Source organism: Caloenas nicobarica, chromosome 4, assembly GCF_036013445.1.
Source record: "Caloenas nicobarica isolate bCalNic1 chromosome 4, bCalNic1.hap1, whole genome shotgun sequence".
NCBI lineage: Eukaryota > Metazoa > Chordata > Aves > Columbiformes > Columbidae > Caloenas > Caloenas nicobarica.
In genome coordinates, this window is record NC_088248.1 from 38,741,384 (window position 1) to 39,222,039 (window position 480,656).

Genomic DNA, 480,656 nt, shown 5'->3' on the forward strand with positions numbered 1-480,656 from the left:
AGCACTGTTGAATTAAGTGCAGTGCAGTAGGTCTGTCATTTAAATACAGGAACAAACTGCTGAGTCTAAGCCACTGTGCAAGCAGAATTAATTTTTTCAACTGAGATATTACACTTAACAGCGTAAACAGAAACTACAGTCAAGCTAGACAGAAAATGATGCATTCCAAAGCATTGTCTACAAAAGGAGTTGAAATACGTACTGGTTTTGGCTCAGAAAGATCCTTCTTGGGAAACTAGATTTTACTACTTTTTCCCTGACTTCCTGCAGTCTGACAAACATTTACGATCCAGGCCTTTCCAAGAATATGTGATAAAAGTAATGCAACAAATGTTCAAGAAAATGATGTAGTATTACATTTTTGAACCATGGAGAATTTCAGTGTAAAAATTCAAATCCTAAGAAAATAATATATCCAGTCAGATATGATATATAGAGGAAGAAATTATACATAAGCTAGGGGGCTAAATGTTTGCATCCCAGATTCTTACAAAAACATAGGTATTGCAAAAGCATTGTACGAGTGCTCTCCAAGGCAACCAGAGCAGCAGCAAGTGGGAGGGTTGCAGTGTTAGCTGTTCTTTCTTGTGGTCTACAGAGACAATCATACGATTCACATGACCATTATAGGCTAGCAGGAGAATGCAACTCTTTTAAATAACAAAAAAGGCATAAATAGCAAAAGACAGTAACAAAAAGGTATGACTTAATTGGTAACCTGAGGTTTTAGGGATAAGGCAAAAATAACGACAGAAAGCAGAAGGGAAAAAGGAAGTGGGAGAGAAAGGAAGGCAGGAAGGAGGACTGACTGACTTCAGGCTTGAACTGGAACTTTACATATCCATCCACCAGACTGGGACACTCATGCATAGGCAGTGAAGTGTCCTGTGCCAAATAAAGACTATGGACCAGTGCATAGGAGATCCTCAGGGTATGTCTCATCAGGGATGCCAAGTCTCCCTAATCAGGATGTCCCCACTGCAGCTGCAATCACCTCCACAGGCAACTAAGGCATCATAAATGCTCCTTTGCCACTTTCAAGTGTGCAGCCATTCTTCTTTTTCTCAGATTAGGGAAACCTAGAGCTCTTGCTGTACATCTATTAGCCATATGTCATTTTACCCACTCTGTCATGTTCCCTGCTTTCTCTGTCCTTCCTTCAAATCCCAACCCCAAAACAGAACAGTGCCTCAATGAGTCGCCTCAGGATTTCTTTGCCAAGGGTAAGAACTGAACCAATGATTCATGAGGCTATAATAGCGTATTATTGTATTACTTAAACATGATATCTAGCTTCCCATCTCACTGTAACTCAAAGGAATAAAAGCGTACAATCCTTTAACCATACTGACTCTTATCATTTTTTTCTTTGAGTTGTTACACTTAATCTTGATCCCAGCTGAGTTTCTAAGTAATTCCTACCACTTCGTACAATGCACTTCATCATAAAAATCCATCTACCACTTGTTAATTTTTCTACCTCTGTCCCACTGGAAATCCTTCATCATCTTCCGTTATCCTAACAATTAGCAGCTATCCATTACCAACTCTGTCATCACTCCAGTTAATGTACTTTCCAGATAATTAATACACACCCATAACTCCTTAAACCTCATCAAGCTCTAACAACAGGGTTGTATGCAAATAGCTTAACTTAGTGCAGCCATCAGACTGCTTTGACACATGCTAGAAATAGGATCATAATTGCTTGAAGATATATCTATATTCTATATCAATCTTTGAGATGAAAATTCAAGGAAAATAATACAATGTTAATCACTGAAACATAATGATCTACTTAAAACTACTTTATACCAAATTCCCACAGCTTTTTCAGCTCTTTCACCTAGCACCTTACTTGAACTCACCCTACTGCCACTTGTACTCAGACCCTCAACGAAATCATTGACGTTGGCAGCAGCAGCAGTGACATGGAGCAAGACATAGCCATGAGTCTCCTTCCTCAGAGAACCACTCAGAAAAAAAGTCCTTTTTACAAGTCCTGTGGACACTGTAGGTGATGGAAAAAAACCCTGGCCATTATTGAAATCTGAAGTGGTATAATTCTATACGCAGAAGATCCTCTTATACTATTTAAAGTCTATTTTCACCAGTTGTTACAGGTCTTTATCAGAGACTTGACATAAAGTCTTTCTAAATGTTTGTAAAAGATGGGGTTGCAGTAACATTATATTAGAAAGTAGATATAAATTGATTAGTTTCCCCGTTGCAATGGAATTGTCAAGTAACCGGAGCATCCATATTGTATCAGACCTGGCACTGAACTTGTTATTGCCCATATGAAGATGTATAAATGGTTGGCTTTAATCAGATAGGGACTCTTGTTTTCTAATTACTTGGTATCAAGTATCGATGAAATCACTAACATAGATCCTCAGCTTGTAGCTGAAAGGTTGGGCAGGTCTCCAGAGACATTATTCTCAGACCAAAAAAGAAATTCAGTGGATCTACCACAAGAGGGAACATTTATTTATTTAAATTACAGATTTTTGGAGATGTTTCTCTCACTATGTGTCATCAGCAACCTGCCAGCTAGCCTTTCTATGTTTCACCAACCAACCAGTGAAAGAAAAAAAAGTCAAAAGCTTTCACATTGAGAAAGCTAAACATTCTTTGAAACCAGCTATTTTGTAAAACAGAAGCACTGTAACATATAAATAATATTAATGTGTAAAATAATTTATTCACTTCATAGCAGAACATGATTCAATAGCTCTGCAATGGGTCTTCATTAAGAACAGAAAATAAATAGTGATGTATTTAACTCTTCTTCAAGCACTTTAAAATGAAGCTTTTTCCACACTATCAGGTTAATGGGAGATCAGCTGGAAATATCACTTACTCATTGATGAAATTAGCAGCATTTTGCAAACCGGTCTTTAACCCAAAAATTAACTCTCAAAACCTTTAAAGAGTCACCCAGAAAACATACAGATGAGCATACGCACATGCTATTAAAACCGAAAATATATAATTCTACTTGTACTCAAAAACTGCAAAGAGCAAAGGTCTCCTGAAGAGATGCTTGTCCAAAATCATGACAAATAGAACTAATAGGGCCCTCAAGAGGACACCTAGTTCATTCTGTTGCTCGTTGTGTTTTCAGCTGTCTTTTGGATACTCAAAACTCTCCTCTGGTGTTTCCTCTTTTTTTTTTTTGTTTTTTTCTTGGTTAAATTCCTCCAGCTCTTTCACTCTCTGCACACATGCCCACTGTTCATTCTCTCTGCTCTCCCCCACAAATTCTGCCCTGTGCTGCCTCAAACTGGATGTTCTGCTCCTACCGATATCTCTCCAAACTGGGTAGAGAAGAAAACAACTTTTTGCATCACAGGCATCCCTTTTGTTATGTCTGTTGCTTATTGCAATGGCATGATGCTGTTCACTTTGTCAGACTAGCTAGAAACTAGATGGTCCAGGACCATAACATTTTTTTCATATATTTTTCCAAGAATATTTCAAATTCAAGTCCTGTCCTCTAATGTGTTTATACTCTTAAAAAGCATAGTCTTTATTTCATTACTTACGCCTTTCTTATAGTCCTAAAAATGACCCTCCCAGAACATAGTGGATTTTTTTTTGGCAGTAAATCACTGATAAAATCCCTTTGAGTACACTTAATCAGTGAGTTTTTACATTTACCTTCTAATAGTTTCATCTAGACTGTTTCCCTAGCTCATTTATGAAGATGTCAAAAGAGAGATATCTCTTACTACATTTGAAGTGAATGACTTCTATGGCTTTGTAGATCACAACAAGGCCTGTTTATCTGACAAAAGGAAATTAGCTGTTTTTTGACAAATCCAGGTTGCCTGCTACTGATCTTTTTGTAACCCTCCAGTGCTTACAAATAATCTGATTATTTTTAGAGATTTAAGTTGAGTGGTTTGATCTAAAATTTCTTACCTTGGCTTTCCCTTCCATCCCTATATTTCCCTCCTCACTGTATTCCAGTACTTCCACTTCATTTTGGAAGATAAAAATCCTCAAACATAACAGCTGACTGTTGTGATATGACACCAGTAATTTATTTCAGTTGATTGTACCCAATGTATGACATGTCATCAGCCTCTCCATTGTGTGGGATTTTTCATGCCTTGTAGTTTGTTAACAGCCAGTGACATAAGAATATTTTTGAAGTCACGCACATTTTTGAACTCTGAATCCATCCATATCAGTTCATAGTGAATTCTTCATTTCACAAAATAAAACAAAGTAATGTCATACTTTGAAACGAATCCTTCTCTTTCTATTTACAATTAATTAATTCCCCTGATGTCTTCATGTGTATGTAATAAAACAGATACTCAGAGATACTCAAAATAAGATACAGGAGGCTGAATTTTCTAATCTTTAGGTCAATTTAGAGTTGCACAAGATATAATAGCTTACTTCAGTAGTTTCTTGTTTTGCTAGGGTAAAAAGCTGGAATAAAAAAGAGGTCAATAGCCCCCAGTGGTGGAGCAGAGACAGAAAGGCAGAAGAACTATCCAAACAGAGTAGTTACACCAGATATACTGAGACATAATTTCGGGGGTGACGGGGACCTTATAGTTCTTCCCATCTTCCTCGTTCCCCAACCAGAGAGAGACCAGCCCATGTATCTCCCACCTCCATGACCATCACCACCACAACCTCTCTATCTTTGTTTTTCACAGTAAGGAGTCCTATATCCATGGCAAGGAAGCAACTGCTGGAATGATTGGATGCTCGGTAGGGTAGAACTGTGGGAGGATGCACCATGGAGATCCCTGTGCCATAGCTAAAAGCCTGACTCTTGGCCCTTGGAGTTAAGGTTATGTGGCCTATGACACATCAGTGACAGACAGATCTACTCAAAGGGAAAAACATCAGTTCTAGAAAATTCACAAACAGGGACAAAGCTGTTACTGCACTGTAGTATCAGAAATTCTTTTTAAAGCACTTGGTGTACATGGGAGTTTCAAAGGGCAAGTTTATAATTTAGGTTTCATTTTCAGGGAACATAGAATTTGAGGTGGTGCACAAAGCAATCATGGAGACTATGGAAATGATTATGCAAAAAACTACAACACCCATTTTTTCTTTTATATTTATGACATCTCTGAATGCATTCATTATAGGCAAATGTTCACTTTCTAGTTTACTCAGGGAGTTAGTTATGCTGTCTGTGTTTACTGTTCATTCTTGATATTTGATGCTTGTTGACTGTGGTTCACAAGTGGCCCTATAAGCTGTACAGATTTTCATCCCTGACTGGATGGCTGAAACTTGTAAACACAATATTCTAACAGAATATTTTACAATTAAAAAAAAAAAAAAAAGGACAAAAAACCACTAGAGAAGTCACACAAATGCAGATTGTTCTTGGGTTTTTTTGCTGGTTTTGTGATTCAAAAACAAAACAGAGCTCATCTGCATACACATGAATAAGTAGAAACCAGAGAAAACCCTGTTTTCTGGAATGTTTATGAGTTAAAAAATGACAACAACAAAAACAACAACTACAAAACCCCACAAAAGCAAAACAAACAAAAACAAAAAACAAAACAAACAAAAACAAAACAAAAAAACAAACCACCAAACAACTATGTCATTTGAAGAGTTACCTGTCTCACCCTAGTAGCACACTCATACTCCCAACACATAGAAGAGATGAAGGAATATTTTGGCATTACATTTATGCAGAATTTATTAATATAATTTGGGACTTCAGAGAGTTAATTTAAAAAGCAGAAGCATAAATAATCACATAAACAGTACAGTGCCTGCTTCTTGCACATTAGGTTGAATCTTGATTTCTATTAAGTCCGAGAATCTCATTAACAGGAGAACTTAACCCCACCAGAAGTCCTCATCTATTTCATTATTCTTCAGAACTCTACAGAAGTATGGATAATATCTTCTAACTGTCTCACATTTAAAATGAAATACAAACCACATTTTTGGAAGAGTATTTTTAATAAAACAGGAGGGGAAAAACCTATTTTCTACACTACTGTTACACCTACCTTCCCTTTATCACTTCTTTAGATACCATATAAAGTAAGGAGTCCTGTAATTTCACCATTTCCATCGGTAGATAGTGGGAAGTAACTTCAACTTTTACGCACATTCTGGTTCAGATATTCAGCACCAGTGAAGTTAGAATGACTTATTCCTGCTAAGATTCTGGTTTAATATATCATTATATACATAACACAAAATCAAACCCACACAATATGATTGCTGGAGGGAGTGGATTGAAGGCAGCATCCTGTCAGGAGTTATAAAAAAGGCTGAATGTGACAATAAAGTAGGAGAGCAATAGAGAAAAAAGACTGAAAAACACAAAGGAACATTATTATTACTGCAAGACCTGTACTGTTCAGAGTAGTATAAGGTTTAGAAGGTGCTTTCTAGGACTTGTGAAATCTTTTCATACAAAAAGAAAGTGAGCAGGGCATACTTGTTAACCTGTTAGCTAAGCACGTTATTTAAGATGTGTGAAGCAACAATAGATGAAATTTGTCTGAATTATTCTTTCAGATGCCACCAAGGAACAAACAGCCACAGAGGTAATACAGAGTATGGTAAAGATGGTTTACAGCAGTGTATTGCAGTTACAGATCATGCCACTGTCATTTAAAATGAAAGCCTTAAAAGTCTTTAAAATGCCTTTAAAATGCTACACTGCCTGTAAAATACATGAGTTGCCTCTTCTACAAACAGCACGGATACTTTTCACTCTTTCTAATACATAGCTCTGGCCTCACACAGGTTAATTACAACTTTTGAGGGCAGACAGAAAACATTTCTTTAAAAATATTACAGTAATCTTTTCTGCTTTCCAGAGAGCTTATCCATCAGCTGCAAAGCTGATTTATTTTGTAAGGAACTCATTCAACCCATATTGAAGTCAAAAGTCAATGGACAATGGCAACTAGCTTGGGATCTTAACTTTTTGACCCTTGGCTCCATCACAGTTGTTGATGGGCTTCAAGGTTCTAGGCTTCTTAACACTGATTTCATTTTCCCTTCCTTTGAAAGAAGTGGGCAGTTAAAAGGTATTTTTTGACATGTTTGTCAAAGCATCAGGACTATGGCTGACAGCTCCATTCCTGAAGCATAATGGCACCTCTTAACTACATGAAAAAAGTCTACCTGTGCATGACTTATTTTAAGCCAGCCTGGGGCCAAGGAGTGAATTTCTACGAGCACCAAGAACTGCCTCTAATCTTGCCAGCCTCCATCTTTCAAAAGAAATACATTCTTCTAGAGGCTTGCCTCTGGGAATATGTGCTTTCAGAAATGCATACATTAAAAACCCAGGCCCCTGTCAAAACAAAGCATTATTCCAAAAACCAAGCTGCCTCACCTACCCTCTGCCATCTGGGTGAAGATTAGTAGTAATTAGTAGAAAACATCAGATTCATCACTCATGAAGCCTAAATTACATTTACTTTCTTGAAAGGTGGAGGTTTGGAAGTGGGAGGAAGAAGCAGAACATGCAGCTGAGGAACAGAGGACAATGGGAAAGAGGGGCAGAAGGGCTGTGTCGTGTTTAGGAGAGATGGGGTGAACAGGTTGGGAGGGTTGCAGGAAAGTGTAGCGCTGAGGAAGAGTGGGATGCATGGTAAAGGACACAGGAATGAAAAATTATTTCTAGCATAAATTAGAGGCACACTGGTAAGCCCAAGACGACCCTTGCCCATCTACCCTGCGTCCCCCTGTATGTCTTGATCTGGAACCAGGAGAGCCATAGTGAATAAGTGCAGTAACTGTACAGGAGGCTTTGTTTCAAGAAGTGAAAAGTACCCATGAGTTCACCATCCCAATGCACTACTGAATTTAGAAGTCGTTTACTTAGATGTTTCCTTTATGTTAAGTGGCTAATAAATTCAAAAGCCTCTAATGACCAAAAAAAAAAAAAAATTAACAGTGGATAAATAAACAATGCAAAAAAAAGCTGCTTCTAGAGCTCCAAGGCTATGGGGTTGTACAGCAGCATTACAGGTTTCTTTGGGTGAGGAATATAAGTCTGGAATAGGGTGGCTGCAAAAATATTAAAAGGCAAATGATCGGTCTCAAGGATTTAGTGATTCTGGTTACAGAAAAAATGACATTGTGTGTACAACATGCAGGCTATTGCTAACCCGTCTAAAACAATACACAAATTGATAAAGTAACTCAAAAGACCTGAAAATAACAAGATCGTTGAACTTCAAGTAGCAACTTAAAAGATGCAAAATCTGCAAGATCCCAAACACCCTTAACTCTTTAGCTAGGTGATACCATAACCAAATGCTTTGTCCATCTGCAGGTGTTGTATTTATCTGAATGAACAGGCTAGAGCACTTGCATGGTACGTAAAATGTCTGGCAGACTTCTTTCTACATCAAACCACAGGAGAAGAAAGGTGCGAATTCTAGGACCTCGTAAGAGATAATGAAAAGACTCAGAGATGATGAAATCAAGTGCAACATTTTTTTAAGAAATTCTTTGAGAGGTATTCAAAACATACCACATAACAGCCAATACCAATTAAGTAGTCCTCAGACTAGAAATTCCAACAGCTTCTGAAGAGTAAGAATGCAAAGCTGAAAAATCCCTGTCAAAATCACTGTTAACAAAAACCACCCTTTTCTCTTTGCCATTAGTTTGGTACAGTCACCATAAAGAATCAGAGTAAATGCAGGCTGCATAGAGGAATGTCTTCTGGTACAAATTTGGAAAGATATTTAACGTTCATTCACAAAAATGCCCTTTCCACTAAACGGAGAGAGAGAGATTTGTTTCACGAGTAGAGGAACATTTCTTCAAACATGGACATTGCTTTAATATCATTTACCTAGTTTCTTCCACCAAAATATGGGATGAGTAACTGTTGTATATACTAAGTGTGTAAACATGAAATAGTTGAAATGCTAATTCACAAATAGCCCTATCAGCCTGAAATAATATGTTTGTCTTTCTGCTTCTTTCTGCAAACAGAGAAAAAGTAAAACCGTTCTTTTTTCTCTCATTTCTAAGGTCTCTGGGAGTAATGAAATGTCTTGGGAATAGTAGAACGGTGGAGTTATTTATTATTTTATATAGCATTAAATAAAGCAAATTATCTTTACTGACCTCTGCTCAAAGATACAGAATAATCCTTCACAAATTATTAGCACTTCCATCTAACTCTCAAGTGTCATTTCCACATCCTAAAGAAAATATTCCATGCAATCCAGTAGGAAGTATTCACAGAATCAAAGAAATTCCCTCTGACTGCAAGTGGATGAGCCCAGTAGTGAGATTTGTAAGCTTAATTTAATAAAGGAATATATTTGGATACTTGTCAAAAGACTACCCAAATTTATTGAAAAAGACACTGGACTTCAGATGAGTGCAAGGAGTTACAACAAGGATATACATTCAGACACTAGAAAAGAATACGTGCACACAGTATACTAATAGCAGAATGATTGAATTCTGTATGTCAGTAACTATGAGTAGAGTTTTGCCTCCAAAAATGCAAAGTATATACATATGACATTCTCTGTTGCGGCCATGCCAGGAAAGGCTTTTTTAAAATTGGCTTCGTTTGAGTAGAATATACAGGCGCTGCAAAATGTTCTACTTCCAATCATAATTTCCAGATTTCATGTGTAAGTAAATTCAGAGGGTCATTAACCAAAAGAACCCTAAAACAAAACTTCAAACAGTAGAAATGAGACTTTGTTTACTGCTCATTTCCAGCTCAGCCAAGTTAAGAACTGCAGAAACACCACGAAATCTTGGAAATACACAGCCTGCATACAGCTCAGGCACATACTCAAATTCCTCAGTGTTTACTTCAACTCCTAAAGCAACCCAAAGTGCTGGGAAAGCCAGAAACCGGCATTCCCTGAAACAAAACTTGTACCACATCAGGGCTGCTTTTTGATGACAGCCACCATGCCTTCACTGCACAGTTGCTTGGGATAAAACTCAGATAAAAGCCCTAATTAGCTGGACAGTTTAGAGCACCTAAAATCTCTGCCTTCTCCCCCATTTCTGAGCAGCATCACTGATGACACCTGGCACGTGAAACTATCACAGGTTTCCATTTCCATACCAGCAACACAGAACTGGCCAGAAGTACAAATGAGCTGCCAAAATTATATATTCTGAATGTCTGAGAAAACAAAAAATGTGAATAAAGAAAGCTAAGATAAACATGGGCAGATGCAAAAGAAGAGTTGTACAAGCAGAGGAAATCAGAGCCAAAAAGAATATTTTTAAATGCAGCATTGAATTGTTCAGTGCAATAATCCCAAACTACATTATTAATGAGAATTAATTTTTCTTTCATATCCCTTCTTTTGTAGACAACTACTAGTATTCCCAATTTCTAAATAAGAACTGAATAATAATGAGCCTGACCCAAAGCCTACCAAAGTCAGTAAAGCTCTCTGTCAAGGTGAAGATTATCTGTGTGATTTGCCCTGCAACAGAGATGGAGGATACTGACACTCGTGTCTATGACTCCAGACTTAGAAAAAAAAGTTTTCTCTTTAAGTATCATGGATGTAAATTTTGTGCCTACAACAGAGAAATGCCACAGGCCCTACTTCTGAGAAAATAGTGTCTCTGCAACAGATTATGGTCAGGCCATGAGGCATCACTTCTATTTATAAGTCACATGAAGAACTAACAGACTTTGCCTATCTCTGAATGTAAAACTTGGAAATGTAAAAAAAAAACCAAAACAAAAAAGCAAACAACAAAAAAACCCAAAAAACCATTATGTGATTGTTTTTACACCTAATTGTAACTCTACCTACTGTGTAGATACTGTCAGTTTAAGCAGAAAAATGATGAAAGTAGCTATTCAAACTACTTGATCTATTAATAGCTGATCTATTCTATTAAATCCTAGCCAATACACTTTCATCATTAATCCACAAAAGGTTTATCCCTGAAATTGCTTCAGGAAATCATTCAGAGAGCTATCTGATGTAACACAGTCAGTTAAAATTATATTCTTAAATGCTGATATGACTTGGGGAGCTTACCAGAGACCTATATAAGTAATCTTAAATGCAGGGCATAACAAGAAATAACCCACAGAGTGTAGTCACAGAATAAAAACACGATCATCAGTAGCAGTGAGCTCCTGTCAGTCACGCTTGTCTACGATTTCCTGCAGGAGAGAGAATATTTGCTCAGATTTCCGTATTTATCTGCCTGCCATGCTTGTTTTGATATCCACCTGACAATCTGCACAGAACGAGTGACACAGGCAAATGCTGAGGAGTGTCAGCGCTGAGGTGAGATGAGGGCTGACTGTATTACCATTTTAAATGGTGGGCCTGCCGAGCGCGGTGATTTCGTTCCTCCCTTACCTGTCACACTTCATTAACCAGCTCTCACCGCAGCCCTGTCCTGCTGAGCGTCCTGCTCAGCCCCTTGTTCTGTCTGACAGCTGTGGTCACCTCCTCCTACAGCAGCAGATTCCCCATTTTCCTGCTCTCCCTGTATCCCACGCTGGCGGCACTTGCATCCACATGTGTGCAAAAGCACATCCACCGCTACAGCATCTTGCATGACTGACCGTGCCTGGGCTGGGGGAGGTTGTTTGCTGTTTTCAGCCTGTTAAAAGAAAGCCTCGAGCTCTTTGAGGACACTCCTAGGCTAGGGCACAGGAGAGAGACTGTTCCTTTGACAATGCCTCTGAGGAGAGAGAGACAGGTTGTAATACATTGAGCCTGCAATTCACGTCAGGGTTTAGACAGCAGGCTTGCAATAGCAAAACACTGCCTGAAGCAAAAGTAAGGGAGTTCTCTCTCTTTACATTTATAATTTAGATAACAACAGAAAAATTAAACGGTGCCATCAAACAGGTAATAGAAAACCTGATAGTTCAGATATGCAGTGCTATAACAACTCTTTTTTTTTTTTTTTTCCCAGTTTAACACTCAGTAGTTGGCTTAGCTGCTCCAAAACACAAGCAATTGTCTGAAAGCAAAGGCCTGTTTTTGAAGGATGCCACTTAGGAGAACAGTGATGTTCCATTTCTCTCATAGAGGAACATTCACAAATTCTTCATCTGACTCCTTGCATAGAGTAAGCCAGATTCTACACTATACTGAGCAAATATTCAGTTTTCCTGGTCTTGTGTGCCATAATCTTAGTCTTTTGAACTATAAACACTCAGTGAGTTCAAATGAGCTGGCCATTTGGGAAAGAGTGGGCAGGAGAAGTGAGGCAGTGATTTCTGAGTCACCTTCTCTCCCCAAGCATAATGTCAATAATTTGGAATAAATTCAGTGGTCATATGTGGCCTTATTTGTTTGCAATCCATTTCACTGCAAAGTACAGAGTATTACAGTGCATTTTGGAGAGTGGATTTATCATTCCTTTAAATTATTTAAGGCTGTTTTTTTCCCCAATATTGAGTACTAGAGGTTTAAGTCCTTCCTTCCTTCTCTTTCTGTCTCTTTTTGAAACAATATGTAGACACTAAAAGTGACACGTACTAACATTCAGAACAGCCAACTACAGCTCCAGTCCTGTAGCAGAAACTGTTTACATCTCTGTGAAAGTCCCTATTTGGCAAATATTTAAAATGTGCTTAAATATATTTTAGCTACTGTTACTGTCACCTTCTTCTGAGCTTCAGATGTTTGAATTTGTTTTTGTTAGTTCATAAACCCTTACATAACAAAACTGTTATACCACTGAGTGCAAGCAAACACATCTGAGGAAAATGAAGATTTTAACTTATATTTTTTTTGCCATGAAAGAACCAACAACTTTTATTTAGAAAATCTCCAGTATTTTAATAATATAATTAAAATGTAAGCAACATATAATTGACTAGAACAAATAAAATATATGGTCCAAGATGGGAGGACAAAACATCTATACTTTCTTTGACATTTTTATTTTCTTGCTACAAAGACAACAGAAAGTTGAAAAATTAGATGTATTAGCATTTCAGAAATCCGACCAACTCTAAAACTGCAAGCCAGACCAACATAACATCAGCTAGCTTGCTTTGAACTATGGTCAAGACCAGAAGAATTAATATATTGGACAATCATGGAATACTTAATCACTAAAGAAAGCTGCCTCAATTTTCTCTCTGTTATTAACCATTTCTTTATACCGCAAAAAACTCATGCACAGTGTTATGTACTGTGTAAATGTGGATTTACATGTAATAGTTTAGGCTTTGTTATATCTTTTGTTCAATTAATATTATTTTTCTTGTATGCAGAAAATTTATATCAGAAAGAGTTCCTAATGAATCAGGCAATCAGATAAAATGCATGGCTTAATAAAATTAATTTTAGAATGAGATACTGGTTTTTTGTAACTGCTTCAAACTAACAATCAGTAGAAAAAGCAACACTGGGAAAATCCTTTTGAATAAGCAGGAAACTTTCATATGTACTTTCCTAATAAGAAGATAAAAAGTACCCACAGCACTAGAACAATGCTTAAATCTGACTCAAACCTATAAACAGAGGATGGAATACAATGTGCTACAAAAAAAAATTACAAAAAACCCAATATGTACACTTTACAAATAAACCAACCAGACTCTACAGTCTTATCTCTACGCTTATGGTCTTCATTAATTCCTTTGCTGCAGCTGTATATATTTATGCAACAACACAGGCTTCCACAGGGAGTTGATTTAAATAGGAGGAAAAGTGGAATATAATGAAAAGATACAGGCACTTCATTCAGGCTCATAGAGGTGATATAAAATTCAGAGATACTGCTTGATACAGTGCCATGAATATCCAGTGTAATCGCTCTGCATAATGATGGCCCCTTCAATAAATATGAGATGCACTGTAACATTTACACCATAAAGAATGCTTTACCCCTTGCCTTTTTGTAGTTTATGAGTGCCATCCTTTAAGATCAAATAGCAGTTACTGACTGTGAGTGGATTAAGGCTTAAGCTTTTTTTTCCAATATGAATGATAAAAGGCTCATTTTTTTCTTCCACAGTGAAATGTTAAAATGCTGGTAAAAGCACAAATTGTATTAAAATGGAACATTCTGTGAATAACTTAACAGCATCACAAAAAGGCAAGAAAATAATGCGTTCATTTTCTCATTCACTTATAAAATCTATAAACTATAGACCTCTTCAGAGAGTATTAGATATCATTTACTGTATGAAAAGGAATGGCTTTCAGATAAGGAAAGTAATCAGCATGAGTTCTGTGGATCTGTTAACTACAGATAATAGTTACTGAATGTTTTTTAGGCCCCAAAATCAATAACCTGCAGCCACTCTCTCTTTGTGACCTCTCCAAACACTATAAGATATAGCTGGGCTCTCTTTAGTTAGAAGTCAGGTCATTGTAAAAAGTGATACTCCAAAGAGCTTGTCAAAAAGAAAAGTTTGAATTTAAATTTTACTACCAAATTTTAAAAAAAAAAAAAAAAGATTTATATATATTTTAAAGGCCCTAAGCCCCCACTAAAACAACTACAACAAAGTCCTCTGCAAGCTTCCAGCTGCTGTGAATATTCAATAAAATATATATTCCTATCATTGTTAGCCCTAAAAACAGAATATCAATTTTACTGGCCAGCTTTCAGGCACTAACACGATTGCCAGGTGCACACAGACCTTCCTTGCACACCTAAGCTGGGGCTGGGCATCCCGTAGCCAGCAGGGCCTCTGAGTGGGCTGACTGCAGAGATCCTCCCAACCTCTGCACCAGGTCTTACACGTCCATGACCTGCCCTTAGACCCTATAACTCCTAGGTCTCTGGCTCTGGAAGACACCAGTGACAGCCCAGAAGGGGAAAGCAGGATGTCAGAGTTTCTACCACCTCTGCTTCAGAGCCAGACCCAGTTTCAGAGCTTGAGATCACATTTTCTAGCACCTCTGACTGTAGGACTAGCACAAAGGAAGCTTTTGCACTCTTCCATCTGAATATCGAACCAATAACTCAGACTGTGTGGGCTCATGCACTTAATTCAAAGTGATCTTCTCATTTTTATTCCCTAAATGATTCACTTTTCACACAGATGTACTGTCCTGTCACTTCAGTGGCTTAAAATTATTTATTATCCCTAGAACTGGAATTATAAAATATAGTCATTCACCCTAAAGGAATGAAATTCATAGCATTTTAAGCAAGAAAGAGATCCATTTCCCTCATTTTAAGTCTCTCTCACACATTATGTTCTACATGGGCCTTGGCAGGATGAGAGATGTCTGTGCTGCTGGAGATGCTGTCTTTCAGATAATGAGACATAAGTCTAAAACTGTCACTTACGTCACTAAAATACATCATAGCACTCCTTTAGATGCTTTTCCAGAACATAAAAAGATATAATAAAAAACGATACCATGCAGAGAAAGAGAAACCAAACAAATAGCCCTTAAACTGTAAAATTATTCTTAGTAGCCTGTGATAGTGGAAAACAACTAAGGTCATATAAACACTAACTTAAATATCTCAAAGAAAATATAAGGCTCTGGACTAAAATAAGTGAAGAAAGGAGCTTTGATTTTCAGAGGTTTCCACAGTAGAAAGAGTGAACAGAATTTAGCGTAACTTTTTATCAGTTTCTCAAAGGGAAAGCAATCTCTCTTGGGTTAGCCAAATGGATCTTTGAGTAGGCTCTGTTTTAAAAACTAACTAGAGACCCAGAATGAGCACTAGTGACAGGTCTGACAAAGTTAGTTGTTGAGATAACTTGTTAAGGTTAAGTAGATGAAATATTAATTTGTAAGTAGGTTGTCTGTTTGTTTGTGTTTGGTTTGGTTTTGGTTGGTTGGTTTTTTTTCCCCAAAAGTAACCGGTCACAAATCAGAGAGGTGTCAAGTAAAAGGCACAGCTATGGAAAAAGACAGAGAACAATTACTGCACATAATTTTTGTCCCTCACAGATCTGGATATACATTAAGAGTTTTATTGACATGAGACAGCTTTGCCCACAACTGCGAGAAAGTTGTCATCAGCCCACAAAATCTGGAATTAAATGTTCCAGTTGCATAATCTTTCTCAACACTATATAGTCACCCATCACAGAGTTTGTCTACTGTGACTGTCCGTGGGTACAGTGCTCTTCTGGAAGGAGGAGGTCTCTTTTTCTCAACTTAAGAAGTCCCCAGCACAGGGCAATAGTGGGATGTCATTCCAAGTAGCAACGAGGTCACCTTGCAGCAATGGCAGTGGAATACAGACAAAAATAAGCATTAACAGCAGGATTTCCACAAAAGGACAGTAACCTATATATCATCAGAAAAGGCAATGAAAATACTATACTGCCTCTGCTGTGAAAAAATCCTCATGCTCCAATTCTCTGTAGCTATTCTGTGTTTGTTAACAACTGCAGATTATAGTGATGCATTAATATTGTCTCTACTATTTATTCACGTTGCCTTCTAATAGCAGCAATCCTCTTCTTGAGTCAGAAAAGTGTATACTGAGCACTTGATTCTGTGACAGTATAGAGTCTTAACAACAGCTAACGACTCAAACAAGTCAAGCACTGTGTGTCTGAATTAATACAAAATGATGAACATGAATATTTCTGAATATTTTTTCAGATGCAGTGAGAGCCTGGCAGGTTTCTCAGAACAATTTGTGATGCTACTAGAAATGCTTTCTTGACAAGACTATAAAATGACACTATCATGTAACTGCATATTGCTGTGACTACCACCATAAAATCATCAGTTGCTGTAAACCAGTAAGATTTCACAGAGCTCCTACAGGGTTACATCAAAATATAACAGCTGGACTACCTGATCTATGAGCTACAATTTGCTTTCTGTTACAATTATGGTAGTAAATCCTGATAGAAATATTTCCTGTGGTAAACTGTGCAAGTTAAAGGAAGCAGGGATGCAGACTTCAGTTAGATCATCTGAACCTCTGCTGATTTAACAGAGAAAAGACACATCGTAGCATTCTCTCCATTTTCTAGAATATCCACACTTGAAAATGGTAATTCACAGGCGGCTTGCTGAGCTCCTACATCAGGCAGGGAGCTAGCAGAGCGCAGATGAGCTTCTTTAGAAAGAGACGTAGATGTAAATTCCTAGATACACATGAGAAAACCTAGAACATTTTCCCCAAGTGGAAAAAGATTCTTATTCCTAGTGGTTAGTGATTTTCTGTGAAACCATGATATCCCTTGCTGTCTCTGAATATTCAATGCATTTCTCTCAGCTGGAAGAACTGCATAGTCACAAGGAATAACAGTAACTTCATATAAGATAATTCTGACAGAAGGCCCCATCTTAGAAAATAGATCTCCTGACAGCTTGTTTCACTAGCATATGCTAAAAGCAACTGTACAGTAAGGTCAAGCACAATATTGACAACCTCACCTATGTGGAAAGTACAGACACACATGTACAGTTTATAAATGTCATCAGCAAGGCTTCTGAAAACATATACTACTGAAACTAACGTGGAAAGCCTGCAGGTTTCATATATTTGCTTTAGGTTTGCAGATATTTCACAGATCATTAACAGAGGCTCCAGCGAGCAAGGCTTGGGGCCATATTTTCAAATCACCAGGGAATTTATTTTTCATACCACACCAAACCAGTTCCTCAGCTAGCATAATTTATTACAATGCATTTAAAGTCACGCATGCACAACAGTTTGGGTACGTGCAGTATACCCACTGCACTATGGATATGCTGTAATTACCACAGATACAAAGCACGCTTCCCTGCTTTAACAGGCCTTCTTTGAATGCACTATAATGTTTTTACTTAGATGTCCTACCTCGGAGCATGGCAGCTAAACAGTCATCTGCTGTATTAGGATGCTTCTTACCTTGATGTTCACAGGGTTAATGAATCAATATCTGAGAGCAAGCCCTCTTAGTTTGCTGTTAATTTGGGACATTCATACAGTGAAGAATCCTCAACCACAAAAAAGGCCAAGGCACCTGAAATATCTGGCTGACAGGAGTAGTAGAGACATCAGCAGATATCAGTAGTGGAATGAATTGGGGTCATGAAGATCCAGATTATGCACAGATGCACTGGCATCATTTTTGGCACATGTAAGTCTCTTCTATCGATGGTGTTCACTGAAGATGTACTGCAGCTGGTGCACATGGAAATGGAGATCATCCATGTGTTGCTGATGCGTGCTGAGAGACTTAGCTATTTTAGCTCTCAAATGAAAACACTCTAGTGATCTGGGAAATGAGATGAAGACTGAACATAAAATTAGCATCACAGTGACAAAGGAACATGTCAAAAATATTTCAGAAGTCACTGAAGTTGCTAATTTGTGCTAACATCTCCTTTTGCTATTCTACTGGAAAAAATACAGGATTAATACTTGTAAGTTCATATTTGATTTAGAAAAGAGAAGTATAAGCTGTCAGCTTTGTATTTATGTGTCATAGCTGATAGATCCGAGTGAAATATGTAGATAACAAAGTTGTAATTTCCGTGTTCCTCATGAAAGCGTATTTTGTCCACATACTCTACATCCCTGCTATTTATTATCTTTGCAGACAGTTCTTAATTTCTTGCCCTCTCAATCACTCTTCCTCCATCATCATTGCTACATATTTCTCAAAATTTATACAAACAGTGTCCAATTAATATGAATGGTTTTCTGCTGAAGACAAAGGACTCTACTGGAAGTTCGACAGAAGATCAGAAGTTCAAAGCAAAGCCTTTCTACACTGTTACCTAATGACAAGGTTCAGGCACAACCTTTTCTGTGCATCAATCTTCACCCTTTAGAAGTCCCACCAAAGTCACTTAGGACTACATATGAAAGCACAATGTGATCAGTCCGAGCGAAGAAGCGGGAAAAGGAACACATTTCTTCTGAAGCTTATTCCATCACCAATCTCAATGGAAGTAACTGTCAAATCTGAAAAAACTGGGGGAGCCATTTGCACCGTGGGAACAGACAGCACATGACAGATGGCAAGGTATAAGAGCATCTTTCAGTGAGAGACAGTGTCTGAGTATGGACAGATTCTGCGACTGAATGTGTTGTGAGGAACAGCCGGCTTGAGCAGTAAGCTTGGGGGAAGTGTGCTGTGTTTTGCTTGCTGAAAGGTTCTAATTGCCTTTTTTATTATTATTTTCTTCTTTTTTTGGTAGGTATCTCAGCCAAGTCAGAGATCCAAAGTGCTATATGGGATGAACAGGAATATTCTGAATAGCTGATCCACCATGGAGGATTCTGGGTCTGCAAATCAGGCCAGTCCTTTAGGTGATAAAACATATTTATCAGCACCAATGGAGCTGTATTAATCTAACACAAGTGAACACATGGATTTTTTAAGTTGGGAATCAATGACTGGATCTTGATTTCTTACCTGTTAACAGCACAGAACCCCCAACAACGAGTGATTAAAACTGCGAAGCGTACATCGTATTCATAACCAAGTGTCATTAATCCTTTAAAACTTCAAAAGGTGAAAAGGTCAGTATTTTTGCTTAACACTTTTTAGCTGTATGAATAGTGATTTCCAGGTAACACATTCCCTTTCAGAGAATGGATGGAGACTACGACCTTCACTCCTCGGCACAGCTTCATTTTATTCAGATGGTCAGCATTTTCCAAAGAAAGCAGCTTCTGCCAACTATGATTACACTTCTATTTACATTGCTGCAGGGAAAGAATCTTGTCCCCATACTATGCAGATTCCAAGGCCTCATGAAAGGAATTAGTGACAGATTCACAGAAATATGTAACATTTGTCCTCACAGCCCTCACCAAGCTATGCCAAGTCTTGCTACCCTGTGAGTAAATCAGAACTTAGACGAAACTCACGGCAGCAGGAAATGTATTTCCAGTGGAAGGATGGACACTAAGCATAACTCATGAAATAGAAAGCTATGGTTAATTACAGTCTTTGCTTAACCTGTTCTTTCAAAGCATCATCTGTGGGGGTGCTCGATAGAAAGGTGAAGGACCAACTGCAAACTTAAATGCTTTGACAAGCAGCGCAAATACAGTCAGAACTGAAACTGTTCATGAGAGTGGCAACAGTTTTGTCATGTCCTCTGAGATGTGTATGTAAAATATCCCTCAATTTATGTAAAATTTGAGCAATCCGGTTAACTCACATCTTTTTCTTATCATTGGTTTGTATTCTGTGATTAAATGTTGCTGCCGTTCTAGCAAATATGCCTCTTCTATTAAGTTCAAAATTGCCAGAATTTCTCCCCAGAGTCCTGGTTTGTCAGAATTCCCAATAATATCAGAATAATTTTGACTAAACAAGGAATACAGGTCATGTAGAAATTCACAGAAATTTGGCCTCTCTCCAGTTCTTGCAGCATTTACAAAGCGTTTTGTTAAATGATGTGTCTTATGATTCTTAATTAAATTATTTGCTATTTTTTCACCTTTAAACATTCAGCCTCAATTAATACATATAAATGTTTTTATATGTGATGTGCAAATATATTTTATGTGAAATTCAGACAATAAATACACTTTGCACGCACATCTCCCTCTCAAAATCTTATATACTGAAAAAGTCAGATTAATTCACACCAAGTGGATTGCTAGTAAAAGAAAATACACCACCATCAGAGGAACAGAAATGCTTATTCTTATTTTCTTTTAGATGATTTATAAAAGTTGTCCATATGCATATACTTGGAATTGACAACACTAGTTCATAATGACATAGTTACATACTAGTGTCAGAATAGTCCAATTGGTGCATATCATCATAGGCCTCACCATTTTTCTCTACCATTACTTTTCTTTTGCCTTTCAAGAGTCTAGTACTAATGGAGGAAATCATAGCAGCTCCAATTTTTCATGTTATTCAAATAGATTTCCTTCTCCCACGGTTGTCCTTGTTAATGGTTCTTTAGCTATACTATTAACAGTGCAACAGACTGCTTTAATTTGCTCATCCTTACTGTCTTGCATAAGATGCCTCCAGGGTACCATAAGACCTGTCTTCCAGAAGGTGTTTGAAGCCAACCCAGCAGGTTGATATTCTAATACCTGCACTGCAGCATTACAGTAGATGATCTACAGACAGTATTAGGATATAAATCAACACTGGATCTTATAGAAGTGTTGGGTTTAATATGAAGATGTAATGTGTAGATGTCACAAGTCTGTTTAAAGCATAACACCATCTTCATTATACATTTTCACCTATTAAGAGCGCAAAGGTCTTTCACTAAGATCTACTCAATTGAACTTATAGTTGAAATCTACCCTTAAAATATAAATAATTTTAAAGCTGAAAGGAATCAAGACTGCAGTCATCAAATACAGCACAGGAAAAACAAAAGACTATATCATCAAAGGTAAATCAGTTAAGTCATATAAATATACACATTCTCAAAAAGTCAGTCACTTAGTGGTATCCAAGAAAAAAGCCTGAAGTTACCCTTCCTCGTCAGCAGTAAAGTGATTCCAGCATCACACTTGATATAAAGACAAAATACGATCTTTTCATTTTCTTTAATTAAAAGAAAGAAAAAAACCCCAAACTTTTATTTTGTTCTGGCAGACATTATTTCCTGACCACATTCCTCAAATCCATAGTGACCCCAACTGCAAGTTAAGGCTTTAAAAAAGTAGCACTCCTGTTACTAAACATCATTAAGCAGTTCCCTGCACTGTACAGCTCCCATATCAGTACAGTCCCAACATCTGTTCCTTCCCATTATCTCCATATAGCAATTTCATCTTCTCAGTTGTAACCAGATTCTTCATCTCCTCTCACCCTACAAGGCTGAGTGGGAAGAAGTTATCTCGGGCTCTTAACCCACCTGCCCTGTTTTCTTTCACCGCCATAAAGAAGAGAAGAAATGAGCAGGGGAGGTACTCTTCATCTCAAATGGAAAGACAGACAGAAGGACTGCAGGAAAAGAGAGAGAACTACCTGGATTCTTCCACTAACGACAGGATGTAAGGAAAAAACCTTTTGCTCCCATAGCAGCAGTTATGAGCTGTTTGCTGGGTGCATCTGATGGGTCAGTCAGCCTCTCAGGAAGGGTTTTCATCATGGAAGCGCATGTTACTTTGCTCACCCTCATGCTTTTAGATGCGTTACTTGAAACCTGGCACATACCTCAGCACTGGTAATGCCTTGCTTGTCAGCCTCGACCTTCTCACAGCAAAAGGAAGGAAGAAAAAAACCATCAAAATCAAAGATGTCAGCTAGAGTTTAGCAAATGTGCTGAAGTTATTTAAGCCATGAGGCATGAATAGAGAAGCAGTATCTCAAGTCATTAAAATCAATACGTTATTTGGTTTTATTTTCAAAGTAAACTGAGGTGAAACCTGCATAATAGACGGCTAATTGACAGAGGTGTAGATGTACAAAGCAGCTAAGCTCAGAGAAGAGCTTGCAGAAGAGGCTAGATGTTATTGATGCTGTAAGACGCAACATACTCACTGTCAGTTCTCTCCCAAGGAAATCCACACAGGCATTTCAGAGGAGACCAGATAGCTAAGCAGGAGAAGACCTGAACTTGGCAGGCATCTCAGCCATGGCAGCGTTCTGTGCTGAAGTGGGTCCAAAGGCAATGGCAGACACAAGTGGGAAGGGTGGGTCAGCTGAATGCTGCCTGGGACTTCTGCACTCCAAGTTAATGATTGTCCTGCACCTTTCTACAGCCCTGCTTTGTGCATGCATGTTCCCAAAACCTGAGGACTACTGCCATGTACCCCAGGTGTAAAGAATACAGAGTGGCAAAGAAGGCTGAAACTTGAGCTTCCCAAAAAAAAGAACAGTTTTCTAGGCATAAATGAACCTATACAGACAGACAGAGCCTATGTATTGAAGGCATGCAGACTTTGTGTTTTCTGAGAGACAGGAGACAGTTCTGCCTGGCTTAAGGAACAGGCCCCACCATCTCTTTCATTAAGTCTGCCTTGCAGAACTGACAGGCTTAGTGGTGAAGAGCAAGCTGACAGTGGACACCAACGGATCCGCCTGAACCCAAGCTGCTAAATCCTATGTAAACAGAACACCGCAAGAGCAGAGAGAGCACTGAAGACCATTTGAGTTCTGAGAGAATAAATGAGGAGGCAGGCACACTTCAAATATCCCTTCCACCTGCCTCACAGGAGTCCTTTCTTGCTACCCAGGGGGCTTGCTCAGTGGAAGCCAGGGCACTGGCCTACAGTCTGAAGATGCGTGTTTCAGCTTTTGCATCCAGGTCATGTCCCAAAACTATCAGCAGTGGGGAGAGGAACTGTTGCTCTCAGCAAGGCTGAGGGTCTGCACAGAGAGGAGGGCAAAGCTGGATCCCTGCCCATAACTGGCAAGCAGCTGAATGGATCTGTCAAGAACTGCCCTCTGGCAGCCCTCTGGTGAGTTACAGAACAATATATATTAAATTATGTACTACTTCTCTTTCAAACGACAGTAAAATTCTACTTCTGAATATAAAAAGAATTCATTATGGCATGTCACTTACTACAGACCTTTTTTGGTAGCAGACATGAAAATTATACAAAAATGCTAATTTAATGCACTTTTCACAATACTTCATAATTAAAAAATGAATTGAAAATGTGATATAATTGAATATAATTGTCACTAATTGCACTGTAAATGCTTTAAAATTAAATAATCACTGCTAAATGTCATATGATTACATACGTTTCTCATCTACTAAATTTATACCGCATTTCTTAAGCTTCTATCATCTTATACTAACATAGAAGTCCATATATTTACCCAAATCTCTTTTCAATTTTATTCACCTTCTGGTTTGAAATTATTAATTCAAGTAAAAACAAATATTGGACACTGCAGTAATGATTTCAAAGGGCATGATTCAGAAGCCAAACCGATACTGTCAGAGTTTAAACTCAGAACTTCAGTTCCCTTCCTAAATGAAATATCTTTGTAAAATAGGCATAAAGATAAGGGAAGCAATATTCCCTTTGTAAAATGCCTGGAAATCCATATTTAAACGGGAGAGTACTACTACATTTAATAAAATTCAAATTCTACTGGGTACAAAGCAGATGTTGAGGTAACCACAAAATAGACCTTGCAAACTTAAAAAGAATGTAGACAATCATAGCAAAAGGAATCACAGCCATTACACATGCTGCTGTATAAATCATGGCACAATACATCCCCCACATCTTAAATGAGTTGCTGAAAATATACACTCTTATTTTATGAGTAATCTATTGCATTTTAATAGCTGTACACAGCAGACAATTTTGTGCATTATATGCAACTCTGTGAGAAAACTAACCTAGGTTTTTTTCTGTGTTTATGAATCAGATTGCCACTTCTGTCAAAACCCACTGAAAATTATGGAAAAGATCTTACAAATTTTTGAGTTTCATTCAAAACTCATCTTCACTGGAATATACATATAAAAATAACGGTAGAAAAATAGAAGAAGAAAAGTTCATCAGATACAGTCCCTCCCTTGCCAACAACAAGATTATTCAAAATGGACCATTCTGCCTGCTTTTATGCTGCAATATAAAACGACCAGCTATAAAGACAACCCCCATACAGAGCAGACATGTCTATCCCTCCTGACACCAGACAGGCCGTCAGGAGGGACAGGGCAGAGGGGGTTTCTTTTGCTCATGCAGGACTTCGCCTATGAATGAGCAAACCATCTAAATGCATGTACAACAGTAAGCACATGCATACGTATGGTCTATGAGGCAGCACAAACACATACTGAATCTAGATCGCCTCCTAGTTTAGTTGTGTCCATAACTCAAACTGCATTTGCATGTGCAAATGGCTAATTTGAGCAGTTTGGCTTCGAATTTGGTGGTAGAATTTTTCTAAGTTTGGTTGGATACTCCACGTAGAGAGGAGGAGCCGGACAATTCAGTACAATAGTAAACACCTAATTTTTAATACTTGAATAGTACTGTTGGTACTCCTCGCTGATTAGACTTAGCAGATTGATACTTCAGCATTTTGGATCCTGATCTTTCACAGAGGCTTTACAGAGATGCCAAGAATGCTGAGGTAAATTCAACACTTTTATGCTTTGTACCTTCAGAAAAATGTTTTATTTTATACTCCCTTGGAAAAAGATAAGTGCACAGACTACTGTTTAGTGCATCTACCTTACAAATAGATTTACTAAGGCAGCAAAAATAAGCTTACTAATATTCTGATTTTACAACTTCTATCAGAACATTATTGCGTAAATAACAAACTGTAATGCTAAAGTCTGCCAGAATCAAAAGGAAAACAAATCGATAGCAAGTAAAATAATTACCTCCTTATGCATGTATATACATGTAAATAAATGCATGCTGTTTATACTTCTCTAGAGATCAATAATAAATTTAGCATACATGAATTGTGGAATACGTATGTAATAATAGCACGGTCAAAGGGAAATAATTGATCACATCTATAGACACTGAAATCCAAGGACAATGTTTTGAAACACCACAGAAACATCCTGAGGTCTAGTCTGGTCTGCATACAAGTCCAATAAAATATCAAAAGTAATACACTCAGTGTACTAAATATATCACTGTGAGTCCAGAAAAGTTGGAGCAATTTAAATACATACACTATTAAAGCTACTCTTTAAAAAAAAAAAAAAAAAGAGATTCAAAATTTCTGTAAATCATGGATGACTATAGAGGTTAAATGCTAACCCTGTCAACCCCTAATAATCATTATAGGTGGATTTAGACCAACTCTTTAGACCAGGTTTCAAAGTTATCCTGGCACCCTTCCTTCTACCGCTTCCCTCCCTATTTTGCCATGTCATTTGATTATCGAGGGCTGAGGATGCCAGCACACCCTGCTACTCTCCTTCCAAGGAGCTGTGGCATTTAACCCTTCCAACCTCGTCGCTCCCTGTTATGTCATTAAATTGCATATTTATTTTGTTACAAATCTAGCATGCTTTCTACCTTCTCATTTTTTCCTCTGACTTTGTTGCAGAAATTCAAGGACAATGATCTCCTTAGAGCTTTGCAGAAACTCAAGCACAGTCTAGGAACAAAGGAGTACACATCCCACGCTACTGCAAGCAGTGACATCTCTATATCAAACCCCATCCTGGATGCAGTGAGCTCGCTGTCCAAAGAGGGGGAACATCCAGGGCAGAAAGGCAAAGCCCAACAGACTCTGCTCAGGCTCCCCCACTTCCCTGCCTGAGCGAGAGAGGAGAATCTGGCCTGTCTGGCTCCTGTCCTAGAGGATTTCCCCAGCCCAGATAACCTGCTGCACGCTACAGCTCCTGCCCAATTTCAGCATTGCTGTCCCTGATGCCAGGAATGAAGAATCTTTTTTTATTCACATCCTCGTGCTGGTAGCTTTGTCGACCCATCTCGCCCATCAGCCTAAGTGAACCTGTGACTTTTCTAAGCTGTTGGGTGATCCCCCAGATGCCCATCTTCATCTAAATCCTACCAGCAAGTGTAGATAAAGGAAAAAAGCAATTATCCACAGAGGTTTGCTCTAACTCTGCTAATACCCATCTCTTCACTTTCAGCAATAATGCATGCATTCTGCTGCATATTTCCAGAGTTTTGACTTACTCACTGAATGCTTTTATGAAGGACGTGTAAAAGCACAAGTATGAAGCAGGAGAAGTTTCATAAATAGAGTTTCAAATACAATCTCACTTCCTTATCAAGGACTTTTAAAAAAATCTGACATCATCTCCATCTGACATCAATCTCCATGTCAAGAGAGGTTCTCCTTCCCCCCTACTCTGCCCTGGTGAGACCGCGTCTGGATTATTGTGTCCAGTTCTGGGCCCCTCAGTTCAAGAAGGACAGGGAACTGCTGGCGAGAGTCCAGCGCAGAGCCACAAAAATGATTAAGGGAGTGGAGCATCTCCCTTATGAGGAAAGGCTGAGGGAGCTGGGGCTCTTTAGTTTGGAGGAGACTGAGGGGAGACCTCATTAATGTTTATAAATATATAAAGGGTGAGTGTCAGGAGGATGGAGCCAGGCTCTTCTCGGTGACAACCAATGATAGGACAAGGGGCAATGGGTTCAAACTGGAACACAAGAGGTTCCACTTAAATATGAGAAAAAACCTTCTTCTCAGTGAGGGTAACAGAGCACTGGAACAGGCTGCCCAGGGAGGCTGTGGAGTCTCCTTCTCTGGAGACATTCAAAACCCACCTGGATGCCTTCCTGTGTAGTCTCATCTAGGTGTTCCTGCTCTGGCAGGGGGATTGGACTAGATGATCTTTTGAGGTCCCTTCCAATCCCTAACATTCTGTGATTCTGTGATCATATAACCAATTTCATTATAAAGAAGTATCGCAGCAAACGGAGCAAGCATACATGGTCACAACAGTTCTGAGCCAGAAGCTGAGACACTGCTGCATTTTGCATTTGCTATAATGGACAAAAAGATCTACAGGAATCTGTCTTCATGATCAAAAGGAAATATACTGCTGCTTGCAAGGTCACAACTGGAAAAATAAGGCCATAATCAGTGCAAACTGTAACATAGATTATCTGAGGAAGACCACAGAAAACTAAGTTTCTTAACTTTTTTCACAGTATCTCTGTAGACCATCATCTTTGACAAGAACCCTTAACCAAGCAATGTATTATATAAAGTCAAAGCAGTGTAATAACAGGCAATCTGTATCCATCCCTCCAGATTTATAAACTGACAACATAAGCAAATCATCTATCCACACTGATGCCTTGGGACGTGTTGGCACACAGATAATTAGGAAGCTATTTTCCAAAAGAAGGTCACTGTGTTTTATATAGTCCGAGTATGCCAGAGATTAGGACTGCTAGTGATTTAGCTAAAGACATAAACCAATGATCTGCTGACTGAGAGGGTTCATTACTGTTATGAATTCAACAATAAATTTGATGAGATGTTAGGACAATTAGGGTGATGATATGCTCCTTCACAAATGTGCAGAGGAATCATTATGGAAAGCGAAAATGGTGAAATCATTAAAGTGAATGTAAACTTGAACTGGATTTGTAAATCAAAGTGGAATTTTTCATGCAGAATTGCTGGATGAGACTATTATGTTATACATCACTCATAAATGCTTAGTTGAATCACTCTTTGATCATGAATACATTAACCCAGCTGTTGTTACGTATTGTTTAAGTATACCTGATTATTTACTTTGCTTACTTGACTTTTTACCTCAAATTACTTAATGTGGATCTGAGGAAAACATCGTGAGGGTTTGAAGGCACAGCAGGCTTTCATTAGGGTGAAGATGGTTTTACGGTAGTTTCCTACACAGCTGTTTTTTTATTTTAGAGGCTACATTGTAAGAAAGAATGAAAGACAAGCAAACAAAAATTAGTAGAAATAGCTCTAATATACTAAATAAATAAAAAGTCAATTTATATTGGAATCTTCCAAACATAATTTCTTCATGGAATGTTTACATTTTTTTTTGAGATTAATTCTGGGCTTGTTTTATAGTACCATTGAAATATTCTGGGTTTTATTTCCATCTAAAGAAAAATTTACTTGGAATATCAATGCAAAATTTTGCAGCATATCCAAACAATGAGAAAATAAAATGTAGTAAAACTGTAACAATAAGTTTCCTTCTTAGTTACAGAGTGAAACAAAAAGGGAGTATTTAGGAATCGGTCATTTGCAGTGATTTGATGCACTTATGCAAAAAGTCTTTTTGTTAGCCAAATTGCTCATGGACACTCATATTGAATGCGTTTGTGGAAGGTTAAGTTTTTATTTGAATAAAGTGAGGGACTATAGGGGCTATACTGATCTGCTGGCTAGTTCAAGGTATAGTGATGATGTATGGGTGGTTTATGCATGGTGCTGGTCTATTTACTGTCTTGTTGTATTATATATCTTGGCTTCTGAAAGGCAAATTCTGTAATATGAGGCTAAAATTAAAAATTTCACCCAAGAGGGGTTGAATAACTCTTGAGATGTGGTGGTGGTGGTGGTGTTCTTTCTGCTATGAAAAACAATATGTGTCATTGAAATTATCTGTTAGAAAGTGCTGGGGTTTTTTTAGAGAAGTTTGGTAAGAAACTTTTCTACTCAAGGGGCAACTGAAATAACAAAGTGTCCTGTATCTGAGGTGCAGGAAAAAATAGCCCTCCTGTAATTAGCTCAGACATTTCAGGAAATGTCTGCTGTAATGTTTAGGGCAGGGGTGGTCTGTCTTTGATTTGTAGAGTACAAAGTACTGTCCTAGCCTATGACACTAAGGGCTACATTAAAGTTCAGGAGATAATCATTATGGAATGTATGAGAATTCAAAATGTATCCTATGCATTTGAAAACTTCTGTCAAAGACATCTGCCTTGGTCCAGACATATACCTGCTTTTGAAACTCGACCTGTCTTTCAAACACTACATAGAGTATCACCATTAAACTCATGAATGAAAACTTATTCTCGTAGACGTGAGATCACTAACTTTTCTTAAACCTTAGGCTTTTTTAACAGCATTTATAAATTTTCACAGTTTCCTAGTTTTCACCTCTTAACACATGGATGTATTATATTTTGAACATTGGTTTTGGATTATTAGTCCAACAACATCTTTAAAGAAAGAGAAATATCTCTTCTATGTCAGAATAAGAATCACATTTAACCAAATAATCTGTTGACATAGTTTAAATATAGTGGAGAAGGAAAACAAATTAGTGGAGTAAGAAGAAAAACAAAACAAACCCCAAAACCAACCAACCAACAAGAACTAGGGTGCAGATAAGCGTACTACAAGTAGGTAGTTTGGGTTGGGCTTTGGAGTGGGGTTGGGAAGGGTGGTGTTCAGTTTTTTGTTTGGGGTTAAGGGGAGTGCTTTTTATTAACTTAAAAATACTTGATATATTAATAGTCTATCTTACATTTTGCAAGACATCTTTGTAAGGGTATAATGGAGTAGTTAGACTGTAAGTATAAAAGAGGAAATTGGGAACAGGCTGGAAGAACCATAAAAGGGACAAAAGAATGGTAAAAATCCCATACAGAACATGGATATTAAGAAAATGTAGGAAGGATTCAGGATGAAAAACTAGCATTCACTGACAAAAGGATAATAGCTAAATTTCCAAATATTCAGTCAGGTTAAATTCCCACTTAGTACTACAAATGCAGAGTTATTATAAGTGCCTGAAGAACACAGAAAAAGGATAGTAACTGTCATAGAAGCAAGATGTGTCCTGAGCTGCTCTCTAATTGATTAAGAACACTCCAAAGGGGAGTGCAAGAAGGGGAGCCTTTTCGTTCTGGTCTGCACAGATGATGAGGAGTGCAAAACTTCAGAGCAGCAAGTTCTCAGTCAGATCTGCTGACAGCAGGTAGTCTTGCTCTCCATGAGAATACAGGGTTTTGCACATGAGAAAAGCTGGGAAGAGGGAAACCTGATAGTGACTCCACGCCCTCCCTCCTCCTTTAAATGCCCTGAATGCAGAAGCGAGCCGCATTAGTTGCAAGCAGCTCCCAGCAAAAATAAGAAAGTCTGCAATAGCACTTGCAGCATGTTCTGTCTGCAGCATAAAACCTACCTTCAGGGAGGATTTTGAGAGGCTCTGGAAGCCTTGCAAGAGCTTAGGCTTTTGTTCAGGAAAGCACTTGAGCACATACTAACTCTGACTGACTGCAGCAGTCTCTAAGCTTGCGCTGAGCCTTTAATGAGTTGGGTGTGGTTCAGAACCTGCTCAAATGTAAGACTGCGGCTTAAGTACATTATTGAAACTAGTCCTTAGTCGTGAAAAGTTTTTGTTTAGTTTGAGGCCTCTCTGCACACAAGTAGCTTTCAAACTATGGAAACAGACACTGTGATGAACAATCCTACATACATTCAATAAATGCCAACAATCCCCAAAATATGTTTACTCTGAATATTAAAGGATTTCATAGTGACAGATTTTAAAAGAAATGTGCACAAATTATTTATTCTTATTATTAAAGTATTTGTAAGCTACTAGAGTCACCCACCTAAGCAATAAGCATTCTCTAGGTAAATAATTTACATTTTAGAAATTGTTACAAAATGTGTGATGACTTGTTTATGTAAAACCTGATGGGGGACCATTGTTATGATGGCAAAACTGAAAGCCATTATCTACACAGGGAAAACAGCTATTTAACAAGTTCCATACTTACAAGCTAGAAAAAAATTGAATATTAATGTTCCCACAACAAAAAATAACACAGGTTTTGTTTATATGCCTTTCTTCAAACATATAAAAATGCACACATATATCTATAAATAAACACATACCTATATATAAATGTGCAGGGAGGCCAATTTGCCTATTAGCACATTTTGACATGACAGATATTCTGAATCACTTTTAATATCATTCTCCTTGATACAAGACTCATTTGGATTTGGAATCTCTTGCCTGTTCTTTCCTTTAATTTTCAAAACATATCTCTCCAGAATCCCTTCAGGATATACTTTTGAACCCCCTCTTTAATGTGGAAAGAACTTCAAAGTTCTCTTAGTAATTTATGTATAGCATGATGAACTGGGGTCAGTTCACAACTGAATTCCCAAGGCAAGAAGATTAGATGATGGAAAAGACAATTTAATATAAAACGCCTCCTTGCTCTGAAGTTTACACAGAAGCAAGTCTGGCATGCCCTGTTCGTGCAGGCAGTCCCCTTTGAAGCCAGAGTCCTCACTGCTGTGTGATTTTTATAGTAGTTCACACCAAGTTGGAGAAACGTTAAAGATGCCAGACCTCTAACCTAGCAGCAATTTATCACACTGCGTTCACTGGACCTCCAATCAGACACGGTTCAACGGAGACAGTTCCCAGTTATAATTATCATAGACAGCAGTGTAAGAGCAGCCCCAGAGCTGGGCTGGCCAGCTGCCTGTGCAGCAGTAGCACACCTCCCGCAGCATCCCTCACGGGTTGGGTCCGGGGTAAAGCAACAGCTGATGCACCACTGGGAGCACCCCGCATGCCAGAGCCTAATTATCCACCCTGCATGTCTGGCTTAACCACTCAACCCCGTCCGCCTGTGCAGCTGAACCACATGACAGACCACTGAGAGAACAAGACTGAACTGTAGCCTTTGCAAGTGATCCCGGTGTTGTCCAGGACTGGTGCAGAAGAGGCTCACAGGCATGGTGAACTCAGGCTGCACATAAAGACAATGCAGTTTGGTCTCCCTAATGGTCGCAGCTGCCGGTCACTGCTGGAACCAGCCATCTCAGGCAACTGTAGGTTGTGCCCATGCATAAGTAATGGCACCAGAATTTTCTTTTGTTAAATCTTTCACTTTTGCACTTCAAAACCTAAATCCAGCTTTTTGGTATAGCACATTCGTGGATTAAACTTGCTCCAGGATGTCATGGTTAATTCATCTGGCTCAAAGTCCTATAGTGATCAAAAGGTAATAATCAGATGTACTTGCTCCTGCAACTACCTTTGTCTTCCCCCAGAAGATTTTTTGGAGCTATACAAAAACTTTAATGAAACTTTTAATCTCATTTTAAACCTATACTAAGATATCTAAATTGGTTTGACAGAACTGAAAACCAGGCCACCTGTCTAAAGCGTTAAATAAATTATTCAGAGATAACATGTTCAAATTTGTAACCCATTTCTTTTTTCCTGTCTTCTGTTTTTAAGTATTCCTCCCACCAGCTTTTTCTGTGTTCATGTTTTTTAAACACCTAATCAGTATTAACACCAAAGAATAACACTATACATCTATTGTATAAAAAAATTTTGTATCAATTATATATAAAGATGTGTGCTCTGTGGTAAGAAATATCTATGCATAGATATGCTGGCCACACAAGCTGGTGAACTGGCTAAGCAAAATGAAAGATACTGAAGCTAGTAGATACACAAGCTAGTAGATACACAAGCTAGTAGATACACAAGCTAGTGAACTGGCTAAGCAAAATGAAAGATACTGAAAATGTAGGCAAAGAAGCATACATGTGTACTGGCCTATACACAGCAGCTGTTGTACATTTGAAAATTTGGCACAAAGGGCCTGATTCTGTCTAGAAGAAAAGCCTGTTACCAGTCCTTTTCTTGAATTATCAAAGTGATCATCAATGATGAATCACTAATGATAATCAGATTTTTTAAATGTAAGTTATGCTTAGATCCAAATAGTAATTTAGTGACATAAAAGCCAGTGTTAGTTCTGTAATTACTTCTTTCTCTGTGTACTGGTAAGCAGATATTCATCACGAGATTCTTACAACAGCATGTCAATCTCTCATGCCATAAAACAAATCATGGAAATACCAACATGCAAAAGACCCTAAAGAGGTCAGTTTCCTCTGATCTGCACTGCTTTTAACTAGAAGTGTTTCCAGCTTATTGTTCCAAGATGATATTTGCGAGGAGTATAGAATGGGCAGCACCATTAGAAAACAGCTGCTGTTTAGCATTTGCCATAAAACTTCAAGATTCCTAGTAGGTGTTCTTTAGAAAAAAGTCAATTAGTAATTTAGAGCAGAACAAAGCTCATCACAATTTCTGTCCTCCTTAGCACCAGGGGAGCTCTCCTTTGATTAGAATACTTGCAGTGGGGGCTTCCTTTGTATCCTTCATAATGGAGTTTACATTATAAAGGCATTTTTTTAAAAACACTACAAAACTCAAAACACCAATAGACAGCCCTGTGTCTCTCACCTTTATCTCAAAGGACACAGATAAAGTCTGTTGTCAAATTAATCAGTGAGGAGGGAGGTTAAACCTTAGCAGAGAGGCTCTTAGGCAGATCAAGGATGAAAGGATATCTAAACACAGGGCTCACCTATGTAATTAATTGTGCTCATGAAGAAGTGCTGAACCACTAGTGCAGTCCCTCCAGCCTCAGATATTGATCTCCAGGAAACAAACTATAGCCTACCTGGCAATTGCCCAGAGACTACTTCTTAATATCTCAGCTGGGTGTCCAGGAAAGCAGAAAAGCACAGTGAGCATATACTGACTATATCCACAGTCCCTGCAAAGATCAGCCCCCAATGGTTCCACCTGTGCTGAACTTGATCAGATTGCAAGCGCAAGGATCAGGTGCAAAAGGGCTGCCACCTGCTGCCAGGTGAGATGTATTTGAAGACATTCGCCATCCCCCCTGCACTGTTCCTGCTTTGCCAGGAAAAATCGAAGGGTAAAACTCTCTGATCACACACCACTGCTTAAGCAGCAGAGTATAGCAATGCAACAACATGAAATCTGACCTGTACAGGCTCTGTATGAACAGAGCAAACAAGAGAATCAGGCTTGTAGGCAAAAGATACTAGGTACCCTGCACTCTGCATTAGAGGCTGCTAGAAAACAATATTGATTACAAATATTAATAAATCAATCATATTATACTAATCAATTAAAAGGCTGCTTCAGTATGTTTCACAGACTAGAGACTGTCTCACTTGTACTGATATGGGTACAGTCCGAGATACTGTTCTAATTTCTGTCTGCTTTAAACAAATGTTTTTAAGTATGTAACAGGACATGACATCTAACATGCCCTAAAGCAGTGACGGCATGCACTCCTATTCAGGATATTTGTAATATCACACAAGACAAGCCATGCCAGTTTTTAAGATGGGTGAATTGAAAAAAGTTGGTCTCACTGAACTACTCTTGACTGCAAGCTGTGATCTCCACCTTCCATGGTTTCCTGCTGCAGCTTTGCACTCAAGCTGATGCACAGCGATGGAAAATAGAACTGAGAGGCGCTCTGCAAACTCCAGAGGTTACTCTACATTTAAGCACAAAAGTTTTAGAGGAGACTCACCACCACTCTGGCTGCCTTTCCCAGGTGCCGGACACAGCAAGGATGGCTCTGCTGGTGCCCACAGAAGAGATGGTCACACTCAGCCCTATGGGCAGAGACAAGGTTCCTCTATGAGTGCTTTACACCCCCTCTTTGCTCTTCCACAATGTTGACTTGATACCTCCTGTATGGCTTCTGGGAGAGATGAGAGGAATAATTTTAAGCTAGCTCCTTCTCTTTGTCTTAGCAAAGACTTCAGATGTTTGCTTTTGGTGCTTGATCATCTTTTTTGAGACACACAGTGTCCCACTGAGCTTATTTTGATGTTTTTGCATTTCCTGTTCAACGTATATGTGAGGCCGCAAGAGAAGATCATGAACTGACTTGGTGTGCCATTAAATAACAGTTTCAATGCAATATAGAAAGTGTTTCTTTCCCAGAAGTTGTGTTAGTCTGACACGAATTTCTATTTGAGGGTTGTTTCTTTTTATAGAGATTATGCTGAATCTATCATTTGCTGCTGAATGTTTGGAGTGTGCCAGCAGAACTGCTTCACTTTCAAATGAATTAATTTCTTATCATATTTAAAAGATGTATAGAACAAGGAATATCCTACAGATCTCTCATTTATTAGCTGAGAAAAACACGCATGCAAGTAAGAATGCAACTGAAAAATAGACAGCTAAATAGTAATGTTCTTTTATTTATTTACTCAGCACTTACTATTGGTGCCTGTGATTTAATTTGCAAGGATATAATGGGGAATATATAAACACTGACAAGCAGCTCTTCAGGAAATTGTCTAATATGAATTGATAATGTAAGGAGTTAATAATACCTGTGCACAGGATGATTAAGACACACTGAACCATGGATGTTTTCCTTCACTTGTAGCCTGAAGCTCCAACCTATGTCAAACTTTTAAAATGCTTAATTAGTAGTAATCAGGCATCAATACAGCTCCAATCTAATTGAGGGGATGGAATAGCTCTGCAGCTTGGCAGCTACTGCTGGAGGCAGAAGAATGTGCTTCTCTAATACTCAGTAATTCATCTTTATTTTCTCATTTCAGATTTTTCTGTTATCTTTCTATAAGCTTTCCTAAATAAAATTGAACAAATCAAGTGTTATCAGCTGAATAAAGTAACAGGTTGATACTCTGAGAAACTGGGTATGAAGAGCTGGTATGGTATATTTATAAAATAATGCCACAGAAAGCACTTTATGTATTGCTGCATAACAATATAACACTTTGAAAGTGTTTCTATGTCACAGCATAATGTTGTTTTGCGAGATTTAACTCTTGCAGATTAAAAAGAACCATGGTAGTATATTTCAGAAATGTGAAAATGTGGATTTTAGGAAAACAAGCTTGCCATGTTATTTGATCTTCTAAAATTTAGGTAGCTTTCCAACATTTCCACTGTTTTTCCACAGTCAAGACATAATTTTGCTTGTGAAGGAAATCAAAAGCCAAATTAGCAGTATGAACAGGAGGGACTGTGTTTTCAGCTGCTTAAGTATCTTCTGCTCTTTTTATACACATTGCCTTATTTCCACAGTTGGAGAAAGAGAACACAGTAGCAGGAAGCCTGGCTTTTAATGAAAAGCATCTGCATTTTGACGAAAACTCATCAGCACTTCATCCTGATGAGGTATAATTTCTTCCTTTGCCATAGCTACTGGACCTGCTTAAGATGCAAAACCTGAACCTGGTAGAACAAGCTGGAAAAATAAATGCATCTGCAGGTAGAAATAGCCGCCACAGAAGCAAGCCGGTGAGATCTACAGCGATAAAAAACCAGCATGAGTCTGAATGAAACCCTTGGAGTGTAACACGCTATAAATTTGTCTCCAGTCACACAGCGTATTCAAAAAATACTGGATACATTATGCCAAAAAATGTGTTTTCTTTCTCTCCTAAAACAAATTTAAGATTTTTCGATCATGGTTCTTGCATTTAGAAGCCCTGTAACAATTTACCAGTTGAAAAATATTTTAGTAAACTACAGCTGGGGGCTACAGAGATTGCAGATTTCTTACAAAACATAAAATGGGAGGTTTAAAGGTAATTACAAAGAAATTTTTACAAAGCTTTAATTAATAATTTAATTAAAATTATTACAAATCTTTTAATAATTTAGAAACTTCACATACTCTGCCCAAAAAATAAAATACTGCTGCTCAGTTTTTTGTACTAATCAACAATTCTAGACAACATTTTATGATATTTTATAAATTATTCTTATCCTTATTGAAAAACATTTAAGACACGCTAGAAATGCTTACAGAGAAAGGCTTCATTCAACAGACCATTTCAAAAACTTATTTTAGCAGTTTCACATGTGAAATGTCCACTGATTAAAAAAGTCTTATGGAGGTATAACTAGATAAAAATGGAACTGTGTGAGCTCTATTTATAAATATTGCCAGGTTTGACAATCGTTTCAAGACTGCTAGTTAAGTAAAATACCACATTTCAAACAGCCTACTATATTGTAGTCAAGGCTTTATGGCTCTCACTCAACACCCTTTCACACATAAAATTGTGAAATTGTTGAATTTCTGTTCTGCTTTCTGCCTAAAATCTTTCTCTCCTTTCTCTGTTCTGAATATTGTTTCTTTGCCTGTTTCCTCTCTAGTTTTTTGGGGGAGTGGGGGATTTGCAGAAGTTTTCGTTGCAATGATGGCAGAATCTTAATAAACTTTTCCCTATCTAAAAAGGAAAAGAAAATAAGAAAATCTGAAAGAACCTTGGCTAATCCACATTGTAATACTTTCAAGTGGTTAATAACAGGGTTTTCTCTCCTTTTGTGTTTAAAATCAATCACACAAAGGAAAATCTTCCAAGAAACTGTCCAGAAGTACTAGAAGGTCTCTGCTTTGGAAAACATGTTATATAGTATAATTTATACTATGAAGTATCTGGGTTGTGAATAATCAGTGCAGAGAAAGTATTTCTCGTAAACATCTCTAGCAAATTGGGTAGTTATATTCTAAAATATTATTTGTTTCACATCATTTTGTGTCATGTTTATGATGCATGTCACAGTCGTTTGTATTTTACCATTTCGGTTTCAGATTTTGCTGCTGTATATTGATATGCAATTTTAAGTACCATAAAATAGTAGGCTGTAAAGTAAATTACGTCAATATCAAAAAACAAATAAGACATTACAAAATACATTCATTGCCTCATCATGTGCTATGATATGCCAGGGAAGTACACTCAGCATTGATGATTGTCCTGCTTACTTTTGGATATGCCTCTAAGCAAACTTCTATTAACATGAGGTTTTTCAGTAGCCAAATGTTAATTACTTCTCAACCACCTGTGGAACTGTTTTTCTTAATGCGTCAAATTAAAATTACATTAAAGCAGATGTACCCCCTCTTTAAGGTAAAATGCCCATGTCGAAGGCATGGGTTTTCAACCAGGATCTACAGCCCATAGTTCCACGAAAACAGGCTCTCAGAAATAAGGTCACATTTCACTTTACCTAAGTTGAAAATGTAGAAAGATATTTAGGCCATTTTTTTCAGCTTCTCTTGGCCCAACACAGATGAATTCTCTGAAGCAAGAAAGCCTTCTGGTTTTGCTGTTCAACTTGCTGCACAAGCTCAGCAGGGTTTGAATTCAGGTCTGTCACCACGAGCTGCCTCGGCACCTCGTTCTGAAAGATCACCACAGACAGGCAGTCTTAACTAAGGAGCTTAGGTGAGCGGACCAGCACCCATCCCATATTCACATGGGGTTACACTAGCACCTCTTGTCATACAAAGAGTAGGATCAGAGGCCTCCTGGCTTCTGAGACCTCCTGCCTCAGGCACGATATCCTCAGGAACACACACCAAGTTGTGTGGCTACAGATCACCTGCTGTATGGCTAGCACAAAAAGGATCAACTGGCTTGCAAGTTGATCTAAAAAACTGGAAGTTATGTACAATAACCGGTTCTTTGAAGGGCTTGAATTTATATGAAAAATGTATGAAGAACAAACTGAGAGTGAACACCTGTAAAGAAACTGCTTGTTGAGCTAAAACATGATCTTTGAATTAGCTCAAGATGGCTATGACCTTAATTTGTTCTGTAACCTCTTTCTTTAGTTTCCATAGCTCTGGAAGTGTGATAGTGTAATTTTCCCAAAATTTGGTTATTTAGGGCCAGCTTCTGACTTACATCAGTGTCCAGGTAAGAAGCTAAGTAGCAATAAAAACTCGGGTTTACATCTTAAATGCAAAAATTATTGGGACAGGGTTGCAAATATGCACAATTTTGGAAGAACGGTGGCTCCATCAGCAAGAAGGCCAAAAAGTTTCACTGTTCTTGTAGATATGTGTTTAGTCATTATTACCTTGAACCTACATGGAAACAAGGAGAGCTATGCCATTCTGCAGAAGAGCACCATCCTCTAGATATTTCTACAATCATCTAGGCTTTGGCTTAAGCTTTTATAAAAATATGAAGATGACAAAGTGCTGTAACAGTCCTAGAGGTAACCAGATGAATAAAAACAAGCATTTTCAGAAAGGTCAAGCCTTTACTATAATCGTTTATATTTTTATATTAGAATGCTGCATCTAACTTTCTTGGTAAAGTTTTATAAGATCCGTCAGACTCTTCTTCTCTGTCATGCCCATATTTCAGAATGAAAGAGTGATGTGTTTGTTGCTGGGCTAGTTTTTGACCCTTTGCTTATTTTTTTTTAAGTGAAAGAGGAGAGGAAAACCGTTAATAGGCAAGGCGTGGGAAGCAGAATGTAAGTACCTAACAAGTACATCCCCAGGTGTGGGCTATTCATGCTTGAAGGCAATGTAACTATTTTAGTCCTTTCTGGGAGGCTCCATCTCGCAAATGCTTTCAGAATACAAAGACCAAGTAGTCAAAAGGATACAATGCGCCTCTGCCTTTGTCTGTTTAGAGGCAACAAATGCTACAAGAGTGAACTTCAGAAGCCAAGTACTTATCTAAAACAATGAATAATGTTGTAAACAATGCAGTCCTTGAAGAGACAGAAGAGATTTGTGTCCAGATTTTGAAAGAAAACACATAAATATAGCACTGGATTTTTCTCTCCAAGAGCTGAGTCTCTAGTGTTTTGCTGGAGTTCATATAAAGAATAAATAAATCCAAGTTTTGTTACACTTGAGCAAGTAAAGTTGTAAAAATGAGATGGGAAAGTAAGGGATTAAAGAAGGAGCAGATTATTCAAAAGCTGAAATCTCTGTTCAGCTTGCCTTTCCCACATATATTATTTCCTTCTTATTCCTCAGCACAGATATAATGAAAAGTTGCTCAGATGAGCAGGAAAGAATTGCTTAAACACACCACATAGATTGAAATGGCAAACTGCCACATTCTTCTAGCACAGAGGCACAGTACTATAATCCTACCAGGCCTAAATTGAATCTAAGGCAGGTTTATTGGATAACCCAGCTAAGGAGAAGGGGTGAAATCAAAATCTTTTTGTCCATTCAGCTTATGTGTTGTGCCAAGTGCTAGGAGTTGTCTCCCCTATGACCAAAGTTCTGTCCTTCACACAAAGCTCACCCACCCAGAAACCTGTTGAGATGCCTCCTGGCACAGAGGTGACAGGCTTGCTGTTCTTGATTTTACTTCTGCTGCCTGCCTCTGCACTGGACCTCTCCTCCTCACCCTTTCTTCAGGTAAGGAGCAATAGATATGAAAGAGCAACCTTTTTATCCTGATGCTATTAAAAGAGCAAACATAGCTAGCCCTGGCCAGTCTAGCCTGTATTGTTACTACAGAGGATCAAATCACTATCTTGTAGAGCAACTTATATGAGGACTAATAAAGGAATCCCTAATCAATCTCTAAGAATAGGGCTAGGTCCACTTCTCCTACCTAAAAGGAGGGCAGCAATGAGTCTCGATAAACCAATACCTCTGAGGTCAAATTCATTAGTTTTAGTGACAACTCAAACGCCAATATACAATCATAGAATAGTTTGGGTTGGGAGAGACCTTCAAAGGTCACCTAGTCCAACCTCTCTGCAATGAGCAGGGACATCTGCAACTAGATCAGGTTGCTCAGAGCCCCGTCCAGCCTGGCCTGGAATGTGTCCAGGGATGGGGCATCTACCATCTCTCTGGGCAACCTGTGCCAGTGTTTCACCACCTTCATTGTAAATAGTTTCTTCCTCATGTCTAGCCTGAATCTCTCCTCCTTTGGTTTGAAACCATGACCCCTTGTTCTATTGTAACACGCCCTGCTAAAAAGTCTGTCCTCATCCTTCTTCTAGGCCCCTTTTAAGTACTGGAAGGCTACTATAAGGTCTCCAGAGAGCCTTCTCTTCTCTAGGCTGAACAACCCCAGCCTGTTCTCATAGGAGAGGCGTTCCAGACCTCTGATCATTTTTGTGGCCTCCGCTGGACCCTCTCCAATGGGTCCATGTCTTTCCCATACTGAGGGCTCCAGAGCTGGATGCAGGACTCCTTAAAGCTCCACTGCTTACTCATGACTGCAATAAAAGAAGGTCTGCACTACCCTTTTCCAAGAATTTCTCTGATACAAATAAAGGACTACTGGAAAAGGTATACAGGAGAAGCATATGTGAGGCTATAATGTCTGATAAAGAACAGGTTGGTGAAACTGGTGTTGTTTTCTAGAAGACCTAGCTCTTAAAAAGTTTAAGAAACAGTGTGAAATTCTTTGAGTGAGGAGAATGAACTGATTTAGAAGGTATGTATTGGTAGAGAGTATTGGTAGATAAATCAATGTTAAAGATTGTTTGTCACGTTTTAGACGCTATTAAGAATAGAAAATTGTTTACAAGTGTTTGCAAGAAATGCTTATTGTTTCCACACTAAATGTTATCTCCTGGTAGAACAAAGTATCTGATGCTTCACGGAAAACATTTCAGTGGAATAATTCTGCCCACTGCCTTGTTAGTATTTCCTCCCTCTGTTTGTAGAAATGACATTTATATGAAAACAGGATCTTCGTGTCATGACAATTACTCTGCTTCAACTGCTTACTCCCCACTTGAGGATGCAATTATTTCTATACATATCAAATACATTCTCACCCAGGAACTGGTCCAAAGATCAACAAGGTCATAATATACTTCCCATTCATTCTGTGAGTATCAGGTTATGCTAAGCATTCCAACACTGCTCAGAAAATGTCTCAGAATTAGATTTTTTTTTTTAATGTCTTTTAGTCACTAATAAATTTAGGAATGAGAAAGAAAGGAAAATATTTCTTAAATGAGAGGTCACATAAATTTTTTTGAAGAATTTTGTCAGAAATCTGACCTGTTCTTGCACATTAGTGAAGTTTCCAATAAAGTACTGTGGTGCAAGCCCTACAGTTTCTAATGCTGATGTAGAACTGAAGGATTTTTTTGAAAAATAAGGAAGAGAGAAAGAGAAATAAGACACTGTGACTGTTATCTTGTCCTGCAGCCCTTCTTAGGTGTATTTGCTGCCTCTACCATTGAGGGTCTTAAGATGAGTTGAGATTTTTTTCCAGACACCTCTTCTGTTTTTCCTTTCTGCCATACAACTGCTTAGCTGCCTCTTTTTCCATGCTATGCTTTCCTGCTTCACAAAATTTCATAATGTTCTGACATTGTCTACAACATGATGCATCTTCTTGTAGGGACAAATTTAAAGGGATAGATCTGAAAGACAGAGATGTAGATGCATATTAAATGGTAGAAATAGCCTTTAAAAGCAAAGCTGTGGCAAAATCCTTGGATGCAGGTAAAGCAGAACACCAATTAAAAAAAAATTTGTTCTGTGTCTTCTGCTAGAATATCTCCTCTTTTTCTGGCTTCAAAAGTTACAGGAAAGCATGGAAATAGCTGAAAGATTTCAAAAGAGGGGAATAAAAGATCCGTACATTGCAAAACCAGATTTAAGGCTCATCTTTAAGGCTTACTTTAAGACAAATTGGAGAGATTACATAATGATGTGCTGTAAAAACTCTGGCATCAAAATGAAGCCTGATAAGTGGGACACCAGGCAACTAGGAACAGGTTCATTGGATACAAGTTACTGCTAGACAAATTCAGTTCCGAAATACATGTAATTTCCTCTTAGGCAGGATAATCAAAGGAATGACTTAGCAGTGACTTATGATTGATGAGCATCTTAAAGAAGAAATTCATTGTCTTACTAAAACCCATCTTTGATCTATTTTGGGGTGTAAATTCTTTGCCCTGCAGTGAGTGAAAGAAGGGTTGGGAAGGATCTGTAATCTTTCTCTCAGCCTCAGAATTCATAAATTGAGGTCCTTCCATTCCTTCTCCTTCATGGATCCTTGCAAGAAAATAATTGCTTGGATGGCCTTCGGCATAATCATAATGTTTGTAGTTCTGAATTAAAACAATGGTTAAACTCCAATTTCAGGCCTCAGGTTTTCTGCTAGTCAACCTTTTTATTAGGAAATTTATCTTCCCTCTCATTGCTTCTTTGACTACTTTCACTGTACTCTAATATATCAGCAATATATTTAACACTATGGCTAGAAGTAGCACACTGAGAAATGGATCATTCTCTACAAAAATGCTGCCTGGTATGCACAGCTCAGATACATGGTATCACACTGTTTATGAGAGTTTTGGTTGGGAAGAAAATTTTCTCTAACTGAAACCAGGAGAGATTTGCGGCATTCTATTTGCATGCAGGAGGAGGAATTGTTGGATATATATTGCCTGAGCAATCCTCTGACATCGTAGGGTTCTCAGGCAATGACAAACTGATGTCTCTATTGATGGCATAAATTTCAGAGTTAGCTTGAATGCTGAATTATCTGGCCTAAAGTCTTCGGTATGAGTGTGAAATAGCCTGTAACATAGAGAAGTCTGGTTAAAAGATCAGATGTAACTTCATGATCATGATTTCTATAAAACACTTGTCTTAGTTGATTTCCTCTCTCCTATTTTCTCCAGTTCTTTGCTCCCTCTTCATTTAGCATCTAAAAATTGCAACCCCTAATATCTATGTGCCAACCCCAGTGGTGAATAGAACTGTGCCAGTGAGTCTCCAATTCCACACTGAAGTCAAATGGAAATAAGCACACATATTTTTCCATATTCTTGGAGGATATCACTTTTCAGAGACAACTACCTGGCACTGTAGCTTAGGAACTGCTACTTTTAACAAACCTGAGCCCCAAGACTGTCACCTTTCTTTACCCTGAGTAGCGAAACTATGTGTTAACACATTTCACAGTCTGCAAATTATGGAAATGAACTATGAGACTGCATTGATGAAGAAAACGAGTACAGCTTTCCTTTTAAGAGCATCTTAATATTGCTTTAACAAATTGTAACTGTTTTGCAACTGTCTTGTTTCCCTCCAACGTGAATCACATAATAATACAGTTATTAATGCAGCAGTATCACTTTCTTCTCTGAATGATGGAGGGAGAAAGAAAAGCAAAAACTGATTCTTTTATTTTACATATTTTTTTAAAAGCAAAGCAGACTAAGCTGCGGCATTTTTTTGCAAACCTTGCCTTATATGAGCTGGAAAGAAACCTACCTGTGCAGATTTCCCTGCCAACAAATAACACTGCAATACCAACATAGTTCTCCTGAGCATTGGAACGTGTCTGTTCTGTATATTGTTTAAGGATAAATTTCATTTATTTATTGAATTATTAGTCAAAGAAATGAAGCTATTCTAGATTCTCCAGGCTTTGTGTGCAAAACCAGTGGTTCTGGTTTTGTGGGATCATTTCTTTATAGTCCAAGACTGCAACAATAATACAAACCCATTCTATATGATATTATGAGGTACCATATGTAGTAAGAATTTACTTCTTTTAAACAGAAATCAGAGGGTATCTATACCATCCCTGTTCATATTGTTTAAGTCAAAGGAGAAGTCCTCAAAAAGGCAAATGCTGCATCTGTTGTTGTCAACCATATGATTCCCTTGTCTCTTTTCATTACTTTGCTGAGGATGAAAAACTACTTTGAATGGCAAGATGAATGTGGTGATACAGTGCTCGTGGATGCACATACTCAAGAAATTGAATCTGACATTTTATTTTGCACTATGCTAACCATAAAACATTATTGTTTGTCCTCACTCCAGTCCAATGTCAGACAGTGACATCTGATGCTGCTGGGTAACAACCTTGAACATTTATGCAGAGCTAGGAAAAAAGTGATGGGGTTTGGGAACTGATTTGACAGCATAAAATTGAGAGGCATTCTGGGAAAGGAGCAGGTAGATGAAGTGACATCTTTGATGTGGTCAGCTCATGCATACCAGTGTCTCAACCTAAATTCAGTCATTTCGGTACTAGCGTATCTGAAGCTTTTCAGTGAGGTACAATGAGGTTTTTGTTATGCAAAAAAAGCAAGCAATACCTCAGACAAAACCCTGAATGCAAAAAGATAAATCAACAGTCAATGACTCAGTAATCACCTAATACCCAATCACCTCATTAATGCCTCCTTTCTTATATTATGAGAAACAGTAAGCAGATATTTTTCCCCTTTTCCATGAAAGTAATAATTTTATAGACTTAAAATATCCTTCCTTAATTATATTTTTTCCAGACTGATAAGACTTGTGCAATTTATCCTCTACACATACGGAATATATCCCAGACACCAATAATCTGCTGCTTGGCAATAGTACTACATGTGGGAAATCTGGATTTGAGGTTTTAATTTTATAAGACAAAGCCAGTGGTGGAATGATATGACTTCTGTTTCTTAAGTGAATACATAATTAACAGGTTTCTGAATAAAATTATATATGCTTGTTCACTACAAGTCTGATCTAGTCCAAACCAGGTCTCAACCAAGTTTGAGTGCTAACTGGCACTTAGGCATGAGCTGTGGCATTTCAATGAGTTCAGATTTGGTTTATGATGCGTATTAGCAGCAGGACTCTCATGTTAGATAGCACATGATGGGGCAACTGGAGATTTCAATACAGGTTAAATCTGGCTTTTCTAACGTTTGCTGTTCCTTGGCTAATGGGTCACTCATTCACTAAACAGAGCATCTCAGGGGTTCTAACTCTGGAATAAAACTGCATATGTCTAAAGGCGGCAAAATATAGCCTATAATTAATAGCTAGCAAATAATTTTCAAATATTTTTAATTTTAAACAGATATAATATCTACCTGTCTCATTTAGTTATATTGTGGAACTAAAAATTTCCTGAAATTACAATCTTTCTAAAAGACACTTTATTTAAATTTCTTTTTATTCATCATCTCATCCTGTATCTTAGCACAGGAAGGAAGAATATTCTTTTCTTTTTCCTTCTAGAGAGAACCTTCATCATTTGGGATGGACTTTATGCCTCTGTCCTGTCTCCAGGGAACACCTTCCCCTCCAAGGCTGTGCAGACAATGGATTAGGGTTATTATTTCCTTTTTTTCTTTTGGCCAGAACCAAACTAATGACAAATGTTTCTCCATCCTATTCCTGTATCTCCACCGTAGTGTCTGAAGTTGAATTTTCCTTGCCTGCCATAGTAACCAAATTAGCTGGTTGTAACATAGCACACAAAATTTTATATTCTCTCAGGGCAACCTGTTTCAGGGCTTAGGGTCTCATGGTTCCCAGCACTTGTGTGAAATGACATTCATCACTACAAAGATTCAGAAATAAATATATGTGAAAAATAGTTGGGTACTTCAAGTGTGCCTACAACTATTTTTACCTCAGCCACAATATGGCTGCAACATTATATATTATACATAGTTAACAAAATGGCATAAAAAATAGGAAGACAGTTTTGAAAAATCATTTTTGGCACATCTTTTAATCTCTGCATGACATTTCAAAGATCAAATTTCTTGGAGAAGAAGATGCTCACTCTCCGCTGTCCCTTTCTGATCTCTTGACTAGACCCCTGTATATTCAGTAGTAGAATGATTCTTAAGGCTCCAGATAAAAAATTGCTTTCCTGATATTTTTCTGAAATATACTATGAAGTTTGTTTGCAGAAGCAGGTATTAGCCATAGAGGCTTTTGAGCCTTTTTTCCCAAATTAATATTCTGAAGGCAATCACCATTATGAATAAAATAATAATGCATGTTTATCCCTAGATGCAAGGGTTTTTGCCAAAACACTGTCCTTTTTGCATGGCAGCTTTTAATTGCAGAAAGCAGTTCACTGGATTGATTGGCATTATTTAGGGAGTGTGCTGTTCTCCGTGCTAAAGATACCAGGATTGGTCCTTATGTGTTTGTTTATTTTTACACTTTTTCAAAATTGGACAATAAAATTCCTTTTGGCATTTCACTTTTCATTAACCATTTTTTAAACATTTGTGCATTCTAGCATAATAGCAAATTTCTATAATGACAGAGCTAGAAATACCAGAGAATAAAAATGCCCTTTGCTATCAGGACCTACCATTTGTTTATTATTTGTAATATAAGAAGACTTAATAGTTTTAATACAGGTTTGCAAATGCATTATGTTGGCATTACAGGCTTCATATTCAGAAAATTATACTGGTTCCAAAGAACAAGTCTAATAATATGTTTAATATGTCTTAAGTGTAAAACATATGAGAGCAAAACCTAAAATTTAAGGCCAAATTTAGCAGATTTTGCTTTTTTAAGACTCAATTCATATAGCCATTCCAAAACCTTAACAATAAATATTTTTGTTCTGTTAGAAATTACTGTGTTTTTTTATCATGCCCTACTATTGCAACACTGTAATTATTGTCTTATTATTACTGCATATTCTCTGAGCCTGCTTTGTAGCAATATTGAGTAGATAGTCACAAATGCATTCATTACTATCAATCAATTCCCATCACAAGACTTCACAAGAAGTCCATCCCTTATCCATTATCTTCAAAGCTCTCCTTATTATGTCCTTAGGAGGCATACTGAAGATGCAGATTTGGACTGGGGAGTCCCAAAGTTTCTCATAGGTTCAGAGACTTTTTCAGATGTTAACCAAAAGCAATTACAACCCTTTTCCCTCTGTATCTATTTTCACATCATGGTTCAGTCCCACAGTTGTCCTCACTCCAGCCTACATGTTTAGAGGTAGGAGGACAAAGGATGTAACACTCAATTACTCTTTTTCCTCTTAATCTTAGTACTAAGGACAATCCAGCTTGCAGACCAGACCAAAATTTGGACTTCACATCCCATTATTATGAAGATAAACGTGTTCACAAGAGTTTCCCCACATTTCAGTGAATGATAACCGTGATTTCACAAAGTGACCTATACATTTCATAAGAGCTTTTCCCCTTTTTGGCTGGAGGACTCCTCCAAATATCACACCTCTTCCACTTTCGACTTTGGTGGAAGCACTGAAACTCCCCAAAAAAACCAAAGGAGCACAGCTGAACACCATCACACATCAAAAAGCAATGAAAATAAAATAGAGAAAAAACAGAAAATAGAATGGTACAATACTCTGGACTGAGTATTTTTGGTACCTAAGTACTATATAGTAGAGTTTACCCTTTACAACTTCATAGAAAACTGAGAACCACTGAATTCTTTAGATTTTCTGAACATGTTTTTGGAGACTTGGTATGTTGCTTTAGAGACTTAACTTTTCCCAATTACTTGAAAGTTTGCAGAATTTCCAATAAATTTTAGAGGTTCTGATTTATTTTTGTGGTGGAGAAAGCTAATGATTTCAGGTTGCACAATCATATAGAGAACGTTCAAGTACCGGTTCAATAACTGGGAGGAAGGTTTTGTTATTTGTGGTGTTGTTTACGTTACCATGAATACTTATATCAATACTTAAAAGGATATTTATTTCATACTGAATTCCTATCTTATATTGAGATGAACAGGAAAAAGATGTGCCTTGGTGAAAAGGAGGGTGGACTGATGTGCAAATGGTGGCCCTTCAGTTGTTACTGTGGAAGGATGTTAATTGCACTCATTAAAATGAGATACTGTTAAGGACACACTATACATCTGAAAATGGGTTGCCCCTGAGATTCATAGAGGAGTTGCAAAGGGATTTTGCATGTAAAGCAAAGAACTACCAATAAAAACAGTGACAGTATTGCTTTTCACAGTGTACAGGAGGAGGAGTAGTTTCTTTAGAAAGCTAAAGACAAAGGCCTTCTTCTTTACAGCATATACATGCCTAGATTTAGAAATACCTGCATTTCAAACATTATCAAAGAAAGGAAGTATAACTAAACAGATAATATTGTTTGATTACAGCATGAATATGGCAAGAAAGAAAAGGACAGAAATGATGGCTGAGAATATCAAAGATTAAAACAGGTAACTTTCATAAATAGTGCTTGTTATATTTGAGAATTGAGTTGTTTGAGCTCAAGTTGCATGAAACAAAGGCTTATTGCAGATCCACTCATTAGGCATTCTTTTCTTGATCCAGCATTTGTGGCGCTGTTAGGAGAGCTGTAAAGCTAAGCCTCTTTCAAAAGGGTCTTCCTGAAGGTGAGAGGGAAGTGATGATCCTCAACCAGACAAGCTCTCATTTTGGTCTAGACTGAGGGACAACCTAGTGTTATATCAGAAGTCATCACAGGTGTAACCAAGATGGAGAAGAGGACAAGCCTCTCTGCCTGTACGCAGCAGAGCGCTGTACAGCTGGTACTGCAGGTAGACAAGTGCATGGATTCAGAGCAGGTTTTGCTGGGAAAAACAAAGCTGCAGAAACTCTTTAATGTAGAGGGGGGAAGAACTGGAGGCAGGCACAAAATTAAGAAGAAAGAAAAAGGGAATAACTGAAAATAGAGCAAAGGAGACCATAACACAAAGGAATGCAGTATCCAGATGAACAATTTTGCTGTCAGCAGCAGAAAAGAGAGGCAAGCAATGAGGAGGAGAGGGAGGGAGAATCCGATTAGCCTGCTGGTTTTGACAAAACATTCCAGTGTCCTAAAAAATATATTGCTCACTGAGAAGTCTTTTATTTTGCACAGCCTCACAACTGAAGAAGAAAGTGAGGAGGAAAATAAAATACACTTCAGTAAAAGAAAAAAAGAGTAACAGGAAATGCCAGATAAAACAAAACTGCAATTACATGTGCAGCACTCAGGTTTAAATCTTTTCAAAGTAATCAATAGAATCAATAGTTATTTTAATAGCATCCATAACTACTAATCACCTAACTTAAAGAACTCCAGTAATGATGCTGATAGTAATTGCAGTAGCATTACAGACAGACATAATGGGAGATGTCTTTCCTGATTCTACTGTAATGCGAAGTAACACTTGCCATTTCTATTCAGCAAAATCAATTCCATCAGAGATTATTTGTTCCCCTGAGCAAGATATTATATAGTCATAATCATTTCACAAATGCTAAATATCAAAGGATATTATTAAAAAAACCCCACCAGCTTCTGCAAAACTGTTGAAGATGTAGCCCAGAAAGGATAATATATTACTATCTATTTGCCACCATACTATTAGATCAAGTTGTTCCATCTTGGATCATTTTAGTGTTTTGATTATTTAAATACATTGTCTTTTTTGATGCAAAACCACACTTTCTTTTCCTCCAAATTTGCTAGTAACATTACTATGTCTTTTAAAAATTATCCCAAAGAGTTATTTGGGTAATTGCTGCTTTGAAATACATGCAAACCCCAGAGCTGTATAGTAGAAGAATGACCCATTTATTGCTCTTGAGAACATGCAAGCAAAGCTGTACAATCATTACTTTTTCAGGTTTTTACACTCACCCCTGCTGACAACATGGCCTATGTAAATATTTCTGCTGAACCGTTACTCGGTTTTTCCCCTTCTATCTAAAAGACTTTGGAAATGTATTATTGGTTCATGGCAAATGAAGAATGAGAATTTCTTGTTGTTTTGGTTATATGAATCAAGGTGACCCAAAGTTCATGACTAAGCTTCATAGTCTAATTTTAACCTATGGAGAATACCATAAAAGTAGCTAGAGAAAAAGAGAAGAGCCCTTCAAACAAATTCCATGCAGCTAGATACAAAAATTCACCCAATCATTTCAATTTTCATATTTATTTTGCAACTTTTTTTTTTTTTTTTGGTACGAGTTACCATATCTGGCAATAAATAAATGGAATGGTACTGACATATACTGGAGCAGAAAAGCTACATGAGAAACAAAGATTTCTCTGTGATCAAATGACATACAATGCTACCAGAACATGTTAACCATACCTTCCTCCTGACCACTAGCCTGCTAATCTCAGGGCAGGTTTACCTATGGCAGGAAGAGGTGATGCAAATATCCTGACAAAAAGACAAAGATCAAAGACCTACTCAGGCTCAGTAACTTCTGGTCAGGAGCTGTGATGCACTCCAGGTAAAGTCGACCTTCTTCTTGTTCTGCAAATACCTTTCTCATCCAACAATATGTCTGAATATTGTATTACTTTCCACAGAGGTATTTGGAAAACAATAATAAAATTCATTAAATTATTTTCTGGTAAAGTCAGCAATAGCTGACGATGAGCTATGTAGGTCAGCAGAAATTCACTTTTTCCCTGGAATAAATGTGACCTACACGTAAAGGTGTTGAGCAATACTTCCATTTATCCCAGCTGAACCCATGTGTTCTTTCAGAAAATCTGTGCAAACTTGCAGATTCTTGGAAAGGAAAGGACACAACATCTGAAATTATTCAGAGTAAAACTGAACTCCTACAACCATAGAGTTAACCAGTATATTTAAATATAGTAGCTTTTCCCAATCTAGAACATTTTTTCCTGAACAGCATACATTCAAACCACAATAAAATATAAAAATCATACTTGAAAGTGCATTAAATAGCAGCCATTTTTTAATTTCTTCTAAGAGAAACTTTTAATAATGAAAGCATAGCTCAGTGCAGAGAATCCAAGTAGGCTGCAAACATAGGTAATTACTGTCACACCCAACCTTGACATTTCACATCTCCAGAAGCCGCTCATAGGCCAAGCTTTTGGCAATGGCTTGTCAAAGTTGTGGGCTGCCCCATTCAGACCACAGCTTTGTCTGTCTTTCCAGCCTCCCCTCCACATAATCACGACCATGGGTTGTCCACTCCAGCTCCTTTACTCAGCACTACTACTGAAGAGCAAATTATTCTTTTCATTTTCTTAAGAAACCATCCACATCCATGTTCTGCTGTTTGCCTACCTCTCCTACATCTCTTGCAAGTGGGGAGGCAACCCCAGCAGCCACAGTGATGCACAGGAGCTGCCATTTGTCTGCTCAGGCTTGTTCACAAACTTCTCAGTAACTTGAGTATTATGAGGTATATAGATAGCACATTTATCATAAACTCTTTGTGTGCCTGCCTCTCACCAGGATTTAGGATTGTATTGCTGTTCTCCTACTATAGAAGTCTTTATAATTTTCTCAAAGCAATATGTTTTTAAGCTCTACAGATGTATTTCATGTTTCCTAAAGAAATATATGGTTTAAATTTAGCTAATTAAAGAGACAAATATAAAACACTCTCAGTGCATAAAAGATTCTCAGTCTGCTCAATAGCACAGAGACTGTAACATCAATTGTAAAATGTGAGATTCTAAAACCCACCATTTAATCAAACAACTTAAACTTATTGCTGCTCCATTTTCATTTGCGTGTTTCCTTGTGGAAAACACTACTAATTTTTCCAGTGCCTCAAATTTCTGTGTGCTTAAAAATGTATCCCACCTTGTCAACATTCAAATTAATTCAACCAGATTTTCCCAAGTGTAGTTGAATGCAAAGCCCACCTTTCCCCACAGTGCTGAGCTGGGCAAAAAGTACATCCATTAATTTGGTAACTAAGAATATTTGCAATTTCTTTGTTTTCTGTTGACAGCTTCTTATCATTTTTTTTGTCAGAGATTCTTTGCAAAGTACTGTTTGTTCTGCTCAGTTTTGATTCCTCCTTTAAAGTCTAGTACTATTACTTTCCTGACAGCGAATCTCCATTTCCCTTTAAGTGCAAGGATCCATCCATTTGCTATCAGAGAAATCTCCTCCACATCTTGTTACACCTTCCCATTTAGCATCGTCTAATATACACACCAAAATCTGAATTATATTCTTTTAACTATTGCCTTTATCTACACTTTGGATTACTTGTTTTACAGACTGGTGATCAAAAGCCAGCGTGGATGTCTGGCTAACTTCCTGATCCAGCAGTTCAGCACTGACTTTGTACCAAATGCATAGCCTGGCAGACCAAAAAGAGAAAGAAACATCCTTATATACGGGAGGCCACATGCCAAACAGTTCAGCAAGTAAATGCAGTCAGACAGAACCAGACTTCCACACTGCAGATGTATTCTTTACCCTGCACATGCCACAGGTGATGCAATCTGAAAAAAATTATAAAATAAGACAAAAGCAGAACTCAGAATAACAACCAAATTCCTTGAACTCAAGTTCACTTTTCTAGCTACCAGCAAACATTTCTCCATTCCTTTTCCCTCTACTAAAGTATTCAAGTACTGCTGCACAGAGTCCCAAGAAATGACTCAGAAACAGTAACTGTTATTGTTTTGTTGCTCTGATAGAATAATGGGCACCAACAGACAAAGAAGTTATTCTTGAAGGGGTGAGACTGTAACAATTGTAATTTGCATTTGCTGGGTAACAATACAATGTTCTGAATGTTCTTTCAGTAGCACATCAGGCTATTTGCTGACTTCTGATTGTCTGTGAGTCTCTCTGTGCTTGTAAAAATCACAGCACTGAGCTAAGTATACTGTGGTTTTACCATCTGGCACTATAGCAGGAAGGTTACATTAGCATAACCTGTCCTGCCATTAATTTTAGGTGGCACGCTGATTTCTTTATAACAAATAACATCTGTCGTCAAACATTTTATATTCCTATACTTCTAACAGAACAGAAAAAAAAAGCTGCTACCAACCCTTTGTTGATAATTAATATCTATCTTTGTAGATATTTTCATCTATGGTAAACTCATGTTGTCTTATCTTATTAGCCTAACTAATAAACGACTGATAACAGATTTTGAGTTAATTTTTTTGGCCAATAATACCATATGGTTTCCTCATTGTTATTATTATCATTTAACAGTAACTTCCGGGTTTTAAAGAGACTTCTGTTACCTTGTATTTCAAATAATTATTTCGTTGCACACATGTTAATGCAAGAATAAGTGTGAATATTAACACTAACAAATACTTCAAGTTGAAAACTCCATAGTAACTTCAATCCATCACCTCCTGCTCTTATGTGCTCTAATTTATGCATTCTTAACATCCTATCTGCTATTTTATCTACCAACAGAAAGTAAATAAAAACAGAAAAATTATCATTATTTCTATATTCAGGCACTCAAAAATATGGTAGGAAAGCTGAACACACATTTTAACGTATCTTGAGATAAACAGACTCGTTATAATCATACATACTCAGTATGCAATATTAAAATAAACTATTTTGCTGAAAGCCAGATTAAGGCAATGGTTTCTGTTATTGCTGGTATGGTGTCTTATTGCAACTTGGGGTTATTAAGAGTAGAGCATATTTAATCTTATCAGCCTTCAGCAGAACTGAAGTGTTACCCTGCATGGAAAATTCCACACTTTCTCTTTTTTTTCTCTCTAAGAAATAGGAGGGTAAAAAGACAAGACGACATGGTTCAGTGTGCATGAAGCAGCACGGGCAAGGCTTCTGGGGGCTTTCAGAACACTTTTGGTACCCAAGGAAGGGCCAGCAAGGTTCTATCCCGCATGAGCATCTAAGACTTCAGACACACAAACAGCTTCTTAGGTCCTGGTCAAAAGAAAACTCACGCAAATGGTTAACTTCAATGGGATTAATCTAAAGCTGAGAAGATGCATAAAACACTGAAATAGCAAAACTTCTAGTGTGAAGGAAGAACAATTTCAGCATTCGCTTATACAGCGCTAGTACAGTGGGACTCTGATCTTAATTTTCTGGGTGTTGCCACCATTAAAATTGCCATAATATTTCTATTACCTAATCAGCTAACACCCAGTTGAATTATACAGTCATTTAAGGAATGACAAAGATTCACTTGTTTGCTAAAAGAAAGCATAGATCTACACATCTTGGGATACAGAAAAACTTGAAGGGATTTTTAGGTGACTGTTCCTCCAATAATATAACATTTGCTAAATAGTGTATCTACTCTATTAGCCTTATGTGTTCATTAACAAGAAAGAAAGGAAAAGACAAAACATGTAAGAAAAAGAGGAAAATATTCCCCAAGAGAAAAAAACCACAAACAGGTGTTTAAAAATTAAGATAATCATTAGCAACAATATTTCTTTGATCATATATAGAAAGGAACCAAAGAAAAAAGGATTGAGTAACCTGTAGGAGTAGTTATTCTGTATCCAACAGCAGATACATGCTGAAGAGAAAATCTAGTGGTAAAATCATCACTTATTTTAGTAAGAACAGCACTTAAAATTCAAAGTTGATTTCTTAAATCTACATTTTCTCACTTCAATAAGAGTAACTGAATTTTCAAAACATTTTAGGCATCCAAAATTCATGCATCTGAACTACCTCAAAGGAATTAATTATTACTTTAAAGTGAATTAGCTCAAAAGTAAAGCACTGTATTTCAGTTACAGGTTACTGGCTGCAGCTTGGGAAAACTAATGCAGAACTCACAGAAGTTGTAAGAAATTCACACTAGTGACTACATGGCCTGATCTGCACTGGTAGAAAACCTGATGATGTTGACAGCACTCATTTTCTCATACTGTTTCGTAACAGATAACCAGAGGTGGAGAAGATTATGAAACAGGAGGGCTATCACTAAAACCCCCACCCTAGTTATGTTCCCAAATGATATGCTGCAACAACAGTGCATTGAACAGAGAGCACCAAAATACAAGTTTCTGAAAATGCATGATAATCTAGTACCAGGTCCACAAGCAGTTTAAGAAAAATAAATGTTTCCTTAGCCCTTATCTCACTGTATTCAATCTGTCCTAGGAAATGTCTGGGAGTTCCTGTAGATTCTGTAAGAAAAAAAAAAAAAAGAAAAAAAAAGTCAAATACCATTTAGATCCTCTCTCATTCTCATTTGGGAGTTGTTTCATACTTGAATCAGAGGAAGAGTTGTTGTGATGCCATATTACATTACTGTGAATTTAATAATCGTAGACTAGAGTAATAGAAGTCCTACCAACTTTCAGGTATGCTCGAAACTACTTACTCATACTTCATTATCACAGCTACTAAAAGATACGCTCAAACTGTCTTTACTTGGCAGACTTCCATGAAGATATTACACTTGAAGTTCTTATCCTGCAAACTTTTACGTCAGCTGTAAAGCTTTTATCTATTTCAATGGCATGCTTTGTGAACATCTCCATGCTGACCAGAGCATAGGAGATGTATTTTCCAGGGTACTTAAGTGAATTTGCACCTCAGTGAAAATTTCATTTTCAAATAACTTTAAAGAATGTGAAAAAGTAGAGTCTTGAACAATTTCAAGCATATGGACCTCATTTCTTAAATCAGAATTGTTCTCTTAAGCAAACATCTGGAAAAGCAAAAAAAGTTGAATTTTCAGAAAAATATAATAATGGTCATCACCACTGATTTGTCGTACTTTAGGCTACCACCCATTTCTAGTGACCATACTGAAAACTAAATTCTGCTTTTCATAGTACAATAATTATAGGAGCACATTTTATGATTGCTCAATACAAAAGGTTCTTCTTCAAGTGTACCAGTGAACTAAATTTAATTGACATTCTAATACGTTGTTTTTAATGTGTTTTTAATGACAATGTTCCATAAATGCAGTTACAGCATTAAAGCATAGATGGAAAAAAATACAAGTTAGTTACAATATGATGTATGTGCCTGTGTTTGTGAATCTAACCTTTATTTCCAAAGTACACTAGAACAGCCTGTTCTTTATTGTAATAAATGGTCTGAATTTACAAGACTGGATCTACTGGATCTGAATTGTTACTTACACTTCTTTCTAGAAAAATGACAAAGGGAACAGCAATACATGCATTTTAATGGTATAATCAAGATCTGCAACAAAAAAAAAGCATATTCCTTCATACTATTTTGAATTGCATAGTTGGTATACAGCCAAATTTTCTTCAATCAAAAGGATTTTGATTTTGTAGAGGGGCACACAGATGAGTTCATGAGTGAAGAGTTATCAGACATCATTTTCAATCAAGTGATGATGAGGGCAATCCAGCCTGCAAACTTTCTGTTACAAACTTGCTATAACTTTTTGGACCATTTTCTGAAAAATGAATATCTCATCATTAAGGATGTGCTTCATAGCAGGTGCATTATTAGAAGGGAAATACGTTTCCAATTCACAGAATGATGTGCATGATGACACACACAGCTGTGTGTCATTGATGAAGGAAGGCAAAAGTAACAATGCTCAGATAAAGAACACTCCTCAGGTGGAGCAAAAGTGCAAAAGTTGACATTAATCTTATAATTACTTCCATCAGGAAGTTTGTTTCAGAAAAACCACCTTAAAAGATAGTTTGGTTTATACCTGCTTTCAATAAATTGATACAAAATGAATTTGAAAAGACTATAGTACAGGAGAACTTTCAGTTGAAAAGGCTCTCTCTAAGTTTTCACATTTTACAATTCAATGCTAATGAATTAAAATAATATTTTCTTAACAGAAATAGAGTGTTCGTTTTATGGTGTGACACAGAAATTCAGTCCTTAACCTGATATACTTTTTCAAAGTATTTCTTTAACAAAGGTTTTTGAAAGGGCTTGTCTGGAGAAGCACCTTCTGGCCCAAACGGCTGCAGCAAGAGAGTTTGTTCAAAACAGAAAAGATGGGCATTTCCAAAAAGATCCATACATTTGGTAAATAAGCAAATGCTGAATTTCCACATAAAGCTGTTGATACTAATTTGGCTATTATTTAGTTCCAAGATGTCATAACTGGCATAAAAAGGAAGCACAGAGAAAAAATGTTACCACATTTTCATTTTCCTCTCCAGAAACTGCGGGGGGGGGAAATAAAGAAACTATTTTCCCTGCCACTGTCACAACTTGTGTACATTTTTGCATAATACCAAGTGTTTTTATCATTCAAGAACTGTCACCAGGTTCTGTGCTCCACCCAAAGCATTCAGCAATTATTTTCTGAACTTCCTCACAACTTTGTTTCTTCACGGATCATGCAACAACAATTTTCTTCCAAGAATCCTATGGATGCAGTCATCATAAAGTTCCTAAATAAATATCATCATATTGAACAAATTCCAGTCTTTTCCACTGAGTAATGCTACATTTTGCATACTGAGTATTCACAGCTAAGTACCACAGATAACAAAACAAGCCCTGCCAATGTACGTGAGCTGCTTTGTTTTAAGCATAAATCCCTTTTTAAAATATTTAATAAAATTCTTACGAAGATTTATTGCATGCAAATATTTACTGACAAAATGCAAAACATTTAGTTGGAGACCTATTATCTATCTATTCCTGGAAGAGTACTTGTGAACATATTTTCATCTTTTTACCTAATTAAAAGTGCATAAAGAAATATGAACTATGATGTAATCATAAATCAGCATGTTTTAACCTTAAATACATAGCCTTATACATGTGCCCTCCTTTTACATAATGTAAAAAAATAATAATAATAGAATTACAAACTAATACAGACACTGAATGCAAACAGTAGGAAATATCTGATTACGCATGGTTTTTATGGTTCCAGAGTCAGCTGTCCTGTAGGGTACAATGATGATGACAATAACAATGATAATAATGACAACACACATATGAATGACAGGCAATCTCAGAAAAGAGGAAAATCAGGCTATACAGTTTTTCACAGGTGTTATTATTTCTCTGTCATCATTGGTATTCAACACTGATGCAACTCAGACATGAAACTAGGTATATGCTTAAGTCACCTGCTGAATAGTCTTCATACGATGTATTTGTTTGAATTCACTTGTACTTTTCTTTATCTCACAGCAAACAGAAAGTGGACAGAACAACTTGTCATGTTTGCTCACACCTTGTTTTGAAGAAGCATTTGTAAAGAGCTTATAGAAGTTTAATGAAGCTTTTAATCTGTAAAAGTTCAAACACTATGAATTATTGCATAATCTGTCATGTCAATACGTTGCTTGTAACCAGATGTATTTTTGTAAAAGGACAATCAGAATGTTATTACCGAACACGAAATAAATTTGATATGCATCAGATGCTCTTTCAGTATAGAATTAGTCCTGCTTGTTTCTTGTCTGACTCCTCTGTGCAGCTATGGTAAAGCCAGTCATGAAATAATTTAATCTGTAAGGAGATTTCAACATAGCACAAAGTATAATCCTGCAGAAAGAGCCAAATTTCGGAAGATCTGCATAGCTACATTAGCTTGGCTTTCTGCCTGGGTTTCTGGGCAATGTGAGCAGTCCAGGGGAAATGCTGCTACACTATTACTATCACTCAAATTACTCATTTTTAATTAATAACCATTAACCCTCTTAGAACTTTATAAACATACTCCCAACAAAAAGCAGCAATGAACACACCAGGTAACTGTTTAATACCACCACATTTTCGAATGACTAGTGCAGGGATGGATAGAAAACCAATATGCCATACAATGCCATTTGCTCTTTTACTGCATGTGGGTTTTCATCTGACAGCACCAGCTTCCTAAAAAATACTGAGACATTGATGCTTTCAGTCTGTGGAAGTTCACGGGCCTATCAATGCACCATCTTTCACAGATGCAACATATGGTATACGACATAAAGAAACCCCAGCTGCAGCTGGGCCAGACAGCACCCATTAGGACAAGCAAGACAGACAGACTTTTCCAATTTAGCCTTAATAGTCACCAGGGGGAGGGGGGAGGTTGGTTGGGGTTTTTTTACATTGTTGTGGTTTGTGGCTTTTTTTGTGGATTTTTGTTTGTAGGTTTGGTTTGGGTTTTTTTAAGTAATATCTTTTATAGGTTACCTACTGCAGACATGGGGGGTAAGTTCAGCCTGAACTACATGAAGAACAGTTTTGAGGCATTCCTCACCTAGAGCATGTGTTAAATCTGTAAACCGCAATGCTGGAATTTCAAGAAATGCAGGTACAGACCAGATTCCCCAGTAAGTGCTGAGGACAACACATAGGTGGAAAGCTTTTATCACAGCAGTCAGGGGATGCAGACATGTTTTCAGACAGAGGAAAAAAATTTCTAACCTACATCAAAAAAAAATCGTGGTTCATTCTTGAAACGAGAGCCCTCAGGGAACTTATCACAATGCTTCCAATCTTTTATCCTTTTTCACAGCACAAAAACAAAAGAAGAACAAATTATGTTCATAAGCTAGTGAACCAATGGGATGAGAAATACAAGGAAAAAGTGTGTTAGAAAATTATTTTGGCAGCAAGCTGACTCCTTCAGAGCTCTCTTTTGTGTTGCACTGAGTCTAAAGAGAAAACTCATTGATTTATTGTGAAATTTTATTCTGTGTACACTAGCATTTTATGCATAATTTTAGAGGTCCCCAAGGATCTTTTCCAATTCCAAAAGCATTTCTAATTAATTAAAAAGCTTTTTGTGTCTATGTTCTTGTTGCATTTTCTGTAGCATTTTCATTCTAAGGCTTCTTGAATTATACTTGAAAGCTATTAATCATAAGAAACTTTGAGAATTTTCAACAGAAGACTTCCAAGTTTAGGCACCATTGTCTCCATTTAGACAGCCAAACAGCTAGCTTAATTTTTAAAAAAAAAGAGCATCAAGAATTTTCAAATTACTTCCTAAGGATGGCCTTATACTAAAGGGTCAGTTTAACCCTGCAACCTGTTGTTCACAGCAATAGCACATTGCAGATGCTGAGGAAAGCACGAGTGCAGCACAGCAGTGGCACACAGGAACCCTTCTGAATGTCTTCAAGGTGTCCAGCAGCTGCAGGTCAAGGCACTTCAGGAAGCAAATTCCCCCAGAGGACTGAAAGAGTGAAGATCCTGTTTTACTGTGTCTCAAAGGGATGAGAGAAAGGGATGTTTTTTTTCTGAGAATACTCTATCAATCACTCCCACATACGCATCTTCTCTAACATCACATGCACATCCTCTTTTTTTTTTTTTCTTTTCAGCTTTCTTGAAGATTTTTGTGTCCACTTACAAGCATTGTACCAAATCTTTTCACTGACTAAACAGATTGAAGAACACGTTTTTTTAACAACCTCTATAACATTTCAGCCCTGGCTAACCTATGAAAGCCCCATCAAATTATGACGGTGAAAGTTACATAAAATAACACAGAAGATGTATGGTCCAGAGCCCTAGGTGTAAGCACATTTTGACATGAACAATGAACCCACCCAAGCAATAACTAATTCTAATAACAAAAAAAATTCTTAAAGAAAAGAATGAAATTGTTTTCTATTACAGACATAAGGGAGTACAGCCGTGCCTGAGATAAAATGGCAACCTGTACTGTTTGGCAACAGAAATACTATTATCTTAGTGGAAAGAACATTTCAAGCCAAGAGAATTATGAGACAGAAGTGACAGACAGGGAGAGAGGATTCATACTTTGTGTTTCTACTCACGTAACTTCCCAAACAGTATATGTTGCAGGAAAAAATATAATAAAAAGGGAAAGCAGCAGGTTGTTTTTCAGGCTATAATTTCTCTAGTACCTTATTTCTATTTCACTCTTCTTCACTGCCTCCTCCAAAATGGTCTGGTGTTTTCAATGGCAAAGAGGAGCTAAAATGCTGAAACTAAGAATACTTGCAGCTTTCTGGAGCTATTCCCTGACCACATACACTTTCCTTCACTGCAATTAAAAGACAATATGCAAAATATAATAGGAATTATTTTATTATGTGGGTCAAGAAGCAAGAACAAATCTTTGTAGTTCCACTTAATGACTCAGATTCATTGTGGCTTGAAACACATTCACAAATCTCATGGGTATTTTTGTCATGTTGTAAAGATCAAAATACAGTTTAGAATTAAGGCTGATGAGTACTGAATCTGTATTAGTGAATGTAAGGGGGGATTACATAGCATGTTCCACTGTGGCATGCATATAAGGCCTAGCTCAGGAAAAGCCTCCCAGATTAATTTCAAAAAATTCTCTTCCATCCTAACAAATTTGTTTTCTAAAAGAACAGACCTAAATTAATGCTGTAGAGGATTTTTCAGCCATTGAAAAAGAAGTCCAGCTTCACAAGTGCAGTATAACAGAGTCATATCAAGACAGTAGTAAGAAGTTCAAACAAGCAAAGCTTGTTTTGCTTCTCACACCAGCATCCATCCAGTAGCACTGTTTGCTGGTTTCCATCCTGAAGCTGTGAGGTCTCAAGATACCCTTTTGTATCCTAGCCCAGATTAGTAATCACAGGAAATCTTTTGACTTTTGTTAAAAAAGTTTTGTCAGTAGCCTGAAGATAGCTATGCTTGCCACTTGATTAAAACGATAAAGACAGATACCCAGATTTTTTTAAACACTTGAATTGGTCTTGTTAGTTTAATTATGTGTTCACAAATGTGTACTACAACAAAGATGCTGGAAGAGCCAAGTTCATGTCCATAGTAAATATTTCCCTTTAATCTATTAAATAAAATTTAATTATTTTACCTAAATACTGAAACAGCTCTTTCAAAATCTAAATAGTTCAGTTCTGGAAGTGATGTCATATTGCCTCATTATAATGGCAGCAATGGTTTGTGCTTCTTGATGTTACTGTCATGAAACACCCTGTGTCCAAACATCATAATGCCGCCTTCTTGAAGGGTCATACAGTAACATGCATGCAAGTTCATGGTTGTTGAGTTTCATATGATAGGAAATCCACTGAGGGGCGCTTGTTCCAGTGAAGACAGCAAGAATATTCACAACTAATACCATTTTTATAAGACACCTGAATGATACATCACAATAAAATATATTTCAGCTAGAAAGCTTGTGTTTATCTGGGAAACTGAACTACCAACATGTGCAATGGAAACTTTAAAAAGTTACTTTTTCTGCAGAAACAGACCACTCACACTGTATCTAACCTAGAGTTACTTTTGACAATAGAAAACATCTTAGCACAGTAACAGAGTAACAGTGCTGAAACAAACTTCTTTCGCTCCAGTTACAACAATTTAAATACCCAGCCTTCATCAAATAAAGTGACCAAAATTCCACACATTCATTTTGAATTAAAATCAAGACATGTCACTATGAAACATTTCACAAAAATGTCTTAGAATTTATTTGAAAGTTAGTTAGGTTTGTTGAAATCAAGCTTTTCCCATGAACAGTTTTTGAGAAGCTATATTCCTTAACTAAAAAAAAACCTTAAAAAAGTAAACATTTGTAAAAGTTGCACCACATAGAAGTTCTCTGCTTTCTCTGTAGCTAAGAACACACATGCAAGATACTTTTGTGACTTTTAAGCTAACACAAAACTGGCAACATAACACAAATAAGTGGTCTGTGCTTATAGTTCTGTATTATTTTATTCTATTTCAGCTTTATCTAAAGTCCAGAGGATTTCAGCCAGGATGGAAGACAGAAGAGGTTAGTTGTTTTTCTTTTCAGTTGAACTTATTCAGCCAGAAGTCTTAAAATACACCGCAAAGGAAGATGCAACTTATATGTAATGTAAGGCAGGCAGGTATCAGTATCTCTACAAAAAATTAAGGACACAGAGAGCAGTTACCTTAAGAGACTCTCTCAAGGTCACACAAGTGAAAAACAGCCTGCCAGTAGATTGCCTACCAAGACCAGAAAGACAGACATACATACCCATACATCTATGTAAGCTTGCAAAAGATCTTACTTATAGATTTCTTTTAATTCCAGAACAATCCAGTATTTGCAGCCCTAACGCTAAAGATAAATGACCAGTTTGCAGGCTGATGATCAAACTGGCTTTGAATGCTGAACTCATTAAGGGCTTGGAAGAACTCTGCAGAGGTGGTCCGTCAATAAAATTGCAGTCTAGTGTATTGCATAGCATGATCCATAGGTATTGACACTGCTACAGGAAGAACATTTTGCCTCAAAGCAGTCTCCCACACAGCTAAATAATCAGAGGTCATATCTTTAACATACTATAATCTCCTTCTGACATTCAACAGCTTTGGAAGAAGGTACTATGAAAAGTTCATAAGTATTTTATTTACATTTGACAAATAACAAGCAAGTAACAAGGATAACTTGTTATCTTCACCATGAGTGTGGTGAGGCACTGGAACAGGCTGCCCAGAGAAACTGTGGATGCCCCATGCCTGTATATTTTCAAGGCCAGGTTGGACGGACCTTTGAGCAACCTAATCTAGTTGAAAGTGTCCCAGCCCATGGCAGGGGGGTTGGAACTGGATGATCCTTCCAACAAACCATTCTATGATTCTGTAACTTCTTAAATGTAGTACAAAGTGCAAGGTAATGTTAATTAATTATTGATTAATATAAAAGCATCTTTTTAAGACACAAGGTATGATTGAGGTCATACATTATGATTAATAACTGCTTTCCAGAAAGCATCCGCTGTGCATGTAAAATTATGTTCATCTAAGAATTAATTAAAGTAAAAAGCTTTGTGAAAACATAAAAGGACAATACTCAGGAAATCGGGTTAACAGTTTGCTCTAATTTGTACAAAGAGAATTTGTATAATTGATTAGTCTGAGAGCAATTACAGAGCTGGCAAAGCCTTCAAACAAGAACTAAGTTAAGAATGGCGTATTTATAATTGGTTTGTATTCATCTTTCCAGCACACTTATTTGCAAAATAATAGCCAAAATTGCTGTTCCATTTTCTGGTATACGAATAAAACCATATCATGCACGAGCAAAAATGTGTGCTCTGAACACACTCCACTACCAGTCCAGGCTGTCTGCAGATAATGTTAAGAGACTGTTTCAACCATATTGGTTAAGCAGGTTTGCATTCCAGCCTCGTTTATCAGCAGTCTGAAAAAGACGTCAGACAATATTGTGCATCAAACCCTTTTTCAAGTTTTAGAAATCATCTTCCTCTTTATTCTGTGATCTTCAGAGGTGTCATGCAAGGGATTTTGGTGGTGTATTTTTTCCTCCAAAAGTTGCAGTGATGGCCAAATGTCAGAGAGAATGCTCGTGAGGAGCACGCCCACTACATCATCTGCAATTGAATTTGCATTAGTAATACCTTCTATATGTGGGATGCTGGAAAGAAAATTTACCTGTAGTCCATAAAAACCTCAATGGGCCACATCTGACCTGCAGCATCTCAGACACTAATTTACCCAGCAATACAGGAGTTGAACCAGTATGTGTGAAAAAAACATTAAACCAACTTTTGCCACACTTAGCATTATTTCTGGCCACAGAAGTGTAATATTCCCATTTTGTGCAACTTGGCCACAGATGCACATCATGCTCTCTATCGTACTGAAGTGGAAAAATGGAGTTCTGACCTGCTAAACACTCTTGAAACAGTGGTGTCTTAAGCACACAACAAATTAAATCTTGGTAATTAGCACCATCCAGCAACTAATCCAACTCACTCTCCATACAACAGAGTGTCTTCCGTCCAGACTTTGTGATCATCTTATCTCAGTCTCTCCACCTCACATAATCCCTTGCATTTCTGAAACTAAATATGGAACACCATTTCCCACATGCACATATGAGGTTAGTGTGCTGTGAATCACTAAAATAGAAATCAAAGCAATGATAGACAGCTGAATTTACATCTGAGACAACACTATGGAAGCCAACAGGATCCTCAACAGGATTTTCTTTTGCAACATCAGCAGAGCTGTTGTCATATGTTACTCTGTACACAGGCAATTTATAATCGAGGGTGTTTTGTAATAGTGACTGCTGCCTAATGGTAAGTGCTTATTTAACTTTTTTGTACCATAAAAAGAGCTACAGATGATCAAAACTGGAGTGAGATTTTTGATGAAGATACAGTGACTAACTGAGAAAAGAAAATAATGTCATTCAAGATGTGTTACTTATTTGAAGTTACTGCTACAGAACACCAAATACACTATAGCAGAAAATCAAGAACACGAAAAGTATGGAAGGCAGAGTTGTTCATATACAGTCTATGAATATTTCATCCTTTTGTGCTGGCAAACTTCAACTGAAAATGACAGAGGACTTAAAAGTGATGTAACCTCTGACTAGCAATGAGTCTATTAGTATTTAAGAACTTGCTGAATCAGGTAAGTTCCAAGTTAGCTCTAAACACATTCTTCAATATCTTTTGGCTTTCAGTACATGCTTAAATTTAAGCTTGTATATGCAGAGTTTGTTCTCAAATCAGGAGTTATGATGTATCAATAGTAAGCAGATGTAGGTGAAGAAAGGAAGAGTTAATTTACTGGAGATAGGGGAGGGAGGGAGGAAAACAGGACACAGATGTTATGAGCAACTGGAGTAAGAGTGTTTTCCCTCCAGATAAATGAAGGACCAATAGAAAATCAGGGTAAAATTTTAAAATATAGAGAGAGCAATGCAGTATAATATACCATCGCTAAACCACCTGTGGACTTCCATCAACCCAAAGAAGAATTGCAGAAGGCCCATTAGCAGAAACTTTAATAGGCTATTGTGTATGTAGAGCAAGCTTATAAGTATAAAGAAAAGTCTGCAGAAGGAGACGCTTTCAAACGTAAAGCTGAAGTCTTTTGCTACATTGTTTTGTTCTGTATAGGTGCCGTAAAACATTATCAGAAATGAAGATACTTAAAGATGAGGAAATACAAATTCATAATACTTCGACAATTCTTTCAGCTGCTGCTTCACTAAATCTGGGATTGTAACTCTCTGGGCTCTGTAAACAAGTACCAGTATTGGCAAATTCCCATACAGAGTCAGTGTGAATAAATACACTGAGGACTTCCCCATGTCCTGGACATACTTCTCCCACATTCTTGTACAGAAGTCCATATCTCATATCAATTCCTAGCTTCCTAGGGCAGTGCTGCAGCATTGCTCTTCCATCCTCATCCCAGACAACACCAAGTTAGAGTCAGCCTGGCAGAGAGGCAGCCAGGGTCCTGCTTCCTCAATACAACACCCAGACTCCCATGACAGCAGCCCAGCACGGAAAACAGGTCATAGCTGCAAACAGATTTTCACATCATCATTCCACCAGTTCTACATAGGACAATTACGTTTACAAAATGCAGGTAAAGACTTTCTAGGAAACACCATTCTCAGTGCAAAACTACCTTAATTTGGATACATGCTTATAAGAACATAACATACAGGTGCTCTTGGTCCCACTAGTTGCATAACGACACAGTACAATAGAATCCACAGAAGACAATTACAGTACTAGTCTACCACAGTAGACTTCCCTGAAGAGATCCTAATTAGTTCACTAATTATTTTCTAAATAGGGTGAATATTTTCACATTTAACAAAGTTGCTTCATTTCTTTTCATATCATTTATGCATCCACATTCTACTAATAGTTTGAGTTCAACATGAAAACATAGACAAGAAAAAGGCAGGAGACTAAATGACAAACACAACGTAATGCATAATAAACAAAGTAATATGAACTAAGTCATACTGCTTGAACTTAAATGTAGTACATCAAACTCAGGAACAAACAAACAAACAAAAAACTAAAAAACACACAAGGCTTTGGGTAGACAACTGAGTAACAACAGCATCAAGTTCAATTTCAATGAAGACAGCAAAGATTGGAAGCATGCACAGTTAATGAAAACACCATAAGTATGTAGAGGGATTTTTATATGTATTCAGATGGAACATTATTCTGGTCAGTCTGAGAATGACTTTTGCAAGCAACAAAATCATCCAGAGATAAAGACAACATCCAAATCACATTTGTGAATAGGAATACTATTCAGAGGAAATAATTAATGAGGAAATGCTGCTAAGAGGAAATCATCATTATACATATCCATGATGGATAAGAATAGAAGAAAGCTGCACTAAGTCTGGCTGGGATGGTAACACCAACGTTTTGCCATTGCCAAGCAGTGCTTGCACAGCTTAAGGCTTTCTGAGTTCCTTACTCTGCCCCTGCAAGCAAGCAGCCTGGGGCGGGCAAGAAGTTGGGAGAGGACACGGTCAGGACAGCTGCCCCAAATTGGCCAAAGGGATATTACATGCTACATAATATCATGCTCAAACATAAAAACTGCAGATTTGTCTTCCAAAGTAGCCATTTTTCAGAGAGTGGTTGGGCATCAGTTTGTTTGTGGGAGGCAGTGAGTGATTGCCCTTGCATCACCTGGGTGTTTTCCCCCTGAGCTTTAAAAGAAAAAAAAAAAAAACAACACACACCACACACACACAAACACACACCCAAAACCACACTTCTTGCTTACCCTTTTTCAGTTTCATAAATAAAACTCTACAACATTCAAATTTCTCAACCTGATGAATAGTTTCCTTATATTACCTTTCTCATACAGTATGTCAGACTCTGATTTACACTCTCCCATGATCTTACAACTTCTCAGTCATTTATCTTAAAGCCTAATTCTTATTAATTACTTCTCTACGTAGCCTCATAAGCACTTAAAAGTTAAAGTTGCTGCTTTCCTTGATGATTTCCTATATCGATTTCCTATCAAATAGTTTACTCAGAACAGTCTCCCGAAGCCTTGGTTGTACTTCCACATTAGAAAAAACACATGAATAATAAAAAAATACATTCAGGATTTTTAAGAAGAGTTTTCTCCACTGAAATTACAATTAGCCTTTATTAGGGCTGGTGGAAAATGGAAAGACTTGGCATTCAGGAAAACTACCTTTTCTTCCTCTTTTTTCAGTTCGCTTGGATGCAGGAATTTCTCTCATAGGACTGATATCACAGGTATGGTGAATAAACAGATCTTGTTCCATACCCATTACTACAAGTATGAATACATAATTTGTATTTTTAAATTCTTGTTCCATGTGCTCATTCATTTTGAAAACAAATCATCAATGCTAAACAAACAAACAAAACTATAGTGCCTCTAAACCATAAAGGAACCCCTAGAATTTTAACTTTTCCATGGCAATCTTCGTAGGAAACAATTTCTATGGAAGGCAACCTTAAATTAAGAATCTTGTCAATCAACCTAAATTAGCAGTGGGCAAGATGGTGAGAAGAGAGGTAGCCTTATTTGCCAAGAGAACTGGTAGTAGAATAACTGTGCAACACCATGGCCAGTAAAGGGCAACAAGCTTTCAAATAAACTTAGGCTGAAATCTCAGGATAAAGAAAAAAAAAAAAAAAGAGAAGAGTGATGATTTATTCATTGTTTTACAAACACATGACAGGTATTTTAACTCACAGACAATCACACTCAACATATTTGTACTCAGTAACAGAAGATATGGCAAAGCATGAAGATGCTGAATAATATTCTGGATGATTCATTCATTGACATCTCATTTGTTATTAGTAATAGAAAAAGAAATTCTGTAGCAGCAACCACCTATAAATCTTTAAGTCTTCCACAATTCAATCCAATGAGGTTGAGGAGAGATCCTGTGATCTGGTCAAGCTTTGATTATTACTATTCTACTGGTTCTGAACTGGTTTTCAGAATCCCAAAATGCAAGGAAAAGCAATACTTAATTTTACCTGTCAACTCAAAGCTATTTTGCTCACAACTTCCAGAAATTCCAAGATCAGTTCTGCACCATGTACTCTTCCCACTTTGCTGCAGATCACTTGCTGACAGTTTGTGGTAACATCTATGATATATACATTGGTTCTTATTAAAATCTCTATAAGTCTTTTCAAAAGAAAATGATGAAGTTACACTTGTTCAATACCTCATTTACTGTACTAGGAAATTTAAGTAACACAACTACTACAATTTGTTCCATATTTTGTCAGGACTTTTTTTTCTAAGAAAAACAGTTTATTTGTTCATTTGAACTAGTATCTCTTTGGATGTATTTAGTCAAGTTGAATTTTAGATGCTGAGAGAAACTCCTGAAAAATAAAAAATTATTCCATTTGAGATCAGGTGTTATATAATTCTATGTAATTCTGAGCAACACATTAAGACAAAAGACATGAAACAAATTTTTATATTAAACACACCAGATATCATAATATATATGGCTTTCATGCTCCATCTTATTTACTATCACTCTTTTGAAATACTCCATAAATATTAAAGCACGCATTTTCAGATATTCTTCAGGAAAGAAAGATACAGGTCCCTTATTGTACAGATAAGAAAACCAAGTCAGATACGGTTTACATACAAGACTTTCTCATCAGAAGTTTTGTAACAGAACCTGAAGAACTTAAAGCTATTGAATCATAGCTGCTTAACTGTAAAACTATTCATCTGTCTGGTTTTGTTCTGAAGAGTCATTCTAAATACTGAATTTGACTACACATTTTTGTATGCCAGAATCCACTAAACAAATTCTATCAGGTTTCTGTAGATGAAAGAGGTTGAGATGAAACAGCTTCTCACAATTTGGTTTCTTTGATTACATCTACAGGCCCTTCAGTCACTCCAAAACCCCATCAGTCTTTCAAGCTGCAACAATTTCGATAAGTGAAATGTTAAATAGCTCATTATAAGTCCACTTCTGCACCACAGGAATCAATGGCAGCATTGCCATTAACTTCAATGGGAGCTGGATTAGAGTTTGAAACACATCATGTATACATTAATCAGAAAAAATTAAAACTCAGAGACTTTCAAAAAATCTTCAAATCCGTTTATACTGAACCAGCCTTACTATAAATCAGGAAGAGGTGGCAGGCCAGTTTTGGACAATACTACAAAAAGCTATTGAAATGCAGCTTTTCTTATTCTGCCATGTTAATATAAACCTCTTGTTATGACTTATGTGACAAACAATCATAAGGGAGTGAAAAGCCATTTCCAATAAACTAAACAATAGGATATAAAGAGCAGGAGCCAAATAACTTTCAAACGTGTCTTCTGAGACAGACAAAATATTTATCTGTTAGAAACTGATCATACTATGAAGCAGTAACCAGAACGCACATAATTTAAGGTTTCAGCTTGTAAGAAATCACACAGGCAAAGAGTTTGAGTAATTTAGTGTCCAAGATAATAGTCCTGTGTAGTTGGAATAATGCATATTCAAGTGGATATGCATTTCATTCTCCCTTACATGAAACCAGAGGCAAAGTGTAACCAGCCTCCCAGATTCCGTACTCTATAGACTCTTCCTTTTGTCCCAGCAACAAGAAACTGCTAATAATTTTCCCTGTGATAAAGAATTAAATATCAGTAATACTGAATATCTATAAAAATATTCAGAGATGAAATTATCTTCTATCTCAATTCACTGTCTATGACAAATATAAACATTTTAATCTACCCACTCAGCATGGCATCTCTTAAGCAGAGGGGAAAGTCCAAAGCTTTAGCAACATTCCCACAAGTCTTGCTGACATCACTTTCAGGATTCATTACATTGAAAGCCCCTTCAGAAAGGCGAGAATAAAATATCACACCAGCTAAATGGGAACATAGCTTCTTTTCTCAGCATTCCTGTAGGGTATGGAGCTGTGTGGACATGGTACAAGACAACAGATAATTTGGTACAAGACAACAGATAATTCCTCAGCAACCCAGGTACAGAGGAAAGTTGACAGCTCCATTCCTTGAAAATCCTGTCTCAAACAGAAAAGAGAAAGGTATTCAGGAAATTCCCTGCAAAGAATTACATGAGCAAGGCTTAGAGATCTTACTTCTAACTTTTTTTGCCAAAAATGCAGCAGTGAAGTCACAGACATTATAAATGCATGCATTTGTTCCATACAGTGAAGTCTGCATTTTAAACTTCTTCCTTCTATTGCCACAGAATTCTGTTGGTTTGACAGAGGTGTCAGGGTAGAAAAAGCTACCATTTTCTAGATGACAATCTCTTACCCCTTATTACTGTAACTTAAGTAATCTTTTCTTCAAAACTACTTTTTGCACATGACATGAGGTATTTGGAAGGTCATGAATTAGTGTTTTCAGACTATATATTTCTTTCCTTTTTGATTGTTCACTTTTTTGTATCCACCAAGTTTTTTCACTTTTCTGCATAAGACATTCAGGTGGGTAGTTTACTATATTGCGCAGATTGTCTCCATTTAACACTCCCCTGCTGATACCTAGAGCTCCAGTACCGTATCATCTTAGAAGCACAACTCTTTCTAGATGACAAAAAGAAGCTACCTCAAAATAACAGGCCCAGAGTGCTGAAAATTGCAGCCACATGCCTTAACATCAGTTTGACGCATGGTACAAGTTTTTTTAAGAAACTGCATGTCAGCTAACTGAGGTCTTAATACCTTCTTCTGCTCTACTGGAATATTCTCATTTAGAGGTCATTTGTTCAAACACACATAATGAAGGGCTCTTTTAATGATATATGACAGTGATTAAGTGGTCACTTTAAATATTGGCTTTCTTTTAAAATGTATAGCCTTAATGAATCAAACATCAGCTATTTCTTTACAATTATGTATTTGCAAGCACCATATGAATAATACATCACTCTGCTCACTATATAGAGTAGAACTTATGTAGATCATATTAAATAGTGTAGCAAATTTATGTACATTGTTGGCATCAACAGCCATTGAATCAGCATGAAGTCTTCATATAGGCTTCTGAACCTAACATTGCAGTTGTACAGGAAGAGTACCAAACATACCACAGATGTCTGCAAATTACATCCAGAATATAGGATCATAGAATAGTTAGGGTTGTAATGGACCTTCAAAGGTCATCTAGTCCAAGCTCTCTGCAATGAGCAGAGACATCTGCAGCTAGATCAAGTTTCTCAGAGCCCCATCCAGCCTGGCCTGGAATGTCTCCAGGGGTGGGGCATCTACCATCTCTCTGGGCAACCTGTGCCAGTGTTTTACCACTCTCATTGTGGGGGGGGGAAAAAAAAAAAAAAAAAAAAAAAATTCTTTCTTGTGTCTAACCTGAATCTCCCCTCTTCTAGTTTAAAACCATGACCCCTTGTCCTGTTGTAACATAACCTTCTAAAAAGTCTCTCCCCATCTTTCTTCTAGGCCTCTTTTAGGTACTGGAAGGCAGGTATAAGGTGTCCCCAGAGCCTTCTTTTCTCCAGGCTGAACAACCCCAACTCTCTCAGCCTGTCCTCACAGGAGAGGTGTTCCATCCCTCTAAACATCTTGCTGTCCCCCCTCTGGACCCTCTTCAGCAGGTCCATGTCTTTCCTGTACTGAGAGTCCCAGAGCTGGACACAGGACTCCAGGTGGGGTCTCACCTGAGCAGAGGGGCAGAATCACCTCCCTCGATCTGCTGGCCACACTCCTTTTGATGCAGCCCAAGATAACGATAAGCCTTCCGGGCTGCAGCTGTAATGTACTGGCCCATGTCACCTTGATTAACTAAAAACAAATTAAGGCTGAGCAATCATGACTATAAATACAGAGAAAAGATGTGGAGTTAAGCATTACATTAGTATTTAGTTCAACACTTTTTATTAAACTGTGTTTTAGCCTGGGAAAGGCAGCAGATGCTAAAAATAAAAGTGCACTGTGGACTTAAAATCCTGATCAGTAGCCTGCAAAACATTTCATTTCTTGAATTACACATGGCCAAGGAGCTCAGGTTAAGAACACCTCCTCTGTGACCTGCCTTTATGAGTAGTCAAGGTTTGGTTCCTGGTTTCCAGCTACTGTTTCCATCCTGCTCATGATCTTGAGCTGTGGTGTTGATAAGAGCCACTCTTATGGCATTCTAGACACCAGATATAAATGTTTGGATAGACAGAATTAATCTTCAAAGATTATTTCAAAGGCAATTTGATGTTCAGGAAACTGAAAAATAAATAAATAAATTAAATCGGGTATCCTTGCAATTAAGTTATTTAAGTTGATCATATTTTAAATATAGCTGACCTCCTCCACTATATTGCTCTCTGGTTTGTTTCAAATTTTCATTTAACTATTCATGGTATCATTTTATACTAGGTTTGTACATGAAAGCTTTGCACATAAGACTTTCAGAGGTTTAATCCCAGAGGTGGAAGGGAGTTAAACCCACTTGCAGTTGTCTGCACTTATAGGAAACATAAGGGTTTACTTTATACAAATGAGTATATTATATCTATTTTATGCAAACATTTGATCTCCAATATGATTTTTTTTCAGAATATTATTAAGCACACATTGCGCATCTTATCTGAGATCTAAGCAGTTACTGTTCTCAGTGACAGAAAAGCTAATTTTTTTCTAAGGCCAAAAAGCAAATTTATGGTTTCCAAAATAAAAACAAACAAGATTTTACCTTAGCCAAAATAGCCCTAACAAAAAAAGACATTGTATTTCTTCTAAATACTAATACATATTATCTTCAGAATACACTTCTTCATTTAGAGACAGCTCCTTAAAAAATAACAATCATTGATTAAGTGTGAAATGCTGACGTTTGCTTCTCAGCTCTTGCTTCACATGGCTAAAAGCTAAGTTTACGAGTCAGGCAGCATTTGATTAGACTAGTTGTGGTTACTCTACGATGTTGGTGAAAGACACAGCAATAATCAGGATTTGGAATTATTATTCCTTTTCAGTTTCATATCTTGAAAGTTATGGAAGGGATTCCTTGGAAATATAACAACTTTAAGAAAGTAACTAAATAGCCATCAAATGAAAATACACAGGAAAACTGACTTCCAGTGTTCAATGGAAGATACCACCATCCTCAACAGTAACCTAACGTCAGGTACAATTTATCTTTCATTCACAGGTTTAGAATTGAAATTAAACCCTCAAACGCAACACTTTCTAGTAATAGCATAGAGTCATGCTTCATGTTCCTGTGACGTTCCAGGATGCCAGGGCACCAAAATGCTCAGAGCGCAGTGTAACCTTTCATCAAAAAAGCTCATCGCCCTCTAGTGACCAGCCACTAAGTCAAGACTACAGGGTTTCATGCTGCAATCAAGCCAATGGCCAAATCTAGACTCAGGCATAGTGGAAGATGAGCTAAATGTGCAAAAGATTATGGAATGACTTAAAAGCAGTGACACAAAGATCATGCATTTATACTGCACAAAAGAAAAAAATACTTTAAAAAGTACAAACTCGACCGACAGGCACTTTGTGCTAGTAAATGAGAGACTTGTAACAACGCTGGCCTCTCTACTTACAGATGCCCTCAAAAAAGTCCATGGAGCAAATCCTACTCTAAAACCACTTATGGGGGTCAACCCATATGCTAAGTTCACCCTAGAATCTTATTAATATTGAAGTCATCATGCAGAGGCATGCAGCCTTTACCTCTAGTCACACAGAATCACAGAATGTTATGGATTGGAAGGGACCTCAAAAGATCATGTAGTTCAATCCCCCTGCCAGAGCAGGAACACCTAGATTACACCTAGGTTACACAAGAATATGTTTAGGTGGGTTTTGAATGTCTCCAGAGAAGGAGAATCCACAACCTCCCTGGGCAGCCTGTTCCAGTGTTCTGTTACCCTCACTGAGAAGAAGTTTCTTCTCAAATTTAAATGGAACCTCTCGTGTTCCAGTTTGTACCCATTGCCCCTTGTCCTATCATTGGTTGTCACCGAGAAGAGCCTGGCTCCATCCTCCTGACACTCACCCTTTATATATTTATAAGCATTAATGAGGTCACTCCTCAGTCTCCTCTTCTCCAAGCTAAAGAGCCCAGCTCTCTCGCCCTTTCCTCATAAGGGAGATGCTCCACTCCATCATCTTTGTGGCTCTGCGCTGGACTCTCTCCAGCAGTTCCCTATCCTTCTTGAACTGAGGGGCCCAGAACTGGACACAATATTCCAGATGAGGTCTCACCAGGGCAGAGTAGAGGGGAAGGAGAACCTCTCTCAACCTACTAATCACCCCCCTTCTAATACACCCCAGGATGCCATTGGCCTTCTTGGCCACAAGGGCACAGTGCTGGCTCATGGTCATCCTGCTGTCCACCAGGACCCCCAGGTCCCTTTCCCCTACACTGCTCTCTAACAGGTCATTCCCCAACTTATACTGGCACTTGGGGTTGTTCCTGACGAAATGCCAGACTCCGCACTTGACCTTGTTATATTTCATTAAATTTTTCCCCACCCAACTCTCCAGCCCGTCTAAGTCTCACTGGATGGCAGCACAGCCTTCTGGCATGTCAGCCACTCCTCCCAGTTTGGTGTCATCACCAAACTTGCTGACAGTGCACTCTAGTCCCTCATCCAAGTCATCAATGAATATATCAAATAGTACTGGTCCCAGTACTCCACTAGATACAGGCATCTAGCTAGACTCTGCCCCACTGACCACAACTGTCTGGCTTCTTTCCTTCAGCCAGTTCGCAGTCCACCTCACTACCCGATTGTCCAGACCACAGTTCCTCAGTTTAGCTGTGAGGATGCTGTGGGAGACTGCGTCAGATGCTTTACTGAAATCAAGGTAGATCACATCCACTGCTTTATCATCATCTAGCCACCTGATTATGTCCTCATAAAAGGCTATGAGGTTGGTGAAGCATGACTTCCCCTTGGTGAAGCCACGGTGACTGCCCCTAATGATCCTCTTCTCCTTGATACGCCTTGAGATGGCACCAAGGACAAGGTGTTCCATCACCTTCCCAGGGATGGAGGTGAGGCTGACCAGTCTATAGTTACCTGGGTCCTCCTTCTTGCCCTTTTTGAAGACCAGAGTGATATTTGCTTTCCTCCAGTCCTCAGGCACCTCTCCTGTTTCCCATGACTTAGCAAAGATGATAGAGAGTGGTCCAGCAATGACTTCAGGCAGTTCCCTCAGTACCTGCAGGTGCATCCTATCTGGACCCATGGATTTATGGATATCCAGATTGCTTAATTGGTCCCTAACCCAGTCCTCACCAACCAAGGCAAACTCCTCCATTGCCCTGCCTTCCTCTGGGGCCTCAGGGGTACGGGGCTCCTCAGGACAGCCTCCAGCAGTGTAGACAGCGACAAAGAAGGCATTCAGTAACTCTGCCTTCTCTGTATCTTCTGTTACAGGGCACTCACCTCATTCATCAGTAGGGCTACGTTGCCTGTAGCGTTAGTATTATCTGTCATGTATCTGAAGAAGCTTTTTCTGTTGTCCTTGACCCCTCTTGCCAGGTTTAATTCTAAGAAGGCCTTAGCTTTCCTAGTTGCCTCCCTACATCCTTTGACAACAGCCTTACATTCTTCTCAAGTGTCCAGCCCCTCCTTCCATGATCTGTAAACTCTCCTCTTCCACTTGAGCTTACACAGCAGTTCCTTGTTTAAACAAGCAGGTCTCCTGGCTCCCTTCCTTGACTTCCTATGTGTCGGGATGCTCTGATCTTGAGCTTGGTAGAAGCAGTCCCTGAATGTTAACCAACTATCTTGGGACCCTTTACCTTCAAGTATCCTTGCCCATGGGATTTCCCCAGCAATTTCTTGAAAAGGCCAAAGTTGGCCCTGCTGAAGTCCAGGGTTGCAATTATGCTTGCTATTCCGTTCCTGCCACAAGAGATCCTGAACTCCACCATTTCATGGACGCTGCAGCCGAGGCAGCCCTCCACCTTTACCGCTTCAACCAGACCCTCCCTGCTAGTGAGGATGAGATCCAGCAGTGCTCCTCTCCTAGTTGGCTCCTCCACCATTTGCATCAGAAAGTTGTCATCAGTGCACTGGAGGAATCTCCTAGACTGAGGCTGGCTGGCTGAGTAGTCCTTCCAGCAAACATCAGGGTAGTTAAAATCCCCCACAACAACCAGGGTCTGTGACTGTGAGGCCGTTCTCAGCTGCCTGTAGAAGGCCTCATCAACTTCCTCACCCTGATCTGGTGGCCTGTCATAGACACCCACAACAGTATCACCCCTGACAGCCTGCTCCTTAATTCTCACCACAGACTCTCAACTCGCTCCTCACCCACCCCTGGACAGTACTTAATACAGTGTAGTTGCTCTCTCATGTAAAGAGCAACTCCACCACCTCACCTGGCTGGCCTGTCTTTCCTGAGAAGGACATAGCCATCCATGACCACATTCCAGTCATGTGAGCTGTCCCACCATGTCTCTGTAATTGCCACCAGATCATAATCTCCTGAGCAAACACAGGTTTCTAACTCCTCCTGCTTATTCCCTATGCTGTGCACATTGGTGTGCAGGCACTTCAGGGAGTGAGCAGAGTACACCGATTTCACCTTAGGGGGATGGGAGGCCTCCCAGTCTTCATCAACTCTAGAGTGCTGCCCCACTTGTGCAAGCCCAGCTACAACTCCCTACCCCTTCAAATCCAGTCTAAAGCTCTCCAAATGAGCCCTGCTAATTTCTGTCCCAGCATCCTTTTGCCCTTGTGAGATAAACCTTTCCCACATATCACTGTCTGGACTGGTATCTTATAAAACCAGCCATTATCAAAGAATCCAAAGCCCTGCCTGTAGCACCAGTCTTGTAGCCAATCATTTATGGACTGAATTATTCTATTCCATCCCACGTCATCACCCGAAAATGGGAGGAGGGAAGAGAAAATTACTTGTGCCCTAGACTTTCACCATCTGTCCCAATGCCTTGAAATCTTTCTTCATTCCCCTCAGACTACAGGATGCAGCTTCCTCTCCATCTGTCTGGAAGATCAGTAGTGGGTAGTAGGCCATTGAGTGCACCAGGTTGGGGAGTGCCTGGTGAAACAACATAAAAGATTAACTTGCAAGATACAGGCTAAATCCATGAATAACCCAATTTCCACAACAATATTTAAATTGCTAAAGGTGATGTTGCGGGCAGCATAAGCCTCACTGTAGCTCTAAAATCTGGAATCTTGTGTGAGTTTAAAAGTTGCAGCAGAATGTCCTCAGCTGATTTCAGGCAGAATAAGCAGTCCTGGGACAACCTAGGGAATTGATGACTATGAACTTTACTCTTCCAAGACTGGTAGCCCTCCTTAGTATTAATATTTCCCAGGAAAAATTCAGAAAACAAATAGGAAAAGCTTGTGAAAAATGAAGTGTAATCACTTTGCATAGTTTATTCTCACCAGTGCTTAAGACAAGTAAACTGACCTGAATTCCTTGAGAAATCTGGGAAAGAGAAGCTTTATGGAAGTTCCTCCCACATCTGCCAATTTTTACATGAGCTTTTATATTAAGTGAGGTGGAATCAATTATTTAAAACAACAATTTAACAGCCCAGACAAGAGCAATAGGAAAGCAAGCAGTGGACAAAGTACAGTTTCAAGAGAAAGAACACGGCTTATGTACTTTATTTCATCTATCCTGAAACTGTAAGGAAATGGCCAACATTACAGTCTATCATGAGACAGAGTGGTTTTACTGTTTAAATAAAACAGAACATTACAGTTTTCTTTTTAATCTTTTCTGAAATATCTACTATATATTCAAAGACTTGATTTGTGTGTGTGTGTGTGACAAATATTCAGACATAAGCCTCACACATTATTTTTAATGCCTGCCAAACAATTTGCTAAGAGAAATATGCACTATTTTGGAGATCAGACTTTTACCAGCTACATCTCAGTCCCAGTGCTGGAGCACATGCCCTGACTACAGGCCAACTGCATGCCGGAGTAAGACATGAATGTGTACCTTAGTTTCCTACAGCAGAAAAATCCAGAGATGTGGAAAAGCAGAAAGTCTCTGTACACCTCCCTGTAGTACCCCCTTTCCAGGTTCACAAGGGAATGAGGACTGAGCAGTACTGTGCCAAGTGTACCTGTCATTAAGTGTAGAAACAGCCATTTTTCTCAAACTGCCTAAAGCAAAGTCAGAGAAACCAGCATCCTGATACCAACTATGTTTAGAACAGTTCAAAACCAAATCAGCAACCAATGCAATGTAAGTTGATTGATGATACATACATACCACAGGTTTAAGTTTCTGCCTCAATTATAGGCAAAAGTTCCAAAATCAGTTACATTAGAGAATGGACATTTTGAAAAAAAATGCAGAAGACATCTGGCCTTGAAATGTTGAATATGTTTTACTTCTGGTTTAAAGTCTCATTTTGAAATTAATTTAGTTCAACCAACACTTTTGGTAAAGTAACTGACACAGCGTCTTATTTCTTATAGATGCTCAGGCAACATACTTCACTGGAATGCTGGAAGTATATTACTAAGTATTATACCTTAAAAAAAAAAAAATCCCATTTTGAGTAGTACAAATGCCAATTTATAACACCAGACAAAAATAAATGAAGTTGAGGTTTACATATTCATGTGCGTATACGCGTAGACACACATTTATAAAAAAAGACTGAATCAGTTCAGAGGCAAGTGTTAAGGCACTTTGTTACATTCAAATGTCAGTCTACCACTTTCAAGGTTAAAGACTTTTCACATATCATTTTCAAGTAATCTGTAGGGACTTCAGAATTTTGCACAGCCTTGGTTGTATTTAAAGTAGTCTATGTATTAAAGCTGCAGTTAACTCTAAAGTGCGCCAATGCCAGGAAAATACATTTAGTTTAAGGTTCAATTTGGATCATCAAATGTTCAAAAAAGCAAACCTCTGAGGCCAATTAAGCTGTTACAATCATTTTAAGGGGAGATAATGCAAGTTCACTATTTTACTCTGATGTCAATGGAAGCTGATACAGGCACCTTGCGGTGGACGAGATGAGGCACCGTTGCAGAAATGCCATATTGCTGCTCTAGGATTGGCCCCCTACAACAAGCACGTGAGGTCAAAAAAATGAATAAAAAGAGTGGTGTGTCCCCCCGGCCCCCAAATATGATAATGAATCTTCTTTGACTGTGTCTAATAGAGTACACGCCATTTGGCATATTGTTATACATGGCAATGAACCGTGTCTAGAGAGATTCATTCTTTCCAAAGTCCCCAAAATACATTCAAAGCTTGACAGAGAAGATGATGACGATAATAAACAATTTATCAAATTGAAATGTAGTCACCTCTAGGGGGAACTGCAATATTAATATTTTCTCCTGTGAATACATCATTGTACTCCTTAGAGATCAGCATTATCTGATAGGAGCTCAGCTATAAAAATTGCTTCATGATCTCTTTCAACAGCTAGAAGTGTTTCTCCTGATTTATGGTGGCTAAAAACGAAGGTATAAATGTTGCTTTGAGTCTGAGTGTCTGCACTGGAAATATAGATTTTCAGCAGAGCATGATACAGCACTAAGGATGTAGCTTGGTTTCTGGAAGACAAGGTCCTATCAGTCAATTAGAATGCAAACACTGAGAAAGCTGCTGACCAATGCCACCATCTCTCATGAAAGCTTTTTTTAACCTGGTTAGACAAACTTTAAATTACATTCTCTCCTCTCAAATAGAGAGGATGACCTCTCGCCTTTTTTTTTAAAAAAAAAAAAAAAAAAGTTATGCCCATTGCATGCTGGTTTTTACCTTCTTGTGAGGTTTAAAGTTCTGCAGGGATCTGGGAACAGAAGTTTAATTGTTCAATTTCTTACTATTAAAAAAAAACACCAACACAAACCACACCAATTTCTCCTAGGAGTACGTCACAGCATAAAGCATTACTTCAAGCATATTATTTTACAAAAACAGAGACATACCTCACCACACACAAGGCCTGACAGCCAAAGAGACTTTACCTGATATATAAAAAAGTAAATCTGGATAAAAAATTTCCTTCGCAAAAAAACCTTAGCTTTTTTAAGCACTGATTTTAGGGGAGAAATGTGATTCTCTGCTTATTTTAAGTACTCTATTTAGTAAGAAATTGGGATGTTGATTACCCAATATTGTACTTTTAAAGAAATGTTCAATTGTAAGAACAATAAATGGTTCATTAATTCCTGAAAATCCATAATCAACTGTTTCCTCTTAAAACAAGGAAAGTAATAAGACAACAAGTCACTGTTTCTTCTGAAGACTATTTCAGCAGGAAGATATGTTTTTAATTGTATTGGCATTCCTTTTGTTTAGAAAAAGAAATTGGAAATATCAAGTAATATTTAAGCCTAGATTATTCTCTGATGTAAGACCTAAATGCAGTAGAACAAAAATAGCAACATTTCACTGAAACGCTTGTGCACATTGCTCATGGTAATTTATGACCACTCACCCCTCTACTGACACACAAATATGGAAGAACAGATTATGCAGAGGAGAATGTCACCACTTTCTCCCAGCAGACATCACTTGCCACCATCCCTTTTGCCCCAGGAGCCCCATTAATAACCCAAGTTTTAAAATAATTCAAATACAATATTGAGAATTAGATGGACCTTTTTTATCACCCTATGACTACGAGCTTCAGTCTGTTGAAAAGCAAAATCACTAACATAATGCAATGAAAATATTTAACAGATGTGCCTCCAAGGCACAATCAGGGTTAGTGCTCAATGCTGTACAGAATGACTAAAGTGACATGCTCCTTTCCATAAAGAACACGTCTTCACTTCCTTTTTCTCCATTTAACAGTATTTTGCTATGAGTTACTAATAACCATATGCAATTAATTTTGCTCTTGCTATGCCCAACACACTAATCTTTTGCATATTTTGATGCTTCCTACATATTGCAATTTCCCAGCAACTAATATGTGAATACAAGCAGAATATACTGCACATCCTGACACATTCCTACACATCGCATAAAAAATAAAAGTAAAAAACGCAACTCGTCTCTCTCCTCAGATGTGCTATTTGTTGCTCAAAACCAGGTAATTGCCAAGTTCAGGTCTAGATTTTATCTGGGTCAGATTCATTTGGTCTAAAGGTAAAACCTGGCTTCATGAAAGCATTCCAACTAGTTCAGGCATTCCCTCAAGCCCATAAAATCACAATAATATCAGCAGAGATATTAAAATATGAACACAGAAATGGAACATTGAAAAGATTCAGGTTGTTTGGGTTCAGGTTATAAATTCTACAAATGTAACTCCAACTGCTTACTTTACAGCAATGTTACTGTAGTGGATATCCCTCCTTAGAAAGAGAGTCAGTTTTCATCCAGCTTTAGTGGGAACCTAAATGCTGTAATTTCTTACAACTTTGCAGTTTTGAAGAAGGACAGAAATGAAATACAGAGGCAATTATTTTACTTTCTATTGGAATACCAGTTTTCTTCTATGTGCGTTTTCAAAATTCTAGTCTCATCTACCCAGAAGTTTATTCTCAACTCTTTATATTGTCAAGGCTAACCACAAACTTCTCGGTGATGGCTTTTTTTGTGCAATTGATATGGTCTACCTACTCTGCTGGAGAAGTTACCTTCTGAAGTTTCAGCTTACCTCTCCTCCATGTAAGTTCTAAATTTCCCATTTCATTCCCATTCTCTTCTTGTCCATTCTAACATGAAGAGTCACCCAGGGAGAGGGAAGAAGAGCTGTTTGGTGGTGAGATCCTGAACATCAGACACTTCAGGTGTGGGTTCCCTTCCTCTCCAGCAGCTTCCTCTGTTCCCTGGGGTGAATTCCATCCTACTTCTTCATCTGTAAAAAGGTAATACAGATGGGAAATGCTAGAAAGGAGACTGTAACATGTAGATTTAAGATACTGGGAAGTACTCAGATAACCTAGCCAAACAAAGCTCTCCAAGCAGAAGTCAGCTTTACCCTGCTGGAGGGACTGTATGGTCCCACCTCTTCCAGAAATGCTTCTGCAAAGGTCCAGGTATCTACTGCAGTCTTCTCTCACAATATTTTTCAGGTTTTATACAACGTAATTTGCACAGGTGATAGGTGCTAAAATGCCAGTTGTGTAGGATTGCAGCCTGGCAACAAGCTCTATTTTATGAAATAAATAAACATGAAGGGCTCCCAACGTTTTAGTCTTCAAAAGTTATCTGAACCAACATTTGAAAGGAGAAGAATAGCTGGATTTGTGCTGATGGGAACAAAAAAAATTACGGAGTCCACTGCTGCTGTTATCATAGGAAAAATATTTGACAGTCACGGTTATTCATGCTTTAGGCTTCTTCTGGCAAGCCACAATAGTAACAGCTGCTCAAACCAGAAGGAGGAAATAGGAGAAGGAAAGAAAAAACAAAAACCAAACAAAAAAAACACCAACCAAAAAACCCACCACCACACACATCTCCATATATTATTAGCACGATGGCCCATTTCACTGTAATGGATCCAGGATTACACATGGAAGAGTTTATGCCATTTATTTGATCCAAATCTAAAACCACTCAGTCAAAAAAAAATATTGGTTTTTTGTTTTGTTGGTTTTGGTTAGGGTAGGGGGAGGTTTGTTTGTTTTGGGGGTTTGGGTTGTTTGGGGTTTTGTGTGTGTGTGTGGTTTTTGTTGGTTTGGGGAGGGTTTGCTTGTTTTGTTAATTGCAACACTGTTTAGCAGCCCAGCCTTCTGGAAGTTGCTTTGTACAGCAGCTGAACAGAGCCTACACTTGGAAAGGCGTAAGAGAAATTCCTTCCATCTCCTGCAAGGCAACAATAACTTTGAAGTGACAGTATCTTCCTTTGATATAAAGAGGAAAGAAGTATGCATAGGTTCTTTACCATAGGAGACAAGAGAAGTCAGCTCCAGAACTTAACACAATCTTTTTCACACCTATCTCCTATTTCTCTGGGTAAGATGCTATTTTTTCCCTACTGGTAAGTAGCTGCACTTCATGTGATAAAAAACCCACATCCTTGATAAAGGTCATTCTCTGTATATTGTCTATAATTTCCTTTCTAAACTTCCCCACTGTTTTAATCTCACCACACTTGGTAGGAAATGATTCAGTGACACACACCCCATGTAGAAAGATAATCATTTGAGGGTCTGCTATGTCAGGATTTTTTACATCAAAAAATGACCAGTTTTCCTGTTCCATTTCCACACATTTTGCTGCTTTCCATCATTTACTTCTCAGGTTATTCATTATCAGATTTATTTGGTATTCTTTTATGTCTCACCACAGTTTGTTCTTTGGCTTCTCATTAGCTACTTTTTAAAATGCAGGTGATAGCCACTAGAAACCATCACCATCCCAATTGCTTTCTCCTTCTTCTTGCTAGAGTTATCACTTTCTAAAGATGCTATTAAAATGGGAATAAGTACTAGCTGAAGTGTAGATGTGTTTATATATAAGCAATGCAATTTCAAGGTGGGGAGGAGGGGAAATAAGAGAAGAACATCTGCTCAGTCACCAAGGATCTGCATAAAATCAGTCTGTCAGAAATCCATGCCTCTCTTCCTGAAGGAACTGTACTGAACCAAAAATCAACTATGAACATGCCAAACGCAGAATCTATAATATTTGTGTCTCCTCTGGAAGGGTATGAAAAGCTTTTGGTGCAAGAATTCCAACAAGTCAAGGGAGTAAACCAGTAGAGCACAGGATCTAGAGGTTGCTTTTCTGAACAGATACTCTCACTCTTGCTTTGAGTGTCAAAGCCGACCAAAGAGAAATGCCAAGTAGGAAGAAGGCAGCACAAACCTCCCCACCCTGTACTGCGGTGGATACAGAGATATCAATGCCCACATTTCGCTTTAGCAAGATAGAAGAGATGGAATAGGCACTGCCCTCTTCACTGCTTCTCAAGTTACCAGTGTCCAGCCTGAAAAGCTGGGAATAGCTCCTCCAATACCCATTGTGTCATTTTCATGTAATTTATTTACCAAGGTATTGCTGTGCTGCCTTCCAAAAGACAACAAATTAGCAGTGAAGGGGAGGAGGAAGGAAAAAAAAAAACCCACAACAACCACACACACCCCACACACAAAAAAAACCCAAAACAAAACCAAAAAAAAGACAACACAAAAAAACCCCACCACACAACAAAAACCAAACAACAAAAAAACACACACACACACAACCACCAGGGGGCTGGTTTTTTGTTTGTTTGTTTCAATGGAGTAATGACATTTTCTCCAGCAATAGAAAGATAACATGGTCACATTAACATTATCTTTGTAACCTCCTGGTTCAGCTGCTGTGAGATAGCCCTTCTTGTTTAACAGGGAGGAGGACAACGGTGGCAGCTCATTTGTGAATTTTGTACAGGGCTGCTGAATGTGCTTATGTCCTCTGCTGAGTGTCACACAGGACCTCCATCAATACAGTTTCTACAGTTTCATTCTGTTTCTCTTGTCCTCTTACTGCTGAATAGAATCATGCTGTTATCTTAATTCTGATTTTTTAATTCACTAACTCGTTTTCTTTTACCCTCTACTGCCTTTCTCCATTTTATTTCAAAGCTATCAAGATTAGATTTAATTTCAGTTGATTTCCTGGTTTTGATTGATCTGTGGAGTTTATAAGGTCCAATCTTTTTCAAAGTATTTCTGCAATCACATGTTATAGATTACCATCAATTTGCCTATCTTCTCCCTAAACAATTTCTGATAATGCTAATTTTTTTTTTTTTTTTTTTTTTTTTTTTTTTTTTTACAGGCTTGTTATATGTCTGTCTCATTCATTTGAACAGTTGACTAGTGGTTGCTTCTCCTTCGATTTCCACTCTTTTGGCTTAAGACACCTGAACAGCAGGGCAAGTCTGAGTATTTTAAGCAAGTTTTCAGCAGTTCCCAATTTTGTCTCAGTAAGTGTATTTATTATCTGAGAAGAGCCTGAGTTGTTCTGAAGTATTTAATTACTGTATGTTTTAACATCTTCATACACTTAAATAGAATAAGCATCTAGGAAGTAGGATTTCCATTCTTTACCACCTGAATCAACTGATTTAAGATATAAGAGCTTCCTAGTCTTACTATATCTGAAGATGCAAAGTATGTTTAAATCATGCATTACAGAAGCATTATTTGTTTCTTAGGACAACTCCAGAGGACTTACTCAAGCAGAAGCTCCAATTATTCTTTTTTCCTAGTCTTCAGATTGCATATGCTCTCCCCTTTGTGGTCAGAAAACATCATAGCTGCTCAGGCTTGAAAGTCATAACCTACTCATTTGCTCTTGAATACTTTGGGAAGTTCAGGAAGAATGAACATCCTTCACACTTGCTGGTTTTCTTAGGGACCACATAACAGCTAAAGGAAGCAACGTGAAGGTGGTTTTGGGGTTTTTTTTTTCTAATTAATAATAAAATAGTCTCACTCTCATTGCAGAGATCAATGAAAAAAATAAAACTAAGCAATAAAACAAAAAGCTACCTGAGAATTCCTGCCAACATTTCATCATCATTTAGATTTCTTTAGATTTCTGCACAAAGTCCTTTTCTTGTCTTTTCTCTCACTTCTAAAATCATTGATAAAAAAAAAATCCTCACTTCTTTCACTAAGCATCTTGACCCCATGAGTGAAAGAAAACATTCCTTACAAAGACATTGCAGCAGACATCATGTTGTCTTCTGTTCGATTCACTGATACTGTTCGATACTGATGCTGTATCACCTGTCAAGTTACACCACAGTATCATTTCTAGGGAATAATTTTAAGAAATAGTAATACTACTATAAAACTATCAAAAGTAGCATTATGTCCCTTTTCCTTGCCTGCTAAATGAACTATAGATTGTTATTTAAGCTACTGAAAACTTATATGCATCAAAGAAATGCTGAGTGTCATGAAGCATTAGTCATGAAGCATTATCCTGTAGAAATAGTCTATTTTGTGGATTTTAGCCAAAGCAAGCTACCAGTCAGTTGCCCGTGTGAGACAGTCTCTCTGAGTTGGGGGAATGACTACACACCACACCTCTCAAGCACAGAGCATTCAGGAACAACTGCCAGCCTAGAATGTACAAACGGAAATCGATGGAGCAGCACTGAGTGCTGTCTGATCCGATTGTACAGATATTTTCTAAAACTCTAAAAGCTGACATGTGAAGAACAGTAATTAAAAAAAAAAAAATCAAGTCATAAAATCCCATAGATAGTCATATTCCACACTGCTTTCATCTCTTATCCTCAGCTAGATTTTGAGGCATCACCCTTTCTGCTTTGAAAGAAAGATCAGACTATAACTTTTGTACCTAGACAGGTTTATTGGAAGATTAGTGTAAGATCTGTGCATCTAACACCATCATTACACTAATGATTGCCCTAATGGTGATCAGGTTTTTAAGTCAGATGGTCAGTCTGCCCTTGGGGAAACTGGATTCACAGTTCCTTTCTTCTGTGCTGCTTCTAGATGCCATGCAGATCAGTCCTCACAATAGAGAAACATGTTCTGCACCTGTCAATAAGTGCATTTCAAAGTGAGGCACGTTTCCATTTTAAATACTCTCTTGTGTTGTCCAAGCACAGACTCATATCTATCCAAGCATGATACTCTATACCGCCTTCCAAATAATCACCCCTTTGGGGGAAAAGAAAGGTAGGAACAGTTCTTGAAACATCTTTCAGGGTGTACTACAGGGAAGCCATTTGCAGTGTCTTTCAAATTACATCCACACAAGGACTCAAGCAGAGCAAGGAGTCTGTACAAATAACCTACTTGATGGAAAACACTTAAAAAACCCATCCTACTTAAGGCAGGCCATAAGTGGGGAACTACTAATTATTTGTGTCAAGAGCTCCTGGCATACTATCAAGGAAGAGCTTAGGAGCAGTTCAGGATGCCCTTGTCTGTGTAGAAGACACCAGCATTATATGTAAGTGACTGGAAAAACTTAAAACAGTCCAGATACCCCACTTCAGGATCTAAACCTATTCTCTACTCACCAGTGACATCTAAAGAGGTGTTCGGAGTCCACTAGTGCCCACCATAAATGAAACCTGGAAACAATGTCTGAACTCCTCTGACATCCAGCTGACCTGGAAACACTCAAGCCCAATGTTGGGATCCACTCACAGCCAAGTATTAACTGGTCTCTGGTACTGAGTCAATTTACATTTATAACTTCTTTAAGATCACCAACAACAGGTCATTTCTTTGGGCTCCTGCTTACTTTATATGAATAGCCCGTGACTGTGCTAGCAACCCTCTCCTATGTCCAGGGATGACTGAAGAAAAGCCACACAGCACAGATGTATCTCACAGCTTCCTTTCCAAGGGACCTTTCACTCAGCTCATTGCACAGGTCTCAAGACTAGAACATAGGCTGGAATATTATACTTCCCAGCATACTTGTACTTAAATGCTGTCTACTTGCAGACTTTGGTCTTTTTACTTACGTCCAACTTTGTTGATTTGGCTTCTTTGCACAACTCCTTGGAGTTCAATTAAGATCAATAGTAAATGATACAGCATGTTGCAGTTATTTTACACAACCCAAGTTGAAAAAGTTTGAGAAAAATCCATAGAAATTAAAAAGCAGCTTGTTTCTTGTTTCGGTTGTCTTGTTTTGACAGTCCCTCCAGCATTTGCAGGTTTAATTTCTCTTTCAAGCTAGAGGCATAAAGAAAAGTGCCAAAGAAAAACATTTTGTCCAGCCTCGGCTAGTCATTTTAAGGTAATTATAGTGCTGAATGTTCAGCCTGAAGTTTTCCAGATAATTAGAGGTTTAGGTTAGCTGCCTTTCTTTGGTAAGTATTTCAGTTCCAACTCATCTCTGTTGAAACAACCCCCAAACCACACAGAGAACGACATCCTCTGGGTTAGAGTAAACAGATTTTGTCATATAGTTTAGTACACCTATAGCTTTCCTAGAAACCTAGGTAAATAAACTAAACTAATTATTCTGGGCTAGAAGATGGCTCTATATGATAAAGCACTGTGTTAAAATATTTCTGAGGCCTTATAAACCAGTTATTCTATTTGTTTTAAAATATGACACCAGCACCAGAGAGGCAGTCACAGTTTGTTTTATCAGGTGCTTCTACATCAACAGCTGCTGTGGTACACAAAGAGAACAGGCAAGGTTAATTTTCTCATGATATGTTAGAGCCCTGGGCTCCATCACATCACTGATAACCAGTGGTCAGGTTTGCAACTCCTGATAGCCTTCGATCGCAAACACCAGTGCACAGAGAGAGCAGCCACTGGAGAACCTGATGGGCCCTTCCGCACAGGTGCATGGAATGGGATCCCAATGCACGATTTCAGACTTGGTTTCAAACGGAGAACCCCACTGATGCGCCTGAGTGCATGCTGTACCAATCCAGGTACAAAGACCAGGCAACTCTGCTCCTAAAAAGACCCTTTCCAAAGCACTAAACTATTCAAGTATGTCCTCAATGTGCTTGTTAACATTACAAAATTAATATCATTCCAGAGTGAAATCAATGACATGAGCAGAACTTCAGGTCTTCATCCTGACACTTTCATTTTCCATGACCCACATATAGCAAGGATCCTACACATCTGTTATGCATACAGATATAAGTAACATTCCCCATACTCAAACTTTATCAAGGTTTCAAAGCAGAGCAAGAGGAAGAACACGCACAGATCAGGGCAGAACTGAAAATCACTTTGTTGTTGTTTCATACAATATCATTCATTCAGCCAAAGTCCCTTGCTCAACCAAAATGAAGTACTGTTAAGTTTCGAGTCTTTCAAATCAATGCTTTAAATAACACTGAAATAACCATTTACAACTGCAAACATTTTGTGTGTTTTAAAAAATAATGACAAAACATTTCAAATATTTCAGTTATTTGGGACTTAAAAGAAAGTAATCCAGCTAAACCCACTTGCAGACTGCTTCAGATGACTTAAATGTACTCTTCACTCCCCCCTTTAAAATATCTACTAAAAATTTCACCTAGACCTAAATGACAATAATGTCAAAAAGTGTATGGCTCACATACAGAAACTATGTATACCCTCGAATAGATGGAATCAAGTCAGTAATTTTAGAAATCCAATTATATATTGTAAATACAAATATTAGCAAACTTTAGCAAGTTCCTTTTTAATATCTCTCTTGAATACCAAGACAACCAAAAAAATTCTTAACCATAAACAATGGTAAAACTTATACTTTAGTCATGGATTAATTCTGGAGTGCTATTTATTACTTTCATACAGCACTTAGAGCAAGGAATATGGGTTAAAGAATTAAATTTTGCATTTTGTCAAAATACTGTGAACCCACTATCAATGTATCACCAATGTGACCAGTGGAGGAGGCTAAAAAAAGCCAGCAGCGCAGCAGCCACCTAGTTCTAAGTCTCTTTTTATCAAATTAAGAGACAAGTGCTGCACCACCCATTTAATGAATACTTTAATCTTTTACATTAGTGGCATCATTTCAACTCTCTGAAGAAACAACATCTTATGGATTCACAATCCAGAAAAGCATTATGACACCAAATTCTATTTCATATATCCATCTATATACAATTAAGAATCAAATTCCTTGCACTATATTTGAGCTATAAACAACCCTCTGGGGGTTTTTAAATGAGCTTTAATGATTGAACCACAGGAGGATTTTGAATACTAACATTACAATAAAAATGGCTCACTAAAATACGCCAGCTCTACAGATCTGTTTCTCATAAAGTTATTGGTGTCATTGTGAAAAGCTACATCATCCTATGGGCAGAAGTAGGTAGGATGGTATCCATTATAAAGAGCAAACATCATATTGTAAACAAATTTGCAAGGTTCATTAGTATTTTCTGCTGATATGCTACTAAGGCTGGAGTCCAGCAGCCCTTTCCTTGTCTACTCTTTCTTAAAAACATTCACCCCAAGAGATGTATATCAAATACCACTGGACATCCAAGTAGCACTTTCATAGTACTGTACTCAGCTTATGCTTTCCACCTACTTGCATATCCCCCACAAGAATTGTTCCCTATAGCAGTAACACCCTATACTGGTTAGGCATCAGCATCCAAAACAAAAACACACATACCAAAACACAAACAAATAGCCATTTTGAAAGGGTTTAGGGTTTAACCACCAGCTATCTAAATACTCTTGATTCTTCACTGTGCTAGTTTTTATAACAGTTTATTACTTTCAGTCTACTCTTCAGAAAACACAAATTCTTTTAAGTGAAATCTTGTGAAAATAGAAACAGATGCACAATAGAATATTTCATTTAATTCACAAGGATATTTATACCAATTTATCTCCAGCCTTGGTCCCACACCACTTCTCCTCCAACAGGCAGCCAATGCAGTCCTGGGCAGTGCTGCCACCCAGAGGGACACAGACAGGCTGGGGGTCAAACCAACAGGAACCTTATGAAGTTCAGCATGAGTAAATTCAAAGCCCTGCACCTGGGAAGGCAGAGCAAGACAAGCTGGGCACCATTGGCATGGGGAGTAGCTCTGTGGAGAAGTCCCTGGGGGCTGCCAAGCTTCCCAAATCTCCTGAGCATACCCAGGCAGAGGGGTTTACCGACCACTTTGGGCTTACCCACTCACTCCAGCTTCCACACACACCCACTCTCAGGCTTTGGGGCTCGCTAGACCAGGCACCCTGGCCTCAAAGGCTGCCACGTGCACCCCTCCTGCTGCATTGGCCCTTCCTCAGAGCAGGGCTCTGCAGCCACCACAGCCCCTGAGGGCCTTGTGGCTGTCCTCATCATGTTACAGATACCAGTGAGATCTGTAAATCTGCTAAAGACCAAAAAATCAGATTTCCAAATGAAATTAACGCTGGGGAGACAGACATCAGAGACCTCTAAAATCCCAGTTTCATTTTCAATATAGGGTTTACGTAAACATGTTTTCAACCTCTTCCTACCTCATGGTGTAAGTCAATGTGGCACCCATAGAGGTTAATAATTCTGAGTGCTGAAGTTGACTTAAGCTCCATACAGTTTCATAATCAGCTTTAACATCTCCCTTCTTTCCCTCATAAGAATTTACAACAGAATAGAGTAATACAAGTAAGATTTTCAATAGCCTGGTGCCTTGGATTTCATCATCAAGAACACAACTGATACAATTAATCTGTTTGATATAAAACAACACCCAAAGGCATGCAGTTCTCTAAAGCTATTTTCATAAAACATAAGGAAAACAGAAGTGTGTTATTTTGAATTAAAGCATATTCTCATGTATTTAAGGTATTGCAGAACTTGCCTACTAAAGAATAATTTACACAAAATATATTGCAGTCTTGATTTAAAAACAATGTGCCCATTAAAATAGGCAAGGATATGACGACTGCTTTTCTTCACTAGAAAAGGAAATTGTTCACTGAAAGCAAATTGGAGGCAAAGATTTCATCACATCAATTTGAATTTTGTTCCTTACAAGTTTTGCACTTCTAAAAGATAATTTTGTTTTGTTGCAACACTTTCCTCGTTAGTTTTTATACACTGGCTAACACATTAAAAAAATAGAAAAAAATATGTGGTGTCTTGAGCGGAGTTTAAAAATGAATGAAGGCCTTTGAAGACAATGAAGATGAATACCCCCAGAAAGACCAAGCCCTTTGCCCTCAATTTTGCAAACAAAACTCCTAACCAAGTTTACTCTCAGTCTCTGCTGGCACGTCGGGCACTGAGTGACAGGTTGGACAGCAAGGCAGCATTACCTGAAGAACCACTGTTGCCACGGAGTCAGGACTGGGACACAGCACAGCAACAGCCAATTTTTGGGACTTGGTTATACTGAAAACCACAAAACACATCAACATCCAAGACTCTCTCTAAAATGATACAATCTTCCTCTGATTTTATAGCTCTCTATACCATTTATTTTCTTTATTAAAAAAAAAAGTTTTCTTCTGAGGGTACTTCTGTCCAAACAGGAGTCCAATTTTCATATAATCCAAATTGAAATGTAGCAAAAGCAGCACTCTTGCAAAAATCAATATTGAGTCACCAGGATGTTTAGCTTTACATTGGGATTAATGCAATATGAGCTGGGCAAAAGTGCACATCTTAAAAGTTTGCAGGAATATCTGTACAGGTCAGAGATCAGTTCAGAACAGACTTAATAAACTCAAGCATATTTAATAAAACAATACTGCTTTGAGTAAATCAGTACTTCTACGTTTTTTAGAAAGTATTAGAAAGCATTCTTTATTTAGAAGGTGATACATTTTTAATATTTGTCTTCACACTTCATATTTTACTAAAATTAATGTATACATCCTCAAACTATTTTTCCTGAGTAGCAAGTACATAGCAGCACTCTTCTGTTTCAGCTTACTCCTGAAAAGTTCTGGAATATGCAAACTGATATATGTAGCATTTGTTACACAAGAATTTACAAATATTCCCTTAAAGAGTATGATGTTCTTCTCCTGTAAAGCTAGAGCCAAGTAGATCATGTAACTGCAACATAGTTCCTATTAATACTAATGAAGAGAAGACTAGAAGAGGCCTCCTGGATCACAATTTCCCTGCTGCAGAATTTGATTATAATGTTATTTCTAGATTTATGAAAGCTCCTAACTGGTTTCCAGATAGGATTTTTTTCTCTCACTCCTGTCAAGGTGTGTACAACAATCACTTTCCTCTTACAACTAGACTCTCTCCTAATTTGAAGCCCAAGTCCATTGTCTGCTTATACAAATTTGTCCTTACTGTCTACTTGCCTCTCTTGTTTCCTTTTATTTAACCCTGCTGTGTATTAGCAAGGAGCAATAGCATGCCTAGACAGGCTCAATTTTGCTAGGTTAAGCAAAATCCAAAAGGTCTGGATCCTAAGATGGCTTCAGAAACGGGGGATGAAAAACAGCTTTGACTTTATCATTTCAACGGTGTACACATTGCTGCAAAGACTTCACCTTGTGTGCTGGCATTAATATTTCAACTTCTCCTGCCAGATTTCTCACATCTTAGAATCAGTTGGCTCTTCTGCAATGTCTATAGCATTAGTAGCACATATTTTCCATAAGATTTACCAGTGCAACAAGTTGACAAGCCACATGTCAGAGCAAAAAGTCTCCTTTATTCTTAAAGGAACAACCTTTAGCTCTATACTGTTAAATCTCAACTAGCTATATTCCTTTTTCTAAACACCAGTGCTCTGTAAAACCAACAGCTGTTCTGAGGACTGACAACTTTACATTAGCAGTAAATGCCCTGCAACCTGCCTAATTTTTCAGCCCAGGTCATCTATAATAGCAGGTGAGACTCAAAACCACTACAATAATGTGGCAGAACAAAAACCATTTTAGATCTCCCTGGACTTCTTGAACATCTCTCCATATTAGCTTATCTAGAGGATCTATCATATTCATCAAAAATTAGACTGAAGCATTAAACATTTCCCAATGCTACTAATTTTTAACTAGCAATCCAAGACTAAAGGGTTGTTTGTTTGTTTTGGGGTTTTTTTTTGTTGGGGGGGGGGGGGGTGGGTGTTTCTTTGTTGTTGTTTGTCTGTTTTTTAGTTTCTGGTGACTGTTCTAAATCCCTGTGGCAAAGTCTGTTATCCCAAATGGATTTTTCACAGTAAGGCTAAATCGAGCATCCCAAATTTGCAGTACACTAATTTGATAAGCATTTTTGATCAGCAAGCCTTAAAGTGTTTGAGCAGGAGAAACACGGGGATACTCAGCATGAGTTTACCTCTGTAGGTTTCATATTTGAGAACAATACATGAACTAGATTTCTCCTGTAAGGATCATTACTTCCATGAAAGAAAGGACATCACTAACAGGACTGAAGGGAATCTGAAAGCTAATCCAGACCAAACTGCAAATACGCCTACTGTGGAACACTAGGACTGAGGGGATCACCAGCACAAAGCCCAAAGTCAATCTCTCACACCTCTAACTTCTTCATTTGTCATCTGGTAGCACTGAAAGTTGAAAGCAAACATGAAATCTAGGTATTGTTAATGCATGAGTCACACTACTTAACTAGGCCTATCTAGAGCAAAGTACATTTTATCTGAAATATTTTCAACCAGAATCAAAATGCTACATACTGTTTCCCCCTATACAATAAAAATAGGTTTATCAGGGGCTAGACCAGAAAAGCCCAGAGGCTCCTCCCAACCCAAAGCAAGCATGATTTATCATCAATGATTACATAATAATCTGTCAGCAGCTTACCCTCAAAATGTGGATTCAACAGCATTTAGAGCTCCGATTTCAGCTGTAGCCTTTTACAGTAACTACTAAAACAAAACAAAAACAAACCCACACACCAAACAACACACACCACTCCCAACACTACAAGACTCTGAAATCATTGCCATCCAAAGCAACTGCTGTCCCAAGTTACAGAGGAAGTTTGTGCATTCAGTCTATGTCTCTTGTAATAAATAGCTTTAACTCCAAAACATTATTGCCCTCTACTGCTTTTTAAGGTGACCCAGTGTTCCAGAAGTGTATTTTGAATGCAAGGAGGTGCTACCCTTGTGAGCGCCTTAGTTGTCTGACCTGCCAATGCAGCTGTTTCAGAATTAGATCCACCTGTTAGGAGCTACATTTTACTATTCACTTGCTGTGGCAGAGTTAGTCAAACTAAAAGCATAAAGTTAAATCATATATTTTGCTTCAAATTATTTCTAAAATTTGCAGCCTGAACTGTTGTCAGTCTTCAAGAGGCTTTCAGTCTGTGCTGTGGAAATAATAGGTGTACAGGATGCTATGGAAGGCTTGAATGAGGGAAGAATCATGCTGCCAGCCATTAGAACTGGTTTCCATAAGTAAATCACTACCCAAGATGCCTCTGAGAGCTTTTTTTTCCACAGTGACTGTCAGGTTTGGTACACAACATGGTATTTCGCGATGAACAGGGGATTTTGAGGGAGTTGTTTTAAATACACAAAAAAAGCACACAGTTCTGTGTCTCACATCTAGACATCCACAGGCTTACATGTTGTACCTTCCCCAACTAGGATAAAATTTGTAATTTTTCCTCTATGTTTTACTGTAGTTGCTACTTTTCTCCATTCCATTCATCTTTGTGGAATGACAAGTTTTTCCCTGATGTCTCATACGCGTCTCAGAAGAGCAAGTATTGACTACGTAAAGGTATAGCAAAAGAGTATCATATTTCATCTGATAGCTATCCTGGTTCTTTCCATTTGTACACATTTAAAACAGTCCAACTTACCTTCATTATAAGGACTGTTGTGACAAACAGCAGTGTTGTGCCAGAGGGTTAAACAACCCTCCTGGTTCCTTTCACTAGTATTAGAAGTTATGCTCAGTAAAATAAGTTTATTCTACAACTGTTGAGAGATGGTAGCTTTCTGAACTTGCATCCACTCTCCTCCACAAATATGTACGTTCAGAACAGTGAATAACAAAGATCAACATTTATGCATAGCACACTGAAACACAGGAGGTCTTTTTGTTTTAAGATGACGCTATTCTTTATCAGTTCCAGAAGTGGTGAGAAAGCAGTTCTCCAAATCTTTTACTTGCTTTCATTGTCAGGAAGAATACTGAGGCTGAAGGTTACTCAAAAAACAGAGAAGAGCTCAGGGATGGGCAACTATTAAAGCCCTTGAATCTCGAGGACAGCTGTGTCAGCCAACCTGCAACCCAGGCTTGTCAGCATTCATTATGCAGAAAAGGGCTTAAATGCTCTTTAAACCTGGAACTCTTCCAGATATTAAAGTAGTATACTGACTTGTCCAGCCCTTCAGATATACCAGCATCATACCACCCTCTGTTTTTTATGATTATATCACCTCCTACACTGAAAAACCCCACATCTAGGCCACTTCTTTTAATTTTTCAAAAATAAATAACATCTGCTGTGCTGTTACTACTTACGGTTAGTCACACGTAAATATATGGGGCATATTATAAGAATCAAGCAATCTTTATGATAGCACTGCTTGATCATTTAAACACAGATGTTCTCCAGTGACAGTTCTTCATACTGACTGATCTTATGATACTAGCTTGTGATAATTTCCAGCAGCTAAATTGCAGGGGAAGACAGCTAAAATTCATTCAGTACTTTCTCAATATTCCTTAGTCATATAAGCAATTGCTGTTTTACTCTAGCCACCCAGCACGATAGTAAACGAAAGGAGATTGCAGTCAGATTCTCCAATCTGCTCCTGTCGCTCTGTATCAATATACTGTGACTTACCCTGGGCAGAATGCCAAGGCAAGCTCCTGTTCTAACTAACATCGCTCCCCTTCGGTTTAGAGGTTACTTTTTCCTGAATGAATCACTGCACTCTATAAAGAAAAACAATGCCTTGTATTTCAGCTTATTCAGAGTTCATTTTCTTAGAATGGCACAACCAAATCCAACAACTGTAACTTGCCTTCCTGTGTTTTATGTCATTTTTTGATAGGCATTGTTTACAAGTGAACAGATATGCAACTAAAACCAAAGGGCAGACACAGGAGAAAGTTTCTCGAATCAATATTTGGTTGCTGAAATGGAACAACTTACAAAACTTGTAGGACTCATAAGAGCAGCTCTCAGCAACTTACTCCGAGTTATTAGTTCACAGACACGGAAGGGTGCTACAAAGCTCAAAGCAAAGCTTATAGTAAGAGAGAAATTCATAGCAGGGGGAAATTTCTGCAACAAAATGCAGACCATGAAATAAAATTAAAATCCTTACCTACACAGATCCTTTGAACCACTGCCACCATCATATCAGCTAAAATAGCCGTGAAAAAAATCACCAAAAAAAAAAAACACCACACCAAAACAACCAAACAAACAAAAAAAACACCAAACACATTAAAAAAAAAAAAAAATCTGTCCCTCTTTTATCCTAAATTAGACATAAAACTGTGAGGGACTCCTTCTTCTTCACTCAGTTAAACATAAAATAACTCACACCCATACCACACCTGTTTTTGTCCCCACCCCCTATACACATTTCAGAAAACATAACCACCTGGTAGTCAGCTGAAATAATTATTCCTACTGCCACCTCCTTATGCACTGCATTAGCTTCACCTGTTCCTTTTCACCTTCCCTGGAAGACCTGATCTAGCCTGAACCTGTCCCAGAGATTGACCCTTTCCAAGCTTTTGATCTGTGTTACACGTGATCTTGAATTAGCACAATATCATTTTGAGTCTGTAAAAGAAAATACAGCTGTTTGCAAGTGACAATTCCAAGTTCAGTCTCGATAAGGACAACATCCTTATCTTGGGTAACGATGTCGGACAAAATACAGTATAACCATGTAATAAAGCACAGGAATAACATTCAGAGGCCTTTGGTTTGTGTCATTGTTGTTGGTTTCATTGCATTCACAATCAACCATGACATTTAGAAAGCATGCAGGATAATGTCACAAAACAGTATTTTGATGTCAAGGAATAACACTGATCACTGTGCCGCAGCATGTTCTGGCCACATTCTCAGCCTGGAGTGTGTCTGCCAGGCAGGAGGCTGAGCTAGAAACAGCAGCTTCATTAAGTCAGGTTAATACATTATACAAAACTGAAGACCCCCTAGGCCCCCAAAATTAAGCTTGAACTCACAGAAATACCCGTATGTATGTGCCAATACACCTTCAAAGTAATCTTCATAACTTTTTTTAAAAAACAGATGCCTATTTTTTTTAATGAAGGTAGTGGAGAACATCATTGTAACTGGTCTGGCAGCAAACAATTAGCTGTGGAAGACTAAAGACTGAAAACTGAAAGATGTAGAGTTGTTAAATAAAATAGATTTTTTTTCTGTTATAAAACACTGAAAACAGTACAATACATTTAACACAGTCCTTAAAAAAGTCTCCATACATCTTAGAGGAACCATAATAAAAACAAAATATGAAATAGCAGCCAACAGAACTGACAGGCAAATGAAACAAAATAAACTGCCAATATTTATATATCGCAACTACAGTAGCCTGTGGAAGTTTGCCGCTGGTGTTTGTTGTTTTTTCCCTTACATTTGCCTACTAATTTCTTTACCTTTTACATCTCTTCTATAACTGATTAACAAATTTTACTTGTCCTGATTGCTCTGTTCTTAAAAATGAGATTCACTTCTGCAAACAAACCACAGCTTAAACAGACATCACTAAACATCCATTCACGTGGGTTAGTGAAATTAAAGCACGTGCCATTGAGCTGCATTACATGCCTTTACAGAAATGATTCCTCATCACAAACTCATAGACAAAGGACTTGGAGCTGAGGGGGAGCCAGAGCCATGGGGCTCCATTCCCCTACGTGAGGTGGGAATGGATCCATGCCAAGCTGCTCTGTGGCATGCCACAAATTTTCCTGTAAGAATCAGAGAGACACAATACGTGCCTGTTTGAGAGTTGGTGTCATAAAATTTTCCTGGGCCACAGGCATTCGGAAAGCATATGAACTCCAGCGATTGTGTATCAGACAATTCTCTTCCCAGATATCTCCCACTATTCTCCTCCATTCTCAGTATTTTATGTTGTATAGTAGCTTTCACATGTCACTCATCGTATTTATTAAAGTGTGTTTATGTAGCGCATGAGGTCATCTCCTTGTAAGCTCTTTTACCAGCTGACATACTGCATTTTTCATTTGATGACCAGCAAGACATTTGTCAGCATTGTCTTAATTAAGACCACTGCTTACCCTGATGTATTTCTAGAGTAAAAAATAAGCCTAGAGAATACCATACCTGAGAACTGGATCCTCTGCAAGCTACTAAATGAACACTGTGCCTTCTCCATGCCACTGCAGAGGAGGGGCTGACCAGCTGGGCATGTAGAGATCAAAAGTTGCATCAGCAGATGCAGTCTCCTGGCTGCCCAAGAGTCAGAGTAAAGGCAGAAAAATAGCCTTTCTCAGAGACATGGTTTCTCTTCATACAACAACAGTTTTGCTAGTGGCAAAATAACTTCCTACAACTATGCCTACATTGTTCGCAGACAACCCCTTTCATTAGAGCAATTCACACAGAGGGAATGGGCAATTTTTTGGAAGAGGAAAATTGCAACCAATTTCTATGATGTTTTGGGGACTATTCCTCAGAAATAATAGGTCACAGGTTGCGGCTAGAGACAGCGATGAGTTTCAGATATCTCTATAGCAACTACATTTATTAAAAAAAGAAGTAAAACCTTTTTGCATCATATAAATAGTGGTGTCTGTCTCGGGGAGTTTAGAAGGGATTTTTGTGTTGACTGCTGCACACACATCACTGCTGCTTCTTTAAAACCAGCGCGTGCATCTTCTGCCTACTAAGAAAAATGGCGCTTGGTGACAGGGGCAATTTAAGCTTTTGCGTTGGTCTCTACACATCAGCAATGTTTCTGCCAGATGCAAATGTAAAGTGTCATTTCAGTATAATTTAGAAAACACGATTGTTTTCTAAAAAATCTTCACTGGTGAATAGCAGACATCTGCATAAATACAATAGCACCCGTGTGAATCAAACTCTGATTCTCTTCTCTCTAACTGACTGAATAGTGGAATATTTCTTTTCTCACCTGAAACTTTATTTTTTACAACCAAACCTTTACTTTAATAGTGCTGGGTATTTCCTGATTCACACAAGCTTACATTTGTAGACACTTTCATGGAGGTAACTGGCAGGAAATTGTATTTATGCTAATGTAAATAATATGAATAATATGCAGCTTTCATAGCTACATACTGATGTAGACATGATGTTTCCAGAGCTCAAACCTCGCTTAAAGACCACCTTGTCAAGCAGCAACTCTAGAAACTGCAAATGTGGAAATTATAAAATGTAAACCGAGCTGTGGGCTGAATTGCCCAGGAAGAGTCGCACCCATGTTAAGTAGGAACCAACATACTACGCTGAGCAACACTCATGGCAGATCAATATACAATACAATACGCAGATCAAAATCTCTTTTGTCTCCGTGTCAGCCCCTAGTAGGATTCTTTGATCGGAAGCAGAAAAAGAAACAACTGCTTTTAAAGCCATGAGAGAGAAACAAAGAGATTTCAGTCATAGCAGATTTAGGGCCAGCTGTTCCCAGCCAGGCTGTATATATGAGCACGGGTGGTTCACAGAAGGAAAGGGCACATTTCAGGAAAAAGCACGTATTTTTTAGGTCTGTATTGTACAGCTATGTCTGCTGCAGACTGCTGAGGAGACTCAGCTCTTCTGCAGGGACTTGCTGAGCCCTGAAGCTGAACTGACTGGAACTGGAGATCACTGCCAGTGGCTGCCAGTAACTGCTGTCCTCTGATTCAGTGTCGTTCTGATATGCAGTGCAGAAGTGTTTTCAAAACTATCCCTGGTGAGGGAATTCACAAACATACACACACCAATGCCCTGTGTTTTTGTTGTGGGATTTTTGGGTTTAGTTTGGTTTGGTTTTGATGGGTTATTGTTTTGTCTTGTGGTTTTTTGTTTGGTTTTGGTTTGGTTTGGTTGTTTTTGCACACCAATTTTAAAAGATATATCCACCTCAAAGCTTTGTTTTCAGCTATTTTAATCGTCCCTGAGTTTTGTGCCATTTCACTGCAACAATCAAGGAGGAATGTGACCCAGGACAGATGATGTTCTATTTCAAGGAGTATTCATTAACAACCACCTTTCAGAAATTTTAGAATTGCTAAAAAAAAAAAAAAAAAAATTAAAAAAAAAAAGTAATTTCCAGCATATATAATTACTTTGTCATAACGAAATAAAAATAAATTTGTTTAGAGTTTTTCAATACAGAAACATAAAGTAACTTAAGCACAAATTTCAAATAGATATATCCAGAGCACTAAACTAGTTCGGGTACAGCTTGCAAAGTATCTGCATTGGCTGAGAGCTCATCAGTCTCATAACTCAAATATTTTTTTCAGTTTCTGTGAGTTTTGAAGTCTACATTGAATTCTTTTCTTCTGAAATAACACTCCAGTGTTATTAGCTGGTTAAAACAGGTCCATAGGAGCCCAGTCTAGAAAGAATTTTTGCCTTTAACAGCCACTCTGCCCTGTAAAGAGCTGGAATAAAAAGCATTAGTAGATTTGTTGTGGTTGACTTGTATTGCTCTACAAGATTTTGGGAACAGAAATGCATTTGAATGAACTACCATGTAATGAAACTAGATGACTTTTCAATTCATTGATCAAAGTGCTTGTAGTTCGCATTTTGAATCCAGCAAAGGAGTGAAATGGTAACTATTGAACAAATAAATTTCATCTGTCAGATTCTCAGGAATAACTTAAGTTCTTGACAAAAATGGTATTTTTAAATGAAAAGAAATTTTAAATATGTCGTGACCTGCCAATCTAATTCTAACAGCAGCATATTTTTGATATGTTCTCAGAGCTGTAATGAATACGGAAGGAATGCAGGCAGCATCTTCACAGACCAAACAGAATGAGATAAAAAGAAACTGAGGACTAATAATCTGCATTCAGCCAAGTATTTTTTACCTCATCAATAAAAAGAACAGTCCCAGGAATCCTTGTTTGAAGGACAATGATTCTCCGTACTTTTAGGAGGCTGAGCAACCCTCAAGAGTTTTTTTTAATTTGGTGTGGGGTTTTTTTCTGCTTTTGTCATTGCTGTTGGTTTTATTTGTTTGTTTCTACACCCTTTCATACATAACATGTTGCTTCTCAGCATAAGAGATTTCTGTTTAGCAAGACTGAGCATTTGTGTGGGGCAATCTATAGTACTGTCTTAAACCATCCCAAATGCTGTTTTCAGAACTCAGGTCGACATTTCCACAGCTAACATCAATCCAGCAAATAACATTGAAATTCCTTTTTAGCATCATTCCTTATGTGGCCCTGAAAGCAGTAAAGATCATAAACCTGCAAAAGGCAAAAACTATCAGCACCAAAAATTAATTTAAAAAATTAAATATTGGAAGCTGTAAGCCAATGAATGCTGCTATTAAGAAGGAATTCTGGGGTTTTCTCAGGAGCATGATAATAGAAGAACAGGAAATAACCAATTAGGCTGCTAAAGGCACTCCAGTTTTCCTTCTGTGGGTTTGTGGAGGAAAGCTGGTTACAGCACTTATTCTCTTTCACAGCTGGTATTCCTATTCCACGCATTCTCTTCAGATTGCTTCCCTCAATGACTCCAGGCGTAAAAATATTGCAAAGCAACAGAAGTCCATTTCCCAAGAAAAATTATAGGCAGGAAACCTATAATAATTTATCTTCTCCTCACATAATAACTTGTACAACCATCTAGTTATTTTTAGCCAAAGTCGCTAGGAATCTGTGGCTGCCACGCTTGATATTTTGAAAAAACTGTTGTATTTGTTAAAAGAAATCTATTCACAATTCTTTAAGAAAACTTTTTACAGCTGTTTGTTGAACTTACAGCATGTACTACCCCAGCAATGAGTTGTAAGTTTAATTATCATCTTTATCACATTCATTTACCTACTGTCTCTAGTTTATTTAGTTTTTTTATACCTTGCAGTTCAAGCTCAGGAGTCAATATTAAGTAGAACAAAGGAAAAAACATTGGGTTTGTTTTTTTGGTTTTGGCTTAGATTTTAGTCAGTCACCAGCTATTAAGCCTATGATAGCTATCAGAAAGGCCATATAAGATAAAGTCATCAGTATATTTTTGCAATGAACTGGAGTAGCTGAAAAAGAACAAAACAAACTCATTACCTAAATTTAATCATTGCCTTTGCCTCACCTCTCAAACTTTCTCACTCTCAAATGGCAGGGGAAAAAACCAAAATCCTCCTTTAAATATTGGTGGTTTCCCAACAAGTGCAACATTGGCCATACCTGAGCCATGTGGTTTGTCAAACACAGGTTGTCCAGGCTACACCTAACCTTAAGTTACTCCTAAAGCTCCTGGGAACCACATCCTTGTATGGAGCCACCGGCCAGGACCTGGCTTTCAGCTCCTTCTTCTCCAGGGCATCCTTCCACATCCACAGCTCTACCTGCTGCTCATGAATCAGAGTTTCTTTTCTATTTCTCCACCACCTAGAAAAACATTCAGTCATACATCATAGCCACTCCTCTGCTCATCTGAGCTCCATGGTATCAACTGAAGCCTCCATTGATTTACCAATTACAGAACAGAAGAGCATTGAACTACTCTCTCCTTTAGCCTGGAGGGAAGGACAGCTGTTCCAAGGAGTTTAGACCCAAATCATACCTGTAGTCAGCTTAGAAGTGACTCAGCTTTGTGAGTTTAGAAATCAAGATGTTAGGAAGCCATAAAATACAGGGGTAAACTTACTTGCAAGACTATTTCAGCACTCCGCTCTCTTTCCCTTCTTCCTACACATACACACATTTGAAGTGAACTGAAAACATGATGTATCGTAGACTTTTTTCAAAATTGAAATGTGACTGCCTGTGCACAACCCGCATGCACACTGGCAAAATATTCAAAGATGGAAGGATCACATTCATCTCTCACAGGAACTAAAATATATGATGTGATTTACGTAGCTCATCTGAGCTGATTCAGTTTAAAATATTCATACTAGCTCCCCACATGCAGTTAAAAATCTGGAAACATTTACAGAAAAAATCAGCTAAGAACTTGAACTACTAAAAATATGAAGAAGAGGGAAAAATCCTAAAATAATATATTGCTTATTGGCTATTTTATCACACATCATTGCAACCACGATGGTCATGCAAGATCTGACCATTGTTTCTATCCCTTACTTGCCTCAGTATAATTAGCCCTCTCTCCCTCAGTGTTTCAGTGTTCCTCAATGCAATACTTGATCTCCACAAGGAAGATCTTAATGGTGCTTCTACCAGGTTGGATTTTTGTACAGATTGTTCAGCTTAATCCTGCCTTTCTGCCACTTAGGAAATGGCAAGCAGTATAACGGAAATATTTAGAATCACAGATCCTACTTCCTGACAGCTCTTTTCAAATACTCAGCTCTTTATGCAACATAGGTGCACAATTTATTAACCTATTTTTCAGTAAATATTGATCACATGATATTTGTTTATGAAACTTCTTTTACTTGCAGGAATATTTCATTTCAAATAAGTGCTGAAAATACCATACAAATTTGTACAGCATGGAGGAAAATGCCAATAAAAAAGTCTTACCATCGCCCAGAATGACAATAATCATTTTTGTGAATGTTTATGTTGCACATAAAACTATGTGCTGCAGTTTTATTTATTTAGGTCAAGAATCTGTGTTCTAAGCTGACTATAATATTGCGTATGGTGAGACTATTAAAATTCCTCATATTACATCCAATGTTTTCTATGACAATTTGCACATTCATTTTACATAGCTATATGTGAGAAAATAGTAGACAGTGCAATATTATGAGGTAATTTCTTATTTTTAAGAACTCTGAGTTAGGTAATATTTCTGGTCAAGTTTTACCTGTCAACAGCCCATTTTGAAAGAAAATAATAATGTATGCTCTTCCTTTGTTATTTTTTTTTTCTTGCTTAATGCTAAGATCCTTCCAGAGAGTAAATGTCAAGAGAACAGTGACAACTCATTTTATACCCTATTCCTTGCCTGATGTGTAATTTCATTAATATTTCATTCAAATTTTCATTTTTTGTATAGCAACAGCCTCCTCCAAAAGACAATCTCCATATTTTCACTACCAGAAATTTAAGACATTATTTATTCTGTGTCCCTTTTTTAAGCAGAAATACCTGACGTCAATGGGGGTTTTTTTTAACTGGAGGATGTTTGACTATTATTCACAAATTCAATTACCCTTCCTTGATATGGAACAGTCTTTTACATTATTTTATTTTGCAGTTTAGAGTTTTCTTCCTGCTGATTTTTGCTTTGCTTGGTTGCTTAAGTCTGCCTGCCATCTTTTGATGATATGTCAGCACATCTCATCATGTTGGAAACAAACAACAGTCAATAAGTAAAAAGCAACTTCAATCCACACTTTGAATCAAGTTAAGGTGCAGATTTCTTATTTTCCTACCAAGATTAAATTTTTCTAGTAGCAGATGAAACAAAAGCAACTTGTTCCTCACTTTATGTTCCACCTGTAGCTGACTCTGGATCTTCCCTCACCCCTTTCAGCTGATCTGGGAGAAAACATGTCATAAAGACAAGATGCATTTGCTCCATAGCTTTACAAAACATGCCATCCTGGAACCACATGAATGAAGGTTTGCATCATGAAATGTACCTACATCCTGGATTCTGGCCTGGCTGGTGCTTGTCACCTGCAGCTCTTGCTGGTTGAAGCAAGAGCTGTCAGGACTTCACGTCCTTCCCAGCTGCATCACGCTTGGCAGATCTCATCCCGTCTTTAGCTGTGCACCCTTTGGGAAGTGCCATTTCCAGCACCCACCCACCCTCCCCAGCTCATACTCCTCACAGCCACGTCCCTTCATGCCTTCAGTTTTAGTTCTGGCCCCCTCCAACTGCTGCCCCACTCTTCAGCAGCACTGGCGGTTGTGCACATTTAGTGTTTGGGGCATTTTTGCAGATTATTTTGGCATCACTAGAACAGCTGAAACTTCATCATTCCTGCATAACGTCAGCTGCAAAGACAGCTAAGAAGAGGCAGCTAAACAGAGTTTGTGAATAAATACCAGGTGACAGGCAGACACTGATGCACTCGGCTAGGTTTTATTAATTATATCCCAAAATAAGATTAAGAATGCAAACATGCCTATGCATACATAGGTACCAGAGGTCATTAATTCAGCTAATATCTATGTTTGAATAAAAGATTCCACTCAGGAAACTGAAACACTCATAAGCCACAAATTACTATTATCCTAAGATAATATGAAATGACCAAGGTGAACAATCACTCATATTTGATATGGGTGTTTTTCATACTGTCTAAAAATAAGGCAACACTGACTTCATGTTTACAGCAGGCCTAAGCATTTCAGCACCCAAGCAATTCACACTGCTTGCAGTTATATTCAGACCTCAAAAACCCAAAGTGTACTCTTGCTCTCCATCACCACCTCAGATGCCAGGCTCCCCCATCTCTCTCAGCAGAGACTCTACTGATAAAAGACGGACTTCCACTGGGGTGCAAATCCTGCACGACAGTTGCCATTTCTGCTGCACACATTTTGTCACAGCACAAGCTGCATTTCTCTCCTGTTTCTGATTTCTCAGGCTGGCCTCTTTGTACTCTCAGGTCTCACCTCGCTTGGTAACAAGGACTTAGGAGTACAGGTTAGACAGACCGCCCTGTGCAAGAGTTCAGCTGAGCTGGAAGCACCAACTCGCACCAGGTTTTCTCATCAATGACCTGTTGTTCAGTGACACCAGTCCCTTCTTCAGAAGAAACTGTTCTGCTCTGAAGAAAACCTGTGATGTCATGTATTTACCCAAATTCCTCTGAGACACCACGTGCTGCCCATTCTTTGCCATACTGGTGGAAATAAGGACTTGCGCTTTTGAAAACTGTTTGAAAAACAGAAAGGGAGGCACTGTAATTCTGTATCTTGCTAAGAGAAAACAGCATTTTCACAGATGCCATGGTTCGCTAAGCATATGTCTTCCTCGACCAGTGCTTTGGGACAATTTAACAAAGGGTGAATTTCTTCTTTCCAAAGATTGATAGAGGACAAAAACCCAATAATTTATTAAAAAATAGATCAAGAAACAAAATAACATGATGCTAAAAGACCATCACAAAGGATGTAGAAGCTATATATTAATAGCAGAATTGTTCCTGGGTAAATAAGAAGAATGGAAAGCTGCAGTTGCTGTATTTGTGTAACTAAATCCAGAGTTTGGATCACAGCTTAAATTCTAAGAAGTAGAGGAACTGTATGAGCTTCGCAATTCTATAGTAAAATGGAAAAAACAGGGCATATGTTGAGGCCCAGTGAGACAAAACCTTTGGAAGAGTCGTCAGTCAATCTGTTTCTGCAAAACTGTAGATCTTAGGTGCTTAGTTTTCTGTTACTTCTTATCGCTGTTGTAAATCTAGGCTTAAGTGGGTTTCTCCAACCCAAAAAGTTGATTTTAGGAGAAGGCTGCATAGAGAAACCAACCAGCGGAAGAAAGCCACTCAAACCCCAGGCATTCAGCTAGTCAGAGAAATTTCTCCATGGAGGCAGCCACATCTGCAGCCTTGCTTTGCTCGTTCCAGGTTTCTTCTACTGAAGCTTCACTCCTTCTATTACCTCTTCCCCTTATTTCATTTCCCTTATTTCCAACCTCCCCTCTAAACTTTTAACATTAGAAAACTATATGCCACTCCTCAGGTGTTGATATTTCTGGCACAATGCATCTTTCGCTCATTGTTCACTCTGCTTTGTCTAGTTTGATTGTAGCACTCCTCCAGACCTGCTTTTACTACCATACAATAACATCACCGAAGCCACAGAAAACAGCAAGATTTATGTGCTGGTACCCAAGTGACTAGTGATACAGCAATTAGCAACTAAATCAGATCCTGTGACTTTTAATAGAAAATTTATAAGGGCAATTAGGAATCGTGTCTCCAGGAGTCTTATCATTCATGATAGGTGGCTCAAACCTTTTTTACTTTCAACTTTTCTTTTCTTTTTTTATTTAATATATACACAACTATGACAAGGGCTACACAGCAATGACTTGGATCAGAATACAGTGACTCCTCACACAGAAAAACTAACCAATTTAAATAAAATATTACAGCCCAAAGAAGTTCCCTAACACCTCTCCTCTTAAAGGTTTGGCACAGAAGAAAGGAAATATGTAAGCAAGTATTTCATAAAAGGCCTCTGTAAATTTTTCACAGAATGTAGAAATATCATACTCTGAATTTAACAGTTGCAATAGCCAGTTAAAAAATCTTTATGAGTATGAAGATGAAGTTAGTATGATGGACTGTGATTGTTCAGGTTATATTAATCTGACCACTAGCATTCTGGCGAAGATTTTCCTACATTTCTGAAGGAGTTTGCCATACTGGAGAGATGAACTTGCCAGCCATGACTGTTTCAGTATGCCACTATATGTCTGTATCCGCTGATCAGGCCACTAAATCTCTGTTACACATTTTTGGCTAATGCTTACGAAGCATATTCAAAAGCACTAGCAAGGTACTAGGAAATTAAAATGGATCATGAAGTGTCAAAAGGTTTGGAAAGATTTCTACTGCATTTCTAATATAAGGTTTCACGTTCTTTTTGATTATTCCTTTGCTAAATCCAAATTAACACAGAAGAATAATGCCATGTGTTTAGAGTCAGTTAACATATTCTGAGTTATTGCATTAGATGTCGCTATCATTTAGAGGAACTGTACAATTTAGGTCTAGGTAGACTTAGCAATAAATAGCTTATGGGTGACTAAGTACCTTCAAGCTCATCACATGTAGACGCAGTTCCATTTTTCTGATGGTTGTTAAGGATGACAAGTAAAATGACTTTTGGCAGTTGCACTCAGTTCCCTAGGGAACAAGCGTCAAATTCAAAATACAAGCAATAAAAGAATGTTGTATAAATGTGCTACTGAGTTCGACAGGTCAAAACAGTCTCAGCAGGATAGCAAGGACAGACTGAAACAAATCAGGCCCCATAAAGGTGTCTACAGTGTTTGGAAATTACATTATTCAAGTGGCAAGAGTGATGGAAAAGCAGTGTATTGCTTCCTTATAGCAAAAAAAAAGTTCCATTAATTTATTTGCTTTTGGTCATCATGCCTTCCCCCTGCTCCCCCACCAGGTTCTAAGCTAATAACAGCTTGTGTAGAGACCTTGTAGTAACATTAATTCATATGTGCACGGTAAAGACAATGTAACTCTGTTGCCCTATAATGATGGGCTGTGCACTGTGTACTGAATTTGCAAGGCCTCAGGACTGAGGCTTGTCCAGCTTGGTGTGTCCGACCTTTTCTTGACCTGCCTGCAACCTCCTGTTACTTTGGTCAGCTCCAATAGCAAATTTTCCTAATTGACCAGATTCTAGCAGTGATTTGTTTTACCTGTTTTTATCTTTTAGAGTACAATCATAGTTCCATACAGATAGCAATAACAAGGAGTTATTCCGTGTCGAATGAGATATTTACAGATAACATAATACAGAGAAATACAGGCCAAGTGCAATGGCAGAGGCTTGAGAAGTGGAGAATCAGGGTGGAGCAGAGAAGAGTGAGGGCCTGAGAAAATAAAAGATGGGGCACAGGCCGGGTACTGGAAACCCCACAACTATAAACAAGTCACCAGCACTCACTAAAAGAAAAGTGGATCGGGAACTGGTCAAAAGTGGGTTTATGTACAACAAAGAAGTAGTAAACCAACACACGTGAAAGACGTGAAATTTGGACGTGAAGTGGAGCTGCAGACCAGTGAAGAATGACGACCAATGAAGAAAAAGCAAAGGCGTGAAAGCATCTCAGCTGGCGTACAAAAACAGCCTCACACAGATCCTTGGGTGATGGAGAAGAAGCCATCAAGATGAACATAATGTGCTTCCCAGCAAAGGAGTCCACATGCTGACAAACCACTGTAACACCCTTACCACCACCAAAACAAAACCTCTGACCTTACATCCCAGAAAAGTAGGGGAAGGGGAAGCAGAACATTTCCTGACCCTTTTCCTCATAAACAGTGTGTGAATAACAATTTTAACTGTTTTCATTATTATTAAACTTTTTCTGTATAGACATATTCTTTCTCTTTCTGTAATAATTACAATTGGACCAGCAATGGTTCTTGGATTAGACTATTAAGACTTCAATTATATTAGCAATAAATTCTTTGCTTTATGTAAGGTGTATTTCGGTTTTGCCCATAAACATGATTTTGAGTGCAACAATGGTTGACAGTTCTAACTCAACACTCAACAACACTTTGGATTTTCTAAGGAAAGCTCATCTTCTGCAGAGTAGTGATATTTCTGTACATAACTTAATTATTCAGTAATAATTAATTTTTAAAAGGGAAAGCTACTATTCGAATGTTTTGCTTACTCTCCCAAATACTTCTGAAACATTGTTGTGTACAAATGGGACTGCATCTCTGTATCTCTAATTTTGAGAACATTGTATTCTACTCTTCATGGCATACTGTTTTATTGTCAAGCAAGTTAATAAGACCATAAGATTAGAAGGACCCTAGGAGGCCAAAATGTTAGTCACTAGTATGTCAGAAAACTTATTACTATCACTATTCCAATTAGCTGCATTTTGCCTAAAGATATTTATGCACCATTTGTACTTAGTTGTTCCTGTGCCAACACTATTCATTACACAAAAATGATCTTAACTGCCCATGATGTTTATCATTCTAAAATATTCAGTTACTGTCATCATACTTCTCAGTCTTTATTTTGCCAAGCTTGGAAGCTTTGTTTAATTATCCCATTGAGACAAACTCTTATTTTCCCTTAATACCTTTAACCCTTCTCTTTGCTCATTCCAGTTAAACTCCATCTCTCCTGAACATGAATAAGCAGAACTGATAGTCTTACTACTAATCCTTACTATTAACCATTAAGTGCTGGCCTTGTCCTTTGTACTATCAGATTTATTGTTAAATTACATCATGCTTTGTTTCCTTTTGTTCTCACTGCTGTCCATCTTCTTCTGTTCTTGCTCTCTGCATTTTCTTGAGGGCCTGTCAGCACATTGCAAATGTACATTGAGCATTATACTTTCAGAGTGCACCTTTTGTGCCTCAATCACTTCTGAAATTATTTAAATATGATCAAGCTCGGAGGAACACCACTTGAAATCTCCTTTTATTTTAGTAATTCCCCTATCAGTATAATTCACTTTTTGCTTAATCCATTCCATATACAAGTCCCACATTTTATCTCAGTCCCCATCTTATTCTAGCTACTGCTTTCCCGTGTGGCACTATGTCAAATGCTTTATTGAAATCTATACAGATAAGATATTTCTATTTTCTGGCCAATCATCCCTCTAGTCAAAAAAAAAATTCAGGTCAGCTAGCACTATAAAAAAAGTCAGGCTTGGACTTTTATGGTAGCCTGTTTTCCATCTTCTTCTATTAATTCAAAAGAATTAACTTCCCACAGATGAAGATCTTGCATCCCACTGGCCTCAAAGCAAACAATTTCTAAGAACAATATTTGACTTGTAATTGAAAATCTACACAGTTCTCTAGCAAGTCTCTAACCTGTTCAATTCTATACATAGCTCTTCAACATCAGGGATCTTTAACCAACACTTAAAAGACATGAAGATATAAGCTAAGCAGTTATTTAATGGGTATTCCCTATTAACAACCTCTGCACTGGAGGAGGGTCTGTCTCGTGCATGACCTGCAAAAGTTGAAAGGTACCAAATGCCTGTATGTAGCTGTAAAATAAAAGCAACCCAAACCATTTATATTCTAAACTGTTAAATACGGTCTTGGCATCAATTAGAAATCTTCAATATTATTCCTGGCCTGGACACAGTTCAGATGCTAGTACAGGATGGGGGATCATTATGAAATCTGCAGTTGACTGGCTTCCAAGCTGGACCTGGGACCTGCTCATCACGACAAACCCACCGAGCAGTCTCCACTGTTGCATGACCTTGGCCATGAGCTCTGGGTCTGCCCTGCTTGGCTCATTCAGGTGGCAGGAGGCTGGTTGGCCATACTGTCACACTTGACTTCTCAGCCCTTAGGGAGCGTCCAGACCCTGCTGCTCCCTGACAGCGTGTGTCCATAGTGAATCTCCTGATAAAGAGCAGATTCCACTTTTTTTTTCAATATTTCTTTAGAAGTTCTGTGACACATGTACTAGCCCTATTCACTGCACAAGGTCAGGGTGGCTACATCAGCCACATCAATCAGCTGAGCTGAAATGCAAATTGTCAACCTAGAAAAATGTTGCTACTGGAGTTCCTAGTGGTCTGGTTTAGGGAACAGTCTTATTTAATATTCTCACTCATGGCCTTGGCTCAAGGAGTACAAAGTTACTAAAGAAGTTGGCTAGTGGCACAAAGTTGACAGGAATATAAATGAATGCAGGAATACACTGGGGAAAAATAAAAAAGACAACCTGGAGCACCGGAGTAGTACAAACTGAACGAGATCTAACACTACCAAATGCAAGCAAAGGAAGCAAGCAGCTTCCTGCACGACCTTCCACTATAAGCACAAATATCGTCAGTTGAGCATGACAAAGAAGAGACCTTAGCGGACTAGTTCAGTGTCCTGTGACTGGTGACTGTACACCAACTCTGTGAAATGACTTTACAGAAGAAAAATGTGAAATGAGGTAGAACAGATGAAATACTATCAGCAAAGAGGAGAAGAAACTCAAGTTCTGTCATGGAAGGAGTTTGTGAGGCTGTATCCAATACACTGAGTTCTTCTTGTTTCTCCATGCTGAAGAACGTAATGGGAGACAGAGAAGGGACAAGAGGAATGCAAAACCCATTCTATTAAGGGGTGTTACATTAACTTAGCTTATTTAGCCCAGTATGATGGCTGAAGCTGAAACACAGAAGGCACATATAAAGACCAAAAAAGGAGTTTTTTGTACACAGGTTTGATCCAACACAGGCTGTGTGTAAACAGAAAGAAGGTTTCCAAAAAGTAAATTTCTGGAATCATACTGCACTAGAATCACGGGAGGAAAACCAGCCTGTTCCAGAAAGACCAAGCTTAATTCATGGAAAAGGACAACAGTTGTGTAACTTCTGTCAGGATGCAGAAAGCATAGAGATACACCACAGTTAGAACTGTGTAACTTTACAGGGATATACCTGCCCAGGTTAGTCCACACACCAGCCCCTTAGTCAATATTGGTTAATAGTGATAAAGCAGAGTTAACTTTCAACCTCAACTGATCTGGAGATGCATGCAGGGCAGCCACTGACACCACGTGTTGTGTGAACATCCCTATTGTTAGAGGGAACAACAAGCTGGGTTCACGTTAGCGAGCAGAGCAGCCCAACAGGAGATCAGACAAAATAGTTGGTGCGGAGGACCTGACATCCACATTGAAAATATCTCGGAAGTTTTTCCCTTTGTGCTAACTGTAGTCTGACTCTGTTGCAACCAGAGTGCATTAGATGCATTTCTGGAACACATTTTCCTGTTAAGTTTTGTCTGAAATCAGTCCAGTTCACACTCTGGGAAACTGCTCTGCAATGTAAACCAAAGCCCACCAAGAGGGCATAACCAGGGGATTTGCTTCAAAAGTTCATTCTCCATCTGAATTAAAATATGAGACTGTTGTCAGCACTGCCAGCCTTAAACTACACACAGTTTGATATGGACAAAACCTTACCTTTTCATAGACCCAGGTACCCTCCCTAAAGTTAATCAACAGCAGCAATGATTTCAGCAGATGTTCCCAGCCCTGATTTTGCCATGAGGAAACATTTGGCTCATTTCCCCACCACCGATGGTATAAGAGCACTATTCAGTATAATCAAAACCACAGGTGAAACACATCCTCTATTTACAGGCATCGTGGCGTCTCATTTGAGAAGTGGGAAGCTAGTCACTTTTCTATCCTGCTCTGTACTCATTAAATATAAGCTTAAGAAAGGAAGTTTCAAGGCCACACTGAACTCATTTGTGTTTTCTGGGCTGGGATTTTTTTTTCCTGCTTTCCTTTAAACCATCAATAAAACATTAGTTGTGAATGGATGATTTGTTCCAGTTCCAGCAGGTACACTCCAGGCTCACTGCAAGGCTTTTCATTTTGAAAACGTTTTTGACATAACATTGCTATGTTACCATCTGCCTGAGTGACAAGTCCCAGATAAACAGCTTTATTGGGACACTCACTGTCTCTTAACACACAATCTATGCTAAACTTCCAGGGGCAGTTTTCAATATCTTAAGACCAAACCCAAACACTACAACTTGCACTGTATGGAATATATTGAAAAGTTATACCAGCATAATAACAGTATGAGAGGCCAATACAGAGAAAGGCAAGAGAAAAATATATACTGTATTTATTATTTATTAAGAATGAGAAAAAAACCAAAAAACCCAAAAAACCAAGAAACAACAGCCTACAATCCAAGCCATACTGTTTTTCCCTCTCACGATGGATGTCATAACAAGCTGCAGGGAAGGAGCAGGAACGGAAGAAGGGAGTTCTTTACCCTGGAGGTAAGGTAGGAATCTGAAAGCTTTCTGTACTTCATAGCACACACTGAAAGAGCAAAGGTCCTTTACTGCCATCACCTGGAATAAATTCAGTCAGAAAGAGAAACATCCTCTTCAAGCAATACAGTCAAAACTCATTAAGCCGTGTGCTGTTTTGCACATACAATGACAACATAGGCTTAGTTCCTCATGAGAGTAGTCAGAGAAGCAGTGAAATTAGAAAATGGTATCTCTCAAGAGAAATGGACATATCTTCATTCAACATCTCCACAATGAAACTAAGCATGATCTCTGCAAAACACAGATACCATTCTAAATCCCAGCAGGGCCAGGGCTTCCACAGCTGGTGTGCTCATGAAAGGACCCGCAGAATTAAACTAAGAAAACAAAATAAGACTCCAGGATATTTAGGAGAAAATCTAAGAGTGTAAATCAGAATCATTAGGTGTATCAGACAGAAAGGCAGTGAGGCTCTCAAGTCTCTATTTGTTGATTATGAGAAAATTTAGCCAAATATTATCAATTTCCTTTGTGTTCCACACTGACGCCAAAATACTTGCAGGCGATGTCTGGAGAGAAACAGACACAAAACAATGCTCTAATCCACATATCTATGTAATTTGTCTGCTTTTCAGTAGATCCCATATGGAAAAACATCTTGCAGCTTGACATGACAGGCATTACTACAGCTGAAACAAACTAAGGAACACAAGAGACAACAATCACCAAATGCCCCTCATCCTCCACTGCATAATCATTCAGAAGTAGACTGATGTGCTAAATATTGAAGAAATCTGACACTGAAGAACTAGTAAGAGCTTCCCTATGTAAACAGGCACCTTAAAGCATTATTTGGGTCAAAATAAAGATTAATCCAGTAGCTTTGAATCACTTATCAGAGATTTTTGTATCCACTTTTTAAATTCACTAGAGTGATTTAGCTCTAAGAAATACTCAGTGTACATGGAGCAGCTCTATGTTGTCTGCTGTTCATGTACATCATTAAGGAGTTTTAAGACTCTCAAAATACTATAGGAAAAAGTATTCATAATTCTTTGAATGAAGTCTGTGCTGTCAGGAAGAAAAGCCTTCTATAAGCTTGATGTTCAATAAAATTTCTTATTCAATAAGAAAAGTGTCACTGTAAGTGCGGATGCTGCATTTCAAAGTCTGAAAAAAATGAGATTTCAGAAATACTGCAAATTCAAAAAGTAGAAAACTCAAAATATTGGTGTAATGCCTTTCTTCATTTCCCTAAGTGTGCGTTAACTTTAACAAGGGGGAAAAGATGCACAATAATTGGCACTTTGCTGGTTCTTGAACACCGAGCAAAAGTTGTCAGCTGCAGCTTTGGTTTGGATAAGCAGCAGACAGGTTAGAGGTCTGTATTTGCCCAAGTTTTGTGGATGAAACACTAGTTAAAAACCTAGGCATAAAATTCCTCAGCAAGTATTGATATTCATGGCTCTTTCATATGAGATATCTATTCTCACTGTTTCATTATGTCCTTTTTCGAATCAAGTCAGAAAGAAGAGTGAAGGCCAAGAATGAAAATCAAATCAAAATGTATGCATGCTCCATTCAAGTTTTAATTAAATCCTTGTGTCCATCTTTCGAAAACATTTCTTTGCTGTAATACTTACCGCAGGTCAAAAGTAACAGGCATCACAGACAGAAAACCTAGCATATTAAATATGATCAGGAGATCTACATACACACATAAGCAATGTCTTTAATTCCCAGGCACTTGAATATCTCTCTGCTAATACTTAAGGATTTGGGAACGTAATTGCAAAAGGTTTTGGGTATCAAATACTTTCAGAAGGCAACTCTGATTTAAAGATCCATTTTGGAATACTTTTGATTAATGCAATATTCAAAACTGTAAGAAACTGGAATCACCAGCTTTATGAAGATCTACAATACATTATTGTATTTTTTTAAAGATAATAAAAGTTTATCGAGAGGAACTGTCCACTACCTTGTTTTTGCACAGCACACTGTAGAATACACCTTTCCATTTTCCTGCCTTATCCCCATTTTAATTCAGGCTTTTTACAGATGCTATAAAACAAAATTGTAATAGTGCCTTTTAATAAACCAGTTCAGACTTTATAGGTAATTGCTTTTCCCACAGTGACCCTCCCTCAATTCAGGCACAGCTGCAGTGTGCCAAGCAACAACAACTTCAGTCTAAAACATTTCCTGAGAAATTTTCTTTGGATGAAGTTAATGGCCATGAGTCTTGCCTCAGGCTATCAACCCTCTCAATCAGTCATTAATCCCCAGAAATTGCCCAGGGCCTCAATTGCCATTGCTTAAACACACTAAATGAGGTTTTATACAAACAGAGCAAATGAAAGTCAATATCAGGAAACAGAATTCAGTGAAAATGAAAGAAAATTCTGAGAAGTTTAAAATAGGTCAGTGTCAGTTCAAGGCATACACGGACTTGATCACAAGGTCTTCTGTAGTTACTCAGGACGAGGCCAGAAGAGCAGGGAGTTTACTTCTAATTCCAGTGGTCTTTAGGTCAGATGCTTAATGCTCTAAACTCTCACTTCTGGCACAAGGTGAGGTCATAAAAGGTGCCTATAATGTCAAAACACTGAAAACAAATTATAGTTGCACAATATTTTTAGTTATCTTGGGGCAGATGATGCATTTCAAATACGCTCTGTCACAGGACTCTGCAGACACTGGAAATACTTCCTTTCAGACATTACAAAGAGAAAAAGCTACCTTTATGATGGATTTTGTTTGCCCCCCTCCTCCCCAATCTCCCTCCCAAAAGCATAGTGCTCTTCAACATTACAAATTATATGCATGCTTCCTTGTAAAGTTTGGTTTTTTTCCTTTCCCCTCTTCATTCCCCTAGCCCCATTACTTTAGTTATTACTATTGCAAGTAAGCAGTTATAATCAACTCTCCTAACCAAGAAACAGGAACTTTACTTGCCAGCTTCCTTTAGGTTAGTTTGAGGACTTCTGCAAAGGTGAATCTTCCACTTCTACAAAACCAGTTGAGGTTGCACCATTAACACCGTCTACCCCCTCAGCTCCTGGAGAATTTATACATGGGCACACACAGCAGCAGAGTATTGGCTAACAAGGCTTTAATCAGCTCAACTGCAGTGCAAGTATCTAGCCACAAGAAAGCAAAGGCTGTGCACAACATTCATAAGCCTAAGCTCAATAACAATTTTCTAGTTACGGATTTTATTTATTGTATACCTATGTAGCTCTTAGAGACAGTAACAGGGTAGAACTACAGCAATCAGAAGCTGTAAACATAGATAATAAACTGATGTTGTAGGAGTACAAAACACATTGTGTGACATCTAAAGAAAATGTTGATGTCATAATTTTATAGACCATTAAGTAACCAGTGAAACGTGCAAGTTAGTTAGTGCCAAATAATTAGGTTAGCAGGACTTAATGGTGCCTTACGTTTGTCGCTTCAGTCCATATAGGGTAACTAACAGGACAAGGAGGACTGATTTTCACACACATTCAGTATTTTCCATGTATTTTGAAGATGCTGTACAGGTAAACCTCTCGGTTTTTTATGGCTCCTGCTAGAGCTCCTATATGTTACTGCAGTACCAATAAGTCACTACATTTACACGAGTAGATCCGTAGGCTATCACTACAACATAAGTAAAGATTATGCCAAAAGGTTTGTCATTTTCTCGTAATGAATATATCCTTTTTATCAGTGATAACTGGCTTTTACATCTTTCCAATGCGGCATAAGAGCACAGGAATTGTGTGTGTATCAGCTGCACTTGATCTATATTGCAAAAAACAGCTCTTGCTACCTTTTATGAGCATTACAGACCGTGCCTGCCATGGAACTTGGCAGACAGGCTATTTTTATCCTCATTCCCACTTTTGTCTCGGCCACATAATGCAGTAAACAGATAGCGACCCTTTTATCCTTAACAGTAAACCCATTCTACTAAGAAAACCCAACATTTTTACATCTTGCTCAGATATTTAGCTCTTGGGGACATCATGTAGGGGACATCATATACTTTTTAAAAATCTATCTGTGTCTACTGAGTCTCTTATTAAGCTAATATTATGCACTGACACACGGCAACAGAAAACTATGTAAAAAACTATAGATACCAACATTATTTTAACCTTTTTTTTTTACTACTGCCTTATTCTGGACAATATGCTCACAACCAAAATCTGTCACGGTTTACAATTTTTTTTTCTTTCCTGCAGTAGGTAAAGACTTGTGAAAGTAGTTGTATTTCCTGTGCTATTACTGCTCGCTAATACAGATCAGATCAAGCAAAAGAGATCTGTGTTTCCAGAGAAAACTCAGGCCACCCTGAGCAAAAGCCAGGCAAACTCAGCTGTCTAGCTGCTCCCCTGCACCAAAGAAAATAGGGATCGGCTGTTGGAGTAGCACACGCGTCCGTACAGCCACACCGGCCTCCCTCCTTCTGCAGTCTGTGAGCGAGCGTTGGGAAGTTGTATCCAGACTCAGCTACTGTTTTGGGAGGCAGCCTCCTGTTGATGAGTTTTTACAGGACTTTGGTCATCCGAATGTGAACAGCCCAGTGTTTCAAAGATAGTCATTGTGTATTGTAAGTCAGGCATGTAGAAACAGCAGGAGGAGAGAAACTCGCTAATGCAGGTGCAGGGAGGAAAGCGCCCAGTTCTGTATAACCGCAACTATGTAACTGCAAGTCGCATCCTGAACCATTTGCTTCTGCCAAATGGATAAGACCGTTACCGCCTGCTTTTGCCAAAAAGATAAGATTCTGCTTTCTCGTCATAGATAATAATAATTGAGCAATGCTCTTCATTGTTCAAATAGAAACATAGATGTAATATGTAATCCTGTAAATTGTAACATAGATATAGTGCATAATTGTGTTGAAGAGGTATAAATACTTCTGTGTAACTAACAATAAATGGGCTCATGATGATCATATTGGTCGTGTCATGAAGTCTGCTGGTACCCTCGTGTCAGCCTCCCACAGCAGCAAGAGCCACTACCCCAGCCCCATCCTGGCAGCATCAGAACACCTGCCTAGGGCTCCCTTCCTTACGGAAGGCTGCTCCCTCCCTGAGCAGCCACCCCAGAGACACAAGGGCTGCTGCAGGGAGGCGCGAGCAATGGAGAAGGTCGCTGCAAGTGCAGGTATAGTGGTCTCTTATCACAGGGAACTGGGAGAGGAACAGACTGGCCTAAGAGCAAAAGAAGGAAACCCTTCCTCAGTCTTTGAAGATACTCTGAGCACTCCCAGTTAACCTTCCTTACCAAGAATCCCCCTTCGCCAGCAAACTCCAGCAGTCCACCGTGACCCGCTGGCCAGTTCTTGCATCACTTCTGAGCTTCGTTGATTCCCTCATGTTCTTCCCACAGACCCTCAGAACTCCTAAAGTCTCTTCATAGTCCTCCATGCCAGACTCCCAAAGCTTCCTCTCATCCCCAGCCCCACATTTATCTTTCTCTGACCCCTGCCAGACCTAACTTCACCAAAGCCTCCCAACACATCTAAAGAAACATTGCAGGTTTCTACAGAGAACTAGAGGTACAAAATACCTAAATACACATATATGTATTTTTTTTTCTTTAAGTGACCCATAATGGTTGAATTTGAAAAATACAGCAGAAAAAATATATGGAAAAAATCCATAAAGAATTTGCCAAGATAAAAGCTGCTATATTCTTGGCTTACTTTTACACTCTTTTCCAAGCACCTATTATTGGTCGTTCTCAGAGTCAGGAAACTGTCTTAGATCCACAATTGGTCTGACACGCTTCTACAGTCAAGGTCAAAAACAACCAGTTGTTTATGAAAATCTTTAAAGCCACTCATCTTTCACAAACAATTTTTTTTTCTCTGTTCTTCCATCGTTTGACATTGTAACAATTACTGATCCTGTACATTTGACTTCCAAAGCAGTTGTCATGGAAATTAAGATGATCTTGCAAACTATAAAAATGATTTCCCTCTAAGACCGTATAGGGAGAGAAACAAGAGGTCTTTTTGGAAAGTGAAACAACAAATTCTGGTTTGAGCATTTCACCAAATGGTAGACAGTAAGAGTTATAAGCCAGCAGAAACTATCAACTCTATACTTTTTTTACTAAATTTATTTTTTCTACTAAGTATATCTAAATTTACCTGGCTCACTACATCCCCGCTTCCTCCCTGAAGATTTTATAGTAATCTTAAAATCAGTTTGGAGTTGCAACCATAATTATTAAAAGACATTAATTTCTGCTTATATTATAAGTTTTGTGGTAAATAAAAATAGAGGTAAACTCATCTGTCACATATTCCAAAACTGCACTGAGAAACAAGTAATTTCAGTATTACTCAAGTTAGAAGTAGGCAAGTGACAACATAACTTTTTTTAAAGTTATTTATAATTCCAATGCAGACAGTTTCTGACACAAGCCTTTTTTTAAAACAATGCTGCCCTCAGTAACATATTTGAGTAAAATAGACTGAAGTAGTTAGAGCAGTTTTCTCTCATTTCTTTCTATGTGGCAACCCTTTCTTCAATGTTTGCATAGAGCTGGATTTTAGGAAGTTATAACTAATTTGCCACCTAGTATTAATCACAGCACTTAAAATACTGACATTTTTTTTAAAAAAAACTAGTCTCCTGCTCATTCTCTGGAAATTTCAAGGAGAAAAATGTGCCCTTAACTCATGTTCCCCTTGCCAAGAGAAAGTCAAGGCCTCTCAGCATCACCTCTTCAGAGGCAGGTTCTCTACATGTTCCTAGTAACACCAAACAATGAGGACACAGAATAGGTGCAGCTGCATGGTTGATCTGTGCTGGGGATTAACAGTATTTCTGTATTGAACCCTGGATAAATTCGATAATAACCAACATTTCAGAGGAAAAAGACAAGGAGCAAAAACCCATAAAGGCTTATGTATGCATTTAAACCATTATCAGAACTACATATTGAAGATTTTAAATATTAACAATTTTTAGCAGGAGCCTTGAATGCCCAAAGGTGCCCAACACGAAAGAAAGAAGTGTCTAGTCTAAAGTATGGGGCAGACAGTGTGTCATATAAAAATGAGAAATTCATATAAGTAATTTATTCAGGTATTGTAGATGTATATACTATATATGCAAATCAAAACGGAGAGAATTCTGTGAAACTGAATACCTCAATTTATCACTGAAGTAGAAGCGGTATGTACAGTTCTGCTTATGCTTACTGGAAGCAAATGGCTTCAAGGTTTGTCTTTTGTTTAGGCCCAGATAAAAAGAATAGCTGTTGATTTAATAACTAGTGACAGGATCTCAATTCTCTTGATTACGTTCCCTTGCAAAACTTTCTACCAGTTTGAAAGCTCCCATTATTTTATTGTTATTCCATTTCACATGCAGAAAATTCCTCAAACCAACAACTTCTGAATTAAAACACTGCAGGGGCAGCCACTGTATCTATTTGCCCATTGGGATTTATACCTCATTACTCAATACAGTTTTGCATGCAGCTTATGAATAGGTAAGTATCCCCCTATATCTACTTGGTTCTGTATTTCTTGACGACTCTTTCTTCAAACTCCTGATTAGCTTGAGGCATCAGAAGATTGTGTCACCTCTTCATTGCTGCTCAGAAGAGAGGCTAATCACAATTCTACCTACTATATTATAGCAGCTCCACTTAACATTTTTGCTAATTAAGAGTATTTCTTGTTAGATTCTCAGCTCAATGGAATCTCATCACACTTGTAAGATATTTCCATCTTAAAAAAGTTCAACTCGAACTTTGTACCTGTGACAGAAAACAAAAGCTTTTGCTTCCAAAATTACTATTTGATATTTGCTTCTGTATTTTAAGCTTCAAAACCTGCTACCTACAGACTCAAAACTACAGTTATTTGCAGCTTTAAGTGTTTTGATTGTGTTTTGTTTTGAAACAAGTAATTAATCGCTAGTAGCCAAATTTCAAAAAGAAGAGTGTTTCATCTCCACTTTTTATAGATGCCACTGCCAATATTTGAAGGCAGATGCTAAAAGTGGAGCAACTTTGAAAAACAGGTCACCTAATTGGGCGTGAACATGAGATTTGGGAACTACATTTCATGCATTTTAGTTCTGAAATATTGGAAACAAAATTCACTAGTATATCATCAAATGAACTTGACATCGAGGTTCTGCTGTCATGATAATATGGTTCTTCCAAGATTTCCAGAATTATTCACTTGGGAACCATAAATGAGAACAGCGAGAAAAAGAGCACAGGATTTAAAATTTTCAATTAGATCCACATGTTGAACTTCAAAACACTTCAGAATTCTAGGACATACACCTAGAACTCTAGCTTAGCTTGTCAGACAAGGTTTCAAGTGACACATCTATATATGGAAAGTGAGTATATATGCAGTGGATGCTGAAATATATCGCTATTTCTTCAACTACACACACCATTTGAAATCCTTATGAATACAAGACAGTATTTTGGTCCCTTGGATTTTTCTCTGCAGCCTAACCAGGCAGTGCAAAAGCATAAGAAAAACACAGCAAAGAGAGGAAACCAGTCAGTATAGTGTGTTTGGCTCCACTTGCATGCTGGTTGATGATCAGACTCTGGAAGTTTTCCCAAAAAATTTCATGGAAGCTCTACCTTACCCTCAAGCAAAATATCATTTGTTCTGCTGGACTTTTCACTTCTTTCCCTTCCAACTATACCTATACAACTAAAGAAATAATAGTTGGAAATACACCAAATTTGGAAAGGGAAAAAAAAACTTGCCAGCCTCCTAAGAGCAATTTTCTTCCTTTCTTTCCTTTCTGTTCCTTTCAGTACTGGAAATACTACAAGTACAGCCTATAGCTGTAGTCAAGAGTTCAGTCATGGGAGTTTAACTACAAGTCTCTAGTGTAATTTCCCCTAAAGATAAATAATAAAACATTTGGTTCAGTTGCCTACCCTTTTCTCTTTTGCTATACTAAAAAGAAGTGGGATGTTAATAGAGTAGTGAAGTAGCTTTATCCTCCTTTCCAATAAACAGTGTTCATAATTACATACCTGTGGGAGGACTGAGACAATACTTGTCACACTTTGTCCTTTAAGGATTCAGCAGCTTCTACTTACCCTTTTTGAATGCAGAAGCATTGCCAGAACTACTCCACTGCACTACCACACATTAGCTACCAAAATGTGTGTAATTATCTAATAAACAGGCTGATGGATCATTTTGGATAATTTTCTTCTAAACCACTGCCCAGATCATCACAAAGTGCAAACTATTATAAAAGCAGTTTAACTTCATATACAGTATATATCACTTTAAAAATTCAGGCAGATTTTCACAGCATTATAAACAGAGATTAACAGCATTAACAGGAAGTTCAGACATTGTGTTTTTAGCAATCTGCTGACCTTCACACAATTCAGAATGTGTTTCTACACAGCTGCATAGCTACACTGGTTTGGAAGCAGCTACTCTGCAAGTACATGCTGTTCAGGCGTGTATTTTTCCAAACAGTTCTGCTTCAAAGTCAGTAAAGTTATACCCTTCCTGCAGCTATACAAAGTCAAGCTAACCTATATTCATCAGAACTAGGTTGGCATAAGTTGAAAATATTTTTTTTAAAGGAAGTAAAACTGTAAGATGGCTATGCGAAACATTATTTTCCTAACTATTGTACCTTGTAAAACTTAAAAGGAAACACTTTTACCAGGAAAGCTCCATTTCATGAAAAATGTTTAGGCATATTAAAGTATTATACTTTCCTAAGGTCTGACAATGTATCAAATTCCCCTGAACTGTAGCACATTAATTATTGTTTTTAAATGATCAAGGTGTCAGTACCTGCACAAGTGAGAGTCTTCTACTGAAGATCAAACCGTAATTTCTCCAGGCCTTTTCCTCACAAACTTTAAGAATCCTTCCATCACAGAAGAAGCCAGATATCAAAAAGTAATTACAAAATTCAGAGGAAAATTCAGTTTCCCTCAGTTCTTCATTTACTATTCTAAACTCTGGTCAGCTGTTTCAAGATGTTTCTAGACAGAATAATTGACATAATGACATAATGCTCAGTGGTAATATTAATATTGTAAATATGTAGCTATGATTTCAAAACTGCTTTTCTAAGTCAGTTGTTGAGTACTAGGCCCCATAAGGAGCTCTCATAGTAAGTCTGTCAGCAGCACAGACCCTGACACTACCTACAGCATCACTAGGCAAGGAAGACGAGAAGGCCAGTCCTTCATGAAAGAAACTTAATTTCACTATGTGCCATGCTCCTTCTACACCTGTGAAACGATGCTGATGGGAAGCTGGGTTTGCACTGCACTCCTGGGACAACTGGTAGCAGCTGAAAATTTTGGGGATGAGAGGGGAGACCTGCGTGAAGCTCACAGTGCACCAGCTGAGCCATTCTGTGTCGGAAAGCACGAGCTATCAACACTGCCGTCTGCTAAGCGGTCAGCAGCTACATACTGTGCTGGGGATGGGGGCTGTCCTCAGCTGCAAAAGGCACTGAGCAACTTGCTTTAACTGGAACTGGTCTCATCTCCTTCCAAATAGTTTCAGGGCTCTTGATTCTTTATCGATTCTCTAAGAGTAAAAAGATCCTGGCTCCGAGTGATCTGCACGAGGCACTCAGACCATTGCTAGATTTCCAGTAATGGACATTTGTTACCACGACAGCATCCGCAGAAGGGACCCCAGTGAAGTTAATTGTACATGGGTGTCAACATTGTCTTTCCCCATTTAATTATCCGTGGTAGCATATTTGTCTTTTTAAGAAGCTTATAGTCTGTACGTGAGTCAAGTGAGGTGATTATGAAGTTTTACCATTGTATCTTCAGAGAGTTGTGACAGAAGCAGTCAGGCAAGCTGAAAGATGCATACTAATTGAGACACAACAGAAGAGGTAATTAAGAAGATTTTGCCATGAGGGGAAGAACTAACAACTGAACAGTAAACTTCTTATCCTGTGATTTCCCATTGCCTAATCATTGCTGGGAGAAAAAGAATAAAAATCCTTTACAGGGCTGGAAAGGAAGCTCATGTTTTCCAGACTGACCAAGAACTAGCAGAATTCACAAAGCTGTTTTTTCTCTGCATCTCACACTCTGCCAGGCAAAGGGAGCAGAGGATCATCAGAAAATGTTTTGGCAACAGAAGCAGGGAGGATGAGGAGAATTTCACTGGCAATGTCAGCCTTGGGGTACAACAGCACATCCTCCTGAAGAGGCAAACACTGAAGCAAGTAAAGAACAACTAAAAAAAAACCAAACTAAAGCAAACAAATATGTTTGAAAAATACATTCTGAAATGTTATTGTGTATGCTTCCCTTCCATACCCATTTCTATCACAGAAATATTTTTGTCCTTACACAAATAGGATAAAATAAAGCCATTCTTCCATGGTTAAACCTTGTCTAATAATATCATTTACTCTCGGTGATCTCATTAATAGACTATATGCTACTTCTCAAGCAGCATTAGACACACTGCATTGCTGTTGGAGCATCCCACATCCAGACTAGGCTGAGGGCCTATGAGGGTCTATGCCATAAGCCCTCCCCTGCAATCCCTGCCGCCAGCTCCCCATCACCTCCCGACCTGGTGGCTAGCTGCCTAACAAATTCAAGGTTCAATTCTGACGCAACACAGCTCCATCACCTTGACTCAGACTGCTTGACACTTTTGAGCTCTATATATGCTGCTCACAGAGCTTTTCTGCACCAGCTAAAGACACCCAAATGCACCAGCTCGAGCGGGTAGCCACAGTGGTGGCTAACACCTCGCTGAAGGCGGGTAATGCTTCGAATTTCTGAAAAAATTGTCTCCTGAGGAGAGAGGAGGAGAGCAAGAGAAGCTCGCACCAGCACCAGTCAATGCTACGTTACTGCATTTACGAGCAGAAGCATTATCAAACACAGATATTTCTCCCACCAAGGCAAGTTAAGAGCTGTGTCAGGCAGACATGTGCTGCTCCAAGGGTGCCGGGCAAGCTGGGCGCAAATCGCACCCCTGCCTATAGACCACTCGCAGTGGTGTTGGTTTAAGCTTATTTTTCTTCTTCTGAAGTTCTGATACAATAAATGCCCATCAACATCATTTCTTGAAAACTCCATGAATCATTATTGAAAGATTGCTCAGATACTGCCTCTTTTTTCTTAATGAACTGGCTTCATTCGTTCTATGAAACAGGATTGCCATCTCTACCTCCTGTCTGTAGCCTTCCTCACAAGGAAACAGAACTGACTCTGCTGAGCAGTTTAGAAAGGTGAATGTGCTGAAAAGAAATACCTACTCAGAAGCCAGAATCAAGAGAACAGATGTTGGCCTGAAAAATTCAGAAGAGGCAGCAATTTTTAAATCTGACTTAGAGGAAAGATAGTGGATCCTCTATGACAGAAGGATTTCAGCAACCCTGACTTTCCACCAGCAGCTTGTTTCATAGAATTCCTAACACCTTCAGTTACTTTTTCTTACATCAGGAGAAGTAATAATGTGCCATGGTGCCTAATACAAGCTTTACGAAGATCAAATCCATTGTGCTAATAGGTAAAGATCAACTGTAAATCATCAATTAAGATCTAATTAATTAATTCTAATGGTTTACTCATAGGATTATTAACAATTGTGATGTTCTCAAATCCTTCTTTGCCAGAATTAACAATTTACAGGGTCCGCCAGGCAGTATCTAAAAATATTCAGAAATATCATTACATAAAATGATGATGAAAGTGCTGGTTCAGCAAGAGAAAAAGTAATTCATTTTTTACAATATACTGCCCTACATCTACCAAATAGGTTTTTTTCAGTTACCGTGTAAGTATGAAGTAAATTTTAATTGCCCACATCCTACTTTCTGCTCAGTGTCTTCTTCCCAAATGACTTTCAAACCATTTTACCTGTTCTGCTTTGTTTCTGTCACCATCATAGGCTAAAGCAGGTACCCCAATAGCAATGTTATTTATTTAAAGCCCTCACATAGCTCAAAATTTCATTCTTAGTCCTCATGTGTTAGAGGAAGAGCCAAACCCAAGATTAGTATTATTAATAGCTTGTTTTTGTTTTTTTAAAGTCTAACAAACTTATTCCAGCTGAATATTTCTGAATGCTCCTGCTTGGTATTACTGCAGCAGATTCATTCAGCCAGTAACACTCCTGTGTCCACACTCATTACTATCACCTCCAACCATACATTTAGCCACTGGCACGAGGGCGTAGAGGCTCACAGCCTTCTCACATCTTGTTTCATCATCGACTGGAATGACTAATCCCACTATATGGTGAAAAGCAGGGGTGTTCTTGAAGACACTCCTTTGTGTCCTGCTGAGCATTTGTACTTTGCCAGGGGAAGTTAACGTGCGACTCTTACATATGTTAGGGCCACAGAAACATGGAAACATCTGTAATCAAAGTTTGGGGTTGCTGACATTCAAAGATAAACAGCTCTCATGAGTGTAAACACAAGGCTCTATTCAAATTATAGCCTCTTCTGTGAAATCTTCAATCAGTCAGTGATGAGGAAAATGTCAAAGCATGGATATTGAATCAAAAACATAGACTATAGTATTCAAGGCAAACAGCCACAATGTTTACATGAGTCATCTGTACAACATTATGAAGCAGTAAGCAACAGAATAAAGAACAAAGCAGAATGGAGAAAAAATATTCACTAACTACAGTTTTGATGACAGATTTTGTAGAACTTGGACTGACTGGTACTGAGATTACTGATGGGAACATTAATTAGAGATTTTACACATCAACAAAAGGAAAAGGCAGTGTTGCTGAGTAGGTCTCATTGACAGATAAACAAAAGAATTTGTGGTGTGGTGGTTTTGTTTTGTTGTTTTTTTTTTTCTTTAAATCCTAAAAAGAGAGAAACTGTAAAGGAATAACTATAAAACATGGATTAAATAGATCTGACAAATGGGTTTCCCAGCATTATGCAGTATTAGCTCCTCTATGTGGAGAGATCTTCACCTGAATACCTAAATATTGCAGAAACACGAGCCATTTTGGTAAATATGATGAGCTTGGAAAGAAGAAGAAGGAATTGTAATCCAAGTTGTGCAAGTTTCCGATGAAAAATCTGTATAGTTGTATACATCCTCGGGCTTAAAAATAAAACTCTACACACAGAGGACAATAAAAATTTTGTTTGGATGTACACAAATTCTGTAGACTGGAAGCTACGCTGTGTTTTAATGTGCATGCAATTAATGGTCATCTTTCAGTATGGCGATCAGATTGATCATAAACAGAGTTTTAATTTGCCTCTCAACAATAAAAGAAGCAGGACTCACATCTTCCTTGCCACGGAGGTATTGGAAATCAAGCTCATACTGTTTATTTTCAGCCTGATGTAGTCTTTCCTGCTTCCTGCTTTGTAAGTTATTTATATTGCATACAAGATAAGGCCATATGTCCATTTCAGTTCTTACTTAATGGTTTTCATGAACAGCATCTCCATAACTTTATAAAAGATATGGTTATATCCACTTACAGAGGGAAGATGGAGGCACAGACAGGTGAGTTAACTTTCCCATGGGGCCTCAGCCCATTAATTGCACACAGAAGAGCAAAAACCAGGCATCCCAAAGCACATTTTGGGGTTTTAACAATTCTTTCTCACAATGCTGAAAAAGATAAACAGAAGATAGAAATCATAATCTCAAATTACTGCAGAAAAGAGCCGTGTACTCAACACTGGGGAAGGGTTTAAGATGATTCTTACTTTTTATCGCCAACTTGGAAAAGTTAGGCTTATGTTATTGGCTATGTCTCTAAGCTTCCTTCCTTAGGCATAGTAGTTATAAATTATATTATTTTTTCAGATGAAAGCACATATGCTAGTGCCAATTTTAGTCCAGTTACTAGGGCAACAAGGAGAACACAAACACACACGAAATGCACAAGCCTGATAAAATCAACTCCTGTTTATGCATGAGTTGTGACTATCAGCACTGGCAAAGAATTTAAAAAAGAGATGACTGGCGCTAGGTTATCAAAGAGGCAGCATTAATTTTACTCTTTCTTCTGCTGCATGCACCAATTTTAATCACATTTCACTTATGTCCTTTTGACTTCACTCTCAAGCAGAAAATTGTCCTACCTTAAGTATGGAAGTTATTATCATTCCTTCCTTCAGATTCAGGCATCCAAATAAATGAAATTTCAACAATGTTTAGCATCAAGCAGCTTCTAGGCTCTAAGGCTAGTGTAACCACTCAGGATTAAAAGTGGTAAGTACAAGCTTAACTGTCTGGAATAATGTAGGCAAAATTTCATGTCACTTTTATGTGAAGTAATTTGATAGTGAAGCAATAATACTGAGTCTTACATTATACCTAATCAAGGCTAAGTTACAGCATCATATCAAACCTTTATTAAACTCATCTTCAGAAAACAATTCTCACGGAAGTTGATTCACTCTATCAATAACACTTTAGTCACAGCAGTTGTAGCTCTGCTGTAAACAACTTGCTAATTGCATTTCTCAGTCCTTATGGTGGGAGACATGCTAACAGATTTAAGCATGCCATTACAGCAGAAAAGTTCCTTGGGAGAAACAAAAGTGCACAAATAAGCTATGCTCTCCAGATAAATTCTGGTTGCCCCACATACATATACACAGCTTCTTTGCTTCTTTCTGCAAGCTTGCATGGGAGATGACCAACATCCATTATCAGCACAAGTGTGCAATAGAGAGATATTCCATCCTCTGCAAGATCAAGTGCTTGCATAATGGAAACAGCGCTGTAATTTGACAGCTTAGCATACAAGAAATCATACATTCATTATGCTTTCTACAAGTGTCTGTGTAAACCAGTGGTCTATAACCACCAACTCATTGTATATGCTGGTTTTGGTATAACTTACAACACATGACAAGACTTACAATATTTAAACCAGGCATCAATGTAGAAAGTTAGAGCTGCATCTTCCAAACACAGTTGGGTTTAACAAATTGTCTAAATCCACATGATTTCATATTTTATTTATATATACTTCATTTAAAAAGTAATGTGCTGTCTGTGGGAGCACAGTGAGCATTTCATTGTATAAATAATCTTTAAATGTTCTTCATAAAACGTATCAAATCCTTGAAGCGCTTGCAGTAATTTCTATGTGTATCGTTATCTGATTTATTTTGAAATTGTTATCAGATAAATTGCATGCCTATATGATTTATCTGCCTTGAAACTAATAAAGTTAGCAATAAAATACTGTGTTAATCAGAACCAAGAGTTCATCCTTATATAGCTGTATTTCCAGAGAACTGTGTTAATTTTAAACTGGAACACCATTGTGCCAAGAATGCTATGAAACATTGCTGCCATCTACACAAATTAATAGTCAAGAAATTTGGTGACTATTTCCTTTTCATTTTGCAATAATATTTTAGGCAGCAGCTTTAGGAATCTTACTGCTGGGATAATTATGTGGTTTATGGCACCTTCCTAATTCTTTTTTTCCTTTCTGTGTGTATTTTCTCAAAGAAATACCTTTTTCCTGTTATGGCTCTCTAGTGAAAGTGGATTTTGTTGAAATTAATAAAGTAAAGCATTTTCGAACACTATGCAAAATATCCAGGAGAATGTTTTAAATAGTATTCAGAATAATCCTGCTTAAGCATAAGAAAAAAATTCCTCGGAGGACTCATTTCCCCTCATATTTCCACTACCTCGCCACATAACTTCCTGAATATATCACAGATCCACTATATTCTGTAAGTTTACATTTGCCCCAGGCATAAATTAATTCTCTTCATAAAACATCCTAATTCTCCCACCCAACTACCCTTTGAACAGCCTATCATTCATTTAAAATGTCAAAATAAAGAAATAACTCATACAGTGCTGGACTACAGACAGTTTTTCTAGGTCAGAGAACTCTGTCTTAGTTGATAGAAATATTTCCTTCCTATGGTGAACATATCTAAAGCTTAGGGTTTTTTTATTATAAATGCTAATTACTTTAGCATTCGGAGCTATCAAAGAGAAATGACTAGAGGAAAATTGCTAAGAGAAGAACTCCTACGGCAAAGTTAAAATCAAGCATTTTCATACATTTTAAGGGGGAAAGAAGCACACATGATGCCTTTTTAATATGGACCCTTGCAAGGGATCCTTGTGCCTCAAAGTACAGCTGTGTTTACTAAACTTCTCTTTAAATTCTTATGCGAGATCTTTCAACTGGTTTTTCACACTATAGTTCTTTTCAATTTCCACAGCAATAATATTTTTGACAACTTTCCATGTATTCTGCTGTTTACATTAGTATACACAAAGCGTAATTCAGAGAGGTGCCACCATAGGACTTAAGTGTAGACATGTGCACACCTATTCAAATGGACAGTAGACAGTTATTTGAACCACGGCCAGACAAAAAAAAAGCAAGGAAGCTGGGCACATCACGCCACAGAGTGTGGCACAGAGATCCCCAACGCCGCACATCCCCAAATGGGGTATGTATAATGGCACGTCCCAAAAGCAGTACAGAGCTCTTGGCACTGTGTTCAATCTGAGTTAATAAGCTCTCCCACGCAGAAGCAAATCAAAGCTTTACACCAGCTAGACTATGTGGTATTTATGGTTGGTTGTTAGTCTTACTCCCCCGAGATAGCCTTAATGGGATCTACTTCAGTCAGCCCATCACCGTACAAGATGGTTTTCACTAGATCAGCATTTCTGAGAGTCTTCCTGTAAATGGGAATCTGCGCAAACCATGGGAGAGGGGTTTTACTAAAAGGTCTGAAAGCTTTGACACTCGCTGCCAGTTCTGCTACCGCCTTCCTAGGTGACATTACACAAACCACTTGACAACTATTTCCTTCATTTGGAAAACAATTGACTAATATTAGTTTTCTGAGGACAGCAGACAGTAAATCAAAATGTTAATCATTGAGTATAAGGTGCTACAGACGTGAATGGTTAGTAGATACTTCTCTGAAGCAAGACATTGATAGGAAAAAGGAATTATGAATTTAATCACACAGTTTTTACTCAAGCAAATGCTCCTTTGAGCTTTATATTCAACAAAGCCTGAAGCTGATAAAAACTTTCCCAAATTTCAGGATAATCTACTGAGCAGTGGTAAAAAATGCAGAATACAACTCAGCGTGAGATACAACCTGTAAATAACTATGGCTGTGAAAAGACTTTGCCTTTAATTTGCTCATTTGAATGTCTAACTTTTCACTCTTTAATCTTTTGCTCAGTTTTACTGTAATCTTGGGAAATACCACAGATAAGAGATAAACAAAGGAAATAGGATTAGACATCAACTACCAAACAAACAAAAAAAAAGGCAGCTTACAAATAAAAGAATAATAAATTAGACAAAGCAGAATGGTTTTATTGTATATTGAACCTATTGAGGTAAGAGAAGTGCTGTGCATTTTTTTGACAAATATGTATTGTATTTAAAGTCATAAAAACAATTACAATGACATTTCCGTCCATCTGTATTGCACATCTTATCATGCTATCCATGACTAAACATTTTTAACTAATTTCTGTAAACCAAATATGTTCTGTGAACAAGGATAAAAATCAGTTCAGTTTATCAGTTAAATAATTCTTAATACCAATTACCGGTTGCTATGGTAATAACTGAGACTCTAGAAATATGTATTTTGCTTGTTTGGCATAGAGAAGCTGCTTCCCAGAAAGGTGCACATAGCGAAAGTTAGATGTCTGTAGGAAGATAATACCAAGGTCAGATATTCATCCTACTGGCATTTATACATTGCCATTAAAGTTATATTTTGGCACTATTAATTATGCTTGGCTGCCTCCTTTTCTTTTTTCTTTTTTTTTTTTTTTAAGCACATAATTGGGAAGTTTCATTATAGTGAAAAATTCTTTCCATGGTAGTTAAGAGAAAAATATTTTGAAATAATGCGATTTTCCTTGTAGTATTATGTTAGCCACTGCCACTGTTACTTTTTTTATTGCCTTCATTCCAATTTTATATTTAAACTGTGAAACTTTTTAAAGTGCATCCATGGCAATTCAAATACAACCATTTCAAATGTGTCAGAAGTTTTGCTGAAATACTTTTTAACAGCTTTAACAGGTTTTTAATGAAAAGAGTTTTTTGACAGGAAATGTACAGTTATTTTTCATTTAACTACCGAGCTTTGAGAATGTAAATGTTGAGTCCTTCATTAACACAGGTGTTTAAAAATATCACATGCACACAGATGTTTGCTTTAATACTTTCTCAAGGTTCAGGAAAAAATTATAGGAATTTTAAAACACACATAAACTTGTCAGCAGAAGTGAGGTCCAAAGAACAAGAAATCTTCTTTAGAATGAATGCACATCAACTGCTTGTATTCCTAAATACAAATTTGTAGAAACAGTTTTCAAACCCTTAAAACACATGAGTTACCCACCAACACTAGCACTGTGCAATAAAAGAAGAATAACTTTTTAGGGGAACATGGCATCAAATCAGGTAAAAAATAACTAAGTGTTACATCTAAATAATACATAAAAATTATATATTTTCCACGTGAAGAATCACAGACTGATTCTTGAGTAGTGCATGCTCCAAGCAGTTCCCCAAACCAAGTGATCAGGACCCTAGGAACACCGGGACACACATCTGCCATAGTTTTAAATGTAACCTAAACAGGTTAAACATGAAAGAGCTACAAAAAGGCTGTAAATTAATGTAATTACAGTGGTAAAATGTCCAGAAAACAGTCTAAAATCTCAAATCACACTCAGCCTTTAATTGTTTTTTATGGAAACAAACGAGTGTGTGTGTGTGAAATTTCTTTAAATTTTATTTTCTGCAATAATTTTAATATTTTCTCTTAAATCAGAGATCTGTGCTTTTGATAACCGAAAGATTTATCTTTTTCAGTCAAACTATGCTTGTCCCAAGAGAAGTCACCTAGATCTCTCTAGGTTTACAGGTCATAACTATCTGGAGCCTCTTTTCAGTTCTTTAATTTTCCCTCAGTTCCTTTCCCTTCCCAGCTTTGCATGACTAGTCCTGTAATACGACACAAAATCTTCTGTAGATGAAAATGTGTTTCAACTAAAAAACACAGAACTTTCCAAAGTTTAACTTATGAATTACTCAATAAACTTCAGAGCCCCAGGCTACAAAAAGGCTTAGCTACCTCGTTAACACATTGACATCTCTCAAATTCTTGTGGCCGTGCTCAACTCCCAGATAGAGGCAATCAGCCTTAACACACCCCAGCTTCACAATGGAACAAATATGAAGCATGTTTTGCTCCTTCAGCCCTTATGCCTAGTTTAAATGGGCACTCACCCAGAATGCATAATCAAGGGACCAGGATGACCAGGGGTCCTAGAGAGCACATCTGCCCCAGAAAATAAATATTGCCTAAGAAGCTGATGGTGCAATCCCTAACTCCTGCCAAAAGAATCTTCCCTGTTGCACATCACCTGTGACTGAAAGAAGAACTGAACACACTTGTTGGCCTTAGCTCTGTATTGGCATGGCAGGTTGAGAAGAAGGAAAAGGGAAGAGGAAAGAGAGAAGATCCACTGGATCTCTCAGCATCTCCCTCTGGGGCACCGAAACCACAAACAGTGGCCTGAGATGGGGTCAGCTCTGCCCTCCAGCCTAGGAGACTTGTGGCCACCTCACGGCTTGTGGTGGCATGAAAGGATGTCACGAAATGTGCACTGTGGGGCTTTATGGTTCGTATTGTGAAAAAGCCTGGGAAATAGTAAGCGCTTGGAAAAACTAAAGGAAGGGGTTCTTCATCTCCTCTACCCTTAAATAATCTATAAACTGATACTTGAAAATGAAGGCTCCTCTGATAGTGGTGAAGTTGGTAATTTGGAGGACTAGAGCTTCGCCACAAATGTGGAAAAAAAAAAAAAAAAAAGGCAGAACTTGGCCCTGGTAACCCTAAGGGGAGCTGACAGGTGGATAATTGCTCACATTTCTTTTGTAATATAGAGTTGGGAGTTGCGAATGTTAAATTTGACTCATAGATCCTATGGTGATTCATTGTGTTAAAGTATTTACCACCATATACTTTATTGGATCATGGTGAGTAAGATTCTACACACAACTGTAAGGTCATACAGTGAGTATAATCCCCATTGCCACATTTTTCAAATGCCCAAGACTTATTACAGCAGAGCTAGAGATTACCTTTTCACCACTTGATCTCTGTCATGTGCTCTCACATTCTCTACTCTGGTCAAGGCTAGCAATTCCACCAGTCCGGTTATTTTCAGATTTTTAGCATGTTTAGCAGCAGAGAGTAAAAAGTCCCATGCTTTTAACACATTATTGCTTACCACTGCAGTAATATTGGACAAAACCAGCAGTACAAATATGTTTATTAGTGTCCACATTTCGGTTATGTAAAGAGACTCCAGAGCAATACCTGAAGCTTATTATACCAACAGTATGAATTTTAGTTTTCATCTTTATGTAACTGATATGCTAGAACATAATTTTTCGGCAAAATAAACAGAACAAGTTCATATTATTAATTTCATATTCAATCATTTTTGCTTCTCACTTTATTTAAATTATTCCTTTTTTTAGAAGTATATGTATTTCTAATTAGAAATTAATTATGTCTCATTATTTTTACTCAAGGTTGCCATTAGAACGACACGGAAATGATCAGCTGCAATGTCTAAGCATAAGCACATCAATGAGCAGGACAGGGGAATTTTGAGGAAGAACCTTTAGCACAGGTGAGAAATTCCATTGTCTGGGAGGACCCAAAGAAGAGGAACTGACTCCTCCTCACTTCTACAGAAAAGAACTGAGTATCCCCAAAAAGGAAGAACAGGTAACAAAGTGAGAGAGAAGAAAATTAAGAAGGAACAGAAACGGGAAAATTTTAGCAAGAAAAATAAGAAGGAAAGCGACCAGGTGCCCAGAAGAGTAACAAAAATCTCACCCTATAACTGGGTGAGAGTCGCAAAGATTAAATAGAGGGAGAAACAGAAAAAGAACCTTTCACTGGTCCAATCCACTGTGAACAGGAGGGCAAATTATTCTTTTGCACTTCCTCTTTCAACAGCTTTTATTTTCTTGAACTGTTAAGGTCTCCTTCACTTCAGTCTAAACAAACTCAGTGTTTCCTGTCTTTCTATCTAAGTAATTATTTCTGCTCTCTTCTGCAGTCTCTCCAAGTAGTCCATATTTTTTTTAAATGTGAGATTGCCAAAACCACTTGCAACACATCTTTAGCTCTCCTCCAAAAGCAAGGATAGGCTCCTCCCCTAGAAATGACTCACACCTCCAACCTACTGAGTCTTGAAGAAAACGTAAAGGTGAGATTAGGTTCACCTTGTTCACTCTGGTACACAAACACTGGATCCATTTTGCTGAGCATTACACAGACAAATATATTTTGCATTTCCTTGTAAGCCCTGCCTCTTGCCTTGGAGGGGAGATGTCAGGGAAGGACAGCCAAAGGACATTCGCAAGGAAAAGCAGGTTGAAACCTCCTCTTCTCTTGAACACCTTCTCTCCAGTTTTCTCTAGACTCTCTCACAGCTTTTCTCAGAAAGATTTGTTAAAACCAGAATCAAATTCAGTAATCACTTATGTGTTCTCACATTATGTGTCAAGTACTAGTATTTCACAGTACAACAATTTTAGCCTACTTATTTAGACTCTATGGTTCCTGACCACTGAAGGTTTTGACACAAGCGGCTTGAAACATTGTCGTAATCCTGTAAAATTAATCCATTCTGTCTTATACTGAATATTAACTGTATAACATTTTAATAACAGCAAGGAAATGGATGTAAAATTAGAGTCTGAAAAGGAGAGGCTTAAAATGTTCTCATATTCTTATCACTGCTTTAAACACGAATCGTCAGTAGACTGGATCCTGCCCTGGGTACCACCCTCAGCACCTCGTGTGTGCCATCTGCCAACCAGCCAGACCAGATTCTTTATGGATCATTTTGCTCAGCCGTACAGTGGGACTATATTCCCCAGCCATTCTCAAAGAGAACTTGAGATACAGACATTAAAGTAAGTTCTTGGTATGATTATAATGAAGACAAATATCTACCTAAGCTCTAATGAAAAAAGAGAAAGCAGAGACATGCTGGTCTGAAGCCCACGTTTCACACGCTTATGCTTCTCTGTGAAAATCTCTCAACTATTTCTAAGGACACGCATGTAGTCCTTATGCATAAAACAGGCTGACATGCAAAAGATGGTACTCAAATAATTGCTGCTGAGTTCATACAAGCCCAGAGATAGTATTTAATGATTAGAAGATTTGCTAATGCACTAAGGCTACAAAATAAAGTATATTTTTCATTCTTTCCAAAGTCTTCCTGAATTGTGAGAAAAAAAATCAAGCTTTTAGTAAGTGCTACAAAGCACGTGATGGATACATTAGGAAAACCAAGCAAAATCTGAAGTAATTTAATTCAGATTTTGAGCTATTATTCCTCTCCAACTGTTGCAGAAAAATGATCTGTGTATACTGGTACCCAATCAGGATGACAGTAGCCTATGCTTTCCATCAAAGTTGCGCTAGAGGATATACAGACTGATTCTGCACCTCTATTTTATATTCCTAGAATTTTTTTGAGAAAACTTTGTATTTTCTCAATGGTTTATCACAATTATAGTTTTCATTAAGAGAAGAAATGCATGGTATTAACTATGAAAAATGTGGGTTTGGTGTCAGTTGGACAGTTTGGATTCTGTAAAAGTCTTCTAATAGAGCAATGTTGCAGGATTTTTGATCATCTCTTTGCAGGATTTTGCAAATTGTAATGTGTGAAAACACCAAGGGAGACCCTCATTTACATGGTTCCACTGAGGCCCAAGAGTCAGCCCTCATCACCCCTGGTAACACATAAGGGCTATAAAGCATCTTCCTATGCATGCCAGGTACAAATAGTTATTAGAACAAGTGATGAGCTGATTGATTTCAGCACAAGGAAAAAGGAACTGGACCAGCCTCAATTTGAAAAGTAAATCATTAACCCAAGCACTTTCTGTAGGTGAACATTTCATTCTGTGACTAGCTGAATTCTGATTCTTAAAATCAACACAGCAGAACCGAGGGTGTTGCAGTAATGACTCTGTTTACTTATGTTATAATCATATTTATTCATATATGATTAATGACTAAGTATACAGTGAATCTATAAAACCTGAGGACATACGGTACCAAGCAGCGTTCCTGCTTCATTGTTACCTTGGAGCCTCATGTACTTGGTATCGGTTTGATTGGATGGTTTCTCTCAGTCCTCCAAAACAGGAAAGAACTGAACTGTTAGTTTTATTCTAGGAAAGCTACTATTTTCACCACAACAGAACCTGAAGACTTGAATCAAAATGTATTGTGGAGATTATGTGAGTATAATGAGCTGTTCTCTGAAATCTATCAAAATTTTTCACTGCTCTTGAGTTGTCATCACACATGTTGGGACCCATTTCCCTCCATTGGTAGAAATTAATCTCAGGTGAAGTTCATTTATTTGTGATTTTGGTTTAATTCTGGGGTTACTTACAGTATATCTGAAGTATCTCAAATGAAGATTTAAATATAAAGAATTATCAGTTCTTGTCTCATAATTTTAGGCCTTTCAAGACAAAATAATTTGGTTTTTATCTCTTTGTGATACTCTGTGGGTTTTCTATACTTGCACTTAACTTAACACATGACACAAAATTGCATACTATCACCTAATTCCTAACTGTATTAAAAATAAATATGTGAGTTGTTCAGAAGATACCAGTTCATTGCACTATTTTGTTGGGTTTATATTTTCACAAGACAGTCTGTAACTGCATAAATTAACTGAATACCTTTTTCATCTATAAACATTTTGTTTTGTTCACAATGTGAAATATATTTTAAAGTAAAGAAATGCTACCTCTACAAGGGCCGTAACACAGGAAGAGCTATTAATTATTGTTCCACATCAATAAATTATAGCAATATATTAAATGATTTCATTAGCGGTCTTCAAGAAACTAAAAGTTCATAGTGCAATTTTAAATCTCCATTCTGAAAGTGACTATAGTTATTATTTCATGACAGCAAAATATGAAATTGCTTTCTGCACCTGGCATACTGATAATTATGTTCACTAAGGACTTTCATATTCTTTTAATTATTATTAGTAGGAATAGTGATTCATTCTTCTCAAATGCTTTTTGTATGTGCATTCCCAATAAATTTACAGATCAATGCAGAATTTTCTAAAGGATGAATTTTTTATTCTTATTTTATTTGAAAGTATAATTGCACTAATTATTCCAACCTCACCAATAAAGTATTTCTTTATATTCTTTATATTTCTGTATACTGCATACATTTGGGCTTTTTTTTCTAAAGAAATAGGTATTGAGTGGGTTTTACTAATGTGTTTCGTTTTCTGCAGTTTGGGATCTTGCATTTTTACTAGGCCAGTTAAGAACAGAGAAGGGATTTTCTTATTTGTTTCTTATTTTCTCTTTTAATTGCTATGTTATTAATCTATTCTTGATAATTAAAGGAAGACAGAAAAAATAACTCCATGTGACAAAGCTAGTAGATCCATTTCAGCTGGAAAAGTCAGGAAGTTCAGTTTCTTTTCTGCTACTTGTTTATTGAGACCAATTGTATTTAAATAATTGACACTGCAGCTGCATACAGTGTGTTACCTAATATTAATGGTAATACATTATAAAATAACTCATAGAAGAAATTATTTTGCTCTTTAAGTCATTAAAATTGGTAATTATGATATTTGTAATAATACTGCAATAGTTTGATAGCACTGTCAAAAAATCAAATAGATTCCACATTAATTCTTAACCGTGGGAGATGTTTACAGAATCTATTTTAGGCTTAATTTAATGAAATCATTCTGCATTAGGCAGTGTTTAGGACTGCAAAGAAGGAACTTAAATTCCTAATTCTGATACTCTGAACTGTACCAAAATACTCCAAAATGAATGATGTGAATACCATCTCTCTATTCTCTCTGCTTCTAAATACATTAAGACACATCAAGTACTACCCTCTCCCCCACTTTTTTTTTTTTACTTATCACAGAATTAAGAGAGCAGAGAAGCACCTGTAGACAATGGAGTGTACGTTGGTCTCAGGAAAGACATCAAAACTTGATTACAGGCTTTCTTTGAAAAGCAGTGCGATGGATTATATTTTTTTTCCCCATTTCCACATGCTGTGGGATGGGAAGGGAGGGAGAGAAATCAGGGTTATGTATGAACTATCTGACTGGATCCGAACCAGCGGAGCAGACTTCTTTGCTGAGGCGCCTCGACAGAACGGGGACACGCAGTGCGGAGCCCAGGCAAATGTTCTCCCCTGGATGTCGGCTGGTTCCTCAAGATAAAGTCGGTCATGGAGCAGTGGCAGGTTTCTCAGATTTGTTCTCTCTAGCAAATCACAAGCAAGAAAACAGGGCTTACATAGGCCTGAGTGGTGAGGCTGTCACATTAATTTCTTGTCTGCTCTTCTTAAACAAAACCTTAGATTGATAACATCTTAAAAGCACACTTTAGACTTACAGATATTTTTCAAGGAATCCCAGAACATTAATACACCATTAATTCAGAGCATAAGGAACATGAAAACGATTTGGAAGTATTACTTTCAAAATTTACTTGGTTCTTTAAGATTATCTCCTTTATATGTTATGTTACATAAATCAGTAATTACACTTGTTCTATATGAACAACTGGATAGGATAGAGTCCCCCAAGATCAAGAATGAGATATACAAAATGTTGACAGCAGCAGTTCTGCCATATTCAGCAATGCAGTGCGACATCATTATCAGAGATTACATACAGAAAATGGCTCCCCACAGTACCATAGAGATAAAACTACAAGAAATTAGACAAGATGACATCTGCGAACTCTCTAAAATATATATACAGGAAAAGATGGGAGCCTTTGGAGAAAGAATTTTCTATGTCTAAAACTACCCCTTCCATTACTGTATCATATATTATTGAAATGAAGTGTAACACATACAGTAAACTCACAGTACATCAAAATACTCATGAAATTTTTATTTAATAAAGTTGCACAAAAAAGGATATCTTTGCAAGTGTATAGCTAGCTCACAGCATGTAGTTAGCTAATAAAGCAAGAATTTTATTTTAGTAGATATTCCCTATGGGAAACATTCAGACTGAGGAGTCTGACTTTGTTTGTTATCAGCAGAATGACTTACTGAACAAATATTATTAGAAGGTTGTTCATACTTTAGATTGCTTTTTCCATCACAAGACGGAATTGCCTCAACTTTACACTTCACAATTTGATAAAAGCAGCCTCAGCTTTTACTGATACTTTTGTTGAACTCCTTATGGCTTTGGAAAAGCTGTAACTTCCTTGCTCCCATACAGAAGGATGGTAGAGTGCAAGTACCATTATCAGAGTTGCTATGAATTTTACCGTCCCTTTCCAATCTCTTTTGTTGTTTTGATTCATTCCACTAACACCATGCAAAATCGTTCTGTCTGCACAACTGTTTTGGAATGAGTTCCTTTCAAAAGAGTTAAATGCACGTGTGCAAGCACACAGATATATGTATAAAGTGCCCACCCGGACCACCCTGTGGAAACAGATCTGTCTTTTTGTAGTTGAGGGTATCTTGATGCCAGAAAGAGGACTAAAATTCTTAAAGTCAAAAATCACTGAATGACCTCTGGAGATTTGTTTGCCTTACCTTTAGGTGCTTAGACATTTCAGGGGGATAAAGCAAAATATTGTTGATTTTCTTCCTTCTGAATAATAGGTATCCTTTTCGTTAGGGTTCTGCAAAAGAAAGATATAGTATGAAAACCTAGTCCTACTACTAAGAACATTAAGTGATCCAAATATGTCCCTGCTTTTCTCAACTTTCCAAAATATTTCTGTTACTTCTGAATCACAGTTTTATTTCACTTCTGTGGGTGGGTTGGAGAGCATTGTACTTAGAGAAATTATATTTAGTGAATGTACCCTAGCTCTTCCTCTGACATCACCAAGACAATCTTAATGCAACTTTCACTGCTGTGGATTTAGCTTTGCCATGATGTGTAATTTCTGCTTGCAGCAAACAGCAACATAATGTTCATTTTAAGTGTGAAATTCCAGGTCTCAAAGTTGATGTGAGCACGAATCTTAGATCTTTTATTCCCCCTCCCATGTCTCACCAGCTTCTTGACTTTAGCAGTTTCGTACTTCAGCACCTATATCAATTAGTTATTTTGTATTCCAGCGAACATCTGAATCACTTTTATTTGAAAAAGGCAGACACAGAGCATACTTGGTTTTAGTCTGGAGAGAGAACACTGCTTTGAATTTTAGTATTAAGTATACAGTAGCTGGTTGCAGATAAATAATTAACATGGGACTTTCCTACAGAGGGAAACTCAGATGCATTAAACCCAGGGTCAGAGAAAGCAAAAGGGACTGGTCTGCCTTCCTTCTAGACAATGGAAGTGGTCCCTGATTCTTTAGGACAAGCTTGGTGTGGATCGTAAAAGAGCTTAATGATTAAGGACATACAGGAGAATTTGGGTATTTTAGTATATTTTCCTCTTTTATAAAATATCACTGATAAAGCTGACTTCAGCAGATTAAAGCTGAAGTAACATTTAGAGTACTGATCAGAAAAGTTTAACTTTAAAACAGCTTGCTTTTTCCGAATCAAAGACACTTATTTAGTCTGCAGATGAAAGGCTGGAATTTAATTTTTAACATTATAAATTATAACCTAGAAGTGCTGAATTACAATTAAACAATACCAACTTTAATTGTCAAACTATTTCTTAAGAAAGGGACAGATGATGTCGGTGCAATCCTAGCCTTCCCCCCACCTCTTAAGCCACTGTTCTGCTGATGCTCTTCTCCTGAATTCTTTTGTCTTTATTCTACAGCAGTCTAGTGCTCAAGGTGCACAACATACTCTGTACTGATTATTGTCACAGCTTACTATCGCTGTTGTTGGGCACATGAGTAATTTTTTTTATATCACTTCTGTGTAGAGTGACTTCTGACAAAAGCATAGATTGAGTTCCTCCCCCTCCTTTTTTTTTTTTTTTTAAGTTATCATCACAGTAGTTCTTGATGTTCTGTCTCACGGCAGTTGCCACCTCATGTTTTCTATTTTGCAGAAGAAGCTGTAGTGATTCTGCAGGTTTTTATTCACTTTGATTTATGATGTGCTCTCTCGTCCTGTAAAATATTTTCAACTAATCTTCAGAAGGAGTTATTGTAATGTGATTGCTGCCTCAAAGCTGTTGGAATCTGATGATGGTACCTGTGCTATGGCCTACCTAATAATTCATTCTGATCGATGGGGAGCTGTTGCTTGAATTACTCAGCACTCTGTTGGACATTTCATTCACTGGAGGGTGTTTAAAGGTTTATTTCTTCTCTATGTAGGTAGCTTTTTTCTTTCACATAAAATTTCACTTCATGTTCAGGATCTTCTGGTGGATATTTGGAAGAATTAAATGTATTTTTAAAAATAAACAATAAGTAAGCAAAACCTCAACAGGGGAATGACTTAGCATCCATATAGTGACTATCTTAAGGCTTGTGGAAGAAAAGTCATGAGATTATACCACTAATTTCCTTATGCTTTTCAGACCTTAGGGGAGAAAAAGATGTTGTGTAAGCAAAACAGAAATGGCCATAGACTCAAAACTGGCCATCTTGGTGTTAGAGTCCAATAGTTTATCAGGTTCTTTTAAATATTCACCCATACAGAGTGTAATGTTTAATATCAAATTTAGTTATTTGAAGATAAGTGATTTTACACAGGATTTTCAATCTAGCAGAGTAGTACAAAATGTACTGAAAACACTAGATAAACATAATACTGATGAGATCCCCATTGCTCCATGATGTGCTCACTGTTACGGTGCTGGCCACCCCCAGTCACCAGGAAGGAATACGTGGGTTGAAGCCAGCTTAAGCCCATTGCTCTCTTCCAAATTATTTTGCTAGTTGCTAATTTTTTATATTCTACATTGGGCTAAGTCACTCCCCTTATGCTCCTCTGGTTAACTCAGGGAGACATTCACACCCTTTTAATGAACTCAGGTATAAACATTTACACCACCAGTTCGTCCACACAACCGTTGATAGCTGTGTACCTAAAACAAAGACCACCCTCAGCCCCCTTTGAGTTGAGATAAAAGCAGCTTTCTTTGCAACGGCCGTGGCCAGTCACATCCTGCATTGTTCCCTGAATTTCATGGTCACATCGCCCTGCCCCTTCTCCTCTGAGCCCTCTTCCATTACAGGGGTTTATTGGTCAGGCACAGCTGACTTCAGTGAAAATGAATGAAGTGTAACAGCAGTACGTGTAACTACACTCAGCTATTCAATCAACCCTAAAAATGCCTTGCTTCAAACCAGGGCAGTAGAAATTCTCTAACCGAAGATAATGGAAAGGAACAACCTATTCCCATGTAGTTGTCTGCTCCCTGATGAAAATTCAATCTGTTCTAATTTCATTCAGTTACCAAATGCCTCTGCTGCTCTGCTCCCTCAGTTTGTGCAGTGATGAACACCGCTGCTAGATATACATTTCCTAGGCACCTTTAGACATTCAAACCCTGTGTAATTTTGAGGGGTAACAGGATTTTGCACCCTAGGCCCCAGGTTCTGGAAGCAGAGCCCCAGCCTTCCCACGCTGAGTTGTTTTGACCTATTTCCTTATTTTCGTCAGGATTGTCAAGCAAAAGAATGTTGCAACCACAGACACTTCTAAAATATGGCAAGATTGCAACAAATCTTTGCAAAACAAAATGCCTGCCACAACCTCCAGGTTTATCTCTCCGTATAGGAGATTATTGTCAGCATTCAATCTTATTCAACAACTTTAAACTACACTAGCTCTTTCATGCTTTCACTCTCCCCATAAAACTACACCAAAGGACATTAGAGCAGTCATTTGTTCAGAAAAGCACCTCTTGGATTTCTGCATTGCTTTTGAAGCGAGATTTTTCCTTCTCACCTGCCATGTAGTATCTTGTCACCACAGGACAGTTGTGTCACCTGCCAGCACAGCACTAAGTCCCCATCCTCTGTGACAAGTTTATGGGTTGTCCGTGCAGGATTTACCTCAGAGAGGCACAGACAGCACTGCAGCATCCAAAAATCAATCGCTGTCTCTGGTCAACCAAGAAATTTCCTTGGCTTTGCCTTCCATGGTAAATACCACACAGCTCTCTCAAATTACTTGATACTGGACAGAAACCAAAGGGCCGTAACACACAGCAAGTGGTAGGCTATCACTCCATAATCATACTGATCTTGGACACGAAATTACCAAAGTTCATCTCTAAAAGTTTAGCCCAGACCTGCTTGTGCCCATATTTCAAAAACTCAATGAAAACAGGTGGGAAAAGTTTAATAAGTAATAAACACCCGAAGATTGTGAAATTAAGTGCATAAAGCGAACCAGGCGTGCTTCTGCAGGCTTGTGGCAGACAGGAATTATGAAAGTGGTCACAGGATAAAACTGGCATAGGTTGTGATGGGATAAATCTTCCTAAAGGTTACACTGTACAAGCACCGCAAAGTAGCAAAGCGCTTTCTTCAAGGTATGCAACGTTGCAACAATAATTCTGTGAGCTGTGCCAGCAGTAAGGCATCATTAACTACTTGGAAATTCCTTCTTAGGATGCTGATAGTGTGTATGCTGGAAGTACCAGACATCAGTTCAGAGAAATGTTATATATTGGTAGAATGCTGAATTTGCTGAGAAACCCCTCTGAAAATCCAAATACACTGAAAATCCTCACAAAAATAACACTCTGGGACAAATATCTTTGTGGGATGGAAGATGAAGCCAAGTACAATGCGTACACTATAAGAAAATTGTAATGAAATTTTAATGAGTTTAAAAACAAGCAGAAGGATGAGAGTTATTTCCCACAAAGGACTTGTATTAAAATGAAAAAAAAAAATCCTGAACCTTCATATTTAATTTGCTTCTACTTAAAAGCATTATGTTTTTAATTAGATCCTGGCTAGGAAACAGGTGTTTACTAGATCAGGTTTAATCTACTGATGGTGAGCCTCAAATAATGAGATGGTGAATACTTTTTAAAAGAAGTGTTCAACAACTCTGCTGAACCAAGAGAGAATTGAGCACATTCAAAAAATCCATTATTTTTCCTGAAAGATACAAGGGCTGTATTGAGGTTTTTCGTCAAAAATGTACAAACCTGCAAATCTGTGTGTTCAACTCTTTTTTCTATGATCAGTCCTTCCATTATATTCTTGCAAATATGCATTCTGCAAGGCCCTATTTTTGTTTTGACTGTTTCATGAATAAAAATCTATATTCCAAAATCATTAATGCTCACCACTATTCTGGCTGAGAGGTGACATCAACTTCGAAAACCACTTTTACTCATTTTTTATTCGAAGGAGTATGCAGGAATCCACCCTTAAAATACTCATTAAGTTGGTCACTTATTTCTTACTTTAGTACAAGTATCCTAAATGCTGAAAAGATCAGTGACTTAGCAGTTTGTTTTGTGACACCACAAACCTGAATGTGTGAAAGGAAATGCTTTGAGATAACTAATCTTTGTGGGAATTTAACCTGTTCACAGATGTTACACAGATGAGGAGCCAGCACTGGTATTTTAAATTAGACTTGAATAAATGCACACATGTCCTACAATTTCTCTCCCTCCCCCCGCCACCCTTCTCACCAGCAAGGGCTGACAGGTTCAGACAGCACTTAAACTGAATGCCAGATATGTTTATGCTTTCTACCTTTGGTTCAAAATGCAGCTTCAAAGTCTTTGAATCTCATATCTGTTACTTAAATTCCTTTTGCTTCCTACCATTCTTTGTTATTATTCCCATCAAAATATTTTTATGTTTTGGCAACTTTAACATAATATTTGACGATGTTTTGGGTTTGGACTTGTTTGGTTTTTCCTCCCAAGATGGATGAGCTATTTTATTGTCTCAGATATTTTGAGAGGCATGAATTAGAGCCAGAATGTTAGATTTCATTTTTTTTTCCCAGCTCAGAGCATATATTAACAAACATTTTTGATTCTGGATTCTAACAAAGTCATCTAGCATTTCTTTCCATAGTGACTTTGTTGATTAGTAAGCTTTGGTGTGGTTGGTTCAGCTATAGTGTTCAAGCATTTCTGTCTCCCAAGCTGCACAGAACGATGACTGAACCCAGGTCAGCGTTATTTGACATGCTAGCAAGGGGTGTGGGGGAAACGGAGCCCCAGGTACCATCTGGCCAAAGAGTCCTCACACCCCACACTGCTGCAAATGGCACGTGACTAGAAAACTGCTGGGGAATGACATTTGGAGAAGTATGTGTACTGTTAGTAACTAGGATGTCATGAGGATAGAAACTCTCACTTCATTTTTCAGGGTACTGTCTCTAGAGTCCTACCCTGGAGTTGTGTTAAGTGACAAGTGAGGCCCAGGGTACACAGACCATTCCCACTCTGACAGAGGAAGACGGGATGGAGCGTGTCTTAAGCATGAGCTTGCAATTCATTTTAGATACAACAACACGTATCACACTACAAAAATCGGCATGGTCACTTTTGTCTTCTGTGTGGCTGGTGTGTCTCTCTGTACTCCCAAAAGATTTTTTTTCTCATTATTTTCCTGACTGTTTTAGTAAGTAAAAAGACACTATATAATTTATGTTAGGTTGTAAGAGCAGGACCTTGTATTTAAATTATGAACAAACTGCAGAAGGATATTTGCCTACTGGCAAGTACTTTTTTGTGTAAAGGCATGTTTCCCTATCAGTAGCTTTTAAAGTACCTCCTTTTAAAATCTTACATTTCTGACCATACATTCTTTTCTTCACCTAGGCACTGACAATTTTTTACCTGTACTTTTGCTTGGTGGGTATAAAGTAATGATGAAACATCAGGAAATTATATCTTCCTTCTCATCAAAAACGTTCATTTCTTGCTTGATGCTTTTTAATTCCTTTGCTAAAATTGAGAGCCAAGGAGGTCTGATTAGTGGTCATGCAAAACATTATCATTACTGTCATTAGTATATCATTACTATATGATTACTATTGATGGCATGATATATAAAAGGCTTTCAAGTGTATGTAAAGTGAGCAAACAAAAAAAAAAATTAATTAGTGTAATCAGTGTACCTCCTGATTCTAGGAGGTCTTCATAAAAATACCCCATTTATATCTGTAAAATATATCTCCTTTTTCCTTGAAATGTAAATTTCAAGCTAACAGTGTGATTTTAATCAAATGTATTTACTGAAACTAGGAATCATCACAAAAGATGACCTTAATACTTGGGACATCTGGAAAAGCAGGTAGAATCCTCAGAGGAATGAAAGAGGTTAACTAGGGGATAGAGCTGAGCAGATTTCAACCTGTTATTTTCTTCTGTATACCTATGGGTTTGTGATTCTGTTAAAATGAGTACATCAGTTCTGTTTATTATTCACAGATATCTTAAAAAGAAAAAGAAGAAATAATACATGAAATAAAGTATCACCGAAAATGAACTGACAATAATTTAATCCGTTACAAAGCAACTAGAAAAATGATGTTGCCTTCTACATGGCACATCCGAAAACTATCTCTGCACTTAGGGGTAACATCATTCCTTTAAAATACCACTAGGTTTGTAAGCAACCTATATATCTCATTCATCATTTTCTCATTAGGCCTTTCAAATTAGAAATACCATGATAAATAGATATTGAAGACTGCCAGGGATATCATGGATTAACTTTGAAGGATAAAATAAGATTTTCGGAAAAAGGTTGGGAAAGATTCACACAAAACTAATTCATGCTAGGAGCAACTTTCTCAAATATGGTTCCTCTTCCTAGGGCTTTCTGCAAGTTTAAGTTCTATTTCATAAATTTAAAAATTTGCATCCTGTTCCCCATGAAGCAAAGACAATTTAATGTTATGATGGCTGGTTTTCAACAGAATTATATATGCAGTGTTATAGATGCAAAACACCTCAATTAAAGGCTGCTTTCTCCTTTAGCAGGTACAAGGAACAATTTTTCCCGCTCCGAATTTTAATCCTGTTATGGATGCCCAGTCGCTGGGAGGAGCCCTACAGGGAATCAGTGAGTACCTTGACAGATTCTAACACACCTTTTTTCTTCAGAAAGATCTCATTAAATGGCATGCACTAGGCAAAATAACAACTCATAAAATTAAAAGTGTCACCGATTCTTCAAGGTATCACAGTAAGACACACTGGCAATGTCCAAATAAATCATGTATTTGCATTTACAGGAACTAAGAGGTGATTAAGATAAATCTAAAATCTACACCAAAACTTAGGGTAATAAATGCTTTCCTCAAGAAAATAAGAAAAACAAAACAGAATTCTGTGTAATGTCACTACACTGAAGGCCAACAAAGTAAAGGGTTTTACTTGTAACTTCAATCGTTAAATATTACCAGGGACTGTTAAGTCTCTTAAAATATCAGTCATCAAGAAATAAAAATAAACAGAGTAGAAAGTTTAAAGAATGTATGATCTTTCACGCAGGAGTAATTTTTGCTTTCGGTCTATGTAGAAAAAAAAAAAAACAAACCAAAACCACACACACACACAAAGCACAAACAAACTAACAAACTAACAAACCTGTTCACCAAAGGATTCTTCTCTGTTCAGATTTTTGTGTTTTCCTGTTAAACATTGTTGGTACTGCTGAGAGTCAGAATATAGATTTTTTTTTTTTTTTACTATCTCAGACATTTGCCTCACATTAAAATTGTATCAGAATTTTTATACCCCTTGAGCTTTTCACAAGGCTGCACAGCACCAAATCTTGCATTCTGTTTTCAGTTTGTATAACAGAAATGTGAGGACTAAGACTTAATGTCAAATGAACCACAATGAGTATTATTGATCAAGGGGAATCTCAGGTATCGTTTTGATTAACGTGGCTACAGATGAAAGGTTTTAAACATTTTGCTAAACTTCAAACAATACTTTAAATGCGATGTTTCTAATATGGCAAGATTGTGATGATTCTCTTCATTTAACATTGCAAATACAAGCATATTAACTTTACTTTTAATTTCCCTATCAAACTATACGGAACAAAGTTCTAATTTTCAAGGACAACTGGCAAAATAAAAATTTCAGCCTCAGAGGACTTTAAGTCTCCATAGCCTTTACAGACACTGACTCCCTGACCCTGAATATTGCACACAGCATTACTTTTTGTGAGGAGGTTCAGTCACAAATGTTGTCCCACTGATACCAGTGGTATTACACAAATGAATGAAGTTATTCAAGGTTTAAAATATTTCCTGAATCCTTCTTAGTTTTTACTGTAGAGACTATATAAGCTGTACAGATTTCTAGTGATATTTTCTGAAAAGAAAGAAGAAATCCTTATGCACAGAGTTTCAGTAATACTTCCATTTTGTTTGATGGAAAGGACTCAGACTGATGTTAAATTAGTGTCTTGCTAAAAAGCTGGTGTGATTGTGGCAAGATGATTCAGAAGAAAGAGAACTAAAGCTGGTGTATAATGAGCAAATGCAGGCTTCTTCTGCCAACATAAGAAAAAAAAAGTATTAAATGTCCAATTACATTTATGTCAAAATGGAACCTGTCAGTTTTAGATTATATGATAAAATCTGCATAACAAAGCTGCAATAGGTACAGAATGTGTACCTGTAACATATATATATGCATGCCTATATTACAATGACAGGTAGAAACTTGGGAGACCACCCTCCTCCATTCAGATGTGAACGGTTTCCCATGCTTTCCAGCCTAATTCATCTCTGCTGCAAGTGTGATAATGTCAATTGATTTACACTTGGAGATACAGTTATGCTGGAATGCCATTCAAATGCTCAGCCATCAGAAATTACCACGAGCCAACTTTTGGGATGGAAAAAAATTTTAAACGATAAAATAATTTTCAGACTATGTTAATTGTCTTTTTCATAAGCAGTAAATACTTATGCATTATAGAAGTTTAGCAGTATGCTCTAGCCATCGAGCACAAGATCACAGGTAACCTTCAACAAAATGCCCTTGGAGATTGGTTAAAATGTTATATTTCTAAAACTTCATAATTTACTTTATATGGTTCCTCTGAAAATATGTATCTTTCAGTTTTTCAACAATGGTCTGACCATAGTTTGTCATTTCTATAAAAGAGATCCCTAATCCTAAAATGGCAATTTAATCCATATCAACAGGGCATAGAAGTATGACTTCCCAGGCTTAGCCACAAATTCTGCTAGTGTGCCTAGTTCTGAATAGATGAAAGCCTCTATCTGTTTTATTGATGCTTTCAAATCCATTGAGCTTGAGAGAGGTGGTGATGCATGTGATAATAACAGACCACTTCACTTTTTACTGGTATTACACCAGCAAGTGAAAGGTACATAAGCACAGTAAATATAACTCATGTTGGTAAATACCAGCAGGATATTAATCTGTTGACCTATTTTTTTCAAGAAATTAGGTTAGCGTTCTGGAACAAAACACAACCAACCACAAATGTAACTGAATTACAACACTTTGTTAATTTAGAGTCTGTGTTGTGTTTCCTTTACAGGTTGTGAAAAAGATGTGTTGATTGATATCCTAACGCAGCGTTGCAACGCACAGCGGCTGATGATCGCCGAGGCGTACAGGAACATGTATGGCCGGGTACGACAGCGCCTGTCTGTCCTTTTGTCACTTCTGTCCCTCCCGTCCCCAGTGCGGTCGGTCAGCTCTTCTCTCAGGTCAGCCACTGGAACCAAAAGCCTGGCAGACAGCTGCCTGGCACCCACGGACTGGCACACAATTTCGCACACGTAACTATCGAAACCTCTGATGGTTTAAAACTGCCATTTTTACAGCAGTAGAAGTACCTCTGCCACACACAAAGTTTAAAAAAAAACAGAGACATGGAAAGTTTCTTCTTCTATAATTCTTTCCCTTCCTCTATTGACCAAACCACAATTTCTAGACAGACTTACTTCTTCCTCCATGTGCTTTTGGAGGTTTCTGCAGTACTTTTTTCAAGTTTTTGGAATACAAAACAAAATATTGTACTTGGGTTGAAATACCAAAGAAAAACACCATACCAACAGTTACAGGTAGTTGTACCTTACTCACTAATTAATATTCTCATCTCAAGCACTGACATTCTCAGACCACACACCATGTAATCCCATCTATACAGCACATTAATCATCTCAGCTGCTTAATGTTAAATTTATGAATCTTTGAAAGGTGTTTCAAAAAATTTAAAACATAAAAAATTACCTTTTTTTTTTCAAATGCATTTTTTATCCATATTTACTGTATATGACAAGGCAGTTTTTGTTCTTAAACATACACGGAGACAGATATTCTCATTCAATGTCCAGATCTACTATTGCTAAGCAAATGACTTTGGGAAAGTCACAATGCCTGCATTTTCCTCACTTATCCCAGCTATGTAGGGCAAAAATAATAGCAACATCTTCTGTAAAATCCCTGTGAAATCTAGTGATGAAAAGGGCTGTATGAAACTAGATACTATTGGAAAGCCAAAGAAAAATGCTGTGATGAAACTGACCAGACGTGGCCTTCCCCTAAGAGAAGCCAGCCAAACATTTTAAACAAAATCCAGTTTTCTTCTTTTCCCAAAGCCTGAAAAACTACTGTCTCACTGGAAAATGCCTTGAAGGTCAGCGTATGCTTGCTGTTGAATCAATCATAGTGAAGGAGAGTGAGTTTGCAGAAATCCTACCACACAGCCATCAGCCTTAATTAGAGTTAACTAGAAATGGTTCATTCAAAAACTCCACATTAACCGCAGATGTGGTAGCGGGTTACACCACCAGTCTGCTAACCAGCAGCACAGTGTATTTTCATCTTTGGATAGCCGAGCAGTATTCCAGAGGAAGCCTTGTGCCACCTGTACACCAAAATACCACAACCGTTGGCCTCTAATATGCTGAAACACCTCCTTACTCTCCTAGAATTGGGGAAAAGAGAAGAGCTGGACTTAATCAGTGCAGTGGGTTGATTTGGTGTTGTTACTCACCTATAGGACATCACTGACTTTATTTGGACTACTATAAAAATTCAAACACATAATATTTGTGATATTATAGATGCAGCCTTGAATGGATTAGTATGTTTTAAATAGACCATAAAAGAACAATAACTGAATCACAGACTGAACTCGGTGGATCTGAATGATTAAAAGTTGTTTTCTGTTACGAGGTGTTTATTAGGTTACCATTACCATCATACATGCAAACCACACAAGTTCAGTGTTTATCCATGCAACATTGCTCACTGAGCTTTAGTTTTACTTACAGAAAACCAAAGCATGTCAAGCTACCCAAAGGTGCCTGTGGCAGTGGAGCACCCAGGCCCATTCTTTTCAGGTCTGCGTTTATCTCCTTAATCACTGGACAGTGCTCCTTCTCTACACGCCATCTATAGCAGCTAGCTGGGGTTTTTTCACCTTTTCTCTATAGTGTTTCAACTGGACTTCTCATTTGAACAACAGAAAACATTTAAAAGCTCCATGTAATTTTTTATCTTTAATTTCTGCACTCTGACACATGACAATGACCTACAGATAACCACTAACAATATCTCAATAAGGAATTGCCACATGTCCTTCAAGAATGGAGTTATGATTTGCCATATTTAGTATTAATGGAGAACAATTATTGAATTGATCACTACGGATCTATTTGGATTTTCTTTACAAATCCTAAATAAAAAATAAACAAATAAATAAATCCCTATGAAAACACACCACCTTTAAATTTATAACTCTGCCCGCCATATTCAGTCAACCTGAAGTACTATAAAACCAGTAATCACAGACCTGAAGATGTAGAAGAACTGAAAAAGCCAAAGAAAACCTCAGATATCATTTTTAAGAATTTTGATCTCTAAAACTATGAATAATAATAAAAGTGAAAGGCAAACAAACTGGTTTTATATTCCAGCAACAGGCTACAGAAAATTCTGAAACTCATGGAACCTCTTGCATATACACCCACAATTTTAATTTAAATGGATCCATTAAGCACTGGGAATACTTTATAGCGCAAGATATACCAAGATACTCTTGACATCCTTCCAAAAGTTCTACCTTTTGCCATGTGGAGACGGGGGCAGTGCAAGTTAGCTCTAATCTAATTCAGAGATGAAACAGGAATGACGGTTTGGGGTTTTTTTCGTGTTGTGGGGTTTTTTTTCTTTTTTTCTTTTTTTTTGTCTCACCTGTGACAGCAGATATATTGACATGGGTCATCTGGTTAGTGCTCCATGTGGTTTATTTGACTGACCCCTCAAAAGTTTGTTATCTTGGACAGGAACTGCGGAACAGGATGGGATGTGTCTTGCCCTGAATTGCTGCAGTTTACACTTCAGAAGATACTTTAGCACACATCAGTGAGAGCTTTTAACTGGCTGTAATCGGTATTAATGGATATATTGCATCAAGTGAATGTGCTGCTCAGCAGTTCCATCTTATGAGTGGTAAATTCTGCAGCACAGAGAAGACAGACAGGCAGGCAATAACAATTTTAGCCTTCTCAGTTTAATCTATGGCAAACCTGTCAGTCCAATCCTCCACCCTCTTAATTTCAATTCAGTCTGTTCAATATGGTAGCGACTGCCTATTCATTTGACAAATGGAAAGTGTGACACATTAGAAGGAGAAATATATTTAAAAAAACCCCAAAAACCAAAAAAACCCACCCTGAACTGGCTGCATGATTCAGACACACGGACATGCTTTAAGATTCATTTTTACAACTAGCCTTCAAGGATTTCTTATAGCAGAGATGATTAGGAAATGTTAATAATGACAACTTAGAGTTGTCTTTTCTTATTTTTCAATACTTCCCTTGGTTCTGATTGCAGGAGTAATTTTTAATTAGTATCCATTTGTATTATTAATCCATTTTCCCACAGGCATGTTGTCAGAAGTGAAATGTCTTAATGAATTAATTTCTATTACATGTGTGCTTTAGTGGTTGTAAAATGCAGCTAATGTGCATTTACTGAAAACTGCGTATGTTTCTTCATAATAAATTTAATTTTTAATGTGTGTATGTCCTCCATTGCTACTCTAGCTATTAATTTAATTATATTCAGATACGTATCAGCTCTGAAAAAAAGAAGAGCTTATATGATGGGGACCATTTCTGGTACTCCTTTAAATTCAGACTTAGGTCAGAACATATCTGACAGGTGCCTAGTGCCATACGCAAAACATAAAAAAAAAAAATTAGTGCACAAGTATCCTTTTACTCAGGAACAGCAATAGTATAACCAACAAGCTTTTGATATTTCCAATGTTTTGAAGGATGTTACTGGGAAAGGGGAGACTGGGGAGGAAACTCTTATCCATTACTTGGCTACCTGGCAAGTGAGTCCTGAGACACATGCGGGGGAAGAGAGGTCTTTCTTTTTATTAATCCAGCATCTGTCAAAAATAGTTAATTCAGTTTGAATGTAATATATACATAAATTAAAGCACATAACTTTCCAGTAATCCAAAGCAGATATTTTTATGTACTAGGAGCAATATGGATGATTTTAAAAATTATTCACATAGTAATACTGAAAAAAGCACCAGAAATTGCCTGTGTTCTATGAAATCTGACTTCCAAAGAAGCTTAGCTCCCACAGATTCACATATGGAATATGCCAAGCAAAGCTGCAGATGCTCTGCTGTGGTATTCAGGTATTCAGCCTCTAAGTAGTAGATGCACTTAAACCCCTGAATTTTCTTCTGTATTCTAATGAACCGAAAATCAACAAACCCATGTGGTCTATTGGCCTATGTGTCTATTGTCATCTCACCCACCTTCAACAGTTCATCTTTATTAATCATTTACAGGGAAAACCACTAATTTTTTTCAAGCTGTCTTCATAAAGTATGACTAGAGAAATAATCCTGTCTATGCTTTTTCTTTTTCTTTTCAAGGATCTGATAATAGATCTAAAAGAGAATCTCTCTCATCACTTCAAAGAAGTCATGGTCGGCTTGATGTATCCACCCGCCTCCTATGATGCCCATGAGCTCTGGCACGCCTTGAAGGTACTTCTCAAATTGAGAATTCCTTAGAGTTGCAGTTACTAATTACAGTACCGAACGTATCTTAAATTCTTTTTTTTGACATATAAATGGTTGATAAACTGCTGGAATTTAGTACACTGGAGTAGTGTAATACTGTGTAGTCATCAGAAAGATAGTGCTATGCGAAGTTTATTCATTGGTGTGCAAAAACCAGCATAAACAATCTACTTGTCGTGTAGCAAATACAATCCATTTCACACCTATGGTAAATTCAGTAAATGAAGAAATATTTATACAGGGAAATGAAAGGCCCTGATCCTGCAAGCATTTATGTATATTACAAACGAAATTCACGCGAATAGCCAGTGTCACACACTAAGCTTGCACCTCTGAAAAGACCAATACTTCTTTAGCAGAACATGTCTTTACATAAACACAAGTAACTCTGTGACAAAGCAATGATCACTCCACTCAGATTGAACTGATTGCACATTTTGAAGAAAATATTTCCTTTTGTTCCCAGGATCTGAGCCTGTGCTCCTTAAACAACTGAAGTTTTGAAAAAAACATTTTTTTTTTTCCAAATAATCATGTAATTAGATGATGAAATTCATTTCTGCAGGGAATTGTGGAAGTCAAAAGCACAAATTAGTTCATAAAGACCTTCAACAATTTATCAGAAAACAAGCCCACTGTTGGCTATTGAAACTAATAAACCTTTGAAAAATTCCTTCTCAGGAAATTCCTAAATTGCCAGTTCCTGGAAGATGAGAAGGCATATCAAAACTCAATGCTGTTTTCTTTCCATGAATATTTGCCACTGTCCACTGTCACAAATAAGACATAGATTATACGACTCTGAGTGAGGTGATCTACTTATATATTTTGAGAATCTCCTCAAAAAAAGAAAAATTAACACTGTTTTTTCCTGTCCTTCAGAGACTTAAACCAATGCACTTTTTAGAACTGCTGATATATTTCTAATTACAGTTGGTATTAAAAGGATTGTGAAATATTGGTAGCACTGGAAGCATGAATTTTATTAAAATTATTGACAAGATTGCTGAAGTTATATTTTTTTCTACATGTGGCTCAAAGCTAAACTTTCTTATCATATTCTATCTTGATCTGGATTCATATGGCCAAAGTACAAAACAGGCCATATGTGTGTCCAGGCTCAGGCTCAATGTCATGTTTTGCCACTATCCCAAATGCAGAATACTCACTAACACTATACATGTGCATATCAAAAGCAGCATATGCAGCATATCTTATGTGAATTCAAGTTTATAAAATTAATTCAAATCCTATGGGAAAATACAGTGATTTGCAGCACTGCATGCATGGCCATGATGCTTCCCTTATATACCAAGTTTTACAGTAGACATTACAGACCGTAACATTACTAAAAAATAACAGCAATAATAAATAACTAAACAATATAATAATTGGGTTCATATCTACTTCAGATTGTCTGAACACTTGTTGGAGATGTACACTAAATCTTTGCATCTCATTTCTTTCAGCAAATTCTAAATTCTTACTAAAGCTCTAAAATTCTTCCCATTCCTCTCTGTCAGCAGTAGTCTTGCCTCATTCCCAACTTGTTAACGTACATGTGGAATTTCAGATTAAGTAGAATACATTTTAAATACAGGGTTCTACTATTAATATAAAGCCATTTTCTATTTAAATAGGTAGGCTATGCAAAAATACATTCTGCATTGCTCTGGCAGAGATTGCTATTATTTTGTTACTTCTGAAAAGCACAATGTTGCTTTCCTCTAAAAGCTGTGGTTTCTACTAACATCCTCTTTTCCTATTTATTTCTATCCACACAGGGAGTAGACACAGAAGAAAAATGTCTAATTGACATATTAGCCTCAAGATCAAATATGGAGATCTTCCAGATGAAAGAAGCCTACTTAATGCGTAATGTTTTTTACAAGTGCACAGTAGCAGTTGTACCATGTGTGCTCTGGATGTATTAGCACGCATGAAGGAACTGAACTACAAAAATAACTTCTCAGTACTAACTGCCTCCCTTCCCCCTCCTCTCCCACAACTTCATACAAAAGGCTGAAGCAAAACGTTTAAAGTTGAAAATAGGTCATAATATTTTTGAGATGCAATGCTGCCTAAGACGTTTGAAATACCTGGCAGTCACATTTGGGGATTTTCAGAAACTTTCGCACACTTTCACCAAAAAAAGTATATAAGCTGTTTTCCTTCAAAAAGTCCTGACTCAGGCTGGACACTCCACTCACCTGCCTTGACAGGGCATTTCCGAGTACCTGCAGCAGCAGTGGTGGGTGGGCAGACAAACTAGGGCTGCAGCCCCCCAAGTAGGGCAGAGCTCCCCGGCTGGCCCAGGGGTAGCTCCCTGCAGAACTTGGGCTTGAGGAACAATCACTGTAGAAAATGGACAAGTATTTGCACCCTATTTATTTATCCTTTGTTTACTAATCTTCATGAGTACTATTGAGAGCATGTTCATTTGTGATTATATGTTTTTGTTTTGACCTAGAATACAATAATGATCTTCAACAAGATATTGATTCTGAGACTTCAGGTCACTTCAGAGATACGCTCATGAACCTTGCTCAGGTACTGTAAAAACAAGTAGTGTGATTTACATTTCTAAAAAATTCATAACAACTTTTGATACTATTTGATAAATCTTAAATTCTGAGGTGACTGTGGTTAAAGCTAGTTCAACAGGGCTACACTTTTGGAAAGGAGAGGAGAAAGAGCAGAAGAGGAAGAGAACTTGAGTTCCTCCATCTACTTTGACTTTGGTTTTCAGATGGAGGCCAAGGTCAACAGACCATCTTATTGAGTAAGTCCCTAGATATTCAACTGCTGACCCTCTGCTCAATCTGCCTCATCTCAAAAGGAGTCTACTTGCATGTACAAATGAGATTTTCATTGTTAAAGTTCTGTGTTCTCCGTTGTGAGAATATCTGGTTCATAATCCAGTCTAGGCATTATGTAAAAATGGAGGCATATCCACATTTGACTATGCAGGAAAGTATTAAATAGTTTTCTGTTTTAAACATTATGTTCTTTGCCCTACTGCATATGCTAAATCACAGTATGTTTGCATGCAAGCAAATGAACTGTCACTATCACACACCAACTTTTGCAGTTTTACCAATTTGTAGTTTTATGCAACAAAGCTGGTCATCCTTGTCAAATCATGAGTTCCCATTTGCATTGTAGTCACTGTGCTCATTATCTTAAAAATTGTTTGTAAGCCAGAGTAACAAATGACAAAAGGACTGCCAGGAGATAACAGCATACATAAGGTACATCTGTATTTTTATGTATGTGTGTCTGGGGAAAAAGTGTTTCTTACTAAGATTTGAAAGAGCAGCAGGCTTCACTGTGGTACAGAGATAAAGAGCAGATGTTTCAAATGTAGAAGCTATAAACAAGAAATATTTGTCTAATGGATGTTTTTTCTTCTTAATGATGAAAATTCTTCCTTGCTTAAAAACGAGGAGCTACAAGTTAAGCAACTTCACTTCTCATCTTAATTAAAACTGTGGGACCCATCTTAGACATCAAAAGAACAAGTTTAAATTATCTGAGACTGCATTATTAGCCCTTGTTTTCTAAACCACAGACATTGATGAAGAGGCCTGAAATCAGCAGCTTCTTAGCTAACAAGATCTAACTGCTACTCTTCTCAAGACGAAGAATAGTTGCAGAAAATTCCAGCTTTACTCACTTATACTGTACACTTCTGAATACTGTTAGTTGAATCATTAATGTTTGGATATGATCTTATATTAAAACTTGGTGATATTTTATTAAAATATATCCTTTCTAGTTCTAGTACCAGGCAACTTATAGAATACTCTATAGCAACATTTCCAATGCATCCTTTAATGTTTTTTCAGACACCTTTAGCTTAGTTTTCTATTAAATCTTTGGATTGATGACACACACATCTGACTACAGATAGAAGTGAATGTGCTTCACATACAGGGGGCAAACTATTCAATTGCTGTAGTGTGGTATTTACTGTTTTCATGTCCATAGTGAGGCAGATTAGAAGTTACAGGTTATAGTCCTTTCCAGATAAATTAACGGAGTTAAAAATTCAGGCTAACTAATATTGTAGTACAAGACAAACAGATTTTTATTCTAATTCTCATTTTTGGGGTATCAACTGAAATATGGTAGTTGTCTACAATTTAAAAAATAATTACACATATTGTGGGATTCTCCAGCAAAACTATGCCAAGAGTAGTCACTGTTAAATGTTACTGGCAAAAGTGGGCATTTGACTCAAGTAGGGTATTATTTAACTTATTTTATTGTCTGCTTGTCTGTCTTTTTTCCTGTGTTTTCTCATGTATGTAAGTCTATACCATCATTCCATGATAATTTTCCTCAAGTAGTTTATCTTGTTACTAGGAATTCCACTGTGTGAAATTCTGGCAATTTAATTAAAATATAAATTAACATTTTTAACAGGAAAGAGCTACAAATCAGTCTTTCTACAAGTTGACAGCCAATACATAATTTTAATCCTCCTTTTCACACGTAGGGCAAAATGACTGTAAATTTTAAACTAAAGTAAATTGCTTCAAACACGTATCATTAAGGCAGTGATTACATTCAGCTTGAGATTGTTAAGGGTTCTGCAACCAGGGCTGATTTGTATCCTTGCAAGATGATTATGGTTGATAAAGCAATTCCAAAAGTTGTGTGCTTTTCTCTTTTTCTAACAATTATATAATTCAGATCATAGTGTGTTTACTAAAGCATATCAGCTTGATTTGTGTAACTGAAAAGTGATTAAATGTATGGGGAAATGAGAAGTATCCTTTTGTGGTTTATGTATCAAAGTTGCCAAACAATTTCCCAATCTTGGATCTTAATTGTAGACAATGATTGATAATGTTTGCTCCTACAGTTTGTGCAGGGAGAAAAAAAATGAGAAAAGATTCTTCTGGTAATATGCATATTGGTAAGAAATAATCAGTGAATGGCAGATTACTTATTCTTCTCCAGGTTGTCCCCTCATAGTTAAATATTATAGCAAGCAATATAACATCCATAATACTGGAAATGGTGGTGGGATGGTAGTGGCAAGGTAAAAGCTTATTTAAAATGGGATTAAAAATGGGACAGGTTTATCCACTTCCCCTATTTTTTCCTCTCACGAGACCACTTGTCATTTCAGAGTCCCTCTACCTAGAGGAAATGAAGACATGGCAACTTGAAGATATTTTCTACAGTTGCAGATTCAACCATTGAATACAGTGATTCAATCTAAAAGCCCGTGTGTTATCTCAAGAAATGAAACATAGCTTCATACAGAGACAACTTTATACTCCTACAGTGTTTTAGGATTTAACTTTTGAAGAAAATGTATCTTTTTTTTTTTTTTTTTTCCCACAGGGAACAAGGATGGAAGGATACGCAGATCCTTCTACAGCTTCTCAGGATGCAATGGTAAATATAGTCAGATGTGAGCTTCTCAAAAATTAAAAGAAGAACAAATACAAATTTTGAAAGGAGATCCAGGACTAACTCAAAACCTTTTGCATTTTTTTTCCTTTTTCTGGTATATTAGATTCTATGGGAAGCATGTCAGCAGAAAACAGGCGAACACAAAAACATGCTGCAAATGATTCTCTGCAACAAGAGTTACCAGCAGTTGTGGATGGGTAATCCAGTGGCTCGGCTGTTTGAACATAGAATGCAAAGGCCAATTCTGACTTGCTCATAAAACCATGGGTTACATATTCAGAAGTTCAGCGCGCAGCAGGGTATTAGCCTGAAACCAAAGAGTGAGCTGTTGGAGCTCTCAGACTCCCACTGATGTTAATGGGATTTTGGAAGTAATGCAAAACTGAACTTTGCCTGATGACTACAAACAGCTGCAGATAGAACAGACAGACGTCAGGATGCCTAATAGCAGAGAAAAGAACACACAGCCGAAGAAAGGCATAGGCTATTGCTGCACTGCCTTTATTCACAGCACAACAGGATGGGGCAGATCTTTCTTAACTATTTCCTTCATTTTTCCTAAGTAACTCTTTGCTATGAGTGGGAACACCTTGGGAGAGTCAGGTGGAGTATTTTCAACAAATGTTTGTGTGTGAAAACACATCACAGATTCACAGAATCACAGAATCACAGAATGTTAGGGATTGGAAGGGACCTCGAAAGATCATCTAGTCCAATCTCCCTGGTGGAGCAGGAACACCCAGGTGAGGTTACACAGGAAGGCATCCAGGCGGGTTTTGAACGTCTCCAGAGAAGGAGAATCCACAACCTCCCTGGGCAGCCTGTTCCAGTGTTAAGTCACCCTCACTGAGAAGAAGTTTCTTCTCAAATTTAAGTGGAACCTCTTGTGTTCCAGCTTGAACCCATTACCCCTTGTCTTACTGTTGGTTGTCACCAAGAAGAGCCTGGCTCCATCCTCGTGACACTCACCTTTTACATATTTATAAACATTAATGAGGTCACCCCTCAGTCTCCTCTTCTCCAAGCTAAAGAGCCCCAGCTCCCTCAGCCTTTCTTCATAAGGGAGATGCTCCACTCCCTTAATCATCTTTGTGGCCTCAACATTGCTGTGTTGAAGCGTTTCTGTGGAAGTTACAAAGAAGCTTTTGATGGGAGCACTTCAACGCCCACAACCTCTCTCTCCTAATGAACATACACAGAGAAACATAATGGAACATTTTTATTTAAAATAGATAATCAGACATAATTACATATTGCAAGAAAATTATATGAGAACATCCAGATCTTCCACTGCAGAAAAGAAACCTGTTGTATCTGTTTGGTGACAAGTTTGAGATGTCTTTTGCTCTGCAGTGGAAAAACAGTGTGTTTGGTGACAATTTATCACTGTGCAGCCAGCTGTATTTCTTATGCCAACTTCTAACAGCAGCTTAGAACTACTTTGCTGTCACGGATCAACAAGTTAATTCTTCTATCATAACTGCTGTAGGGCTGGTGATGATAGGATTAACATAATGTAACAAATCTGCTTATCCTCTACTCTCTTTCTGTAGCAGAGATTTGAGGGCTCTGCCTGTACACCAGCCCTCTGGCAGGTTAGTAGTAGGCAGTGAGTTGAAAATGTCCCTCTTTTCCTAAAGCAGTAAAGCATGCTCTGTGCATTATCCAGAGCGTCCCTGTCTGGATCCCAACGTGGTGTGCACGTCACGCCGTGGCTCCTTCTCTGGCCGGCTTTAGCCAAGCAGAGCAAGGAATTTGTCTTCACGGCATGACATTCTTACAAGTTTTGTAAACAGATGTTGCTAACCAGAGAATTTATTAAAGCTCCCAGTGAAACAGAGGCCTTGGAGGGCATTCATTGCATACTGTATGCTGGAGAACCCAGAGGGAGAACATCGTGGAAGCCAGGTTTCAGGCTGCTCATTCAGATTGCCTTACCTGGAGGATATAAACATAGTGAAACACTGAGAATAAACAGGGAAAAAATTAAACTCAATAGCTATAGTACTGCGGAAAGCAGGAAAAAGAAAAGTCAAGCTGATCATTATTAATGAACTGGAATAAAGTGAGATTTTTTTCCCCCCAAGTTTTCCAGGAGTTTCAAAATATCTCTGGGCAAGACATAGTAGATGCCATTAATGACTGTTATGATGGATACTTTCAAGAATTACTGGTTGCAATAGGTAATGTAAAAATATTATTTTATGCTAGTAGTGATCCCTTAATTAATATCTAGTATCATATCTCTAATGCATCAAGAATATTGTTTTTCTGATATTTTTATCCACTTTACTCTCCTATATAGTGTAATTAAATTTTCAGAGATAATTAGAAAATAATATTCGAACTACTTTTCCATGTTTGTGTAAATCTAAACAAGTATATATGCAGCATTAGATTCTGACTGAGCACAACAAATATCTGTTCTTTATTTGATAATAAATGTTGTGTGATCAATGATAACTGCATTATCAACTGATTCTACACATACTAAATAATTGGCAAAGTTTTCAGGACTTGAATGGCACATAAACAAGTTCCAAGCTTTACGTGCCTTTGGTTTCCATTTATAGAGTAAGGATAATAATATTTTTACAAAAACGTAATGTAAGCATATTCACTAATATTGAATAAGCCCTTTGATACAACAGTAATGAGAACCCACTCAGAATAAATGCCAGACTTTTAAAACTATAAATATAGTAATGTTTGTGAAAACTGGTAGCTTAATTTTAAGCATGGACAGCACTACCCAGCTTTATATTTCAAGGAGTCCAAAGCCAATAGAATTGATTTTATAGTAATCTTATGTTTACTTGTTGCAACTTTTCTCTCCTAGTGCTCTGTGTTCGTGACAAGCCCTCCTACTTTGCATACAGGCTTTATAATGCAATTCATGTAAGTAGTCTTTTGTCTTCACATATTATAAAAAGTAGCTTCCCCATTTTTTGTTTGCTCGATTATATTTAAGTACTTAAAAATCAATCTGTTCAATCTTTAAGGTTTGATTGCGTGTTTTAAAACTGTTGGTACCTACATAAATTTCAAAGCAGTAGTGCCTAAGCAGCAGTTAGGATTTAACAGTAACAGTAAAAGGTTAAATATTTTTATTACTTTAAAAAGTATCTGTCTGGTAACTGTTCATTTTTTTCAGTTGAAAATCTTTCTTTTCCATGGATTGTATCTCCCCCTGCTGTGCAGAACTCAATGTACACTTTTCTTATCATGCATTTTTTATACCTAGAGATTGAATAAGTTTCACTAAAAATTAAATCATAAATTAGTGTTACATAAAAACAAATGGCCATATTTAATTGTGGAGCTCAATGTACATATACAGGTTTTTATCTTGGTGTGTGTGTGCTAACATATAATAATAAAACAAAAAGAAAGGCGGGTAAATGCAATGAAACACATAAAAATTCTTCCTACTAGAGGTCACTGAAGACATTTTCTTTTGGTTTTCATTCATTATTGAAAATAATGAGACATTATGTTATATAAAAAATAAAGTATAATCTTTTAAGTTAAATCTTTTAAGTGCAATCTTCAGAAGATGGTCATAAAAACCAGCCATGGATAAAATCTGAAGTATCATCTTAGAGCAGGAATGGCAAAGAAAGGGTTCAAGCCCGAACCGTCCAAGAAAGGCTGAGAGGAAAAGGCAATATTTTGTCTGAGTGGTCAAAAGACGATTCTGGCACATGACATGAATAAGATTTGCCAAAAGTACCAGGAAACACCAGCTATCAGCAAGAGTGATGTTTCTCAAAGGTCTGGTATCAAGACCGCTTTTCAAGTTAAAACCGTATTTTTACTTTTAAGAAATATCCCATAGGTAGTTTCATTCTATAATATATTCAGATGATGCATGTGATGCAGGAAAAGTTTTTTAACTATGATTCTAATAAAAATTTGCATTTTGTTTTAGTTAGTATTTTACTCTGTTTTCACAAAGTGTTTTAATTAACACAAATAATTCTCAAAAGAAATGTGAGAATTTAAGTGTGTCTTGTTTTGCAGCCAATTTATGTCCAGATTATACCAAATGCTTTTTATATGTCCATTTACAATACAATATAATAAAACCCACCTAGGATTCTAATGCTTGAAATCATAGTCCATAATGGTTTATAAGAAAGATTTTAACCTAGCCATCAAACACGTATCAAATTCTCTACATGTAGCTTTTTAACATCTCATGACTTGTTTTCTGAGAACAAGATTTCAATATCAATGGCTGCTCTATAAAATTATGATTTAGCTTTAAACAACCTAAATTGGTCATCAGCCTTCCCAACTCTAAATCTCTTTTGATTACTTTTACTGCCACTAGATGTCTTCTTCCTCCACAGGATTACAATTGAAAATATAGTTAGTCTAACACAGTTGAAGATCAGCTATGTCAATTCTAAATCAGCAGTTAAAAATCTCACTGAATTCACATTTGCCAGCAGTTGTTGTGAAACAGATTATTGGCTTCAGTATAGTCTGAATGGCCTTCACAACAACAGTCACAACAGCTACCTATAAACTGAATACCTAAGACAAAAGTTCATCAGGTTTTTCTTTTTAAAAGTTTCACTGCATGGTTAAAACACTGATATGTGGGAAATCTCAGCTATTAAGAAACATGAATTTACTATCTGAGCATGTGAAAACTCTGTAGGATAAAACCTTTGAATGCATAGACTTCTTTAAAATCTAGGATATCTTTACGAGTAGCCTGATTAATTGGTTTATCAAACATTAATATGAGCATATACAGATAGGCAAACACATATTGTCTGACTGTCAAGTTTCCTCTCATTTTATTTTCTTTTTAGGACTTCGGGTTTCACAATAAAACGGTTATAAGGATTCTCATTGCCAGAAGTGAGATTGACTTGATGAATATTCGACAGCGATACAAAGAGAGATATGGGAAATCACTCTTTCATGACATTAAAGTAAGTTTTTACACATTTTGCATATATTCAGCACTGGCACCACACAGACTGTGCCAAGTCCTACCAGAAAAAGAAATAGTTTCCGTTCAACCACTTGGCTTAAAAAAAAAAAGGCACTGTATAAAAACGATAGCGTGTCTTTTCAGTGCCTCAGGCTGACTTCAGTTATTGAGCAGTGAATTCTCAGCTCTCATTCTACATGATTTTGCCCCTCCCGAATAGCAAGAGGAGACTACAAACAGGGCAGGACAGTGTATGCTGAGGAACAGTCGGCACGAGTATTTTCTACACTGGTTGATACCATCTTCTTTCCCACTGTCCTGCAAGATCAGGTTGATACCGCTTTCAAGCAAAACTGAGATTAAAATCTGGTTTTATCCTTGCACTTATGTAGTATCAACCTTCAGAATAAAAGATTCTTCTTGTACTCTTACTCCATATCCTAAAACAAAACTCTGACACTCTTTAGTTGTACTAAAATTAGTCTTGCTAAATTACATTACCTTTTTTATGTTGCTATAATCCAAAAGTAAGACACGCAGTAACTGTAAGAAATTGCTCACAATTTTTTGGTGTTGAACTTGAGAAGTATTACATAGGTTTGTTCCAACCTTTCAGAGGTAGATTGCTTCTAGGTGCCCAAGCAATCAAAGCCCAATGTATGTGAAATTCAAAAAATCTTGGTCTAGAATCCTTGTGAAAACACTGTAATATTCTACAGAACCTTACAATATCAGTCTCATCCCTGTCACACAGTCAAAAGAAGAAAAAATGAGAAAACATAGTCACAGAAATGTTGATTTTTTTTCTTGCAGCATTTTGCTTCAGGGCATTATGAAAGTGCTTTACTTGCTATCTGTGCTGGTGATGCTGAAGATTATTAAGGACAAAGAAGATGAGCTTTGAAGGATATGTAAATGTATTTCAAATAGAAATTGAAGGGATACACAATACACTAACTGTAAGAGATCCCTGTTCTACATAAAAGAACAGAAAAATCAATGCTATACATTTGCTATTATTAAATCTTTCTTGAGACGGGGAAAAAATGTTGGCAGGAGTATGGCTTTATCCCTGGTTCTAATTAATATTTCTGTTTCTATGATTAATGTAAATTAATGGAACAAGTAGTAAAACAACTCCATGGAAGCATATGTTTATCATTTAGTCTTGCAACACCCCAAACACTAGACAATAGGTTCTGGAAGAACCTATTCACTTCCACACTGGAGAGAAAAAATATTTTGATTTATTTACTTTTAGCAGCATGATTTCTTCCTCTAAGTATTTTTTCTTTTCTTTCCCACTTGTAATACATCATTTTTTATGCTCTTGAACATTATTGTTGTAGTTACTATCAAACTAAGCATCTTCCTCGGTCTATTATCAGTCACTCACCAAAGAGTGCTTTTGTATCCTCTTTCACTTAGCCCACATACTTAACGGCATTTCTCTTTTTCTGTTTGAAACAAATGAGAAAAGTAGAATCAAGCCTCCCAAACCATCCTTGATTTAGTGCCACGCACTGGAAACCCCTGGAAGACAAAGCATTGTGTAGCTTCGAGCAGCCCGTGTATCTGTACCTCCTGTCAGTCTCATATAAACAGACATAAGCAAGGGAAAACGTGCTCATATTCATCAAAATAAGCATGCTTTGTTTTGCTCCTGCAGCTACAAAGTTCCCAACTTGACACAGACACTTCAGACTTTTTTTAATAGGTACATTCTGCAAGTGTAGCTCAGCATGACTGAATAAAGCACAGCTATAGAAACATACAAACACATGGCTGCTTTTATGCTGTTTGCACTCATCCTTTCCCTCAGCCTGTGAAAATAACGCTATTTTCAGTGTGTATTGCTTTTTTTGCAAATACTGGCTTTATGTTACACATCTATTGATTTACAATAAACTTAAAATTTCGGTTGAGTCCCTCTTGAGTTTGGCACAAAATATTTCAGGTGGATCGCGTAATTGTTAAGCCAGAACTTTGGAAGGAACAGCTCCCGGAGGGAAAACAAACCAAGAACACAAATGAGAACGAGATGAGGACTATCCCAATTCATCAGCATCAACAAAATCCGTAGGCTAAATTACGTTATGATTCTACAACTGTAGTTAGAGGTAGCTAATCACAGCCGTACCTCAGCACGGGGGAGTTACTTCGCTTTAACTCCGTACACCTGCACACCGAAATACGGACACCTCTCCCAGCGGCAAACGCCCCGTTCGCGGGCCGTCCCTCGCACCGCGCAGAGCGGGAACTCTGCGGAGCGCCTGTCACACGGCGGCGGCGGCGCTAGGACCCGGCAGGCGGCCCCCGGCACCGCCGCCCTCGCACGCCGAGCGGGGGGCGGGTCCCGGTGCCCTCCGCCCCGCCCCGCGCCGCCCGGGGGGCTCTGCCGGGCCGGCGGTCACGCGGAGGCAGCGCCGCGCCCCGCCCCCTGTCTGCCCTGACTGGAAAGCGGCGCTGTCAATCTCGCGCCTTCCCCAATCGCCGCCGCGTGTCTCCGTGACGCTCGCTCCGCTGCCGGGTTCCACTTCCTGGGAAGTTGGCGGTTGGGGTTCGCAGTTTGTGGCGAGTTCGGCTCCCTCCCCGCGGCCGCAGTCCCTCCGCGGCGGGGCCCGCTGCCGCCGAGCTGGAGCCTGCGGCGCCGCAGGACGAGCCGGGGGCATCCTGCGAGCCGGGCCCGGGGCAGCGGGACGAGCCCGGGGCGGCCGGCCCAGCCGCCGGCGAGCCGGGCCCGGGGCAGCAAGAGCGGCGGCCTCGGCTGCCCGCCTGCCTGTCGCAGATGGAGGCCAGCCTGACGTGCGCCGTGTGCCTGTCGCTCTTCGAGGAGCCGGTGACGCTGCCCCTCTGCTCGCACAACTTCTGCCGGGACTGCGTGCTGGAGTGCCTGGCCTCGGCCGAGGCCGCCCGCCTGCAGCAGCAGCGGGGCCAGGGGCAGGCCCGCCTCTCCCGGGGGGGCCCGGGGCTGGGCGCTGGCGGCGGTGCGGCCGGCGCCCGGGTGTCGTGCCCGCTGTGCAGGAAGCTGTGCCCGCTGCCCCGCGGCGGCGCCGCCGCGCTGCCTGTCAACACCACCCTGGCGGAGGTGGTCAAGCTGTACCGGTCTGGCGCGGCTGGAGCCGCCAGGGCGGGGGACGCGCAGCCGGGGCCTGGCCTGTTCTCCCCGCTGGCGCTCGGGGGAACCTGCCAGAAGCATCCGAGCCGGCTGGTGCAGCTCTACTGCCGGATGTGCCGCCAGGCGGGCTGCGGGCAGTGCATCTCTGAGGAGCACCAGGGCATCTTCCACTCCGTGAACCTCATCGACACCGTGTACCAGGAAGAAAAAGTAAGCGCGGCGCTTCCCTTCCGCGCCAGGGGTCCGGTTGGAAGGTGGGGCTGTCCCGTGGAGGATCCCAGCGGGTCCGGGGTGCTTTCACTCGGAGTGGCGGGCGGGCGAGAGGCGGCGAGGGAGAATGCTGCGGTGGACCAGGAGTCAGGGTTGGTTGTGGACTGCCGGGGTGTGCCTTCCCCTCCTGCGGCAGACTTCATCCACCGCGCACAGGGGACCTGGAGATATTACAGTATCAACAGCTCTGAACCCAGCTTGCCAAAGCACCTGGAGACTTGGGCTTCTTTTATTTTAGTTTTTTTTTTTTATATAGAGACTTGCAGGCTTTGCTGAAAAACACCACACTGATTATAAGAGTTTATTACATATCTGGATCCAGTTTTTCCAGGTTCAGGAAGATGCTAGTCCTACTACCAAAAAAAGCCCAAACTCACAGATATTTTGTTTATAAGCTCTCTGAGCTGGCATAGGTAATTTGGGTCACAGGCAATTAAATGTTTAAAAATAGATGGTTCAGGTAAGTAATAATTTCGTAAATGTAAAACCAAAATGCATTCCTGTTTGCATGAAGAAAGCAACTACCTGGCCTCATGGTTGGCAGGCTGGTTGTAGTGGTGGTAGTTGTGTTTTTTGGCAAAAGAGCTACTGTTTGGGTAAAATGAGCTTTTCATGCCCTATGCGAATTGGGTTCAGGGTGGCATGTCATACAGCAGTTCTGCTGTGCAGCAATTGAAACAACTGCAGGTCAGTGGTGAAAAGTAGGGCTATAAAAGTTTGGGTACAGCACTGACTATTCTTTAAGCCAAAAGTTGCTTTTGCACTTATTTTCCTCTGGCTTTTCCCATCACCAATTGCATGTCACTCAGGGAATCCAGGAGAAAACAGTCTTTGCACTAGACTGAAACTTAGAGATCATGTAGTGAGGTAAAGGCAGAAAAAACCAGTGATTATTGTAGTTTTAAATCAAACAGAAATAGCTCAGTTAGGGACAGCTTTCTATTTTATCAGTATGAGGCATTAAAAAAAAAAAGTGAACATCGCACAGTTGCTTGTCAAACTGGAATAACATGATTAAAGTTTACTTTGCGATAGATGTGTGTGTGAGGTGAGGTTAAAAACAAGGCTGAGGAAAACAAGTGTTTTAACTGTAAGGAAACTCTGTAGCTGTTCTAGCATTGTAGGTGAGCCTAAAGACATTACTTTGAGAGAGAGAAATAGCAAAATAAAGTTTGTGTACTGATGCAGGGAAGTATTAAATGTTACTCAGTGGTGTGTTGAATCACGACCTTTGTTTAATATGTTGTACAGAACATCTCATGGTGTGATTCTAGATAACCACTGAAATGTATTTATTGTATGGAGTGGATAAAGTTGTAATGAGTGTTTCAATTGTCTTGCAGTTAACCTTCTTCAGCAGTCTGAAAAAAATGAGAAAACTAAATGAGAAGCTGATGAATGAAATCTCAAGTCAACCGAATGATATGGACGTGAGTTAGAGATGCTGGATATTACATATATATGTCTTTGTTTCTCTTTTTATGTTAGGTTAATCACATGTTTTTATGTTCTTGTGCTTCTAGATGGTGCTGAACAATGATGCGGAGATAATTGCACTGGAATTTGGAGAAATTTTCAAAACTCTGGAAATGAAGAAACGGCAATTGTTAGAAGATGTTGAAAATCAAAGAAGTAAAAAAGAGAAAGAATTTCAGATTTGGAAGAAAATGAAGGAAACTCACAAGAAGACCATTGAGAATTTTTTGAAGGATTGTGAAAAGCTTGTCCATGAGTGTGATCCTCAGCGTTTCCTGGAGGTGATGGCTTTTTTGTTACTATTTGACAGCAGTTGTATAATGAACCTCAAATGTCATATAGAGCTTGCTGTGTTGTAGGTTATGATAATGGCTGGATCAGGAAAAACAGATGCAATAAATAAAAAATACAGACTAAAATTATTATACACTTCATACTTTTTTATAACGGTGCTTTTCACTTTAGAAAAGTTTGAAAACCTTTGCAGCTTATCAGTGATATTTAGTGAATTCAGTACACATGCTTTCTGCACTGAAAACTAATGAAATTATTATTGACTGTATATCTGTAGCTGTTGCTGCAACACTTGCTATATTATGCTACCAGCTGTGAAAGTAAGCTGCCTTGGTGCTGGGTAGGGAGCTATTTACTAGGACGGCTTCCAAAATTGTGTCACATTTATTTACTTTTTTCTATATTTGTTTTCAAATGCTTTGCGTATTAAGAACTTCCACTGCATTTTTAAATTTCTAAGACGTTAAAAATGCTTTTTGGGGAAAGATTGGAGCCAGAACTGATAACTTGTCTGTGCTGCACAGTGGAGTACTGTGTTGGGATATGTGAGCTAAGGTGATTATACTGATTTTAAAACCTGCTGTAAACTTTGCACTGAGGTGTGCAATGAAGATAAACCAGCCTGTTCAAAGCTAGTTGGGGTACTTCTGACACACACTGTACTGTGTAGTGTATATGCACTTCTGTATACGAGACACTGAAAATCTTCCACGTGGCGTTTATTTGAACTGCAGAGAAAAACAGTTTCTGATTTAGAGATAAATGCTAGAGGAACCCAAGACACTGTCACCAAAGCCAGTGTAGAGCTTTTCATCTCATTTATGTCAAACACTGTGGCTGCAGTTCTATGATATTTAGGCAGATGATAGATATGGGGCAAAGTGTTTAATTAACTACTGAATTTTGTCTTTTCTTTAACTTCAAGACTTATGCTTTTCTGAGAAAAAACAGCATGCTTTTTTTCTGCGATGGGTCTTTTTGATGCCTTCAGATAAATGAAAAGCAAAGAAAGTCCTTAGGCTTTCACTAAGTTTCTGGTAACAACTTGTTACAGAAGACCTCACTTTTACTCCAAGTAAAAGCAACTCCCACTTTTGGAAGAAATATTCTGACTATAGTGATTAATATGCTTTAAACTTAGCACCTTCCTTCCTGCCGCCCATGACAGTACACAATTCATTTCAGTGAGGTGAGGGAGTGGTGGTGGTGGTTGTTTTAAGATTCCGTATAGTGAGATCACCAGGTTTTTATAGGGAAGAAGCTAGTCTATAATCCAGTCAGTTTTGTTACTTTTTGTTACCCATTCTGTGGGACGTGTCACTTCACTACAGCTCGGTGCATTTCGTACTGCCATGGTCTGGATGATTTAAAACTAAAAGACAGCTTTTTAAAAAATTTCAGTGTAACAACATCTTCAGAGCAGGTAGCAGAGGCTTCCCTCACTGAGATACACAAAATAATCCTTCATTTGAATGGTTACAAATATCTGAACATCCAAAATGGATTAGGTAACCATACGGGTCCTTATTCATTATTTGAATGCCTTCATTTGGCTCAAAGGAGTTCTTTTTGTCTTTAACACAAAATATTACAAGATAAATTATTGTCCCAGACATACTTTTTTTTTTTCTTTTTTTACATTAGGATGCTCTTTGGTTTTTTTGGTTTTGTTTTTTCGTTCATATTTTGAATGTTAACAGGTTTATTTTCTATAGTTCTATGAAAGTAAGACAGGGAGTTCAGTCTCTGAAGTATTTTGTTAAAGCAATTATCTCCTTTTGAGAGTTGGAGGAAAGCTCATTCATATCTTATAAATTCTTGTTTTATTTATAGGTGGCCTGTGGCTTGAATACAAGGTATATATATTTTTTCATGCTTTGTTAGTTCTCTAGTATAATTTTAAGATTAAAAACTAAGAAAATAGTTTCTTTGGATATAGTCAGATATAGCAACTTAAAATGAAAATAGTATTTGATGACAAAGACATTATAATGTTTTCACATCTTTGGATACTCCATATTCCAACTTTTAGGAAAAGTGTCAAGAATTTTAGTGATGTACTAGCTGGGATTAAGATAATCAGTCTTCTGAATTGGGTCTCCAACAAAAAACTGAGCATACATGGTGATTGGATATTTTTAGGTATTTTATTTAAACTCAGGAACACTGAAGCATGCCTGGAGCTTTTACAGAAATCTTTAAGTCTAAGAGTGTGTATGGAGGTGCTGCAGTGTCTACATTTTTGTGTTTGCAGTGCACATAGCCTGTAGATTTCTTTCTAAAGATTATAAATTACATTTCTTATTACTTTTCAAGCAGAATCTAAGAAAGAATATTGGAAATTGAGTTCTTTAAAATGTGTTGTGGTTCAGACTAACATTAGGTATGCTCTCTGAGTAAAGAGTGTAATTTACATTCCAGTATAGTACACTAAGAAAAGTGGGGGGTTTAAGCTTTTTGCTGAAGTACTTCTTGCAGTTTTCATTGCGTATGAAACCTAATTCAAGTGAATCATCAAGTAGTAAGGTTTAAGGAGAAAAAAAATCTAGGAAACTTCACATTTTATTGAAGGCTTACTTTTACTGATTTCTTCTTCCTCTTAATGATTTCTTTTTAAAAGACTTTTTTTGTATTGGGCAGGTGTAATTTAGTTGTTGACATATGAGCCTTAAGAAGAGTGTTTTAAGTTTAGTTAGTTTGGTTTTTTTTCTTTCCCAGAATGAAAACTCAGCTTGACCTGATGAATATAGCATCCAGCTATGAAAAACCATCAGAGTATACACAAAAGAAGATGGATATCAAACCTGTGATTAATGAAATCTTGGCTTTGAAGTTAATGCCCGTTAATGTAGGCATTGCCAAAGGTAGGGAAGAAGGTCTTAGTATAGGACAAGATACAGGAAGTCACTCTAGGAACATGCAACTTGTGGAAGTAATTGCTAATAAACAATATGCATGGCAAAAGTATGGCAGCAGTCAGAAAGCATCTGAGCAAATTAATGGATGATAAATTCATCAAGGGCTTTTAAATATGTTTTATGAATGTGCTTTCTCTGTAAAGTCCCTAGGCTGTATTTTTTTTAAGCTATAATTTTCCTATACAGCCAGTATTGCCACTGTTGGAAGTGTGTTGCTGAACTAGATGGGTATTTGTTGTAGTATAATATGAATGTTAACTATGCTCTGATTAAATGCTTTTGCCTCATAGGAGAAAATGTTAGGATTTGTATCAGGGCAAGTATTTCCATGCATTTAGAAAACTTGTTACACAGACCTCTTGCTTTATATCACGGAAGTTTTGACAAGTAAAAGGGTCTCACTTAGAGCAGTATACTTCTGTTCTTAATTGGGATCTATGTTTAGATGCACTGGAGCCTTTCAGTATTTTCCATACTTAATACACTCTCCATCAGCATTCCTGTGTTCTTTCTAATAGATCTACCTTCTGGAGGAAATGGGAACTCAACGAAAAATACTCTATTTAAAAATAACATAAAGCAATGGCAGGACCAGAAGAGTACACCCAACACATTTCTTGTAAGTTATTTCCTAGGAGGCTACAACACTGTACTATTTTGTTTATTCTGTCTTATTGAAATGATCTGTAATCTCTGCTGCAAAATATTTTTCAGCCTGTACTAAGACAGGAGGAAGCACTAGCGGACGGTAGCAGGATCTGTACTCGCTTAATGTCAATATCGGAAATGGCGGCGTTTCAAAACATGAGTCATGAGGTATGATTGAACATCTGTTGTAAGTATGGCTAAGTTACTATTTGTTGTGACACAATTTTTTCAGAATTTTTTCAGAGAAACTTTTATGATCTTTTTCAGTTTTCTTAGTGGAAAGGTACCCTTGCAATTCCAGAACGTAAATCTGACTAGGTTATTAAAACTGTCAGGATTACTCTCCTTTTTCTTTTTTCTTCAGAAAGATGGAACTTAATCTTACTTTTAGTGTGGCTTTTTGAGTCACATCTGTAGCTTTCTAATCCAAATAAGCTTCTCTATTGCCTATTTGAAGAGGAAGTCATCTGCCTGTGTTCTGGTTTCTGAAGATAATAGAATTCACTCTTCTAAGACTACCTATGTGCCTGATAATTTGACATGAAACTGAATGTGGTCTCTTTTTGTATCATTTCCAATCATCTAGTTATACAACTAGATTTTTTTATTTTTCTCACTTACTAGCAGTTCCATGTGGGTGGCTGAGTATTGTTCTGTACAGAATGATTCTGGTTACAGTTAGTGAAGCCTGGCTGGCAGTGAATCACATAATGTATGTTCTGAGAATACCAATGGCAGAGGATTAAATCAAAAAGTGGCTTAGGACCTTTAAATATAGAATTATTATTCTTTTGCTGTATTATTTTGGAGAACATCTGTTTTCTATTCCTATTGAGAATACAGTTTATGTGGTTATTGTATCTAATAAAAAACCAACCAAACAACCAAACAAAAAAAACCCAAAAAAACCCCACCAAAACTACATTGGCTTCAAATGGTTATTTTTCATGACAATTTGAGAATTTTGTCACATAATGTCTAAGGTAGTATTTTTAGCTATTTCTGGTTTTGGCAGTGACTTTTATCAGTTTTCTATAGTTTCCTATTTCAAAACCTACTTTGTCGTGAGGGTCCCATATGTGTCTTGTTCAGTTGTTTTTAAAGAACTTTTTTTCTGTAATGACTTGTGTTCTCTTGCTTTCTAGCAGCAATGGAAAATACCTCATAAATGCTATAGATTATACAAAAAGCTTTTCTTCAGTCTTAGGATTATATTTGAGTTTTATAGACTCTAAATCCACAAATGCCATTGTACGTAACGGGATTCTTTGCTCTAATTGTAGGAGATACGTTACAAATACTATATGGAACATCAGAAGCTCACTAATGAGTTCAAGACACAAACTTTACCTGCAACTAAAAAGTATAAATTTGTAACTGCTGCAGCTTTGAAGGGTAGGTCCTCAAGAAGTCCTTCTTTATCTTCACCTACCAAAGCCAATAACACAGATAATGTAAATATGGAAACCCTGCAAAGAGCAGATGGCTTTGGCATGAGAAGCTTTTCTGGCACCAGTAATTACAGCATCCCATCCACAAATACAAACTTTTCTGAAACAAATGGTGACTTAAAATTATTTCACGAGATAAGTTCCCAGGAAGTAACCACTCCAGCCTTATCAGAAAACTCTGAAGACTTTGTAATCAAAGAAAAATTACCAACACAGCCATCGGCAGTTATTGTTTCCAATGATATTGACACAAATTCTAGCACTTCATCCGGCTTAAAACCAGCAACTGTTTCAAATTCAGAATTTCTAGATGTTTCTGCAGAGAGACTTTCTGCTTCACCTTTTGCCTTCAGCGCATGTAACAACTCATTACCCAGATTTATTAAAGATGCAGGTACATTTTCCTTTAAAAATGGGAAATATATTTTCCCTCAATTTTATCTGGGAAAATGTGATAGTGCAGGTAAAACGGATAACCAGGATGAAATCAAATTTAGAAAACATGGTCCTGTAACCAAGACCACAGTTTCTGATGCTTCAACCAGTCCTAATTTAGACTCAGCAGAAAGTGAGAAGTCAGATTTTTCGTTTCCTTTTGGCAATTCAGAAAGATTGTTTTGCAATTCATTTAAGGTTTTACCATTATCCTCATTTTTTAGCCAATCTGAGAAGCCATCTGACAAAAATACATCATCTCACATGAGAGAAAAAACACTTTCTGCAAAGGAAACTGCAGATTATGGTACACAGAAACCATCTGTCTCATGGGAACAAAAAGCCGGTGCCTCAGAATCCATCACAAACATAGCTTGCAGTACTTCAGAAACCAACACTGCAGCTGGGGTGAACGATGTCTCAGAGCCCCCTCTTCTTCCCAGTAATTGTGGATTTTCCTTTCAAAATAACTGTGTTCAGTTGTCTTCACCAGTATTTTCATTTGGAAGTATTGTCAGAAATACTTCTGATTCTCTGAATTCCTCCATGTTTTTTTGTGGAAATGGCACTGAAAAAGTGATATCTCCTGACAAAACACTTCTCAGTCTAGGGAAGCCTGTATCTTCCGAGTGTGCAGAGCCTGCTTCTAGACATAGTTATCCAAAGTGTGAAGGTTCATTCTTCCCCGTGAACTCGTCTAAGAAACCTGAAAGTGCAGAAGTGCTTGCTGACAGTAATGCTTCCTATAGCCAGCCTTTAGGTTCAGGTGGCCTTCCTGGTAAATATGAGAATGCATGTTCCACTCAACTTACTGTTACAGCAACAAACCAAGAAACAAAGGTAAAAGATGAAGAAAGTGAAACTGTTGTTGAAAGCAGCTCTTCCTGTCCTAGGAGGGAAGATGAATGTGAGTCTGTACAGTTTCAGAATGCAGCTTGTTCTGTTCCTGGCATGTGCAAGGATCCATCTTTGGGAGGTTCTGTGCCAACGGTAAAGGAGGCAGGAAGAATGCCAAGTGACTGCGATTCTGACACCGAAGAGCTAAGTCAAACATCTGTCTCTACTGATGCCAGCAGCGCATCAGAATATTTTTCTGTTGCTGAAGACAAGTTATCTACTAGAAGAAAATCAGAGACATGAAGAGAGTGAAATGGAGAAGATAACTATACCTAAATAAGCTGGAATTAAATAAATGCTACTTAACATGTTAAAAAGTGGGGATACCTGTGATTTTTACAGCTGTTATTATCCCTGATTCTTGGCTATCTCTGTGTTAGAAACACAACTGCTTACCAGCAAGTACAGTGTACTTGAAGTGATTTTTATAGTACAAACCCAAACTGAAGAAGCAACCAAAAATGGCATATCTTGTTAAAGACCGAAGTATGACCACATCTGCTGTACCTTTAAGAATGCAGAGCTTCCGAGAAGTGCCACGGGGGTATGTGTGGGTGGCGGGGGACTGGGGTGTCCCAGCAATGGGGTTCAGTGAAGCCTCAGCAGCAGGAGGCGGAGAATTGCTGGGGCAGTGCAGCAGCACTTGCACTAGGGTCACATCACAGGTAATAGAATCACCTCATAGGCAGGGAGTGGGGAGAGCGTGGGGGGAATAAAGGATGTTAAAGGGCATTAATGGAAACTTTTGTCTGTCTCCCTTTGGCTGTGTTCATTTTTCCATGATATATTTGTAGTTGCAACTTCTAGTGTAATTTCAATAATTTCTCTTATGCTATTGAAATCAAAACGCCACACCAATGTTCTTATTATATGTTGCAGAAGGGTATTGGCTACACTTCTGAAATGCTGCCTTGATGAGAAGTAACTGTCTCAATTAATTTTCAGTTCCTTTTAGCATTAGTTTGGGAATCTGTGACAGATACTAACTTGCTGTTTTGATGAAAGCTTTGGGAAAATTTAGCTTTTAAAACAGAAAAATCTTCTAAAATTTGTGTAACAACAGGAAAAAAGGAAAACAGCACTTCTCACTGTAAGTATTAATGATCTAGAACTCATTGAATTTTTAGTCTGTGGAATATGATACAAAGGATAAAAATACCATCTTTTCTAATTTATTAACTATTTTGTTGCATCCAAGAAATATTTGTGCTTTAGCTATTAGAATACACAGACAGTAGTACTATTTCAGATTAAAGTTCTATTTCATTTAGTGTTCACTCTCTAGCAAGAGCAAGTGCCAGATTTTGAATGAATTAATCCTGCTTTAGGTAGATATGTCAGCTGGCAAGTATTAGATCAGAATGTTTAGTATTCCTTCAGAATCTTTCACTGCCAACTGCTAGATGGTCTTCTCTTGTTTTGTTTTGTTTGGTTGGTTTTTTAATTTCCAAATTGTCTTTCTAACTTCATAGGAGAAATATTACATCTCTGCAAGGCTTACCAATATACTCACTGTGACAGAATATTTAGAAATAATATTCTTGGTTTAGGAAATGTTGACCTAATTTTTGTTTTGATTTGCGTTCAATTCTTGGCCTCAGTTTTTCTGTGGCAGTTACTCCTCTATTACATGCGCGGAAAAATAACTTTCTAGAATTCATAAAACTTACTAATCTTCCCTTTGCATCTTGATTATAGTAAGGAAGGTGGTGAAAATTCTCTTTATTAGTTTTATAGTTCTTTATGTTCGTCTCTTAAGTCTTCCCATATTTCAGTTTTCTCCTAAGAATTGTTCTGCTTGTCTCTCTAGACATTCTTGACATGTTCCTCTGCATGTGTAGGAGAGAAGTGTTGAAAAGGTATTAAGTTACTGGAAGACAAAGAGTGCACATGATAATAATAGCAGAAAGTGTCATGGATGGAGGTTGATCTCACTATAATGAAAACAAGAGAAATGGAATTTTTAGAGAGACAGATGAGGCATCTATAAAACTTGTTGTCAGAAGACTGTAGAAAATGTTTCTGCTATAGTGACAAAAAAAATTTCCAATGAGTTAGGGTTATTGAGAAACCCTACTGAGTTTCTTAAAATTGCTTAATTTCAACATATCTTCTGTTCACTTCTGTTAGCATTTCATGAGAGTTTGATAGAGTTAAACTTTAAAACTTTAATGAAAGATAACTTTTAGCGAGAAGACACCACTATAAAATCATAAAACAAATAGGCTATTATGCACCATTTATAAAAGCAGAAATTGTTGAGGCGTGGGCTCATTGCAGTCCTAGGACTGCTTTTCAAGCATGGCACGTTGTTGTCTAAGTGCATTCTAGCTCAGCATTAAGGTTTTACAGGGTAGATAAATGGTATACAGGATATTTTGTTTAAAATAGGTCACAGTAAAACTACGGTCCACCCTGATATTAAATCAGAACAACTCTTCATTTTTTAAATTTTTTTTTCTGATATTTTCACAAGTTAATTCCTTGGTCATTTTGATTTAATCACTTGGCCATCTGTCACTATTGACTCCTTACTAAAAGCTGTAACAGGAGTGAGGTGCTTTTTATATACATTATTAAAAATGAAGTGTTCACTGCTGTTACTGATGCTTTGAATTACTCTTTGTATAAAATTAGCACCCTGTGACAGTTTGGTTTTTACCCAGGGTTTCATGCATACTCATCAAATAACTGAGAACACAACAGGACCAATTTCTGACTTTATTCCTTGGTCAATTAATTGTGTCTTAGCTAAAAAGATTATCCAATGAAATCGGGAAGCGTGAACATGTAGAGGTCTAAATATGGCTAGTACTACCCTAGTCGAGGAACAGTTGTGCAAGATCTATCTCCATATGGCATGACTTGCTAGACAGTAAAGAATAATTTGAGTAAATTTTATTGCCTAAGCAGAGTTAAATCAGTCTTTTCTACCCATGTGTTCCATTTCTGTCATTTTGTTTCACACATTAAAAAAGAAATTTAAAGAAAAGAGAGTTTTAAGTCAGTTGATGGTAGCTCAGCAGCAATACCTGACTACATACAGGTTTCAAGCCCCCCCAATATCTCTGAGCAAAGTCTGCATGTAGTTTAATGCTGCCTGAAGAGATTTCAAGTCAAAGACCTCATCACTGATTTTTTTGATGAACACTAGAGCTAATTAGAGGAAATGGGATCCTGAATCATCCTTAATGCATGTTTTGCTTATTACCAACAGAGAATAACTTCCATCACTGCCTTGGTCATCATTATAAAACTGTGTGTTGCGATGACTTTTGTCAAAGCCTGATTTTCCTAGATTATTTAAACATTAGTATGTGTGTATACATATTTTTTCAGACTATGAGTAGACTAAAATCTAGAGTTAAACTGAGGAATTTTCAGAAATAGTATGAAAATACTATTGAAAACTTTGCTCTTTCCAGCAAAACCCAAGAAAATAGTTAGGAAACTTATTTAACAAAACTAAGCAATTTGTGTTGCAAGGGACTTTTTGACGAGTGTGCTCAAGGTGTCCTGGATCTTTCTGACTCTTAAGGGTACAAGAAGTGAAAAACTAAGCAATTCTACATATGGATGGAACATTTTATTAATCAAACTTCATTACACAAATATAAAACCCTCTTTATACATAGAAGTTAATACATTAAAATTGCAGACCAGTTTAAGCTTTTGTAATGGTTCATTAAGGTACTATCTCATAACCTAATAGAAACTTCGAAAAAAAAAAAATTAGAACGATTTATTTGACTGTAATTGTTAAAGTAATTGCTGAACGTCCTCCACAAATGGTGTGAAAGTTTCCAGTGCTGTCCTGCTGAGAGGGTGATCTCACCAGCTGTCACAACTGTGACATTTGTTCAGTATATTTCTGAGCTGTCTTAACATATATATCACTATCTGAAAAAAAAAAAAAGTGCAATTGAAAGACAAGTGCAATTACCTAGTTTGTAATCTATTAGAAACAATTATTTAGTTGGCATTGGAGCTGCTAAAATGTCAGTGTGTGAAGGTTGATTTTCTAAAGTAAACTCTGTATTCCTGATATTGGATATTACTACAGCTTTATTATGAAACATATTTGATAACTTGGGCCTAGTCACTTCCCCACTTAAAAGGCAGCTGATATGTGTGGTAAGTGTATTATGTACTGCTGCCTTTTCGTTTGTTTTTTCTTCAGGTAGCAGAGTTCAATTTCTCTTCATAGATTTTACCCAGTTGTTGAAATGCCAGTAGAACATTATCATCTGGATCATCACACAGTTCACTCAGTGACGTTCTGTTGTTTTGTTGTTGAAAAAAAAAAAAGAAAAAAATTAAAGCAGCGTTGTTTCATTTTAAGTTGCTTTAAGTAAGAAATATGTATTATATATTAAAAAGGACAGCATATCATACCCAATAGACTTAATGAGGAGTGAAAAATCCTTGAGTAGGTAGTAAGCATCTCCTTCGTTTAACCTAAGGAAAGAAAAAAAATTGAAATGGGTATGCACTGTAACATACGGCTTCACCTTCAATAAACCCTGTCATGTAGGCTGGGTAAGGATGCAGAGAGCATATTCCATGGCCTCAAACACTGACATACTAATTCATTAGGATTCCTGTAGAATAACTATGAGCTTAAAGTAACTAATAATGCTATAAAGACACATGTTTCTATAATTATACTGAACATTTTGTAAAAGACTCATGAGTAATATTTGTAAAGATAATTTAATTTATTAATATTATATTAGAACATAGTTTGAACTGTTCGAATAACCTATCACAAGCTGAACTGGAATGCTGTTCTTCAGATGAATCTGCTGGCTAAATTGAGCAGGAGATAGTGTAAGCTTTGTGCAGATGATGAAGACCCTATATTTTTCAAAAAGGACCACTGATTACTGAAAAGCAACTTAATAAACTCAGTTCCTAGTAATTAAGAATACCACATTTAAAAAAAAAAAAAATTACCATCAGTATTGTGTTGAAAACAATAGAATTATAGAATGGTTTGGGTTGGAAGGGACTTTTAGAGATGATCTAGTCCAACCCCCCTGCCGTGAGCAGGGTCATCTGCAACTAGATCAGCTTGACAGAATCAAAGAATGTGATTCTATGATCAGAATTACTATTTCTGCATCTCTTGGTAATGTGACATTAGTGCCAAACTGCTGTTTTAACTACAATAGTGCATGGAATGTGTATTCTAATTGTTCTTTGAAGAGCTTACAAAAAAGCAGATAATATTACATGCTCCTAACAGTACCCTCATGGAGCAGAGTGAGGTGGTACTTTCTTATAAATAAAAGTTACTGGCAAAATAAAGATACTTGATATAGAGTAGCTGGGACAGGGAGCTTGTGGTTGAGCTTTCTTTGGCTGAGGCTGGGAATAACAGAGATATGTGAATGGCTTCATTAAGGACTGCAAGCTGGAAGTTTTATGAAGAGATGGATTTAATGAACAAGGTTACAGAAGGCTGGTGAGATTCAAAGGCGAAAGTGATAATGGTGAAAATGACATCACATTTAGCAGGTGCATCTCTAAAAGATTGAAGAGGACAACAGGGCCGTAAATGGTAAGAGAAAAATCAAATCTCAGATTTAGCTTCTGAGATGGAGAAGGCTGGTATAGTTTGTAAGTTGCTTAATTAGGAAGGTGGAAGTGTCTCAAAGATTATTTGTTCGGAGCTCTATCAAGTGTAAGAGCTGGATAGGCTCTTCAGAAGGTTTGGGAGACTTTTGTTTGTTTGTTTTTAATTTAATCAAGGTTTTTCCACAATGAAAAAGACCAGGGAAGTCCCCAAAATGAGGAAGTCCAATGCAGAAGTCTAGAAGATAGCAACATAGTAAGGGAGAGAGGTCAAAAACTTGGTCAAATAATAAAGAATAGAACAGATTAAAGGAGGAATTCATAATCATAGAATGTCCTGAGTTGGAAGGGACCCACAAGGATCATCGAGTCCGACTCCTGTCCCTGCATGTGACAACCCCACAGTTCACACCATGTGTCTGAGGGCGTTGTCCAGTCTCTTCTTGAACACCGTCAGGCTTGGGGCTGTGACTGCCTCCCTGGGGAGCCTGTTCCAGTGCTCCACCACCCTCTGGGGGAAGAACCTTCTCCTAATGTACAATCTAAACCTCCCCTGGCATAGGCCCTGAGGCCTATAAAAGATGAAAGCTCCAGTTTTGGAAAAGCTAGAGCATAAGTGATGCACGAGGAAAGAGGAGAGGAAGGCCACATGTACCACAGGCTTAAACATGAAAATATGAGATATGGCAGTGTTCAACTAGCTTGGGCACAGAGCTTTTGTTGGGTTGCTGTTTTTTCTTTCCTTTAAAGAGAGATGACGGCACCATTGAATTATCAGGACAAGTTGCTAAATGCTTAGAAAAGATTAGGAAAAGGGATGTATTGAAGCAATGCTGATACAAATACTGAATTACTGACAAATTTTGCTTCGCTACTGTGAAAGTCAGGTTTCTATGATGACAATCTTCCTGTTCCAGGAAAGAGTTTACATTTTGAATGCAGCAAGCAATGAGAGGTAGTTTGAGATCATGCCACTGTTGGGTCAAAATAACCTATGTCACTGAAGTCCCATTTACGGTACTGTTTTGAATACCCAGCTACTGCTTTACAGCCATTGCCATTGGACATTAATGTAGTATATGTTTTATTCTCATTAAAACATTCAACTAAACTAATATTTAACAGCTATTTCATCCCTAAGTTCTGGAGGGTGAAGGCTTTAAGAACAAAAAGATGTACTTATGTACCATATTGTAAACAGTGTTGCTGTTTAACCATATTTAAGATGGTAGTACATACCAGTTGTCAGTTGTCAGTGCAACCAAGGAACCATGCTTAAAAAAGTCCAGTGCATAAGCATTGAGTGGCATCCTTCTTCCGTGTTTATCGTACTTTTTCAAATAAAACAGCGGGCAGTTTGTGACATTAATTCCAAGGGAATGTAAGACAGCCTAAGGAAAAAAGAAAAAATGAATCTGCTGAATAGCTAGTGTGGTTATGTTTCTATTCATTGTTTTGTCAAACCTATACCTGTAGACCCACAGCTGGTAAATTACACACTTCTAATTCTGGGCCACTCCAAAAATCTGCACAAGTACGTGTAGGCCCTTGGCACAGGAAACAGTTTGTTAGTAGTGACTTACGTGAACGGTGAAGCTCTGGGACGTTCTGAGTAAAGTTTGACTAGGCCACTGGGTTTCTCTTGTGTTTTAGATGAGGATTTTTTCCACATGCAGAGATCATGTATTCAGACTCACTCATGCTTTGATTAATCAACCTCGAGCACGGAACATTTTAAGGGTGAAGGTAAATTTCAAATCCCTAGTTGTAGGAATTTAGCATTTTCTATTACAGAGCTATGAGTCATGCAATAATTCCCTCATGCTCCAAAGCTCAAAGCATGTAGAAGACCACAGGAAAATGCAAGCTGACAGTAAACATGTCGATGTATATTACAATTAAGCTATTAATAATTCATATACTATCTAACATGATACACTGAAATCCTAGTTGAGAAGCAAATGATCAATGCAATAATGCATCATTTCACTAGGATTCTTGAGAATACTGTGTGTTTGACTTTAATAAACTCCTGATGTGGAGAAAAATTGGGGATACAGTTTGAATCTGAAATTTTAGAGTATTTTACTTGTCTCAGAGTTGAAATGGACAGAGGCATTTCAAGAAAGCAAACTATTTACAGATTTCTTTTTTCCTACATCCATCTGTTCTGTGTTTCTTGCACCGTGCTAATGTGGTACTACTCAGTGCTGGGGTTTTTTTTTGAGGCCTTTCAAATTGTTTCTCCTAAGGAGTCACACTTGAGCCTAGTGCCATCATATTACAGAGAGGCAAGAAGATTGTGATAAAAATAAATTTTATTGAACTGTAATATTTGCTTGAACGGTAATAAAATTTTGCCCCCAATGAAAAAATAACTTACTTTATTAATGATCTCCCCATGAAATAGATTGTTATCAACCACTCTGGATAAGCATGCAAAAGGTGAGATGGCAGATATGCTTTTGGTGGTGTCCATCAAATAAGATGCTAGTTCAGAGCCGTGCCAATTCTTAGATTTAAAATCTGGGCAAGAAGTTTCAAACACAACATAAGCTATGCAGACACAAGCTCCCTTTCAGCAATCTATTTTAAAAGTAAGAAATTTTCAGTTCACTAGATAATGATAGGGAATGGAGTTAATCTTCTAAACTTAAATCCTTCTTGATACGTTTATTTTGTTCATAAGAACACCTATGCAATTGATTATAGTACATAAGAAAGAACTTTCTAGTGGTGAGAATAATGACATCTTAATCCCCCCATCACAACTTCAGCCTTTCTGCTTGACTCATCTGAAGCCAGAATTGTAACAGTATTAAGTTTTCCCAAAAAAAGAATGGGAACATTACCATCAGAAGACTTACTTTACCTTCGTCTTTTATTCTGTCCTATATTGAAGAAAAACAGGTTTTTTCAACCTATATTCACAGGTCTTAATAGCTAGACATCTAGTAATTTTTATTGAGATCCTCTGGGCTCTGAGCCAACATTTTTCTTGAAATATGGAACTCCAAAGAATTAATATTCTACCTGAGGCCCTGTTAGGGCTTAAGTATGTGAAGGTTGTCGCACACAAGTGCTCTGCTTTATGCAACCCAGTATGAATTGCTGGTTTTACACCAGCACGGCATTTCAGTTGGTGTATGGTCTGCCCGTAACTTCAATCACTGTCTGTAGAACAACTGTCTAGTTATTTCTAAATATATTTGTATTTGATTTTCCTTTTCTAAATAGAAACTTATTATTTCTTTCCAAATTATCAACGATATTGTCAATTCTTACACTGCAACCTTTTCTGCTTTATGTTATGGTAAGTATGCTGTACTTACACTAATGGCATTAAAAAATTTCAGCAGTTTGACGCATTATTTTTTTGCAGCTTCACTGCAAGTTATGTAAGTACAAAAGTGTCTACCACCTCTTGAACTGGACATGGTTTGATCTTTAATCTCTTTTTGTGTAAATCTAATGGACAATGTTTCTTTCAAAGTGAAACAGCTTCAGCAAAATGAGGAGAATGAAACCATATTGCACCTCCCATTTAAACAAGAAACTTTACCATTCAAATAGAATAGGAAATTCAATTTCCACAGTTCATATCCTGGGTAAAAAAGTAGCATTAGTAACACTAATATATATATAAAAGAATATATATCCTGAAAATGGAAGGCAGCCCGTGCTTTGCTCTTCCAATTTGGAATTCCTTCATTCTGTGATCTACAGTTCTTCATTTCCTAAGTTTTTCAGGTAACATATCAAGGTGTGGGGTCCCTCCATTGCTAAAATAAGCAATGTTATACTGAATATGAAAAATAGGATTTCACTATGGTGTTGCTACTGGAAACATAAAACTGCTATTTACTATCTCAAGCCATACATAGTATTCGATCTTGTTTTGCATTCACCTTATCTGTTTATCACAGAATCACAGAATGGTTGGGGTTGGAAGGGACCTCTGGAGATCCTCTAGTCCAACCCGCCTGCTAAAGCAGGTTCACCCAGAGCAAATCGCACAGGAATGTGTCCAGGTGGGTCTTTAATGTCTCCAGAGAAGGAGACCCCACAACCTCTCTGGGCAGCCTGTTCCAGGGCTCTGGCACCTTCAAAGTAAAGAAGTTTCTCCTCATGTTTAGATGGAACCTCCTGTGCTTCAGTCTGTGCCCGTTGCCCCTCATCCTATCGTTGGGCATCACTGAAAGGAGTCTGGTCCCATCCTCTTGACATCCACCCTTGAGATATTTATAAATATTGATGAGATCCTTTCTTAGCCTTCCCTTCTTCAGGCTGAATAGACCCAGCTCTCTCAGTCTCCCCGAGTTCCTCACTTTTGTATTAAATTGACATCCACTTTATACAAAATTTTCTAAGATCCGGGTATCCCCACACTTGAAACTCAAAGCAGATGGTAAGATATAGTAGCTTGTGAGGTGATTTGGGCTTTTTTTTTTTTCCATTTGTACACAGCAGAGACCAAAAAAAAAATAAAAAACACTGTACCAGTGTAGGAAATAAGGATGAATAAATACAGTTATCTGCTATAATTAAAGTTCTTCCTTACTGCAAAAATAGTACTTTTGAAGGCATGTTATTTTTAGAGGAGCAAGGCCATGCATCAGTGGTATATTACATTGCTTTTATATCTCTCCAGGAAGTAACATGAGATTTTGTTAAATATTTTTCATGCAAGGGCAATCCATATTGCTTAGTAATTTTATAGTCATGCCTTTTCATATTGTGTTGGTTATTGGACATCATTTAGTGGCATAAGTAACTTAGTTGATTTAATGAATGGTACAATGTTGTTCTTTAACTTTTACTTCAATCTTAAGGCTGTTCAGATGTTGAAAATCTAATCTTTGTAAGACTCCGAAAGCAATTCAAGTACCATAGGCATTTGAGGATCTGCAAATGCATCGAAGATTAGATAGAAAGGCTTTTATTCAATAATTACATTTAATATATTTTTCCTTTTATAAAAAAATCCATTTATTTTTATTTCCTCTACAAAACATGAATAATAACTAAAATTATCTTTTTCCTGTACAAAACTTCTACCATATACAATATAAACTATAATGCTTGCAAAACAGAAGTGAAATAGAAATCGTATTGATTATGTCTGAACTCACCATTTTTTTCTTTAGACATAAGAATTAACCTAACTTTCTTAACAAAATCAATTTCACAAATTATGACTATGCATTAATTTTTCACTTCCTACCTGTCTTTGACAGTGGAAGTCTGTATTCTTGTTCCATATGTGCCAGCCTGGCAGTTGTCAGAAGAAAATGAGCAAAATTTTCCTCCACTTTGGTGTTGTACTCATTTACAGCATCTGCAAACTCTTCTGGCAGATCTTCTAAAAAGACCTGAAATAACATGCAGTTTATTACTTAATTCGGGTAATTTTTCCAAAGGTATCCGTTCTTCATTGGTGCGTAAGTAAAGTATTAGTACACACAAAATGTATTAGTACACATATAATGTATTAGTAGAAAGAAGGAGAGAGTACAGCTCCAAACTTTACTCAACTTGTCAGGCTGCCTGACCATCTAGACTTAATGGATGTTGAAGGTGAACATGAATTTGGTGCAGAAAAGGGTTTGAAAGATAATAAGAATGAAATTCCTAGATTTTTACTCACAGAGTACCTGGCAAACAGCTCTATTGAAGATGTTTCAGCTAGCTAAAGAGGGACTTCTGAAGGGCCGCTTTTCCCAGATCTTGTTTTGTATATCTTGGTGCTCAACAGGTTTCCTACCTACATGACAGACTGATGCTTTGCTGCCATCAGCGACAGCAGTCCTGTAATCCCTCCTACATGACTAGACACTTTTCAGAAATAAGTAAAATTTTTTCCTCTTGGAATGCTTGCTGGAAACTGGCCACATCAGCATCTTCATCTAGAAGTTTCCTTTGCTGTTCCAGCCATAGCTATGTCCTCCAAAATTTTAAGACTTTGCACGGAAGAGCCAACAGGGGCATGTTACAAATGTTTCAGTTCCTGCACCCATGGTGGGTTAACTTTGTGCCTAACTAATGTAAATTTGAGTTGTATTGTATAAAGAAATGCTGTGTCATTTATACTTTTACATTTTGCGTACTGTCTAATCATGTCATCACTAAAACACACTTGAATAATCTGACACTTTTCATTTAACCAGACAGTCAACAGCTGCTTCTGTTGTTAAATCACGGCTTCCTGATTTTAATCCAGTAACTACTATTCTAGCTACTTGTGTGTAGGTGGCAAGGCGCTGGCGGAGGACAGGGAGGGAGGAGGGTGTGTGGCTCAGGGCTGGCTGCTGGGAGAAGAGGCCATGGGCTGCTCTGTGACAGACACAGCCAGCTCCAGTGGCCCCACCACAGGCCAGAGCTGAGCCCATCACACACTGGTGCAGCACCTCTGTGAAAACTGATTTAAGAAAGGGCAAAAATGTCACACACGCAGAGTGAGACGCAGCAGCGCTAACACCAAGATCAGAGGACGAGGGGGAGGAGGTGCTCCAGGTGATGAAGAGATTTCCCTGCAGCCTGTAAAGGAGACCACAGTGAGAGATCTCGCTGTAGCCCCGAGTGAAAACGGCCATGCCGGAGCAGATGTCCACGCTGCAGCCTGTGAAGGACTCCACACCGAGGCAGCTGGATGTTTCCTGAGGGAGCTGCAGCCCACGAAGAGCCCACACTGGAGCAGGTTTATCCTGAAGGACTGCAGCCCATGGAGAGAACTCACACTGGAGCAGGGCTGATGTGTGAGGAGGAAAGAGCAGCAGGTGAGCTGTTACGAATCGACCACAACAGATAATTTCTCCTCAGCCCTGCACTGCCTGCAGTGGAGGGGAAGTAAAGGAGTCAGGAATGAAGGAATATAAAGTTGAGGCTGGGGAAGGCAGAGGAGGGAAGGTCGTGTTGAAATTTTAATTTTTTTTGTTTCTCATCACCAAAATCTATTTTAATTAGCAACAAACGAATTTATTTTTCTGCAAGTTGGGGCTGTTTTGCCCATGATCATAACTGGTTAGCAATCTCCCTGTTTTTGTCTTGGCCCACAAGCATTTCCATCCTATTTTCTCCCCCATCCTGTTGAGATGGAGGAGTAAGAGAGTGGCTGGGTGGGCAGGTACCTGCTGGCCCACCGGACTACTGTACAAACATAATGACACCAGTCTAACTGACAAAAGGAAACAAGTTCACAGAAGGGATACACAACCTAAGTTACAGTAAAGACCAAAGTTTTCTCTACCTTTGACTGGAAAAATTCGCATTTATATTTCATTGAGCAGGCTGGAAGATATCTTCTCCCAAATAGGTTTGCTAGAATGAGCACTAGCTTTTCCAGGACATCTTCTGAAAAAACAGCTGAGCCTATTTCAAAACAGAAATTACTTGGGTTAAATATGAAAGTGCAAAAAAAAAAAAAAATTTTTTTCTTAAAATGAACAACTATTCAAGAGTTTCCTTCCCAGCTGCCCTTGTCATGACAGGGGTTATGCAAAACTGTGTTGGATAAAGATCAACTGATTACATACAAAAAACTCTGGTGGATAATCAAGCATACAAATTAATACTATATTCTTATATGTTCACGTACTGCGGCACATCTCAGTGTACACAATGGATTTTATTTATGTCATAAGACATACTTCAATTTTTTAATTTGTTGTTGTTCAGAGTGATCATCCATCTTATTTGCTACCTGGCATTCAAATCTTGCTCTGGAGTCAGAATTATTAATTTTTCTGTGTATACCTTTCTTTTCTACCTCATCAGAATATTTCACAAACACTAAATTTACGTTCATGATAGCAGCATAAGTGTGCCTTGGCTTTCTCAGACAGAAGTATAAGCATGTGCAGAGTGTGCAAAGGCAGAAGCCAAGGATATGAGGATGAAGACCAGCCAAGCAAAAGGGGACAGCAGCAAGAAGGCACTCAAAAGATTTCAGAACACCTGGGATTACAGAGCCCACCACAGACCGCAATTAAGATGCAGGGAGGATTATTTACCTTTAATTGGCCGGCACAATTTGTGGAATAAACCTTTCACAAGAAAGCTCACTAAAACAAAATTTGAGGGTTCGTGATAGTGCAAGTGCGTCACAAGTCCAGCAAATCCTATGGGGTTACCTTTTTGATCCAAGTAGCCCTATTTAATTCAAAAAGCAAAAAAAGCTTAGTTGTGAAAGATGAACTTGAATATAATGGAAATATAAAATGGTGGCATTCAGAATAGTCATTCAACCTAATGTATAGGTACCTATTGAGGCCATTCAGTTTCCACTGAAAGGCAAAACTTTGTCCTTACTGAAAAACAAGTCACCAACTATTTGAGTATTTCTATGGGAGATAGTCGTCTCCCTGTACAAAGCATAGATCTTGACTTCATAGTTTTAGCACCAATTTAGATCATGTTGAAAATGAAAAGTGCATACAGTCACCAAAGTACAATTTGATGCAATTTTCATTTTAAAAAAAAAAAAAAAAAAAAGTTTGATGGGATAAAAGCACAGCAAGCATTGATCTGTCAAATATGTTGCTGCAAGATATTTGGGTGCTAGAAGCTTATATAGTTTCAAAAAAACAATAAGACAAACTCATTGAATGAAACTCCATCAAAGGCTACAAATTCGAGGACATCTCTTCTGTCAGAGATCACTCTGCATCATGCCCTGTATGAAAGTAGGGAATATCCAGATGATAATCATCATTATATGGTTGCTCCCCCACTTTTTTTTTTTTTTTAATATGATTTCCTGGAAAAATTGTTGGAAACAGGATGCTAAGTATGTGGGCCAGGTTTTGTCCCATTCTTATGCTAACTGTAACTTTTTGGAAACGTTACTGAGCTCTGTTGTACACTGACAAGGTTCTTCTCTTCAATGGGGGTATCAGACTTCTGGTCTCGCATAGTAGGGACACCCAGCACAGGAGACAGAAACATTTGTTACGGCTCCTACTGGGAGCAGGACTGGGAAACCTGAGCACAGATGATTTGTCAATGTAATCACATTATTGCTGCCTCTAACTGCCTGTAGTTCTGGACTGTAAGCCAAAATGGAGTACTGCATAAAAATTTGCCGAAATGGTATCCATCAAATTGAAACTGTTACTATGGAGAGATACACCACTAATTTTCAGTCTTCTCCAAGACCTACTTCCCAAATTTTTGTTAGAGAGAAAACTTCTCCCAGCATTTTGGAAATCACGTCATCCTTAGTATGTTTTAAACCCTATCATTTCATATGCATGCATCTTCAGATACAATATAAATGCACAATTTTTACTCCTAATCAATTTGTACTCATAAAGACCATATAATATAGACCATTCCCTATTGAATTTATTCTATAAGTAGCTCAGAATTAACCTGAAACTTAAAGCACTCTAATTTTACCTGTTTCCTTAAATTTATTTCTAACAGAAAGAAATAGCCTGTTGTTATGAAATATAAAATTGATGGTTCTTTAAATGAACACATACTAACACAAACAAGTGAGAACCTGTAGATTTAAGAACTACCCTTTATGAGAACCAGTTAAAACTTACCTCTTTGATAAGAAATTGCAAGGAAAACATAAAATAAATTTTTAATATTTCAGCATATCTTTCTTTTCTGAATGACATCAGCGAGTGCTTCAACACTGACAATGCCTGGTCAAACAAACAGGAAAAAAAAATAAAAATAAGAAGAAATTAGAAATCCAAGGAAATGTTGATATTGTAACAAGGAAAGAAATTCAATATCCAGATTTTCTGCTTTGTTTCATCAATTGGTTTTCAGGGTAAAAGTGCTTGGTGGGGGTTATGTTTTATTTTTATTTAAATTAAATGCCTAACTCCTTTAAGTGCTTGTGAAGAAGTCCATCCTCTGTCAGATGTGTGTGCATTTTCTAAATTTATGCTGAGGTTTGTAAAGTTAATTAAATGAAATTCATATAGAGATCCAAAAGGCAAGGATTTAAATAGCATTAAACAAAAAACAGTAAGCTTTGAAAGTACTCCTTACAGTTTAGTACCATGTTAATAATTAACACAGAAGTTTAACAATTCACTTTGTTATCCTAAGAAGATTTATGTCTGAATTCATTCAGTGAGTCCTTGAAAATAAACGTCCATATGCTGAAGTGGATACAAAAACCAGATCATCTGGAGGTAAGAGTTCCTTAATAATTGCAAGAATATCTCTCTGACCAATTTGTAATCATCATCATGGGTTCTTTACTTAAATCACTGTAATAAATGGCAAGAATAAGAATTCTTTGATTCCATAGAGTTAGTATGCAGATTTAAATATGTGAGTAATACATAGAATTTTCTCATTGTTTCAGTTGAGATAGTATTTCCTAGCTCCTGCCTTCCCTATGGAAACATATGTTCACATCTTTTCTGAAATAAAAAATATTATCATCAGAAAGAATTATACTGTCAGGAAGACTTTCTGATTCTCTAAGTTAATGCAAATATTGCATACAACAAGAGTCAGTAAAAATACCTTCCTGACAGTATAATTCTTTCTGATGATAATATTTATTGCAAAGAATAAATGCATGAAAATGGACAGTGCAATATTTAGGAGAAGATGGCAGAGGTAATAGAAGCAGTATAGCAAAGTATGCAATTTCATTTGCAGACAGATTGCTTACTTCAGAATTGCATAACTTTCTGCTCATGCTAAGGAAACATTATAATTTAATTAAATTGCTATTAATAAAAAATATTAGACCTTTGCTTTGGCATCTGCTTTGTCATCAGCCTTTGCAGTCAACAGCATGAGTCTCAATATTAAGGAAACAGTCAGGGGAAACTGCCCTTTCAACTGAGGCACGTTGGATTTAATAAGTCTTTCAACTTTGGGCAGTGGGATATCGTAGAAGAACACATTTCCAATCATATCTTGTCCTCGTCTTCCAGCACGTCCTGTCATCTAAGAATAAAATATTTAATATCTATATTATTAAAATAATAAATTATTAATTTTAAAATAAAATATACATAAATCATATTTACTGATACTATCTATACAGTTTTAATAAAGCATTTATGCACAATTATTAAAATAATGTGTGCAAAACATGTTATACCTCAAATACAGCTCGTTTATAATTGTGGTCGTTTTATTTACTTTTTTAAGTGTGAACTTCCAAATTTGATAGAAGACCTAAACACTGGCCAGGATACCTATGTTCTCTCACATGTCTTTTTAACATTTCTAGTTCTCCAAGTTAAGTTTTAACTTAATTTATACCTGTACACCAGCTTTGTTTTCAAATTACATTTAGGTCAGAATTATTTCTGGGTAGATTTGGGGCAGAGGTAGTCTCAGTATGAATAAAGAGCAGAGAATACGGAGCAGAAAGAAACTGCCAAAGGTTGTATTCCCTTGCTTGGATCACCTGTTCTTGGTCAGGTCCCTTGTAGCAGATGATGTGACACAGCCGGAGTCATATCATTTACGTGCAGCAGAAGGGAAATGCACGTAGGTCTGGCTACTGCACAGATCCACTCACACCCTGGCTCCGAGACCTACCTGCCAGGTGATGCCATCAGCTCGATCTGGGCTATATGGCCTCCTAAACCAGAGGCAAACTGGCAGTACTTCATGAAAATACAGTTTTGAAAAGCAGCACAAAAGCAGGAAATGGGGACTAATGAAGAGGTTAGAGTCTCTCAGCCCACCCAGTAATTTGTGCCATGACTGGAGACATTCTGCTTTATTGCATTGGCGACCTCATCTACACATTGCTGTGTTGCATTGTGTGCCACTTCCAAGATGGAAAGAATTCAAATAACCCTTTTAATCCAGTCAGCAATCTTTCTTTTCCTCGTTACATCCCCACTGTATGTTCTTACAGCACATTTTTTCACATATTTGTAAAACCATGGCTAGAACAAAACAGCTTTTGTCTTTCCAGCTCCTGTAACTGAAAGCCGAATCTATACCTTTAATTCACTGAGCAAATGTAATATTTTCATTGCTGAAATAGGTCTTTTGACAGCAAACATTATTTGTGGGTTGGCAGTTCCAAAAAATTAGTAAAATCACCTTAGCTAAAACTACTATTGTCACCAAAAAGAACAGCCAGAAGCCAGAACATACCCAGAAGTATGTGAAAATGAAAAGACATTTTTCTGAATTTGTGTGTCATGACAGCTACATGTGTACTGTTCTTGTAATAAAAAGTAGGTGTTCTATTTCCATACCTGTCTGTAATTTAGGGCATCTAAAAAGACTGAATCTTCAGCAAAGATGACAGATCTACATGGCATGTTGATTCCCAGAGCAAGTGTTGAAGTAGCTGTGACTACCTGTAAAATATCAAACATGAGTATAACTATTAGAAATGGCAATATCCAATTTAAAAAGAACACCTGTAATACCCAACTTAAATCAACAGAAATTTTACTATCATTCTTCCTAAAGCTAAACTTTAATCTGATGAATTTAACAGAGCTGTGAACTTACAGGAATTTCACTGTTTAGTGTTGCTCATATAGCTATTACATATGTATATTGAACTTTTGTATCCTGCAAGTTTATAGTGCATCTTTTATGGAACACAAATTCAAATAATATTGAAACTGAAGACAAATCGAAATATTCTATGAAGACGGTACAAAATATCATAATCCTCTAGGGTTTGTTTAACTATAAAACATGTTTAGCTGGCTCCTGCAGTAAAAAACAATTTAAAAAATGTTTCTATAAATACATGAGCAACAAAATGAGAGCTAAGGAGAATCTCCATCCTTTATCAGATGTGGGTGGAAAACATAGTGACAGAGGATGAGGAAAAGGCTGAGGTACTAAATGCCACCTTTGCCTCAGTCTTAAATAGCAAGACCAGTTGTTCTTGGAGTACCCAGCCCCCTGAGCTGGAAGACAGGGGCAGGGAGCAGAATGAAGCCCAAATAATCCAAGGGGAAATGGTTAATGACCTGCTACGCCACTTAGCCACACACAGGTCTATGTGGCCAGATGGGATCCACCCAAGGGTACTGAGGGAGCTGACAGAGGTGTTCACCAAGCCACTTTCCATCATTTATCAGCAGTCCTGGCTAACCGGGGAGGTCTCAGTTGACTGCAAGTTTGCAAATGGGACATCCATCTACAGGAAGGGTCAGAAGGATTTGGTGAGCTACAGGCCTGTCAGTCTGACCTCAGTGCCAGGGAATGTCATGGAACAGATCATCCTGAGCGCCATCACACGGCACATACAGAACAACCAAGCATCCAGGCCCAGTCAGCACGGGTTTATGAAGGGCAGGTCCTGCTTGACTAACCTAATGTGTTTCTACGACAAGATAACCTGCTTAGTGGATGAGGTAAATGCTGTGGATGTTCTCTACCTAGAATTTAGTAAAGCCCTTGACACCGTTTCCCACAGCATTCTCCTGGAGAATGCGGCTACTCATGCCTTGGATGGGCGCACTCTACGTTGGCTAAAAAACTGTCTGGATGGCGAGGCCCAAAGAGTTGTGGTGAATGGAGCCAAATCCAGTTGGTGGCCAGTCACGAGTGGTGTTCCCCAGGAGTCAGTATTGGGGCCAGTTCTCTTTAATCACTTTATCAATGATCTGGATGAGGAGATTGAGTAAACTTGCAGATGACACCAACTTGGGTGGGAGTGTTGATCTGCTGGAGGGTAGGAAAGCCATACAGAGGGATCTGGACCAGCTGGATCGATGGGCTGAGGCCAATTTTATGAAGTTTAACAAGGCCAAGTGCCGGGTCTTGCACTTGGGTCACAACAACCCCAGGCAGCGCGACAGGCTCGGGGAAGAGTGGCTGGAAAGCTGCCTGGCAGAAAGGCATCTGGGGGTGTTGGTTGACAGTTGGCTGAACACGAGCCAGCAGCGTACCCAGGTGGCCAAAAAGGCCAACAGCATCCTGGCTTGTATCAGGAATAGGGAAGTGATCATCTCCCTGTACTCGGCTCTGGTGAAGCTGCACCTCAAATCCTGTGTTCAGTTTTGGGCCTCTCACTACAAGAAATACATTGACGTGCTGGAGGGAGTTCAGAGAAGGGCGAGGAAGCTGGTGAGGTGTCTGGAGCACAAGTCTTGTGAGGAGTGGCTGAGGGAACTGGGGCTGTTTAGCCTGGAGAAAAGGAGGCTGAGGGGAAACCTTATCACTGTCTACAACTACCTGAAAGGAGGTTGTAGCATGAAGAGATGTTGGTCTCTTCTCCCAAGTAACAAGTGATAGGATGAGAGGAAACAGCCCAAAGTTGCACCAGGGGAGGTTTAGATGGGACATTAGGAAAAATTTCTCCACTTAAAGAACTGTCAAGCATTGGAAGAGGCTGCCCAGGAAAGTGGCTGAGTCACAAACCCTGAAGGTGTTTAATAGACATGTAGACGTAGTGCTTAGGAACATGGTCTAGTCGTGGACTTGGTAGTGTTAGGTTTATGGTTGGAGTTGGTGATCTTAAGGGTCTTTTCCAACCTAAATGATTCTATGATACTAGGATTTGCTAATCTGAAAGACAAAAAATCTTTGTTAGAAATAAAGTTCTACAGCTATCAGTTCACTTAGTTTATTTGTTTGCAAACCTTCCTGTCAACATTTTAAAATGAACATGACAAAGTCTGCAATATATTTTACTATTGGTGAAAGGTACACTATATTTTTAATTAAATACATGGAAAAACTAACATTAAAAAAAAAAAAAAAGGAAAAGGATGCAAATTTACCAACCTTGATATATCCCAGCCTGAAAAGCATCTCCACTACTTGTCTTCCTTTGGCAGTCATAGATCCATGATGATACCCAATGCCCCTCAGTGCCATCATTTGCTGCAAATAACCTCTTCTCTCAAACCTAAGTCGATAAAAAATCTTCCTTAAAGTCTACAAATAAAAAGAAATGTTAAGTATTAACCATAACCAGGTGTTGTTAATGGAAAAAAAAAAAGTCTTATGTGACAAAATTCCAAGCACTACAAAGAAATACAGCTGTTTATGATCTTCAGTGAACCTGAAGCCTCAAGTATATAAGTGGATGTGTACCATCAGTACACAGTACAGTAGCTTCATTATGATGACAAATCCAGGCTCTTTGGTACACTTCTATATACTATCGGGTTTTTTCACCTTTGCAACAAATGCCATTGCAATAGTCCCAACTGTCATATCATGCAGCTAGATGCAACCAGACATAAGAAGCCTGCATGTTCATGACTTTTGTAATCAAAGCATGGCCTTGTGACCATGGACTGCGTGCCGCCATCACAGAACAAATTCCCAAGTAGCTACATGAAGCTGATACACTTCTACTCTTGTTTGTCATCCCTGCTTGGTACCACCATTTCATCTCACTACACGGTTAGAAACTTCCCTTCCCAAACTCAGAAATAGCACTCAATTAAGCTTTTTCAGTACTTTCTGAACCTCACTCTACATCTAAGTGCCACCTGTTCCAAATTTTAAGCTACTTTTTCACTGCCTTTACCTATGTACAACTGTGGGAAGCAATGTTTCTTCCATGCTGGCTGACAGCAGTCCAAAAATGCCATCAGGATTCCAAGTTCCCAGCATAAGGAATCATGAGATTTTTCAAGTTTGGTCCCAATACCGAGAATTGTCCTCTCTTTCAAGATGTATCACAATAAGCAGAAAGCATTATCAAGACACTTCATCAAAATTTTGAGCACTTTTTTTTTTCTGAATTAAGACCTATATATCACAATTACTTTTTTTAATTTAAAAAAAACCCCAACCATAAAGAGACAGCTATATGAACCACAGTCATGTTTCAGGAAGTTCAGACAACAGGGGATCTCCTGGATCAAAGCCCAGTCACACACTACTGCTGGAAACCACATCATATAAATCTCTTTCATAAGTTATTCCTTAATTATTTGTATACAAATATATACATCAATATTTCTGATGGACATCTGCAGATTTCCAGTGCTTTTCTCACCTTTTCTTTCCTCAAGGGGACATAAACATATTGAAGAGCATGGAAAATTTTGCTTTGTGGGAACTAGAAATTTTAGAGCCTAAAATGATTTCTTATTTAGTATTTTTACAAGATACGAAGGGCTCAAAAATGTTTTGACAAGTGCACAAAGGTGCCATATAGCCTATGCTGATGACTCTGTCAGAAAAATAGGAGTCTGAGATATGAATTAACAAGTCACAGAACTGTGTAGTTGATAGTTCATAGAAACGAACTGACTGTAGTATACATCTCAGGACTCCTATCACGGGACAAGTCAACATCTTTTTATCCGGTAGAGTGAAAGTTGTCCATGCATCTTAAAAATAAAGTTATCTAAGACTGATACCTGGAATCAGATTTAAATGTTCCATGATATCTATGCATACTGTTAGAAAGTACAACTGCATCACACATTATATGTGGTTTATGTATTTATGCACAAATTCATGCATTTTAGACATACAAAACCAAAACCATGTTATAATTATCAGTGAACTACTTACATCTTCATCCACTGCTTTCGGATCAGCATAAGTACACCCAGAAGGGAGAGCAGTTAGCCTTTTAAGTCTTTTTTCTAGCTCTTTTTTTGTTGTCAAAAGAAGTCGTATGTTTTCGATTTTACTGGAGCTCAACTTTTTGATATTTCTGTATACAATATACAATTAAAAATATTATTCTGTAATTAACACAAATATCTCAATTTTGAAATATTCTTTGAGTACTGAAAGATGCAGATTCATTCCCTTTTAAACTGTAGGCTTGAACGTGTAGGTAGATCTGTAAATGTAAAATTACTGGCAATGTTAAGAGCTTCCTTTTATCATGGCTTGTATGCAAAATAGTAATTCTGGGTGAAGTAGAGAGGAGGAATTATGGTGATATACAAAAGTGAAGATTAAGACAGCAACCCTAAAGTACTTCATTTAGCAAATTGGTAAGCTAACAAGATTGAACAGTAGAAGTATTAAACATGAAAGAGAAATGTGATGGATTTACTGCCGATAATGACATGGGCTGTAAGGATTTAGGACAGGATTTGAAGAAAAGAGGAGAGGGAAAACTAGTTAGAGGCATATTTTCAAGCTACTTCTATGTCTAAATATCTATCTAAATTCCTACTGGATTTTCAAGTTCTCACTACTATGAAAGTCAGCTAAATCTGATAATCCCTGTGGGTCCCTTCCAACTGAGGACATTCTATGATTCTATGATTCATTCTTTCATGATATTATGTCCAAAGAATGCACTGTAAATTGTCATGATTAGGAGGGCAAAACCATGACGCTTTATGTTCCTGACAATCCTGATAACTATAGCCACATTTCAATGCCGAATATCTTACAAAAATCTGTACTCTATGATCACAAAAATCAAGAAAATTCAAGGTTAAGGGAGAAACAAATATAGTACAATCCAAGCGAAAGGCTGATAAATATTCAGAGAATATCTCACCAGTCAGGTGAACCCATATTTCTGAGATCCACCACTGCAACCAGCCATAGTGAGGCTAAACTACGAAAATACTCTCCCGCAGTCGCTGACCCAGCACCAGGGTCAGATGCTACACTGTTTTTAACAGACGCACGACGAAAGTTATTGTCTGGAGAATGAGCCATTCTGATATCTTGGTATCTCAGAGATGAATTATTCCAAATTGACCAATCTCATATACTTCGGTTTCTCTCCTTGATTCTTGTGTTGTAGTGCCAGCACCTCACACAATATCAGCAACACTGGCACCTTCCTGCTGCGTGACTATGCACTAGGTACATCTGATTGACACCTGCCATACAGCTGCTCCTACAGTGTGGGTTGCTAGAGCACAGAGGAGCAGGGACTACTACACTTCAAACTGCAAGAATGTGCTGCTGCAAGGTACATTCCCCAGAAATAAGTTATCACAAAATTATGCTCTGTCTTACTATGTAAGCTTTTTAGTAATATATGGTTATAATACTTACTGAGGGTTGAATTTTCTTAGCGTTTTATTCACTTTTTTTAGTTCATCCCTTAAACGCTCTTTTTTGCTCTCGGTATCAGGGTCTTGTTCACTTTTTTGTCTTCTCAGCAAATTGAAGAATACATTCTTGGCTGCATTTTCCACTGAATCCACATTAAATCTTAAAGTACATAATATGTAACATACCTCATTTAGGTGAACTCTAATAGAGTTTTTATTTATATGTAGTGCTGTTACAATAATATTAATTAAACCTTATCATCTGACAATAGTCAGAATCTAATCATTAGAAGCATATCCCTATTCCTTCGTTAAATCATAGTCTGCATTCACTTTCAAACTGAATGGCAACATGTTAAATGGTTCTGCCAATAAATCATCTATAGAAAGTATGCTCAACTCTACCTTTCCTTAAGCTGGACACTTGGACAATCAGATAAAGCAAATTGTAGTTTAAGTAATTTTGATTCTTCTCCACCACCCCGTTGAGAATCACTGCCTGTCTTTCTTGTTCTTCTACATAGCTGCTTTCATAGCCTTTTTTTTTAAGTTTAACTGGGATGAAGACTTTTCCAGCCTCACTCTCAAAAAATATCTTTTTTATTCTTGTTGCAGAAGGCACATCCTGTTAACTAACACCATACAAGGTGTTGGCAACACATGGGATGAGGTTGCATCCTAGTCCGTTAGAATATTCACTAGTCATTCAAATATAGTAGTCACAAGAACAGGAGCAAAAATTGAAGGACTTTATCTTTTTATCCAGAAAGACCAAAAATAGATTTTAAGGCTAGGAGGTAGCTTCTCCCTGACTTAAGCTTTTCACATCTCCACAGAAGACAAAGCTCAATAACAGTCACTTGCCATTTACTTTCTTCTCCCCCTCTGAAGCTAGACTGAATGACCTAATTTCTCTCTATCATTGAGTTTATGCATCCATAAGGAGTACTAAAGAGATGCTAGCCCATGCTTTTCCTTCTTAGCTCTAAGAAAAGAAAGGTAAACTCTAAGAACAGTTTTTTCCCTACCACCAAGGGCTGCAATAGCAATTTGGCTTCTACAGCTCCAATACCTGCTCTCTTAGCAGTCTCCATTAACTCCATGCTAACATAAAACTATATGGAATGACTGCTTTTCAACCCCACTCATCATTAATGGCTTAGGGAGAGAAAGCCTACGAGCACCAATGAAGCATAAATGTCAATCTGTTACTCCAAGTCACTGTCTACTATTTGTGAGGGCTACTCATTCCCTCCATCTTCAACAGAATTTCTCAGGTCTGGGCTATTTAACTAGAGAGATGTTTTAATTATTATTATTTGGGTTTTTTCAGTTCTGGCTGACTCTTGTCCTTTGCCTAACTAGAAAGACACTAGGGAGGTCTACCAAGTGCCGTTACACTACACCTGTGCCTTAAAAAACCCTTAGATAACAGATTTCTGTACCTCATCCCCCAGCTTGGTAACATTAGGTTCTGCCTCCATATTCACCAGTCTGGGATGTGTTCTTGTCTCACCATGATCATTTACTGATTGTCTAGGATATTCATACTCTACTCGCAGTTCCTTGCAAGAGCCATAAGTCACTAAGAATTTCTAAGGACTTGTCATTCCAGAGTAGATGAGAGGAAGGCATTATCCATCTGCTCTAAGGAGAAGCACCTTGCAACTTCCTATTGAGTGCCCCAAAATGATGTTGCAGTTCATACAGTAGCCCTGAAATTATTCCTTATTTGAGGGAATTACAAACATCTAAGAGTCCTTTTGAAAACTGCCAGTTTCAGCTTGAAATCAGCCATAACATTAATTTACAACTAGGCCATCACTGAAAAATAGAAAAAGAAATAATTTACCAGCAACTAGAATAATTTGAGATGTACTATCAATATGTATATTCACTTCTTGATTCTTCCTTTCTAGAGTTCTTTCAGAAATGTCTTTTTATCAGCATCAAGCATGTGAGAACTGAAATGGCAGTGAGCATTCTACCTCTAACTATGAAAGGAAGTGAAAGGCTTCATACTAAGAAAACTTTCCATTTTTACATGTTTGTTTCTAAGCATTATTACAGTGAGAATGTGCACTAGACAACTATTTACTGATAAGCAGCTTCTTTTTATTATTAAGTCCAGCATTGAGGTACATGCCTGCTTCACTGATATTAGCACTATCACCAACTATAGCAGTACTGTCAGTAGGCTCAAAGTTATGCATGCCTGATGTTATGTAATTGCATCTCACATATTTGCAAAACAGGTTGTTTGATGCATGTCACTAGATGTAAGGTGAGATTGTTAGAGGCTGTGCAGTGGAGCCATCACCATATGACAAACACATACATTAACAGAACCTCATTCCACCCTTTTGCCTAGCAAATCTGCCCCCACATACACTATTTGCATCTCTAAATAAACAGCATACGCTTCCTACAAGTTTTACTGACTAACTTGGGGCAAAGCAACTGAAAATCTGACCCTCATTTTAATGTGATTCAGTTTCTTGTAATTTTCTCAGACATCATGCATGGATTCTACCCTTTCCACACAGTAATTACATGCTCTCAGTTTTATTACAGCTAAAACTTTAGCGCCATAAAGATGCATGAGTTGCCAGAGCTTGCAGGCCTTTACTTTGTATGTTTTAAAGCAAATGTAACAAATACCATGTAAATGGCATTTGCCAAGCCATATCAATGCTTATCTCTGAACACCATTTTTGTGAATATAGGCAATAAACATATAATATGTGGAATGTAAATACTTACATGAAAAATATGGCAGGCAACTTATCCATCTCCCATAACTTATCAACAAAGCTCGCAAAACGCCTCCACTTCTCATGTTCTGAGCAATCCGCAGGTTTTGGCTTAAGGTGCTTCAGTAACTCATTCACCTAACCAAAGCAGTATTATTGTGGATATTTTAATGGTAGAAACTTCTAGTCAGAGGCTAATAAATATGAAGACTCTGTTTTCCTGTGTCAACTTCTATCAGCAAAATTTTTTAAAAACATTCAGAGCTGCAATAGCCATGTATAGTTTACAGACTGAAAGTCATCAACTGACTTTGGTAAGAGCTCAAAATGCAAGTCATCACTACACAAATAATGAAGTATCACTAATAGGCTGGTTATGATTTATTTTCACCTTTAACTATCATATTTCAATAAATTTGTGGGAGTTTGTTTTGTTTTGTTTTGTTTTCCCCAGATATTCTTTAACTTGCTGACTCGCCACTTCCTCATTTTCCTTTTTATAATGTAGGAATAGGTGGCCTCCAAGCAAGATTTTTTTTTTTTTATTTTCTGCTCATTGCTTTAATTCCTCTCTTTTACATGGAAACATACATACTGTCCGTCTGTAGTTCCACAAGACGCTTTCAAATGAACAGCAAAAAAGAGGTAGACTGAAAAAGCAGAGCAAAGGTACAATATTCTCACTAACTGTAGGAAGTACCTAAAGGAATCAGGAACTGAAATCTCACAGCAGTATCAGAAGTCTGATTCCCAGAGAAGCTTGTGAAAACATCCCCTTGAAAATGCTCATGAGGAAATGCCACAAATATTAATGCTTATCTTTCAAGTACAGCAGCAGTTAAACCTAATAAATAATAATAATGGGAGGAGAAACTGCCATAATTATATTATTACATATTATTATTTTAAAGATGTGCACAATCTTAAGAAAGTGCCCTGTAACAAGTGTTACCTTCTGCCTTTGGCCAAGCACAATCCATTCACTTAGTTCTTTCTTCAGTTCCTGTTCATATTTCCTCACATCTGGCTTTTTTATCACTACTTTATTCTTGAAAGAGACAAATTTCTCAGGATCTAGCTCCTGGAAAAACAACATTAGTATCAAACATTGTAGTACTTTATTATCTATTTATTTTTCTATATTTTGTCCACAGCTGTGTATACACACCTGTGCCCTTGGCCACTCTTGCCAGACTTTCACCATTGTGTCATAAAGCTGGATGCTCTCTCGTGGAGACAGAGAAAGATCTGAAGGAATACCATAGTTCTCGATCTGCAAGGAGTTTAAATTTTAAAAAAACAATTTTTAAAAAGGAATAATTTTGATGGAATTCATGTTGCCTAAATGTAACAGTTACTAAACAATGTTGATACCAGTATTATGCTTACATGATTGACTGTTAATGCAGCACATGGATGATAATGTTCAATGATAAAATCGCTGCCCTTTAAAGAACACACATACTTTTCCAAATCATTGTATCTTTCTTCATACAAGACTGTGAAGAGACAAAAATGCTGTCATGATGCCTTTTGTTGTTTCAAAATGCAAGTACTTAATCCTGCAAAATTTGTTTTTATTTAAAAGAAAACCCAAACCAAAATAGGCTTCAGTTCACACACCATGCTTAAAGTTTTTGCAGAAACAACACTAAAATTTATTTCTTAGTTATAAAATATTCTGATACACACCTAGTCTAACACGATATGATTTCTTCTGTCCTTGCACTTTAGATTTCCCTTTAAATTTTCTTGTAAAGTTCTCTTCAGAGTTTGTAGAGCTTCCTTCTATTATATTCTCGGCATGTTGCCAATACCTTTTCACAGATTTTAACCACCTACAATGCAAGAATAAAACAAAAATAAGAGTTGTAGAAAATATTTTAAGAAAATTGCTACTGATGATTAATAAATTAATTATTACCATCTGCTCAATTTCTCCTATTGAATTTCCAGTCTCCTTCTCACCATCTTCAGTGCAATTTTCTCCAGCTTATCCCAGGGTGCAAATAAAAAATATGCAATAGCACCATTTTATATATATAAATATGGTGCGTCTTCTCTGATTGATGATGGACAAGTGTTCTTATCAGGTTTTGGCAATTCAAATAGATGTAAAAGCCTCCAAAATTCCTCTGCACAGCTCAATTATAGTGTCTGAAGGCAGAATAGTGCCTATTCTCATTACAGATTTAAGAGTTACAGCATTGTTCTGTCTCAACTGGGGAGTAAAAGTGGCATAATACATATAACAATATAACTCCAAATCAGTTGCCTCCCAATAGTAATTGATCTGTCTATCTAAAACCAGCTCATATCCAATTTAAATACACTCTTGTGAGCAAGAAAATTCCACACGTACTCAGTTAGGTGTTCGGGGTTACTGACAGTAGCAGAGAGCGCCAAAAACGGACACCGAATTGTTACCAGAAGATGCTCCCAAACCTCTGCTCCAATTTCACTGCCAAGACAATGGACCTATGTTTTTGGGAAAAGGGATTAAAAGAAAAGAAGAAGTGTTCCTTATGAAATTTAATCCAAAACAGTTATTGTTTTGCATTTTGCAAAAATCAAAAGTTTGGCGAGACCAATACTGAGTAATTCTTATGTTGTAGCAAATCACCATGAGATCCAAATCAAGGATCAAGTAAACCTCTCTCCACACTTCACTGGATAGCACATTAGTCTAAATTTCAATACTACGTCCACTGTTTGTACCCTAGATGCTGGCATCATTAGCAATTAATTCTATATACAAGAAAGGATACAGTAGGAATTTTAAATTTAGCAAGATTAATTATCATCCTTTTCCCTGGAAAGAATGACTAATACTGTAGGATGTGAAATGTGGATGATCCCACTCTGAAATGTTCTACTTGTGCCACTGAGACTACAGTGGTGGCTTTTAGTTTTTCAGATGACTGGCCTGAGAGAAATTAAGGAATTTCCTGGTAGCTTCCTCTTGAGGACTAACACAGTTTTAAGTTCTTTCACTGGAGTACATAAACACTATCAGCAAGCAGGGAAAAGGTAGTAAGCCTGAAGTAATATTTCTGAAAGTTGTTATTTTACCAGCGATAATATATGTAATGCACCACAATTTTTCCTCAAGCTTTTTTTGTATATTTGTTAAATTGGTTACTATTAAAAGATGCCTACCTCATCAAATATGACATATTGTATCCGTTTGGTCCATTTCTGGCAACGAGGAGACAGCATCAAGATTTCTAAACATTGAGGCACAGTCACTAGTATCTAAGAATAAAGGTTTGTAAAGCATTACTTCGAAGTAAACTGACTGATCAACTACAAGTAGATTCTTTATTAAAAATACTTTAAAAATACATTTGATCTCAAGTTAAACAAGAATGAACGAATGATTTGTCACTGCTATCTTATCATAGAATCACAGAATGATAGAACAGTCTGGGTTGGAAGGGACCATAAATATCATCTAGTTCCAGCTCCCCTGCCATGGGCAGGGACACTTTCCCCTAGACCAGGTTGCTCTAGGCTCCATCCAACCCGGCCTTGAACACTTCCAGGGACGGGGCATCCACAGGTTCTCTGTGCAGCCTGTTCCAGTGCCTCACCATCCTCATGGTGAAGAAAGGCACTTCAAGAAGGGCAAGACAGAGGACCCAGGAAACTACAGGTTGGTCAGCCTCACCTCAATCACTGGAAAGCTGATGGAGCAACTAATCCTGGAAACCATTTCCAAGGATATTGAGAACAAGAAAATCATTGAGGTATTAGGCATGAATTCACCAGTGGAAGTCATGCTTGACCAACTTTTATGATGAAATGACTGGCTTGGTAGATGAGGGGAGAGCAGTGGATATTGTCTTCAGTAAGTCTTTCAACAATTTCTCTCATAAGATCCTCACAGACAAGCTGTTGAAGTATGGCTCAGATGAGCAGATAGTGAGGTGCATGCCAGAGGGTCATACCACCATCCAGAGGGACTCTACACAGGCTGGAGAAATGGCCTGACAGGAACCTCGTGAAGTTCAACAGGCAGATGTAAAAAGTACTGCACCCGGGGAGGAACAACCCCATGCACCAGTGTATGCTGGGCGCCATCCAGCTGGGAAGCAGCTCTGCAGAATAGGACCTGAGGATCCTGGTGCACTCCAAGCTGAACAAGAGGCAGCAATGTGCCCTTGTGGCAAGGAAGGCTAGTGGTATCCTGGACTACATTAGGTGGAGCATTGCCAGCAAGTCAAGGCAGGGTATCATTCCCCTCTGCTCAGCACTGATGAGTCCACACCTAGAGTCCTGTGTCCAGTTCTAGGCTCCCCAGTACAAGACAGACCAACCTAGTGGCCTTCTATGATGGAGTGACTGCAAGAGAAGAGCTATCTGGAATTCTGCAAGGCATCTGCTGTATGCTGGCAACCAAATAATTTTAATGTTTTTGCTTTTAACCAGAGCAAGTAATCAATTGCATGTCCCCTAAGGATGGGTAGGTAAGGTTGTATGCCATAGACTGCAAGTTTCTGGTAAGAAGTACAGGTATGCTTAGATTTTCCTGAACTTTGCAATTAATAATGGCACAATTTTTATAATTCAAATTAACATTTTCAGAAGCCAGATGGAATACAGAAGTCATTATTATTGTGTTAAAATGCACATAAAAATATACCTGAGAATTCATGACATCATTGCGATAATCTCGCGTGAAGACTCCACACATTGCCAATCCATCCGGAAGTTTCTTGGTGAATCGACTGTATACATTTCCCACCACTTGGTTTACAAGGGCCTTAAATAAAGCAGGTCATTAACAAAACTAGATAGTGTATGTCTAAAGGCATATGATATTCTGAGACATATAAAAGAATTCAATTTTGGTACTGATATTGATGTACTAGACAATAATGTACTATATAACATACTATAAAGTCTTGACTGTCAACAATGTTAACTTTAAAAAGATTTGGCACTTGATTTTCAATTATACTGAAATGCTTTCAAGGAAATTCAGTGTTTTGTAAAGGGAGTTATACACTATTAAGTCTGTATTTTAATTATTTTCAAAGCAGTTAAAAATAGAGCACACGCTACTGCATCTACAAGCACTTTAATGAACTCAAAGTCCTGGGGCTGCAGGTATAAAATACATTTCTGCACCCAGACTGATATTCAAATTAAAACATTATTTTGATGCCCAGTCTGAGTACAACCATGAAAAAAATGATTTTACTTACAGAAAACAATCCATAGAGATTGTTATTGAATAACAGCACATGTAATTTATTATCCAAAAATTATATTACTGACATTAAAGTAAGTTTTGGAAGAAATCAAAATATTGTGGCTCAGCACTTAAGTCAGTTTTTAACTATTAGGCCAGGAGTCTCATTAAAAAATATCCCACTGCCTAGAGTTTCATAAATTTTCTCTTGAAGCATCTAATAGCGAGCTCAATTAGAAAAAGACAACTTGCCTGGTCGTTGTTCTGTTCCAACATTACTTTCAGCATGTTGGTAGGCTTTTGGTATTCTCACCATTTACTTCACATGATACTTATAGCACTTTTGTATCTACTAGTGTTTCTGACCTTAAATTAGCTATACAGATATTAATAGACAAAAAATCTACATGAGCTTAGATATTTTGAAGATTTTCTTGTAAACATGCTGTTTCTAATGAATGTAAAACACAATATAAATATTCCATTTCTAATGAAACAATATATATCAACTAAAATTGTGTAACAGGTTACCCCAAGTAGTTTCAGAATTATACTGAGAAATACATAGTCAAATATACAGAATATGTAGCAGGATGCAGCCTTACCTTTGTAGGAGCAACATACACAACTACTCCATCATTGCTCGTTTTCAGAACTTTTTCCATGCAATAGTATGATGCATATGTTTTTCCTGATGAAGTGGGAGCGACAATCACTGCAGACTCATTATTATCCACAGCATCAAGAAGTTCTCGCTAAGAGAAAAGCAGCTATGTCAAAATGTCTTGTTATAAAATTCTTATTGAGTAAACGTGCTCTTTCTGTGAAGACATCTCTTCTTTTTGCATGTAGACTTTATATACAGATTTTAGACTACAGAAAGTTAGAGTTAACCTCGTCATTTTATGACTGTATTCTTTTCTCTTAGACCGTTGGTGGAAAAAAATGGAACTACAAATTATAAATTGTCCATTTCAATTATTTGGTCTGAGATACTGATATCAGAACATTGAGTCCAAACTTGGACATCTTCAAATTAAAAAATAAAACCAGTTAACTCAGCAGTGTATAATTTAGTTCCAAAAACTTCATTGTTTTATACAAGGCAGACTTTTTTTCTTGCATTATAATAGTTACATCAATACTGTCCACATCTCTCTTCTACTCCTAGGATACAGTGTTTATTAAAGTGTTTTCTTCCCTATTATTGTCTCCCTCCATGCTCTCTGACAGGACCTTCCGTAGGCCTGTGAAAGGATGGGGTAAGGGGTACAGAAGAGGAAAGAGAAATAGCACTAACACTGTCTTTCTCTATCAGCACATATGCCAAGTTCCAAATTGCTTTTCAATTAAGTGACTGTTTTGCAGATATAGACATTCAAAGCAGCAAATTCAGCTGGCATAATAATAATAATAACAATAACAATAATAATATCTGAGTTAGACTTCCTCTGCTTTAGATGGAAAAGTTAGTTCTCAGCTCATACTATGAGTAATTCTTTAGGGACAAATAAGCAGAGGATGAATAGTTAGAGATGATGCAAATGGGGCATTACCACCATCAAATATGCTAACAAGCAGTGAAATCCCACAGATTTGGCATTTCTTATGTTGAATTCATTGGGCCAAAGTCTCTGTAGAAAAGCTCTCAGTGTAGAAAAAACATAGACTACAGTCCAAAATTATCTACTGAATTGGTTAAATTTGTTAAAAAATTAAATGTTATAAACAACACTATTTGTGATGAGTAGTATAATAATGCGTACTTTTAAATGCAAAAAAAAAAAAAATTCAAATATAATTTCCATTAACTTTATGCAAAAAGTTTGTGTGTCATTACCTGCCATGTGTCTGGTATGAAATGTTGCACTCGGGGATCTGGATCATTCCTCTCTTCTCTGAGCAAGTAATAATCCATGTATTGTAGCTGAAAGCGAGCTGGACCCACTTTGATAGCATATTTGCTTATATTCTGATCACTACTTTCTCCTGTCTGTAGGGTCAAAAGAAAATTCAAGTTGGTCTGAAAGCTAGCAAGAGATTAAGAAAGTGACACATCTTTTGCTTTGTGGAACTCTGCAAGCTTTGAAAAACATAGGAAAGTGCAGGTGACTTTTAAATCTTCTTGCAGAAATCTATACCATGTAGCCTTATGTGACGGTTATACTTGTGTCTCTTCAAAGGAGACTATATTCTAAAGATAATAGGTCTTCCACAGCTGGTGGTGGTGTTGGTGTTGTTTTTGTTGCCAGAAGAGCTAACTAATCTGGCTAGCAGGCAAACCTCAGCCTCTTCAAGCTACTGCCTGCCAGAGTCTTCTCATTGTATTTTTGTGCCTCTTTTCTTCAGCCTGCCCTGAAGCCTTGTGCAATGAATCACAGTTGCAAAATCTAAAGAGAGTGTAATCCCAAATTTTATAAAGCATTGTATTTTTAAACAATGCCTGTATACCCTAAAGCATACCAAAATAAATATTCATGGACAGGCCTGGTTACAACATCTGGTCCTGAAAGCTGTATAGAAAAGCATTACATCTTACAACATACACCAGAAGAGAAAAGTCACATAATAATTTAGTTTGTCAGAGATGTCTGGACATCAGTTAATCCAACTCACTGCTAGAAGCAGGTGCAATAGATCAGGTCACTCAGGGCTGTGTTCAGAAGGAAATCTCTTACAAAACAATAATTTCCTTCCCCACCTCTCAGTCCTGATCCTCAAGGAAGGATAATAAACACTTTCCAGATATAAGCTTCCAGAAATTCCTAACTCTACTGTGCCTGAAAAATGAGACACTGAAGTGAATGATACTAGTTTTACAGTTCAGGGTGATCTTCCTTTTGCTATTGACTCCATATTCTGCAGGCTATGAGTTACAACCTCCCTCTTCAGCCTGAGAGCCGCTTTAGCACCCTCTCTCCCTAATAACACCCCACCTACACACAAAGGTATCAAACTGCTATTAACATTAAATCACCCAGCAGGCAGGTTGCTAATATGCAGAAAAGTGCAGTCCTTAGAGAAATTACTTCAGAGCCAAATTGAGTGTAGCTACTGGTGATCCCAGCTGTGCTAGCGAGGACACGCAACTCAGTATCTGAAGCTGTTTCCTTCAGAGGGGATCAGTAATACCACAACAACAAGCCAAATAGTTTTCATCCACTTCTGCAGTCTCAAAGATTTTCTTTTCTAACATAGCACATCTGGGCCTGTTAAAGTGCAGGTGCTCATTACTCAGGCTTTTAACAGTTATTTTTAACAGAGTTCAGCTGATGTGATGTATTGAACAGCAGGTACCTCTAAGAGATATCTAAGGCCTCAGGCAGACATAACTAGAGTAAATTAATCTTGATGCCTGTTTCAAAAGGTATCTTTGAAGCCATATAACTTTCTATTTACTAAACGGGAAGTGGCCTATTGTGCCAGCAAGCCCTGACGTCAAGCAGAGAAATGTATCCATGGAATAAAGATTACTATCTGAAGCAAGAATAGACAGTTCCAAATCTTATGGCACAACACAAAATAAAATAAGGTCAATATAGATCTTCTGCACACTAGTCAATGCTTAAGAAAACACTGATGATATTCAGCTACAGATCCATTTACAGTAGTATCACTAAAGTCTGTAAAGTTACCTGGCCAGATAGAGTGCATGCCAAATTCTCAAATCCAAGAAGTCTTAGATATCTGGTCAGCTTTTGTAGATGTTGTTTCTCCAAGAGATCATGATATTTTTCAAGGAGGATATGAATTCTCCTCATGACTTGAACAGCTGTACTTAAATCATTTGACTGGCTACCTTTAAAAAGAAGTCTACAGTTATTTGAGAGCTGATTGTATCATTGGGAGTCTTCTGATACTAGGTATTTTTAGAAGAGACCGTACTTGTCCAACTACAGTTATGACAATTTAAAAACTAATTTCACTTAAAGGCAACTAGACAAAGACAATCCACATGCCTGTGACCTCCCAGATAATCCTATCTGCTTCTGCATACTCAGCCATAAAAGCGAGTTGTATCTCTGACATCTACATAATAACTGAGCTCCCACATTTCACTTTCCTGACCCACACATTTGTTAGTCAGTGTTATTAGCAACGTATTTCACTCTAATGTTTACAACTCTCAACAGGTTTAGAGCAATGTGTATTTGGACCTCTCTGACTGAGCGTATGGGCTGAACAAGTTAATTCTGGTGAAACAGGAGGCCACTAACCATGGTAGCACAGATTTCTGTGCAAATTGTCATCATTCAAACTGTGAGCTAACCACTTCTGCTAATTAAACAATCCACTACAATACAGATACAGTTTACTGTGCACGATACGTAATCATTCAAGGTCTATACATTAAAGATATATACAATAAAAAATGTTAGGTATGCAACGTTTAGAAAGCAAACCAGGAAAACAGCTACAATCTAATTTCATTGGGATACTGCACAGCTGACTCAAAGGATCTTGAAATTGCAAACGTGGACCAGAGCCTGATTATACTTACAAAACTCTGTTCATGCTTCTGAAACAGGGCTGGATTTACACACCTTTACCCCAGCTGAGAATGTCCAAAGTCACTCACTCTTGGTTAAAGGGAGTGGATATTGAATACTGAACATTAATTTGGCTATCATACCTTCTTTTCTGCAGTGTTCCTTCCACACTTCTAAGCAGGCAGACAGTCCTGTCATTTCTACACTGAACTTCACAGATTTACTTTTAAGGGTCTTGAGAAACTTCTCCAATTTATTTATTCCAACAGTCAGATTTGCTTTTATTTCCTTTTCAGTTGGTATACACAAGGCTTCCCACTGCTCTTGCTCTTTCTTTTCTTCTTTAGCTTGTAGTCGCCTGTGGTTTTCCTCTGCAATCATTTCCGCTTTACTTTTCTATCCAATAAAATGAAGATATTCAGAACTAACAATCACCGTGGGAAAGTATTATCTAAAAAAAGTTAATCCATAAACTTAATCACAGCAGGTACATTATAGTTTTTAATTAATCTGTGTGATGCATTGTGTTCTGGGAATTGATTAAAATAGTACTTCATTTTAAAGGGGATATAATTTCTGATTCCAAATACATGTTACTCAAAAGAGCTTCCCTAAGCTTCATTTTAAGTCAGTATAAAGCTTCACAAGTAGCATAAAAAGGCACAAATGTGTAAAAATAAAAGAGTATATGTCTGAAAGTTAAATTTCAAGCTTTCGTTTTATACATAGGTAATAGTAATTCTGATCACATTGAGATGCTTTTCAATAACTTAACTAAAATTAAGAGTTCAACCTTACCTGAAGTTAACAAAGTTATTTTACATACGGACTTTTACAGGTAGCTCAACAAGCCATAATCTGTAATCCATAGTACAGATTATTATGAAATATTACTCAAATTATTATTGGTCAGTATTCTTCATGAGTATGCAATTACATGCTACTTACCCTGTGATGTCTGACAATGTTCACATAATTAGGATTAATTGCAATATCTACAGGATCTTTCACAGATAACATTTCCAAATAGTGCAAGGAAATATAATAAACAACTGAATAATGTTTTTTGAAGAATTTATCAATAGTTTCTTAAAGTAAAATTAAATTAATGAATGCCAGTTTCCTTCACTCCAGATTACTGGCCGTGAGCCAAAACCTATCAGCCTTTACAGAGTATATATGTACTAATTTTTTTTATTTGTGCCTGTTAAAATATAATCACTCACCAGTATTCCTAGCTAGAAACAAAAATACTTTCAACTAGTCGCTAATTAAATTCGAAGTACAAAGGTGATTTAAATTTCTTCCACTGACAACTACTACTGCATTCAGAATACAAAACTTCAGCTGTGAGACTCATATACAGCAGAAATTCTTTCTTGGATAATAGAAAAAAGATTTGGAAGGAGTAACTTGAATATACTCACATGCTTTTTTTGTGTCTTTTTGACAGCAGCATTAGCATTCCTTGACACATCCTCTTGATGTACAATAAGTTTTGAATTGCTATCTTCCAAAGTGCTTCCATAAAAATGACGAAAAGTCTGTAACTTTTGTATTTGTCTTCTTTCTTCTGGATCTTTGGATTTTGTTGCAAGCAAATATAATTGATTAAAAAACACTCTGATAGAATTCCAGCCTAATCTATTCCAAATAAAAGATACCTGGGTAATGGATTAATTTCCTAAAAAATCCTCATTGACCTAGAGGCCAAAATCACATTTTGAAAGAAGCTGGCTACTAAGACTCACTGAAATCCAACAGTACTTTGGAACATCTGAGAAAAAGGCCATAGACTACTTTAGGCACACATTAAAAATATTGGAAAACTTAACACGCAGGATGCCTGGAAGGAAATAATAACTGCTTGAGGACAATGCCTATGCTTACAGTACATGAAAATAGGAAGGTGTCTTCCAAAGGCAATTCAGATGATCATAAAGTGACCTCTTGCCCCTGAAAACAAAACTCTGTCATCAGAACATAAATAAATAAAGCTGCCAGAAAAACACTTATGCTAGCCAATGGAAGATACTGAACTAAGCACATGAATACTTCCACACTCAAACCTAGGTATTTCTCTCTGCCCTAAAATCAAAACGATCAGTCAGTTTCTGAGTGTGAAGACCCACCTTGGAAGATCTTTCTGTTTTTCACAAGAAAGACTGAGATGACACATGCCAGCATTCAGAGTATTCATGCAAGGCATGGGAGAGAGAGGGCCCTCTCTTCAGCTGGAGCAAAGATAAACCTTCAACTCCAGCATTATGGAAGGTGCTTTAGCTACTATTCTGCAGGTTATGCTCTCCAAACTTCACGTTGAAATCATAGTGAACCGAAGAATGCAAAAATCACCCAGTCAGAAAGGTGAGCAGATGAAACCATTGTTTCATAGCTCAAGTGGCACAAAATCCCACTCAGGAGACAACATTTCTTAAGTCACCAAATGAAATCCATAAGCAACACTGGAAGGGCCAAGAGTAATCCATGACTTCTCAACTCTCGGTAGGTTTTTCAGTTTAAATCACTATATGATTCAATAGATGAAAGTTTTGTGTACTTGCTGGTGCATACAGTTTCATTTACTTCATTTCACTTAAACATGCAAATCTAAGATCAAAATTAAGTCCATGGTTTGTTTTCCCAAGTATCTCAAATGGGAAAAAACTTACAGGAAACTGTAACACGTAACGTCAATAATTATGATACAAACAACTTTTGTTTTCTTCTGTGCTGGTTTTAGTGGGATAGAGTTAAATTTCTTCACAGAAGCTTGTATGGGGCTTTGTTTTGAACTTGTGATGGAAATGGTTTTAATAGCACAGGGGTGTTTAGCTATCGCTGAGCGGCACTTACACAGCATCAAGGCCTTTTCTACTGCTCACACCCTCCAACCAGTGAGTAGGCTGGGGGTGCACAAGAAGCTGGGAGGGGACACAGCTGGGAGAGCTGATCCCAACTGACCAAAGGGATATTCCACACTGTATGACATCATGCTCAGCAATAAAAGTAGAAGGAAGGAGGAGGAAGCAGGGGGATGTTTGGAGTGATTGTGTTTGTTTTCCCAAGGGACTGTTAGGTATGCTGGAGCCCTGCTTACCTAGAGATGGCTCTAAACACCTGCCTGACAATGAGAAGTAGTGAATGAATTCCTCATTTTGCTTTGTTTGCATGTGCAGCTTTTGGTTTACCTATTAAACTGTCTTTATCTCAACCGAGTTTTTCCACTTTCACCCTTCTGATTCTCTCCCCCATCCCACCTGGGTAGGTGAGTGGCTGTGTGGTGCTTAGTTGCAGGCTGGGGTTAAATCACAACAATTTCTTTTATTTCTTATTTTAATTCTGGTCTCAAAAGATAAGATTGGTTATGCATGCAGTGTGCAAATGTCTGAGCAGATTTTGCACATGCCTGGATGTGCTTACCAGGCATTATCCAAACTATATATTTAAATGTTAAATTGCACATGTGCATACATTCTGATTATATAAATCTGTGAAGCATTTTGCAAGCTAAAGGGAATGTATCATGAACATCTGACCACAAGCACTCATTCTGTTATACTCGTATAGAGCTATTTAAGATAATACACAATGCATACACATAATGCACAACCACATCAGTTTAAGTATCATTTCGCTACTACCGTAGCTCTAGTTTGTCAAGTATTCATACAGTTGCAAAGATTTTCTGAAATGAAAATAAACATTTACAATAACCTTTACAATACTGTTCTAGCCAACACAGACACGCGGGCTTTGTGTTAGTTCTCACCAACAGCATTGCACTGTGTTCGCTCATACTCCTCAGTCAAAGGTCGGCCAGAATGCCAGTGACGGAGCTCATGAAATTCCTTGTATTTCATGAGCGAAGTAACTGCAGGATCATTGCTGAAATATACAAACATTAAACAGATCAGAAATTAAAAGTGTTTTCTGGCATCTCTAATGAAACATTCAAACCATTCAAAAAACTGGGTATTTATCAAAACACAATTTTACTGTGGCAGAAAACCAGCACAGGATTTAATTCTACTCCAAACATAGTATGTCGACATAGCCTCAGTTTTTCAGAAAGAATTAATAACAAACAAAGTAAAACCCCATTTTTTCACCTATTTTCATACACAATAATCACAGAATGCAATGTAACTGCATAACTCACACACTGGCTAAAAAATACTCATTGTGCAGCACAGAACCCACTTCCGTAAGTAGCAAGACAAACATAAAGGATAATATCTTCTAAATGTCTTTTCAATATTTTTATTTAATGTATTTCTTTTCCTGAAATAAATCTGAGCTTTGCAATTTAAAATAAGGCCTTTCAAATACAAATTGTACAGTTAGAAAAACAGTTCCAGAATGCAGAATAAGGATTAAAGACTACAATGCAAACAAGTAACAGTATATGGAAATACGGATATATTGGCTCTTATTCATTCATGTTCTGAACTTTCTGTTAGTATTTACACTAGTACATGTAAATGTGAAATTTTACTTAGTCATAGCAAAAGCAATTCTACATGTGTACAAATTGAGCATAACTTGGATGGAAAGTGCATAATACCATATAATGTTATTTCACTAGAATAAAACTTAAACCTGTACCTTTCTAAAACAGGTAGGTATTTCAAAACATCTCCAGCATACTCTTCAACAAGATCAGATTTCACTGAGATTAGTCCAATGTTAGGAATTTCTTCTTCATTGACTTTACAATGTAAAAAATAATTAATATTATTTAATTAAGAATACATATAACTGCACATCATGCTTGAAAATTCTGTCAAGTTACATTATAAATGAAACTCTATAAAGTAAAATTTGCTAAAAGTAAGCAGCAGTTCACTAGTTCCCCTTTTCCTCTTTCTTCTCAAGCATGGGAAGAAGAATGAAGCAGACATCACTACTGCCTCCAAGTAGATATTCTCATAATCTATTTCAGACACCTACGCTAATTCTTTGGATGCTACAGCCCATCTCATCTCACGGGCATCTACTTTCCTGCACTGATTCCATAAAGACCCCAGTCTCCTAAACAGGGATGTTCAATGGCGCTTACGTTAGATGACTAGAGACGACATGTTAAAATGGTGCATCCTTCCCACATTTGAAGTCTAGCCACAACTTCAGTCTTCAGGGTCTCCAAAGGAGATACAGAAATACGCAGCTCAAATGCTGTGCCAGAAGATGCCTTAATTTCCCACAGATAACAAAGAAACTGTCTTTTTTTTGCCCATTAGAGTCTACTTTGCCTACTTGATGTCTTTGAAACTAGACGAAAAGCACTCACAAACTTAAGTAGAATTATATTCCAGCCTTTACTGAACTTATCAACTGTCTCTTCTAAAGATTTATACAATTTGATAGGTTTAAAACAAACATTTGAAAGTTGTAACAAAACTGGTTCTCAAGAAACGTCAGATATCAGGCAAAAACCTCTACCTACTCCTTTCAGATATTCAGAACAGGTCTTGTAAGTAAGGGAAGGAAACAAACCAACCCTGAGACAACTCTGCACTTCCACAATTACGGGCTAGTAAACAGGATGATGGTGTAATTTAAGACAGTTATGGGTAAGTCACATTTCTACAACCTTCAGGGATTGCAATATGAGCTACAGTGACAGCTGGACTCTCTACCACTAGGGCAACAATTCTGTATTTCACTTAGTTTGCTGCTCACATGCCCAATACCTGCATAACCCTATATCCAAATTTACAAATATGTTCTTCAGAGACAGACTTCCTGCAGCATAATTGTTATTTAATTATGAGTAATAATTATGCTTTTTACTGTTATTTGTATTACACTAATTGTAATTTTTTTGCAACATGTACAGTAGGTTTGGGCTAGCAATCATGGACCTAAACCTAATTTCTACCGAACTTAATAACAATACTCGTGCTGTTTACAGTGGAGTCAGAATTTCACCCAAAAGGCCTGGTCAGATTTATTTTGGCATCAACTTCAAGTTTTGCTATTGGGTTGAAAGGAAGGAATAGAGAATCCACGAAGCATGGAGTAGATTTTTTATCGGGATAAAATCAGATCACTACTCCTAGAACTTGTAGTTATAGTAATGAAGAACATGCTTCTAACTCTCCAATTTGTGGAGTTGTCAGTACCTCTAAATAATGTCTGTTTCTCATCAAGAAATAGCCGGGAAGTCTTTCGTATTGGGAAAGCATCTCCAAAATTGTATTTCACTGCCAGTTTTGTTACAGTGTTCCATAAGCATTGGTATTCATTCTCTATTTCCTTCCCCAGTTCCTTTCTGAACTCTAATCCTGCAAAGCGAAGAAAAACAAAACAAAACTTTAAAATTAAAAGTTTCCTCAAACAGAACCTACCTATTCACCTATACAGCATCATGGACAGACTTTAGTTCCATCCAAGGTCTTTGGTCATTAGAACAAATTAGAACAGAATGTTGTACATTCACAGTTTTTAATAGCCCAAGGTATAAATAACTAAATGTACTTAAAAGATGTATTTTGGAAAAAAACACCAGATTTAGACTGACTGTGGAATCATAGAATCTGCAAGCTGCACAGCTAAAGAAGTTTCTCTCACCTTCATTTCCTGCAGGGTAGGATCTTGAATTAATATTTTTCTTTTTAGTGCCCAATAAAAGGTATCTTTATAAAAATAAATGCTTCATATTCCTAATTTATATTTCCTTAAAAATTCCTCTACTCTTGCTTTACTGAGGTACATACAGGACATCTTGTGACTAGATTCAAAAAGAAAGGGTTCTGATTTACTATCAGACGGATGGACTCATGACAGAGGACTTCAGGCAAACAGAATTACTCTCAAAGAACATTTGCTACAAATCTTTTTCCATACTTTTTCACTCGGTCAGCTTTTATAACTCTTTTTTTGTGGATTTTAACACAACTGATGGTGTTCTTAAAGCTCAAGCTCTCAATTTCATGTATTTATAAGACAGGATATAATTTTGTCTGAATCAATCTCATCTGAAATTAAAAATGTTATCCAATGTCACAGTGACAGTAGGGATAGAATCTAGCTTCCATTTTGACTGTGTTGCACCAAGACAAAACGAAATGGGTAGAAAACTGTCCAAAAACCAAACAGTTGAGAACATCCTATAACAGTGATGCAGAGTTCTTATTACCTAAGCCATATCACTCTTCCTTTGCATAAGTACAGGTAGCATATCAAAGATATGACATGGTAAAATATTCTGAATGAGTACTAGTAAAAGATGCTTTCACATATGATTTTCTACACTTGGCTATAGAAAAATGTTTCTTTATTATTCCATAAAGTGTATCCATTATTTTATGGGTAATTAGAAAATTGTGCTCATTTCTGCTTGTACAAGCAGTTTCATTCTCATTTTGCAGCTTAATAAGGTTAGAAATGTAAGAAAGAAAACTGTTCAACAAAGATAAGTACCTTCAGTGTATTCGACCTCATAGTAATGAGCAAGATTCATGAGCAGTGAATCATCATTTAAGTCAGGCAGGTAAGTTAAATCCAATTTCCAATCATTTGTATCACTTAGCTGTATCAGAGCAAAATGCATACACAATTGTTGCTGTTAAAAGAAAGCAAACAATTAACTCCTATGGAGCACCTTTTCATGTGGCAGGATCAAAGCATCTCCAAAGCAAGGTTAACTACCACATATTATATTGACAGGAAAAACAACACACTGTTACTTGACTTCTCCATGATCAGGAAACTGCTTTCACTGTTTTCCTTCACTGTAATAACCAACTTCAAACAGTAAGAAGGCCTGCCATCAAACTTTCCATATTGGATAAGACCAAAAGGTCCATCTAGCTCAGCACCCTAATACTAATGCTGGCTAACTGGAGATGTCTAAGAAGAGGTCAGGTAAAGAGAGGTTGCTCCAAACAGTCTCCTAGCCCCACTGATCTATGGCTCACAAGATTCTTGAACCAGGTAAGGTTTGTTTCCAGCAGGTATGTAACGTTCTTTGGTCTCATCAGATGACTGAAGTAGCATGTAAAGGAAAAATGGAAACAGAAATGTCATTTGCACCTGATGACAGGGGAAGTAAGACAGTGCTACACATACCATTTTTATTAATGGTAAAACTTGATCAGTCCAGCAGGATTTCAGGATCCTTATCTGAGCTCTCTGTGAAAGAGGCATGTGAAGAAGTAATGCCACTGTAAGACATTGCATTCTACAGAGGTCAGCTGCTTCTTCTGGAGATAGGGGTTTACTTCTTCCCTGCTGAGAGATAACCAATAAAAAGTTGACCATGTCCTTCAGTAAAATAATTATGTGTTTACCTCTACTTAATTCAGTGGTTTGCACTTTGTTAAAGCAGCTAATAATTTTGATCTATTTAACCAATTTATGCATTGTAAATACTTGTGGATACACTTATTCAAAATGAACATTCTTGTAGTACGGTTAGATGCAGTTCCTTTATAAAGAAAAAAAAAATCTTTTCCAAAAAGAATATGACTAAGAAAATCAAGGCAAAACTTAAAAGTAATTGTCTGTGTGCCTGGCTAGAAATGCTTTTATTTCAAGAGGAAAAGTTAATATCTAGGTATAGGCCTACACTCTTTTCTCAACTGCACAGCAAAAAGTCTGTACAGAAATCCAGCTGTGCTAACCATTCATAATTATCCTGTAATCCACTGAATACCTGTCTCATAAAATATTACTGATACATTGCATCTGTGTTAACTTGATGAAAACATAAGGTTCGTAGTATGGTCACAAAAATGATGTCATGATCACATCTAGAAAGACACCTTTCTTCTGACATGTCTTGCTAACTTGAGGAAAAGTCTATTCTCCTGTAAAAGAAATTTAGGAAAACAAAAATAATGAGCCGCAACCACCTTCTTATGTAAAACCTCCTATGGCAGTAATTGCTCCTAAGGGAAAACTTTCCCCAGGAATAGCCACTGTGGCAGGGGGGACAGTGCCACCCACAGACAGATCACGCACCTTTGGAGAAGCTGTGGCCACAGTAATCATCTGAACCAGATCACTTACTGAGTGCAGCCACAAAAGAAGCAGCTAGGCCTCTCTTCAGCTTGGGATCTAGAAAGACAGCCGTCTCTCTCCTGTTACCAAAATGCTTATGGTCACTGAGCCGAAAAAATATTTTAAAAATTCTTACTCTTGCTGATTGCTTTGTCTTTGCTCCCACGGAAGTATCTGCATTTTCCAACATGTCGCTGTATATTGTTAATCCCACAGCACAAGAAAGAACACAGACCACACGCTGAATGTCAGATCCTTCAGGCCACAGTTGTTTCAACAGAAGGACAGCCTGGTGAACCTGTAGTCATAACATTATGAATAGCACAACCAACCACTATAATAAAAATTTTAAAAACCCCACAAGTCTTTACAGAGTTCCATCAGAGGAGAGAAAAAAATGATATGAAAACTACAAAAGGAAAACTGGGCACAATCATTTGTAAAAATAGCTCTTTTTTTGTCACGTCCTTGAGGGCATCAACAGACCTGACTATCCCTGCCCAACCACTGGGGCCTGTCCCCAGTGCCCAGGGCCCCATTTCAGCCCCTCGAGGCCATCAGTCCCTGCCCCAGCGATGCTGCAGCATTGCCAGTCTCCAGCTCCCCATAGCCCAGCAGGCCAACAACCTGGTCTGGCCTCAGCCCGTTCTCAGGGGTGTGCCCAGTGCTGGGGGTTACAACTGCCCCCCAGCTGCCCTGCTCCTGGCCGGGGCAGCGGGACAGGCCCTGGCTACCAGCCCCTGCCCGGCTGCCTCCAGGGGAGATCCCGCCGGCTGGGTCCCGAGGGAGCAGCCACCTGCCCTCGCCGTGTCCAGATGTTTGTCTGCTCCTGGGGTATCTAATTATTGAACTTGCCTCAGGAAAGATAAGGTAGCCAGGCAGATGAGTTTCTGCTGACTTTAAAATGCTTTCTAAGTAACACCATTTTTTTCTGGACTGAAAATAGTCAGCTTGCTGGGCCAGTATCATTCCCACTGAAGTCCAAGGAAGCCTTGCTGCTGTTCTCTGCAGGAGCACAAGTACAGTCACAACACTGCAGTGTAACCTAACACTCAGGAAAATGGTAGGGGTATATTAGGCACTAAAGGCAAAATATTTACCTAAAATTACCGAATTTTTAAGGTTAAAATTTTGTAAAATGAGATTAACGAATCCATCACTTTATTCATGCAAGCACAAACCCTGCAGTTGCAATCAAGCTCTTAATAAAAATAAAAATCCCAGATTGTGCATAATTTTATAGTTCACAGTGTGCAAGCCTTGGCAGCTGCAACAGTGAGGTTTAGGTTTGGAGATGTCTCTACAGACAAGGTTACTGCTGGCAGCAGCACCAACTCTTGCCCTCTGCTGCTGAAGGCATCCTCCCACCCCCTGCCCCCAGGAGCTCCCCGCTGCCGTGGGGGTGAGGCCACAGCCCCCCAGGCAGCTAAGAGTGGATTTATGCCACAGATGGTGTTTTCTGCTGAAAGGGCTGGTTCCCATCTTCTACAACATAAAGGCAGTTGCCAAGATGGAAACATCCTTTAAGGGCCATCCCACCAACTAGCTTTCAGTTGAATCATCCTACTTTAGTGAACGGTAAAGAAAGCAGATTCAAGCTGCTGTGAGGAAGAGTTGGCCCAGTGAAGACCTTCTCAGATTCAGAGCGACACTTCAGAATAAGGAAGAGAACCCCCAGTTCTGGCTAGGAAAGAATTTCAGGTAAAGGAATGGAGAAAGACAGTCAGCCAGAGGACCAAAAAAACCAAAAGAGATCAAAAAGGTCCAATTACCTCTTTTTGTATGCTTTTTGGGCTCAGCTTGAGATGTTCATATAGACACATGGATGGTTCTTGATACCTGACTAGGTTTGCACAGGCATATCGCAGATCTCGTTCATGCTAAGAAGTGCAGAAGTCAAAGTTATATGCAAAAGTCGATAGATGCAATGCATCAGGGACTATCAGCCACAGCCAGGAACCATTCAGATATACAACAATCCTCAGCCTCCAACAAGCATCTGTTCTCAATAAAACTGATTTAAAAATCACATTCCTGGCCTAAATGCTGGTCTTGTCTGGCAATTACAAGTCAACTAAGATACTGAAGATATGGGAAAGGGTGTATTTGAGACTACAAATACAAGGATGTGGAATGAGACTACAGAGAACAGTGCAGGAAATTACCACCAATTCTGTTAAGGATTTCAAGACTAGTAGATTAAAGATACATAAAATGAGCACAGTATCAGTTCTTTATAATTTCAATGTAAAATATAATACTCATATTGAGATATTTTAATTAAAACTGCTAAGTAGAACTAACACCATTATTGTAAACCAAGACTGAAGTTGTGTAACTTACCTTTTGAAAAAATTCTCTGTGTTTATACACACTCTGAACATGATATCCATAAACTCTAAGAATATCATACTCCTGTCCTGAAGTAAGCACAACGTTGATTTTCTTTGACAATGAATGAGCAATTAAAATACATAAATAGTCTGTTTGGAGAGAGGTCAATCCTGTGTCAGATACAATGATGAAGTAAGGATAGCTTTTCTTCAGGAAAATCTCCCATTCAGATGATAAACAATTGGAAAATTCTGTATGAACGGTGGTGCCTGTGTTATTCCTCAAGTGTTCTATTAATGCAGTGCGTAAGAAAAGAAAATGAGGATACGGAAAGTACATCTGTTCTGCATCCTGTGGGAAATAAAACCAATGAAATTATTCAGTGAAATTTGTTGACCAAACAGAATCAAGCAGTTGGTTTTTGAAGGAATGCAGTGGTTTAAACACCAAACGAATATTAGTTGTTCATTACCTTGAAGAAAACAATGATGTATTTTGCTCCTTTTTCAGTGAAATCCTGCAGGAAGCATTCAATTTGATAGAAGAAGTTTAGATATTGTGTTTCCTCATCTGAAAACATAACTAGTAAGGAATCCCCATCTATCACAAAGAATTCAGACTCAACAAAGTCTTTTAACAGACTGACATACCTGAAAGAAAAAGAAATAGTATATATATAACACTACTCCAAGAAAAGCTGAGGACATGCAACAGAAGTTTGCTTACTAATAGACCTTAAAATAGATGTTTTTGTTAATTAAATCAACTAAACATTACAGGTATAAATTAAATCAATTAAGTCAATAGCAAATGATCTTTCTTGGATCTAAGGTTACTCCTAAATATCTTGCAACCCTTTCAGTTATTGAATGCATTGGCAATTGTCGTCTTTACACCTCCAGATACTTTTGTAGCATCGGAGGCTTCTGTGGAAACTGTTCTCTATGTCCACTTATGCAGAAAGTGTTATCTGTTCTATAAGAAATGCCCCACAGAAGATAAACACAAAATATATTTTGAGGGCCTTCCTGCCTGAGTTTCCAACTAAAAATAGCAAGTGGGTTACCAACAATTATCATGACAGTGACAACTACGTCCCTCATCCAAGGAATGTCTATGGCAAGAAAAATACCTTAGCAGCAAGAGGAATCAAATCATCACAATACGTTCCTTTAAGAGACCTAAGAAACAAAATACTTCTTCCCCTTCCCATTTCAGAAAACTATGAAAGTTGATTTCCATTAATAAGTCTTACGTCAAACTTGAAACAAATCCTCTTCACTGAAGATGGCAAGTATAAACAGAAAGCACCTCGGTAGTTTTTAATACATCATAGGACTTGACTGCGTTCTGCAGCTCTTTAAGAATCAATGGAAATCCAGGGACATGCCATTTTACCCATGACTGACCAAGGAATCTATTACATATTCCAATACTAATGCATAGCATGAGATCATCATTATTCTAGTGGTAAGAACGTGCTTGTTTTCTTCAAGGCTGTCAAGAATGCCTTACACACATCAACTTAGATCCACACCTGGGAAGACCCAGCTTTCCTTTCTAGTTGGAATCAACAGCCTCTGGTTTACAGGAGCAGTTTGTTAACTGACGCAATGAGCAGACTTCCAATAACAAAACCTCTGTAAACAACTGTCATACACATTTAAATTGTCTGCCTTTAATTAATACTAATCTCTTTAGCATGTCAGCTCCAGACTGCAGAGAAGACACTTCGCTGTCAATGTGAACAGCACTATTGCTAATCCTTTTCCATATCAAGCAGGGAAAGGAATTGGAATCTGAAGATGCAGAAGATCATGTTTGAAAACTGACAACCAAATACACAGAAGGTATATATGACAAGGAAAATTTCATAGGAAAACTGTTTTAAATGCTGTAAAACACATGAGGAAATGTGCTCCAAATAAGCACTACAGAGAATTTGAAAAAGAATAAATAGCAATAATTAAAATTGTAGATCAGTTCCTAAAATGTACAGATGATCTCTACTCTCAGGCAGACTTGCTATTGTATTAGGAATCTTCCTTCACATGGCTGGAGGAAGTATGAAATCATAAGCATGCCTTATGTCTCCTGATTTTCCACAAACCTAGGTGACGAGCACATAGCTTTTTTCTCCAAGGGATACTACACTGTGATGTCTACTTAGTTCAAAGAAACTATTTTTATTACATTTCTTTCCACAAACCCCACTGTACTTACTGAGCTCTTGATAGGCATGACCAAGTGTGTAGCCTCAAGTTCTCCAGAAATTCATCATGGTTTTTTTTTTCTAAAACAACCACACACACGGTTATTGTTGGAACCATATAACCATAACTCATCAATTAATAACAAAAGAGCCAAAAGGTAAGACACTGCAATAAAAGCTACCGACACAAACATAAGCTAATAATAGCTCCTCACCGCATCTTTGGGAACCACGTTTGTGCTGGAGAACTCTCAAATCCTTGCCTTCAGTTTGTGATGCCTGTGGTGTCACTTCTTCAGTGGTCGAGCTACTATAAGTGTTTCTGTAATGTGGATCTTTGACTTCTTTTTCTCTATCTTCCCCTTCTTTAAGCATCTGCATAACAGCTCCTTCTGCTTCGTCACTGGTGTCATCCTCCTCATCACTGTCACTTGTACTCCCACTCTCTTCATCTTCCTTTGTTGGAATGAAACCTATTTTCTCACTGTTGCTATACTCACTAACCATATCATAATTACCGACATTCTCATTTGCATTATTATGAATTACTTTCTTGAAATGATCTTCCGCAGAATCCATCACAGATCTTGATTCTGGCATTAAAAAAAAAAAAAAAAAGAAAACTCGAAGTAATCAAGAGATATTTTTCAGGAAACATGGTATGCTCTGAGGCTTCAACCATTAAATTATCTACTTCATAATCACACTGGAATAAAGCTTTAAGAAAAATCAGAAAGCATTTTGTGAACATTCTTGCAAGACACATTCATTTCATAAAATCAATAAATATTTTTATGAACTATAAGTAAAACATCAGCTTTTGTCTTTCTTAAAGTTTGCTAAAGAGGAGCATTAGATCTCTGTTTTGTGCTTTGCACGAAGGGACTCTTGGGGAGGTAGTAATAATTTGCTATATTAGCTATATTTACATGCTCCAAGGAATGATTCATGTTTCCTGGGTCAATTGACCTGCACCCACACCATTCATGCTAGTCCAGTCACAAGTAGGAACAGGCACACCACAACGTCATTACATAATGGGCTTAATCATGGTTTGGTATCAATCCCAATTTTTAATTCAGTTTTAGGTTTTGGTGGTTTTTTTTAAAGATAGAATTCTAGAATCTTAAGTGAGCATACAGCTGTAATGTTTAGGGTAACTCCTCACTTTACGAGGTCACGATGTTCAGTTCCTTTCAGCTGAAGAACAAACAAGCAGCTTGGGATAACTCTGCACAGTCCCTACCACATCAGTTCTTCTGAACTTCAGTTTTCTCCAGTCTCCATTCAGGTAACTGCCTCATGCAGTATTTGCCATTGCAATACTCATATGCCTTAGATATGGTTATTCTTCATTTTCCTGAGACAACAAAAAGACTATTTCTTCTTCAGACATCATTTTTAGTCTTACAGCCGTTCTTAAAACCTTTCTTACAAAACTAACAAAAGAAACTAAAGCACAACCTCAGTTTTTCAGATTTCACAAACTCAAAACTAAGCTGCAAATTTATTTTTTATTCGCACCTTGCATTAAACTCCTGGCATACGAAGTTGCAGAAAAGAAACAAAAATAGATTTTTATTATCTACTTGTAAAATATTGTACACATAGTGTGCTACATTAGACTGGTGTGCTCAACATAAGTTTACAGCTGAATTTTAATACCTATTTTCACAAAATTTAAGCTATTTATATACATACAGCTACATAAAGTCACCTTTTGTGTACCTGCGTCCATACTTTTTGTCAAGGCAGCAATAAACATGAGACTTTTCTCCATTTTCTTATTTAAATTGAAAAAGCTGTACGAAAGGCTTGAGAACATCATTCTGGGACGAGTAATGTATCTTCGCATCCTGAAATTGTCACTTACCTAGAAAATGGCCATCACTACTTCAGTAATCTCCTAAGGAAGTGTGATTTTCCACGCCTGAAAATGTCAAGTGAGCCATTTTCAAAGGAAGCAAAACTGCATCTGTACATACTCATGTACAGACTGCTACACTTCATTTAAAAAAAAAAAAAAAGGCTTAAATACTTTGCCACATCAGTGCTTTTCTGCAGTGCACACACTGAGATATGAGGTACCTGGGGCTACAGTGTGGGCAGAGGCAACCAGCTGGCCCCTGTTGCCCCTCCACCCTGGAGGGTGCTCCCTTGCCGCCTGCAAAGCCCCAGATGTTCCCCTGCACGCTGCCCAGCCCTTTTGTCCAGCCTTAAACCAACTGCAACCCTAATGCAAACCCCAACCCCAGCACCATCACTAAACCCAAACGCAGCCCCTCCAGACGTAAACCCCACCACAGCCCTAACCCCAATCCCAGTCTCAGCCCCGAACCGCAGCCTAAAGGCAAGCCTAACGGCAACTTCAGCAAAGCCCCGGCCCGGGCAGTACCTGCCGCCGCTGCCCGCTCCGCCGCCCGGCGCGGCCCGGCCGCTACCCCGCCTTTAAGGCGCTGCCGGCGGGCGGCCCCGGGGTCGGAGCCCGCGGCCGCCGCCGCCCGTCACACCAGCTTTCGGTTTCCGTTCCCGGCTGCTAAATTCAGGTTTCTTTTCCGAGTTGCCGGCAGAAATGTGTGCTGAACGCGGCACTGCCCAGTTATCACCGGTATTTCCTTGCTTCCATTCAATTACGCAGCTTCAGGTAATAGTCCAAGAGCCATTACACCTACATTGCTTAAGAATATTGTTAATGCAGATTGAATATACAGCGCAGAAAATATTAATTCCTATTTTTGTCCCTTTATTGACCACAATCTGTTCTTCTACCAGCCTGCTTTCTTAAAGTAGAAACTAAGTCATATACTTTACACAACTTCTAGCATCTCCAGCAAATCCTTTAGCAGGAACAGTACTGCATCCCTATCAGTTGAAAATAGTGAAGCCTCAATTCACTAGGGAACCTGGATACCCAAGTACTGTTGAAACAGCATTTAGGAAGCCAGAGTTTATGTATCAGATTGTCTTGGTGGGAAGTGAAAAGCCCAGCTCCTCTTTAGACCAGATATTTGTGCAGGAAATGACAGAGGAAACCACTGGGGTTACATGTGTAAATAGTCTCCTCGTGGATCCAGGTAACGTTTTGGCAGCCTCTCTGGTGGACAGCTGACATGTAACACTTGCCAGGCAAGCAGACCAGAGGTCTTTTCCACATCCTGCATTTCCTTTGAGACTTGTACAAAGAATGCTACAGTACAGTAACACACCCACAGTACTCCAGCATATCAGAATTGTTTTGTTTTGCCAGCCAAGATAAGCCCCTACTCCCTCCTCTCAGCACACTTTCTTTTTCTTTTGTTGGTAACAATCCGGGAAACAACTGGAACTCCTAGTTTCCTTTCCTCAAATTAAATGGGAGATGATCTTTAGCCCAATGCTTCAACAGATTTTAATATAAGCTTCGATTAGGTTTGATTAGATTCAATTCTCCATCCCTTTGGATGATCCATTTCTGTTTAGAAGTGCATTTTAGGTCTGTTATTCACCAGACTGAAAGCAAGACCAAACACTTTACTTTCCTGAGAAACCTGGTGCCACCTCCATCAAAACATATTTAAGAAAGAGAAGAAAAAACAAACAAGCAAACCAAAACCAACAACAGCAAAAAACTCAGGTGGGGGTGGACAGGAAAAAAAAAAAAAAAAAAGGAGTGAGAAAAACACAAAGGCCAGGTCCCCCCATGGAGAACTCTATGCTGAAGCGGGTGGATATGCCCTGAAAGAACCGCAGCCCATGGAAAGCCCACACTGGAGCAGGTTTATCCTGAAGGACTGCAGCCCATGGAGAGAACTCACACTGGAGCAAGGGTAATGTGTCAATAAAAAATGTTCTGTCTTGACTAACCCCCCAACCCTCATCCCCCTGTACTGCTCAGGGAATGGGGATAGACAGAGAAGTTAAGAATGAAGGAGCAAAGTTGATGTGAGAAAGGCGAGAGTATGAGGAAAGTGGTTAAAATTTTATTTTTTGTTTCTCACTACCAAAATCTATTTTAATTGGTAATAAATTAAATTCCTTTTCCCCAAGTTGAGTCTGTTTTGCCTGTGACAGTAAATGGTTAGAAATCTCCCTGTCTTTGTGTTGACTCACAAGCTTTTCCATCCTATTTTCTCCCTCCTCCTGTTGAGGGAGAGGAGTGAGAGTAGAGCTTGGTGAGCATCTGGTAGTTGGCCAAGGTCAAGCTACCACACACTTTTAGATCTCTCTACATAATGCATGAGGCAAAGAAGGACAGGGTAGAGATAGATGCTTGAGATGAGGATCCAAGACAGCTATTCTTTCAAGCATGAATCACAGTGCCTCAAATCATTGAGCAGGTGGCAGCAACCATCTAGTATAGAGAGACTGCTGCAGAAATTTTAACTTGAGACATCTTACAAAGGGGAAATTCAAACTGTGAGTGCTCAGCAATGGTAATTGGAGACTGGAGAATGACCTAGTCCTGGCAATGGGAAAGCCTAACTCCAGAACCAGGTTAAACAATAGAAAGAGGAATGCCAGAGATGGAATGACTCTATATAAGGGAGAATAAATTCCCTTGTTGATAAAATAACAAATGCTACAGTATTGATTTGTAATGATACTACTGGTGCTGGAGCAACGTGTAGAAGGAATTGGCTCATGCCACATGTTTGCAGAGTCCCTGTAGAACTGCTTGTGGCAGTAGGACTTCGTCCAATGCGTTGTCCATTAAATCACTTTATGCTTAAGCACAAACGGGTATTTAATTCACCTCAAGGGGTACAATAAAAATTCCCCAACACTTACTTGAAGCTGTCATGAGCCACCTATCTTAAGCTAAGCTAAGCTCTCTCCTTTAAATAAACGTATAAATCCAAATTTTGCGTAAGTTGTGTCTCAACTGGTTTTGGAATCTAGCCCTAAATTCAATACAGATGGTGGAAAGAATAGTACATGTCTGAATGGGAGAAATTTTTGACCCAATGATGAAATTAAATATATAAATATTTTAATTTCTTTCATTCACCTTACTGTACCAACACAAAGTACAGAAAGTAGTGATAAGAAACCTGGTAATGCTTTGATTACTTTTCAAATGGTAGTAAGTGTAAAGGCCATACCCCAAGGAACCTTCTGCTTGTCTGGTCTAACACCAACCATAGAACTTTAACCACATTTCTCAGAGGTCATTTAAAGAAACACTAGAAAATGAAAGGAAATTATTAAATGTGCACATGCTTTTATGTAGAAGAAAAATGCTTAGTTTTCAGAGAGAGTTATTAGGAACACACTTTTTTTTAAATTAGGACCTATTAAGAATTATCAAATTTTTTAATTAGTATTTTTACTGTGCATTTTCTCATTGAGCTTTTTAAATGATGAAACTCTGGTCATGTTCATCTTGCAGTTTTTCCTGAACCTCATCATGAAGGGCTCTCCAATATCCAAGTATTTCTGTTCCAATTTTTAAGATCAGCTAGATTTTGATACACTTCTATTCAATTTATAGGAATAAGAAACGAGCCTCTCCTGAACTCTAGGGATCTGCATCTGCTTATACTGATTTACCCATTCATGTGAGATTTCTGAAGTGGGTTTTCAGCCCATTCTGCGTAGAAAAATTACTCTGCTTTCTAGCACAATGGTAAGCAAGAGACTAGAATAGGATTCCAACAGTGGTTTTGCTCTGGAGGAGGGAGGTATCAAGGTGGTTTAGGGGAGGGAACAGGCATGAGAAAACAGAGTGATATGGCCAAGAGGCTGATTGCATGTAAACAGGTTGCTGGGCAGAATGCTTGCCTAGCCATGCACCCGTACCTCACCAGCACAGGCTGTCCTCTCTGCTCATTAAACCTTCCTGGGTGGGGGGATACCTGTTCTGTGTCCATGTGTCTGTTCGTATACCTGATGGGAACACACACTATTCAAGTTAAGGGCATGAAATAAACTTTTCTGGGGATAAAATCTGTCGATCATCACTAAATTGCATGTGGCTGTAAAAGGAGAGACAAGTAATTTGACATTAAACAGAAAAGTATTCTTCATAAAATAAGAATGCCTTTCTCACGTGACTGATTTGAAATTAGATTCCCTACATGTTTGTCAAGCACATTGGCATCCTCAAAACCATTAATAAAATACAATCGATAGAATTTCATGTGCAGAACGGATGTATTTCAGAATATGGATATGAAATGTGTCCTTATAAGCCTACTAATTACATACTTGCAACATTGACACTTTCTGCATGAGCTTATACTTGCCATATAAGCAATTAGCGTTATTTCCAGACAAGAATGCAAAAGGTGAAATAGCTGTTTGTCCACTATTAAAAGCCATTAAGATGCCAGTTTTGAATCAGTGCTTTCATTACCAGAGAAGTCCAAACAGAAATGACATAAAATATAAATGTAGCCATATTTACACTCACAATTCTTCTCCAAACCATACAAAAAGCTTCTTGATACTTATTTAAGCACTATATCAATTTGAAGTTATAGAAAAACATCTAAAATCTTGAAGACTTTTTATTAAAGAAAAAAATAAATCATCTTCATCTAATTTTTTAATAATTGAGATTCTTTTTACACCATGGTAAATCTTTCTTCACTCTGTATATACAGAGTCGCTGTTCTCACCCACTTGTAATTTCAGTAAAAATGAAAATGATCTGAGATTTCACAAGTATGCTTTTTACCTCAGGATGAATAGTTGTTTCTTAAAAATTCAAATCTTTCAGGAATTATTGAGAATAATTTTAGGGGAAAATGGGACTATTTTTAGCTAGTATTATTTTTCTGTTTCTTTAGAAACCTCTGTTTTAAAAGGCTGTACACACAACTGTTATAATAGTTACCAAAGGAGATTTTCATATCAATCAGTCTTTATAGTGTGAAAGCATATTCACTTTGCCAACATAAACTAGTTTATTTTCTACACTGCAATCTAGTGGGGCAATGGAACTTTACTGGAGGCTTTGGCATTGTTCACATCTAAGAAAAGCAAACACCATAAAGACAGCCCAGCCCTAGAAATAAGGACTTGGGTTTTCAGAGCTGTCCATGAAGGATAAAAGATACCCCTGGACAACCAAGGTAATGCCAGTATCCTAGTCTCCCCAACACATCTTTGAAGGCCTCCCAGCATCTGGTATTACAGGTAGGTCCTACAGCAAGGCTGACTCCAAGGACATCTGGATCAGTGGACAAGCAGCAAGAACACTGATGGATGATGATGCTGCAGAAATATAGTTACTTTGCAAAGCTTTACTATGATTAATAGTAGGTAGTGTATGTGTTAATTAATGATTAGTCAAATTGTGTTGTAGCCAAACACTTGAAGGGTATAAGAAGCCTGTGTAAAACCTCATTCGGTGTTCCCCAGTTTGGCTGGGACACCCCATGCACATTAATACTTACCCTTGTAATTCTATACTTTGCTTCCCAGCCTCTTTCCTCAGCTGGCATGGACCAGCTGCAAAATTCATGTAACACAATATATAGGGCAGAAAAATTTTAATTAGTTTTGGTGTTAGACGTGTGTTTCAAGTCCTAGTGAAAGCTCACCAAGGTTTGGACTAAACTCTACCTATAAGTAGAATATAATTGTACTGATTCACTACAAATTATTTGTAACAGCCTACTGAAGTCTCTGATTACTCCCACACTACATATGCATCAAGCACATAGAATAACCATACTGAACATGCCTTACTCTTTCCATCTCATGATTGCAACAGAGGAAAACTGCCTTGGTGCACTGGGTGGGGACACAATAAGCAAACAGGTTTTGATTAGAGAAAGAACAACCATGGTAAGAGAATGTGGGCACTGTAAGCCTGATATTACATGAGATTATGTTTTCCCACACACAAACACACAAATAGTCCTCCAAGTCTTCCTGCCATCCATACAGCATTTTGTTGAAGTTACACCCTATGTCTGCTTATAAAAACAGAATATTTACCTACTGATTTCTAAAAGAGAAAGTCACTTCTCTTGTTTTCTCTTGTTTCATATCAGCTATTCTAGACACAATCAATAGGAACTGGCCAAAGTTCTCCACTGTTCCACTGTTGCACTCATTTAATGCAGCAGCAAAAACTTCAGGTAATTCATTTTGAACTCCCAGAAGAAAACTACATTTTGCATTTATGTTTCTGAGCAGCTAGAAGAAAACATGAAATACTATAATCAAATCAAACACTATAATCGAAGTTCATTATGATACAGCCACAACAACAGATCAGTGCAGCTGCTGGGGAGCAGAGCCATTCCCAGCTGGTGGCCGAACTGGCAGCACAGGTCAGGCGGCCACACTGCAGGGCAGGCAGCAACCGCACAGTCCTGATGCACCGGAGTGGTGACAGCAAAGGGTCCCACCAACAGCCCAGTCATCACTGGGCAAAGTAATAGGCCAAGGTCAACCCAGGAACCCCATGCAGTAACTTGGGAACAGGGCTAAGAGAAGCCAGCTGCAACACAACAGAGCTTAAATGGAGCCCCAGGACTGGCTCCAGGTGAGGGTGGTCAGGGCTGTTAATGCCAGTTACTACACTCAGGTCCCTGACAGTACCTGAACTTAGGCTGAATTACTTTCTAAGCAAGTTTTAGTATCTGTGTATTAACTTCCAAGAATCAAAGCTGACGTAAAGATAAGACCCATGTATTTTGCAAGTTTTGAAGCACAGAATTTCAAAGCAAATCTACTCATTATCTTCAAGATAAATTGCAGACGATTTATCTTTTATTTTGTACTGTTTCTGGAGCTTACACTTGAAGACACGATTTGGTACCTTCCTGAGTTTGCAAATGTAGCGAAAGAGTATTTTACAAAATGTGAATATGTCTTCTATGCTGCATGTTTTTTTATACGCTTACCATATGCTCAATGAAAACAATGTTAGAACAGGATATCTTGGACTATGCTCCCTTTGTCACTGGTGATGAAGTGCTGGGAGCTGTCTTGTTTTTCAGACACTGTCTTCGAGAAAGCAGAAAGACAAAGCAATGAACGCATTCCTAATATTACTTTTCTGTGTAAATAACTATTATCTTTCCAGATAAGTATTTTTAAAAGAAAAATCTTTTAGTACATGTCTTTCTGCTGGAGTATGCTGGGTTTTACAAGTTTTCTTATTTTGGGCAGTGGAATAGTATAGAATATTATTTTTCCCAGTACACTTAGTCCATGTTGGCCAGCTCATTCAGATGTCTGAAAAGAAGGGTTAAAAAATGCAATTTCGTTTTCTATCCTAGCAAAATGTAAATTCAGTAATATCCAGGACTATGCCTTAAAGTGAAGTGTGTTGTCAGAAGAGTCTTGAGTAAATAAAAGTATATTGAATTGACACCATAGTGTAACTTGTGGATGTTAATACTTCCAGGAGAGTATATAGGATCTCAGAGGTCAATGAAGTAGAGAAAATGTTGGCATTTAATTTTGCATGTGAATCCTGTCAGATGGAAAAATGTTTATGAAATGGATTAGGGATGAAAATAAGAATATTTAGCATTCTGAAATGGTGTCAATTTGACAAATTATGCAGACATACCATTTCAGTAAGGATTTATATTGGCATAGTTCTGTATTTAATGTTATTTTTTAAGGGACTGTTAACATTCCTAAGTTTATCTAAGGGGAATATGCATTTTACAACGTAGTCAGGTGAGCTGTAACGTCAAGGGTATTCAGGGTCAAGCCAGTTCTGAGATAACAGGAACAAGTTAGTTGACTGAAGTAATAACGTAACACTGGAAAAAACAGACTGCTAAGCAATATATTCTAATATCCACCTGTTCTTTGTACTGCCCTTTCCAATAGCACAATCAGCTTTATTAACTGCCTTGACAGAATAAAAATGTGTACATGTTTTGTTTGAGGGCAACAAAGCATTCACTCTCTAGCTTTGAGTGAGAAAGTTGGCAGTGTCCCTTTTGAAGCATTAGTTAGATTTTTTTTATAAACTGGGGTTTATTTGTTCCGCATTAGTAACAGCTGCAGGAATACCACCTCCATCAATAATAACCTCTTTAATTGCAGCTAACAAACCTTTTCCAATTAGCTGTCTTACTGAGGAGAAGCACATAGCAAAGGTTATGCATTGTACAAAAAAACTACTTACGAAACTCAGATGATGCCAAACCGATGACTTACTGTAATGCCTAGAAAGCTCCTCAAATACAGAATATGCCTCCCTCACAAACTGATTTCCTGGAGTGACCTGAGCTGCACACAAAACTCTATTGTTAGTATGAAAGCACTATGCCATTACAACAGGCAGTTTATTAAGATGTTCTTGCACTGTCTTCATACAGTTAATTCCTGCCATCCCCTCCAAAGAAACCACAAAAATATGTACGCTTTTATCAAGGGATTGTTCATTCCACAGTTGAAAACAGACATTCAAACCAGCCATTTCTGCTGTACATTTCACAGAATCATTTTGATGTGTTTCCAGGAAATCTTTTATCTTATTTACTCCAGACCTAAAATTCTGTTTCATTTGGTTGTCAATGCAAAGAGTTTTCCATAGTTTCTGATCTTTTTTTTTTCCTCTTCATCTTTCATCCTTTTCTGGTTTTCTTCTATTTTTTTTTCTGGTTTTGAATTCTACCGATAAATGCAATTACATAAAAAGTATTTGCAAAATTTTAGTTAAGAAATGCTAAATGTCTTCCAGAAATTCCATTGCTTTATAAATTTGATGCACATTTTGCATTTTCTCTCATATAAAATATTTTCAAAACAAAATCACAGTCAGTGCATATAACACTAGTAGTAACCTAGTAGTCAGGAAACATACCCACATACAGTGAAGAAAACCTGTCCAAGGACAAAATTATATTAAGGCTTTGGGTACTCTTTAAACTTTGCTCTGAGTAAAGGATGCCTATGTATGTCATCTTACATGCAAATTAGTTAATAAACAAACACAAAAACCAGCAGTGATATTCAACTGACTACCTCACATATTCAGACTAAACGAAACCTTTTTTCTCTTGTATTATTCAAACTTTTTGAAACATATTTATTTATTTTCAACATCAGCTACTATCCAAAATTATGATATTTTGAATAAACAACCTTTGTAAAAGAATGTTCACCACTCATTTGCTAATTAAGCTGTCTAAGAATAATACCACCTAGAACATTGGTTCTCTCACATGCCTTTGCCATTTCTCTGCCCTGTCCCATTTTCTTTGTATTAGCCAAGAAACAAAATAATTGTTATACAAGCATAAGTAGTGTGAACGACCCTTCTTTTAGGCCACTTTCCCTATAAGAAATCTATGTTATATTTAGATTTTATGTTCTGGATATCTCTAAGAAAAAAATATTCCTATAAACTTTATTAGTTAAATAATTGTATAAATGAAGCCAATGGAACTTTGACAGATGAAATTTTACTATTGTTATAAGTTTTGGTAAATCATATTTACTTTATCGGGGTTCAAAGTCAATGGACACCAACAACCGTAAGCATAGTCTCTGCCATCGTTTTGTGTAACTCCTCAAACTGCAAACACACTCTTAACTCCCACCAGTACAAGTTCCCATGAAAATGAAGAGCATCAAAATTGGCTACACAGGAAACTCTCTAACTTTCACTGCTTGCTGGCATATTACACCATCCATTCAACTTGCAGAAGAAAGGTAAGAAAAGGGTTCTTGATCAAACATACCTTGATGTCTGCAAAGGAGAGATGGAAACTTTTATGGGCTTCTGAGGCAGTTTACTCTGTGATTAAATACTCGTAGACAGCATGTCCCACGATGAAGCTTTAAATTTCTGTTCCTGAGACTCACTCGAAAGATTGTTTTCAGTTTAGGACTTAAAATGTATCATCCAGAAAAATCCTGTTAAAAATAGAAATAAGAATGTGATAATGGCTTGTTTACATAGAAATTCTACAACCACTCATCACAAAACTGTACGATATAATCTCAATACCATAAGTACAGTTACCTCAAAATAATAAAAGTTTTGTGTTAACTAATTCCTCAACATTATGTATTTACATATTGTAGTTGTCCATGTGTATGTATCTTTTCAAAAGTATATTATACATAATTATTACACCAATTCAATATAAAAGATATCTAATGCCTCCTCTAAAACTGTTTATATCAACATAAACTTCCTAACTCTCCAGGCTCTTTGGATTATTTTAGGATTTGAGTGTGACAACAAAGTTAATTAAGCTGCTCATTGTTTCTTTTGTTTTGTGCATCACCCTTCCTCCTTCTTGTTATGTAAAGTAAGATCGAGATTGAGTGGTCCTGTTAGATCCTGATTTTGCACACCAGATCTGCCTTTATTTCTGTCTGTACCACCTGTGCAACAACACAGTTAATGTTATTGCAAAAATTTTCTCAAAGACAGATTTATTACCTAACTTCCGTGGGTCATAGGCAACTTTCACTCTTGCAGAAATTTCAAAGCAAGTAATATATGTGTTAGAATGCTTACATGGCATCTTCAAATTTCAGAGCCTTTTGTGAAAGCATTACAAAAAAACTCCTGTCTTTCATCTGCAGATTCTTTGGATCCAGTCAAGTTTTGGCAACAAAGCCAGAAATTGTATTCCAAACAGTCTGAAGTTGTTGTTTCTAGTAATCCACTTGGATGAATAATTGTTTCAGCAGCTCCCTCAGTTGTCTCGCTGACAGCTTTTAACTTTTATATGCATGCTTGCATCATATTAAAGGCTGGTTGTTTTGGCTCTTCACACCTGCTTCCTCCCAGGTCCACATTCTTCTGCTGAATGGCTGAATATTTTGCATGATTATTTGTAACATTTCACCTGTTAAAGAGAGTTCAATAGTTCACTGATGAGTCAGTTTGACTCCCTTCTCTAAACTAATACCACCAGCTTCACATAAAAACCAGAAAATTTCTTTGTAAAGCATCACTGAAAATCAAATGACATCTCATTCAATAGTTACAAAAAACCATGAATTTAGAATTAACCATCCCTTCTTTGGTAGGGAGCATCCAATACAAGGTGCACATCTGATGCTGTAGAATTTAAAGCATGAGGAAGCATACCTGCAGGTAACTGCATGCTTTGCCTGTTTGTCTTGATTCTAACCAAGGTATCAAAGAGGACCAGAAGGGAGGTGTGCATATCTTATCACACTTTTTTGTGTTTGATAGTGAGTAGAACTTCTTATATCTGGAATATATTTTTATGCAGCTTTTCATCACTACCTTCTAAAGGTACTCAATTCATCCCTATATTTTTTTAAATTTTTTTATTTTACCTAGAAATAATCCCTGTTAAGGAAAAGGAAAAAGCTTGATCCTGTCAAAATGGAGAACATGTTTAACAGCTTGTTTTACTTAAAGATCTTGGACCTCCTTTTTTCCAGTTCATCAGTGCTAAAGCATCAAGACTGCACACCTACAATGTTCAGTCATTAGCTCTGAAGCTGCAATGCCTAGAGGGAGATGTACTTTTAAGTATAAAATCAATTCTCTGACAAAATTTCTCTTGCTTTTGGCAGAACCAGTGGATTGAATTTGGGGGTCCAAGCTCTATAAATTGACTCCAAAATGAAGAAATACAAGAATTCCTAGTACTGCCACGCAAGTTTTCACTGCCACTGAAAGGGTCCTGCTTTCTCCTTGTTGTAGTTTAGACCCAGCTGGCAACTAAATACCACCTAGCTGCTCACCCACTCCTCCCATCTCCCCTTTGGAATGGGGAGGAGAATCAGGTAAAAAAAAAAAAAGAAGAAAAAAAAAAGGTAAAACTTGTGGGCTGGGGTAAAAACTGTTCAACAGGACAGCAAAGGGAAGAGATAAACAATAACAACAATAAAAGAACACACAAAGCAAGAGATACATAATGCAATCGCTCACCACCTAGAAAACTATGCCCAAACTGCTCACAAGCAGCAATCCCTCCCTCAGCCAGCTTCCCCAGTTTATATACTGAGCATGATGTCATATGGTATGGAACTACCCTTTGGCTAGTTTGGGTCAACTGTCCCAGCTGTGTCCCCCCCCAGCTTCCTGTGAAAATAAGCTATATCCCAGACAAACACAGGACACTCCCAAGTTCTGAGGCTTACTTTATGTCATCTCTAAAAGCACCTATTTTTAAAAATAGTTTGCTACGTTATTTATGTCTAAAAGTAAATTGTAAATTTACAATGGAATGTAACAATGGACACAGGGACTTCAAACATAAAACATGTATTTGCAAATCAGAAGTATGTAGAACACTTCACCCTGGAAGAAAAAATATATGGTTTAGGTTATAAGCCATTAAACATGTGCTATGGTAGAATACAGCACTCCCTAATTGTAAACACAGGTGGTTGTATTTTCAACCAACATTATTTGGTGCTTTGTCTGACCTCTTTTCATTTTACATCAGAGAGAAAAGAAAATTTATGTTACATTTTTACATGATACAGCCTACCATAAAACAAAAAGTAAGTTTCTGTTGCTTGTCCATATGATATTCACCACGTCTGGAATATTTCTGCCACCACCTTTTTCAGCACCTGTCTATTGGCCAATCAGAAAAAAGCAAAAGGCCTGAAGTGTCTCCAGCTTCATGGAAACTCTTTCCAAAAATACTCTCAAGTTAAGTGTCTCCCTAATAGAAGCTAGTGACTGACAAATCTCTCTGCAGCTCATTCTAAATAACCAGTTGTGTTTTAACTTTTTTTTTTTTTTTTTTAAATTTAGTCCTACTGAGGTTAGCAGCGGAAGTGATCAGCTGTTCAGTGTTCCTCCTTCAGCACTCATTCCTCTTCCCAGAAGCATGGATGTCACATTCTTGCACATTTGTCTTTGTTTAGCACTATGACTGCTGGCAGCAACATACAGCTGTCTACCCTTATCTTGCACCAGACATGTTTTCAGGTGGCAGGCTGAGCCTTCCTACAGAGCACAGGAATATATTTGACATAACCAAAAGGCAGCTTGCAATAGCTGTTAAAAAGTTAAAGTAAGGGTGTATTATGATAAAAGGAAAAAGAGAAGTAAATATTTATTTTCCTGGAGAACAGCATTTCAGTTTGTTAAAAGAGGCACATTCCTTTTTCAAAGTTAATCCCTTTGTAATGAAAGGCTTTAATCTGGTATTGAACTTCGGCGCTGTCTGTGCCTGCTCGGATCAAACACATTTCACATGCTAAGAAGGAATCCAAGTACATGACTGGCTGTGAATATAAACATATAAAATATGGGCTATAGGCTTGCAGTTAAAATTAATCTAATGGAGGCCATTTTCCTTATGAAAAGGAAAGTCTAACTGAGCTGCATTGACAAAGGCTTAGTATTACATCATAAAAACATGGCATGTGATGCTACAAAGCATTTTTCTCGTTGACCAGCTATGAAATTTTTATGATATGCATAAGTGCAAACAGTTTTAATTTTTTTAAAAAAAGAGATTCGTTTGAAATGTGTTTTTCATAGAGCCATCCAGGTAGCAGCTAATGTGAGTGGGACTGAAGCACATACTTGAGGTTAAGTGGGAGTTCCATACTACGCAGGGCATAGCGAGATGGATAACTTTTCAGTTATGGTACTGGGAGGGATAACAAATGTAATTAATTTACAAAACAAAAGAAATGGTAAAGCCACATGAATATGATTAACATTTGGAGGCTATGGGACAAAATCAACTTAGAGAAGAGTAACAGTTGATGCAGTTAAGTAAAATGAAACTAGACAAAAACACAGCTAAAGTCTTGAATGTGGACTCCTTAAAAGAAAATTCTTTAAGAACTAGGCTAGGGTTAATTCTGCTTTGCACGATCAGGACACTTAAATTAACTACCTAACACTTATAGTTTGCTTTTGTTCTTTCAGTGTATGAGATACCAGCCTAAGTTAGAATGTCACTTTCGTGACGCAGATTTTCCAGTAGACTGTTTTAGTTATAATTTATTTCACTTCTCTCCTTAGAAAATTATGTAGGACTAAACTGTGCTAATACATTATGTAATACATATATAATATAATATATAATACATTATATAATACAAGAGTGCTTAAATTTCTTAAATTTATCACATAATCTGAAATCTCTACATGCTAGACTACCCAGCCTCAATTACATTGCCACGTGCTACACTGCTGATTTTTATCCTTGCTTTCTCTACCCTTGTGAAACTGCATCAGTCCTGTCTTCTGTAACTTTCACTCCTTTCCCCACATGTTTCTTAATTCAACATGAGATAGATTTCTTGGGTTTTGTTTGTTTGTTCTTGTGTGTGTTTGCTTTAACAGCATCAGCTGTATTATAGGCTTGCTTAAATTCTTACTTGTATAGATTCCCAAAAGTTAAAACCAGGAGTGGCCTTCTTACTTAAACCACAGAAGACCGTCAGTTCCAGTTTGTTGACACCTCATTTCTTGTCTTTTGATACTATTATATAATATGGCTTAAATATGTTAATGGCATCAGGCAGTGACAAGGCCTTCTCTAGGCCCCCTGCACAGATGCAAGCTGCGCCTATATGCATTTTTAAGGACTTTTATTACAAAAAATATCAGTACCGATATATCAGATTGTCTATGCATGTTCTCTGTTCTGAAGAGGGATTTCAACGAGAAGGGTGTAAACACCGCAGGGCCTAATGCACACACAGGCCCCTGCCTGAAAAGTTTGATGCCACATTCCTCAGCAACACCTCCTGGCAGCCGCGATTGTACCGCAGCCTCCACCACGACACGACATGAATCGAGTGCGTGTGACAGTGTTGTGAGCCTGGAGGGAGTTTAATGAATGCCGGGGTCTGGCAAAAAGCAAAGAGGCTGTTGGTGTCACTGGCTCAGGTGGCTGGCTGAGGCCACCACCCAGGCCAGGCCACTGCCCACGCTCAGGTAACTTGGGCAGGGACATCTTCACCCCAGCACAGTGTTTCTTGGCAAGGATGGAATAGCTTTGCTCTACACGTCTGCGTCTTCATGCTGAATTCTGTGAGGGCATGGTGTGCTTCACAGCCCCAGATGCCAAAAGTGTATTAATCACTATACACAGGGGCTCAAATTCCAAATAAAATTCCTCTGAGATTTTAAGGGATCTTGAAGACACCCACTGTGGCAATTTGTCCATTAGTTTAGTTTTTACCTGTCTGGCTAGTGATAGATTGGAAAACACGGCATCTTGAGAGAGAGTAGTATTACAAGTGTTCTAATAGTCTTCAGATAAGGGACACTGAATTACAGGTTTCTTAGTGTGAGGTAGGTTAACTCAGCAAGACCTTAGATACCATAGATCTTGGACTGAGAAGCCTTCATCTCTTCCCTAGTTTAAGTAACAGTATCAGGTCTTTGTGAGTTGCCTTCTTTTCTGTTCTATGGTTTCCTTTCCTACTCACAGCTGTGATAATTCCAGAAAGCTGTGATATTTTTAAGTTTATCGAACTGTTGTTACTTGTAGCCCTTCAGTCATGTTGTTGATTAAGTATTCTGTAAAAGAAAAGTGTGAGTTATTATTACTGTTCTTTTAGCCACTTAATTTTAACAATTGTTGTATTCCTTCTAGACCAAGTACCGGTACCACTGCTAGCAAAACTGAAGGTGTATGAGCTTTTCCATCACAATTCTGTGGATTCCTCCTAGGAAATTCCTCAGAGAAACTCTTCCAGAAACTTGGAAAAATTGTATTTGTGTACCACTGACACTGCTTGACTACTTCACTATGTTTGACACTTTCATATATGTACAACAGGTAAGTACTTCCAATGCACTTTAAAAAAAACCCCACAGAGTAGCTTTAGCTATGTAACAGATTTATTTACAAATATATTTACAAGCAAAATTAAACTTTTGCATACTGAGGGAAATCAAAAAGAAAACAAAGCTATGCATGGCATCAAACTACAGCAAGGCAGTGTTTAAACACAGGTGACCAGATTTAAAAAAAAAAACAAACAAAAACAAAAAACTTTTAGAGATGGAAAAAAATGTTAGTGGCTCAAAATAACTGGAGGATTCTGTGTCAACTAGTGAAGGGAGTTGTATCTGATTCTGCTGCTTAAAGTAGAAGCAGCTCTTAAAGATCCAGTTTACAGACTGGTGTTTGACTTTAGGTCTTGTGAAAGGAGATTGCCTACCTACTTGTATTTTATCCTGCTGGTATTTAGAGGAAGATAAAAACAGCAGGGACCACAACAGCGGTATTCTTTTTCTCAGGCAAGTACACGAATTACTATGGTAAAGACCCATGCTTGTTAGTGTATTTTGGTTTTAGGCCAATCAACAATGAAAATCTCTTGCATCATGTAACATCTTCATCAGAATGGAGAGCTTGTATAACCAGGACAGAGTTATATTATAGTTTATGATATGAGGCTCGGAATGACTCAGGCTGACTAGTATTAGAAACTATTATTAAGGTTTCAGGAGACCAATCTAGCAATGCTCCATCAAATCCACCAATAGAAAAAAAATACTATCTCTCCGGAGTTCTGTTCATCAGTTGAATTTGCCACAATACTGCAATAGGGAGTGAGCATGTCAGGCATAATATCCTTTATCCTGTTTGTAAGTTATTATTAATCTTCACATTTTACATGTAAATGCTAATTATTATATCATTATTGCATCATTGCATATTATTGTTCACATTCATCTTTCAAAACGTGTAGTTGTTCCAAAGTTTGAGTCCCTCCAGCATTTGCTTATAGCGATTTACCACAGTCCACCATCTTTGTAAAGGGGTGTACATGTTATTTTTCCAATAAAAATGGAAGATCTTGATCAAAAGTTAAGTTTCCTAAAGATTCAGCATAGGCCAAAGGATATAAGCACCTAAATGACATTGGGAAAATTTGTTCATGGCTTAATACAACTGTATAAAATCTTACTCTAATGAGTTTGCAAGTTATGATGAGTATTTCATTAACTTTTGAAGCCACTAGGAATAAACTGAACACAAATCTTTCACTTCCTGGACAAAGGTTTCTACCATGCTGTACAAAAAGTAATAGGCATACCTGATTTACAAAAATCATCAGTGCAACTATATTTGTAAAAGCTTAGTTCCTTTAAAAATTATCTCTGCAGGTGTCTCCAGGCAGATATATTTTCTTCCCAGAAGTGACAATTTAAACATGTAATTCCAAGAACCAGGATTTCATCCACCCCCTCCCTGTAGAAAATGCTGAAGACAGCCCAAGGCGGTTTTGTTGCTGTTTATATGCAGGCTATTTTTGGCTCCCATTCCAAGGTCCCTAACTCTTATGCATTTAGTGGAGAGGCCAGTGCCTGACACAGGGCCTGGATTCCACTCTGTGGGGTGACTGCTTAAAAATTAGGCATAGAGTGGTTAACTCTTACATGACCTGCTCCTTTTTTGTGTACAGTTTTTATCCTGGAATTTTTTAGAATGACAATTCTGTTCTGATTCGACACAGTGAAATTGCTGTAAAATAACATGAAATAAAATCCTTTTTATTAATTTCATTACAACACAGGAACGATCTCAAGTCATAAGAATGAGGTTTGTGCACATTATGAAATAAGTATTCCTAATCCAACAGTGAATCTGTTGAAATTCTCATTAGGAGACAGTAATTGCCTCTATGAAGATGCAAAGGAAGACACTATATTAACCACTGAAATAAAATATGTGATACCAACACTTAATAACACATAGAGGTGATCTGGGACCGATAGGGAGCTATGAGTCTCTTGTGCGCTTCTGTCACAGCAGTGGGTCCACTGCGCTTCCATTGTTACCAAGGAATAAACTTCATTAAAAGTGTACAGCAATGTTTAGAAGACCTTGAGATAAGAACAAAATGAATTCAGATCAGAAAGCAGATATAATGGATGCTGACAGAAGGGATGGAAGTCTGTAACATCCATTTGGAGCTACAATTTCTCCTATCTAGTCTAGAGAATTTAACTCCCAATAGGCTGTGATCTGGCAGAAACAATCCTACCTACACTTTGCTTTTGTTTCTGGAAATTATGTGATAAAGTCTGTAGATTAAACAAGCAGTCTTCAAGTTTAGTCCTCCCTTTCACTGAGTATTCAAAGGAAATGATGTGCCTGAAAAGGCACGAGCGTGCTCTTGGACGGAAGGTTTTTCTTCCCTTAGACAAAACTCTCACGGGGTTCTTAATGAGGTGAAAGGATTTCCTTGGAAAAGACAGTAAGGGAAAGTTGACTGTGCTATTCTTTACAATCTACAAGGCTATAGAAACCAGAAATGCATTTTGATTGTTTTAGTGTTAGTACATCTGTCGGTTGTACAGTTTTTTAGAGCATAGGTGTTTTTCCAGGGTTGGTATGTGTGTGTGTCATTTCTGAGGGAGATACTTCTTTTCTGATGATAGGATTGCTTCATTTGAAATGTGGAAATTCAAGAGGTAAATTTATTTATACAGTGTAGTATATGACTACAGATTAATAATTATCTATTATTACAAGAAGAGGTACCATTTCTGCTGATAACTCTAAAAATGTTAAGGGTCTTTTCCAACCTAAATGATTCTATGCTTTTTTCTTGTCCTGGAAGGAATTTTAAGGTACACAAGAAAGCTATTAGTTTTAAACTACTTTTAGTAGAAAAAGCCTATTATTTTACTTATTGTAACAAAAATAGTTTAAAAGTTAGAAACCTGTTAAGACAAAATGCTGTAGAAATAAATTATTTTTCAAAAATTAACTTTCACACATTGTGTTTTCTATGACCTGTGGAGGTAGGCCCTTTGACAATGAGTGAGATTCACATCCTAAAATTCCAGAATAATATTTTTAAACCACCAAAAATACTGTGTTAAATACGATAAAAATTGCTCATTTAAATGATTAAGTTCTCTGAATCTCTGAGTAGTAAGTACACAGAACTTTGTGCCACTTCCAGGCCCAACGTTGCTTCTGCTGGAATTCCAGATAGCGGCAGTCTGCTGAAACATGAGTTCAGTTACCAAATATAGATGAGTGGGGTAAGAATTACATAGTCACACAGGACAGATGTAACACACAGGCCACAGTCTTCTCGATGCTTACCCAGGACCAAGCAATCTTTAGTGAATAGCTGGAGCAACTTTAAGCCTACTTAGATAAAGAAGGAAAAAAGCAACTTTACCTGCTATTAATTATACTTGAGATTCTTCATATTGGCCCATTCATTCTAAGGTCTGTTTTATATTTTCTGCTAAATTTAGTTATTTTACTTTGGGGAGTAATTTTGCAGGATTTCAAAATTCAGAGGAAAAATATGTGACTTTTTAGTTTAAAAAAAAGATCTTACTAGATACTCTTCTTCCTTCATATTATTCCTTTGAACAGATTTGCTTTGGGTCATACTTTTTTAAGCAACAATTTTTCATCGGACAGGTTCCACAAATTCAAGATGCTTATGTTTGAAATGAGTCTTTTGATTTTCTGTGGTTTTCTATTTTTCATTATTTATCTTTTCAATACATTAATTTGATTAATTATTCAAATGTTTTCTTTTTGTAAATTGTAATGTAGTAAATTTTGAATTTACTATTTATCGTATTATTCCTTAGAGCATCTATATTATCTTCTGGATAAATATTTAACCAGTGTGATATTAAAATGTGTATTTACTTGTGAGTAATTTTTAAATATATAGCAAATAGTACCCCATAAATAATTTACACGTAATAATGCTGGAAGCATAGCTGAATGCTGATCTGCATGCAACACTGTATTTTATGTTTATGTCTTTAAATGATATAGTATATGGCTTTGCAGGTTACCTAATGAGTAATGATGATGAAAACTGTTATAAATACATTGTAGTCTAACTTGGAGAAGCTAGAAATAGCATTTGAAATTTCTAATTATGATCTTATATGCTACTTGATAGGGTTAGTGATACTTCACCTCCAGTTCACTATGGTTGCAAGTTGCCCTAAAAGAATAGTGGTTTTATGTATTACAGTGTGGCTGAAATAAGTCTTTATACTGGAAGCTTCCTTTTTCAGCTGTCCGAAGCTAGACATATAAATCTGTTTTTAGTCATCAGACCTTTCTCACCAAGAAGGCTTATCAGCATTAGACATTTCCAATAACCAGTACATATTTCATTTCATCAACTTTATCTAAATACCCAGCTTTGGATTGATTTACCTAAATTTAGGCATTGCACTTTGAAAATTATGACATATGTAGCCATAATATTTTGCTGATGAGTAACAACAGCATAAAACTGAGTAGTAGGTGGAGATACGCTAATTCATAATACATTTATTTTAATCATCATGTTGGGTGGCTAGCAATAGGTGAAATTGTTCTGCGACCCATAACCCATTGAAACAACAGAGCAGCTTGGTCTTGGAAGTCAGAGGAGTTTATCTGAGTATGTAATGTGTCACTTTGAGATGTGAGCAAGCTAGGAACCAGTATGAATCAGATTTAAATAAAGATATCATTTGAATCACAGATATTTACAAGTTATCTAAATAGTAAACCACCACATTTGTTTATTTGAACACAAAGTGTTAAAAAGTAACTAAGATTAAGGAGACAGAAACTCTCCAGGTTTAACACGTGGTTCTCTGGCAGTTGTCCAGTTTATGCCTTAACAGCTGAGCCTCTAGACCAACTGTTTGCTTGGCTTCTCAAATTCATTCTTTAAAGCTGCTATGTGGTAGTCAGTTATACTGTATATACCTTTTTAGATTCTGTTGACGAGAGATTGCCATGGTTGCTAGATTTGTTGCCCTGTAAACAAAGATAAAAGGAAAGAAAAATGTAATCCTAAAGAATAAGCCTACCACTGTATTCTGTAAAAACATACATCAAGTCCTAACATGTTTCTGTTCCGTTATACTTCTCTTTTATGTGTTGAGTTGTGATCTGTTGGCAAGACAAGCAGGCATATCAAGAGATGCATATGCCAGGCCAACTATTCCAGTAATCTCTCAGTCAGTTAATGACTACATGCTGGGTAAGCCCTGGTGAAGTGACTAAAGGTAATTGGAGCTTTCACAAGCTGATGTAAAATACATCCGAGTGCCTCTCCTGACTGTCAAGCCATCTACCTATCAGTGGAGAAATGTTTTAGACCATGAAGAGAACATACATTTTTAAAAACCTTGTGCACAAGAAATCTCATAGAAATTATTATAAGTGAATTTTCAAGGGTTATTCTAAAAGCCGATGTTCAACTTAATTCAATGGTTCACAGAAGTAACAATTACTTCTAAAATGAGATCACTCTCAATCTAGTGACCAGCAGGACAAATAAATTTCTATAAGGAGAGTTTCAGGCAGATCTTTCGCTTGGGAAAAGTGTGGTTACTTGTTTCTTGCTGGCTTTATGGAGACAGAGAACACTCATTCTAAAATCATGTGGAAAAACTGGAGATGTATGGATGCTTCTGAACTTTGTGAAACTGGTACAGAATATGCATAATATGCTTTATACACTTAAACGGTGCAGGGTGATACATAGGTTGTGAAACCTGTTTCTTTCGTGTTTTACTTTTAGTATGTGGTAGTTTGATGTTCCACTTACTAGTGTTGAGAAAAGTCCGAGTAAGTTGTATTGAAAGGTAACAAGTTTAAATCATTAATAAAATAAGTCAATTAGTATTAAAAACATTATCAACTTTAAACAGGAAAGATAACTTGGAATTTCTAATCCAGACATACTTGTGTAGATTCTCATAATGGTTTCAACTAGATCAATGTTTTCCTCTTGGAATTTGATGGTTTAGTGACTGGAAGACAGTGTTAAAGGTATGAGAAAAGTAAATATATTCTCCAAATCATCAAAAGCCTAAAACCAGGAAAAGCGAAGTATAATAACATTGATGTGAAATAATCAATCAGATGTGAAATTACAAATCACTCAGATTGGTCCAGTGGAATTCAGCTTTGTGCTTGGCAATATACAAAGGATGTCTTCATAGTTCTGAAGGAATATGCATGGGAAAAATTACTCTTAAGTACTCTCATTTCCACCTAGACAATTTGCAGCCCTGGCCCATTCTAATAGAAATGAAGATTTATGGTATTTCATGCACCATTGGGTTCTGCACTTCTCCAGGTTTTGTGTCTAGCTTATGGGAACCAGGCCATAACAGGGATTTATATTAACAAGTTCTCTTTCTTATTGAAAAATTGTATTTGTGTCTTCCAGGATGCAAGAGAGAAGCTGTAGCCAGGCATTGCCTCTTTCTTTGATGCTGAAGGAAGTTTACTGTGCAGAGAAAGGCACCAATAAGGGATACCCTGAAAATATGTCAGAAGCTTCATCCTACCATGAGTACTGTGATTCCCTACCAGACACACAGAATGGGGAATTTTCAAATGAGCTTTCTGCTTTCCTTACCCAAGAGGAAATATGCAAGAGCCTTGACATAGCTTGGGAAGCCATTGCCAATTCCATGAAAGAGGATCAGAAAGCAGCACCAGAGTTTACTCATTTCAACACCTCTCTTTCTAGCAATTCAGAAAATTTCTCTTTCAGGGATACCAAACTTCAGGAGCAAGATGCTGTGCAGAGGCCTCAAGCAAGCAGTCTGACTTCATCTGCTGTAAGTGACACTCTCCCAAGGAACTGGCAAGAGCAATCCACCGTACCTCAAACAGCAAGTAGTGTTGTCACAGTTCCCAGGAGGCAAACGAGCACCTCACCTTTGCCAACTGCTAGTCCCAGCTTCATTAGAAGCCTGAAACATCCAGAGAAAGATGGTCCAGGTGTGCCTAAGACAAGTCCAACACCTGAACTGGCATCCCAGGGAGAAGTTCCTTTCAGGAACAAGCTATGTGACAAAGCTGCCACATTCATAGAAGAATTATCATCTATATTTAGACAGGCAGGAATGACAAGAGGTCGAAGTCCTGATGGGGACTCTTCTTCTCCAGACAGTGGATACCTGTCTCCTAAAAAGAAACAACTACCCGTAAGTACCTCAGTGAACCAGGAGTTTGACAAGCCACATCAAGATACTGAGCCTGAGGCAAAATTACTTGGGGTTCATCTGAATGGAGAGCACTTTTCTGAAAGGGAGAACATCACTCAGAGTGAAGTGGTCCTTTGCCATCCTATCATCAACATGGAAGAGAATCGGTCTTCACCACCTCAATTCACTCAGAAGCTCCGGAGCCAGGAAGTTGCTGAAGGAAATAAAGTATTACTGGAGTGCAGAGTTTCTGGCAACCCAGTCCCTGATGTCAGGTAAGTGTGTGCTTTTGATTAAGGCACCAGATATCATCTTCTGATTGTCGAAGATACTCAATGCCAAGCATCACAGTGAACTTTCTTAGAGGTAGTCACATAACAACAGTGGATCACACAGGGGTTAGTAAACACATGGAATGACAGATTCTGACCTCTTCAGTTCTCTAGAGTGTTTCATTATTTTCTGCTTGGGAAATGAAGTTCTACTTGATTGAAGAGCCACATGGCAAAATTAGAAACAGAATTAGCTCTAACAAAATTCTGTGTGACAGTCACCTCATTAATCTAGGTGAAAGAATTCACAATTTGCCCCTGAAGAGCAGGTATCAGGCAGTTGATACAATTTTTACTCTCAATTAGTTAGAATGTCTCCAAGCCCCATACCGATGGGATTTGGGGTCTATACTACGAGGTAACCTAAAATTTTCTAAATCTAGTCAAATACCCTCTTGTGTGAGACATTTCCAGAAGATATAAAGATGTTCCCCATTTCAAAACTTACTTTGATATTTTGTAGTGACATTTATGTGCATTTGCTTTTTTCAATGACAAAACATAAAGTAACTGCTGTGTAAGTTTGTTTTTACATGTTTACATATTTTTATTATGAATAACTCATAATACCTTCCACTGTCTTCCTTTCCCTGCAAAGCTAATAGAAATTAAGGTCACCCAGCACTGCATAAATAGTGTTTGCCACTCCACAGGTCTGATCCGTAATGCTAATATGATTGCTTAACACACACGGGTAGATTATACCTCTAGTTTAATAGTTCCACACAACCTACTTTCATTTTAAGTCAACTGAGCATATTTGACATTCTCAAAGGAAAATTTTGTCCAAAAAGACCAGTTTCAACAGGAGAGAATTTTAGTTCCCCATTCAGAACTTCCTCTAAGGTTTAGTTACATCTGAAGACTATATAATTCTTTTAAAGTTCTCAACATTTCCTTAGAGAAATAGAGCAATCACTCTCCTGTAACACTTGTGCTTTAAATTTCTTTGTATCTTTTTCTGTGAAGTCTTTCAACACTTTGAAATTACTAATATTTTGCATTGAGTTACCTCTGATTACTTGCAGACAGTCACATGTATAGGCCTTGCGGCTATGCAAGCTTAGGAATTCATATCCATCACTAAACAGTGTCTTCGTACATACCATAACTGTACTTCTCCTTTGAAATTAGTCTTTATCATATTTTTAGAATTTGTACCTTTTGGTACAGGAATAAACAGAGCTGTCAGTTTGAAAATTTTAGATGTTTGTCAACAAAATTTAAAAATGTACAAACTTTCTTACAAAGTTTCTTGCTAAGAAAGCAAGAGACACAAAGTCATGGTTTGGTTTTGGTGGGTTTTGGTGGGTTTTTTTGTTTGTTTTTTGGTTGGTTGGTTGGTTTTTTTTAGGATACTACTTATCAAGTCATTAATAAGACTATTAAGGTACTGAGAGTCAGTTTGTAGACAATATTGTTTTACTACAATGAAACACTGCTTTCACCACCATCAATCTATTAGTTACAAAATTTATTTTGTGGGGTGAAAATGATCTTAGAAGGTGTGCAGAGGCATGGACGATCTCTAAAACCAGAATTACTAAAGGTTCATTACATAGAGCCTAGGGTCAAAAGGCATTTATTTTCATATCAAAACAGGAAAAAAAAAACCCACTGGTGACACCAGACTGACATATTCTGTATTTCCTGCCATTGAACTACATAGAACTACAGTTCTATTCCGAACCAATTAGAAGTTATTTATTTATTTTATGGAACACAGCACAGGTCGTTTACCTGAGCTTGACAGCAGCAATGAGGTTACAGTGTTTTAAGAGCAAAGATACACTATTGTAATACTTCAGTATCTCATTGCTCTTATTTTATCTGATGGACCATCAGTCTTCAGTGATATTACTCCAGGACCACACATAAATATCATCTGAACTAGGAAGTTGTGTACAAGCTGTGCAGCTTTTTTCCTTAGGTCTCTTACATCATTATATTCATTACAGTGGCTGCCAATATCAAGACATTTACAAGAAATGTATGAAAAAGCTTTATTTTTTTCAAATTTTAATGCGAACTCTGCTTTTCTGAATCTTAACTCTTGCAGAATCATTAAAGGAGAAGGCAAATCTTAATCACTGAGCAGAATGAGTCATGACATAATAGATGATTTTAAAGTTCACTATACTTTTAAGTAATCTCAGGAGTATCAATTAATTTGTAACTTTTGGCTTATTTTGCTTTTTGAAACCTATAATTGTGCTATGTTATTAGGCTGCAGATACAACCATTGTTGAATCATAGCAAATTTGCTTCATGTCAGCTTCTCAGTGTCTTGCAAAGCTCCTTGACAGTCAGTTTATACACTTGCATGGTCCACTCTCAAGTTGGTTTTATTTAGTAATTATTAATAATTCTCCATATGGCAACTGCACATAAAATTATGAATATACCTGAAGACCTATTACTTACTAACAAAAAATTACTTTTAAAAATTTCCCACTAAAAATACTTTTCCCCTTCAGCCTCTGTTTCGTTGTAGATCTTCAAGAGAAGAAAAATACGGCAGCCGTTAGCTCAAAAAACTATTTATTTTGGAAGTTCGCACAGTTCTCCACCGGGACCTTGCTGTAATGACTCTGCCGTGGCTGCAGAGGTCACTCGCACACAGCACAGGCTGGGCTCTCCCAGGCCGGGCCGCGCAAGGGGGCAGCGCACAGCCCGCCGCTGCTGGGGAGCCCACGGAACAAAAGCCAAGGCTCGTTCAGTGGTTGAAGAGGCTGGGCTCACCGCGTAAGGATGCGGCAAATACTTGCGCGCTGTTTGGGTTAGACTGCAAAGTCCTGTCTCTGAATCCCGGGGAAAGAAAGGGGTTCTTTCCTTTAGAAGATAAGGAAGGATGCACGAAAATTAGTAGTGGACTCTAGACTATAACAACATTACTAGGAACTTCTGAACAGTTACGTAATATCACCTGTGCACATCACTCCCCCTCTTTCTGGAGCTGAAAGAGGTTTATGGTAGATCCTGAATATCCAGTAAACAGCTAATATGCTGCAGTGGAAAAACACAAGCCTGTTTAAAACCATTGATGTATTACAGAGCAAGTGAAGAATGCTTGCCGTTTGTGCCACTTTTAGGAACATTTCTGTAAATTTGGTTTTTATATGGTTAAACAAAAGAACTCAAACATCAATGATACGATACTAGTTGACGATTCTCATGTAGTTTGGTAATAAAAAGAATCTAGTTTTCTAAAGCACTGTACTTAGAAAACTGTTCCATTAGTCTGAATTTCTGATTTGTAATGCCTTTGAAAAAATCTTTGGAGCATTACCATATGAATTGGATTTAATTACCTACTGTTTTCTGAGGAAACTGGCCAGAGGGAAACAGGTATTAAACATTTTGTGAAAAGTGCTGAATAGGTAGAAGACAGAAATGGATATTAACATTATTGCCAAAAGAAGGGCTATAGAACAAGCTGAACAGTTACCTGGTCTGTGAGGCGTAATATCCAGCCACTTTGCACATGCAAAACTTACTGAACAGGAGATGCATAGAGAGGCATAAGCGAAGATTACTATGGTCTGTACATTTGCACATAGCAGTAAAATCTGCAGAACTCAGGCTTCAGTTGTTCTGATTTTTCCCAGAAAAGCCAGTTTCAATAACCTAGCCACTGCAAACAATACCTTTGGTACTCTGTGTGGTATGATAAAAGTAGAGAGCAATTGATGTGGGAGGTTTTTTGTTTATTTTGGTTTTTTGTTCATTTGTGGGGGTTTTTGTTTTGGTTTGTTTGTTGTGGGGTTTTGTTGTTGTTGTTGGGGTTATTTTTTGTCTCAGCTGGCAAGAAAATAACCAGAAGCCATAGTTCCTAAAGTCATGATAAAATAACATAAGTTTTATGATGACAAGAAAAGCACTAACTAAATTGTTGTTTTTCCCCGCACCCAAGAAGTTGTCCAGCCTAATAATGAGCACAGCTGATATTTAGGCAGAATCAAGCACTGGTGGCCATGAGTTCATCCAAGTGGTCTACTAGCAGAGCAAAAGGCATTCAAAAGAAGCTACTTAGATATTTCAGGCTGTTTAGCATGTTATTGTTTTTCTGTGCATCACATTTTAATCTGGAACCCAATAATTGTTATAACTGGCTTTCTTTTCATAGCTTTCTTGGTGTTAAACTTTCCAAAGTCCCCAACCTATCCAAATTCAAGGTAGACTCCTGCTTTAATCTGCTACCCTTCTTATGAGGCTAAAGATAACAAGGTTACAGAATCTTATTGTAAGCAAAGAAACCATCAAATGTAGTGTAAGAACAAGGTTTATACTTGAAGGTTTTGTGACTAAGAAGGCCTCTTAAATTTTAAGTTCCTTAGATGTTCATAACTGTATCATATGGAAAGTAAAAACTGTATTATGGTTTGAGTGACAAAACTTCACTAAAGTAGCTTTGTTCTACAAGAGTAAAAATAAGTAAACTTTGACATAAGGACTTTAACTAGAATCTTAGGGTTGAATCAGTCAAGAAAACAGTCAGTTAAATTTCAAGAACCACTACATTTCCTCAGAATTAAATCTCTAACTTACTAGTTCTACTAGCAGAAAATTAAATATCTAACAACAAAGATTTTGTTACCGGTCAGAACAATTTTAACATTGCTGAACAACCCAGATTCTAATCTTAAGACCTAGCAAAGTAGAGTAGTTTGAGAAGTTCTTCTAAAGAAGGTCTAAAGCACATAAAATATAAGTTGAAATAGAAATTTTCTATACTACTCTCAACACCATTGTATCAATCAGAAGCTCTCCTTCAAAGTGCATCAACAGTGCAATACTTAAAATACCCAAGTAAGCACTGAGCCAGCTAACACACATCCCTCCTGGGACCTCTTCAGCATTTGCCTCACTGCCTGAATATTTAATTACTTTTGAGGTCTGCTTTGAGCTGTAAGCCAGGTACTGTAGCACAATGGATACTGAAACATTTTGTGCAAAGTATATTCTCTTCCATCTTCAACAGCAAAGTGAACAAACCCCCCACTCCCAAAGGAAAACAAACAAAACAAAACACAACACTTCCTACATACTACATGGCAAGGATAGAGAAGGCTTTCTTTGCTTTAAGGAATCTATTCTCATTATAACCCTTTTCTTCTCATAAGTGTTGTTTATTTAAATTTCACTGTAACAAGGACCTAAAATCCCCACCTAGAAACATTCCTAGCACATAATCCAGAACTGGTTTTAGAAAATATAGAAACAAATACAGAGTACAACACTCTTATAATAAAACCCAGTGACCTTGACGTCTACAACTTCACAAATCTTACCCAGTTTTACAGCCTTTAAAAGCCTTTAAAAGCTTTGAAGTCTAAAAACATGCAATGAACTGTCTCCACCATAGTCTTCCTATGATAAAGGGTGTGATCCCCCAGTACTCTAATCAGGCACAGCTGCACAGAATATTGATCGTCAGGTTAAGTAATGCTTAACACAGATGCACACAGCTGGGAGGAAATCCAGGTGTACAAGACAATAGTGACTGAACTACCTACAGTTGGTAAATTTTTAAGTCTTGGGAATGTGAAGGATGTTACAGATGCAGTTTCTGCTTCTTTACTAGGCTTGATTTCAGGTAGGAGAATTGTGGTTTAAAGGGACTGTTTAGTTTTGTTTCTTGAAGTCTCTCGTTGTGTCTATTTTGTAGTTGTAATGAAACACTAGTGACTTGGGGGGAGGTGCAAGTGTTTTGTAATGGCAAGGCTTTGCTACTACTTTGTTTTCCAATAAGCTATGAATAGGTATTTATGTATGTGTCTTAATGGAACACATTTAACTACATGTTTCATAATTCTAGGTATCCTTAGTTCAAAAAAATCTGTTTCTTGGGTGTGTTCCTCATTTTTTTGTATAAGCTCTTTAATAGTTCTCTTCAGAACTGTTCCTCTTAGCTATTCAGGTTAGAGTTTAGAGCCAGGTGGTTCAGGTCCTGTTTTTCAAATATTTTCAGAAGCTTAAATACATACTTGTGTTATTCCAGATGGAAACTTTATTGAAACCATTTTATGATGAACTTGTTTAAAGTATTTGTTAATTACATTCTTATTTGCTAGCCCAAGAACTAAACTTTCTTCTGAACAAATAGATGTTTAATGTGTCTTAACAACAGATTTTATACTAGACTACAAGCATTTTGGTAGCTATAGTGATTGGAGAAATACTTTATAAAAGATTGAAAGGATTAGTATGTGCTCTAAGTAGCAGGAGAGAACTTTTGTGACTTGGAAGTCATTAACATCTCCCTTATGAGGAAAGGCTGAGGGAGCTGGGTCTCTTTAGCTTGGAGAAGAGGAGACTGAGGGGTGACCTCATTAATGTTTATAAATATATAAAGGGTGAGTGTCATGAGGATGGAGCCAGGCTCTTCTCAGTGACAACTAATGGTAAGACAAGGGGTAATGAGTTCAAGCTGGAACACAAGAGGTTCAGCTTAGATTTGAAAAGAAACTTCTTCTCAGTGAGGGTGACGGAACACTGGAACAGGCTGCCCAGGGGGGTTGTGAAGTCTCCTTCTCTGGAAACATTCAAAACCCGCCTGGACGCCTTCCTGTGTAACCTCATCTGGGTGTTCCTGCTCCTGCAGGGGGATTGGACTAGATGATCTTTTGAGGTCCCTTCCAATCCCTAACACTCTGTGATTCTGTGAACAGCCAAATCTATTATTCTTATATGGTAAAAATATTTCATTGAAGTTTAATGTGATTCTCACATTATTTCCTATTCGTGTGTTTTAAAATAAAGCTTACTGTTTTTTGAGAGAGGACAGAAATAGATAACAGTTCTGTTGCAAATACTCAAGTGCTACTTTGTGCCAGAGATAGTATTGACTACACAAATGGTTTATTTCGGAATTTTTGCAGTTTTTATTATTGAGAATTCTCATTTAAACTTGTCCAAAATCATTACTAATACTGTAATTATAGCAAAGTTTCTCTCATTTTTTTTTCCTTGTTTTAACAGACCCATTTCCTCATGTGTTATTTTAGATGCTCTAGCAACCTTACAGCTTTATCAGAGACCTGCTTGTTTTAGTGAATCTCTAATAGCTTTTATTCAGGTATTCATAGTTTTAGGATGATGTGACATGTTTCATTTTAACTGAAATTAATATACAAAGTATTTTAGCAACATTTAAGTACAGCAATTCTATTATGTTTCACTTTTTCCTTTGATCTGTTGGTTTACTGGATTTCTGTTCATCGTGTGTATTTGAGGTGATTTTACTTTAGTTTATTACCAAATGCAATACTTTACAGTAAGAATCCATCTATTATAAAAAACCCTAATTTACACAATAGTTTCTATTCCATTCATTCACAGGGTTGTTATAATTGTTTATTAATGTTTAGAACAGGGTGACAAGAAATAGTGGTTCTTTGTTACTATGCAACCTTTTGTAAACAAGAAGTGTTCCCAGAATATTTTGCATTTACTTCCAAGAGAGACAGTTTATGGAGGTAGATGCTAAACTTCTTCCAAATATAAACATTTTTCTTGTATTTTCCCCATAGTCTGGCTGGTTTTCTTTATGAAACCATTTTGTCCAATAAATGTACTTTTATACAGGAATCTACAATGCTCTTTTACTAATGATTTCAGAGTAGAATTCCACTGATCTATCTTCTTACTAATCTGCAAAGAGAAAGTAGTTGTTAAAAATGGAGAAAGATTCTTCCACCGATGGAGTTCCTTGGGTCAAAAAATGTTATATTTGTAGATTTGGAGATTTTTATGTGTATGGAACATTGAAGACCATCTGAAAGTATGAACAGTGTGTGTAGTATTGAGTGTAGATAAAAAAGCCGTTTTAATCTGGTAGTACCTTCGTTTCAGAAATCTGCTCAGCAGTAACGTGTCATTTAGTATTTTATTTGCATTCAAATTAAAATATAATATATATCGATATGAAAACAATATGTCAACGTCCTCCATATTTTTCTGTCACTAATATTTTTTTCTTAACCCTCATATGTCAATAATCTTTTGCCTTTTTTTTTCCTTCATTTATGAGTCAAACTAATAGCTATTTGCAGTCTTGATGTTATTCTGTTAGCCTTTCTTCCCTTCTCATTTATTTCCTTCTATGCTCTTGGTTTATTGGACCATGCTATGCCATTCTTATGTCTTGAATTTTGTTTGTCTGCTTTTGTTGATTTGGGATAAGGCCTGTCCATCTCCAGGCATTCCTGGGGTTTCAGTTTCCTTTGGAGCCGATCTGGAATGTGATGTTGAAAGTCACCTCAGTGACTTCTGAAACTGCTTCTTAATTCTGTTTGTCTTAGAACAGAGCTCTGGACTAGTGGGCCTTATTGGGGAAGTGAGGGTTTATACCCTAGTGCAAATGGTTAAATTATTGCGGTGGCTGCCTGTAGTAATTTGTGGCCGGCAGGTTTTAAGTAGATAACACGTATCTTTCAAATGTTTCCTTTTCCATTCTCCATTTTGTGGCAGCAAAAGTCCACACTGTCCAAATTTTCTGCATCTTGGTGAAAACATGCAGTGGAGATAAGGCCTGTTTAGATCAGGCACTTACCTTCTTTAAAAATAGCATGGCATATCTGAGAAATGCTCATAGTGCAGCAGTTTTCTTAACTCATAAGTAATACTCCATTTACCTTAGAACCACAAGGGTGTTGGAAAGAGGATTCTTTATTATTTCTCATCACACTAATATAGAACTGCATTTAGGAGACTCTTGTAGTATATGATAACCAAGTATTCTATTTCGATGGGGATTTTTTTTGTCATTGCTGCCTAAAACCATAGAGTATAGTATTTAAAATGGGTATCTGGAGAGCCAGGCTATTTCATAGGTGAAATGATCTTTATAAAGTCCAGATTGTCATAATGGGATAATTTATGAAAGTCTTATGCTTGAATTAACAATCTGTTTATTTTATAACTTAGGCTGAGAAGTTCATGGGTGTTACAGAATGAAAATTCAAAGATCTAAAATTGAGAATGTGTGGGTGTGGTTGGAGGGGTGGTGTGGCTGGGGAACACACAGACTGTTTGTTCGCTTCTTATATTAATAAAAGCCCCAAGGAGGAGCTACAGATCCCAGACTTAGATCCTGGGTTATTCTTACATTTCACTGATTTCTTGTCTCTGTAGAACAGCTTTGACTATGTGACATACGCATTTCCTCATCTTTGTTATACAGGCTCTGTGCGTCACCAGGCTCTCTTTCTTCAGAGCTGTATGCTTAGTATTTTTCATGAACGCTGAAGTCTCTTTTGTAGTTTACGTTTTAGGAAATAGCAGGGTTTATTTTTTGTTTTCCATCCTGAAAACAGGAATAATAAAGCCTGTTAAGTGTATGAAGACGGGTCTTATAAAAAGCAACTGCACAAAATTTAAAAAAAAAAAAAAAAATAGTTGTTGAAACTTAACTAGGTCTGTACTTTCAGACTGGATTTAGGAAGAGAATTCCAGCTCAGTTACTTTATTTTTCTCTGTCTATTTATGAATACCAGTGTCACTGTCTTGGTGTATTTCTGATTACATTACTGAAAGTTTAAAAGAATCTTGGTTCACTTCATTGTTCTTTTGTTCTGCTTTGTCTGCCCCTCAGTAAAAGTATGCGGATCTAAAGTTCCCTGCTAATGCTCCATAAATAAATAACACATTAGCTAGTATTTATAAAAAGACTCAAAGATAGATGTTATCAAAGTACATTTTAAACTTTTTCTATGCTTGACAGCCAATGTGAAAACCTTAAAAGTAAATTCATTAAAATTATGCTTCTAAAATGAGAAAAATTGTGCTATTATCTGCATAATGAAAAAACATATAAGGAATTTTTGCCTTTTATTTACATAGGAATTGAATGAGATTTGGATGAACTCTAAAATAACAAGGCACCACATGTCTTCAGAAAGCTCTTCCACTATACTAGCTGTGTCCATGGTAAAGAGTTTTAGTTTAAAAACTAAGCTTAATTGAATTTGTTTTAAAACACAGATTTCCAATGAAAGTGGTGCTGAAACAAGGCCAGAGGCAATATTCTAAGATGCTGCTCTTACTTCATGTTTCAGCATTTATTTGTATAAGTCTTACATATGGTCTCTGAACCTTTCCAGTATTGTGCAAAGCATCAATAGCCAAGAAGTCTGACAGTGAGGAAATATATCAGCAATCTGCTTGTCACAGACTGATTGAAAGTAGCGATCTATGAAAACTGAAACTTAATCTAGAAGCTAAGTAGAACAGAGGTGGGAATGAACTCACGTGTTTTAGGAGTGGACTGCTTTATTTCTACTGAAATGTGAAGAGAAATGAAGTAGTGAGGCTTTTCATGGAGAGAAACATTTGAAGTCGGTAATTCTGATATCGCAGAATGTTAGGGATTGGAAGGGACCTTGAAAGATCATCTAGTCCAATCCCCCCCATTGGAGCAGGAACACCTGGATGAGGTTACACAGGAAGGCATCCAGGCAGGTTTTGAATGTCTCCAGAGAAGGAGACTCCACAACCTCCCTGGGCAGCCTGTTCCAGTGTTCTGTTACCCTCACTGTGAAGAAGTTTCTTCTCATATTTAAATGGAACCTCCTGTGTTCCAGTTTGCACCCGTTGTCTCTTGTCTTACCATTGGTTGTCACTGAGAAGAGCCTGGCTCCATCCTTGTGACACTCACCCTTTACATATTTATAAGCATTAATGAGGTCACCCCTCAGTCTCCTCTTCTCCAAGCTAAAGAGACCCAGCTCCCTCAGCCTTTCCTCATAAGGGAGATGCTCCACTCCCTTAATCATCTTTGTTGTTCTGTGCTGGACTCTCTCCAGCAGTTCCCTGTCCTTGTTGAACTGAGGGGCCCAGAACTGGGCACAATATTCCAGATGAGGTCTCACCAGGGCAGAGTAGAGGGGAAGGAGAACCTCTCTCGACCTACTAACCACCCCCCTTCTAATACACCCCAGGATGCCATTGGCCTTCTTGGCCACAAGGGCACAGTGCTGGCTCATGGTCATCCTGCTGTCCACCAGGACCCCCAGGTCCCTTTCTCCTATGCTGCTCTCCAACAGGTCATTCCCCCGCTTATCATTACTTATCAATGTTCAACAAGTATGCAGTGCTACGCCAAATCCTATTTAAAATATTATGCTTAATATTCTTTGACATATTTGCTCATTTGCCTAGAGGCAATACCACATCTTGGATTGTTTAAGTTTCTTAAGGATAATTACAGCAGTTTAATAACATTACTTAAACAGGACATAGCTTTATAAGATACAATATGTTGCTTTTTAAATAAAAATTAAGTAAATACGATTATCACTTTGAAACTTGACAATTTAAAAATTCTTTCCTAATAAAAAAAACTTCATCATGTCTGAAATATGCTCTGTAAATGCATTCTTGACAAAGTGAAAGCTAACTTTAGAGATCTCGATGATGAAGTTGAACAAATAGGACTTTTCTGCAAACATTCACAGCTGATGACTTAAAATGTTAAACTTCAGTTCATGCAATTGGAGCTGACAGAGCTTAGAGGGAGGTAGAGAAGGCTATGGACTAAAAGCTTATAATAGACCAAACATAGAAGAAACACAGTTAAACAGCAGTGAAAATTGAGCTTATTTCATTAGTAGTAGAACCCCTCTGGAAAGTGTGTTCTTTTAACAAGTGTTGCAGTTTGATAGGGCTCTGTTAAGTGGACTGTAAATGTGGATCATTTAATAGGCCCTGGGCTTGCCCTTTCAGCCCATGCAAAGTGAAAGAAAGGACTAAAAGAAATTCCGTTGTCTACCTGCTCCCTGTCACTTATGAAAATGAGAGAGTAAGTCCTTCCTTAAAATCTGTATTTCTTTCCCTGAGCACAAAGATGTAAAGTAAGTAGGAAAGTTAAGGCATTAACAGTGCTTTGTTTTCATACCTTGTACAAGTGTGCTCACATTTTTAAGTGAGTGGTGCAAGAATAGCAGTAAATAGACCTGTTATGTCTGTAAACCCACTGAAAATCTTCCTTTCAGTGGAACCCATCACTCTGATCAATAGTGGGGTTGGTAGAAATAAATAGAAGTCTTGGGTGGCTTTTTAGGGTATGTGGGAGTGATGTTCAAGGAATATAATGATGAAAGAAACTTCCTGTTCTTGCTTTAGACAGAACTTTACAAAACCTCTGAACATGCACTATATGCAGAACAGGTCTTTTATTTATGTCTGAGGCATTGTAATGGTTTCTCACCAAGTTACTTATTCATAAGACATTTTATGTTGTCACGAGTTCTCACATTCCATATGCTTTAGGAAAGAAGCTAAGATAAAAGGAATTTTTTTTTTTTATTTTTGGATGTTGAAAAATAGCATTTCTTTTAAGGTAGCAAATGAATAGAATTTGCAAGTTTAACTTTGCACAGAATACATCCTCACTGAGGTGTTTTCCCCTTAGACGCATAACTGTTTTTTAGCTTTTATCCTCTAGAAAACTTTTACATGAATTAATATAATAAATGGACTTAATTGCTACTTTGTGCCCCTGTCAGTTGCCTGGTCTGAGGCAATTCACAAAATGAGAATTGATCAGTAGGAATAGTCGAAAAATTGCAAACACCTGAAATAGTAAGGGGCTTGCTTAAGTAATGAAAACTTGAATCAGTATCTATGTGACATGTTTCTGTAAATCAGGAAATGAGCAGGCTACTTAAATATACACTAAGGTAATCTGGGTAGAGAAGAGAGGCTATCGTATGAAATAAACCAGGAGGAATAATTCAACTATATAATTTCACTCGTATATATGAAGATACCTTTAAGTTGCAGAAGGGGCAAATGCCTGTATAGAAGTATCTTGTCTGATGTGCTGAAGTACTTCATGTCAAAATGCTTGTTATAGACCAGACACTAAGAACCTTAGTTTCCTTAAGCAAACTCTGCTACAGTTAGTGTGATGCTATTCAGTGTAGATGAGTACACAACTTGAGTAGTGTGAACTCAAATAGGTCAGACTTCCTGTGGGAAATGGTAATAAGTTAAAATGCTTGGGAGTTGGAGTTAATTAGCAGGTAGAATCACTCCTAAACCACTGGGTATTTTCAGCTACCTGCAGGTCAAAGCAAGTAGAGGACTTAAATTTTTGTGCAACAAGTCTATTATGAAGACAGGTTTCTTTTAGTCTAACACTAACATGCTGCTTCATATCAAAGTGGCTAATTGTTCCATCTTGTTAATAATGTATACTTGCAGTGTATATATGCATTAACGTTAAAAAATAATTAATACTTTGCAGTAGTGCCTTTCATCTGAGCATTTCAGTGCTTTATAAAAAGCTTGTATAATATGTGAACAGCTTCTGTTTATCTCCTCTTATTTGATAAGGTGGTGCTTTTCAGATGGCCAAGGCAAAAAGATTAGACAAATAGAATCTATCTCTCATTTATGGTACAACTGACAGGTACCCATTGCTAACTATGGATTCTTTTAATATCACAGAAGATGTTGCCACTAAGATAACACAAGGCCCAATCATTGCTTGTGGGAAGACTACTTAAATATTTGCACTGTGAGTAGCTGAGGCCTGTATTAATTGAACTAACATGAATGGAGTGTTTCCTACTCCTATAGACTAGCCTTGACAAGTGCAAGTTGATAACAAGCTTCATAGAAGACCGTTTACCATTTAGCCACAATCCAGCATTCTTAGCATTTTACTCTTCCACTTTTTTTTTTTTTCCCTGTGACATATTAGTAAAATGGCTAAAGCATTAATACACTGATAATTAGGTGCCAGGTATAGCATCAAATGCTGTCAGAACCAGTTACCTTTGTATATGCTTTCCATATAGCCCATTCTGAAGGGGAAGGTGAGTCTCTTTGGTCAAGAGTGTCCCTTTGTGTTATGACAGCTTTGCTTTTAAGAGGCAATGGGGGGAAAAAAACCAAAACAAACAAAAAAGAAAAAAAAAAAAGCAACCAAACAAACCTAAAACCAGTTAGACATTCTACATGCCTATGTTTGACCATAAGTGGGCACAGAGATATTCTTTGTAGTATCATACTTAAACCCAGAGATCAAGCAGAAACCTGGATCTCATATTGACAATTATCCATAGTTAAAGCTTGAATGTGAACTGCCTTAGCTTCTACCTTATTCCCTAAAAAAAAAAAAACAGTTACTTGAAAGAAGATAATGTTTAAGTCAATTGACATGTGTATTTTCAGCTAAAGCAAAGACAAAATGAAGTAATGCAATATGCATAGTTTGAATTATGTAAGTTAAAGTTAATTTTTAATACATTTTAAAGTGTTCGAAGAGTGAATTTCTGTTATTGTCCAGTGTAGGCAGATTAAAATGTGTGCTGGCTTAGAATTCTTAATCCAGTATTAGGCGTTTCACTTATCAGAATGTGAAGCTCATCAAAACTTTTACTGATTTGCACCATTCTTGCTAGAAATCTGTTTCTCTGCTACTTCTGAATGTAAACACCTGCTGAACCAATTAGTTCACAAAGTAACAGGAATTAATTTATGTAGATAATTAACAAATACAATCTAAAGTATAAAAGTGACTTCTCCTTTTTCCTATTCTTAAGTATTTAATAGAAGCTGGTTTTATATATTATTGGCAAAATTCATTCTTAGTTCCAGTTAGATCCCTTCACTCAGAATTTTCTACTTTTTAAACAGTGAAACCTTACATTTAGGTAACTAACATAACTATTCATCAAGTAGCCTGTTTACAAGCAGTGTAAACCAAACCCTTTTAAAATCTGCAGTGATCAACTGATACGTGCCTCAAGCAGATAAATGGAAGCTACTGAGTTTATCAGTGTTTTAGAAAAAGGCAAAAAAACCTGCGGGGAAGTTCTTATGCAGAATTGAAGATCTTAATAAAAAGTGGGGAAATATAACTTTTATTTTAAGGTTCTGCCTTAATTCTGAATGACTAATCTGTAGAAAATTTAATTCTCACAGTTGCTGCATGGAGAGTCCTCGGAAAGTGTGTTCCATTATAATCAACAAATGGGATTTATGTTCCTAAAGTCTTTGAGTTCTGTCATGCACAAAGCTGAGAAGTCTAATTTCAACACTATGTGTTGGTATAATATTCTATAGATTTCAAAAAAATGAGGGAATGCTCTCAGTTTCTGTTTCTGCACTTTAACAGCTTTCTTAATTAAATCTGGATTTTTATGTCTCCTAAACTGTGATTATACTTAAGCAGTCATCAGTGAAGCACATTTGGAAAGGCAAAAACTCGGAGAGGTAAATGCTTATTCTCTCTGTATTGGATAGTTGCTTGTTAATCACTTCTGCTAGAAGGTATTCTTCTTACAGATGTTAATTTAGGGAGAACTTGAATTGTAGTTAAGAAGCAGTATAAAATAATCCAAACTAGAATGCTGAACTTATTTTTTTTAATGTGTCGTTCCCATATACTGCAGAGAGCATTTGTATGTTGCAGTCTTTATTATCAATTAATATCTATATTGACTGGATCTAAATATTTCAATCCTTTGTCACTTAGGATAATAGAGATGGACAACTTAATTCTCAATTCATGATTTGCTGGAGATGTTGGTACAGTGAGTCTCTTGTATGGTGAAGAGTAAGGGAAAATACTTGTGTCCTTACAGAGGTAAATGTTGCTGTATATTTTCTGCCTTTTTTTCCAAAACAGCATTGCTGCTGGTGAGGGCTTTCAAGTTTAATTAGAGAGGGCTGGGACAGAAGGAGACTTGATTCTATGTGAGCTTCCTCAGGCTTGCCAGATGGCTAGAAGGAATCTATAAAACCCTGATTTCCACAAAACCCATGAGAGGTAATTTTAAGGGACTTTACCTATAAAGGAAGTAGGTGGAGATTGTGATTTGCAGTTCGCTGGGGAATTATTACAGATGCCGAGCATTGTAATTCTAGAACGTGCTACTGACTGCAGATTCAGAGGCTGGTGATTCAGAATTTCAGCCTCTTTATTCTCAGACAATTTCTAAATCACTGATCAAAGCATTCCCCTCTTAAAAAATAAACAAACAAACAAAAACTAAAAAACAACCTAAATGAGATTAACTTTATCTCTGTTGGATAGAGGAAACACATCTGTTGCTGAAATCCAGGTAAGTGCCAACCTGGAAACTGGATCCATGTGACTTTGTGTAGTGCGATTATTATAGCCAAAGTCACTCCAGAACCCAGGACTGGCATAAGACCCACGGTGAATTCCTATATAAACTGATGCAGAAACTGTCTTTCAATGAAGGCGTTCTCTAGTTTAATAGTTACAGCAGGCCTACTATATTATGTTCCTTCACAGCTTTGTCCTCAGAAGGACTGCTCTTGAGGTGTATGACATGAGGATAGAAATGAAATACTTTGGATTGAGAAGGAAGATGCAATATTGAAGTTTTCCTAGCTGGATGGTGTTGAATAGGAAACCTTTAACTGAGTGTAGTCATCATGATTCAAAGCAGACTTTCTTACTCTCCCTTCTGCCTGTTTGAAAGACAGCTCTACTACATCAACATTCAGCACAAGGTTGGATTGTACTTCAATACTTTGCATTTTAAACATAGATTGAATTCATTAATTATTGCTTCTATTAACTATATACTCTACTCTGCTGATTTGAGTGTAGTGCAGTTTGTATAAAAGACATTACAGGTTTTGGTATGCAGCTTCTTTTATAGGTGTGGATATTTAGCTTCATAGTATGTATTTTAAGGCTGCTACATTACGCAATGTCTAGACAGTTCAAACTGCAACAAAAATGTTGGTCCCAAAGATGATCCCAATTTGATGCACTATAATTTATTCATAGTATGACAACTGCTCATTTTTCTCTTGTTCTAGCATTCTCAATTATTAACTTGCTCACCTATAACTTAAATACTGCATTCTAAACAGGGAACAGGAAAGGATTTAAATATTGACATGAAAGTGGACATTCCTGTCCCAATGTGCATCTCTAGATTGAATGTATGTAATGCTATCCATAACTTTTCTGCTTCTGGAAAGAGCATTGTAGCGTATTATATACAAATTTAAACCTCAAACCCTTTGGCAAATGAACCAGTACATGCTGTACTAACCTCTCAGTTTAGAAAGAATTTGCATGGGGTTCTTCATGCTTAATATCAGAGCACTTCTGTGGGGGTTAGGGTGCAAATCAAAATTTTGACTTTAGCAAATGAGTTCTTCAGAGGCTTGGAAATTTGCTACTTAAATCCAGTTCTCTGTTTTTGTTGTACAAATATGTGATTAAGACAACTCAATGTTCTGCGTTTGATAGAGCAAAGAGAATAGCCAGGAGAATATTGGTTTGCTGTCCTTTGTTTCCTCCCCCTCCTTTACTTAATTCTATAAAAAGCTCTAACTTGGTATTTCAGGTAACCATTGGAAAAGTATCTATTCCACAAATTTTGTGGAGAAGTCAATGTGAAAGTTGGGTCATAGGGGGATGTTATCTCTAGTCATGTATTTTTATCTTGCTGATAATTTAATATTTAAGTTATAGAATTAATATCCAAAATCACAGGGGATCGCACACAAAATAAATGGGAAACAATCTACAAAAAGTACACTTGCTGAAAAGCTTGTTCATATTCTTTGATTGCCTTCTTTGTCTTGAATATCTTAATAGAAGAACTGAAGTTCCTTTAATCTAAAAGGTTAATTTTTTTCCTGGACCAAGTTATTCAATCTAGACTACTGGTTCTCCATTTTCAAGGGAGAGGAAGATATTTTTTACTTATCTTTGTGAAGACAAAATTCAACTCCTTTTTTCAGGAAAGGCCCATGCTCAGATAATTTTTGTAGTACGTGGTATGAATCTCCCATGAGCTTCAGCAAAGTCTGTTTTTGAACTGAAACACGTTGCCTGGCAAATCTCCTCTTCACTCCAGTCTTTACAATATATTGCCAATACCCCTTATTTTGCACCAGCAATGAGACTAGCAGTTACAGTGATCTCAGTTGACCTAAAAATTTTCTTTTTCTTTTAGAAAAGATATAATCTGAAAACTTGGAGGACGAATTATTACAACTTGAAATCTGACTCAGTGTTGTAATAGGGTTTATATATCTAAAAGAAGCATGAGGCAAACTAAAGCACGGTAGTTAGATAAAGAAGACCTCACTAAATTAAAGTTCTATTTACACCCAGTTTACATGACATTAACATTGCTTATGCAGCCAGGAAGAGTTTTTGAGAGACAAGCTGGAAGCAAAAAACACTATTCTGGAAACAGCCTGATTTCTCTTTGCTGCCTTAAGAAGTGCAGGGCTATTTCTAAGATACATAGATGAGAATAATGAACCTAACTTACCGCAGTTCAAAGTGAAATATCCCTTTTTAATATTTACTGAAATTTGAACAGTGGTAGCTGGCAACACTGTAGGTGCACTTTTGGCAGCTTATCTGTGTTTTCCCATGAAGAGTACTGCAGTAGCTTCCTTAGATAAGGAGTGTCAGGGGTGAAATAAGCAACTTTTGATGCCTTAGAAAGGTTCTCTTGACACACCTAATAAAGATTCTTGGAATGTGAATGTCTGGCAGTGGGAGACATGAGGAACCACCGACCCTGTGCATGGATCTTCCCATATATGCCTAAGGCATTCTGTGAATTGGCAGCGCAAGAAGACTTCAGTACATGCAAACACGCTATTTATGGGTGAAATGGAAGAACTGAAGAAACAGCCACTACTTAGGAATGTAAGAGAGAGGCCTAAGGCGCTGCCCTTACTGGAAGTTGTTTGGGGTTTTTTTTGCCAGTTCAATCAGGTTTTGACATCTTTAAGGACTCCTGCTGTTCTAGAGAAAAATATAATTCTTATCTCGTGTGCTCATAAGTGGTGAAACTGAGGTGCAGAGCTTCCCAAGAGCAAGTTTAGAAGGAATACCACAATCTGACTGCCTTTTCTGCCAACCACACACTTATGTATTTTCTTTCAACAGAAATGTCCTTTATTTCTACTAATTAAACTACAGGTAGAACATTGTAGGGAAAGTGTGATGACCATCACATACAGCAGAAGAGATAAAGTTCCTAGTGTTTTGTCATGTACTTTTATCTATATTACTAATGAGGAATTTAGAAATTGACTTTAGTAATTTACCTAAAATTACTAAATAATAATAAATTAACTTTAATTTATCTATAAAAATCAAGTTATAATTATTTTTTGTGTGTAAGAACATGTAACACTACTATCTGTGCCTGTCCACTTTTGCCACTTGTGTTCCAAGAAACAGCAATTTCTTTTCATTGAAGGGCAAGTATCTCTTTGAGAAATCAAGTGACTTCATAACCCTCTACATCTGGCTACCAAGGGTCTTCATCTCTACCTACTTTCTCTGCTTTAGGTATTCAGCAAGTTTTATCTTTCACAGTATATGGTAGTCCTACTCATGCATATCATCCTGATTCTAGTTCTAGGGATTTTTTTTTTCACCTCAGATTTGGTCTGGTTTTGAAATACGATTTGGAGATCAAAGCAGGCTGTGGAAACTCAGTTAGACCAGAGAAGTTCCTCAATGTGTTGCCAGGTATTTTACCAAGATGCTGCTGCTTCTTCCACTAGAAAACAATTATGAGTTTTGACTAGTTGTACCTCTTCTTTAGCCTCTGTGTTTTTTTTTTTTTTTTTAACTGCCTCAGCTGAGCTAGTATGTTTAGTTGCATCTAAATTAGGCTGTACTCCATTTCCACGGTGTGATGCTGATTTTTCTTGTCTTCCCACCAGCAGAACAAGTCTGGCCTCAATTTGATGTTCTTAATATATGAAACTTGTTAAGTCTTTCATCAAATTGCTTTTCCTTGGTCCTTTAGAACAACTCTTGTTTCTTTTTATTTCTAATTAGGTTTCAACCTTTGAATTCTTTCTTGTGTACTGTTTGGTGGACAGTGTGCAGGGAATAGCTTCATACTTACATTTTGGTTTTGACTTCCATATTGTATTGTATCTATTGTTTGCTCATTTATACTTATTGAACAGTACAAAAACTATTTCTTAGTACTTGTACTCAAAATTGAAACCATCTAGTTAGTTATGTAATCTCCCTCAAAATTGTCGATTCTATAATATAAGAGGTATCTAAAATAAGATTCTTTACACAGAAAGGCTTTTTTCCCTCATTGTTCATCAAAAAAGTGACCAAATCTATGACTTAATTAAAAATTAGTAAAGATGAAAAAATTCAAGTGGACATTAAGGATGGAAGTATCAAAAACTTTGTACATTTGAAATTAAATCTCAAAGATACTGTAGTGTAGGGGATGTTATGTTTTGGTTTTAACACTATTCCATTACCCATACTATGTGTATTAGGTGCATCTCTAAGATGGAAATATGGTATTGAACATTTCATTCAAGACTTAAAAAGCATTATGGTAATTCTTGATACTTGTTATCTGAACTAGAAGGTCTTTCAGTGGCGAAATAACACAGATATAATATTTGATGTTATTTGTACCTTTGTTTAGGAGTGACAGTAGGCTATTTAAAATCTTCTCAGGAGGAAGGTACATGACTGTCAGTCTGAGGGAATTTCACTCGTGGTACCATAAAGAACTGTTATTTGCTTTACTTTAATTATTAAAAAAAAAGAGGGAAAATTGTGTGACATCAAAGATTAATGAAACGTACATGCTGGAAGTTAAAATATAGGAACAGTGCTTGACCTACTTGGGCATATTTCTGCTAATTTTTAGATGATCTTATTTTTTTCAGTAGTAAGACCAGATGTTTTTGTGAAGTCTTTAATTAGCCATTCTTCACGTTTATTGCAGTGAATATAGGTTTCATATGGTGCTTAGTATATCACCAATATTATTTGAGGTGTTATGCCTGCCAAACAGAATTTATCAATAACTGTGCATTAGATTGTCATCTATTTGAAGTCCTATGAAACTGTTTAAAGAGCTACTGTGATTAAAAAAAAAAAGGTCAAAATGAACAAAACTGTCTAAACACACAGCATCAAATGTTCGATGTGACATATTTCATCTTGACTCCCAAAAAGATCTTGTACTGTGAGCCAAAGGGAAAGGGAGGATGAGAACTGCTAAGACTTCTAAAATATTGCAGGTATCTGGTATTCTTCTAAGATTAAACTCTCTTGCATAAGCTGAAGCAGGATAGCTTCAGCTATAAAATCGATTTAAATCAGTTGCTCTGTTAGGTTTATTTAGTGAATCCTGTAGAATAAAACTGAACCTTTTCTGGGCTCACTGAAGAATGGAATGCCAAAATCTTTCAGTTTACCATTTAGGCTTGAGGGAGATTCATTTCTGACAGATGCAGTCTTTCTACATAATAGCTCTGGGAAAGTTTTAAATTATTCTTAATGTTACTAGTTTTTTGGGAGCAGGGGAGGTCTGTGGGGGAAGATCACAGTTTTAGTACTGCCTATAATGCAAGCTCTTGTACTAAAGAGTTCACTTAAACCCAAGGTCCTTAATAAATAGAAAGGCACAGTATGTACAAAAGGACTCCATTCCAAAGGAACTTGTTTAAAGCTGATGATAACTCTGTAGTCTTATTTTGAAATTGCTTGCAAGAGTACAGTTCTCATTTGTTAATTAACTGAAGCAAGAGGAGGTTGCATGCTTGATTTTTGTAGAACATCAGTGTTTAATGAGAGCAAGCTACAGACAGGAAGGCTCCTGAGTGTTATTTCAGTATTCTAAAAATTTGTTTATACTTCTAAGCTTCAAGAAAGCAGACATATTGAACATCCAGTTCCACTTTCAAAATACCCTGTATCATACATATGCACTAAACAGGAAACTAGGAGACTGATTTCAAGAATCTGACAAGATTAATGTACTTTCCACTTATTTCTCAAGTCTTAAACATTGTAGTACACAAGCATCAGTAAGAGATAACTGAGACACAGAACAAGTTAGTAGACAGAAAAGAGCTTGGCCTTCTATCTGATGGAACCAGGTTACAGGACTGAAAAAATCTGTAGTTATAACAGATCTCATAAGATCCTTTGGTGACTCACTGTCCTCATAGAGCACAAAGACATCCCAAGATGCAACCAAGACAGGTGTCAGTCAGGGATGTAAGCACAAGGCACAGCTGAATGGATGGATCTTGGTGCATGCTACAAACATCATTATCACTATTTCCCCTAATCTTGTGGGAGTTGTGCAGTTTTCACTGGACTTGACTTTTACTGTGCTTTTGTAGCTCCACTGCATCCCAACTATAGCCATCTCTCATCTGTGGTACAGAATTTCATGAAGCCACTCAGTCACAGAATGACTGTGACAAGTCTGTACTTAGCTGTGGTGGTTGTAACCAGAGGATTGTGTCCCATTCCAGAGCTACCATTAAAGTCCAGAACTTCCGACACCTTTATTCTGCTCCTTGTTAGCAAGTATGCATGTACCTGCTGATATCTGTTCCATACATGGAAACAGATATTATTTCTGAAAATATGATAGTCTGCTGTAGTTTCACAACACACCATAGCCCTCATGCAAACCCCTCTATTGACTATGGGATGATTAAAAAACCCGTTTCTTCTGAGAAGACAAATCATACATGCACTGTGTAATTTCAGTAAGGCAAATGAGTCCGGCAGAGAGTTTTTTACCTTGTTTTGAAAACAGAACTGTGCCTTTTTGTTGCTTTTTTTGTTGCTTTTCCACAGAAATCAGGAGAGGAATTTTAAGTGAGAGAAACAAATGGCAAATATTGTTGCAGGTTTTTAAAACGTATCTGAGTGGTTTTTTCTTATATTTTATGTAATTATATTATTTCTATAAATGGTTATTCTGGTATGTCTATTTTGGGCTGAGAAAAATAAAACTATCCTTTCAGCTAATATTTGAATCCCTTTCACTTTTCTGATGTTATGCTTCACGAAACCTTATAGCCTGAGAACCCTTTGAGGGTAGTTGTCATAGATCTAACAGAATATTTTTGATTTTCATCACAGCATGAAGGCAAAACGAAGAACTGCTGAGATTCAGTGACGTTTTTCTTCAAAGTAGCTACTTAAAAATACCAATGGAAAAAATGTTGATCTGTGTTAGGGCCAAATATGGGCTAGAAAGGAAGTATTTTGATTACATTGTAATAGTATGAAATATAGCCTGGATAATGAAAGGCAAAAGGATATGGCCTCTTACTATACAATCTCTTTGGCCATCAGCCAGAGCAGGAAATTTTCTCTGGAAGAGCAAAGGTATTGAGTAACTTGAAAAGTAATATATTTTTAGAGACACTAACTTCATTTCACACTGCTTTCTAGAATTAGATTGTCACTTTAGAGAACAGACTGCTTGTTTGAAAAGCAGTCTGCAGTCTAAATCTTTTTCCATTATTTATTTAAAATATGCTTTAATCACATGGGGAGAGAGGGGGAAAACTACAGAATACCATTGTTTTAGGAAGGACCTTTGGTACTAGTGAACAATACTGGAATGCATACTAGAGCACAGCATATGCTATTCAAGACTCTATAGTACAAGTGTGTCACCATAAAAGCAAACACTAACATAACATTTGCAATATTTCACTTAACAAAACTGACTCTTGGTGCAGTCAATGTCAGTAATAAATCCTGAAAAGTGCAGTGACAGGTCCTGCAATTATCTTCTGCTTCTCCTGTTTGTTGTACTAAGGGAGCTTGTTCATTTTTTTAAAAGTCTTTGTGGAGAGCCCATTGTATGCATCTACATAGCATGAGGAGGAGAGAGGGAGGCAAAGGGTCTAGATAGTTGGAGGGATTTCAAATCCCTTCAGCCTTTAAAAGGATTTTGGTCACTTGCAGACCTCTAAAAGAATCATTATTTATTGTACAGAAAAATGTATGCAGCTCAAATTTGAACAGTGAAATGCATTTCTGCTCAAGATGATTGCAAATTGTTGACCACCATTCTACTTATGGGGGCAAAGCTATCACAATATGTTGTTATGTACTGAATAACTTCTATTTCAGAAAGTGTGCTTCACTTTATAATGCTTTTGAAATGTCACTACCTTTATTACATTTACTATATGAATTGTGATACTTCTTGTCTAAGTGAATGATCGCAATCATCAAGAATTGCAATAGCCATGTCACTTAAAAAGGCACCAGTAGGGTCCATTGGGCTGGAGAGAATAAAGACTCAGACCCACAACCTTTGTCTTGCATCAAGGTGGTCTGATCCCGTCTCTTGCTGGAGTAGGATGGATGTTGCAACAGAAGGTGTCATTGGAGGGAATGTGGGATTCCTTCTGTCTGCCAGTCCCATGCAGGAATTCTACCCTGGACAGCATGGGAGAATCAGCATCGGTCATGTTAGTTCTGCATGCATTCTGATTCATGCCAGATACTGTAATGACATCATACCTTAAATTATTCTTAGGGGGCATCCACACCTCCTGTAATTGCTTCTCTCCTTTGAAGACCTGCCGACTACAGTTGCATTATTCTTTAACTTCAAAAGTCCCAACCAATTAAAAGGTTCTGGGAAGGATTTTGTGACAGCTAAGAGTGTGGGATTTTATTTTTTTTTCTTTTTAAGAGAGGAATGAGCAGAAAATTAGATGTTTCGTTTGCCTGAATTAAAAGAAAAGGCTGCCCAGTAATATATGTATTATTCTGCCAGTTCTTTAGGGCATATTTTGAAATTTGATCCAGGGCAACCTTTGTGCTAGAGATGTGCCTTTTGCCACTCCTATGAAAATCCACCCAGAGCTGCCCAAGTTGCAACCTGCAGTTCTTCCTGAGTTTATATGTGGTTCCATGATTGAGGAATTTTGCCCGAAAGCAAAGATTATGTTTGCACTGGCTATGTTCAACTCTGAAACAGAGTCCAAGCAGCCTATACCCTTTGCAGGCTGGCCGACTTCTATGCTCTGCAATAGGTTTAAGAGACTGAGACAGCATGAAGAGAAGCTTTGGTCAGGAGTGTAGGGTGCACTTAGGATCCGCACGTACTGGTCGAAGAGGCCACTACTGGGAGCTGTGAACAAACCAGGAGCTGATCAGATGAAAGCCCTTGAGAACTGAGGGAAGAGGGAAGGACACAGTACCTGAATAAGGAGGCTGGAACTGCAATCCAGTAAGAATAGATAGAAGGAAGTGGAATACAAAGAAAACAAAATGAGAAGACAGGGTGACACTGGCCCTGTGGTAAGGAACCTGAAGAACATGTATTAAGGCTGCCTGGACAAAAAGCTGTAGGTGTAGAAGGGATGGGACCAGGATGGGTGAGGACAACAGCATTCAGTGGTCCTGCTGGATAGTTAGTAAGTCAAGTTCTTGCAATAGACCTAAAAGGTTCTGATGCGATTACTTAACTTTTTGTAATGCTGTATGATAGAACTTACCTTGTTGGCTTGTTCTGAGAAATGTAAAAATACTTTCAAGTATAAAGAATTATTGAAGTTATAAAGTCAAGGACTCGAAATGTAGAAAACAAAGTTACACTTAAACAACACACAACAATATGTAATTACGTAATCACATTTTCCTCCCACCACCTCTTCTTATTCATGAGGTAAGGGATACAATCAAAAAAAAAAATTTTGTAGGATTCTTATCTTTTGTCAAAGGTGGAAAACATGATATTGAATGAATAAATACTGAAAATTAAGAATGTTATTCAAGCCAGTGTTTTCAGCTACAACTGAAAGTAATAGAAATCCTGCTTTAAATGCCTACAGCATTATGTATTCTCTGAAAAAAACAACTCCTAAATATTTCAAAGTGTATTTTGCAATCCCATTTGCAAAGTAATGATAACACCTTTTATCTCACAGTATTGATTCTGCAAAGAAGTTACTTATGAACTATTCATGTAGAAGGAAATAAAAAAGTAAGATTATTAATATGTCTTAAAAGTAGGTAGGCATTATGTAGTAAAGAAGTCCGAATGTTGTTTGATGAAGCCAAGGTTATGGAAGAGATGGAACAGGAATGTGCATGGATATAGCAAGTTGAGGACAAATGGAGGAAGAAGGGTCCCTTTCAGGCTCTCAGATCTTTATTCTTGCCTTTCCTGTGACATTAGAAAATGTTGGTGAAACCTGGTAACAAACAGTCCCATACTTTCTTCTCCCAAACACCATTATCCACCCAGTGAGTTCTCTCAGAAGTTAGGTGTTTGCTATTTGGCATTTCCTCACATCTGAGTACTTAACTTCTTAGCAATGCTTTTTAACGTACTATGCTTCTATGTAATGTCTTTTCTTTCCAAATGTAATACTGAAAGCTCAGACCCCTTAATCATTATTCATGAGATGCATAATGTCAGCTTCTCAGACATACAGCTGCTCCAGCTGATTTTAAAAAAGAATCATAAATTGTAAAACTATTTGAGAATGATTATTTAACCTGTGGGTTGAAATGATTAAAATACACAACAAATTTGTTGCACCCTTTGAAAAACATGAGGAATCATTCTAAATCTGCCGAAAAGCAAGGCTAACAAAGATGATATGCAAATAATAATTTCTGTTAAATGAATAGTTGCAAGGCACGAATTTGACATTCTTCAACCACATGAAAACTACCAGTTTTACCTGTGGGGAGTATTTTATCAGCACATTGTATTCAAACAATACCATTCTTATCAACCAGAACCAGGTTCAGTCTTGTTAATGGGGTGAATTGGCAATGACTTCTGTCTACATAGCAACCAACAAATATTGTTCCAGTGGTCTGGAGTGGCCAAGGAGAGGCAGGGGCACATTGGGGCAGCTTTGCTCATGCCAATAGCACTGTACTGCAATTCTTCCTCCTGACAACCCCCTCCCCATTTCACTGACATGAACATTTTTAGAGTATGATGTCATCTGCAAATTGTAAATACTTGGCACTTTTATGACAGGAAAGTATTACGGAGTGCTGAGGCTTGCTCCATGAAGAATTTAGGTAGGAAGCGCTTTTAATTTTCTGTTATTAATTACTTACACATATTTATAAAAAATATATACTCTTAATTACGTTAACTTATTCGTAATTTCAGTAAGAATTTGTGTGTGTGGTATTTAGCATTTTATTTGAAGTCCTCACTGTCTTTAGGGCCTCTTAGTGGAACAACACTCAGCTGCCTTTTATCATTTATAACCAAGCAGTTATGGGGAGGGAGAGGGAAACAACCTTGTTTATAAACTTTTAACACCTGGGTAGAAGAATAAACTAAAATATTATATTGCCTCCTTTTCCTTTTACATTTTCTTAATATGGAATATACTTAGAGCATCCAAAGAGATAAGTCATAAAAATATAAGTCTGAAAGTGTTTGGAATGTTAAACGTGTATTTTTTTTTTTTTTTTTAATGCATATCTTTATTATTTGATTGTGTTTTCTATGTAAATACAATTTCTACTATGGAGACTTCCCTCTTCATTTCAGTTTAAAGCCAGTATAATACATTTTGAGTAAATGTTGTAGTATGTGTATATTCGACTAGTGAATAAGATAAAGAGTAATATAATTTTTGCATATATATTAAGGAATCTAGGTTTTAAGTGCTCATTACTCATAAATATTACATCGAAATGCTTTTATAGCAATGCAAACAAAAAAGGGAGAGGGCTTTGATGACAATAGGGAAAATACTACCTTTTCTTTTAATGTAACTTTGGTTTTAGGAATAGGATCATCTTATGTTTTAAAGACACTGTTTCTGACTTACAGAGAAAGGTGAGATGACAGTATATATGTCAATAGTGGTAACAAACATCCAAAATTATCAAATGTCCAAAAGTAGTGTTTCTTCCTACATCTAAACTCAAATTTTAAGCAGAGCTATTTTGAATCTAAAGAGTTACTTAGAGTTTAAAATGTTTAGCATTCAGTGTAGCTGTCTGACGTTAAATTTATGAAAAAAAAGGTGCCAACCAAACCATGGGCAGGGATACCTTCCACTAGGCCAGGTTGCTCAAAGCCCCATCCAACCTGGCCTTGAACACTTCAAGGGATGGGGCATCCATAGCTTCTCTGGGCAGCCTGTTCCAGTGCCTCACCACCCTCGTGGTGAAGAATTTCATTCTTATATCTAACTAAATTTACCCTCTTTCAGTTTAACATCATTACCCCTTGTTGCATTACTATATGCCTTTGTCAAAAGTCCCTCCCCAGCTTTCTTGTAGACTGGAAGGCTGCTGTAAGGTCTCCCCAGAGCCTTCTCTTCTCCAGGCTGAAAAATCCCAAATCTTTCAGCCTGTCCTCTAATCATCTTCATGGTCCTCCTCTGGACTTGTCCTCCTTATGTTGGGGGCCCCAGAGCTGGATGCAGTACTGCAGGCGAAATCTCACAAGAGACTTGCATGCTGTCCTGCTGACAAAGAAAATTAAACAGACTTTTCAGTAGAACTTAAATGTTTGTGAGCATGGGAATATACACATGCATTTTACTTGAATCTCTTCTTATCTCAAATATTTCCCTTAAGTTTTATCTTTGTTTGCGTTGGTGTTTTTGCCTTTGTTGGTTCTATTCCTGAATTTAAGGTGAATTTATATTTACCCTATACAGAAGCCCTTTTGTTTCAGGACTTGCCAACATTATTACATGTCCTATGTAACAGGAATTATATAGATTGAAGCAATTTTTGGATGCTTTTAGGGAACAAAACAATGGCATAAAATTTAGGGTGTTGAAGTTCTAACATGTATGCCTGCTATTTATCACAATTCAGTCATTAGACATTAATTCTCTTTCATAAGTTTCCCCATAATGATCTTGGCTATGTGGAGACAAATGAGTGGAAAGGAGTGTTTAAAGACAAGAATATGTAGAAAAAGAGTCAGTAAGCTTCCTTGCAGGTAAAGTAAAAGCATTGGTCACAAAGAACTTTGTTCTTTCATATTCTTTCGTGGAATACCCCTGTGAGTATTATCATTCTGCATGTTATTTGTACCAGAATTGCACAAATATTGTCCCTGTAAGGCAGATGTTTGAAATAGCTCAAATTAAGTGACAAAACAGTTCTAGTCTATGTAGCGGCAAGTTCTTCTTTTCATATGAAATATGTGTGCTCTTACAGTGGTAATTTTCTACCACTTCACTATGGCTACACAAAAATGATATCACTGTATATTGCATTTATACATGTTTGATCTTGACCTTTCCATAGAGCACTTACAGAAATTCAAGCCCTGAACTTCATGGCTTCCTTTGGATCCAAACTGAATTGTGTCATTTTAATTAACTTTTATAGTCTCCGATTTCCACATCTTGATGACAGATTAGCATACCAACAGAGTAATAAAATGAGATTAAAAGGTAGACAAACTTCTGTTTTTATTAAGCCTTGATGTTAGAAGAAAAAAGGAATTTGATCATGGAATGTTCCTAGATCAAGGATCTATGGTATTTCTTTTAAGTTATACATTGCTTACCTCTGTATTTGAATGTAATAGGAACTTAGATTGTTGACTTGTTTATGAACTATTGTAGTTTCATTTCTACAGAAAGCTCCAGTGCCATTGAAAGAAAGAAAAAAAAAAAGCAAGTGTCATTGGACACCTGAATATATTTTTTTGGGGGGGAAACATTCTCATTTCCTTTTTTTTTCAGCTCCAAAGGCACAAATAAGTCTTGGAGGACTGCATCATTAAAATTGAGAATGGATTCAGATTATAAATGGGTAGTTATCTATTATAAACTAACATCTCCCCCAGGCTCAGTAGAAACTACTAACGAATTCAGTCTTGGAAAAGTTGTACAGAAGGAAAATTCCATTATGATTTGTTAGGTCTTTGTTCTTTAATGTAGTGTTTTACTTTCTGATTAAAACTATTTGTATTAAATGCAATGGTATATCAGATTAAATGTTTATAGCCTTATAAACTAATTCAGCCAAACTAATTGCAGTAGATAAACTCAGCATACTTGAAGTAAACTTGTCTATTGGAGCTGTAGACATTTTGATGATTTGAGCATATGTCATACTGTTATATTTGAAAATACAGGGGAAGCGGTGTTTGAGCTTGGCAGAGAACTGACAGATAGTTCTTATTATTTCTGGATACCCTCTCTAAGTAACACGTGCTTTCTGGATAGCGGCAGGTGCTAGTGAGCTCCAATAATCTTATTCCTAGAAGGGCCTACGTTCATTGGGAAGAACTGAAATATAGTCTCTGTGCTTTTATGGGCCAGAAGCAGCCAAATACCACTGTTTAATATTGTGATGTAGGTATTTCTTGCCTCAAATTTAGAAACAAGCAAACAAAAGCCTTCCTATGGAGAGAGATGCAAGTAACTTTTAAAATAAACAGAAATCCAGCTGAATATTGGACATTATATGGAATAGGCATTGTATGTTTTGAAAATTTGTACTGGTTTAAATTCATTTTTATTCTCAATTGGAATTAGGAACTGATTCTTTTTTTTTTTCTTCTCCTGTTGAAGGAAGAGCAACAGAGATTCTAGCATCCTGATAAGTCCACTTTATAGGATGAAGTCCATGACCCAAGAAGGCCCTCAGGCCTCAACCAGGAGGCGGCTACTGTGCCTTTTGTGTGTGTGTGATATTTTTAAGACCAGCATCTGTGATCTATACTGAATATGTGAGAACTAGCTATTTCCTACTTAGCTTTTCCAAAGTAGTAATGTGCACTACATAAATACATCCCGCTCTTTTCCAGAGGGAATTGGAAGTCCCACTGCATAGCTGGGCCTGAGGGACTGTTTAAAGCTCTGCCTTCAGAGAACCATCAAGGAGGAAAGGCTTTGTGGGAATCTGGGAAGTAAGGGATGGTGTTGACTTGGTAAGCGGGTATTGACCAGGAGGTACTTACTTTGGCACTATGTATTAGTAGTAAATGGGATGGTCCTTTGTATGGTTATATGTGTAGTTTTGTCTGGTGGTTACTTTTATAGTACAGTAAATTGTTTTCAGATTGAATGGCTGTTATATTCCTGGTCTTGCTCTGGTAATGCAGGCTGGATGTGTTTTCAAAACAAACTGCATAGACTGGTTGGGAAACTCTCTCTTCTGTAGAGACTCATAACAATCACAGAATGTTAGGGCTTGAAAGGGACCTCATAAGATCATCTAGTCCAATCCCCCTGCCAGAGCAGAAACACCTAGATGAGGCTACACAGGAAGGCATCCAGGCGGGTTTTGAATGTCTCCAGAGAAGGAGACTTCACAACCCCCTGGGCAGCCTATTCGAGTGTTCTGTTACCCTCACTGTGAAGAAGTTTCTTCTCAAATTTAAGTGGAACCTCTTGTGTTCCAGCTTGAACACATTGTCCCTTGTCTTACCATTAGTTGTCACTGAGAAGAACCTGGCTCCATCCTTGTGACACTCACCCTTTATATATTTATAAGCATTAATGAGGTCAGCCCTCGGTCTCCTCTCCTCCAAACTAAAGAGAACCAGCTCCCTCAGCCTTTCCTCATAAGGGAGATGCTCCACTCCCTTCATCATCTTCGTGGCCCTGCGCTGGACTCTCTCCAGCAGTTCCCTGTCCTTCTTGAACTGAGGGGCCCAGAACTGGGCACAATATTCCAGATGAGGTCTCACCAGAACAGAGTGGGAGGAGAACCTCTCTCGAGGATATTTTTGTCAATTAGTGAAGAACGTCTTACACTGATAAATGTGAATACTGGCAAAGAATAAGGAAGAAAATCAATTGACAAGAATGTAAAATAAAGTTCTGCTGGGCAGACTGTAGAAAAAAAGCTATATTTCTACATCGATGTAGCTGACTGGTCTAGGCTAGGCAACATGCATTTGAAATACTGGTTTGCGTTTTATTTGACTGCTTTCTTGTCACTTCTGACACTTCTCACATGAGTATTTGAAAGTATTTCTAAATCCCTCACAAATGTTCAAGATAAATTTCCTTTTACCTGACAATATTTTAAGTTTAGTAATTTAAGGTGGCATTTTACTCTAGTAAATTTAGAAGGATTCTCTCAAGGGAAGAGAAAGATTCAGGAAAGTATGTTTTGAATATTTGCAGTTAAACGTTGAAATAATTTAAAGGTCAAAACTTATCAATCACATACACGTTTGTGAATAATTTTTGTTGTCAAACTCTCAAATTAGTTTGCTGACATTTGTTTTAACATCTGCTGTTAAATAATTGCGGTTAAATATAGGGTGTTCATTGCATCTTTGTGCAAAGCTTATTTTGTTCTCAGGGTAAACAAGAGCATCTGTCTGAAGTGGTTCCAGCAGAAATGCAATGCAATTTGATTATATTATAATAACTGCTTCATGTCTGTGGAGTTGCTTATTGGGGGTACCAGAGAGTCAAGCTCAACTGCTGATGTTACAATCTTGTAAGCACTTCTTAGGTAGAACTGTCATGTGCAAACGTCATTCAGCCAAATGAGCCTGTGTGGATGGTTCCTTTGTGGGAGCTGAAGATGTGGCTCCCATTTCTCCTGTGGAAGTAGCTTGCAGCTGGATGAGGTGCCGTTAGTTCTTCATCCTTCATTTATTTCCCATGGGTTTTGATCTGTTGTTTTGTTTTCTTTCAGGTATCTTTTGTACTTGAAAGTGGTATCTTATAGCCTCATTTTACAAAGACAGTTTACATAGGGACAAATCAACTTGCTGTAGAGTTAGCATTTGTGGTGTAAGAACAGCAGATAACTTATATAGCATTCTGATTTAGTGCCAAATAATTTTCATCTATGACTGTCTCAACAGCGACATCTTTGCTTGATTGTATATTAACATTAGGAAGCCTCAAATTGCTACTCATTCCTAATACATGAGAGCACCCATTTCAACGAGTACTTCAAGGATGCTGAAGGAAACTGTTGGTGTTTAGTCCACACGTTAAAATGAAACTTGTACAATAAACTAAGTAATACATGTAGGTTCCACTACCTTGTATTAGAAAAAAAAGTCATAATGTATAGTCACATTTCATGTGGTTATCCTTCTACCTGATGAGTTATCAACTTGTTTCCTCCCTGGTGATGACTGGAAAATGATAGTCTGGAATTGTCATTGCCATTAGCTTATGAGAAATACACATACTAGCAGACATCTCTTAGAATGGAGAGCTGCAAGCAGGTGTACTGAGTTTAGTTCAATTTATACTTCCATCCACCTGTGTGTGTTAGTTTGTATTCATGACTGAATTTGTGGGGAGGTTTTTTTGGTGGTTTTGGTTGGTTTTGTTGTTGTTGTTTGGGTTTTTTTAAGAAAAGCAAAATGGAAAATGTCAGACTAGATTTTTTTTTTGTTTTGGTCAGTTGTAAGAAGTGGATGGAACCATGATGGCACAGACAGACTTACCTCAGCTTATGCGCTCTTTTGGCTACTTCACAAAGTAGGTAAATTGGCTATAGAAAATGGAGCACTGTCACCTAACAAGCTTTAATTTCTTTGTAAGGCTGTATAATTCTGCCTCCACTAAGTCAAGGACCCCAGTGTTTGAAATTGTATAAATATATAAGGAAGTAAGTGTAAATTTCTATTCCACACATGCATTGATCTCTGCAACAAGTAGTAAGAAATCATTATTTATCATACCTATTATGGAGTATGCAGGGGTGAAGGGAAGGAAAAAGGAGCATAAGTTTTGCATCAGTTTACTGCATACTTAAAATAAAATGTCTTCCATTTTAAATAGGGAGTTGGCATTTTCAGCAGTCTCCAACGGGGAGGCTGTGAAGGAACTTTGGCAAACACAGATGCTCTGCCTGTGTCCCAAGAACTCTGACTGGCATGTGGCAAAGGGATGTTACATCTGGCACTGTGTGGGCTTGATGATCTGCTGAGTCCCTGGCATACTGATTGGTGTAGCAAAGATCTGTGAAGACATCAAGGACTTGGCAGCATTGTGTGTGTATTAGCAATACAACAAGCCTCAATTTGCCAACAGGTATGGCTGCATGAGTTCATTCATTGAATGCAGAAACAAAAGCCAGCTTTTCAGGGAGTGAGAGGGGAAAGAACTTCTTGCCAGCTGCATTACTCATTAGTCCTCTTAACATAGGTTAACCCTTTTGTGCACAGTGAAGCTATGAGAGAGCAAGGAGTGTTCGAATGCTTTGTGAATGCTTTCTGCATTTGTTCATCAGCTGCTATAGAGCAGCTGGCCATGCTGCAAGAGTAAAACTTTAAGAATGTGCTTCCAGATCTGCTTGGGCAGTTTGCCCTCCAGTTTGTGAGGCTGCTGTTGAAGGCATGCAAAGATCGAACACAGATACTGCTCTGGAGAGCAGCAGGATATCTGCTTAAGATATTTGGGGTAGTGTATGCATGGAGTATCCATTTTTCACCATAAATTCTGTTTGCCATGCAGTTAGCTCAGAGTTTGCATTGCAGAATGACGTGAAATGTGATCAGGTTCTACCATGAAACACACACGCAGTCTCTCTGCTTTTCTTTCCAGTTGAGATATTTTTGCCATACTGAGATATTTTTGCATGTGAACATGGTACAACTACCCTATTAAATAATATTGGAGTGAAGGAAGACAGAACATTGATAGCACTTTATCTCCAAATGCAAGCCAAAGGGATATTAAGTATGTAGGATAAACAGTTAAAGAGCAGACTGTGACCTCCAAGAGGGTACCTCCATTCCTTCAGAATGCTTCTCAGGCTACCTGCCCCAGATGCCGTAGTGCAGTAACTCACTTCCTGGCTATCTGCCCGGGCTGAGGAGCAATCTTTAGGTAGACTGCATTACCTACGCTTCACTTAAGCCCACCCAAGTGAGGAAGCACCTCACTGGGGTGGATGTGAGCAGGCAAGAAGGGCTCTGGGTTTCATTTTAAAGGGCCACAACCTCTCTTAGGAAGAGGGCACAGGTCGAGCGGTGGGGGTAAGATGTGCTTCAGGCATGGCACCCTAGAGGTAAGGTATCTCTGCTTCTCCTGTCTAATGATCAACTTAGCCCTTGCTATGGATATGACTGATCTATAAGAAGTGGCCTTCTGTAGAGAAGAGTGTCCTCGTTTAAAAACTTCAGTTCAAAAAAACTCCTCTGATGTACTGTGTATATTAATTGTCCAGACACATTTACATTACAATTTCACCTAACCTTTTCCAGGTATCCTGAAACTTCCTTCTGTGTAAAACTTTGCAAATTCATATTTGTCATAGAGATACTTTACATGGAATGAAGTTAGGAAAGCTTATCTCTTAAAACTGTAAAACCTGTAACAAAGACATGACACTGTTCCTCTTTTACTGATTTCAGTTGTTCATCTTGCCACCACCAGATATAACCAGAAAACTCAAGTGAAAATCTTAAGTTAAAAGAGCATGGGATTTCAAAGGACTGGTAGAAAAAAACAGCCCCATGTATGCTAGCTCACTGCAAGAAAAGCACTGGAACTGTGTCAGCAGCAGAGGGTTAGAAATCCTTTTTCTGTAGAAGCCATGATTTCAAAGAATCCTGGCTGTTCGTGAAAGCTTCTCTTCTGGATGTAGCTCCACAGCACTTCAAAGTGATCTCCTTGGTGTGGCCACGCATCACAGTCCTGCTTGATCTTCAGCTGAATGTTTCTGCCTCTATCTGGCATAATGATAAATTCTGTTTGAAATTGGCCTCCAGCTCAACAATTTTAAGTAGAGATTTCAGAGTTTATTAATTGGAGATTCTGTTAAAATAAGAAACTGAACTTAATATATCTACTGAGCTTACCGCTCCTTTGTTGGTGCAAATCGTTATGCAAAATTATTGTTTGCCTGTTGAGTCAGCTTGGATATACCAGAGCAGAAGTATCGATGCCAACACAGTGTATAATGTTTGGTAGCTAGGGGGCATAGAAGGGATTGCAAGGTGCAGATTTGAGGATAAGGCGAAGAAAACAAATCCTACATATCTGTAAGAAATCATTCCAGAAGAATAGCCTGAGTTTTATTGCTTGTAAAATTAAAAAGTTGTATGTATTAGGTTGATTGGATAGAGGTAAGAAATGACTCCTTGAGTTGGCCCAAACTAACTGGTAATGTTTAGGGAACATTTATAAAATAGTCCTCTGTGCCACTGCAAGCAAAGTGAGCCTGAGGGAAAACCATACCCAGAATTTGGGATCATTTACCTTTGCAAAGGGGCACAAACTTTGTATGTGGGAGGTCTGGAAAGAAAAAAAATCTCCAACCATTAGTACCTCAGGGTTAGAGATAATACTTTACAAGCATAAACATGGTTACAATTACTGCTGACTGTATGCTGATGTTCCTTGGGAATGGCAATATGCTCTTGAAGAAGGGACAGTTCAGATACATGTGTCAAACTGCGAATCAGTGGTTCTTTGAGATAGTGGATCGGAGATGAGGTATAACTTTTAAATATCAAAAATTATCTGAGATATATATATGTTTTTAAAAGCTGTTTTGGAAGTTAAACGCAAGAAACAGGTTCCCTAATACTCTCAGTCAAAGCCAGGAAGATGAGTAATTAAAGGAAAAAAGTTGGGGCATTGGGTAACAACAGCCTGTATGTTGCAATATATATTTAAAAAAAAAAAAGGAGGAATACTGCATGTTGCTTCTCAAATCATTATGTGTTTTAATAAATAGCATGATATTTAATAAATAACCTGATTTTCTAAAATGGATGAATATTTTAAATATTTCAAAAATACTGTTTTCATGAGCAGAACCTGCTAGGTTCATGGTAACATAAAACATCTGAGGATCTACAGAAAAAGCTTAATTTTAGAATCCCATTAAAGACAGCAAAAAAACCACCTGGTTACAGCTTTGGTTACTATTGGCTAGAAACACTACCAAATCCATACATCAACATTCACATACACTCCCCCTTCTTCAAGGTTTCGGCAATGCATTAGAAGGGAAAAAGCATTGTGTGTTAAGCATTACTATTTCTGTGGGGTTTTTGGTTTGGTTTTTGTTTGGTGGGGTTTTTTAATTTTTTTCCTAATTTTTATTTATTTTTTTAAAAAATATATTTTTAAATTTCCCTATGAGCTCATTTCCTGAACTGATTTTCCTCCATACTCAGGAATAGAAATACGTGGTTTACCTCAAGTTACTTTTGAAGAATTACTGCTGCACAGTTAATCCGCCTGAATAGCATTTTTAAGATTTTTTCAAATCATGAAAGGCCATTTGTCCCAGACGTAGGTGAAGCAGGCAGCCTGGGAAAACTCAGCCTTCACTCCACAGCTATCCAAACAGCCAAGGCAGGCTTGATTCTATATAAAAAGCTTTGATTGATGTTCAGGAGAGGCCTATTCCAGGCAATGCGTGAACTGGGACCCCCTTATGGTCCAGCCTCTGCTAGGTGATCTATTGGGAAGTTTTCCCCCATCTGACCTAATCCTCAGTGTTTTGTGCCAAAATATCTTTTCTGGAAATCATTCTTAGAGACATGGCATAGTTTATTTAAAAAAAAAAAAATCTCCGTGTTGTCTCCAAAGTGAAAGAATATGTAAAGAATAGGTAAATGAATGAGATTTCATTTTTAAAAATTTCAAGAATTAGATGTACTTTTGATAAATTTTTTAAATGTACTTTTAATTATCTGCTGATAACAATACTTCCTTTGTGATAAATGTTAATTCCTAATTTATTTCTAGTCCTTACTCTCTGTATCCAAATGTATTCATTTTTATTTATGTTGCATTGATAAGGAAAACATTTTAACCTTACAGAAAAATATATTTTTTAACATATGATATGTCTCAAAATCTAATGTTGCAAAAGTTTGAGAAGGAAAAATTATGGTCACCTTTATAACTTGCTTATAAAACAGAGGTGTCAAACTCATTTTCACCGGGGGCCACATCAGCCTCGCGGTTGCCTTTCAAAGGGCCGAATGTAATTTTAGGACTGTGTAAATATAGGAGTAGTTACATTCGGCCCTTTGAAAGGCAACCGCGAGGCTGATGTGGCCCCCGGTGAAAATGAGTTTGACACTCCTGTTATAAAAGAAAACTGCAATAGTGATAGAAAGGGAAGATCTCTTGTTATGCAAGTAGACATACATATTGTTTATATCATCACAGATAGATGTGGATTTTTGGCTCATTTGAATACTACCCATGTCTAACAAAAAGCATTTGTGCAAACAATTTACATTTTCTGTTAGAAGTAAACCAAAGAATCATATGGATATTTTTGAAAACATCCTCAATATAGTAACTGTAAGACCTTCTCAAGTACTGATTCATTTAACATCAGAACTCAATACATATTTTATTCTGGTTTTTGTTTTGTTTTTTTTTCAAATGCTTGTTGCTTCAGTCTTAAAATATACTTTTATTTAAATGGAAATGCAGTAGTAGCTGGATTGTTCCATTTAGTACTCCTTTCACTAACAGAGACTGCAGAAATATATTCTTTAAAAGCTCAACTAGAATGGGACAAGGTGATGACTATACTTTTAAAACCCAACCAACAAACTAAAACCCCTGCCTTCAGAATATCTGCATGAGATATGTGGTGGGCAGAGGGTTTGGGCCTCACAAACATCTTGTTGCATTGCTACATTTTATTATTAAGCTCCTGATAGTTATTAGATCATAACATAATGCCTTTGGCATTGCTCATATTAAAAACTTACATAAACTAAGCTAAGAAATAATAGAAATAGTTCTCCTTCACAGACTGTGTTTTTCACAGATTCTTAGAATTCCAATCAAAATAGGAAAAAAAGGAGTCTATTGCACAGGATTTAGTGATTATTTTGTTACTTTATGGAAAACATTTCCTCAAAGTTTAAACTGAAATAAATTTTTTAATGAGCTTTTTCTGTCATTACTCTTCAAGTTCTTGTTCCTAGCTAAAATGGATTTTGTGGTCAGGTGGTAGCAGCATCATCTACTGACATCCTGGACACTGGTTTGCATAGAGAAGGATGTACTGGTAATGCTGGAAGCTTTGTTTTAAGAACTAATAGCAGGTGTCTGCTTTTTCAGAACACTGGAGTTGTGTTGGTGATGGAGTCAGGTCACTTGTCCCAATCTTTTGCCTCATTTGCTCGGAAAGAAAGACTGCTAAATGCCTGTGGTTCCAGCTTCTTTAGTAATGTGACCATGGAAATTTTATGCTGTGTTCAAGCTACTTGTTTCTCACATTCCTCATGGATTTTCTGTAGGAAATATTAGCAGATGATGGCATGAAATAAAATTAAGAAAAGAAACCCCCTCGAGAGACTAAGGGCAGAACTAGGGAGCATTCACACTGAGAATTATATTACAAGAGCTGGAACAATTGTGGGGTGTAGTTTGTTATTCTTTACAACCAAAACTGACACCTTTCTCTAGCCCTATACTGGATTTATAATTTCTTATGAAAGGGGAGTAATTTTCTTTAATAACTTGCAAAGCATTCACTTGAGAAAATCTTCAATTCTGACTGAGAATATATGCACTATCCAGAAAGAAGTACTCGGGTTTTTACTTTCTGACAGAATGTAATGGAGAATAATTACCTGTTTCCACACTCTAGGTTTCTACGCTCTCTCAACATGAGCATGAAGGTGAACTAAACCTGCAGATAAATAGATCAGAGAAGGCATGAAATTCTCCGACTCACTAGCAATTAAGAAGAACAGTTCCCATGAGCTATAGCCTCAAGCAGAATATCCCCAGTGTATGAATCATAGGAACAATGCATGAATTAAATAAGTGGATGAACTCAGTTTTAGAAATGTTTGATTCTCCTCACCTCCACCCTACCATTATCCCAGTTCATGCATCCTTTTAAGGTGCGTTTACATTTGATCACTCAGACATTTAAATGGAGATTATTTCAGGGCTGATTGTTACATACTTATTCTGAGATCACAATGGATTCAATAAATAAACAAAATAAGTAGATGATTCTTTAACTCTGTGTCTGAATACTTCAGCCATTTGACTTGTTTGGGTTTGTGATGCGTGCATGTATCCCCCCTAAAAGTAAACAAATTTTCATTGAAATCAGATGTAGCAACTGATTTGGAAAGTACTAGTTATTAAAATGTTCTTGGGCTTTCTGGTCTTTGGGGACTTCCTGTTGGCAGCTAAATGAAATGCATATTCTACAAGATTCCTGCATTCTTCCAGTGCTCTGGAATATCACTCATGATTTGAGTGACTTTCAGGCTTAAGTGCAGATGACGAGGATTTTTATTTGTGTAATTGTAAAAAATGTTGCTATCAATTTATGTTATGATGCAGCTATAAAAGATTTGTTAAACTCGACTTGTCTGAACACGTACCGTCAATATGATGCAGGTACTAATCTTGACGGCATTCTGCTTTAGGTTGTAGCTTGTAGGTACTGTTCATTTTAATAGACACTGGGTTCACAAAGCTTGTGATTTCTTTGAAACATCAGTTTAGTGAAGATATTAATTCTGATCTTGGGTTGTGTGGAAGAGAACTCATTAATTAACTTATTCTGAGATATTTTAACACACTCCTTTACATACACAGCCTATATGGCTGTTTCTAACACCCTATTCTTCTACGTCTCTGCTGCTTATGTACAAGTGAATTACAGTGTTGCCAACTAGAAGCACTACAGGCACAAAAGACAGAATAATGTATAGTCCTTTTTTTCTTTCAAATAAGGACGTTTTCATGCCAAGAAAGCATTCTGAAAATTTGAATTTCCTCTGATTTTGATTATATTTTCTATAAAAGTTTGTTGTTGTTGTTTTGTTGTTGGTTTTTTTTGGAGGGGGGGAGTAGTATTTCTCTTAAATATTAACTTAGCTTATTCCTCTAAAAGACAGAGAAGATTTTAGAATATATAGTCAGTCTCACATTCAAAAATGTCTAAATGCTCTTTAGGCCCTCTTGAGAATAAAATTTTGGCATTAAATAATTTCAGAACATCCAAATGCTTCACATATCTTCACAGAGAGAAAGCTCCTCTCTAAATCTATGCCACGAAAACTCCACTTTTTAAAAGAACACAAGTCTTTGGGATCAGTGGTGAGTGCAAAGATCAGGAAAGAGCATGCTTTGGGTTAGTAGTCACAGAAATGATGGAGAGGCTGTATGGATAGAAAAAAAGAAAACCTTTAAATGTTTTCCTAATCAAAAATAAACTCAGCATGGGTCATCATTTGAACAATTAAGGTCTGTAGATACTAAAGGAAAAATGTTTGAATTAGGAAAATACAGACTGTCTGACATCAGTGTTCTACCTTTTTGCATTTTTCGCCAGTCTTGTTACGTTTATTAGATTATAGCACTTGTCTTGCAAGTGCTCCCTACATCCAAACACTGTGTGACCTTTGCTGCTGAATGTCAAATTTACATAGGCTATATTTAGAATACATTTGTGTGTACAGAGTACAAGACACTGAAGTTGTTAAATCGCCCATTTTACCAGAGCTTGTGCCTAGTAAGTGCTCAAAAGAAGCAATTGAAATTTAATTTTACCTCTAACTTCATGGCTATTATTATATTATATGTTTATTTTGGAGAGAAAAAAATGGAATATAATGGCTTCTTCATGCAAAAAGTTCAGGAGGGTGTGCCATGACCTCTGTGAATGGACCTTACCATATAGTAATGTGAGGAAAATCTGGCTTTTTAGAAGCTACTACTGGTAGTCAGCGGTGGCATTACTTAAAACAGTTTGATTACCCTTAAGGAATCTTTTAAATCTATTCTTTATTGCTAATTATAATTTCTGATGCATTTATCTCATGCTTCAGAAATTACTGTAGCCATCTGGTCTGAACAGCGAACAATTTATGATGGCTACATCTTACCAGTCAGAGCATTACTCCTATAAAGCATCTTATTTCTGTGTGAAATGAGAATGAATTATCAATGCAAGAAACTATAATATATACCTTTTGTTTTCCTTCCTTACTTAAAATGAGGTCAGTTGGAAAACACACTGAATTCTGATAAATGTTCATCAGATTTTGAAACTTCCAGCTGAAATGTTAGCAGGCGGAAAATAACACATTACTTGAAACAGGTTGGTGGCAAATTAGCAAACATACAGTTATCATAATTTTTCAAAATGAGCTAGGGTTACATTATATTTGAGTTAAATAACAACAATATTAGTGTAGTAATGATTTATGCAATTGAGACCCCTGAAAAATTCGAACATTTTAGTTCCCTAATTGCACAATAACAAATAATTCCAGATATTTTTGGTTTTGCTGTGCATCTTTGTCATCTGTGTAGGCAGCAGAGAATAACAAAAATGTAATAACTACGCTAGTAATGATTCATTTGATGGATAAGTGTGTACTACTGAAGTTCTCAATGTTACTTTATCATGTCTTATTTGAATTTCTGGTCTTATGGTTGTCAAATTCTCCTGAAAGCAGCGTCATCATTTTGAGTCTGGTTATGACAGCAGTGCTCAAACAGAGGAAAGCACATGACTGTTCCCCATTACTTTTTTGTCTGCTTGCTTTTTTGTGTGTGTTAATGTTGTAGTTTTATATTTTCGCCAAACTTGTATTATTTCAGGGCTGTGCTTTTCCATAATAGCAAAACAAATTCAAATGTCTGTACCAAGACTGGGTTTTGGACTAACCTCTATCTTCTGGAGACACAATTGCAAACAAAATGTAACGTGGGCTTATTGTTGTCCACTCGAAGCGTATGTTTTTCAAGTTAGAACTCTAACTAGCCAGTTCAGCAAATTCAGTGCAGTTGACATTCAAGATGGGATGAAATGTGGACTAAAAGCCTTCAAGTAATCTTATCTGTTCTTGATCTTTTCTTGCATGTGAAATTTGTCAGGTTAAATTTGGGTTGGCAAACCTCAAGACAGCAAAGAAAGCCAAGCTCTCTGATGTGACCAAGGAGTAAAGTACCAGCAGAAACGTACATCACAGGAGGGCTCAGTGAACTTCTTGACACGCAACTTGGATTTACTATAACTTTTTATGACCTTACAATATATTGCAATTCAGTCTCTAGTGAATATGCAGGAAGGCAAACTTAAATCATCATAACTTCCTTTCATTCCATATGGTTTCTATAGGCTTCTGAGATTTACCTTCAGCATAGTGTATTTGTAGCTTTAAAATCTATCATAATAATTCTTTTTGCTACTAGGTTTGGAAAAGCACTGTAATTTCTTTAACGTAATGAGAATGTCAGGAAGTGTATTGTATTGGTTCTGTAAAACTTAAGCTTCTATCCTAAGCTACATTAGATTTAGCAAAGGACAAAAAAAAAAACCAACCACCAACACCAAAAAACTAGGTCCAGACAAAGTATTGACCCTGAGTATGGAAATGGGTCGGTCTGATCTACTCTGTCTCCCGTACTGAGGAAAAAAGTCTTGTGCAAACAGGTGGCTGGTTTATGCTATTGCCCAGTAGCAGGTAAGATACCTCAGAATCTTGGGCTAAACTATTCTGTGTGAGATCAAATCCAAAATGCTTTGACAATTCTTCATATTGCTGTGTTTTAATGAAACCTTTTAAAAACTAATACTATTCTCTGTGAAGTACTACTCTTTGCCAAGAGTAGTATGATAAAAATATAAATTATATTTTGTTAGCTCGTAATATTTTGAGGGTATTTGCTTGAGCTTGAAGCCCTACTGGATACAATTAAAATTTCCCAGAAATTTTAACTAATCACAGAGACTGCTTCTGCGTAGTTTTAGTGGTCCTCAAATTTATGTGATAGAGTCCAGATTAAATACAAGTAATTAAAATTAAAAAAGAGGCTATCACTAATGATTTATTATTTTTCCTTAAATTTGCTATTCACTTATTCTATAACTTTTTACAAGTGACAATAGTTACATCATAGCTTTCTTGGTTATCCAGGAAAGAAGCCTTAGTTGTTCTTGTTCTGTGTGGTTTTCTTCTTTGTGTTGTGATTGTGATTGATTTTTCTTTTTGAGAGAGAGTACTCTTCTAAATGTGCAATTTCTTTATGAAAATTTCTGAAAAACTTGGGTGAAATTAAACTATATAGAGATTTTTATATCCCAATTTCTGCATTATGTTGTAAACTTCCAACATTCGCTTTTTCAAAATGCATTAAGCAATAACTGGAAATGCTGAGGACTGGAATTTAGGGAATTCTGGAAAGGCAAATGTGATGCTATTTTTTCTGACACATAGTAAACTTCAATAGTAGCTTCTGTTTTTTCTCTCCAGTTTGCGAACAAATGCACGCAGTGTGAAATGCATTCTGGCTTCGGTATTAGCAAGCAGATTGCTACTAAATCATGCGTTCCGTGACGTGCCTTTGTAAGTGTAGAGCTCCTCAGTTACAGTTTAATAGCGCAATCAAATGAGCTGCAAGTCACATTGGAATTTTTGCTCTACCTACTCTCAAGATCAGAATCTTAGGATAGAGACACTCTCAGTACATGCGATAAGAGCAGAGAATGAGGGGAGACGGATCACTACATTACTTCCTTCATGTTATTTTTGGATATGACTAGCATTCCTCCCCTTACACACACCCTCTTTTCTCCCCAGCCCCCACCTCTTACATGCATTACAAGCTCATACAAACACTCTCACGTACTCTGAAGCAAAAGCAAGAGCAACAGTTGGACTGAAGCCAGAGGACTTAAACTCTGCTTCCTCATTGCCAGCAGGCTTTGTTCTTTGGAATCAGAACTAGGGAGAACGTCTTCGTTGCCGATCGTGAGTGGCTGGAATTTGGCAACTCGACTGTCTGTTAATTTTTTCTGTGCTCTTCTGCAAACAGCTGAATTCAGAGCAGCAAAGTGAAGAGCTGGGAATAGGCAAGAAATAAAGGATCCAGAGACCTTCAGCTTCTTTGTGGGGGGTGGGGGCTCATCTGTTCCACAATGGTAAGTGCCAGCGTTAAATGTGTATAAAGATACAAGAAACAATAAGGTGTTTTTGCTGTTTTACTACAATAGGGGAGGGGAAAAAAGTATGTGAGTGAGTCATACAGTATGTGCTCAGTTACAGTGGTCTCAGAACAGTGCCTAGCAGTAAATGTTTCTCATTTCTCCCTTTTCAAAAAGCACTATAAGAATGTGTGTATTTTTGCAGGATTCCCAAGTACCTGTACAATTCCGGAAGGATTTCCAAATGGCTTCATTATTGGGTTTTCTGCAAATCTGTTTTGTTTAGAACTGTGTGTAGCATAGAGTAATTTTAACTAGCAGAGTAACTCATTTAAGTGCAAGAGTTGAACCTGAGAAGTAAAGATCTTTCATCACAGAGGATATGAACAGAACTAAAGTTCGGGAGAATGGGGGACTGAAAAGGGACGAGATGCTTCCTTAAATTGTTTAGGTTAGAGGAACCCGAAATAAACTTGTCTTAAATTATTCACATTCATTCAGAGCACACCTCCCTACTCCTCGCTCTGGCATTAGAAGCCAAGTGAATCTTTTTAGAAACAAAAAGCTTTGAGAGTCTACTGTTCTAGGACATGCAAGTGAAAGCTAATGTAAACTGGAAAAGATTTTATGTTTGGATAAATGACTCTGAGAGGACAGGAATTGCAAAAGGAAACCGTTTTCTTCCAATAAGCAAAATTATTTAGCTGTTCTTGCTTTATAGAAGTGTTAACGTTGCTGCCTTTTAAGTTTACTAACAGAATGGATTGCTTTGTTACAATGACACTTTTTTATCATCTCCCTGTCCTGTCTCTAGGAAAAGTTTTATAATGATCAGCACAGCGGCAGGTTAATCCAAACGCCTTGGTTTCAAAAATGCTATCTAGCTGTCAAGGGAAATTCACTGTAGGGACCCATTTGTTTTAAAGCTACTGATAAGCCCTGCTATCAGCATGCTGTTATGTCTTGCTACATGGGTTATCTTAATAAAGTGATGAATATGAAACCCTTGAAATCCAGAAGTTCAACTGTGTAATAGATTTGACAAAGAGGGAAGGACCAGGTGATTGAATGTACTTAAAAATAAATGAAATTAATGGGACAATAGACCTGAAAAGAGTAAAGCTTTTTTTTTTCCCCTTAACTGCGGCTCCATCAGCTACTTCGAGTAGTTATTGCAATATTTTCTGTTGACAAGGTGAGCGGTCCCTTCCCCCTACTCTCTTACTAACTGCTGGTTACCAGGGATTTGTGAAGGTGAATCTGGTCACGTGAAAAATATGCTGAATGAGCAAATGAGTGATTGTGCAAAGTATAGCAGACACAGTCAATTAACAATTTGTTTGAGTTCTGTAAGTTTGTTTTTTCTAATTCAGTAACTTGTAACGAAAGCTCTCCATTCTGACTTTCACCCTTCATTTGGAAGAATACTCTGTTTGGTGTGGTAATAGGTAAAAATGAACCACTAAATTCTGTTACTGTGGCGTGACTGCAAAATGGTGCTCAGCAGAATAGTGCGCAGTAGGTTAGGTTGTTGGGGAGGTTTAGTACACGTTTTGTTTGCCATGTACTAAGGCACTTCTTTCTGTGGCACTTACTAGCTTTATTTATGGCAAGTTATTCACTGAACTGGAATCACACACTAGAACTAGCAAAGAGTCTTTTTCAGAGCTAAAAATGGAATACTGTTTTCCTGAGTGGGGCTCCCCCCTGCCGATGGCACCATGTCAGGCTGCCTCAGCAGCTGCTTTCAGTTTCACAATTTACATGGGTGCTATAATGACATTTTTTCTCATTGATGCGGTGGAAAAATCTGACATCTTTATACTGTTTTTACTGCTTTGATGTGTTAAAGCATATTTTCTACTGACTCTGAGGTTTGGCAATGAGTGTTGAGTTCAGAGATGGGCCTGTACTAAAACTCCTGGATTCCAACATCCATGAAGTATGAGAAGGTTAATAACTAGGTCCAAACGTCTTGGCTCTGACCTGTTCTTCTTTTAAATGCACATCACTTCGACCACATGTTTAAATGGTTTTTTGAGGTGATTAAGACTGAAAGAAATCTTTCAGGCTGCAGACAGACTTTTAGAAAGGAAGTGGCACTTAAGAATCTTATAGTTAGTTAAGCTAAACTTGCTCATTTGCTGCTTAAACTTGACTTTTAGGAGCCCCCAAGGAATTACGTTCCCCTCTGTTAGAACTTTAGATTTAAGTAATATTTTGGAGCTCCTTCTGACATGTGCTGAGAAAGCTAAGGTGCTCTGTGCCTATTGTTCCTACTTGCTCGAGTGGAGCAGTGAAGGCCAACAGCATTCGTCCAGGTAATGTAGGTACCGCCAAGGGTTTGTTTGATCCTTAGTGAGCTGCTTGTAAGCTTTTAATGAAGCTTTTAAATTTTTTTTTTTTTTTTTTTACTCATCTGTGCAAAAACTTGTGGCAGACCATAATAAAAATACTGTAGTCCGATGTAAAGGGATACACAGTTTGTTACTGAAATAATGGATATTCTGCTTTTTTAATTGATCAACTTCTCTGAGTCTGGCTGGTTTAATGGATTCAATGGCTCTCTGTGAATACAGTTACACAAGCATCTGCCAGCTGCTTATTGTATCTCTGTTTGCTTCAGCAAGAAAAGCTGTTCTTTGGCTGTGTTGGCTCACTGTGGTTTGTGGCACACAGCATTGATTTATTAGGCAGTAGTTACATTTTTTTTTTCTTTCTTCCTTGAATGATTGAACTGTGATGTCACTTTGTGTCTTGGCTTTAACCTCTTAAATAATTTTTTTCTTTTTTTTGTGCAGACTATTCTCTTAACACTAGGGAAGTGGGAAATGTCCCAATGTTCATTGCAGAGCAACTCTGTCTACCCCAGCACATTCCAGGGCCACCAAATCATTTGTGGTGAGAGTGATTCAGACCTGGTTAAGATGATTTAAAAGAGAGGTTATGGGCATACTGCAGTTGTGCATTTAAGAAAATACAGAGAGTTTTTTACTGCCTGATTGAGACCACATGGCTCCAACTTAGACTTTTTTTAACGTGGAAATTGTTGGCTGGATGTACTGAAACGATTTATATTTTTTTTTAATTGCCTAGAGGCCAAGACTTGGGATCATAGCATTTAATGATAAGGTCAGAGTTAAAACAAATAGCTTTTAATGTTTCTTTGAATAAAGGAAGAAATAGTTTCTTTGAATATTTTGTATAGAGTACAAACTTGCCTCTCTTAAGTGAGAGCAAATATATTTCAGAAATTCTTTTGGACATTACGGGCTAATTGGTGACCTGATTTGAGACAGAGGGAGAAGGACAGAGGTAAGGGAAGATCTCCCTGTTATAAATCACAGTAAATATGTTCTATTCCAAATACATTATAGAAAGAAAGTAGGAAAAGTAAAGAGGACAATGACCTTCTTGATTGTATACAGTTTAATTGCTTACTCTCAAAGTTAGTATTTTGGCTGCTCTTAAGAGGACTGGAAAGTTTGTTATTAAACAATTTATTAAACTGTTGTTAAGTATCTAGAGCAAAGTATATTCCTGATATGAAGAATGAAATGTAATAATCTATATTTTAGGCACTTTGTGCTATTATGTTCTTTTTATGTATATTGTTTATTCTGAGATACTTTCAATCACATCTTGTTCTTTGCTTAGTACTCTCATAATCCTTTCTTCTCAATTATTTCCTTTTTTCCATAAATTGATGCATAGGACTTGACATAAGATTTTCGTCCAAATCTCCTTCAGGTGTGAGTATTACATGGTGAATGTTTTTTATACAGATACTTTTTAAGTGGGAAATCAAGTTCCTGGATTTTCAAATTTAGAAAACAGATCAAAAGCCACAGCATTGAAAAACACTGGGTTTGTTTGCTTCTGGCTGGAAGATGAAGTAAATATGAACAACAGTTTATGTGATAGTTCTGTATACACAGTAATTTATCTAGAAATTATATGTAAGTATTATTCTATAACAGCAAGTCCAATAAACAGCAATTAAAAGCTTTTTGCTGTCTTTAAGTATTGGGGTAGTAAAGTTAGCTGGCTGAAACAGAAAAAAACAAGTCAGGTATATCAGTCACATACCTGTGTACATCCTTTTGAACTAGTTTCTTGCTTAACAGTACTTTTCTATCTAATTTCCAGGACAGATGTGAACTTTGTTCTTAACTTTAAAAAAATAAAGGATAAAAGCTTAAAACAACAACAACAAAAACTTTAACCAGGCTTCATGAATCACTGTTAGTTAATTTCTGCCTGATATAAACTACAATGCAAATGTTTAGAACTTATTTGCAGTTTTTTGTAACTTTGAAGTGCACAATGCAGATGGGAAAGCTATTAATATTTCTGAGAATTAATCAGAGGTCCAAATGTATACTGCAGCACCTTGACATTCCTGCCTCTGAGATGTTAATGTGTTGTGGCAATGTTCAGTTTTACTGTATTAATGCATCCGAAATATGTAGAACCAACTTGAATTGGTTTTATACGAGGCAACCCTAGTTGTAGTGTGGATAAAACAGTACAGTTTTTCTACTAAAACACCCCAAGGCATGGCCTTTATAGTACCCAGTCTTAAAAGGTACATCTTGTGCTTGAGTCCCTCAGTGCTTTACAGATCGTGTGAAGCAGAGGTGGTAAAATTCTGCTGCACACTATAGGTGGGAGTATCCCGCTGTTTTCATAAAAAGAGCAGAACGTTTTGGTTTTTGAGACATCTCTGGGACAGCATTCATAGTGCTGCTGATGGTATGCAGTTATTAATCTGCAAGTAGGTTGACATTTGCCATTCTTCCCAAACTTACTGGCTACTTACATGTTTTTCCTGACTGTAATGCTGGTGCAATCTGTGGTGCAGTGCTCATTTGTAAAATAGATCCCCTCTCTTCAGTCAGTTTTTCAAACAGTGGAGAGAGGCATGTTGGAAAAGGGTTGGAAATAAGGATCATGGAATGCCAGGATTTACGTGGGCCAGAGCAAGCATATATAAATTCTAGTCATGGCATAAAGGAGTAATTGCTTAAAGCAGTCTTGAGCATTGATCCTCAACCTGTTGGATTCCTATGGAATTTTTGATTTTCCAGTAAAACCCGCTTTTGGTACTGTTTCATATTTTAGTTTTCACGATAGTTGTGAAAAATACACAGGGGATGTTTTGAGGCAAGCGGGAAGAGTCTTGGAAGTGATGAATGTTCGGAGCAAGCAGGCACTGGCCAGTGCTACACAGATAGTGTCCAAAGCACATAGCAGGAGTACGTGCAAGCTTTGGGATCATACCGCATTGATGGCTGGCAACCATGGATATAAGCTTGTCTGACAGGGCTGAAACCGAAGTCTCAAGTGAGATCCAGGCTTTGTCTTGCAGCTAGTGAGGGTGTGTAAAGGTGCTGTAACTGATAGATAAACAGATACTATTAGTTAATTGCTATTAATTAGGCAGAGGTCCTCAAGTCTGGCATAGGTGGTGAATGTAGTCCTCCTCTAAAGAGAGTCCTTGTGGGTTTTGAAATGCACAGTAATGTAGCAGTTAACCCTAATGACAGGTATCTATTTGCATAAACCTAGTAAGTCAGCCAGATTTTGCCTGTGCTTTGTAATTTCTGTAAAAGGATGCTGTGTATAAGAATGCTGAGGAAATGGTGGCATAAGTTTTGCTGCCTTGAGAGACCTGAGGCTCCAAAGACAGACAACTTTCCTTTCCCACCCTTTCCTTCCTCTTATCTGCTGCTTCAACTAGACCCTTTCAAATAGCACACTCTAAGTCTGTCCTAGGACACCACAGATATTATCTGGGAGTCCAAAGTCTTGAATCTTATTTTCGTTCTTCTAATGAGTAGCTTTTTGTTATGTCTGTTGTTGTACTTACCTTTGAGGTAGGACATAATGAAATAGCATGCCAAAGAAAAGTACGGTTACTTGTAAAGATGACAGCTCTTACATAGTGATCAAGCCTTTTTTTTTTTTTTTCCCCACCAGCAACCATGAAACACATCTGTGATAATGTTACATTATGAATCAGAACAGGTATAGTCAGTATTGCTGATGTATTGTTTTACTAGTTAATGTTGGAAATTAATTCAGAAGCTTCCAGTTTCGGTCCAGACCGGTAGGCTTAGAAGCTATTTAACATGTTACAAATGCAGGTTTGTAAAGTGTCTGAAGCTCTCTGGCTCTGCTGGATATCAAACTACTAGTGAAAGAACATTAATTTTTAGATTATTTGCTGTATTTCAATGATTATACAGCTGACTCCAGATCTAGCTTTAATAATTTCCTTTTCTGAATTTCTCTTTATGTAGTTTTCTTGAAAGTTTCCAATTGTCCTTACATAAAGTAGTCAATATCGCTGAGTCTGAACTACAAATTAAAGAATGCATGCAAGATAGCAAGAATTAGCTGTATGGACGAAGGAGACTTCAGCATATTTGGTGAAGACTGCGTCTATGAATTAAGAACAAAATTCGACAAGTTTGACCATTTAGAAATAGTGTAAATTAGGTGCATTATTGCTGGGCCTTGATTATTAACTCCCATTGGATTCTGGGAAATTTTTTCTGAGATTTTTGTTTGTATACATTGTTGGGTACCTCACACAAACACAAACCCCACATTTTCCTGATAGTCCTGAGGGCATTTACGTGAGGACTTTGCTTCAAGCTTAACAGCTTGAACTAAGCTTAACAAGCTTAACTAACAAAAAATATTACAGAGCGCTTTAAGCACTGCACTGCCAACTTCAGCCAAGCCACCTGTTTAACTGATAGGATTGCTGCTTTTATTATTTCTAAATACATGAAACAGACTTAACTGTTGTGACTGACTGCGAATACAGGTCATCCTAATCCTGAATAGTTCAGTGATGGGAGTTTCCTCCATTGGCATCTCAGCCATTCAAGACCTGATGCTACTATTGAAACTCAGTGGAGCACTGAGATGCTTGTTCTGTACAACCTGTGACACTCTTAGATGCCAATCTCTGCAGGCTGAACCTCACAAAGTAAATTTGACTGCTTTCATATGTAGTGCAAGGCACTGACAAAACTGCTGAAAACTTTCTTCCTTTGCTCTCAGCTACTAAGTTGCTGACTTGACCTGTATGAATCGAGTATTTTATCTCTGGTCAACAAAGTTATATTTACTGACTCTGGCTTGGAAGCAACTGGGAAGTAAGAAAAAGGGAGATGATAGTAAGAACAGTATCCATGTAAGAATGAAACAGTTTTATACTGGGTATGTAGGGTCTCATTTTGTATTTAATCTAGTGTAGTCTAGCTAATGTTGCAGCTACAAATAAAACAGTTTATCTATTCAGCTACAATAATGTAGATAACTGTCTTCTGTAGGCATCATTTAATTGTGCCTATAAAAAGCGTGGTGATTGCAATATATATGATAGTTGATTTAATAACTTTCTACCTTTCATAATTCCAGCAAGATGTCTGACAGTTCTGAGGGTAAACCTGCAAGTTCCACAGTTGCCACTTCCATGTTTTCAGTATGAACCCTACACACCCTGCATGGAGGTTTCTTTTTACTTATTGTTGATACCTTATTATTATTAATTACTTATTGGTGATTTGTAAGTTATTAAGGTTTCATGATTGAATGTTGTTTGTATTTTTCTGTGAACTAGTGATTGGGCTAAAATACTTCTCAGCTTTTTCTCCTTCTTAAATATTATGGTTTTGAGAAGAAGTATTACTGCTTCATCTGAAATGTTTGTTGCTAGCCACAAACTTGCCACTAGCTCACCAAAATCATACAATATGCAGTCTACCTTAATGTGTAAAATTTGAACTGCATAAATGCAATTTTATCCTTATCACTTTCCACCTTTTTCTTTACTCCGAACTCTTTACTGTCCTTCCCTCAAATTTCAAAATGTTATTCCACTGGACTATTTTGCCTGGCAGTTCTGCAATAGGTTCCCCTCCCCATGTAGGCAAAACATCATCAGCATGCTAGTTCAAGATGCGTTTCTGGTGAAAGGAGTGTGTGTAATGGACAGCTGAGAACGGCACCTCTGTTGTAGGCAATATGCATTCCATTTCAGCTAGACAAGCCATTATGTTAATCCTGCAAGCCTCAACAGTTCTTTGGGTCTGAAAAATGTTCAGCATTTTACACGTGATTATTAAATACTTAATTTTTTAACCTGTTGTAACTGTCTTCACTGCTTTTAATTTTCTTTCTTTTCTTTCCGTCTGTGATCACGTTAATTTCCTATCAAGAACCAGCAGTGGTAACTTGATGTAAGCCTAGTTCTGCATAAGCCAAGAGATGGTATCTGCAATTTAAGGGAACGTAGTTAGAGTCATTTAGTGCACACATTGGATACTTCAGTGCATAACTGCCCTCAGAGTCAATAGAAGGTGGCCACATAAAATCCTTCTGTAACAGGCGAACAGATCCCTAAGAGTGAGACTTCAGTACTTCACTGCCATGCAGTGCTGTATAATATCTTCCATTAGTCTCCTTATTCCGATCTGCTAGGTTTTTAAAAGATTGAATAATAGTTTTAAGGCTAACAGTACATCTGATAACGCAAAGTCAGAATCTGCTCTTATGCTAGAGACCTGGGCGGTGCATGGAAGGTGGTCTTAGAGGTGAGGCAGTGGAAGCCGAGTTCTGACCCAACTCTTAACTTTCTTGGGTGACAATGGACAAAGTGCTTAAGAGCTGTTCCTCAGTAATAAAACATATCTCATTATCTTATGTTCAGTTACTGTTTCAGTGCTCAAAGTCCTATTTGCTGAGCCTGTCTTTCAAGACACTTTAAGTCAGCTACCTCAGGCGCAACATTGATGGTGCAATTGCCGAGGTGCAGAGTAGATGGGAGGAAACTGTTGTTGGGAACCATTAGATCCTGTCTAGACTGTTGTTATCAGGCGGTCCAATGTTTATATTCGGTGAGATGGGTGCTGCATGCTAGAGACTCTGGGAAACTATGGTGAGTGTTCTTACCAAATATACACCTGAGGGTATGCCTAACATAACAGAGTGGGAAAAATGGATGAGGGGAGGGAATGGTGGAATAAAATTAAGGAGGCATAGGATGCTGCTGTACTTGGCTCTTCCAGCACACTCTTGAGGCTGAGAACAAACTGTATGAAAGCGGGAATATTACCTCTAATACCATATGTGTGTTTCTTCTGAAGCACTAAGCTGTGACTCTGTTCTCTCATGCTTCCCCTACTACTGACTCTCAGTACAGGGCTGGTTGCATTTCAAGACTGCTTCTAGAATGTATGGAGTGTCTTTCTCTAACTTCCTTTAAACAAATATTTGAGGATGCTTAATAGAAAATAAAACAGGCAGAGCTTCCTGGATTATCTTTGGAATATATTTTGGAGAGAAAATTTTCATGTATATATTTCCATGTGTGGCAAAGGGTTCCTTTAGCCGCAGAGTGAAAAATACAGAGTGGCACCTCTAGTTTGGAAATCTAATATTCTGATTTTTTTAAAAGATATTATAATATTTTCATGAAATAAAACAGCAAATTAATCAATTTCTGCTGGCACAACTACAGACACAAGCAGAAGGGGTCTGCTTGACTTACTGACAAACGAATTAGTGGAACAATCTGAAATGCAGATAATGTCTACCACACTTTGACTTCAGGGTAAGATGTTCCAGGCCCAAGAAGGAAGCTGTACAAAACCAGTGAATTTAATTACCTGTCAGAAAGAAAGACATTATTGCTCACTGTCTGGCATTTCATGCCCTAAAACAATCCTATGTAGTAATTAGTCAAATGCAAAAAGTGCATGTTTCAGGTGCTGAATTTTGTGTAGTATGTTTCACAGTTCCACAATAATCCTCTGAGAGTATAAAACTCTAAAATTTTGGAAAATGAAGGGTTGTATCTGGTAATCATTTAAACCTGAATTACATTTAAAAAAATAATGAAGCATCTACAATAATATTAGGGACAAAACTGCAGAGTAAGCTACTGTCAAGATTTTTATGACTGCAGTTCCTCATTCTTCACATTTATAAACTGTTCTGTCTTTGTGCTTTGATACTTGGAAGCAGCTTCAGTTTTTCTTTGCATTGGGGGCAAGCTATTGCCTATATTGCAGTGGAGATTGAAATGTATAAGATATTTCCAAAGAAAAAGAAAAAAAAGCTTCCACTGAAATATGAAACCTAAGAAGACAAAACAAGAAAATTGCATGGAATGGTAAGGAATGAAATGAATGTACGTTAGCTGTATGTACTCTGCCCATTTTAATTTGAACTTGTACTTTGCTTCATTCTTCATCTCACTTACTGGTCACTTATTGAATTTAGCACAAAGTCTTCTAAAATACGGGTAAATGTACCACAAACCTACTGTACGAACATTCTTTTTCAGTATGTACTGTCCTACTTCTTGGCTTTTGTTTTGTTTTTACCAACTCTTTATGGAGAATTGCATTTGTAGATATACCAGAAAGCCAAATAATTTTCCTTTTTAATGGATTTTAAATAATTTTGCAAATTGCAGACCAGATTCCGATCCATTAGAATTCACAGGTTTTGGGTTGTGGGGTTTTTTTCCCCTTCCTTTTTCTTTTTTTTTGTTTAAACTCTGAAACCCAGAGAGGTTATGGGTGATTTTACTACTGTATTTATGAAACAAGTAAGCATTTTTCCACACCTAAGTAGTGTAATTTTGGGGCTAAGAGCAAGTGGGAATTATTTTCCTGTGTCTCATATTTCATGATATTGAGAAAACATGTATGTATATTATGTATATTAAAAATATAAAAATAGTTGTTGGGTTATTGCAGCTTGCTGCTATTTCCAATCCAATCTTTCTTTTTTCCTCTGATATTTGCAGGCTTTTATAATTAAATTTTGGGGTCTTATACTTGAGGAAAACAATTTTACGTGAAGGGAAGAGATTTTTCAGTCTTGACTTTTAACAGCTTAGCCTCCTGAAGTTGAAGATACTTTGTTGTGAGGCAGTATTGGCTTTGTTCTGATGGAAATTTATTTCCGTTTCAACACGTATCGAGAGCTTGAAAAAATGGCATATTGTCAAGCACAGCCATCCAAGCTGTTGAGCAATTGCTTTCATTACTGAAATACACAACTGTAGTTGTAGAGGAGCAAAGCGTTCTTTTGACTCTTCAGTTGTGCCAGGAAGTGCCTACTCTGACTTTTGAGGAGAGTAGTTGTTTCCCCTTTGATTATTCTAATTTATCCTTTCTCAGTCTGGCTAACCTGTGAGGCAGCAGGGTTGTTTCTTAGGCACCTGCAAAGAAGCTCTAGCTGTCTTTGCACCGACAGCACTCCATCTCAAAAGCCATTTTAGGAGCTATATCTCGGATATATGGCTGAGTTGTAAGCGGTGGTAGTACCCATATACATGCCAGGAACTCAAGCTTAGTCAAATAGAACATTGTATAAAATATCCTCCTATAGACTTGCAAATATTTTCTACAGAAAAGGACTGCTATAAAGAATCTCATTAAATTAACCTGCAGTACAGCACCGCTTATCTAATGAGTCCAACAGCCCTCAAAAATGTCTTACAGATAAAAGTATGGAAACCTTAGTACCTTAAATTGCATATAAATTATTCTTGGGGCTTTTATTTGCATATGTGACTGTGGACACATAATTTGTAAATTTATATATGCCCGACTCCACTAGTTATAAAACTTACTGAATGAAATGAGAAGGCATTGTTATTTTATATAACTAGCTGTGCATGTGGCAAATAATCAACACGCTTCTTGTAAAAGGTGGTTTGCAGTTTGCACTACGTAATTGGTCCTTAAATTGCACAGTATTTTCTCTCTTTCTTGGTCTGATGATTACACAAATCTCAAATGAACTGAATTATCTATCCACATCTGTTTGTCGGTTAAATTGCTGCTTCTGAAAGTGACACATTTATAGCTCAGGCTTGTGCCCAAATACAGAGAAGAAAGTCTCTGTAAGGTTTCTGAAACCGGTTGTGAAATCTGTGGGTTACACCTACACCGGGTCAATGTTTTTGTCTTCAGAAACAGGCAATTAAGATCAAGCTTAATAAGGTACTTCATGTTTTGGTGATGGAAAAAGATAAGGAAAAAAGATAAATCTTTTGGGGCAAAGATAAATCAAAATAAGAGATGAGAAGCTTTGGACTTCAGAAGTAGAAAACAAGTTGTCCAGCATTCTTTTATTTCATACACAAAGGTTGACTGTAACATAAGCAATGGTTTGGTTTTGGGTTTTTTTTAATAAATTGCTTTACAGGTAAAAGATATTTATTCATTCTGGTTAGAGAAGAAAACCTACAGATCTTTTCCTTTTATATTGACTGCAATTTTGGCCAGTTAAAGAAATATTTAATATCTCCTTGTCATTCTTACTGAATAAATACAGCTGCACAGATGTCTTTGTTCTGCATGATGAAACAGGATTACCTGAAATGTGGTATCTCATTTGGATACTATTGGATGTGTTTGTGAAATATCACGTGCCCCAGCATGACAGAACTGCTGTCAACAAGAGTCACTTCCCTGGTTTCTTTGCTGTATGTCATATATACACCAATAAGGCTTTGAAGTTAGTTCAACGAGAAAGTTGCTAGATGCTTGTCATTGTTCTTCTATTCAATACTTAAACTTTATTCTTATAATCACAGAGTTCTAAAAAAATTAGTGCACATATCCATTTTTTTTAAAAGTTACTCCTTCAAGAAGTGAGTAGCCAGTAACGAACAGTACCCTAAACTCCTGCTCAGCTTGTCATGACAAAGATGTTTAGTGATGACAAATAAATAGCTTTGGATTACATAGCCAAATAAATCATACAGCAGGCACCTCTTTTCTGTATTATATATTATCCCTGATTTCTATGAAGAAAAAAATAGCATTAAACTTCTTCATTGTAGGCATGGAATGAAATTTGTTTTTTTTCTTTCAGCCTCACAATTTTTTCCTTTACATCCAGATCATCACATCATTCCTATCTTCTAGGCTTTTATAATAATGCAGAATCAACACAGAGATGTGGAATTTACAACAATGAAATTTACTAAATTAGAATGGTTCTCCTCCTCATTCTTCTCTATAAATTTCCACAGTACATAGTCGAATGATGATAAATTTAAAAAAAAAAATATTTCAGGACAAATTTATCCTGAATCTTTAATTCAGTGGAGAATTACCAAGAAATGTATTCACTATTGCAGACATCTTTACTCATACAGCTCATAATATGCACACTTGTTTTGTAACAAAAAGCTGAGGTAAAGCAGAAGTGCCTTAGGAAATAGGAAGTAGTTGCCACAGGAGTAAATTTGTAGTAGGAGTAAATTTCAGTAAGTTCAGTAACTTCAGAAAAATACATTTCATGGCAAAAATTCTTATTATGCCAAAGAATAATTTAGCAATAACAGAGTTGAAATCAGTAGCATGCATTATACCACTGGCAGAGAAATGCAAAATAAGCAAAGGTAGCTGTCAAGCAAGTGATTTTAAATTCTCTTAATCGAAAAGATGTTTTCTAAAAGATTTGACATACGGCAAGTTAGACTGTTACAAAGCTTTACTTAGTGTTATGTTCAATTTTCATACTTTCTAGCATCAATTTTGTATTTTCTTGCATGAATATCTCTATTGTTCAGGTAATTAAAAGCCTCAGTCATAAATACATTTTTTAAAAGCTTCTATACTTAAAAGCTATGAAGTGAGAGCAAAAATTGCAAAGACAGAGACAAGATAGAATCTTAAAAAAAAAAAAAAAAGAAGAACTTTTAAGCTAATCCTGTGATTTTAAGAAAGAACAATTAGTTTTAATCAAGTCCGGCAATACTGTTTTTCTTTTGTAATGAACTGTACACTGCTATGTGAGGCTGGGGAGTGCTGCAGCACTCAGGGAGAATGCTGTGAGCAACAGGCAGGATCTCTGCTGTACCTCCGAATGTCTTGTCTGGAGCTGTCAAAAGCTCAAGCTTTCAGTTCATTTCCCCAGCCAACATGCTGAAGCAGAGCAGAATCCTTGTCCCACAGGTAAAGTGAACAGAAAGAGACTTGGAAAACCGACCCAAGAATGTAAGGAAGGAATTTTCCAAATGACAAGAATAAACTAAAAAATGATCTTTGGAGTCTCTGCAGCCTGTGAACAGTGACAGAGGCCATTGCTCATTGCTCTTGGATGCTTTGTAGCCCATGGCTCAGCTGGTCGCATCTGTTACCTTCCGTACTCCCTCCTCTTTGCATCCTTGCACAGAGCATAAAGCAAAGCTGGACTTCAGAGGCCACAGAATTAACTTGTAGGAAATGGCGAGCTGAAATGTTGACGTGGGTCCTGAAAATAGAACCATTTTGGTATTCTTTTGCCTTTGTTGTACACTTCGAGAAGGCAGATTTGGTCCCCAGATACCTAACTGTGCAATTTACTCAGCTGGATGTGAAGTCCTCATTGAAATTTGTGACAGACTGGAGAACACTGTGTGACACCTGAAGAATCATCTAAATTCTGGATAAGTATATAATGTGTACTGTTCATAATGTAACACTTCTTATTATAAAATTAGCTTTTGTGGTTTCATCTTTTAGAGCTGTTTTTTAATTGCTTAACTGGGGGCTCAGGCAAAACACCAGCATCTATGTTCAGATCTTCATTTTCTTTTAAGATTACAAAATATGAATATTTAAAGTGTGTATGTTATTGATAACTCTTTCATGAATGCCTATACAAATGACAAAATTGTACATAAGGCATAAAAATGTTGTATTGCAAGTTCAGCGTGCAAAGAACTTAAGCATCTGAATAATCTGATTATTGCACTGTATTCTAAATTTTATATGGCCAAGTTGATTTCTTTTAAAAATCAAGTTAAATTCTTTAAGTAGCAATGCTTTACCATCTGGAAGTGTTGGATTGCATAACTTGAATGGAGAAAAAAAAAAAAATGGAAGTTAAATACAGTATTGTGATGGAAATGTTGACTCTGCCAGTGCAGGAACGTCAGAGTATTTCATTTTAACTTTTCTTGCTGGACATACTTAACACCACTAAGGATAGAATTACTTTTTAATTTACAACTTATCTCTCTGCACTTTTTGTAGTGGTCAGAGTTCCCCATTATAATTCTTCCCTAAGGCTATATCTTAATGTTTCGCTTCAGCTGCCGTTTTAAATTAACTTTTAAGAGTGTGCAGAAAGGAAAACCTCTCTGTTCCTCAGTGACTCTCAAAAAACACAAGTTCCATCAGGATTATGCATTAGAGAGAACCTTGAACTGTTTTTCTTAAGGCCCTGGTGCTTACTCAGTCAGTGTACTGTTCAACTCTGTTTATATTTTGTTCACAGTCATTAAAATCCCAGGCACACGTGCTTGTATGTATTTCCATGCTTGGAGGGTTGTGAGGGCATGAAGAAAAGAAGAGTGAAAAAAAAAAAAGACATATTTTGTGAATTGCTACTTGATATCAGTGTGCATGAACTGCTGCTCACCTGGCATCTGACTGTTCTTTTTTGTTTGCTGTTCTAGTTTTGCAGTCTTACAACAATGTAGCCAGTGAAAAAGCAAAGTAGGCTTTGAAGCGTGAAAAGCAAGTATCTCAACCATTGTTCTCCTGCTACCAAAACACCACTGGTTTGCTTCCTTGGAGCATTGACTTTCCAGTCTAGTGACTGTGTTTCAGTGTCTCCATTAAATACTTTATTGCTATTGTTTTAACGTACAGTAGATACAATGTAGGTGAAATCTATGCACAGTTGGAGAAAAGGCAAGGCAAAGAGTAGTACAGTGGAAATGCAGACAGGAAGAGAAATGGAGGAAAGAGAATGAAGAAGAAAGTAGGAAAGAACAGAGAAATTCAGTGTAATTTGAAATTTGGCAAGTACTTATTGACTAATAATTCCAGTTACATAAAATGTATATTCCTTTGGTTTGACTTTTTTTTTTTTTTTTGCCAGCCTTTATATGACATCATTACAGCAGTTTCCGTTCTCTTTTAAGGGGACAGTTGTCTACAAATTTGCAGGAACACTTGCATGGCCTGCAGGAATGCACCTAGGATGCAAGCTTGAGTTCATATTCTGCAGACTGATAAATACACACTTATGCAAAATCTTTTGTTGGTCTCTCTGCTTACAACAAAGGGATAGGGAAATGCATAGATCGTTTTTGTACTTTTAGCATCCAGAGCCTGTGAAATAAGTGTATTTTTCAATGAAAGTTCTCTACAGAGGGAATTATCTTTTTTTGCAAATCATCTGCAGTGCATTTGTTCCTCTGTGTTACTGTCAGTGTCCTTTGGGTTGGGTTTGGTTTGAGGTTTTTTGGCTTTCCAGAAGCATTATTGCCTTCTCACAGCTAGATAGTAATCCTCTTATCCCCAAGAAGATCAGTAGACTGGAACAGGCTGGATGTGAGTTAATGCTGCCCTAGTTAGCATAAAGCTGGAATTTTCTTGTAAGACTTGCTTTGTGGCTGTTTTTCTGTACCTAGCCATGAGTCCTGGTTTCTTTGGCTCGATCTCCCTTTCCTAGTGATTTGTTGCTTGCTTTGGTGATCCCTCTGCAGAAAGAGAGAATGCTTCAAAGATTTGTCTTTGAAGCTTTTTCAGTCCTTAGGAGCAGAAAATCCTCTTACTGTGATTATTCCAAGCGTAATGGCAGTAATGTTGATGGGGCCAGTAGACAGCAGCTTTGTGCTCTATAACAGTCCATCTTGTATAAATGATGGAAAACTAGAATTCAGCCTGTTTGGGAAAAAATACTTAATTTAGTTTTATTAGCTGACCTTTTTTTTTTTTTTTTTTTTTTGCATCATAAACTCTCTTGAACTGAACTGGTGACTACCAAGTTATTGCAGGATAAGTATTTCAGTTGAGTATTTTCTCGATCACTTAATTTTTATGTGATCTCCAAAAAAACCTCACATTAACTAATCGTCTCCTATCAACATGTAGATAGACAAGAAAAAAAATACAATTAAAAAAGGAAAGAGAATATAGCTAAGTCTATTGTAGTACTCTTCATCTCAAATAACTCTGCTCTTGCCCATTGTGAAGGTGAATTCTTCTTTTCACAATAAAGAGTGCAGGTCAACATCAGGCCCATTTCCCATTCATCAAACATCACCTTAATGATGGCTGAGGTAATTTTGTATTGAACTGCTTACTTACGTGTTTTTGTCTGTGGCAGATGGTTTCTGTGGCAGGTCAGGACTGGTTTCCAGTGGTGTGTCACCAATGTGGTGCAATGAGTCTCAGTCCCAGTCGGTGTTGAGGAATAGCTCCCACTGCTTGGGGCTGACCGTATCTACACATGAATCAAGGGACGGTGACAACTTGTCTTCCTAAGAAAACAGTTTGTTTCTTAAATGTCATCTGACAAAAAAAAATACATAGGTTTATATGTTTATCACAGTTCTTAAACATTTTGTGAGCATGGAGTTTAGGAGACCGTAGAAAGCCATACAACTTCCATGAATGTAAAATGGGATCTAGCTAAGAAAATAATTAGGCTTAGAGGAGAGGTTTTCCTTTGCACAATGTTTCTGGAAAGGAAAGAAAAATAGAAGTATATGGTTAAGTACAGCCTCATGTTATAGACTCTTGTCTGTGACTGTCTATAAATTGAATTAACCTCTCTCTTGTGCATATTGTTTAAAGTGTAACTTAGGAAAGGCTGCACAAAGGTTAGGACTCTGAAGACCTAATAAGTAGGAGTAGCAGTGGAGGTCCTCACACGGGGAGAAGGGAGGATGTGTGACAAGAGGGGAAGAGGGGGAAAGAAATGTTAATTTTGGCAGTCGAGCTGGCAGAATAGATTTGTCTCCAAGCCTAATAGTTGTAAAAGTAGGCCAAAAGGGTCTACAGAGTAAACAAATGGAAGTTTGTTAGTTCATTCCAAAAATGATACTTTCTGTGTGTACTGTCTGGCACAACGGAAGACAGAAAATGAACTTGTTAGTCTTTTAATTACAGAAGACAATTACATATGCTTTTAATACCACTATCAACATTTTTTTGCCTTCAGGAATAAAAGGTCTATTGTTCACAAACTCAGAGGGCTTGTGCGTGGTTCTGGGTGTTATTAAAGGGAATTGTCTTGTGTAAATCTCTTAGGTTTCTTAACTCTGCATTCTGAAACAAGCATGAAATCTCAAATTCTACAATTTTACAAGAAAGTTTTGTAACATATTTATTATTTCTGTTAATTACATGTAGTTTACTAATAAGGAAAAAAAGCATAAAAGTGAGGCAGTCCATTTCTAAAGAATCCTCACCGATTGTTATTGTGTGGTATCTGCCATCCTGTCATGTTGCATGTTTTTCCTAAATAGGTACAAGGGATTCTGTAACTCTTGGGGTTACTTTGGTTTTGAGGGGCAAGGGAAAGTCATCTGATGGAGGAGGCGGGAGAGGGAGAAGGGGAAGCTTAGTTCTAAGTATTACTGTAATGTAACTGCAAAAATTCTCTCGTGAACATGTGCAAACTAAAGAAAGAATATCAAATTTTTTAAGGACAGATTTTAAGTATTTTTAAATTATTTTTGAAAATATTGTTATCTTTTAACTTGATTTTCTGTGTTTATGCTTATTTATTTGAAAAAAATGATCCTTTACTAGAGTAGGAAACTAAAACTGTATAGGAAGAAGGATGAAAGGTCACTTTTGAAGCTTGCTGTCAGGAATTACTCATTTTGTCTTTATCCTCACCACAGCAAGATTTTAATTTTGGAGTAGCAGAAGAAGAAAAGGGAAAGCAGGACCGGGAGAGAACATGGGAAAGCACAGATTAGGATTATTTGTGGGATGTTTATTATATAAACTTCCTGGGCTAGAAAACCAGGTTTTGTTTCTGATCTGAGGCAGCAATTTAACCTATTTAAAGTTCAGCAATATGGAATCTATACCATGGGATTATATGAGATTGACTGGGCATGACAGACAAAAATCAAACATCCCATCCCATTCAGTGACTGTTAGGAAGAAGGGAGTAGCAAGTTAAACTGAAATAGGTCAGACTGTGATCAAAGCAAGCCAGTACCTAAGATATGCAGAAAGCATTAATTCTACCAAAACAGGATAGGAAATAGCTTTAAATTGTAGGTGTGCACAATTTTTTTAGCATTCAGAAATCTCTTACTGCCTTTTAAACAAAGTTTATTCCAGCAAGTTATTTCTTTGCAAATGCCGTTAAACACTTCAAAGTACCACGTACTGATTTCGGTAGCAATTTAGATTTTTGCAGTGGAGTGTAATGTCTTCCTGTGTGTGATGAGCCTGAACCAGTCTTTTATGTTCTTTTTTTCTTTGTGTTTCTAAATGTGTGTGGGCTGCAGATGGTTCTGTGAAGGAAAAGAACTCCAGAATACCCCTGACATTCAGATCCGTTCTGGAAGTGGAGGACTTCATTCACTAATTATAGCAGAAGCCTTTGAAGACGATACTGGACGCTATACTTGTTTGGCTTCAAATTCCATTGGTTCAGATAGTACCTCAGCTGAAATATTCATTGAAGGTAAGAGGTGAAATTGTAAGATACGTGACAGGTACAGGAAAAGATAGCAAAGCCGAAGTTTGCTTTTGCTTCTGTATGTTAAAATTACATTTGCTTTGGTGGTATTTTTATGGTGTTCTGCTTCTCTTCAATACAACATGTTTTGAACATCACATCTTATTAATTCAGGTATTTCAAGGAATGGCCAAAGAATCATGGGGTAGACTGCTATTTATGTAGGGTATAAGTAAGATAAAGAATGGAAAAAGAGGAACAAGCAAAACTTTTGGTGTATGGTTAGCTTTTAAATAGTACCCTCTGTAAATCAGAGATTTGACTGGTGATATCAACAGCAATTTTCACAATAGCAGTAATCCCCATCTCAGTTCTGAACTTCCTCCTAGTGTAATTAATTGTGGCTGCTCTAAATGAGTCTTCTTCAATCTTAGATAAATGTATTCTAGTTCTTCATATTTAGTACACTGAATTTATGTCAGGGTAAAAGTCAGTCATATTGGTTTTATCCAGAATTAACTGCTAGTAATTGTCAAAATATTTCTTCACTTCGGAGTTAGTCATAATTCCAGTATTATTTTCTCTGAGGAAGGTTAATTACTTGACCATGAGTAAAATTATTAAATTATTTTTTTAGTGGAGGACTGTATTTTAAGCATGGTTATATTAATTGAATACTGAATTTATTTTTTTTTTTTTTTTTAATTTCATGCATCTTCCAAACATTTTGGTAGTATGTATCCTTTTACCAGTTTTGTAATTCATTAAAATGAATTTTAATGCTTAATTGAAAGCATGAAACAAATTAGTATAAGAAATACTCATAATAAATCTGAATAATACCATAGCAAAATCATTAAATAGCTTTTGATTAGCAAAGCAATAACGTTTTTCACTATAATTAGCAAAATCATGACAGATGTGCATTTATAGGGTTTCTTTCATTATGTTTTTTATTCTTGGAAGCTTGTTATTCCACATTGGGATATAATAGCAAAATCCCCAAGACTTTTCTGAATCTTACAGAATCTAGTAAGACTCTTATTTACAGAGGTAAGCATGATTTCAGAAAAACTCGGGTATAGTACAAATATATAACACTATGTGAAGTTATAGTAATAGAAGTAACACTAAAAAAGCTAGGTGGAGAAATACAGTAAATAGAACGATTCCTTTTTTGAGATCTGTCAAATCTTACTATGTAGAAGTGCTATCTTGAAGTTTACAACATGTAAGTTTGAAAGAGAGAGAATGGATCAAGTCATTAGGCACCTCCCTGATGATCTTTAAGGGAAACCAGGTTGTCACACAAGTGCCGCTTTGTAGATTAAGAACCTTGATGACACTGATGCCTCATCCTTTCTTCCATGCAGCAGGCCCAGCCACACAAGACCAGGAGAAATACTTTCATCTGGACCCACTCTACTTGCTTGACATTGCTTGTCTGTTTTTACCACTTCTGTGATACTTGTTGCTTTGATTTTTGTAGTCTAAACTTTGTAAATAAATAGGGCACTCGGGTGCCTTGGTCCGAGCTTTGTTTCATTTGAATCAGTCTACACTATACTATGCGTATTGATTATGAATTGCTTATGTTTTGTATTACAAATACAGCTATGCATATGTATTCACAAATCCTCTGAGGAACCGTAAGTACTGCATAAATGTCTAAAATGAATGTTCTATGTAGTACCAGCTGAGGGGAATAAATTCTTCCATATTTTTTTCTTTAAGTGAATTCAGAGTATTGCCAAACACACACATTATATCAAGAATTCCACTGGCAAGAAATACCAGTACATAAATGTTATGTATAGGCTAATATAAATAGTCTGAACTGTGGAGATCATGGGTAGCAAGTTTAGTCTGAAAATGTCGTCTTCTACTGAGTTGCTCTTACTTAAGGTTGGAGATTTGTTATCTCTGTATAAGCCATGTGTTTGCCTAAGCTTTCAGTTTTAACATTGCAGTAAATAAAATTGTACTTTTCCAGTAGAGTAGTAGTAGTCAGCATTTTTTTTTTTTTATTTTTTGGCCATATTTGCTTCTATATGAAGGAAGACAGCTAAGAGCCTAGGGAAAACAGTTTGCAATTAATTTGACAAGGTTATGATTTCTGTAACTGTCTAAAGTACAGAGTTACAGTCTTTTATCAGATAAGAAAAACTGCAGTAGTTTATTCCAGAGAGTTCTCAACCCTTGAAGTGAAATGCAAAAGTAGCAGAGTTTTTTCTTCGAAATGTAAACACTAAAAAATCAGTAGAAGGATATGAGATTATTGAAAATACTTTCTTTTCCAGGTGCCAGTTCCACGGATTCAGAGAGTGAAAGTTTAATTTTCAAATCAAAATCTGGAGCTATGCCACAGTAAGTGTGCCAAATAGAACCAATGCTGTGCAAATTTTCTTAATAGGGGGCACTGGAAAATCTTTGGTAGTTTCAGATCTGAATAAGCATCTGGGGTATATTTGTGTATGTCTTGTCTTTTCTCCTCTTGCATTATGTAAATGCATAGTGTTATGACTGTAGATTGTATTAACGTGCTTTTTGTGTCAGAAGTCTGGCCCTACCCTGGCAACTCTTTTGTTGATATCGACTTTTCATATTCAGAAGTAACTTCAAGTTAACCAAGTCTTCATCACCCAGCCCTGTGCCTCCAAAAACACATGCAGAGGCCTGCAATTAAAGAAACAAAATACATTTTAGTTTGTATCTTATATCAGTGCTTTTTATTGGGTGTGAAAGTGTAAATTAGCCAAAGATTGTATTCTGCTCAAGCTTCCTCCAATATTGATCTTTTCAGCTGATAATGACATATATAAAGATGTATAAAATCCAAGGTGGCTTACTGGTTACAAACTGACGTATTCTGATTTCCGATCTTATAAAGTGCTTGCTGTTTTCTTTTCAGAGCACAGAAGAAAACCACCTCTGTTTCCTTGACAATAGGATCTTCTACACCAAAGTCTGGAGTCACCACAGCTGTAATTCAACCTATCTCTGTGCCCAGTCAGCAGGTATTTTTAAGCACCGTTTTAAAATTTTATTTCCAAATTTGTAAGTCCTGAAAACCTGTCATTTTGAGGAATTATATTATTGAACTATAAACTTAGGTTATTATATTAAGAATGACAGCTTTAAAAAATTAAGTATATATCTAGTGAATGGGGCATAAAAGTAAACACACATATGGATTCTTACACAGTGTATATCAACGCAGCATGTGAACAGCTGATAGATCTGTTGATGATGAAAATTAAAGAGTATATCGCTTAATAGTGACTTGGTCCAACTCCAGAAGAATGTAATGCAAATGAATGCCTACAATGTATTTTTTTTAAGTTTTAAATTTTGTTATTAAATTAGACATTGCTGTAATTTCTCTGGGCCTTTTAGAGAAAATTAATTTTTACTGTCTAGAAATAAAAAGTAAAAAATCAATGTTTATCAGTTTATACTAAGTTTTAATGCCACTGCGGATGACTCAGAGTTTGCATGTAAATCATAAAATACAAATAAAATCTTTCTTAGACTGTACCTGGTAAATACTTTTCCCTTCCTTTGGCTGGCCTTGACAAGCTGTTAGGTACCTGGATTTATTTATTACTATATCAATCAGGGATGTAATAACAAAACGCTTCAGAGCAAAGGCCTTACTTGAACAATATTAACAGGAGGCAAACTCTCAAAATACTTAAAGGCAGAGACAATTGGGTACGAAATTCTCCTGGGAAGCACAGAAGCTTTAGAGCTTGCATTTTCATTTCAGAAAGAGAACAGATGTGAAGTAGTGATGTCACTCAAGCGTGCTGGAACAAGAGCACCATAATAAGACTCTGCATTTGAAATTTTGCAATATCGCGTAGATAAATGCCGGCCATGTTATCGAAACCAACATTCTTTCCATTTTGTAACATTGTTGCACTGCTTTGCAGGCTCAAAGCCCTACTTCATGCCTGCACCGTGTAGATGGACCTAAACCTATCTATTCTGCACCCATTTTTACAAAGGTATGTTTTATCTATCATTATTTTTATGTCATAGTCCTATAGCCCAGAAGAAAATATCTAAATGATATATCCTAATACAGGAATGCTTGATCATGTTAAAGCTTTTAGAGTTTTCATTATCCTTTTCAGTATTAATGACTACCTAAGAAAATACTTCTCCACTGCAACATTTATGTTCTTATCCCTTCTACCCTATTAAAATCACTGATGGAATTACATTAATATTCTGTAGGTGTTAGTCTTATGCCCATGACTGTCCTCCATTGAGAATTCTTTGTAAAATAAAACTAGTTAGGCACCAATTACACATCATAGTCACGATAAATCCTCACAATAATTCATCTACTGGCAAGAATAAATAACACAGAGTTTTTTACTTTGTTTTAGAAAAAAAATCCATGCATGTATGTTAGTTAAAAAAGCAGTTCGATATTCTTCATTGGGATGTCTTGTAAAAAGTAAGGCATGGAGTTGCTAGAAGGGAAACTTCTATTCAGTGATTCTTAAGAAATTATTTAAGTCAATATTTATTTTCATATTCATTCCAAATGAAACTTTAGAACTAGGAATTAGGTAACAGCAGCAAGAAGGACAGCATATTTCCCTAGTCTCCAAAATGCAACTCTAATTGAAAATGTTATTTTCATTTTGCCTTCAAACCATCATTTCCATAGCAGTAACTATTATTTAATGACCATATGTTGAAGTCAAAAGGAAGAAAATAAGGTATTTCTGGCTGTTACTTCAAAAAAAAGTTGACTAAAAGCTAGTATGACATAGGAAGTAGTTTTGCCTTGAGATAAGTAAGAGCAAGCCCTGTTCTCCACAATTATCTAGCCTGGCTCCATCATATCCCTTTCTCATGTCAGGAAAGGTCTGATTCTGTCTCTCACAATTCTGTACTGATACTGCAGGTATCACAGGAGAATGAGCAGTGGATGTACAAGAGATTAATGTCATCACAGCAAGGTAGGGAGGCAGGCAACTTCCTAGCACGAGTGGGAAATATTATAGGAGAAATCCAGCCCTTGTTCAGAAACTACCAAAGCAATCAAGACTCCACTGCTCCTTCCCGATCCTCCTATCTCTTGTCCCTGAAATCCAATATTAACTGGCTTAAGCCAGTTGGAACATACCAAGCAACTTTATTTGCAGAAGAAATGAACCAGATATGAACAACAAAAAATATACTTATCCAGCTTCCCGATGCAAATTTCTTTCTATACAAACTTCAGGAAACAACCCAAAGCTTTTTAGGTTTCCATGTAACAGAATTCATATGTATTTGATTAACTAGAGATCTATGAATAGTAACTGGGGCTAACTCTGATCTTAGACCTAACTTCAAGTGCTTTGCTGCAACAAGCCCTAAAACTTTCTTAATAAACTGAGAAAGGAATGAGACAGCCAGTACGGTAAAAAAGAATCTTTGATTCATAATCTTAAGATGGATAACAATGGCAAAAATAGTGGCTGTCTCCTGCTGATTCTGTTACTTAAAGTTCTATACTTCTCCTGTCTCATTGTAGTTCTTCATCAAAGGTTTAGACTCTTTCTGAATTTTTTCAGATGTATATATAATTTATTACAGCCATAATACTGTCTCAGAAGCTATCCATACACAAGCTAATGTATTGTAATCATGTTTCTGTCATCTAATTTTGCCTGGTTGGTTATAAACTGCTCAGAGGAAAAGCAACTCCACGTTCTAGATGTTGACCTGAAGGCGGCCCAGCTACTCTCTCAGGACCAAGTCAACCAATGTGTAGCTAGTTGCAGAATTTTCATTTCACTTTGTGGAAGAAGGATGGAAAATGACATGTCAGACTGCAACTGTCAGATTGTGTCGGTTGGAGGAATTAAACACTTCTACACCTTTTCCATCTTTGGTCATATTAAGAATGTATTTGAAAATAACCTATTTAGTAATTTTTAACTACATACTGATATGTTGGATTTAATCAGAGTGAAAATACAGCTCACGGAAAATTTCTGTTGCAAAAATGTAATGACATAATAAAATAAAGCTGAAATACAAAGGGAAGAAAAGGCTATTTTTAAGAATGTAAAATGCTCCTGGTTCATTTGAATCATGATTGTTACATTTCAGGAGCTACAAAACTCCACAGCATCTGAGGGACAAGTTGTGGTATTGGAATGCAGGGTCAGAGGACGCCCTCCCATTCATGTTAAGTGGTTTCGACAGGGCGTTGAAATTCAAGATTCTCCAGACTTCAGAATTCTCCAAAAAAGTAAGGCAATAATCTGAAGTGGCTACTTTTGATACAGGATGGGGAAAGATCACTAAATTAGTCTGTCAGGATTGAGTTTTGGATAGATTCCTCTCTTCCTCACATTTCAGCAGTTATAAAGGCTAGAAGTAATAATTGAACTACTGCTACCAACAGACAGTTTAAATCTACCTTCTTCTGTAATGTGTTTGCACAGATTCTGTAGTTGTCTACAGTGTTTCAGTATAATATGTTCATTCAGTGTACTGTTGTTGATTAATATAATCTCTAATACTCTTTTTCTTGTTTGTTTCCCCTTCTTATGATGTGATATGCAGAGCCACGATCTGCGACTGAACCTGGTAAGAGTCATATGAAAAAATAATTTCTTGATTCACTAGCTCTTTGAATTTGTACAGAAGCCATAAATAGAAACGTCTTTCTGCTGAGCATTGGTAATATGAAACTCCCTTAAAGACAATGTTTCTTTATCACACCTTCCATACTCTACACTGTCCTTTACATCAATTCCTTTATTAGTTAAACAGTAAATTCCATTTAGACTAGCAAGGGGAGTCTCACAGCTTAAACTTGGAAGCAAACTTCATTCTCAGAAAATGAGCAATTTGCATGCTACTGAGGACAAAGAACAAATCCCACAAAATTCCGTTACCCAAATTGTACTCACAAGAGTTTCATAACACCCAACCACTAAACGTTAGTTTTGCCAGTCTAGCTTGGCAGATGTGAAGTGTTTTAAACACAGGAAAAGCTGATCCTCAAAAACAAGGGCACATTGAATTTTTCTAGCCTATTCGCAAGATAAAAGTCCAAGACTTCAGCAAGAAAAAAGTGTTCTTCCAAATGCAGTTTTTCTCTGGCTGTTTCATTTTCCCATTATACATCATTATATGCTGTGGCAGTTTCTTGAATAGTAAGAGGATGCTAAAGGACTGAGAATGTTTGTTCTTTTCTTTAATGTTTCTGAGTCAAACATGTAGAAGAGAAGACAGTGATATGGTCTGAGCCTTGCTTTTAGAAGGTGATTGGTTGTGCTTGAATATGCTTGAAATTAGAGAGAGTGTTAATTATGGACTAGAAAGATAAAATAGAAATATTTTCTGCCTAAGACTTGGGTATTCCCAAAGAGTGTCTGCCTTATTAATGGAGGGATATTTTAAACTTTTGAGGGTTGCACTGACCATCTTTGACCGCAGGGAGAACAGACTTAGCAGCTGAGGGATGTTGGTAAAGTAGCAGTGTATCTATAAGGATATGGACTAGGAAAAAGCAGTGAAGGGTTAATCCTAGGAGAAATGGAGCTTTCTCTTAGCTTTCATGGAGAAGAGAGGAGGTGAAGAAGGGAAAAGTTTCTGCTTTTCTTTGTCAGTTATTCACTGATTTTTCTTACTGCTTCACAAAATTGTTATACACCTATTTTACTTTATGACCATCATAGATATACATACACGTGTAAACACACGTGCGCATGCATACACATGCTTTGTCCTGACAGTTAACATCATTAATTGTGGTGTGCAGCATCATCACCTCCAGTAACAGCCGATGCCCAGAACATATGCGACTGAATGACTTGATTTATGGGGACTTGAAATATGAGCCATGTGAAGGAAAGAAGAGCACTGGAAAAACAAATCAATCTCTCATGAGGAATTAAAACGTGTCTAAGTGCTAACAAATGGGCTATTGATAGTTTGTAATCATAATCCAAACTTTAAGGTTTAAAAATAGTGAGTTACAGTACAAAACAGTTTGAGGCGAGTTTCAGTATTGTGTCAAGCCTTTGGATATTAAAAGAAATAAAGGAGAACAGATTTGTGTAATATATAACACAAAATAAATCTACCAACTTAGCTGTTTTCTTGGTATCTTTAAAAAACAAACAAAAACAGATCAATGGATTTACTTTTTTCCGCCTTCCTGGAGAAACTTATTTCCTGTCCAGGTAGTAAGATGTTTTCTAGATTTAATCTACAAACTCTGTGAGAATAGTACCTAGTATATCTGTCTTACTGTTACTAGGAGCTTGAACTGCATTCACACTCTCCTTTAACACAACAGAAAGGATTTGAAAGGACTGAAACTTTATGCAAAAGTTTCTATGAAGTCTAAATTTACTAGCATATCTTAGGGTTTTTCTTTTTAATATCTAATTTGGAACTGTTCTGTCAAAACTAACAATCATGAATAATGTTTGCTTATTTTTTGTTAACCTGTTTCTAACCCCTTCTCCCTCTTTAGGCAATAAAATGTGTATAATACTAGATGAACAAAATAGTTCAGAGTAGGAATGCAGTGTTATCTGGTAGAAAGGAGAAGGACTTTTTTGCTTGCGACAAAAGGTTCGAGTTCCACTGTATGAATAGTAGAGTACAAAGGAAATCTCTTGCTGGAAATTTTATTTTCTTGTCCAAGTCAGTAACTTTCCCTACTGCAAGGTTCATAGCCTATTTGACTGATACTACTGTGGAATAAGTAAGAATATTCATAGTTCACAAAGTCAACAGTTTACTTTCATAATTACTGCCTGAAATGGGAAATAGAAGGTGGGACTCTGAGTCCGAAAAGATCTTTACTTTGCCAGCCCTCTCACATGTCTGCACCATCATGCTGATGGTGCTGAATGCTCTCCTTCCCATGTCTGGTTAGCTTGCAGACCCTGGGAGAAGATACCTGAAGCCTTTTAAAAGGTGCTAGGGAATGGATCGTTACACGAAAGGTGCATTTCTTGAATTTTCACAGGTACAGAAAAGCTATTTAATATCAAGTTATCTCATAGCACTCTCAAGGTAGATGGCAAAGCAAGTGTAGGAAGGCATCTCAAGATACTATTTTGGTATCTGTATTGTTGTGGTTTAACAGACATAACCGTAGCAAATGCCTGACAGCAGTCTGTCCTTTTTTGTTTCTCATGTTTGTCATTCTGTTGTAATATTTATTTATACACACCTTCCTGCTACCCAAAACCTATGAAAGAGTTTGTTTGCTATTTTGTTCTCCCTGGATTCACTGAGTTAAGTACTATCCCTGTAAGATTTGTGCATGTATCAGTCCCTGCTAAGTCTTATTAAATAATGTGCAGTGTCTTACACTCCACTACAATCAATGACAGTACTCTAATTTGTGTAGGAATTGACTCTGTGCATGCAAAGGAAATGGAAAAGAAGTTTGGGCTAAATGCAAATATTTCCTTTTGGCATAAATGACAAGCAGTGTTTTGTGTATTAGTAGTAATATTGGTAATAAGTAAAACTATTTTTCAGAATGTAATGAAGGAACTTAAAATTTCTACAATAGAAAGCTGGGTTGGTAGCAGAGACATAATAGGTACAGCACTAGTTTTTGATGCAATTCATACTCTAAGAAGCCAGACAAAACTATACCTGCAGAGGAAATTGTTCATAAGCAGACAGATGCTGTTTAGTGCAGATGGTGAATATGTGTGCAAGATTGATAGGGAAACCAACATGCCTATGCTAGATAAGCATTCAGAATTGTGAAAGATGGAAAAATTTTTGAAGTCATGTCTGATTCTACAACTTCCATGGAATTTTACATAAATCATAACAAGCTGGTTGGCAGGCGAAGTCCCATTGTCAATAAACACTTCATAGTGCTCAAAAACAATGGTTATCCTCTTCTAGGTCTGTACTAATGATTTAAAAGAAAAATGCTCCATGAACTCACACAGGTAAGAAATTAAGAAGCAAGAGGAAGGTTTTGGTTACTTTTGTGGGGGACATTGTATCTACCCTAATGTGTTTTGCACTCCTTTTTCTGTCTAGACAGAAATCGGTTTGCATCACAAATCTCTCCAGACTGCTTTGTGAATTAATAGCTAGTCAGATTACTTAAAGCCAACATCACAGTTTGTCAAATTACCTGCTCTGTACTTCTTTCTTGGATGTTTTGACTTTATACTGATTGAATCCTTCAAAGAACAGGCTGCCTGAGAATGAAAAATCCTGTGGAGTCATTTGCCAGCTGTTGATATTTTGACCATTACTCAACTGTCTGGAGGCAGCCACAAGCTGTATTGAATTACGTTAAAACAATTGTCTAATGGCATGTAAGAAGAAAACTATATGAAGTAATTTTTCTTAAATTGCCAGGGAATTGCCACATATACATGCTTTTTTTTTCTTTTTTCCTAAGCACAGTACTGCGTATGTTCACCAAAAATATCTCAAAAGATAGTCATCACTTCTCTTGGAGTGTGCTTTCTCGTTCCCTCTTTGGCTGCTGTGTTCCAGAGTTTCGACTCTAGTAGGTAATTGCAAATATATGGCAAATGTTACAGAAATCCTTACTGCCTTCCCACACCAAGAAAATCAGCTTTCTGAGAGCTGATGAAAGTAAAACCACAGAAACTTCAGTAGGTCAGCATGTGTTGGATCCTTGCATTTTTTAGTGAAAACAAAAGAATTATGACTAAGAGTCTGGCTCCTTCTTTTACTGCTGGGAAGTAAAAAAGGTCATGAAGAGAGTGATCTCCAATGAGCTATAGCTCAAAATGCCAAATGAAGAGAAAAACTGAAAATTAGCTAAAATTATCCTTCGTTAAAGGGGGTCTGACCAACCAATGCACTGTTGCTTGTCAATTACATTTTCACTAGTACTGTGCACTCCCAAGGTACCTACAGAATTCTGGTCCTGTCAGTGACCCCATCTGAAGTCTGAATGCTACGACTGTCCTTGCTTGTTGATACTTCCAAATTCAAAGTAAACATCTGACATCTTTCGTGCTATGTGATTAAGAAAAAACAAAAAACAAACAACAATCAAAAAAAAAACCACCACACCCACAAAAAATATAAAAAAAAACCAAAACAAAAAAACCCCCTGCCACAGTTACTTCTATTCCTCTTCAGTTGTAAATATTTAAAGCTTATTGGGGTACATTAATCATCACAGTTACATTGCTGAATACATTGATTTCAGCTTCAATGCATACACCTGACAACTTGAAACTAGCTGGCTTAGGCATCTACAGCATCATAACTGCCTTAGTGCAAGCTTTAGCATAAACTTTTCCTTGACTGTCATAAATGGCTTAATTTCTTCTCAAACCTGAACACTGTTTTTAGGGACTGAAGTCCATGCTGCAATAGCAGTGTTCCTGTTTATTGTACCTGAACTGCCTAGATAGCAGCCTTCTCAGGTATTGATTACATATGCTGTAACCTAGGTTCTGTGCCCTAAAACTGCATTATATTGCCCAGAATCACATTTGCTATTGTTCAGTTTTCTTCTCGGTATTTTCTAAGTGCTGTTTGAGATATCTTCAAACACAATTCTGTATAACTTTTAAAAACTTGTCTCTTCATTTCTTGAGTGGCATAAAAGCCGCTAAATAAGCCAGAATTGCTGCCTGACTGGGTAAAGGTGAAACAGAAACAGGTAAATTAAATACTTTTTTCATGGTGTTCTTGCAAGTTATCTGTAAGTCTGCAACACTATCAACTATTATGCTGCTCTGCATACTCAGTTATTCTCTATTTTTACACTTCCTATTCTCTTTATATATAAGATGTACAGATACCTAAATGAGAAGTTGTTACCTGATGGGCATATTGCTTTGCTATTAAGCTGTAGTTGAACATCTGATGGCTGGGGGAACAAGAGGGAGAATAAGAGACAAGTTGTCTACAAGATGGCAAGGTTGTGTCTGTTGGGACTTGACCAGGAAATCACGACTGTGACTACTCACTCTCTTTGTGTAGCAGGAATCTTATGGCTTCAAACCTACGTCTATAGAAATATCTCTGTTCATTGCATCACAATGAACAACTGTTAAAATAGGCCATACTCATTTCCCAGGACTCTATGTGCATTACAGTGGAGGCAGCTAATGATCACATTCGGAGATGAAGGTGCAGACATAAAACTACTCTACTTTTAATGTAATATACAGAAACGTTCTGAAGTAAACATATTAGCAGTGATGAAATTTGTTAAAATGCAAGAGTTTCTGTCTTACCCAAAATCATTCTTCCTAATAGACTCAAGAACCACAAAGGGAAAGCATTACTCTGTAAAATGTAATCTTTCTTTCTAAATAACTGACAAAATAGTCAAGTACTTGCATGCCTAAGCATTTTACATGTTTCAGTGAACAGAATGCTTTTGTATTCATTTAGTCAAGTGTTAAATATGTTTTAAGGCCCTGAGAACAGCATTTCAGAGCTGCTTTCTGGAACACATTTTTGTGATGAAAATATTTGTCAGCTGATGATTGCCGGGAAGTAGAACAGACATCATTTACTTCAAATCATCAGATTCTACTTAGCACCGTAACAGAAAGAAAAATAATTACATAAGTCAAGATGTAAAGCTAGAAAAATACTCGGAGCACTATACATCCAGTTTGTGTTACGAAAATCTTAAAAGAACATTTCTTTTGTCAAGTTAGTATTTTATTTCTATGCTTTCCACAGTAGTAAGCCTTTTAGGAAGGACCTAGAGGTCGGTGGTTCTTGGTTTGAGGAGACCAAAAAAAATAAAGGCAATGGCAATGTGTTACACAAGCTTTTTGCCTGAGCTACCTTTTGATTAGTTCTTAGGAACTTTTATGTTTTCAGTTTAGCCAGTTTTTTTCATGATTGATCACAAATGTGTTGTAGTTTGCTCATCCAGCTGACAAGACTGAGTAATTTAAACTCTGATTATTTTCATTACTAATTTATTTTCAATTTCTTTTACAAGGATTACTGCAGTTTACCATGTATAATTTTCAAATGTACTGCTTCAGTAAACAAACCACATCATCATAGAATCCATTAGAATTCTTCTATCACTGAAGAGTGAAGATCAGCTCTTCTCATGTGACCGTTTTGTATACTTTAAAACCTGGAAGAATGTTATGCATTAATTTGCTCTGCTGTTTGGAAAATAGGACTTCCGCTAGTTGTTTTATTTTGTAGTACCTTCGCCCTGCTTCAAAAAGCAGTTCTCAGCATGGTGGAAGTGATTTTCTTTTGCAGTCCTGAAATAACCAGCTTTCAAGATTCTGCTGTTAAATGAGCAGGAAACTAGTGTGCTGCATGGATCAGGTTGCATCCCCAGAGTCAGTTCAATCCAGGAGTACACATGTGTGTTTAACAATATAGCTTCGACTGCTCATGACACACTAAGACTCCAAAAAAAAAGCTGATCTCAGTAGTTCAAAAACAAGCTTGTGTTACCTATTACTTTCCTGATAAGACCTTTCATGAGTCATTAATCTTCATCTGGGGCAGATAAGATCCAACATGCTACAGTATTACCAGACATGCCTCTTGCAGCTACACAGAATGACTGGTTTGTGTTGCCAAAAAAAAAAAAAAAAATCAAACATGTTCTGCTGTCTGAAAAGCAGCTCTGTGCCAAATCTTTAGTTAGTCATTCATTTTTAGCCCGTTTCCAGTACAGAAAGTTTTTTGATACATTGTTGTTTACAACTGGAAGAATTCCATAACTTTTTTTGTTAACTGTCTAAATGAGACAGTGGTCTGCCATTCCATAATGAAAATTAGGAAAGAAAAAAAAAAACAAACCGAACTGTTAGAAAATGTTTTTCTTCTTTGAACTAGAAGATGTGAAGCTTACGTTACTGAACCTCTTCTAAAGAATAATTTTCTTGTGAAAGTTGTTCGAGTCGGAAGTATTTTTCCTAACTTTTCTGTTTGTTTTTATTAGCAATAGTTTGTGTAAATGTCCAAAATGCAAAATTTTTTTTTTTTCACAAAACTGGATTCTATAAAACTTCCCTGATTTGTTTCTGAGACTAGACAGTGAGGATAATCAAAAGAAACTCCTAATTAATTAAGGAAACCTACAATGTAACCATGCACAGGTCTAAAATTATCTAGGTATGTTGCATAAATACTAAAATTATTTAGATTAGCTATATTGTGAACTTTTAAAAATATTAGAATACCGTTACAAGTGACTTCTTTGAAGAATCTGGAAAAATTGTGTGTAGATAATTGAACATGCCCATTATAAATGGATGGAATTAATTTAGAAAACATTACCCAATCTGAAATACCAACAGTCCAGCCTTCATACAACTTTTCTGACTGAGGCCCTGGAATGATCAAAGCATACACGACATATGAAAGTAGAATGAACAGATTTCAAACAGCCACAGAATATGTCTGTGTCACAGCATTCTGAAGAGTTTCTGGAGTTGTTGGTTTGTCCTATATTTTTAATTTATCCTTTCTCACTGTTGTGTAGACAGAGAAATTCTCTTCCCAAACTCTGCATAAGAGGAATATTTATGCATCCAGATTTTTTAATTCTGGTCGGTTTATATAGAAAAGTTAATTGGAAGAGATGGCAAAATACTTTCAGGTTTTACTGGGATTTTGATCTGAAATATTACATTAAACACAGAAAAAATCAGGGAAAGAAGGAATTATGTGATTTATTTAGAGACCCAAAAAGAGCTTGCAAGTATTAATTGTGTATGGAAATGAATATGTCCATTTGTTTGAATAAGTACTATCCTCCATAAAAATGAAGATATTGAGTGTGTAAAATGACTACATAGACTTGTGACTGCAAAAATCACTACTGAAGACAGGCCCCTTTTGAAAACTTAGCTTGGTGAATTTGCTTGTTTTAGATACAAAGTGATTTTCAGTAAAGTCTTTTATCTTGGAAGAAGCTTTTGTGCAGTTCTCTCAACATTTCTTTGCATGAGGAGCACTTCCGGTGTCAATGCAAAAGCATTACATGGTACTTTAATAGTCTGTGATGCAGTTTATTTTTCTGTTTATTTCCAGAAGAGATATGTACCCTTGTAATTGCAGAAACTTTTCCTGAAGATTCAGGACTTTTCACATGCACAGCAACAAATGAACACGGTTCAGTAACAAGCAGTGCACAACTAACTGTCTGCTCAGGTATGCGATGAAGGGAAAGAGGAAATTTTAATCATAGATCTTAGATAAATAATTTACCTGTGAAATTATCATCTGTTTCACTTGTAGAAAAGAGCTGCTGTAAGACAAGGGTTTTGTCAACCTCAGAACATTCATATATAGCAAACGGAATATTTTTATTGGCTCATTTCCTAGTATAGTATTTTTCTTCATGTAAAATACATTAAGTGTCTGCCACACGCCTGGCAGATTTTTAAGCACTGGGGTTCTGAGACTAGATGGCAGCAGAGGCAAAATGAAAACAGATTAAATTATGCTACCAAAGGTGGCATGTGCCTTTTGTAAAATAAATGTGACATGGTATGTTTAGATTTGTTATATGTTTACATATATATTGTTGTGGAATGTACTTAACCAGCTGCCATTGCCATGCATCCTTCAGCATTTTTAAATGATTTTTTCTAGTGATGCTGAGACTCCAGCAAGAGGAAATGCCGTTTCGGATGTTGTTGTCCTGTACTACTTACTAATTTCAGTTAGTGGCTGAATTCCTGAAAAAGAGTTAGCTGGATCCGTAAGGTTCCCTATTGTGTCTTTTGCATGGGGCAGAGTCAGAAAGTGAATAGCCAGTCGTGTGTCTAATTCAGCATAAATTATCAGCAGGAGGTCTGGAAAAATATCTGCACAGAACCGAAAAGATCTCACCTTTAACAAAGTGAAAATACAGCATGTATGTATCATGTACTTTCTCTATGACTTGTTGGAGAGATGTTCTTTTTGATTTCTTTTAGCCAACTCAGAAAGCTCTAGTCATGAATCACTGACAAGAGAATCCAACAGTGATGATTTCAATCATTTCCCACCACTTTCTCCAGTTGAAATTAGCTCTCTTGAGCTTCTTCCTAAGAAACATACAGAAACCCACCAAGCAAGCAATGAGTTGAGATCTGGTCCGACAGCCCTTCAACTACAGCTCAATTCATCTGAGGAAAAAACAAATGGCATCCATCCCATTCATGGAGTAAATGGAATGATTAAGCACAAGCCAAATGGTGATAAATCCATCCCACCTCCAGCTGCCTTGCTTTCACCCACAAAGGAGCCACCACCTGTGCTTGCCAAACCAAAGCTGTGAGTATTTTGGAGGGGGGGGGGTTGTTTGTTTCTTATAAACTTAGTATTTGTTGAAAGCAAAATTTTGCCTGGAGCAATTTAGTGCTAGACAAAAATGGACAATGACTGTGCCTGTTCCTTGAATAATCTTACTGCTGTAATTTATGCCTCAAAGAGCTGAATACAAGAAAGAACTGTGTTCTCTCTCATAATACTACATCAAAGAGAAGTACACTATATATACCTAATTCTATAGAAAGATTTACGATAAATTCACAAAAAAGAAATAAGTGGTAGTGGCTGTTGCTCTATTCTTTTTATTCTTAATCACTGTACCTAAATGTCATAGTGGCCTCAGATTCTTGCATGCTATTCCTGTTTTAACACTGGCTAGCTATCTTTTTTCTGAATGTTCTTGGTTTGTGTAATTAGTGGATATTCAGGTGTGTAATGTTTATATTATTTCTTACATTAAGTTTACGTAAAACATGTAACTCATTCTGCTGTCAGCCAAATTACAATGGCTCTTTTATAACTAAAAATCTGAAAATGAAAAACATAAGGAGAAATAAATAAGTGACAAAAATCATAGTAACACTTTTACCTTATGTTAGTGATGATACCTTACTTATGAAAGAGTGATCTTATGCTGACTGGTACCTTATAGTTTGATTTTAGCATTGCGCGGAGTTCTCTTTTCCATCTCCCTCAAGAATTTTAGGAGCATGATGAAGGAACTAAAACGGTATTTTATTTCATTTGCATCAATTATCAGAAGGTATTATTAATTATAAAAATATGTTTAAGAAGTAGCATGAAATATAGTCTTTAAGCTTAGCAAGGTCATTTGCCTAATTACATGTCTTCACAAGATAACTTGCAAAATATAAAAATGCTGTTCTTGTAGCAATCGTACTCATTTTAAACACACAAAAACACGTGCTTGAGGCAGCAAGCCAACAGGGTTCCCTTTCTGCATGCGCTACTTTTTCTTTCTGTTGCTCTTTGTCATTCTAAGCAGTCTCTGATAACTGTAGAAGAGGAGGAATTGAAGAAGTAGAATGACAGAGTGGTGGCAGAATAGCATATATGGTGGTGATTGCATGTATGGGAGGAAGGCTGCTGAGGATGGCAACTTGTAGATGATACATGGTGCAGCATGAGTCAGGTATCCAGCACATCTGTTGCAAGACCATTTGTGAAGAAAGGAGATAGTGGCTTCAGCAGAGCAGTAAAAAGCAAATTTCACCCCAGAGCTTTTTTTCCTGGAAGTGAGGTGTAATAAGTGTGTATTAGACTTCCCATTGTATAACGTTCACTGGTACTTGTGCAGAATTGGTTTCGTTTTTAAACATCTACATATAAATAGAGAATCTACATATAAACAGAGATTAACACTGTATACAATGATATGAGAGGGATGATATTACAAGAATCCTTTTGGTTGCTGATGTCCAAACTGATGACCTTGGAATCCCTAGTGCAATTGGACTTGAGTCCTTTATTTTGCCATTAACAACACTTGGTGCACAAGAGACTGATCTTGATTGCAGTCAAGATACAAGTTTTGTTCGGCCAAAGCCAGTGTAAGTCTATGCTGCTGTCAGAAATTGAAATCTTGCCTTCTCCTCATCCAAGTGTTTTGCTCCCAAGCATAGAGATGGCAAAAAAAGGGAAAGGGTGCTAACAGGAGGAAGAAAAGAATGTCTGGCTGCAGAGACTTTAAATCAGCTTTCAGCATTTCGAAACTGCATCTTGAGTCAAAGTTAACAAAATAATTGCATTAAAATTAGTTGAGTATTAAAGTAGCTATCTCAACTATGAGAATGATCCCTTTTGAAGAGATCTATGGAGTTGTATCTGTCCATAGAGTTATTAGTATTTGAGGACAGAAGCGGTATATATTAGCAATGACATAACAGTAAACATGTTTATTATAACCTCTTTTTAAAAATTATTTAAACATTTAAAGTAATGTTGGCTACGTCGAAAGCTTGAAGCTTCTGAATATCATTAGTGAGTTTTAGTTTTGATGAAGACTGACTCTGATTTTAAACTTCCCAAAGAACCTTTTCAAGTTATCTTAACAGGTTTATCTGTGAATTCTCTGAAAATATTTCTCTGAAAGCAATCGCAAGGAGTTTGGGAATGATAGACTGGTTTTGGTTTGGTGGTGGTTTATTATTATTATTATTTTTAGTTTAACAAGGAGAAACTGAATGCCTTCTTGGAGTATTAAATACATTTGCACCTTGGCAATGCAGCTGTAACCAACATCTAAAAATAATGATTTATCACAATTCTGTCCAATGCAAGAACTGGCATGATAGAGAGTTACTGTAGTTGTTTTCAGGCTTGAAAAGTGTTTTTAAAGTCCTATGAAAGGCTCGGTTTGTGGTTACAGAACTGTATATAACGTCCATGATTTCAAATTAAGAACTTCCATTCAAGTGGCTTAATATAACTATTATTTTCCCATGTGTCTCTTAAAACAGTACTAGAAAAGAAGATGGTGTTCATGTGGTTACTGGATGTACCTATCTATGTGATGTTAGTTGGCTTTGTATAACAACATCAGTTCAAGGCTCATAGACTCAATGTGACTACAGTGTGGTCCCAGAATTTCCTGACTAGAGAGCTTCTGTTGAAATGGCTGTGGTTTTATCCTCTTTGTGTTGGAGTGTTATTTCAGCCTGTTACATGCAACTATCAGAAAGAATATCAGCTCAGCAGGAGTCATTCTCTTCCATGCTTCTCCCTTGCAGATACAGAGAACAACTGTAGGTATTGATAACCACCTTTCTATAGCTAATCCATTAATTTAAACTCGAAAGAAGCCAGTAGGAAGTAACATGTTTGACATCTTTAAAGTTAGCACAGCAATACCTGCCCCTGGAGTATGATCCACCTGATTTTTTCATTACATTACTGTGAGAAGTAGTATTCTTCATGGGCATACACCACGCATGCTGTGAAGAAGATGAATGGGCAGAATTCCTGAATTCCATCCCACCCAGTTCTCTCTGACAATTTTTTCTTTTGCAGTGAAAATGAAAGGTGGGTATTTATTCTTCAAAAAAATACCCATTAAAAGTGAAAAGCAGCAAGATATAATTTCTTGCTATTTCTGAAGTTGTTGATAAATCAGTATTTGCTTCGACAGATGTGGTTATATTGTTTCCTGTTTTTTCTGAGATTTTTAGTTTTTCTAAAAGGTATTCAAAGTCTTAGTTTTTTAAATAATACACAGAGAAAATTAATCATAATTTAAAAGATATCAAGCAATTTTTTTGTAACATTAGTATGGAAAAGCTGATATTATAATTAAAATGATTCTTTAAAGATAAGTTAATCTGGTTAATATACATCAGTCACTGCTGTGTGAGTCAATAGAACTTCCTTAACTAAAAACACTTGTGTTCATACTGGTTGTGAAAGTGATACTATTTTTTGAACAGAATTATTTGTCACCTCAATCTCCATTCCTCAGCAGCTGAGTTCTCTTTCATGTTTTTTTCTATTTTGTAATCGATTTCTCAGACACTTTTGCAAAGGTGCTAGTTCAGTCATTTCTAGAATATCTTTTACACCCTTTATTAAAATGTTCGTTTCACAATTTTTCACTCATTACTGAAGTTATTCTTAATGTGATCTTTCTGCTAGCAATTTGCTTAGTATTGAACTTATTGTACTTCTAGTCATATACATGCTATGATGTTTGTAATGCCTGTGTCCTGCCAGGCATTGGGTTTTAAAGATACTGCAAGAAATTATTATATTCTTAATAATTGTATTTGATATATGCAAGCAGTAAGTCACTGTTTATATTAGGAAGAGCTGGATAGAAAAAGAACATGTGAGAATAGCCAACAATCCAATAATTAATGCCTTGGAATATATGAAAGTCAGATAAGTCTTTAGTCTGCCTACGAGAGCCCAGGCCACTGAAGCCCAGAGGACACTTGTGCTTGGAGTTTCAAATGCTCCACATTTGTTCTTACGCAGAACAACATTCTGGAAATGATGAGAAGATGTAAAGTAGGAAAACTGTTTTCCATCCAGTTCCACTAGTGCATATATGAATGTGATTTGCTTTAGCAGCCCAAATTAGGAAAGACTGACCACACAAATGCTCGACTTGGATGCAACACTGATTTATGTAAGTTTTGTTTGAAGTTATTGCATCTTCTGATAAAAACCTGAATAGAAAACCATTCTTGCATTGTTTGAATGACGCACAGAGCAGAGATCTGCTGCCATTATTTGTATGAAACGAAAAGTAACTGAGGCATTCCCAGCTATGGGAAAGATATTTCAACCTTCTTATATGTGATTCAACAATGAACTATGTCCTAATCAGTTTTCCATATGTCTCCAAAAGTTAAAAAAAACAAAAGGTGTTATTAATTTTGAATTAGAACTGTCAACCAGAACTATGTGCAGTATATATTCAAGTTTTACTACACTAAAAATGTGTGAAGTGTCAACTTTCTCATTACAGAAACACAAAGAGAAAAAGAAAACATGACTATTACCAAAAAAAGTGAACTTACATAAACAATAATTTAAATCGAAAAGCAATAATTTAAAATTCTATGGAGTCCGAAAATTGACATTACAAATATGTACTCTTATAGAGAAAAGGCACTGGTTAGCATCCCCTGTAATACATTCTAATAGAAAAAAAGGCTTAAAGTAATTGAGGGTCCCATATTCCATAAGGCTGAACAGAATTCAAAGTTTTAAACATCATCGCACTTTACTTGGAAATGAACAAGACAATCTTCATTTGTATAAGAAAATTGTGACATGCTTGTTTTGTCTAGGTTTTAGTGATCGCAGTAAACATGTAACTTTGCAGTCATGAACGAAGGTCCATCCAGGTCCTCCCCTTTAGTTTCATCTGCTGTGCTCCTTCAAGGTTGATAAGGACCTTTGGATCCTTATCTTGTTAATAAAGTCTACCCACAACAAAACTTTGATCTAAACATAATTACTACTGTAGCAGAAATAACTAATGTTAACAAAATTTGCTAAAATGTAAAGCAGAATAATTGCACATGAAGTTAATCACTTGATTATAGTATAAGTCCTGAGCATTTTCTACATCTGTTTTCACAATTAACATATGAATGGTTCATTTGTAGATCTTTTGTTTCTCTCTCTTATTTCATACCAGTATTTTTTAACAGTATTGGAGATAAGCCAAGGAAAACTTTGTGTAGAATTTCCATTTCAGTGAATCTACTGATCAACAGGCACTTGTTGTGCTAAGACTAGAGTTGTGCTAGGACTAGGGTTTATGATTTACTAATAATAAATAATGTATAAAAATAGAGTGGGCTTTATGAGAGAATATACTAAGAAACAGGAGTTTGTCTCCATTTTCTCAGGTTATTTTCTTAACGTAAATGTTGCAAATCCTGAGAAGGAACAAAAACTGTTATAATTCCTTGTGGCATTATATTCAGCTTGTGAACTGAATGCAGTAGCTTAGGTTAGCTTAAACCAAGGTATTAGTTGACTTCCTTAGTGAACTTAGATCACTTTGAAAAACTCGGAGACCACCGGGCCATGGAAGAGAGGAAATAGGAAGTGTTATGAAATAAATCACAGAATCACAGAATAAATATTGAAAATCGCATTTAGTTATCATGCTCTGTATCTCACTGTTTTAAAGAATGAAGGGAGTTGTTTAGTTTTTACCAAAAAAGATAGATCAGTGGAGCAAATTCTCTGAGCATTTTCTGGTATATTAGATTGATGTTTGCAGGTACGAGAGAGATGAAGTATGACACAGGCAATAGGATGTTGCAGGTGTAGAGGCCACTACGTATTAAAATATTGTTCAAGGAGACCCACTGAGAGTACTACAATCAAAAATATCATTCTCTTTTCTTCAAATTATAATGATGCTGAATCCTAAATCTTCCTACAAACCTTTAAGCTGTTCTATCTTTATATCTTTATGGCTAACAGAACACTTCTAAAAGCATGGCTTCTTCCTAGAGAACTACAAACAGTTTAGGCACCATTTTTCTTATGACAAAGACAACCCAATGTTGCTGAGAAAACTAAATAGTCTGTATGTTGTGCATTAAAAAGAATACTTGTGTGAAAACGCCCTAACTGAATCGTACCAAGTTATATCAGCTGTAATGGAACTGCATGAACTGGAAGAGATATAAAACTATTCCAGTCCCACCTCAAAACAAAGCTTTCCATTCTGTTAACTACTGATCAGATGGATCTGATGCTGCATATTAATGATATTATTGTTCATATTAACCTAAATTCAGTTTTGAGGCAGTTCTAGTTCTAGCAGCTTTCATGAATCCTCATTTAGTCACTTAAAGCCTTTGAAAATGTGTCAACAATTTCTTTCATATTCCTCACAATAGTCAAAATAACTTGAATGTTGCAATGATGTGTTGGTCAGACTGCTGTTAAAGGCAGTCTGCTCAGGCTATCACTTTTTTTCCAGTTCCTAAGGTGACTTTAATGAAAACCTAAGATCAGATAATAATTGAAATTGTAAATAAAAATAAGTAATCATTTTTTTTTATTATTATTCTGCTTTCAGTGACTTTAGTTGCCTATTTCAGGCCAAGGAATAGCATGATCCAAAACCAGTGGCAGTTATTGCTGAGAAATTTCCTTTTTACCGATGCCTTTGTAACATAGTGTTAAAGGGCATATGTAAATGAACTTTAAGCCTTTTAAAATCTGCAGTAATAGAGGTCTGAATCTCTTCATAACAATGGATATCCACAACATGAAAGGTTAAAGGTTGGCAAGAAATTTATTTTTTAGGGTTTTTCTTTCTTCTTTTGGCACTGATGTTATCTGACCTTTAGTAGGTGGAGAGAACTAACTGTACATCCTGCTTACATAAAAGCTAATCAGTATTTTAACAGGAAAAGTCAAATATCCTTGAATCAGTTATAAAACTTCTGTAGCGTATACCCTCCCAAATGCGTGCAGCAGCACGTGTGCCACCAGCATGATGTGCATGCAGGACTTACGTGTTTTCTTCAGGTTTTTATTTTTACAAAAGTAATCCAGGTAATAGGATAAGCAGACTAATGGAGGGAAAGGAACACAGGTTCAGCTACTGGTTTGGGTCTGTGCATTTTAATTTTTAGTGAAAAACTTGCTGTAAGCTTGCAAAAATCTTTAGTGCCTCCAACAGATTGCTCTCCTCTTTTCTGTTTGGCTGTTGATTCATAGTTTTGTTGCCTCTCTCATAACTTCATTGCCAATTGTTACCTCCAGTTCATCTCAAGGTACCAACAGTTGGCTTTTTTTCTATGAAACAAATGGAAACTAGAAGCTCGGTCTAAGTGCTAAGAACCTTCTTCCTTTCCAGTGGGTGCTGGAAGAATATGGAATTGCGCGGATGCACAAATAACCAGACAGTGTTACAGAATAAAGATAGCAAATGTTGTGGGAGTATTTTTTTTTCTGTAACAAGACTGAGTAGATCAGAATGCCAGCAGTTTATGATGCACCTTTGAACCAGAAAATACAGGACGAAATGTTATACCATCTGTGTGCAAAAACAGCTTCTGGTAGCCTTATGATATTTGTGAACTAAAAGCATTGAAATGAAACATTTTGACTTTTGAAATATTTCTGTTGGTTTTTGTTTCTTTCCTTCTCACTGAAATGACTGGATAGATATAACGCTTGGAAATGATTCAAGCAAATCAAATCCAAGAGTTCAGTTCTTCTAATATGCAGCATTTCCTGAGAGGTTCTCAGTGTGGTCTTGAATAGAGAGCTTCTGTAGAAGTGTTCAAGGACTCTCTGAATCACAGGATTGAGTTCTCAGACAAGTTGATTAAATGCTTCCCTGCATGCTAATCCTCGCAGAATAACCATCATCTGTATTTTCTCCATATTTACGTGATGCTGAAAATGGCATGCAACTGCATTTGCCTTGGTATTGTTTCAACCCTGACCTCCTAATTATTCAATTTACACATAACTTTGAGAATGGAAAAGTACCGTCTTTTTCTGGGAAGAAGGAGGAAGGGAGGTGAGAAGGGATTTAATTTTTGTTTCCCACTTTGTTTTTCTCTGCCTCAATGCAGACAAATCCCTCTTCCAGAACTGTTCACTTTGCTGTAGCAGGTAAATACTGAACCTTCAAAACTGAGACAGATGGTGTTCATCATTTTGTGTCAGTTTATAGGAAAGAAGAACAGAAAACCACAAAATTTTAAAGTGCAAGTAATAATATGTCTGTCATCTTTGCCTTCTGAGTGACTTCCTAGAGAAAGGTCCTTTCTGCTTCAGGCTAAAAGCTTTTGACTAATGGTACAGAAGATTGCACTGCTACTTCCTTTGGCACTCAGGTCTGTTGAGAAATGAAAAAAAAAACCTCTGCATAGAGCACTTAGTATTCTAATCCAAAATGGGAAACTGGAAATCCTTACTCAACCAAGACATCACGTGGAAGTTGATTAATATGAGAAAATACAACTTGCCTTTTGGGAAAATTTGCTTGCACATTTTATACAGATTTTGACAATACTTTGTATCATGTTCTTTGCTGAGTATAAAAATTCATCAAGAAATTGAAAGATCAACCAATACCAGTTTAGGAAACTGAGATAGGTACTGACGAAAGCTAGTTCTGCCAATACTCATTTTGTTTGGAAAACGCGTTTGGTAGAGTCAGGGTAGATAAATACAGAAGTATAAAGTTCCTTTTGATAATATAAACATTGAAGTATTATGGACACTTTAATAGTCTGTGATAGGCAAAACATAATTATTGTTTGAATTGTATTGAATTGTTGTTGGAGTAAACAGCAGGTATTTACATCATTCAAATAGTGAAAATAGACACAAATGGAAAGATTCTGTTCGAATGGAATTTGGAAGCTAAATGGCTTTGGCTTGAAATCTGCAGCAAAATGAGGACTGATTAGCAGTTGCTCTGTCATTCTTTCCTTCAAGAAATATCAAAAAATGTAATTTGAGGATTCATTTAACAAGGATAATTTCTGAACAGCTAATTTACTGCATACTTTTATTATATATGTAAAAAGCAGCTAAACTGATTACAAGTTCAAGGGCTAGCTACTCTCTTACTCCCAGTACCTACTGCTAGGCTGTCCTCTTGGTTTAATAAGCTCGTTGCTGGAACTTACCCTATTGCAGAAACATCTAACCACCTGCAAGTTGTCCTGCCCATCTACCTGCAGTTGGTCATGCCCATGATTTAAAAAATGCTCTGCAAAAGTAGGAACTCGTGCTTGGGTAAGGAGAATTGCTGGACAGGGTGCTACAGCTTACCAAGTTTAAGCATAAACTCACGTAGTTACAGAAGTACTTGTTTTTGTTAGTCTTCGATTTCATCCTGATACATGCCAGGGTTTTTAATCAAAGTGTTGTAACTGTCTAATGGTTTCTGTGCTTCTTCCAACTGCGATTATATTACCAAACTTTTCTTGTATGTAATTTCAAGTTTTGTTTCTTGTCCTCAGGTTTATTTTCCATTATTTTTTTTAATTTACTTATGTGAGCTGTTTTCACTTTCTGGCCCATGTTAAGAAATGTTTCCTGGTGACAAAAATGGCAGGTTAGACTTCAGTGACATTCATTTCTGTCTGGTTTAGTATGCTTGCTATAAAACTTTGGATCTACAGGTTTTCTGTTTCTCATGCAACTGTGGAAACACTAAACTCATAGGCATATTTTGGAGGTCACAGGTCTCAGAATATGTAGAATATCTGGCAGACGCAATGACATCTAAGAAAATAGTTTTACATAAATTTATTTGGGGTTTTCACTAGCTGTCAGGATTCATCAGAAATTTGACGACTGTCTACAAGATTACAACCTAGGAAATAATATGAAATGTAAAAGAAATGTAACAAAGGTCAAATGAGAAAGACATGTTTGCAAATGAAAGAACAATCAAAATAACCTGTGATTCATTGACTCTTTATTCCTGTTCTCTGTGGGACTAAGTGCCTGCATTTTTGCCTATTTTATAAGGTTCATAAAAATCAATCCATTATAAGTATGCTGATTTGACATCCAGAGCATGATGGCAGCAGCAGAAAAATGTATTTAGGAAAATGGGTTGAATGCCATTAAAATCTGTTTAACGTTTCCAATAACATTTGTCTTCTGCCTGTATAGAGGCTTTTGAAAATTAGTTTCCAGAAAGTAATTGAAGGATATAATCTATATTTTAAAAAACCAGAAATACTTAAGACTGAGTGAAGAAGCTTGCTTAGTTAAAATTGCTTGGTGAGGTTCACAACAATTTAAATGCTTAGTATTTTCAGTATAATACTACTGAAAATTTAGAAATATTTAGTCTTCTCTCTCTGTCATTCGTTCCATTAAAATCAATTCAGTAAAAGGGGTGGTAGTTTACTCAAATCCTGTTGCAGTTGTTGATATATTTTTGTAGGGAAAAATGGAGATGGGGAGAATAGTAATAACAACCCAGGGTAAAAATTTATTCTGTTTAGATTACTGCATGAAAAATCTTTGGCTTAAGAATTTTAAAAGTGCAATTAAAGGGAAGAGTTTCTTTACATTTCTCTTTTTTAAAGACTTCTGTTCAAATAACTGTAATAGGAAAAAAAAGAAGTTAAACTATAGCTTGAAGTAGCTTTTCCTGCATTCCTCATGCACTTGCTCATTCACACTTGCTCTTGCCTTCTCTTTTTCTCTCCCCTTCTTTCATTCTGATGGACAACCTTCACAATTTTGACAGATGAACCACTATTAGCATAAGATTCATCATATCAGGATAAGGAATGTTTTGCATTAATTCTGATGTCATGTTTTCACAGGGCTTCAAAGGCTTTTTAGCAGAGTTAGAGGAAAAACTCAAAGAATATTTTCCATTTCAAATACAATAATGTGAGGATTACTGTGGACATTCCTTTTCTTGTCTGTAAATTCTAGTTTATAATGTAGCTGTTGCATTTATTTTCCTGCTTGGACAAATTAAATATTTGGATGATCCTGACAGATGTATAAAATGCAGACAGATGTATAAAATGCAGATCAAATTACTAAAGTTCTCAGTGGGCGAAACAGGGTAGAAGTCTGAATTTTTAATTAAAAAATTCTTACTAAAGAGGTTTCATTAAAAACAGTACAGAAAATGTTTCTAGTGAACTGATAAGTTCTTGCTTGTAATGTTAAATGACTGGTCTGTTCTAATGGTACTGGCATTAAAAGGCCATGTATTCAGAGTTTTCTATAAATGATAGTGTTAACCATATACTTAGAGTTTGAATAGTTAAGTCATTTTCTTGCTGATTTGAGTGGGAAATGCAATATGTTTCTCTGTTAATCCCACCTAGAGTCTTCTTTCATAATCATGTTCTGTTTCGTTGTTCTGATGTTGTCAGTTTGTGAAATTGCTTAAAATTTCTGTATCTTAGCATTACATTTTTGACATATGTCTGTGAAACCGTTAATGCGTTGGCCTTTTTTAAAAAAGCAGTTTCAGAATTGCTCATATTCTGTTACAATTCCCTAATACAAAAACCATCTATAGCACCCGTAAAATCTACTGCCTTCTTGGAACTGCCATATAGTGATTAAGACTTTGGTAAATGCAGATCTTCCTCTACACTCCATGCAGAACTGGATATGATCTCAATGTATACACACAAAAGTATATCAGCAATTCTTCTTTCCTTGAATACCAAGTGAGACATTATCTTGTTGATAAACTAGCTTTTTCATCCAGGGACTTGCCATGCAAATGGTAAGCTGGTGATAATTTGTCGAGGTAGTAGGTGAGAGTTTAACATGCCAAACCTTGGTTCTAGCTTTAAATATATAGAGGTATAAAAATATCTGAAACATATCTGAACCTGCAAGTGGTCTATAGGATAATATTTAAAATTTCTCACTAATTGCAGAAGGAAACTTTATCATTATGTAATTTTCTGCTCATTCTGTGTGCTAAAGACTGGGCTGGAATGTGGAAGAAAATACTCTTTTTATAATCTCGTATGTGTGCAGTATACTTGCCAAACAACAGGTAGTGATCTTAGGGTAATTTATTTGAGTTTATCTCATGGACTTTCATTAAGTACCTTGCAGTGAATGCATTGTGCAAGTCCTTTGGTATTTTTTCCCCTTTCCTATCTGTACCTGTTTCCTTTTTATATTTACACCTGTAGCTGATTTCTCAAACTAAGGATTTATTTGGTTTTATTTGTGTTGGCAACTACAGTCCGATGTTATTACTTAATTTGGAAGAGAACGAGGGAAGTAAACAAACTTTACTAAGCTTAAAGGCTCTAGACTCCTAATGAGGATGTGTGTTCAGAGTGCTTGAATACCAGCTCTTTCTAGTTCAGCTTCTGTAATACAAATGGGGTAAGCAAATCTTGTATCTCTGCAGAATCTTCTCAGGTGCCCAAGAATAGCTGTAGGTATGTGAGCAGCGATCTGGTCAAAGAACCCAACTTTGTGGTTCAGTAGCAGTGTATTTCTCCTTGGTAGCTGAATAAACTAGAGCATCAACAGCACACGTAGTTCCAAAAGGCAAAGCAGAATGGCATGAATTGCTGCTGTTGTAGTTTAAGGAAAGTTTAATGAATGTCAGGTAGCACACTTACTTTGAGAAAGTGTCCTACTAAGTAAATACAGAGAGAAAGCTCAACCAGTCTCAAGTGACAACAGTTCTATTGAGCAGTTCGTTGCTGGTTTGCCCTAAAGGATGGAGGTATTTTTATTTTCCACATTTCTGAATTCACTAGTAACATTTTCTGTTGTGGCACTTTAAGAAAAAAAAAAAAAAAAAAGGCTTTTTATTTTATTATTATATTAAATATTCAAAACCTACAATACTGGAATGGCAAGTATTATTGGAAAATTCTGGTTTTATTTTCTGACAACTGATTGCTCCAACTATGCATATTAATTACATCTTTAAAATTCAATAAACTTTCATAGCTTCTTAAAAGATAAAATTGTCATTGGAGATTACACAGAAGGGAGAAGTCCTCTTAAGTGCTTCATTTTATCCTGTTTTAAAATTAATTTCTGGGGTATTTTAAATACTTAGGAAAATAGTTGTCATTGGCTTAGAGGTTATTGGCTTGCTGAAATTGCTTAGAATTTTGAGTTGGATACACTTCAATTTTTGTTTACTTTTATAATGCTCACTGGGAATAGAACTATTCCTCCCTTAAGTAATGTAGGATAAACACTGTTTTCTGTCAGAAACAGAAATTCACAACTACCCATTTGGCCTCCGTACTAATTATGTTTACTTAACTCTCAACACAGTCTACAACGGACTTTAGTGACATTTCCAGACTTTGTTATCTAGTAAAAGCCTGTCTGAGTGAAATTGCCAGGTCAGCCACTGAAGTCAGAACTGTGTGCCTTCAGCTTCCATGAAAACGCATAAACACAGTGCTGGTTACCAGCAAACACCATAGAAATGTGCAGCATAAAATACTCAATATGCATGAATATCCTATCAGCATCCATCAACATTGGGATCATGTAATAAGCATCATCTTGGATTGATCAAAGTCACAGAAGATTTTGATGATGTACCACAGCAGAGGACTGTATGTTCTGCATACAAAATACCTGGGCAAAGCAAGAAAACCTTACAAATGTCCATCCTGACCGTTGCTGTAGTATAGGATTTTTTTTTTTCCTGGTGCATGTGTTTTTATAGATGAGACTAAGAATTACTAACTTAATTAAGATAGTAGAGGTATTTAAGTCCCTAGGATAGGACTCTGGAGTTCTAATGCTGATGTGCGTACTTTTTGCCCTATCCAGTTTATTTTTCCTGTGTGAATTCTTGTTCCTGGCAGTAGAAAGATAAAAGACACAAGAGAACTTGACTTTTTCTGTCACTAAGTCACTGGATTTCATAACTGACTGTAGTTGCAGTAATGTGTTTTGCTGGAGAAAGCTACAGACGTGACTTTTTGAATTTTATATTGTCCAAACATAATTTATAATTTCATTACATCATGACGTTCTAAATACTATTCTCACAATATTCCCAAATTGAGGAAAATCGGAGGAAAAAAAGCCTCTGTTCTTGGTAAGTGTAGAAACAGATAAAATAAAGCTTGTTTGAGATACTGCTGAATTATCATCAGCTAATTAAGGTATTTGACAGTATTTTCATGGCTAAGGTAAATATTTGAATTCTAATGATTCTGTGTTTCTTTAAGGAAAAATGTAAAGCAATGGATAGTCCAAATTTTGCTTGCACTGGGACTTATTGCAGGGCTACCTACCACAGCTTTTACAAACAAGCATGTTACTTGTTCAGGTTCCCATGTTATTTACTATCACATTTGCAGTGCCAGGCAGCGGATTTCATTTTTTGTCAGCATCCTCTTGCAGTGGGGCTATTCACACCTCGTTTAAGGCTCTCCGCTGTAAGCTCTGCAGAGAAGATGTTAAGAAATGTAGGACCGTTATAGGAGAGTCCTGTTTTGTCCTCTGTATAGTTTGATTTCTAACAAGTTATTAGTGTACAAATGGATCTACAGCAGGATGATTCCATGACAAAAACTCGGCTTGGAGTTTCAGGAAAGCATTTCAGTTTAACCTGAGTCAGGGATAGAAATTACCCAACACAGTGTAATATTCTGTGTTGAACTTCTGCCAATTCTCTACTAGTATTAAAAAGACAACATTCAAGGAGGCTTTAAATAACCTTGCCATGTATTGTTTGACTGCCAGAATGAAAAGTGAGCTAATACTAGCAAGTTAATGACACAAATATGTGAAAGACAGAATTAAATCATCTTCATTTAGGCTATCTAGCTGTTTTTCATAAATTTATCAAGCTGGAACTCAGAAGGTTTGAAATTTTGGATTTAAGACATGCTTTTGAAAATGGGCATGGGAACTTAAAATATTAACACATAGGTGTTTTGTTTGGTTACTGCCTGTATAATCTGCAAGAAATGTTATGGGACATAAAGTAAAGTTCGTCACAAGTAGCCACAGAATGAGGAAAATGGGCTTTTTTCTTAAAAAAGTAAGCTAAGTATATGAGTGGATAAGCTTCCCAGGCTTTGAAGTCACAGGTTTCTTTCTATGAGGTTTGTTCTGCCAGTTCTGAGCAGGAGAGAGCATGCATGTCAAATCCTTTTCCAAATAAGCCTCTCTGATTTCTGCCAGAGAGCCAGTCTTACTAAAGCAAGGCAAAGTTAACCCTTATTTAAGAAAAAATAGCTTTATATAACTTGAAAGAAAGACATTGTAGTTCACTGGGATGATGCTTCTAACAATAGACATGGATTTAAGCCATTAAATCAATTATACCATTGTTTCCAAAATGAGATAAGGCAAATTAAGAACAAACTTTCAAGTCACTAAAACAAATAGTAATTTCACAAATCATCACCTAACTTTTCTGGGAAAAAAAAAAAGAAAACCTGAAAAAGTCAGCAATTAATGAAATTTTGTAGCTGAAAACCCCCCAAATTTACTGGTAAAGTGTGAGGTTGATAAATGTGTTTCTTTGTTATTTTGCTACTACCATATAATTAATACTGGTATAAGTAATGGCATAAGCAGTAAAACTTAAAAAACATTTACCTTTCTGTTATAAATATTGGTATAGTATGTTATGTCCTTTATTCGTGGCAAACAAAATTCAGAACAAAAGAACAGCTTTGAGAGATAAAATCTGATCCTCTTTAAAAAGGTATGCACACACTAAGAAGCCCTGCTAAAGCCACATCTAAATCCCAGTTTATACTCAAACAGTGAGGGAACAAACTCGGGACTGCCAAGCCTGATCAGGCCATATTTGGAATGAAATGTTTAGAATCAATGCTCTGGATAACTACATTCTGCAAAGCTTTTGCATGTAGTGGTTAAAATGTAATAACGGATGAGTAACTAGTACGATTTTAGTGTCTTGTGAAACCAGTGAGTGGGGATGCAGACAAAAGAAATGTAACTTATTAAAGGAGATATTAAGGCTAGGAAACGGCTGTATTCAAGTTGTTGCGTACCACTTGCACATTTCTTGTTTACGCACCCATGGAATGTTTCAGAAAAACACTGGGAAACTACATCAACTTTTCTGCCAATGGAAAATGCAGCACAGCATTATTTAAGGACAAAATAACACTTTAAAGAGTCCAGATTTCAGACAGTAACTTCATCAGCTTTCTATGTTGGTTGTTGACCTTGCTGAAAATATGTAGCAAATTCTTTGAGTTCTCTGTACTCATTTGCTCTTGCTTGTATGGGAACCCATGTGCTTTTAAACATTGTAACTGGTTCTAATTATTGCTTGGATATCACTTAGTATCCTCCATAAATCAGAATCAGCTTTAGCTTACAGCAAATCCTTTGACCATATCTATCAGAAAGCAGTAGGTTTACAGTCCACGTATTTTATTTCTTGAATTTGTGGTTAGAAGGAAGGTTATTTTCCTTTCTCAGTAGAAGGAGAAACACTTAAACATCAGGAAAAGTGAATGAGAGAGAAAGAGTCTCTCTAAAATGAGAAAGTATTGTAAACATAAAATATTGAGTATTCTAGCTCTGATATAAAGCAAAAATGATTTTGAGAAGACAAAGAATTTTTTCTAAGTTTTGTTTTCGTAATCAATGTCAAACTTTACAAATAGCCCAAATATAAACTTTTAGATCTCCCTTTTCACTCTCAGTGATGTGACACTGATTTTCTTTGGCTTCACTGGAATATCCACTTTATATCCTATGTGTATGTAGCTTCTTGGAAACAGATTTTAAACCGTAGTAATACTGTGGCTTATTTTAGCCAGAAATTCAAATGGATTTTGTTCTTGTTTGATACCACTAAATCCTCTTCTTTTTTTTCAGTTGGAAAGCGATAGACTTTTATATAGTAAGACCCTTTGAAATAAGACACACATGTTAACATGAAAGTAAGGAGAAGGGGTTTTTCAGATACTAATGGTTTCATCTCTTCTGAATATTTGCGGACCATAGTAATTATTTTTGTGTAAGTTCCTGAAAGATATTTTAGTCTTGTGCTGGTTGGAGTAGAACCAAGCTACATTCCTTACTAGTCCTCAGAGCAGTGTTATTACATGCATCTTCTAGAATGTGGAAATAATATGGTTATTAGATCCTTTCTTTTATGGACAGAAATTATCTAAAATGTAAGTTGGTTATGCCTATGGTTATGATAGTGGGTAAGAGTGTATGCTTATGTGTGTGTGGATTGCTACAATAATTCTTTTAAAAGACTCCTTCACTTGAAAATATTTTCTAGTACTGAGGAGGAAACCTCAATCTTACCAGTTTAGAAACAGTGTATGATAGCCATTGCACTAGGCATGTGATGTGCTGAATGTGAGTTAACTTTCCATTTTGTGGTGTTTACCTGGAAAATACTTTGTTAAGCGTCATTTGACAGTTGTTTTGAATATAGATCCCTGAAGCTGGTTCCACGTTATTTGTGGAATAGATATAGCAAACTGCTACTTCAAGAATATTAGGATGTTGTGTGTCTCTAATTCTTCGCAGATTTAAAATTATTAACATTTGACCTTTCTCCCTTGGCTTTGATTGCTAAGAACCGTGTTTACAACTAGCCCCTCAACATCACTGTCTTCCAGGAACAAATCTGAAGAACTCACTTATCTCTCTCCTGGGGTACACACAGTGTGGATTTGGCTATACAGTTGATGGATCAGGAGACCTACTAAGGCCCCAGCCAGACTTGTTCCATTAGACTATCAAAAATGACTATATTTTTTTCTCCTTTGCTTCAATATAGGAAAACAGTGGTTCTAGATTGAGAGAATGGTAGTTGCTAGATTAACTGCGTGGGTTAGTTCCACCATGTACATAGGAGGAAACTCGAGCATCATTCACAAGTCTCACACTTCTTCTGACACTTCACGTGAGGTTTTCACAGCTCCCTTCATTTGATCAGTTAAACCGTGTCATCTGTTTATCTTCAGTGCATCCTGAGTGTTAGTCTCACTGCTGAGGCTGGTTTCACACAGTTGTTCAGAGGTCAGTCTTCACACAATCCGTTAGAAGTCAGTTTGTAGTCATCTAACCTAAGCTTGCTGAAGTGGAGTCAACTTCTGGTTTTGTTTTGTTTTTTAAACGTTATTTACAACAAAATAAGGCTGCCAAAGCAGCACAGAAAATGTAAAACTGTGATAGTGCATTTGCAATTTCTGCAGTAGGCCTACATTATGTTGAGTTTTTTGTGGTTCATAGTTGCAAGGTCATTTTTATATGAGAATATTCTTAAACAAAACAAAATATCTGTAGCTCTCAATGTAAACTCCATTTGATACACTTGTACCAAACTTGCGAAAGGTGTTTCAGGAGAAATAAAGCTGTCCCTGTAAAACTGGTTTGTTAGCTCAATCAGTCTGAGACAGCCTGCCAAAAGAAGGCAGGTTACTCCAAATCACTGTAAACATGCTCTGGGAAGGAGAGAAGGTAGTAGTTTCTTGACCAATTAATTACACAGCTTCAGTTTTTATTTTTAGTGGGAGGACATAATAACCACATGACCCACAAATACCCCATGGAAAGCTTAGAAAACTATTCTATTTCAAGAATGTTTTTACTATATGCTGTATAGCTTGGTTCTTTCATAGAATTTTTAATGATAAGAATAATTTTGGGGCAAGAGATCCTGATCATAGCAAGTGAAGGAAGCGTTTTTAAACTAGCTGTAGCAAACCCTCTTTTCTTAGATGGTTGGGAGCCTGAAAGGTTTCCAGCTTTCTGTAGCTTGTACTGCTTTTTTCATAGGCTTTTAATGGATTCTCAGTAGCAGATAATATTAGTGATACTCCAGGAGGCCTCTTCTGCTTTGGCCTGCTTTCAACATGCCAGTACTGAAAGATGTGAGAGGATTAGTTGAGGCTATGGTCTTGTGTTTGCACTTCCAACAAGCATAAGTCGAAGCTGCTGTCACCCTGTTCTGGCCTCCCCTGAGCCAGCCCGGCCCCAGGAGCAGGGGAAGGCTCAGGCCAGGCTGCTGGCAGGTGACAGGCAGTACATGCAGCAGATACCTGCAGAAATGCTTGGGCTGGCACTAGGATGGGGCAGCAAGCAGAAGCTTCTGTGCATCAATAATGCCAGCTTAAAACATCAATATGTGAAGCTGTGGCTTCAGAACTCCTGCTGTTCCAGTGACGGTGGCCTCCTGCTCAATAACTCTACTGGGAGAAATGTTTTTGTTGGTTTTGGATTTTTTTTTTTTCCCTCATGACAGTGCAGTATAAATGGGTTTTAGTTTAAGAGAAAATGCTTTTGGTCCAGAATCGTTATCCATGTGTTCAATTGCTCCTTCAGTTGCTGGTTTTTATTTGTCATTGTGGATTTACAGTCCCTTGAAGTCTGGTAACTGAAAAGAGAAAGCTGCTGTCCTGAGTATCCTAGAAAATCAGACTCCAAAGAAACACCTGCAAGTGATTTATACCCTGTTAGTTTCACCCCATCCTTCAGGAAAATACGAGGGAATAGTCACTCATTTGGAAAGGGGAGTTCTAGAAACTTCCATAGGGACTGAGCAGTGCAATAGCACTGTTCCTTTCCACTTATTTTGTTGTCCCTTGTTACTTTTCCTGTCCATCTCCTGTCCTGTCCCCCTCCTCTCAGTTCTTGTCTCTTCAAACATAGTAGCCTCTCGCCAAATTCCTTCCATTTCTCCACTGTTTACTCAAACCCAGACAAACCCTGTAACTATGGACATTAGCAAATACAGGTCTCCTTCAAGGTGAGTTTATCTCTCCTTCTGTTGTACAGTGATAGTGCTATTGGGAATCTTGTATTTTGTACCTTTACTGCTTTCAAAATTTCTCTAATGCAACTGTGAATTTTGCTTCATGGGTCAAGTAGTAACCAGTTTGGGAGAGGAGAATAAAAAAATAAATTGTGTGTCTCTGAGGTGACAGAAATAAATAATTGTCATTTCACAGAAATACTGTTTCTGTCACCTGAGAGTCTAATTGCATGAACAGTTGTATTATCAGAGAGGTGTGAAACAGTAGCAATGGTGCATAGAGGAACGAAGGAGTGACTGAATAGGAGAAGAAAAGATAAATTCCTAAAATTACTAATGGAAAACGTTTCCATTCTCTGTCCCCAGCCGCATATTCATCTACATCAGGTTGTGCCAAGACCGATTGTGTGTGTCTGAGACACAGAAACCTCTTTAAAATGTAACATTTTTATGTTATCATCTATGACCATGATACACAATAATAATTTTTATAGAATTATGATGGTTTCAGAGCCATAGAGACTCTTCACAAAATTTATCACTGTTTTCAATTAAGGCAAATCAATCTTATATAAGGCATCCAATTGTAAGGCAAAAATTGCATTTAACAGTATACACTGAGGTAAAATAGTTAAAGTAGTAAAAAAATAGGGCAAATGTTACTTTGCCCACAAGTCGATAATTCTTATTTTACATATATTATTTACTCTTGACATTCCAGTTCTTTTTCCACAACTTGTTGAGTGTTTTTCTCAGGGGGGGAAAAAAAAGTAAACTAAATCAGATAAAATAAGAACATAGCCATCTCAACTCTTGATCAAAAGCCTGGTGCATGTGCAAAAATGTTTGGATTTTTTTTGTTAGCTCTCAAAATTCCATCACTAAAGGATTTTTTTATTGGAATGTCTGACACCAGTATGCAATATCCTGAGCTTTTGAGACTATTGTCACAAGTGGGTATGTATTTGTTTTTTCTGATCATAGCTCTGGTTTTGGAAACAAAGCACCAGATTTTTAAAAAATTGTATATGTACAATTGCATGTAGTGTTTATATTAGCACTTAGTCTAAACATCCTTAAAAAATAGTTATAGGGTATCTGTGTTTGGGTATTTGTGGCTGATGGCAGTATGGACCCATGTGCACTGATACAAACTGTATAATGCAGCTGGTTTTTCTCATTTTAAAGACATGACCCTAAAACTATTTGTTTACACAAAGCGAAGAAAGTACAAATCTAAATAAGCTTCCACAATGGCTTTCTTTTACTGAAGTGACAATGTAAAAAAGGATTTTCCTGGGCAGATGAAACCCACTGGGTGCTCCAGACAGAACAATCCAGTATTTCAGAATGAATTATACTAACTTGCTGAACCAGACTCTTCTCCCTGTGGGCATGTGTCTGTTTGCATATATTTATCAGTCTGCTTGGAAACAGACTGAGGAACACTCATTCATTGCCTTTTAAAGAATCTGAATGGACCTTTTTTTAATTGTTTTAGAGAAAAAAAAGCATCCTAGGGAAGATCGTAGCCACTTACTGTAAACTAGAAAGAGGCTTTAAAGGCTCCTCTTCTCACTGATTTTCACACAGCCTGTGCTGTTATTTCATCTTTCCTTTAGAAAATTCCAAGCTCCACTTTAGCAGTGAAGCATACTGTAATTCCCTGTCTCCTAGTTTAACCTCCCTAAGGGAGGTAATTCAGGAAGCCCATACTTGCTTGTAATTTCTTGATCGTCGGGCTATTTTACTTCTTTATTTTTACTCATGACCACCCACAAAGCCCTTTAAACTTTATCTGATTGCTAGGACTTTAACAACAAGTTCAAATGCTTCCAGAATTAAAACAGTTCTCAAGATAATGGGTCACTTACTACATTTAGTATTTTAGTAGCCAAGGTCTCATGAAAAAACTTACTGGTTTGTTAAAGTTACAACCTCACGTCCTCAAAATCAGGTTATTAAGAGTGGTACTTTGCAGAGAACAGGTCTAGCTAGCCAGCGCCACACAGAGCAATTACAGCTATTGACAAACTACTGGAATTCTTTTCCTTCGTGATGAGCTGTTTGTCCAGCAAAAACTATTCCAGCATTTGACATAAAGCAAATGCTTTTACCAGTCACTGTGAAAGAAGTTGGCTGCAAAGAATTAGGGGTTCTTCACATTGCTTAATGCACACAAAGAATGCTGTATTAGGAGGCTGGTTGTGTATCATCTCCTATGTGATTAGAAAGGGCAGGGAGCTCTTGTAGGGGTCGTTTCAGATTATCAGTCTGCAGAACCCAGAAGCACTTCAATGTCCAGGTGCTCCATCAAACCATGTTATGATTTTCTCTCACGAGAAGACCCATGCCCTCTTCTCAAATTTTATTTCCATATCCAGGAAGCCTGATTTTTCCTTTCCTTTTTCTTTTGATGTCCTCAAACATCAATGCTATTGGTCATTTGCTAATGTCAAAGCTAGGTTGCTTATAGGTCCTGCTCTTTGAACTGAAAAACAAGATACCAATACAAATAATTTTAGCATATCTTATATCTCTCCATCAAATAGTAACCATGTCAAAAGCCAAAAACATTGCTGAAAATAATGAATTTGTTATCCACATTTTCCATAATGAGGAAAATGTCACACTGTATGTTCGTTCAAGAGTATATTAAGGATCTAGGAATATACCCTCTTCATTTAAAGCTCCCTTTCTTTTTGTAAAAAATGTAGTAAGCAACTAGAATGGCACTTCCACTGTTTTTGCTTATTTATGCTTATTTTCTAGTTAATCTGACATAATCTACATATTCAAAATGATGCTGGTGCCCATCTTGATTTACTGTGAATGTCTGCTTATATCTTCAAAGCATAAATATGTAAAGCAAGCTGCCTGCTTTCTATGGCAGGAGTTTGAAAGTCTTGGGAAGAAACTGACCAGTCTGTACCAACATCTTTTCAGTGAAAGCAGTCATTCACTTCCACCCACTGTCTAGTAGATTATAAAAGCTGGTAGAAGTTTTAAATAAGAAACAATGCCAATTGTTTGCTAATTGGTGGGATCGGGTAACTAGGGAATAACATAGTTATAGTTATAACATAGTCCAGCTGCTAACTGGAGGATTAAAAACCTCCACATTTTGATTTTACAAACCAATCTGCAAATGTGCGTTACACAGCAATTGAAGATTTTTATTACAAATGGCAGCTGTAACCATAACATGCCATAACAATTTTCTTCTCTAAGCTTTGGCTGTTTGTTTTCAGGGCCACAGCAGTCTCAGTGCCATCACTTGTGTAGCAGCACTTGATTTATTTTCGTGTACTTCCTTTTTTACTTTTTCCCCAGATTTGTTCTCCATACTAGGGATCAAGCAATGTTCAGACTGAAAATTATAAATCAGAGCTCTGGAGGATTTCAGAGATGGGTTTTGTTTCAAGCCCACCTTCAGCCATGTATAATAATGACTAAAATCTCCTTCAGTTCTTTTTCACTGTTTAAAAAAAACCAACCAAACAAACAAACACACAAAACAGAAAGAAAAAAAAAAAAGAGAGTGAGGAAATAAAAGAAAGAAATGAAAAAATGTAGCTCAACTGTGAGGTGGGAGGAGAAGAGGGCTTCAGCTTACATCAGACAGATAACTGAAAGTTAAAAGAGTTGAAGCTCTCAAAGGGAGAATCTAAACAAGTGTCTGACAGTGTCCTGCAGAATATCAAGACCAACATCACATCAGTCTATGTTCTGGACTGAGTATGAAGCAATATCCCAGAAATTTATTTGTGGTCAGAATTACTCTCATGAACTGGCCCATCATCACAGTTTAGTCTTAGTATATCCTGAAAGGTTCTTTGCCAAGTAGTTGGGAAGGCTTGGGGAAGCTCTTGAAAGCCTTTCAAGATAGCTCCCCTTCCCCCGCTTCCTTGCAGTGAGACATAACCTGTCTCGTGGAAATTTTGCCAGCCAGACTGCCTCACAGATCTTTTGGTGCAATGACTTGAAGCTGAGATAACTGTGGTTTAGATTTAAGGTGGTTGTACACAAATGAGCTTAGTCTCATGGCTATGATATTTTTGAGTCAAGATGACCACTTTCAAACACAATTACATGTTTCGATTCATTAAACACAAGAGACTCAATAGTGACTCTTCCCAGACGGAGCCTCCTGTTGCCTTATGCAGCTGACATTCCCAGACCTTGCAATGGGACTGCAGAATGACAGAGCTGGTGGTGCCGGGTGGGGAGAATGGCAAGTGTGTATGTTGGGAGGTTTCTCTCTGCCAGTAGAGTTAGCAATGCACTTCCAAAGGGAAGGTCATTGCCAGTGAGGAAAGTTTGTGCAAGAAGGTGGGGTAGTGCAAATTACCTCTCCCTCCAGCAACAGAAATGCAGAAACCAGGCTGTTTTGCCGAGTAGGAGTCTGCTTCTACTCCTTGGGCTTCTAACTGGAGGATTAAAGAGGGAATGGAACCTTTGTGCTGCCTACATTTCTAAAATCTCACCCATGTCTTGTAGAAATTAATTTAAAAAAAAAAAAAGTATTTGATATCATAATACCATAGTTCTTTTTTCGGTAGCCATGCAGAGAAGAATTTGAAAGGTATTGCTGTTGAAGAATGGCAGTCATCCGTATTAATTAATGCGAGAAACAGTTTCTAGAAAACGGTTTTGCTTAAATTCATATGTCTTCAAAGGCCATTCATATCTGTCTCCCAAGTGTTATACCTGTGCTGTTGTAATCTTGATGTGTTCTGTTGTTTTCACAAGTTCTTCTGAATTCTCACCAACATTAACATTCATGTAAGCACCTGAAAAAGATTATATTCCTCTCTTGTTTTGATTTCTGAATTCAATACATGGTGTTTATTAAGTAAACCATTCTACACCATTTCAGGTGGTACTGCAAGATCCAGTGAAGCGTGTGTGCCCTTGATGTCAGAAGGGCTTTTTTTAACTTTGCAAACTAGGAACAGAGGGAACATGTATCAATATAGGGAGGAAAAAAGGGCAAGAGAAGCATACTCTCAATTCAGAAATGAGCTGGCTTTCTTAGTGATGTGGAATTCTGTCTTCTCAGTGAAATACGTGTAACCTGCTACTCAGGCAACATGCTCTCCAACAAGTTTTATAGTTTCTTCTGAAGAGCATTTTAGATATTCTCATAATGTGTCATTTGTCCAGTCTAAGTTTAGAAGTTTATGATTAGTGCCACTCTTCACTTGCAGTCTGAGATACCACATATGCCCTAAGGAGATATGTGGTAGAATTTAGTATCTTCATGTTGTTTTCAGTGTGTAGTTTGTTGACTGGCTCATGCTGCACCAAGGGCCGATTTTACTGTGAAAAGCATGAACCTGTTTTTCCCAACCCCCATCTTACAACTTCTTCCCCTGTGAAAGTACCAGCAATCATACAGCCACATGACCAGCTGAATTAGGTAGCTGAAATGGTTGAAAAGAAATTTTAAAAAAAACCCACAACTTTAGTGTTTCAGCCAGATCACTGCCCTTTCAGTGTCAGGCCAAATTTAGATCAGCTTAAACTGACAGTGAAACTGCATCCTTAGTGTGGAAGTTGGCTTCAGTACACCTTTAATAAAAATCCTTTAAATGTTACTCTTGGTGCAGAGCATTTTGGAAAGGGTTGTTGAAATGTAAACTTGATTGAGATATGACTGACTGTCCTGCGCTGTGTTACAGAAGGAAACTTTCTTGTAAGAATGGCTCACTAGCAATACTTCATGGCAACATTTACTGTCTTGAGTCTGACGTGACTCTCTAGAGAATAAAAATCTTGGCATTGATTAATGTCTTGAAAGCTTTCCAGGAATTCTTTAAAACTTCTGCACAGTACGAGAAATTGTACCTGAGAATTTAACCAAAATATATATTACAAGAAAAGCAATGGGGAAAGAAACAGCTTAGAATCTCCCATTTTATTTTGGACGGTTGCTTTCTGCCCATTCATGGATGTTGTCACACGTTACATTATTACATGAGGGATTTACTGATCTTCGTTAGGAAGCCTGTGTGGACTTACTTCAAAGGTAACTTTATTAAACCGGTCAGAAACATTACACCAGACTTTCAGAGTAGCACAGTCTGTTTCCTGTAGTATGCCTATGTCTAACTTCACTTCTTAAAGTTGTTAGTTTTGTAAAGAACTTTCATACTTGGAGAATATTGTTCGAAGTTACACCGTTGGTATAGATCCACAGAATTCTTTCTTTGCATTTCCAGCTATAATAAATTCCATCTGTGTTTTATCTATATTTGTATTGATTTTTCAGCTATGCTAGCTTATGTCTGTCTTCTGCCTTACTGGCCCTGAAGTCAACTGGAGTGGTGGGCGTACAGCCAATTTCAGATGGCATTTGGTTAGTTTACTCCCTTTTAAAGTAGTTTAGGAAATGTAACTCAAACATTTCTGTTATTTGACAAGCCTGTTTAACTTTTCCAATTTCACTCCCTTTATTCTGAATTTCCTCTTCCTTAATATTTTCCAGCTCTAGCAAAAGGGATTAGAAATGTGCCTCACCTTTAGCTATTTTCATTGTACTTCTCTTTCTAAATTTCTAGCTTTGGATTTCTAAATTTCAGCTATGGATTTTTGTTTTCCTGATTCTGTGTTTATATCTATTTTTGCTTTGGGCTGCTGTGCATTTCTCTTTCAAGATGTAGTTATATAACCCTGGCACGTAGCCTAAACTCATAATTAATTTAAAGGGAATTAAGGTGTGCAAGGAATGCAAGATCAGGCGTTTGGGAAATGGTCCAGTGGAACAGTGGAGTTGCCTTTTTTTTCCCTGTACAATAAGTATTTATCTTATACAATTTCCATGACTCTTGGAGACTTATTTCACTTCTTCTTAGCTAATATGTATTCCATTAGCATTTTTTGGCCTGAAGCCAGTTGATTCCTTCAGGCTTCGGTGAAGTGCGAGTTGCCTCCTCCCTGCCCCCCACTCCCCCAGTTTTCTGTCTGAAATGATTCAGCTCTAGTTTAGTGGCTATTGTGATGTTGCGTTTTGGTGGCTTTTAGTCTCCCAGACCAGTGACTAGAATTGCAGCTCCTTGTTTTGAAGTCCAGACCTTTATTTATATGTTGGTTTACTGCAGAAACTATGGGATGCTGTCCAGGCAATAATCTGATTAAAGTAGGATAAGAAAGTACACTTAGTGATCAGACTGATCAAGCTTATTTTATTTTTTGAGAATCACATCCCAGATCCTGTATGAAACCATAATATCACTCATACTGTTCTGCTGGTGGTGTTATTTAGGGCATGTTTTTCTCATAGTTCACTGGGAAATTAAAAATAAATTTAAAAAAAACCCTAAAAAACCACAAACCAACACTGTCTTACCTTTAACATACTTTAACATATATGTGGGACTGTTTCTTCACTTCACTGCGTATTGTATTCTTTGGAATGTGTACTTAGGTAAAGGAAGCTATAGAATATTTCTTAGAAGAACAAGCCAGGAAATAGTGATGCAAATAAATCAAACAGACACAGTTTTTTGAAGGTGCTAATAAAACGTGAGCTACTGTAATTATGTAGCTGACTGTATTCAAAAAAGAATTGCATGTTTTTCCCTAAGGTGGGCTGAGGGATACAAAAGATCCTTAAAGTAAAAGACAGAAGATTCAAGGAAAAGAAAGTAACTTATGATAGTAATGAGATGCTGACTTACTTGTGTATGAGTGGAAAAGGCCTGTCAGCAACAAGGGGAGATCGTGTACTGCAAATAGTTCAGAGACAGGTAACCATGCTAGGCTTCCCTTCTTTATTCATTGAACAGGTAAGGCTCATTTTGGTGTGGTTTGTTTTCTGTTTCTGGAGTTGTTTAAACACATTTTTGCTTTTAAATACAATGTTCTTTAAGTACTATGACATAAATCACACTTTGTTTTGAAAAAGCAAACGTATATTGCAACAAACTTCTGAATTAGTCACAGGTGACACCTGTTGTAAACTGAGTAGCGGAGAATAATGAAACTGAGGAATTTCTCTCTCCAGTCCTACTACCCCTCTAAGAGTTAAAGGCTTGAGGAGTTCCTCCCTTTGGGATTTGCCTCATGGGATCCTGAGAAAAGACGTTGGTACAGATCGTCAAGTGGCCATGGTTTGTACATCTCTTGATAGAAAATTGTTCATGTTTGTGTGTGGCTGAGTCTAAATTGATTCCAGTCATCCCATTTTTAGAGATGCTGAACGGCTGCTTAAAGCTGGTTCTGCAAAAACTGAGGGAATCCAGCCTCACATGACATCGAACTTCTAGTTGTTACATCTGGGTTGCTATTCAGCTATTCTACTGCAGCATTCCCCATTAATTAAGATTACATGTACCCAGTGAAAATCTAAAATATGCTTCTTGCATTATAAAAAAAAATTAACTAAACATTTAAAAAAATATTCTTACAGAATTGTGTTTACCATAGTTTAATTCTACAATATTTTTCCAATCAAAAATAAATTTCCCACATTCTTCACATGAATGAAACCATGTTTATCTTTAGTACCTTAGGTAACCTATTTCTTCTGATTTTGTAATTCTTATGCATTAACCTTCTCCTTGCACATAGATTAGATTCTTAATGTGGCATTGCTGCTGCTTGAAATCTAGAAGCCTCTTGGGACCAACCTGAATATTGAGCCTTTCTCCCTAGAGCACCCTGAACAATTCCCAGGTTTGAAATATGAGCTTGTTCATATTCTTCTTCCCAGCAGCAGTTCCATGTGGTTCCTGGCTAGGCCAGGACTGCTGAAGTAAAACCTGCTGCCACCATATTTCTTTGAATCTCCCAGCATGTCCATCTTCTGTCGGGGTCTCAGGAAGCTGGCACGGCAACCACACATCAGCTGGGAGCTCTTCCCATGTGAGGCTGCAACAGCGCTGGGGGCCTGTCATGGGGAGATTGAGCCGTCCTCCAAAGTGTCTGCCCGGCTACCTATAAATGAATATGGCTAAACCTTTTTCCACGACCACTCTCTTTTTTCCCCCATGTTACTTATGTAAATGAATTCTGCAGAGGGTGGTTATTTAACAGTCATTAGATGACTGAGCAAGGGATCTTCATTATTTTATTTTTAAAGTACAAAACATTTGTAAAATATTTCTGTGATAAAAAATATTTAAATAATGTATAGGAATTGCAGTCAATTTAGCAGGAGAGGTCATGCAAAAAAAATCTCATTACAGCTATTGACAGCTGTTAGTTGGAATGCCCTTTTATTTTATAAGTCTATAAATATTGAGTGAGAGATACTTAAGTTTGTTATCTTGAACAGGTAATCGTAATGGGAGTTTGGTTTAGAAATTTCTATACAAGAAACATTGACTCGATTTAGAGACAGTGGTGTTTTCCTGGGCTCAGACACTCAGTGTTTGTACAGTATACCTTTTACGTTATAAAGTATTTTCTGTAAGTGCTGATTTCAGTATGTTAACTTATTTTTCCAGAGTCTTCTAGCATAAACATCCTATAGCAAAATTCTGTTAACATCCTACAGCAAAATCCTAAATGTTAAGCAATTTCAACTAACAGAGTGGAATATCTTGGAGAGAATTAGATACCCCCTCCTTTCCTCCTAATAAGCTGAAGGAAGGATAGGTTTTACAGAATGGCAGAGCGTAAAGTTGTAAAAGGAACACAGTAGTTCTTTCAGAACAGACTCTCCATAAACTGAGCAAACCCTGCAGCAAAATAAACAGTGTTCCATTATACAAGATACCTATAGGGAGTTCTCATTATCCCAAACCCAGAAAAAGATTTTGTTTGGATTTGGCAAAGAACTAATCCAAGAATATGTGTGGCAATGAATACATTGGGGAACTGTTTTATACTCTTGCCCTCCACCATCCTTATTGAATTCTTAGTGTTTTGAGGGGTTTTTTTCTAAAAAGAAGGTCCTGCTAGTTCTGTAAGCTCAAGATAACCATAACAAAATGTTGTAAGCCAGCATATGTTAGTGTATATTAATCATAAGGGCTGTGTTTTAACAAAGGTGTTATGTTTCTTCAAATATGAGCCATACATGTTATACAGTATTGTAGCAAAATCCTTGCTGCAAGTTTATTATGTTTTTAGTTTAACCAAAATAGTAGAATTTTGAGGAAAAATATACAATTGTCAGTCATTCATTATTGGCACTCGCCCCCTTGCTGGGGGAAAAAGTAGGGCCAACTTCTCAAAAGTCCAGTTTTGGTCAGTGAGTATCAAATTATTGATAGGAACTGTATGTAAGCAATGCAGTCCTCTTCCAGCCAGGAACACATTGTTGTGACACAGAAAAATCCTCATTTGCTATGGGTTTAGGAACTATTTTTTTGTTTGGTTGGCTGTTGGTTATGGGGTTCGGTTGGTTGGTTGGGTTTGTTGGTTGGTTGCTTGGGTTTTTTGGTTGTGTTTTTTTTTGAATGGAGCTGAACTGTTTTTAAAATAACTCCTCTGGCTAAGTGCATTTGTTGGGCTAGAAGATGTTGAACCTAATGAAAACCTATATGGATAAATGCTTTTAAGAAAGTCTGTGTATCTACTGCTTCATTGACTTTTCAGAACATTTTGTCACCAACCACTCCATGACACCTGTTCAGCTTTGTTTTTAAGAAGACTTTCAGTTTTGGTTTTACTTATTTTTCACTTTTAATATAAAAAATCATCTTTTAGAGAAGAAAAGGAACTGGAGAATACTTCAGAATTTGAGTATCTGTGGATTGGTATTTCTGTCTTACAACAGAAGGGTGGACATTTTATCGCATGTTTTAACTGAGTTTAAAGTGAAAACCACTATGTTTTTAATAGAATTGCACAGGCAGAGGGTAAAAGCTGTAACAAAAATGCAAGATGAAACAGCAGAAGTTTTGTTTTAATGTATGGTCCAGTCTTTTTACTTGTTCTCGTCCAGGTAATGAAAAAGCAAACAAACAAACAAAAAAACTTTTACTGTAAATTAGATAGCTGTGAAGTAATTGAGTAAGAGTTCATATACATCTTAGGAAGGCGTTAAAACATGCAGTCTCATATTACACTTTACAGATTTCACAAAACTTTTCCAATAATTGTAGTTGAATGAAATCTAGAATTGTAATGTTCAGGCTTACTTCAGTATAAACAAATTTGCCTTAACAGTCCTGTCTTTCTGGAAATGAAGTTTTATGATACCACAGTCCTTTGCAGTTTATTTTCATCTCAGCTGAGTAGCTGATGTATGCAAAACTTGATGCTTCCCTAAAATACTGGTAAGAAGCCCAGAAAGAGATGTATGGTGCAAACTCTCGTAGGATTTCTGTGGAAGTTGAGCATGTAAGACTGCGTGAAAACTAAAGTTAAATTTAACCTGGACAACTTTGTTCATCCATTTCTACCCATATTACAAAAAACTACATGAAAAGAAGTTTATAAAGTCAAATACAAGAAGTTAGTTTATAATCTCCTATGATTCCCTTTAATCTCTACTCTCTCACCTTGATACAGAATCTCATCCCATTGCCCTGTCATCATCTTGAGCAAATGTTGGGAATGCAGGCAACACAAGCTCCTTGCTCTCAGTTCTCATGCCTTGCATCTGTGATTTCAGAACAGGATTTCTAGGAAAGTCCTGTTAAACCAGTAACAGTCCGGAGATCTATTGTAGACCATCCTATGTGTATGATCCATTCTGACCTATTGGGGAAAAAAAAAAAAAAAAAAAAAAAACAAACAAAAGAACAAAACAAAAAAAAAAAACCCAAAAAACCAAAAAAACCACAACAACAAAAAACTAAACAAAAAAAACCCCAACAAACCCACAACTGGCTGGAAATTCTGATGTCATAATGAGCATGTGCAAAGCTGAACTTCTGGTAGGAAGAGGGTTTGTTTGTTTACATTTATGTGAAAGAGCTCTTGGTCTAGCCAAATATAGGCATAGTTTAGTCTAGAGAAAAAAGACTTATTTCTGGCATTAGTAAGATCCTTTGCCAAACAAATTAATTCTCTACAGAAGTATTCACATGCTAGAACATCCTTAAGCTGTGAGAGGCACATTCCCCTTTCATTCATTTCAGCTTCAAAACTTTATTGCAAAGGCACCTGGAACTTCTTTTTATAAAGTTTAAAAAATGAGACAATAAAAATATTTTGGTCAGATGTCTGCCATGGATTATTTCAGCACAAATGGAAATTTTGCAAAGCTGTAAGCAGCTGAATGCAGGTGGTTTTAGCAATGTGCTATGGACATCTTTTAAAAAAAGATGATGCTAAACTTTGAAGAGCATATTACTGCTTGCCAACAAACTGTCTGAATGCCCTCTCCTGTAACTGTGGAGAATGCCCTGGTGGGTTTCACACCAACACCTTTGGCATAGGTGAGGCTTGTGCTGGTTGCCATAAAGAGAGAGGACTTGCTGATGCAAGTGGTTTTGGTCTGTTAGCAAAGTACCACACAATGGTGAATGAGACTTTAAAAAGCATTTTGATACAGTATACACTGCTGAAGTGGTTCATGATCCACTAAGTAAGGACAAGCACCAGTCAACAGCTTTTCTGTGTATTTTAGAACAATTGCATTCCTTTTCCTAAGCAAAAACATAGCCATCACCACTACGTAATTGTAAATCTTTCTTGAGAAGTCTGGTTCTCTTCCTTCATTTCCTGTAGCATGTCAGGTACAGCTTATTTCAAACTGTTTTCTCTTAAGCTTCCAGAAATGTAAACAGAGCATAAAAATCTTGTCCACAAATCTTCACGCTAAGTCATTCTGAACTCCCACTAGGACAACATTACCCATAAGATCAGTTACTGCAAATTACTATTCAAGTTTGTTTTTTTTTTCTTTAAATATGTTGTAATGCCTAGGAAGAAGAAATCTGGTTTCTAAAGGACAAAATTATGTCTGTAACATGTTGTGCTTTGACAATCCCAGACTCCATGACATGTGTGTCTTTGTTATACATTATAGTGAGTTGCTCAAAAGTTCACTTCTTCTCTTGAGTGTCCAATAAACATGACCCCTACAAGAGGAGATGATCTCACTAGTACAGTGCACCGAGAGAGCTAATATAAAATTATTTTCTATTGCTGAGTTAATTTTATTACAGTGCCACTTTATTCTCTGTTTAGCACTGTCTGATTGGTGGATCTTCTACGTTGCCCAACAGACTGAAATGAGTTAAACTATGGAATAATGCTATCAAGTCTTCCATTATAGTCAGCTTCAGTTTGTCATTTCTTAGTTTCATTCTGCAGCTCCTCACTGTAGTCAGTGTTTATTTACTATTTACCGCTTGCAGGTATTACTGATTTTCATTTATAATAGCAAAGTCATGCAGCATATATTTCTCTCTAAAACCAGACCGGGAAGTGGTCATCTGCTTGCAATTGACAGTGATTTCTGCTGCCATTCTGTGTATTTCCTCCATTTTGATGATAACATGTTGGCAAATGCTTTTCCAGTTCTAAATACAACACAGTGGGGCATGTCAACTATACATATTGAGAAGACTGTTCCCTATTCCCATGAATTTGTGCCCCACTCTCTCCTACATGAGCATTGTCCTTGGCCGCTGCTGTAAATATAAGTCAAATGTAGAACTTTTTACCACTTGTAACTGCATTATATTTCAGCATAGCTTTCATCCAGGTTTCCCCCAGGATATGTTTTAGTACTTCTGCACTGAAAGTTCTGGCAATATTATTTTGATATGAATGCACATGGTTTTCATTCAGAGATATATATATATCGTTAATGTTGCTCACATGGGTTTGTAATCAGAAAAGCATGTATTAAGATTAAATGAGAATTCAGGTCAAGCACTAAATTGATGTGTAGTAATGAAATATTCTTGACCAAACTCTTGATATTAAGCAAATGTTTTCTGTTTCAGTAAAAGATGGCATTTCTTTTAAAGTCCCACTTATATTTGGTTGACAACAATTTGTGATACTCAAAAGAAAAATATTTTTTAGATACGATAGTTACAGCATCATGAAAAGCTTTTTTGCACAGTTACGTTTAAATATATAATGCCGTGCTGTAAATTCAGGCACGTAGTGCATGATGCAGAGTTCTTTTTTTGTATCAACTGTCTGGGTTTTTTATCATGGTGGAAATGCCGAGATAGAAATGTCTTCTGTGTATCTTTCTTGTGATTCTATGCAAACGTATTTTAATGGTCAGCTAAACTGTGCAGGTTAATTTTAAACTGGGAAATAACCATTCTTTGCCTGTGTCTGTGTGGCTACCTGTGGGTACCTATACACTTGCATGTGTGCATTCCATGTCTTTCCATGAAAGTTCTGGAGAAATTTGTAGCAAGTAGTCCTTGATTATGCCACCTGGGTTTCAATGTGCATGGGTTTCTTTCATGGGTATCTAAAATGTCTAGAAAAAGGAAAATGTATTAAGCCTACCGATTATGTATTGGCCAGTACAATTAGGGATGGTACTTTGATAGGAACAAAGTAGTATATTTAGCTAATAAACTGAAGGCAGCAAATACAGCTCTGATTTTTTAAAAACAATTTTCAGGGAGTTTCAGGGAACTCTTGACTGAGCCTGGTATTTGAAAAATTAGTAGATAATGTAGAAATAATTGTATGATCTACAATAAAGAAATTAGAACAATAAGATATTGAACATAATGCGACATTTTGGGGAAACAAAATAAATTTTGTAAGCAGAGGCAGCACCTCACAAATCTATTAAAATGATTTGAAAGAATCGGCAAGAACCATGTGGATGAGTTGAAGTCTAGTTGATACAGTCCACTGGATTTCCAAAAGTCTTCAACACAGTCCATTTTGAAAGGCTTCTGAAGAAGCTAAGCAGCCCAGGGATAGAGGCTTGATAAAATACATCTTCTTGCCCAAATAAAAATAAATGTTTAAAAGAAAGTAACTAAAAACAGAAATAAACTTTCAATTCTCAAGAGAACAGGAGATAACCAGTTGAAATCCACACAGAACTGTGTTGGATCTGGCATTGTTAATTATCTGTGCCTCTTTTTCCACATAATCTGGTTTTTTTTAAAAAAAGCAACAAACAAACAAACAACAACACAAAAAACCACACAAAACCAAACCAACAAATAAAACAAAAAAACAAACAAAATAACCACACAAACCAATTCTTCCTACAAACAAACAAACAAAAAAATTGGTGTTCACGTTTCAGGTGTGTAGGTACAACAGATCTGTAAAGACTTATTTTTATTAGTTAAATCAATAGTATATTCTCACACTTTGGCAGGAGATTTGTTCAAGTTCTGTATTAAAATATATTATTATCAGTATGTTTATCTATACATCCAGAATATGTTAAGATGTTAAGCCTGAGAAATATGCTTATGTGGTGTTGATTATGCTTTACAATATTATAAAACTAAATGTTTAGCACTTTTATTATAATGCCGGTATTCTTTATTTTTGTTACAAGGCTGAACACTAGTACAGAAATTCAGTTTTGTTTTAACGATAAAAATGCTAACGTTTTTTGTTTGTTTTCATAATTCCTTTAATAGTAGTAAAGGATTTTGTAGTTTATGTATTCAGCGTTCACCAGCAGCAAGTTGAAACGGTTGCTGCCAGTACTCTAAACTTGATAAATTCTTGTGCACAAGTTCCTAACATCTTTTATATTCAGATGATAAAACTACTCAGGTCCATTGGGTTAATAATGTGATCTTTCCTGGCACATTTCTATTCCACTGTTCCCGCAGACCCTTCTTTTTTTGACTATGTAAAACTGCCGTTAACACGGATGTGGAGCTGGAGAGCCCGAGTACCCTCCGGCAGAAGCGCAGGTGGGAGAGCATACAGTGGGGGTCTCTGCGGGCAGCATTTCAAGCCTGTGATAAAGAAGCTGCCACAGCTCAGTCTAGTTTCTCACGTTGTTTTACTGTGCGTTGTGGAGTAGCTGCCATCAGTAGGTTCACTGAGGGAGGAGGACAGATTCAATTGTGCAAGCACAAATTGGCAGCTACCACAATGAGAAGGTGGCATGGGGAACCCCTATGTTCTACGTGCTGAAAAATTGTCACTGGGGTCAATGGCAGCGATTTAGCGATGTGGAGTATTTAGAGAGAGCAGTCCTGTAGTTTGAAACCTGTTTGAACAGACCGAGAGAGGTCTGGAATTGAAGTTGAAAGTCAGTGGAGCAGTGACTTCCAGATCTCTGGGAGATCATCCTTTCTGTAAGGCTGGAGGCCTATGCTTTCATAGGTGTTTATCTAAGATTTTAGACAGCTTTCTTGAGCTGTTCCAGCTGCCTCATTCAGCAGAGACGTACTCTTATTTGCAGAAGGGAAATATGGCACAACAGCAAAAGAGCAAACATAGAACAGCACCTCAAAGGTCAAAGGATGTGTCCTTCTACCCTGACCATATCTGTTATGGTGTCGTTTGTTCCATTCAGAAGAACTGATGCCAGATGACAGGGCCTGGACAGTAAATTGTTTGCAGAATCAGCAGTGAGATATTTGTCAGTAGCCTGAACACCTGCTGGAGATGATGGAGCTGTTCTGAAATAAACCAGTACTGCTGCAGCCTTAGCAGTGGAGAGGATGGGCTCCATGCGATAGCTCATTTTGTTTCAACGATTATTTGTCAATCCTATGTCCTTAGAACTTCTGTTTCTTTTATTCTTAAAGCATTTCTGTATTTTGGGTTTTATCAGCTTCACTGTCAGTTATGAATATTGTAACTACATTCATCTCGAAGCAGATAACTTGAAACCAGGAGATTTTTCTGGGCATAAATTCCACTAAATAGTTCCTATAGGTTTCTTATTTCGCCGTAAGGTTTGGTTGTGGTTTGGGTTTTTTGTTTGTTTGGGGTTTTTTTGTGGGCTTGGGGTTTTTTTTTAGGTGAATTTTAGCATGGTAGTTTATGTACATAATGTAAATACGATGTGGTAAATATATTTCTTATTCTGCTAGTCTTATTAAGCTGCTTCCTTAAGTTTTTCTAGTTTGAGAGTTCCTCACAAGTAAACAAACTTGTTCAGGCCTCTGCTGAGGGCAAGAATGCAATATAAAAACACCAGAGTCAGTTTTCTGTTGAGCTGAAAGTACAGCTGGCCTAATGTGTTGGGTGCAGCTGAAGGAGTGTTATAGGAAGGTGGTTATAAATGCACCTTTGTACTCTCCCTAATTATTTTTTTTCATGCACTTGTGCCCAGGAGCTGTCACTATTGCCCTGTGCATCGTTGACTTAACGCAGTGCTCTCTTTGTTCCAGTCTGCTACTTGTTTTCTGCTTCATCCAGAGATCCACAGGAGCTTGCAATAATGGAAGAACTTTTAATGTTATTTAAGGAACTTCTTTTCACAACTTTAATGCTAAGGAACTGTATTGAGAAATATAGGAATGTTTCCAGACTCCTAAACAGAATTAGAAAGTTAGAAGTTTAGCTACAACTTCTTCTCGAGTTTGTTGCAAAATACTGTTTTTTGTCATGCTGCCTTAGGGAGGACTGTCTCACAAGACTTTTACTAATTTTGAATCATTACTTCGTGAAGGGTATTCCTTTTAAGGAGTCACAGCTCAATAATTTCCTTAGTCAGAGAGAGCTCTGCATATTGACTTTGTTTCAGTTGTCACTGTGGATATAGTCAGTATATGTTCTCCTGAACTGTCATCATTTTCACATTTAAATTTAAAGAAAGACAGACATTCCTGCAGGATTCCTTGGTATTTATTTAAAACATTACTATCCCATAAATGCCTCCAATGCTCCACTTCAAAAAGGCTAGATCTAGAAGATGTGAACAAAAAATGCAGTGACCAGTAGGGCTAATTCTTTTAAGTATTCTTCCTTGCCGTTGATTTTACATATGCATGTACATTTAGACTGTAAATTCTTTCTTATGAGGTAGCTGACATGCTACTAAAACCAAGTATCAAGCAACAGTAGTAACAGTAGGGAGCGTTCAGCTAGCAAATTTACACCAACTTCCAGCAGGTAAGCTGCCCTTCATAATACTACTTGAAAGAGTTTAGAGGTATTTTGGGAGTAAAATAAGTCCCGCTTGCTTTCTTCAGGTAGCATAGCACAATAGCCACTTTTTTATAAAGTAGGTAGCACTGCTGAGTGACTCCTTTCCCCCTGCAGAAAGCACCAGTTAAATCCCCCAAAGGACACGCTGTAACCTGTTCGAAAGAACAATGAAAAACACGACAAGAATCTGCGAGTTTTTACGCCGGAACCTTATAAACCTCACTTCGCTTTGTCTCGCTGCCAGAGGTTCGCACGGCAGCTCTCAGAAGCGGTGCCGCTCAGGAAACCCACCCCGGCTCGGCCCGTTCGAAGGCTGTGAAGGGGGGACGGAGGAGGAAGGCGAGGCAGTTTGGCGGCCGACCCCGGGAGGATCCCCGCGGCCCAGCCCGCAGAGAGCCCGGCGGCCCCGGCGCGGCCCTGGGCGGGCTCCGGCCCGCAGAGCGCCCGGCGGCCCCGGCGCGGCCCTGGGCGGGCTCCGCCCCGCCGGCGCCCGGGGAAGCTGCTCCTTACATGGGCATGGCCGCCGCTCGCCCGGGGCCCGGGCGGGGTGGCCCGCTGGAGCCAGGCCGCGGCCCAGCCGGCGGTGGGGCGGGGGGGGTTCAGCCAGACAAAGAACAGTCCCGGCAACCAAATAAGGAAGTTGGAGCTGGAGGATTTCAGAATAGGAGCAGGGGGAAGGCGGGGAGGCAGTCCCTTCTGCTGGAAGCGGCTTTCTGGTGTTAACAGAGAAGTGGTAAATACAGGGGATCGAGGCTCACGAACTTGTCGTTAGCCCTCTGTAGTCTGCTGCCAGCAAAGCTGAAGAACTCAAGCTGCGTTTGTCATATTTTCTCATGTTTCTGAAGGCTCTTTATGGATCTTTGTTTATAAAGGAGGGGTCTTTGGCAGCCCCCTTTGGTTAGCAGCCTGAAGACAAATGACTCTTTCTCTGCCAGGGGAGGAAATCCCGTTGTAGATGATTTCGAGCATTATGAAAACACTTTATGAATTTTTGTCTACTAAGTTTTCATCAGGACACCGCAGAAGTTCATCTAGAAAGGGTACATATGCACCCCTGAGGGACTGAGGTGTCTCTGCAGTTGAAAACTCTGGCAGGGAGAGAAAAGAAAGAAAATGAGTACTGAAAAGCATCCTGACAATTCTGATAGAAAAGCATTTCATATAACAAAATGGCTCAGTGGAAAATTTTTCTGGGATATCAAAAATGCAAGTAAAGTACCGGTTTAAACATAGGTATGGAATTCATACCCTGCAGTCCTAATCCCCAGTGTCTTGGGGCTTCTTTTTTTTCCCCCTTACTTGTATGGGCTGAATTTTAAAGGTCTTATTCCTGGTGGGAAAAGACACACACCACCATTCCCTTTTTCAGTCCAGGCTTACTCAGAGGAGGAAGAATCAACACAACAGAAACATTCAGTAGATGCAGGAGCAGCTGTGATCTCTGCTGACTGTGTGAAAGTTAGAAGAGAGACAACTAAATAGCTGTGGGCACAAACTTCAGCAGTAACGTTTAACATACTGGCCTGGTTTGCTCTGGTTTCAAAATGTTAGCAACAGAATGTCTTCTAAATTCACAGCCTTTATAGCAAACAATTACATGCACTATGAGCTTGACATCCTGATGAAAGGAAGTAAATTATGCCTTGATCTTGAAATCGTGACCAGATCAGCTCATAAACAGCTACTGAAAAACATTTTAAATATTGTGGGGAAGCCTGACTCAGAAGAAACAGCTTCTTTATCTTTCCTGACAGGCCTTCCAATTACAGCAGCTGTAAGTTACTAAAGTGTAACTAATTGAAAGATACAGCACACTCGTTATTACCGTATCAGGAGTATTAAAGAAGAGAATGTAGTGTTGAGATTTGAGTCCAGAACTGGGAAGGACTTACGGGTGACATTCGAATTGCTGTAACTACCTGTGACTTTATATAAGCCTCCTAACAATTCAAGCATCTGAAATGTGGGTACACCTGTTGTAGATCCATGGTGATGCTTGCAAATGTGATTTCAATATCACAGCTGAAGAGTGTTATGCCAATTTTACTATAAAGTAGAAACCATAGATACAATACTAATGGAACCACAGAGGAGAAACCTTAGGCAAGGTTATTTTGCTCTTGATCCCAACATCTTGATTCAAACAGAATATTACAGATGTCTCTGTAATTTATTTCAGGAATAAAACATAGATAATCTGACAACAGTGGTAGAGTGAGGGAGAACAAAAGTGCAAGGAAAAGCTGCAAGAGTTGGGAAAAGAATACAAGGCAGAACCAGCTGCACAACTTGAGAGAGAAAAGGAGTTGGACAAAAATTTACAAAATAGTTCTCCTTTGTGGTGTTGGTGAAACTAGGAGTTTAACATGGGTCAAGATCCTTTTGAGTCTGAGGAGTGAATTGTCTTCCAGGTTAAATTTTGCTATATTGAATGTAGATATTTCCAGAGCTCATACGCTTTGCTCTACCAGTAGTTGTTCAGGCCAGGAAATTCTGGATTACTCATGGTCAAAACAAAGAATGTTGGTACCAAAGTATCCAGGTACTTTAAGGAAACCATTGGGGTATATGACTTCTCTGTGTGCTGCTTGTTCAACCAGCACTGTTCCGGTTCCTTGTTAGAAAGTGCCTATATAGTAGAGCCATGGTTTTTCTCCATGCTGTCATAGGAGTTACACAGTAGGCTTAATCAATATGATTTAAACAACTTTGTACACTGAAGACTTTTGCTGGTTTAGTCCAAAAGGTGAAGTAATTAGTATTATAACAAAGACTTAAGCATGAGTCACTTCATCACCTTTTATATACACACACGTGTGTGTGTGTATACATACATGTCCATTAAAATGCTAATTACCTTCTTATGAAAATTGTCTCAGCAACAGAAACTTCTGATTTTTGTTTTCCTCTATGTATAATTAGAAGTTTGATAACAGGTCCTCTTCATTTATTTTTGTTGAATCATGTTTTAATAGATCATAGACTTTACAGTATGATTTGCTTTCAAATGTTGGCTTTAGCCATGGTTCCCTCTGTGTAAAACACATCATTTTGACGGTGCGTATTGGCAGAATTGAAAGTGATGGGAAATGTTTGCTTAAGTAACCTTTCTGGTAACAAACACATGATCCTTCATTTTCCAGAAGTGCTAAGAAAAACAAAAGTCGCAAACAACTTGGTACTCCTAGCTCAAACACTGGGAATTTCACCGACAGGAAATAATACCAAACAAAGCAATTTGCAGTTAGGACCTCAGTGTCTGCCAGCAGCAGCAAAGTTGGATAGTGTGGGATGCTTGTAATATGGGATTCAAGATACTTTGGAAATAGTGCTGATGCTTTGGACTGGTAGATGTTTGGCAATTGCGATTTTAGAGGTACAGTTAGTCCTTTTATTTATAGGAAAACATAACTTTGAATGCTGACCTTCTAAAGAAATCTCAAACTCTGATGCATTCCAAGAAAATCCGTGTCCTGTTCCTGGCTTAGTAATCCCCATTCAAAGCTTTTATGTGCTGTCAAGGGGCCTGGAGCACAAGTCTTATGAGGAGCAGTTGAGGGAGCTGGGGCTGTTTAGCCTGGAGAAAAGGAGGCTGAGGGGAGACCTTATCACCATCTACAACTACCTGAAAGGAGATCGTAGCGAGGTGGGTGTTGGTCTCTTCTCCCAAGTAGCAAGCAATAGGACAAGGGGAAATGGCCTCAAGTTGCACCAGGGGAGGTTTAGATTAGATATTAGGAAAAAATTCTTCACAGAAAGGGTTGTCAGGCATTGGAACAGGCTGCCCAGGGACGTGGTGGAGTCACCATCCCTGGAGGTGTTTAAAAGGCGTTTAGACGAGGTTCTTAGGGACATGGTTTAGTGCTAGAGTTAGGTTAGGTTATGGTTGGACTCAATGATCCTGAGGGTCTCTTCCAACTGAAATGATTCTATGATTCTAAGTACAGTATGGAAAGGGATGTAATTTTATGGAGGGTTTTTTTTGTTTTAAATAAAATTTGAAATTCCACAATATTTGGCATGCCAAAGCTTATTATGTGTAGCTAGTGTAAATGGGATGCATTTCCTTTGTGTAAGAAAAGTAGGGAGATTGCTGTATTTGGATTCATAAATCATTTAATTCAGTCAGCTGCATATGAATTGATTTGAAACCTTGTAAACTCTTCCAGTTCCTTCTTCTAGTCCTTCAGTGTCTATGTCACCGCCATTTCTATCTGAGCTTAATGTTGTTTGAACTGTAATATGATGCAAAGCTCCATTGTGGCTAGCTGAATACTACTTGTGTTTATTTACAGGCATGCCTATATTCTTGAATTAATTTTCAGTTTTTAAGACCAAAAGGATCTTGTGTCATGTGTCTCCCCAATGTAGAAAATATAATTTGAATTTCAATCACAACTTCTTCCTAGATCTTGGAATTTTGTTTTTGTTTTCTTTTTGAAAAATACCCTGGTTTGATTTAAGGAATTTGAGAGGACTGGTCTAAACTAGCATGATCAGAATTGTACGCTCCAGTGTAGCTTTTAATGTCTTTGTTATTCACCAGCTAGAATGCTAAAATGTTGCATATCATAATGAAGAAAAACCAACTAGGCAAATAAAAGAAATGAAATAGAAGTTTGTAGCTATTTGTAATATAGTAGCACTTGGAAGCTAGCTGTTGTGGATCATAATGCATGTACACCCTATTAAAATACAATTTCTTTACTGAAGATACATTGCAAGCCAGACAATTGCATTTAAATACTACAAATTATTCCGTCGTAGTTTAAGAACTTGACAGGCTCTCTCTAGAAGTCCATTGAGTTGTTTTATCTTAATTTGTTCTCTCTCAGATTGCTGAGGATGTAATTATTTTTTGTAAGGTTTTCTCCCTGCATTTTCAACTTTATTTTCCTGAAGTAATAACTTCTTAGTTTTCACACTTCAATCAATACTGATTTCATTTTATTTAGAGGGTAGTATAAAAATGAAGATTCTCAAAGTTTGAATAAATGTTAGCAAAAAACCTCTTCATATGACTTCGGGTAGTTTGGTGTTTGTCTGTTTTGCTAGTGGCATTTACCATTACCTCCATTAGTTCACAGAAATTAATTGTTGGGGTTTTTATTGCATTTTTCCAAAAACTGTTGTTATAATTGTAATTACACTCTAAATGTTTCATTTAAATATTAGGACTTCATGGGACTTTTATACAATTCTCTTTCTACATGTAAATTAGTTTCCCTCATTTTTGTTTGCCAGTCATGCTGTCCATACAGTTGGAAACCCTTTAAACTAGAAACGTATGTTCCTGGAGCTGGAATGATAAGCAAAGTTGTTTACAAGAAAGAATCACAGATCATATTAAGTTTTAAGTAAAGCATATGGTTTTGTTTCCTTTGTCTTTGGATCTTTATTTCACATTGTGCCTCATGTTTGGTTCCCAGTAAGTTGAGCTTCATTTTCACTTTCTATGCCCAGTTACTGTGGAGTCACAGTGAAACAAGTGTCTTGAACTAAGCTGATGTGCACAAGCTGTCTTTCTGCTTTCATCTTCCATCCCCATGAAGTGAACACGAGCATACATGCATAGACATAAAATTCTTGGAACATATGTGCAAAATATGTGCAATGTACGAGCTGCAACAGAAGAAAATGTCAGAGAACTCAGTTGTCTTTACTGCAATATTAACTCTGTTATAATCAAATACAAAGGAGAAGGTGTGGTTAAGAGAAGTGAAGTCCAGGTACTGTTTTTCTGTAACTGGCTTTTCCTACCATACATCAGTCCGTTCTTTGTTGTGTGTGTTAGATTATCTGCAGATATTACTGGCTGAACTGTGGATAAAATACTATCCTCGACAAGCATGCTTATCCAAAATCATATAGAGGCCTGATTAGTGATGAGTGATACTGTTTTTATCTTTGTACTATCTTAATAGTATGTGTATGAGCTACCATGCTTCTTCCCCATAGTCATGTTCCAGAACTGGAAACAGAGCTAGTGCAGTGCCAGTCTTCTTGCTGCCAGGGTCCGGCATGTCACTCTCTGTTCTAGCAATGGGGAGATGCTTTAGTGCACTCTCTCTTTTCCCTAGTTGGCAGCATTCCTCTCTTCTCCCTGTTACATTCTGGAGTGACTGAGTGATGTGGAGTTCTGAGTCCTAAAGAGGACTGTGTGGTGAAAAAGGGTGAAGGGGGTTGAGGAAGCAGAAGTTTCAGTGCCACCTTGTTCTGCATTGTCCACTGTAGAATCAAATTTCTCAGGTACAGGTGTTGCTCATCTTGGGGGTTTATAAAAGTTGGAGGAAAATAGTCATGATGATGTTCTCATGTAAACCAAATGGATTCCATGCATCCAGAGCTGGACTCTAATACACACTGATTGAAAAGTGGAGCTGGAAGAAGAAAGAGGAGTACCCTTTCAGCTGCCCTAAAATATCTTAAGCATTGTCCAGGATGTTTAGTAGCAGTGAGATAAAAGCCAGCATGTTTGTACACTTCTTTTTGCTGTCCATGTTGTAGAAAATTCAAGTGATACCACTGCTCACTTCTGTGGACTAAGCATGGATTTGAGAATAGAGGTTGTGTAGATGTACCTTTTGAGATTGTCCATCTCATTTTGAGCAGATGTTTAAGTAGATGTTACTAATGAGTAGTTGTTTTCTATGATTACTTATAAAACTGATACTGGAACGTAATCTGTAAGAAAGCCCTGGATCCAGACCAAGGGGGTTGTAGTAGGAAGAGTAAGAACTAACAACAAAAATCTGTTCTTCAGTCTTCCTCTCCTTATGGAAAAGGGAAGAAAAGGAAAAGAAAAACCTACCTTCAAATGATGCCCTTAGTAGAATGTACAGTAGTAATTATTGTATTTACAGTAAGTGTTTGAGAGACTGGTTTTGTGTAATTAGACAGCAAAATAGCATGCTTTTTGTAACATACAGTAAATGTTCTCTGAACTCTGATGCTGTTCTTTGACAGGTGAAGAAGATGCAGGAGATTGTTTATAAAACAGGTGACTGAAGTGTGCGATATAGTGATATGGTTTTTCCGGAAGAAGTTTTAAATTCAGCTTAACCTGAAAACTCAGGGATTTGGTAGTGATGACTAGCGGCATAAGTATTATTTTAAAAGACAAGTATTTAAAAGCTTAGCAGAATAATTTGAGATGTCACTTCCACCGTTCTCCATTAAAACGTGTAGCCATCCCACCTGTCTGTCATGCAGACAAAAACGATGTGGAAATAATACAAACTTTTCCTGCGCAGAAAAGCTAATGAAAACTCTTGTGGCAACCCTTTGTGGCAGCTGTATGACAATATGGAAGAGCCTGGGATGTTTCCTCCACTCTCCAGGCAGCTGCAGCGTCTGCTTCTGCTTTAGCAGACATTTCTCAAGCTTTTCTACTGGCTATGGATGCCGAGTTCCCGGAGGGAAGAAAGTGAACTTTCAGCATGGGACACGAACCATTGTTTGGCAAAAAGTGTGTCAAAAAGTCCCAGTTCTTGAGAGTAATTAGGACTTAAGAGAAAGACCATCCCAATGGCGATTCGCTGCGGGAAACCCCCGCTTCCCCGCCGTTCCAGCAGCCTGGTACCGCCTCTCGCAGGCACCGGGGGGCCCGGGGTGACGGCGGGACTCTTAACGTGAAGCCGCCGGAGCGGCCGCGCCGGCGGGGGCTGAGGCAGAGCCCGGGCCCGCCCCGCCCCATATAGCGCCGGTACCTGCGGCCGCCGCGCCGCTCCGCCCCGCTCCGCCGCCGGACTCCCGCGTCCCCTCGACACTTGCGCTCGGGTATGTGATAACTGCCCGCCTGAAGCTTGCCGAGGTAAGATGGCAGGATGCTTGTATGAGTTCCGACGTGACATGTCTTCTTCTGAGGAGGCGAACGCACGGCAGAAGGGGCGATGGAAGGCGAGAGGTCAGGGCAGATGAGACCTCGCTGTAATCGGATCGGGCTGACGGCGTTTCTGTCGGGTATTTGTTTTTTGCGCGACTCTTTCTTGCCCTTTCAGTGTGCCACATCGCCTGTAGTTGCGTTCGAGTTTGGCCGATGCACTTTGTTTGCCAAACCCTTGGTGTTTCCAGAGACACGGAGGATGCTGCTGTGGCGCGAGCGACTGTGTGCATCTCTGTAGCTCAAGACTTCCTACATCAGTTGTTAGTTGTTAGTTGTGTTAGTTGCTTCTTTACAGAGCAGTAAAATATGAGTGCTTTTGCAGCCTTCTTTGTAGGAGACTTCTGTAGGAGCCTGGCGATACTCCTGGATGAAAAGGGAGTTGGTAATAGGCAGGAGACTTGATGTTTTAGAAAACTTACTATGGCTTCTTACCAAAATCAAATATTAGGTGGGGTTTTTTTTTGTCCTGTGGAATTCATTAGTCTGTAAGGAAGACATATTTGGTGACCTAGCGATGATGTACTTGCTGCAGCTAACTTTTTTTGTCGAATGTTTATCATTGAGTGTTGAAAGGAATTTGGTGTTACTTAGTAACTTTGTAACTTACAACAGTAACGGCTTTGGAGATTTTTTTTTTTCTTTTCCGAGTCTGTAGTAGACATTTGTTTAAATTTTAGTAGAGAAGACCAAAAAAAAAAAAGGTGAAAGTTTCCTGGCAGCAGGCGCATAATTAGAAAGAAGGCTGGGAAAAGTAAGACTGACCTTCCTTATAATGATGTGTTTACAGAAACTTGGAAAGCAGAGATATGCATTGGCTATCAAAGAGAAACCAACGTCTGCTGCTGGAACATTTGGGTCAGCCTTATATTAAGGAATATGGCACTGCAGAGCATATGTCTAAAAATAGGAGTGGATACATTTGATGTTTCATTAGGCTTTGAGGTCAAGAAACTGTTTTTCCATGGTATTTTGTGGCTGTATTGAACTGAGGCCATGATTCCTGGGGCCAAACCTTATATTTCTGAAATTAACTCCATCAGATGTGTTACATATTGTATGGAAAGTTTTATGTCCACTCACAAGTCTGTGTGCACTGAAATCCACTGGAGTTCTGGGATGGCAAAAGTTATGATGATGTTCTTAAGGAAGCTCAACGGTTTCCAGGCATCCAGAGCTCGTCTGTGATTCACAATGCATACCAGACATAGAAGGGATTAAGATACAGAACCGATAACAAGAGGATGGAAAAAATAATAAATATAAAAAGTTAAAAGGCTCACAGCCCATGTCTGGTAATTGTATCTAAACCACTTTGCTATGAAAAAGAGGGCAAATACTTGTGAGAACAGGATTCTAAGAGAGATTCTGTTGCATCCTACTTTCAGATCAGGGACAAAACCTGAAAGAACCATCCGTCTGTGAAATAATATTCTGGTACTAATTTTCCTGGCCAGGAGGAGAAACCCTGTGGGAAAAGCTGGGGGCGAAGGGACAAGAGTTTGAATAAAATAGACTGGAGGACTGGGTAGGAGGTATACAGATGTTCTTAGAACTTTTGAAGCTCTTAGGAATATGCAGGTAGGATTTTTTTTTTTTTTAATTAAGTGTGTCATTTGGATAAAAACATTTCTGTCACCTTTGAAACAGGAGAAACCTCATAATCACGAAGTTAGAATTTACCATGTTACCATACACTGCAATCTAACATAGAAGTTTTCTTAAAATCAGAATGTTGGATGCATGGTAAGAGTTTGTTAGCAGCTGGGAGTTATATGTCCCATAGTTTTTCTTGTAGCTTTGTGAGAGCCAAGCTAGTTTGCTTTTTTTTTTTTTTGGTGAAAAACTGTTCTAAAAATTTAGAGTGTTTTGAGTAACAATAAGTGGCCTGGTGTATCAGGATTCTATTAAAAAGCACTGCTGTAATATACATATTTTTACTATCTCTATTATCTTCAAACTGTTTTTCAAGTTGGTTGGTTGGCTGGCTTGTTTTTTTTGTAGGAGCAGAACAGTTACATAAATTGTCCTGGCCAAGCTCATCTTGCTGGATGCTCATGCACCTATTATTGTGGGCCTATTATTTTGAACTAGCCTGAGTCTACTGCTTTCTCTTTGCATAGGCTGTGTGAGGATTGCAACATATAAAAATTTGCAATGTGTTTATTCTACAGTAATTATTGTTTTTGTACAATTGCAATTATCGTAAATTAGTTATGGAGATCTGCGGTTCCAGGCAACAGAAAGCAACTCACTATTCTCTGCACTGAAGAGTTTTTTGAGCTTATACGACAGTAGTGGAGGGCACAATAGTCTCGCCTCTCTGCAAACAGGAGGGGAGTTGCAGTTTTGTCATCCACTTTGTGGTCTGTATGACTGCAGCAGCCATTTCTAATAGCTATGTTAGCTATGTTAGCACAGCATGCCTCCGGTTCTGTAAGGACACAGTGGTAAATGTGATGAGTAATGTTCAGCTGTTGGGCTTTGGGCATTGGAAGACAAAGGGAGTTGTCTGGCTGGATGTGACCTGTGGGACGCTGGGCAGCCCACTTACGTGGAGAATTCCTTCTTTCTCTGCTGTATGGAGTTTTTTTCTATTACTCTGCCTCAAAATGATCCATGAGAGACGCACCTTATTTAAACTTACGTGGTTCTTGATTGGGCAAAGTAAACCGATCTGACTTGTAAAATCATGTATTTGATGGGAAATTATTGTATTCTTCAAACAGCAAATTAATTTCTCAACTAGCTCTACTTACAGTAGCTGTTTTGTGATGTTACTCATGCCAACATAAATGTGGACCCATATGCCTGGGAGCAGAGCAGAGCATCAATCAGCGTGATGTGTATATAGGATCATTTCCTTTAGATTATGAATAGTGGTAGGCACTGAACTTGAAAGATATTAGGACAAAGACCTTTGGTTTTAAAAAGCTGAGTTTCTAAGATGAAAATGTATAAATAAGGGAAGTGCATGGGGTGTAGTGAGAAGAAACTGTCTGAAAGATGAAGTGTATACACTATTAGTTACATAATTTCCCTGTGAAATGTTTTATGTTACTGTCATATGTCTTTTCATTTGCTGTTTATTCTTTAAGAAAGGCGTCTTCACGTATTTGGGGTTCTACTGGACCTTTACTGACCTGAGAAGAGTTGGTGGCCCTAAGATTTCATTTTCCCAATAAAAAATTCAGGGTTATGTAGAGCATATTCTTTACCTGATAGTCCTATATATGCTTAAGAACATAATCATGGGCTAGAAATCTTTCATCCTGGGAATATTCTTTAATCAAAATATGCTTATGGAATTTTGTATTCATGAATTGCCTTCCATCTTGGAAACATTCCTGTTTTCTTAACAGATAGCCTTTCACCACTAGATTAAGTAATAAAGTTCCCTTTGGAGTGAAGCTCCCACTCAGTAATAGCAATACCGAGCAAAGATTTCGTAGTGATAATGCATCAATTTGGGAGAATTAGGAAGAATAAATGCATATAGAATAATTACTAACCAAGTTATAGTATGCCCAGAAGACTCATTTTAACCTCTAATTCTGCAGAAAGTGAAGAGAAGAGTCTTTTGTGACCACAAGTGTCAGAACTTCCTGGAGCTTTACAGAACATTTAGCATGTTGGTATACATATAATTTAAAAATTATACTTACTATGCTATCGTAACTATCATAGAAGGAGAACCAATAATTAAGGCAGTTCTTTTTTACATGTGTGAAGTATAATTTCTGCATTAGCACACAAATAGAAAACTATAAAAATATTTTCCTCCACATTGCTGTCTAGACACTTAATGGGGTCCTTCTCCCACCTGCTTGAGACATTCTAGACTTTGCCAAGGCAGGAAATTTGTATTTCCTTTATTGAAGCAGAAAGTGATTGTAATTAGTGTATTGTGTACGGCACTCCCCAGCGCTTTCCCTTTCCACAAAGGGAAGGCGTTTAAGATAAACGACATTTATTTTTATATAAATAAATAAATGCGGGGGGCTCAATTTATTGCTGGGCCTTTTTCTGCCTGGTGCACGCTCATTACATGAATCCGCTTTCCCTAGTTTGCGTAGTGCACATATCTCTCTAGGGATGATGTAAGAAATCTTTGTTTAACTTAGATTATTTTAAACCATCCTTTGGTAGCAATTACTCAGAATTCATTCCTGTCCTTCCCAGGACATTCTTCTGAGACTGGCGAATTTTATTCCTTCATGTCACCAAAAAATGTTCCTCTTGGAATTTCTCCTTGAAATGGACTCGGGATTTTGTTTGTTACCACTTTCAGAAGATGGTCTATATTACATGTGCTGGTCTAAAACATGGAAGAAGAAAAAAACAATTATTCTAATTCTTCTTTTTGAATAAACCAATCTTATACCATGTTTCACTATAGAATAGTTCAAACAGAAAGTGGCAATGTGGGCTTGAGTTCATACTTCAGCCTTAAAAATGTGGAACAGTTATTTTGCTGAAGGGTTGAGTCTGCGTGTCAGGAGCTGCTATACTGCATTGTCAAAGTGTCCAGGTTTCGGTAAATATTCATAAAATGACACATCGCATTTGTCCTTTTGGATTTGTGTAAAGGGAAGGCTTTCTAGAGAAGGACAATTACTTGCAGATATGATGTGTCAGCCAGCAGAAATGTACAGGAAAAATTTTTTTTTATTTCATTGGCAGCATCGTTACATTTATTTTTGAGGCCTAAAATGTAAAAAATAGATTGACACATAAAAATCTGTTTTAGTAATGTTAATGTTTATACCAACCAACTAATGCCATCAAATTCAGAGTGAAGAATGATGTTCTTTTCTTGTATGCTACTGTACCCATTGAGGCAACACGGTACCTGAGGTGTGCATGTAAATAATAGGAAAACACAGGGAAATAAATTTACAACATCAGTATTTAACTCCTGGCTTTTACAATCTTGCTTTTACAATTTAAAAAAGATTCCTCACCTATGGTGAAGAAAAATCCACTTCAGAGAGCAAGAAATGCATGGAAGCAGTATCTGGTGGGCTGGAGAAACTTCATTAGGAGTTCCTTCCTGGCTTGTAGTGAATAGAAAAGGAGTATAGAATATTGTGATTTTTGTGTGTGTGTGTGTTTCTTCTGCTACAGAATCATTTAAAAAGTATGACTCCAGTTCTCTGGCCTCCCTGAATACAGAAATCTGGTTTAAATCAAGACCTGCATGCATTACAGCAACTTTTCTCAGGAGAGCCAACCTGCTGGTTTTAGGCCAAGCTTTAAGCTGGGCTTGCTTTCTACCCATTTTTGCACCTTACTCACAACTTGGAATACTTATCCTTAAAAAAAGGATATTTTTTTTCTGTAGTTGGATTTTTGTCATCTTTTTAAATGTTTACTCTGCGGCTGAATTCATTCTTCTGAATAGACTGAATCACAGTATGAAAGTAGTCACTAGAAGCAGAATTGTTTCTTTCCACTCTGTTTCAAAGACCATGTGCATTTGTACATGCAGATATGTGTGAAATGTATGTTTCTGACTTTAAAGAACAGATAATGCAGATTGTTATGAAAGGAGATTATGCAAGCCTGTGTTCATATATATCTAATGGTGTGTGAGTATATATACGTTTGTGTGTGGCCATTCAGAGCGTAAGTAAAAATCTGTATCTGACTCGTGGGGATGATTTGTTTAAAGCAGCTATTAAAGTGCAAAACAATTTTAATAGCCAGCTTTGGCTAGTGGAGCAGGTTCACCAAGGCAACATAGAAGGTTTTGCATAAATGAGAGTTTCCTTGTGCAGAATCCCAGTAATGCTGTATTTCTTCCAGCGCACCTCACTGTACTTACTTTGGCTCTAAAATACAAGACCTTTGTTTTCAGTATTTGAAGGTTTCAGGAGGACACCCTGATTTCTGGCTGTATTTTGCGATGCCCAAAGACTCAGGGAATTTTTTAGAACAAATGAGGCTCTGAAAACCCCAGAGGTGGTCGTAATATTTTGCGGATGGGATATTTTGATGGACTGCGTGTGATGTGTTTCCTGTCAAAACTTTCAGGGAATTAAATGAAAGCATGAGTTACTTGGTGTTGTGTTATTGATGGTGACTCTGTTGCAAGATGATGCCATTTACTTCTGTGCAAACCTTGGGTGCCTAAAACCAGAATTACATAAAGAAAAAGTAAAGGGAATGTTGATATCCACACTGACAGAAGTACTGGTGCATGGCTACAAATGTCTTTCAGACATTTTCATGAAGAGAGTGCCTGGGCTTCAGAGGTGTTTATCAGTATCATTCAACTGACAATCCACCAGACTGTGTATTTTGCTCCATAAGCTATGGATTCTTTTCAGTCAGGAGTCAGAGACTCTTGAGTTTTCTTTTCCACAACAGACATGTTTCCTCACCTGACACAGTGAAATTCTATTGCTTTTCTGTTTCTAAAGCAACCTGGTAATTTTCATATATCTATGATAATTCTCATGCACTTGGGTTCAATGTCTTCACCAAATCACATTTATTCTTTCACATATAACCTTTGTAGCCTGTTTTTAAACACAGTAAATATTTTGCCATACTGATCGTCTATGTTCTAGGGAGGAAGTCTTGATTTCCTATAAATCTTCAGTTTTTTCTATCTTTATAAAAATCCAGAGATCTGTATGCAATGTAAAAAAGGGAGATGCTTCTTCTATCACTTTCTGCAGACATATGAAATCCAATTTATAAAGTGAGACTACAGAAGTTCAAACTATATTGAAAGTACATTATGCTGTCTTATGAGCCTCTAGGATGTTACATGTGGTTTCTATTCTTTTATCTTTAGTGACTTTTGGAGTTTCTACTAGAGATTTTGAGGTTATTAACTGTTTAACATTTTCTTAAGTTGTTAATCAGGAACTTCTGGAAAATTATTGCTTCCATTTTCTACATTGTATTAAAATTCCCTCTGAACCTCTTCTTTTTTTTTTTTTTTTGAAAAAGAAGAAAAGTATTCTAATATCAGTTGTATTTCAGGAGCATTTGCGCTCATAGGATACAGAGCTTTCAGGGAAAAGAGCCAAGGTTGGAAGCTGCTTTCATATATATGCAACTGAATTAGATGGATGTTGCATGTGTATTTGTCCGCATAAATGGAGGGGAAAAAGAGGAGTGCCTATTAACATAAAACCAAAATTATATGTTAGCATTTTCTCAAACAAAGAATGAACTTTCAGCCACTGACTCTGAGGTTAGTTCTCTGGTTGTCTCTGGTCCATAAAACTCAGAAATCTGGATCTCTTGCCATGTTTCCTTTGCTCTCCCACCAACTGTATGGCTGCCGGCAGCGACCAGCTGCAAGCAACACATGAGCCTCCCTTGCAGCCCTGGCTGGAACACATTACAGTCATCATGTCTTGATGTCAAAGATGCGTCATGTGCTACGTGGACCAGTGTGTGGTGGCACCATTCCCAGGATGGTGAAGCTCAGCGCTGATCACATGCATCACAGTCCGCCCAGGATCGAGGACCCGATTTTGATGAGTTATTCATATTAGTCTTTTGGTTTGTGGTTGAGATTCTCAAATGCTTCCTCTCTTTAATTACCTCAAATTCCTCAAGAGTTTTGTTATAGATTGCACACTGTTTTGCATGAATTTGAAAATGTCTTTGACAAGAGTCACTTAAAAAGGGAGGAAGCTACCAATGTGATTTATTTCTCAATTGCCCTTCATCTTGGAAAATTTAGGGTTTGCTAAAACCACTGACAGAATAATTTAAGGTTTCATATGTGTTCCATAGCTAGTAGAGGTAACTGCAGCATGCTTCATGGACAGGAAATTGGTGGTAGAGGGGCTTTTCAGAATATGCGGGACATAGGAAAACGTATTTCCTTAATTGATCTGAGCAGCAGTTCAATGTTTCAGAATTTTCTTTGGATGCTCTTGGCTGTAAACATTCAGGTCTATATTAATTGTTTGTGCTGTAAATTGCTGATGGTGCCTAATGTTCTTGTTATCTGTTATCGGGTCTTGCATTGTACAGATTCCAGTCACATGAATATTGCACATTGATGTGCAGATTAGCATGTTGTGGGGACAAGGACATATGTTTAAACTGAGTTGTCATGCTTTTGGTTTAATGAAACCATTTCAGTGCCCTTTTCCAGACGATATTAGTAGTTCTTCTGCTATAATGGTATATATTGTCCTGTGTTTTTGAATAATTGCCTTTCTAATCAAACTCTAATTGAGGTGCTAACTCTTGAGATTTATCTGTTGCATGTTTAGATTTTTCATTCCCCAGTAAAATTAGGATTATAGTTACTGTTGCTGATGAATTTTACACACTGACCTGAAAACTGAAGGATATGCAATGAGAAATGATAGTGTTGCACATAATGTTCACGCTCTGTCAAGTCAGGCTATGGCTGGGAACACAATGTTATAAAAGGTGTCTCTAGAGAGTGTCAAGCTTAATTAGTTGTACCTCATTAGCTCTAAACTTGAATGTTTCTGTTCTTGAATAACTGTATACACGTAAGCAGTTTGGAGTATCTGTTGTGGTAGAAGTATCTATTCTGGTATAATCCTGCCTATAGACAAGTCCAACTGATTCTTTCATCTCCAGTTCCCTAGTCCAAAGGAAAAAGCAACATTTCTAAACTGTAATACTGTAGGATAACTTACTGCAGAAAATTAATCCAAGTGTTTGTTAAGCCATGGTTACTAAGTGATACTTAGCTGGTGTTGAAAGAGATACTTTCTGTTTTGTGTAATATTTCTAGAAATTTTAAATTGTTATTCCCCTGATGGTGGTACAGTTTCTTCTGAGAGTTTGCTGTGTGAGCTTTCTCAAGATTGCAATCTTATGATAGTTTTGTAACCCAGATATCATATTTTAATTTAAAATTAAGAGTGTTTCTACAGTTCTCTGTACCGGGAAGAGCTGGTATCTGTGTATCTTTTCTGCAGCTCAGGCAGTCAAATTATTAAGTAGCAGTAACAAAGCAAGTTTAGACCGTGTGAACCATAAAAGATGCTAAAACATGTCAATAGTACCTGAAATTTGAACTATTGTAAACATGCATGGATCTCTGCAAATTGTATGTTATTGCCTTTTCCATGGTCATTTAGCAAAAGAAGTTCTCTTGAGCTCCTGAGACATTTCTGCCATACCCCTTAATAGGAAGATTTTTCTATTCCAATTTTTGAAGCAGACAATGTCATTCATAGCTGTTATTTAAATTACCTGGATTAGTATGGCATGATAAGTGGTCTCTGTGCTCTGAACATTTAGTTAAGATTTGGAAAAGACCACCGTGGCACCAGGCACACTGGGTTAACATCGACAAAAAAATTTACATGCTCCTCTATGTATAGAGACATCTTCTGTGCGTGAAAGAGAAATTTCTGTGTTTTCACTGCTTCAGTCTGCTAATAAAGGCCGAGATGAAAGATAGTCTATTTAGACTTTGTGACAGCTTTTCTGAGAAGAGAGCAGAGATTGACTCACTGCAATCATCCTACCAAATGCTAATCAGATGTTTTCCATTTCTGTCACTACTGATTGGACTTAACTGGGGACCTGAGTGTGAAACCTTTGCATCTCCAAGTATTTCTGTGCTGTTTAAGTAAAGGCAAATTAATGAGATACTTGATTCACCTCTAAAAAATTATTCCTAAAGCACAAACTAAACTTTGAAACAGATTATTATAATACATGGATGAACTTTTAAATGTAGATTTTAAAATTTGTTTGAATGAAGTAAAATTTGTGCAAAAGTTGCCTGATTTTCACAGCTACTAATTACTGTTGTTTCCGTTAGTTTCAATGGAATGTCTGCCTGAACAAATTGGCTACTGATTTGAATTCCTGAATTCACTTACACAAGTTTGGAAAGTTGTTGCAGCTGTTTTTTTCTGTGATAAAACAAAAAGATGATAGATTTGACATGTACATGCCCAGCTAGCATGTCAGTTCCTCTTGCGGCCACTATATATAGTAGGCTAACTTGCATAATAATAGTGCTGGGATGGATGGATGAGCGAGAGAGACTCACAGTTGAATTTTTTCCATTACAGCTCATTTTATCAGATGTTTTCTTTGTTTCCAAATGACAGTGCAACACAGTACAATAGTTGAAACTTAACAGAGAACTAGAGTAACTTATTTAGCAGGAACTATGTCATCCAGTCAGCAGATTTTGAAGTTTTATTCTAACTTAGGTTTAATTCATGTTAGGTAAATATAGCTGCCATATTATTTTAAATTGTGTTTTGACTCTAACTTAATTCCTCTGCTTTCTCTGAGTTTTTCTGAAAACTGGGCATTAATAATGATATTTTAGAAAACGGTCATTGGCTGATGCTAATGATTCTGCATATCCTTTTAGAATAAAGAAAATCACATTATTTAGTAATGAGTCAATTCTCTGATCAACAAAAGTACAAAAAGATGAAACTGGTTAGATGAATATTGTTATTTATACCTTTGTCATTCAGGCAATCAAGTCTCAAGTTACACGTCTTCATTTTCGGTGAAATGAAGGCCTGTACTGTGTTCTTAGTGAGAGTGTGTTAATGTTGCACAAATACCCTTCATTTGAAATCTGTAGATAGTCCCAGCAATGCAGGTGAAATTTACTTCAGTTTTTCACTGTGCACGTTAACCAGTTTAAAATCACTTTTCTCTCTTGTAACCTAGATTTTGACTTTACTTCCATTAAAGACTTCATTAATTTTAGGGCAGTTGAATTAAAATGTGTCTGTGAATTGTTGTTTGGATGGTGCCATTCAGAGGTAAAGTGGACATAGAAGTTCTTTCCTATCTTTTGTTATTACAAACTAAAGGTATAGCTTCACAAACCCCACCTCGGAAGGGACGTCCTTACCGGCAGCGCGGGCTGTGGGGGGTCCAGCTTTCAGGTGCTTCTTCTTGGACAAGCACCACCCTTCTGTTGCACCTGCAGAACCCTTGGGTGGCTGCTCTTTCATCTGAAGCAGGGAACAGATCCAAGTTTAAAAACCAAACAAACCAACCACAAAAAAACCCCACCCCAAAACCCCAATACAAAACTACAAAACACCCAACCAACAAACAAAACCACCGATCCACTCAAATTCTAGGGCTACATTCAACATCTAACTCTCTTGCCCCTTCTGATGTAAGAGTCCTAAACTGTTGTGCCGTCACAACTGGATGTGAAAGAACAGGGAAGGGCACATAGAAGTATTTGGGAATGTCTTACTGAGTAAGTGGGACAGAGAATCCATGGTATTGTAAGACCACGCAATTCCCACATGAGAGCATTCACAGTGGTTTTCAGTGTAGTCCATCTTACATTTATTTGCTGCATACCTTTACTTGATTAGTATTTTCTTTCCTAAGAGTCACTGATGTAGAGATGGCAACGTTTACTGTAAATTTACAAAGATTGTATGTTGCACAGCTGCAACTAGAAGCAGCAGGAGCTACTCAGTGAACTCCTCTCAAGCTCTTTTGGAAAAAGCAGAGGACAAAATGACCTACCTTGACTTTCTGTACTGTAGTAAATACATTTGTGTTTGTGTGTGACGGTGCCTAAATAAATTATGCTCTTAAAAAAAAATGCATGCCAGCAAATACTGCATGCAGACTTGAAGTAGGAGCTGGATTCTTGCTCAGCAATTCTGCACTAGAAATACAATAACTGGAATTTATGTTTGCATTAATTACAGCACAAACATAAATTTCTCTGGGTGTTTTTATTCTTCATGTACTATGTTGATCGCTAGACTTTATTGCTTGTGTCATATACTAAGCAATGAAAAGCAATGTCAGTAATGGATGCAAAAATGTGAATGCAAGGACTATTTTTTTCCTCAGAAAACTGTTGTAGGTCCACTGGGTTTTGCTCCACATTTAACTTATTTTTATAGCATACAGTCAAGGAGTCCTGTTATTTGTGGTGTAAAGCTCAACACATGTATCTGGATGGCTACACCTGCCTCTTAAATGAATATCAGATAATATTTTACAATAATTAACCTATTTCTTGAAAATAATGTCATACTAGAGATGAAGGATAGTACCTATGGTACCATAAAATAGAGGGTTTGTCTTTTTCAGGATCACAAAGAATAAGCAGCAAATAAAAACATGGTAGATACTTGTCTCTGTCCTGCATGGGCCCAGGGGATTAGGCCTCTCTTTTTAAATTGTTGCTTTCTAAGGTTTCCAGACGAAGTCCTGAGTCTACTGAGTGAAGTCATAAGAATTAGAACTTCGTCCCTTGCTTTTTTACTGGAATTATGTATAACTTACATGTATTTTTCTGTTAGAAATGATGCAACTCTCTTGCTGTGCAGTTGGTGACAATTTGAAGGTGGTTTTCATTACAGGTTCTTTCTTCGATGTTGTACTGAGGGCTCCAGCTCTATGTTCTAGTCCTTTGCCGCGAACTACTGGCCTTATATGATGATCCTCACTGAAGACTTTGTGGACACTTCTGAGTGTTTAAAGCAAGATGTTAAGTCGCAGAGAGGTTTCCTATTAAGGAAAAGTGATGTAATGTCGGTGGAATACTGCCAATTTCTCTCTGCTCATTTTATTTATATTAGCTGCATACCAAAGAAAATGCCCCATAAAACATGAGTGCTCCTTGCTATATTTAGCCAAGCTAATTTACTAATACCAGGAGATTGTGTTTATATGCAATGGAAATAATTATAAAAAGATTTGGGAGCCTCTTCTTGAAATAAAACAGGTTGAGCCTGGGAAAAGTAAATACCAGATTTGCTCCTGATGCATCAAAAGACTCTGGGGTGTCTATTAGCATTTACGCTTGCAACATAGGTATTTCTGTGCTGAAAAGCATTGTTTAACATTTTAATCGAACTCTTTTGCTGATTGTTTAAAGAACAGAAAGTACGAGGAAGTTATTTACATTGATCTGAGTCTTTTTAGTCTTAGCAATGCAAATGTCCTTGCATTTAACCTATGTGACTAAAACTAATCCTGCCACACACATTTCAATCTGATCTTCTGGTCTGAAATATTTGCATTCATCTTCTTATGGAATACAGTGTGATACTGTGTGCTGCTTTTTTTTTGTGATGTTTAAAACCGGTCTGGCATATCTTTTGTTAATTACCCTCTCTGACTTTCCTTTAGGAGTACTTTTTAAATGAGTAAATGGGTCCCCCTTTTAATGAGCAAAGTTTTTTTGCCTGGTTTATGTTCAACTCTTTGTTCAGCTGATGGTGTTGATAAATAATCACAAAATTTCTTCCTGTCTCTAACAATGTTACTTCATAATGCTGTTAAACAATTTGACCTTTTCTGTTAATTTTATTCCTACATGGTGACCCTAGCTGGGTGTGGTAGTGTTGGAACTATGGATCCTCCCTGATACTACGTCCGCCTAAAAGAATATTCCCCATCAAGAGTAGCTAAATACATTTGTCGGCTGCTGATAAATAAGAGCTGTTGTACCAGTGAACTATATAATGCATATAGAAAAAAAAAAAGTGGTACTTTAAAATTAATAAATTAAATGTTAAGTCCAGTGTGACTGTGAAACTGTGATGTATTATAAGATTTGCAGTTGATTCATGAGATACAAAGCTGTGGGTAGGGGAAAGAACTTTGAGTAATGTTATTTTTATCTCCAGTACTGAGGATGTGTTGGACATTTTATGTGTTTTTTTCTCAAATCTGAGCCTCCTGTCTTCATTTTGAAGTGTGTGCTTTATCAGGATGACTTCTAAAGATGCTTCTTTAAGAGGGTCTTTATACGTTCTGACATTTAGCATCTAATTTGCACACTCTGAACTGCACTCTGGAGGTTTCACTAGTTTTAGGAGGCTGGACTACTACTTATGTAAGTGAGATGCCAAAGATGAAATTATGAGAACATTTCCCTATGTGTCTCCTTTTGACTAGAAGCATTAGAACGACGTGACAGAAAACTAAAGTGCTGCAAGGCCAGAAGAAAAAGGCAGATGATCTTTTAGGCCTATCACAAATCAAGTGTCATTGTTTTACACATCTGGAGCTTGTTTTGAAAATATAAAGCTGTTTAATATATAGAGGATTTCAAAATGATTGCGAGACTCCGTTGCTATTTCCAAGTATGCAGATCTTTCCTCATTCATTCTGAATGATTCATTAGGGAAGTAGATCATGCTGCTAAAAAATCATGAGAAAAAATTTTGAGTCAACTAAGGGTCGAAAAACATTTCCTGCAATTATGAAGTATGTTAATCAAGCCGGGCCTTTTGCCTTACAGATTCCTCTTAATTTCAAATATCAGATTTTAAACATAAGACAAATTTAAACAGAACAAAAAGCCTTGGATCATGAGATGCCATTTCTAGTATTAGGCTCTTGAGGACAAAAGTTCTCCCTAGTGTAGACGATCAGACATAACTAATCCGTGAAGTATTGCCTGGACAGTATACAGCAAGAATTATGTGCTATCAATTCTTGCTTAGCAACGTTTATTTCCCCATTTTCAAAACTAAGGCCTGGTGGATTAGTTATTATTTAAGTAACTTTAATACTGAAGTCTTGAAATCCATTTGGAAAACTACAGTCTCTGAAGGTTTATGAAATGACCGAAAATTGGGCAGCTTCAGACAACATTGCCTTTAGGGCATGAGAATGTCATTGATGTGGCGAGTCTAAGTGCATGGGCTCGTTAGAGTCTTGGCATACCAAAGAGGAGGACTGTTGGGGAACAAACTCGTTTTCCTCCAAACAAAAATAGAGCAGCTCAGCCTTTCTGCAAGTCTAGGTGCCAACTTTACCTGATAGACAGTACAACCAGTCAGAGAACTTAAATGTCTTTGCCTTATTTTGTCCTCTACAACAAAAAAAACCCCTACAATATTTTAAAACACTCTCATGTGCCTCTAGCTTTTTGGTTTCTCATTTAATCATTCCTTATTCTGCAAAAATTACCATTGTATTTTATATGAATTAGAAATTAGCTGACCTCAAAGTGTCCAAACCCTTTTGTTACTGAGTAACTCTTGTGCTTAGTGCTGTGTTTGAGGTTTCTCCCTGAAACGGAAAAGGAATAGAGTAATCCTTCAAATGAGAAACAGGATCAAGGTACTGCGTAAGTTTTATTTGTGACTTCAGAGTAGCTTTACTAAACTGGCTCAGAGACACAGGAGTCATGCAGGTTCTGACAGCTGGAATAATCTTTTAGTTCACGGTAGAAAAATGTAGAAGACAAGGGTATTTTAGGCCGTATTTTCTGAAGAGCAAAGCACGCTTTTCTAGAGGAGCTAGCACGTGGAGTGAGGTAGAAGCTGAAGTCACTTGTCTTGCTGTTGTACACTGTAGGTAGTGCCGGAGCTCCCAAGGAGTGGTGAGGAGGTGGTGATAGCCCAAGGAAAGAGGCAGGGAGACAGACAAGAAAGAAGCGATTTTATTATTGTCAAAATTTCTCTATTTTTGAAGTTACCTACAAGTCCAAAACTACATTTTTCAATATGGAGCTACAGGTTGTTTATCAAATCTCAGCCAGATAAGATTTTTCTTCTCTCTATCTCAGCTGTTTGTGAGGTAAAGGGTAGCTTGGAGTCCAAGCTGTCGAGATACAGAAGGTTGGACACACATTTAGCTTCAACTCCAGTGTGAAACTTGTACTGATACTTTTATGTTTCATTAACACTTAAACAAAAACAATCATGGAAAAAAGGCATGGATTTTTTTTTTTCATTTCAATTTAACTAACAGTGATTTACCAGTAGTTTTCAAATGTAATCTGAGTATTCTACTTATGTTAAGGAAATGTATTGTGCAGACTTAAAATGTTACACTACACTTTTTTCAATAAGGATAAAACACAAAATGCTATTGCTCAAGAAAAACTAAATTGCCTTTCACTGTAGGAATAGGTAAACCATTTTTCTCATCATCCCTTCTGGAATGTTCATTTTAACATCAGTCTAATCTCAATAATTAAATATGGGAAAATATAACTTGAGATCCTCAAATCGTACGTGTTCTGTTTCTAGGCCAATATTATTTCTCAAAGAGTGATCAGTTCCGGTCTAAGAAGGTGCACGAGTCATCAAAATAATGAGTCCATAAAGAGAGAATCTTTAATCATAATTATCAGAAAAATGGGTTTAAATCTTGAGGAATATACTTTTATTTGTAACTAGCTTTTGCAAACTACCCTGTGATCAAACTGAAGACAAATAAAACATGTTTGTTTTATCTGGGCAGTTTTTACTGGAGGCAGGAGGAAGGAACAGAATTAATTGTATTCTGGAGGTCAGCAGCAGACAAATAGTATAATCTGTACTACAGCACATAAAATAGTAAAACTTCTGTCTAGGCCAAGTCCATACAATGTCTCTGAATGTGTAAACATTAAATAATATGCAGGGTACTCTATTTTTAATATGTTATACATAAATGTGAGATATATATATATACACACATATAAAAATATTTTAAGAAACCCTAAAAATTAAAGGAAGACTTTAATTTTCAGCATATTTGTTTAGCAAGATATGTGCTTAACTTCCCGGAAATGGCAACTTACATAAAATAGGAAGCCAGAGTCTCTTGTGGCGTACACACTCTTTTTTAAATGCCTTCTACATTGCATGGTTTAGCTAGACACCTCATGCTAGTTTATACGTCTACTCTGTATGTATTGCCTACATTAGCAACTAGTACACAGAAACAAAAGTGGCTCTGTAGAGTGCAAAAGCATGCTGAAGGCATGGTATCTACACTACACATTTCAGAGTCAGTTTGGGATTTTGCTTTTTCACTTTGGACTAGCTCTAGTCTGGTCTCATGGATCAAAGCCCATCAGTGGCTGGAGTTTGTTACTCTCACTTCACCGGACAGGATGTCTCTCTCTATAGCTGCCTGAAAGAGGCTGGAGTGACGTGGGTGTCAGTGTCTTTTCCCAAGTAGCAAGTGATAGGATGAGAGGAGATGGCCTCAAGTTGCACCAGGGGAGGTTTAGATTGGATATTAGGAAAAATCTCTTTAGGGAAAAGGTTGTCAGGCATTGGAACAGGCTGCCCAGGGAAGCGGAGGTGTTTAAAAGACACGTAGACGTGGCGCTTAGGGACATGGTTTAGTGGTGGACTTGGCAACGCTAGGTTAACAGTTGGACCTGGTGGTCTTAAAGGTCTTTTCCAACCAAAACAATTCTATGATTCTTTGAAATCAGCTCATGTTCTTGAGAGGCTTCTTCAGGGTGCAAACTGGAGAACAAGCAAGTGGAGGCAGTTGGAGATTTGCTTCAAAAGTACATTTCTCACACAAGCTAAAGCACAAATGCAGATGTGTCCTTACTGTCCTCTTAGGAGAAGTGCCAGTCTACGTGCTTCCTTGTTTTTGGCCAGTCACCAGGTTGGTTACTATTTTATTTAGCAAAAATGAAACTTGGTCCTCTCTGTTGCTTTCTCTGGGTAAGAAGGGTGACTCCTTTCACTGAGAGCTAAGCAAGATTCAGAACAGTTTTAGAGAAAGGACCAGCCATTCGGAATCACTGACAAGTGCTTATCATTACAAAATTTACCTGTACAAGCCCTTTTTTATGTCATTATACATCACTTAAGGCACAGTTTAACTCAGGTAAGTCCTTACTGCACAAGGCTCCCATATTTAAGGTTACTTGATCTATTAAGAAATAAATAGCACTTAAAGTGAATCATCTTTATGGAATGTATTTTCACTCAAAGGTACAAAAGTAATTACTTGCTCCATCATGTATACGTAAGGTATTCCATTTAAGCTTTTCAGAACAATGCACTGTACAGTTAGCTAGCAGTTAAAAAAATGTTAAATTCTAACTGTAAAGCCTCTTCATCTGTTTACCAGGGAAATAATATTTCGGAATTGTGTGTTGCCAGTGCAAGTAACTAATTCAAGTTGAGCGGCTGTGTCCAAAAGTGTGTAACTTCAGGTTACCTTGTTTCTCTTTGTGATGATAAGGAATGTGATTAGTTCTGGTCAGGTCTATTCAAGGTGTTCAGGAGCAGAATATATTCTGAATATTTAAAAGTATATTTTGACTGCAGTGACATCTGTGTATTATGGGTGGATTTTGCCTTTGCTCAGTAATTCTACTGGTAGGTATTAAATTTGGGGTTTATAACAAGCAATGGAGACATTCCAGTGAGGTGTAGAATTCAGTCACAGAGTAAGGTTGCAAGTGTACTTAGTCCTTAGGATTTGCCTAAGACATCTTCACTATAATTATGTTTATCATGAAGTTGTAATAAGCAGTAGCTCTGCATATCTAAGGGTGCTTTAGCAACATTTTGAGTATCCTAGCTTTTCTTGTCTCTTTTATACTTTGAGAAAATGCCTTCTAAAAAGAAAAACCCAAACTCATGTCTGGTTAGATAAGAAGTGACAGTGCCTTGTAAACTCTATTTTTGAAATTAGTCCAGGAAGGTGAATGGAGAACCACATCTTAAAAGATTGTTCCTCATACAAATAGGTGACAGAAGTATTCATCAGGCAGGTATCACTGAATACAATAAAAGTTACTGATAGAAAAAAATGTGATAAACCAAAAAGATGATGTCAGTCTACATGAGCAGTTAAAGTTATGTCTACTGTTACAGCCAAGTCTACAAAGAGTTCTTTTTAGTTTATTAAGTGCAATAGCTGACAGAAGATACATCTGCCACACTGTCAAGTATTTCCATTTTGCTAAGATGTTCTGTTGCTGCTGTCTTGCCGGCTCATGTTGGAGTTTTCATTCTGCTCTGTGACAAGTGAGCCCGCAAAGAGTCTGCTGGCCACGAAGAGATTGAGCATTTGCCAGCTCTGCGCAGTAATATTTATGTGCAATGCTGCAACACGTGCGAACACTGAGGACACTTCAGCTATTTTTTATATTCAGTTTCTTTGCCACAAAGTGAATATTTAACTTAACCAGAGCGTTGTCTATCAGCTAGCCTGTTCGGGGAAGAAAGCTGAAGCCGTTTGTCCGTATCTGAATAAACTGGTAACTGCAGCTGGAGCCAAGCAGCTGTGTAACATGGAGGGGGTAGCTATTTGTTCCCTGTTTTCAGGTGCCACAGAACAACAGAAGAGCAGCAGTGAAAGGCTGTTATTTCTTCAATTAATGCATGAGATGCTTCACCAGTGCTTTTAAAAGGCTGTCTAAGAGGGCATGTGGGAGGAAAATTTCTCCCAATGGATCTACAAATGTCTCCGGGTGACACCAATCCCTAATACGGCAGTAACTTCAGATACGCTGGGAAGTTTGCAGCATGCAGAGTGACTACACAGTTATTTGTCCTTTTAAGTATCTTTCTTTTCACTGCCATAACTTTCATTGAGATTACCCACCTAGATTGCCTGACAGGGGTATAGCATCCTGCACTGGATCGAGCACAAGATATAATTTTGTTAGGATTATGTTGGTTGAATACTCACAACTTTTGTGATATTTAATATTTCACTTTCCAATGCTCTTGAGAAACAGGCTGAAAGATTATTACTGTCTTTAGCAGTTGCTGCTACTTCCTTGTGCTTCTCTTCCTTCCATAAAAGACAGTGTACATTGATGATGGGGTTATTTTTGTGTGTATAGAAGGACTTCAGCAAGAATGGTATAGTACTAAAACTTCAAGATACTAAAATGGTGCTGGCACCTAAAGTGTGTAAGTCATATTGTCGTAGCGGGAGAATCTCGGATGTATTTGTTTATTTCATATAAACACCAGGTTTTATGCATTGGTTTCCTTTCCAGTGGTTCCTTTTCATATGGTATCTTAAGAATAGGATACCTTCAGTGAGTTTCAGTGCTATTGATGTGTCAACTGGTAATATCCATGAGGCAACAACCTGCTCAAATGTCAGAACTGTTTGTGAATACAGAATGGCTGGTAAAAGGGCCTAGAATTAAAGTTTTAAAACTAACTTAATTTTGTCAAGTAGTTTTAAAACATAGTTAAAATTTTAATTTTCATAAAAACACACAGCAACTGTGTGTTACCTTTAATGTCAGGGCAACCAGTAGCTACACTATATTTTTTTTCTTTTTAATATGATGTTCATTCTTCCTCCTGAAAGTATCTACTTCAGTAATATGAAGCACTCATCTTTATGTGCAACCTAGAGAACAGACACTTGACAGATATTAGAATATTAATATCGAAAACATGGTGGTCCAGTTTTAAACCCTCTGTAACTAGGTGTTCATGAGTAGGCATAAATTAAGCAAATCTCTTAACTTTGGTGGCTAGTGGTAGATGAAATGTGATGATTGATAGAACATCTTGTTAATCAAATGTATTAAATTTAAAATTTATATAAAAAAGGAAACAACTGCTCATGTGCTGTTCCAGTGCCAGCAGTGGGAAAATGTATCGTACTACATCTAGAAGAAAAGGAGTGGCAATCCCTATTTTTGCTGTTCAGTTTTGGTTTTAGGCTAGTACATTTTTTTCAAACTTTGATATATATATATTTTTCCTCATAATTTCTTTGAATATCCCAGTCAGCACAGAATACAACATTCCACATGCTATAGCACAATCAGAGGCAGAATACCTATTTGTCCTTTTTCAGGCTAGTTCATTCCTGCATGCCAAGTCATAATTTCCTACACATCGAGCCAATTCAGCTGTAAATTGGAACCTGTATTGCTATTAACAGCTTGTTACAATTTACCTCTTAATAACAACATAACAGTGTTTTGCTTCCTTTATCTGTAAAACTTGTTACCTGTGTGTGCACTGGTTAAGTAACGCTACTAAATTACCAAACCAGACAGATTTTAGACTACCACACTAGTTCTTATGATCTAACCCTACCAGAGAAATGGTGTTTAGCCTTTTTACTAGAGCTGTATTGTGTCTTTATGACTTTTGGGAACAATGGTGTGCACAAGAGCACAATTTCCTCTCTTTCTGTACTCAGGCTAAACGTGTTATCTCACTGGTGCATGTTTTGAAAAATATCCCTGCAATGGTATAGAGAGACGAAAAATGGTTCCTGTCTCCAAAAGAATTTCTTGCGTTTGCTGAATGCTGGCACTTTCACTACTGTTGGTTTCCTTAGTACAGAAATTACCTTGATGCCTTTGACAGATAATCAAGCCATAATGGAAAATGGGCACAGGTGCAACTGCCACTATTTAGGATAGACAGAAAAGTTTTAACAGCCAAATTGCAGCAGGATTTCCTTACAAGAGAGTTCACAAACAGCGCAGGTACAATGCAGATGGTTTACATTTATCTTCTGTGCGTATGAAGTTTCTCAGATGCAAGGTCAAGCTTAGTTTCAGTGTGCTCATAATACAGTACCTGTGTTCACTGTTGCACCGTGCCAATTTTCCTGAAAGTGTGTTACGTTACAGTGAAATTAATTACAAACACTTCTGTATATTAACCCGAAACATGGAAAATATTATTTCTCACAAATCTGCATTTTTCAAATTGTTAAGCTTTGAAGGGCAAGTAATAAACATGTTAAAATGTTGCAGCTGGCTGAGATGGTTCCTAGTTGTAGCTCTCCAGTTATTCAACTTAAGGATTAAATTGTAATGACAGCCCTGCATCCTCCCTGAAATCTGTTAGTAAAGACAAAAATATCTCTGAATATTTGCGAGGTAGAACCCAGGCTGGTGATGATTTTTGTTTTTCCTTCCCACCCGGGTTTGTATTTGACCTGATAATTCCAGTCTTGCATAAACGTGAACCCTTGCAGGATTTAGAACAGTCCACATTTCTTTTTTCACAATATAGGAGATTGATTGTTCAGCATCAGGAAGTTTAATGCTTGGGTAAATATATTTGTATTAATACAGCCTGAATCCTTCGCAGTTTTTATAAAAAGAGGCATCCCTTCTCCCTTTACTTCACCTTCTTGCCTTGTCATATATGTACTTTTTAACATTTCTAAAAATGAGTAAATATTCCTTCACTGGATACAATTTAGTTGGAACTGCCTTTGTATTCTGAGTATTTTTAGTACAGCTGTTAATTCATCTGCTGCTAGCTTAGGTTGTTTCCATTTTTAACAACTCTCAACTGTTGATAAATCTGGTGGGAAACCTTAAATTATGTTAGGAATTTTGTCAGAGGACAATTCCAGATATCAGTGACTACTGTAAAATTTTGCATGAGTTGGTATGTGCATTTTGGTCTCTGAAATATTAACTGTCAGAAGGAGGTTAGAAAACGGTACCATCTATACCAGTAAAATACAGATGTTGTGGCTGTAGAAAGCCAATTAAGCAGCGTGTCTCAGAGGTAACTTAACAGCTACCTGGCAAGTCTGCCACGCCAGCTGCTGAAGAGCCACAGATGCAGAAGCGCTGTGAATCTTGTTTACTGAGGGAAGCACAGCAGCCCCCAGCACTTCCAGTTCTCCATTCCTTCTCTGCATACCTGTCACCCAGTTGGGCTGCAAAGGAGCTAGAGAGGTATAACAAATTTTTATGCCAACTTTAATATATTACTAAATTATAATGAAAAAATATTCCGTCCATGGTATACATATATAAATATAAACATAAAAAAATATATCTAAACATAGATATTTACTGACGTGGAAGTCAGTGTTACCTGAGAAGAGCCCTTGCCTTTTAATACAGCATGATGGTGGCTATTTCCCTTTTTGTAGAGCTCTGGCATGATTATGAAGCATTAGGATTGAGTTAGAAGCTAGATCTTCATTGGAAGGTAGATTTAGTGTAGATGGGTAGTTGTTACACCAAGATACAAATACAGAGTTTTTGGGGCATTGGTTTCAAATCTTAATTCAGAAAACTAGCTCAAGCTTAAGCGTGGTTAATTCTGGCTCAAGGGACAGATGGCTGGAAGGACTGCGAAGAGGCCAGTCCGTTTTTGCTCAGGAATGACTGGAGGCAGAAGCGAGCCTGTTCTTCTTCCATATGTAAGATAAATAGAAACACAGAGTACTAGGTTGGAAGGGACCACAAGGATCGTGTCAATTGGTCCAAACTTTCTTGGCAAAAGCACAGTCTAGACGAGGTGGCCCAGCACCATGTCCAGATGAATCTTGAAAGTGTCCGATGTTGGGGAATCCACCACTTCCCTGGGTAGATTATTCTAATGGCTGATTGTATTCTTTATTTTAAACAAAAATTGCTTTTTTTATCTGCTTTCCGTTTGCTCTTTTTCTTTTGTTAAGATAAAGAAGGAGGACAAAGGAGAGCCAAAAGCAGAAAAATTAAAAAGTTATAACATAGAAAAATGTATTTAATCTTAGTTCTTTGTCTGCGGTGGTTTGTGTTGTAATAAACTGAGTAAACTTAAATGCCCTTACCACACTTTGTGGTAGACACCACCTGGATATGTTTTCTGTATGACTGATTGCTCTCAAGGCTTGGACAGCATCCCCCTGCCTTTGGAGAAACCCCTCTCCCAAGACAGAATGGATATAAAGGCTTCCATGTGAACTTTTGTGCTTAAAAATATTTTTTTATGCTCTTTATAAACCCGGAGATGTAAGATAAAAATGAAGTTGGTACATATCCGAATATTGGAAGCCTGTGAGTGAGCCTGGCAGAGAACTTTCAGTATGAAGTATTTATTGCACCACCTGAAAATGCCATCTGCTGTAATCTACTCTGCAGTCCAGTAGCCAGGTCCTTTTGAGACTTGGAGATGTACAACCATCTACCTGTCTCCTGGCCTGGACTTGGAGTTGCGGTTCCTGATGATAGCTGTTACCAGTTTAGTTCACAAAGTTGAGGACTGCTCTATTAGTTCTCAAAACAATGTGATTCAAAGAAAGTAGCAGAAAGAAAAAACATTATGAAAATGGGATAAAAAGATAAACCAGCCTATTATAATCTAAACAAACTGCGTACCTCAGGACATGAATTCTTGAATAATTTAAAATATGCTGTATGTACTGGCATCCTTAGAGAATATTCTGATCATCTCTGTCCACTGTTTTCTCATACAATCACAGCGTTTTGCTTTTTAAAAGACAGTGTTCTGCAGTTGCCCACCAAGGAACCTAATGTGTCTAGTCTTCCCTTTGAACATCTGCTTTTGAATGTTTCTCACTGTCATTTAGCTCTCTAAGTCGTCACCTTGCTGAGTGTGTTCCAAGTGCCCAGAACTGAACCTGTGCGTGCCAGTGTTCTCCCAGGCAGTGCAGGCCAGGAACCTCATCTCTGTTGCAACCAACGTCTGCTTCCATTGAAATATTACTGCTTTACTCTTTGCGTTTCTTCAACTGTTTTAGCATACCTATTAGAACATCTGAAAATGCATAGAAAAACTTTCGTGAAGAATATCTGGAGTTGAAAAAAGTTACAAATACTGAAGCAAAAGTTTTGAAAATATTTAGGTACTACTGGCCCTGCTTTTCATCAGGTTGCTGAAGTTTCTCAATATTCACTTTACCCTAGTTATGATTTTTTAAATTACTTACTTTTGCCATTCACTAAAAATTTGCTTTTAAGTGTTCATTCTTACATTGTTATAATTAATTATTTGGCAAAACCAAAAACTCCACATGGAAAATAAGTTTTATTCTCTGTTGTTTAAACAAACTTGATGTGTTCCCTGAAAGCATGTGTGCCCTTTAAAACACTGGGATTGCAAAACATATTTCAGATAATTGGAAAGAGGATGTAATTACAATTAAACTAATTTTTTCCTGTAACCTCATCCAAAACCTGATTTATTTGTATACATTTTTTAACTGCCGCCTTTGTTTCTCTACTAATGAGGGCAACATAACAGACCAAATCCTTTGGATCATTTTTACTGCTGGGCTTTCTGTATCTGTGGCACAGCAGCATTAACTTTCAGTGACCATCCTATGCAGAGCTTCCACCGCTGCTGTTGTCATTACAAAGGAAAATAGAATATATAAAGAAATTAATGAGGATAGGGCAGCATCTGCTGCTAAAAAATAGCTCTGAGGTGGAGATCATTCCTTTGCAGACAAGAATCGTGCATTTCTACCACCAGAATGAAAATTTGCTCTAGGAAGGTCTTCATGCGTTTTGCTACATGGATTGTTGTGATAATGATTATGTCTGCATGTCATTTTTCAATCAGACATGCAATTGCTTTGTCTGGGCCCTAAGCTGAACAAAAGCTTTGCAAATGGCATTAGTGTTGTCCTGAACTAATAAACCCTGACTTACAACCATGTATATTCCTGCGTCCTCAAGCCAAGCTTAGTGTGAGAGCAGAGCAACCTCACGTTTGCCTGACAACCTTTTGCAGACGTACCCAGAATCTGGTCTTGTCTTCTGCCCGGGCTGGTCCAGCAGCAGCTCAGTGGCAGGCGCTGTAGTAGTATATGTACCATTGGCAGGGCCATAGATGGTCATTTGTTTTATGCTGGTGGCTGGGCACATCGCCATGTGACTTGGCAATGAAAATTAAAAAAGTCTTAAGACAAGACACTCTGACTTGCTTTCAGCACATTCTGGGTAAACGTAGGAATGTTGGAGACACATAAACTTATTCTATATTCAGTACAACATTTACAATACTGAATTTCCCCCCATTTTTTTTAACCTTAGTCTCTCTGTAATAAATAAAAAATCATTGGGGGGTGATTATGATGGAAAATAAAATAAGTATTATTTGTAAAGAATTTTAGGAGTGTTGGTCAGTAGGTCTGCAAATAATCAGCCTAAAGATAGAGAATAAGCTGAAAGTAGTAATCTTACAGGACTTTCTCTTTCCAATCAGAGGTGACCTGAAGCATTGCTGTCGTCAGCCAAGAAATTCAAATGATTATGGGAACTAAAATTGTGTTGCTTTAGCCCATTTAGGGAAAGGAGGCTTTTACATAGTTTAGCAAAAATCCAACAAAAAGTTTCAGCCTGTGTCCTACTGAGTGAAAAGTTGAACTGATAGGGATTTAGAGTCTCTATTGTCATCATTAAAAAATTAATTATAAAACTTACAAGTAAACGTCACCATTTCAATATTCCTGTTGCTGATTTAATTAAAAAGGACAGTGCAATATATTTTTAAGTACTGAAATATGTGTTGTTGGTGGGATGATTGATGTTCCTAGAATTGAACCAACTTTATGACAAAAAAGAAAAAAGCTATTAAACGTAAATAACTGATTTTCACTTTTTTGTCCTAAACAAGCTTGTTTCCATTTTTCTTATCTAAACAATCTCCTTTGGCCTGCGACCATAAGCAGAATTACTGTCAGAAAACATTTTCTGGGAAATGTGGATGGTTGGAATATCAAAATTAATCTTAGAGTGGAAAATATGATGATATTACCATTTCTAATGTTGTTGCTACCAACAAAAGTGTATTGTGCCAGAATCATACATTCATATGACATGCATTAAGCAGACAGCTTCTAAAATTTCTGCTTAAATGACCTAAATTATATATAAACAATGACACACTTGTGTATAAGAAAGTATTTATATATTAAATATACAGAAAAGGTATATGTGCATATGCTGAAACTTTGTGGACATCTGGAGTGTTGAGATAAAGTTATGATTTCCAGCTGGAACATGACAATTTTAAGCAAGTCAGTCTGATGTATTTTAAGATGACAGACCACACAGTTAATTTTGATCTCAATGTCAATCAAACGCCTGTGTTGTGGACAAAAAAACCAAAAGAAAACACAAACAACCCAGTGCATAGTCTGGTTTGCTTCACCGCTGAACATTTTGCCTTTTTTTTTTTTTTTTACTTAATTAACAGTTTTGAGTACCCCTGCATGTTAGTTTTTTTAGTATTTATTGTTCTGCTAGTGACCGTCAGCATTTTTAAAAGAAATTCTCATTTCCATTTGAATTGACGGTACTGCAACTAGCAATTCCGCAGATCTGTATTCAGTATCTACTAAGATATGTCTCAGAACCTACAGTTAAGAATAAAGCCTGGAAAAAAAAAAAGTGGGACTAAAGACATGGGAAACCTCAGTTCACCATTTCCTTAGGTTACGAATGCTTCTTTGAAATCTTCTTTCCTCATCTACAGATGCGTGGATGGTTCCAATACAGAAGCTGGTCCCTTGTCTCCCAGTACCTCATTAAAAGCATGGCAGTAATTAGGTCTGTCTGATTGGCCCGCAGAGGCTACAGCAGAAATCAAGGCTGAAGTTGTCACTGAGTAAATAGCTGAGGCTTATTAGCGAAACAGGGCCATTGAATGAAAGAGGCAAGAAATGAAAAGAAACCTTCTTAAGAACTTCAGCACTTTTACCATTACCTACATTGTCTGGGTTGCTCCTTTAAGATATCCTAAGCATCTTCAAATTGTCTTAGAGTTTACCTTTTTTTAAGAACTGAAGGTTCTGTTAACTTCTATTCTGCATATACTTTTTTCCCCCCTTCTTGAGCTCCAAAAATTGACTTTTTTAGTAATGTTTTATCTGTGAAGAGATAGGTTTATGCAAGATTTGCAAATGCTTTGAACTTTCCCTGCCTTCTGACTTCCCTAGACCATAGCTCAGTGGAACTTTTACCTCCTCCCCGACCAGCACTGCATGTCTGATCATCTTTTTGTCTATTTTTCCTTCCTACAGGGACCCTATAAAAATACAGCAGCTGCAGAACCAAATTCGTCTGGAGCAAGAAAGCGTCCAGCGGCATCGTCACCAGCAGCACCCTGATCACCATCAGCACCCTCCCTCTTCTCCTTCCTTTCCTCCTCCCCCCTCCTTCCAGGAGCTTGAGGCCAGCCAGTCTGTCACCTCTTCTGTGCCAATGAGTATTCTTAACTCTCATACTTCCCCAACCATGCAGTCTTCCGGCTCCTTCAACTATGCTCGGCCTAAGCAGTTCATTGCTGCGCAGAACATCAGCCCTGCCTCGGGTTATGTGACTCCGTCTTCAGGATCATCTACTTCCAGTCTTCCTTCTCCTATGTCTCCAACTGCCTCTCAGAAACAGTTTGGGAGAGTGCCTGTTCCCCCTTTCTCTCAACAGTTTGCTCCAGAAGGGGAGTACGCCTGGTCTCCTTCTTCTCCATCCCCTCCGCCCCCACCTCCACCTGTCTTTAGCCCAGCCGCAACATATCCAGCGTGTGATTCCTTTCCACTTCCCCCTCCTCCACCCCCTCCTCTTCCTTCACTTTCGTCACCTTCCCACAGTCTGTCTCCAACTCCCAGATTTCCTAATTCCGGCCAGTCTCCAGCAGCTTTTCTCAGCTCCATGCTGCCATCCCAGCCACCGCCCGTTTCTGTCAACGCATTAGGCCTCCCAAAAGGAGTGACGCCTCCGTAAGTATCAGCTAATGAGCTCCTTGAGTTTGACTGTACTGAAGATTTATTGCACTTGCTTCATTTTATACTTTTCTAGGGTCCTTTGTGTTACCTGCTGCGTGAGAGGGAGAGGTGGATGAATTATTTGCAAATGCCTCTGTGCTAGAGATGGGATAGGGTTTTGTAACCCTTACAGAAGTGAGATTCTGAAAGACTCCTACGGTAGTTACACAAAAGAGGAGAAGCTAAAGCTTTAAATCGTAGTTGATGAAAACATGAAAGCAGCAGCAAAAGGCTTTGCATGCCCAGGGCAATGGAAGAACATCCAAGAAAACCCTTCTCATGACTGTGTTCTTTTAAAGTCACATATTCAGTGATATGCAGTCTAGGTTCCTATTACTTCTGCAAGCAGAGAAATATCAAGTAAAGAGAGCATTGTTCAGAAGTCCCTATAGCTTTGTGATACTTAAAGCATAAGGTATTAAAGTATATATCTGACAACAAAGTGGTCATAATGATATATTGACTTTTGGCTAGAGTTTTTGTTCTGAGGAAGTTTGGAAAAGGGTTTAGGAGGGGATTTAGAAAAGCAGTGCACAAAACCAAACAGAATCCCTCCCCCTAACGACTCCACGTACTTGTTTTCCCCTTTTGTCTTTTCTAAAGGCCAAAATAGTATTTTGGAGCATGTCAGCTCCTGTCATAGATCAGTTTGTCTTTCCACTGGCACTACACTCTCATTCCATCCTTAGAGAACAAAGATACATGATGAAGAACAAAAATGAGAATAGCCGTATCCAAGGCTTATTTATAACTTTGTCTAGAAGTTTGTCTAAACATATCTACAGTATCTAGGTGACTTGCTCAGCTACATACTGTTGCGGTGGGAACTTCTGTTATTTCAGTCCAAGATATTAAAAGGAAGAGAAGGAAGAAAGCAGACAGATACAAAAGTAATAAATCATGTCTCTGCTTTCAAAAGCATTTCTTTATCTTGATTTCTGTCATATGGCTCATTATGGTGTCTGGCCATAGAACAGATTTAGGACAAAAATGAATAAATAGTACAGTTTGCCCTTGCACTCGTAATAGTTGTGATTTTCTGTCTTACTGTGTCCTTTGCACTGGCTGAGTTTCTCTGCTGATACTGACAGCTGAAAGTTGCATGATTAATTTATTGATGGCTTGACAGGTAAACCACAGCTCACAGAAGCCTGTAGTTAGCCCAGATTTTCCAGGAAAGGCTCTGGTACATCTATATAGTTCTGTGTAAGAACTGGATTCCTTTCTGTGTGCCGTGTGGTTGACAGCAGCAGCTCAAGCCTCTGCCGTGTCCCACAAATGTTGGGAGCAACCTCTTTCCCTTTTATGCTGCATTCATGTACACGCGTTCTTGCTTGGGGCATTAGCTGTGTTCTTCCTCATTCCCTTCGATCTTTGGACAGAGAGAGGGAACTCTTGCATGGATGCTCCCCACTTCGCCATACCCCTCACCTCCCCGTGGCCAGCAGCCAGTCTGGGTGTGCACTGATGGTGGGTCTGTCCCCCCTGGGACAAGGCGGCAGCCCCAGGCTCCGAGCTGAGGCTGAGGTGGTGGGCTGTTTGGCCTGCATTCCCTCAGGAAATGCACTCCAGATGGGAGCTGGATCGTGTTAACGATACTGAATGGATGTGTGTATAATTTATGTATATATACATATGTGCATTTATATATCTACACACAATGAGCGTTTGTCGTCTGAATTATAGCATTAAAACATGGTAAAAGATGTACTAAATAATGAAAAGGAAAAAAACGAAAAACAAAAAGCCCACACTATTTCTTATGTATCTTTGATACCAATTTTTCCCTGGCCTCTCCTTCTCTCCTTTTTCATTTTCTGTGTAGGTTACTAATGTCTGATGTGTCTTGCTCAGTAAATCGTTCTTTTTCCCATCATTCTCATACCATTCCTGAGTAATTCTTCCCCTTGCCTCCCGTCCACCTACTGCTTTTGATCTCTTCTGCTTTGTGCTACAGTTTCAGTTCTTTATTCCCCTCACCTTCACTTTCTGCATATTTTCCATCACCTTTTGCTCCATCATTGCAAATCTTCTTTTCTTGAACCATTTGTCTTTCTGAGATGTTGTAGTTTGTGATCACTCACTGTATTTTACAACCTCAGCCTATAGTTTCCATCTCGGTACATCTCCAAGAGCCATTGATAGAAAAGGATGATACTGTTTCCTGACAGTGTGCTGTAGGGGCTGGGTGCAAGAATGAATGGGAGCTTTCCAAGTTTTGCTTCAGTTCAGCATCTAAAACACTAGTCAAACCATTTAGCTTTTTTCTGCGCTTCTTGATCAGTCATATAGTGGTGATATTGAGAATATGGTAGTGGGTTGCTGAAAATGAACTAAGCAGAGTTTGAAATGCCCTTCATGGGAACCGCAAATATAGTGTATGAAGTGGTAGGATTTCCCCTTTAGAAGATAACTTTATGATTTATTATTAGATTTTTAACCTCAGTAGAAGTAGACTTGGACCTGTCATTGCATTTAGATACTTTAACACTTTCTTATCAACTGCCTCTAGTAGATGAAATGCTCTTAAGAGTTTTCCTGTCTGCTTTCAGTGTTTTCATAGCTCTTTTCTCTTCTCTTGTCTTTTTTTTTTTTTTTTTTGGTGTGTGTATTTCAGGATTGGCAATTCGCTATTTAGATTTTGTTTATATTGTCTTTTTACTATAGTGATTTACTCTTTTCTCTCCCAGGCATGGGTACTGTGACACTAATAGCCAAATATCTGAAAGAAAACATAGTCATAGTCTCTTGTAATTACCAGAAAACATTGCTTGGCAGAGTAAGAAATTCTGCAGACTATTTTTAGAAGTTAGGCATCTTGATATACTGAGAAGTTTATTGAATAATTGTTCATTTTTGTGTACATTTCAATGGCTTTTCATGACCAACAGAATCAGCACTTAATAGGCAGTATTCTCATTTTCTTCTGATTGTTTTTGTGATAGGAGCAGAATATAGATAAAGCAATAAACATTGCAAGTGGAGACAGTCTGGGTTTGGAGATGATCAAAAGCAGCACAAGTGAAGATTTCTGTAAAAGGGAAGACACCGTGGAACTTAACCGATTATATACAAATAACCAGCAAAGTCTTCCTTGCTCCTCATGGAGCCAAACATTCCCTCCATCAGCTTTCTTCAGGGATTTCCTTTGCAGTGTATGTGTCACATCTTTTTTTTATTGAAAAGAGAAATATATATATAAGATGGCCAATAAAACAAGTAAATATCTCTTCCATGCCTGTACTCTGTGAGCCCATGAGCAGTAAATACCATGGTGATGTTCCAGCTAAGGGTTGACATTTTCCTTAGTTCTGGACCCTGAGAATCTGTGGAGGTGACAGCATTATCTAAACCAGTTCGATGAAATGAATGTTCTTTCCAGTTGACAGATTTGGAGGCACTGCACTGAGGGTTTATTTGGTTTGGTTTTTTTAGAACATATAGTCTTACAGCCTCACCTGAATCATGGAAACAGCTGCTTATGATTTTACTACACTTTATTTGGACATCTGAAACATGGAAAGCAGCTTTTTGTAGTTAATACCTACTAATTTACTTTGAAATATTTTAAGCATCTATTTGCAACAATTATATGGGAAATGTTTCAGTTGAATAAAATATCTCATCTTTCCAGTAAGCTCTAGCCATTTTGTAGCTGCCAACACTTTCAAGCTGCAACTGTGGTGGTATTAGTTGAACAAGCTTTGGGAATAATCTTTTCTTGTTGTTGTTAATGGGGTAGATTTGATAAATTCATGTCTTGCCAGAGCATAGTGTTGTCAAACAGGAAGAGAAGTGCTGGTGGAACTGCATAGCTAATTAAGTACTTAAGGGAATGATGAGCGCTCGTCAGTTATTTCTGAGCTAAAACTTGGCTGCAGTAACATTGTTGGATACTGTTCTTAAAAATCTCATGTCTTTCTTTACCTCAAAAAAACTCTACGGTGGGTGGTGTATTGGACTCAGATTAGCTTCCGGTTACAAAAGACTTGCAGGGAACGGAGTTAATGTGACAGAAACCTGGAACTGAGGAGGTTTTGTCCACAGTTAAATCTGGAGCTAGAATCTGGTCTTCACTGTTCATAAAATTAAAAAAATATATATATCTATATGAAGAGAAATAAGTATATTTATAAATTCTAGGTAAGCACATACGTTGGTAAGTTTACCTGAGCATTTGAGAAAACAAAATTAATCCCTATTTAGAGAAGATTTAAATAACAAGAGTATAAATCTTGCTACAAAAAGGTGTGGAGTTATCCGAAGTAGAGAAATAGAATCTCTTTCTAAGTATAAAAACACGTATTGTCAGCTATACATATAACCTTTGGAAAGGAACTTAAAAAAATACAGTATTTTCTTAAAGTAGACACTTTTCCTTAAAGCTGACTTTTTTCTTAAAGTAGATATCTTCAGTAATATTACCTTAGTCAAAAAAAAAAAAAAAAAAAGAAAAAAACCACCTGACTTCACAGAGTTGTTGAAAGAGCAAAACTGTAGATTTACTACTTTCTGGAAAAGAATGGAAATAGAAAACATTGCTTTGAACACAAGATTATCTAAAGTATCTTGTAAAATGTAATTAACTAAGCTGCTTTTATCACTGTAGGTAATAAATTTAATTGCTGTTTCAGTGATCTCTAGAACCTTAAATCCAAATCTTAAAGGGGATTCTGTGGGAATCATGAGAATAGCAACATCAGAGCTGCTGGTCTGTTCTTGCAGCTGTGTACTGCAACTTGTCCATTGAGTTCTCTCTCAAGGAGCACAGAGGCAGATATTTTAGTAAGCCTTATGTCCCTTGAGTTAGTTGGCAATGATGGTGACCACTGAGGAAAGGTACACTTCTCCATCTTTTTATCTGACAGCTTTCAGCAGTCTCCCCGTACAGATGCCAGCTTTCATTTTAGAGTCAACTGTAATGCTGTACTGCGCAGACTGGACATTTACTTTTCCTATTTCTGTGAGTTATGTCTGTCACAACTGTATAAAACGGAGGTTACTTACAGTATGATTGATGTGAAAATAGTGATACATAGGAGGGAGTACCTTGGTTAAGAATTCCAACATCAAACTGACAAGTAAGGTCAGGGTGTTTTCTTGCTTCTGAGGGAGCTCAACTCATCTTCATATGCTGCCTATTCAGTCATAACCTGGAGTTATCCCTGGATCTCAGGAAAATATATCTGAAGATAAGCGTTTCTGTAACTGGAAAAATTCCAGCAAATATTAGGTTTTGCATTAATTCCCAACTCCAATTTTTCTTCAGTTATTGCTTCTGCCCACTAGACCATTTTTGTGTGAAGTTTCTTCATTGATTGTGTTTAACCTCCTTTTCCCATGGCTTGGATACTACTTGTGCCTATTAGACCAACACCTGAATGTTTTATTTGTGATGTCAGATCAATTCTTATTGATTTTGCTCAGAAACAGCTCACATTGGGGGCTTTGTTTTTGCATGATGTAACACCTTTTTATTATGTACATGCATGTGACTATCATAAAATACATATCCATAACAGTGTTTTTGAAATATGATTAATGTATGTTTGTTCTTCTTGAACTTTGAAATCCAGGTTTTGCCCCAGATCTAATCAATTACAGTTGCTCAAAAGTAGAGGTCAAGAATTTAACATGGAGACACACAGACAGGAGCGAAAATAACCGACCTACTGTATCCTGACAATCGTGGCATCTGGAAGTATAACTTTCAAGATGTTTTTATCCAGTTCCTTTTCTAAATGATATTTACAGATACTTTAAAATGTTGTAAGATGACAAGTGAACTTAACTAAGAGAATTAGTGCACACATCTCTCTGCTGGAAAGGGAGAGAGGCTATTTGTACCAATTCATTTATTTCAACACAAATTGCACCATCGCTTTGCACCCTTTCTTGGTCTGCAGATTTTTTTATTTCTGAGGACTTAATTTTGTAACTTCCTTATTTTAAGCAGATCTGAATGCCCCGGAAATGTCTGTGAATATAAAAGCCAGGTACAGTGCTTGATAGTCATGGAGACCTTAATCAGTAGCATTTCATCAACTGGAGTAATGGTTAATATTTTGGATGTGGTAACTTTTCTCAGTCCAGTGTAGGTTTTTCTCGTGATTCTGGCAATTACCTGTACCTTCTCAAGATTTCGGGACTGTGAGGTCTGTGCCAGCCTTTTCTACATTCAGGAGCAGCCAATGCTTTAGTGTTTTCTTCTTGATCATCAGTTCTAGCATAATGCTGGTAACAATCGGATAAGACAACCAGTTACAAAATAGGTAGTATTTTTTCAATTAGTATCCAAATATGTGGACATCTTTTGAGAAGCAAACGGGACTTATATATCTGTGGTAACCAGTGCAGCATGAGGCAGAGGGATAACTTGGTCTGGTGGGGAAGCAACTGAAACGGAGAATGAAAAAGCTGACTTGTTCTGTGTTGTCTAATAATGAAGAAGGTTAAAACTTGCTCAGAAATATATATTATTTATGTCAGTCTTGATCCTATCCAATGGTGAGGCATGATATATTTATTTTTTTCAACTACAGTTTCATAATTTTTTCTTGGGTGGTAGAAATAATTGAACTTTTGTTATTTTTGTTTCATTCAGTGCAAGTCAGCCTTAGTCAGGTCTGTGCCTCAGGCATTCCCTGAATTCAGATGCATGTAAGGTCACATTGCTGAACAGAGCTGATTCCTGGTCTCCACAGTGTGTATGACAAGATCAGACTAAAACAATTTTAATATGCATCTGCAGCTTCAAAGTTTGACCTGTTACAGTGCTTGTAGTAACTTTGTTCTTACAGTAAGTGAAACGTGGTAAATGGGCAGGAATTAGCTGTATTTTTGGAAGGCTGTCAGTTTAAAGGAAAAATCAAGTTACTGTTCATTACCTCAGTACCAGAGAATTGATTTGGATTTCTGTGAAACTGAGCCATATTGGCTGCAAACAGGAATTTGTTCTTGGAAGGATAACAACGGCCAGCCTATTGCCCTTGTTTACACTGTAAAAGGTACATAGGAAAAGAGGGAATTGCATCCAGCGTGTGCTCTGTGTAATTAAAACATGAAAAGTACTGCTGGTTTGGCCTTCTTTCTAAACAAATGTTAGGGCAAAGATTCCAAACTAAGGAGACCCAAGCCAAGGTTGCAAAAACCTTTGCTGTCAAAAATCTCTGTGTGTGAATTAAGACGCCTGAGTTTTGGCAATTCCGTTGCACCCTCTCTGACCAAAAGAATTCAGACTTGTGTGCTTTTGTCTCTGTATTCAGGCCATCAGTGGCTTAAGTGCATGTTTCAGAGATACTTAAAAATCCATGTGAATTTGAGCCTGATTCTCAAAGGCTGGTAGTTTCTTTGCACATTTGTGGTAGTGGTTGTGTGCTTGAGATTAATGGTGTCAGTATCTTGAAATATGCCTTCTCCAGCTATCTCCTGCTACCTTAATACTCACAATATACTCTGAAAATTGTACCAGGCAAAGAATGAACATACAAATACACACATGTATTGGCAGAATGTTTTGTTTGATATTATTCCTGAGAAGAGATGAAAAGAAAGCTGATGAGTCACTAAGGAGGACACAAATCTTAGGAACTTAATGCATCCAGATAAGGGGACATAAGGATGGTGAAAAATATTTGCAGAAGCAGCTGAAGAACGCTTGCTGTCAGGCTGTCTTGACATGAAAACCATCTCTCAAGCTAAATGGATCTGTGCTTCAGAGGATAGATTTACTAAGGGCCTTTTATTTGTTGCCATTGCCTTGTAGCTGTTTTGAAATTCATCTCAAGATTGGATGTCTTAAGAGCTAATTTGGTGTGGGTGTATGTATGTATATATGTATTTATGTACATATTTTAAAGTGTATATATGTAGAGAAAGAAAGAGATTCTAACTAGTGGGTGGAAACAGAGAATCTGTAGGAAGAATTACTTTTCTTGTGCACCTCTTCTTTTTTTTTGTCCCAATTTAAAATAGTCCTGAAAGAGAAAGAGGTTTTCTAAAGGCATTTGAAGAAATTTTGATTGATACTCCTTTTTATAGTTATATTTTTAAACTGACTGCCTCCTTGCTTAAATACTTCTTTGTAAATGTAAATAGAGAAGAATCTGTTTTTCACGCAAGTTGTCTTGACCAGGTCTTGGATGACATTTCCACACCCCCTGTGCAAAGCTCAGGATGTTCTGGCACATCACCAGAGATCTGGAAGGTTGTTAGGGAGCCTGCTGCTCCTGTTAAAAGCTACCAGGGATCCCCAGGTCATTGCTGAGATATTTGCATGCCTCGTTCTTAAATAAAGTTCCCTACATGACTTGTTCCAGTGTTTACCTGTCACTGGTGGAGGGTGGAGAAAGAAGAGTTCTACATTGTTTTTGTCTAAGCTAGGCCTGTTGTTCTTCAAGTTGTTGTCTCCTCAAAGGACATGGAGAATCATTGAATGCCAGCTATTTTCTGATGTTTTGTGTTTGATTCGCCTCTATCTTCATTCGTCTCATTTCCTGACTAAATAAGCAAGACTTTTTGTGTGTGTGTGTGACATAGCTTGTCACAAAAGCTATGCTTTCAAAACCATCTGACAGTTTTCTTGTTCTAAAACTTTACAGTTTGGTGTATTTTTCTCTAAGTGCAGTGATAAAACTGTATTCAGTGTCCAACAGCAAGGAATAAAGGAAAACAATGAAGTTTCATGTCTGATGCTAATGTGTCTGAATTATATTTCTTTTCCTTTTAAAATGATGGTGTTACTGTCCAAGTTGTAATTTCACAGATTATTGAGACGTGCTTAATATGTTAGTGCTAATTTTTCATTTTTATTGCTGTCATGCTTTGAACATTTTTGCTGAGTTTCATCATCATTAGACCACCTCTAGACTTACTATGAAGATTATTGTAAATGGCAATTGTTACCTGCAAACGAGTTGCAACCTCTGCAAGTTCAGTGTCATCAGCCAATTTGAGATTTTTTTTTTTTTTTTAAATTTCATTATTCTAGTTTTTAAGGTTGAAGTACTAAGTACTGAACTTAATATACATAAACCTTTGAAAGACCTCATTGGTCAATATTCTCCCAGTTTCACAGGAAAAAAAAATGGTTCCTATTCTCTGAATAACTTTTTGAGGCAGTTATCCAGCTGTATAAGAGAAATTTCAGCCAGATTCTAGTTCCCTGATTTACTGGGGAACTTACTGCAGCTCCTGATGGCTCACTCAGAAGCCACAAACTGGAGTGTATCAAAGCTACTCCTTTTTGCCTATCTGCTGCCCTTCAGCCTAACAGAGAGAGGAGTGCGAGATGGATATGATTCCATTTTCATTTCCTTATTATCCTGCACTGTTTCGAAATGGACTGCAATATTGTTTTCTTCCATGTAGTGTGGACGTTGAACTTACTGACCTGTAATTCTCTTGTTACTCCTTCCCTTTTTGGATTTGTTTGCTTATGGGATTTTTGTTTTCAGAGATAACATAATGCTTCAGAAAATGCTTTCACTTGTTATTTGAAATCCACTCCAGAGCACTTAGCCCATCCCCACCTTTTTATGCACTTTTGTGACTTTCTTGAGTAAATTGTACATTTTACCCCTACAGCCTATTGAGTGCCAGGCATTGAGAGGTCTTTTTCTGCTGAGACTCATTCTGTTCATTCAAGTCTGAAGTTTGTAAGAATGTGAAAAGAAAACTGTATTTCTTAATGTATCACTCGGAATTTTGAGGTAGGATGCATGTCTCCATTAGGAGCTGGCACAGGGCTGCTTCAAGGTGAAGCCAAATTTGAAATTTGCTGCCTTGAAGTTGGCTCTGTGTGTGTGCGTGTGTGTGTGTGTGTCCTTATCCAAAAAGTGACAAAACTTGGTTCCACGGCAGTGCTGGGCTGGATGAGGTAAGAGGCTGGAAGTTGAAGGGTAAGACTGTGAGGAGAGAGAGAGATGCCACCTCTGCACCAGCAGTTGGTCCAGCCTTCCTGAAGGACATTTCCTTCCGATCCTCTTCTAATCTCTTTGTTGAAGAGACCTTACCTCTTCTTCTCAGCATTTGCTTGCCTCCCTGTAGATGGGATAGTTTTGCTGACTTCTTCCTCAAAACAGAGTGGAGAAGAATTTGTTTGTTACTTGTTGACTGAGAATATCCTCAGGCAAATGCTGAGGGGATTATTCTGCTTGGTGACTGAGAAGGTCTCCAACTAATGGCTGAATATTTCTAGGGTGAGAGATGTTCTCTGGCTCTTTGTGATATTAGGCAAATGTCTGCTCTTCTTCTGTTGTGATTTAATCTGAAAATGCAGTTCTTCTTACAAGAATGTCACCATTTTCCCATTTTACATTTACTTTCAGTAAGAGAATATGAACTGTTTTAGGAATTTAGACAGAAATGTTTCCAATTGTTGTCTTTTCCATCTATTCACTTAATTCCTTTTTGGCTTTTGACAGCACATGGGTATTGTTTCATTTTAACTAATGCTAAAAATTATCATTGAAAATACTTGCTGAACAATGAATTCTCTCTAAGCATGTTATAGAAACATAGTATCAAACAATATCCAAGAAAAATTGTTATGTCCATATGATTCTTGTCTAACATTTTGGTGCTAGTAATTAAATTATTAGTTCGTGTATTGGAAAGAAGTTTATCCCTTACATGTTAGTTTGATGTTTTCTCCATCCCTGTTAACTGTGAATTTATCAATTTGTCTGATTTGATTCTATGTTTTGAAAAAGTCATGGGCTGAGCCCTATTGAGTCAACCAAGTTTAAAAAAAAAAAAAAAAAAGAAAAAAAAAGAAAAGGAAACTAGTATTGAATTGGTATCAGTGTTTTAAACAATAACGTGTGACTTCACTGGAGAAATGGGATGTGTTAAAAGTTTAAAATACTGCTAGCAATGTTGATTTCTTCACAACTGTGTAAGAACAGCTGATCTCCAGTAGAAACCACCATTGTTGGGCATTTCCAGCAATAGAGCTGTCATGACATTACTGAGAAGTGCTAAATATCAGCGCAGACTGGAGCAGAAGATTTCCTGTGCCATTTCAGAAAACGGGAGCGAGACAACCCAAAAGTGCAGTCGTAACTTGTAGACTAGGAATAGCTTGGCCCTGTGATTGCAAACTGCGAAAGGGTTGCCATTCCCCCATGAAATCCTGCTGCTGAAAACTGCTTTGCAGGGATGATTTTTCTTTTTGCCAGTGTAACGTGGACTCTGTGAATGGCTCTTCTTTCAGAAGCAACATTTACGTGTTGCCTTCCGGGTATGTGTTCACAGAGATATGAAGAATAAACATGAAGTTGTGTGTTGTTTATTGAAAAGCTGTAACAAGGAATTAGTTAATAAATACTATAGGAGATTAATAATTAACTGCCTTGTTTTACATCTTTCTGGTCTTTATCCATCTGGTACTTCATAGAAGCCTTGTTTATCTTCCATCCCCACTTATCTAGTCACCTTTCTCTTTCATGTTTCCTCTCACTTTGCTTTATTGCCATTGCTCATCAGTTTCCTCTTTGAGTGTATGTTGTTCACAGCCACCGCTACACAATCCTGAGCCCTATTTTAACTAATACACAAATGTAGCATAGTTTCGACTTTGTCCTTAAACCAACCATTCAATCAGTGATGTGAGTTAGAGGGGGCAGCATAGTAAGTAAGATGCCAGGCCTTTAATTTCGAAGACACAGTGTCATTTTCTTCACCATATAGCAGTGATTCCAGATAAATTCCTAAATACCGATGTTTTCAGGAAAGCTTATGAATTTTCCTGTACTGTTTTGCAGGGGATTTCCTAAGAAAACAGGCAGAACTGCTAGGATAGCATCAGACGAAGAGATTCAAGGGTCAAAAGACGCTGTAATTCAGGATCTGGAAAGAAAACTTCGCTTCAAGGAAGACCTTTTGAACAACGGGCAACCGGTAAAAGAACATAAAATACCCCAGGGAACAGGAGTGGGCATCAGGGGTAGTTTCTCAGATATGCTGCAAGTAAAAGAATTGTTATATATTATTTTTATATTTTATGTATTTATCGTTTTTAATTGCATTTCCATAAGGAATGATAGTGTACATTTTGGCCTATCATTCATTCTTCTGTTGGACAACTTTACTTGGACTTAACAAAGCAATGGAGGTCTCCAAGATGATGAATTTGTGTAAGAAACTTGTACAGTCTGTACCTCAAGGGCTTTTTCAGCCTCAGAGACCATTTAGTGTTGATCGTTCATCACTGGTGGGCTGGCCAGTAAGCATATGCATAGCTCTTGATCAGTCCAGTCTTATTCTACCTTTTGCCAGCCATTGGACAATGAGGGGAAACAGTAGGTGGTAAGTGGACGTCAGAGTGGGACAAGGCAGTTTATGATGAGAAACAACCCATTAGAATCAGACGTCGTTAGATCCTGCAGTTGTGGGAGTTTTTTGACCAATAGAATATAATAAACCTTAGTAATAACTTACAGACTTTATCAGGACTTAACGACCTGCTTGAGAAGTCGAGATATGAGGTAAAATGGGTATATCAAACAATTGAAATGCACAGCTGCAAAGTTCTCCATTAATTTTTGTGCATTTTAATATATACATAAAAGATAAAATACCAAATTCTTCCTGTTCAGAGTTGATGAGAAGCAACTCTCCTAAGACTTGATTACAGTTATTAAGGCATTGATTTAAATGCCTTTGAAGCAGGAATCTCTTTTAAGAGGAAAGTAATTTTTAAAATGTAGACTGATTTGTCAATGAAATGTTTTCAAAAGCATCTGAATGCCTTGGGATACTTTTGTGTCACTGAAAGCTGGTGCACTTCAGATTTCTCAGGACCCTGCTCAGAGGTTTGCTATGTTTTCTGCCTCTCTCGGACGAGAGGTGGACTATGGTGTTGTAGTTCAAGGCAGCCTCTTGAGTCAGATGATCTAGTTCACAGCTGCTGGGTTCTGGTTCTTAATGAGGTCAATGGAGGGAAGTAGGGAAAACGTTCAGAGTGACTCGTGCTTCTGTACTTACCTTTCTCCATTGCCTACGTGGGGTTCGGCAGTTAAGGAGAATCACTCTCATAGTGTATAAGTTTCTGTTTTTTCAAGGGAGGTGGGCTGAGCATGATTGTCAATGCCTATTTTGGAAAGTGAGAGAGATGTTTGGCCTGGACAAATGAATGGAATGTCCTGAGAAAGCCCACATGGCCTGAGGAAAAAAAAGACGACCTGTGATCAGATGATGTGGGAGCTTGAACCAAGTTAAACTCCGGTTTTGCGTTTGCCTCGAGGCTTTTGTATTGCAGATTCCTGTCTTGAGTGATTCTGTTTGTGTAATCATGGCTGTGGGCACTTGGAGTGATCACAGAAGAAATTAAAGTGAAGAAAAGTTCATGACTTTCTTAGACATTTGTAACCAAGCCAACATTGGTACCTAGTTCTCGCGAGTCTCAGCCTGCTGGTTTAGCTACAATATGACATCTTTTAAAAATTCATTTGAATGAGCTTTTTTTAAAGATGGAAGCATTAAGTAGATGTAATGTTTTACAATTTCCATTCTTTTTCCATTTTTCTGTTTAAATGAGACATTTCAGCATGTAATGAGTTTGCTTTTCATTCACTGGCATTTTTTTGCAATGCTGATTTGTAAGAAAGTGTCTTAAGTGTCTGAAATGTGTTATTGAATGTAGAAGGAAAAATAATGAGATAATTGAATTGTACACCTAGGGTTTTATTTTAACTGGTGTCACCTTCTGAGTGTAAATTGTCTTTTATAAGCTGTCTTCATAATTTCTGAAAGAGTTAGAAGGAATAGAAATAAAAAACCTTAAGGAATATATTTTTCTATAAAGCTGTCATATTTTTGACAAAATAATCAAGTAGCATTTTTGGCAGAGTTTTCTCCTGTGTGGTTCTAATGTAAAAATCAAGCAGAACGACTGGGATGATTTGACATGCACTTTTTTAATGGATATGCTGATTTAAGCAGTTCCTATTGCTCATTCCTGCCCGAGTTCCTGGCAAGAGAATGGAGACAAATGGCAGAGTCAGGGAGAGGGTCGCTTAAGCCAGAAGAACCACTTGTAATGCAAAAAAAATGCATCACAAACTGCGGCAGAAAATTTCTGTTAGAAACATATTGCTGCTCTCTTTTATTAACTTTACTTAAAGCATTGCTTACTGCCCTAACTGCCTCGTAGTTCTTAAAGAGAAATAAGCACTTTTCTTTCTTCTTTTCCCTCCCCATCATCCCCCTTTTGATTTTTTGTTCAGAAATTAACGTACGAGGAAAAAATGGCTCGTCGATTGCTGGGAGCAGACAGTGCTGCAACTGTCTTCAACATCCAGGAACCAGAAGAGGAGCCTGCTATACAGGTGCCACAGAACTCTACAGTTTCATAGGAGAATAAAAAATTCCTTTCAATTTTTCTTTTTTTACAGGCTGTGATTGCCTTAAAAAAAAAAAAAAAAAAAAAGTCCGACATAAGACAATAAATATACACGAGATAGGACGGTTTTGATTACAGAAGTCATATGTTATATATCAGTGAAGTAAACTGGAGAATCACATGCCCATTGCTCAGTTTTTCCATAAGGTTGAGAGTTCTCAAATGTCTGCTCTCGGCTTTAAACTCTTCCGTTTATCCTATTCTGTCCTGACCTTTAAGTCTCTCAAGGCAAAAACACATCTACTATCTTGAAACCATCTTTTCTTTATGTGTGTAATGTGCACGTTTTGGCTGCAGACCAAAAACACAACAGAAAGTCTGCTTGAAGGGCCAGGTACACATTCTGTGTTGTTCAGATGCCAGAGTTGCTATTTGGAAATGTGTAGCATTCGTTTGCTTATGTTACCACATAAAGTACTTTCTCCTGCTAAAAACTCTGCAAAACTGTCATGGGTTACTCTTGGTCTTCTTTCTGCCTCTTGATCTTTTTTCTACCCTTGCAGGAAGTTCGCTCTGTTGGTGCTTCTGTAGTGAGTCCTGTGGACATTCAAAAGGTTAACGTTTTCACCTTTTTCTGTCATGCTTTTTTGTCCGTTGATTTTTTTTTTTTTTTCTTTTCCTCTGTCGTCTTTGCCCTTTCCCTTCTGCTGCTCTTGGTCGATAACAAGAGGTCACATAGCATTAATAACTGGGGAGATACGGGCTGCCCTCCCTTCAGGGTGCTAAAGTCGTTCTATAAGCCTGATTGTCTGAGCGCAGGCAGCTAAACTGCAGTAACAGCGTGTTCCAGTGTCTGTCTGCCATTGTGTTAACGTACACTGATACTAACTGCCTTGCATCCAAATCAGCTGCTCTTTATATATACCACACGTACTTCATAATTTTATGATAAGCTTTGAGAGAACAAAGAAATTAAAAAGATGTTTGCAGTTTACAGAGGTATTTCACTTTTCTTCCACGTTTTACCTTTATTGAAGGTTGTGATTAGTTCTTTAACCAGTCAGCAGGAAGACTAGGTGACATTCTCAGATGAGAGGTGATGATGGAGGATGGGTATGTGAAAAGAGGCTATGTATGAGATATGTGTTCTACTGTCAATAAATGGCCAAAGGTCATTTGAAAGAGTGCACAGATTTCTGTTGACTGAGGAGACCATTGGCTAAAAAAGATTCCCCCCCCCCCCCCCTCCCCCCCACTTCTGAGCTTTCTTACATTCTGGCATTATCTTTGTTATCACTAAGATTCAAAGCAGGACTTTTGTACTGCAAAGTAGATAGAGTGAACAGTTCAAGAAAGTAAATACCTGTCTGTGTCACAGTAATGTTTCCCAGTATCAGAACAGCAAATTTAAACTAGCCATAGTGTTTTACACTGGATGAAACTTTCCTCTCTTTTTTCTATATGTTGGATGCTTTTATGACAAATTTTGGTTTTAAGGAAGAAGTGATACTTTTGGCCAGACAAAGGAGACCATGGCAACAGGAGTAAAGGGAGGCAACTACCATGGACTGCCAATGTTGCCATTTTCTCTTTTTTTTTTTTTTCATTCTCATTTTTACAGGCAACTATAAACAAAATCATTTTAGCCTTCTGGTGCAGCCTCTGATACAGTTCTATGCAAACAGCAGATGTGAACCATATGGTCTTCTGGCCATCTGGAAACAAAACCTACCCTAAATCTGCCTGTACCCTCAAGGAAATATTAGTGTGTTTCTTTTGTCTTTATGAACTGCTTCAGTATACTTTTATTACTATAGGCTTTTTAAAAAAATGGAAAGAAAGCAACCAATGACTTTCTTTCCCCTTATAAGTTAGACCTTAAGATAACATGAAATGCAATTTTTGCCTCATACCAGATGTCTCCATTGTTTCATAGGGAAGTTATTGGAGACAAAGATTATAGTGTTTTTCTTCAACAAGATACAGTTTCCTTTTATATGTAAAACCTTAATGGATTGTCAAAGATCAGTAGAATAAAAAAAAAACCACAATACATTAGGAACACATCTTGCTAAGCAACGTGTTGAAGCGGGGCATTAATATGTACCTTTCTTGTTTGACAGGAGTATAAAGTCTCCAGCTTTGAGCAAAGATTGATCAGTGAAATTGAATACAGGCTGGAGAGATCTCCTGTGGAAGAATCAGATGATGAGGTGCAACATGGAGATGAACCTCTCGATAACAGTATATCGCCGTATTTTGAGATAAAGCTAAAGCATTATAAAATCTTCGAGGGAATGCCAGTCACATTTACATGCAGAGTGATAGGAAATCCAAAGCCAAAGGTAAGAAAAAAAGGTAAACATTGCTAGAAATGCTCTGAAGAGTTTGGAGTTGGTATGTTAGTCAGCTGTATCTTAGAGGAACGGCAGATATTCTCTCTTGACAAGGACTTCTAGCTGGTGTAAACTGTCAAATCTCTTTTGACATTGCTGGAATTATTTAGATTTATACTAGGCAAAAAATCCTACTGTGAGGCATCGCCTCTTATTACTCCCTCCTGAGACTTCACCTCAATTATTTTACCTAGAAGTAATACTTTGTCATTTTCAGAGTTACCCGCAGGGTCCACCTGTACCCTAGAATGCAGCACAGTGCTACAAGCCCCCTTGTGAGCTGGCACGGTAGTCCCCAAAGCAACCTCCTCGGGTTAACATGGGCAATTAGCTCAGGCACAGCAACGTGCTTACGCAAAAATATGCTGCTTCTGGTTCAGGAGCCAGTGTGGTATCTCTGCATTCTTCAGTGTTGCAGAGTTTATATCTACACACCCTAACAAGACTAAATTTTATTGGAAGTTAGAGGAAGGCCTAATAAAATACCATAAGCTCCCATATATCCCAACAGCAAGATGAGACATGCTGGTGAGGTTTTAATGAGTGAGCTTCTGGGCGAGGGTTGGGTTTGGGAAGCATTTCCTTTTAGCAAATGTAAATGTACCTGTTGCATGATGTCAGTAGCCTGGAAGAATGCCTGCCTTTGGTAGGTTGTGCTTAACCATTTCAAAAATTGCTTGGCAAATTGCTTGACTCATTATGCAGCAGGCAGAAGCAGGAGCTTCTTCAGCTTCCTTGCCAAAGCCAGTTTCTTCCCCGTGAGGGCCTTGCAGCTCTTACAGTGACCTCTTGTGGACAGGGGCTCTTTTCCTCTTAGACAAGATCAAAAACGCCGTATCTCTTGGATGGGATCTTCACAGCAGCAGCTGCATCCAAATCTCTCATCTAGTGTAAGTTTTACAGGTATTTTGAACAGAGATAGATGCAAATGACTGACTTTAAATGTCCTATGATATAGGTGTACAATACTGCACAAACTGTAAAAAGAAAAATGGTCCTTGGCAGGTAGCACAGAAAGAACAACAGAGAACTAGAGCTGTGTCTACATCAGCAAGTAGTGCAGAGCAGAAGAAGCAAATCTGTGGAATGAGAAATCCATCCCTGCATGCATTTCAGGAGGTTTTACTTCAGGCTAGCTCTAATCTCGTCCCACAGTCTGAAGCAGATGCAGCACATTAGATGTGTTCTTGGAGCACATTTTCTGGCTCAGTTTCATCTGAAGAGAATCCAATTCTGTGCTCCAAGACCACAACGCGATGTGAACCACTGCAAAGTAAGTGGGGCTGATTGGTATAGTCATATCAAAAAAGCACTCCTGCTTCAGACTGAAGGCACACACTGAGAAGACTAGCCCAGTCTGACTGAAACCAAACCCTGATGTCCGGCATTGCTTTTGAGATAACCGTCCAGGAGAGCCTGTCGTGCCGAAGAAGGGTGGAAGACAAATGGGTTCATTGGTGCTAGAGGTGCAGTGTGCTGGAGAGGGACTCTTTTTGCCTGAGGCTTATGACTAAATTGCTGGATCATCTCTTATGAGTCAGTCTTAGCCAACATAGCCATTCCCTACTTTTCACAGTTTCCAATTAAGGTTTAGTTTCACAGTCATCTTAATCTGATGTAAGACAGATGAAAGAGGATGTCTCCTTTCCCTCACTCTCCTTGTTTTGGCATTAGGGATTGCACAGCCAAGAAACCACGCTGCTAGTACTTCCCCTGAAGCACAGTGTTGTACAGGAGTATCTGATGTGAATGCACTCTGATTCAGATACGATGTTCTGTTTTTCTGCAATGTCAAAGCACGCACATTAAGAAGCGATTTGCCTCTTGCACCTGGGACTGTGACCCTTTATTCCATTCACTTGCAGATGCTCTGTGCGATTTGTTAAGTTGCTTGGGATGGAACCAATTTCAGTCCTGCTGGATGGCTACTTGTTAGCTGGGCTTTGCAAATGTCAAATCTTCCCCTCATCCTCCGGACCATGCCAAGATAGCAGTTTCAAAATGCTCGATGGCTGAGGGCTGCCCTTCTGCTGTCATTTGTTGAAGCTGGAAGTGTTGCCCCTGAATCAGTTCTTTACTTTGGCAAATGAAAAGCTGGAAATAATTTACTAACTTGAAGCTCCTCCCTTCTAAGTATTCTGGCAGCTCTGCCAAGGAATGGTTTTGGGAAGGACTGTAGTGTTTCTAAAATCTGGCATTCATTACAAGGGATTTTTCTAAGCGGGGTTATTGGCTTGATTATTTTTTCCCCTGAACATGCCATGTAAATTGAATACTGATGTGCAAATTCTGTCTTCATAAATATGACTTTTAAAATCTGAGTCTACTTTTGTTATAACCTTCAGTGTAACATAAAACTGTTTTCTCATTAAAATGAGAACCTGTGGTGATACAGGAGGGACTGTGGAGTACTTCTTTTTAAGGGATATTTCCCTTCAGAATTAGGACAATGCCATACAAAAGGTTGAGACATGAATGTTGCGTAAAGCTTGTACTGCTCACTCTTCACATGGCTGAATATAATTCTTAGTGATTAAAAATGCCTGTGCTGCCCAAGATCAAAACCCCTTTTGTACTGTGTATTCCATTGTATTCCCAGTCATTACACATTGGTTTCTGAAAATCTGGTGCAAATAAAAGCAATCCAGATGCAGCATTTGGTGCTTACGTAGCTTAATGGTACATTTATTAAAAGGTATCCTAGAAAGAAAATACTTCACTGCGAGGGCCATTTTCTCCAGCAGTAGTAGTTTCACTTATTAACTCTATGTCAGATAAAGGTAATATTAAGGATTTACTACTCATAAGTAAAAACCAGTGATGCCAATGCTTTTAAACGTAGTGGAAGTAAGTATTGGACAACACATGCATGATGTTTGGATAGCTGGTTCAGTTGATATTTGCATGTATTTCCATGTAATAATTCCTGGCACGTCTCCTGATATTTCTGATAAGTGCACTGTTATTAAATAATTACTACTTAATGCAGTAGATTTCCAAGCAACATTACGACACATGTAAAGCATACAAGTTAAAACTCATTTTTTGCAGGTATGTCATTACCAGCATCCATTAGCATGTGTATATAAGTGATCAAATATCTTTTGCATCTTCAGTAAGTGCCCTGTCAGCAGATGAGAAGACATGACTAAATCTTTTGTTAGCACCAGAGTCTCCGCGAGGCTGCTGACAGACAAAATGGGAAACAAGTATAACCAGCTATGAGGAAATGAAATCATTTCTAGCTACACATAATGCTTGTTAATATAAAAACCATACACGGTAATTAATTTTTAAGGGAAATTTCCACTCATTCCCTCCAAAACATTCTCCATTGTGTTTTTGTGAAATTTAAAAGTATATCCTTAACTTTTCCCCCAAGGGAGTGAATTTAGAGCTTTGAAATGTTGGCACGTATGAAGAACCTGGCAGATTAAACTCTATCAGGAATGGTGCTTTGCTTTGTCGCTTCATTTTTACTGGAAAGCCAGCACCCTTTCCTCACTGTAAGACCTAAAGTCCCACCTCAAGAATTAGACTGAGGAGAATCTGTGTTTTCCTCATGCGAAATAGTCGCAGCTGTCACGCGACCAGGACACAGACAGTTGTTGTACTTTGTGCAGGTTAACCTCATAAAAACTCCGCAGGTTTCTGCACGGGTGATTTAAGGAACGCTGACCACCGCTGAGGTTGTGGAGTAATACACGCTTCAGAAATGACAAGTAAATAATGTTCTACTTAAATTTGGGTTTGGGGAGCTGACTACAGCCTTCCTAGAATAAAATTGTTCCCATATTCCTGTGTGTGTTTTCATGCTTACACTACATTTTTCTTTTGATTCCAGCAGATTTCACTTTGGGGTTTTATACTATTTTTAAAATATAGCAAAAAAAACCCCAAGACTTGGTCAAAATATTTGATTTTTTTTTTTCCCTCAAGTTTGAGGCATTAAAAGCACATACTTTTTTGTGTAATTTATGGATTATTATAAGATATTATTCTGCATACATCATTTTTTTGGCTCACCGAAAGCAGATCTTAGGTCAGCCAGAGAATAAAATTATGTATCAAAAGTAATGGAAAAGACCTCTGTTTGATAGATCATGTAACTGTTCTGTGCAGCTTGGAACTGTACTGGTGCTGGCGTGCAATTATCCAAGGCTACATACCTACGTGCTGACTGGTTTTGAAGTATTTCCCGTGGCTTGGTGAAGCTGTCCTTCTGCAGCCGTCTGTCACATCGGGGTGACACTGCTGGATTCGGTCAGGCGATTATGCTGAGCACACGGACCTGCTCCTGGCCAGCGCCAGCAGCTGAATCCCCTTCTGGCTTTTTGGTCCAGTCAGCACAATGGATGTGAGACAAAGCTGGTGTTTCAACAATGAGGTCATTACTTCTGTTTCATTCACCATTGAATTAGCTATTTCTATAGTCACCTCGTTTTGTGTTTTTATTTTCAGAAAAGAGAGCAATAGCATCCTTAGGTTCTTTCTGCAACTTCTTCAGATTTAAGTGAAATAAAAAATTGAAATTAGTCATCTTCTCTGGAACAGAACTTTTCTTTATAGTAACGTCTATTTTCAGTTCTCAATGTTCACCTCCGGTTCTGTCCTTGGGATGTGTACAGCCCTAATGCCCCTGTAATTTTCTTCGGTAAATGTTCATGCTGCCATCTTTCTCTTTGAGTGATTGCGAACCTGTAACTTGTCTTTTAGTGAAAGTGCTTCACCGAGTGTGGTTCTGCACTTTTACTAGGTGATCGAACTGGTTTCCTTTTCATGCTCTCCAGAGAGGTTTTCAGCAGTTAAGATTCGTTAATGCTGGTAATTGAGAAATTATGACAATGAGCACCCGCCTCTTATCAGCCATGCCTTGTTTTTTTCCGGCAGATTTATTGGTTTAAAGATGGGAAGCAAATTTCCAAACGAAGTGATCACTACCGAATTCAAAGAGAACCTGATGGAACTTGCTTACTGCATACTGCAGCCTCCACCCTGGATGATGATGGGAATTACACTATTATGGCTGCTAACCCACAGGTAAATGAAGGTTTGGCTCCAGAGCAAACATGCTTCTGGACATAAATCCTCAGAAAACTATCTCATCTTACGTATGCATGATTTAATTAAATGATGAAGTCACCGTAGAGTACGTAAGTTAGATTTCTGTTTTCATCTTGCATCAGTAGGGTGGGACCTTTCTATCTCCAAGAGATTAGCAACTCAACAGCAGGTTTTTTCCTATGGTTTGAGGTTTCAGAGGGGAGGGGTGTTGGTTTTTAATCAGTGTTCAACCATTTGTTTCAGCTGATAACATCTCAGTATCCTAACTGAGCATGGAGAGCACACACACTGGAAAGGGGGGCTGAATCCAGTTTACCAGCAGAAGTAACCAAATCCAGCAATTTAATTTTTCTTCTGTTGACACTAGTCATTGACTGAGGCCAGCTTTTTGAAATGAGTGGGAGCATATCACACCTCAACATGTCCGCATTAGGCAGTGATGGCAATTCTGTAAGGCAAAAAATTCTAGAGCTTATTATGTAGGGGAGAAGTCTACTGTGTTGATCCCAAAGTCTTAAACACTGTTTTTCTGAAACACAGTGTGTTACTGGTTTTGCAATATTACTTGCTCTTTGCAGACCCAGTACAAGAGCTGAGGTGCACAACAGAAACCCAACAGCACGTTGGACACAGCTGAACTTGCAGCACATGGATCCTATCGAAGTAACTTTCAATCCACTCTCCCTACAGCACAGCACAGCAAATTGAGGGGAAAGATTTGCACATGAGAAACTAAGGCAGTAACATAACTTAAGGGATGTAACAAATTATTTTCTTCTGTAGCAACAAATATCTTGCCAAGACCTGGCCTGCAAGTAGAATCACACTGTAAAATAGCGAGCTGTATCACTGAGACAGAGTTTAATGTACGCAGGAGTGTTGTGCTCTGTTATGGAGGTTGCTTGGTTACTGAGCGTGACACGGCCCTTTCTGCCTTGCTCTTTAACTGGCAGTCCCGCTCATATTGCAGCGCGCTTGGGAACATATGGGATTGTACATGCAGACGACACACAAATAGCAGCTTTAGGCTAGATCGTATGAATTGCTGTGCTTAAACCTAGATAGTTTAAACACTTTTTCTACACAAACTTTTTCTATACAAATAACAGAAGTGAAGAAATAATGAAGAAATAGCATAAGGCCAAGGGAATTCTTCAGGCTGGGAACTTTTACACATAGACGACCATTGCGTTAAAGCATTTGGTACTATTTAAATTGTGGAAATTCACAGCAGGTTTAAATATGATAAATAAATACATCCGTGTTCAAGGTAGGAAGTGAATCCTGTTCATCTTCCTCTAAGTGTTGCGTTAGTGCACCTACAGAGTTTCCCTATGTAGTGTTACTGCATGATCCAAAATCTTAGAGACCTTGGCGAATAAACTGCCTTTGCGTTTGGGCGCTCCGATCTGTCCCCAAATAGCTCATATGAGGATACTTAGGGCCCTCCTTTTAGTATTTGTCAGTCCGGGTAAAGCCCATTTGATGACACAACAGGGAACTAGGTTATCAGCTCTGGTCATTGGTGACACTCATTTGTGGACTTTTAGATGTACTAAAATGAGACGGTTTTGTATTGTTCTTAGTTTTGGGATTGAAAAAGCCATTTTGTTAAATAATAAAATTCTGCATCTGTGCTTTTTTCCCTCTTTGGAGAAAAACCAGAAGCATCTTCCTCTAGCTCCCCTAAACAAACCATCTGTCTGTTTCACCAAGCCCGTTCTGTTCTTTCTTCACAGTGGATTTCCCAAGCAAACATACTTATCTCTTCCACTATTTGCTTGCTTTTACTATGCGTTTAGCAGTATAATGGAGGCAAAGAAGGGCTGTGAGTTTACGTACTGGCCTTTCACATTCAAAAGATCTGGATTCCAATTCTTTTAAGTCATACGGAGCAGAAATAATTTTGGCATAGCCTCCTCAATTCTAATGGAAAGTTGTCCACATCTCAAAGCTATCACAAACTTAGGCGAATTTGGCAACCTTTCCTCAAGCAAAGCGAAACACGTAAATATGAGGGAGCCTCCATCAGGATTCTGATGGACTGGTAGATATTTGCTCAGCTGTTGCTGTGTTTTGGTCATTGCTATTGGAACCACCGAACTACAAAGCAAAAAGGCTGATAAAAATTCATTTTTATTAAAGCAAAAGGATCCAGTTCATTAAAGCTCTGCCAGTTTATGCCATCTCACGATCTGGATTAATATAATACAACAGGATTTACGTATGTAAAGTGACATGTATGCATGTATGTACATACATTTATGTATGTAAAGTGACAGCCGTGGCTGTCATCCACGGTAGCTCATACAGCAGGAACCATTGCCTGCGGTGTGAAGTGCAGCGTTCTGGAATCCAGGTCCTAACGCACATCTGGAGGTTGCCATAAAATTTGCCGTATAATTTAATCTAGAGCAAACTGACCCTGGGCCTAGAAAAACACAACCCTGTGCCTGTTGTAGACCTTTACTTACAAGTTATGTCCCTTAACTGATCTCTTTCCATGAGCTATATGGGCTCGAGTCAAGCCCTTATTTTCCATTCTCTCCACATCTTCGCACTGTGCACCCAGGACCCAGGCTGGATTTCCCTTATTTTCTAGGCCACCTCCTCATGAATTACTTCCCACTCATCGCTTCCGTCCCATTCATCCCATGACTTTTCCAAATCTTTGGCTTCCTGCTTGTTCTTCCCTATCCAAATCCTTTACTGTCCTTTGTGTTGCCATTTGTGATGCCTTCATGTATTGAGATACACTGGAGTTATCCCAAAATGTGTTAATTCATCACCTGCCAGAAAAATATTAATATGCACTTGTGCCTAAAATAAAAATGTATTTGTTCCAGATGTCTTTAATGGTCTTGCAACACACACATAAAAAAATCTTTCGCTTAAGAAATTGCTGCAGATCATGCACAATGGCTTATTTTAACACAGTATTTTTCTCGAGGACTAAATGGGTCATGGGAATAAAAGCAGGACACACAGACTTTAGTAGTAGTAACTAGCAAAGTTACTATCCAGCAGTAACGCAAAGGTCACAGCCATTCGAAGGCTGCTTGTGACCCCAATGAAACTGATTTTCCATGGGCTTTGGCCAGTTGTCAATGAACAGGTATTTGCAAACCCCGAATTACAGTGACAAAAATATTTGTCACTTTTACGATGACATGCTTGAGTGTGGAGCTCACAGCTTAGACCCGAAGTTCATGCAAATTTAATGTGGATGTTCCAGATGGAACATTCTAACCGTGAGTGTGTTATAGGCACAATTATTCCACTGGTCCTGGGTTAGATGGGAAGCTAACAGTTTAATATCAGAAGGTATCTCGACAAATCATTTTCAACGGCTTTGTGAAAGAAGAGGTTGTATTACAGACTCTCTAACAGGTGGGCAAAAAATAAGAGATTGGGTTGAACGTTTAGTACTGTTACGTGCTTTAATGTCTGGTAATGTTCTTCCTCTCCTTCACCATAACAGGGCAGAGTAAGTTGCACGGGCCGGCTGATGGTTCAAGCTGTAAATCAGAGAGGCCGCAGTCCTTGGTCACCTTCTGGTCAGCCTCATATAAGAAGGTACTTGATGCCTTTTGCTTTTGGTTCGTTATTGGGTTTGGGTGTTTATTTGTTTGTTTTTCTTTTAATAATACATGTGTTGCAAAATTATTGTGGTAAGATAAATAATGTGAAGAAGGTAAGTTAAAAGGATGGAATTCAGACAGAAATGTGACCTCTGCTATCTAAAACTTTCTGCCAAGTTTGCATACTTAGAAGTATAAGCAGCCTCTGCGATTACATTAGTTTTAAGTATCTTTAATTTTGCTTGTCTCCTCCTCCTTTCTTTGTGATGGTCACTAATTACTCATCTCCAATTACACTGTCAGTTGTTGGGAAGGACTTTGTCACTAATGTTTTTTAAAACCTCTCACCTGACTAGGGTTCTATCAGGAATCTGTACTTTCTGCAGCTTTTAATAATTATTAATTTAAAGAAATAGAAGAAATAACTACATGCCAAAGAAGTTTATTAGATTTACATTATAAATATTTTAGGATTTCAGTGATTTCAGTTCAGATTCTTATAAGGAATTGTGAGTCAGAAATAAAGTATTAAACTTATCTTTCGTAAGTTTACAATTATTCACATATGAAACTTTGGTTTATGTTTTTGGACCATATAAGGGAATTTTCCCTTCAAATACTTCTTTTTTTCATTCCCCGAAGCATTTATGAGGCTACTTAGCACAGCTTAGACATCTTTAGACAATACAAAAAAATTCTGTTTGGTTACCCAAACAGAACTGCTTTCAGGGGAGTATGAAAGCTCCGGTTTTGGTTTCTGCTGTGATGAGGCACATGTTTTACTCCATGGTCACAATGGCCACAGAATCTCAATATTGCCCAATCGTAATACACAGATGTAATTACATAGTCAATGTGCAATAAAGAAATGATTCCTGTAACAATTAGCAGTGGTAGTAGTACGATCTGTAGGACTGCTGTGCATCAAACAGGTTCTCTTCCCTGCTCTGATTGCTAGAAAGTATTAGGAAGTCAGGTTGGTTGCTTAAAAGATCTTATCAGTCTTATTCCTGCCCAGAACAAACTGGGCTTCCCGCAGTCCTGAAAGCATTTCCCAGCGTCTCTCACCGAGGTGTCCCGCCAACTCCCCTTCTCAGCCTTCCCGTTTAGGCCTGTTAAGCCCAAAGCTCAGGCTGCTTATGGCGGGGAATGTCCTGCCACCAAAAAAGCTGTGTCCCTCTGCCATAGCCTGTCCAGTAAATGAGACACTTGACACCTGCAAATAATAGGTAAAGTGAAAAGTCTCTGTTAGTCCCTGTAGGGAAAAGCTGCCATGAAGAGTCAGGTTTCGATGGGATTAGTCTGTGCACACAGGGTGAGAAAGGGGAAACACCTTCATAAACGGGGAGGGGGACGGGCTGAGGGGTGGGTGAGAGCAGCGAGCAGCTGACGCTGCTGCATCTTTCTATGGAATGAAATGTGGGTGTTTCTGCAATGGGCAGAACGCCGGGGTGGTAATGGAGGAGGCTCGTTTTTCAGTTTCTCCAAATGCAATCAAAGTCCAAGGCCACTTACAGCCTACTTTCTAATTGAGACAAACACTCAGGCAGCCACTATTGTTTTGCTTGGGTGTCCGGTAGAGTAATGAATTATAAAGATTTCCATATAGCAGTTTGTTTAAGATTAGGGCAATTGTTGCGGATTCTTATTTCCTGTAAAATGACCACACGTGAAGGGCTCCTTCTGGCATGTTCACTCAGGGAAGGTCTGTTTCTGCCAAGCGCCCAGCACAGCGCTGCTGCTGTCCACCGACATTCCCCACTGCTCCCACCATCCGGTTCTCCCCAAGACTGATGAGATGGGAGCACGTAAAACCGACCTCAGACAGACAGACTCCCACCGTCGGCTTTTCTACCGTAACACACCGCAATACTGTGCTCCCCCATACGCTATAATATGTGCCACATATATTGCCATATACTTTTGATAAGTAGTAGTCCTGTGGCATTACAGTATTATTTCTATAAACTTTTCTGCCTGAGAGCAACAAAACCTTTTTAATACCTTTTTTTTTTTTTAACAAGTGTAATTATTAGCTTAATGAACTTTATGACTTGTTACATTGTTGACAGGCTTTTTTCCTGAAGTATTTTTAATCTCTCACAGAATATGTTCTGGCAGAACTCTGGGTTTTGGCATCTTTGCTACATCACAGCCATTTTTCTGCAATGTGCTTAGCTTGCAAACGTTACCTTCTTAGCATTATTTTGGGGAGGGTGGAACTTTTGAATTGTCTGACATGTACAAAGCTTGGGCTCAGCTGCTCAGACAACGTGGTGCTCAACACTGTAGCCCCTGAGCTGTCTGGTGCTGCGCTGCAGCCACAGCTCCAAATAAATCATCTTAAAATGCATGAGATTTAAGTGAGATTTCAAAAATAAACATTCCTATTTTCCCTGTGCTCAATTAGAGGATTAATTTGAACTTAATCTCCTTTATCCCAAATTAGTGATCGTTATCATATGGTTGGTCACGAATTCTTCCGCAGCTTCTTGTTCGCTGAAGTTCCTAGTGCATTGCCCACGCTGACCCACAGAGTCTCCCCTGGACACATTTAGTACATGATGTCAGTATTGCTGAAACTCACCTTTGCAATTTGACACCCACATCACAGCTCTAAAGAACCCACAGCTAATCCCAGGGTATTCCAGTCTGTTGCAATTTGTCACTCCTACACATCTGAAGTACCTGGCTCTACTCATTACGTTATTTCTTAAAAACCACAAAACGGGTTTAGAATTAAAATAACCCCAGTTTCACACCTCAAGGTAAAGGCTTGAAAAGTGGTCTGCAATTTTAGAGGTACATTTACAAAGAGATAAAAAGAAATGCATTTTTAATTTCCAACTCTAGATTAACAGCATCCTTTCAAATCTGCAATTTGAAAACTTAGTTTCCACGATTCAAGAACATAGTATCAGAAAAAACAAAACATCTTTGGTCACAACTCCGGAAACTCTTAACCTTTTTGTTCTCCATTTTGTTTGGTGTTATCATTTGGTATTTTTTTCACCCAGTTTTGACCAGTGCTGCCTTTTTATGCAGCTGCAGCTGTGAGACAGTGGCTCTCTGAAGAGCTGCCACACTTTGGTGCTACTTCACCTGTTTGGCTCAGCCTTGCAAGGAATTGAGCAGCACTTACCTAGAATCATACTTGTACTTCATTGGCATTCTATCAACAGTATGGAGGCAGGATGCATGTAAATATTACAAAGGCAGATGCTGCATGGTTTGCTTGCACTGCGTAGCTCTCAAGTCACTAGATACCATCCTTCCCAGGTGAGACTGCAGAACTAATTTAAAAAGATAGGAGGAGAGTTTTTCTCTGTTCCCATCCATCTTCCGTCCCTGTTACATGCACATGAGGCATCTAAGCCATCAAAACTGGCCAGGAACTCGCCAGTGAAGCACAGCCTTGCTTTGGAGCTCTAGTGCAGGAGCTGCTGAAGTAGCTTGAGGTGTGTTCAAGCGGCAAAAAATATTAGGGGCTTAAGTCCTGGATTTAGGCACTCAAAGAGCCTTTAGTGTGCGTGAAGAACTCCAGTCTGTGTTCCCCTGTTCAGTATCTGCTCCTACTTTAATAGCAGTAGGCGCAGGATTTCCCCCCTCCACATTTGCCTTTAGTTACATCTGCGGGAAGCCTGTGAGGATCATTAAAAAGTAAAATGTTATCTAATTATGACAGATAAGGTGATGACTGGTCAGAGTTCAAACAGAGCAATAATCGAGAGAAGGGTGACAACAGAGAAGGATGAAAGGAACCAAATTTTCAAGCAACTCTAATTAAATTTAACCTCAGTGAAACAGAGTGTGCAGCTGGAGTGTTTATCTTCTATACAGTAGTACAGCATCTTGGTTTTCACTTGTAACTGCTGGGGACTTTAAGCCTTTTTGTGTCATGAATTATTTCAACCTAAAGAAACACCCAGTAGAAAACACAGTATAGCCACATATACTGAAGCAAGCACATACTGCAGCCAATGGCCAAACCAGAAACACTGGAGAAAGTTAACAGAAAATGGAATTCAGGAAAGAATTTCACTGTGAAGTCTTGTGGAAAAAAGCCCTCTCTGAGGATATTTGATTAGCTCTTCAGTGCAGCAGGGTGCCAGGGTGGGCAGCAGTTGGCTCTAGAATGGAATCCACCGGAGCTGATCAGGCACTGACAAAAACTGATCTAAAATTTTGTTTCAATTACAAGTTTCTTTGATCACTAAATCACGCAAATGCAATAATTCTAATTTCAACTGGGAAAAACAAACAAACAAAACATTTCAACAAGGAACCAATTAGAAAAAAGTTTCAATAGAGTAAATTAACATGCAAGAATAGCTGATGCTGAAAATGGATTGATATCATGGAAGCTTAAGGTGATTGACACTGTTTCTGGGAACAGGAGATATTTTTCCTTCTCTTTTTATTAAACTTTTTACAGTACCTTTATGAAGAACAATTTAACAACCGAAGTTTTTCTTCCTACTGCTCACAAATGAAATTCTTATTGTTTTGACACCACAACTTGGTGGCTTTGAAAATGTTCAAGAATATCTCAAACAAAAAACCTGTTAAATAAGGAGTAAATATCCACAGCACTTCAATCTACATAATTTTCTGTGAGGTCTTCAGTAGCGCAGAACAAGAGTAGATGAAAAATAAGTGTGATGTGAAAAGTCTCTTTTCAACGGAGAGGAGTGAGATTTTAGCTGCTGTTATTTTCTGAAAGGTGAACATAATTAACAAACAGTACCTGTGCCTTCTGGTGTCAGCAGCAGCAGTGAAGGGATTAAATACACAGGACACTAGAAATGAGGAACTGAATCTGTCTGCTAAGGCCTACTGACTTATTTTCCTTGTATTTCAGTGATGTAAAGACTAACTCTAAAAAAATACTATCAGATATGAACACATGATTATTACAAGCAATTATTCTGTAGCAAGATTGTTTTCTAGATCATATTTTGCCACAAGACGTGAATTAAATGAAAGTTGTTAATAAGCACAGTGTCATAATTAACTCAGTGTGAGGCAAATGCTACCAGTGTATGTGTGTAAATATGGAGTGATTATGGTATAGGTGAAAGAAGTGATTTAAAATTCAAAGCACTCTTATAAGTGATTTTGGTTCTTCTGATTTAGCAGAGAACAAAAAATAATTTACCTTTATTTCATGTTATTTTAAGACCACGATCTCGATCAAGGGACAGTGGTGATGAAAATGAACCAATTCAGGAACGATTCTTCCGGCCTCATTTTCTGCAGGCTCCTGGAGACATGACTGTTCAAGAAGGAAAACTGTGCAGAATGGACTGCAAGGCAAGTATGACGCCAGGGACAGCAGCCACCTTTCCATAACATGAGCTGACTCAAAAACCCAGTTAGTTTCTTTTTAAGGCTATTTTACCTATTGGCAGTTTCAGCAACTGTCAACAGGTTAATTAACCTCACTGCTTATAAGGAAGCTGACAACCAGTTTGCCTCCCCTCCAATGAAGGTGTGTCAAGCAAACCTTACAGCCCACAGTACACTGATTTTTAGAATTCAGCTTTGCTGGGGTGCGGAGGGAAGCAGCGCACACTATACAGCCAGTGTGCTTCTCCCTTTTAAGTCCTTTTACCACTTGAGTTTCAATCCCCCGTTAAAGTTTCGAACATTATAATCTTGATTTATGATTTTGCCTGACAGAATAAATTAAAGCTGGGATGAGTTCTGTTTCCTTTATGCTGACATATTTGGGAGAAGCTGTTTGTTTTCCAGCAGTACCCACAGTGAATGGCAGGGCTTTCAAAAGTACAAGACTTGTTCACACAGCCCAGGCATTAACTAGCGCAGGCGGTGCTCTCACTAGGTTACACCTGAGCAGAATGGAACTTAAAAGTTCAATAATTAGTCAGGTAACATCTTTTCGTCTGCAAGTTTTCTACAAGAAGTTAATCTAAAAAGGAGTATCTTCTCATTCCACTTGAAGAGCAAACAATAAAAAAAGACAAAAGGTGTCACCTTGCCTTTTGTTTGGCAATGTATTACTATTTAACTTGTAGCATATCTAAACACTGATCTTCCTTCAGTCACACCCATAAGACATCATGAAATTCAGGGAGTTGGCTAGAAAGTAAGTAAATATATACACCTGAGTCAATGTGTAATTCAGGGCAGAATTAGATCTTTAAATATTATTGTACACCTGCAGCAGCAAACAAAACCAATCTTCTCTGCAGTAACAAGTCAGGACTCCTCCAGTGTTTTGTATGTCTAAGACCATTTCCCATTATTCTGTTTACACTTAAGGTTAGTGGATTACCCACTCCAGATTTAAGCTGGCAACTTAATGGAAGACCAATTCGTCCTGATGGTTCTCACAAAATGTTGGTGCGTGAGAACGGGGTGCACTCCTTGATCATAGAACCAGTGACAGGCAGAGATGCTGGAATCTACACGTGTGTTGCCAGCAATCGAGCTGGTGAAAACACCTTCAGCCTGGAGCTCATTGTTGCAGGTAACATCTCCATGCTACGCTTCCCCACTGAGCACTGTAAGGGTAACACGAAAAAGGAAAATATAAGTGCTATCAGATGACGTGGTTGAGGGGTGGGGGGCAAGAAAAGGAAACCTGGTAGTTACAGAACTATAGTTTTACATTATATGGTGGCATAAGTTGACTGGCAAGTAACCTCTGTGCACACAGTTATGAAAAGAAGGATGTTGCCACAGGTGAGGCCACAAACCAGACTTTTTACTTGAATGGGGTTGTAAATGGCAATTTGTGCAGACCCGCATCTACCCGTGGGCAGCCAGCATGGTGTGATGTGTCTGTCTCACAGCATATTAGATTAATGCTGTTCCAACCTGCTGGTAGAGCAGTTCCTTCTGTAATTAAACGCTCTTCCTTGTATGGGATATGAAGGAGCACTGTTCAGCAAGCATTATGCAGCCAGTTTGTCAAGTCTTCATGTTCCACACTTCAATTCTTTAGGGGAAGCGGAGGAAACCACTCAGCTCTGTTTAGGGCTCACTTTTTCCCTATTAAAATACTGATGTGACTGTTTTCTTCAGATAAACCAGGATTGGACTTTGTGATTAATGAAGACAACACTCCAGTTTCCTGGGGTTTATATTTTTCGTTATCAGTTTTTAGCCTGTTGCTGAAAGAAAGGCTACATCTTCATAGACTAGTGTCAACATGAGTGCCATCTTTATTTTCACAGCTAAGGAAATACAGAAGGCACCTGTGTTCATAGAGAAGCTACAAAACACGGGCGTGACTGAGGGATTCCCAGTGCGACTGGAGTGTCGAATCTCAGGGGAGCCATCTCCTCAGATATTCTGGAAGAAAGAGAACGAGTCACTCACATACAACACTGACCGAGTGAGGTTAGACTGACTGGGAATAATCTCCCCATGTATAACTTCAATGATGATTTATCCTGTAACACAAGTAAAAACCTAGAAGGTTTTAAGAATGCTTTGTGTGAACACCAGCTCATAAATATTAACTAGTTATTGCAATAATTTATGACATTTACTCAAATTGCAGCCAGCCTGGTGGCAGAGCCAGAATTAAAATGCTACCTCTGTTTTCCAGCCTTGGACTTAACTATCTTTGCACTTCAAGCATGTGGCGAAGTAGTTTTTCTCTTCAAGACTTACAGAAATTTGCTGGTGAAAAGCAAGGCTCCTAAGTTAAGCTATCTGCTTCTCAGCAGAGACCTTGATGGATAGATTCAATTTATTTTCTATTCTAAGATCTATAAACCTTTCCTTGATATTTGATAACATTTTGTACGAATGCTTAAAAGCAAACTCATGATACATTGCAAGAAAAGGAACTCGTTGCTGTTATGACACAAATTATTGCTGTCCTTTTAAATAACTAAGAGTATTTCAGTACCTCGTTCCCCAGGGTTTTTTATCCCTTCCCTAAAAAGTCTGGGTAAGTTCTGGCATCCCTGCTACTCACATCAGATTTCCAGATGTCTTCATCTGAAATTGTGAAACGAGTTCCTGTATGCATTTTTGCTGCTTAGTTTTCAATACAGGATAATAAACTACCAAATTGTCAAATGTACTCAAGCTTTCATTTTCCTCTTGTTAATTTCAGAGGAAGTTCCACATTAATTAAAAATAGAGTCTAATTAATCTATGACTAGGATTGGGTCTGCTTATAATGATATTTTAAAATAGCCTATACTGTTTTGCAATTTAAACAGTAATTTTCTACTTTTCTTTTGTGCAGCATGCACCAGGATAACTATGGCTACATTTGCCTGCTTATTCAGGGCGCCACAAAGGAGGATGCCGGCTGGTACACCGTTTCAGCTAAGAATGATGCTGGGATTGTGTCTTGCACAGCCAGGTTGGATGTTTATAGTAAGTGACTTCAAGTTTTGTGGTCACATTAATCCTCTCAAACGCAACAGTTCCCTCAGTTTCAGTTTATCGACAGAATGGTTTACACTGGTCTCTCTTTCTTTTGTTTATAGTTTCTCCTCAATAATAACGATCCACATCAAGACAACAAATGCTCTGTCAAAGTACATTTCACCATCTTTCAGATACCTAAAGCAAAACAAGCATGCATGCTCTCTGTTTTTGCTTAGTGTATTAAATATAGCTAATTAACAACAGATAATGGCATGATTACGTTATTTTTGTGGATCATTATTACTCTTACTCTGCTAGCACTTCCCTAACCTTTTGTATTCTTTTGTACATCAGTCTGTAATACACCTCTGACAGCTACCAGAAGCGTAGTAGATGTTTTTATGGCTTTCTGCTTATTTATTCAGTTTGTTCCAAAGCAGCTTCTTAGAGAGTGAATGTTTTCTTAAACAAAAATCTCAATGGCAAGAATTAAGGGGGAGCAGGGGAGGTTGGAATTATACAGTCTGGTTTCTGGGGTGGTGGTGGTAGTGGGACTTGGGAATTAAAGACTTCCCGGCATTCTTGAGCATACAAGGGGTGGCAATGGCAGCCAAGTGATTTCCTTTCATACACAACAAATAACCCTTGAACAGGCCTCTCGCTGTAATATTAGAGCACGGAAACAAACCCCTTGCTGTCACCCTTCTCAGTGACACAAGGAAGGGTAGAAAGCAATGCCAAAAAGGCAAAGGAACACACACAGGCACTACTGTTTGTACCCAAGCTTGAAGGTGAAACTAGATGCTGACAATAAAAAACCACCACCACCAAGAAATGAAACAAACCTTTGATATAATGGTTTTCCGCTGCTTAGAAATTAGTATCGCCTTTACAAAGGGTTGATCATACATCTGGTACATGTGGTTGCACTGCCCAAGATGGCTAACAAACATGTTTTTCTTTCCTTTTTCACCTACAGCTCAGTGGCAACAGCCAGCTCAGACAACCAAGCCAAAGAAGGTGCGGCCCTCAACCAGCCGATACGCTGCACTGTGTGACCAAGGACTAGATATCAAAGCAGCTTTCCAGCCTGAAGCAAATCCCGTCCACCTGACAATGCAATCTGGCTTGGTAGAGAGCGATGATCTGTAGATCAAACTGCCGCTGCCATGATTTTCTTTCAAAGCAGAAACACTGAAAGCCATTGCCTTGACCAATGATACTCCTATGTCACTTTATGCAAAGGCAGACACCTTCAAGTACAAAAGATAAAAACAAACACAATAACCATATATTCCTTATTCATTATACCAAATTAGGATAATAGATAGATTATTAATAGAAATGTACACATTGCACAACAAATCACATTCACCAGTTCCTTATACCTAAGTTGCTTCAGCTCTTACAAATAACCCTTTTCATTAAGGCCAAAATACATGAGAGACAGATTTTTTTTCAGAAGAGAACACTATTTATCACTACGTGCCTTCATAAGCAGGAAGTAGATGCTATACAATCTTAATGGTGCAAGATGTTTTGTTTGAGATCATTAGATCACAAAGTAAATTAGAATGTATGGTTATCTATAGTTCTGAAATGGCAATGCATTCTGATAGCTACAATGAACAAGTGCAATATTGTAAGAATAAAACAGGAAGGGACAAGGAAGAGAAATGTAAGCAAGTGCTGTATCTCTGCCAACTGCTTTCTACTCTGCAATGGAAAAAATATCTTGCCTTAAATGCTGTTGGTACGGACAATTCTATAATACAACATTAACACTGTAATTTCAAATTCTTTTGTATTTTCCTTTTTGCCATCTAGGAGGAGGCTTACTTAAAACCATACAGCAAAGACAGTTTAAGCATAAGTAACTTAACCTCTTCAAGATAATGACAAAAAAGAGCTGACATGCAGTAACAGTCTACTCCAGACTATAAATATTGGTAACCAGACGGGGAAAAACCGCCGACAGTACGAACCACTGCAGGAGGTTCCTGCGAGGGTTGGGAGGGAGACAGGGCAAGAGGTTGAAACTCTCTATGGATTTCCTGAAGACAGTCTGTAACCTCATGATACTGCCATTCAAGAATCTGAAATTCTAAGGTGAGCTGAAAACTAGAGAGCGTATGTATGGGACGTTCGTCTGTTTAAAGCTTGTGTAATGTGTATGAGGATTTTAGAAATGTACAGTAAGTGAAAAATAGGTTGGGACTGCAATATGAATTTAAATGACAAGTATACACCACAGGTGATGAGCTTGCAGATCTGAGGAAGTAGAAAACGAAGATGGACAAAAACAACATCCAATTTGCGCTTTCTCTTTTTTTCTTCTTCTTAACATAGCATATGTGTCTGGTAGTTTTTATTTTTTTCTTCTGTCGACTGTAGGCAAATGACAGCTCTTTTAATGGGTTGAGTCTGTGCGATGCAGATCAAAAGCCTGAAGGCTAATTTCAGAATGCCAGGCAAATCCACATCCAACTGGAGCCCCACCTAAGTCAGCCCTGACTGGGTAGTTTTAAATTAGAACCAACTGAATTTCAGATGAAGGGGAGGGAGGGGGGGAGGGAGGGAGGGATGGAAGAATTACCAGGCCTGACAAGAAAAATGAGCATTTGATGGTACGAGCTATGATACTTTGCTATGAAAGGAAAACACTGTATTCCTTATATGAAGCACATATATGGTATCTTTCATTATTTATAATAAAAGTGTTGAAATCTTTTATCTCAGTTCAGTTATTCAGAAGTCCTGTTCTTAGGGTTTGGTTTTTTTTAAATTTTGTAATTGTGTACACCATATATTGCATTACTGCTATACGTGTATTGCTTTGTAAGTACACAAAGTTTGTTTTGTTTTTTTTAGTGACTAATAAACTTTAGCACATAAGGTAGTACTATTCTGGTGCAGGATATGACCAGTATGGGGATTGTTAATCTACATTAACGTCATAGTCTGTCATCTGGGAATAATCCGATTCTATTCTAGAAAAAAGTATGTCATATCATTTGCCAAATTTTTCTTGACTGTGACATGCTAATTTACTTTTTTTGTTTAGCTTCACTAGCATTATTTTGCCACCTTTTATTTGTATTTATAAAAAAATGTATTATCATTACTTTGGATTGTTGTGCTGATACGTGGGTTTAACATCAATAAATATTACACAAATAGAAAGTTTTCCTTCTGGTAAAGACTATTAACTGTTTCAGTAGAAGCATGCAAGTGTAAGATTTAGAAATTTTGAATGTTACGAATACAGATGAAATGAGGGCTAGATGCAGCATGTAAAAATGAGTAGAATTTATCAGCATATCCTGTTTGTGACTGGGAACCTTTAAACAAAACAGAGGAACATGACCCATAAATTCTGAGAAACATTTGGCAGATAAAAGTACTTGAAGCTGCTTTTTTTTTTTAATACATTAGAAAACATGCAGGTCTATTTTGTGTGTCTAGTAATTGTAATATGACATCACTTACAACTGATTCTAAGTAAAGGGCATGGTCCAAGTGCTGTTGAATTCATTTAAGAACAGCCATCTAACAAAGCAATATCAAAATTTTTTAAATTAAATGTTAATATTTACTCGTAAAATCCTGAATATTAACTATCGTCTCCTTCCTTCCTTTCTGTGCAAACTTACCAGGAAAGATGCGTGATGATTTTTTATTTTAGGTTTACATTTCAAGCATCGATTACTACAAACAGACTTATCTAGGCAATTAAGTGAGTACTGACATTAATGGCAATGCTGCAGCTGCAGTCAATGGAGTTCTGTCTGCTTACAGTCAATCTGTCTTTGGCTTAGAGACTGAAAAACCGAGACTGTTCTTGTGAGCTGGTTTTAGATGAGGTCATCATCACTTTTTGCCTCTGTATATATGTACAGACACACACTTAAGTTGTAAATCACATCTCTAAGCAGCGAAGTTGTTTTCATGAAAACATTCAGCTGTGCTGTTACTTAGTTACAGGGACTGTTTGGGTTTACAAATTCAGAGATAGAAGCATGGCACAAGAAAATGACATACTTTTCAAGCCAAAAATGTGAAATTCTTGGAAGCATCAAACTAACTTCCAGAAGTTTAATCTCTCTCCACAAACCCCAAAGATAGATGGTATGACTTGAAGTGTACTTCTATAATTTCATACGACTTAAAAACGAAGTCCTAACTTTTTGCAAGCATTCAGGTTTAGCTATGGGAAGACTTCAAACTATTTAGGAAGCTGGTCAGTCCAACTGTATTCAAAGCAATCAAAGAGTCAATGCAGCTACATTCAGGATGATGACAGAAACCTCTGCCAGGAGCACCAACACTGAGGTGCAAAATTCCGCATGCATGAGTTTTTTTCCAGCTGGTGGTGCATCTTACCACACAATGTCTTTATCCTGCAGCTTCATGACAACAGCAACAATTAGTTAACATACACAATTTTTTTTTCCATCACAGCCACCTGGCGCCTGGGAATCAAAACCAAACCATAGTCCAGTTTGAAAGTGGCCCTATAGAAAGAAACAATGACATAAGCTAGGGTTTCAAAGACCACTGTAATTCACTTAGTTTGTATGCTAATAAACGCCTTGATTCCCCACATATGGACCACTACATCCTTATCTCTGCAAGCAGCCCAAACGGCTTTAACATGTAAGAACTTCATGAGATTATATTATCCATCATGATGCTGAGAGGATCAGCTGCATGCTCTGGCTGTATGACCCAGCTGCCAAATCCACACTGCATAGTATAGATACATTAAAGCATGGACTGGAAACGCCTGCTCAGATGATGCACATTGACGACAGCCCTGATTCACTGCCTCACAACCCAGCTGTACATGGAAGGGGTAGAATTTGCTGACATTCAGCTTGTTCTTCTGAACCGGCTAATGAAGAAGCCCTCCCCCTGCACGGCTTATGGGTTTGAACAGAACTGGGCACACACATCGGGCAGATGAAAACACAGCTCCTGCTCCAAGAACTTTACAAACTACTGTAGACAGCACACCGTATTCTTTGTGTCTTAAAGCCTGTGACTCTCATTCAGAATTAAGCCACAATTTGCATTATGTTAGAGAAGTGATTAATACATAACATAAGCTCATACTGCACCGGATTTCCAATAAAAATGTCAGCATTTGGAACATAACGCTCGAGTCCTGCTTAGAGCAAAAAAAGCCAGACTATACGCAACAGTACCTGCACAGCGATGATTTCAGCAGCTATACCGAAGAGGGAGACGAATGAACTTCTGTCCAACAACACCAGGAAGGAGGAATTTTTTGCTCTATAGAACAACTGCAGTGCAACAGGTAACCCCCAGGGAAGGGCCAAGTCTTGCAACCGCTGTCACTTTCCAGTTCTGTAGTAACATAAATGCTCCAGAAACAGCTGAAGAATGAGAAGAAAAAAATAACAGCACATGGCCACTACTCAGACTGATTACATCATTTACAGCAGGACCTTGACAACTCTCATCACACTGAATGGATTAGTTTTGTGTTGTGTGGTTTGGTTTGTTTGGTTTTTTTTTTTTCCTGAAACTGTTCTGTTAAACACACAACTAAACACATTGTCAAGTTTGGTTTTTTTTTCGGCAGACTCTTGGCCCAGACATCACAGAGCATTTCTACAACGAACTGAGGTTACAAAAATACATTGCCAAGGAGAGGACCTTTCCAACTTACTGCAACAGGTGTGGAAAACACCTAGTAGGGCAAGATTTCCCAAACAACATGCAACACACCTCTCTATTTTACTGTAGAGTAAGAACTAGCAGATTCAGGAGATGGCTTTTACCTGCAGTTTGTCTGCGCAACTGTTAGTCATTTGTAGGGAAGAACTTGTCTAAAAGAAAACCTGTTTTACCACACAATCCTATAGTATAATGCACGATTCTGTTTCTTATATATACGTACGTATATATTTCTTATAAACATATTAAGTCACTTTCTCCTACAACACTTCAGAATCAGATTCACTGAGCATTTTCATAATACACGGTTCATCTACAATAGAAGTTTTACCTTTCTTAAATTCTGTATTAACTTCAGCTGTACAGTCTCTGATCATTCACTAATTCATGTTAGTGTATAATAAATGAAAACCTAAGATCAAATATAATTCTTTTATCAGCACAACTCTTAGTAAATCCAAAGATCTTGAACTGTACATGAAAGATGTCATTTCAGGTATTGAACAGCAGCACCTTTCAAGAATTTCAGTTTGTAAAGTTCAAGATCCACTTTCTCTTGCCGGGGGGGGAAGTATAATTACATAATGTAGATTTCCAAATCTAAACTAGACTGTTGTTTTCCTCTAAGTCTTGTATATGAAAAGCAACACAGTTAAAAATCCTAAGAGAAGAATGATGTAATTTTTAAGTTACTATTTTTAAGCTTTTTCTGAGCAGCAAATCCATTAAGCAACCAACTTCATAAAAGCAGAACAAAGTTTTCATTTGTAATTATTAGTGTTTTCTTGCAACAAATAAAAATGGTTATAAGAAAAGGCACAACTACTGCTCATAACTGTCATTCTAAAATAATGAATTTCAAGTCAGTCTACACATCCTAAAAGCAGAGATGGAGTGTTACAGTGTTTCCAAGCATTAATTCCGAGGACTAAGATGTCAGTGATCTGTCTTTGTTTGCCCGGGTTAAGTGGGATCCAAGCCTAAGGTGAGGCAAAAAAGAACACAGCACCTTAAGTGAGGAAAAAAACGTTGATGATCAGTGCACCTCCACTGCCCTCACTTCAGAGGTCAGGTTTGTCCTGGCTGCTTTTGGCAGATGTCAAGTCAGGATTCAGGACTGAACTCCCAGTAAGTGTGGTTGAGCGAAGTCAGAGGAAGCTGACACAGCAGAGCATGAATCAGCAGTTAATACAGCAGAAATATAGTTCCAATTTACAAAGCATAATACAGTAACGGGAGCCCAAACGAGATGTCCTTTTTAGAGGCAAAACTAGGTTTTTTACTTTGGCAATGCAAATGGGTAGCTCTTCAGAGACAGCTTCAGCTGAATATGCCTGAATAAACCATTTCTTAGGAACAAACTCACCTCACATATTAATAATCTAGTATATTTGGTTCTTGCCTAAATGGAAAGACACCACCTTAATTAACCAATGAGAGATACAGGCACATGACAAGCATTACTGTAAGATCATTCAGCATTAGGAAGAAAGTCACAATGGTGCAAATAGAACCAAAGATTTTCCAGAAAACTTAGTAAACAGCTTTGTGAAACCATATAGTAAATTAACCTTGCTAATCTAATATTTACAGATCAACTGAATACAGCTTCACTGCACAGCAGAAAGCTTAGCCTGACCTCCACTCTTGTGCCCTGAAAATTATGTTGAACCACAGAACTACAGGTGCTCTCTGTTCTGTATGCCATCCAACGAGAGTGCTACAAGAATCTGCAGAGAATGGATGCAGTTCCAGTCTACCGCTGGCAGAGCCATCTCACCATCAAAAATCATTTATACACAGTCAATGACATCCACACAAAACACATGCAATGACGATATGCAGGAAGCTTTCAGTAGAAGTCTACCAGCTACCTGAAACAATAGGATAAAAGTTCACAGCAACAGCAGCAGGTAGTAAAACACCATAACCTAGAGCTTTTAACAGGTCTTCAACATAATGGTGGGGATCTGTTTACAATACAGCCTCCAACATATGTGCAACATGTACTTTTAGTGCACTTAGCGTTAGAAGTACAGGGCTGGGTGATCTGCAAATTAGAATTCACAAAACATCAAACTGCTTCACTCACATGCTTCAGCAAAATCACATAATCAGCTTGCATTTATTCCTAAACAAATTGTTCAAAATAACACACCAATTTCAAACCCATTAACACACTACGCACACAAGGCCACCTCAGCAGTGTCAGCCAGCAAGTGTGGGAAAGGGGAAGTGACACCCACGCGGCTCTATCGGCTCAGACAGCACTGGCTTAGTGGCATCTCCCCTCCGCTCTGCTCCCATGGCATGATCCTGATTTGGGTATTGTGACACCAAGTAAGATTTGCTGGCTTTTATTCGTGTGTTGTCTCAACACGTTTGACATCATCATACTCCAACCGGCAATTTGTTACTAGATCTCCAAGGAGCCAAAGCAATTTCAGTTTTAACAACTATGACAGAAAGATGCATTTTTATTTCAGAATGAGACTAAAATGGTGAAGCACACCAAGAAAAAAAAGGAAGAAACAGTAGAATTGGATCTGATGTATTTTTAAAAGAGTGAAAAAACCCACAATTTTATGTTTCAGTGTTGTACTTCATTCTATGAAATAAACAAAAAAATATCCCAGATCTTAACAGATATGAGATGTTAATATGAAAAATAAAAGCATAAAATACTAGAACTGTTGTGCTCATAGTCACACTGATGTCTGGCAAGGTACAAGTAGTATTTGTTACTAACTCAGCAGACATATCTACAGCAAAAAGGAGCACATGGTCTGACACTGAACATTAGGTGTGGGTGAAAATTAAACATAATCTGGGGCTCCAGTAGAGTTCTTAAAGAACCAATGCTCTTTAAAGACTTCTCTCCACCACTACATTTGCCCTGTCTTTTCAAACACTGATTGATTACCTGAATTAAGTGGGTGTACCTGCTCTTGGAAAGTTGTTTTCATTAGCTTTACTTAAACGAACTATACTACGCTTTTTTTTTTTTTTTAAAGTCACATAATTGCAACAGGCAATACACATTTCAGTTTCATGCAATACAACCTCTCACACTATGCAACACATCAAAGGAGGAAAATTTGTCTAACAGCAATAGATAATCATTACGATGTACATTTAAACTGTAGATAATAATGTAATAAAGAGAAGGCTGGCATATAGATATCCACTTTCTACCCAAATTTCACTGAACTCAATATTGAAACCCTTTCCATCATGTCTTACATCCCCAAACAGCTCAGGATATATGGATTTGGATTTTACAAAACCGGTAACAGCAATGTGAGCTATCAGCTTTTTATCTACACAGGCAACTTCACTTCCCTAAAACTACATAGATACACTAACCAAACAGTACCAATATAATAATGCCTTAGGATAGACTGCCCTCAGGAGGCCAAAATGAAAGCTCTTCATGGGATATCACACACTAGCGCACTAACACAGCACACTTTACGTACACCTGTTACCATAAAAGAAAGCCTGCAAAAGCTGTTCCTTGTGATAGCTTCTACTTATAGCTGCAATATTAAAACAAAACAAAACCCACACACACAAACTCACAAACATTTTGTGTGTCCCGCTAGAAACTTCTACTGATAATTGCAATTTGTGCCTCAAAAGTACAACACTAACATAGTGAGTTCACTACAGCAAGTTCCAAGTCACAAACGCATTTCTTAAGAGATAAGAAGGAAAAGTAAGGCTCTAATGGTATTTAATAAAACATGATAGGAGAGTTTTAAGCAATATAACAGATGAGGAAGCATCAGATGAACAAAAAGCGCATGCTCTATCCTCCACTAGGAACGGAATCACAGAAACTTCGTATTTCTAGTAAAAGAGTGAACTGAAGTTTTCAAAATTCAATCGAGAAATCATAAGTCAAGCACATGGTCCTACGCAAGAACATGCACACGCAAAAAAAACCCAAAACATAAATGCCAGCAGCACAAGATGTAAAACCCCAGTGTCCGTTTTCCATCAAGGACAGTGACATAACAGGCACACCAGAAATATGATGGAAGCAAGAGAAATAAGCAAGACATTGACACAAAATACATCAGAAAGTCATCAGACTAGATATCAATATATTAACTCATCAAGTCAAATATGGGTTGAATTTCCAGGCCTAATAAGGTAAACTTTATTGTTAGACAATATAATTACCAACAAAATTAAGATGACGGCAGTAGCTATGACATCCAAAGACTATAAGGCCAGCAATGTCAACATGAAATGAAAGACAAATTATAGGCAGGTTGGATAAAAGTCACACTGAAGATGGTAAGATCGCATTTTTTTTAATATATTGTTTTCATGCAGCCAGTCAGGGACACTCAGCTCTGTTTGCGGTCCCCATGAGGCAAAATACTATTTTCAAAGACTGGCTTTGTGATGGTAACTTTTATTTCTATGACAATATTGACCAAGTTTATTAATAAAGACAACAGTCCACTACCACAGACTTCCATAAAAAAAGAAGCAACATAAAATGAGGAGGTCTACAAATTCAAGAGCAACACAGCAACCAGAGGGTTGTTAGAATGTCTCTTCGAATGTAAGAACCTGCAGGCCTCAACCAGAGCTATCAAATGGCAGATTCAAACATACCAATCACAAGTCACTGGAGATACAGGAGTCTTCTAAGGAAACACCACCACACACTTGATCTGCTACCTCCCCTGCGCACTCACTGTTTCCACTGTCTGAGAGATCACACCAGGACAGACAGAACCCTGACAGGCACTACTTCTTAAAGAGTAGATGTATACAGTAAAAGCTGAAACAGATTACCACTTTTTACTAGTTTTCAGTTCGAATATACCAGTTTTAAGAAAAGCAGAAAACAGGTCTTTTAAAAAGATTACTTTAAGGCTACCAACACTTCAGTCTAGTCCTATTGCAACAGCAGAAATAAAAACATAGTATGCATTGCAATATTTTTAAAAAACTAATTAGCAGCATATTGAGATTCTTCTGAGGGTGTTATTCCAGGTTTTAATCATAAATATAAACTAAAAATGCCATTGCTAATAACTTATTTGACAGTTCCCTTACCCAACAAAACAAGGGATAATAATCAGGGTCAGAACCCACTACAAGGAAATTATTTCTAGTCTCTTATGTTTGGCTTCTGGTCAAGATATGTCACACAGGCTTTGCCTGTAAAATACTAAGGACAGGTATGGGCAGAGCCAAGTTACTGGCATATTATTACTTGACTATTAAAAATGGGAGTACCAGCTGTCCTTCCTCACATTCAGTGCCCTCAGAAAAAACATCATCTATTCTCTGGTCAATTCTTCCTATCAAAGAGAAACATAATCAGCAATTATATTTTTGGTACAAAGACACATATGACACATAACTTTCCACCTCTCTACAAAGACATAACAGTAAGATAAGGTCTCCCGAAAGGACTACTTTTAGTGGTATTTGTATTCCAGAGTAACACAGCCAACTGTAAAACCTCCTGAATATACAACCATTCCTGGTATTATTTCTCAATATGTACCTGTGAGAAGCTTGAACATGCACCATTTTCTGGCAGAAATACAAAATTTCTCAGCTGCACAAATGAAGAAAATCTCCAGCTTTAAAGACTCGAAGTTATCATCGAGATCTCTTCTTTCTGTACTTCGGTTCGTGCCAAGACGGGAGTAATTTCAAAAGCTGAATCAACATCTGGATCATGATGCAATAAGCACTGAAGCTAAGAAGTGAAGGTCCTAAACCACATTAATAGTTTTCTTCAGAGATGATAGAAACATCAATTACCAAAGTTACTTGATCTCAATAGAAAAGCCTGAGGTCAATTTTTTTTAATTTTTCAGCAAGAGAAGAACACTTAGGATCATTTACAGTTGAATAATTACTGTGCTTCAAAAGCTGCTTTGAATAAAACAAATGGCTATTTTATTGACTATACATATATATTAAAGAACATCAACATAACACAGTTGAACTGAGCATTCAAGAAGATATAGAGCAATACACATTGATTTCACACTCTGGAAATGAGACATGTTTCTTAAACATCTGCTGAACCAATGAAAAGTCTTTTATGTGGCAAGGCCTGTGACTGTGCTGTTCACCAGAATATTATAAAATTAGCAACCCTGATGAGCAACAGTCCTTCAATATATATGAGCAAGTGCTACTGGATTAAATGAGTGCTGTAAATAGATTCAAGAATGGAACTGAGCAAGTTTTGTCTTTATAAAAACACATGGCATATAATTAAATCTCCTAAAGGCAATTCATGTACACAGAAGATACAAAAGCCCCCAGCTTTGTAGTGTTAGCTACAAACAAAAACCAAAGGAAACTCCTTGCCACTTCATTGGGACTAATTGATAAGAATAAAAAAATTACAGAGTTTGCAATCTTCACCCTACATGAAAAAACTTGATGCAGTCATACCTGCCAAGCCATAAACATGCCTCTGCAATTTATTAACCTTTGTGTAACATGATAATTCAAATAAAATCTCCGCTCTATCCCAAATTAGAAAACACGACTTCATAAAAATATAGTGCTCTAAAAATGCATCAGCATGTTTGAAACTATCACTATAGCAAAACCAGATCTTTTTCAAATTGTTACATGCACAGACTTCATAATACCAAACAGACTCTTTCACGTAGCTAAACATACGTCCTGGAACCCACTGCTGCTGAATTTCTCCTCCGTCTAAGGAACATCAAGTCAATGACATACATCAATTGTCAATTCATTTCCACATACCCTCCCTTGAATTATGATATATTTATACATTACCATCATGACATTTGAGTAGGTACTTATTCAAGGTAGTGTTTAACTCAGAAGCTGCAAGCCTCCATCTACAATTAGAGTACTCCCTGTAACATAAGGAGACTCTAGAAGAAAAACAACAGCATGTGCAACTTCACGAGGCTCTCCAAACCTTCCAAGAAGAATTGCTTTCTTCAACTGATCTTCTTCCAAATGAGCAGTCATCTCTGTATGAATAAAGCCTAAGAGAGGAGAGATATTTGAAGAGTTACCCAACATTCAGCTGAATTTCTCTAGTGGCTTTTCCCTGGAATTCTCCAAAGTGAAATTTACTACAGGATTCAGCACCAGCTACCATTCTTCGAAGTCTCAGAAATCAGTCCACATCATTTTCTAGCCAAGAACAAACTTTTACCTAACCAATAAAATGTCTCCCATTTTGGAAGCACTGATGTAATCATAAAAAATGTAGACAGCTGTAGAGGTGTAGGAAGAAAAAAGAAAAAAAAAAAAGAAAAAAAGTTAACTAGTTAACTCTAAAATTGGGCCCCAAAACCATATTTAGTATCACTTTTCTGAAAGACAAAATACAGTCATTTCACCAAAACATTCTCAATAAAAATGTGGGTATAAAATCTCTGGCAAGAAACCCCTACAGTGTTTCCATTATAGTTTAGTACTTATGACAGCACTTACACCACTTCTATTAGAGCACTCATTTGAAGAATATTTCTTGACAATTTTGAAGGATGTTCCTTTACAATTTTCAGTCAGCTCATATTCAGTTTTCCCACTGCCGCACTTCTCTTCACATAAGCTGTAGCTTCATAAAGAGCTGATCTTTTCTGTTTTCTATCTGCCACCAAGAAGGGAAAGTCTCAGTTTTGCTTTCTACGGTACAGCTGTGCCCCTTTATGATGGTACTGGACCCTTCAGAGAACTGCTCAACTCACAAACAATAAAAGTATTTTTCCTGCTGAACTGGTTCATGTAGAGGTCTGACAAGCATCAGAGCTAACACACGGTGAGCAGCAGAGTACACAGCTATGAGCAGAAAAATCAGAAAAGGACAGAAGGATTTTTCTTAAGGGTGGCAGTTTGCTTAGACTAGATCATCTTGTGAAACCACAGCCTTGTCCTCACAGAACTTTCTTTCCAGATTCTCCCTTCTATCTACAGGGACAGACAGGGAGAGACAGACACACTTTCACGCCAACTTCTTGTGGTCTTTCATGTTTCTCTAATAAAAAATAAGCATTCTGTAGCAGGAGACAAGGGTAGCTGTCTGTATATAATTAGTTCTAATCCTTCCAGCTGCAAGGACAGCAGGTTTTGAAGGAGGAACAAAGAAAAAAATATTATTATGTAATAATGGATAGAGGAACAGGTAGACACACCCTTCCAAATTTCTCAGCATTTCCTTAAAAAGACTGAAGGTTTTGTAAATTAATGCACTATATTTTAAAATGGGGGGGGAAAGGGAGGAAGGAAAACAAACAAACAAACCGTTAACTTACAAAAGTTGATGAAAATAATAGTAATTTATCTTAAGTTACTTTCAGAGTATAGCAAATATCCCGCAGTCTTGATGGTCATGTATTGCAACAGTCAAGGATGTAGGAGCTTTCCATAAACTAACCTGGAGCAACCACGTTGACTCGAATTTGCTTTTTTGCAACTTCTTTAGCAAGAGAGCATGAAAATCCAACTAATCCTGCTTTGGTAGCACTGTAGACACTTTGACCAGAGTTGCCTTTAAGTCCTACAATACTACCTAAAATAAACATCAAAGAGAATACAAGATTAAATTACTAATTTGAAACCTTGTACTAGCTTTATCATTTTAGCTTTAATTTGGAATGGAAAATGAGATTACAAGAAAAGGAATTAAAAGTACATCACTAAATGTACTTTGTAGCCTACTGCTGGTGTAAGCAAATTCCTCAATTATCTGTGATTTTTGTGGAATCCATATATCTATGTTGATCAACAGGCACCAGGAAGGTAAAATTGAGAGCTTTCTAATAAAATATCCTCACACACACAAAAAAACCCCCCAAAACAAAACAAAAAACCCAAACCAAAACAAAACAAAAAAACAAACAAAACCCAACTGTACCTATTTGATTCTTAGTTAACAACCAGCAGCTGGTAGATTTAGCTATTGGAAGAGCCGACGTAGAATGGTAAAATTCTTTTTTCAATAAAATATAACATCTAGGGTGTTTATTACTGAAACAAGCTGGATTTACCTTTAGAAGTTGCTGAAATTACACGAAAGAATAACAGTTCATAAAGAAATGCTAGGTATAGAATATCTAAATACAAAGAAAATAGTCGATTTTAACATGTAACATTTCAACATGTTACACCTGCTAAACCTTTCTGGAAAAGTAGTACATAGAATTCCACTGGATTAGACAAGCAACTTACCTATATTGACAATAGCACCTCCCTGCTGTTGAATCATGCTTTTTACAGCAGCTTTGCATGTCAACATCGTTCCCAAAAGGTTAGTGTGAATCTGGGCTACCATATCTTCAGTTTTTGTTCTCAGTAACAAACCATCCCTGACGAACAAACAAAAAAACTCCAAAAGAACTCACTGAACAACCCCAACGATCACATTTACTCATAATAAAACATGACTGATGAACGGAATATTAATGGCGATTTATACAGTTCTATACATTCCAGTGTCAAAAATGATGACATTGCAAGGACGACACACAGCAAGAAAAGAGTCAGCTATGATTTTGGCAACAAAGCCAGCTTTGCAGAGAGGTATCAAACATTGGTTTGGACCATTTCATAGGGAAAAAGTAGAAGAAATAGGAGTAGAGGGGGAACTCATAAACTCAGAATACAGAAATCACAGTGAAACTGTATCATATGTTAGAATTTTGCTGTCATCAGGAACAAAATATTGGTGAGTGCTTAATACTGTTTTCAGATGTACTCATTAGCAATACTCTTACTAAATGCAAAGGCCCTTAGCACCTTACAATAAGATGCTGTCATCTAGAATTACACATAATCTTGTAACAAATAACTAACCTGTTGATTCCAGCTGCATTAACCAAGTAGTTAATAGGACCTAAATTCTTCTGCATCTCCGCAAAAGTATTTTGGACTTCTTGTTCGTTGGATACATCGCAACTAAGTGCCAGGTGTCCTGCTGTATTGAAATAAAGGCACATCATAATAACAGTAAAAGATGGTATACCATTCATAAACATTCTTTAGAATTTATTGATTCAATTGCAAAAGCAGATGCTTAACTAGTTATAACTTGAAGAACCCATTTAATTCCCAGATAATTAAATAAGGACAATTTTCAAGCATTGTATTGATTACTTATGTGACAATTTCTTCATTTAGTCTTCTGGCCTTTTGAGATCAGAAGTTCAGCATGAGCAGACTGGCCTCAGTTCTGGCTTGCTCAGGAGCCAAGGATGACTCAATTCACACTGTCTCCCTGTTGTGACCTTGAACAATTCCTTTCACAATTTGTATCTTGCAGATAGAATTGGTAACATACTTAACTCTCTCAAAGAATATTGCAAAACCAAAAGTGTACTGATATAGCTTTTCTTTCAAATTCCTCACCCTTTATTTTCATTTTCATCTAGTTAAACAATGAGGTTTATTTAAGCATTTACTACTTCCATAAGTTACCTAAGCACTGGACAGCGAAGAAATAACTGCAAAGCAGCATACGTACCACCAAGATTCCGTGCAGTAGTCTGGGCTGCTTCCAGATTTCTAGCAATAATTGCCACGTGGCAGCCTTTCTCTGCCAGTAATTCTGCAACAGCTTTTCCTATTCCTCGTGATCCTCCAAAAATGGCGCAAACCTTGCCCATCTTCAAAAATAATTCACAAATTGCAAATGAACAATGAATGTCAGGTCCACCATAGCAAGAGAATAACAACTGTTCTTGTCAACATCACGGCCCTTACTAGTTTGTAGCATTTTGTAATATGAGATTATAAAACTAGTGATTTGTTAATTTTTTATTCACTAAGAAATAAATACCTGAATTAGACACCACTTGTACAAACATAAGTTATTTCTTAACTGTTTCTGAACCAGCAAAAAACTTATGCATGTAATCTACCATTTCAATACTAGTATTCTGATAACTTCTACTCAGCTGATGAAATGAGTTTTATATCTCTAAAGGCTACAATGTATTGTTTGGCTGCTTATTCAAAGACAAAGTAGTAGTTATATTGTTCTTGCCACCACTATTCTTGTACTAAAGTTACATAAACTCAAGGTCTCATTCCATACTAACCATCTGTGTTGGACATCCATGTTGCAAACATCACTGAGCATGATTTGATACTATTGTATTTACACTTAATACTAAGTTACACTACATAATACTATGTTTTACCAGGGGTTTTTTGTTTCTGCTTTGGGGGGAAAAAAAAGGCATTTGAGATGCGAAATGATTCTGAAGTAGCTAGCGAAGACATTTAGTAAGGAGTGTAAGAAGAAAGTACTTCCACAGAACGATCTTTTATTCTGCAACCTCGAGAAACCAATCAGCTGTTTCGGGATTTCCTGAGGAGCCAGAGGCAGAATCCAAGCAATAGTAATGAACCTCTTTTCCATATATTTTAATAAATCCTTTTTTAATTCAATTATACTTTGTCTTTATAACATCCTGAGGCAACAAGTTTTATCATTTGTGGAAAAGTACTTCCTTTTGTTCTTGATTTGCCTTCTAATTAGATAATACTATGCGTTTCTCCTCATATCTTCCCCTGACTGGTCGTAACTTCAGAGACTATCCTTCTGGATTTTACCCTCCTCCTATATCCTCCTTGAGGTCTACTTAGTTCCTCTTCTATGTATAGAAACCATGCTGTATCTCACTAAAGACTGTCCAAACAATCCTGTCACCCTACCCTTTGCCTTACCTAGGTCTATTATACCCTTTTTGATGTGGGATAACCAGAAGAGCACAGTGTTAAGTACACAATGGAAAAATGATTTTGTTCTTCCATGACAGGGCCTGAAAGAGTAGAGGGTCCTTTTCTGTCCCAAAGTAGGCACAAGTGCTTGAAATCAACCCATGTGTCTGCTTCTACTGGCAAGTTGAAATCAGCTTCCTAGGAGCAGGAAGAGGATTAAATACTTGCATCCCAGGTGGCAGCCCTTTCAGCAGAACATGTGCAAAAAGACACCTTGCATGAAGGTAATTCCTTAACGATAAAAATGGGCACCACTGCCTCACCAGAACAACTAATCTTTTGGGTAGTCTTCATTAGGGCAGCAAGACTGCAAGAGTTGAATCAAGAGGTCTTGCACCCCAGCAACTACAGCTCTTACTGCCTTAGCAGACTAAAGACACAACCAAACAATCCACCCATATTTTGTTGACAGATTTTTTTGTTAGAAACAAAGTCTCAGTCTGCCTTCTCCATCATGACTTTCTTTTACAGAATTACTACAATGACTCTTTGAAGCTTTTGCCTATTTGTTGCAGCAATGTTGTGCTAGGATTTCCTCCTTCGTAGTTTGGTCTGACCAGCACGGAGCATACCTACTCTCTTATTTTTATTTGAAACATGGAATAATACAGATTAGGAGGGCTCTCTGGAAGTCATCTCATCTAACTCCTCCACTCCTGGGCAATGCCAAGTGAACCATGTTATACTGTTTATAAATACTGTCAGACCTACACAAGTTTTCCAAATAATTCTGAACATGTTTAGCTACACTGGACCCAAAAAACTGCCTGTGGGGAATTTCCTTAAAATGTATCATACCGCCCTTCCTGGTCTCTTTGAGAAGGGAAAAAAATCTTGCTGATTTTCACAGGATCACAGAACGGTTGGAGTTTGAGGGGACCTCTGGAGATAATCTAGTCGAGGGGCGTCAAACTCCTTTTATGACTGTATAAATGTAGGAGTAGTTAGAGTAGTTACAGTGCTAAAATTACAATGGGCCTTTTGAAGGCAACCACGAGGCTGGTGTGGCCCCCTGGTGAAAATGAGTTTGACACCCCTGAGTCTAACTCCCCTGCTAAAGCAGGTTCACCCCGAGCAAATTGCACAGGAATGTGTCCAGGAGGGTTTTCAGTGTTTCCAGAGGAGACTTCACAAGCTCTCCGGGCAGTCATTTTACCATACTCTGGAAGAACAGCAAAAGCTCCTTGTGCATTAACCAAGTGTTTACAGGAAGAGCGTAAGGCCTGCTTCCAACCCTGTGTGGTTTAGCACAAAAGAGCCATACAGGTTCTTTAAAGTTGTGACTTGAGAGAAAAATACTGCGGTGGGACAATAACCTCATATTCTCTGGTCAAATAAATGGAGGGAAGAACAAGTATCCTTTGAGCAACAGGTTCCTCTAGGCTCCCGCACCGGCGCCTGTACCACCTTTGTCCTCTACCGCCCTTCTCTTCTTTCGGGAGAGCTATTTAACCCGTGACCCCAGCCCCTCCGGAGGACACCTCTCAACAAACGGCCAGCCGGGCCGCCCCCCCGCCCCTCAGCCCGCGCTGCCCCCTCAGGACACCGCCCCCGGCCCGCCCTCGCGGGCAACCCCTCCTCTCCTCTCGGCAAACCTATTTTTCCTGCCCGCCACCCCCCGCTTTTTTGGGTTCCCACCAACCTCCTCCGACCCGGGGCGGCACCTCTGTCCCTCCCGGCCCCGTTCCCGCCCGCAGCCGCCGCGCGCCCCGCCAGGGCCAACCGTCCCCAACCGCCCCGGCCCACACACCCTCCCCCCCGCCCGCCGCCAGGGGGCGGCCGCGCCCAGCGAGGCCCCGCGCCGCCCGGGCCCGGGGGCAGGAGCCGCCGGCCGCCCGCTGGCCACGGGGACGCCGCGGGGCCCCCCGCTCACCCTGCGTCTCCTCCTCGGGGGCGGGGCGGAGCGGCGCGGAGGGAGGGAAGGGGAGAGGCAGGGCCTGGCGGCGGGGCGGCCCGGCGCAAGGTGGAGCCCTCAGCACGGGCGGCGGGGCGCGGGGTCGGCTGGGAGCCCGTGCGCCCTCCCCCCGCGGGGCACGCCGGGACGCGCAGGCCCCGCGCGGCGCCCGTGCCACGGTGGCAGGGACGGCGCTTCACCCCCCACCCGCCCCGGCCCTGAGCCCAGCGCGGGCCGCGCTTCCCGCCGTCCCCTGCACGGAGAGGGTGATAAAAAACCGGCTTTTATGTGTATTTCAATTTACCTTCTGGTTTCTGAGCAGCTTCGTTTGCTTTCCTCACACAGAACCACAGAATGTCGGGGATTGGAAGGGACCTCAAAAGATCATCTAGTCCAATTCCCCTGCCAGAGCAGGAACACCTAGGTGAGGTTACACAGGAAGGCGTCCAGGTGGGTTTTGAATGTCTCCAGAGAAGGAGACTCCACAAGCCCCCTGGGCAGCCTGTTCCAGTGCCCTGTCACCCTCACTGAGAAGAAGTTTCTTCTCATATTTAAGTGGAACCTCCTGTGTTCCAGTTTGTATCCATTGCCCCTTGTCCATAACATCACAGAGGCTTTTTTTCCTCCCCAAGACGATGGCAGTGCAGCGCTGAACACAGGTGTCACAGGTGACACAAGGGTGCCAACCACCTGTTGCCAGGAGCCGTTATTAACGGCCAGAAAGGGAGCGGAGAGCTGCAGGTCCCTGTGCTGCACCCGCTGAGCCAGCACCGGAGCTTGGGAGACACGAAGCTCCCACGGTATTTTGGGTCAGTTGTTCTGCGCTAAGTCAGGGCCACCGCTACAGCCCCCACCTGCAAAATGGGTTTCGGCCTCGCACACAGAATCACAGAACATTAGGGGTTGGAAGGGACCTCGAAAGATCATCTAGTCCAATCCCCCTGCCAGAGCAGGAACACCCAGATGAGGCTACACAGGAAGGCGTCCAGGTGGGTTTTGAATGTCTCCAGAGAAGGAGACTCCACAACCTCCCTGGGCAGCCTGTTCCAGTGTTCCGTCACCCTCACTGTGAAGAAGTTTCTTCTCAAATTTAAATGGAACCTCCATTACCCCTTGTCTTACCATTGGTTGTCACCGAGAAGAGCCTGGCTCCATCCTCGTGACACTCACCCTTTATATATTTATAAACATTAATGAGGTCACTCCTCCGTATCCTCTTCTCCACCCCTCCCTTCTCCTCAGAGCCCACATGTGGGGAAGCCTGTCTGCTTGCTTTTTACACTTTACGGTTTTGAACTCCATTTTACACCCAGCCATCCAGACAACACCCGTCTAAGCCGCTTGTACTACACTTCATGCCTGGCCCCAGTACTCGCTGCCAGAATTTATCTGGGGCTGGAAGCAGCTGCCTCACTCTGAACTGGGGCTCTCTGTCCTGTCCTTGCTTCCCCCTTCCTGTACAAACAGGTGTTTCACATGTAGATGCATACAGGCAGATGAAAAAGAATTTTGGTTTTTTCACATTTCCTTGCCCGCAAATCCCTAGGATCTCCTGTGAGGCACTGCTATATCAGCAGAGTTAAGTCGGATACACTTAAAGGTAAATAAACCCAAAATACAGAAACACCTGTGAAAGTTTCTGTTTAGTAACCAAAACTACCTTAATAATATGCCATTAAACTAATATAAAAATCTGCTATGTTTTAACAGCAATGCTGTTAACATTTATGTCTGATGATGTGCTGGAGGGGTTTCTGTGGACTCTGAAGGCACACATACTGAGTAAATTTTTTTGCCTGAGAAATAATAATAAAACTTATCACAATTGTGTACATGAGTACTTTTTTTTTTTGAGAAAAATTATTATTAAAGGGTTCCACAAAGTAACAGGTGTCAAAATCATACTGGAGTTTCTATGAGCTCAGTGGGAATATAACTTGGTACAGTTCTTGCTTTTGACTTGAAGGCTGTTATTCAGGATTTCAAGTTATAAATGTTTCCAGGGGAGCTGTAGAGAGTTTAATAACATTAGCAGTATTCGTGTTGGATTCTTTTTCCATGGATCATTCTTTAAATATAGAAGAAAAAGCAGATTTAGGTATTGCTAAACAGATGAACATCTGTAAGAAAAAAAATCTTTAAGAAAAGTTGTTATACAAAATTAGTTTCTTTTAGCAAGTACATTTATATGGCAAGCTGGTCCTGTTTTCAAAAGAGTAAATGAGATTTTGTGATCCAATGACATTTCAGAATATGCTATATTCTGAAAAGCCAGAGGTCTCAGTGATGAATAGGAAAAGCTGAGACTGTGACTCAGAATAGTCTCTGACCAAGACTTTTGGTCTCTAGCATAACTAAGGATCAGGATTCACGGGGGGAAATTACAGCTTTTTCTTCAAGTGATACATATAAGCAAAATAACAGAGGGGAAAAAATTGTCCTTCTTGATATGACATGTTTTCAGAAGATGTGTATACTACAGAGAGAATAACTATGACCACCATATTGTACAAGGACAGCAGCAGGCAGATTTTATGTGAAAATTATATTAGTAATTGCAATTTTAACCTATTTGTGACCTGTGTCCTCATCCAGAGAGCTTATCCATCCTTGTAAGAAAGCTAAAGAAAAGCTGATCTTTGCTGTACTGTGTGGAATTTGCTGACACAGAGTAAGTGCAAGTTTCACTGTATTTAAAATTTAAAAAGTGTTACTGTTGACAAAGCAAAATATCCTTTTCCAACATTCAGATGAGTTTCTGTTCAATTCTTGTTCCTAAACTGAGTGTTTAAAACAAGATGTGTGTTCATCTGTTGGCCAAAGTGACATTAGCCTGTTTCTTCTAGATGCCTAGTTAAATTGTGAGCTCAGATAATCTAAGCAGAGCTCACCTGAGACAGTTTATTCACACTGATTTCCCATTAAAGCAAGACAAGCTAGTGGAGTCCAAGAGAGAAATCATTGTCATATCGAGTACCTCCCCTTTCTGGAGGACAGTAGCTGATACATGAACTTGATCTGATGGACCTGCTCCATCTGTCGTGTCCAGATCTGTAACAGCTTGTTCAATACTGCCCACTATTATGCCTGGTTTACTATTAATGTGGAATTATAAGCTGAAAATTCTTGTATGGCTCTCTTTGTGACCATGTATACACACATTTGGAACGCATTCACAATATACAAAATGATGCAGCTGTCTTTCCTGAAGCCTAATGCAATCAGGCATTAAAAACACTCTTCCTAAGAGAGTTTTTTACCCTTTTCTTAAAACATTTCAATCATTCTTCACACAACTGAGATACTTCATTCAAGTAAGCATTCCTCTTTTAACAGGAGAAAACCACAATATCCTCAAACAAGAAAGGATATTTCACGTATCTAAAATTTGCCTAAAATGCAAATTGAAGCATAACATCACAAAATGAGCCACTAGCTGTTTCTGTAGCCAAGGTCCTGTGTATCAGCTGTTTCAAAGTCCTCTTGGTTTTGGATTTGAGGCTAGATTTACCAAGGAACTTGAGCGCTAACCTTTAACCACACCGGTGCCCAAATCCATGGTCTCTTAAATTTCTGCCATGAGCCACACAGGAAAGAGTCATGCTGCTCAAAGGTCTGGCAGCATTTTCCTGCTGTTCCTATACTGCCAGTGAAAGCACATGTACCACATTACATGGGTTTTGTGTAAGGCCTCAGACAAAGCAATTGGAGAACTGGCTCCACAGATGGGTCATTCCCATTTTAAACAAAAGCCTGACGGTTGGAGCACTCGGCTCAAAGAAAACCTTCTGTCTTAAAGGAAACATGATCACTAGCTACAGTTTCTCGCAATCGAACAGGAGTGTCATAACCATAAATATGAAGCGGTTTCAATTTATATCAAAAACGACAAAAAATTCAAGTGAGCCATCAAGATCTGAACCTACTGCCAGAAAATTGCTGTCCAGAGATGTAAGAGCCTAGGGATTAAGGATCTATTGACATCAGTGTTCATTCCAGCAACTATTTTGCTTTCCAACTGTGTATTAAAAATGACCTCTCTAGGTTAAGCAAGTCTGATGATGACAGAATGCTTCTGGGATACAGGAGTCACAGGCTTAGAATAGAATTAAACCAGTGAAGTGTTTAAAAAAAACCACAACAACAACAAAAGCAAAAAAAACCCGAACAACCACCAAACAGGCTTCCTGCTCTCTAGGCCAAATGATAACGGGGTGGCAGGTCGCACAGTCAATACACTGCTATGCATTTCTTCCTGTAAAAACCGGGCGTAACTGGACTAGGTGCCTCATTCTAGGTGAGGTCTCCTCTAGAGCATAGTCAGGGCTCCTCATCATCATCTACTCTGCCTGGGCAGCTCAGCACTGAGGTTGCTCACCCTTTCTGCTCCTGTGAAGCCTAAAGCACCCCTTTCCTCAGATGTGCACGTGTCATTCGCATTTGGGGAAATCAGGCCTACTTACTGATTATATATATATATATATACACACACATACATAATATATAAATTATATAACTAACAAGTTATACGTTGCAGTTCCCAAATCTTTTTGATATGGCCTCAGCTTTCTAGGCAAGTGATACAAAGCCTGAGATGAACCGCTGAGGAAAAAAAGCAACCATGTAGTTTGTATGAAAGAAAAACACTCCCCTCCTCCCCGTATTTTGCAATTGGCAACCTTTTCCCAACCACACCAGTTCAGATATTTAAGTGGCCAAATTACCATACTTTTGTTGTTATTTTTTTTATTATTACACTGCAGTTTGTTTTGTTTTTCTAGACTATCCAAAATCTCTGCAGTATTTGTTATTGTGTTCTAAGGTTGAACTTTTATCGTGCCAACATGAAGTGGTTTTGTACAATTTAGATGTACTTTTTCAACAAATATGTGGGCAACCTTTTTCCTCTTAAGAAACTTCTTCCTGGTACCCCTGTGAAAAGTCTTTCCTCTTAAAAACATCTAAACCAGAACAAAACAAAGCCATCAGAAGCTTTGGCAAATTACCTAATGTTTTCATATCTTCCTGGCTAAACAGGTTTCCCTACTACAAGTACTATTATTTCACACTTCAGCGTGAGGCCCGTGTTTAAAGTTAACACACACAGTTGCTGAACTGCTGCTGTTTCCAGTGAGAAGTCGGGCGCACCACAGAGGCAACAGAGAGAAACTTGTATTATTGCTCTTAATCTAGTGCTAAAATCGAACACTTCACTTCCAGTGCTGTTATGCAGTACCTCACACATTAAAAGAAAACAACCCCACCATTGCCCACCCCCCATAAAAATACCTTCAAGAAAGAGAAGCTTTGTCACACATTCAGCCTCTCTCCACGAGTTCACTCTGATCACAGGCACTGGCCACTCTTACCCTGTATCAGTGGACTTTGGACCAAAGAGATGGAAACCAGGATCTCAGCGTCTCTCAAAATCTCTTGTTTCCCCTTCATATGTCCCACTCTTCATTTAAGGAGTGCACTGCCATGGAGTGTATCAGTGCTCAGCTCAGGAGTCCCAAGCCAGCAAGGACTGGGAACAAGGAGGAAATAAACAGCTCAGCCGTCCAGGGAGTAAATTCATCGCTTTCTGTACAGCTTTTTTTTTTTTTTTTTTTTAAGACAGACTGCTTTCCAAAACTGCAGAGAGCATCACACGGAGCACTCAGCATCTCCCAGGAAGGTAATCTGGAAAACAAGCAAAACTGACACCACCACAGAAGGACATGTCTCACTCCCAGCAGTCACCACTAACCATTTTGTATAGAAAGGATATTTTTTGTGTAGCGCATATTTTGTAAGTGCTAAGAGTATCCACTAGAATTCTGGTGCAATGACATCCCAGAGTTTTACGGAAGTGTTTGAATACTCATGACTCAATAACTCTTCTCCTGTTCCCTTAGAGACCATTTGTTTGTAATTGTATATAATATACTTGAGAGAGAAAATAACTAGTCTCAGGAACAGCACTTAAAAATAGCTAAATGCCATTCATAAAAGACCTTGCATGATTTATTTGATGTATCAGTGCAGTCTTAATTCCCATTCTGTCTTTCATAGTCTAACTCCTACCCACATTCACAACATATCTATATAAGCTGCAAAGCAAGATCCATGGCCAATCATTTCAAGAATTTATTTATCCTTTAAATATCTGTTTAGCTATTATTGCATTTTCTGGTGAAAAAAAGAATAATTTTCAGAAGCTCCTAGATATACAGAAAACTCTTCTCAGCATTAAGACAAACAGCAAAAAAATTCTGAACAGCCAAAATTTCCTTCATGTTATGATGGAGCAAGTGTCAAGGTTTTCCTGCCCTAATACATCACTAATCACAGTCTCAGGTTTTGAATCTCCACAAATGGTATGGACAAGTCCAAACTGTTGCCTACTTCAGTCCGGTGATGCAGCCTTCTGAAAATTTACTGTATCTACTCATACTTACATTTAGCACACTGTATTTACTGTGTCTTAAAGTTTGTTTTGTTGGGGAAATGCAATAAAGTGATATCTTGGGAGAAGGTGACAGGGAGAAGGAGGCAAAGTCAGAAATAGGGGTGGGGGAAGAATAAAGATGGAAAGATTCCACCTGAACTCATCAGGGTAAGAAGATTCAGCTAAAGGTCTATACTGCAGGAGTAGTAAAACACAGTTAATAAGCAACACGAGTTGGTCCTTCAGCTCCATTCTCATGAGAAGCTTTAAGAAATTATACAAGCAGTGTCTCTGTTTTATAAACACCATAATAAGCCCCCAGGAAGTAGCAGACCTGGGACACATGGAAGTGAAATACTTCCATGATTCCTCTTATTACGTAGCTTGAAATTTGTAACATTTACGAAAAGGAAGAGACCAAAAGCTGTTTGAAGCAGGAAACTGAAGTCATATCCACAAGCATCGAACTGTTTTTATACCCTCACCCATTTTAGCATATGTTCATTACGTGACCATGAATATGTTTTCAAGGTTAGCCCTAATGAGGCACAGATTTTCTGAGTACAGGAATACCAATTTAATGTAGCACATCTACTTGCTGACAGAAAGCAGCAAGTCAAGGGACTGTGTCATCGTTCCCCCATAATCGCAAATAGCCGTGATCCTAAACATAAGGACTTACACTGGCAAAACTTCAGCTGACGACTTGCCAGCAATGAGTGTTGAACACAGTCCATAATAAATGGCAACTATGATAGCGGCAGTGACAATCACTCCTATCTCATAGACTGCTCGCCTCCTTTATCTTTACCAGTATTACAGGAAATGTCAAAAACAATATTCTTTACAGCTGTTGCCCATTTTGCAGCCTGAAACACATACAGTAATACTTGGAGAGCTTTCAAGGAACTCAATTCCCAACATTCAATTTTCTGTATCAGATTGTCCTAAATAAATCTAGTTTCATATCACATCTCCTCGCAGAAATAATTTGCTGTCATTTCATCCTGCTCGTGTACTTAACTGAGCAGCTGAAGACTTCATCTCCTTGTGACACACAGAAGCCCTTACTGTTGTGTGTCCTTCCAATAAAGTAGTAAATCATAATACTACCCAATCAGCTGGCTTAATGAAGTAGGAAGTAGGTTATTACAAATGAGAAGAGGTATTTTTAGATGATTGCTTACACCATTTTTTTAATTTATCTGTCACAGTGAATAATTTCCTTCAAAAATTGTTAGAATTGATTAGCATCCTTGGAAAGAATTAACTATTGCTCACGCCAGGCTATGTCAGATCAAGTAATGGCTAATCATATAAAACACATACCATATTTCAGCAGTTTTATTTTTTAATCGTTCCTCATAGGTTTTGATTTTCAAGACCGCAGTTTATGATGAGATTCTACTAGAAGTCAAACATTTTTCTAGCTTCCCGTAAGAGGTCTGGTAACCGCTCCTGCCCAACCACACAGTTAATAGTGTGGCTTACAGAAACCCAGGATGGCACAAGCTACTGTCCCTGAACTCCAGAAGGTAATTTTCTTGTGAATCATTTGTATTTCCAGTTATTCACTGTATAGAAAAGACTATTAAATATTTACAGTAAAGAGAAAAAAAAAAGAGCAATTTAGAGTATCAGTCTAGAAAGTGTGTGTTTTACCACACTATGACTATATTGGCTATGAAAATGCAAAAGTGATCAACAGCTCTCTGGATTCAAAGCCATGTGATGCAGGTTGATACAGCTGCAGGGTGCTACATGAGCCTGTTTTGAGATTTTTTTTCCAGAACAGGAAAAATTCACATGTATATATTTTACGTGTACTTATTTTCTAATCTAAATAGATCCTAAATCTTCTCTATAAGGTTTTGTATTGTTTCTATATCAAACATACAGAATATATTGTATTCTGCACATTGCAATGGCAGATTGTCCCCGGCCTGTTGTGGACAAGCTCCCCTTTCTGTCAGACTTCAGCCTCCCTTCATTCAGTTCCTACACATCATATACTTTTTTCTTGACAAAAGGGAACACTCTCTCCGTCTCCCCATCCAAGTTCTTTCAACAGACACAAAACTCATATAGCATTACTTGAGAAGAGTCTTTTTTTTTTTTTTTTTTTTTTTTTTTTAGGGAATTTGCTAGAAAAATCAGTTCTAAAGAGCACTGAAAATTACACAGAAAAAAAAAAAGAATAAAATTTAGGAAGTATATTTGTCAATGTTTGAGATTTTTTTTAATGAAAAGCTAGAGATAACTTTTCAGAGAGTTATTTAACTGAAACATGGAATATTCTGAGAAGATTCAAGCTTGTATTTCCCTCCTAATTTTCTCAGTTCAGCTACTGAACTGGAGAAGATGTGTAAGTGCAGACCAAGGATTTATCAAAGACCCTGCTACTGTCCTCAAAGGTCATTGACGGCTTCTCCTCCCAGCTGAGTCTCTGCAGCAAGAGGCTCATTAGACGAGACTTTTTAAGCTGTACCAGCAGCTCCAACCAATCTTAACTAGTAGAGTCCATTGCTTTTATGTCTTTTCCTTCTTCTATTCCTTTCATATTTCCTTTTATTCCTTTCATATTTTTCCCCTTCCTAGCAGACAAAAGGAGAAAGAATGCTTTTCTCTTTCCATCTTACGGGAAAAAAGAGTCATCTTTATTGTCTTCAGCCACAGACTTTCCCATAATATTGCCCATAGACTGAAGATTTAAGCAAAAATCGCCTGAATCTGGACTTCAGTGACTATCACAGCATAATACCACAATGCATCATGCATTTCCACTCAGATCATAATTATTTTAGGCAACCTATACAAGTGGGTAACATTTCTGCAGAGTATGCAGTGTTTACACAGCAGAATTCACTTCTGTTTACTTCATCAAATCAGTGTTGAATTTGAAGATGCCTTTCATAAACAATTATTCTGCTCCAATAGTAACAAGTAACACATTTGCTTTGTAGACACCTCACTGAAGCACTCCTGTCAACATGAGTTGTCTGTCGTGTGCTTTAAAATGTTTTGAAAAAAATATGGTATGCCATCTGGCTCCCAAATGCTCATTAAATCCATTGGAATATGAGTGTTTAAGGAAGCTAACATCGCATGATGCCCACCGCTTAAAAAAAAAAAAAGAAAAAAGAAAGAATCTATTAATAGAAGATATATTAAAAAAAAAGGAAATTGTTACATTTTGTTTATAATTTAATTTCCTGCAATTAAGAACGTGCCAGCCATTTCAGAAAATAAAGACAGATGACAGCTCCCATTCCCAGGAGTTTATGATTTAAGTTTATTTCCTGAGTGACATGAAGAAGGGAAAAAAAGTCTAGCAGGGGAATGGGATGTGAAAGCCACGGACTATTTAGCTTTCTCAGGGGAAGGACGTCCCTACGAACTAAGATTCAGAGGGCAGGCTCCAAGTTTCTTTCAAGACTTGCCAAGTCACTTAGTTTTTCCCCTCTAAATGTCAGTTCTCCCATCTTTAATTGAGGCTAATGGCTGTCAGCTTCCCATACTGACACAGCCCTAGGGAAAGACCTGCTCTACAGTCACTGTCCTTTTCTGTGGGAGCACTTCCAGGCCTTAATGTAGAAAGAGGACTGCATCTGCAAAAAGTGAATGACCAGACAGAGGACTTAAACCCCATTTGGAAAGGCATCATCTTTTATTAGGGAAGTTGCCCAATTAATTTTTCATGGGAAACTTAAAAACAAATAGATTAGGGATGGCTGGGAGAGCTTCCAAAAAAATCCAAGTGTTTAATTTTTAAAAAAAACCCAACAACCAAAAACCAAAAAAAAAAAAAGCAACAGAACCAAACAGGTCTGACATCAGCTCTGTATTTCCTGTAATTTTTCAAATAAGATTTATCCTATTTACTAAAAACTGCTCGACTTTCATTTCCTGGAATAAGGAAGTGCTTTACAAAAACAGAGGTTTTTGTGGTAATGTGCATTTAGATTCAAGAGCTGTTAAACATATGTAAATAAACAATCTGCTAAATACACATTAAGCAATTCTACATATGACATATTGGTCCATTGCCTGATGACAATGATGCAAGAGAACAGAACAAGCTGTAATCCTGCAGAAAACAGCCTAGGGAGTAAAGGGAAGGAGAACAACAGATAAGCAAATGGGATAAGAAGGAATAAAACAGTAAAGCTTCATGCAGTAGACAGCAGGACACCATCTCCTGAATAACATGTGGACTAACAGTGGGTATATTTTCCCCATTGTAAGAACTGGGCACTGTTGTGCCAGCTGACCTTATCCTGCCTCTCTGAATTTTCTCAACTCAATGCATAGCTATTTTTGGCAGCAGAACTCTGCAAAACGTTTTATAATCCATTTTGGCTGTAATGCTGCATCCAGTTGCAACATGCTTCATAGCTTTAACTCATCTAGGGCTGCTGCTTTTTTAAGCAGTTGAAGAAAAAGGATACACTGGGAAATAAATAAGGCACTGACCTCCACTATTTGCCTGTAAAAGAAAGCCTTTTGCTCTAAGATTTCTGTACCTGCCACATGCAGAAATTATGATGGCAAAGACAAGTCCATCAATGAAAGGTGAAGGGAGGAGGCTGTAAACAAACACACTTGCTGCCACACTCCTGTGTTTTGCCATCTGGAACTTTACAACACAGCAGGAGGTTTCAAAACAAGATTCTTGTAAGTTAATACATCTGTTATGCTGACAAGAGCATCATTTTGGTTTTGATAAGACGGACTGCTCTCTAAGGGATGAGAAAACGGTGGAATATATGGAATTAGTGTGCGCTGTCTGTGCTGGCAAATTTATGTGAATGCGAGACAAGCCAGTGCTGAGCAGCAGCTCCTAACGAGCCTCCCTTGGCATGTGCAGGGCAGCCACGTGGAGATGCGTTTGCTGATAAAATGGATATGCTATAAAGGGCAGGATACAGTAGGTATTCCACTCATGGTAACTTAAAAAGCAGCAAACATTTGCAGATCTTTATAACAGCTGAGAAAGCGCAGCTGCCACTAATAGGAACCATTTCTGTGTATTTTATCAGCCTAGAAAGTAAATGAGTAGTTAACTTCTTCTGTCAAAAGTAAAAAAACATGCATGGCAGTATGCTACCTAGTGGTATCGGCATTCCAAATATTTCCAAACTTGGGAGAATTACACTCGTGTAAAGGACAAATGCAAAACAAAGCCCTGTTCTAGCCTCTGACTAAAGCTCTCTCACAGTAATGTTACTGTTTGCATCTCTCACTCCTCTAAATAGAATTGTTTCTAAGTAAGAATTTTCAGGGTTTATTTGTAACGTATATATGCATTATGCAAAGCACACACAAGTTGATAGACGAGTTTTTAGGTACAACAAAGATATTATCAGCCTGGATCACAGCTCCATCTATAGCTCTGTTTTCTATAATAAAATCAGCTCTGTTTTGTATAATAAAATCCATTTATTCCGGTACAGCATGTTTCAGTTCTTTCAGAAGAACACCCACATTAACACATAAATGGCAACTGCAGCCATACAAATACTAATAGCATAGTATTCATCCACGTATCTTCCTTTGGAGGACAAGGAGTTGTCATGCTGCAGGTCTTAATCTTTCTTACACACCTTAACAAGCACAGGTTACACGTTTGCCTTAATTTTCATACCTTTACGACATCCTGTCACCATAAATATTTTAGTCAAATAGTGTGCAGCCATTCAATTTCTAGACACAGTAATTTTGTCAAATGATTGCAAATATTCCTGCAGCTGGTATCTGGCACTGGTACCAGTACCAATCCCAGAATTAGTGCTCCCCCTCACTGATACACTTCCAGTTCTAGTTGGCCTGTAGGGTGAGGAATCAGCGCTACCTTATTCTTCCCCCAAAGCAAGTGCTCTGCTTTTTAAAAAGAGCAAAGAAAGGAAGAAAGAAAAGCGTATCCACTAGTGTCACAGCCTCCAGCCCTTTGGATGTACCATCCTGAAGTAAAGAGCTTCCCAAATCTGTTTTAGAAAAAGACGTCCCTCTCCCACCTCCCACTTTTGAACATTCATTGTTCAAATTGTCAGCACAGATAATATTCAACTTACTTTTCCTTCACAACTTGGGTAAATAGTTCTCCCAGATACCACAGATGTTGCCTTCCGGCCACCAAAACCAAACCTATGCACCTATACTACAGATCCCTCGTCCAAGGTGTACCTTACACCTACCATTTTATTTCCTTTTCTCAAAGACAAAGCATTCGCTCTCTTAATTTCTAACTCTCCATCTAGAAATTTCTCATCCCAGACCTCAACATTTTTCTGGCAGTAGTGCGAGGAGACTCCACATGACAAACATTGGACGTGCATAAGCAGATCACATCTTTTGTCAGCATTGCCAGGATTTCTTGGAGTAAGTCTCGATCCACGTGCTGAGCTGCCCAATTACAGCAACTGAAGGCCTTGGCTCTGTACTTGCTTTCAGTGGGGACGTGCATGGCTCTCAGTGTGTGTGTCAGCAGACTTGTTTTAAAATACCAGCTGGTGAAGTCTCTGTGATTATTTGCTTAAGCATGGTTCAAGGCATAAACTAAGTCACTGGTTCTGCAAAACTCACAAGCACCTGAAACTCCCGCTGAGGTCAGTGTAGCTGTAGTACATGCTCCTAAGGACTAAACCAAATCACAGCCATGGTGACTAATGCACAATGTGGGAGGAAGGGAAAGAGAGTATTCTAGGCCAATTCAGTGAACCATGACCATTAAATCTCAAACTAGAAAATAGAAAACATCACCCAATCTCTCCAAAGTGCTGTACTTTCCCCTCATATCTAAGTGTTACAGCACCCAAGAAATCAATTTCAGGTTTGAAACATCAATTTAATTTATTTTTGCTGGATTAGAAAAGTATGAATAACTTCTGTTTGTAAGTCACATCGCTTTTTTTTCCCTAGAACCACACCACTTTATTTCCAGGATGGTCCAGAGGGAAAAAAAACCCCTATGACTCAGCAAAACACCTCATCACACATTTAAATCTTAATATCATGTTTCAATACATTCCTGTTCTGTAAAGTGCTTAACAACATTTTTTATTCATTTTTTTGTTTAATAAGAGTCCAATGCACTTAATCCTTTATGAAATGAAGGTCTAGGAGGTGAAGTGGTGCATGTTGAAGAGACAGAGGAGGTGGTGGTTGGGCATAACATCAGGCTACATTATAATTAGCTGCTAGACGTGCTAGTTCTAGCTATAAAAAAGTAATTTAAAGTTATAAGCAAGACATAACATTCACGCCTTAGGGACCTCTTTTATATTTGGAATTGCTATTTCAGCATCTAATATCTTTTCCAAAAGCATTATATTCTGTTACTAAATATAGCAGGAACATAAGCGAGCTAGAAGCTATTGTAGATTTGTCAATAGTGTTTTTAGTTATAAGAAGATGGGCTTTCCATTTGTGTTTTTTCCAATGTCAGACACACTGACGGCTTGAAGAAAAAAAAACAACCAGAAGTTGTCCAGAAGCTAGTATTTGCCCTTGAAAAAAAATACTGTTTCGCTAAAAAAATGTTGCTTTTGGCAGCATTGTAGAGGAGAAATCATGCAGACAGAACTTCAGACACAAACAACTAGAAAGAGTTCCAGCCTCTGCTAGCATTATCTGATGATAAAGTCCAAAAAGCTCAAAAGTACACATTTGCTATTTTTCCTCCAAACTAGGTCTTGTACTTGACAGAATATATTATACTTCCTGTAGTGGTGGGTTTAGCCATTACTCAATAAACACACGGCTGTAGGCTAATTAAATCGCAGCTGAGTGAGTCTGCTCTGTTACTGTCAGCTACGAGAGTGCCATACTTCACAGTCAAAACCAAACCTGTTACACAGATCGGCAAAAGTACGAAGAGAGCAGATGGAAAAATCCCCACATCATCTCATTCACCGGTAACACGCTGACGCTGAGTCTGCGCAACAAAGGTTTGTCAACGTAAATATACTACAGCACAAAGACAGATGCATCCTACTGATTGATCTTTTTCCACCAGCATTACATCTGAAGAGACGGAGCTGCTCTGGGAGCAGAGAGCTTTCACAGCTTGGTTTGGCTGTCCAAGGCTGTTGTGCAGCTCTGACAGCAGCTTCTGCCATCAGCCCGGACTGCACCTGCGCTTGGGGGCTCTGGCAACACAGCAGAGGGCCCACAGACACCTCACCAGCTGAGTTCTGTTGTGGTCCTTGTCTCCAAGACATCCAAACACTTGGTCACATCCAATAACAAACTTCACCAGCCTACTGTGGGAGAGAAGCATTAGCATAATTTACTAAGGGATAGCTTAGTGTCAAAAAAAAAAAAAAAAAGCTGTGGTTGGACCAATGTTTCACTGATCTCTAATTACAGAGCTGTTTCTCCTCCCACCGGCACATTCACTGCTGACACGTCAGTCTTTACAAAGAGAACTGCAGCGGCTTTCCCAGACTCAGAAATTGATGTTCAAACCTGGCTGATCCTGTGCTATGGAGAACAGTTGAAAAATGTTACCCACAGCATTTTATATTTTAGTATTTAATTTTTCTTGGATCATCTAAGTGTTCACTAACACTACCAAATCAGAGAAAACAAATTACAAGAGCACTATTGTATTTTGCAGTTCTGGACAAATTTTATCTGTGTTTGACACCAGGTTAACCTGGATTTCCCTATCAAGGAGTATTCTAGGTAAGAAAAAGAACAAATGAGAAATATTTTCTGCAGTTTTCTTGAGCACAGCTGTAGCAGACCTCCAAATAGCAACATGGTTTTGGCATGCACAACTGGACCACTGAAAGTTGGTCCTGAACCAATTTCTGGTTCTTCAGACAGAATTCAAAGGCCCTCTCATTTTTGGTCTCCTTCTCCAATTTACTGAAGACATTCTCAACAGAAACACTCCAGCTTTCTGAGAATTATGTCTAGCAGTCTGCGGCAGAAATCACTAATTCAGTATTAGGGAATGTGCATTAGGTGCAAGTGATTAAGAATACTGAACACCTAGGCAGGATGAGTACCCATTTTGTTAAGAGCTTTAAAGCATTTATCTCTTTGCATGTGTTGTTACCCCCATTAAAAGGCTGCTCTTTGCAAAGCCCAGTATTATTTTAAAATGCTATTAAATTTCATCCTCGTAAAAAGGCTACATTGTGTATGAGAGGTCTTAAATTACTGAATGCAAATAATTTCAGTGATATGTAGGGGAAAATAGTTATTTGTGTACTATAAACTTAGAAGTTGGAGGCATAAAACTTTGATAACAAGCAAAAAATAAGCAGATTTTCCCGATCTGTGTGTATTCAAAAGACACACCGAGATTGCCTTCCACAAGAATGGAGAAAAATCCTTTGAACTGTAAACTTTTTAGAGCTAGCATTCTTCAGCTTATTGAGAAGTTCACCCAGCTGAAATAAGAAATTTGACCTAGGGCATTGTCCCTTGTTGTGGAGAACAAAGTCAATGACCACTTTAAAGTCATCTGCTGCTGACTCATCCTTTCTCCCAAGCATCCGCAGATACACCATGAGAAAATACGGCAGCAACTAACCACAAAAGATTTTGGGGCTAGCAGCTGTCAGCAAACCAAAGCCTACTCTGCAATTGTGGATCTGAAAATTTATAGGTTTGACTGAAAAGTGAACAAGTCTCCCATGCTTTACAGTGCTGCTAAACAGCATCATCTTTCATCTAGTGCCTTGGCCGTACCAGTGGGACAAACATTTTCTGAGAAAAGGATAACACAACCCAAATAGTTCTGTTTTTTCAAAGTATGAAAACCATCCAGCTCAGTTTCTTTCAGACATATTCATTCCTCTAGGGCAGATGAGATATTTTCTTTCACTACTTAACAGTAGGGGGCATATTCAGTGTATGCCAGCAAAGTTTAATGAAATCAATGAAGTAGCACTGATTTGCAGTAATTGAGAGGCCAACCATGTGTTCTAATGCCAAAGAATCTGGATATTTTAAAGGCTTATATTGCCTTCCTTTTGGGGAAGCAGGGGGAGGAGAAAATCAAAGTCCATCTGCTCTGTGGAATAGGGTTCTGTCTAAGATAGCAGGGACAAGAGAACATCTGTACACATAGTTATGAATCATGACATTTTTCTTTCTGCCTTTTGTAATTGAAGTGGTTTTCTTTCTCACTGTGCTAGCCAATTTCCCACTCTCTACACTCCTGTACAGGCTGTGCCCACCACTCTGAAATTAGAATGTAGCTAGTGAATTGGTTTGATCTAAATGACTACTAGATGCAAACATCAGAAGGCCTTTGAGTTCTGCATGCCACGTAAACAGAACCATAATATGGGCACTAGAGTTGGCTGCAGCCAAGTGCTATTCATTTACACGGGCTAAGAGGAATTTTTACAAGCTAGTTATAACTGTGAGTAATTGAAATCTGGAGCTAACATTACTGTGTTTAAATTGTCTTTACTCCACTGAGTAGGAATGGCAGAGGAGTCAAGAAATGATTTTGCCACTTCTCTTTTCAGCAAAATAATAGTGCTGACAGAAATAAGTATGGTAGAAGGAACAGATAAATAGCAATTTCTGACATCTACTAATACTATATTCAGTGTAACTGCTATGATTTGATAAGCATGCATGAAATGCTCATTATGTTACATTTTGAATGGCTTTTGCACATTGCAGATTGGATATAGCAAATGCATTTTTTTGTTGTTCCTTTTATCAGGCTGATTCTGATCAAAGTACGCTTCAGCTGTTCATATGGATCAGCTAAGTCTCTCACCCACAGAAATCAGTCTCCAGGAGATTTCTCTAGGGCAAGGGTTTAGATGTTCCAGCTGTTGACCGTATTTGGATGCAGGTCTAATCCATCAGAATCTATCCATGAATTCAGGAAAACCATTCAGCCTTCACTTGCAAACCAAGTTTTACAACACATACCTCACAAGAACAGGAATCATCAGTTTGGCAAATGAGGAAACTGATGCTCAAAAAGGTGAGACCTCAGGTTTCCAAGAGCAGCCGCTAACTTCAAGGCTCTCAACAAGTTTGTCTCCTAGAAAGTAAGAGCAATTTGGATAACACTGTGGAAAGAGAATGTGTTGCATCCACTCCATTTCCCAACACAGCCCTCTAATGTTAGTGTTACTGCACAGACTACACAGAAAGTGGACATTACCCCTCTTTATCAATGCAAACCTGCAACTCCCGTTGTATTTTTTTATTTAACTCAGTGCTTCTCAAAGCACACCCATCATGTCAAACCCTTCAGGTAATTCAGGAATATAGATGCCTAGTTTCGGATTTCAGATGTGTTTAGACATGAGCACAATGATGCAGCTCAGGTCTACTGCAACAGCAGTTCTTCTATTAATAGACACAAGCAGCAAACAAATAAAAGCTTAAGAGGCTGAGTAAAGACTGAGGGCTGCATTTTCAGCCTTAGACATCCAAGTTCCTTTTAGGTCCTTTCATAGAGCCGGACTCTGGCAACTGAGGTAAGATCATAAACAAGTTACCTAAGACTCAGGTCCCATATACAGGTATTCCAAATCCTTTTCTCTTTCCCAGTTTTTCCCCACATTCAATGTCCATGTCCTCACCATCCACCATTGCCCTTCTAAACTCTTTTGTTTCTATATCCAAATATTTTGAATAGGCCACTTACGAATGATTAAGTCATTTTGAAGTATTATGACACTGTTTTTGTTCAAGACAAACTTCAAATCTGCGGGAAGATTTGCCATTAACCATTTATCAAAATGCAGCACCTGAGAGCGATCTGAGAAGTAAAAACATTGCAGATTAGTGATAAAAATCCAAAGATGATGTGTGCATTGACACCTCCTACAGAAACCAGTGACATCACTATTTATTGTGCATATATATGAAAGACTATACCGTAGGAGTTTTAGTAATGCCAGACACAAATCTTTTTAACTAGACAAGTGGATTCTTGTGTTTCATTAAAGTAACTATAGACCTTTAAACACATTTACTTAAAGCTACTGGAAAGAACAGGCCAGTTAAAACATTTTGCCAGCCCTGTGAAAAAAGTCAGAATGCTCAGAAGCCATGTTTTTCAGCCTATGCAAAACTATCCTAAGTGTCATTACTGCTATAAGGCAGAGGTAATGAAGTGAGGGTGAACAGCACTGCACGCACCTTCGGCAAGCCAAATGTTAGACACATATTAGAATTACTCAACAATTACAATACCAAAAAAACTCCAACACAAAGAAATAGTCTTACTTCTGCTGCACAGCCATGATGTTTGTGCATACTTTCCTCCTACGGACACATGGATGTCAGATCACAATTCTGAAAAACAAATAAAGCTGCTTTTCTATATTCTCTATTCTGCATTTCTACCAATCATGTTGCCTCCCTCTCCCTCCTCCCCCCTTAATGAAGGGAAGTTAGACTAGATGTTCCTTCTTTACAGAGAGGACCTAATGCTGCAGCACTCAGTGTTAGCAGAATCTAGGTCCTGGTCAGTCTTAACTAACAAGGAGCCTATTAACAGTAGCTGAAACATTTACAGACCCTAAACATTTTTGCAAACACTTTTAGGATTAACTTTCTACCATTTTCCCAGCAGCCACACGTATATAGTACATACGTAACCACATTCAAATCAAGAAGATCTCCCAGTCAGGCAGTTACTGCCGAAGTTACAGGCAGCAAACTTCTTCAGGGCAAACGAGTTTCTTACCACCAAACAGTTTTGCCCTCAGAGAAAGACTGGGTAGATGCTTCAGCCGCAAGGCTGGGGACTATCTCTCTCAATATATACGCAGCAGATCCACTATGCCAGACGCTTCTTGCTCTAGGGAAAGCACTTTACAACTCTGCTGCACCTGATATGCTGTTGACAAGACCAAGCTAGTCAGTCATGATCCGGTTGAGATGGAAGTTACCTACCTCTTCCGAAGCTACTTGCAGAAGGAAGGAGATGAGATCCTCAGTTCTCTCTACAATTTTTGCATTATATTCATCTTTCCAAACTTCTAATGCTATGGAATCTGAAGACTTTTTTCTCTATGAGCAGAAATATCCTCCTATGAATTCTGAAATTAAGTTCAGGTAATTTTATTGTCAAATTCTTTACAAGTAATTTATGCTTAATGTTTGCATACACATTTTGATGTAGCTGTTTGCTAAGAAAATATTTATTAGGATTGGAAGTTTAACATAGTAAATCAAACACTTAACATTCACTGGACTTCAAACATAGATATAAAATACCTTACAAAATTTTTCATGGAATTACACAAAGCAAATGCACAGGGTTTGTCTGTTTGTACACTGAATTAATCCCAGCCAAAACCAAAAAATAACTGATAAAAGATCACAAAAAAGGCATGATAAACTGCTTTTTTGTCATTGTACTGCTATGTAAAAAGCCCTTTGTACAAACATTTACTTAATGTTAAAAAAAATTAAT

At 37.8% G+C, this 480,656-nt stretch overlaps 5 protein-coding genes across 12 annotated transcripts; 3 read left to right on the forward strand and 2 right to left on the reverse strand.

The window, feature by feature from the left end:
* Positions 1–149,970: 149,970 nt before the first annotated feature.
* ANXA10 (annexin A10) lies at positions 149,971–168,311 on the forward strand. The gene is made up of 11 exons (XM_065634543.1): positions 149,971–150,049; positions 152,519–152,613; positions 156,899–157,012; positions 158,833–158,923; positions 159,519–159,598; positions 162,407–162,460; positions 162,582–162,675; positions 164,566–164,661; positions 165,318–165,376; positions 167,305–167,427; positions 168,243–168,311. Exons 1-11 carry the CDS (start codon positions 150,010–150,012, stop codon positions 168,309–168,311), a joined length of 915 nt encoding a protein of 304 aa, XP_065490615.1. The 5' UTR covers positions 149,971–150,009.
* A 1,660-nt stretch (positions 168,312–169,971) lies between these two features.
* Positions 169,972–180,012, forward strand: LOC135988226 (tripartite motif-containing protein 59-like). 3 transcript variants are annotated; one of them, XM_065634012.1, is made up of 9 exons: positions 169,972–170,757; positions 172,161–172,247; positions 172,341–172,574; positions 174,421–174,443; positions 175,306–175,451; positions 176,024–176,124; positions 176,220–176,321; positions 177,437–177,548; positions 178,933–179,116. In XM_065634012.1, the coding sequence occupies exons 1-9, from the start codon at positions 170,218–170,220 to the stop codon at positions 179,031–179,033; spliced, it is 1,446 nt and encodes a 481-aa protein (XP_065490084.1). In that variant the 5' UTR covers positions 169,972–170,217; the 3' UTR covers positions 179,034–179,116. The 3 variants fall into 3 exon arrangements, with proteins under 3 accessions (XP_065490084.1, XP_065490085.1, XP_065490083.1); XM_065634013.1 differs by lacking the exon at positions 178,933–179,116 and adding an exon at positions 178,264–178,386; XM_065634011.1 differs by having other exon boundaries at positions 177,437–180,012.
* Positions 180,013–183,112: 3,100 nt separating this feature from the next.
* LOC135988177 (probable ATP-dependent RNA helicase DDX60) lies at positions 183,113–228,999 on the reverse strand. Its single transcript, XM_065633919.1, has 37 exons — positions 228,636–228,999; positions 228,432–228,501; positions 226,681–226,858; positions 226,218–226,559; positions 225,647–225,754; positions 224,011–224,172; positions 222,942–223,103; positions 222,294–222,435; positions 220,994–221,155; positions 219,474–219,576; positions 218,638–218,753; positions 216,293–216,444; positions 215,009–215,261; positions 214,011–214,174; positions 212,216–212,368; positions 210,981–211,130; positions 209,824–209,943; positions 208,338–208,433; positions 207,541–207,656; positions 206,871–207,016; positions 206,568–206,677; positions 206,347–206,451; positions 206,131–206,259; positions 205,189–205,316; positions 202,427–202,585; positions 200,966–201,110; positions 199,214–199,366; positions 196,717–196,821; positions 195,239–195,439; positions 194,062–194,166; positions 192,523–192,661; positions 191,760–191,881; positions 189,738–189,885; positions 186,897–187,039; positions 185,753–185,904; positions 183,332–183,394; positions 183,113–183,215 (listed from the first exon to the last, which is right to left on the reverse strand). The coding sequence occupies exons 1-37, from the start codon at positions 228,997–228,999 to the stop codon at positions 183,113–183,115; spliced, it is 5,469 nt and encodes a 1,822-aa protein (XP_065489991.1).
* A 20,354-nt stretch (positions 229,000–249,353) lies between these two features.
* PALLD (palladin, cytoskeletal associated protein) lies at positions 249,354–445,000 on the forward strand. 5 transcript variants are annotated; one of them, XM_065633187.1, is made up of 23 exons: positions 249,354–249,503; positions 252,484–253,524; positions 317,505–317,683; positions 319,978–320,044; positions 320,589–320,694; positions 321,613–321,687; positions 323,798–323,939; positions 324,257–324,280; positions 332,711–332,830; positions 333,601–333,940; positions 406,969–407,664; positions 419,475–419,610; positions 421,938–422,039; positions 422,617–422,667; positions 424,177–424,398; positions 429,340–429,489; positions 432,995–433,089; positions 438,275–438,407; positions 439,380–439,587; positions 440,297–440,462; positions 441,325–441,458; positions 441,572–441,622; positions 442,432–442,522. In XM_065633187.1, exons 2-22 carry the CDS (start codon positions 252,485–252,487, stop codon positions 441,583–441,585), a joined length of 4,200 nt encoding a protein of 1,399 aa, XP_065489259.1. In that variant the 5' UTR covers positions 249,354–249,503; position 252,484; the 3' UTR covers positions 441,586–441,622; positions 442,432–442,522. The 5 variants fall into 5 exon arrangements, with proteins under 5 accessions (XP_065489259.1, XP_065489256.1, XP_065489257.1 ...); XM_065633184.1 differs by lacking the exon at positions 441,572–441,622 and having other exon boundaries at positions 442,432–445,000; XM_065633185.1 differs by lacking the exons at positions 422,617–422,667; positions 441,572–441,622 and having other exon boundaries at positions 442,432–445,000.
* Positions 445,001–451,307: 6,307 nt separating this feature from the next.
* CBR4 (carbonyl reductase 4) lies at positions 451,308–460,919 on the reverse strand. Of its 2 annotated transcripts, none has more exons than XM_065633829.1 (6): positions 460,792–460,919; positions 457,657–457,798; positions 456,990–457,110; positions 456,366–456,502; positions 455,572–455,706; positions 451,308–454,174 (listed from the first exon to the last, which is right to left on the reverse strand). In XM_065633829.1, the coding sequence occupies exons 2-6, from the start codon at positions 457,796–457,798 to the stop codon at positions 453,996–453,998; spliced, it is 714 nt and encodes a 237-aa protein (XP_065489901.1). In that variant the 5' UTR covers positions 460,792–460,919; the 3' UTR covers positions 451,308–453,995. The 2 variants fall into 2 exon arrangements, with proteins under 2 accessions (XP_065489901.1, XP_065489902.1); XM_065633830.1 differs by lacking the exon at positions 460,792–460,919 and adding an exon at positions 460,561–460,641.
* Positions 460,920–480,656: the final 19,737 nt, after the last annotated feature.

Excerpts from the sequence above, each read along its gene's own strand:
- PALLD (XM_065633184.1), top strand. The coding sequence starts at position 252,485 with ATGCAAGAGAGAAGCTGTAGCCAGGCATTGCCTCTTTCTTTGATGCTG. Across the intron at positions 419,611-421,937 it reads TTTTGAACAACGGGCAACCG|AAATTAACGTACGAGGAAAA; the intron begins GTAAAAGAACAT and ends TTTTTTGTTCAG. Across the intron at positions 424,399-429,339 it reads TAGGAAATCCAAAGCCAAAG|ATTTATTGGTTTAAAGATGG; the intron begins GTAAGAAAAAAA and ends TTTTTCCGGCAG.
- ANXA10 (XM_065634543.1), top strand. The coding sequence starts at position 150,010 with ATGGATGCCCAGTCGCTGGGAGGAGCCCTACAGGGAATCA. Across the intron at positions 159,599-162,406 it reads CGCTCATGAACCTTGCTCAG|GGAACAAGGATGGAAGGATA; the intron begins GTACTGTAAAAA and ends TTTTTCCCACAG. Across the intron at positions 162,676-164,565 it reads TTACCAGCAGTTGTGGATGG|TTTTCCAGGAGTTTCAAAAT; the intron begins GTAATCCAGTGG and ends TTTCCCCCCAAG.
- LOC135988226 (XM_065634011.1), top strand. The coding sequence starts at position 170,218 with ATGGAGGCCAGCCTGACGTGCGCCGTGTGCCTGTCGCTCTTCGAGGAG. Across the intron at positions 175,452-176,023 it reads TAATGTAGGCATTGCCAAAG|ATCTACCTTCTGGAGGAAAT; the intron begins GTAGGGAAGAAG and ends TCTTTCTAATAG. Across the intron at positions 176,125-176,219 it reads GTACACCCAACACATTTCTT|CCTGTACTAAGACAGGAGGA; the intron begins GTAAGTTATTTC and ends AATATTTTTCAG.
- LOC135988177 (XM_065633919.1), bottom strand. The coding sequence starts at position 228,999 with ATGGATTCTGCGGAAGATCATTTCAAGAAAGTAATTCATAATAATGCA. Across the intron at positions 207,657-208,337 it reads AATATGTCATATTTGATGAG|GTCCATTGTCTTGGCAGTGA; the intron begins GTAGGCATCTTT and ends CCAAAAACATAG. Across the intron at positions 206,452-206,567 it reads CTGCATTAACAGTCAATCAT|ATCGAGAACTATGGTATTCC; the intron begins GTAAGCATAATA and ends AACTCCTTGCAG.
- CBR4 (XM_065633829.1), bottom strand. The coding sequence starts at position 457,798 with ATGGGCAAGGTTTGCGCCATTTTTGGAGGATCACGAGGAATAGGAAAA. Across the intron at positions 456,503-456,989 it reads AATGCAGCTGGAATCAACAG|GGATGGTTTGTTACTGAGAA; the intron begins GTTAGTTATTTG and ends TTTGTTCGTCAG. Across the intron at positions 454,175-455,571 it reads AGTCAACGTGGTTGCTCCAG|GCTTTATTCATACAGAGATG; the intron begins GTTAGTTTATGG and ends CTCCTCTCTTAG.